Source organism: Drosophila albomicans, chromosome 2R (genome assembly GCF_009650485.2).
Source record: "Drosophila albomicans strain 15112-1751.03 chromosome 2R, ASM965048v2, whole genome shotgun sequence".
Classification (NCBI taxonomy): Eukaryota; Metazoa; Arthropoda; class Insecta; order Diptera; family Drosophilidae; genus Drosophila; species Drosophila albomicans.
Genome location: NC_047631.2, coordinates 26,782,357 through 27,265,886, shown reverse-complemented (window position 1 = coordinate 27,265,886; position 483,530 = coordinate 26,782,357). Strand labels below are relative to the sequence as shown.

The 483,530-nt window shown below is 39.7% G+C and overlaps 63 protein-coding genes across 177 annotated transcripts; 33 read left to right on the top strand and 30 right to left on the bottom strand.

Annotated features, from left to right (window-relative positions):
• Positions 1-5,467: 5,467 nt before the first annotated feature.
• Positions 5,468-9,165, bottom strand: LOC117573394 (putative polypeptide N-acetylgalactosaminyltransferase 13). The gene is made up of 6 exons (XM_034256597.2): positions 8,621-9,165; positions 8,367-8,542; positions 7,848-8,305; positions 7,447-7,625; positions 7,023-7,202; positions 5,468-6,937 (listed from the first exon to the last, which is right to left on the bottom strand). The coding sequence occupies exons 1-6, from the start codon at positions 8,890-8,892 to the stop codon at positions 6,544-6,546; spliced, it is 1,659 nt and encodes a 552-aa protein (XP_034112488.2). The 5' UTR covers positions 8,893-9,165; the 3' UTR covers positions 5,468-6,543.
• Positions 9,166-18,109: 8,944 nt separating this feature from the next.
• On the bottom strand, positions 18,110-19,122 carry LOC117573401 (trypsin eta). Its single transcript, XM_034256603.2, has one exon. The coding sequence runs from the start codon at positions 19,119-19,121 to the stop codon at positions 18,147-18,149; it is 975 nt and encodes a 324-aa protein (XP_034112494.1). The 5' UTR covers position 19,122; the 3' UTR covers positions 18,110-18,146.
• A 20,695-nt stretch (positions 19,123-39,817) lies between these two features.
• On the top strand, positions 39,818-41,323 carry LOC117574414 (uncharacterized). The gene has a single exon (XM_034258252.2). It carries the CDS (start codon positions 39,818-39,820, stop codon positions 40,703-40,705), a length of 888 nt encoding a protein of 295 aa, XP_034114143.1. The 3' UTR covers positions 40,706-41,323.
• Positions 41,324-54,451: 13,128 nt separating this feature from the next.
• Positions 54,452-58,024, bottom strand: LOC117573387 (serendipity locus protein H-1). The gene is made up of 3 exons (XM_034256585.2): positions 56,680-58,024; positions 55,393-56,621; positions 54,452-55,328 (listed from the first exon to the last, which is right to left on the bottom strand). The coding sequence occupies exons 1-3, from the start codon at positions 57,774-57,776 to the stop codon at positions 54,871-54,873; spliced, it is 2,784 nt and encodes a 927-aa protein (XP_034112476.1). The 5' UTR covers positions 57,777-58,024; the 3' UTR covers positions 54,452-54,870.
• Positions 58,025-58,120: 96 nt separating this feature from the next.
• On the top strand, positions 58,121-63,515 carry LOC117573386 (pre-mRNA-processing factor 39). 2 transcript variants are annotated; one of them, XM_034256584.2, is made up of 8 exons: positions 58,121-58,269; positions 58,510-58,601; positions 58,852-59,713; positions 59,774-59,979; positions 60,050-60,175; positions 61,345-61,619; positions 61,680-62,963; positions 63,179-63,515. In XM_034256584.2, the coding sequence occupies exons 1-8, from the start codon at positions 58,227-58,229 to the stop codon at positions 63,513-63,515; spliced, it is 3,225 nt and encodes a 1,074-aa protein (XP_034112475.1). In that variant the 5' UTR covers positions 58,121-58,226. The 2 variants fall into 2 exon arrangements, with proteins under 2 accessions (XP_034112475.1, XP_034112474.1); XM_034256583.2 differs by having other exon boundaries at positions 59,771-59,979.
• On the bottom strand, positions 62,856-66,524 carry LOC117573392 (DDB1- and CUL4-associated factor 10 homolog). The gene is made up of 3 exons (XM_034256592.2): positions 66,027-66,524; positions 65,595-65,964; positions 62,856-65,171 (listed from the first exon to the last, which is right to left on the bottom strand). Exons 1-3 carry the CDS (start codon positions 66,338-66,340, stop codon positions 63,969-63,971), a joined length of 1,887 nt encoding a protein of 628 aa, XP_034112483.1. The 5' UTR covers positions 66,341-66,524; the 3' UTR covers positions 62,856-63,968.
• Positions 66,525-66,947: 423 nt separating this feature from the next.
• LOC117573385 (nucleolar protein dao-5) lies at positions 66,948-71,152 on the top strand. Its single transcript, XM_034256580.2, has 4 exons — positions 66,948-67,243; positions 67,310-67,456; positions 67,520-67,722; positions 67,780-71,152. Exons 1-4 carry the CDS (start codon positions 67,067-67,069, stop codon positions 70,874-70,876), a joined length of 3,624 nt encoding a protein of 1,207 aa, XP_034112471.1. The 5' UTR covers positions 66,948-67,066; the 3' UTR covers positions 70,877-71,152.
• Positions 71,153-71,357: 205 nt separating this feature from the next.
• Positions 71,358-79,561, bottom strand: LOC117573393 (actin nucleation-promoting factor WASL). Of its 2 annotated transcripts, XM_034256593.2 has the most exons (7): positions 79,455-79,561; positions 78,321-78,501; positions 74,445-74,672; positions 73,443-74,105; positions 73,043-73,219; positions 72,791-72,976; positions 71,358-72,733 (listed from the first exon to the last, which is right to left on the bottom strand). In XM_034256593.2, the coding sequence occupies exons 2-7, from the start codon at positions 78,471-78,473 to the stop codon at positions 72,476-72,478; spliced, it is 1,665 nt and encodes a 554-aa protein (XP_034112484.1). In that variant the 5' UTR covers positions 78,474-78,501; positions 79,455-79,561; the 3' UTR covers positions 71,358-72,475. The 2 variants fall into 2 exon arrangements, with proteins under 2 accessions (XP_034112484.1, XP_034112487.1); XM_034256596.2 differs by lacking the exon at positions 79,455-79,561 and having other exon boundaries at positions 78,321-78,626.
• A 250-nt stretch (positions 79,562-79,811) lies between these two features.
• Positions 79,812-93,174, bottom strand: LOC117573382 (adenomatous polyposis coli protein). Its single transcript, XM_034256569.2, has 4 exons — positions 92,941-93,174; positions 84,426-88,370; positions 84,208-84,346; positions 79,812-84,152 (listed from the first exon to the last, which is right to left on the bottom strand). The coding sequence occupies exons 2-4, from the start codon at positions 88,310-88,312 to the stop codon at positions 80,622-80,624; spliced, it is 7,557 nt and encodes a 2,518-aa protein (XP_034112460.1). The 5' UTR covers positions 88,313-88,370; positions 92,941-93,174; the 3' UTR covers positions 79,812-80,621.
• A 409-nt stretch (positions 93,175-93,583) lies between these two features.
• Positions 93,584-94,959, top strand: LOC117573399 (COP9 signalosome complex subunit 6). The gene is made up of 2 exons (XM_034256602.2): positions 93,584-94,178; positions 94,248-94,959. Exons 1-2 carry the CDS (start codon positions 93,786-93,788, stop codon positions 94,890-94,892), a joined length of 1,038 nt encoding a protein of 345 aa, XP_034112493.1. The 5' UTR covers positions 93,584-93,785; the 3' UTR covers positions 94,893-94,959.
• Positions 94,960-94,995: 36 nt separating this feature from the next.
• On the bottom strand, positions 94,996-96,349 carry LOC117573402 (diphthine methyl ester synthase). Its single transcript, XM_034256604.2, has 2 exons — positions 95,985-96,349; positions 94,996-95,898 (listed from the first exon to the last, which is right to left on the bottom strand). The coding sequence occupies exons 1-2, from the start codon at positions 96,117-96,119 to the stop codon at positions 95,188-95,190; spliced, it is 846 nt and encodes a 281-aa protein (XP_034112495.1). The 5' UTR covers positions 96,120-96,349; the 3' UTR covers positions 94,996-95,187.
• A 463-nt stretch (positions 96,350-96,812) lies between these two features.
• On the top strand, positions 96,813-98,180 carry LOC117573398 (MKI67 FHA domain-interacting nucleolar phosphoprotein). The gene is made up of 3 exons (XM_034256601.2): positions 96,813-97,006; positions 97,073-97,414; positions 97,470-98,180. The coding sequence occupies exons 1-3, from the start codon at positions 96,914-96,916 to the stop codon at positions 98,127-98,129; spliced, it is 1,095 nt and encodes a 364-aa protein (XP_034112492.1). The 5' UTR covers positions 96,813-96,913; the 3' UTR covers positions 98,130-98,180.
• LOC117574413 (homeobox protein Hox-D10) lies at positions 98,171-98,636 on the bottom strand. Its single transcript, XM_034258251.2, has one exon. It carries the CDS (start codon positions 98,634-98,636, stop codon positions 98,181-98,183), a length of 456 nt encoding a protein of 151 aa, XP_034114142.1. The 3' UTR covers positions 98,171-98,180.
• Positions 98,637-99,790: 1,154 nt separating this feature from the next.
• Positions 99,791-120,264, top strand: LOC117573383 (PH and SEC7 domain-containing protein). Of its 9 annotated transcripts, XM_034256573.2 has the most exons (15): positions 99,791-100,814; positions 110,578-110,644; positions 110,714-110,767; positions 110,830-111,629; positions 111,694-112,884; positions 113,472-113,687; positions 114,462-115,453; positions 115,512-115,898; positions 115,962-116,128; positions 116,306-116,403; positions 116,469-116,744; positions 116,804-116,941; positions 117,000-117,229; positions 119,000-119,097; positions 119,172-120,264. In XM_034256573.2, the coding sequence occupies exons 1-14, from the start codon at positions 100,671-100,673 to the stop codon at positions 119,019-119,021; spliced, it is 4,782 nt and encodes a 1,593-aa protein (XP_034112464.1). In that variant the 5' UTR covers positions 99,791-100,670; the 3' UTR covers positions 119,022-119,097; positions 119,172-120,264. The 9 variants fall into 9 exon arrangements, with proteins under 9 accessions (XP_034112464.1, XP_034112463.1, XP_034112465.1 ...); XM_034256572.2 differs by lacking the exons at positions 119,000-119,097; positions 119,172-120,264 and adding an exon at positions 118,427-118,759; XM_034256574.2 differs by lacking the exons at positions 119,000-119,097; positions 119,172-120,264 and having other exon boundaries at positions 114,462-114,840; positions 115,006-115,453; positions 117,000-117,432.
• A 253-nt stretch (positions 120,265-120,517) lies between these two features.
• On the bottom strand, positions 120,518-129,599 carry LOC117573388 (S1 RNA-binding domain-containing protein 1). 10 transcript variants are annotated; one of them, XM_052007055.1, is made up of 11 exons: positions 129,328-129,599; positions 124,789-125,139; positions 124,300-124,731; positions 123,883-124,238; positions 123,545-123,827; positions 123,286-123,485; positions 123,040-123,229; positions 122,757-122,987; positions 121,363-121,495; positions 121,170-121,299; positions 120,518-121,107 (listed from the first exon to the last, which is right to left on the bottom strand). In XM_052007055.1, the coding sequence occupies exons 1-11, from the start codon at positions 129,495-129,497 to the stop codon at positions 120,887-120,889; spliced, it is 2,697 nt and encodes an 898-aa protein (XP_051863015.1). In that variant the 5' UTR covers positions 129,498-129,599; the 3' UTR covers positions 120,518-120,886. The 10 variants fall into 10 exon arrangements, with proteins under 10 accessions (XP_051863015.1, XP_034112477.2, XP_051863008.1 ...); XM_034256586.2 differs by lacking the exon at positions 129,328-129,599 and adding an exon at positions 125,206-125,449; XM_052007048.1 differs by lacking the exons at positions 122,757-122,987; positions 123,040-123,229; positions 123,286-123,485; ... (2 more) ...; positions 124,300-124,731; positions 124,789-125,139 and adding exons at positions 126,879-127,109; positions 127,162-127,351; positions 127,408-127,607; ... (2 more) ...; positions 128,422-128,853; positions 128,911-129,261 and having other exon boundaries at positions 120,519-121,107; positions 129,328-129,598.
• On the top strand, positions 121,467-126,882 carry LOC117573397 (uncharacterized). Of its 3 annotated transcripts, none has more exons than XM_034256600.2 (2): positions 121,467-122,128; positions 122,184-122,755. In XM_034256600.2, the coding sequence occupies exons 1-2, from the start codon at positions 121,554-121,556 to the stop codon at positions 122,707-122,709; spliced, it is 1,101 nt and encodes a 366-aa protein (XP_034112491.1). In that variant the 5' UTR covers positions 121,467-121,553; the 3' UTR covers positions 122,710-122,755. The 3 variants fall into 3 exon arrangements, with proteins under 3 accessions (XP_034112491.1, XP_051863025.1, XP_034112490.1); XM_052007065.1 differs by lacking the exon at positions 122,184-122,755 and adding an exon at positions 126,306-126,882 and having other exon boundaries at positions 121,468-122,128; XM_034256599.2 differs by lacking the exons at positions 121,467-122,128; positions 122,184-122,755 and adding exons at positions 125,578-126,250; positions 126,306-126,882.
• Positions 129,600-129,657: 58 nt separating the features above from the next.
• LOC117573391 (ribosome-releasing factor 2, mitochondrial) lies at positions 129,658-132,626 on the top strand. Its single transcript, XM_034256591.2, has 9 exons — positions 129,658-130,051; positions 130,110-130,272; positions 130,329-130,621; positions 130,683-131,052; positions 131,111-131,333; positions 131,399-131,910; positions 131,971-132,184; positions 132,248-132,397; positions 132,458-132,626. The coding sequence occupies exons 1-9, from the start codon at positions 129,913-129,915 to the stop codon at positions 132,620-132,622; spliced, it is 2,229 nt and encodes a 742-aa protein (XP_034112482.1). The 5' UTR covers positions 129,658-129,912; the 3' UTR covers positions 132,623-132,626.
• Positions 132,627-132,738: 112 nt separating this feature from the next.
• LOC117573378 (uncharacterized) lies at positions 132,739-141,551 on the top strand. 50 transcript variants are annotated; one of them, XM_052007033.1, is made up of 10 exons: positions 132,741-134,043; positions 134,221-134,445; positions 134,956-135,018; positions 135,391-135,438; positions 135,502-137,660; positions 137,719-137,874; positions 138,326-141,023; positions 141,080-141,197; positions 141,252-141,330; positions 141,389-141,550. In XM_052007033.1, the coding sequence occupies exons 1-10, from the start codon at positions 132,921-132,923 to the stop codon at positions 141,410-141,412; spliced, it is 6,693 nt and encodes a 2,230-aa protein (XP_051862993.1). In that variant the 5' UTR covers positions 132,741-132,920; the 3' UTR covers positions 141,413-141,550. The 50 variants fall into 50 exon arrangements, with proteins under 50 accessions (XP_051862998.1, XP_051862997.1, XP_051862996.1 ...); XM_052007026.1 differs by having other exon boundaries at positions 132,743-134,043; positions 134,221-134,763; positions 141,389-141,549; XM_052007038.1 differs by lacking the exons at positions 134,956-135,018; positions 135,391-135,438 and having other exon boundaries at positions 132,739-134,043; positions 135,709-135,771; positions 136,021-137,660; positions 141,389-141,551.
• A 43-nt stretch (positions 141,552-141,594) lies between these two features.
• LOC117574411 (probable 39S ribosomal protein L45, mitochondrial) lies at positions 141,595-143,387 on the top strand. Its single transcript, XM_052007066.1, has 2 exons — positions 141,595-141,785; positions 141,855-143,387. The coding sequence occupies exons 1-2, from the start codon at positions 141,741-141,743 to the stop codon at positions 142,890-142,892; spliced, it is 1,083 nt and encodes a 360-aa protein (XP_051863026.1). The 5' UTR covers positions 141,595-141,740; the 3' UTR covers positions 142,893-143,387.
• A 1,388-nt stretch (positions 143,388-144,775) lies between these two features.
• Positions 144,776-168,715, bottom strand: LOC117576093 (regulator of G-protein signaling loco). Of its 8 annotated transcripts, none has more exons than XM_034260641.2 (5): positions 168,545-168,715; positions 166,346-168,484; positions 146,946-147,776; positions 145,683-146,886; positions 144,776-145,619 (listed from the first exon to the last, which is right to left on the bottom strand). In XM_034260641.2, the coding sequence occupies exons 2-5, from the start codon at positions 168,473-168,475 to the stop codon at positions 145,000-145,002; spliced, it is 4,785 nt and encodes a 1,594-aa protein (XP_034116532.1). In that variant the 5' UTR covers positions 168,476-168,484; positions 168,545-168,715; the 3' UTR covers positions 144,776-144,999. The 8 variants fall into 8 exon arrangements, with proteins under 8 accessions (XP_034116532.1, XP_051864108.1, XP_034116534.2 ...); XM_052008148.1 differs by lacking the exons at positions 166,346-168,484; positions 168,545-168,715 and adding exons at positions 156,596-157,803; positions 160,509-160,609; XM_034260643.2 differs by lacking the exons at positions 166,346-168,484; positions 168,545-168,715 and adding an exon at positions 164,364-164,570.
• A 129-nt stretch (positions 168,716-168,844) lies between these two features.
• LOC117576097 (zinc finger protein weckle-like) lies at positions 168,845-170,863 on the top strand. 2 transcript variants are annotated; one of them, XM_034260653.2, is made up of 4 exons: positions 168,845-169,162; positions 169,229-170,284; positions 170,345-170,691; positions 170,752-170,863. In XM_034260653.2, the coding sequence occupies exons 1-4, from the start codon at positions 169,022-169,024 to the stop codon at positions 170,810-170,812; spliced, it is 1,605 nt and encodes a 534-aa protein (XP_034116544.1). In that variant the 5' UTR covers positions 168,845-169,021; the 3' UTR covers positions 170,813-170,863. The 2 variants fall into 2 exon arrangements, with proteins under 2 accessions (XP_034116544.1, XP_034116546.1); XM_034260655.2 differs by having other exon boundaries at positions 169,081-169,166.
• Positions 170,864-170,930: 67 nt separating this feature from the next.
• On the top strand, positions 170,931-172,825 carry LOC117576098 (zinc finger protein weckle-like). Of its 2 annotated transcripts, none has more exons than XM_034260656.2 (3): positions 170,931-171,208; positions 171,267-172,534; positions 172,589-172,824. In XM_034260656.2, the coding sequence occupies exons 1-3, from the start codon at positions 170,972-170,974 to the stop codon at positions 172,608-172,610; spliced, it is 1,527 nt and encodes a 508-aa protein (XP_034116547.1). In that variant the 5' UTR covers positions 170,931-170,971; the 3' UTR covers positions 172,611-172,824. The 2 variants fall into 2 exon arrangements, with proteins under 2 accessions (XP_034116547.1, XP_051864113.1); XM_052008153.1 differs by having other exon boundaries at positions 170,940-171,212; positions 172,589-172,825.
• Positions 172,826-173,171: 346 nt separating this feature from the next.
• LOC117576096 (zinc finger protein weckle) lies at positions 173,172-175,376 on the top strand. Its single transcript, XM_034260652.2, has 4 exons — positions 173,172-173,445; positions 173,507-174,532; positions 174,588-174,937; positions 174,995-175,376. Exons 1-4 carry the CDS (start codon positions 173,254-173,256, stop codon positions 175,155-175,157), a joined length of 1,731 nt encoding a protein of 576 aa, XP_034116543.1. The 5' UTR covers positions 173,172-173,253; the 3' UTR covers positions 175,158-175,376.
• Positions 175,377-175,435: 59 nt separating this feature from the next.
• Positions 175,436-190,254, bottom strand: LOC117576095 (leishmanolysin-like peptidase). The gene is made up of 10 exons (XM_052007515.1): positions 190,060-190,254; positions 189,080-189,397; positions 180,103-180,260; positions 178,747-178,777; positions 178,572-178,654; positions 178,374-178,485; positions 177,194-177,579; positions 176,724-177,137; positions 176,370-176,662; positions 175,436-176,310 (listed from the first exon to the last, which is right to left on the bottom strand). Exons 2-10 carry the CDS (start codon positions 189,185-189,187, stop codon positions 175,835-175,837), a joined length of 2,061 nt encoding a protein of 686 aa, XP_051863475.1. The 5' UTR covers positions 189,188-189,397; positions 190,060-190,254; the 3' UTR covers positions 175,436-175,834.
• Positions 190,255-190,680: 426 nt separating this feature from the next.
• LOC117574562 (cysteine-rich DPF motif domain-containing protein 1) lies at positions 190,681-192,684 on the bottom strand. Its single transcript, XM_034258433.2, has 2 exons — positions 192,587-192,684; positions 190,681-191,282 (listed from the first exon to the last, which is right to left on the bottom strand). Exon 2 carries the CDS (start codon positions 191,267-191,269, stop codon positions 190,751-190,753), a length of 519 nt encoding a protein of 172 aa, XP_034114324.1. The 5' UTR covers positions 191,270-191,282; positions 192,587-192,684; the 3' UTR covers positions 190,681-190,750.
• LOC117574559 (putative transferase CAF17 homolog, mitochondrial) lies at positions 191,308-192,718 on the bottom strand. Its single transcript, XM_034258431.2, has 2 exons — positions 192,587-192,718; positions 191,308-192,531 (listed from the first exon to the last, which is right to left on the bottom strand). Exon 2 carries the CDS (start codon positions 192,528-192,530, stop codon positions 191,463-191,465), a length of 1,068 nt encoding a protein of 355 aa, XP_034114322.1. The 5' UTR covers position 192,531; positions 192,587-192,718; the 3' UTR covers positions 191,308-191,462.
• Positions 192,719-193,037: 319 nt separating this feature from the next.
• Positions 193,038-194,679, bottom strand: LOC117574558 (RNA-binding protein 34). Its single transcript, XM_034258430.2, has 3 exons — positions 194,155-194,679; positions 193,708-194,097; positions 193,038-193,648 (listed from the first exon to the last, which is right to left on the bottom strand). The coding sequence occupies exons 1-3, from the start codon at positions 194,579-194,581 to the stop codon at positions 193,158-193,160; spliced, it is 1,308 nt and encodes a 435-aa protein (XP_034114321.1). The 5' UTR covers positions 194,582-194,679; the 3' UTR covers positions 193,038-193,157.
• Positions 194,680-194,917: 238 nt separating this feature from the next.
• LOC117574560 (uncharacterized) lies at positions 194,918-195,929 on the top strand. Its single transcript, XM_034258432.2, has 2 exons — positions 194,918-195,300; positions 195,364-195,929. The coding sequence occupies exons 1-2, from the start codon at positions 195,088-195,090 to the stop codon at positions 195,841-195,843; spliced, it is 693 nt and encodes a 230-aa protein (XP_034114323.1). The 5' UTR covers positions 194,918-195,087; the 3' UTR covers positions 195,844-195,929.
• Positions 195,930-196,253: 324 nt separating this feature from the next.
• On the top strand, positions 196,254-197,416 carry LOC117576585 (aprataxin and PNK-like factor). 2 transcript variants are annotated; one of them, XM_034261471.2, is made up of 3 exons: positions 196,254-196,764; positions 196,821-196,984; positions 197,036-197,416. In XM_034261471.2, the coding sequence occupies exons 1-3, from the start codon at positions 196,331-196,333 to the stop codon at positions 197,278-197,280; spliced, it is 843 nt and encodes a 280-aa protein (XP_034117362.1). In that variant the 5' UTR covers positions 196,254-196,330; the 3' UTR covers positions 197,281-197,416. The 2 variants fall into 2 exon arrangements, with proteins under 2 accessions (XP_034117362.1, XP_034117363.1); XM_034261472.2 differs by having other exon boundaries at positions 197,050-197,189.
• A 376-nt stretch (positions 197,417-197,792) lies between these two features.
• Positions 197,793-201,695, top strand: LOC117576584 (transcription initiation factor IIA subunit 1). 2 transcript variants are annotated; one of them, XM_034261470.2, is made up of 6 exons: positions 197,793-197,971; positions 198,838-199,041; positions 199,449-199,838; positions 199,902-200,109; positions 200,168-200,412; positions 200,481-201,695. In XM_034261470.2, exons 1-6 carry the CDS (start codon positions 197,948-197,950, stop codon positions 200,586-200,588), a joined length of 1,179 nt encoding a protein of 392 aa, XP_034117361.1. In that variant the 5' UTR covers positions 197,793-197,947; the 3' UTR covers positions 200,589-201,695. The 2 variants fall into 2 exon arrangements, with proteins under 2 accessions (XP_034117361.1, XP_034117360.1); XM_034261469.2 differs by having other exon boundaries at positions 197,794-197,971; positions 198,838-199,050.
• A 421-nt stretch (positions 201,696-202,116) lies between these two features.
• LOC117576582 (zinc finger MYM-type protein 4) lies at positions 202,117-209,866 on the bottom strand. Of its 4 annotated transcripts, none has more exons than XM_034261463.2 (12): positions 209,782-209,866; positions 207,304-208,291; positions 206,958-207,242; positions 206,822-206,881; positions 204,917-206,748; positions 203,721-204,805; positions 203,267-203,658; positions 203,072-203,197; positions 202,885-203,006; positions 202,695-202,824; positions 202,528-202,627; positions 202,117-202,456 (listed from the first exon to the last, which is right to left on the bottom strand). In XM_034261463.2, the coding sequence occupies exons 2-12, from the start codon at positions 208,223-208,225 to the stop codon at positions 202,282-202,284; spliced, it is 5,229 nt and encodes a 1,742-aa protein (XP_034117354.1). In that variant the 5' UTR covers positions 208,226-208,291; positions 209,782-209,866; the 3' UTR covers positions 202,117-202,281. The 4 variants fall into 4 exon arrangements, with proteins under 4 accessions (XP_034117354.1, XP_034117353.1, XP_034117355.1 ...); XM_034261462.2 differs by lacking the exon at positions 209,782-209,866 and adding an exon at positions 208,668-208,945; XM_034261464.2 differs by lacking the exon at positions 209,782-209,866 and adding an exon at positions 208,668-208,945 and having other exon boundaries at positions 206,822-206,878.
• On the bottom strand, positions 209,509-210,771 carry LOC117574410 (uncharacterized). Its single transcript, XM_034258247.2, has 3 exons — positions 209,935-210,771; positions 209,782-209,883; positions 209,509-209,725 (listed from the first exon to the last, which is right to left on the bottom strand). Exons 1-3 carry the CDS (start codon positions 210,715-210,717, stop codon positions 209,567-209,569), a joined length of 1,044 nt encoding a protein of 347 aa, XP_034114138.1. The 5' UTR covers positions 210,718-210,771; the 3' UTR covers positions 209,509-209,566.
• A 981-nt stretch (positions 210,772-211,752) lies between these two features.
• Positions 211,753-212,770, top strand: LOC117576710 (kelch-like protein 40). Its single transcript, XM_034261729.2, has one exon. It carries the CDS (start codon positions 211,825-211,827, stop codon positions 212,683-212,685), a length of 861 nt encoding a protein of 286 aa, XP_034117620.1. The 5' UTR covers positions 211,753-211,824; the 3' UTR covers positions 212,686-212,770.
• Positions 212,703-220,392, bottom strand: LOC117576708 (uncharacterized). Of its 3 annotated transcripts, none has more exons than XM_034261724.2 (5): positions 219,722-219,948; positions 219,558-219,638; positions 217,927-219,031; positions 215,210-216,736; positions 212,703-215,147 (listed from the first exon to the last, which is right to left on the bottom strand). In XM_034261724.2, exons 3-5 carry the CDS (start codon positions 218,525-218,527, stop codon positions 212,947-212,949), a joined length of 4,329 nt encoding a protein of 1,442 aa, XP_034117615.1. In that variant the 5' UTR covers positions 218,528-219,031; positions 219,558-219,638; positions 219,722-219,948; the 3' UTR covers positions 212,703-212,946. The 3 variants fall into 3 exon arrangements, with proteins under 3 accessions (XP_034117615.1, XP_051863068.1, XP_034117614.1); XM_052007108.1 differs by lacking the exon at positions 219,722-219,948 and adding an exon at positions 220,293-220,392 and having other exon boundaries at positions 212,704-215,147; positions 215,210-216,739; XM_034261723.2 differs by having other exon boundaries at positions 212,704-215,147; positions 215,210-216,739.
• Positions 220,393-220,500: 108 nt separating this feature from the next.
• LOC117576713 (short coiled-coil protein) lies at positions 220,501-221,206 on the top strand. The gene is made up of 2 exons (XM_034261731.2): positions 220,501-220,643; positions 220,727-221,206. The coding sequence occupies exons 1-2, from the start codon at positions 220,589-220,591 to the stop codon at positions 221,080-221,082; spliced, it is 411 nt and encodes a 136-aa protein (XP_034117622.1). The 5' UTR covers positions 220,501-220,588; the 3' UTR covers positions 221,083-221,206.
• A 228-nt stretch (positions 221,207-221,434) lies between these two features.
• On the top strand, positions 221,435-224,418 carry LOC117576712 (cysteine-rich hydrophobic domain-containing protein 2). Its single transcript, XM_052007113.1, has 4 exons — positions 221,435-221,554; positions 221,892-222,341; positions 223,690-223,900; positions 223,972-224,418. The coding sequence occupies exons 2-4, from the start codon at positions 222,214-222,216 to the stop codon at positions 224,137-224,139; spliced, it is 507 nt and encodes a 168-aa protein (XP_051863073.1). The 5' UTR covers positions 221,435-221,554; positions 221,892-222,213; the 3' UTR covers positions 224,140-224,418.
• A 66-nt stretch (positions 224,419-224,484) lies between these two features.
• LOC117576709 (putative uncharacterized protein DDB_G0271606) lies at positions 224,485-230,922 on the bottom strand. Of its 4 annotated transcripts, none has more exons than XM_034261727.2 (3): positions 230,844-230,922; positions 226,645-227,514; positions 224,485-226,581 (listed from the first exon to the last, which is right to left on the bottom strand). In XM_034261727.2, the coding sequence occupies exons 2-3, from the start codon at positions 227,459-227,461 to the stop codon at positions 225,140-225,142; spliced, it is 2,259 nt and encodes a 752-aa protein (XP_034117618.1). In that variant the 5' UTR covers positions 227,462-227,514; positions 230,844-230,922; the 3' UTR covers positions 224,485-225,139. The 4 variants fall into 4 exon arrangements, with proteins under 4 accessions (XP_034117618.1, XP_034117616.1, XP_034117617.1 ...); XM_034261725.2 differs by lacking the exon at positions 230,844-230,922 and adding an exon at positions 229,790-229,909; XM_034261726.2 differs by lacking the exon at positions 230,844-230,922 and adding an exon at positions 229,549-229,672.
• Positions 230,923-232,045: 1,123 nt separating this feature from the next.
• LOC117574715 (probable V-type proton ATPase subunit d 2) lies at positions 232,046-233,317 on the bottom strand. The gene has a single exon (XM_034258637.2). The coding sequence runs from the start codon at positions 233,150-233,152 to the stop codon at positions 232,094-232,096; it is 1,059 nt and encodes a 352-aa protein (XP_034114528.1). The 5' UTR covers positions 233,153-233,317; the 3' UTR covers positions 232,046-232,093.
• An 11,232-nt stretch (positions 233,318-244,549) lies between these two features.
• LOC117573888 (G protein-activated inward rectifier potassium channel 3) lies at positions 244,550-264,993 on the top strand. Of its 10 annotated transcripts, none has more exons than XM_034257376.2 (6): positions 244,550-244,827; positions 245,805-246,476; positions 262,216-262,330; positions 262,643-263,384; positions 263,444-263,680; positions 263,739-264,993. In XM_034257376.2, the coding sequence occupies exons 2-6, from the start codon at positions 246,010-246,012 to the stop codon at positions 264,263-264,265; spliced, it is 2,088 nt and encodes a 695-aa protein (XP_034113267.1). In that variant the 5' UTR covers positions 244,550-244,827; positions 245,805-246,009; the 3' UTR covers positions 264,266-264,993. The 10 variants fall into 10 exon arrangements, with proteins under 10 accessions (XP_034113267.1, XP_034113271.1, XP_034113277.1 ...); XM_034257380.2 differs by having other exon boundaries at positions 244,555-244,827; positions 262,664-263,384; XM_034257386.2 differs by lacking the exons at positions 244,550-244,827; positions 245,805-246,476 and adding an exon at positions 250,871-252,153.
• A 1,425-nt stretch (positions 264,994-266,418) lies between these two features.
• LOC117573886 (segmentation protein cap'n'collar) lies at positions 266,419-317,080 on the bottom strand. Of its 4 annotated transcripts, none has more exons than XM_034257373.2 (10): positions 316,868-317,080; positions 312,677-312,978; positions 296,343-296,609; positions 295,095-295,182; positions 282,722-282,801; positions 282,085-282,654; positions 274,327-274,782; positions 274,169-274,256; positions 268,514-269,775; positions 266,419-268,442 (listed from the first exon to the last, which is right to left on the bottom strand). In XM_034257373.2, exons 2-10 carry the CDS (start codon positions 312,935-312,937, stop codon positions 268,083-268,085), a joined length of 3,432 nt encoding a protein of 1,143 aa, XP_034113264.1. In that variant the 5' UTR covers positions 312,938-312,978; positions 316,868-317,080; the 3' UTR covers positions 266,419-268,082. The 4 variants fall into 4 exon arrangements, with proteins under 4 accessions (XP_034113264.1, XP_034113263.1, XP_034113265.1 ...); XM_034257372.2 differs by lacking the exons at positions 312,677-312,978; positions 316,868-317,080 and adding exons at positions 307,508-308,924; positions 310,297-310,717; XM_034257374.2 differs by lacking the exons at positions 312,677-312,978; positions 316,868-317,080 and adding an exon at positions 302,342-302,514.
• Positions 317,081-319,723: 2,643 nt separating this feature from the next.
• Positions 319,724-351,721, bottom strand: LOC117574269 (endoplasmic reticulum aminopeptidase 2). 6 transcript variants are annotated; one of them, XM_034258010.2, is made up of 13 exons: positions 351,402-351,721; positions 346,309-346,812; positions 331,489-331,629; positions 328,052-328,240; positions 327,879-327,961; positions 327,587-327,795; positions 326,561-326,741; positions 325,149-326,496; positions 323,872-324,014; positions 323,546-323,808; positions 322,517-322,646; positions 322,083-322,454; positions 319,724-321,045 (listed from the first exon to the last, which is right to left on the bottom strand). In XM_034258010.2, the coding sequence occupies exons 2-13, from the start codon at positions 346,454-346,456 to the stop codon at positions 320,893-320,895; spliced, it is 3,360 nt and encodes a 1,119-aa protein (XP_034113901.1). In that variant the 5' UTR covers positions 346,457-346,812; positions 351,402-351,721; the 3' UTR covers positions 319,724-320,892. The 6 variants fall into 6 exon arrangements, with proteins under 6 accessions (XP_034113901.1, XP_034113903.1, XP_034113904.1 ...); XM_034258012.2 differs by having other exon boundaries at positions 328,052-328,192; XM_034258013.2 differs by lacking the exons at positions 346,309-346,812; positions 351,402-351,721 and adding exons at positions 332,539-332,793; positions 335,702-336,209.
• Positions 351,722-352,284: 563 nt separating this feature from the next.
• LOC117574646 (uncharacterized protein CG4449) lies at positions 352,285-354,266 on the bottom strand. Its single transcript, XM_034258546.2, has 7 exons — positions 354,167-354,266; positions 353,877-353,966; positions 353,177-353,823; positions 352,999-353,114; positions 352,760-352,938; positions 352,487-352,697; positions 352,285-352,434 (listed from the first exon to the last, which is right to left on the bottom strand). The coding sequence occupies exons 2-7, from the start codon at positions 353,923-353,925 to the stop codon at positions 352,347-352,349; spliced, it is 1,290 nt and encodes a 429-aa protein (XP_034114437.1). The 5' UTR covers positions 353,926-353,966; positions 354,167-354,266; the 3' UTR covers positions 352,285-352,346.
• A 66-nt stretch (positions 354,267-354,332) lies between these two features.
• On the bottom strand, positions 354,333-356,903 carry LOC117574648 (ninjurin-A). Of its 4 annotated transcripts, none has more exons than XM_034258553.2 (3): positions 356,455-356,903; positions 355,320-355,496; positions 354,333-354,535 (listed from the first exon to the last, which is right to left on the bottom strand). In XM_034258553.2, exons 1-3 carry the CDS (start codon positions 356,530-356,532, stop codon positions 354,335-354,337), a joined length of 456 nt encoding a protein of 151 aa, XP_034114444.1. In that variant the 5' UTR covers positions 356,533-356,903; the 3' UTR covers positions 354,333-354,334. The 4 variants fall into 4 exon arrangements, with proteins under 4 accessions (XP_034114444.1, XP_051862560.1, XP_034114443.1 ...); XM_052006600.1 differs by lacking the exons at positions 354,333-354,535; positions 356,455-356,903 and adding exons at positions 354,571-354,913; positions 355,556-355,758; XM_034258552.2 differs by lacking the exon at positions 354,333-354,535 and adding an exon at positions 354,574-354,913.
• A 95-nt stretch (positions 356,904-356,998) lies between these two features.
• Positions 356,999-359,683, bottom strand: LOC117574647 (actin-related protein 1). The gene is made up of 6 exons (XM_034258548.2): positions 359,543-359,683; positions 358,525-358,589; positions 358,291-358,465; positions 358,073-358,224; positions 357,462-358,008; positions 356,999-357,390 (listed from the first exon to the last, which is right to left on the bottom strand). Exons 1-6 carry the CDS (start codon positions 359,588-359,590, stop codon positions 357,247-357,249), a joined length of 1,131 nt encoding a protein of 376 aa, XP_034114439.1. The 5' UTR covers positions 359,591-359,683; the 3' UTR covers positions 356,999-357,246.
• LOC117576762 (uncharacterized) lies at positions 358,778-359,349 on the top strand. The gene has a single exon (XM_034261808.2). The coding sequence runs from the start codon at positions 358,862-358,864 to the stop codon at positions 359,267-359,269; it is 408 nt and encodes a 135-aa protein (XP_034117699.1). The 5' UTR covers positions 358,778-358,861; the 3' UTR covers positions 359,270-359,349.
• Positions 359,684-360,054: 371 nt separating the features above from the next.
• Positions 360,055-361,581, top strand: LOC117574241 (suppressor of fused homolog). Its single transcript, XM_034257955.2, has 2 exons — positions 360,055-361,200; positions 361,258-361,581. The coding sequence occupies exons 1-2, from the start codon at positions 360,100-360,102 to the stop codon at positions 361,579-361,581; spliced, it is 1,425 nt and encodes a 474-aa protein (XP_034113846.1). The 5' UTR covers positions 360,055-360,099.
• Positions 361,582-364,677: 3,096 nt separating this feature from the next.
• LOC117574239 (monocarboxylate transporter 10) lies at positions 364,678-371,881 on the top strand. 2 transcript variants are annotated; one of them, XM_034257952.2, is made up of 6 exons: positions 364,678-365,059; positions 369,566-369,930; positions 369,985-370,768; positions 370,833-370,919; positions 370,978-371,076; positions 371,772-371,881. In XM_034257952.2, the coding sequence occupies exons 1-6, from the start codon at positions 364,678-364,680 to the stop codon at positions 371,798-371,800; spliced, it is 1,746 nt and encodes a 581-aa protein (XP_034113843.1). In that variant the 3' UTR covers positions 371,801-371,881. The 2 variants fall into 2 exon arrangements, with proteins under 2 accessions (XP_034113843.1, XP_034113844.1); XM_034257953.2 differs by lacking the exon at positions 371,772-371,881 and adding an exon at positions 371,502-371,646.
• A 611-nt stretch (positions 371,882-372,492) lies between these two features.
• On the top strand, positions 372,493-374,470 carry LOC117574240 (probable cytochrome P450 313a4). Its single transcript, XM_034257954.2, has 6 exons — positions 372,493-372,692; positions 372,749-373,132; positions 373,209-373,281; positions 373,334-373,460; positions 373,520-374,084; positions 374,141-374,470. Exons 1-6 carry the CDS (start codon positions 372,539-372,541, stop codon positions 374,302-374,304), a joined length of 1,467 nt encoding a protein of 488 aa, XP_034113845.1. The 5' UTR covers positions 372,493-372,538; the 3' UTR covers positions 374,305-374,470.
• A 217-nt stretch (positions 374,471-374,687) lies between these two features.
• Positions 374,688-377,821, top strand: LOC117574786 (probable cytochrome P450 313a4). The gene is made up of 7 exons (XM_034258742.2): positions 374,688-375,176; positions 375,242-375,439; positions 375,493-375,678; positions 375,750-375,822; positions 375,875-376,001; positions 376,060-376,636; positions 376,696-377,821. Exons 1-7 carry the CDS (start codon positions 375,023-375,025, stop codon positions 376,851-376,853), a joined length of 1,473 nt encoding a protein of 490 aa, XP_034114633.1. The 5' UTR covers positions 374,688-375,022; the 3' UTR covers positions 376,854-377,821.
• Positions 377,822-378,231: 410 nt separating this feature from the next.
• LOC117574315 (uncharacterized) lies at positions 378,232-385,376 on the top strand. The gene is made up of 15 exons (XM_052006893.1): positions 378,232-378,480; positions 378,546-378,743; positions 378,797-378,982; positions 379,045-379,117; positions 379,163-379,289; positions 379,350-379,929; positions 379,985-380,147; positions 381,875-381,968; positions 383,284-383,467; positions 383,532-383,729; positions 383,784-383,969; positions 384,022-384,082; positions 384,135-384,261; positions 384,317-384,881; positions 384,937-385,376. The coding sequence occupies exons 1-15, from the start codon at positions 378,327-378,329 to the stop codon at positions 385,098-385,100; spliced, it is 3,060 nt and encodes a 1,019-aa protein (XP_051862853.1). The 5' UTR covers positions 378,232-378,326; the 3' UTR covers positions 385,101-385,376.
• On the top strand, positions 381,701-382,514 carry LOC127565962 (probable cytochrome P450 313a4). Its single transcript, XM_052006953.1, has one exon. It carries the CDS (start codon positions 382,154-382,156, stop codon positions 382,472-382,474), a length of 321 nt encoding a protein of 106 aa, XP_051862913.1. The 5' UTR covers positions 381,701-382,153; the 3' UTR covers positions 382,475-382,514.
• A 76-nt stretch (positions 385,377-385,452) lies between the features above and the next one.
• LOC117574313 (nuclear pore complex protein Nup88) lies at positions 385,453-387,787 on the top strand. Its single transcript, XM_034258123.2, has one exon. The coding sequence runs from the start codon at positions 385,539-385,541 to the stop codon at positions 387,675-387,677; it is 2,139 nt and encodes a 712-aa protein (XP_034114014.1). The 5' UTR covers positions 385,453-385,538; the 3' UTR covers positions 387,678-387,787.
• Positions 387,788-388,149: 362 nt separating this feature from the next.
• On the top strand, positions 388,150-388,912 carry LOC117574409 (uncharacterized). The gene has a single exon (XM_034258246.2). The coding sequence runs from the start codon at positions 388,416-388,418 to the stop codon at positions 388,560-388,562; it is 147 nt and encodes a 48-aa protein (XP_034114137.1). The 5' UTR covers positions 388,150-388,415; the 3' UTR covers positions 388,563-388,912.
• LOC117574316 (glycine N-methyltransferase) lies at positions 388,628-389,938 on the bottom strand. Its single transcript, XM_034258128.2, has 4 exons — positions 389,721-389,938; positions 389,533-389,660; positions 389,205-389,461; positions 388,628-388,942 (listed from the first exon to the last, which is right to left on the bottom strand). The coding sequence occupies exons 1-4, from the start codon at positions 389,936-389,938 to the stop codon at positions 388,673-388,675; spliced, it is 873 nt and encodes a 290-aa protein (XP_034114019.1). The 3' UTR covers positions 388,628-388,672.
• A 756-nt stretch (positions 389,939-390,694) lies between these two features.
• LOC117576200 (uncharacterized) lies at positions 390,695-399,563 on the bottom strand. 3 transcript variants are annotated; one of them, XM_052007310.1, is made up of 8 exons: positions 399,225-399,563; positions 397,974-398,185; positions 395,516-395,879; positions 395,235-395,461; positions 393,431-394,330; positions 393,027-393,324; positions 392,558-392,850; positions 390,695-392,072 (listed from the first exon to the last, which is right to left on the bottom strand). In XM_052007310.1, exons 2-8 carry the CDS (start codon positions 398,174-398,176, stop codon positions 391,094-391,096), a joined length of 3,264 nt encoding a protein of 1,087 aa, XP_051863270.1. In that variant the 5' UTR covers positions 398,177-398,185; positions 399,225-399,563; the 3' UTR covers positions 390,695-391,093. The 3 variants fall into 3 exon arrangements, with proteins under 3 accessions (XP_051863270.1, XP_051863269.1, XP_034116683.1); XM_052007309.1 differs by lacking the exon at positions 399,225-399,563 and having other exon boundaries at positions 397,974-398,249; XM_034260792.2 differs by lacking the exon at positions 399,225-399,563 and having other exon boundaries at positions 393,027-393,282; positions 397,974-398,249.
• Positions 399,564-407,520: 7,957 nt separating this feature from the next.
• LOC117574874 (drosulfakinins) lies at positions 407,521-408,094 on the bottom strand. The gene has a single exon (XM_034258902.2). It carries the CDS (start codon positions 408,081-408,083, stop codon positions 407,658-407,660), a length of 426 nt encoding a protein of 141 aa, XP_034114793.1. The 5' UTR covers positions 408,084-408,094; the 3' UTR covers positions 407,521-407,657.
• A 5,232-nt stretch (positions 408,095-413,326) lies between these two features.
• Positions 413,327-426,085, bottom strand: LOC117575008 (uncharacterized). The gene is made up of 2 exons (XM_034259085.2): positions 424,396-426,085; positions 413,327-415,311 (listed from the first exon to the last, which is right to left on the bottom strand). Exons 1-2 carry the CDS (start codon positions 425,204-425,206, stop codon positions 414,038-414,040), a joined length of 2,085 nt encoding a protein of 694 aa, XP_034114976.1. The 5' UTR covers positions 425,207-426,085; the 3' UTR covers positions 413,327-414,037.
• Positions 426,086-427,383: 1,298 nt separating this feature from the next.
• On the top strand, positions 427,384-428,756 carry LOC117574596 (serine protease grass-like). Its single transcript, XM_034258480.2, has 3 exons — positions 427,384-427,557; positions 427,624-427,937; positions 428,008-428,756. The coding sequence occupies exons 1-3, from the start codon at positions 427,531-427,533 to the stop codon at positions 428,567-428,569; spliced, it is 903 nt and encodes a 300-aa protein (XP_034114371.2). The 5' UTR covers positions 427,384-427,530; the 3' UTR covers positions 428,570-428,756.
• A 105-nt stretch (positions 428,757-428,861) lies between these two features.
• Positions 428,862-433,816, top strand: LOC117576195 (serine protease grass-like). 2 transcript variants are annotated; one of them, XM_034260788.2, is made up of 5 exons: positions 428,862-428,997; positions 429,057-429,220; positions 429,279-429,589; positions 429,646-430,163; positions 433,522-433,816. In XM_034260788.2, the coding sequence occupies exons 1-5, from the start codon at positions 428,934-428,936 to the stop codon at positions 433,608-433,610; spliced, it is 1,146 nt and encodes a 381-aa protein (XP_034116679.2). In that variant the 5' UTR covers positions 428,862-428,933; the 3' UTR covers positions 433,611-433,816. The 2 variants fall into 2 exon arrangements, with proteins under 2 accessions (XP_034116679.2, XP_051863077.1); XM_052007117.1 differs by lacking the exons at positions 428,862-428,997; positions 429,057-429,220; positions 429,279-429,589; positions 429,646-430,163 and adding exons at positions 432,186-432,300; positions 432,355-432,518; positions 432,582-432,961 and having other exon boundaries at positions 433,016-433,816.
• Positions 433,817-435,478: 1,662 nt separating this feature from the next.
• Positions 435,479-437,200, top strand: LOC117576194 (serine protease grass). The gene is made up of 4 exons (XM_034260787.2): positions 435,479-435,663; positions 435,806-435,969; positions 436,034-436,383; positions 436,443-437,200. Exons 1-4 carry the CDS (start codon positions 435,600-435,602, stop codon positions 437,047-437,049), a joined length of 1,185 nt encoding a protein of 394 aa, XP_034116678.1. The 5' UTR covers positions 435,479-435,599; the 3' UTR covers positions 437,050-437,200.
• Positions 437,201-438,861: 1,661 nt separating this feature from the next.
• On the top strand, positions 438,862-440,649 carry LOC117574405 (pickpocket protein 11). The gene is made up of 6 exons (XM_034258243.2): positions 438,862-439,086; positions 439,152-439,265; positions 439,317-439,533; positions 439,598-440,253; positions 440,309-440,415; positions 440,486-440,649. The coding sequence occupies exons 1-6, from the start codon at positions 439,049-439,051 to the stop codon at positions 440,647-440,649; spliced, it is 1,296 nt and encodes a 431-aa protein (XP_034114134.1). The 5' UTR covers positions 438,862-439,048.
• Positions 440,441-441,309, bottom strand: LOC117576145 (serine palmitoyltransferase small subunit B). Its single transcript, XM_034260712.2, has 2 exons — positions 440,949-441,309; positions 440,441-440,892 (listed from the first exon to the last, which is right to left on the bottom strand). The coding sequence occupies exons 1-2, from the start codon at positions 441,043-441,045 to the stop codon at positions 440,735-440,737; spliced, it is 255 nt and encodes an 84-aa protein (XP_034116603.1). The 5' UTR covers positions 441,046-441,309; the 3' UTR covers positions 440,441-440,734.
• Positions 441,310-447,512: 6,203 nt separating this feature from the next.
• LOC117575712 (protein serrate) lies at positions 447,513-472,757 on the bottom strand. 2 transcript variants are annotated; one of them, XM_034260045.2, is made up of 15 exons: positions 472,620-472,757; positions 469,862-470,502; positions 465,305-465,422; positions 463,964-464,151; positions 458,596-458,650; positions 457,782-458,097; positions 454,517-454,650; positions 454,269-454,444; positions 453,912-454,155; positions 452,162-452,899; positions 451,888-452,094; positions 451,693-451,788; positions 450,308-450,679; positions 449,621-450,222; positions 447,513-449,105 (listed from the first exon to the last, which is right to left on the bottom strand). In XM_034260045.2, the coding sequence occupies exons 2-15, from the start codon at positions 470,108-470,110 to the stop codon at positions 448,353-448,355; spliced, it is 4,248 nt and encodes a 1,415-aa protein (XP_034115936.1). In that variant the 5' UTR covers positions 470,111-470,502; positions 472,620-472,757; the 3' UTR covers positions 447,513-448,352. The 2 variants fall into 2 exon arrangements, with proteins under 2 accessions (XP_034115936.1, XP_051864143.1); XM_052008183.1 differs by lacking the exon at positions 469,862-470,502.
• Between the last annotated feature and the right edge of the window lie 10,773 nt (positions 472,758-483,530).

Genomic DNA, 483,530 nt, shown 5'->3' with positions numbered 1-483,530 from the left:
GCAGCTCAGCGAAAGGAAGCAAACCTTAATGAATGGACTACTACAACACGTACACTGAATCCAATCACCGTTCGTTGCGGGTGGGCATAAAGGACAATTTGGAGCCACACCAATACACACACATACACACTGCTCTCGAAAGGGGAAGAGTGAGGAAAGTGAACACAATAACGGCGCTGGCCAAACGGTAATTGTAACAAGTTAAGACAACAAAAAGCGTTGCCAAGAACGTCCACTTTTGGCCTCGGTTCGGTTTTGTTTTTTATTCCACCTAATGGCGCGACAGCGACTCCGACGTCAACTGCGACAGCGACAGCGACTGCGACGCACAGGTAAACCGTGTTGTGTCACACCCACGAAAACGCGGCAAAAACTGCACCCACACTATAAATTGCTTATGATGGCTTCGTGTGTTCGCTTCTTCTTTTATTGACAAACCAAACGACATAAATTTCGTGGCACGTTGGCAACGTGGCAGACACACACACACACTTGCACACACACTCTAGCAGTTAGACAGACTTGGAATCGCAAACAAATCGCATAAATTTTTTGCTCGCTCACTCGCTCGGCTGCTAATTTCGTTTTGCGCGCACACACAGACACACACACAGAGTCAGTCGACAATTTGATTAGAAAATTTTATGAAATGTTTTTCTGCTTTTGCTGTGCTGATTTTTGGTGGAAATCCAAAAATCCAAACTGCACGCGTTCGTTTCCAGCGCACAACTGATGGTTGATGTTGCTGATGGTTGTGCCCCAAAAGAATCGCTGTCTACGACGCCGACAAACGGCTGCGGCGGCGGCAGCAGCGACAACAACAATAATCGCTCTGCCTCACCGAGTATTAGTGTGTGGGTATAGATGTGTATATGTGTGTGTGGCGCCTCCGCCTGCTCCTCACTCATCACCATTGACAGGCAATGCCTTGCACGCGCTTTGCGCCAGCGGTAGCCGTAGTTGTTTATTTAGCTAGCCAAGCTGCCGCTCCAGCAGCCAGAACATCAACAACAGCAACAACAACAGCAGTTGGCAACATGGCCAAATGGCCGGTAAGATGCTGTTTTGCCATTGTTGTTGTTGCTCTTTGGTCACCAGGGTGACAGCGACAACAACAACAATAAGAACAACTTCAGCCACAGCCACAGCTTCCCGCTGCCAATTTCGCCCATTGTTTGGCACAGCTGGATGTCATCGGTGACGTTGTTGTGCTCTGCTCTGCTCTGCTCTGCTCTTGCTTAATTTCTCTGATTAACTGTTTGTCCACAAGCTGAGAGAAAGAGAGCAGAGCAGAGCGAGCTAACACAAAGTGGGTTAGACAGCGGCACGCGCACATTTTCATACACACAAATTTCGCTTTTTTTTCGGTTTGGTTTGGTTTTTGGTTGTAATGCGCTTTTGCGCCCTCTGTGTGTGTGTCCAACCCATTTTTATTGTCCGTGGGCGCTTATCACAATGCTTTTATCGCACCCGACTGCCTCTAATGCCGTCAGACACCTTTGGGGAGTTCACAGCGATGCGATGCGAAGCGATGCCTCCTCCAAAGGGAAGCCAAACAGCTGCTGGCAATGTCTTGGGCCAAAAAGCCTAGCCATCTCTCCAAGCCCATTTACATGCCTATCATTGGCAATGGCTGCTGCTGTTTATGTTGCTGCTGTATCCTGGGCATTCACCTGTCACTTGCAGTTGATGGCTCCGACGTCGTCGCCGCGACGTTGGCAGCGACGTCGACAGCGACATTATGCGTTGATGGAAGCGACCACGCCTCACTGCTCAATGCTCTGTGCTCGCTGCTCTGAGCTCGGTGCGCCTCTGATGATGCCAACGACGCGTCGCATTGCCAGCAACAATTTGACGAGATTAAAAGCGAATTAAGCACCGCATGAAAAAACACTAAAAAATAAACAAAAATAAATGGAATCAGCTCGAGTCGCTCTCTCATTCTCGCCTTCTTTCTCACTCTCTTTCACTCGCTCTCTCTCTCTCTCACTCTTAGCCTCTTTGGCTGCCTCAGAAAGCAAAAGTTATAATCATGTATATTTAATGTGCAGTACTGCGAATTTAATGAAGTCTTTAATATTTAATATTAAATTAATGTCGCTTGCCATTGCCCTTGTCAAAGCACCATGGGCTCAAGGCGTAGACTTTGAGAAGTGATTAATTACATTTATTAAAGCTTAACTTGCAAGCAATATTATTAAATAAATATATGTATAGATTTTAAAATTGTATAGGAATTAAAATTAATTCTTAAAATATAGCTAGTTAATATACCGTTAAAATACTGAAATATAACGAAAGCAATAATTGGTATATTGATTTACTACTACATTCAAATTATGCCATACAGTACAAAATATATATATATTATATATAAATATATAAATATATATATTCATACAGAAATTATTACTTGAATAATTTCTATGCTTTTCATCTGACCCCAACCAAAAATGTAAATACCGCTAATTTAGATATATATTTATACTGTGACCAAACAGTAATATTATTATGTAAAACTCTCTTCTCAAAAAACTCCCTATATACTATCAGAATTTTCTCTCAATATCTTTCAAATAACTTATTACTAAGTTAGATTTCCCTAAAAACAAATAAATGAAATAACTATAATCTGTAACAAATCAAAATTACCAAAAGATTGAACATATACTTTTCTTTCCAAAAACAGCTTAACTTACCCCACTGTGCATTGTTGTTCTTTGAATCTACTTAATGTTAATATAGATTTCGCATTGCATACTTTACGGCGCCAAATATTCAAGCGATTATTTGATTTGATCGCATAACAATTAAGAGCATGCAATCAGATTTCAACTTAACTGATAAATCAGAAACACGAGTTAATTGCATGCCACATGTGATCCAGCTGGTGTTTGACCTGTGTGGCAGCAACTTTAAGCCCTCGACTCACAACCGAGTGCACAAATTTGTCATTAGCATTAAGTGAAAATATATTCAAACTAAAGCAACAGCAGGAGCAGCAGCAGTTAATGATAGTCAGGCTTAAATTAAAAGCCAGCCAACTTTTTGATAAACGCACTTCAAATAAATTAACTTGTGAATGAATGACAGACAAGAGGCATGCCACACACACACACACACCCACACTCGCACACACAGCAACACACATGCATGTCATATTAAACTGTTTTTCGAAACAAGATTGACTGCCACGCCCTTTCCACCGAACGTAATCATATATTAAACAAACAATTTTATTATGCCAAAAACTTTTGACGTGATTGAAATGCTTTTTAGGCAAAGGTACAACAGGACGGCACACACACACACACCCGCACACTCCCACACCCACACACACACACATCCACATCTAGTCAGATTCGCATATTAAAAATGCTTTGTAATGTTGATGGAGTCGGCAGCTTCGCTCTTTTTTTGCATTATCATCATAGACAGATAGGCCCTAAAATCGAGGCTAGTATTAATAAAGGCCGCACAGTGGCCGATAAACTTTGAAAGCCTCGACAAAAATTTCATTAGACAACAAATCTGATTGATATCGGTTAATTGTCTAGTCGAATCACAGATTAGCCGAGCTAATCAAATTGTTATATAAACCAAAGTTTTACACAGCTTTGGCCCATTGTCGTTTTGCGTTTCGCTGTGTGTGTGTGTGTTTGCTCTATTGTCATCCCCGTCGACTCTTGATGGACGAAATGATGGATTATCGCCTTTTTTTGGTTGTTGGTTGGTTGGTCGGTGCTGTCGACGTCATATTTTCATTTATTTCATTTTCGGCTTGAGCCCCGAGGCGTTGCATCCATTATGTTGCTGTTTTGCTGTTGCTGCCAAAATGGTTTTGGGCCACAAAAGTTTCTTGTTGTTGTTGTTGTTGTTTTTTTTAGATTTGGGACAAAAAGAATTAATAAATGTAAATCGGCAACAAACTGTCAAAAGAAAACCGGATAAATCCTTTAAACAGCACTAACAGCGGCATTAATCGACATTTCGGTGGGGGGAAATGGTGGGAAATGGAGGCGGAAAAGGGTTCACTTTAGAACAGCTTTTCCTATTTAATCATTCAAATTGACTTTCTTTTCTGATGGCCGTTAATTTTGAAATCCTTTTTAAAAATACGCCCCGTTCTTTCTTTCCATGCCTTAACTTGGCCGTAACTTTGTTTTCCGCTTGCGGCTTATAAGTTTTACTTCTCGCAGCTCATTCCATCTTTTTTTGTTTTACTGCTCGCTCAGTTTTTCCGTTTCGTTTTTCTCAAATTTTTCTTTTGTTTCTCATTTTCTTTTTTTATATATATTTTCTTCTGCGCTGTCTCACTTAGAACACTGAACGCTGAGTTTGCATTTGGCTTTCATTTCACAGAACGCTTTTCCACCTTCTCTTCATTTTTTGTTTTATATTTTTTGCTTTGCTTTTTTTTTTAGTTTTTTAATCAAGATATTTTAAATGCGGTCCGCCGCTGAATGATGGATTTTTTCAGCGTTCGCGTTCAACGTTGCGCTCTACTCTGCTGAGCTGTGCGCAAAGTAAACAGCAAACTTGGCGCTGGGTTTGGCAAAGATTTATGCAGATAATAAAATGAGTCTTCAAATGTATAATCAAGTTTCAAGCGTCGTCCACCCCTTTTGCTGTAACGCCCAGTTCCAGTCTGCTTCACTTATCCCACCGCCTGGCCAGGCTCATAATTAAGGTCCGTCCTTGAGATTAGTCTCGCTCTTTCGTTTTCGCAGTCTCTCCTCAGTCGTATCTCTATTCAATGACAGCGCATAATATTTTTTAAAACAGCTAAATAAAAGTCGGACTAAAAACATGTCAAGGACTGCGGTCATTGAGTCACCAACTTAAAGTGCTTATTGAAAATAGAGATAGCGAGAGCGAACAAAATATTTAAACAATTAGCTGACCAGTAAAGTGAAACAAAGAAATGAGTGACTCAAAAAAAAGCTTGTTATTTGCGGAAGAAATAGCGAGTGCAGGAATTGCAGCAAATATGGTCACAGGTGCAATGGCAACTGCCACAATAAAATGTCTCCAACTATGCTCAGTCAGAGTCATAACTACAATGGAGCAACAAATGCAACGCAACTACATAAAATAAACTCAACTAAGCTAAACAAAACTAAACAAAACTGAACTAAACTAAATGTTGCTTCCGCACGGACAAACCGCGCCAACTTTTTAGAAGTCGCTGCCTTTGGCTAATACCCTGTAAATTATAGTTGAATAGGGTATAAGAGAGAAGCATAAATAATTGATGATTTAGTTAAGTTCAATAATGTGTTGTTTGTTTCAAATTATATTAAATTTGTTGCCAACTTTTCTACATTTAATTTTTGAAAAGTTTTTATATAATTCATTTTGTATATTTCAGATTAATAAATATTTTTTTATTTAGAATTTAACCAATTCAATTTACAATAAATATAATTTGAAAATATTAAGATATTAAAGTTTTAATAACCTTCCTTGCGTTTGCTTTTCCAGCGCATATTGCTGCCTTGTTGTTGCCTTGCGTTGTTGTTTCTTATAAATTGTCATAAAAAATATGATTTTACGCGCTGCTTGGCAGTTACCGGCAGCGCAACGCATTGCTTGCAGCTATGTGGCAGTGGCAGTGGCAAGTTGCCGGCAGCAGGTTGCAGGTTGCCTGCTGCCTGTTGCCGCGATACCACAAAATGAATGTTGTTGTTGAAAAGTTGCCACCATATTGTCAACTGCAACCCTTGTTGTTGCTGTTGCTGTTGCTTCTTATTGTTCTTCTTACTGCTGAGATACAAAATTAACTTTTACGCTTTATTACCGCAAAGATGTCCAAAGAAAACAATACTCAAATTGCAAATTGTTCACTGTCCGCCGTTGGCCTCTGCCTCTGCCTCAGCTACAGCTACAGCTTTGGTCGTCCATTGTCCAACTCTGTTGCATGGCAAATGCTGTTGCATGGGAGTTTTTATTGTGATGCCGCCACCGACGTCGCGACGTCGTCTTTTTTGTCACTCACTTCCGGAGGCCATCAAAGCTGCCGGAAGCGCGTCGGGCAGTCATCAACTCAATTACATTTTGCTGGTCGCGCTCCCCCCTCCCCCCGCTGAGGACTTTGATGTGCCCCTTTTGGACAACAATTGCAGACGCGCCGCGCATTGTTCCCACAACTGATGCTGGAGCCTTCTAAACAAGGCACACAATAAGCGCGACGTCGCAGTCTTTTATCTCGCTGCTCCAGCTCCAGCTTCAGCTTCAGTTCCTGCTCGCTGCAGTTTCATTGTCTGCTGTCGCGTGTGATGGATGCGACAGGAAGCGCGCGAAGTCTTGATAGCTGTGGTACAAAAAAAATAAAAAAGGAACAACCAAGCCGTCGCATTCCGGCATTCGCTTCACCTTTGTGTGTCGCCCATTATTTAGTACTTCCCCTTGGCTGCTGATAATCTACGTACGGTCGCCGGAAATATTTCACAGAGATTAGCACAACATGGAAACATTTTGATTAGTGTGCTGCAACTCCAGCGCAACTTCTAACAATCTCCTCCAGCCATTATAGCTTGAGCTTTAGTTTGTCTGCGCCTCCATTTCCAATGCAAATTGAAATGATTGTGATGCCGCTAGGGCGCGACAGCTGCTCAGCGCCAGTTGATTCTTGAGCGGATTATCCAGACACAGATGCGTGCCAGCATGCAACAACTGTGTATCGCGTCGCTGCCAACGTTGCGTATGATTAATCAGCGTGCCAACTAAACAAGGCTGCATCGAGAGCTGCGATTCATTTAAGACGCCCAAACAGCGCTTATGGCCAGTGCTCAGCTGTCCAGTGTTGCGATGCAGACGCCACTGAGTGATCTCCATACGATAACAGCTGACCAGCAGCAGCTGAGACTCTTCGACATGCAAACAACGATCCTCATTACGCAATGTGCCCAAAGCACTAAATTTGGCATTGTGAACTCTGCAAGAACAACAAAAATAAAAACAAATCAAACTCTTATTCATCAGTCTATCAAAATTAAATTCCAAACAGCAGTCGAACTCACTTTAGGTCCGGCTGCACATGCCGCAGGAACCAGTCAAAGCGTTGACAACGCTGTCCAGTCTTTATTGACGCCAATTCGTGCTGCGAGAGATTCAATGGAATTTGTTTGGCCGCCGGTTTGAGGGTGTAGAACAAATATTTGTACTCGTCCAGCCAGGACTCGGCTATGATTTTTGAGTTCCTGCCGATACACATACAATATACATACACATACATATATAGGGTAGAACATTCTCATTGCGTGATGGGGAATGTTTATATTAAAAAGCAAAAAAAAATGAGAGGATGACACACGCAAGCGTCAGTGTGGAATAAATTGAAAAATACCAAAGTCCAAACGCGCCTTTTCACACCTCCGTCCAGGCAGCGGCGAGCACAAAAACCTTCCAAGTGTTGCGCAGTGGCCAAAAGCCACTTCAACTCACCGCAAATATGTCGCCTGGGCAGTGTCCAGTTGCTGTTGCTGCTCTTCGAACTGTGCCGGAAACTCAAAGGCATGGCGGGAGCGAAAAATATGTCCAATTCGGCTGCATGGCACGATCTCAATTTGTCCACCGCAAAGCCACAATTTAATGGCAAACTCAATGGACTCGCCGCCCCAAATCTACACAGACAGTAAAATACGTATTGGCATGAGTTGTTGTTGCTTACGTTCCTATTTCTACCATCTCCAGTTTTTGCTCATTTTGTTTTGCACTTGGTAACTTGGTCTCGCTCGCTGTCGTCAAGTGACCCCACAAAAATTGTGTGTCATTGCCTTGACATGAGTAATTAGCGCACTTGCCACAAGCACAAGTTAATTAGCCGCCCACTGACCAACACTGACCTGCAAGTGTGGATTGAAACCCAGCAACTTGAAGAACCATTCGCGTGAGATCATCATAATGCCACCAGCAAACGCAGGACTTTTATATGCCTCCTCCGCTCGCTCGCCGTCCGCAAATTGTCGTGGCAACCAATGGAAATGCAGACTCCAATCGAAGCCGCCCTTTAGCAGCACATTACCAGCTAGGTAGCTCAAGGTCTCGGGGTCAATGGGATCCAACAGCGGACTGACCGCACGACTGGAGTTCAACGCCAGCCGGTCCAGCAGGGGTTCCAGCCAACCGGCGTTGACCTCGCAGTGGCTGTCGAGAAAGAGCAAGTAATGCCCGCTGGCCACTCTGGCGCCCTCGTTGCGTGACCAAATCAATCCTCTGCGCTGTCGATTGCGTCTGAAGATGAACGCAGGATGAGCGTGGAATATGCGCCTTAAAATCCCATCAAGGCTAACCAGCAGCTCAGCTATACCATAAATCAATACAGTTTAGCTCTTAATCAAAATATAGCGTTCGATTCAACTTACCATCGTCGCTGCAGTCATCGATGATAATGAGTTCGTGCAGATAATCGTGGGAAGTGCGACTGATCAGTGTGCAGATCGTGCGCAATAAAATGGAACGCGCCTCATTGTGAAAACTAATCACAACACTCAGCTGGGCGGCCGAGACATGTGGCAGCTGATAGTTGCGTGTGTTGCAACTGTTAATCAATTAAAGGGGAAATCAATTGTGAGTCAAACAACAATATCAACAAATGGCTTGCTAGCCAGCTAATGACCTGTCATGTCGTGTCATCGGCAACGAACGCACTGCAGCCAACTTGTCACTTAGCTGGCGATTGTATTGAAAAAATGTATCCGGCTGCTCGGGCGTATGAGCAATAAACTCGCGCCACTCCACGTCGAGGTAATCATGCTGCAAATCACTTGTCAAATCCAATTCCGTATCATCGAATGTGGCTCGCAGCACAGTTAACTGCAGCAGCAAACAGGCCAAGATGAAGATCACGCAAAGGTTGAGCAGCAAACGTTGCCGCCGACCGCCAGACATCGCAAAGCACTAAACTTCATTGCTAAACTAAAAACACTTGACGCTCAACTAATGCAAGTTATTTTCGCTGGTCAAAAGAAACTCGTAAAATGTGAGCACAAGACACACTATTCGATTTTCACGGCTCTCAATTTTTACATGTGCCACTGATAATAACAAAAACGAAAAAAAAATAGACCGTGTCTATTTCTCTGTGTGTCAAACTTGTCGCTGATAAACACATTCGATAAGTTTAGCAAATATTTGTGTGTAGCTCGCAAGGTGTTAATTGCACCACATGAAATCGATGTATCTATTAACAATGGCATATCATTTTCATTTCAATCGACGAGGGGAGACGTCAAACATACAAACAAATAAATTAATATTTTATCAGACAGAGCCAGTGTCGATTACAAGCATGTTTAATGTGTTTGTTTTTCTTGAATTATGCAACAAAATCAATCTCGAACGCATTCATATAAATTCCAAATACTATTTAACTATCTGTTGAATTTATATATTTTAATATCTAAGCATCTTATAGCGTCCCTCATGCAAAGGTGTTTATGCTAATTTTTTTCTATTTGTGTGCTGCAAAAACCCGCACAACTTTTATGGGCTTGAGGCTTAACAATATTTTTGTTTGCTTGGAGCGCATTTCACGCACAACTCACAAAACTCACTTCATAATTTTTGCATTTTAATTGCAAAGTTTTTTTTTCGAAATTCATTCGTTTTTTTGTTTTTTTGTGATTGCACATTGCAGAGATTTGTTAAAGTTTGTGGTTTATCTAGCAAAACAGGATTAGTTGGCAAAGTTGCCATTTGAAATAGACGAGAAAATATATATATAACTCTAAACTAGCCAAGCAACGAAGACAATTAGAATGCAAACTTTGGAGCATAATAAAGGATGCGAGCTACGTTCATATATCATATAAAAGGACCTTTTTACTCTCTGTGATGTGATTTTATTTAAAACTGTTAAGCAAAGCGGAAGTAACTCATTCACTTAGCAACAAAATCAGTTGCCACACAGAGCACCTACACAGACATCTGTTAAATTGGAGTGTTACTTCCGCATTGCATTAGTGTTCAGATTGTAAGTGTTGTTGTTATCCAGCTACTACTGCCACTGCTTGTGCTTCTGCTACTCTGCTACTCTGCTGTCCAGTTGCTGATTGACTTACGTGTGCCTCGTTTTAGTTTTCGGTTTGCCGTTGTAAATTTGTTGGCCAGATTGTACGTGCAGCGGAAATGCATTTTCCCAGTCACGTCGCAAAATGCTAGACGCCATGCCAGACATCCATGACCATGTCCATGGATGTATTTTTGTTGTCTGTTTCCCGTCCACACAGAGAGCACACACACAGAGGTAAGAAATATAACCAGTTGGAGTAGCAACGACTGCTAAAGATTCAGATTCATGAATTTTTCTTTTCGTTCGCTTGCGCTTCTTCTCGCTTCTTTGTTCACTTTGTGCGCCAATTTATTAGACCGCGCGTGATCCATGTTTGCGTTCATGTTCCGTAGATTAAAGTGCTTTATAATGAATGCAGTAGCAGCAGCAGCAGCAGCAGTAGAAATAGCAACAGCTACAGAAGTAAACGTGGAAGCAGCAACAGCAGCATCATCGACCTCTAATTGTATGCAGCGTCGCGTGCGCAGCTACATAATTAAATAGACTGGTGGCTGCTCTAGATGAGGCGGAGGCGGAGGCCGAGGCAACTGGTAACCGGCAACTGGCAACAGCAAATTCAATATTCAATATGTTTTCAATTTGCCATCGAGCATTTGTGTATCTCCTCATCTCCGCATCAAAGGCAATCGCAAATGCCGTGAAGCAAATAAAAATAAAACGAAATTATGCCAATAAATGAATTATAAGGCGCTGTCTCAACACACGCTCAATGCGTCGTATACGCAATGCGAATGCTAGTCAAAGCTGAGCACAGACGGAGACGACAGCGCTTAATGGCCATGTAAATGTGTATACCTCTCTCCCCATATGTATTTGTGTGTGTATGTGTGTGTGTGTGTGTGTGTCGCCATGATTATTATTATATTGCTACTTACACATACGCACATACAGTACGTGTGTGCGTTATGATAATGTTAACAGCCGAGCTTCTAAAATTTTATTAGCAGTCGACTTATGGAACTTTGAAAATAATAACAAAAGCAACGAAAGTGTTTGTTATGCCTCCACGCAGTCGTCGACGTCGTCGTCGAGTACGAGTATACTATATACATATACTTATACAGCTTTTGTCTCACTGCCAACATTCACCTCTACCCTACCCCAAGGCTCTTGGTTTTAGTCGTGCTTTCGCCATAAAGAATATTGAGGAAATTGCTTTCTTTGCACTCACGGCTCAAGGCTCAATGAGACTCGGGACTCGAGACTCCGGGACTCCGCGGGACGCACTCATTTCGAAATTGTTGCGTATTATCGTAAAATTTTACACACACACACCAACACCAATACGCACACACACACACACACACACACTCATGCTTACCCACATGTTAAGAACGTGCGCACACATACAAATGTTTTCTTTTTTTCCTCTTTTTTTTTAGATTCCCAAAGCAAATTTCCACGCTTTAGCTTTGCTTTCATTTTGTTTCTGTTGGCTTGTATTCTCTTTGCGGCCAGCCGCATTTTTCTGAGATATTTTCATTGAGGTTTCGCACCAGTTTTTCGGCGTTTTTCGGCAGACAAACGCGAGTTTTGCATTTAGTTTGAAATATGCCTGCAACACAATTATTTTAGCCAGACCATAACAAAAGAATGCCAAAACAAAATTTGTTTGCCAAGCCCCCTTCTTACGATACTATATGAATGCGGTTGCGCCTTTTTGTTCGATTTATTTAAAGGATAAAGTTGTGCCTAAAATCTAGTGAATATCAAACATTAATCTGGAAATGTGCTTGAAATTAAAAACGACTAAACGAAAAACGAAAAAAACCAAAACGAAAACAAGACTGCAAAGGGACACGGAAGAAGCAGACAAAAAAATATAATTTGAATGATTTCCCATTTGCTGGGCAAAGAAGAAAACATTTTAATGATGTTTACACAGTTTCCATGTGCCATTCCATTTGCCAATGACTGACTCTCTTTCTCATCTCTCTGTCTCTGTCTCTGTCTCTGTCTCTAGCACCCTCTACACTCTGTCCATTGCTTTTCCCCGTATCATCGTATTATGTGCTTTATTTCGATTGACTAGAACTTTTCACTATGCCCGACGGAGTACTTTAGTTGATGACATTATCGCTGCAATACAAAAGGTTTTTACTCCATCCACAACCTCAGTCAGCCTCATCGACATTGCTGCCGCTGCTTCTGCTGCTACTGCCAACGGTGACGTTGGTGCCACTTCATATCTGAGTTAGCAAAGTTTTTTGTTGACGAAACAAATGCCGTGAGCAGGCTCCCAGCTCAGAGACAGTCAGAGACCATTGAATTCCTCGTGACATTATTCACAACACACACACACATACATACAGCAATTGTGATTGTAGTAAATCTATCTACTATTTTCTGTCTATGCTCAAATACCTGTCCTTATTTTACAATTTCTAACATACTAGCAGATATTTGCCATTAATTTGATTGATTCTACCGCAATTAAATATTTTTTTGTACCGTTCACAAAAAAAAGATTATATATTATTATAACTTTGTGCTGAGAGGAAATGAACTGGCAAAACAAGCATCGATTCTCTTATCGATCGCTTTTCCTCTGAAGAGTTTCGGGGCAAGCAAATAGTGTCATTAATATTAACACAAATAGTCGAAGTGGTGTCATACTCAAACGTTGATTTTAAACTAAAATCACACTGTTTCACAGACCACATTTTTAATAGTTAACAACCATGAAAAATCAATGTGATACAACAGTTTATTCTTATAAACAAAAAGTCTGACATAACCAGTTACAAATTTCCAGATTTTTAGAATAGTGAAATATATAATTTGAAGACAACCGTTATAGAAATTACATGAATGTACTAAAAACTCTTTCCTTGATCAAGTTGTACCGAATTTGCTAGTCATAATTTTTAGTTTTAATTTATTTTTTAGGTATTTTAACATTTTAAATATGACCATGAAGTTTTAATTTTCTTTCTTAATATATTTGTCATAGTTCTGGATACGTTTGAACACTGCGATACTTTTTCTTTTCCCACAATTGTGGTTCAATTGTTTCGTAGCACAAAGTTGGTCATTGATTATCAAAGGAATTCCAAAGCCGGACTCACATTTCCTGTTTTTATTTTTATACTGCACACAGATTGAATCGTCCGTTACAATTTCACCATCCTTATCATGCAGTTTTTTTTTGCACTCATTCAAAGACAGCACAGTTCCCTGTGCTGATTGAATAAATTCACCGCTACGGGTGTAAGACTTGAATTCGATCTTCCCGTATGGTTTTAAAGCATCCTGGCAATAGCGAGCTGTTCCATCTATGCCTTTTATTTGATTATTCGAGTCAAATAACGAAGAAGACTCCCGTCGCGCAAGCATTCCTCCGATAATTACTCCAACAATTACTGGAATCCAACGAAATTTTAGAGCAGGCTCCTCGTAGTTAAATCGCTTTAAAAAGATATGTAAAGGGACCTTTTCAGTTGTACCCGGAAATTTCACTTTGGGCTCTTTAGATATTCCAATTGCATTTTCGTTCAGATTGTTTCTTAGCTTTAGTAAACGTGGCGATGGCGTTGGTAATATTGGCTTGGTAATAATGCCTGGTAATAAAACACTTTCTGCTAACTTCTCTAAATCAAGTCTCAATATCTCGAACTGTTTTTTAATTTTTTGAAACACTCCGGAATTCATTTGAACACCGAGCACCAAAACGAAAAGGACTATACACACTTGTTTCAGTTGCATTTTAAACGAAACTGAAACTAAACACGCAATCGTAACCCTTAAAAGCTATTCTATTAGTTCCAAATTGTGACAAGATTTTCCAGATTTAATGTGTGAAATTTAACGCAAATTAACTAAAATAAATTAAAATAAACCAGAAAATTCAAGTATATTGAAATTCGTACCATCTGTGGAATACCCTGACAATATCTTGAATTAACCATTGCTGAATTTAGATAGTACTAACATCTGAATGTTATACTTGCTATAGAATTAAACGAAAAATATCTTTCATTTAATGACAGAATAAAAAATTTCGAATGTCGAATGAAAAAACTGTAAAGCGACGTAGAGCAAGAATAATTAATTTACGTTGATTAAAATTGCTATCCATAGGAAAGTCACGGCGGCCAAAAAAGGATGTCAGTTAAATGAAGAAGTCTTCTCGATAGACAGACGGAAATTGAAGTGTTTGTGATGTATGCATGGGAACCGGGAAGAGTGGCGACAAGCCAGACAGGGCTAGATAGGCATTTACATCTGGTGGTGACAGCCGTCGACTACCGTCTAATTGATGGGCAGTAGTCAAAAGCCTTTTTTATGCAAATGCTGCACGCGTTTTAAAGTTGGCAGTCCGTCGACACAACGAAGAGCGACAGAATCGAGTCGCACTACATTCTACATTCGCTCATCAATTATTTAGAATATGTTACACATGGCACATAACATCACAGACATATGCTTACAATGCTGTAAGCCGACTCGACGTCTGCTCCTCGCCTCGGCCGTAATTGCCGGTCATTATGCTTAAGGGATAACGTATAAGATCTGGCACAGGAAAAGGTACAGAAACAGGAGAACACTCGCTCGCTCACATCTATTTGCAAGCCAAGGGTGTAAAGCAACTGCAGCAGGTCCAAAAAGGCCGAATTATATGAGACATACACAGAAAAAAATACGGAATAAATACACCACTTAATTAAATTACAATTTATTTTATTAAATACTTATTATGCGACGTTTTTTTAACACTAATATAAAGATTCAAATTGTAAAGAAAGTCTATTTATTAGAGAATTTTGTAGCTTAAATTTAATGCTTTATGTATATTGGATTTTATCCTCAATCACGATTAAATTATGTATTTAATACCGAATGCATTCGAGTATGCTCGACTGTGAGATACCCGCTACACATTTTCAATAAAATACCAAACTAATACACCGAACACAATACTAAATATCAATATATAATTACATTCAAATATGTACATACATTTATATCATTTATATGCCAAACTAATATACCAAAAAAATACTGAATATCGATACGCCATTATATTTAAAATATACCATAAAGTACAAAATATACCAAAGGAATTAAAACCCGATAGTAGCAGCCGTTTTGTTTTATTATTATTTCTTAAATGTTTATTTGATCGCAATCAAATTTTTAGGAATTATCACTTATAGTCTCTGTGTTCGTATAGATAATTAATTGTGCATTTCTCATGATGGAGGTGTGTTTATATTAAAAATCAAATATTTCGATACGATGCTAATAAGTTAGCTTCTATGTTATATAGAAATAGTAGCGTGTTTTTCTCAGTGTATGGCAAGCATACACGTGTTGAAGCTTCTGGCTTGACGCATCGCGTTGAAATTTATGCGTACGTGCTCAGCTGAAAAACGTTGCCGTCGACAACCTCGGGTCATTTATTATTAGCTGTGAAATGCGTGCCAGGATGCGGGTAACGTTCGTCCATAAGCTACCAAACCCATCCGTCTGTCCGTCCATCCGTCCGTCCGTTGGTCCGCTGCTTTTTTTGGGTCGCTTTTAGTGCCCGTTTGGGATATAACTTTTCGAAACCTGCGAAAGGTAAGGAACTGAATAAGGCCACCAAATAAATAATTTCCATTTGCATGCTGAGAAAGACTGCCGATACTGGTGATTATGTTTTGTTTTGGTTACATAATTGATGCTAAGATCACAAAATATTGACCGAGAATTCGTGGCGAATTCAATGCGAATGCAATCTGTAGTAAACGAAATGGATTCATTAATGATGCAACGAAATATGTGTGCTTAATTTAATTTCATTTAACTTTTAGGTATTTGCCACACACACTCACACATACACAGACGCACACGCATACACAAATTGCTTTTGATATTGCTACAAACGACGTAAATTAAATGTCACTCATACGCCATGTGAGCCGGCAAAGAGAAAGCATACAAAAAAAACACAAAAACAAAAAAGGAGAGCGTCGAGAGCTTGCAGAAATGCTTTCGGCTGCTTCACAGCTCATTATGCAACATGACGCAATCAGAGAAACATGCAAGTGGGCGTGACAGCTCAACGTTTTCCTCGCTTTTCTTCTCGTCGTTAGCTTTCGCTCGGTTTTTTGTTGTTTGGTCTTTTATTTTTTGTACGTATATTGTTCACGATTTACATGCATTTTCGGTAGCCAAGTTTTTAAATGCGGAACAGCAAAAGGGCAAATTCAATTTTGCACATCAAACATCAAAATGCTTTAAAATGTGAGAACAGCAGTAAAATCAAAGCCAGTCAAACCTCTCTTGCCTCTGCTGCTTGCTCCAGCTCAGTTACAGGTTTTTGCTCAAGGGTCAGTTTGCAATGTACGAAGATATATCTCGCTCTTTCTCTCTCTCTCTCTCGCATGCTCTCTCTGTCAGTCTCGCTCGTTCTCTCTCCCTTTGTATTGGCGGCGTGTTTGTGCATTTGTCTTAAGCTGTTTGGACATGAGAACGCCAAGAGTGAGCGGGGCGTTGGCAACGGGCGCTAACTGCTGGCGGCAGCGGCATCTTCTTTGATTGCACCACTCGACTGCCCCTGCCACAAAGCGTGCCGCACTTCGGCAACTGCCCCCCACCCCCGCCCCCCGCTACTCCTGTCTTTGCTGTTGCTGCTGCCCCAGTGAGCGTTGTCTTCAACTCAAACACAGTTCGTTGCACATTTGAACATGCCCTCAGAAAATAAATGCAAATTTAGCCATAGCAAACACCCACGCACACACACACACACTACCTCTCTAACACACATACACACACACACATACATAGAAATCTTTCATACGTTGGCAATGGAAACGCGCTGCTCCTTTTGTTGTCGTTGTCGTTGCACATTTCCTGGACGCCTTTGCCACGTTGTCGCTGGCATTCTCTTAGCCACGGCAAGCAAGGCTTTGGCTCTGGCTTCGACTCTCTCTCTCTCTCTTTCTCGTTCTGTCTCTGCGCTTTCAACATATTATTTGTATAAATTTTCGATTTTCTGCTCCAACAGTCTGTCTGGCAGTAGAGTTGCCCGTTTGCCATTTCACTCGCATCGTATCGTGCATCTCTTCACTTCCTCTTCACTTTATTTATTTCGCAAGAATTCAATATTTTTTCTAACTATTTTCTCTGCTCCTTTTTTTTTGTCTTTCTCATATGGCATTCTTATGGTTGTTGTTATTGTTTTGCCTGCGACTAGTATGGGCCAAAGGATTGCAGATACTCACAGTCACTCGCACATTTGGTATTGACTCTAGTGCATTGTCTATTTCCATTTTTTTCCTTCCTACAGCTAGTTTCATGTGTTTGCCGCCTTCTGCGCTGCCTTTGCCTTTTGTGCAGATTTAAAGCAGCCAAGAAAAAATAAACAGGTACTTTACTATTTTTTAGTTCAGGTCTCTTTCTTTACGTGTGTGTGAACTCAAAACCAGGAGCAGGTAATGAGCAACGACAAAAGGATTTAGCAAACGGTAAGATGCATGTCATGTTCTATGCTAAAATCATGTTAAAGCTGATTAAATTTACTTCTTTTCATTTTCATTTTCACATTATGTATGCTCATTAGATTTTATTGCATTTTTATAGTTTCACCAGCACTCAAGCTGTGCGAGAAGGTGGAAAGCTGAAAGACCACCGCACTCGATGGGTGCCTGCCTGTTTCATGCTTCATGCTGCTTGCTGCTTGCTGCCTGCTGGCTGATGCTGCTTAATGGCTAATTAGAAGTATAATTTACACCTTAATGACCCTAAAACAATGGCCCGCTTGCTCTCTCAACTCAAGCTCAGAGCACACGAAACACAAGCTACACAAGCTGCTGTCATGACTGGAAGCAAAAAATTCTCTAGTAAAATTCTTGCACACACAACAGAAATGACTCTTTTATATGTAAGAATGTATGTACATTTATAGAGTAATGTATTACCCACAATAATCCATTTGTTACAGCTTTTGCAGCGCACAAACAAGACATTATTATGTGCCTTCTCATAACAACTCAGATCAATCTAATTTTTTATGCGCAGCAAATGATTAAGATCAAAAATAACATTGCCTTAAAAGAAACAGAGTTCAAAATCTGAAGTCATTTTATTAAGGATAAAGTGTGGTTCTAGGCGTTGTTGCTGAACTATTGTAGGGACCAGATTTCGTAAAAGCTCTCAACAAATCTGTTGAACGCTGTATGAATGGCACCGAATGCCGCAGCGAATAATAGACATCCGCCTTGCGTCCCTCTTTCAGCTCATCGCAAAGTTCGCCATACAAATTGATGCCAGCCAACTTGTTCTCAATGATCAACGGATCGCCTGGCCGAGTGCTGCAACCAGCCTTTTTCCTGTTGGCCACACAGAAGAACTCTTCGTTAAAGGGCAGATGAATTTTGCCATAATCTTCGTAGGTTTGCTTGCAGCTTTCGTTGGACAACACTTTGCTTTCGTACAGAGTGATGTCATGCGACTGATGATCCACAAAGGACATTGTCACTGGTGTTCCTTTTGGCGGCAGTCGACTGTAGAGCGGAATATATCGATACGCGCCACGTTGCAGCTTCTGTTCCAACGCAAGGAGTGCAATATTATGCACACCTTTGCCTGCTTCCTTTTCCACTGGCATGTAGAATGCAATGACTTGCGATGTTTTATGTGCGCCATCTGCGAAATCTTTGCCCGTCACCACTCTCAAATCCTCGGCCTTGAATTCTCTGGTGGGCTCTGTCGGCTGTGGCAGAAAGCAACGCGAGGAGGTGACAACCATGCGACGACTGATCAAAGCTCCAGCACATATCACAGAGCCACGATCCAGAACATTAACATAATAGCTTAAGTCCGTTTTGGGATCAAAGGATGGCAATGCAACGCGAGGTTCTTTTTTCGGCTTGGCATCGCGTAATGCCAATAGCTGGGGATTATAGTCCACGTGTGCAGAACTCTTGTGGGCCTTATTGTAGTACGTTGGTCGATGGACAGTCTCCTCAATCATCAACGTCCTTCCAGCATCAATCTGAGCATTCACTTGGCAGTTAAGGAACACCCAAAGAAGCGCTGTACAGACTCGATGCAAATGCATTCTGAACGAAACTAAACAGTGTCGTTAATAAATAGAATCTAAATTCATAACAAATTTCATTAGTTTCACAATAAGTTGGCATTAAATTAAGTTAAAGTGTTCAAGCGTTAAAAGAACAATTTCGTTTACGAAATACTGCTTCTCAGCTAAGAATCAAAAACTCTTTCTCACTTGCTAGTTATTCGCTTGTATTGCTTTATGTGAAAATCAGCGTCCATTAATAAAGACATTCAACGGAATGTAACGATGTTACAATGTTACGCATACGCCGTGTTGTACGCCGCCGTGTTTTGCAAGCTTAGCATTAATCACAGCGGCGATATGTGCATAAAACACATACTCGTATACGGATACATGCTCATGGCCTAGACCCGCCTTTTGGAGCGGTGTTAATTTCATCGCAAATGCCTTTTTCAGTATGAAAATTTATATATGCCATTTTAGACACTTTGATTTATTGCCACTGAATGAAATACTCGGTAATCACCAACGAGACTCTTTACAACCATGTTGCTTGGGGCTTTAAGATTTCTTTACACTTTGGTGAACTCACTGAATGTGTGTGTGGTTGAGTGTGTGCTCTTTAAATATGCAAATGCATTTTTATACTCGAGTGTCGTAAAATATTCGTCACGACAATTTCAGTTAATCATAGAAGAAAGTTGTACTAGAACATTTTTGCCAATTGAATGATTGACTTGGCATGCAAAACGAAATGCTTTGTCACGCATCTGTCGCAGTGTTGCATACAAAATCATGCAGAGAGAGAGCGAGGAAGCGAGAGCGAGCAAGCAACATCATGTTGTCACCTGCATAGTTATCTGGATGGCTCACAGCAGTTGGCAATACAATTTTGCAAATCGCCAGGCACCTTTTGAATGGTGTGACATATTTTAATTTAATAAACTGCCAGCTTACATTATGGCAACTTTACAAATTGCTGCCATTCGACTTTCGGCTCATGGGTTAACATGACACATTGCGTATACGTAGCGTGACCCAGCTCACAGGCAGTTTTTAAACAATTTAAAAATCTGTTCGCAACGAATGAAATGCCATAAAGTTTGAAGTGGCTCGCATAGAGCTTATCGTGCGCACAATTTCAGATAAAAGATCAATTACTATTGACCAGGAGCATCGGGCACCGGCCACCGGCCAGCGGGAACCGTTAAAGCGTGCTCGCTTGTTATGTCCTCGGCTGTATTAAAAGGCATAAATCCATTTAAAACCGCCAAATTCAGACAGCGCCCCCATCGAAAAATAAAACTCTAGAGACGTGCTAGTTGCCGGCGATTCAATTTTTATTTCTTTTCTCTCTCTTTTTTTTTTGTTTTGGTTGCTTTCTTTTATTTATGGCCGCTAAAAATTCAAAATGTGCGTCCATATAAACGGGCAAAACGCACCGCGACAAGGACAATCGGCAAGGCATTAAATACAAACGAGAAAAAAAAACCAGAAAACAAAACAGAAAGCACCGAAAATGACGAGGAAAATACAAGCAAAAATATTACAACATTTTAATAGCGAAAATGAAGATTTATTGCCCGCAACGACAACGCGGCCAAAATGTGCTACAAAAACTGAGCTGAAGCTCAACTAAAAAACGCGTCTAAAAACCTAAAGTAAAGTTCAACACTTGTGCTGATAGATCGAGTTAATACCCTGTAATTAATAACTTCCCTATTGCAATACACAAATTGAAATACATCATAAAATCTTTTGAGTGAATTTTAAAACATTTTTGAACAATTTGCTGGCTAAACTGAAATACTCTTTGACAGCCTTTAGTTTTGTAGGGTATGCGAGGCAACAACAATTGACGCGTCAGAGGCACACAAAAATGTGCAAAGTGTAAAAATCGTTGCCACGTCACGTCAGCCGGATGATAGGCCAGTCAGCCGGTCAGTGGGCGATGAACAATGGGAGTGACCAGGCAGCCAGGCTCGAGGCTCGAGGCTCGCTTATCGTCCAAACTGTTTCCACTATACACTATATTGTTGTTTTAGTTGTTGTCGCTACCTCCTCTTCTCTCGTTCTTGTTCTTGTTGTTGTTGTTGTTGTGTGAGCCTAGCGCACGTCGCAGTTTGTTAGCCGGTCTGCCAAACGGAGGCCAAAATGCGTTGGCTTCAGCAACACGGCGTTGGCTTCGGTAAAACGGCGAAAGCGAACGAATCGACTGCCTTATTGTTTGCTCGCCCACTTGCCCTATACCGAACTGGGCGTGTCCAATCAAAATATGCAAATGTTTTATCCGTAAAACGTCGCTTTGATGGAATTTCTGCACATTTTGTTTCGCCGTTTGTTGTCGTTGTTGTCGTTGTTTTCGCCTGTTTTGTTGTTTGGTTTTGGTTTTGGTTTGGCTTGTTTTGCTTGTGCTGGACTTTTTATCGTCTCGCCAAAACTGAAGAGACGTTGACGTTGTCGCTTCCCCGCGCTTAAAATTAGCAGTAGTTGCCAACCACGCCGGGCACACGTCAATCAGCCCACAACGGCTTGTCATGCTGAAGAGGCTGGCGAAGGCGATGGTGATGACGAGAGGGGAGGGGGAGGAGGAAAAGCAATGACTCTAAAACTAGAGCCTATTCGTCCCTGATTTATATGCATAAATTTTGCGTGTGACTTGCGCCAGTTTACGACGCTTTAATTTAATGTTGTCAACATTTGCGCGTCATTTTTGGTCAACCACTTTTTCGAAGAGTCATTGTTGGTAATGGGGGCGTGGTCGGCCATCAGAAGTTGGCTTAATTTGTAACTACGTTGCCATCGTTGTCAACTCACCGTAATACAAGCTAATTTCCGCAGCAATAAAAGTGCTCAACTAGAAATCAAGTATACGTCTTAGCATGTACATATGAACGTATTTACTTCATGTTCCTACATATGATTTTCTGTATGATTACCAATGCCTTTGATTGAGGTTTACTGCATATTTGCGGTTGTTGTCAAATTGCTTTTGAGGTCGAGTTGACTAATTAGAGCACCCGATGTGAATCAATTATTACTCCACTCAGGGCATCAAAATTGTTTGACGTTTAAATTATATTAGAACAATGGAGTAAATGGCACACAATGCTTCAATACTACTGCAGATCTTTCACCTATAGCCATTTGATTGCCTATTATAATTATAAAGTTATGAAACTTCTCAACGTAACCACAATTTTGCACATACAAAACATTTTTGCCAAGTTGTTGATTTACTTGTAGGATGAATATGAGAAATCTTAGCACATTTAATGCAATTTGATTATTAATCAAGTATAAGGAATAACATATATGAATATATGTAAATTAAAATTAATTTTAGCGAGATTTCATTGATTTTGATTATAAATGAATGTGTAAAATTTATGATGATTTTTTCAGGTATTTTTGCGAAATTTCTTTATTTCAATTTTATGTCTAATTTTATGTATTGGAAACAAAAAAACAATTTATTGATTTATTATTTAATTATTTTAAAGAAATATTATAGAATTTCTTGTCAATGTTTACTACAATTATGAAAAAATATGAAAAGGTTTCTTCCGAATATTACTACACTAAAGTATATTTTAATTTTCAAATAATTAAATATTATATATTCTTTTCTGAAATTATTACAATAAAATGTTATAGAATTTCTTTAAATTTCAATTTCAATGTTTACTATTCTCTTTCTTACAGCTTTTTTAATTTTTAAAAATAATAAATATTCTTAGTTTCACTTATTCTTATTAAATGTTGTATAATACCTTTTTTATACTTACTAAAATTTAAAAATAAACAACATTTTCTTTCGAATAGTGTAATTTAAGTGCGGGCAAAGCGCGGCGAAGGGAAACTTTTGTTGTCACCTCATTAAAAGCACTAAAGCCGCACACAAACTGACGCACTCGAAAACCCGAACGGACATTTTTGTTTGGTATAAATGCAATTTATAATGACAGCTACAACAAACAAACAAAACGAACGAATGAACGGGCGAGCGGACGAACAAACAAACAAATAAACACAAAACAAAAGCAAAACAAACGGAACAAACGCAAAACAAGTGCCAAACAGCTACGGCTTACAATTATGGCCAAAAGTTGTACGTTGCCACTAAAAATAATCAGCTACACAGACAGAGAGTGAGACAACACAATGAATAGATATCCCTGTCCATCTAGAGGGAGAGAGAGAGCGAGAAAGGGAGTGAGAAAGAGATAGATACTCGCTCGACGTCTGTTTGTTTTAATTAAAATTGCCAGGCCATGGCATGGTCCTGAAAATTGTTGTTGTTGTCATTTTCGCATTTTATGCTTTTTTAGTAAATAATTTATAATCAATTTTCAAATAAATTACAAACAAAAGTACTTAGCCTAAGCCCAGCCGCATACAGTGGGGCAAAGTCAACCAAAAGTCTATCAATAAAATAAATAAATAAATAAATTATAATTTCCAAATGAATAAGCAACTAATAACAATTCTTCTGTTCATCAAATAAATCACAATTTATTAATCAATGCATAAATAAAATTTCAACGTCATTTCTTAAGCTTTTCAAATTTATTTTGACTTTCATGATTTAATTTTCATTTCATTTGGTTTCATTCCACACTCAGAGTATCGCAATGGTTGACTGCATCTCGGGCATAAGGGTTTACTGTGCTCCGGCTTCTGGCCACAATGTGGCTGACGAAATAGTGCATGGCTCGGATAATAATGCTATAATTGTGTAAGCTATTTAGGCGTGATAGGCATACACAAACCCACACACACAAACACTTACACAAACACACACAATTGCAGAAGCTCAATTATATGTATGCTGTCCAAAAACTAATAAAAAAAAACAACACGTTAATATGCTGCACTTTGGTATGATCGACTGTGTGCTACCCTGTGCTAAGTATTAAAAAAGATATAGAAAGTATAAACGCTCAATTAAACGCCAAACTTTTCACGGAAAGTCAAACTTTAGCTGTTTTCTGTTGGGCATAAAATTTAAAGTTTTGATGCAATGTTAAATTAAGTATACAAAAGCAGCAAAGTAAATATTAATGCAAAATAAAAAAAAAATGTAATAAAAATCAAATATACGTTAACCTAAAAGCAAAATAACAATAGCATTTTCTGTCTAGAATAAGACGTTCAGTTCTACTGCAAAATAAAATTACGTAAGCAGCAAAAGAAATATTAATGTTCAATAAAACTATATAATAAAAATCAAGTATACGCTAACATTAAAATAAAATTATAATTGCTTGCAATAATAACAAAAAAATTACCGTTTTCTGTCTAGAATAAAGTGTTCAGCTCCAGTGCAAAATAATATTACGTATACGTAAGCAGATAGATAAACAAATGCATGCGGTAATAATACTAAAATCGAGTAATATAAAAAATATAACAATAATGATAAAAATATGTAATAATAACTTTTACGTCTAGAATAAATTGTTCAAATCTGGTACATGGTGAAATTAAGTATACGTCAGCAGCAAAAAATAAATAACGAGTAGTATAAATATATCGACAACAACACTAATGCTTATAAAATTAATTCTCAATTAGTAATATATAAAAATCAATTAAGATTGCTAATAACTAAAAGAACTATAAAGTTAACAAACCAATTGACTTTAATTTGGTATTAAAGCTGCGTTTAGTACACCCGTCTTAAACCATCAATGAGTATAAGAGCAGAAAGCATCGTGAACATGGCGTTAACAGTTAAAAGTGCAAATGAGTTGGTGTGTGTGTATGTGTGTGTATGTGTGGTTTTAAAGAGAGAGTGTGACTGTGACATGTGGTTGGCTTCGATATTGGTTTGCCATGTCTGCGGTATTGGACGGTCAGTTGCAACTAAACTGTGCGCCACACGCTTCAACACAAATAAAGCCAGAAAAGCTTCGTGGCGCTGCGTTTATTTACGCAGCACTCAGGTGGATTGAAAGCAGCACGACGTCCGCATGTGGCATGCCACATGCTAAAGGCAGGCAGGCAGGCATCAGTGAGGCACGGTAAACTTAAAACTCAAGTGTCAAATTGCTACAAACTTAAGCCAGCAAAAAGTTTTCGCAACAGCGGCGCAGCTACTCTTCAATATTAACTCTTACTTAAAAATGTACACAATTCGCGTGGTTGCCAATTAAGCTAAAGTGTGGTGCTTAGCGCTCAAGCTTGAAGCTCGCTCCTAGCCCCACACAGCATGCACACAAACTTCAAAAACTGTAGCTAGATAGATAAACAGTTAGCCAAGTTAGCAGCCTCCCTCCCCTCTACTCCCCTCCCCAACCCTTTCCTCCCTCAGTCGCACTCGCAACCCGTTGCTGAAACACAGGCGCAAATATTGATTGTCTAACAAAAAACTTTTATGCACGGAATGGAAAAAATCCGCCTACAGCTGAAATCAACCACCTCCACCTCCCCCTCCGCATCCGCCGCTGCCTACTCCCCCTGGTAGCTGCCCCGTAAGCCCAATCGCAACCCCAAGCTAAAGCCACTGATGGTGCAGCCAGCTAGCACAACGTTGAGTCAATTTTCACTCAAGTCAACGTTAGTTAAAAAGTTAGCAAAGCAAAACGTAAAAAAAAAACACAAGCAAAAACAAAAAAAAAATTGCAGCACACAGAGGTGGAAGGGGGAGGAGGTGGAAAAAAATAAAAAGCAAAGCGAAACGTAAATTTTTATAGCTGCTCGGCTGCTAGAGTGCAAAAAGGTTTCGAGTGCAAAATAAAGTTACTTTGGCAATGCGATGCATCAAACCGCAAAACAAGATAATTTCAACGGTAAATAAATCACAGCTGGCAGCGGCAAGATGGCTACCAAGAGAGCGAAAGAGAGAGAGAGAGAGGGGGAGAGAGTAGCGCACTTGTTCAACTCGTTCACTTCACTCCAGTTCAGTTCAGTTGCAGTTTGCAGTTTCAGTTTGCGCAACTCCCAAAAGTAGGCAACGAATTTTGCACCTCGCAAACGTAACTGAAGCCAAAGTGGCATTAACACCTCGTGCGCGCATTGTAAAAGGCTTATTAGACTCACACACACACTTACACACACAGAGTGAGAGGAAGAGAATGTATTGCATTTGCATTGTTGCCAAAAGGCCTGGCCTGGCCTGGCATTGGATTGAGTTGCATTTGCGCTGACTGCTTTTACCGTATCTGAACGTCAAGGGATTAAAGTAACAGCAATTGCAACAATTTACACGAACTGCATTGTGTCGGTTGCTGTATTAATTTGTCATGAGACTGGGCACAGAAAAACATGCAGACTTATAAACACAAAGTAAGCACAAAGCTAGACTTATCTGAGGGGCGCAAAAAGAAAACCTTAGGTAGGTAAAGTAACTTCTTAATGAAAAGGCTTAGCAGTGCTAATAAAAACATGTCACAAATTGCATTTCTGATGCAGTTGCCAAACTGCTTGAGGGTTATAAATAAACTGGTGTCAACTCAGACAAATAGCAAACTGGAGCAGCAGCAGCTGAAGCTTAAGCTAAAGCCAAACTTTAAGTAGGTAGCACCTTAAGTCGCTGCAGCTGCTGCGAATTCTCGTTATATTCGTCTATATTCCTCTTGGTTGCTCTATAAGTATATTGCAATCGCCGCCCCCTCCCTTTCGTCCCATCCTCATGTCGCACTCCCCAATTGGCCATTCTTATTGGATGTGAACAAAAAGCGAGTAAAAACTTTTCCATTATTTTTATCTGCTTCACATTTTCAAGTAGCAAAAACTTTGATGTTGTATGGCAAAAAAAAAAAACCAAAAAACAAAAAAGCCAGCAAAAATTAAGTAACAATTTTTGCATGCCAAGCAAAAGTTGATTTTCATATAGAGACAAGCAGAGTAGTAAGCGGACCCTTCCCCCCTCCCACTCCTACTTCCCTCCCTCACTGTAATCGTTATTGTTGTGCTGCTGCAACCCCTCACCCTCACCCTCCCCCCATTCTTGTATCTTTGGCATTTTATTTAGTTTGTTATTTGTTCATACTTAAGTGTGTCGGCTGCATTGGTTTTATTGGTAAACTTGTCGCCTGTCGTCTTCCAATCGAAGCTAGTCAGCGAATGCCCAGGACAATACTCCTACACACATGCACACACACACACACACACACACACAGAGACTGAAACAATGCCACGCCCACTGTCAGTAGTTCCCAGAGCTAACGAAAGTAAGTTGTTGAGCAGATTAGGTTTTTGTAGCGTTCGTCTGCCATTGTCTTTAAGTCTTTTGTTCTCCTCGATGTTGTTGTTCGTGTTCTTGTTGTTGTCCTTTATGGGGCTGCCCAAGGTCCCCAGTGACCCTGTAAACTTCAAATTGCCACAGCTGACAGAAAGACAGCGAGAGAACTGTTACACAGTCTTCGCCACATGGTCAGGTGCGAGAGGTGGGCGATGGGGGGGGGGGGGGGGGGGGAACGAAGGGCAACAACTGCTAACTGCGAACATTGCCTTTGTCACTGCAAAACAACAAAATTAACTTGTTGTTGACGATACTTGTATTCGATATTCTTTTCTGTATTTGCTTCTTTCTGTCTTTTTGCTGTTACTCAATGTAATCTGCCTGCGGCAAGGCAGCAAATAAATTTTACATTTGCTATGCGAATTTTTGGCAAATTCTCAAGTGGCTTTAGCTTTAGCTTTAGCTTCAGATATAGTTTTGGCTTTGGCATTGGATCGAGCGACATCTTCAGCAGCTAGAAACAATTAAGTGTGCAGGCAAATGAATCGATTTGAATATCAAGAAAGCCAACGAAATGTTTTCTTCAATTTAAGTTAATTAAAAGTATAAATGTACATAAATCTAAGAGCGATGGTAACAAACTTTGTTTTTTTTTTTCCTTAAATCTCATCGTTTTGAGACCAATTAAAAAATTATAAATGGAAATTATATAATAAAATGAAAAATGTGTTTTTTTCTGATTTTCTCTACAATTGACATGAAGTCAACATATTCAACATTTAATCTTTGAAATCTAGATACTAACGAAAACTTTCTGCTCAAAATAAATATGAGTAATTCTCTAGCTAAAATGACGTGTGCATTCTTATTAAAAATGAAATGAACATACATATACAAAAACATTTTTTTATTTTGAGTAAAGTTAGATCTTATATCTCTTGATTGGCACTTTAATTAAAGCTAAGAATAGTTTTGCAATTATTTTTCTGTTTTAATGACAATTGCAAAAATAAACGAATTCGTATTCAAGCTAAAAAAGAATGAAAAACAGAAAAATTGTCTAACATCAATCTTAGCTCTAAATATAGTGCTTATTTTTTATTACTTTTCAGCTTATGTTTTTATCACAGTAAACATAATTTTTATGTTAAACTTAATTTTCAATAAAGATGGTTAGCTTTCCAGCTCATTAACATATACAAATTGCACCCTAAGCCCAAACTCAGTTTCATTATCTGCTTTACTATTAATGAATTACAATTGAAAAACTAAAAAAATTTGTATATGTTTTTATTCTAAATTTAATATTAATGTCATTAGATTTTCCTTTAAAGTCTTGTCAATAAATTCACTATATAAATTTAGTGTTTAACCTCGCTTCCATAAAATAAATATGTGACTAAACATAATCTTTATGTTAAATTAAATGCATGAATATATTGCAAAGCTGCGTAGTCATTAGCGTGCAAAATATGCAACCTAAAGCCGAAAGCAGACTGCATACAAAATATTATGATAACCCATATCCCACTTAACTGTAAACCTGCGATATTTCAACACTTTTCCATTTGTTTAGCCCCCGGCTAGAAATATATTTATTTGCAAGTAGGTTTCATGGTCTGTTGCACCTTCAAAGAGTTCGTCATGAGGCCCCAAAAAACATATTCCTTGGTTGCAATTTAATGCGAGCAAAAGTGCGAGAACATGGCATATATATATGTTATGTATATATATATTCGCATATTCGTATAATATTGCGTTTATATGTGGGATATACGTATCGTTAGGCGGTTGCATCACTTTTCTCCGTTGGCCATTGAAAGCGTAGTATTTTGTTGGCGATGGCCCACAAACACACTCAGGTAAGTAATTCAAACAAAATGTTAATTTAATTAAAATATGAATACGAAATTTTCGATGGTTGCTGCTGCTGCTGATGTTGCTGCTGTTGCTGCTGACTGAATATGAGGCCATTCTAAATGGGGAGAAGTTGGAGGCGGCTCGAACCCGACGCGAGTCGACTAAACAAATTCATTTATCGTGCACAGAGAGCAAACTCAACACACACACACACACTCACACAGATACACACATGTGCAAGCAGGCTTTTGGGAATACAACTCAATAATAGTCCTCCCGTGGCATTAGAGTGAATTTTTGGAGGTGGGGGACGTTGGTCTGTGCCACATGTTGATTTAACGAACGGAAATTACGAGTACGAGTGAACGAGAGTATATAGTTAATGCAATGCATGGTCAACAAACACACACACACACACACGACGGCGATGGCAGCATAAATAAAACCATCCAAAATGTGAATGTGAAGAAAACAAGATCATAAAATACTAACTCTCTCTCTCACTCTCTCTGACGACTCTTGGACAAACAAGCCATATACTCAATGTGTGTGTGTCGCGTTGCATTTGAGGGGGGGGGGGGGGGGGGGGGGGAAACCCAAAACAATTTTCCAGCTTGCAGTCTACTCGCATCTCTCTCATGTGGGAACTGGCTGATAGCAAAATCTAAAATTATTAAAAACCAAAATGTGCAGCCGCTTGCTCTATGTGCGGCAACAGTCGCTGCAAAAAGTAATGAACCCACACTGCACTGGCAATGTGGTCAACCGAATGGCGTTTCAGCAGCTCAAAAAAGAGCTTTAGAGGACGGATGCACGTGCACATGAAGCAATTTTACAAATAGCTTTGCGAAATTAATGAAATTATACATTTAAGATACAAGTTCGAGTTCGAGTTGGAGTTCGAGCTGATGGCCATTACAAAATCACTAGAAATTCAAAAATAATAAAAATTGAAATAATAAAGAAAGACATAACGAAATTCAACAAAGAAATCTGCGTGGTTGGCACTAAAATGCAGTTGGCTTGAAACTAGAATGAAATGAAATGAAATGAAATGCAATGAAATGATAGCTGTGTGCAACTTCATCATAAATTGAATTTTTTTATGTGGCATCTAAGACGAAATGCCAAGAGTTGGCATTAAGCAGCAACTAGACGGGCAAAAGCGAAGAACAACGACAACGACAACGACGACGACGACAGGCAGCGACAGAGCTTGGAGAATGGAAATGACAACGCCAACATCATGGACATGAACATCAAGTGAAATGCAACTGAGAAGCGAGGGCTTCGGATTCAATGCACGTGACACCGATGACAGCGCGAGACCACAGAGCACTGTCAGCAGGCGCTCCAGCTACTGATGCTGATGCTGATGCTGATTCTGATTCCATGTCTCCTTAGTGGCAGTGGAGAGTGTGGTCATTACAATGCACTGCAGCACAGTCGTTGATGGTCGAGAGTGACTACTTGGACGAAGTTGGAGGAGAAGGAAGAACTGCGTCTGCAACTGTAGTCGTAATGGTATATTGCATTCCCGGCTGCCTTTTGCTGCGCGCATTTGTAACAGAGCTTTTGGTAAATTGATCCAATTTATGCTTATTTTATGGCAAATTACGAATGAATAACGAAGTCCGACTGCCACTGTCACTGGGAATACTGTGAGTACAGCGAATACAGAGAAGACAGAGAAGACAGCTTCAGCGACCAAAACTAACCGCGTACCCAGCCCAATTAAAGTGGCACAACTCAAATGCTCACTTAATGCGCCATAAGCAATCAGCTTCAGCTTCGGCTTCGGCTATAAGCAAATATTCAGTGCTTAACAATTTAATGGCCACAAAGCTGATTCATTAAACGCCATTTCAATCGCACTCTGACTGACCAAATTAAGTCATTTTAAATATTTATGCTTGTTGCAATAAAGAAGAGAAGAAGGCAAATTAATCTGCTCAGTTGGTAGCAAGTATTTCTGCTGGATACCTATAAATTATTATAGATTTTTAATGGTTATTTTTAGCTGATTGGCAATCATTTATTTCACTGTTCACGGTTCAAGGCTTCAATACTATAATAAATAATTATTTCTTCTTTATGTTTACTCTAAAAAAAATAAATAAATATTTTATTGCTGAAACTTCATTCCGAATCGTTTTTGTCAAGAAATTATAAAAACAAACTGTTCAGTCAATCAACACTTTAGAAATTTAAATAGTTACCTTATTTAAGAATTCACTATAAATTAAATAAATACATATTTTATTCAGTTTATGTAATTTGATTTTTTATGTTCTGAACTATTTTTGTCGACAAATGTATAAAAACCATCTTAACAATCTCCGGAGTTCAAAGATGAAGTCAGTCTGCACATAAGTTAAATAAATAGTAAACTCTTTTAGAAGTTTATTGGAAATAAATAAATAAATATTTTACCGTTCAAGATTTTTGTTTTACATGTTCACATATTCAATTTATGCAATTTAATTTTCTTTAATTTAATTTTCTCAAAGCTGTAGCCAGTCAGCACTCTAGTAAAATCAATTGAAACATATTTTTCTCAAGTTCACTGTAAATAAATAAACAACTATTTGACTGTTTAAACTTATTATTTTGCAAATTCGAATATTAAATTACTTTAAACATTTATGTAAAATAGTTTAAGGTTGCTGTTCTAAATCATTTTTGTGCAGAAATGTATAACAACAATCTCAACATAAATCTCGAATTAAAAGCATTTCCTATTTGTTTACATTTTATTTTGAGTTTTGAAAATATACACAAATATTTTACTCGCTTCCAAAAGCTAGTTTACTTGCATTTAGTGTCGACCAAACATAAATCTGTTGAAAACATTTTGGGCAAAGTTTTCATGGTGTACAATTAAATAAAATTTATTTTGTTTAGCTTACATTTACATACCAAATATATTTTTGTACATTTAATATTAATAACACAAATCTGTTTAAATGCAGTTTATCAACTTGAATTTAAATATTTAAAAAGAAGGAAAATATTTACTTGCTTTTAATTTATACGCTGCAATTTTAAAGCAGTTTGAAATTCTCAGCATTTATTTGAAGATTTATATCCCAGCAGATGGCTGTCCATTCACTTTTTAGCATTGAATGCGAGTGCCGAGAGTGCAAGGACAAGCACACACACACACACGCACACACACACATATGAGGGAGAGACACACACGTGATGTTGTTGCAGCTAACTTTCCTTTATTGGCTTCTAAATGCACAGCTAAATCCGTTTTACAAATTGCCATATTGTTGTACTGCCATTGTTATTCCTCTTACAGCAGTTGGCATATACTTATATGATATGTTAGAGTGTGTGTATATGTATGTGTGTGCTTGTGTTTGTGTTAGTTGACTGCAACAATTGTTGCATTGTTTTCGTATAATAAAATTAAACTTATGCACACTCCTTGCAATGCTATTTTCCCCCTTGGGTAAAAATGGGTGTGCATTTGTTAAGTGGCAAAAGATTGAAATGAAACCAAACACACTCACACACACACAAACACACACATAGAGTTACACTCGCACACAAAGAGAAAAGGACGAAATGACGTGAAGCTTATTGGTTGCCTGTGTGTAAGTGAAATGGAATGGAATGAATCGTTTCGTCCTTCGAATTTCTTCTGTTTGTTGGGGTGTTTGCTATGTATGTGTGTGTGTGTTTGTGTGTGTAAGTGAGGTTTACCATACACAGAAGATAAGGGAAGGAAGGAGGGAGGGAGAAGGGAGCGACAGAGCAATTTGCTCGAGGTCAGTTTTCCTGCAATTTCGTTGATAACTTATGTCATTCAACAAATGAAGTTGACATGCGCCCTCGACGCATTTTCCATTTCCACAACCATTTCCACTTCCTTTCCCCGCCCCCTTGCCTCGTTGACCCTTTACTACTGCTGTTGATCTGCACTTTGGCATGCATTTAATTTTGGGGAAATAACTTTGGAGCATATTAAATGGCCCACTTACATATGACACGGAATGTAGTTTACATTTAAACCACGTTCCATTCTCATAGTCATTGCTGCTGCCTTTTGTCGTCGTCGTCGTCGTCGTGGTTGTCGTTTTGGTTGGCTTAAAACTTGCCCCCAAACACTTGGCTGTCAATTACCTAATTGAAAATCAAGACCCCTTCCAAAACTAAGGCTCTCTCTCTGTCTCTTTCTCTATGGCACTGCATACGATTATTAGTTTCAATTTGAAGTCATGCAAGCAAAGGCTGACGCTGAAGCTGAAGCTGAGGCTGAGCAGCAGCCTTTGCCTTTTCAATTTAGTGTTTGACATTTTCCCTGTGTGTCAGATGCAAATTGAAAAATCATTGAACGGCTGCATCGGCATTGGTCTCGGCCTCAGCATCGGCATCAGCATCAACATTTGGGAGGCAGCAAACGAAATCAACAACAGGCAACGTTGCCATTTGGCTGCCGGAAGCGTTTTGCTGCCGTCCAAACTAATATTGAGACAGCGCGCAGCAAACTGTTTCCGGCAGGCATCAGCATCCGAGAGATGAAGGAGTCAGCTCTGTGTATGTGTCTGCCTGGAATCCCTCGCATCCCTGAGCAGCAGCAGCAGCCTTTCGAATGGTGCCTTAAGCGCGGGGCGCATCAAGCGCCGCATTTTTTGGCACGCAAAAGCCGAACAAGTTTTTGGCAGCGGCTGCTATTTGCCGCCAAACAACTGTTGTTGTTATTGCTCTTGATGCCAAAAGTTGCTTGTTAAACAGCGGAAACGGAAATGCCAACAGTCGCACAAAGGGACAAAGCGTGCAGCAGACAGACGAGAAGAGTGAGAGAGAGAAAGAGAGCGGGAACAGAGCTTCAGATGTGTAAATCAAACTAATTGAATGTTTTTGCCCAAGCAACACAGCCGCTGGCAGAGCACATGGCCACGTTGCCATGTTGCACACGCGACACACACTGCGCGGAAAACAAAGCGGAATCGACAGCGCAAAAAACGAAGGAGGTGGAGACAACAGAAGAGAGAAGCAGCAGCGGGAGAGCAAGAGAGAGAGAGAGAGAGCGAGCGAGGGACGCATAGTGAAAACAAACGAATTGCGCCCACTGATAAGAAATTCAATTCCATTTGTGGATACGGATTGAAGCATTTCTCACTTGGTGCGCGACGCTTTGATGTTGCATTTCCGCTACACTTGCTGCCACTTTCTCGCCCTCTCCCTCTCTCTCACTCGCTCGCCTTGCTGCTTGCGCATAGCTAATTTCATTTGACAAATGTTGCGCATACGCCATGGCAGCCGCACATATATTGAGTGTATTATGCGTTGGCGACACCTGTTCTCCCCACCCCCAACATAAAAACAAACCATCAAATAAGTTGCACTTAAATGAACGTTTTTTGGCATATGGCATCGCTTGCAGCAGATACTTGCAACATGCAACATGGCTGCCTGCATTTCACTAATTAAGTTGCCTTTGCTTTTGTCTTTGACCCGCAACAAGCTGTTGCCGGCAGCCAACAAAGCAGCTGATTTTGTTGCGCGGACAACGAAATATATTAGCTATAGTTAGCACCAAAAATACCAGTTAACAGTTCTATATTTAGTATTTAATATTATTATTAAGTATAAAAGCTGCAGTGAAATGTGCTCGACTTTGAAATACCCGCAAACCACTTTAAATAAAAGTAAATGCGGCAATTTTCTTAAAATATGCCAAAAAAATATGTAAAGAAGAATACTAAGGTAAATATACTGAAGTCAATATTTGCTATATCGACAAATTACTACATTTAAGATATACCATATAGCACCAAATATACCAGATTGTCAACCAAAACCACGATAATGCGACTGCAGTCGCCGTTTTTTTCCATATCAAATTTTTTCTTTAATGAATATGGTTTGGATCAGATAAGAAGTTATATAAGAAAATATTTTGTCTTGGCAAAAAGCCTTCTTACGGGTCTTAGTTGCTTTGGCTGAGAATCTGGTATATTTTGCACTCTATTTGGTATGTTGATATAGTATTACATTTTAAATATACCATATTTTTTAAATATACCATATTTTAAATGTAATACTATATCAACATACCAAATATAACCCTTGGTATATTTTAGTATTTTTGTGGGTTATTAATTTTGTATATTTTTAATATTTTAAATATACCATATTTTAAATGTAATACTATATATATACTAAATATAACCCTTCGTATATTTTAGTATTTTTGTGGCATATTAATTTGGTATACTTTAAATATTTTGTGGTAAAATAATTTGATATAAAATTAATACCGCACTGTATTGATTTTATTCACAATGGGTAGCTGGTCTCTCACACTCGATTACAGCTTTCTTACTTGTTTTGATTTGCGAAGGCGGAAATGGGGTTCGAATAATTTGGGCTCTCTCTTTTATAAACTCGGAGATCTAGGCATTCATACAGATAGATTGACATGGCTATATCGTCTCAGATGCTCACCTTGATGAAAAATATATCTAAATAATTTATCGAAGCGGAAAAGATGTGATTCTGCCTTCTTACCTAAATTTCTTGCTAGCACATAGTCATCATCATCATCATACCCCTTTACCTTATGGATAGGTGGTATAGAAATATGCGGTAACATTTTAAGTGCTAAGATTTGTTAATAGTTATGGCCACATAAACGCAACGAATTCGATTGGCTTTTCGCTGCACCTTCGGCGCCGTTCGATTGCATTTGTCTATGGCAGCAAATTGCCGTTAATTTAATGAGCATTTCGGCCATAAAATCTGTTGGCTCAATGGTTTCCTGGCTGGCTGGTTGGCTGGCTCAATTTGCTGCGGTGTCGATGGCGCGACGCTGAAGATGCTGCCTGCCAAGCTGGCACAATTTATTTGACTGTTAATTAGAAATTTAAATTATGCGCTTAGCCTTTGGCCCCTCTTTAAGCAGTAGCAGCAGCAGCAGCAGCCAAGTCCTCAGCCATTCAATTGCGCGCTGCACTAAATTAATTGCAGACGCCCTTCGCTCCTTTCTTTGCTCCTGACCCTTGGCGCATCGTTTGCTCCATTGCAAATTCGAAATAATTTATAATTTGGCACAATTACGCTCAGCCACAGGCTGCGCATGCTACTTGCCTCCAGCAGAAGCATCAATATGGTGGCAAAGAAAGGAGTAAGGAGGGCAAAGGGGCAGGGCAGAGAAGTTGCGCCTGGAGCTTGCTTTATATGGGTCATTTGCCTTGCGATTGCATTTTATTGATTTTCGCCTTGAACGCAATAAACTTTCACTTGTTTTGTCGCCAAATGAGGCAGAGCAGGCGCATAAGGAGCCAGAGCAACGACATTGGCCAGCGGTTGGTGTTTAGTAGCCGATGTGGTATGGTAAACACATTGCTCACACACAAAGACAAATACAGAATGTGGCACGTTGCCCAACAATTTCAGAGGAAGCGTTTTGCAATCGCGACATGCTATTTCAAGTGGATTTCTCTCTTTTGCGATTTTACTTTTTCGTTTTTCGTTTGCGTTGTTTTTTGGTAGCTTAAATCGTCGACTGCTTTTCGAGTGCTGCTTTTTGCAGGTCCATTGTTTGCCTAGAAATTGGGTCGCCCCCTCGCTCCCCCTCCTCTTAACCACCCATTCTCTCTGAGGATGATGAGAATGTTGATGATGAGCGGTTTGCCAGTGCTTGTCAGACTCTTCTGCCATTGTTTCAGCTCCTGTGCATGTAATTTCCTGTGTGTGTTTCATACACAACACCCTCACATGGCTATTGTTGTTGTTCTTGCTGTTGTTGTTGTTGTTGTTGCAGCACTGATTACTGTCGCTTGTTAGTGCGTTTGGCTCTGCGGTTTTTCTACTCCGTTTCCATATACATATGCATGCAGAAGTGTGTGTGTGAGCCTCTCTCTCTCACTCTGTGTGTGTGTGGCCAAGTTGTGGCCTTCCATATCCTGACTCTCCTCTCTCTCTTGGTCCATGTTCCACTCTTTTGCACATTTGCCAAAACACACATTTTTAGCTTAATTTACAACTTGTTAGCTGCCAGCAGAAACAGTTTTCCACAGCAGCAAGAGCAGCAACAACAAAAACAAGGCGCATGTGTAAACAAATCAAACTTGAAACTAAAGTTCTTTCGCTCCTCTGTCTCCTGGTCTGCTTCAAAATTTGCAATAATGAGCAACGCTCGAGGGCCATAAACTGCTAACAAGGGCAACAAGTTGAGATCGAGCCAAAAAAACACAAAAGGGATTCAGCTTTAAGATGCGGTTGCTTCAAAAAGTGTATAAAATATTCGACTATTTGAAAGTATTTGAAGTAAGTCGCGTTAATAAAGTTATTTATTCAACTCCCGCAACGTTTTATGCTCGTTTTCAATTCAATTTTATAGCCAATGGCTGGCAAAACAAAAGCTAAGCGACAACAGCATTTAAAATGCGTAGCCAGAGCCGTTAAATTTATGCAGTCAACTGAATAAAAGGCGTAAAAATGTCGACTTAGGCTACTTTAGCTGCGTTTGTTTTAGTTAAAGCCAAGACAGAGACAGAGGCGAGAGAGAGAGAGAGAAAGAGAGAGAGACACTGGGAGAACAATCTCTTACTCCTTCATTATTTCATGCTTCATTGCATTACGAGATGTGTCACTGCGCGGCAAATCAAACGCAACTAACCACAAGGGAGAATAAGAATGTGACACACAGAGAAAGAGCGAGAAAGAGAGAGAAGAAAGCACTGACTGATAGACAGACAGACGGACAGAAAGTCAGACAGTAATGCTAACCCATATGGCCAGAGAGACAGACTGAGAGCTGCTTGAGCCTTGTTTACTTTGCGCATTGTGCGCTGTTTTTATTCAATTACCAGTTGGCAATGCTGTCACAAGTAGCCAGCCACAAAACTGACTGCGAATATCTCAATGAAATTGCTTCGCCAAGCCGAGCTGAACTGAACTGAAACATAAGCCTCAGACCAAAAAGTTTTGTTTGCTTTTCGTTATTTCAAATTAAATTTTAAATTGTTTGGAAGCAATAAAAAGTTTATCAAGTGTAAGCAAAATCGAGCGTCTTCCACTGACTTTTGGCAGTCAGTGTTAATTGTTTGGGTCAAAGCGAACACAACTAAAGAAAAAAAAAAACAGAGAAAGAAAAAACAACGAATGACCTGCCAGGCTAAATGATGGCCAACAAGGCTCGAGTCGAGGCTAAAACTAATACAAAACAAAGCGCACACAAAATACTATACCCAACCATTACACACACTAACAAACACATATACAGCACACTCATACATCGGCATTCACACAACAAACTTGCACAACACATAAATCAATTGGCTTTGGCTAAAACGTTTGAAATTGATTTCAAGTTCTTTGGGCCATTGTTTTTATATGCAACAAAGGGACAATTTTTTATACCAAACGCAACGACAACAAGGGCATGTATGGCACTTACACACACTCATACACTCACACACACACTCGCACACTCAGACACTCACTCACTCGCATTCAGTTTCACATACATAGGAGAACAAGTGCGTCGGCCCAATACATGTAAATTGGCCGCATTGTTTATGAGCCTCGACTTGGGCCAGCCTCGTATTGCCTTTTGTTTGGTCGAGTCATCGCAGCTCCTCCCCCCACTTCATCCCTCGCAGTCAATCCCTTTGGCAACGTTGGGTTTACTTTTGGCCTTGGCTATTGATTGTCAATTCAGTTTAAGTGCCGCACATAAATCCAACAAATGAGCAAAGGCAGAGCTTTATTTAATGCACTAAAGCGTATCTGAAATTCCCTTCAACTTTGCTTCCACATTAAATTTCACTTTCATTAATTACAGACCCTAAAAACTTGATTCACTTTTAAAGTTTCAGACATAGCTTTAACTTTTTTGCCATATCAGTTTTATTAATTGCACAAAACTTACACAAAAACATTTGTTTACTTTTTAGAAATAACTGAGCTGGAAAATAGCAAAATTCAATCAATATTTAGCTATGCATAAACCATCAAGAATTCTAGAAAATATGTTAAACTTTGACGCGAATTCTTGTTAAATTTGATTGAAAAAGAAACTGAACTGAAATATTCTCATCTCCAGTGGAAACGCATCGATGGCCAGCGAAAGCGCCTCACTTCTACTTCTATTTATTTGCACAGCAACTGTTTGGTCATTAGACATGACACGTTGTCAACATGGCAACGTAGTTGGTAGCTGGACCTGTAGCAGTAGGTGAAGCTGGAAGCAGGACAAACTGTGTTTATGTTTTCAATTTGGCAGGCAAAACATTTTGATTACGCATACGCCATGTGCGCAGTGTACGTTCGTCTGCTTTGACAAGCGGATCACATGAGCATAAACAAAAGTCAGCGCTCGCCTATGCATATATGTACAAGTATGTATGTAGTCCACACTCAATCCGATATTTGATTGTTTAGCTTTGAGCATTCAAACGCCGCATTGAGGCCAGCAGGCCTTAATGCTTGTTGGTCCATCATCAACAGAGCAGAGCTGCGAATCAAAGCCGCGGGCTTTACACTGAATTAAGTGAAGTGGCCGGAAGAGACTCAAAATTCAAAAGAAACAAGCCTGTGACAACTCAAGTGGCAACGAAATACTTGTGAAATTCTCTTAGCAGCTATAATTAACAGCGTGTCGAATAGAAATTGCCTCACTTCATAAACATAATAAATAGATTTAAAAATAGTTGCAGCAAACAGAATGTCGCCAACTGTGAAGTTGTTTGGTCTACTGTTAATACTTCAACTAAGCAATTGCTGTGGCAAAAAGAAAGTGCAAAATAATTTCAAGTTATCTGTCAATTTTCAACCTTATAAAGGCAAGTTACCAGCCAATGGAGTTGTGCGTATTGTTGAGTATATTTTACCAGCTAAACATATCAAAACCAAACACAAACCAACAAAGAAACCAAACACTAAAAAATGCAAAAGAAAGAAGAAGCCTTGTCGTAAGAAGCAAATTCAATTGCGAAGTGTATCGCCGCATCCCACAAATTTTCTAATCAAAGTGCTGCAGAATAAACAGATCATTTGCAGTGGAGCATTGATAACAACAAAGCTTGCGCTGAGCTCTTCAAACTGTTTCTCTAAGAATCCCTCTCCCTCACAATTTCAACTGCAGGACATCAACAAAGAATTACATGCTGTAGATCAAATTGTGCTCAGCTCTTTCTACGATCTAGCCGCCTTGATGTTAACTAACCATATAAAAGACAGCTCAATTCAACCTTTAAAACTTTGCCAGCAAGCAATCGAAGCCAAGCAAAATGTCAGCTTATATATGACTAAAGTGCGATCGAACTTTTTACGTACTCAAATCGTGGAAAATGCAGTGTGTAAACAGAGTTTTATGCAAAACGAATTCGTTTTCATTACGAGCAACATGTTTTGTGCGCAGAATTCGAACGTAGCCGTAGATTGCGAGAAAACTCTTAAAGGAGATCCCCTGTTGCTCAATGGGCAGCTGTGTGGCATCAATGTATATGGACCGAGCTGTGTTGACAACGCCCCAAATGGCGATCTCTATGCGAACATTTTTAAGGCACGCGACTTTATCGAAGACGTCAAACGAAGTGTAGCTGAAACTTAAGTGGATGCAATCAATCAGCCGGCATCAAAACTAATATTGTAATAATAGTAAATTTATTCCGAGAGGATGAAGCAATCAACCCCTGAAAATAAAGGAAGCAAGGACAGCAAAAAGGTGTTACCCTTGGCTTCCAAATCTATCTACCACCAACAGCAATAGCGTCATCAACATCAACAGCAGCAGGAGAAGAGCCGCCGGGCCGCATTTGCCGTTGGTGTTGGCTTTGCGCTAAAATATACAGTTTTGTCATGAAATATGCACATGTCCTTGCAACTAGGACGAACCGCCAACGAGCAGCCAACAGCCAACAGCCAGCAACAAGCAACATGCAACATGCAACAAAAACAATATACATATGTATATGTTCAACATAAATAAATTAAAATTTGCAAAAAGCAACAACAACAACACACAAAAAAATGAAAAGAAAATAAATAAATAACAGTAAAATGTTGTGAACAGTTAGTGAATGAAAAATTTGTAAAACATTTGTCGAATCGCTCAACGAATATTTAAATACGCTGCAAACACACAATAAAAAAAAACATTTCAGAATTTATCACTTTTTTAGAACATAATTTAATTGAATTGAATTAAAATAAATTAATAATGCAATAGTACCGGAAATATTTTTTAATCAACTGATTTTTTTTTAATTGTGGTTTATCTATTTTTTAAAATACTTAATTTATGATTTATGATGATATATTCGCTTTTTTTTTGCAGCGTATTTGCTTGCAACATGAACTCTGTGTCTGCCACAGTTGCAGCATTAAAATGCAGCGAAGCCTGTCGAAAATTCTTGTTGCTGTTTGTGTTAGGCTGGGCAAAACGGCGGCGACAACAAAATTTATGTACATAGAAATTAATATTATAAAAAAAAAAGAAGGAGAGAACATTTCACGTTGATTGCCCGACTGACACTAAGCCCGGCCCCAAAGCAACTAACCCGACAATAAGCATTCAATAGACACATGGAGTTGTTCCCGATTGTCACATTAAAATAAATACAAGTGCTATATGTCAGAAATGATCAACTTGGATTTCAGTCGCAGCAACAAAGGCCAAAACAATTGATTCCCCAACGCAATAATTGCAGGGCTCTACAGACAGTCAACGTTCGCTAAATCGGCTTTAAAGCAATCAAAATTTTCAATTTCAATAATTATGCTATTCAATTTGAAATCAACAGTTTAGTCAGCTATGAATTTTGTGCTATCGCTGAGCAAGTTTTGGGCACGCTTTAGCGATTCATCACTGTACTACAAATATTTATTTGTTTGACAATTTTTATTGCCTACTTTCAGGCTCTTGTTGACGCGAGCTCGCTCAACAAAGTTTGAACAAAAAATTCAAAAGGCGTTAAAATCATTTAGAAAAACTTTTGCTTTACGTGACTTTGACTTGGCCAAGGGACGCTCACTCGCTCGCTCTCTCGCTCGGTCACTTGTTCGGCCTACATATTTTTAAATTTGTTGTTGCTGTTGTGTCGAACAGCCATGGGAAAAATGGTGGGCAATCGGATAGGTGGCATAAACAATACGAACGAGAATGGGAGTGGGAATGGGAATGCGGGAGCGTAGCAACTGCTTTGGGTATAAAATAAAAGTTTTCCACTTAAGGTTTATGAAAAGTTGAAACCGACACGCACGTCGAGGGAGGGAGGAGAAGAGAAGAGAGAAGTGCTTGGCGGCGACAACAGACGCATTCACACCTACTACTATACTACCATAGAAATCGCAACAACACGCGGCCAAATCGGAAATGATGAATGCTGCGCCGCTGTGTGTGTGAGTGTGGAAAATGGCCAACAACCCAGAAAGCAACAATAACAACAACAATACGTTCTTAAGGACAGCTGGCATTGCTATTATAAGCTCGGACTCTGTCAAAGATTTGGCGCAATAAAATGGCAAAATGCGCGGCCAATGCGCAATAACGTTCCCATAACCACTTAAGAATTTCCAAAAAGTTTTTGTGTGCCGAGTTCAATTGGAGTTTTCATTCTACATATATTTTTGTATTTTTGGGAATTCCCTTAATGCAAATAATAATGTAATTGCCAGCAATTTTCAAAGAAAAACTTTTTCGGTTTTGTCGCTTATGTCAATTTCATTTGGGATCTTAAAGCATTTACACCTGTCCGGGGCACAATGACTTAGCATCGTGAGGGGACAAAGACAGGTCTAACTCTATCTAACCGCTAATTGCATGCAAATGTCAGTGTACTGCGGCGCGTTAATTGGGCTCAACTCAAGCACAGAGCTTAATTAGCGTCCACAAAGTAAGAGCTTAACGACCAAGGAACAGCGGAAATTACTACTTGACCACCGGTATGTGAGTTCGCCTCTAACTCCGACTCCAACTCCCAACTCACAACTGCTGGGGGACACAACTCAGCTCAGTTCAGCTCAACTCGACTGCCAATGACATGCAATTTGCATGGCTCCATTGCTGCCGCGATGGCAGATACATAAGTCGCTAAAAGGAAATTGCAAAAGGCATGCAAAACCCAATCAAATGACTGGCAGCGTGGCTAAAAGCTACCTCGGAATAATTCGTGGCGAGAAAGTTGTTTAGTGCATTATCCAACTGCATCTATAAAAAGAATGAACTCAACATTGTAAGCATAACAAAGCCTACTTAGACTCTATAAGATAATGGTCACCAAATATGATAAGTTTAGTTTTAAGAGTAACTGAATTATAGTATTTATTGTAAGAGGACAGACGGGGGATCGATTATATAATCTTATTTATATCAACCAAACCACAACAAAAACCATTTCCCTTTCAACTCTTCTTCATTTTATCCCAAATTTAATTAAATCATTCCACTTTTAACTCTCACGGAATGATGAACCACAAAGCGAGAAAGACTTTTAGCGCATTATCCAACTGCTTCCATAAAAAGAATGAAGTCAACATTGTAAACATAGCTGGGTCTGCTTAGATTCTATAAGATTATGGTCACCAAATATGATAAGTCTAGCTTTAAGAGCAGCTCAGTTCTAGTAGTTAATGCAAGCTGACAGACGGGCAGATGGACTACGAAAATTTCGTTATTGATGTTTTACAGCTGCAAGTCTTTCAACTCTTATTTTCGCTATATCCAATTCAACTAAATCATTCCTCTATCAACTCTCACTTTCTCCATCTCCAATTCATCTCTTTTCTTACGCTAATATACCCCACATTGTCTTGCTAATTTTTACAGCGCATACACTGCAAATCGTTTGTCAAGAGATATTTCAAGCGATTTTAATTAGTCAACGATATTTTAAGCTGTCAAGTGGCAGGCAGCGTAGAAAAACTAATTGTCATTAGAACATTATCTGCCGCTACTGCCCCCAGCTCCAAAGTACTCAAAAATATCCTGAAGAGTGCGAGAGCAAAGAGTGTGGCAAAGAGGAGGGAGGGACTGTGGCACACAGTGAGTGAAGCACATGTCGTCTATGTGGCACAACGTACACCCTTTAAGTATGCTCAGAGAAGTCTGGTTGGCACGTGCCACCGCAACGAACCACGTCGCACTTACCGCCCGTTGACTTTTCATAGATTTAGGAGTACATTTTTCTCTCTTGCAGCAACAGCACAGCAAATCGTATCACACACACACACATGCACACACACAAACGTGCCACATGGTGAATGCCAGAGCTGCTCCCGTTGCTATTTAATATGTGCCACAGCGTGGGTCATGGGCATATTTATCTCAGCAGCGCATAATGAGCCTTATTTATATTTAAGCAGCTGCCAACTTAGTAAATTCGCAAAACCCGATTTATATGTATTTAAGAAATCATTACAAATAAATAAATATTAATATTATAGTTTTGTTTTCTCTTTTTGTCGAGTGCCAAGCAATCAATCAAGTGCTTGACAAGCACACAAGCAGCTGGACAGTTGTCGTGCTTTTGGCTTTAGGCCCCAAATCAATTTAATTATCCAATATAATTGAATTATCAACCAATTTGATTATGCATCAAAGTGCGCTGAAGTTCGTTTCACAACATTCTGAAGTTACGCAAAACTCTTGAATTTTAAGTGTTTTATAATTCGAAATTCAATTTTATAAAATTGCATTAATATGAATGAAATAAATAAGTTAAAGTTTGTGCAATTTAAAGTATTTTTTAAATTGAAAATTCATTTTATAAAATTGTATTTAATTGAATGAAATAAATAAGTTTAAGTTGATACAATTTGAAGTGTTTTATAAATAAAAATGATGTGAAACATCTTGAATTTGAAAAGTTGTATAAATTAAAATAAGTTTTACAAAGTTAATTTCAATTAAATGCTTGAATTAAATTGTTCAGCATAAGTTTACTCAACAATATGTTAACACCAAAAAAGAATATTAAATTAGCTATAAACAGAAAAACGTAAAACAAAATATGTTTAATTTTTTTCGCACTTTTTTGATTGCCAATTGCGCAAAGATGTCACACTGCATAAGCCCTAATAATTAAGCATCGATGCATCATTTGCATTGTCCTGGCCAGGATCAAAAGAAAGCAGATTATGATAATTGCAAAATACTGAGTGCTCATTATTGTTGCTAGGAGAGTTGCGCGTTGACAACAGAAACCCGCAGCTAATATCGCAGCTGCATTAATCGAATTATTATTAATGACCAGCGGCGGCAGAAAAAAAGATTGAGGAGCGAAAGGGGGATGAGGGGATGGGGGGCGGAAGCTAAACTTGGCGTAATTGTATACTAATGCAATCAATTAAAGTTAAACTGCGTGGCCCACGTGCCAAAGACGCCTTTGATATTACTAATACGACCCGTTGCTCGATTTCATTACAGCGATGTCTGCGCTTGTTGCAAATCGAATCGCGTTGCATGACACAAGGCGCAACGAGGAAGAGGAGAAGGAGGAGGGGGAGGGGGAGGAGAGTTGGCTGATGAGTTCAATCAAGTTGTAAGCATGATTTCACATTGTATTGGATGCGCCGCAACGTTGTCAGTAATTCAATACACAATCAACAGCATTTTAGACTTCATTTGCAACGGGGAAAGCGAAATAAAAAATACAAAAAAAAAGGGCAAATCAAATCATAAAAAATAATATGCCGCTTAAGGAATGACGGCGCAACAGGATTTCCTTGCCCCATGTGTCTCGACTTGTCTTGTCTTGTCTGTGTGTCAGTTCAACTGCCTTGACTCGACTTGACTTGACTTCGACTTCGACTCGTCTCGGGTCTTGTGAGCAACAGCAAAGAAAAAAAAAAGGCAAAAAAGGAAAATCAACAAGCTCTCTTACCTTTTGCCATGCAAACGAGAATGAGCTGAGCCCTTCCCCCCCCCCCCCCCCCTCTCTCTCTCTCTCTCTTGCTCCTCATCGTCTTCAAATTGATGCAATTTATGAAAACTTTTGTGCGCTCAATTGCGAATACACAAGCACTGTCATTTTTATGCACTTCTTGTGCCAAAACAATTTCTCTATCCAACCAAGATGGGAGGAGAGAAAAAAACTACCCATTGCTGCACACGCCAGATTTCCATCCGAGAATTCGTTCGCTTAGTGTTTTCTTGGGGTTTTTCCTATTTTATTTTTTGTGTTGAGCATTTTGTGCATTGTGCGGCAAATTAAGCGCATTGCTGGTGATTTCATTTGGCCTCATATAGAAAATACTTGAAATTTCATTTACCATTTGGCAATCACTTTAAAGTAACGAATACCGTATAACGTATAACGAATAACGTATAACGTATAACGAATAAACGAAAAATGGAAAATGGAAAATGGAAAATGGAAACGAAAAGTAATTCCATGCCTAATGACTGTCATTTGTATCTGAAAATGAAATGTGCTCCAGACCTGACGGCGTTTATTTATTTTTATGGCACAAAAACTCAAGACACTCGCTCGTGTCTGTAATTACAGTCAAGACAGAGCCAAGAAACGAAACCAAACGAAACCAAACGAAACGAAAAGCATTCACAAGTTGCCAAACATTATGGCATTAAATAAACTTAAGTGCAGTTAAATGCTGAAAGTTTGCACTCGATATTTTTTGAGGTAGTCATGTAGTATAACGAATCCTCCCCACAATTTTAACTTTTTAATGTGACCGCTTTTGAGAGTTATTAAATGCAATACTTAAAATGATTACTAATACCATCGGGACAACAGTTTGTTGGGCTCTTTAAATATATAACTAATATTGCTAAATGATTTCACCCAAAAAAATAATAATTTAATATATGTATTGGTATTATAAGCTTAGTGCTAATATCCATGATAACATTTTGATGTAATCTGATTTTGGTGTCAGTATTTGTTGCTGTTGTAACAATGCATAAATTAATTACCATAAAAGAGATAGTTTGTACAACGAGCTAAGCCTAAAAGTATCTAAACAAAGCGCGTTTAAATTTCAATTTCAATGGAATTGGCTCGAGTGTTGTTATAGTAAATGATATCTCAGTATCTCTGCATTTACAGCGAAAGCTGAATTTTATAAAGGACAATGGATAGCATTGTTAATTCTATTCTTTCTCTGTATCTATATATATCAACGGCATAAAATATTTTTGCTCTAAAGTCAAGCTCAGTTTAGTAAATTTTAATAATTGAATTTATTTAACATATAGTTGTATACTAAGCAATGAGTGAAAATAACATAAATAGTATCTAATAAATTTAACTGCAACAAGCTGCCTATCTACAATACAACGCATCAAAACACATCCCAGCAACTACTTCTAACATACTCAGGCAGTAATAAAACGTAGCTCTAGCAGAACAAACGCAACATATTTTAACATAACCCAGCAGCAACAGTCGCTAGCACAGCAAACATAACATTCGCCAGCTCTGTACGCTAGCTTAACAGAGCTACATCAACAGTTTCTGCTGTTAATGTTAAAGCTAACAGGCCAGTCACCCCTCATTGTCCCTTTTCGAACATTGCCCCGCTTGTGGGAGGGGTAAGCTAACAGCCTGTTATGAACTGGCAAATGCTGTAAAGTACGCTAGCAGACTGCCGTTTTAACAGTTGCTGTTATGAACTACGTCACAGCTCTGTTACGCCATGTAAAGGTAACAGAGCTAGATTGTTAGTTTAACATTTACTGTTGTTGACTGTAGAACTGATTTCTATCCATTTCTATGAAACTTATTTGATATTTCTCATACGAATTCCTTTATTCTGTAGATATAGACGTCCCGCTTTAATGCCGGCTACCATTTGCCACTTGCCGGTTCCTAGTTTGCCAGCAGCAGCCTTGACTGAGGTCTGGCCAAAAGTTTTGTTAACTTTTCATCAAGCTAATAAAGCGTACGTCTTTTCGGTGCCCCAAAAAGTGGTAAGCGAATGGAGCGAGCGACACCAAATCAATGTGCCATTGGTGGCAAATCTTCTATCTATCGAAATGTAGCTGTATGTGTGTGTGTGCGTATTTGTGTGTGTGTATAAATGTTACTTAGTGTTTGACTAATGAATAGAAATGTCGTCCTTCAAAACTTTTTGGCTGTCAAGCCAAGGAGCTGGCTCTCAATTTGTGTCCCTGCGCTGGGTTAATGAAAAGCTGATTTTACTTACATATTTCACACACAAGCAAACACACACACACACACACAGATACATTTGAAGAAGTTTGCATTGAGTTTTGGCTTTTTGGAAATCTTAAGAAGCATGCCAAAAGATTTGCGGCTCACTTAAAATGCAAAACTTTAATGCGTGGCATATGAATCGTTAATTGTATGAACGAGCCCAAAAACTCTCGACAGCCCGACAGTGGTGCGGTGGGTGGTTGGTTAGTGGGTGGTGCCGGGTGAGTGACTGGTTGGGCGTTCTTTGGTGGCACGCTTAGTTATGGTTGCTCTGGCATTCCATGTTTGTGTGCGCTTGGGGATTAGTCTCTTCATGGACTCGTGTTCAACTTACGAATACACACACACACACACACACATACAGAGTTAACCGCCTTCTTTAGATTAGTATTTATTGGCTTTATTTAAGGCTTAAAACAACAACTTTTCTCGCACATATTTTACGTTAATTCATTTGCAGTAGATTGATCGACATAGCGCCTATTTGAATTCTATAAGGTGCGAGTAGTTGGCGTAAGTATGAAGAAATTCAAATATATGTTAGTCACTTTAGTATAGAGCTTAACACAGCTATTCTAAACTCTCTACTTAATTTATTTTCCTACTTTTCTACTCTATTTTCCTCCACATACTTTATTCATTTCCTTATTTAAACCTTCCTTCTGGGGTTTTGTTTCTTCTCTTTACTTTAATCATTAGAGCTATGTTCTGTATTTTCTTTATGTTTATTTTTTGTTTCTTTCTTTAGATTTCTCAAGACTTCTTTATTTTTATTTACTTTGCTCTTTTTACCTTTATTCTTTCTTTATTATTCGCTTTTCCTTTATAGTATATCGAATAACAAAAGTTCTTAGTATTTTTTATTAGTTTTTCTTCAAATACATGTTATAATTTATTTATTTATAATATTTAACATTTAAAATCTACTATTAATTTTATCTATTCCCTCCAGCATTTCAACCAAGATCTTAAACTAAACTCGTTTCCACATTTTTCGGTCGTTTAATTCAGAGCTACTTTAATATTTATGGCAAATGCAACTGGATGGCAAATATTTTTGCTTTCATTCATAAAATTTGACATTAGCATATTGCATTTCCATTGCGTTAATGTGACAAAATGACAAATGAAGTGGCGGGCGCTGAATCGAGGATGAGCAATGCAGGGAGGGGTGGAAGGGGGGAACTTCGGGGCATTCTGAATACCTCCTTGTTGCAAGCGACCATTGCTGAGATGCATTTTATGCGTTTCGCGACAAAATGCATTTGCATTTGCATTCTGCTCCAGTTTGTTGTTGCGGTTGTTGTTATTGCTGTTGGTGTTGCTGTGGCTGCTGTTGTTGACACTGTCGCGGTCGTCGAGGGAGAATAGGAGGAACAGCAAAAAGGCTCCCCTTGGGGATTGGCAGTAGCTGTTAGAGTAAGGGCTGTAGATGTACTATAAAAAAAAATAAAACACTTTGACAAACGTTTACAAACTCACCAAAGCGACAAAAACAACAACATGACGGAGACGGAGACGGAGACGGAAACGGAGACGAAGGCGTCGAAGCAACTTTGAAATTGATAAATTGATTTATGCAAGCAACAAAAAATAGTCAGTTGACTGCGCGAAATATATGCAAAAATCTTTTATACATATCTGCCATGAAAAATGAAAAATGATGCAAGTGTCGCTCAACTACAACAACAACAACAACAAAACTTTGTACATTTTCACTCGAACGCCATAGACTAAAACATTTAACAACCAGCAGGATTTAACCACGAAAAACCACAATGTGAAACAATGTCGCAGTCAATTGCTCGAGTCGATTCACATGTCAATAACCTAATGTCGGGGAGTGTGCCACGAATTTTATATGATATAGGAGTAAGAATGTGATGGGAGTCTTAAAGAGAAGGAAGCTTCTACTTAAAACTGAATAATATAAAAATTGTCTAACAGTTATGCTGCATATAGAGCTTGAGTACGTTGATGCCATTTAAAAGTCTAGAAAGCCTTTGGGCAAATGCTAAAACTATTGAATAAAATAGATTTATTTTGTGTTCCATTTTATGACCATTTTTTGACTGTAGTAAGTAATTACTTATCGTAAATGTAGACCAAATAAAGCTGTAATAATTAACTTCAATTGTTTTAAGTATAAAATTTAATTCTATGGCCATGAATTAGTATTCCATTCTAGTGCGTATTAAACAAAATATCAAGTATACGCAGTAATTAAGTCTGCTATATATTTCTGTTTTTTGCTCAGACAATTTTAATTCAATAAATGTTGTACCATAATCAATACAACAAATCCAAGTCACACTTTACTTTTTGTTGTACAACAGAAAGCCATAAGAATAAAAACGAAAATTATCAATGAAACATCCTGACTCTGAACCACAGTTTCTATCAACAAAGCCGGCAAAGTAGTCCTGCTCAACAATTGAAATGAAAAAAAAAAGGAATTTATGAGTGAGGTGAATTTTTTAGCAATAGCTTAAAGTCAGTGGGCACTTACACACGTTTCAACATTAACATTTTGTTGCCAGCTGATTGAGTTTTTTGCAGCATTATGAGGCATGACCCACGCCCACGCACGTAGCATCAGCAGGAGCAAAAGCAAAAGCAACAGCAGCGGCAGGACACAACAATGAGAATGTCAAACAATATTTCCGTAATAATTTCAATTTTTGCTCGCAGCACTGAAAGTTCTGTTCACATTGTAAGCTGTAAGTACGCAGTGAAGAGAAAAGAAGAGAAGAGAAGAGTGAGAGCACAACGAGCCTTTTTATGCTTTGTGTGTGCAGTGGGACATTTAAACCGTAAAGACAAATAATTCAATATGGTAAACAAGTCACGTGCCTGGTGTGTTATTGCTTTTTGTTGGCTTTGATTTTGTGCAGACGACAACGACGACAACAGCAGACGACAAAAACGACAGACGGAGAGCGTGAAGAACAACAACGCAGCAAGCAGCATGTGTGAGTGTGTGTGTGTGTGTGTGGGGGCGTACACTTTTGGCACACGCCCACTTGCAAGTATTTTGAATAGGCAAGTACACACATATATAAATTCCCTGTGTTTGCGCAACAATCATTATAAACTTAATTAAAATATCGACGAGGCGATATTAAACAGCAGCGCCTAAAAGTAGGCAACGCATCGATGAGGCAATATTAAACGGCGGCGCCCAAAAGCAGGCAACACATTTCCTTTAAAACCCGAAACAAATATGGCGCCGCCTCGCAGCAACCAACTGAACCGCAATATACAAATTCGGTTTATTTTAAAGCGTTTTCGAGGGCAGCCCCATCAGCTATTAGCTAATGTATCGCATTTTAATTTTAAGAAAATAAATGTAGCTGGGAGCAGTTAACAGAGCTACCCTCGTGAAGTGAGTATTTACATATAAGCAGCACCCACACAGACACACACACACCCACGCACACACAGAGGTAACAATCACAGGTAACTGCTACATGTGTAAATATTTACAAAACGCGCCAAAAACGTTGGCAAACAGACGCCAGGCGCCTGCACTTGTGCCGTGGCTCATCATCATCGTCGTCGTCGTCGCTTGATTCTTGTTGTTGTTGTTCTTGTTGTTGTTGGTGCTGCTGAAACTGTAACTCGTTCGTTGTCGTTTCCCTGGCAAACACACACACAGAAACACAGACACACACATACAGAGACTGTGCAATGTTATTTATGCCATTCGATATTTTTGTGGTTGTTGCTGTTGTCTGAGTTTCCAAAACCACCCAGACATACACACACACTCATACACCCTCAGACTTACACCCTCACACATACGCTCGATGGGTTCTCTTGTTTTTTTATTATTATTATTATTATGCTGTCATTTCTGTTGTCGCGACATTGTCAGCAACATTGCCACAGCTTTTGTGTGTGTGTGTGGCAGGCTCAGGGTGCAATTCCCATACATATATACAAGTATGTGTATGTATGTTTGTGTGTGGGACACACTCGAAAGGGTTCAACTACTTATATGTATATGACATATGCCATAATAATTTTATGCTTCTGAAATTGCTTCACCCTAAATATTTCATTAATATGGCAAATTGTTCTTCTGATTTACCATAAATCGAAATACTTGAGTTCTTGGGTTTCATTTTTATTTTATTTGTGTCCAATATAAATCATTTTTCATACGAAAGAACATTACATACATTTGTATCATCAATTCAGACAACTGTCTGCATTGTTTTTAGAATTTTACTCATAACTCACTTAAATGGGACAAATACTATATGTTAATGTCAATTCGACCCTTTTGGAAAATAAAATAAACAGTTGTTCAATAATAATAATAAATTTAAAAATATCTAAAATATGTACGATTTAGTATTCAATATTTTTATTTTTATGAAAAAACAAAAAACATATTTAATAAATACTTCTTAGCTGTCAATTGCTGCCTTACATCTTCTCCAGGGTATTAACTGCTTAATAAAGTACAAATGTGCAATGTCAAAACCACTAAAAGAACCACTCTTTAAACTCACATTGAGACATGCTCGACATGAAATGAGTTGAAGGCCGTTTTACTCATATTATTTTTCTCGATTTCTTTGTTTTCCAAAACGTTTGAACTGTTCACATTCACGCCCTATTAGCCCCTCAAAAGCACACATAGGCACAACCACAAAAGCCACCCCTCCGCTCTCCGGGGCAAGCAAGAACCACCACCACCCTGTGGATGCCTCTTTGGATGGTCGAGTCAACCATTTGAAATGCAGCCGCGTGACTCGAAGGCAAAAGCGTTTAAGCGCTTCGCTTGCCTTCCCAGCCAGCAATTGGAAGATCGTTTTTGAATTAATCACCTTTGACGAGTCTTCTTCGAGTCGTTGAAATGATTAAAAAAAGATTCCTTTTATGCGCGACTAGAAAATGAATCGAAAATGACTCGAAAATGAGTCGTAAATGATCTTCATATACGATTTATAAAATAGCAAAAACAAAATTGTAAAGCAGTCGAAAATTGGTCATCCAGATGATTGAAATGAGATTATTTGCATTAACATTCGGTGAGAGAACTTGGAGCTTAGTCGCGCGCTCTCCTTTGGTTTTCTGTTCTCTGCCTTATCTTGTTGATATTTTTCAAACGGCACTTTTCACCAAATTTGAAGGGGTTGCTGCAATGTTCTGCATTTCTAAACTCAGTTTTAGTAACTTTGTGAGCTCAGTGAGATTATGTAAAGTGAAAAGAATATGTCGGCCAAAAATATTAGAAAAAAATATAATGGTTGGAAAGGCACCAGCACAAAGCCAAGCGCTGAAAAGTGCTACCTTATAACAATAATTACAAGTAAGAAAATATTTCTATTATTGGTGAACCAAATTAATACTTTTATCCTCCTAGATATTTGCCACCTAAAATACAATTGTACGGATAAGGACATGAACATGGTTATTCAAAAATTTTTCGTTTATGCCAAAGACCTTGTTAATAAAAGAAAGCGTGAGAATTAGTTTAGTTGCTATTTATATTATTTGTTAAATTTGAATTATTGTTACTACTTCATTCTATATTGTATATATAAATATAATATTGTAAAAAATACAAGAACAAAATATTATTGAATATTTCACGTATTTTTGATTCTTATATGACTCGAAAATGATTCGTTTATTGCTCGAAATATGACTTGCAAACGAGTGAATTTCGATTAAAATATGACTCGAAAAAGACTCGCGTCTTGCGAGGAAAATGAGTCGAAAACGACTCTTCCTGAGGAGTCGAATACGACTCTTCTGGAAGTGTCGCGGCTAGGGTTCCATTTTCTCCCGAACAGAGCATCTTTTTCGATCAGAAAACGAGCGCATTTATGCCTATTTTAATCTTCTAGGAGAGTCGAAAATGACTCAAATTCGATCAGAAATCTCATAAAATGCTGGCTGGGTTTGCCTTTGATATGTGACCATTTGAATGACGGGTTGATGCCGTTGCCTTCGTTGTTGCTGCTGTTACTGCAAATATAAGGGTCTCAGTCATGAGTGGAAGATGCGCAGCAGCACCCCTCAAGCGTGCTGCAAATGTGCACTGTACAGTTTTACAAGCACATGGTGACAGTTTCGAAATCACACAGTTTGCAAGCAACTGCAGCGACAGTGGAACAAAAATGTACTTTGTACTAAAATATATAAGAAATTTATTGTATTTATTGTTATTTGTGTTAAGCGTAGAAATAATAAATGTATTGTTGGTGGTAAATTAAAGTATATAATATATATATATGTATGTAGGTATATGTATATGTATATGCATAATTCTATATACATCGCATCGATATAGTGTACTTAGCATGTAATGTAGAAATTCGCTTACGGCCTATCTTTAAAACAATTATAGCGTCGTACTATTTGTAGCTTAAACAATTTATGTAATTTTATGGTTAAGGACTAAACTCTCTGAATTAATCCGATTCATTGCCTTTTTGTGTTCATCTCTTTCTCTCTCTCTCTCTCACACTTCCTCTCGAGCAATCAACGGACATGGTCGTGGTCGTGGTCGCAAACCCTAGCTTAATTAAGACACAGGAGATCGTTGAGGCGTTGACGACGGCGTTTAGCCGTCGTGCGATCATGTCAAATGGGACGTGGTCGTCGCCACCGCACCCGCCCCAGTGGTTTGAACACCGCCAACTGTTTTGCCGGAGAAGAAACGATTGCCCGTCTGTGTGGTAAAGAGCAGCGTATCCACCGAAGGCAACATTTGATTCGGATGCATTAACAGTGGCATGTTCACCATTGAGACAGTTGTGGGGCCAGCGCCAGAGACAATCCCATTATTGCCATTCATATTGCCAGTTGTTGTGCTCGTACAACTTGTCAGTTTGCCCTGCGCATTTAGCGTGAAGGCTGGCAAATAATAGTTGGCGGTTCGTCCTGAGTTCACTTGTGTCGCATGGGTATTTGAGTTGGAGGTGTTGATGTTGCTGCTGGAGACCGCTGTCAGTTCCATGGATGCGGGTGATGAGAACGGTGATGACTCAAGGGAGGGACAAGCTAAGCGATTGCCATTGCTAGGCTTATGAGGCACTGTAAATGAAATACAAGAATATTAATAACAATTAACATTAACAATAGCAAACTTTGAACTTACAGAAATCTTCGTCAGGTAGCAGCTCGTCTGGTAATTCGTTTTTAATTTGGAAATGCAGTGCTGCAGCTGCCTCCGAGGAGATGGCATTGTCAGAGGTGCCCATGTCCGTATTGACCACGGGCGCATCATACAGCCCGCATTCTTCCATCTCCAGCGCCTGTTCCATAATCAAATCCTCGGCCGAGGTCAAGCTCAGACCGTGCAGATCGAGAAATGCGCCTTGCGTTTGCGGCTCCTTCTTGATCTGCGGCATTGCAACGGGCACTTGGGTGAGCGTCGGCGGCGGTGGCGATGGTTTCTGTTGCAGCTGCTTGGGCGCCAATTGTTTGCGTTCTCGCTTCGCCTTCACCTGCTTGGCTGGCGTTGCTGCTGTCGACGGAGGTGGCAATTGTGAGACCACCACATTCATCAGCTTACGATCGGCCTGCTGTGGTTGTGGATGCACCTGCTGCAATGCTGTGCCCGCTGGCAATGTGATGCCCAAGGCAGCCAAAGCTGCCTGTTGTGGCTGCTTCTTTTTGCGCGTCTGTTTCGCAGTTGTCGTTGGCGTGGTTGGCGTCGCTTTGCCTGTTGTCTCATTGGGTTTTGTTGCTGCTGCTTCACTGGATGCCGAAGGATCATCTCCCGCTGTTGTTGTTGAAGAGGCTGTTGCTGCTGCCGCCGCGGCCGCTGCAGCGGCTGCTTTTTGTGCCTTGGTTGTGGTGGATTTCTTGGAGCAATAGGAGGGAATGTTCTCGAGATGCTCGCCCGTCTTGTGATCCACCTTGTGACGACGTCGCGTATGCTTCAGCCAATTGGGAAAGTTGGTAAAGTCGCGTGGACAATAATTGCATTTAAACGGTCGCATGCCCGTGTGAATATTCGAATGTTGCTTCAGTTTCGAGTTACTAATGAAACTCTTGTCGCACACGTTACACGCAAACGGCCGCTGTTCCAAATGGACCAGATTATGCACCTTGAGACAACGTTCCGTCTTGTACATTTTACCGCATTTCTCGCAGCGGTACGAACGCGTCTGGGCATGATACTTTTGATGTCGCTGCAGATGCGAGCGCTCTTGAAAGCGTTTCTGACACTCCGGACACTCGTAGGGCTTCTCTGAGCTGTGGATGCGCGCATGATGCGTGAGATTAATTTTCTGCACAAACTTTTGGCCACAGATGTCGCACTGATACTTCTTGTTATCGCTGTGTATCTTACGATGCATCCACATACTTCCCAGTTTCAAACTAAAAACATACGAGTTGTTATACGAGAGAAATTTAGAATTGTGTAATGTTTGCTTACCATTTCCCACAATCTGGGCACTTCTTCCAGGTATCTTTGCGCACCTCACTGCGATGCGTCTTGAGATGCTTCTTCAGCCCCGCCAGCAGCTCAAACTCTCGCTGGCATTCGGTACAATTATAGGTGATGCGTAAACGATGCGCTGCGGCTTTGTGTGTGCTCACCAGCTGCGGATTATCGAGCACCAGACCATTGCAGTCCAGACACTTGTAAAGCGGCGGCGGTGGCGTCTCCAAATCCAATGCTGACTTGCTGCCAGTGCCTTCTTGTGGTGCTGCTGGCGGTGGCATATTATCATTACTATTGCTCGTTGGCTGCTGAAACATACTAAATGCTGGCGGCATTTGCTCTGCTGCCGGCTCACAATGCTCCACTTTGGTCAACACTTGAGGTTTGGGAACCGTTGCTGTCGCTGTCAGCGCGGACAGCGTCGTTGCCTTCTCCTCCAACGGCTCCTCCTTGAATACTTTCAGACGCACTGCTGTTGCCGCCGGCAAACGTGGCTTCCTTGTCGGCTGCGACAGCTGCAGCTGCATTTGCTCCGGCGATGGCAATTTCACTGGCGTAGTGCTAATCTTCTTAAAGGGCGAATTGGTAAACGCATTTGGTGGCTCTGGCCGCAAAAACGTCACATTGAATTCCGAGTTGTTGGTGTCGTTGCCTGCAGCACTGGGACTTGTTGTTGTTGTTAAGGAATTAGATGCAATTAACTCATCACGACACGAACCGCCGCCAACATCAACGGATAAATTGAGTTCGGTATTGTTTTGAGCACTCTCGTCGAGTACGCGCCAAAAGTCGGTGGACGAGAGACTGTTGCCGTTGATATAACTGGCTGAGCTGATGGTGACGCAGGCGGACAGATCGATGTCGAGCGATTCATCTTTGATGCTGGATATGGAATCGAAATTGTTAATGCGCAGCAACGAGCTGATAATTTCATCATGAGCCGCTTTTGTTGGGGTGCTCGCATTTGCAGCGGCCACTGCTGTTGCTGTTGCATTATAGTCGCCGCTGCTGCCGCCATAGATTTTAGGCGGCAATTTTTTGCTTGGCGCCTCTTCTTTCATTCTCTTGGATTTGCCTTTACACTCCATTCGCAACTACTGCGCGACACGTAAAGGTTATGCGGTCGGCGTTTTGCTCAATTGCTGGCGCACGCACAGCGTTTTATCGTGCACACTTTGTTCGTTGGCCGTCACTGCACTATTTATTTGCACATTTCACCACGTTTTGCACGGAAAAACTCTTGAATATTGCACAAAAACACCAAAAATATTGTGAAATGCGCTTTGTTTTTGTCACGCTACGAATTCTCAAGTCGCCATTTTGACAGAACAGTGTTGTAAGAGACGCGACGCCTTTTGCCATCGACCAAGCGTTGCATACACGAAAATATCGTTATCGATAGTCGCAATCGGCAAAGTTCTAGATTATGCGAGTAATGCGCAGACGGTCACATAGGGCGCTCGTGTGTGTTTAACTAGTTTTATAATATAGTGTGACCGCAAAAGTCTGTGTGAGTGCTGTGCCACAAATACAAAAAAATGGCGTCTGAACAAGACGAAAACGTTGTGATAGAAAATTCAGGTAATAATATAACTAAGTAATCGCTGGATTCTTAGTCATATTGGCTAACTGTTACGTATTTGTGTGCGCAGAGTCAGAGGCAGATGCATAGAAAAAAACGTGAAAATCACGCGGCATTCTAAAGCGAAGAGAAAAAAACCCACCACATTGTACACACTACTACATGCATGTACACGTACACGCTGTGTTACATACGCGCTGAATCTTATCATAATTACATATTTTAATTGCACTTTGCAGGTCGCCGCACACGCTCTGGTCGACCGGTGGCTGTTCCAATAGCTGCAACACCAACTCGTACCACTCGACGCACTTCAAAGAGGCAAGCGCAGGTCAGTGTCATACATAAACACGCATACATATACACGGTGTCTTCCAATTTGATTTCAATTGATGACAAAACACATGCAATCTTCGTGCAAATGTGGCGTTGTTCCATTTGCATATGATACGCCCCCTCCCTCGGGAGGGGCAGCATGATTATCTGCAAGGGCCAACTGATGAAGCAAAACAAAAAGAGAGCGAGAAGAGGGAGTCAGCAATGTTTAGTAAATTGATTTATAATTCGTTTTTTGCTTACAGTTGAGTGATCACGAGGAGGAGAACGAAATCGTATTGCCACCAACGTTAGCACAGCCGGCAGACGACGAAGAACCAACCATGGAGAACAATGCTGAAGCGCAACATTACGAGCAGCAGCTGGATGACGATGTGGAAATGCTAGCTACCATAGAAACAACAACGGGTGGCGTGGACGAAAAGAGCTCCTCGTTTCCCTTTGGCGCCGTTGCCGAACAACACTCGGAGACCAGTGATGACATTAAAGAGAGTCGCACCGAAGATGGAGTTGATACTTCGCTTTTAGCTTCGTTAGCTGGCGATAATGCCAATAGTTTGCCTTCAGTGGCCGGCAATGATGAAGCTGACATCAATAAAAAATCGGACTTTGAATCGAATGTATCGGCGATGGAAAGTAAACTCAATTCTTCCGAGGATTCTAGCTCACATCATGCTATTGCCGAGAGTTTGGGCGATGATTTGGACGCCAGCAATGCAACAATTGTGAATACGGAAATCATTTCGGAAGACGAGCTACCACCACCGAGCAAACCGGAGATTAACGATGCCGAAGAGGTATCCGATGAGGAATTGCCAGCGCCACAACGCGCTGAATTGCCGGCAGATGCTGAGGTGATATCCGAAGACGAGTTGCCCACCCACAACAATAATAATAATGGTGCCGAGCCAAAGGTTGGCAGCAAGCGCAAGGCAGATAAAGACGAGGATTCGTCCCAGTCCAAAATAGATGAAGATGATGGGGAGCAAAGCAGTGAGCAGCAAACGAGCACAAAAAGCAAGGCAACAGAACAATATAATCCCAGTAGTCCGACCTCAGAGAGCAACGATGCGCCTCCTTCCGAGAAGCGAGCAAAAATCGATGAAGGTAAGACAATAACTTACAAAAACTTTAATAAAAAAATAATGATAATATTTCTTGAAGCAGATGGCGAACAGAAAGACAAGGAAAAGGACAACAAAAAGGAGAAAGAGCGGGACAAAGACAAAGAGAAAGAAAAGGATAAGGAAAAGGATAACAAGGAGAAGGAGCGCAAAAAGTTGCCCGATCTGGACAAATACTGGCGCGTCGTCAAAGACGATGCCTCTGACTTTACTGGCTGGACATATTTACTGCAATACGTGGACAGTGAGGTAGAAGGAGAATATTAAAACAACACACTTTTATTACTGTACTAAGACAACATTTTATGCTCTTTTTTAGTCCGATGCAGAGGCGGCACGCGAGGCTTACGACACATTCCTGTCGCATTATCCCTACTGTTATGGCTATTGGCGCAAATATGCGGACTATGAGAAACGCAAGGGCATCAAGGCCAACTGCTATAAGGTGAGTACAAAACATACAATTCAGTACAATTAAATGTCTTTGCCATTCTTTGTTTTACCGCTTACTCTTACAATTACGACTGATATCTATATATAAATATATACATTCTACATGTTGTTATAATGACATTTATTATAACTGAATAAAAAATATACTACATTCAATAAAAGCAACAATTACAAAACAAACAAAAAATGAAAAGAAGCAAAACACAACTGATATTAATCCCTTTAGCCATCAGTCCGTGTCTCAATGTCTCAGCAAAATCATAGCACACAAGGTCACGAACTGCAGTTCAATGGTTGAGTGATAAAAACTGGTTTAAGTTCAAATCTCATTATGTGGGAATCGCATCCAAGCACTCGGCACTTTGAATGTTGTATTACACATTTGCATAAAAATGTGAATAATTGCAATTGAAATTGTAACTATTCACTACTCGAGCCTTTTGATCTCTCAATCATTGCACAATTTCACATGTGTGTTATTTATTTTTAATAGTTCATACTTTAGAAATGATTCGACTACACATCGTTTTGCAATCCACGCGCTCTAGAGCTTAGTTTTATTTTTATCAAAGTGGGAACCAAAAACACTAAATGGACGCGAAGCAATTTTTGTACTTGGTCTTTTTATCTTATCGAGCGAGAGAGAGCAAAAAAGTTCCCCAGATAAAAATATTACGACTAGTCGGTTTGTTTTTGGTTTGTCGTTGGCCAACTTCTCTGATCTCTACTTCGCATGTTATCTCTCGTTATCACCACAACTCCTTCGACTCCTTCTTCAACACAATTCTCGTGAACTATCTATCGTAAGTAAGTACAAATGGCGTTTAAATGAAATTTTTAAGTCTCTCTGTGCTGAAAAAAAAGTTAAATATCAAATACGTGTGTTATATATTTTCTGTGTGTGTTTTCTATGTATTTTATTACGTATTCATTTAAGTTACTTAAGAAAAAATCTTAAGTTAGTAACTAAGTCTACAACATCGACACACCAATCACGAGCAAGTTAGTTTATGCGGAAAACTTTTCAAATGTTATTTCAAATTCTCTTAAATACATTTCTATTTCTTCTCTGCCGATCCAACAATCAAATCCCGCACAAATCGCAAAACTTTGTTAACCCAAAAAAATAAAAATAAATGAAATGACAACAAAAAAAAATAGGTGTTTGAGCGCGGACTAGAAGCAATACCGCTATCGGTGGATCTGTGGATACATTATTTGATGCACATCAAGGCGCATCATGGGGATGATGAGCAATTCATTCGCAGCCAATACGAACGTGCTGTGCAGGCCTGTGGGCTGGAGTTTCGTTCCGACAAACTTTGGGATGCCTACATACGCTGGGAGAACGAATCGAAGCGCTATCAACGCGTTGTTCAGATCTACGATCGGTTGCTCTCGATTCCCACCCAAGGCTACAATGGCCACTTTGACAAGTAAGCAAATGCATTTCATTATCCAGACTTTCGTTAACCGTTTCTCGATTTCCTTTGCAGTTTCCAGGACTTGATCAATCAGCACACAGTCACTGCGACCATTTCCAACGAGGAGTTGCTACGTCTGCGCAAGGAGTGGCATGAACGTCAGCATAGCAAGGCATCGAAATCATCGTCGAAAAGCCGTCGGGACAGCGGCAGCTCAAAGGAAGCCAAAGGTGAACGCGAACGTGATCGCGATCGTGACGAGTCAAAGCAAAAGGATGGTGACAGCAAGTCACCTAAAGAAGCGTCGGAAGCACACACCGACGAGTCATCGAATGTTACCGATCTAACCAGTGAATCTTCGTCACCAGCATCCTCGAAGTTGCCACCACCAACTGATTTCAGTGATCTCAGCACGCTTACCGACGAGGAGATAGGCGGCATTAAAGAACGAGTCATCTCAGCGCGTCGCAAAGTGCACAAGTCAACAGTTAGCGCAGTCACAGCACGCTGGTCCTTCGAGGAGGGCATCAAGCGTCCCTATTTCCATGTGAAACCATTGGAGCGTGCCCAGCTTAAGAACTGGAAGGATTACCTCGACTTTGAGATTGAAAAGGGCGATCGGGAACGCATTCTGGTGCTGTTTGAACGTTGCCTAATTGCCTGCGCCTTATACGATGAGTTCTGGCTGAAGATGCTGCGCTATCTGGAGTCCTTGAGTGATCAAAGTCCAGAAGTGTTGCAAATAACACGCGAAGTCTATCGTCGTGCCTGTTGCATTCATCACACAGACAAGCCCAGCTTGCATTTAATGTGGGCCGCCTTCGAGGAGTTGCAACGCAACTTCGATGGTGCCGCTGAAGTGTTGGAGCGCATTGAGCAACGTTGTCCGCATCTCTTGCAAATCGCCTATCGTCGCATCAATGTCGAACGACGTCGCGGTGCCTTGGACAAGTGCCGTGAGCTCTACAAACACTATATTGACAACAGCAAGAACAAAGCCATCGCTGGCAGTTTATCGATCAAATATGCACGTTTCCTTAATAAGATCTGCAACGATCTAGAGGCAGGTCTGGCTGCGTTGCAACAAGCACTCGAACGTGATCCGGCCAACACTCGTGTGGCACTGCAAATGATTGATTTATGCTTGCAGCGGCCACAAGTCGTGGAGACCGAAGTGGTGCAGATCATGGATAAGTTCATGGCGCGCGCTGACATTGAACCTGACCAGAAGGTGCTTTTTGCCCAACGCAAAGTCGAGTTTCTCGAGGACTTTGGCAGCACAGCCAAGGGACTTCAGGATGCGCAGCGTGCGCTGCAGCAGGCGCTCAACAAAGCCAACGAGGCGCAGAAGAAGGGGTGCGTATATATTTAATCCGTATTATACAGGAATCGTAAACCAATTAATAACAATTTTGTGCTTCAAAGTAAGATTTATTCAAATTCTTATAATTAAACCTTGAAGAAAGCTCTAAAAATCAAGTTGTAATCTTAGCTGTATAATATAATTTCTCATGAATACGATCCCTGATCTATATTATATGTACTCTTAACTAATAATTCTCAACTTTTAGCGATGGCAGTCCATCAAGAAAGGCGTCAACAAACAGCAAGGATGGCGCTGCCGCCTCTGCTGGCTCCGCAGCAACTACGGCTTACAACAATGGAGGCACAGCAGCTGCCAATGCCAGCTACAACTACAATTCGGCCAACTCGAGTGCCTACTACAGTCAGCAAAGCGCTAGCGGTGCCTATGCACCCCAGCAACAACAACAACAACAGCAGCAACAGCAATCCTACGACTCGTACTATAATCAATGGGGTGGCTATGGATCGCAAGGTGGTGCAGCCAGCACTGGAGGTGCCAACTATAACTATGGACAGTGGAGCGGTTATGGTAACTATTATTAGAGAGACAGCAAAAAGAGCCCGACTATATTTTAAAACCCGATTTCGAAAGAATGATGGGGGTATAACTACACCGTTAAATTAGTGGATAACGTAAAGATATTTGTAATTTTATATTGAATTCTAATTATATATAAATATATAATTAAAGCTATGTAGCATATATATATATATATATAGCATGTGCAACAGTCATGCGCCCACACGCAACCTCACTGTAAACCACAATAAATAAAAAAGAAAATAGAAAAACAAAAAAATTAAGGATATGAATTTAATCATTCTTGCTGCATTTACTGAGTATGTGTCTGTGGCTGTGTCGTGTTTGAGAGTGTTTTTCTGTTGGTAGTGTGTTGGTATGTTAAACTGGTTCTCGGCAACTTCTTATCCATTACATTTCTAGCAGCTGAAATTTAAACAATGTACAACGTTTTTGGGGAACAACAAGAGCATTGCTTAGAGATACGGTCTGTACCAGGCGACCTCGCCTTGATTGCAACCCGTCACAAGCAGCGGCTCGCGTGGACTGAATTTGGCGCATAGCACCACGTCCTGATGCTCGATGATGTTGGCCAATTCGACCAGTTGACGTGGCTTGTCTTTGATCTGATCGACCATTTGATCATTGGGATAATCACTGCAGTCCGCCTGATAGCCCAACAAGCGCACACCATTCGCATATGGCGAACAAATAATGCGACCATCCGCTGAGAATCCAGGCTCTTTGATGAATCCCGGTTTGTTATTCGTCTCGGAGGCATAGTAAAGCAGCTTCCTTGCATTCACCAGTATCTCATGAGATCCCATCTCACCGGCAGTTGTAATAGCTGCCGCCGATGTGTTGCTTAATGGTCGCATTGGTATGCGTTGTCCCAACTCCAAGCTCTCGGTGACATCGTTGCTGTCGTTGCTGCTGCTGTTGTTGCTAGTGCTGCTGTTGCTGTCACTGCTGCTGCTGCCGTTGCTGTTATTGTTGCTGCGACTGGCGCTTGTCGACTCGCCATTTGCCGCCTCTGTCTGAGCAGCTCGTGTGCGCGCCGAGCCGCTGTTGGGGCGATTGCCCACATTCGATCGCAAAGGCAACACACCGCTGCTGATGGCGTACACAAAATTGTAGCCACTCACATGATTCGCCGAGTTCCGTGCCCGACTCTGACGTATAGCACGCTCCTGCACCGTCACCTCGGCGGCCCAAATGTCTGGTATAAAGTTATCAGTGGCACCGCCCGTAGCTGGCGGCGATGTGGCCACAATCCTTGCCGGATGCGCACGCATATAGCGACGCAATTGTGGTCGCGCTATTTGGAAACCCTGCTGCACTCCCCGCTCACTCTCGCTGGGACGTGGCGGTGGCAGGGGACGTTTACGCTTAATCGTTGGCTCGTCGCCAGTCTCGTCCTCCGTGACTTCGGGCTCCTCGTTGATGTCGTGGATACAGGTCCATTCGCTTTGCTCGTCGCAACTCACGTTGCGTGTGAGCATGCAACGGCACTGCGGATGAATTTGTAGTGCCATTATCATTTCGGCATCGTTCTGTTCCGGGAAATCGGTGACCAGTTCAACGCGATTCTTCTTCTGTCGCTTGGAGAACACATGATCGTATTTAGCTGCCTGGGGAATGAATTGTTCGCCCAACTGCATAAGTCTGTAAATGCCAGGCTACAAGAAAACAAGTGCAGGTTAGCTTATCTTCGATATACAAATATTAAATGTGTGCTCACTTTTTTAGTACCCGATAACTAATAAAAGGGAAGGGAGGGTACTGAAATTTAGTGACGACGTAGACTATATTTCTTATCAGCTTGAATTGTCAAGTACACAAAGACCGTCTGTCTATTCTTATGTCCGTTTGAACAGGTAGATCTGTGAGACTATATAGACAATTGTATTTGATCTGCGGACAATATTGCTAACAAACAAAACTCACGTACAATCAAAACTTAACCAAATTAGCGGCCTAATAGACCACATTCACTTTATTCAAAAGTGAACCGGTCAGCTTTTGTTCAGACTTAATTGGTGTTTAACTGGGTATTGCCAAGCGAGCACACTTCTCACACTTTGTTGTTGCCAACTGCTTACCCGAAAGCCGCACAAATCTTTGTGCAATGTGGTCAAGTCCAGGTGATGCACGATCATAATATAACCACCGCTGGTGCACAAGACAAGTTTATCACCAGCTGGCGAGATGCGACAACGCATAAGACCGCTGGCATGGAAGACACGCTGTGATATTAGGCCCTGTTCCGTTTGTGATTTGATGTCCCAGGTGAATATACTGCCATCGAAACCGGAGGTCACCAGCAGTTTCTCTTTTGACGAATACTCAATGTTCTTAACCCAATTGGAATGACCGTGAAGCACGCGCAACTTTTGCTTCATGTTGCGCAGATCCCACAAGGCCACCGTAAAGTCGTCAGAACCTGTTGCAAATTTGCGATCGTCGAAGAATCTATTACAGAAATTTCAATCAATTAGGTAACGCCTTTGTTTACACAATTCTCTTCCACTGACTTGATGCAATTCACGCTGTCCGTGTGTGCGTCAGGAACCTTGAAGATCTCCTCTTGTGTGATTGCATCGAACACCAAAACACATTTGCGTTGCGTGGCCGCCACGACAACATTGCCATCCGCATTGTACTCCAGATTAAAGATGGCACCGGTATCGCGTCCAGCTGTGCTTGGCGTGCAGTTGGCATGGTAACTGTTGAACATGCCCATGGAACTGTAAATGCTGCGCATCAGAAAATTCTCGTTGCCCGCATGACGATTGTGTTGCTGCCAACCGCTTTCGCGACTTCGCAGATATTGCTCCATGGTGTGCATCGAATGGTTTCTTGTGCACGCTGTGATCCTCACTTCGCGTGTATCCTAAGAACAATCGACACTCGCGACACTTCACTACTGCTGTTGTACTATGGTTTGTGTATATAAAATTTGAACAACTTAAACAGTGATGGAACTATCGACAAGCGCGTGTCTCCAGACAGCCGCAAGCAACGAGGAACAACTTGCACTATTAACAGATGACTAACGAAATTTAAATTTTTATTTTATTTATTAAAATTATTTTTATTTCTACAATTTTTACTTTCTATACAAAGAATTTTTACTTCTATACTAATTTTATTAATTACAAATGCATCTTTTATATATAATAATGGTTTGGTACTAGATTAATTAAATTTGAAGTTTCGTATATTTTTTTTTCAAAATAGTTATTTTAAAGATAATATTATATATAAGTAATAATATGCGTACAATACATTTAATTAATTTAAAACAAGTGTTTCATTTAATATAATATATGTCACAACACTTACACCAAAAGTCACTATATTGGCTCTTCACTACTTTTAACATGCTTGTAGTGTAGCCCTGGACAGCGTGACCGTGCTCGATTTGTTAGCAAGCACATAGTTGGCCACACTGCGAATTCTGTAGGTAATAAACAAAAATTAAAACACTTTTTTTCCTGCAAAAACTTCAACAACAAATATGTAGCAAAAACAAATTGAATTGAAAAGTTGAAAGCAAAAAAGCATCAGCAACATGGAGCGTTTCGCTTTCAAGATCGATGCAGCTCTCAGGGCGAATTTGTACAAGATATGTCGCCTGTGCGGCATTGATAATCCGTCCAAGGTGCCAATATTACCGATGGAGAGCGAGATTATAGATCTGGACGAGCCCAGTTTGAGTCAAAAGGTTTACGAATTGGTTGGCTTCACGGTGAGTCTTTAATCCTTAACAAAGGTGTGGTCGTGGAAAATACACCCCCATTTGTTTTTGTTGCAGGTGTCGCAAGACGACAAAATGCCACAGACAATGTGCAGTTTGTGTGTGGATAAAATCAATGATTTTTTCGAGTTTCGTGAAATGTGCCATGCAACCAACAAACAAACGCGTAAACTGCTGGGCCTGAAACAGGCCGATCCACAAACGGTGAGTGCGAATAATTTAAATATAGAAGCAATGACAATAATTAAACATATCTTGCTTTCGCAGCTGATGGATGTGAAGCCAATCTTTAAGAGCGAACCGCTGCCCACGGGCAATAAGCGTGGTCGTAAACGCAAAACTGATGATAATGCCAAGCCCACAAACAGCAGCGAGTTATCCTTGGATGCAGTTAAGCACGAGCCCGTTGCCTGGCGCAAGAAGCAGCGCCTACAACAGCAACAACTGCTGCCAGCCAGCAAAACTGAGATGTAAGTCAATTAAAGTATACAAATTCAGTTACAAGATAATGTACTGATTACCTGCAGCAAGGAGGAACCCACGGATGCTGATGGCAGCTTACTTGGCAAAAAGCGTCGCAAAGCCAGTTGCAGTGTGTGTAGCGAACGTTTCGCCAGCAAGGAGGAAGCGGAGGAGCACAGGGCCGCAGCGCACGTGCCGTCGATAGCGCGATACTCATGCTATGCCTGCAATCAGACGCACCACAACGCTAGTGACATCAAGGCGCATCAACTGTGGCACAAGCTGTCCAAGACGCCCTACCAGTGTCCCCAGTGTAATGCAAGCGTGGCCAACAATTACGCTTTCACGCGACATTTGCGCGAACACACGCCAACGACGCCAATTGGTTTACTGGTGCTCGATCGCGAGTGTCCGTTGTGTAAGAAGACGTTCTTGACCAACTATTTCTACAATACACATCCGTGTGCCCGGCGCACTCGCAAATGTGGTGGCTGTAGTCGTGCACTCAACACCGAGGTGGCCTATATGCGACACGCGCCGCACTGTCCCAAGATCTATTTGAGTCACTCGAAGCACATAATGCCCGAGGTGGCTGATCACGAGGCGCAAATGCGCATCAAGAACGAGTATGACGTGGACAATGAGGAGAGTCCTGCAATAGAGAATGCAGCGCAATCTGATATGCAACCCGTTGTGGTGCTAGAACGCTTAACATCGCCGCTGCTGCGTGCCTCCCTAGAGCCCAATTCGCTGGGCCGGAACAACGAGCGTGTCTCAACGAAATCCTATTTGAAACGCGTCGATCAGCTGCTCAAGAATACAATGAGCACGCTGGTCAGCATTAAGCATGAGCCCGAGGTGCATATCGATGATACTGGACCGCAGCTGCAACCAGTTGTGGAGCCAACGGAAAGCGAACCGGATGAGGATCCACCCGCTGACTACGATGATTTTCGCAACGATGACAGCGATGACGATGAATCGGCAGCAGCAACAGCACCAGATGACGGTGCACCGTCAGTGGCAACAGCAGCAGATCATGATGCACCAGCAGCGGCAACAGCAGCAGATGATGATGCTGCGCCTGCTGATGCTCCAACAGTGTCTGTCAAACAAGAGATCATCGATGAAGCCTATGAACAGCAGCAGCTAGGCGATGGCGTGCAAATCAAACAAGAGCCGCTCAAGCTTAAGCTTAAAATCACTAAGAATCATGGGCAACTCAATTCATCCATTGTGGACGATGATGACAACGATCTGCAGCTTCAATCCAAGAGCGCCAAAAAGAAAAAGAAGCGAAAGCACAAGGAGCGCTATAGGGAATCGGAAGAAGCAACACCTAGTGCAGAAAATACAGACAATGCAGCTGAGATGCCCGCATCAAGTAGTGCCATGGTTACCATCAAGCAGGAGCGTGTAGACGAAAACTACGAAGATGTGGCACAACAGGCCGAGTTTGAGCCACAAGCCACTGTCATGACGAGTATTCCCATGCTGCAGTTGGAGAGCAGCAGCTTCACCGAAGAGCAGCCAGCAGCAACGAGCAGCAGTCGGGAGCCAGAGACGGAGGATGTGAAACCCAATCGCTTGGAGCTTGATCGTTTGATGCAGATCACGCATATAGCCAGCGGTGTGGCCATGGCCGAGGAAGCAATGCCGACGGAGAGCGCTGTTGAAGCGGTGCCCAATGAAGCACCTGCAGAGAACGCTCCGAAGACCGCTAGGAAATCAACCAGCACAAAATCAACGGCCAGGAAGAGCACAGGTGGCATGTCAAGGGCAGCGCCAAGCTCATCAAGCACACCTGCGGTGGAAATGCAGCTGCCACAAATTGTGGCAGTGGAAAGTGGTGCAACGATGCCTTTTAATATCGCTATTAAACCGGAGCCACTTAATCGTGGCTATGCGGATGAGCATGAAGAGCAGACGGAGCAGGAGCAGATGGCAGAGGCAACTAGTGAGATTAATCACAATGAGAAAGTCGACGAGGAAGCTGCCTATATCAACAATTTGGATTTGAGCAATGTGGTTATTAAGCAGGAGAAGGATTTGCACATTTCCGATGTGGATATCAATGGCAGCGAAGCGGACAACTTGCAGTGCAATGGTTCACGTGCTAGCGAGGAAAGTGATGATGACGACGACGATGATGATGACAGCGCTTCGTCAGCCGATGAGGCAGAGGAGAATATGGATACGTACGAAGAGCAGGACGAGCGCATTTATCAAGAAATAGAGCTCCCACCTTTGGAAGAGCAAGCGGCAGTTGAAAATGCCGAAGTAGAGGAACACTGCGAGTCGGAGCAGATGCAAGTGGAACCAGAAAATACTTCAGTGCTGGAAGAAGCGACAGAAAGAGCCCTAGAGCAGCCACAGGAGCCACAAATGGAACCACAGGTGGCAGAATCAGAGAAATTAGAGTCGCAGCCGATGCAAGTCGAGTCAGGGCCTGAGAATGAGAATGTGGAAAATGTCGAAGGCACAGCAATCACCGCAGTAGAAGCAACTGCAATTCTTGAGTCCTCTGCAGAAGAGGAGAAGTCAATTGCAGCAGAGGAAACGCCACCAGCAGCTCAACCTGAGCCAGAATTGGCGCCAAGCAGCGCGCCCGCCTTTAACTTTGTCATCACCAGCGTTTGCAGCCAAGCAGAGGAAACGTTGCCAGTTGATGAACCGCAAACTCCAGAGAAGAGCAGCCACAGTGAAGAGAATGTCACCTGCCCCGAGGTTAACCTAAGTGCGCCCAAAGAAAGCGAAACGCTGGCGCAGCCATTCTTTGACCCATCTAGCACCTCAACCAACTACAATTGCGATGAGGAGCAGCAAAATGTGCTTAACCATGAGTTGTCCGCCACGGAACAGGCGGAGGAGCAACTTGCGCTACCGGCAGTCGAAGAGCAGCAGGAAGTGGAGGCAGGAACCTCAAGTGCAACTCCTAGCTGCAGTGAGAATGCGTCGAGTGCCAATGAAGAGACTGAGAATCGCATCAATGAGCAGCAGCAAGAGCATCAGCGGCACGAGCGTCAACAGCAACAGCAGCGCTGTGAGATTAACGATGATTCCAATATCAATGAAATTGCCGAGAACAATAACAACGCCAACATTGAACGTGAACTTAATGACGATGCGAATGTGGCTCCTCAGGAAAACCGTAATATCTAAGCTAGTTAACACATAGGATTATTAACTTAAAATGAACATACATTATATATGTTATCCTCTTGTAGTCGCCATACCCGTTACTCCCCTGTAAATACTACATATACATATTGTCACTCAAGTCCTCATCGCAAAAAACTAAACCACAAAAAAAAAAAACAACTTACGTTACCAAATTCGAATAAAATACAGTAAAAAGTAAATGGTAAATCCTTAGTTATATTAAGTTAGATATACACAACTTTATTTACGTAAATTACATAAATTAATGGCTTATATAATACAATAGATTATCTCTATATATATATATAATATAAGTATATATAGAATACATGTACGTATATGTATTTAAATACACAAATCGCACAAAAACCTTTCGACTCTTTATCCAATATTTTTTTAACACACACAGATTGATTCACAAAAAGGATTCACGCTCAAGTAATTTCAATATTCATACAACATATAGAATGAAATGACTACGTTTTGTTTTATTGTTTATAATTATGTAATTATTATTTTGCATTTTATGCAATAACTAACTAAAAAGCATTAATACTTAGTTCTTGGGTCGAAAATAAAATGTCATAGTTTTAAAGATGAAGTTAGAAGCTTCTTTGCAAGAAGCGACAGGAAGCATTAGGTTTTTCGTTTTTGGAAAAAGGGATTAAATAACATAAATTTTCACACATTATTATTTTGTTAAGAATTAGCTAATTATTGAAATGTTTTTATAAATTGTTTTGTTGAGCAAAATTTTTTAATAATAAATTTGTTAATTTATTTCGCAACTTGATTAGTTATTGGGAAGTTAATATTGTAATTTGAATTATATATATATTTAAATATTTTGCTTGTTATTTATAGGCAAATTTGATACTTATGCAATCAGTTAGTTTCGATCTTCAGTTCGCGCATTTGTCTAGATTATGTTAAAGGGAACGCATATAGCTCTCTACAAGAGTAGTTTAGTTAATAGTTTTCCCATTGGCCTAGGCTAGTCATTTAGGCACATTTTCATTAAAAATTTTCTTAGGTCTCATCATACAGACTTTGCTTCGGATTGTTGTGTATAGTGGGGTGTTAATTTGGGTCTATATCAATTTCTTTCATTTCTGTTTTTTGGCACATCTCTCTGAAGAAGTTAAGTGTAGATATACATATATAAGGTTATTGTTGTGGCAATACATTGTTTGTATATATGCATACATAAATATAGATATATATATATATTGTATATATACTTCTTTGCTTTATGATTTGATCTTTTGATTACGCCTTTTGAGCAAATTGAAGGTAAGGGGTAAGGATATGCAAATGTGATTTTCATAAAACGCAAAGTCTTTGCTATTAATTATTGTGGTTATTAACTTGTGGTTTTCTTGCCTTTGTTTCTTTTGTTTACACTTTAAAATATTAAATTAAAGAGGTATGAAAATTCACTAAAACGGTATGTACAGCGATTTATCTGGACGATAAATCTAAAATGCCAAAGCACAAAATTAAATTATTGCTTTTATATTTGGAATAATTTTGCCACATCCATCGTCTCATCTTTTTTGTTTGTTTGTCTAGGCTTCATATATTTGCCTAGGTGCAAATTTACTCGGACCAATCATTGTCTGAGCTAGTGCTACTCTCCTCATCGTCCGAGTGCATCACAGTGCCACGTGCCGCCAACGCACGACGCAGTGCATCGGCCAAAGCATCGGTGCCGCCGGTGCCATCGTCACTGACACGTTGTTCAGCCAATTTGCGTTCCGTCACCGGTTTCAGTGCGTAACCCTCGCGTATCTGACCCAATAGATTATCACGCAGATCACCACCGGAGGCGGGGCTTGCATTGCTGTGGTCCACAGCCTGCAACAAAGAATAACGATTAGCTTTGAAAATGAGTATTAAATATATGCTACTCACCTTAAGCATTTTGCCCTTGCGTATCTCATCCATGAGCGCACTGCGTGAATCCGTTTCCACGGGCACAGGCGCTTTGCTGGCCTGAACTGGTGCTAGATTGGTTGCAATGACGGGTATTTCAGCTACGGGCATTGGTGGCGGTGGTGGTGGTGCAACCGCTGGCGGAGGTGGTGGCGGTGGTGGTGGCTGTAATAATACCAGATATATCTATTAGTAATCTGACCAATAAGAAACCAAGGCTTAGTAACTTACCGCTGCTGCAGGCGGAGAGACCGTTGGTGGCGGCGGCGGTGGCGCCGTAGTGATGGGTGGCGGTCTGCTAGGTGGCGCCGGTGCACGTGAAGCGCCAGGTGCCGTTGACGGCAACGGCGGCGGCGGTTGTCGAGCCGGCGGTGGCGGCGGCGCACTTCTTTGGTTGCCATTCTGTGACTGTAAAGCAAGAAAAAGCCATAAGATTAAGAGCAAAGAAGTGGAAAAGCTACGGACGATATTAAAAAGAATGATTTTCTGGTATAAACATCTTCAGCACACCTCAAATTATTCTTAACAGAACTATTAACATTTACATTACAGTTGAGTATGTTTAGTTAATAGAGTCTTCAAATGCTAAATAGCGAGCAGCTATAATTAATGAGCATCCGGTTGTACTTACATGATGAGCTTGGCGACTGGGCACCGGCGGCGGCATATGCGCTGTTGGCTGCGTGGGCGATTCAATCTCCTCCTGCTTGACCGAATCCAGCACATTATTGCTCTTAATAAAGTCATAGATGAATGCACGGGTATCGCGATCATTTAGCTCCGACTCTGAGACACCCGCCTTGGCAAAGAAATCGGTTAGCACTTTATCGTTCTCATTGCCAGTCAGATCGAAACCCTTGTCTGCATTCCAGCCCACATGACTGATGTGCACGAAATTTGTCGGCTGACTGATGTCCGCTTTGGTGACTTTATACTTCCGCTTCTTATCCTTGCCACCCGATCCACCGCTCAGTCCAAAGTTGGTGGACAAGAAGTTTTTCGTTGGCGCCGGCGTTGGAGCCGCTGGTGCCAGCGTCACCGAGCCAATCTTATTGTTGCGCAACTGCACGGTATTGCCATCCAAGGCGGATGCGCCTCGGTTCTGTTGAATTGAAGGTGGCCGCGCAGGTTCGCGTGGCAGCGGCGCTGTTGGCGCATTGGGCGCTTGTTGCGCCTTTTGGCGATTGCGTTTCTCCTGGCGCTTGCGATTGCGCGTCTCGAGGGTGGCGTCCACCATCTGAAAGAACGAATCGCATTCATCCTCGGAGACAAAGTTCAATCCCACGTAGCCATCCTAGAAGAAGAGTGGTAGACATTGTCATTGAAAGATTATAAATGTAATGCTTCACAGTTGCAGTTCAGACTTTTTCAGTTTATCGATTAAGTTCTGAATTTAAAATTAGTTGTTATCGAGAAATCGTACATTCAAAGTTAACGATTATCGATAAATTTGTAATTATGGCTTTATGTTCCGGAATTTCACGAGTCATCCAGGTTGAATTTAGTTTGCAAAAATAGCTTAGCAATTCTCATAGGCGGATTACGCAAAAGCAATATGGTTTTGCAATTTAAGTAGAATTTATGTTTGTTTTTAAATATCGCGCACCAGTTTATTTTAATTTATTTTACTTACGTTGCCTTCAAAAGTGAGCAGGAAGGGTCGCGATTTCACAATCTTCATGCCATCGTAGATCTCATGCTCCCAGATCAGTTCATTCCTGATGAGGCAATAGGCACGCAGGAAATACGAACGTATGGCGCTGTCCTTAACAAAGCACACGACTCCCGTATGCTTCTTCTTCCAGTGCGAGTGGGCGCTGCCCTCCGTTTTGTAGATCTGCACAACGGCAGTGTTGAGTGACTGCAAAAATGAGAGCAATCGATTGTCATCGATTATTAAATGTCACTATTGCGTTATCATCATCATCATCATCGTAATCATCGACCCATCCCAAATTATTACAGTTAGAGCTCCAGTTCCCATACAGATTATCTAATCGAATAGCAGCAGCAACGAAAAACGGTTACCTTCAGTTTGCGCCTCATTTGAATGCAGTGGCCAAAGACTGTGAACTGTCGCGTTCGAGTTGAGAAACTCATCTGACTTTCAGTTTCGCGCTTTGCGACCGTCTTGCTGTCCGCGTCTATGGCCAATACGCAAATGTTTGCTTATTTGAATACCGATTAGCCACATTCACGACGACATCGACAACCACATCCATCCACTGACATCCACATTCACACATCGACATCCAACATCAGCGCATTTCATTCAAACTGTCATTCAACTGCAAGTTGCCATCACTAATCTGACCGCTTAAGATGGCCAGCACGTACTTCAGAGAAGCGCGCAGCCACAGGCCACGGCCCAAGCTTTGTGGACTCCATCTAGTTGCTAGTTTTGAGTAGACTTGCACAACACAAACACACATTCATACTTTATTATTCTTCTGTCTCAAATGCGCAACGGAAATGCATTGCGTCTGATTTAAGACTTCGTTTTTATTGGCAGCGCAGGAAATGCAGGCGACAACACGGCCGCAAAACTGCCGCAATTTAAATCCTTGCCAAATGTCATGTGGCGCCATAAAATAAAACAGTCTCAAGGATTGGCAATCAAGCAGAACTCAAGCTGAACTTAAACTCTACAGTGTTAACATTCCACTTAACAGCTGTAAAGTGAAATTTTTAGAGCTTAGAAGATGTTAGAGCTGCGGTGTTAATTAAGCTGTTCGTTCGAGTCTCCGCTTTGTAGACTCTGAAATGCCGTTAATTGGCCATAAGTCAAATAAATATTTGGTAACTACAAAGATTTTTGACAAACAGATTTCTTACATTCATACTCCATTTACTATGTACATACATATTCGCAAATGAGTTAATTATCTAACAATTTAATTGCAAATAAATAAAATGCAAAGAATAAAATTATAGTAGACAAATAGAGTAAAACGTTCAAGAGCATGTCTACTACAATATTCAATATTTGTTGGATTGGCCATGGCCGTAACACTTGACATTTAGCCAAAAATATAAAAAAAAGTGATGGCCATGACCAGGTCGCGTGCCGGCGCCAACAGCAGCAGCAGCAGCAATCTCACTAATTGATGGAACATTTGTCGCATTGGGCGGCGCTGCAAAGAATGCCGATAGCTACAATTCTCAACCCTATCGTTTATCGATGGATCTCTCTTTCGCTCTCTCTGTCTCTCTTTTTGACCTCTGAAAGAGACATTCACAATGATGTCGATGTTAATGTGTTTGTCTTGCCCACGCGGCGCAAGTGCGAAATTGTGAACACATTTGAATTTTTATTGATGTTTAAGCTTATGTGTGTTTGTAAGTGTATGTAGTGACTTTGTATGTGTGTGGACATAAGTAGCATTGTAAAATGATGTCTTGCCTTCTATGTACATGGTACAAGCAGCTAGCTTGTTGTTTCTTGCCAAAGCATAAAAATCGATGGCAACGTCAACCGAACGACAACAACAAATAACTGGACGACCCAGCTCAGCTTGGCTAAGACCGCTCTGCTCTTTTGTGGGGTGTGTAGAGGGCCAAACCAGCAGCAAAGCAATGGAGCGCATTAAAGCCCAGTTACAACAACAACAACAGCAATAACAATAACAACAAAGCAGTAGCGTCTGCAAACGGCAACAGTTCAAAACAGACAAAAGGCAAAACAGACATAAACAGCAATTAGAAAGTCCAGTTTCCAGTTGGCAAACGTACAAAAATATGCGTTAAATAAGTTTATACAAATAAATGCGAACAAATGAGCGACAAATGAACTGCTGCAACAACAGCAATAACAATAACAGCAAGTGAGGTAATTCTGTGTTTGGCTTTAGCGTTATCACATGCTGACGACTGCACCACAACGACGACTGCGACGTCAACTGCAGCAGCAGCGCAGCAGCAGCGACTGCGTTTGGAGACTTGCGCGACTGTTGCGGCTGCTGTGTCATCAACCACAGTCAGAGCAATGGGGGCGAAATGGGCGTGTACAACAAGTTATTTGCACAACTGTAACTAATATTAATAATTTAAATGTAATGCTGCAGATAATGACGTACTTGAGGTAAAGTAAAATAAAGTAAAATCAATGCGACACAGCATTAGTTTTTTATTTAGATTAAGAACTTTAGTCAAGTTTCTTATGCTTGTGTGAAATCGATACATAGTTATCGGTCGGTTAAATAAATTTCATTCAGCAAATCGATAACGGAGAGATTAAACCGTTAACTGTTAGCAACGTATTAACTAGAGGTCAAAAACCGGCACATAGCGTAATATAGTGTATTTGGCAAGTCGAATAAAAACGAATTGCTTATTTTTAACGTTCGCAAAAAGCTTTAAAAAGCATTTTAAATGTTTGTCAATGGAAAGTCGAAAATTAGCAAAGCGTGAATTACAATTAAAAACAAACAAACAACTTTTACATATCGTGTCAGTATAATAATTATGATCATAGCCATAAGTACAATGTAAGTATAGCGTTTTCGCTTTATATGCAGTGTAATATTGTAATATTTGGCCAGTGTAGAAAATTCTCTAGTATTGGCCAAGTTGCAACAGACGTTCTTTTTGCTGTTATCAACAATCGTTTTCATGTAGTTGGCATTGGGTGGACAGGCAGTTGGTTTGGAATGAAGTAATGGGAGAGTACGCGATAAGATAAAGTGTGTTCCATTATTTGTTCTTTAGCATTTATCAATTGCAAAACCTTATCAACTTTTTGAAATTCTTAAAGTGCTATGAATGTTGTTGTTGCGTCGGTGGTTTCTTGGCAATTTTGTGAGCCGAAACGGCTTTAAAAATAAATGAGTATCGAAAAAGTGAATTTTGCGTATGACTTGGCACTCAAATCCACGAATTACTGATAACAAGCGGATTCCTGTAAAAGTATACCATCATATTTGCGTTTCAAATAATGTATGAACCCAAAAAAAATGTACAGGCGAATCAAATACTTTCAAGGTTCTGCAACACCGTTTCAATCGGCACAGTGCATTAACATTATTGCAGCATTAGGTGATACTTGAGCTACTGCTGACGACATTTGCAGCCGCAGGAAATGGTTTATCAAGCTGATGAATATAGAACACACACACACAGACATAGTGTGCTTCCGATAAACGAAACCTATCGAAATAGGCTGCGCTCTGATATTGTGTATGTAAATCAAGGTTGGCAAATTTTTACATGTAGATGAACGCATTTGGATGCGTGCAAAACGATATATAAGCCAAGGTTGCAAATTGTTTAATTTGCATCTAATGAATTTGTAATCGTAAGCATAATTAAATTGAAATTGTCATCGATAATACATAAGCGAACTACAACTCCCTTTCATATGACGCATTTGCGTAAAGTTACATTAATCATACATATGGATTAATCACTCATTTACTATAACATGAAAGTATAAATAAATGAATGTTGAAACAAATATAAATAAAAAGTACCCCTTCAGATTGAATATATGTTAAATGTGATGACGACTCACCTGACACTTTCTCCCCAATAACTGAAATACAGCATAATTCTCATCGGACGTCAGCTGTGAGCTTGGGGTATTGTTTTTGGGTCGCGGCAGCCCCGCTGCCTGCTGACCGTCCTGTGACCTCATCAGGCTGCTGCTGTTCGACGTGCTGATCATTTATGCGGCGGCGCAGCGGCTTATTTAGCTGTATTCATAACGATAAATACATACAACATTTGCGTTTTATTGTTGAGTCGCACACAATAATATTTAAATAACGTTTTACAAAAAAACCAAAATTAAAGCAAACAACACAATGCATTAATTGAATGAAAAATGCCAAAACAAAAACAAACCAAATCACAGTTATTGCGAAAAATTTGGTCAACTGGATTTATTGTTTCTTTTCTTTTTTTCTCGTTTTTTGTATATGAATGAAAAACACACAAATCACGGGCGCGACGAGAGCAGACGAAAGGTAGCGACCGCAATGGTGACAACAACACACAGCGACTACTAAAGCGACATCGACTGAATATTGTTTAAGGTTGAGTCACAGTTTTAGCCCGAGTATCAGTTCAGTTAGCTCAGCCAGCTGCTTCACTACAAAAACAAACGTGGGCAATGCTGTTTTGCCGTTGCCGTTTGCTGTTTTGCTGCCTTTTTGGCCCTTATCTTTGGCAATACCACTGTCACTGATTAGCTACGCATGTATCTACACACACACATTCATACAACACATAGATATGCGTTATGTCTGGGTATGTGTGTGAGTTATTTAACAAATACACTTGGGGAGTTCACTTTGGCGAGCCATAAAAACGCGTCAACTGAAGATGATGACTGTCAATGCGCACAACACCAACAACAACAACAGCTAGCAACAGCAACAACAACACCTGTCTGCTGTGCTGCCCTCTCAGTCCAGGTGGGGTAAAAATGTAAATAGACGCTGGCTCGCTTGAAAATAGTCAAGAGACTTCACTGCGTTTTTTTTTTTGTGAGGGGGGCTCAAGGTTGTTTCAGCGTTGTTGTTGGCGTTGCATCGCTGCCATGTCGCGTCGTTCTCGGTTTCGTTTGTGTCCACCAGCACATTTAATAATCATTGATTTTTTTTGCGCATGAATTTGTTTTGTCACTATTTTAATTTCTGCTCACTCGTTGCTCTGGCTGCTTTTCGCTGCTTTGGTTTGATGTTTTTTTTTGTAATAAAAATCTTAAAATACCAGCGAAGTGAGACCGCAGACTGTATACACTGAAATGCGCAATAATGGAGTTACCATCAATTCGATATAACACAAAGCCCACAAATTTATCGCAGTCATATTTATCGATAGCCAAGTGTGCCACACTTTGAAGCCGTGAATTAAAACAACGCCAAGTTTCGTCCGAGATGGCGGTTATTGGAAACTACACGCTAATTTCAAATGGGATAAGCTAATTTATTTATGTATGTATATCTTAAGCATGCCTGCAAGTTTAAAAAGTTTTTATTAACAAGTCTTTTTTCTTGTATTGTGTTGTCGAAAAGCAATTTTGGTTGTTTATTATTTTAATATGTATTAGAAATGTAAAATTGGGCTTAAATCAAAACTAACTACAGACCGATTTTGTATTTTGTTGATAAGCTCAAAGGAAATACAAATACAAATTACATCTAAAGATTACACCATAAAAAATGTATTACATATTAAATCGAACGTCGTTCGATGTTCACTTAAAAAGCTGTGACTATAAATGTGATTTATCATTGTTGTTTTTTTGAAATAATATTTGGTTTTTGCAAAAAGGAAGCCAAAGGCATACATATATATAAAAACAAATAACGCTAAATTTACGTTTTTATATTTAAGTGTAGTACTAAATAAGTTTCCCGATTACGTTTTAGGCCAGCTATTCTTTCCTATATACGAGTATATATATTGACTGATATATTGTTTGTATAACTTTAAATATCGTATATATATTTATATTGTGTGTGTGTATATATATTTGTACACATTGGAAAGGCCTGAAAACATATCTATATATAGTTAGTATATAGGATCTATAGGTATTATTATGCAATACATTTGGCTACACACGAACTTGGAGCTGAATTAACCCGGTTGCTGACTGTGAATTGGATTAGTAATAAGTAACTAGGAGTGTTTCCTTACTCTCTCTTTCTCTCTCTCTATATATAGAATACATAAATGATATCGCTTATTGATCTAAACTACCTATCAAGTTGAATAGAATATTGCGTATATAATCTTATTTTTGATTTTCCATCATCAACTCTCTTGCGCTTTCATTTTAACTGTGCGTTAATGTGATTCCCCTTTATTTGCGAGCACCCACAACGGGGAGTCGGGACTTGGTTGTGGCAACAACTGGAACTCCTGCTCCTGCTGCTGCTCCTCCCGGCGGCGTATTGTCAAATGTGGAGCTGCGCAGCAGCGTTGGACGTGTGCCACCATTATTCAAAGTATTGGAAGATTTCGTTTGTTGCGTCTTCAAATTGCTGACAGCCGATTGCTGCTTGTTGCCCTTTGTCTTGGCCTCGTCGACACGCTTCCAGATGTTGGCAATGCGACTCTGCGCTTGGTTAATCTTAGCGGCCGCCGCTGCCGCCGCCGTGTTGCCATTCAAATTGGAATTGCTGCGCGAGGGCGGCGTGGTTGAGGACACACGCGACGCTTGAGCGGCTACGCGTGATGCAGCCGCTGCTTTGGCGCTGGCCAGCCTAATATTTGTGTTGGCACGTTGTTGTTGCAGTTGTTGTGGCATCACTCTGGTTGTTGCTGGCTTGCCAATGATGCGCTTCGGCGAATTCGCTTTAGCAGTGGCCACAACAGTTGTTGCTGTCTTGCTGGCTGCTGTCTTAACTGTGCTGGTTGTTGTTGTTGTTGTGCGCTTCATGGGCAGCTTGGAAGCACGCTGCGTCGTTGGACTCAGTGCCTCCACAATGGGGACTTGTGCGTTTATGTTTGTGGGCTCATCCTTGACAAAAGTGCCTTGACGTTCCAGCCGAGGAGCTGGCGTTGCTTCTTCAGCTGTTGCTTCTTCAGCTGTTGCTGCTGGTTTTGCTTCTTTTGTGGCTGTCGGTTTTGTTTCTTTAGCAACTGTTGTTGTTGCTCCTCCTACAGTCTTCTTCTTCACTGGCAATCTCATTCCCGGCAATGCATTTCGCTTGGCAATCGTAGGCGAAAGCGTCTTGTTCTTAGTCGAGGCAGCAGCTGTTGCTGCCGCATTGCTGCTGTTGCGCTGACTCTGCATGCTGTAGGGTGAGATGTAAGCGGGCTTCTTGCGTCCACGCACCACTTTCACTGCCGCAGCAGGTTCCAAAGTGGGCGGTGGCGTTGCCCGCTTCACCACAGCGACTGCAGCGATTGGCGGCGTTGAGGCCCGACCATGACACGATTCCGTTTCCGAATTCTGATCGAGTTCACAGCTAGGTGGATCATCTGGCTGCTGCTCCGGCTGTTGCTCCATTTGCGGCTGACCAAAGTTGATGTCTGTGATGTAGGTGAACTGCTGCATCATGGCGCGCATGGAGGACAATTGCTCGCTGACGCCATCATCATCATCACCATGCTGTTGCAACAGTTGCCGTGGACACTCAATTAACTGCGTCTTGTAGCGCTCCGAGCTGCCACGTCTTCGTCCCTGGGCACGTGGCGTCGGCGTCTCAACAATCTCGATTTGCAGCGTCTCCTGGGCATCCTCTAGAGCACTGCTCGATATGGTGTATGTCTTGTAGCGATCTTTGGCCAGGCGACGCTTCTGCTTGGGCGTCAGCGTGCGTCGATTCGGCGACGGTGTCGTGCCTTGCTTGGGCGTTGACTCAGCCGAACTGAAATCCTCATTCATGGTGGCATCCTCCTCATCGTCGTAGTCACAGCAACTCTGCAGCATAGTCAGCGTCAACGTTTGATCATCGCAAGCAGCCGTCTCATAGTTGGACACCGATATTGTGGTAGCCATGCTGCAATCCTCGCCAGCATCCGCTACCTCCGACTGTATGCTGTCCACGCTGATCATCGAGTCGAGCAGCTCGTCCATGAGCGACGGCGGCTTTATGTTATCCAGCAGATTGCAACTGGAGTTGACACTCTCAGCACTGCCCGCCAGCTGGCCAAGCGCACGCTTTGCCACCAAACCAGCGGGGAAAGCTTTGCGCGCAAATCTCGGTGATTTGCTGGGCAACGCTTGATGACGCAACGAACTCGGCTGCGTGTTGCAGGCGGAATTCAACGAATCCATGCCCGACGGCGGACGCACATTATCCAAATCCAGGCTGCCATTAATGCTGAATGTCAACTGAGCCGCAGTGCTATCATTGTCATCGTCGTCGTCGTCCGTTGTCTGCTGCAGTTGCTGCAGATTCTCGGCCAGCGCACGCGCCTCAAACGCAATCATTGTGGAGTTGGTCATCATCGAGGCGCTGGTGCCATTGAAGAGCAGCATACGCTGCTGCTGTTGATGTTGCTGCTGATGCAGAGCAGCCGCGTTCTGCACTTGTCCGCCCAGCTGGAACTGCAGTTGAGGCTGTGGTGGAGTTGCATCAATGTGATCGGTTGTCAAGCCTAATGAGGGCATCGTTTGCGTCTCATTGGTTGGCGTTATTTCCACAAAATCATGCAGTTCCAGTGCCTCCGCTTGGGTGACCTCGACATCAGTTGGATCGTCGTCAAAGCTGAGCGAGGCCAGTTTCGGGGCCGTTTGACTGAGGCTGGGAAAGGAGACATCATTCGGACAACTGTGCTCGTTCCATGTGTTGTTGTTGCTGGTGTTGCTGTGCGTCTTGCGCTGACTCCGCGGACTCTCGCTGTGACTCTGGCTGTTGCTCTGACTGTGTCGCAGCTGCTCGGCGGATGTGACAAACTCGAGGGTTAAACGCTCCACGGATTTCAACATCAAATCGGGATCCTTGTGCTTGTCGGCGCCACTTGGCTTTGCTGCCTCTTTGTGCTCCTCGAGTCGTACGGAAGTGTCGAGTATAAATGATTGATTTGATTCATCGCTGGAGAGATCGTTGGGTCTAGACCCAATAACGGTCACGGGATCGATCGAGTTGTCGATCTCGGGACTTGGAGCTGGACTTTTTGCTGCGTCTGTGTCGATGTCGATGGCGTTGTTGCTGCTGCTGTGGTTGCTGTATTGCTGAATGCTCTGGTTGCTGTTGCTGTAGAGAAGCTGCTGTTGATGATTGTGTTGCCTTTTCTTGCCTACGTCTGGAGCTGCTGCTGCTGTGCTGTTGACACTTGCTGATGTAGTAGCTGCCATTGGGTGACACGGTTCCAATGCAGCTGCAGACGTAGCTGGCGCGTTTTTTGGCAACGCATTGATCTTCTTTGAGATGCCCGTATTGATGCACTCCATCAGCAGCTTCTCGTCCTTGCGCTCACGCTCTCGCTCCCTCTGTTGATGATGATGATGCTCCCGGTGATGATGATGATGCCGCTCACGATGTCGCTTCGATTGCGCCGGCAGCTGCACGGGCAACGAATCGTATTGCTTGAGATTGGGATTCGATTGAGCTGAGGCTGTGGCTGTCGACAACTGTTGCTGCTGCAGCTGAGCTCTGTTGCCCGGCTCCCTCGACTTGTACATGCCATTGAGTATGCACAGCTCAAACAGCGACTTGGATTGATTATCATTCGAATCACTGGAGTCCACCGAGCTGTAGGATTCCTGTTGCATTTGCTGCTTGCGTGCACTCATGGCCGAGTTCAAGGAGCTCGCCGAGGTGGCCGCATTGATGGCTATGGGCTGTGAGCTGGAGCACAGCGAGCTGGAGCGTTTGCTGCCCGAGGCCGTGGAGCTGAAGCCCAGATTCGACTTGGGGCGATTGCAGCCAGCGGCAATTGCCTGTGAGGAAGCAAATTAATAAAGTGTTGTCAAGTTTAAGTAATGCAAAACTTACCTGACTTAGCAGATTGGTGTCATCCTCGGAGTCAATGGACAGCGAGCTGAGTGAATCGTCCTGCCAATGCGGCGGCCTACGAGTTGTCTCTGGAACAGCCAAGGGCACAGCTGGCAGAGCAGCAGCCGCAAGTTCAGTGCTACAAGAGGAGTAAACAATTAGGGGATTAAGAAATTTTCATATTTAGATGAAATCCGAAGCCTTAAACCTTAGCTTACCTGCTCTGTTCCTTCAGCTGAACAGCTGGACCCACCAAACTGGAACCCACTGTGAGATTGGACAGTCCAGAGACCACCGAGAAATTGCAGGGCGAATCCTCCACCAGATACTTGTTCATCTCATCGTAGGCGCCGCTGCCACGCAACATGTCCAGAGCAGCAGGCAACGGAGCCGACTTCTTCATGCCATCGCGAATGCATTGCTGCAACACTCCGCCACAATCCGAAGCATTGGAGGACACATCATCGGACAGATTGAGCGAATAGCGTTGCGGCTGTTGTTGCTCTTGTGGCACACCTGGTGTCGAGTTAATCGAGATGGCCGACAGATTGGTGTTGCTTCCCACCTTAGAGAGCAACGCTGGAGTGTCCTCGGTGCAATAGCTGTGCGTTGTCTCCTCAGCCAACGTGGCAGAGGGAGCGACTGCAGTAGCCACAGCAATGTTGCCTGCCGCTGTGCGTTGCATGCCCATGTTGATGCAGCTGGCCAGTAACAGTTCATCCTCCGCTTCCTTGTCATTTTCATCGGCCAACGGCTTTTCATCCTCATCGACAATGCTCAGATTACTGAGACTTGTGGCATTCGAGAACTGTGCCGGCGTATGCTCCACATTGAAGCTGCTCAGATCATCCTCAAAGACGCTGCGCAATGGGCGTTGCGTGACCACTGCAGGCTGGAGAGGATTAGCACTTGCGACGCTGATGCGACGCGGCGATTGTGGCATGCTTTGTGTGGGCGAATCGGGCAGCTCCGATGGCGAAATGACTCCGCTGGCCAAGCGACTAAAATCACTGACCACCGAGCTTTTGTCATCGCACGTGGCATCCACATCCACGTCCAGCGAGTCCATGGAGCTGCGACGTGAAAACATTAGCGGTGTGTCTAGCGCTGAATTGTTGGCCACAGATTTCAGTTGCTGTTCCTGCTGAGGTTCCACTTCTTGCTGTTGTTGCTCCTCAATGGGCAGCTGCTCCTGTTCCTGCTGTTGCTTGTCAGTCTCGACTGGTTTCACTGGAGCTACGACCTTGCCCGGTTCATCCAGACTACTCAGCGAATCATAGCGGCTAAAGTAGCCTGGTGTTCCCTCCTCACAGTAGTTGATTGGCTTCTCCGGCGTATACGAACCGGAGGCGCATTGCGGCACCTTTGTGGCGGGCTTCTTGGCTGTCGGTTTCTTTGTGGCTACTTCTGCTGCCTCCTGATCTTTAAGCTCTGCTGGCGGCGACACCTCGGCTTCTGTCTCCACTTCAGCTTTGGCGGCCAAACGTAAATCGGTCACTGAAGCTGCATTTGATATGACATAGGGCGTATCCTCAGTCTGATAACACTTGACGCTGTCATCCAGTATGAGCAGTATTTCCTGCGAGGCATCCGCCTCCTCTTGCTGACCCACAGCTGCCTTAACTGGCACCTGCTGCACTGCCGTCGACTCCAGCTGATTCTCCGCATAGCGCAGACTGAAATCCGTGGGTTGATCCAAGTCCGTTTCCTGATATGTGGTCGTTGTTGTCTTTGCCGTCGCCGCTTCACTGTACTTGACCGAATAGTCAATGGGTTGCTCCTCAATGGCATCCGCCTGCTGCTGCAGATCGTCGAGTTCAAAGTTGCCCGGACGTTGCGTGGAATCCGAACGCATTAGATGCTCATAGGCTGTGTCCGATTTGGCCGAATAAACAGAGTCGCGACTCTCGCTCTTGGTGAGCAAAGCTGAGCGCGATAAACGCGGCGGATGACGACGCGAAGCTCCGGCTACAGCTGTCGATGAAGTCGTTGACTTATTTCCTGTGTTGCTGTCGAGATTATCGCAGGTCTCGGCATGTCCCTGACCCAACTCCTGTTGCAGTGCCTTCTGCTTGCGCGCCTTGAGCGTGGGCAACTGTTTCAGTCCCATCGAACGCGCTATGGGATCCAATTGCTCTTGATTCTGTACAGCGGGGCGAAAATTCAGCAGATTCTTCAGAGCCGACGAGCTGCCCTCGGAGATCATGGCGTGCTTGGAGTGTATCAACGAACGCAACATAGGCACCGCACCATTGTCCCACAGGAACTTCTGATCCTCCGGACAACGGGCTGACAAGTTCCACAAAGTGCCGCATGAATTACTGACAACCGTCAAACTCTCCGACTTCAGTTGCTGCAGAAGTATGGCCAAACAATTGTGCTGCCTCAAGATCTGTCTATAAGGTTCACAGACCGCAATGTGACTTGAAACATTGCGCAATATGCCGCCAGCGTTCTCAATGATCTTCAGCGTCTTGCTCGGTCCCTCATAGCTCAACATGCCAACGAGAAAAGCCAACGCTCCATCGACGGCACAAAACTCTGCCTTATTCGTGCTGCAATGCGCGGAAAGATTCCACAGCGCCGACAAAATTGCCTTCAACGTGTTCTCGCTCTTGTTGCGCATGGCTGCCTTGGCCAAAGCGGTCACCGTGCCAATCTCATTGAGCACTGCCTTCATGTTGCTGTCGGCTCGCCACGAAAGATTGCGCAACACACTCGCCGTCACCTGGAGGAGATCATCGGGTCCCGTGGTGTCCAGCTGGGCGACCAGCGCCTCCATAAACTGCTTCTGACCGCAAAGCAAAGCTTTATTGTTCTCATCACCAAATGTCAGGTTGGTTAAAGCCATCAACGCATAGCGACGCAACGAATTGCAGCATTGATCCTCAGGTTTGGGACCGTGCACCGCATGATCCAAATGCACTAGATTCGGGATGACTTGCAAGGCACCCAAATCGCACATGGCATGACGATGCTCCTCATCGAAGCTAACTTTCATCAGCGATGAAATCGCCGCCAAAGGATGTCGATCGGAGTCATCCGCAATTGCCTCGCCGCCACTTTGCAGCAACGTCTTCAGGAAGTTGCAATAGTCCACAATTTGATCAAGCAAACGCAACACTTTAGCCTCCCTTCGGCCGGCCTTCTCATCCGGATGACTGTGCACCACATTGTGGAGGGCCAAGCTGGCGCACTTGCGCACCTCTTGCTCATTGTCCGGGGCATGCATCATCTGCACCAGCAGCGGCATGCAACCCGAGCGTCGCAATGTGGCACAACTTTGCGCATTCGCCGAGAGTTCGAGAAACTTCTTGGACATCTCCAACGGATCATTCGAGCCTAGCATCGAGAGCAACGAGTAAACACATTCCACCTTGGCGCCCAACGTGGCGTCCACATCCGAGCTGCTCGTCCAGGCAGCTCCCTTAGGTAGACGCGGCAACACAGGCGCCGCATCGCCATCCAAGAAACGCGACAACGTATACGAAGGTTCCTTGCTGCGCGACACACGTCCCACAGCATTCACAGCGGCCGGCGAGCCCAAACGTTGAGGTGGCAGCAACTCCTGTTGTTGCTGCTGCTGCGCGGACTGCCGCTCAAAGTTGCGATCGAGACTGCGATGCTCGCGCAACTCCTGGGCCAACATATAGTCGGGTGCAATGGGATTCTCGTCGAGAAAATGCTTCGCAGGCGGCTTCTTCGACCCCACAACGCCGCCAGCGCCGGCGCTTTGGGTAAAGTGCAGCGTATTGTCGTCCTGGGTGAACTCCTTCTTGGTGTAACCACTGGCTGCCAGCTCGTAGTCACTTATTTCGCCATCCCGCTCGTATTTCTTGTCCATTTTCAGCTGCTCGCCGGCAGCCGCTCGATGATTGTAGCCACTGTAGCTATCCTCGTAGTCGGGCGGCACCGCTGCATCGTAGTCGAGAAAATGCGGCTTACGCTCCAGCTCTACAACATCCACATCCACATCTTCGACATCGTCATCGAGACTGATGCCAGCCATGGCTGACACAATGTTCGTCGTCGTCATCGTCGTTGCCTGGCGACCAGCGGCATCGTCGCCGGCGACATCCTCGAGCTGCAGCTCGGGCTGCAACATGACCACTTCACCTGGTTCACGAAGTGTATGAAGTGCAACGTCTTCAATGCGTCATGGCCTGCAAATAGAAGTGGGAAGAAAGATTGTGTGGCGAGTCAGAGAGGCGTATTCAGTTTTCAGTTTTGCAGTTCTTTTTGTTATAAATTTAGTGGTGGTGAATGGACCAGAGCTCTCGACATCGCGTCTTCGCCAAAATGCTATTTATAGCCCAAAATAGCGAGGCATTCCGGCCCGACACCAGTTGGCCAACATGAGCCCTTAACCGAGACGCGAGACAGAGACGCTAGGCGACGGAGACGGCGATCAACGCAATCAACGCGGATGCAGACAACAACTATACAACTATACACAACGTTGAAGTCGCAGCGGCTCCACAAAATATCAGGTGTAAGCTCGAGTGTGCGGTCGCCTTGCCAAAGCTGTCATAAAATGCAACAAGTTACACACACACACACACGTACACATTCAAACAATTACACGCATGTGGAGCACAACAAATTGCAACGACTTGTAAATGCCCTTTAAATATAACTTTGAAGAGTTTTTTCTTTTTTTATTATTATATTAAATCTAGTTTTTAATATTACATTTAATAGAGAAGTGAGTCTCTATTAAGAAGTTTTTTTTTGTAATCTTAGTTAATTATAACTACATAGTTAAAAGTTAACTACAAAGTAAGTAAATAATTAACTTGCTACGACATGTAAATAGCCTTATAAAGCAGCTTTAAAGATTTAGTATTCATCAATTATTAAATTATTCGTTATAAAAAACATTTGCTACTACTGTAAGTGTTCTTTAATATAATTAGTAATTTGAAGAATTAAGAAAGTTAAGTTTTATTTATAGCTCAATAAAAAAATTTTAGTTGCTATATTCATGAATTATTTATTGACCTATTTTTTTAAATCTTTAATACGATCGTAATGAAATTTGCCTGAATTATACATTAGTAAGTTAATTATGTATGCCGAAATATGACATTAAAAATTGCAATTTTAGAGAAAAATAAACTGTATTTAATGAAGACTGAAGTCTTTTTTAGTTAAAAACAAAAATTTAACTTTTAAATTAATATGAATTTTAATGAGTTAATAATTATAACACAAATAATAATAAATAATAAAAAAAATTACGGGGTAATAATATTTTAATGTATATGAAATTTATCCATTATCATTGGACATATTTACAAAATGCATAACAATAATCTGTGATCTTTTTTCCGATCTTAAATACTGATATCTCTTAACTATTGCAAATTTATAAGCTTTCTAGCTTTAAAATAAAATTAAGTTGCAAGTTTTGTCACTTTCAGGTTTTTTATTTTCTTTATATCCTACTTCATGTTGAACTTTGCAAGTTTGAACTTTTTGCTGGCCATTTGACATGGCATTGAACTTTTGAGGAACACTTGTTCAGGTCAACACACTATTATGTTCATTTAAATACACTGTAATTGGTGTACAAATCCCTTTTGACCGGTCCCATGTCGAATGCTTCTCAAGTGCGTTGTGCTTAAATTCTTTTCGACCATTTCTAAGCATTGCCCCTTGACTTTATTATGAGAAGAAGTGTCTTCTCAATTGGGTTGAAAACAATTACGAAAATTAAGAATTTAGTGGTAAGTTGAAGACGCTCTCGAAACGGATTATTGGATTGTTATCCAATAAATGAGTAAATTAAAAAAGCATTTTTGAGGCAATTGTCGAATTGAGATAGTGCTTCAATATACCCGTTGTTGTTCCAAATGTGGCATTTATATTGTGACTTATAACTGGTGAAATAGTAAGAAACGCAATCATCATTATGATCATGATTAGCTGGCGCTGCATCTTTTTAGAAAGTTAGCGGTTCGTCGACGTCGCCGTCGACTTTTTGCGGAATTTCCAGTGCATGAAAAAGATACAGATGCGTTTTCAGCTGCTTAATTTCCATTGTTATTGTTGTTAGCTCGCCGATGTAGTTGTTATTGTTAGCTTCTACTGTTGTTGCTGTTGTTATATTTCTCATTTGAGCTGCCGTTGAGTTATGCGCTTAAAACTGATGCATTTCTTATTGCAGCGGCGCATGCGCCGTATAATTGCCTATATGCGTATGTAACTAGGTGTGTGCGCATGTATGTGCTCTATGTGTGTGTGTGACATGATTAAATTTGAGATTCTCAGACTAATTTAGGGTGACCCTCTAAATAACAATACACACACACATCATTCTTTCGGCTCCAATTGGCAAATTCATCAAAATCGAATTGGAATTCTCTATTTGTTATTTATTGTAATTGGATAATAGCGGAATTCGAGAGCATGACAATTTGCCGGCACTGGATAAGACCAAACCACCGCTGTTCATCATTCACACACAAAGTCAGGAAATCACGTGCATAATTTTGCGTTTTTGCCAAATACGTATGAATAAGCTTAACAGAAAATAAGTGCTTACTCAACAACCAACCAAGCAACTTGTCTGACCCTCTTACAAATGAAGTACAACAATTTTACGTATTTCTTTATTCTGATAAGCAGCAGCTACTATCTCTGATTAAAGTTTCGTGTGAATGATAAATGGTATGCGAGGCTACACCGTCCAAAAACAAATTAAACTTATTGGGGTAACATTCAACTGCTCTCAATACGAACGAAATTATGGTAACACTGAACTGATCCAAAGGAGCAGCTTAAATAGAAGGGGGTAACACTGTTTATGCTTTCCGTGTTAATGCAACTGTTTACAGCTGTAATTTAAACGACGTGTTAATTGCCGCCTATAGCGTAATTTATTGCATATTTTTTACTCATAGTTTTTACTACTTTTTTTTGCTGCACAGTGTAGGCACAATTACTTATGTATGTTACATAGCCGGCATTTTAGCTTGTCTAGTGAATCAACAGTTCATCAATTAGTCGATGCCCATACATTGTTTGTATGCATGTGTGTGAGCTCATTGGCAAGTACCACAAAGAATGTGCAGATATGTATGCGTCACTAGTCTAGTCAGGCGCCGCTCCTCCCTCGCTGTCTTCAGTGTCATTAACCGGCCAGTCAAAGCAACAACACAGACCCATCTACACATGCTTATGTGTAAGAGTAGTAGTTGTATATGTAAAAGTACACCACAAAAGGAAGCGACGTTTTGGCTTGGCACACATTTTGCATACCGAAAATCCAAACGCCAGAACTATCGCAGCAGAAAACAGAGAGCGAGCGAATGATTGAAGATGGCGCAGCGACGAATGGGGGCAAAAGAAAGAAAAGGGAGGGAGCTGGCATACCATTAAAAAGACATGATGGAAATATGCGCAAATATAAAGTCGATATAACAATAGTGAGCAGCATAGCGACAGCTAAATACTCTAGCTAAGCAACACAACCATTCTTATTCGAATAATGGGGATTTATTAATTTATTTAAAATAAATTAAATTGTTTTTATTTAACAAAAAAAAATGAATAGCTGCAAACTATTTATAATTTTATTTAGCTAAAATATTTAGGAGGCTGGCGAAATATTTGCATCCATAGCCAACAAACATACACACACACACACACACTTGTAAATGCCCATGCCCATTATATAGATTATGGCATCCACCAAAACAGTCTCCTTCGCCGCTATGCAAAATTATAGCACTCACTCGCTGGTCACATAATAAAAGTACGCGCGCCTATTCCCATAAATACATATGTATGTGTGTGTATTGCTGTTGTATGTGTGAGTCGGTTTAATGAACGTCATTCGCTTTTGTTGTTGTTTTTATTATTGCTTTTCATTTTTTGTGTTGTCCAGTTTGTTGTGTTGTCTCTCTCTATCTCTGCTCGAGAGATCATGATTATGTAAATTGAAGGCAAAGTAAAAGGGAAACTAAATACTATAACTATCCGGCTGCGACTGCAAAAACAATAAAAGAAATATAACAGCGCGTCAAACCCTTAAAGCGTGCCTAATAAATACATTCACATATTTGAATGTACATACATACATGCATGTGTGTGTGTACTTTTCGGTATTTAGCAGTTAATTTGCGCATGCAACTGAAATACGAATGCACAAACAATTTGCTAAATGATTAATTATGTTGTTAAACAAGAGCAAGAGAAATTACTAAATATCAATTAGGTGCGCCACATTCACTTTTGCAATAACAACAAAATACAGAAGCGGCATTTACACATACACACACACATGCGCGGCTCAAATTGCTGATAAAGGAGTCTGCAGCAGCTTGAGAACAAACACAACTACAGATGCAGATATTTTACACCCACACTCTTACACGGTACAAGGCGCAGCCGCTCACGCACGTAAATACACACACACACATGCATTCGCGCCCATTGTCACAATTGGACTTTATTGATTTTTCCTGTAAAAGGAATACATATGTATGTATGTAAGAACGAAGAGGAGCAAAAGACGCAGAGAAACAACATGTCAAGCTGTTCATTAAAGTTTTTAATTAAAAGACGCACACTTCAAAACTAAAACATATCATTGCCATAAAAAGTTGAGGGGGAAATGACTGTAAACATTTCTCATTTATTTCTGTAGGTTTTGTCACATGCATACATACAAACAAAAAAAAAGATGATTCTTATTGAGACTCCCACACAGACAAGTTTAGTGCATACCTTGACCAAAAAATCAGTTCTTAACAGCTTGAAGCAGCTGTTGGCTTGAGCAGACTCATTTCACACTTTATCTTAGATGTTGTTTACTTTCAGCGCGATTGCATTTATTTATAATTCTTACACAGTTCGCGATAAAAACAAATAAGAAGCGCACGTATAATGCGTTAATTTGCAAGAAAAGCAGACCGTCCGAACGCAACGACTTCAAGTGGCACGGCCAAAAATGGACTAGTTTGTGTTGCCCTCAGCCTAGAGGTGACACCGATCCGATTTACTTGGGAAAATATCGATTGGTTTCAATCGAGCTTAATTGGTGTTTTCTGCGTATAGGGAAATTTTCGAAAATCCATTAAAAAGATCCAATATTATTATTTGCTTGTTTCATTTATATTTTCAAATATATAAATTTAACATGTCTCTCCATTCATAATAAAAATTTTGTTCGTTGTATTTTAGAATGAATATTATACTAAAATTATCTTAAAGAATTCCCTCACATCGACTCCAATAAGAAAGTCATACAAATCACAAAAAATCCTTATCAATATATATCGAATATTGAATTAATCGAAACACTTATTAGGAATTTTATTTTAAAAATAAATATATTTTTATTTGTTATCGAAAGATAAAGCATTGTAATTTAATGCAAATGTGAAATTAAACAAATTTTAATAGTTTTCAAAGTAGTAACTGTATATTATCAGTAAGGTTCGATAATCTGTGGCGGTCGGACGATACTACCCGAGCAAACAATCCCAAACAAAAAAGGAAATTGCAAATCATTAGCCGAACAAACAAAGTAGCAGCCAATCCTTAAGGCAAATAAATAATAAATTAAAAATATGGAACAAATGGACGTTGATGTGGACCTGTCGGCGAAGCCGAGCACTTCATCCACGGCAGCAGCTGCAGCGGCAGCGTCCGGCGATGCGGCTGCAGCCGGCAGCAAACAACAACAGCAGCAGGCGAAGGGCAACATTATGGCTGCAGCTGGAACAATTGCATCGGTGACCATTTCACTGCACCCACTGGTTATCATGAACATTTCGGAGCACTGGACACGCTTTCGGGCGCAACACGGCGAGCCGCGACAAGTGTATGGCGCACTGATTGGCAAACAAAAGGGACGTAACATTGAGGTGATGAACTCGTTTGAGTTGAAAACCGATGAAATCGCAGATGAAACCATTATTAACAGAGACTACTACAACAAGAAGGAACAGCAATACAAGCAGGTAACAATCCACAATTCACTGACAGTTAACTATGTAACCTATATATTCATATATGTATTAAAAATTCAGGTGTTCAGTGATCTGGACTTTATTGGCTGGTATACAACTGGTGACAGTCCAACTGCCAGCGATATAAAGATTCAGAAACAAATCGCCGAGATTAATGAGTGTCCCATCATGCTCCAGCTGCATCCGTTGGCACGCAGTGTCGACCAGTTGCCGGTGAAATTGTTCGAATCGCTCATCGATCTGGTGGATGGCGAGGCGACCATGCTGTTTGTGCCCCTCACCTACACATTGGCCACCGAGGAGGCGGAACGCATTGGTGTCGACCATGTGGCCCGTATGACAACCAATGAATCTGGCGAGAAGAGTGTGGTTGCCGAGCATTTGGTTGCCCAGGATAGCGCCATTAAAATGCTCAATGAGCGCATTAAGATCGTTTTGAAATACATCAAAGATGTCGAGGCGGGCAAACTGCAGGCGAATCAGGAAATATTGCGTGAGGCCTATGCGTTGTGTCATCGACTGCCCATCATGCAGGTGCCAGCGTTCCAGGAGGAGCTCTACACGCAGTGCAACGATGTTGGCTTGATCAGTTATCTGGGCACGTTGACCAAGGGCTGCAATGATATGCATCAGTTTGTAAACAAATTCAATATGCTGTACGATCGGCAGGGATCCTCGCGACGCATGCGTGGGCTGTATCCTTAAAAAAGAAATTAACTAATTATACACGAAAAGCAAAATATATATATATTCAATTTCCAATTCAATTTAATTGCTGCCTATTAAAAATGATGCAACACGAATCGAATCGACAATTTCAATGCATTTTTTTATTATTGTTTGTTTGCAAACTACACAGTTGGAATTTTTAAGCAGGGGATTTTCACTTCGGTGAGCTTTTCCTGCTCCACATCCAGCTCCACGAGCTACCTTAAATTCAATTCAATTAAATACGTTTCAATTAATGCGGTGGGGCGGCCAATAAACTGCCTGCTCTTTTCTAATGATTATAATCGTCCAGCTTTATGTTGGCCGAATATTGTTGCATGAATTCCACCTCCAGGGGATGCATCTCCTTGGCGGGTATGATCAGCGAATGCAATGGGCCACCCAAATCGGTGGCACGCATGCCATGCAAAGTGCTCACAACAATCTGTTGCGTATCCTGCCCCACTCGGGCCAAACCCACGCACAAGGATTGCTCATTCAAGACTGTATTCCGCTCTAGGGCATCCTTCTTCTCGACAATCGCGAGTAGTTGCTGGGCCGCCTCAGCGACGCTCATAAAACGTGGCGGCATGTATTCCTTGCGTTTGCGCATCAACGACTCGGGGGTGGGCTCCTTAACCTTGATGTCGAGCAGACATAGCGTGTGCATGTTGTGCAGGCGATTCAATTTGATTTTGTCATAGAAACTATCCGGTTTCCAGGTTTCATCCCAATACGGTATCGAGACAGTTTCACCGAATTTATACAGCTGCAGGCCACAACAGCCGATGGCATTCATGATGGACGCATTGTGAATGACCTTGTAAGGAATGTTCTTCTCCTTGGCGCGCAATATGAAATCTGTGTGTGTTGTTGCGCCAAATGGATCGCCAACCACAAGCAGAGCTACATCGGCTTCGGCGGCGCCAGCGAGTATTTCATCAGCGCCCTGTTCGACCAAATCACGGTCAGCGAGCAGTACAGGACGTCCATAGAATTCTTGCTAAAATCGCAAAGCGAAAAGCAAAATAATATTATTAACAAAACATTGCAACTACTTTGAAAATTCATATATATGCATGCACTCACCATATCCTCAAGGCTACAGCCCAGAATTGAGGTATACATTTCCAGGTACACACGACTACATTGCTTCACAATTTCAAGGCCTTTCACTGTAATATCCTTGATATCGCCCAGACCCAGTCCAATCAGATAGAACATTTTTGTTTTGTGCGTGTTATTACTATTGCTATTATTCACAAGTTGTGCTATTTGATTGGCTGTGTGTATGTTTGAGTGCGTGTGTGTGTTTTTGTGTAATTTAGCAAAAGAAATGCTTGCGAATTTTTGTGTTGAAACCGACACGTGCCTCTCTCTGTCTATGTGTATTGGATTTGCACCTCGCTTGTTGCTTCTTCACGCGCGGACGACGCGATTGCACTAACATCTGTTTAACAGTGTTGCCATGACCGCCATTTTAGCCAATTTGATAAAGTGGCGCTCAAAAAAATTATTTTATGTGGTCACACTGCATTACATTTTTTATTGCAATTAATTACAATTTTAGCATAGTAAATTATAAAACCATAAATCGAAGCAAATTAATATAGCTTAATTAAGCTTTATTTGTTATATTTCGATTACAAATAATGGAAATGCCGCTTTTTAAACGCATATACTGAAATAAATACTATATATTACAGCAATAGTGTTGTGCAATAAATTGAAAGTCGAGCTTAAAAAGATTAAGTTAACTTCTGAAAACAATGTTTTAAATTATTAAATATTGTTCAATTTAGACAGAAAACAAAAAATTAAGTCATAAACTGAGTGTTCTTGCACTTATTTGCAAAGTGAGTGGTATATTTTGCAATGTGATATATAGTACGTTTTTAAATATTAGCTACGGTCACGCTGTTTTACTTCTATTCTCCACGTGCGGCTGTTCATCGTTTTTATTTTGCTTGTTAGAAACTTTGTTTTTTAGTAGATAATAAATAATAAGCTATTGCAAAATGCCGCCGGTTAAAAAGCCAAAACCTAATCAAATTAAAAGGCCCGCAACTCCAATCAAAAAAGATCAAAAGATAGCTGTAATTTCAGGACAGGTGAGTTTACAAGCAAACCGCAAGTTGAGAATAGCCAACAACGGTAAACGGTCTTCATTTTGACAGCTGAAGAAACGACTTCCGAAAGCCAAAAACGAAGTCAAGCGTCCGGAACGTGGCGTCGTCTTGGTTAAGCATTTGCCCCATGGCTTCTTTGAGCAACAGTTGCGTCAATATTTCCGACAATTTGGCAATGTGACACGCTTGCGTTTGGCACGTTCGGAACGCACGGGCGGCAGCAAAGGATTCGCTTTCGTAGAGTTCGAGTATCCGGAAGTGGCCAAAGTGGCCGCCGATACCATGGACAATTATCTAATGTTCCAGAAGGTGGTGAAGGCCACTTATATACCTCCGGAGAAGCAAAATTTCAACTACTTTAAAACCTCAGTAAAGCGTGTTAAAAATAAGGTAAGAAACCTTTTAATAAATGGTTGTATAATTTAATAACCAATTTTGTGTTTAGGCTGGCAAAGACATCTATGTGTCGTCAGTGACTAAAGCCACACAGAAGAGTGTAAAGAAGCTGAACAACTGGAATGAAACCACCTGCCAGAAACGCACTGTGGCTGGAATGAGGAAGCTGAAGGATTTGCAAAAGAAATATAAACATTTGGGCATTGATTTCAATACATTGTTGGTTGAGCCACAACAGAAATCCAAGGAAGATAAGCCCACAACTGCCAAGAAGTCGAAGAAGCAAAAGAAGGAGCTGGAGCTTGAGGATTTGCTAGGCAACACCATTAACGAAGACTCTGAAGACGAAGATTATGTGGATGATGAAGATGAGGATGAGGATGCAGATCAGACGCTGCTGAGCGTTGAAAGCGCTGAAGAGGACGAGAGCGAAGATGATGATGATGATGACGAAGAAGAGGAGGAGGAGGAAGAAGTGGCATCGCCGCCACCCAAAAAGTCGCAAAAGAAAAAGAAAAATACGGCCGAGGAGCGTTTGAGTGATCTGCTCAAGCGCAAACCCGGCTCGGGTGGCGTGCAGAAAAAGAAGGCTTCTGCCCCCGCTGCTAAAGTGAATAAAAAGGCTGTCAAAGAACCGCTGAAGCTTGCGGCAGCCAAGCAATTGGCCAAACCGCTGCAGAAAATGGGCAAGAAGCTAAAGAAGAAGTAATTATATATATATTCTCTTACATTAAGACATTAAACATTTGTAAATCGTAAACTATTGTGACTTTGTCGTCTCGAGTTTGATGCGTTTGCACTTCATGCGACGATTCTGGAACCAGACCTTCACCTGACGTTCGCTCAGCTCCAAGGCCACAGCAATTTCATAGCGACGCAGCCGCGTCAAATAGTTGGAATAACAGAACTCGGCTTCCAGCTGCTTAAGTTGCGCTTTGGTGAAAGCTGTCCGCTCCTTGCGATGTGATTGCATTGTCGTCTTGGCGTTGTCCTGGATTGCGCTTGCTGCTGTCTCCAAACTGGCTGCCAACTGCACCGCATCCCAATCGTAGTTGGCAGCATCATTTGACCAGGCGGCATCTACAGCAATTTGCCCATGACTCTGACCGTAGTTACAATTGTATTCCACATAGCCTTCGCTTGTCCAGCACTTTGTGACGTTTAAACAGTAGTATGAGGATAAATCGGAATTCGAGTTGGAGCTGGAGTTCTTCATGTTGTTGATCCTTACGCTTGCACTCACTAATTAATACTGAACGCTCGCGAGTTCACGAAACGTCTTATTAAAGCGACTGCGACTTCGGCTTTGCGTTCGATTGGCTCAATCTGTTTTTCCACTTAACTGTAAATGATGTGCTGCTGATATGATAATTGTGCGCAACATCTGGATAGAGACGTCGCGTGCGCTCATCTTTCTTCCTCTCCGTTCCACTTGCCGCTTACTTTCTGAGCGATTATGACACCCACAAAGTATGTTGTTGTTATTTTAGAAGCATATGCCCGGTCTGCGAGCTCTTGTCAAAACAACAATACGCAATACAAAACGGAAGTAGCTGCAGAGCGCATGTGTGGCAGTGGCTCTTCTATCTATCATAACATGAGTCAAGGGCTTTGTGTGTCCAACAATTATCTAATGCTCATAAAAATCTCTTTCTGTCGATTATCGCCTTTTTATAACGACACATCAATAGCACGCTCTTTAAAGTTCTTACAGATCATTAGACTGCGTTACGGAGCGCATATCCAGGCTTAAACTTACTTGTAATGCTGTATAAATGAATTCAACTAATGCAATGTTGGAAAGAAGTTCTAAACGTAAGGTGGTCTGGTAAACTACACAATTCAAATCAAGTTAAATTTTGCGCCGAGTTTTACGACATCTGGCAACACACTCCAGACTGTTCCCGATAGCTCTTTGCTGCCGGTATGATGGTCACCCAAACAAAATACATCATGCTAGCCAACATTACTATACAAAATATTGTTGTAAGTTCAATTGTGCTTAATAATTAATTTCATATATTTATGATAATTCGAACTTAACATATTGTTACACACTTCTATACCTATCCGAAGATGAACTATTGCGTCTACTGAACATCGTTATGCAGAAAAAAAGTACCGTCATGTGAAAAATTTATAGTTTTAAACAGAAAATATATATCGCCATTGCGTTCTGGTTCATATAAATAATTGTCGTTTGGGTTATTAATTTATATTTTTAATATTAAAACAATTATTGAAATGCAAACGGCTTTAATTGGTCCACCACTATGAAAGTGTTACCTTAAAAACAATTATTAGTTTGGTATATTTATCATTTTTTAAACTGCAATCTGCTGTCACACTGACAACAACAGAAAGGCGTCTGTGGTGTTCGTCGGTTCGCGAGTCGCGCATCCGCATCAGCTTTTTTTTCTTCATCAAACTTAATTAATACTAATTAATTAAATGTATTCGCAATAGCGTAACACCCGATATTAATAGCCTGACAAATAACGTACAGGCGCGCCGCAATGATTGGTTAAATCTGCAACCCGCGGCAGTTGGCAAAACAACAGCGCAGCAGCAGCGACTGCGGCGACAGAGTGTTTGAAAGCAGTGGAGAGAGAAAAAGTCTCGCGAGTCTCAGTAAAAAAAAGAAGAAAAAACCGAAAACCGAATTTAACAAGTTTTTAGGTTTCGTCGGTAGCTGAAAAAAATTGCGTTAAAAGAAAGCGGAGCAATTGAAATTGTTAAATATGAGATCAACACAAAATTCAAGCAGTCAATTTTGAAGTTGTAATTGTAATTGTGTGTGTGTTGTGTCTGCGTTTGAGTTGCTGCATGTGAGTGTTGTGTGTGCGTGCGTGCATTCGTGTGAGTGTGTGCGTTTTGTGCCTGCGTGTAAGTGAAATAAAAAGCAATTGTAAATGAGTGCGCAAAGAAGTGTAGCGAGAAGTGGCGGCAGCGACAACGACAGCGCAGCCAAGCCCAAAACTTCATTTCGTGAATAAGTAAATTAAACCAAAGTGCAAATGACGACAGTGCCAAACACGTTGGCAAATTAAATACAAGTAAAACACACGAAAAACATAAATACGTAAGTGAACAAGCGGTCAGCAGTCAGCAAAGCAGTCCCAGGTGGTCAGCAAATAACACCAACACACACTCACACACACGCACACACATCACACCCGCACACAGGGAGCGGCAAAAAGCAGCGCAGCGCAGCAGCAGAAGGCGACAACGTCAACGTCAGCGTCGCGCAATGACCGAGGAATTGAAAGTGGTGCTGCGTCGCAGTCGCAGCGAGCAGCATTCCGGTTTCGGGTTTTCGCTGCTCGGCACAACTGGACCGCCGCATGTCATCTACGACATTGTCGAGAATTCGCCGGCTGCCGATTGTGGTGCGGTAAGTGCAAAAACAACACACACATGTATATGTTATGTATTTACTTGCATGCTTACCAACACTAACAGCCATGTTAGTGTGACCGTGCCTCCTCCCACCCTCTAAGTTGTCGCAGTATCTTTCTTTGGGACTGCCCTATGACTTCATCAACCACCAAGCACCAAAAGTTGGGCTGAGGGAGGGGGAAAAAGCCACCTCAATACCGCATTGTGGGGGAAGCAACAGCCCATAGTGGGTTCTGGATGTGGTGGGTGGTGGAGTATCTGTCGTAGATAAGCACATTGTTGTTCCTTTTCTTGTTGTTGTTGTTGTCTTAAGTGTTAAACGAAATGCACTCAATAATGCAGAAGACGTGAAAGAGTTGCGACCATCGTCTGTGCTCTTTACTCCTTTGGTGGTCTTTCGCTGTTTGTCGCCCACTGTGATGTCATCGTGTCACTTGCGCTATTTTATTGGTGCGCTACACAGCTAAGGTTGTTGGGGGAATGGGGGTTTGGGAATATGTGTGTGTCTGAGGCTGGCACTGGCCACTCTCACACACACACATATTCACTTGCTAACTCACACTCATTTCAATGTATCAATTTTCGTTTTGGTTTCGCTCGTTTCTATTTACTTTTGTTATTGAAAATTCCCATGAATTGCTTTGCTCATTTCGATTTCAATTTAGCGCAAAAATAAATATCTACACACACATACATACAACTGTAAAGTGTATGTGAGTGTGTATAGAATTGGCAATTCTCTTTGGATGTAGCCACAAATGTATTTAAATTTCCATTTTAATAAATCTACAAGGCAACTAAATCATTTGGCACAGCCGGGAATCGTGACGCAAAAAAAAAATATCTTCACTTTTTTGTTGTATATAAAAAGAATTTGTATTTTGTTTTTGACGCACACATACACATGCACATATAAATTAGCAATTCCAGCGGTTTGTAGTATGTTATTAAGCATTTGTTTTTATTGCTTTTAAGCTTTTGATATTATGAAAAAATCAACAATGCATTAATCAAATCGCCGGCATGCTGATAATAATCGTATTTTGAATATGTTTAAAACATTTTCTTTGTATGCTCAGTTCCATTATCTAAAACTTTAATGTTTAAACATTCAAGACAATGACTGATTGCACTTTTAATGTGTATAATATTATTAATGTACATATTTATAAGTAAATACAACTAAATAAATAAATACTCGTTCTTATGTACATTGCGATAACCGTTTCCTCATTTTCCAAGAATAATATTAATTCCGAATTCAAATCTCAACTCATCTGGAATAGTAAAATTCTTGCAGAAAAGTACATAAAGAATTCGTATCTAGTCAGCGTGTAGAGTTATGCATTGGAGACTTGTGTTTGTACAGTTTTATCTCTGTTGACAAACACACACAAACACATATACGTGAGTGTATCTGTGTTTTATGTGTGTAGAACACCACAGAAAACCCTCAAGATTTAATTATAAAGAATGTTTGAAAGAAAGGAAAAAAAACCGGGATCGGAAATGATTCGTTAGGGATTTGTCCACGTCGCTAGAGCCATGAAACGTGTTGCACATTTTAAATGCATTCAAATGCAAGAAAAATTCATTGAGAGTTCATTTAGTGTTTGGCTCTATTCAAAAGAAATGCGCAGCACAAAGCAATCGAACAATTACAATAATAATAACAACGGCAACAATCACAGCAATACTATAAAAAGTAATGCAAAGACAAAATTATAAAAATAACTCCAGGTTTTACACACATACAAATACTTTTATAGCTGACTGAGTATTCACTTTATAATTATCAGACGAAGTCAAATGCAATAATAAAATAAAAATAAAAATAAAGAAAACAAAGCGGAACAAAACAAAACGACAACAAGCTACAAAATGTTTGAGCACGCATAATATTATTGCCTTTGGCTTTTAAGTTTTGTCAACAATAACAACAACAGCAACCATAACAAGTAAAGCGTGAAAGCGAAGAGAGTTTAACAAAAAACAGCCAAAAAAAAAATAAATTAAAAAGCAAAGAAAATACAACGTAGAAAACGTGTTTGGAATTTTTAACTTGTTTGAGTTATTAAATAATTTAACAAAATAAAATACGAAAACATGCACCTTAAATAATCAACTTGCAAAATGTGGGAAGAAGAAATTATACAAAACCTGGAAGATTTTCAAATTTTACATCGAAAGATTATCAAAATACATGGTGTATATATTATCATGAATGGTGTCGGAAATACACATTAAAAAACTGTTGCACATTTCTCTATTTATAATGGGGTATCAAAACAAGAAATGGGAGCAGAAAGACAGCAACAAATGCATAAATAACAAACAGTGTTGGCAATTTTTGGGACCAAAAAATCTGTTTTTAAAGAAACCAAAATTTACTCATAAAAAATAAGGGTTCCAACCATTTTAAAAGGTTAAAAATAATGTTTTTGTTTTAATTTTATTGTTATGAAAGTATAAAATGAATTCCTCAAACTGGTTTAGACAATTATTTTTTAAAATAATGTGAGACTTGGTACTTAGCCAATGTAACAAATTTTGGGGTTTTATTTACATTTTTTCGTAAATTTTACAAGATGTATTAATTAAGTGACGAAGGTCTTCAACTTGTATACATAAATCAGTATGTAAACTTTGTGTTTTAGAATATTTTATATGATGCAAAAATTGTATACATAAATGTTAACGAATCAAATATCTGCGATAAAATGCTATATTTGTCGAGAAAACGGCTGCACCGCCAACACTGATGACAACGACTTCGAATACACCAATACACTAATACCTATAGAGCTGTAAACCCCGTCGTACGCTGCAATTTGCTGCTGGCATTGTCGTCGCAACCAACTTGTCGACTTTGCTGCCGGCGTTGTAATCACGCAGACATACGCACTCACTCACACCCAAGCACACACACACACGCACCGGCACGCACTTTTTCAATTTGTTATTATCGCTTTCGCTTACAACTTGTTGGGGCGATGCTTCTCGTTTGTGTCTCGTCTTGTTTTTGTTTTTGTTTTTCTCTATCTCACAAAGTGTCTGCATTTGTCAGCTTGCCTATGATTGTGTTGTTGTTGTTGTTCTCGCAGTGAACACAATTTTTCAATGAGTTGTGAATTGTGTAAAAACTCTCCAGATAAACAGAGACGACAACAAATATGAGTGTACAAACGTATGCATGATAGAAATAAATACATATGCAATGCATGTATGTATAAAATATTTTCTCACACTTTATAGTGCTGGACCGTGATTCTGTCGATAGTTCATAATTGCGTGATGTCAAAGTGATTTATATTTGTGACATGCGCAAGTGTTGGCAGATCCCTAAAGAAATATTAATGCTATGGAATGTTTACACTGCCCGACTGATAGAGTCGTTTAGCTATAAAGGCTGGGGTTTTTTTTATTGAAACTCAATTTAATAAAGCCAAGAGCGTTTATTGCTTTCAACACACGATGTGTAGCAGAATATTTATCATACACATATGTACTTATGTATGACCATACAATTTCCACAGTCGACTGTCATCGCATTCCTTTTGTGCCTTCATGCATTTTCTTCTTTTTTCTCGTCGTAGTTGCCACTTGTGCTATTGTTAGTAATGTTTCTCTGTGTTGCACTTCCTTTGTGCAAGTTTGTGTTCGTTGTTTGTTTGTTTACGGACAATTTGATACGACGATAACGACTGGCAAATTTTGTATTATTTGTCTCAAGAGAGAAATGTAGAGACGTCTAAAGAAATATGTATATACTGGAATATGTGTTTTGCTATATCACATGTTCTTTCCACTTAATGATGTGTTTTGTTTTGTTTTACCATCATGCTGCATTCATTGCATCATTAATCAATTTCGCGGTTCTCATATATTTCATTTGGTTTCTCTTCCAGAGTCTAAATGACTTTTTAATTTCTACCTACTATACTGTGCTTTATAATCCTCAACCTGTCAGTTACGTCATTTTGCTGACCAGTTCAAATTCTAGAACTGGAACAAACTGTACGCGTTTCAATTACGAGATGTACTCGGAACTGGTTCAGGCTCAAAAACATCAACACAATTTTAATCTTCAGCACTACGATCTTTAGGCCAACCCACTTCCTCTCATCTCTCTCTGTTTCCTTTTGTTTGACCGTCTTTTTGGTCTTGCAAAAATTCTAACGCTATTCTTAATTAGCCTTTAACTGGAAGTGACTAACGACTTTTGCTGTTGCTGTTGTTGTAGCCTGAAAACAAATTAATTGTCGCAGACGACAACCAAGCAAACAATAGAGACAAAAGAAGCACAAGGCTGTATTGATTTTTGTATTCTGTTTCTTTTTTTTTTTATTTATTGTCTATGTGGATTCACATGCATGTGAGAGCATCTGTGTTGAAGTGTTAGTGATGGCAACATTGCAAAATGCTCGTTATCGAGAGCCCGCCCACAGATCTTTGCACTTTACGACGAAAATTGTGGACGAAATGAAACGCGCAAGTAAACGGTGAAGAACGTCAAGCTCTAGAAAACATAAAACTGTCATTTTGAGTTCAATGTGCGTAGCACGAGATGGCAACAGTGGCTAAAGATGGGTAGGTCACGACACGGTACGACAACAATAACAACAACAACAGAAAGAATGAAGAATTGCGATAACAACAACTTTTGCACGCGACCATTTTGCCATTTCGATAAATGTCAACGTTCCAACTAAAGAGAGATGTGCCCACATGTATTAGCGTATGTGTGTGTGAGAGAGAGATTGTAGGTTCGTTGGGTTCTCTCTCGGTTCGCTTGAAGTCAAAAGTGCACACTAAAGTGAATTCGCTTTAATTGAATTACAAAAGTAGCAAAAATTGTGAGCGCGTTTATTAAGTTAGCTTTTAATGCTGTTGGCTCAACGGGTGGTGGGCAGTGGCTCAAGGGGATTGGTGAGGGGGAGGGGGTGGCTCAGTGGCAAACGCGAGCTCCAATGGCTGTGGTTCGTTGCACGCCACGCCACAGCGCACAGCAAGAAAACAAAAACAACAACAATCAACGAAATAATAACTTAGAACAATGAGTGCATAAGGCACTCGGCACTCGCGCGTCGTCGCTCGGCATGCAAAAAGCACAAATATAGCAGTAGCAGCAGCAGCAGCCAAAGAAAGCGCAGCGGTAGCTCAGTGTGCAGTAAACTTTGCGCTAAATCTAAGCATTATATTAAAGAGTGTTTGTTTGTGTGCGCCCAAGCGTCACAAAAGACGCTGCCAAACCCAAGCATAGGCAACAAAAGCCACACCAACACACACACATGTAGATACATTTGTTTGCTTGTGTGAGTGTTTTTATAAACATGTAAGAAATGGCTGCACTTTGTCTGACGGTGTTGCCACTTGGCTGCTGTCTGTGTTGGCTATAAATTGAGTGGCAGCACTTGTCGTCGTCATCCGTCTCGAGTTCTCTTTGCACAACACACGCAAGAGTGTATTTGTGTGTGTGTATGGCGTATGCTTCTTTTTTCTTCTTGTCTTTCGAATGCTCAATTAGACGTAAAGTGGCCAGAGAATATGTCGATGAGGAGCCGGCCGGCCGGAATAGATTAGAAGTGGAGGGCAGGGCAAGTAGCCCAAATAAAAAACTTTAGCTGCTGGCCTGGTTTGTTTGCCAGTCCATTTTCGGAATACATTTTTGCAACAATGCAGCAGCGTAGGCAAATCAATAACAAAACAAGAGCAACGAAAATAAACTTGTTTAAAACACACATTTACGTTGCCTGGTTTTGTTCTTGTTTCTGTTGTAGTTTTATTTTCGTCTAATTTTTACACTTTTGCACAGAAGCAAATACAGGTCACACTGAAGGGATGAGGGTTTGCCATTTCTGTGCTAATTTCTTAGCTATGGGGTAACTTGTATACCTTGTAAATGGACTCTTGATACAGACAGCAAACCAGATAACTGGATAGATCGCAATTGGCACCATCTAGCGTATGGAAGCTAATATGATCTCACCAGGGATAATAGCTGGCGCCATCTGCCGTTTGTTAGTTTACTTATAATTATAGTAATTGAGCAGGGTATCTCTTAAGCGGGCTCTCTTAACTATAGCGCGCTTGTAGTTTATTTTGCGTTTACACAAAAGTGGGCAGAATGAAGGTAAAGTAGCTGTGAAATTGTCGTAAAAATGGAAATCCAACAGTCAACTAAGTACACAAATACGAATACACAGTTATAGTTGCTTTAATAACTAGTTCTTAGAGAGCATTGCGTTATGGTTTCTATTTAAATGACGTATAATTTTACGACTTTAAATTGTTTGTACATTCTTCTCTTGTGTTTTTAGTAGTGCGCTAAATTTGCAACGATCCGTGAATAACTCAATTCACAAGCAGTTTAGTTTTGTATACTATTTGGACAAAAAATTTACATGGAAACGGCGTCAGATTTAACATCATACTAAAATTAGCAGAATTAAGCAAGCCGAATATGGGATGCCATATCGCCATTTTCGACTTCCGGCTGTCTTGCCGATTACCGATTGCACAACACCCACACACTCACTTCACACTTCCACATACCACACACTCACCTATACGTGTAATAATAAAATCAACGTTTTAATGTTCATTTTTCTTGTTTTTTTTGTTGATTGTGGTTGGGGGAGCGCGCTCTTGTTGTGCAAAAATGAATGTTGTGATCATTAAAAAAGAGACGCACAGCACACAATGGTTGCGAGTCCAGATTGTTGGCAAGGTCGTACAAATATACAAACAAACAAATGTATGAATGGAATATGACAAGAGTGCTGCAATGCTGCTGCTGCTTCTGCTGTTATCGAATTAGGGATGTGCTCTCATTTATCATGCAAACATATTTAAATGAGACGTCATAGTGGACTGACTGACAGTCCGACAGACACCACTACATGCAGACATAGAGTACTGTGCTTGACAAGCATGATGATAAATAACAGAGACAGCGACAGCTCGTGTCGTGTCTGTGTGATGGTCACTCTTAAGCATTCACAATGGTTTATGCTGTGAAGACAAGTGAAAGAACTGGCATGGCAACAAAACAAAACTCAGAGTTTGCGAATTACGCTTTGTCCTAATTATTCGTCTATTACTGAAACAACTGCATTTGTCTCTGTCTGCGTCAGGTGTGCGTGTTTTTTTTTTGCGCTTGCAAGACAAGACAAGGTAACGGTAACGGCCCACGCAATGTTGTTCTTGGTTTTTTGTTATCTGTCTCTGTTCCTTACATTGATTTTCAATAAATTTCATGTTTCGTTTGCCAAATGAATGACGCAAAGAGGTAAAGGTTTTTGTTTTTGCACTCTTTGCTCTACTCTGCTCTGCTTGTGTGAAGACAGCACTCGTTCCATGGCTATGGCTTCGTACTTGACTAGGTCATCGGCATGTCGCCTGTGTTGTTATTGTTGTTATCGACATCGTCATCGATGGCATTGCACGCTGACACTAATACAATCAATCCATTGCGTTTGTTTACCTACTACAGCCTAGCGCCACCTACCGCCTGTCGAGTGTGTAATTGGGTGGGCGTGCAGTTGTTGCTATTGTTAATTGATATTGCTGGCACAACAATAAAGCGATTCACACTGTCGATAAACACATGCATAACACACACATACACAAAGCGTTGTCATTGAATCTGAGTTCAAGTAAAGCCAACTACTGCCGTAATACGAAGCTACCCCAAATATATATAAATATTGCATGTGTATTAATAGTAGTGTTTCAATGGTTTTTGACACTAATTGAGGCATCAAGTGTCCGTTTTAGGTAGATTGATAACCAGACGTGACGACAATGTTAAACAATAGCGAGGGTACGTTATCAGTGTTTTTATGGTATATTAATTTGATTTAAATGCGATTAGTGTGACGTAAACACCTGTTAATAAACAATACCCAGTTCCTATGATTATTAATTAACGCTACAATTCGTTTCATTTATCATTGTCGTTGGTCCCAACATCTGGTCACACTGGGTGAAGGCCGAGGACTTGCTCACGAAACTTTGCAACAGCTTGCGAGAACAAAACATGAAGACGGAAACGTGACGCAAAAAATGATGAACTTAACCATGATGCTATTTATTCAATTTGAAAACAATTTCTAAATTTATCGAATGGCAAAGGGCAAACGGGACTTCTGATTGACTTCGCTTGTAAATAAATATATGCAAATAGTCACATGCATACATTCATACACTAATACATACGCAAGCCAATTTCAACGATTGGAGATGTGAAAGTGAAATGCCGGCTAAATGAAAACGAACAAGCGACAACAAGCAAAAGCAATTTCTTTGTAATGCGTGTGTACACACACAAGCAGATGTTTACAGTCGTGTGTGTGTGCTGCTAATTTGCATGAATTGCGCCTAGACATGTGTGGCTTGCAATTGTATTAGTGCAGCTCTCATCTCTCGCTTATGTTGAAGTGTTTAATTACAGCTGATGCTGTAGATTTTAACGGCGTGCTATTAATGAGATTTTGACGCGACGCGACGCAACGCATCGCGACGTTCACTTATCAGTCTTATTACTGCAACCCGTCGCCAAGGGGGCTTTTCACGCTTTCCATTTAAGGCGTTTCCATTTGCCATTCTCCAAAACATTACGTAAACCCCAAAGTAGCGCGTGTGTGTGTTTGTGTATTTTTTTTCCAAAGGACTTGAAATTAATTTTTTATCAGCATTTCAATGACGTTGGCGGCCCTCTAGAGGAGCCGAACATAGCATCGTTGCAGTCCGTATGCAGCAGACTCTCTTTACTTGCATTTCTCTTAAGTGCGCGCTCTGTGCAGACTGCACAAAGAGAGCCGAGAGAGCGAGTGCCATGCAACTCTGCGCTCATCTGTCGTCGCCGTCTATTGTGAACGATAGCTACACATGCACACAGCAGGCTAGCGACCGCATAAATTAAGTAGTGCAATATCCCCAAGTTTAATTACTCGCGCGCCCCGAAAATATTCTCAAAAGACAGAACAACCGACCGACAAGCAAAAAAAGGTAGCGCGCGGCATCTCTTAGACATTGTGAATTTTGTCGTGCATAAAATTTAGATTAGCGTCCCAAAAGTCGAAAAAGGCACTTTGTGCGCTATTAATTATGCAATAAAACCAATTTCAAAGTCGTATGCATTTTGCATGAGCAAGTGCGTACAACACAAGATACTATATAATAAATTTATTGAATAAACTATGTGCTTGAAGAGGACTCTCCTCGCCTGTTACTACGAGGAAATGCGTACCAGTCACAACAACAACAGTAACAAACAACAACAATGACAAGAGCACGCCGACAATTTTGACGTCAGAATAAAGCGCCGCCGAATCGTCGTTTTGTTGTTGTTTGTTGTTGACACGCTGAAAATAAGAATTAAAAATAGTTTACAAGTGTCGACAACAACGCTGGGGATTGACGACGGCATGTGCCACACAAACAGAGAAACCGCCTCTGTTCATGCCCCCGCACCCGCCCCCGCCCGCAGCAGGGGCAATAACAAAAGACTGTGCAAGGAAAATCAATAAGCTTTTGTTGCCTGTGCAAATCATTGCCGAAATTAGACGTCCGTCGAGCAAGCTTTGACCCCAGATTTCACGCAGTTGTCATAGAGAATTTTAAGAAATAGGTTCATATTTCATATTCACAACTTAACAGCTATTATGTGTCCAAATTTCAGCCTCCTAGAGCTGTGAGCAACCCGTCAGTCAATCATCTTTACTAACTCTTTCTTTCTCTCTTGCTCTTTGCAGGTTGAAGCTGGCGACGTGATACTGAAAGTCAACGGCATCGATGTGCATCGCTATACAACGAAGGAAGGCAAGTTCATGGCAAAGCATATATTTTTAGTCCATCTGCAGTGTATTAATCTTTTAAATGTTATTCTAGTGCTCAAATGTCTGCGACTGTCGGAGAACTTAGTAACCTTGGAGCTGAAACGAGGCAAGTCTTTAAATAAGCTATAATTATTCGCAGATCGTTTCTAATTAGCATTTCCTCCACAGATCCCAAGTTGAAGGCGCGCATTAAAGAGCAGCTGGCGAACACGCAGAGTCCGCATTACGTGGACATTGAGTCTCCCATCAATATCTACGATTACAGCAGCAGCGCGAACGCATCGCCGAAGCATCAGCGGCAGCAGCAGTTGCACTCGAAGGGCGGCAACGCCACGCCCCCAAATGCTGGTTCACCGGCGCTGCGTTACAAGTCAACGCCCACAACGCATTTGCCAACGTTGCGCCAGCAATCGCCAACAACAACCACAACAACGGGTATTCAATCATTTGCCACCGCATCGTCAACAACAACGCACACACACAGTCGCAACTCATCCGCCAGCTCGACCAAGATACAAATGGTGGAATCGACCACCATTACAACAAGCATAAGCAACAGCAACATTGCCACATCGCCAACGGCAGCAGCTGCAGGTGGTGACGCCACATCGCCAACATTTCGCCCGTCACGCATTCCACAGGCTCTGAAGGCTGCGCCAAAACAGCAGTTGCCACAATTGCAATCGCCACAGCATAAGCGTCCACGTCCATCCCAAATCCCAACAAAGGCGGCCAACGGCAACGGACTGCAGCCGCTGCAGCATTCGAACAGTTACAGCGGCAGTCCGGCTGCCAATCGGCAGCGTCATACGGATCGGGAGGCGGATCGCGAGCCGGAGCCCAATTCGGCGCCACCGCAGCCGGCAAAGGCGCCGAGGTTTGAGGCTTATATGATGACGGGTGATTTGATATTGAATCTGTCGAAGACGCCGCAATCCAGCAGCTTACTCACAACGCAGGCCAAGAAGGTAAGTGCAAATAGTTGTCAGATGATCCTCGGTATACATCTGCTAATGCTTTCTCTATTTGTAGGTGGACAGTTTGCGTGACTTTCCCAAGCGCAATCTGGCCAATGCACGCGCCAATGGCGCCTTGGCTCCACGTGCCTCCGGCGAGTCATCGCCCACTTCGTCCTCGTCGGTGGATTCACCCACCAATACGGCCAGTTCGGATTCTGTTAAACGCGATGCCAAGTTGCAGCGCTGTCAGCAGCAGCAGCAACAACAACAGCAGCAGCAGCGTGATAGCATCAACAATAGTTACAATCGACGCGATTCGTTGACTAACGATACGTTGCTAATGTGCGAAGAATTGGAACGCGATGAGGATGCCACGGTCGAGTATGATGACAATAAACGGCAGCAGCAACGACAACAGCAGCAGCAACAACAGCGTTATCGCCAGCAACAACAACAGCAGCAGCAGCAACAACAGCGCTATGAATACTACCAAAATGAGGATGAACTGGACGCAGATCCGGAGGAGCGAGAGGAGGATCAAACACACTATGACATCACCAACATCGAGACGTATCAGAGTGGAATGGGACGCGGTGACGAGGATGACAGCGATCGACAGTGTCTAGTGGACGATGATGATGACGACGACGATGTGGACTACAACGAGGAGGACAACGATGCTGGCGACGAGGAGTACTCGACCAATTCGTTGGGTTCTGGTTCCGGCTCGGCCAAGCAACGAATGCGTGCGCTCAAACAACGCAGCCTGGCGCGGCAACAGCAGCAGCAGCAAAGGAATCGCGATGCTGTTGATTGTGCGGCTCGAGCAACGGCTGGTTACTCGGCGTCCACGTCGAATTCCTCCGGCACGGTCAAGAGCGAGGCTGTGCTGGGTTTGGGTTTGCAGGACGAAACCTCGTTCTCAGTGCCAACGTCGCCCATTTCGCTGTCGGCGCCTCTCATTGATAAGGAGACAGCCAGCTCGGTGCCCACCAGCCCAGAACCCAGTTCGTTGGCGCCCGAATCGAGTAATGCGCCAGCTGGCAGCGGAGCGGGTGGCGGAGCTGTTGTGGTGCGTCGCCACAACGGGCATGTGGTGCGCAAGTGCGATGCAGCTGGGTTTCGTACCAGCAAATCAGAGGATCATCTGCAGCAGATACAGCGCGAGGGCATTGCGGCTGTGATACCCATCGATATCGATGAGGATGTGAATAGCTCGCTGAATACGCTGCTGGATACTCGTCACGACTCGGAGGATTCGCAGGTGAGACGACGGTGCAACGAGGATACGTTGTGTAGTGTGATATTTTCCCTAACTAGCCGAAATGACAGAACAAGTTTCCAGAACTTCCCCTCAAAAGAATCTCCCGCAGAACACGCACAACACGTTGTTGTCTGTAAACATTTGTTAAAGCGTTGTTTGTAGTAGTTGAATATGTTCCTTGTATGTGTGTGTGTGTATCCAATTCACGTAGTATTCATCGATCATTTCATATTCATTCATCAGCTGTAATTAGCAGTCACTCGAAATAATCATCATGCGATCTCATCATGTTTCAATTGTTTCTGTAGTATTTATTTTATTTACTCTTGATACTCGTTAGTTACTCTCTCGTTACTCTCTTACTCGTTACTATTTGCTCTGTATTTAGTTATCTGATCTCTACATATTATTGACTACTAAGTACTTCTTTGTGTATATTTAACAACTTTCTATCTTGTCTATCTTACTTGTATTTTTTCTTTCTTTTCTATCCTTCCTGCCTTTCGTTTTCTCTCTCTCTCTCGCTCTCTGTTGATTCGTATTTTAAACTAAAAACTTTTTAACACACGACAATAACGTAAAACTAGTCGACAACAACGTCTGCGTCGGCTGCAACGATAGTGAACAACTCGCCACAGCTGAACAACAACGAGAACGAGACGAACATCAACAATAATAATAATAATAACGAGTCGCCGGATGTAACAACAACAGCAACGATAACGATAGCAACTTCAGCAGAGACAACGGCAACAACTAGTCGAGGCGGCAGCAACAAACTAAACTATATTTTACGCAAAAAGGTTGCCATTTGTTTAAGCATGGCATGCTCTGATCTGAGATTATTGTTAAACATTGATGTGATTTTGATTAAGTCAACATTGTGGTACATTTATGATTTGCAATTTCTTGTGTTGTTGCCTGCGCTTTTCGTCAAACGTTTGTATGTAGTTGAAAAGTAGTTAACAAGATTTTGATCAAAACTTAACGCTTAACACACTCAAAATACATTAACACCACAACAAATTACACTACTCATACACACAACAAAAAACTACACTCGTCAAAACAATATAAGAAAAGAAAATCGTCGTCAAAAGAAGTAAAGAATCAATTAAACTTGTGAATCGATTGATTACACTCTTTTACAACGAGTAACTACTCTTATTATGTATTAACATAATAAACAGCAACACTCTTCATATATTCATAACGAGTATATATTCTCGTTACATGTTCACAGAGAGTATTAACTCTATAAATCCACAAAACAAGCAACTATATATGTTCACGACGAGTTACATATATTCAACGAGTAATAACACTCGTCATTTACATACAACAAGAAACGACACTCGTTACATATTCACAGCGAGTAATTACACTCGTCAAACACACACTCGACGAGACATTACCCGTCCACACACTGCAATTGTTTAGGGAGATTGGGCAGCGGCAAATTGGAAATTCCAGCGCTAATTCGACAAATCAGCCATATATATAAATATCTTATAAACGTGCATATATATTGAGCTTGTCAATTGAACGATTACTAATTTATGTTCTTTCCACTGCAGGCATCGAATCGTGATCGCATCGTGTGGACCTACAATGCACCACTGCAACCACATCAATTGGCGCAACTGCAGCAGCAACAGCAACTCCAGCAGCAGCAGCAGCAACAACAGCAGCAGCAGCAATACTACGGTCAGCAATCGCATTCAAATTCCCATTCAAGTTCCATTAGTTCATCGCCACAAAATTCGGCAGCCGGCAGTCCGGCGTCGCCCACATCGGTCTCCTCATCCGTAATGTCCTCGTCGGGTTCACGTAGCGCACAACAACAACTGCAGCAACAGCAGCTGCAGCAGCAACAACAGCAGCATCAGCAACAGCAGCAGTATCCACAGCAGCAGCAACAGCAGCAGCGAGATCAATCAGCTGTTGCCATGCCGGGTCTGTTGGGCTGCCCAAATGGTGGTGGTGCTAATGGTGCTAGTTGTAGTGGTGGTGGTGGTGGTTTTGGTGGCAACGATCAGAGCGTCTCAGAGGCCATTTCAAATATCTCTAGTCCCGACTATCAAGACGACGATAACTTATTGAGTTCTCGCGATATTTTAGGCGGCATGGTACTTAGCGATCCCAGCGATTCGGACTCCACCATTCTTGTCTCGGATGCGGCTGCCCAACAGCGCCAACAGCAGCAGCAGCTCAAGCAGCAGCTGCGGGCCCAGCAGCAGCAACGTGAGCGTGATCGCGAACGTGATCGCGACCGAGAGCGCGAGCAATCCGAGCACAAGCTGGTCATCCAAGTGCGTGGCCTGGACAATAGCAATACGAGCAGTGTAACACGATCGGAGGATGAGCTAACCGATGAGCCGTTGACCACGATTGCGGGACGCGATGCGTCGCCGCCTGTTTCCGACGATGGCAGCGATGTGGAGTCGCTGCATTCGTATCATTACTCGCCCAAGGCTGTGGACATGCCATCGGCCATACGCCTGGCCAAAAGACTGTATTCCCTCGATGGTTTCAAGAAGAGCGATGTGTCGCGGCATCTCAGCAAAAAGTAAGTGTTCATCTCTTGCATTCTAACTGCTTAAATATTAATTATCTATGCTTTGCAGCAACGACTTTAGCCGCGCTGTGGCTGACGAGTATTTGAAGCATTTTACTTTTGAAAAGAAATCTCTGGATCAAGCACTACGCGAATTTCTGCAACAATTCTCGCTGTCCGGCGAGACGCAGGAACGTGAACGTGTGCTTGTGCATTTCTCGAAACGTTTCCTTGACTGCAATCCGGGCACATTCAACTCTCAGGATGCGGTTCACACGCTCACCTGTGCCATCATGTTGCTGAACACGGATCTGCATGGCCAGAACATGAATCGCAAGATGAGCTGTGCCGAGTTTGTTGATAATCTGGCCGATCTCAATGATGGCGAAAACTTTCCCAAGGATGTGCTCAAGTACTTGTACCAAGCCATCAAAACGAAGCCACTCGAATGGGCGCTGTAAGTGAATATTTGTTTCATTTGTTGGTTGAGTATTAATAATGTATTTGTGTACTTTTTTAGTGACGATGAGGCGGGAGATGCGCAACAGCAGCGTGCGAATAACAACAGTGCGCTGACTGGCGTCAGTCAAAATCCTTTCCTGGATGCACCGGAGTCTGCCACAGCTATAGAGTACAAGAAGGGCTATGTAATGCGCAAGTGCTGCTACGACACGAGCTTTAAGAAGAGTAAGGTTTCGCTTTCTATTTAGACACGTTTGTGGTTGTGATATTGTGTAGTGTGTTCCACAACAAAAATGTCAGATTCCTAGGTCTTACCTTTTATTTATTACACAGTTAGTCAGGACATGAGTCTTGCATGCTTAAATGAAAACATCTCTAATTACATTGTACATTTCTTTATAGCTCCTTTTGGCAAACGCTCGTGGAAAATGTTTTACATTACGCTGCGCGATCTGGTTTTGTATCTGCACAAGGATGAGCACGGCTTTCGCAAGAGTCAAGTGAGTGAACCTGCAGCTGTAGCACTTACATATATCTAAATACTAATTGAATTATTTTCCAACAGATGTCTGACAATCTGCACAATGCGATACGCATACATCATGCACTGGCCACCATGGCCAACGACTACACCAAGAAACAACATGTGTTCCGACTGCAAACAGCCGATCAGGCCGAGTATCTGTTCCAGACCAGCGACTCCAAGGAGCTGCACTCCTGGGTGGAGACCATCAACTATGTGTGCGCCGCATTTTCAGCGCCGCCTCTCGAAGGTGGCGTAGGCAGCCAAAAGCGTTTCCAGCGTCCACTCTTGCCCAGCGCACAGACTAAGCTGCTAATGGTAAGTAAGAATCAAGGCGTAAACAAAACAATAGATATATAAATACTTTGTCACTGCAGAAAGAGCAGCTGGAGTCACATGAGCTTCAGGTGGCGCAATTGAAGCACGAGTTGAAGGAGCACCAAAAGGCGCCTGTGCCCAGCAAAGGATTGCCGCTGCAGAACTTCAAGGAGAAGGAAAGCTATTTGCAATACGAGGTGAGTGTGGCATGCTTAACTGTATTGAATTTAAATTAAAACGTTAATCTTGTTGCAGATGCGTCGCTATGAATCCTATGTGAGCATTCTAACAGCCAAGCTGTTGGCAGATCAACAGCCGTTGGAGTTGCAATGCCAGCAGCAGCAGTCGACGGCACAGCCAACGCTCGAAGAGGACGCCGACACATTCCCCGTGAGCACGGGCAGCACTACGCCCACAACGCCACAAAGTATTCAACAGCAGCAGCAGCAGCAACAACAACAGCAACAGCAGTCGACCAACAGCAGGTATAGTCAGCAACAACAACAACAACAGCAACGACCCAGGAACTCCTCATCTAGCGGCAATGCCCAACAAGACATTGGCTGACGCGTAATGGGAGTTTTCTCAGCTTGTGTGGTTTAATGCAAATCCTTTCCCATTCCTATTCCACCAACCTACTCCTTCCGAATTATATCTTGATAATATTCTCCCTACTTTTGTTCTGATTGTTCCTGTGTTTGTTGTTTTCTCAGCTTTTGTTGCTTTGTTACTTTTGTGTTTGTCAGCTGTGGTCCTAAGTTGTAATTACATTTATGTAAATATTAAGTGTATTTATTTTACTTATATTTGACTTTTGTTTGCGTTGCTGCTTTAGCATTGTCGTTGTCTTCTAAATGTGGTTTTTGTTGTCCGACCATGACGAAAGCTTTAATCACCAATTAATATGATTAACAAACAATTAATTCATACCTAAGTGTTGCACGTAGGTAAATAATAATACTAGAAACCAAAAGGCCTAATCAAATTAGTTGAAACAAAATGAAAACCACACAAATTACTGTGAAAACTCAAAGTAAACCAAAAAAAAATTAGATTTTTAAGCAAGATTCGCATAGAAAACAACTGAACTAAAATTATATATAATATAACGAAAAGTTTTTGAAGCACACTCGTAGCAAAAGAAAATACATTTTTGGCGTTCAAAGAAAAAACAAAAAACAATATAGAAAACAAACACATATAAAAATGTGGTAAAAAAAAAAACAAGAATAGAAGTAGTAACGTTTAATGTTTATACCTTGCCTACAAAGCATTCTAAATATACATTTAAAAATTGGAATTGTCGGTTTTGAAAGCAGACGAAACCAAAACATTTTAAAGTAGCGAATAACAAAGTTATAAAAATTAGAGGCTCTTTGAGACATTTTGCGCACAACACACAAACACACACACACAAATATATATATACTCTTAGTTGTTTTGTTAAATTATCCAACACAACACTACACTACACTACACAAAATCATATAAAGCGTAAACATATTTGTATAAGAATCATGCTAACAAGTGGACATTTCCCCAAGCCAAAAACCAAAAAAAAAAACAATATATGCTACACACATTCGTTCGTTTACAGCGTTTCCCTGTTCTGTTCTGTTTGCGTTTCATATCAAGAAAAAAAAATGCAAAAACCAAAAAAGAAAAATTCTTGAATTTTACAGATGGTTCGACGGCGGGTGCTGTTGTCTCGCGCCCTGGCGGCATTTACTCTCCTATTTCAAAAGCCATCATTGAACTTGACACATATTTGAAACACACGCAAACCTTTTGCTTAGCAAAAACAAACAATATGAAAAACATAAATGTTATAAACAGCAGCACACTTAGCAACAGCAACAGACAAGCAACAACAACAAACCAACAAGAGCAACAATTGCACTTGGGAGCAACACCAGCAACAAAACAACAACAAGCAACAAACAACATCAATATGAACAACTCTCTCTTAACTGTCTCTCTCTCTCTCTCTCTCTTAACTGGCTTGCCATATAAATGTGAGCAAGTCTATGCAAAACAACAAAAATCTCAATGTTCTCTATTTCATCTTGTCAACTGTCCAGTTTGTATAGCTTGGCTGTATATATCATACTTATTTAGCGCTCATTAATTCTTATTATCATCTTGATCCCTATCATTTTATTCATCACCACATTTGCCTCATTCAATTCAATTCAAATGTACAATTATATCTAATAAGTGTGATTATTAATAACGCATTCGGTTTTCACTTACAGAAAAGAGAAGAAAAAGAAATAATTACGCTTTTTCGTTTCGCTATTGATTTTTGAACATTTCAATCGACACACACTTCTCACACACACTGCGGCAATTGGTAAGTTTCAACATTCATATGATTTTTACTTGCATTTGTAATTACATTTATTTCTCTTCCTCATTTTAACGCAGCCCATGTTCACACACCATTAGCACACCAATACATCACTCACACACTCACAGGAATGGAGCTGGGAAGAAACGGGGATTATAACGGGGGAATGGGAAACGGGAGAGGGGGATTATATGTATGAAGGGGGGAGAGAGAGATTCACTCACGCGTTGCGGCAGTGCCGTAAAAACAAAACAAAAAGAAAAGAAAAAACAGTCTGCCAATAATTCAGAATTTATGTACATTTCTTAAGCTACATAACATTATGATTATGACTATATTGTAATTGAAGTTGTTAAGGGTATTAGGGTCCTAATTACAAAATCGGTCGTTCAACAGAAGAACCTTGGCTAGAAGCTAAAAATCTCAATCAGAAATTAATTGCAAATTGAAACGGACCTTGACCGTCTATGTGTGCCCCAAAATCGAAAATAAGTCAATCATTTTGATGTTTTACCAAAATTTCATTGACCCACAGTGCCGGGGAAACTCCAATAATATTACATATATAATCCATATGTATGTTTATCGAATATCTGTATCTGACTATACAATTTTTGATAGTGGCAAAATTTTGCTGAGAGCAAAATCAAGTCGTTACCTTCACACTCAGTTCTGACGTACAATAATAATAATAATAATATTAATAATCACTCTTATGGTTTTACATATGCATATATATTTCAACAAATATATATCGAGGCTATATTCTCATAAATGAAGCCGAGATCGCTCGTAATTTATAAATCTATTCAATTTGTTTTGGCAACTGCCAGGAATTCTGCTGAACGGCTTTTTGTGTTGTACCAGAAAAAAAATGGGATTCAATTTAAAAATACTTCTTATTTAAAATTAAAAAAGTACATGCATAAAGAAGAAAACAAAAAACACTTACATCATTACCTACGCTATCATTATAAATGATAAAAATAAATTATGAAACACTTTCTCTACGTATATACAATAAATAATTAATGAATTGAACAACACAGCGAATTAGTATGTCGAAATCGGTATATGATTTGCTCTATTGGCCTTTTTGCGATATAAGTAACATTAAAACACTTTCTCCAATATATGTATTTATTTAAAAAAAAAAAAACAAACACCAATTGGTTGATTACGCGACAAGTCCACGTAGCTAGAATATGAAATTAAAATACAAAAATGAAAAAAAACTAATAAAAAGAAACATACAACATAAAAACATACAAGAGATAAAAAGCTAAAACGAAATACAATAACTTTGAATACATACGTATGTATATTTTTTAATATATATTATATATTATTGTGTAATTATGTAAATGTAAACTGTATAACAATTGTTTATAATTATTTTTAACAATTCTATTGAAACGGCAATAAATTGAGAAATGAAATAAAAAACAAAACGAAAACCCAAACACTTGCTTATCAAACGAATAAAATAGCCCAAAATGTATTGATCAATCAATGAGTGAATCACACTGAAAACCAACTGATGATGATGATGATGAGAGGGGGACACGCTTGATATGAGACAATTAAACACTAATTGATAAGCTTTGAGTGCATTTTATATACTATTATATATGCATATACATACATACAATTAATATTTTTAGTAATAAACAAACAAATTAAAAACAAAATGCAAAATGAAATTGATGATATAAACCATGATGATGACACTCATTAAAAACTTCCAAACAAACTTTACAAATGCAATGTGTGTTTTGTTTCGTTGCTATGTTTACTCCGTCTTCAATGTGAACGATGTGTCCGTCTCCTCCAGCATGTTCTCCAAACGCAATCCCAGCTGTCGTCGCTGCATGTCCACCTTGAGTACGGAGGCAATAATGCGATCTCCAATGCTTAGCTCACAATTGTTCATATGACTCTTGTGTATGAGGCCATCGCGCTCTACCCCAATGTCCACGAAGGCACCAAAATGTGTGACATTGGTGACAGCACCTGAAGATTGAAAACAAGCATGGTTACAAGGGAAATTTTTTGTTGTCTAATAATTCACTTGCCTGTGACGACATCGCCTAGGCTGAGATCCTCCAGCCGTGTGAGTCCTTGCTTGAATAGCGGCCGTTTGTCCAGATCCGCGCGATAATCCTGCAACAGTTCACGCTGCAGTGCATCGAGCACGAATTTCACCTGTTAAGAATGTAATTTAAAGTTATAGCAGTTTCTTTCATAATATCTTCAATGTCCACTCACCCGCTCTGTGGGCAACTTATGCTGTTGTGCGAGCTGCTCAACTTTGCTCGCTGTCATGGCCAACTGTTTGATGCGTTCCCTAAATCTTGGTTTGCCAATGTCCGAGAGTTTTAACTCACATTCCTGTATGACACTGCAAGGCAAAAAGAAAAATTTAAACAGTTTACAAAAGAATACAAGACATCCCAATTATGGCACCAAAAAAGAAGCTAAAAGAATTGCAAAAACTCTACGCGGAGCGTTGGAATTATCCACCTGCCCAAAAGCCAACCAAGATTAAGTATATAGCTTGTGGTGAGAATCCAATTTACGATAAGAAGAGCGTCTATACTGCCTGCTGGAAGTCACCGGGCATGACAGCTAATGTGCAGTTTGGTCCCTGTTGGGATTATCCGCCCGAGCGCTACAAACGCTACCCACTTCCGCCACCTTGTCGTGGTGCCACACTGCCAAAGAACAGTCTATTGCCCAAATTTGAGCAATGTGAAACGCTCTATACACGATACGATTATCGTCTGGAAGAGTGTGTGCATCAGCAGATACTTTTGATAGAGGGTAAGCTTAGGAGTTTGGAGACTCGGTTGACCCAGTGCAAGGAGCAACAAATAAAGCTGGCAAAGCAGATGCGTTACCAAGCCATAAGACGTCGTCTGCTCTTTGGCTCCGCTTGTGGCTATAAGATCTATCCAGAGTACTTAAGTCAGTTGGCTGAAGAGCGTGCGCTTTGCGAGTTCCAAAAGGCATACAACGAGATCAATGCCAGCAAGTAAGTATTGCATAACTAATATTGACGTATTGGCTTATGTTGCCACTCCTCGCAGCTCTCAGTTGGCGGATGAAGTACTCGGCATACGTGAGGACATGGCAGAGTTGCGTGTGCGCTTGGATAAGTTGGATAGGACGCTAGAGAGTCCGTTTCTTATGGGCTTGGAGACGGTGCTGCAAACCATACAGGATCTTTACGATTATTTCTTGGAAGTGGTGCGTAAGTTCAAGACCTGGGCGCAGTTAATCGATGCTGGCCAGGAGCATTCCATAGACGATTACTTGGCCTTGCTGCGCAACAATCTGGACTTTGAGAGCTTCAAGAGCGCTGGCGTTGAGCATTGTAGCTGCAAACGTTGTCGCAATAAGAATCCACTTGATCCATATTTGCCCTGTTGGTGCCAGGGATGCGATCGACGGGATAAAAACATTCAGCTGGTGTGGGACAACCAAGTTGAACCCAATCGGACCACAATACCTCAACGGACGAGCGACAGTGATTATGTGCCAAAGCTAAGTGACACCTCTCCACCACAAGCCAGCGTGGATAAGTCAAGTGATGACGGAAATAAGTTCAAATGAGTTTCTTAAATTCGGAATTAATAAATGTGCGTATATACTGTACTTACGCTTCGGCCACTTTGTAGCTCTCCGGATGCACCCAAGTGCAGTCCAGAGGATTCTTTACTTTGCCACCCACGCTAAGTGGTTCGATGCGCACGAAACCGGCGCACTGAACGTAAGTTTTGTCTCCAATGCTGCGCACCGCGAGGAGATCCTTGCGAGATTGGAATGGTCCCTTCTGGATGCGATGCTCAATAATCTTCTCGGCCTTTTTCTCCGACAAACCTGCAATATGTCTGAGCAAACGATGATTAGTTAATAGTTACTGGTAACGACTTTTTGACTTACTTGAGCACACTCAAACTTGCGGTGTTTAGATCGACGCCCACATAGCTGACACACTCGGACACCACATCATTGAGCGTCTCTGTCAATGTCTTCTCTTTCACATCGTGCTGATACATGCCAACGCCCAAATGTCGTGGCTCAATCTTGACGTACTCGCTCAGCGGATCATTTAAACGACGAGCAATTGATACTACAACACGAATTTTTGATTAACTTGAAGTTAATTGAAAAGTGCTTTAGACAAACCCGCGCTGATTTCGTTTCTGTCCATGTTGGGAAACTCCTTGGTGGCCACATCGCTGCAGGAATAAATCGAGGCACCATTTTCATTCACCATGCTGTAACGAATACTTTGACTGTCGAGAATCCCCGCTTGAAAGAGGGACGACAGCCACATTTCTGTATCGCGGCAAGCGGTGCCATTGCCCAGAGCAATGATGCGAACACTGCGATAAAATAAGAGAAGACAATGACAAGAAAGAACTCGTTATCATTAACCACCTACTTATATTTGCTAAGAAGTTGAATAAGCTTTTGTTCGGCTCCTTTGCGATTGGCCTGTCGGCCATGTGGATAAATAACTCCAGTTTCCAGAACATCAGCAGTCTCGGAGATAAGCGCCAATTTGCAACCATTGGTATATCCAGGATCGATGCCAAGGATGCGTTCACCTTTTAACGGGGACATCAACAAAAGTTGCTTCAGATTCTTGCCAAACACTTCGATGGAGGCACGCGTCGCCTTTTCTTTCAGCTCGGCGCGCACCTGACGACACAATAATGGTTGCACTACGAGAAACATTACATTATTATAAAGTAAAGTTAGTAATTTCTTAGCATTTACATTTCTTGGTGAAGCATTCCTCTAGTGCACGACTGAATACCTCGCGGCGTAGCGGATAATTGAGGCCTTGGGACATGTACTGCTCCGATATGAAGCGAGTTAAGTCATTCTTCAAGTAGCTGTTCGTCTCCACTTTGACGGAGAGAAACTTGTGCTTCTCGCCACGATTAATTGCCAACGTTTGATGTGGTTTTGTTGACTTGACATCGGCTAGGAAATTAAAGTAGTTCTCGAACTTCGAGCTGTCCAGTTTCTTGTCCGCAATTCCATTTCCAGCTGTTGATTTACTAGTTGTTACCTTCGATGTTGTGGCTTTGGCTTTGCTGCATTTTAGCATAATTCGATGCACATTTTGTCTGTTGACAAGAAAAGGATTAAAGCATTTAAAAACAATGTAAATATCAAATCTATTCTTACAGCCGACGCAACTCCTCCAATACATTGGTATTCTTGCTAATGTTGTGAATAATTATGTTACAGATGCCCGCCAACACCTGCTCCTCGCTAGCCAAATCCGCATTGTTTCTATCCACAATTGCAGACAGTTCTACTTTGGGTGCTGTGCCATAAAGCAGACAGTCGGCGTACTCTTGCAGTCCCAGGGCCTTGGCTCTTTCTGCTAAAGTGCCCTTGCTAGCAGGCTTATAGGGCGCATATAGAAACTCTAGTTCCTCATTGGTCTTGGCGCACATAAGTTCTTCGCGTATTTCTGTATTGAGCACATTCTCGCGCTCCAGTTGATGCACAATGTTTTCTGCTTTCTTGCGCAGATCTACAATCTCTGTGTATGTGTTGCGAATGTCGCGCAAACGTTCTGGTGTTATATGATCCACCAGGTCGCGACGATATCTACACAAAAGGACACCATTATATTAAGGAAATTATAGATTGAATGTTAAGCAATACCGGCATATAAATGGAATGGTGTTTTCATTCTCAAACAGTTGTACAATGTTGCGCGCAGCCGTTGGCTGGATGTGCTCCGTCTCGGCTAGCAACTCATGGATATTCCACACTTTGCGACGCTCCCAAAATGAGCTGCGTCCAGTGGTCGTTGTTGCTGAAGTCGTGCTTGGAGCAGCTCCGTCTACTTCTTGGGCAGGCGGCAATGGCTCTTCTGCTGTGGCCTCAGTTGCGCCATTGCTTGGACTTGGTTCATTCTCTTTGTCTTCTTTTGTGCGCCTTTTTTTCGCTGCTGGCGCATCCGATAATGCTGATGCGTTCTTAGTAGACGGAAAACGTTTCCTGGAGGCAGTACTGAACAAGAAATGTACTTATATTTAAACATATTTGTAATTAGTGTTTAAATATTTGTGAACTTACGCGCCAGATGCGGCAGTTGCAGCTGCTCGATCTACAAAACGTGTGCGAGTTTCTGTTGGCCTATAATCATCATTGTCTTTTGAGGCTACGGTACCGTCTTCATCCGAGTCGCTTAGTTCTATAACCAGCGGAGTCTTCCTAGCTGCTAGTCGTCGCGGTCGTGTGGACATTCTATTAGTTTTTGCCGCAATTAGATAAATAAACAATCTATCCAAAATTTCGATGACAGTTATCGATATGGCTCAACAATTTGTTGTCGATAACAAATAGAGTCGGCAACCAGCTGTTAATGAAACATATGTTATTACCGGTATCCTGTGATGTGCTCGCTGTCATGGCCAACTGTTTGATACGTTCCCTAAATCTTGGCTTGCCAATGTCCGAGAGTTTTAACTCACATTCCTGTATGACACTGCAAGGCAAAAAGAAAAATTTAAACAGTTTACAAAAGAATACAAGACATCCCAATTATGGCACCAAAAAAGAAGCTAAAAGAATTGCAAAAACTCTACGCGGAGCGTTGGAATTATCCACCTGCCCAAAAGCCAACCAAGATTAAGTATATAGCTTGTGGTGAGAATCCAATTTACGATAAGAAGAGCGTCTATACTGCCTGCTGGAAGTCACCGGGCATGACAGCTAATGTGCAGTTTGGTCCCTGTTGGGATTATCCGCCCGAGCGCTACAAACGCTACCCACTTCCGCCACCTTGTCGTGGTGCCACACTGCCAAAGAACAGTCTATTGCCCAAATTTGAGCAATGTGAAACGCTCTATACACGATACGATTATCGTCTGGAAGAGTGTGTGCATCAGCAGATACTTTTGATAGAGGGTAAGCTTAGGAGTTTGGAGACTCGGTTGACCCAGTGCAAGGAGCAACAAATAAAGCTGGCAAAGCAGATGCGTTACCAAGCCATAAGACGTCGTCTGCTCTTTGGCTCCGCTTGTGGCTATAAGATCTATCCAGAGTACTTAAGTCAGTTGGCTGAAGAGCGTGCGCTTTGCGAGTTCCAAAAGGCATACAACGAGATCAATGCCAGCAAGTAAGTATTGCATAACTAATATTGACGTATTGGCTTATGTTGCCACTCCTCGCAGCTCTCAGTTGGCGGATGAAGTACTCGGCATACGTGAGGACATGGCAGAGTTGCGTGTGCGCTTGGATAAGTTGGATAGGACGCTAGAGAGTCCGTTTCTTATGGGCTTGGAGACGGTGCTGCAAACCATACAGGATCTTTACGATTATTTCTTGGAAGTGGTGCGTAAGTTCAAGACCTGGGCGCAGTTAATCGATGCTGGCCAGGAGCATTCCATAGACGATTACTTGGCCTTGCTGCGCAACAATCTGGACTTTGAGAGCTTCAAGAGCGCTGGCGTTGAGCATTGTAGCTGCAAACGTTGTCGCAATAAGAATCCACTTGATCCATATTTGCCCTGTTGGTGCCAGGGATGCGATCGACGGGATAAAAACATTCAGCTGGTGTGGGACAACCAAGTTGAACCCAATCGGACCACAATACCTCAACGGACGAGCGACAGTGATTATGTGCCAAAGCTAAGTGACACCTCTCCACCACAAGCCAGCGTGGATAAGTCAAGTGATGACGGAAATAAGTTCAAATGAGTTTCTTAAATTCGGAATTAATAAATGTGCGTATATACTGTACTTACGCTTCGGCCACTTTGTAGCTCTCCGGATGCACCCAAGTGCAGTCCAGAGGATTCTTTACTTTGCCACCCACGCTAAGTGGTTCGATGCGCACGAAACCGGCGCACTGAACGTAAGTTTTGTCTCCAATGCTGCGCACCGCGAGGAGATCCTTGCGAGATTGGAATGGTCCCTTCTGGATGCGATGCTCAATAATCTTCTCGGCCTTTTTCTCCGACAAACCTGCAATATGTCTGAGCAAACGATGATTAGTTAATAGTTACTGGTAACGACTTTTTGACTTACTTGAGCACACTCAAACTTGCGGTGTTTAGATCGACGCCCACATAGCTGACACACTCGGACACCACATCATTGAGCGTCTCTGTCAATGTCTTCTCTTTCACATCGTGCTGATACATGCCAACGCCCAAATGTCGTGGCTCAATCTTGACGTACTCGCTCAGCGGATCATTTAAACGACGAGCAATTGATACTACAACACGAATTTTTGATTAACTTGAAGTTAATTGAAAAGTGCTTTAGACAAACCCGCGCTGATTTCGTTTCTGTCCATGTTGGGAAACTCCTTGGTGGCCACATCGCTGCAGGAATAAATCGAGGCACCATTTTCATTCACCATGCTGTAACGAATACTTTGACTGTCGAGAATCCCCGCTTGAAAGAGGGACGACAGCCACATTTCTGTATCGCGGCAAGCGGTGCCATTGCCCAGAGCAATGATGCGAACACTGCGATAAAATAAGAGAAGACAATGACAAGAAAGAACTCGTTATCATTAACCACCTACTTATATTTGCTAAGAAGTTGAATAAGCTTTTGTTCGGCTCCTTTGCGATTGGCCTGTCGGCCATGTGGATAAATAACTCCAGTTTCCAGAACATCAGCAGTCTCGGAGATAAGCGCCAATTTGCAACCATTGGTATATCCAGGATCGATGCCAAGGATGCGTTCACCTTTTAACGGGGACATCAACAAAAGTTGCTTCAGATTCTTGCCAAACACTTCGATGGAGGCACGCGTCGCCTTTTCTTTCAGCTCGGCGCGCACCTGACGACACAATAATGGTTGCACTACGAGAAACATTACATTATTATAAAGTAAAGTTAGTAATTTCTTAGCATTTACATTTCTTGGTGAAGCATTCCTCTAGTGCACGACTGAATACCTCGCGGCGTAGCGGATAATTGAGGCCTTGGGACATGTACTGCTCCGATATGAAGCGAGTTAAGTCATTCTTCAAGTAGCTGTTCGTCTCCACTTTGACGGAGAGAAACTTGTGCTTCTCGCCACGATTAATTGCCAACGTTTGATGTGGTTTTGTTGACTTGACATCGGCTAGGAAATTAAAGTAGTTCTCGAACTTCGAGCTGTCCAGTTTCTTGTCCGCAATTCCATTTCCAGCTGTTGATTTACTAGTTGTTACCTTCGATGTTGTGGCTTTGGCTTTGCTGCATTTTAGCATAATTCGATGCACATTTTGTCTGTTGACAAGAAAAGGATTAAAGCATTTAAAAACAATGTAAATATCAAATCTATTCTTACAGCCGACGCAACTCCTCCAATACATTGGTATTCTTGCTAATGTTGTGAATAATTATGTTACAGATGCCCGCCAACACCTGCTCCTCGCTAGCCAAATCCGCATTGTTTCTATCCACAATTGCAGACAGTTCTACTTTGGGTGCTGTGCCATAAAGCAGACAGTCGGCGTACTCTTGCAGTCCCAGGGCCTTGGCTCTTTCTGCTAAAGTGCCCTTGCTAGCAGGCTTATAGGGCGCATATAGAAACTCTAGTTCCTCATTGGTCTTGGCGCACATAAGTTCTTCGCGTATTTCTGTATTGAGCACATTCTCGCGCTCCAGTTGATGCACAATGTTTTCTGCTTTCTTGCGCAGATCTACAATCTCTGTGTATGTGTTGCGAATGTCGCGCAAACGTTCTGGTGTTATATGATCCACCAGGTCGCGACGATATCTACACAAAAGGACACCATTATATTAAGGAAATTATAGATTGAATGTTAAGCAATACCGGCATATAAATGGAATGGTGTTTTCATTCTCAAACAGTTGTACAATGTTGCGCGCAGCCGTTGGCTGGATATGCTCCGTCTCGGCTAGCAGCTCATGGATATTCCACACTTTGCGACGCTCCCAAAATGAGCTGCGTCCAGTGGTCGTTGTTGCTGAAGTCGTGCTTGGAGCAGCTCCGTCTACTTCTTGGGCAGGCGGCAATGGCTCTTCTGCTGTGGCCTCAGTTGCGCCATTGCTTGGACTTGGTTCATTCTCTTTGTCTTCTTTTGTGCGCCTTTTTTTCGCTGCTGGCGCATCCGATAATGCTGATGCGTTCTTAGTAGACGGAAAACGTTTCCTGGAGGCAGTACTGAACAAGAAATGTACTTATATTTAAACATATTTGTAATTAGTGTTTAAATATTTGTGAACTTACGCGCCAGATGCGGCAGTTGCAGCTGCTCGATCTACAAAACGTGTGCGAGTTTCTGTTGGCCTATAATCATCATTGTCTTTTGAGGCTACGGTACCGTCTTCATCCGAGTCGCTTAGTTCTATAACCAGCGGAGTCTTCCTAGCTGCTAGTCGTCGCGGTCGTGTGGACATTCTATTAGTTTTTGCCGCAATTAGATAAATAAACAATCTATCCAAAATTTCGATGACAGTTATCGATATGGCTCAACAATTTGTTGTCGATAACAAATAGAGTCGGCAACCAGCTGTTAATGAAACATATGTTATTACCGGTATCCTGTGATGTGGTCGTTCGTTAGCTTAAACACATAAGTTAATCAATGAAAATGTTGCAATATTCAATAGAAATTCTCCTCTGCTCTTAGAGCGTTGTTGTAGCGTTGTCATCAAAGTAAAGCATTTCCGCATTTCGATTCTTGCTATCGCTTTGACCTGTATTTTGGTGGTCGAACAAATGTAGTCGATATTTGCAATCAGCTGTTAATGCAACAGTTGTTTTTAGCGGCATGTCAATTCACAGCTAACATAAATCTTCTTAAATTAATCAATGAAAATGCTGCAATACACATTATTAAATGTGCCCCTCAGACGGAACAAATTGTTGCTTAGATATTCCGCTCAACTATTCAAACGATGCTACAGCGCAGACATCAGAAACATTGGAATTTTGGCGCATATCGATGCAGGTAAGATGAAATGGTCATATTGCATATAAATAAATGTTGATAATAAATATTGATATAGGCAAAACCACAACAACGGAACGCATGCTTTTCTATGCGGGAAAGACACGTTCTTTAGGTGAAGTGCATCGTGGCAACACAGTAACAGATTACCTCACACAGGAGCGTGAACGCGGTATCACTATTTGTAGTTCAGCTGTCACGTTTCCCTGGAATGGAAAACGGTGGGTTGACTTAAATATTTTGATTGATTAATAATTAATGCAAATTATTCCTATAGTATTAATCTTTTGGATACGCCCGGACACATTGATTTTACTATGGAGGTGGAGCAATCTTTGTATGCTGTCGACGGAGTTGTTATCGTTTTGGATGGCACGGCGGGAGTTGAAGCACAAACAGTTACTGTGTGGACACAGGCGGACAAGCATAATTTGCCTCGTTTGGTGTTCGTCAATAAAATGGATCGTCCAGATGCCAACTTCGATAAATGCGTTGATGATTTGAAGTCGAAACTTGACGCCAAGCCCATTTGTACGCAATATCCGGTAAAAAACAATGAAGGACATTTAGGTGAGATTCAAACTTAGGATTAATAAAGATTTACTTATACTAAACCATAATTTTACTGCAGGCATATACGATGTTATTACATTAGAGCAATTAAGTTGGCAACAAAAGGACTATGGTCGCGTCTATCATAAAACTAAATTGGAATCTTCTGATGCGCTGCGTGATCTACAAGAGAAACGTAATGAGCTCATTGATCAGTTGTCGGGGCTGGACGATGAGCTAGCGGATGTTGTTATAAGCACAGAAGGTTTTGACCAAGTCAGCAATAAGTTAATTGGGCAAGCTATACGACGTGCCACCAACCAAAACAAGATTGTGCCTGTGCTGTTGGGCTCTGCCTATAAGAATATTGGAATACAACGTTTAATGGATGCTGTCAATGATTATTTACCCACGCCAGAGGAACGCAATCAGATATACGAATGCTTTGGGTAAGAAATTGCAATATATAATACATATATCAGTTCTAATACTTATTCATGATTTTAGCAATGACCTGGCGGGCAAAGTCTTTAAAATTGTCCACGATAAACAGCGGGGAGCACTGACGTTGGTTCGTCTAATACGGGGTGAACTAAAGCGTGGCATGCGGCTTACATGCTCCAGCGGACAAGCAGAGGTTGTGTCGAAAATTTACGAACCTCTTGCAGATGAATATCGCGAAGTGAGCTCTGTGCAAGCCGGAGATGTGGCTATATGTGCGGGTCTAAAAGTAAGTAAAGTATATTCAATTAATCGATTTCCTTTCAAAACCAATAATGTCTTTACTTCCCATAGTCGACGGTAACTGGTGATTTGCTAACGAGCAGTCATTCTTCTCTCAAGAATGCCCAAAAACGTTTAATGAAAAGCCGTGGACTTACAACGCAGCTTCATGAAGATGAAGAGGATTTCGTTGGAAACCAAGAAATGTTTGCAATCGAAACACAAATACCAGATGCGGTCTACTTTTGCTCGATAGAGCCACCAAGCATATCTTCCCAAACAGCCATGGAACAAGCTCTCAAACAGCTGCAGCGCGAAGATCCCAGTCTGCGAGTCAGTTATGATGCGGTGACTGGCCAAACTGTGCTTGGCGGAATGGGTGAGCTACACATGGACATTATAAAGTCGAGAATGCTCAGCGAATATAAAATTGATGTCGATCTCGGGCCACTACAAATTGCTTATAAGGAAACTATAGAATCGTCAGCAATAAATACCTTTAGTTTGGAAAAAGAAATTGCAGGTAGCAAGCAAAATGTGAGCATAACCCTGGAGCTCGTTAACGATCAAGTGGAAGTGTTTAGGTACATTTATTTTAAAAAGATTAATGCTTTCAACATTAATATTTATATCATATATTAAAGCTTGGATAAATCACCAGAGAATGTGCAAAATCTCAATGCATTGCGTCCCCGAATTCTTCAAGTAGTGCGTAAAGGTGCAATTAGCGCATTAGAACGTGGACCACGCGTTGGTGGCCAGGTGGTGGATACGCAGATACGGCTACATAATGTCGTTATAGGTCGTGGCACTGCCGACTCCTTCATCATGGCAGCTGCAGCTCAGTGTGTGCAAAAGGTAACTCATTTTTTTTTAATAATTTATAGTTATTAAATTGTAATATAATAATTATTAAAATAGCTGCTAACCACAAATGGCACACGATTACTGGAACCCATTATGGCATTGCAAATTGTGGCTCCCAACGATCGTGTTTCTGGCATTATGGCTGATTTATCAAGGCGACGGTCGCTTATAAAGGATGTGACGACAAAAGGGGATAAGAATAAGGTTTGTTAGTGTTACGATTATTGTTAGACTATTGCTACTTTAATTTTATTAAATTTTTAGTTAATTTTGGTAAACGCACCATTGGCAGAACTCAGTGGTTATTCAAGCGCGCTGCGCACTATAAGCTCGGGCACAGCCAGTATGACGATGCAACCATGCGGATTCTCGGAAATGAACTCTGCAGACGAGTCGCTGGCTGTTCGACGAGCTCAGGGATTAGAATAATATGGTAGCCACATTTATTTGTTATTTAGTTTTGTTTTTTTTTAAATAATCGTAGTGTACTATGAGAATTACTCAAGTTAAATAAACAGTACAGAACACAGTACAGTAACAAATGTGTAAATTGTCGCTCGTGCATTATTAGAAACTTTGGTGATACAATTGATGTCGGACGTATTTTCAATATTACTTTTTAAACTCTCCATCCTTCAACATTTCAAAAGAAAAAATTTAAATTTGTATTCTCAAATAATATTTACATTGCCATCAATCCCAGAAAGCTAACTTGTGGGGTCTAGCTATGGCTTTCTCCACCCAAAAAGAGTTCTTTCATGTGCCATTTATGAATGAGTCTATCGACTTTGAATGCACAGACGTATGCGTGAAGTTAAAGAGTTATCCATCGACAAACGATGATCGATCCTGGTCGGCTGATGAAGAGAAGAAATCACGATTTGTCTCGGACTTAGTGTCCTGCAATACACCCATTTTTTGGCGCCGGGGCCCTGAAGGAGGAGAACCTTACGACAGACCTGGAGGCGGTCCAGGCGGCAGAGGCGCTGGTGGACCTGGAGGCAGAGGGGGACCTGACGATGGCTATTATGACGGTAGGACGGGTAAGCCTGGTCAGGATGGCGGTAGGGGTGGAGGAAGGGGAAAGCAAGGCGGTAGAGGCGGGGATGGCCAGGATAGAGGTGGGGGAAGGCCAGGTCGGGGTAGAGGTCAAGGCCCAGCTGATGGCTACGGAGGTCGAGGACAGGATCAATACGGACGCGGAGGACCTGATCAGGGCAGAGGCCCTGGTGTAGATGGGCGGTCAGGGAAAGGACGAGGGCAAGGACAAGGTCCGGGGGGCTATGGGGGAACTGGGCAAGATCAAGGCGGACGTGGACCTGGTCAAGGAGAGGGATCCGGGGGTTATGGAGGCTCCGGCCAGGATCAACGTGGTCGGGCACCAGGACAAGGTCCAGGTGGTTATGGAGGCCCTGGTCAGGATTATGGTGGACGCGGGCCAGGTCAGGGACAAGGACCCGGGGGCTATGGAGGCTCTGGCCAGGATCAGGGTGGACGGGGACCAGGACAGGGAGCAGGAGGTCCTGGCCAGGGACCAGGTGGGTATGGAGGGCCTGGCCAGGATCAGGGTGGACGTGGACCAGGTCAGGGTCCAGCTTCTGGTTATGGGAGTCCTGGTCAAGATCAGGGCGGGCGAGGTCAAGGCCAGGGACCAGGTGGTTATGGAGCTCCTGGCCAGGATCAGGGTGGACGGGGACAAGGACAGGGAACAGGAGGTCCTGGCCAGGGACCAGGTGGGTATGGAGGGCGTGGCCAGGATCAGGGTGGACGTGGACCAGGTCAGGGACCAGCTTCTGGTTATGGGAGTCCTGGTCAAGATCAGGGTGGGCGAGGTCAAGGCCAGGGACCAGGTAGTTATGGAGGCCCTGGCCAGGATCAGGGTGGACGGGGGCCAGAACAGGGAGCAGGAGGTCCTGGCCAGGATCAGGGTGGTCGAGGCCAGGGACCAGGTGGTTATGGAGGCCCTGGCCAAGATCAGGGTGGACGGGGACCAGGACAGGGAGCAGGAGGTCCTGGCCAGGGACCAGGTGGGTATGGAGGGCCTGGCCAGGATCAGGGTGGACGTGGACCAGGTCAGGGACCAGCTTCTGGTTATGGGAGTCCTGGTCAAGATCAGGGTAGGCGAGGTCAAGGCCAGGGACCAGGTGGATATGGAGTCTCTGGCCAGGATCAAGGTGGACGAGGACCAGGTCAAGGACAGGGACCTGGTGGTTATGGTGGTCCTGGCCAAGATCAAGGTGGACGAGGACCAGGTCAGGGTATAGACGGTGGACGACCCGATCAGGGGCAGGGACCCGGTGGTTATGGAGTTTCGGGACAAGATCAGGGTGGACGTGGGCCGGGTCAAGCCCAGGGACCAGGAGGAGGTCCTGGTCAGGGACAAGGCCCTGGCAGTCGTGGTAGTTATAGTGGTTCAGGCCAAGATCGGGATGGGCGTGGACCAGGTCAAGGACAGGGACCTGGTGGTTATGGTGGTCCTGGCCAAGATCAAGGTGGACGAGGACCAGGTCAAGGACAGGGACCTGGCGGTTATGGTGGTCCTGGCCAAGATCAGGGTGGACGAGGACCAGGTCAGGGTAGAGACGGTGGACGACCCGATCAGGGGCAGGGACCCGGTGGTTATGGAGTTTCGGGACAAGATCAGGGTGGACGTGGGCCGGGTCAAGCCCAGGGACCAGGAGGAGGTCCTGGTCAGGGACAAGGCCCTGGCAGTCGTGGTAGTTATAGTGGTTCAGGCCAAGATCGGGATGGGCGTGGACCAGGTCAAGGACAGGGACCTGGTGGTTATGGTGGTCCTGGCCAAGATCAAGGTGGACGAGGACCAGGTCAAGGACTGGGACCTGGGGGTTATGGTGGTCCTGGCCAAGATCAGGGTGGACGAGGACCAGGTCAGGGTAGAGACGGTGGACGACCCGATCAGGGGCAGGGACCCGGTGGTTATGGAGTTTCGGGACAAGATCAGGGTGGACGTGGGCCGGGTCAAGCCCAGGGACCAGGAGGAGGTCCTGGTCAGGGACAAGGCCCTGGCAGTCGTGGTAGCTACGGCGGTCCAGGTCAGGATCGGGATGGGCGTGGACCAGGTCAAGGACAGGGACCTGGTGGTCCTGGCCAAGATCAGGGTGGACGAGGACCAGGTCAAGGACAGGGACCTGGTGGTTATGGTGGTCCTGGCCAAGATCAGGGTGGACGAGGACCAGGTCAAGGACAGGGACCTGGGGGTTATGGTGGTCCTGGCCAAGATCAAGGTGGACGAGGACCGGGTCAAGGACAGGGACCTGGTGGTTATGGTGGTCCTGGCCAAGATCAAGGTGGACGAGGACCAGGTCAGGGTAGAGACGGTGGACGACCCGATCAGGGGCAGGGGCCCGGTGGTTATGGAGTTTCTGGTCAGGATCAGGGTGGACGTGGGCCGGGACAAGCCCAGGGACCAGGAGGAGGTCCTGGTCAGGGACAAGGCCCTGGCAGTCGTGGTAGTTACGGCGGTCCAGGTCAGGATCGGGATGGGCGTGGACCAGGTCAAGGACAGGGACCTGGTGGTTATGGTGGTCCTGGCCAAGATCAAGGTGGACGAGGACCAGGTCAGGGTAGAGACGGTGGAGGACCCGGTCAGGGACAGGGGCCTGGGGGAGGACCGGGTCAGGATCAGGGTGGGCGGGGACTGGGTCAAGTCCAGGGACCAGGTGGAGGTCCTGGACAGGGACAAGGACCTGGAAGTCGTGGTAGCTATGGTGGGCCAGGCCATGATGGAGATAAGCGAGGCCAAGGTCAGGGTCAGGGCCAAGGTGGCTATGGAGGTCCCGGACAGGATCAAGGTGTACGAGGACCAGGTCAAGGACAGGGACCTGGTGGTTATGGTGGTCCTGGCCAAGATCAGGGTGGACGAGGACCAGGTCAGGGTAGAGATGGTGGGGGCCCCGGACAGGGACAAGGGCCAGGCGGCTATGGAAGTCCAGGTCAGGATCGCGGCGGGCGTGGTCCAGCTCAAGGAACAGACATTGGAGGATCGGGTCAGGGGCAAGGAACAGGGCCATACGGTGGGGTAGACCAGGGTGGACGTGGGCCGGGACAAGGGCGAGATGGAGTAGGTCAAGGCCAGGGTCCAGGGGGCTTTAGAAGTCCCGGCCAAGAGCAGGGTGGAAGTAGACAAGGCGGTCCAGGACAAGAACAGGAGCGACGTGGGTCACGTATTGGAGCTGATAAGGGACCAGGACAGGCAGATCAGGGCGGCCGTGGGTCAGGTCAAGGACGAGACGGTGGACCAGGTGTAAGACCGGGCCAAGGTGGTCCCGGTCCAGTGCAGGGGCAACGTGGATCTCGTGCACAAGACGGACAAGCACCAGGTCGGGCACAGGGCCCGGGTGCTTACGGAGCACAGGGTTTGGACCAAGGCGGACGAGGTTACGACCAAGGCCGAGATGGTGGAGCTCCAGGGCATGGTCATGGACCGACTGGATTTTCTGGAGGTCCAGGTCAAGGACAAGATCCAGGGGGTTATGGAGCCGGCCAGGGAGGAGGACCTGGAGGATATGGTGGTGGCCCAGGAAAACAAGGTGGTGGTCCAGGAGGTTATGGTGGTGGCCCAGGAAAGCAAGGGGGTGGTCCTGGAGGTTATGGTGGTGGCCCGGGTGGCCCTGGTGATCCTCGAGGAAGTCTTGGCATCTCTGATGGAAATCCGTTGGTCGGTGATGCTTTAATCAATGCTGCTGACGAAACAATTGACAATATGAAGGACGTAATGGCTAAAAACAATTTACTACCAAAAGAAATTATCGATGAACTGGATAGATCAACACCACCCAGGGTAGAAAATGCCGAGATAAAGCGAATTATGAATCAACGTTACGATCCGGACAAAAGCAGGGAACTTAGAGATAAGATCGCCGAACTTGAAGGCTCTGGGAAGATCAGTCCCAATGATGCAAATGGACTTTACAATCTGCAGAGATCTATTGATGATATGAACACAGCTCATGAAATTCTAGAAGTGGAAAATGCAAATCTGCGACGTCTCATTGAGAAGCAGTCCAGGCGCGTATCAATGGAGACCATTAAAGTCGATCCTGAGAGAAGCAATGACGTTAACTACTTGCAAAATAAAATCGATGGCATGAGTAAAGAACTTTTGGTGCTGCGACAATTTGAAGAAGATGTTATGGCATCTGGCGGGCCTGGTAGTCCTGGCGGCACTGGCAGGCAACAACCACCTGATTTGGACGTCGAAACTATTCAACAAATGTTATCGGAGCGAGGCGGATTACGCAACAAGATTAACACGCTAGGTTATCTTGATAAGGTTGGTCCATTGAAGAAGAAAAAGGGTGATGCCAATTATGCCGCTGGAGACCTAGCACGAAATCTTGAAGAACAAAATCAATATATTCATGATATGGAATGCGACATTGAAGAAATGCAAAAGTATTACGAAACCGAAGTGGAACAGTCCAAATATAATGAGGAATTGCTTAAGGTATATATAAAAGAGTCTTGTTTAAGTATAACAATTGAAACCATTTCGTACTTTTCAGTGCACCTGTAATGAGCTACAACAGCAAGTGATTGCTCTCCAACCTGCGGCTCAGCGTTGTAAGTGCATGCAATTAGAGATCGACGTGCTCCGCAATGAACTCCGTAAACGAGATCTTGCTTTGAATTCTTACGATTGCCAGTACCAACAGTTAATGGTAAGTAATAATAATAAAAATATGGAGGGTGATAATGCTTTATCTCCCAATCCTAAGCATAAAACGAAAGCTTTCAAGAAATCCGGGTATCGTTTCCTTGATGAGTTAATTGAAAGTTGCGATGATAGTTGTCTCAAATCTGGGATTGAGGAAAACGGAGATATTACATGTTAATGTCGCATAGTGAATAGCATATGTACATTTTAAGACCTCCATTGTTTTTAAAATTTTGAAGTCTACAAATTAAATTATAAGTAAAAAAATGCGATAGTCAGAAAGTATATAAGAATAAGCGGGATAAGAGGAAAGTCGTTAGATATTAGGTTATTTCAATTTATGACGGCTAGCATTCAATTTCCGCCTTCCTCAACCGCAACCTTTTCTGATGATTTTCCTCTCTAATCCCATGTTTGTTTTATTCTTCACAACAACACCACATTTTACTTTATAGAACGTCATCTGTGAGTTAAACCAAAAGTATGGAAATCAGCGAGGCGATTGTCCAACATTTGAAGTAGCTGAGTGTCCTAATGTGGGTGATGATCTAGCTTTCTATACAGGCGCCACGTTGGAGCACATTCGGAATGAATTGGATAAACAGGTCGACTGCTTCAAGCAAATGAATCAGAATAAATATTCGGGTGGCCAAGATATCAACAATTTACAAGACTGCATGGACGAATTAGAACGCCTTAGGAAGTTATTGGGAGAAAAGGATGGCCAGTTGGGTGTATTAATTGAGGACAACGAGTGCATGTGCGAGGCTGCACTCGAGAGTAATAAGCGTCTGAACCAATTGGATCAAAAGGTTCGTGATTTGGATAGGGACACACGGTATATGGAAGATGGGATGCGCGAGAGCATAGGTCTAATACAGGAAATTGGAGATGTTGCTAGAGAGAATGAAAGGCTTAAGGATAGAGTTAACAATATGAAAACTTCAGAGCTTCAAGATTTAACTGACGATCTGAAGAGGCAATTGGAAGACTGCATGAAGAACAAGCAGATGTGTGAAGAAATTAACAAGAATTTTAAGGACGCATTAAGGGAACTCGGTGCTGATCCCGATAATATTGAAAAAGAAGCTAAAGAAAAAATAGAGCAGCAATGGAAGGCCGAAGAAGAAGCAAAGCGAGCGGCTGAAGCTCAAGCTAAGGCAGATGAAGAGGCCAAGGCTGAAAGAATGCGCGAACAAGCAAGAGAGCTAGCTGAACAAAAAGCAGCTGAAGATACAGGTAAACCAGGGGAAGAACCAAGTGAAGAACGTCAAGCAGAAGGTCGAGATGCATTAACGGAGACACCCGGTGCTAAGCCGACTGGGCCAGAAGTTGAAAAGATTACAAAAGCTGAACCCGAACAAGCAGAAGCTGTGCTAAGAGAAGTACCTAAGGCTACAGATCGTGCACCAAGTCAACCAGGAATCAAATCAGCTGAAGCTGAGAAAGCCGCAGCAAAGCCCAGCGATAAACCCGTAGAAAAACCAGCTGATGCGTCAGCTGACAAGGTAGCCGATAAACTAGTTGACAAACCAGCTGATAAGTCAGCTGATAGGCCAGCTGATAAACCAGCTGACAAGGCAGCTGATAAACCAGCTGACAAGGCAGCTGATAAGCCAGCTGACAAGGCAGCTGATAAGCCAGCTGACAAATCAGCTGACAAACAAGCTGAGAAAGCAGCTGACAAAAAGGATGTTGACAAACCAGCTGAGAAAGCAGCTGATAAACCAAAGGATGCAGGAAAACCTGAACCGACGTCAGCCGGAGCAGCAGCGGGACAAACACCTGCTGCTAAGGCTGCTGAAAAAGCACCTGCACAACCGATAACTTCTGACCCATCGGCTGCTAAAGCTGGTGGTGAGAAACCAACTGCCGAAGCTGTGGGAGCTAAATCGGGAGCGCCTGCTGCGGATAAGTCCGGAGCACCGGCAGCTGATAAAGCAGGGGCAGCGACAGCGGGTCAACCTACTGAGAAAGCAGTCACACCTCCTGCTGCTGCAGCCGGAGCTGCGAAGCAGGAAACAACTGGACAACCTACTAAGCCAGCAGAAAAATCACCTGGACAGCCGGTTACAGCTGCTGGTGGGACCAAGCCGGGAGAAGCAGCATCTGATGCACCACCAGTATCCGCGGCGAAAAAACCTGCAGCAGCTGAACAAGCTAAGGCAGTTGAAAAACCAGGTGTCCAGCCTACCGCGACAGCAGCCGTTGAAAAGCCCGCAGCAGCAGGTCAAGGTGCCAAGGCGGCTGAAAAAACTGGAGGACAGCCTGCCCAGGCAGCAGTCGCTGAGAAGCCTGCAGCTGCGGGACAACCTGCTGAGAAAGCAGCAACTCAACCTACTGGAGCAGCCGGTGGTGCTAAACAGGGACCAACTGGTGCGGCTGCTAAGCCAGCAGAAAAAACTCCTGGGCAACCAACTACAGCTACAGGAGGGCCTAAACCGGGTGCAACAACAGGCGATAAAACTTCAGCACCAGGAGAAAAGGCCAGAGCGTCCGGACAGCCGGGCGCCAAGCCAGCTGGAGCAGCAGCTGGTGCTGCAGGGGAAAGAAAAGGCTTGGCGGCAAAGCCAGGCTTACAAGGCCCTGGAAAGGAGAGACATGGGGATGAGGGAATTAGCGGAGCTGCTGGAGGCAAAGCTGCGAAAGCTCCCAAAGGTAAAGGTGATGATTACGGGCGTCGCGGAAAGAAGGGTTCCAAGCATATGGACGATACCACCGAGGAGCAGTTCGATGAGTTTGTAAGAAATACCGTGAAAACTCTATCGGCTGGCGAAATCGATGGTGTTGGCTTGGAAAGAGAATTGCGAAAAATACTGGACATGTTTATCGACGAGTGTGGTTTCTGCTTTTGCAAATGTAACATTCCCAAAAGCCGATTCTATGCCATTTGTCATCGACTATATCACCATGGTCTACACACTTTGGACTTTAAGGATCTGGCCTACATGCATAAGCGAATTTTTGCCGCAGCAGAGAACATACTTCCTGGCGCTCTCTTTAATATCATAATGAAAGACATTATCGCCGGCAATTCACAGAGCCTGGCTCCGCTGTGCGCTCCTAAAGAAACTCCTGTGGCGGAACAACAATGCTGCTCATGCAAAAGTTCTCTTTGTTGCGATGATACTGAAGAAAAACTCATGATTAAAGGTAATTTCTTCTATACATGAATATTTTCCAAATGCTAATCACACAACCTTTTCTAGTAATGCGACTTGAGAATGATATTGAGAATGCCAAAATGTGCTTAAAGAATTTAAAAAGCATACCATCGAATATTTCCATTGAAGCATTTCGTATGGAAGGGGGCGATAGTCCAGTAAAGTAAGCGTTTTCGTATATAAAGTTAGATAATAAAATCAATTTATTCTTTCACAGGGATAGAGTTCTTCGCTCTTCGCGCGGTGGTAATTCTATAATAATGTACAAGCATATAAAGCAAGCTCGCAATGTAAAGGTAAGTTATACTATTCTAAATATTATGATTTTTTTTCACGCATAATCTCCCATTTTAGAAGAGCGTTGTTGCAAACAATTAAATATTTCTTTTACGTTGTATGTTGTATGTTGGATTGTACCTAAGTAGCACGTCCGATACTCGTACTTTCAACTGTGTAACCAATCAGCTTAAAATCTGTGGTTTATTTATAATAAAGATTATATTCAGGCGTTACAATTCAAAATATTTTGTTTTACAACACTGTTGTTGTGGTTCCGATTATGATATTGTTAAGAAATCGATAGCTTGGTAGCGCACAGCTGTGCCGTTGCCGAGTCGTCTGTCAGCTGTGCGTACGAGTTATCGATTGTTGATTGTATAAGCACGTAGTTTATATTTGGGAAACTTATTGTTAATTGCAATTAACCATGGAAAAATTAGTCTGTTCTAGCATTAAAATTATGCAGATGCAGGTGAGTACATAGCAGATTATGACCTTAATTTAGGCAGGCTTAATACCTCAGATTTCATTGATATTTTAGATGCCGCAAATGGCACCAAGAGCAGGCATATTGTTGCCGGGCTTGCAAAACATGCTGCAAATGCAGCAGGTGCGCCACCGGCAAACTAAGCATTGGAAACCGGAGTTTAAACGATTGCGAAAGCAGAAATTCGTTAAAATTGAGCTACCCAATTTGCGTGAAAAGGCCGATGATATTAGCAAAGAGGAGATGCGCAGTCGCATGAAAGAGCGCGGAGTGCTGCCGCCCCGTCCATGGATGGAACGACCATTTCACATTAGTTGCACGGGAGGCATCTTCGAGGCGTATGTGCCACCCGAGGGTGATGGCAAAAAGTCTATCATCTCAACGTCAGGTGCTAAGCAAAAATTCGAATTTCTAGAGAAGAAATCCAAGAGTTTGATGGCTGTGCGCAAAATACGCTCATACGAGGAGAATTTCAGCACGGATGACTTTGGTGCCGAGGCGCAAGAGATTTATATTGCAGCACACACACATATGGCAGCCAAAGAGAAGTACAAAATACGTGAATTTGTCAGTGAACGTTGCTATCCCGAAATGATGCACAACGTCAAGGACAAGACAATACATTGGCGTTTCCTGCAATCGTTGGAGCCGCCACGTGTTGTCCACGCTCGTGTCACCGAGGTCATCACGAAAGAGAATCAGTTTGCTCAGGTCACAGTCCGGTTTCACACTCAGCAGATGTTGGCCATCTATGATCGTTTTGGTCGTCTGATGCATGGTAGCGAAATACTCACGAAAGATGTGCTGGAATATGTGGTATTCGAAAAGCACATTTCCAATGAGTATGGCAAGTGGCGGCTGCACGACAAGATCATTCCCGATTGGCTGCCACCCAAACAGCCAGCACTCATAACATACCGCATTGCGGACGAACCCATTGAAGAGACGCCCATGGAGCTCAGTGCCGGTGAGCAGCAGGCCAAGCAGCTGGAGTCGGGCAGCGAACAACAGAAGGAACAACAACAGCTTAGCACAGTTGCAGCAACATCTCAGCAGCCTGAGACGACGAACAAACCCACACTGGCCATTTGATTGTACTTTTTATGGGCCGCTTGGCGGCTCAGAAATTTACGCGTTAATGTTATTCAATGATTTCGAAGTGACAAATCCGATACATACACTTTACATATAAAATTTATGCGTCTTTTTATTTTGTTTTTATTTGTCATTTTCACGGAATTTTAAGTATTCGTTTTCGAAATCCTGCATTCGGTATCGGTTAACTGGATCCATGCAGTATTGAATGCAGGCTATCCGAGTATCAAAGCGATTCGCATTGCCTCCACAAGAGCTGTAAATGAATTCTATGCAACTATCCCGCACAAAGTCGTAGTGCCATTTCACTTTGCTGCCAGAACACGAACCATACGATGACTGCAAAGTGCATACCGCTGTAATTAAACGAGTATTTAGATAATCGAACTTAAAATTAGCATCCGTAATATAAGTTGCCTTTTCTCTGCGCAATGGCCTTTGTTAGATTTATGGCGGATGTCAGACTCACAATTGCAGTTAGGACTACGAAAAGTTTAAAGAAATTCGTCATCTTTATATCGCTCACTTCTAATGACTTGTGAGACGCCGCTTTATATACCACCAAAGGGAATTAAAATAATAATTAAAATGTGTTTGCATATTATATAGTAATTTGTAGAATGTACAGGTGTTCTTTAAAAAAAATGATTGCGTTCTGCTTTTCAATATCTACAAGAAAAAAGGCAAACGTATATATATATATATATTTCAATATATAGTCATGCTATAGCAAATAGTTTTAATATAAGATTTACTATATGTATGTTGTTAAACAAATATTAGCTGAAGATAACGGATGCGTTATCCTTATATCGTTGTATTTTTCTTCAAAGTCGTAAGAGTCCTAGTTACAAATAAGAAAATACAGCAAAAGATACAAACTAATAGGCAATCTTACTGCTTAGGAATAGAAATTTATAAATAAAATAAGCTATAAATAAATATTCAAGAAATGTATTATTTTATTAGAAATTTATTCGATTTAAACGGACGTTTAAAAATAGGTAAAATTCAAATTTAAATGTGTTACCGCGGAGAATTGCTAGCTGAAGTACCAGGCGAACAGAATTGAGTAGTAAGCAGCCATACTTATTTTGAGCGCATTAAACAGTCAAACTCAAATGTCGAGTCGACTTGTCATACAATTTCAAAAGCTGCTTGCTATGGCTTCTGTTCGCCTGTTACTTCAGCTAGCAATGCAGGGTCTTTTTGGCTGTTGTGCGGCATCCAAGCGAGGGATGCAAATGTGTGAGTGCAAGTGTATGTGTGTGTAGGCAAGTGTATCAGTATATGCTTGTATGTGTGAGTGCGTTTGTGTGCTTCACTGTTTGTTACCGCGGTGAAGGCTGAGCAGTCAGCTTAAGAACCAGGACAACAGAACTGAGCAGCAAGTAGCCATACATATTTTAAGTGCATTAAAAATTGAGTGAAACTCAAGTGTTGAGTCAACTTGGAAAATTGTGTCAAGAGCTGCTTGCTTTTGTTTCTGTTCTCCTGTTACCTCAACTGGTAGTACAGGGTCTTTTTGGAAGTTGCGCGGAATCCAAGTGAGAAATGTAGGTGTAATTGTGTGTGTGTGCGTGTTTGCATATGTATGTGTGAGTGTATGCTTGCATGTGTGAGTGTGTTTGTGTGCTTCACTGTTTGTTACCGCGGAGAAGGCTGAGCAGCCAGCTAAAGTACCAGGCAAACAGAAATGAGCAGCAAGCTGCAATATATACTTTGAGTGCGTAAAGAATTTAGGGAGAGTTGACGGCTTTAATGAGTTCAAAGCTTGAGGGCAACATAAACTAGTGAAACACGAAACGTGCGTTAAATTCGAATTTGAATTCAACGGAATTACGCTATTTGACCAATTTGAAAAGGAAAAAACCGTTTCATTTTAATTTTATACGTATGTAGGGTGTTTATTTATACAATATGTTTATGTTTATACTTAAAGCTTAGTAGTTATAAATAGGCGATAGTTCGTCATGGTGCTTTTTGTGTGGGTTGACAACAACAGCGAAAGGACTGCACACGTAGTACTTAATACAAATGTTAATAAATAATAGAGGGAGGCGTTGTGCCATTTTTAAATATAGTATGTACAATGATCGATGAGTTAAACAAAGCTGCTGCTAGGCTCATCCAAGTAGGCGCAACGTGTGCTCGCCGCCTGCTCCAGCGACTTTCGTCCTTGCATCTCCAGTGGCAGCTTGCTACTGCCAAAAGCCAGAGCTGTGGCGGCCTGGCTCGCAGCCTTCGCCGAAGGTGATGTCGCTGTCGATGTGTGATGCTTGGCGGGCGAGAATTTGTTGCTGTAGTTGCCAGCACTTGTTGTGGTCGGCTGAGCAGCAGCGCCCCAATTCGATGGCTTAATGGGCAGCACCTTGGGCTTGGGCGGCAACGGTGGCGGTGCTTTGGCAAATTCCTGTAGTTCCGCCGACGATGCATCATTTGTCAGCTCAGTCTCATGCTCCGCGTCCACTTTCATGGGCGACACGCTCGATGGTTGCATGCCACGTGTAATGGACAAACGTGGCGCTGGCTGTGGCGCATCTGTGGGACTTGTGGCCTTGTTCACGGGACTCAAATTGGCGCGCACCTTACGCAGCTTGGACGCGGCCGCATTGAGATTCTCTTTGTTCTTCAGAAAGTCGGGCAGATCAAAGTTGATCTCTGTGCCGCGCTGATCCTCCAAACGCGCCAATTGCGCACGCTTCAGTCCCTCGAGTAGTTCATCTGTCAAATGCAAAACTGAATAAGTAAAATATTTTAAAATGGAGTTGTGAATTCTACACTCACCTTGGGTCTCGGCTACTCGCTCCGTGGACTGCAGCTTGACGCCCGCCTTTAGTTTGGCGATAATGGGCTTTTTGGGATCGACAGACGATGTTGCACAGCTGCCGGTTGTTATCGTGGACAGCTCCTCGGAATGTTGACTGCTTGTGGATTTCTTTTTGAGTTTGGGCAGCTTGCTGCTGCCTGGAATGTTGCTATTCTCACGCTGCTGTCGCTGCTGACGCATGCGTTCGAACAGCGACGACGAGCTCTCCGACGGCACCTCATTCGACTTCATGGAGCACAAATCGGCGGGCTTCTTGTGTGTGGCAGCCGCCGCATCCGCTTTGCTTTGCAGCAGCTCGTTAAACATTTTGTTGGTTAGCTCGTCGAGTTGTGTCGAGGATTCATTTGTTGCTGTCGTCGCTGCCGCACTTGGCAGCGGTTTCATTGGTTTACTATGCTTCGGCGGCATGCTACTGCCGCCGCTTAGCTGAAAATCCGGCTTGAGCAAGGCAATCTGCAGTCGCTGGCCATCGGCCACCGTCACCGGCTGCATCAGATCCAACGGCGCTTGGGTATCGCGCAGCAGCACCTGTACACCATCCATTTGATAGTTGTACTTGTTGAGAATGGGTCGAATGACCTCGTGCAGTTGTTTCTTCGGTTTGCTCTTCACCGATATAACTTTGGGATCGGGCAGATCCAACTTGAATGCGACGCGACGCTCAATCAGCACCTCTTTGCCGGCCAGCAGCTGCGAGGACTGCTGAGTGTCGATGGACTTGGTGCTGCCCTGGAACACCACATCATAGAATGGATAGACCAGATTGCGTTTCTCCAACAAACGTTCCACCAGCTGTCCCACCGTTTCGTTGGGACGTGTTTGCACAATGGTTGTGGCGCCATCGGTCAGTATGACGCGACACAGCGAACACACGCTGTCCGCACTCGCACCCTGAGCCGGTCCAGCTGCTGCACTGGCGTCGAACGATGACAGCGATGAGCGTGAACTGTGCAAGTCACTCAGTGAGTTCTGCACCGAATTGGCGCCACCCGTGAGCAGCGCTAAAAGCGGCGGCGGCGGTGGCGGCGCTGGCATCAGCGTCTGTTGCAAGTCGGCCATGATTTCGCTGCGATCGCGGGATTTACTGCGCGTTTTCCTGTGCCAGGGTAGTAAACTCTTACGTCTTCGATCCTCTGCGTTGCTTGCGGACTTTTTTAGCTGCTGCAAGTGCGAAACGAAAGTTAGTTTCAATCTTAGGCAAAGTGTACTCCAAGACTTACCTTTGATGAGGCCATTACGTGAAAATTTGTCTTCAGCAGCTCGTCGAGATCGGCGCCCGTAAAGGGCAACGGCTGCTGCTTCTGTTCCGCCTCCACACAGCTCTTGTAGAGATCGGAGCGTATGAAACGCTGATAGCTATCAAATTTCATCAGATTGAAGATCTGTTTCTGCGCAGGCGCAAAGATATCCACTGCTCCGCTGCCCAACTTCTCATCGCTAAGATTGCGCGCTTGTGAATCGACATTGACTGGATCGCTGCTGCTGTTGGACAAATGCTTGCCAAAGATTTGACGTGCCAGCGTCACACGTTCCTCTTCCTGTTCGGTGCATCTGTAACGCTCGCAGGCGGTCCAAAAGTAAATGTTCTCCGCGGAGAATTCCTTCTTAAGAAACTCGGCGAATGTTTGCATGCCTGCGGCATCCTGGAGCATGCGCTCAAACGAAGTGCCCCAACCGCTCGGACCCAGTTGTTCTGGCTGCGCGGGCGCTGGCTCCGATTGTGACTCCACGCTAGCGGTCACCATGATGCTCGATGGTGGTGCCGGCGTCATCAGGATCTGTGGCACCTGGAAGAGTGCCAATTGTGGCGGCGACGACGACTGCGACGATGACTTTGGCTTCAGCTGTTCGTCGAGCATTAATGTCTTGAGGTACACATCATTGTCGGAGGCATTCATCGAGGCGGAGCGACGCACGCTGGGACTGCAGCCAGTTGCTGTTGCTGCTGTTGACGCTGGCTTCGATGCCTTGTCGGAGGCGCGCTGCATGCGGAAGGAAGATTGACCCCAGGCGCGACGGAACGGCGACGCATTTGAGGGCAGTGCGCGGTTCTGTAAGAGAGAGAGCAAAAGGAAATACATACAATTAATATCGAAATTACGTATGCAAATCATAATTTAATTGCAAGCATACGAGTAGTTGGCTAATTACAATTTATTGCAAGCGCGGGGCAATAGAAAGTGAGAGCGTAAGTCTTGAGTGAAGATTCAAATTGCCGATTCACGAACTCTCCTCAACTATTTTAAGCATATTCACTGCATAACTACGAGTTCAACTACCTCACAAGTTCATTTTCATGGGCAATTTACAAGTACAAATTGACTAATGGACAGAGACGCATTGACTGACTGACTGCTGGACAGACTGCGGCACTGTCATTATCACGGCCAAGCCCCAAACGACAGGCGACGACACGATAAACTTTTGAACTTTTTTTTTCGTGATACCCGGTAGGGAGAGCATTAGAAGGATGACTTAAAGTAGTGGTAAGCATATAAAGTTGTAACTGAAGGAAATTAGTATTTCAGACCAATAAATTGTTAATTCATACATAACTGAACAAAGCTAAGAAAGAACTAATGAGTAAAAGAATTATTAATGGTATGATAAATCTATCTGAAATTTCTAAAGATCATTTATATTTCATCAGTGTAAAGATAATTAAGAAAGAAGTCATTAGTCCCTGAATTATAAGCGATGAAATAAAATTAGGGATAAGAAACCCATTAAAAACAGTAAAAATCTTAGATAGTAATTTTATGTTTAAACTAAACAGAAATTTTGACAAATAATTTCTTATCGCAAATTGTTAAAATTAGAGGCTTCTAGAATTTACCGTTTAGGTTGGAAGTTTTTAGTTCAGTTAGTGAAATCAGTTTGTCAAAGAGATAATGTTATAAATGTACCCAATTTTTGCTTTAAAAAAATAGCGGGTATTTTAAAGTCAAGCACTCTTAACCGTAGATTTCCTACTTGGGGTTTTTTTTATTATATTTATTTTGAAGTTACTTCAATTTTGTTTACATGTAACACATGTGGCAAGTGAGTGTGCCAGTGTGTGTGTGTTCTGCTGACGCATGTTGCGGCCAGCAGTTGTTAACGATTGTTTCGTGTCTCTGTGTCCCTCTCTCTCTCTCTCTTTTTCTCTTTTGCGTCTCCTTCGCTCCATTCTAATTGTGTGAACAAATTGTAAAGACTCGGCTTTATGCACAGCTGCAACTGTGTGTGTATTTGTATCTTTATCTGTATCTGTGTGTGTTCTATATGATGATGAGTGTCGTGTCGTCGTCGTCGTCGATGTTTCTTGGGCTGCCTGGCGGCTGATGTTGCATTTGTTGAACTTTACTGATAATCACGCTGTGGCAACAAAACTCTATTACAAGCAACGGCTATATACAACCACATCTACTACAATATAGGGTATACGCTAGTCGAGCATTCTCTATAACAAATGGTCAATCTTTTAGTGCTCTGTGCATTTCCCACCGTCGCTTTTGTTTAATGATGCTTTGTTTGTGCGAGATTAATGAATTCTGCTTCTAAGCCCAAGTTTCGCATAAACTGAACAAATATATCTCTATAAATATCCGCATATGGTTACATATAGATACAGTATCTTTTAGAGTATGTTTGTGTGACTGGGCAAAAGAGAAATTCAAAACATATTTCCGGTCGGCAATAACAATAATTCCCTCGCTCAATTCGTTCATTAATAGAAACCAATTGATGCCTCCGCAGCGCGTGTTTCAATGACGAGATGAGATGACTTTGGATTCAGTTGAGTCCAGTCCAATATAATAGGCTTGTAATCATCAAATCGAATTGGTCACGCCACAAAGTCGAGATACGAAATACGATATATTAAAACATACACAACATATACAAACGTGTGTATTGTTTTTTATTACAATCTACAATATCATCGGCATTTCGATAAGCAAACTTTGATCTTGAATTTGTTTCAACACATCAGATGTTTTATTTTCTTGTTTTTCTCGACTTGCGATATTTTTAAACTCAAGGAACATTGATATCAAATGGCGACCTCTGCGCTCACTTAATACAATTAAAGCTGAAAGCATTTCGTCAATAAAGCACAATGAATTGCATGATTGAACGAACTTTTCTATATACAATATTCAGAATTTCACCACTGAAAGATTCGTGGTGAAATTGCAATTAATATTTTTGTAAAATGTTCGTTTTCTTGTAGCCCACAAAAGTATCTTAAAAGCTTGAATCTTTATCTTTTAGCAAATTAATTTATGTTCGATTTCTTTGAGAATTTAAAAGTATTTATAAAGCTTCAATGTTTATCTTTTAACAACTTAATTTATGCTTCATTCAATAAGAATTTATGAATAACGTTTTTATCTGACAACTTCTAAGAATTTTTTACCCTTATCTCTTAGCATTTTTTTTGGTGGAAGTGACATTCATTGAGGATTATCCAAAGTGACGCAATGATCGTGAAGTGCAGGCAGCAATAAATGTCGAAACAATGAGCTGTCTGGCTTATCACATTCAGCTGCAGATACAAAATGCAGGCAGCTACAGTTATAGATACAGATACAAAGATACAGATACTTTTACATAGGAATTGGGTCAGCGAGAAGAGCAGCAAATGCATACGGAAAGAGGGGAGAGTTTTAAGTACAGCAGTTTAGAGGGGTCAAAAAGGGGGAACTTGCAACATTTTGAAGTGCTACGAATGTGGGAAAATCAGCATGGCGAGAAAGAGAGGTAGAGAAAGTGAGCGAGTGCCAAAGAGAGAGAGAGAGGGAGAAAAGCGAGCATAAATCAGCGTTGATTGCCAAACAATAGAGTCGAAAGGGTGCAGGGAAAATGCGGGAAACGCACTCGATAAATAAAGTAGGAAATGAACAATTTGCCAAAGTAAATAATTAAAATAAATAAATGACATAAACGACGCGCAGCAGACACATAAAAAAACATAAATGTGCAATGCAATGGAAATCAAAATGGAAAATTGAAAAATTAGCGAAGCTGAACAACAATTCAAATTGCCACACACAAACACACACAGATACACACTCACACTTTAACAGGTTGATTGCCAACTGCGAATGTGTCTGTGCCACGCCCTGCTCTGCTCTGCTGAGAGAGCGCCCTCTTTCTTGTGGTGCCACACGCTTGAGTGGACACTGAGCATGGACACTTTTCCGGTGCCACATTTACACGTTGCCAGCCAGCGTTTCCATTGTGGTCGCCTTTCTTTGTGTTTGTGTTGCTGCCTCTTCATATTAAAGCCATCATCGAGTTGCTAGCTAAAAAGTCATTGCGCTGACTCCGATGATGGCTCGATGCAGAGACAACAAACAAACCAAACTACGGCAAATAAAAAGAAAGAAGACACAAAAAAAAGTCCCACGAGCAAATGAAGTTGCCTCAACTCGACTCTACTCGGGTTACCATCAGGCGTAATCTCTTGTCTTTGGGTGGCTCCTCATAACTTAATCATCAGCGTCCCAAAGGCAGAAGCGTTAAAACATGCACTAATTCGATATGCCCAAGAACGGGTAATACGAGAAGTCTTCCTCCCCACCCCTCTCTCTCTCTCCAGACTGTGTCACTTAATTAGCGCGACTTTTTTTTTTTTTTTGTGTAACTTAAGCTAAGACGAAAGGAAGCGATTCATCATGCAGCAAGTAACAGCGATCTAGTTTCAAGTGTTGGACTTAAGAGTTACCCTGTAGACCATTTATTACTAAAATAGGTTTTCTTGGGGAAAATAAAGTCTTAAACAAAACTATAAATAATTCAAATTGCCTATTTGAATACAAGAATTTGCATATCAAATCTTGTGAGTCTAGCGTTTATAATATTCGAGATATAAGCAATAATATACATGGACAGACAGCCAGACGGAAAAAAAAAGCTAAATTGACTTTGTTGTTAATACTAATCACAAGTATAGACTTTTTAATTAAAGTTTCTTAAGAGATTAACACAATTCATTCAAAATTAAGAGTTTAAAATTAAAATCAAGATTAAGCCTACTTAAACTTGTTACGCACAATGAGAGAGGGTATCAAAAGTATCTCAGATAAATGATATACTTGACAATTTGTGAGTTGTGTGTAGCTGATAATCCGCTTATAGGCAAATACCTAGAAATAGCCAGAGAGTGTCAAATTACGTTGAAATATCACGTACTACTCGTAGATAGGCCGACAAAGAAAAAGCTATGTGACGAAGTCGTAGGCAAGGGATGTGAGGGGGTATTTTCTGGGTAAACAAACAAAGAAATACTCGCTTATGGTTGCGTAGTACATTTATCAAAAGTGACGACCCAAATATATATTTAGCCATTTGTCAGATAATTCGCAGAATTGCGACACAAATTCACAGAAATATGCTGACTGTCCGTCCAACAATCCATCCATATCCACAAAGAAAGAGAGAGAGAGCGAACGAGCAAATATTACTCGCTGATTAGAATTTCGAAATCGAATCTTATCTCCGCATTCTGTCGTTTGCAAGACTTGCAACAGGAACAGCAAGAGCGAGACAGCGAGTTTCGCAATTGCAATTGCGTGTACTTATAAGGGAACGAAACGGAACCCTCATACAAACACATACATATACCACGTCGCGCGTACTTAAAGAAGGCTGCTGTGTTACGCATGCTAATGACAACAACAAAACTAACTAACCATAATCACTTCAAACTTCACTCACACACTCACACGCACACGCCCTGTTGTTGCTGTTGTGGCTGGAATCTTGTTGGCTCCTCGCTTTGTTTATCTCTTTGCCTTTTTCGATTAAAGTTTTGGGGAACTCTTTTATTGTTTTGTCGTTTTATTATTTTAGGTATTCCAAAGGCGTGTCGCTGTTTTGCGAAATTTCATAAGTGTGTGTGTGTGTGTGTGTATTTGCATATGTGTGAGTGCGAGTGAGAAAGCGCAAACGTGCCGCTTTTGTCAACACAAAATACACAAAACTTAACTTTGCACTTTTTCTTCACTTTCGATTGCTATTTATTTGTGCTTATAATCATCTTGTTGTCGTTGTTGTTGTTGTCGGCTTTATAATTACTTCAATTGTATTTTTTCGCTTAGTTGTTATTCACACACTTTTCATTCCCTCCCCCGTTTCGCGTTCAGTTAACGTTCGCACGCTTCACTCGAACCGAGTCTCGTCTCTGTCTCGAATCTCTGACTCGTAGCCCCAACGTGTATAAAGTAACTGACATCGTCAGTTGTTGTGCGCAACCAGCTGCTGATCAACCACACACAAACAATCAGTTGTAACAGCAATCAAACCAAATCCAACGCAAACCTCAGCGAACATTTACGAAGTCAGCTTGCAACAAACTTCAGCGGGTTGAGGAACTCTTAAATATGGCGCTGAGAAGATGTGCCTGACGCGGGCAGAAAGCAGCTGAAGCCAGGCGAGCACATGGAGCAGCTCAGTGCAACCCAATTGGGGGTGGGCACACCTACTATTATGTTGTCAAAGTATTTCGCGCATTGCAACCAATTTGTTTGATGCGCACATGTTCGATGCGATCCGGACCGGCTCTCTCATTTTCGAATTTCGAACTGGGCGCATATGCAGCTGCCTTTGTGTGTGAGTTGTGTGTTTCGAGTTTATTGCTTACTCATAGTGCCATTGTTGTTGTTATTGCCGTTTTCATGCTGCTATATTTCATTCGTTGTGGCTCATTGTTTTTTTGCTGTTGTTGCGATTGCTTATTTACCTGACACCGGCTGCTCTTTTGGCTTGTTGTTGGTGTTTGTCTCGTTTGTTGCTTATGAATGAATTTCCATATACGCACACACATGTGCGCAGCTGTATGTGAGAAATGTGGGTGCGCTCGCTCTCTATCTCTGTCGCACTTGATTGCTTGCCGCCTTATCAAGTTGGGCATGCGTACGTAAATACGTACAGATGTGTGTGTGTGTTCGTGTTTTATATGGTGGGCAGCTGGTTGGCTAATTAAACGTTTAGTGACGTTAGCAATTAATTTAGTTGCCAAGACATTTTGTTTGTTTTGTTAATTATGTGTGTGTTTGTGTTTACCAATTTATAGCCATAAGCTGTACTATTATAAAACATTCTTGTTTGCCGATGCCGACGAAAACAAAACTAAGCGATGCCCATATAAGTATGCAGCAGATATTTTAATGAACTCGCGAAAATGGAAGAAATGTTGCAAGTAGTAAATACCGAACGAGTACATAAATGAATTGTGCTAAAAATAACCAAATGCGGCGCAAATAAATTAAAAGCGCCCATTCCGATGCCAAGTAAACAAAGAGCTAGACAATTGAAATAATTAAAATGCCAAGCAATTACAACAACAAAAGCAAGAAGAACGGCAACACAGATGCGGGCTGCTGTTGCGTATTTCGCTGATAAATTAACGTATTTTGCACAGCGCCAAAGCAAAGAAAGAAAGAAAGCCAGAGGGGTGCCAACAATTTCCACATTTTCCACAAGGGATCGGATCACGCGTGGCGCTTACCACATGACCAAAGCAGAGGAGTATAACATAATAATATAGCAGATACAGCACATAAATTTCGACTTGTTTATGATTTGTTTAATGCAACCCCGCCGCATTCTTTTCCTTGCGCGGTCAATTAGCAAAAATGTGTTGTACATTTTACGCATCGCGTTCTCGATTCCAATTCCACATTCCAATTCCAGCTGTTTCAGCAGCTACCCATCAAAATCGCAGCCTACTTGGGAGCTAAGAATTATGCTTCTCTCCCTCCCACTCTGTCTGTCTCCCTCTGGCAATTGTGCTGACTGCACGGCGGCATTAAATTAAATATCCGGCATGCGGCTGCCCACTGTTCCTATTGTTGTTGCTGGTTTTTGTTAATTTTGTGGATGCCAATGCGGGTCATATGCGTTGTGAGCGATCAGGCGTTCTTTCAAAGCGGAAGATACACACGCACACATATACATATAATTTGTGTTCTGTGTGTTGATTTACATAAGTTTATGGAGTTGAATTCTTTAATGACGTTTCTGGGCATTTACAGCGTGAGTGCAAGCAAGAGAGAGCATACTGAAAGTGCGAGTGTGTGGGAGAGGGAGAGGCTACTTCACATTATTGTGGACAACAAACTGACTCACTGGTCTCATCTTTTTGCCATTCACGTATTCACGTGGGCTGACCACATACCCAAAAAAAAAAACTGTGGTGTGGGGGAGCACACATACACACGTAGAAACAAAGCAAACAGCGAGAAAGTGAAATGGGGAATGCGTCGCCCATGCAAATTCGACAATTAGAAAGTCATTAAAGGCAAACGCCATAAATACCAAAGTGCCAATTTAAATGCAATAGCCAGCGAGCGTGATCAACTGCCAGACACCATGGGGTTGTGTGAGTGGGTGGGGTAATAAGTGCACAGCAATTGAGAGTGTGGGTTGTAAAAGCTTCCATGCGAGCAACTGAGAAAATGTTGTGAGTATCGACTTGTATGAACCCTTTACTTGGTTAAGAAGAATCGAACATAAATTGGTTGCGGACTTGTTTGAACCCTTTTCGAACATAAGAAATATACTATTGAGTGTAAACTTGTTTGAACGCTTTTATTGATTGGGGAAGGACAATCTTAAATCTGACTGTAGTGAATAGTAGAATAACTACTACTACTTTTAGTATCAGCAATTAGAGGGTATGTCAATGCCACAATTTGCATACATTGTACACACTTTTAAGGTAATTAAAATAGTCTACAATCGATTTAATTCACTTTTTATATTTATTTGACTTTCCATCTGTTGCCGTATATCTAATATTGAGTCATTGGATTGATTTTAAAAGATCTTAAAGTGTTATTTAATAAACCATCATTATTGTCAGCACTTCCCATTCAAATTAGCTACTTAAACATGGAAATACAAATGTTATATATCAATATTTACACAAACTAACAATAAAAATTGATGATAACTCAGGTTTATTGCATTTCTAGGTCATTCGAAGGGGGATGTGATATAATATAACTAATAAACATTAGCTGAGATAACAATTGTAGGCTATTTCAATAATTGCTAAGTAATTTCACAGTTAAAGGGAGCGTAAACTATTCTATTGGTAGACTCTATGTGTGCTAAATTCCCTATCTACAAACCAGTTAATGTGATCTAATATGCCATATATCTAGTACTTGACGGCAAAATGCATTCAATCTATTCATTATCCAAATAAATAACGCGATTCTTACACAATTGAGACTATAAATTATACAATTGCGTTTCAGTTTTGCATAAATCAGAACTTTGAAAAGCTTTTGGCACGCGAGAGAAATAGAAAACCTTTGGAGTGTTGTATTTAGAAAAACAGGTTGGGATTTTTATTGCTCAATAAACTAAAAAGTAAAAGGTGTGTGTACACATAAAATGTATTTAAGTCTAGGCTAAACTAGTCAAGTTTTCTGCTGAATAAATCCATCCAAAATGATGGCCAAGTAAACAAGTAAACAGTCGATTACTAGGAACAGGGAATAAGATTGCTGAAGATATTATGGCTGCTGCTGCCATATGGAGAATCGAATATGAGATCGAAATGATTGAAGATGACTTGCACGTAAATAAACAAATTAATATATAGGGTACAATGCAAGTTTGCTCGACTGCGCGACACTCGCTCAATATTCTTTCATCTGTTGCCCAAAATCTACACTTGCCACCAACTAATAATACTCGTTATGGAGGAAAAAGTAGAGCGCATAACAACTTCCCGTGAACAATTATGAAGCTTAAACGTAAACAAATCGTGAGTGTGCTTAATCGCTAATGGAACGCATCTGCTTGTTCGAAATGCATTCAAGCATTCATTCATTCATGAGCATCATTCATTCGTTGTCTAAAAGTGACTCACTCGCATCATCAGATTGCTGCACTCGCTCAACGGCGGCGGCTTGCTAAAGTCCAGCTGCTGCAGTGCATCCGGATCGCTCAACGAGCGTCGCAAACTCGTGATCGAGGCGCGCTTGGCATGGAAAGAACCTCGCAGAAATCTGGCAAATTCGCTGGCTGCCGATTTGCCCGCCTTGCAGACACCACGCGGTGGCGTCACCTTGAAACTGGGCAGCAATGGGGCATGCATCTCGAACGACGAATCCGGCGAAATGTTGCGACTGTTGTTGTAGCTGTGACCCGACTGCGAAGTCAGATTCGAGCTCGCCGAACTGATGCCATCGTCGTGCTCTCCGTCTTCCTCCTCGGAGCCGCTGCCTGCGCTGGCCAAAGGCACACAACCGAGTTGATCCTGTTCCTCGCTCTGTTGCTGCTTGCTGGGACTGATGCGGAGCAAAACAGGTGAACTTCCTCGACTGGGCAGCGATTCAACGTCGCTGCTAAGCTTGCGACTGCCGCTGCGTCGCTTCGTCGCCGAACTGAAGAATTGCAGCACACGTGATGCACTGCGGCAACTGCGTCGCTCGGCCTGAGCACGTGCCAATGCCATGGGAGGTGGCATCAAATCCTCTGCCTCGGCAGATTTGCGTTGAGTGTGCTGCTCTTCCCCTGCTGGCTGCTGCTCCGCTTCCTCCTCCAGCTGTTGCTCCTCTTCCACCACGGGTTCAATGCAGATCTGTGGCGATGCACTGCGTCTGCCGCTGGCACTGCGATAAATCTCCTTAGCCTTGCGACAGATGTACGGCGACATGCACTTGGCCTTGGGTGTGGAGGCTCCGGCAGCTTGTCGCGCCTCAAATTCGCGCACAAAATGCGTCATTTGCTCGCGATCGAGTTCGGTGAGACAGCGATGGCGTTGATGGCGTCCTGAGGCAGCTGGTGAGTTGCCCACCGCCTCGGCCATGAGACGCGGACTCTGAAGAATGTGTTTGATCTCGAAGCTGGCATCGAAGCAGCTGCCAGAGTCGTTGAGTTGACCCAGCGATTGCACAAAGCGTTCCACCATGCTGGCAATGGATTGATTGTCTTCGCTTTTGCGATTTGTTGTTTTCGGTTTGTTATGTGGCGTGTTCACTGTAGCGCTGCTGTAGCTGCTGCTCGGTTGGTTCATGACGCGCACACTTTATTTTATTCTTTTTAGTTTTTTTTTTGGTATTCACACTCTTTCAACTGTGGGCAGAATATACAAATTGTTTTTAGACGCGTTTCGATGGTAATTAAAATGCAAAGTTTTCTCGCAACGTTCCACGTGCGTTTTCCTCGACTGCTCGCGGCTAACTGAATTTCCCAAGCGAAGCACCACAGCAAAGGTAAACTTTTCGCCTTTCAATACATACATATGTATATACACAGAGAATAAATGTGGCAAATTTTTGGGGGCAGGTGGCAGCAACTAGCGTACGTGCTGCATAAGGCGCCTGCGTGACGCACTTGAGACAACAACCAGAGACATAACATATAGACACTTGACTTTTAGCAGCAGTGAACTCAATGACGCTGCTCATGACGCTGACTTTAAACAATTTTCGCATTTTCTTTTCTTTATTGCGGCAACTTTTATGGCTACACCTTTCTTTTCAGTTGCTGATCTGCTGATCTCGGTACGTGCAACGCATGCCAAATGCCAAGTTCTACACTTTTTTTGCATAACTCGAGAGTCATCAAGGGAGATTGTCATTCCTATTACGACCCAAGTCGATGCGTCAGCTAAACGAATAAGTGAGGAAAGAAACTAGAGAGAAGGAATTAATGAAGGGGGGCACCTTCATCTTCTTCTTACGTAATTGCTTGCGGAATCTATTCTCGGTTTTTGCACCTGAACAACATGAAATATTTCCACACATTTTTGGGGCAAAGACAGCAAAAATGTTGTTGAAATATTTAGGCTGCACATGAAATACTAACGCAGACATAATAATGACCAGCTACCCTATAAACAATAAGAGGTAAACAGAGTAGCTTTGCAAAGAATATACCTTTTGATATTAAAAGGATTAAAGCTTGATTCAGTACTCATAAATACATCACAGATTAAGGTTCAATTATTCGCTACCTTGGCAACTAGAAAATGTTTTTTACTATCTCTCAGCTATAGTTTTATTTGCGCTTAATGTATCCTACATTTTAGGAACTGAGAAATGAATTTTGAAAATATTCTTAAAGTAAATTAGGTTAAAGTAGCTAAATACCCGCTAATTAAAGTTTCTAAAATATGCAACAATTGAAATAAAATGAAAATGGATCATAATGAAATATTCAGAATCCATTAAGAATATGATTTTGAAAGAAACTGAATCGTAATGAAATACTCAGAATCCATTAAGCATGTAATTATCTTTAAGTGTGCCAAATTATTAGTTTCCGATTTGCAAATTGTCTTCTATTTTTCTATATTTCTGTTCTTTTTAATATACCCATTTCAATCAGTTTAATTACTGAGCATTTGGTGGCGCAAATGATGGCCTCTGCGATATATTTATGCGCATTCCAAACTATGTTAAATGGCCCAAAACAACGGCGGCTTTTCCGCTAAGGCAATTAACTAAAAAGCTAAGAAAAATATAAACCATATAACAAAAGCTTATCAATGTTTAAGCAACCCAAAATAAACGTGACCCTGGCCCAATTTGCTTAAAATCCCAAAAAACACTGGAGATAAAAATGAAAGCAAATGAAACCTAAATGAGAAAACATGTTTAGATAAGCGCTAAAAGCAAACGACGAATATATGTAAATATTATGAGAAAGCCTACAAAATCATTGTAAAACAAATATTATTAACTTGGAACAAATATTGTTCTCACTTATAAGAATGAGTGACTGGCTTGATAAAAACACCTAGATCAAATGTTATTCTGTATCGACATCATCATTATCGTCATCGTGGGGCAACAAAGATGTGTGTTTGCATCATAGTGAACGCTCGATTGAATAGCAAAGTTGAACAAATATCAACTTTGATTGTTGTATAATTAGCAGGCGGCAACGATCGCGACAAGTCACGACTTTAATTCAATGAATAAGAGCGACAAATATGTGAATATGCGAATGTATTCATTCTTCCCACTTGGATTAACTTGGAAATCCCTCTTAAGAGTCTTAACAAATTCCGTAGAATTCCTCAGCTATTTTGGGCACTTAAATGGAAAAGGCAACAACGATTGTTTTAAGTGGAAATTTATCGGTGAATTTTCATGTTTGGCTGGCCCATCAATTAAAGGCAGCGGCGTTCATTCGCCTGGTTATTAATCAGTTAGCAGGCCAAGAGCGAGCCCCAGCAATAATTCTGGCTAAAACTGGCGAAACGTTGTGAATACTTTGCATTTTAATTTGCACAGTTGGCTTTTATGTTTATAATCATTTCATAAAAGAGTTCTCAGTAAAGTTTATTAAAACAACACACACACACACACACGCATATTTCTTTATATATATTAAAATATATATCTTTTTTAAATTCGTCTGGCACGGGAAAGTACAGACACGTCATAGACAAAACATTTGCCGATGTTTTTTTTTTTTTTTGTTATTTTCCTTTGCCATAAATCGCGCGCGTTTTACGCGCGATTCGTGCGCGATTTTATACGCAATTTTTAGTGACGTCGCGCGAGGGGCGAAAAACGAAGCGGATCTTTCGATCTTTACAAAACAACCTCAGGGAATATTTTTGGAGCATAGTTTCACTTATAACATGTGTAAGATTGTGTGTGTGTGTGTGTGCGTGTGTGTTTTGATCAGTTTATAAAATCGCAAATATTTTCATTGTGTATTTTGCACTTCTTTTTTTTCGAGCGTTTTATTTTTAGCTTTGCTATTTGGGATTTGCGTTTGTTCTTTCTTATTTTCCAGCACTTATTTATGCGTGTTGTATTTACATTTTCGGGGTTAAAGAGATAAACACACACATACACTTGATTTTTAATCAATTTTCAATTTTGTAAACGTTTTTCGATGCGTTTCATGCGAGCTACGCTCGAAGACTGACTCACGCGTTGTGAGCGCTGTTAACGCTACGCGGAGCTGTTGTTAACTTGGCTCAGAAGCGACAACAACAACGAAGACAACAGCAAAGCAGCTGTGACAGCTGTTGAGCGAGCAAGTGGAGAACACAAGTCAAAAAAGAGCGCGTGCGCGCGTTTTTAATCGTTGCCGTTGGTAACTGAGAGACAACAGTTTGTTGTTGTTGTCGATCACTTTGCTGTTGTTTTTGTTCTCGATCACTTTGTTGTTGTTGTTGTTGTTCTACGTTAGTCACTTGGCACTCAATAGCAAAGGTACAAAGCCAGACTGAAACCCCTGCCAGACAGCGTCAGGTGTTTTTCTCCCTCTCTCTCTCTTTCTCTGTTTTACACTCCTCAGCGTTTTTATACCCGCTACCCCGCAGGGTAGAAGGGTAGTACAACTTTGTGCCGGCAGGAAAAGTATGTATTAGGCATAAGAAGGCATCTCAGACCCTATAAAGTATATATATTCTTGATCAGCGTCAACAGCTGAAACGATCTAGCCATGTCTGCCTGTCCGTATGCACACCTAAGAGGTAGAGCTATGTATATAGCACTTTTCTTCGACAGTATTTGTTGTTTGCACGCAGATCAAGTTTGTTTCAAATTTTTGACAATTCTACTTTGGTATATATAATAATAACTATACCCATTGTGATTCCTGAAAATTTGGTTTCGATCAGCTAAAATTTGTCAAAGTTATGAAAGAAATACTTTTGTATGGGCAAAAACGTCCACTTTCTATGGGTCTTAGTTGATTTGGCTGACAATCTGGTATATTTTGCACTCTATAGTACATTTTGAATATAGTATCATAACGATATACCAAATATACCATTGGGCATGCATTTTTAGTATTGCTGTGGTATATATTGTTTTAGTATATTTTTAGAATAATAACGCAATATTTTGCTTTTGGGTATTGGGTATCTCAAAGTCGAGCACACTCGAGTATAACTTTGACTCTAGTCAGACAGGGCAGCAGAAGCATAATTAACCATAACGTAGGGTATTTCTAGGGTATGTCTGACAAGAATACAAAAGCAACTATAATTACTTTGTACTGAATGCATAAGTAAATGATTAAGTAATGTTGAAATACCAATTATTGTAGATAATAACATGTAAATTGCATTACGAAAATGAAGTGTAATTAAACTCTATTCCTTAAGCTGCAATACTTTATAAAAAAGTACACTCAATAAACACTTTCGCCATTTACCAATTGTAAATTTAGCACGAACCATGAAAATTCCCCCCAAAAGATAACTCGGGAAATCCCTCACTCAAAATCCGAGTACAACAATGATTGCGTCAAAAAAAACATGCTAAACTATTAATAATAAACTAATTGAGATAAGCTCTTGACGCTGCAATAATAATTATGCAGGTATTTATACACAAAAATCTTTTAAAAATACATTTTTGTTTTTTTCCATGCTATTTTGAGATGTTTCATTATCAGCATTTGGTTTTTAATTGATAATTTGGCAGGGCATCTCATAGCGAAGTTGTCGCGGAGGGAAATATTGAAATGTCTGGGTCTGGATTCCAAGGTTTTATTATTAACACATTTTTGCGAACATTTTATTGACGCACTTGGGAACTTTTTGTTGTGTTTACAGTGCGAAACAGACTTTGCTATTTGTTGTAGAGTGACTAAATTGAAATATATGTATTTTTAATATATTATATTAATGTTTAAATTAAAAATTATATGTTCCACCTGTTGCTAGAAGCTTTTGAAATTGCACGTGGAATTTATTTATTGAGTTTTTGAAATTTTCAAAGTTTCATGAAATTATTGTTTGATTTTTTTTTGGAATATTTCAGGAAAATTTTGAGAAAATAGGAAAGTTTTATGTAGCTCGCTTTTAGTACATAAATCTATAGTTTTATAGTTGGAACTTGTTTTATCTTCTTTTTATAAACGAAAGATTTTTGTAGGAATATCTCAGGAAATCTTCTGATAACTAACAAAGTTTTTTGTAGATTGTAAATGCAAATAAATCAATAGTTATATAGTTCGATATGTGTTTAACATTTACCTTCTTGTGGTAGACCAAAGATTTGAATTGTAAGAAACATTTCATATTTAGCAATCGCGGGAAACGCCAATTTAGGTCAGCAATGTATATAATATATATTGTATGATGATTTTTTTTTGTTTTCGTTTGTTTGTTGTGATTGCCCTTTGGTCAGTTCGTGATAAGCGGACGGAATGAGAGAAATACTTGTACTGGTGAATTGCAGAGCGCGCAATAACATGAAATTCTTGACGTATCTGTCAGATAACCGAAGCATAATAACAATGTAGAGACAAACTCGAACTGGAGTTGACTTTGTACGTGGTGAGCACATTGCAATGGTTTCGAATTTCCCACAAGCGTCAGCTGGCAAATACGTTACGACATTATGGAAATCGGTGGTAAGGCCAAGCCAAACTCTTGTGGCATACCGTTTCATAATTGCAGTCAAGTACGAACCAAGCTTGAATTAGAAGAACCAGCCAAAGAACCTGACCAAAAGAACCTGTGCAATTCCCATGACGATACCGCTGGTCACTGGAGCGAGTCGGGAAGGAAAGGAATAGCATTAAGGAAGGAAGCAACCTCAAATAAACGCCGCTTCTTTTGCAGCTGACTGTGGCACGAGGGTTGTTTTATGCAACACGACGCCACTTGCACCTGCAGTGACAGATTGCCGCCAAAAAAAGGTCAAGGGAACAACCTGTTAGAGACTCGACTAGTCGAGCACTGAGTTTATGGCATGATTAAGAGAATGCGGTTACAAGCAACAGTTGCTGCCGTCAATGGGGGCCTTGATACAACCACCAGATTGCAGAACTAATTATAAATGTGCTAATAATATCAACTAAAACATATTGCTCATAATTGTAAACAATTAAAAAGGAGATTAATACAAAATTAAATGTATAGTCACACAAATATAATTAAAGAGATTTTTCAAGGACTCAAACATGAATCAAACTCTTCTCTAAATACAATTAATAACAAACAATTGTTATGATTCAGTTCAATGTCCTGTTCCATCAATAAATGTGTTTTTTTTTTTGTGGTCTTCACAACTTACATTAATACTTCGATTACAAATCAAATATCGAACTTTGTGAGAAAAAAAAACACATCAACCAGATATGAAAGAAGTTTTTATGAACTGAATAGTAATTGTGATTTACCTAGAATTTGAGTATTATAACTGATTGTACTATATATTTAGTAGCTATATTTATATGACGCTGATTAGCTAATTTGTGAAGTGTGTGTTAATCTCGCTGTTTATTTTCATATCAATGCAATTAGTTTGTGTATAAGTGGAGGTATCTATCACAGTTATAGAATGCATTATCTATTGGGTAAATATATATATGACATATATATATATATAGAATAGTAGTCAATGGCCAAGGCAGGTGTCTGCGTTTGCGATAGAAAAGACTAAAGTAAACATGCGCCATCAGCCTTAACACGAATTGAGTAATCAGTAAATGATATCGTCACATTCCTAGGGAATTGTTTAAAGGGGTGACTAAAACGCAAGCAAGCATAACAAAAAAAAATAATAATAAAACAAGCTAGCAAATATCTGACGAATGTTCTCAAACTAGTCACCACGATATTTACAAAAGGTCGAACAGATCTCAGGGATTTATACTTTTCCTTGAGATATACAATTTTTATACTTTTCAATAAAAAGAGCAATGCTTACCGCCTTATCCTCCGAGTAGAGACCACAGGCTAGTCCTCGGAACGACATTTTTGGCATTAAGACTTTTGATATTTGTATTTTGCTGGCACTTATTGTTAATTTATTATTATTATTTATATACTTATAGCGTATATAGTATGTATGCATGTAAATTTACATTCAATTCGTTCGCTGGCCACTTGAACTTTTGCGTTGAACTTTTTATGGTTTAATTTTGTTCACGTTCCGTTTTGTTTTTTATTTTTTATTTACGTTTTACAAAATCACAAAAAATATGTGAAATATATAGTATGTATATGTGTATTGAAAATCGACAGCGCAGCGAAAGTGAAAACACAACGCGACTCGCGACCTGCGACTTGAGTTGAAGTATTGAAAAAATCGCGTGTTGCCAAATCAGAAATAAAATAAAAATCGAAATCGAATCAAACGACAAATCAATGCTCTGATGATGCGGGGAGGGGAGGGTTGTATAGTTAGCGGTACCGCGAGCGAGGTGAGTTTTGGGGAGGAGAACAACAAAACGAAGCGCGCACGCAAAGGTCAGCAGACGACGACGACGACGAAGAGCTGTGAGCTGAGCTGTGCTCTGTGTGTTCTGTGTGTGTTTTGCTCCCCATTAATTGCTTTAGATTGAATTAAGCTCGGTCCTCGGTCGCTGCCATCGTCGACATCGACGTCGAAGTCAGCACGAATGTGTCGCCTAGCCGTCTGCTGTGTGTGACGTCACTGGGCTCTTATTTATAGCAGCGAACAAACGAGAGAGCGACGTGCGATATCCGTTTTTGTTGTTGTTGTTATCAGTACGTGAAGGAGACACAACGCTTAGAGCAGAAGCAGAGGCTGTCCCATCAGAATGTAAAGTAGTGGGAGATCAGCGAGCAGGCGACACTCTAAATACGGTTAAGTACACCTATGGCAGCAGCGTCGCGTCGACTACTGAGCGGCAGTTCCCCAGTTTCCCAGTCGGTAGAGTTCCCACTGCCAATACCACAATTCCAACAACTAAGAGAGCTGTTGACGAGACTGCTCGACTTGACTTTGCTCGGTAGACTAAAAACGATCAACTGTAAGCTAAGCAAGTAATATTCTCTCTATTTAAAACATTCATAGCATTAAGCAATATTAATAATAATACGCACTTCAAATCAACTCAAAACAAATTGATTCACAAAAGAAATTATTCTCTTCAAAGAAAGTATCCATATAAGGTTTCGATTTTAGATTATAAATAAATTCATAAATTTTCTTTGACGTTATTAATTAATTCATTGAATTACTATAACTCATATTATAATATTTATGATTAATTTAATAAATTTAATCAAATTGATCATGAAATCATAAAAATGATTCATTTTTAAAATACCGTAACTAAGAATATAATCATTGACGTTATTGCTTTGATGTGAATTGATTTATATTTTATGACAAATGATTAGAAAGACTTTTTCACTTTTTTGAGGATCAAAATTATTTTCAAGGCACCCAATGGTAAATATTGTATTATTGTATTGATTATATTCTATTGATTTTTCTATTCTTTTAAGTAACAAAATTTTTTACCATTATTATTAGCTGATTTTCGCTCTACAAAATTGTTTTTTATTTTATCAAGAACAAATTTTAAAGAATCTTTCAATTTCCACCGAGTTGTCATGCTTTTTGAATGCTTCGCAGACCGGGTATCACTAAGTAAATCACAAGCACTAATACCGCAACATTAAATGCATATGTGTGGAGTATTTTGGGGTCGCTTATCGTAGGGCGGACTTAGGAGAGAGCGAGAGTAGTGGAGAAGGAGAGCACGAGGGGAAGCGGCAATGGTTGCGATAAGCTAAATTCAGGTAACAACAAGCAAACGTCCAGGTAAACAATGCTATCCAAAATGGGACAGTGGGTGAAAAGCAAAGAAACGCGCTTAAAATTACAGGGTGGGGTATATTAAACCACTAAAGCAATATAAATAAAGTTGGACTTACCCCCAGATCCGGTTCACTGTTGGTAGCTTCTAATAGGCAATGTGTGGACGAAGATGAAGTGCTCAGCCCAGCCATCTGCTTAGCCGCTTTGTGCAGATTCTGCAGACTCGTCCAGGTGTCCATAGGCTGATCGACACAACAGCCAGCCAAGCCAGGCGACTGAACGCTATCGATGGCCTCAAAGCCCAGCGATTGTCGCGAACGCGGCTTGCCAAAGACCTGAGCACTTAGCTTCGAGGGCGTTGGCTCCAGCGGCGCAGCTTGTGGCTGCAACGAGCGACGTGACTTGCCACGTGCAACACACGCGGCTGGATGCACAAACATGTGATGCGTCGTGGGTTCATCCTGTGACAGCACCGTCGAGTGCAGCGAAATGTCGTCCATGGATGCCACCGCAGGCAGCATAGGCGCCTCGTCGTCCACCAGCAGATTCAGCACATCATCGCAGGAGCGAGTTGCCGTCAAATTGGTGGCGGGACTCTTAATCAGATTGAAGCTGGCCAGCAAATTGGGACGACGCAGCGAACAGGAGGCGGCCGGTGACTTGGGATCCGGATCGGGCATGGCGCGCACAGTCAACCGATTGTCGGGCACGCCCACTATGCCCAAGGGACGCGCAGGCGCCGGGCAGGCAGCAGGACCCAAGCCATGGGCAGCCACAGCAGCGGCTCCCGCGAAGTCAACAACCAGAATACGATCCGATATATTGGTGCAATCATTATTGAAGCCAATGCCCGAGTCCGAATTCGAGGTGGTGGTGGAAATCTCGCTGTGATTCGAGGGCTGTGGCGAGTGGGCAGCAGCCGCTGCAGCAGCGCCAGCTTCGTAATCCGGTTGCTGGCTGCGACTCGCGGGTGGCAGAATGCGCATTGTGTACATGCTGCGTATGAGATTGACCACATACTCCGAGTTGTTGGGAAACTCCAGGCACAACTGCGATATGGGATCCCTGGTGCACTGCAGACGATATTCATGGGCGCGTGCCAAGTGCTGGCCATGTTCAATTAGCTTCGTGTCGATGACAAAAACGTGGCAACTATGAGAAATGCTAATGTGAGCACCGCTTGCATTCGATTTATCCTCCACATCGTATTCCTCTTCGATCTGAGTGTTGTGCACAGCGCTGGTGACCAAACCAAAGAAGCGATTCTCACTCTCTGACGACGAGCTCACATAGTTCAACCTAGCAGAAGCATAGGTGGCCAAGGTGCCGCCATTGGCGCTCTGTAGGCGTAAACACTCCGGTGTAATGCACATAAGCACAATCGTTGGTTGGCGTTTCTCCTGGCGCAGCTTGCGTATGCAAGAGCGCACCGTCTGCAGCTTGGAACTGTGCGAAATCTGCTTGGGCATCTCAATGGTGCCTAGATAGCCCACAATAACGCGATACTCCAATGCGGCGCTGCCCACTGCACGCACCATCGCGCTCACATTGGCCACATCGGCGGTGCATTTGTTGCCCAGGCCAATGGCCAATGGTGGTGTATCCTCCAACACAGGTCGCAGCGTGGATTGATCGGTTGCCACTGCAGCTGCTGTGGATGGTTGTTCCGCCTGCTCCAGCGACTCCGGTGGTTTCTTTTGCGGTGAATTGCGCAGTCGATGCATTTTAGATTTGTGATGCAAAAAACGCGGCTTGTTGCGCACACCAGCACCCAGGCTAGCAGCCAAGAGCTGGCCACGCGCGCTACGCTGTATCAACAGCGTGGCATTGGCATTCTCCTCATCCGAACTGTCCGAGTAATAGTTCTCCGCAATCTGCATGCGAATACTGCCAAAAGAATTTCCAATCAGCTGCACCACAGTCTCATGCGGCAGCTTGGACACATTTAAATCGTTGACTGAGATTAGAAAGTCACCAGCGCGCAATCCCGCCTGCTCAGCGGGTGAGTTGCTGTTGATGCAGGACAGACGACACGGCTGCTGGCCGGATATGGTAAACCCGAATCCATTGTAACCACGACGCACTTCCACAGTACGTGTACCGTAGTTGGGTCGTTTTTTGCGGCGTCGCTGTTGCGGTTGCTGCTGCTGCGCTTGCTGAGGCTGCTGTTGCTGCTGCTGCTGTGAGGAGGAAGTTGCTGTTGTTGTTGTTGCAGTAACAGGCAATGGCGGATGATGATGATGCATGGCGCTTCACTGCAAAAACGCATTCACGATTAAAACAGGTACAAATAACAAATACCAAATCGAACGGACCTTTTACATTGATGGTGTTTTAGCTGCAAATGCTTGGAATGCGGTTTGTGCTCAATCGCCTTCGTATGTCGCTTGTTTTGTTTGTGGTATGTAAGCGACACCAACACCAATGCAAGACGCCAACTGTATACGCAGCACTCAATTACAAGCTTCTAATGTTGCTTTCTTTGCACAAACACTAACACTTCATCTAGTCTAGATGCCATACAACACTTTAAAACTGCATTCTTAAATTTTCTAACTTAAAATGCTTTGTTAAAAACAATTTTTTGTACCTGCGAAATGCGCAAGCGTAGCAATGTATAATAAAATATCGATAACTGCACTCAACCCAAACGATAGCGATAGCAATAACACCTATCGCAGTTTTTGGTGACTGGTCACATCAATATGCTCAACAGCTGCTTGCAGTCTGGTCACCCCAAAAGCGCAATGTTTTTATTAGCTGGTTAGGCTAACACAAAAATAGTAAAAGCAATGACAAAATTAAAAACCAAATTAAATATACAACACCATTGGCTGAACTGGTGTCGTCTCTGTGCTAACGATGATGCCAGTAACAATGTGCGTGACAATGATTTATACATGCGGCTAATTAGCAAATGTTTCGATGTTGAAGTAGGTAAACAATGTTGTTTACTCTTATTACTCTACTGTTTACTATTATTAAAATGTTAATTGCAGATAGGCTTAGAAGAGCCCGCGTTGGGCGCCATGCTGTGCAGTGATTGCTATACATTAATGAATGATTTAATAAATTTTATCGAAATCGTCAACAAGGTGCAGCCAATCTTCGAGTTGTTGCGCCACACCGAAGATGGCGATCATATCGATGTGTTGTCCTTGCGTCAGCAATATGGACTTCAGACAAATTTTAAAATTGAGCTTACGGATGTCCAAATGCTGAGTGATGATGACAAAGAGGATGCATTAGTAAGAAGGAAGCGCGGTCGTCCGCGAATTAATAAAACCACAGCAGAAAACACGTGTGAGGAAGAGCAATCAATTAATGTGGAAGTGCTGCCCTTGGAAGTCTATGAAGAGGGCGTCGAAGAGGATCTTGTTGAGAATCACATTTGGCTTGAAGATGTGGAGCAATTGGAAGCTCAAAAAGTCAGCAACGTCATTAACAGAAAACGAGGACGTTCGCCTGTGACGCTTAAAATTGAAAAACTGGAAAGTACAGCGCCATATGAAGATCTTGACGTGTTATCGCAAAATTCCGCAACGGAATCGGTTTACGAAGTAAAACTAGAGCCGGATAAAAGCAAAGATCTTATCAATGACAGTCATAATGCAGTTGACACAGAAGCAACTCCAATTAAAAGAAAACGTGGAAGACCTAGAAAAAATCAGATTCAAATGATTGAAGCAGTCAACTTAAATGATGTAACAAATGCATCAAAATGTAAAAATATGGCATTAGCGAGGCTCTTACTCGCCTCTCCTGAACCAGAGTCACATATCACAGAAATTGACGCAGAAGATGAGCAGTCCAATTCTCTTACTAGACGAGCAGTTACATGCAATATTTGCCACAAGGAATTGTCATCGGAATCGGGATTACGACAGCATAATGAACGTGTTCATATGAAGCGAAAACCTGTTGTCTGCGATTGTTGTGGCAAGCGGGTGAACAACTCATCTGAGCTCAAGGAGCACATGCTTGTTCACACCGATGAGCGTCCCTTTAGTTGTCCAGTCTGCAGTGCCAGCTTTAAAAATAAAAAGCGGCTCAATGTAAGTCGAAATATTAATAAATGGCAGCAAAAAATTAAGTAATAATTTACCATTACACAGATTCATAGTCAAACGCATGGAATGCCTAAATATGAGTGCGAAATCTGTGGCAAGAAGTTGCAGACTCGCGCCATTTGGAATAAGCATAAATATGTACATTCTAATGAACGAAGATTCAAATGCACGATTTGTGGCACGGCAACAAAGCATTCAACCGCCTTGAAGGTACATCTCCTGAGCCACACAGGCTTCAGACCTTACGCTTGTAAATACTGTAATAAAGCTTTTGCTAGTGGTGCCAATTGTCGGGATCACAAGATGAAAAAGCATCCGGAAGAGTTTGCAAAAGACGACGACAAATCCTCGAGAATTCAATCGGTTCCCACTTTGGATGAACTGCGTGCCTTGTAAGTTTATATACAAGCAAATGTTTACTCTTAATATTAAATATTTTCTTAAATTTGCAGAGCTGAGGGCATGGAAAAGGGTGAAAGGCTGCGCAAGCCAAGATATTCCAATAATAAATAAACGCGCGCACTGCTGTAAATAAAAAACTAAATTTTAAATGTTTTATGCTTTTGGTCACACTAGTTTTGCACAATAGTATCGATGTGCGGGTGATATCGAAACACTTGGTAGCGCTCAACTGCGAAAATCTCGATAGCAATTTTGTTATTTGCATCACTAATGCGATGTAATCAACATGCCGCTGTAGTATCAATATTGTTTATAAATATTTTAATCCGATCCACAACGATGTCGGAACATAATGAACAAGTTAGTATTGATAGCCATTGGCTGAACTGGTGTAGGCTATGTGCCAAGGATGACATTGGCGGAAATGTGAGAGTATATACCAGCGGCAAAGAAAATACATGGAACAGTGTTTTGATAATGGCAATTAGAAAATATTTTGATGTGCATGTGAGTGAGTATGCCATGGTAAATGTGTGCAATAATTACTTAAATATTGCATTTTTAGATGCGAATGGAGGATGAGTTGAGTGGGGTGCTCTGCAAGGAGTGCTATACATTGATAAGCGAGCTAATCGATTTCGCTGAACACGTCAACAAGGTGCAGGTAATCTTTGAAGTGTTGCGCAGCTCAGAGCCCCACAAACAGCTGGATGTGGATGCGCTGCGACAGCAGTATGGACTGCGAGATGGTCAGTGGACGCATATCATTAAACCTGTGTTAGAAATGGAGAGAAACAATGAGGCCATAGAAACTCCGAATGCGTTGCCAAAACAAGAGTTTGTTGAGGGCGAAAATGAGCACTTGCCAATTGAGGAGATTATCATTGCTGGCGGAGATGACACTAAAGACGACGATGTCAAAAAACAGCGTGGCAGAGGAAGACCCATAAGGGAGCACAGCCAACTGCAGGCAGCCACTAAAGCCGAGAGCAGTGATAGTGATAATGAGAAACCAATTCAAGAAAGTCTCGATGCTGAGTTGGAGTTACTGCCTCAACCTGGCAGTGGTTCCTCTGCGGAACCATGTGATTTTTTAACCAGCAGCGATGTAGACGAAGATGTCGATCTAGAAACGTCATCGAAGCGCCGTAAACTCAAGTGCAATTGGTGCTCCAAAGTGTACTTAAATCCTGCCTCCTATCAAAAGCATTTGCGCGTTGGTTGTCGCAAGATCGAGCGACGCACCAAAATGGATAAGAACACCTATTGCGAACTGTGTGACAAGACGTTGTCGTCGGCAGGAGCATTAAAGCTTCATAAAGAAGGCATGCATGAGAATGCCAAGCCCTTTATATGTGATCATTGTGGCAAGCAACTAAAGACAATTACAGCATTGAATGAACATCTTCTGGTCCACACCGAGGAACGTCCTTTCAACTGTTCTGTCTGCAAAGCGGCATTCAAAAACAAGGCCAGACTGAAGATGCATTATCAAACGCACGAGGAACCAAATTACATTTGTAATGTGTGTGGGAAAAAGTTGCAGACACGTCGCACTTGGAATATGCACAAATTAGTGCATAGCGAAGATCGTAAATTCAAGTGTGATGTCTGCGGTGCTTTGTTCAAGCGGTCGAAAACACTTAAAAGACATTTGATTAGCCACACAGGACTGCGGCCATATGTTTGTAAATACTGTAAGAAAACATTTGCATGTAATGCAAATTGTCGAGCTCACAAGTTGAAAAAGCATCCGAATGAACTGCAAAAAGAGGATAGTGGCGATTCACCAGCGAGACTACAAGTACCCACATTGGAGGAGCTACGTGTTATGTGAGTTTAAATCTATTACAAGCTAAAAATAAATAATAATTGTTTTCTTTTCAGGTCCCAAAAGCATTCAAAATGAAAAGAACAATTCATATTCTAAATATATTATTATTTATTATTATTCATATTATAAATATGAATTGGTAAAAAAATTATTTCTTTGAAATGCAGTATATATATGAGATTAAAAAATAAACGTCCCTTAGCATTAAGCACATAAGTTTTAATTCATTAAAATATTAAAATATAAAATAATACAATAGTGGAAATGATAGGTTTGTGTTTCGATAAAGTATACGGCTATCGCTAAGGACTGCTATTATCGGTCGGGACACCAAAATATCTATGTAGATGCAGCAAGCACAGATTGTGATAAAAAATAAAAATATTAACCTAAGGAATGCAATGGAAAACCCTTTCGTTTTTCGATAATGTAAACAACCCGAGTTATAAATGTACAGAAGATAGAAAATACATGGTATGCAATACTGAACACATATGAGATTAAATAAACCGCCACCTGTATTTAAATAAACTTGTCCTAATTATTACACATATTATTGGGCTATTTTCGATACAATAACAGGCTATCGATAGGAGCTATTATCGACTGAGACAACAAAATATCGATACTGTTGCCACAAGCATCGATTGTTGAGGTGGTCATAACAAAAGTGAATTGTTTACTAAATTCTTAGCTGTAATTTTAGTATATCTTTCAAATGACGGGCAGCGCACGTCAGGAAAGCACTTCAGGAGCGTTGATGGCAGGCACCGAAACCGCGGATTGGCATCATTGGTGTCGACTATGTGCCAAAGAGCATTCGGACAATGTGAATGTATATTTTCGAGATGGAGATCAAACATGGACAAGCGTTCTCGCTGTGGCCATTGGTAAATACTTTTGGGTCAATGTAAGTATGGTTTTGCATTCAATGATATACCTTAGATACTAAGAAATTATACAAATTATAGATCAAAATGGAGGATGAGCTGAGCAATGCGCTGTGCAAGGAATGCTACACACTAGTAGAGGATCTCATTGAGTTTTCAGACCGTGTGAATCGCGTACAAACTCTCTTTTCACGGTTGCAGCAGGCGGGAGCCCAAGCTCATCTCAAATTCGATGACCTGCGGCGAGAATGTGGTGTGTTAAGTGACGAGTGGAAGCACATTATTTCTAAGAATGAGCCATCAGAGGAGCCAACAGTTGAGGAAACAGATGCGGAGACTTCTGAATATGTTGTCGATGATGTAGTCGAGTCTTATGAAGCTGAAGCTGAAATAATGGCGGAAATTGATGCTTCCGAAATAATTGAAAACGACGAAAACGCATATGATACTTACGAAGAGGCTGAAGATACAGCGGAAGATGTGTATTTGAAGGACGAAGAATCTTCGCAGGATGCAGCATCGCCAATGGATCCAAAAGGTGAAGTAGAGCTTGTTGATACTGATGCCACAACAACAACCACAACGACAATAACCACAAACGAAGAGGAAATCAAGGAGAGCTCAGCAGATGTTGACGAGCCGAGTGAGGTGCAACAATTGGTGAACGAAGAGGCGTCGAATGGACAGACCCAATACAAGTGTTCATCGTGCAACAAGTGCTATAAGAAACCCATGGCGTACAAGCGCCATATGGCTGAGGTGCATGGTCTGGATGCCACCGATATACCCAACCTGGAGTGTAAGAGGTGCAAAACCTTTTTCGCCACAGAGAATCAACTAACTGCCCACTATCGCAGCCACATGCCGGCTAAGGATAAGGCGGATAATGCGTGTAGCTATTGCCCCAAACTATTCACAACACCTGGAGCTCTTAAACGTCACATTATGTTTATACACGAGAATGTGAAGCCTTATATCTGTGACTGCTGCGGCAAAGGCATGAAGACAATCACAGCGCTCAATGAGCACAAGCTGGTGCACACGGATGAGTGTCCTTTCGAGTGTCCAGTGTGCCAGCGTCGCTTCAAAAACATGGCCAGATTAAAAGTGAGTTTGATTCGCTGGTTATGAATCCAACATTTAATTATTAATTTCTTCACAGATTCATTCGGATACACATACGAATAATAATTATGTGTGTAACATCTGTGGATTGAAGCTCAACACCCGTCGCACTCTCAACATGCATCAGCTGGTGCATTCGGATGCCAAGCAATTCAAATGTGATGTTTGCGGAGCTGCCTTCAAGCGAGGCAAGACATTGAAGGCTCATCTCATTCTCCACACAGGCATCAGGCCTTATAAGTGCAACTTTTGTGGCAAGGACTTTGCAAATGGCTCCAATTGTCGCATGCATAAACGAAAAACACATCCCAAGGAGTTGGCTGAGGAGGAAGCTCGTGGTGTCATGCGTTCCACATATCTGCCCATGATCACCGAACTCACAGAAACGTAAGTTTTGAACACAAAAAAGATTACTTTAATTTCTAACATTCTTCTCCAAAACAGTTCCAAGCGCGTCAAAAAGCCAGCGAAAGCAACCACGGCTTTAACACGGACACAAGTCACAGAAGAAATTACAGATGCGACAGATTCTATACTTGTAGAAGAAGATATGGAGGAGGAAGCTGAAGAAGAAGTTCTTTACGAAATTGTTGAAGACTGCACGTAATTGGCATTGTTTTTGTTTCCAAAATATATATTATAAATGAATTCAGCACTTTGCGAGCAATCTTTCATTTCCATACAGATATATACAATAGACTTTATTCACAAATTCAGCTTAAAGTTAAGAGCAATTTTCGAGATTGTACAGATAGATCTTAAATGCTTTAAGGTCGAGCGAAAACCAAAACTTAGGATTAAAACAAAATGGATACATCACAAGATACGCGATAATAAACGAATTTCGAAAAAATAAATAACAAAAAAGATTGTTGTAACAAAAGGTTTGTTTGTTTTTTTTTTGTTTTTGGAAATAGCCACAATCCGAATATTTCACGGATTTTCAGTATTACCTGATAATATCTCAGATTGTGATTATCCGCTTCATCAGCAAAAAGAAATGTAGCAAATACTTTGGAATGTATAGATCATTATACGAAATATAACTTAAAAGCTATGCTTAAATGTCGCAATAGATATCATTCGACGTTTCACAAAAATATCCTTAGTAAAGATCACATATCGGGATACAATACGAATACGAGTTACAAATACAAATATATCTAAGTATATAACGTTAAAATTGTGGATCATTACAATTAGATGTGGTCTTATAGATAGGCAAATTGAGCATATATTGTACAAATACAATTTACAAATTTCACTAAAAAACATAGAGAACATTTATGAGTAACTGCAGCTGCAGCTGGGCCTTGCAAACCACAGCAAAGCTAACAGCAGCGCAGTGCTGATTATGGCCATAGAATGACGCTGTGCATCAGCGCCACACGCAAGATCATCGCGTGGATATTTATTGAGCGGATCGGGCTCCTCACCGGGTCGGCATTGTTTGCCCTCGGCGGCAAAATAGGCGCCGCACAATTCATGGCATGGCGGACACATAATGGCGCCCTTGTGCAACCAACCGTTGGCAGCTATGCGTATGGACAGCTTCTGGCCGGGAAACGAGCACTTGTAGCTGTAGTTGCCGACCAGAATGTGCAGGCGTCCATCGAAGCAGTTGTATTTGTAGCAACCGCTGCCCCAATGCTGCCACTCGCGTGTCTGGTGGCAAGAGCGTTCCTCCCACATGGACTCGCTGTGATCGAAGCACTTGGAGCCCTGGCCATAGCTCTCCAAGGCGAAGTTCTTCTCGGGTTCTGTTTGGAGAATTCATTGATTAATGTTTGCCAAGTAATCGAACTATAGCTTAGCTTACTTGGATTATTCTCCACAAAGCGACAATGCGAGCCGCGCACAATAACGTTTTTGCTACGCCACGTGAACTCCTGTATGTAAGGACAATGATCCGCTAACGAAACAGAGCCACCATAGAATCCCTCCTCGCCGCTCTTGATGTTGTTGAGACTGTCAAAGTTCTGATAGATTTTGGGCAGCTCAAAGTCATGCTTAATTAGATTACACAACGCAACCGAATTGCGATCATCTGTGCACTCGGTTTGCAATGGATCCTGCTTCACCTTCGAGCAGAAAGGATGTATAGAATGACCCCTAAAACGAAGAATAAGTCATTTAATAATCAAGCTAGTTTAATTGTCTGCACTTCGCTTACCTATCATGATTCATTTGTATCCAATCCTTGCAGCTGCGCATCGCAAAAACGCAGCCCAAGTTCTTGCCCCAAGTCAGCGGCGTGGCCATCGAATAGTTGGCACGATACCAACCCGAATCCTCCATCAGAGCCAGGGTGATGCGTGAAAAGACAGGCGACTGTGTATGCGTTCCCGTCATCGCCTCATTCTCCAGTATGCGCTTCTCCCAGTGGGTAAGCGCTGTGCCTTCGCCACCCTGATCCTCCAGCTCGGCACCCTCGAGTATATCGCAGTTAAAATGTTCACGCACCTCCTTCACAACCCGTGGCGTCACCAGCATGTCCACCACCTTCTTAACGTGCCCACTACGCACTGCCCAATTGTGACGCTCCACCTTGCGGATGGTTGTGTTGCTCCACTGATGTATCTGCAATCTGCAAGGAATCGAATCATTAATTTCGCCTCTCACAATGCTCATTCCAGTACTTACTTTTCATTTAGGTATGGCTTGCCTGTGTCCGGTTTACGTGGCGTGCGTGGGCGTCCCTCGTCGTCCCGAAAGAAGGCGTACAAACTGACTGAAAAGCCAAGTGCATGCAGAATCTCATGCTTCACCGTGGATATCAGCGTTTGCAGTTCTTGTGGCTTGGTGCTGATGCTCTCGGGACACAGATTCGCATGCCCTGCAATGGGGCGATCCAACAGCGCCTCCTGCTGACAATGTGCCGCATACGCAACTGTGAGTCCTTTGTAGCAGCGTTGCGTCTGTCTCGCTGACACATAGAACACAAAGTCAGCATTCTCAATGCCTTCGCCAGGTTGCGTGTTGGTGTCAATGCGACAGTTTTGTCCTGTGCTGTTGCACACTCGACACACCTGGTGGTGATCAGAAAATAAACTTTACTTTATATAAACCTGATAAATGCTAAAAAAAATATATTAAATAATTCTTTGAGGTAGCAATTATTAAATATATTAAATCAGAAAATAAACTTTACTTTGTATAAACCTAATAAATATGAAATCAATGAATAAAATATTTCTTTGAGGTAGCAATTATTAAATATAGTAAATCAGAAAATAAACTTTACTTTGTATTAACCTAATAAATATGAAAACTATATGTACAATTAATCTTTATTTTCCCTAAAATTCGTTTCTTAAAATCAATTAATATAAAAAACTCTTCTTGTAAAAGTTTATGATTTGTCTGTAAGTAAGATAAATTAGAAAATAAGTATGATGTCAACATAAATTTAACCCAGACGAAAGGCTCAGACAGTATGACTGTTCTGCTCTCCCCTAAGTAAGTAGGGAAAGTACACTTAAGTGTGCTCGACTGTGTAACACGTGAACCCATCCCAAAATACTTAGAAATAAAAGAGGTTGCGAACTAAATGTGTACTATATAAGTCAAGTTATTTTAGTACCCAATATATAAATACAATTATTTAATATTTAATGGCTAAGTCAAAAAGGTCTAAGGACTTTATAAATAGAAAAGGCTAAAATTGGAATATTATACACATTAAATATTCAGCTTGTCAAGAACTATCTGCAAAATTTAGTACTTAGACACTATGACAATGCTTTATTACTATATATAATCAGAGATACCCCCTTCTGCCTGCTTCTTATAAATGGAGCGTATAGTTTGAAATTGAACTTACATCCAGATGCTCGTTGGGCACCTGCACCTCTCCGCACATCGTCGTCGACTTGCAGTGATCAATGCAGTGAGTGTTGCCATTCTTCACATAAACCTGAGTGCTGTCGCATTTTCTGCAAATGGATACCAAGCAAAGCCTTATTAATGGACCAAGCCCAAACCGAAGCTGAAGCTAAAGCAAATGTCAGCAATTACTTACCGATTCAATCGAATCACGCCCTTCGTTTCGCGCACCATCAACGCCTGTTCCCAGAATTGTACCGCCTCCGGTAGCACAGTGTCCTGTTCATTGAAGTGGGAGTAATGAAGGGAGAGATAGAGAGCGATATTAGAGCGAAGCTATTCGTGATTGAGTCTAACAACAGCTCACTTACATTTATTAAATTGAATTTCTCTTCCTCCAGTCTGTGAAATAAAGTTGCAAAATTGAATAGCACTCAATTAATAATGCTTCAAAACATTTTGAGGATTCACAGAATAGCAAATCCTGAAGTACAATTGACTGTGGATAATCTAGCTGATGTTCGACTAATACGATTTTTATTTAGGTTTAAACCAAATGTATGCATATTTTGTTATCTACAACATCTTTATGTATTTAGTTTCTTTTCATTCGTCTTGTTTACATCTGATATATTTATTAATTTTTATGCTAATATCAAGTTTTGGGTTTTCGCATAATGCCGCTTCATTAGTTTAGCTTATCAAGCGGCAAATAAAGGTCAAGTTTAAACTTTTTTGTGGGCCACCGTATCTGATTATGTGCTTTTTGAAACAATATCGAAATTAATTACCCAACACACTCATAAAGAGAGACATAATGACGATTTTATTGTTTACAAAACATAAAACAATAACTCCAAATTGTAGTTTGGCAACCTCGAGACGAGAGATGAGTCTAATTTGTTTAAATTGCATAAACAATTAAACAACACAATGTTACGCTCTAGGTAATGAAATTCACAAGTAAGGAAATAATAATAATAATATTTAAGCGAAATAACAATAAAATTCTAATTACAAAAAAGTACAAGTACTAAGCACGCCTAACAGATTTGTTTTAATTGAGCTATGAAAACAAAATAATTACTAGATTATATATTATCTGATTAGTTGGCTTGTGTTATGCAGATTCCAACTGATTATTAGAGCCAATTGTTTTAGTGATTTAATATGCACTGCAAAACGTAATAACAAGTCGGTTATGCCCAGTCTTTAGGTAAGTATAGGTTTTTGTTGTTGCCAAGCAACAATTCCTGGAATTGACCTTGTCCGCTTGGCATTGGCGTCGATAAGCTAAGAGTGGGTTTGTGTCTATATCTGTTGACCTGGCCATTTAGTTGGAAGTTTAAATCATAGACAAATTATGTCGCAATCAGCGTCAACCTTAAAGAGACACCGCATTAATTTTTCAACAAATTGAACCGTCGACGGCGTCGCACAGCGAAAACCAATTTCGGTACTCAAGTGGGTTACTCAACGCCCCAAAATGAACGAACGGACAGACAGACGGACGGACGGGGCTGTAAAGCAAACGCCTAACGGTTGTTAACTTGACATTCGGCCAAGTCGCAGCGTAAACTGTTAACTGTTCACCATTCAACATTCAACTTGGCCAATTGACTGACGTGTTGACCAGTTCGACAGTTGGCCGCTTGCCATTAAAGCGCAATTAAGCTAACACAGTGACCGTGGAAAAGTCCGAATACGAATCGGAGTCGCTGTCTCACCTGTAAACGGATTCATCGTAGACGAGCAGAATGCGCAGCGGCTGATCAGCCACAATGCTGCGACGTCGCCTCACATTATGCGCCGCGGGATCTTCCCAATCATCGACAGCCACCTCATCATCATCATTGGCCAGCTGAAGGCGCACGCCGTGCACAACCTGCAAGCAAAAGAGATCGCGAGATAGATATTAATCAACGTTACACTGTGAGTAAAACTATAATCTAAAGTCAATAAGTATGTCATTAAAAAAACACATTTATATAATTTGATAATTAATATAAATAACTTTAATTAGTTACGACTTAACAAATATAAAAGTGAATACATAAATCTTCAATTTTTAAACGCTATTTAAAAAATACTTAATTCATTTCATCATTAATATGAATAAAATAAACAAAAATAAGTGTAAAACTATAAAACCAAAACAAAAAATTGTTTTAATTATACTTTAACATTATTAAAAAATATTTAAAATTCTAGCTATATCAAACAAATAAACAATAAAAAATATTGTAATAAAATGTATAATTCAGTATTGAAATCAGAATTATAATAATTCTAAATTATTAAAAGAATCTTTTTTAGGCTGTCAAAATTCATATTTAATTACTTAAAATATTAGATATTATATTTCAAACAAATAAACAATATACATAAATATTCTAATAAAATTGAAATGAAAGTATTATTTAGAATTGAACTATATATTATAATAATACCAAATTAATAAATGAATCATTATTTTTTGTTTATATTGTCAAAATACATATTAAATCATAAATTTAAATTGGATTAGGTTAGCAAAGTATTAAATATAATAAATAGCTTTTGATTAGTATATTAAACCAAAAGTATTGAATTGTATTTATCTCACTTAAGCTATTAAAATAAACAAGAATAAAATAAATAATAATTTTATAAAGAAAATATGAATCTAAAAGAACTGGTTTTGAACTAAAATCTAGTCGATCCCAAATCAGAATCTAATAGAAAACTTTGTAAACTTTTCTAAAAGCGAAACCTTTTGATTTGAATGATCGCAACCTAATTGACTTGATTTTCTCTCAGTGTAGTGAGAAGAAATGCGATGCGATGGCTCGTTTTGGGTTTGAATGAAAGCGAAATTGTTGGTAACAATTAGATGACGACACAGACGACAAAGGCCACACACAAAGACTGTCTAACTGACGAACTGACGGACCGTGCTGCCTCAGCTAGTAACATAGATAATTGGCAATTGTAAATTGCAGTGAAATTAATTTTTAAATTGCCCGCCAAAATGTCGATTGTCGAGCGATTGAGACATCAAAACAAATGTCAATGATTTGGGGCTTTTCGGTGATTTGTTTTGCTTCGCTTTGCTATTTTAGTTATTGTTGTTAACTCTCTTAGCCACTTTGGCTAATTTGTTCGTTTGTTTGTGTGTGTCTGTGTGTGTGTGTGGGTTTCTGCCCTTTGTTTTGGCCATTGTGCAATGTGTGCCAATTATTGTGCATAAATTAGACTCTGTTGAATATGCATGCCAGCTCATTTTCATCTATGTTATAAACAATTTTCAACATATTTATGGATGGCCGCATAAAAAAAAGAGTATCTTATGGATACGCTTCAGCGATGTCAATAATCATTTCATTTTCATATATTATTATTAAAGTGGAAGCCAGTAATTAATTAATCAACGAAAACGAAAGTGAAGATCAAGTCTAGTGAAATAACTCGCCTAAGAAATCTCCTACTTCAACCCAACAGAGAATAGCAAAGAATCGAACAATAGAATTAATCTGATGCTGGACACTTTTGAGTTCGAATTGAGCGTGAGATCGACACAAAGTGTTTTGCTAAATGGCAATGCCAGACACCTGCGTCTCGTTATAAGCCATTAGTCGACTTTATAGCTAAGCCATATGAATAAGTATTATCTGTATTTTCATTGTTGTGTGCCAGCAATTTATCTATATTTGTTAGCAAGCAAAAGAACACAAACACGATCGCAAGAACTTTATGGAGTGAAGTGACCTCGACTGTGAGATACTCGCTTCTTGCAGATTCGCAGCGAAATTGAATAAAAGGGAAACAAAGCTAATTTTGTAAGACAAAAAGTTAAAAAATAAAAACATTTCCGGAATTCGAAAAACTCCCTGTTCGCGCTCCATGTCATTTAGCTATTATGCTCATGACACGATGTCTGACCAACAAATATATTTTTTGCTTGGCAATCAAGGAACTGTCATGCTTCAGTGGTCTACACAATAGATAAGTATTTTTTTCTCTTAATAATTTGCAAATGCAGATATTATTTTTCAGGTATACTAAGCAAATAGTAATCTGTAAGATCGAGACATTATAAATCTTATGAAAAAAGTCAGCATTTCAGATTAAGGTTTATTATATTATAAAATAGTTTACTTGTTTTACTTTTCAGTAATTAAAAATAAGGAAATACCATGGTAATTTAAATGCTGTAAGGTTACTAAGATCTATTAATTATAAAATTGTTTATTTGTTTCTCTTTTCAGTAAAAAATAAGGAAATAACATTGTAATTTAAATGCTGGAAGCTAACTAAACGGAATTTAAACAATTCTAAAATCTCTCTCTAATTATTAACACTAGCAAAATTTCAGATTAAGTTATATTAAATATAATATTTTAAAAATGGTTTATTTGTTTCACTTTTCAGTAAAAACTAAATACCATTGTAATTTTAATGATTTAAGATAACTAAACGAACAATTCTAAAAATCTAACTCCAATAATCTTGAAGATCTAGAAGATCTTAACTACAAGGTCTTACATTCTCATTAATTAATGATACTCTTCTACGCTCTGAATAGCGAGTATTTGTAAATCGCAAAAAACCTTTGGAGAACGTTGACACATAGACAACAGTGTTAAGGGGGAACTTCAATTGCTTACTTATGATATCATCTACCCTCCGCGTGAATTGTCTCGCAACTACCGATCGTTAAGCAAATCATTAAGATAACAAAAGTAAATATTACAGTAAGTAGTTTTTTTTTATTGTTGTTGTTGTTTCGTTCCCCGTTCGTGACGACCCTCAAATGATGGAACAGCATTTAGCATGATCTTCAAACACGATGCTCCCCTCCCTTTTGCGTCGATCCCCTTCTTATTGTCAGAGGCATAATGCAAAACTGCGTCGCGTTTTTTGTGTGGTTTGAAAAGCCGTTTGAAAACGACCGCAAAACGGTACAAAGCATCTGTGAGGCATTCACCAGGTGAAAGATGAACCGCAGCCACCTGACGCACAATGCGATTTAGACAGCGTTGCATGCAACAAGGCAAGTGGCGCACTGACAACCTGTCTGCCTGTCTGTCGCAGCATGTTGCAACAATCTAAAGCCAAAAGGCATTGCCATGCCATCATCGAAATTTATTAATTCCATTATCATCCAACTGTCGATGCGCCATTAATGACGCGTCTCACGTCACGAGACAATCAAAAACCGCTGCATTTTATTAATCATAAATAAACAATTAATGCGCCAAAATTCTCAAGTTGTGCAATTGAATAATTTATTGATTTTGCACTTGTGTATTTTTAAACACAATTTCGGTTCGGCAATCTGTTTTGCAAATACGTCGGATGATTTCGAAGATTCCGTTGATAAGGCTTAAGAGAGGAATATTCCGATATTCAATAAGAACCAGATTAACCGTTGATATAAAGAGGAATGCTCAATCAGTCTGTCAACATAATATCTTTAATTTATTATATTTAATGTATCTTATCTCTTAAAAGCATAATTGAAGATATTCAGTACAAATAAATCTAAACATGTGAACAACAATATAATATTCCCAATAAAGAAAAACTCGGTAAGTTAAATCTGAACTACGCAATTTTTGAAAACTTTAAATAAAACCTAAAAAAATATATCGAATCGCTATAAAGAAATTAAAATTTATAAGTCCAGACATAGAAAATATAAATAACGATTATAGTAATAAGTATAGAAATTATAAATAAATCAATTATAAAGATTATAGTAATAACTATAAAAAAATTATAAACAAATCAATTAAAAAGATTGTAGTAATAACACTATATTAAAAGTCAAATAAATTAAGGATGGTTTTAAGTTTATGTTTAATTGTGAAATTAAGATAAACTAAAGGCTTGCCCAAAAAAAAAAAAAAGATGCAGCTGATTATGGAATTTGGTCAAGGAGCTGGCGCCACACTTTCTAAGCACAGCTAAGCTGAGCGTTGTGTGCGCTTATTTAATCTCCGATAAGACGTAATGCTCAACTAGCTTGCGGACTAACATACAAATTCGTCTACTATATCTAACAAATTTTAGTGGGCCACATTGGAGCGTATCCATCCATCCCAGTCTTTGCAATGCGACTCACGTTTAAGGCAATACAACAAATAACAAAGAAGTAACATAGAGAGCAAAATAGCTAAAAAAAAAAAAAAAATAAAAACTAAAGCAAAAAAAAAGAGAAATGTGCCGGTTGTTGTTACACTTGGCCGCATCACAAGACGGCGGCGCCTACTCGATTTACCTCCCGTATTAGCTTTTTTGGCCAAAACACGTAAATAGCTAAACATGAATTCGAGGCACGCATGCGCTGGGTGCCAATCGAGCCATGTGCTGCACACTGTGTGGACACTTAACAGTTGCGCATGCTAATTTAAGCAGGTGAATCAATAGAGACAGAGAGTGAGAGGGGTGTGGCGTTATATTGAGTAATTATTTACGTAGTCAATCTGTCAAGTCGTTCAGTAAGTCATGCCAACCGTGACGACATTTCTTCGTTTACTGTGTCTCTCTCTCTCTATCTCTCCCCCCGTTGGCGCTCTTCCGCAGTTTTTCACCATCGATTGACTGTCACCTGCTCACTCACCACCGCCGGGCAGATCAATCGAAAGCTTTCAAGCTTCACTGCGCGTTAGAGTACGAGTGTGAGTGAATCGGCGAGTGTGTGTACGTGTGCAGTGTGTGTGGTGCTTTCACTTTCATTTCAACGCTAACTGCTGCGCCTGCCCAGGCGACTCTTTATTGTTGTTTACTAATCATGTTTCCTTTTCGTACTCGTAGGTAATGTTGTGTATGAGTGTGTGACGTCGATGACTGGGGTATCGACTACTTTGCATGCCGGCGATACTTTACGGCATACATATTTGTTACTCTCACTCTCGCGCTCGCACTCAATTCATTTTGTTACCTCACCGCGCGCTGACCACAAAAGGCCGTCGGACATGTGTTACTTAATTAATGTACTGTATAACATTTAATAATAAATAATCAAGTCACATTCACACACAATAAACGTGATATTATACGCTCGGGATCATTCTAGTGAGCCGCTGTCTCTTTATAACAATCAGATTTGTCAATTTGCCTCGCTAACTGCTGTAAATTGGATGGAATCAGACAGTGGCGGCAAAGTTGGGATAAATTGCATTTGAATACAGTCGCGTCACGTTCATAGGCACGTTGCATTGCGTCAGCCCAGCAGCAGCAGCGAAAGAGAACGAAATGAAATTAATAATTTAATCCCAGTTTGCAGAGTAGAAATTCATCACGTAGGAGTTCAACAGCAGCCGTTTCGACGTTGGTTAAGGTGCCAATCAAAGCAAAACAAAGACGCAATACAACTGCATGATGCTTGCTTGCTGCAAGGTCACCATCTCAACTGGGAAGCTGGTCTATTTGCCAAAGTTTGGACTAACTGCACGCCATTGTATCATTCACAGTTTTTGTGCCATTTGTCATTTGGCAATAAGTTGCGTTACACACGCACACACTCACACACACATACCACACATACATAAATAAAAAGCCCCAATTCACAATATTGGCCTGGCGTGTGTTTCAAAATTAGCCTCGAGCCATGCGGCATAATCAACTAACTGACTAACTGACTGACTGACTACTAACTGCTTGTGGCTTTCAACAAACTTGTTTCACCTGGCTATGATACACTGGAGATAAGTTTAACAATTTTATCTTTGCACTTGTTTGCTTATTTATTTGCCAACTATTTTTAAAACGCCTTCAATCTGCTGCTTTGCTCTGTTGCTTCTACTTTGCAATTGTAACAAAAACAGTTAAGTAAGCGCAATGGCAAAAAGTAACAGTTGATTTAATTCATTCACTTTCTCAATGTGAAAGCATTGAATACACAAATAGAGTTCTGCATTCATTCAGCTTGTGCAAATTGAATTTTAAGGCTACCAAGGTCATTCATGCTTCGCTCTGACGCATATTTTGTCCTCCATTGCAAAGCACCGCATCCCCCTTCAACAAAGTGAAAAGCTTTACCACGCAATTACATTGATATTCATATTGGGCTATCAAGTGACCAATAAGAGAATTCCTCTTGTTTGCTTAGTGTTGCTAAATACCTTAATTTGCTTGTTGTTATCGAATCCAGTTAAACAGACCGAAATCGATGACGATGACAATGATAATTGGTTTTCGGAAGTTATTGATGCTGCCGCAAGGTGGTCAAACAACAAGGTTAAGTTTAACGAGTTTTATTTTGCAGAAAAATTTCCACTTATCCAGGATAAGGTCATTTCATAATCTTGTTACTCATCGCGATAAACATGATTATCTATGTGGAGCAGAGTATCATCGAATATAAGATGGCAGGCAGCATAGCAACAACGTGACAAATGATTCAATTTGCTCTTTCAATTTATTTAACTCTAATTAAAAATGAGCGCTGACTACTCTGTGGCATTCGCCGGATAACAAGGGAAGCTTAAGTACTCGGTCACTGTCAGTGCCCGCATTTTCATTTTTTCATTTACATTTACATTTACATACTCGTCTAAATCCGAGCAATCTCCGCTTAACTCAGGACTTACTGGGGAATAAGCGAGTCGGGGGCGGGAAGATTATGTACGGGCAGCGGAAGTGGAGAGTGAAGGAAACGCGGGAACACTTTGCATTTTGAACAGTTCAAGTTACGAATAATTAATATAATTGCACGCGGATTAAACTCAGCTACCCAACACTGGAGTCTGTGCTCAACTAGAACATACTACGCAGTAGATAATTATTTTTGTCGTTATCGATAAATAAGTTTTAATGTTAGTCACCCTTTCACTGCACATTGTTTGATTATAAAGTAAATGTAAAATGTAATTTTACAATTTAATATAATTTAATTTAATACTGCTCGTTTTCGCATACTTTTACTTTGCTTAAAAACCCTCTTAAACTCCGCCGGCCACAAGCAGCTGCAGCGTAATTATGTAAATGAGCCGCTTTGGCGCAATTGCAGCTGACCTTTTTACCAGACAGAATACCAATTAAGTTGATGTCGATTGCTATTAGAACAACAAGTGGTGCTCTGGACACCGCAACAAGTGCTGGACCAGAACAAACAGCCAACGCAAAATATCTAAACATAAACCACACACACACACACACAGCTGGTTATACCCCACAATTCCCCTGCTAAAAGCATTTGGCAACCCAAAGCCGTTACAATCGCATGCGGTTGCACTGAGTCTGAATCTTAATGTGCATATGATTAGCAAGTTAGCAACTGGAATTAGTCAATTCAAAGCATTGCTTGCTGCAGAATCATGTGTGTGAGAAGTTGCACTTGATTCCACTTCAATCGTTGAGCTAATTTCAAAACAATATGCATATCAGGTTTCTTCATCATTTCTCGCAAAAATAAACAATAACAAAGTACACAAGCGTATGAGTTATCAAACAGGAAGTTGACATTGTTTTGTGGCATTTCCAATATGCTAAATTTAAAACAGACTTTATTACCCTAAGTCAATAACAGCTTATATAAGTATTTAATATAAACATTCGTAATTCACTATAGGTTTGAATATCATAAAATTATGAAAACTTGTTATAACTTTACAATGATAATTTCGCTTTCATTAAAATACTTTAAAAAATGTTTATTTACAGCTTTAGGTAAATAACGATTCAATTTCAAGTATTAAATGCTACAAAAATCTGACATAAAGAAGATCTCTAAGCTTGTCTAAAGTGGTTTTAATCGTTTTAAAACCAAAGGCTTAATGACAGCTTAGATTTATAGTATTTAAAAAACGAATCTATAAAGAATTGGTTGATTAAAAAAATCCTCCTAATGTTCTATTATTAGAGTGCAAGTATATGCAATATATGATTGCAAAATGATTTGTACAAATTGCTTATATGTTACTCCTCACAATAAAAAACGTATAACATAAAGAGCACACTACTTAGCTTTATAAATATGAACAATAAATAGTATGTAAAGAGCGCTTAAACTCAACTATTGTTGTCTGCGATGTGAGAAAGTTGAATAGTTGGGGAGAATAGAAATGCGACGGATCTGAGACAATTTATATTTCCGTTGAAAGCGCAATACTTATGTGTAATTTGCTGAACATGGAATGCGGCTCTCCGCAGTGATGAATTTTATACAATTTTCAGTCGAGACGCTAAGCCGCCCACCTAGATGCTCTCTAATTGGAACGCTCATTCCAGGAAAAAGTCGACGCAATTATTGAATTGCAATGAAGTGGCAAGCAACCAATTACGAGCCGCTCTAATGAGGCGCTTAAAACAGGCAATTGGAGCAACCGAGATGGGAGGATGGGAGGATTGGGGAGGAGCTGTAATGGATGGATAATGTGGCAATTGCAAAAAAAAGGTACTAATTACTAACCTATCATCTGATCTGTTTGGGTTTTTTCTAAGGGGTTTTCCTAGTGCACGTAGCGAATTCCTAATGAGATCAATATATCTTAAACCCCTTTCAGATGTTAGAAATAATAATTATATTTTACGAGATTTTAAACTCGTTTATTTTATCATTTAACTTAACTATTTTAGTTTTTTAATTTGAATAAAGAAATGAATATTCATCTTTACACTATATTAATGTAGATGAATATTTCAAGTGTTAATATAAAAATTCGTAGCATTCAATTCCATTTATAATTAAAAAAAAAAAAAAAATCTTAGTGCACTCACCTCATGCGCTTTGGGATGCTGATGCTGGCAATTGTGCGAATTAACTGCCGCAACAAGAATGGTCAGTTGAAGCAGCAGCAGCAGCGGCAGAAGAAGAGAATGTTGCATGGCGCCGACCACTTGGTGTGGGGCTGTGAAGTGGAAGTGGGAAGAGGGATGGGCGGGCGGTGGCTGATTTGCTTTTGGCGGCCAATCGAAGCGTCTGTTGTTTTCGGGTGTATTTAAATATAGAACTAAGCTATCGTCGTCGTCTCATTCGTTGCCCGGCCAAACATCATGATGATGATGATGAGGATTCTTTTCGATTAGCGCTCTTCACTTTAAACACATGTCATCAATGAAACAAAAATATTTAAACATTTGTTTGCAGTCTTGTTTGCTTGATGATTACGATTATGATGATGGTGATAATGATGATTGTGTTGCATGCTTTATTATATGCGATATTTGCTCATTCGCTTTTTATGCTTGCTTCTTTCTTCATATTTGTTTGGTGTTGTTTTTTTTTTGTTTTTTAGGTTTTGTTTTGTTGTGTATATTGTCAATTAACTCGCGCAGCGAAACCGGCTGGGCAGCCCATGCTCCTTCCCCCTGCCCTGCACCGTACACACACACACACACGACACACTCACACTTGGACCCACAACTAGCTCACACACTGGCACACACACATCGACACAAGCCAGTTACACAGCAAATTGGAATTGGGGTTTTTGGACTTGGGTGGGTGCGTCCGTGTCCGCGAATTTGGCCCACAAGCGGCCAACGCCAACGCCAATTGTCTTATATTGTTTTTTTTCTTTGCTCTTTTTTTGTTTCTAACCTGCAGCGGCTAACCACAGTAACAACAAACAACAACAACAACAACTAACGGCAACAACGACATCAAGTTAAATGTCAAATTCTCATGAACTGCATTGACATACGAGTCTGTTGATGAAATATTCACCGTTTTCACAAATATTGAATAACACTCTTACTCATTACATTGCATTCAATTTAAGCAAAATTTTTTTTTCAATAAATAAAATCGCCGTACACAACACAAAACGCACACATGAAGAAGCGAGAGGGCGGCGACGAGAATAAATTGGACAAAGACGCGACGCGCTGCAGTTGCGACGCGAACATACAAAACGTCTTAATCGTAGGACGCTCACTGCCGAATTAACTGAAAGAATGAGCGATTGATGCATGTTATCAGCGTGACCGCAAACATTAATTTACATATACACTATTTTATACCAAAAAATATACCAAAAATACGGCTACCTTAACTTGATTGCCCATTATTAAACAAAATATATGTAATGCAATAATTTTAATCAATAGTATTAGTTAATTATTATTGGTTCAATTTGTCACTATATTAAAACTTATTTTTTCCGGTTTGGCACAAGCCGTTTATCTAGACATAACAACATACTTGTTAGAAAGTGTCCAAATTTATATTATCAATGTATTTTTAGTCCTTCAAAAGGACATTTACAATTTTTGCGTCTTATTTATTGCAACACAACGACGCATTAAGTCAAACTGTACAGTTTGAGGGTAACTATGTATCGATAACCCTATCAGCTGTTTTGTTTTCATAAATACCAGGGCTGCCAAATGAAACGCGGGGAATTTAAAATTCTTATTCTTTAGTTAAATTACAATCGTTCTAAACGTCTACTTTAATAAACCGCTTTCCTTAGCCGCCGCCAGTTGCTTGCGTAATCGCGTTTGAGCCTCCACTGGCCAAGACTTAAGCTCCTCAGCGCCACAGGGCAGGCATAAGGTTTTTGTGTAGTAGAAACTGCAACTGGCATCCTTGCAAACGACTTTCGAGCAGTTCGCGCAGTTGGCGCCCATAGCTATATAATATTCAGCCTTCGTTTGCCAACGTGGCGGCGGTGCCTGGAATGGGTCACGCATCACATAGGTGTCCTCGCGAAACAGAATGCCAAGGGCAAAAGGTGGCTCACGGCCATAATAATGCACGAATTCATGCATGTCACAGTAGCTGCAGCGAAACTCAATCCTGGCAATACGCTCGTCATTCTCCTCCTCCTGCTGCGGCTCCTGTGACTGGATAGGCAACTGTAAGCGTTCAATCTCAGCGGCATCATCTTTAAGCAATAAGTCCTCGTCTTCATCTGGCTGCTCATCAATGGCACTGCTGGATGATGTGGATGGTTCCTCTGACATGGCAATAGACACACTGCAACAAAGTAGCGAACGAGAACTTGCACTTTCGACTGTTCAAATTGAGAATCTTTACTAATATTGTGATCTAGCCTAAAAATAATATATATACACATTCATTTCACATACAATAAATTCAGTTATCTGTTTTTGTTGCTGTTGCCGTCTCAGTATTTTTCGTTTGTTTTGCCGTAGGTCATTCGACGGCAGCAAACATGCGCTTGTTGCTGACTGCATCATTGGGCCACCATTGTGGACGATCCACGTAGCAGCGTTCGCCATCTAACACCAGCTGTTGTTGGCCACCCAACACCGGTTCAATGCGCAACAAGGCAACGCCACGATTCTGTGAATGGCCCAAGACACGTCCAAGATTGGCGCCAGCCACTGATTTCACGGTATAATTGGAGCTAACGGGCGCCGTAAAACGCACGGGCATATAACGTTTGCGTATGACTCCAGAATGATGCACACGCGCCGTAAGCTCTTGACCCACATAGCAGCCCTTGTTGAAACTGACGCCATTCAAATAATCGGCGTTCGCTTCGAGGGGAAAACATTTGCCTGGCGGCAACTCTTCGATGCCCTCGCCAATGCCCTGTTTGTAACGCAATAGCTGATAGTTGTCATCACTGGTGTGCGGCGCAGCCACAACTTCATGGTTCCGCCACAATCGCTTGCTGAGAGCGCCCTGATCGAGATCAGTGGGCGCAAGAATTCGGGTGCCAAGGCCATCGATTCGCGGATCGGTCGTGACAAACAAATCATTTGATTTGCTAGCCGATACAAGATGCTGTTGCTTCTGCTCGTTGTAGAGCACCCAGGGCACATACTCGTCGTCCACGGTGTCGATATCAATGCGTTTGCGCACCCGATATGTGCGCAAATGTCGACGAAAGTCGGAGGAGGCATCGCGATCGCATTCTAACAGAAATGTGTCAGGATCGTTGGTACGATATATGATTGTATCGTACATCACACGGCCGTTACGATTAAGAAACAGGGCATAGATCGAGGCGGCTCCATGAGGCTCCTGAAGGCGCGATACATCGTTTGTCACGAGACCCTGTAGGAAGGGCACCGCTTCGGCACCATGCACACGTATCAGTTCGCGTGTGGTGAGCGGCTCTAAGATGAAGCCACCGTTGGAGGACCCCCTTGCCCCAAGTGCACCCGCTGCGGCCGTCAAGCGATTGCTGCCGCTAAAGTTGCGTATGCAAAGTTGCGCGATGCGTAAAAACTTGAAATTTTTACATACATTCATGCTGCGATTGGGTGGGAGTAAGTGCACCGGATTGCATACAACTTGAGAGTGCTTACCTGAATTTGAAAACAACTATTGTAAGAAACTAGGTTTTATTTGGAGATTTGATTGCACAAGTTTTGAACATGAATTTTCTGACTGTGCTTACAGATTGAACAGCTGACTGAGAATATGTGATGAAATGTGCCATACGGTAAGCTAAATGCTATGGCTACTAGATACATTTTAACTTGCCCTCGCTATGCAGCACTGCAATACATTGCCCGACGCCAAGCTGACTGCTAAGGACTCCAACAAATACATTATGCAACACTATTACTTTCAATTTCTTGGCGGATGTTTTTGTAATTGTAACATAAAAAATACAGGATGTCATTACTTATTCTGTACCATTGAAATAAAATAAATTCTAAATTGTCTTTACACGCCTGTAAAGGTAAATAGCGCTATAGATTTATGTGTCTCATTGACGAATGCAAATTTGAAATATAGTTCAGAATAATCAATAAATGAGAGCTCAAATTTCAGAAAGGTCTATTGAAATGCAATACAAAAATAAAAGTAGTCATTACTTAAAACTTTGCTCTAATATTATTTACATCAATAGTCTTGAGCTTATTAACTAAATTACGTCTTGGTCTTTGGCGCAATTTTCTTAGCGAGCGCGCTCATCTCATTGTTTGACTTCTTCTTGTTCGGTTTCTTCGTGTTCTTCTTAATGCCATCAACCTTAACACCACGATATTCCGATTTCTTTGCAGCTTTAGTTACGCCAGCGCCTTGACCATTTTCCTTCAGTTTCTTTTTATCCAGACGTTTCTTGGCGCCGGCTGAGTTCTGTTTATTTTTGGATTTCGGTTGAGATCCCGCTGACTTTGCAGCCGCAGTATCACGTGCTTGCTTGGCGCCCAGCTTCTTGACCGAGTAGCGTTCCACATGAATGGGTCTATCGTCCAGCACAGTCTCGTTCAGCTCGAGAGCAAGTCCGACTGCATCGGGTTTCTGGAAACAGACATAGGCGACACCTTTGCAGCCCTTTTCGCCATCCTGCAGACAACGAATGTAGTCGATTTCGCCGCAGCTGGAGAAGATCTCTCGCAGCTTGGGCTCATTGGCAGCTACATTGTGAGACAAAAGTTAATAAAAAATAACTAACATTAACACAATAATTGCTTACAGTATTTCAGATTGCCAACGAATACGGTGCGCTTGGCATCGGCATCTCCAGCTCCAGCTTGATCGCTAACATCACCTGCTGTTCCCTTGGCTTTAGCTGCCGGCGTCACGCGCAGATGGCACTCTTTAAATTCGAATCCGTTCAATGACAGCGCTTTCGCAGCAATCTCTGGACTCTCGAGCACCACATAGGCATTTAAGGAACCGGCCGCTTTGCGCTGCTTATGCTTAAACAATTGCTTGCCACCGGCGGTGCGCAGACGAATTGATTGCACCTTGCCAATTGATTGGAACAAACGTGTTATTTGCACGCGTTTCGTATTAATGGGCAGATTTCCAACGAATACAGTGGCAGCCTCGTCTGCAGGATCCCTCTCTCGCTTCTCGCCATCTAGGAACCATAATAGTTGTTAAGTTGACTTCAGTTAAGATGTAATTTTTCATTTACCTTTATCATTAGCATTTCGTTTTGGTTTCGCCTTTTGTTTTGTTGCCTCTTTTTTATTGTTGCTACTAGTCTTCTCCTTAGGTGTATCTGATTTTTTGACTTTAGTTTCTTCTGCCGTCTTCTTTGGCTCCTTGGCGTCCTTTGACGTTTCTGTTGCCTGCTTTCGCAACTGTTTCTTCAGTTTTTGTGCCTCTTTCTTGGCTTTCTTCTTTTCAATTTTGGCCAGATCCGATGCGGATAAATTCTTTGCCGTCTTCTTGATTTCCTCGGCAACGGGTTCCTTCACTGCAGCAGTTTTTACTGTTTTGGGTTTCTTCGATTTCTCCTTTTGCTTTTTAACGGCTTTGCTGTCCGCGGATATGTTTAGCTTATTTTCTTCAGGTTTTAATTCACCACCTTGCTTTGATTTACTTTTTGGCGTCTTCATTTTGATTTATTTAGCTCGATGTATAAAACACAAACTCTTGCTTCACGTGTTGTATGCCCAGTGTTGGCAAACATGTAGAGTAAGTAATTTTACCTCACATTTTGACTTAGAGGAATTGTACTACACTGATTTAATGTTATCTATCACAAAATAAACATATATGTACATTTGTTTAAATCAAATTATTTCTAGAAAGTAATAAAGTAACAATTAATAACAATAAATAACTGTAATTTTGCCAGTTCTATTTTTTTATCATTGATGTCACTAGCAAAGCCGTCGGAATAATCGATTACCATAATACTTATTTTTTGCCATCACTATGCGGCTTGTTAATGTCATCCCTAATTAGAATATTTCTATTTTTGCCAAAAGCATAATTGCTTTTAAAAATAAATGTTTTTATTGGCCCAATAATTGGCCAACACATAATTTGTTAGAACAGCTGTGTGTCAAGAGGAGCATTCCTCTTTCAAACAACAATCATTTTACAGAAAAACCACACAATGAAAAGATACAAGCAAAAATTGCGAGAAGTGTGGCTACAAATGCCAGAATTTCGACCATGGCTACGTCGAGATCCCGAAGATTCATACAGAGCTCGGTGCCGCATGTGCAAATGTGGCGTTAATACAAAGATTTGTGACTTGCGCGCTCATGCACTGACCAAGAAACACATGAAGAGAAGTAACACAGTTGAAATCAAAAGAAACGACTCAGTAAGCAAATTAAGAAAAAGAAAATAGACCTGACAATCAATTTAATGCACATTTATATTGTAGAGCAACGACGAAGACGAGATGTCATTTGATCGCAGTCCTGACTACAAACCCAAAGCTTCGACATCGAAACGTGTCAACAAAAACAACAGCTATGACAGTCGAAGCAAATCAAATCCAATTAAAACGGAAACAAGAAATAGCAGTGGTCCCGATTATGAAGCGATTATTGAAAGTCTGGCACTGTACGAGCCGGAACAAGCGCTGTTCTCTAATGAATCCACCACACAATCTAATCATCCTATTGACAAGGAGCTGAATGGCACTAATAATAACATCGATGAGGAAATGATTACAAATGCTGTGACCGTTGCGGTGAAGAACATGAAAGATTCGGCACAAATATTTGGGGATTTTGTTGCTGATCGTTTGCGACAATTGACAGATCAGACATCCGAGTATGCAAAGGATAAGATAATGCAAGTTATTTTAGAAGCTGCTGCGTTAGACAGAACCCACGTGAAATGCAGCGAAGAATCATAATATATATGTATGTACATATATTGTAGTAATGTAAAGTCGAAATAAATCCCACAATCAGCCTTAAGTACAAAGAATACATTTTTCTCGATGTTTATATTTGTATATTGCAGCCTAAAAGAGAATGCGAAGTATTACTCTACTTCTACTACTCTACATTACAATTAATTGATCGACATAAAAAATAAAAAGTGTTCGATTTTATGGTTATATATTCCATTTTATAAAATTATGTTTCAGTAAAACTAATAATATAAGAAATTATAGAAAGTATTTAAAATGCAATTCAGAAAAACGAAACTACTAAAAAAAACAATTTACTTTCGAAAGAAAAAGTTATTGGAATTTTTCGGCGGCAAACGTTGGAAACACAACATAAAATCGAACTATCGCGCTACCTTGCTAATGTTAATCGATTATTCTTGGAATCGCGTCTTTTGCGTTGTGAAATAAAATTTATGCATTCAACAGTTTAACAACGGCAGTAAACATGAGCGCTGAGGAAAATAATAATAATTCAAATATCCCTTCACCTGCTAAAAGAAAACTGTCAGAAAATGAAGAAAAACCAAATACCCATGAAGCTAATAAACGTCGAAAATCCGAAGACGCTGTAGCGCCAACAACAAACAGCAACAACGAAAATGTAGTTATCAAAACAGAAAAAGTGGAAGACGAGGACGCCGCTGCAAATGAAGCATCAGCTGAAAGTAGCAGCAATATTCCAGTAGTAATCAAGACAGAGCCAGAGGAAGAAAATGAAGCAACAGTTGATGGCCCAAGCACAAGCTCGAATATTTCGACAGCAGTTGTTGTAAAGACGGAACCAGCAACAACAACCAGAAAACAGTCACCAGAGCCCGATTCCTCGGTTTCCTCGAGCACTTTGCGCCGCTCGTGTCGATTTGGCATTCGATGTTACAGGTACAAAATTAAGTTATAAATTTACTTTGGCCTAATAAATTGCATTCTGAATTTAGGCTGAATCCGGCACATCGGGCAGCCGAGGCACATCCAGGTGACGCCGACTATCGTCGCCCCAGTTTTCCAGATCCGCCACTAGGAACACCTGCATGTCCGTTTGGCAACGCATGCTATCGTCGCAATCCCACGCATTTTCAGCAGTTTTCACATCCACCAGATTGTAAGTAAGATTCAGTAGAAGCCAATCTGCTAAAAACAAGGGCAACTCTAGTCAATTCTGCCCAGAACATACGCAATCGTTTGCGCCAACGACGAAACCAGACCCAAAATACCAATGGTACTGCAGCTGCACATTTGGACTCGGAAACGGATGAAGATGAAGAGGATCCATTCCACGATGAAGCCGACTCGGACTTGGATTATAAGCCTGGCGCCAATTTAGATGACGATGACGAAGATGAAGAGGACGATCTTGAATTTAATAGCGAACGTCAGAATTGTGATGAGTTTGATTAAAATGATTCACGCATTATAATGCTAATATGATTGATGTACAAAATATACTACAAAAATGTACATATGCACATATATTGTTGAGTTGTAAGCTGTTGAAGTATTAAATTTGTAGCACCTTAGACACATTCGTTTTGCTATTCAAAATTAAATCAAGGGCTCCCATCGATCATAAGTTGTCAGCAGCGCTGAGTAATTTACTATTTTGAGAAAAAATTTGGCTGTTTTAAAGAGTACTGTCATTAAAATAACATTTATTGCAATTGATGATAAACAAAATAGTATTAAAAATTTCAGCTATAGAAAATCGGCTAGTTTTTCGACATTTTCGAATTCTCATTTAGCTACAACATTAGGTCAAACAGTTGGCAACAAAGCTTGTCACTGCTGTTAACTACTGTGAATGTTAACCATGGCGACTTTAAAATTACTGTCAGCGAGTCATCATTTGGTGTTTACCACTTAAGCAAATGCGGTCATACTTTTGTGCTTAATCGTTGTTTTTGCTTTGTAGGAAATTTGTCACAATTCGTCTGGTTACCAGACAAGACGCATTTCTTCATTTTTTTTGTCGAAGTTTTTTATTTATTAAATTAATACGACTGGTAGTGAATTTTGACAAGCAGTAACAAAGAAAAAAGGCATCAAACTGGCGGAGAAAAAAGTGCAGATGGCATTATGCCAAACATCAGTGGTAATGCGTACTTTTTTTCTTAAATAAATAATATTGCCTTATAGTATTCAATTCTACCAACAAAGCACAGAGAAGAACCACTGTGAAAATTGCAATTATAGCACACTGCATGTAGTTAATAATGCACACAACAAATGAATCGATTGGGTAAATAGATAAGCTGTGACATGCAAAGAAAATTGTCGTCTGCCCAGAAAAGTGAAAGTTTTCTCGGTCTACCGAGAAGCTGCCATGAAGGAGGCGGCATGTCTGCCATTGTAGAAATACATGTATGTGTGTGTGTGTAACTACATTCCATATGTTAAAAAGGATCCGACTGAATAACCACATATGTAGCGGTATGTGTGAGTGACATATGTTTTCGATTAATGGCAACATGCAAAGAATTCAATATAAGAAATTGAAGCTTGTGCCCCATTATCAGCATCGACTGCTTATCTTAGTTTTTGATAATTTACACTTGCGTGTATTTTCTGCCTTCATGTATTGTATGTATGTATGCATATGTAGGTGAGCACGAACATACATACATATCCATATGTAAATAAGAATGTATGTGTGTTGCGGCAAGACGGCCATGCTTGCAATCAAAAATAGCACTTGAATTACACACACACACTTACGCATATGACAGATATGCAAACTTCACAATTGCAGTGCGGCGTTTACAGGATTCGCAAAAAAGTGGGCTGGTCTCACTTCAACAGTCGGCTCTCTTCGGCTGGTCTCACTTTAGTCGGTTCCAATCGGCTGGTCACACATACACACACATCTTATCTGAAGTTCGTGTATGTTTTTGTGCACTAGCAAGATAATATTGATCTCATTGATGTGTTCACAACACTAATGTTTTCCTCTCTCGACAGCTGAAAGTGTATCATGCCGTGATTGAAGATGTCATCTCGAATGTGCGCGACGCCTTTCTGGATGAGGGCGTCGACGAGCAGGTGCTGCAGGAGATGAAACAGATCTGGCGCAATAAACTGTTAGCAAGTAAGGCGGTTGAATTGAATCCAGAGCCGGGCGAGCCGGGTCATCATCCACCGCCCATTGTGGCCAACAATCCAAAGGTAAGCAAGGTGTGTTATCGTTCGTGCCAAAGGTGTCGCCTCCTCCTCCCACTCCCACTCCCCCACTCCATCCATCCATATAGTGTGTAATATATTTGTATATATGTATTTTTGTGCATTAATTGTGCAAACAACAATTAAAACTATGCTCTTTTCTCCAATTACAAAACAACGAAACGAATCGAACCAACAACAACAATTGCCATCAAATCAACAACTACAACTACAACGACTGCTGCTTTTTATATGTAATTGCTACCACCATAAACTCATACTCGCACAACACACATACTCATATACTCTCATCATCAACGCTGCAGAGCTCGAAGGTAATGCAGTTTTGTGCTACTCGCTCCGAGTTCGCATATGACTAATTTTTTATTTTTTTGCATTTGCAATTTTTACAGGCTGCCAATGCCAAAGCCAAAAAGGCTGCTGCCGCTGCGGCAGCCTCACAACAGAACAGCAACAACAACGGCGCCGGAGCAAGTGGCGGCATGAACACGTCTGGGGACAGCAATAAGCCAGCAACACCAGCTGCGGCAGCTGGTAAATCTCCAGCACTGACTGCAGTTGGCGGTGGAGGCATCATTAAGAATGGTGGCATCGGAGCCATCAAGCAGGAGGTCACATCACAGAATCCGCCACCGTTGCATCCCACATCGGGTGCGGCGTCAATGCTGCAGAAGCAACAGCAGGCTGCCGCTGCTGGTGGCGGCGGCAATGCAGCTTCTGGTGGTCAGACACCCATACCAATTGTATCGCAATTGGACCCCAATCGCATAATGCCTGTGAATGTAAGCAGTTGTCTCCTGGCTATTAAATTCGATTAATATTCAAATTATAATTTCTTTTTATAGATTACGTTACCTTCGCCACCTGGCTCAACAAGTTCGGAATCTCGTGTGCTCACCATACAAGTGCCAGCATCGGCACTGCAAGAGAATCAGCTGACCCAAATATTAACAGCTCATCTGATTTCATCGATTATGTCATTGCCCACCACATTAGCCTCATCCGTGCTGCAGCAGCATGTGAATGCGGCTCTCACCAATGCCAATCATCAGAGTAAGCACTGTAAAACTTTATTATATGAGCAATACTAATAACTCTTTGGTGGCTTCAGAGAATATTGCCATTGCTAAGCAATTGGATGGCGCTTTGGATTCGTCGGAAGAGGATGAGAGCGAGGAGAGTGATGATAATATGGATAACGATGACGATGATGATTTGGACAAAGACGATGACGATGATGCTGAGCATGAGGATGCTGCCGAAGAGGAGCCCTTGAATAGCGAAGACGACGTCACCGATGAGGACAATGCCGAGGTCTTTGACACAGATAACGTTATTGTGTGCCAGTATGATAAGGTAAAGGCTTTAACAACATTTAGAATATGCATCCATTAATTATATTTCAAATTTTGCTTTCTCTATAGATCACACGATCGCGCAACAAATGGAAATTCTATCTCAAGGATGGCATCATGAATATGCGCGGCAAGGATTACGTATTTCAAAAGTCGAACGGCGATGCTGAATGGTAATCGATACTAGCACCAACACAACAAAATAAAAAGCAGAGCGTAAAACATGAATCCATAAAATGAAACAAACAAAAAGACGGAACGAAATGCCTCACAGTACGCCTTCAGCAAACAAAAAACACAGCAATAAATACGTTACTAAGCACCCCCATCTGATCAGGTCATCATACCATAACAACTTCTTCATTTCAAGCTCGTAGCGAGCGTACACCATTTGAGCGTATAGCTTCTCTTTGAGTGCAACCATCCGTCTAAGGAACGTTTGTCTCTGGCGGCTGTGGTGATACGCAGTGCCGCAACCCACATGTTGCCACCCATTGAGGAGGGCCCGAAACAAATTTTCTTCAGAGAATTCTCTTCAGAAAGCTTGTTTTTGGTTTTCCCCAATGGGTGGCAACTTGTGGGTTGCGCCACTGTGTATCACCACAGACGGCAGAGTTTTTTCCTCCGTCGCCACCACCACGTTACTTGCACCCCATCTGATCAGATCATCCCATAATAACGTCGTGACCAATAGATGGCAGCTAACCAAAAGCACCAAACAACAGAATATCCCGAAACAAATTCTCTTCAGTTTGTTTTTTTTCTCCGTCGCCACCACCACGTTCCTTGCACCCCATTTGATCAGATCCTCATCCCATAATAACCAAAAGCACCAAACAACAGAATATCCAATGGCCAAGTTAATTGTTTGGGTATAGCAAAAATATTGTATCGAACTATTTGTACTGAGTCATGTTGAGTGGTGTTTCAATTTAACAACTTGTAATCGTAATTTATGCTGCATATTTAATGTCAATAAAAACGGAAATTTTGTAATGCAACTAACCGCAAAAAAAATCTTATTTTAATATTTGCTGTTATCCCCTCATTTCCAAGGACCCGTGTGAAATATTATAAAATTGCATATATAGGCTGTAAAATACATGTATATTGTATATTTAAAATTATTTGTTAATTAAGGAGTACAGCATTTTACAAATAAAACACCTATAGAAGAACAGCGCGACAATGGCTAAATTGTTACATGTTTGTTGTTATGCTCTATGTACACTGTATCTGTATAGTTTATTTTTCATTTAGGATTATATTCAATATACATACAATGTGCGCCCAAAAACGACTCCACACCACTCTTCCCCTAGAGCTGCCAGCTTGGACAGTGATTTGCTCAATTTGCTTACCAGCTTATGACTAAACATTCTAAATAAATGACTAAACTCAATCGTCATCGTCATCGTCGATGTGCACTTATGTAACTAAAACTAATCAATTATGTATTATGTGTGTCTGTGCATGCAGTTTCTGATTGTTAGATGTGATCTTCGATAAATGTAGATGATTTAGGGTAAAATTACATTTTAATTCATAATTCTATACAATTCCTAATATTGTGGTATTATTATTTTTGCACATATTTAATTTGTGTATCTTTTTATAAACAATTCATTAATTTAGTTGATTAGCGGTTTACGTATCTACTACTTCCAAAAATAATGAGTGAAAAAATCATCAAAATTTTGGAGTCGTTTTACAGGCGCTCTTCTTTTAGTATAGCTGGTATTTTTGTTTTCTTGTAAGCTTTTCATTAATTTTTGTATGTTTGGTGATTTTGCCCGCAAACAAGTTTGTGCTTAGCACCAAAAGTTGTAATTTGTTTTTGTAAATGTCTCGTCTATAGTCGGTCTATACATTAAGTTGTCAATAGCGCTATGTTGATTTCCTTAACCATCTTAACTCGATGCAGCATTCGCTGTAGGGCATCCTGGCTAAGCGCCTGTGTGGAGTACCAAACGGGCGAATCGGGCACACAAGATCTTTCTGGTTGCAAGTAGAAAACATCGTTGCGCGTCTTTACACTTTCCGGACTGCAAATAAAAATGGAAAATATAAGTTATATTTATAGTTATACAAAATATTTTTATCAATAAGAACAGACCATTTCGATAGATAGAATTCGTATAAACGCACAGGACAGCGCAGTGGATTCTCTTCGTTTTCTTGCTGTTCATAGACCTTTTTCTTGCGCGGATTGGCATCTGTTTTAAAAAGTTCAAAATATATTAGTAAAATCATTCAACAAGTTTTGATGCCAATAGCTCTTACCCAGACCCGCCTGCGGTGGATAGAAGCGTAGCAAGACGTTCCGCGTGCCGGGAACTTTGGAGTTCTGCGATGAGCGTTTCCAATGCTTCATAATGTGCGAGAAAGATAATTGCATGTGCTCCTCAACGGTCTGCAATATGAACATACATTAATAATATGAAATTCTAAGCAAAAAGGTAGACAAGCTTACAGTTAAATTGAAATGCTTGGTATTGAAGAACATGAGCGTGCTGAGCAGCACATGAGGTGAATGGGCACCAAGCTGTTTGCATTCCCACAAATGCTCCTCCTCGACGCGCGTCACAATGTATTCTATATTTTAAAGAAGACAAGGATTAGTAACATTTACATGCAAGAAAAGCAAGCACACAGCTTACGTGAATCATTGTAGAGTACAGAAAACTTTCGCGCCACTTCGTCCAAACACTCCGTAAAGCGCTCATAATATGGATCATAGAAGATGTTATCAATGCGACCATTTACATACAGATATTGTTGAATGCCTGCCAAAGAGAAGAAAGAAGAATTTATTACTAACACTATCTCAACTTACAGCTCAATGCAAAACCTACCCAGCACAAGATAATATATGGTATCGGGTGCATACTCGGTGCCATTGGGTTTGCGCACCTCCTTAACAAACAGGCAGAGCGAATAATTTAACTCGTCAGCTGTCATTTGCAGCAGCTCCGTTTTAAACGGACGACGACGCATCGAACTCTTCTCAATGTCCGCATTCTTGGTCATCACCCACTGCTTCCAGGCATTTACACCGAACGTGTACTTGAGGAACATTTGTGCGTCGGGCTTCTCCTGCGGCTGTTGCGCTTGCTGTGACTGTTGCTGCAGCGCCGAGTGATCCATTTCGCTACCCCGTTGTCGCTTCACGGGCGACCGACTGTTCCTTGATGGGGAATCCATAACAGCAATGTTGCCACCACCTCGTTTACGACCACGCGGTGAACTAAAGCAAATGTAATTCAATTAATTAAAAGGAACTTTGTTAAGTAATGCCAACAAACTCACCGTTGCGTCGCATCCAGCATGTGATGTTGCTGGTCCAGATGATGCACACCCATTTGGCCCATATCATGACCCATTGGCGATTGATTTGATATCGTGTTGGTCGTCATTGTTGACTCCAGATCCACTGTTGTGGTCTGATGATGATTATCATAGTCGCCGGTTGCCATTTTAAGCGCGATTTGCAGCATATCATCACCATAGGGATTATGACTGGCCGCACTTACGTCAACCACTTGTTGCTGCTGTTGTTGTTGCTGCTGCTGCTGCTGTTGCTCCAAACTGTTTTGATATTGCATCGTCACTAGACCTGGATCCGGTTTAATTTCATTGTCCGAATCGGAATCTGAATCATGTTTCTCCTCCGCCACCATTTCGGCCATCATCAGGAGCTCAGCTTCCAACGGATCCTCAGGCATTTTATCCTGTATCTTTTTAATCTCTTTCAATATGCCCTGGGAGGTGTTGCGTGTTGTTGGTATAAAGATGGGCACCGGTATTGGCAGCGGAATGGGCACGGGCACCGGGAACGGTGCCGAATACATGTACATCGGTTGTGGAACAAATATAGGCACCGGCACCGGTATCAGCACCTTGTTTGAATAATCCTTTTCCGTTTGTGTTGCGCAATCGCGCACGGACGGCGTGCACTGCTCCCCTTGGGAGACGGTCATCGGTTTGCAGCTGATGTTCACATTGCGCACAGCCTTCGGATATGGCGGCACCGTAATGATCTTGGTTTCTGTGATGGCCGGCGGGTTGAACTCGTTGCTGCTCGGTACGCTGCTGCTCATGAGCATGCGTGGAGGCGATGGTGAACGAGCAACGCTATAATCCACGTGCTTACGCGGTCGTCCTCGTCCGCGTACCTCGCCGGTGGCCACTGTGGATGTAGCGGGCGATGCCATGCTGCTCATTGCCAGTGGCGGCGGCGAATCCGGCTTACGTCCACGTTTACGGCGTACTGTCACACTGCCAATGCGCGCTTCCGTTTCGCCGCTGGCCAAAGATTGCACCGTCGAAATGACGGGTACAACGGTGCCGCCGGCTGTCTTCTTTCCAGCCGTGGCATTATTCTTAACACCGGACTGCAAATAGATGAGACATAGATTTTAATATTTGTTAGATTAATTCGGTTCATGCGCGAAAAACCGCCATAACTTACAAGGAAATTGAAAAGTTATTGTTTGTTAACTTACCGGTTGTGCTAATTTTAATTTGACACGCTTAGGCAATCCAGTGGGAAACGGTGCTGCATTCTTATTGCTGGCACGTGATGGCGACGACTGTTGCTGCGATGACTTGCTCGCTGACGTCGATGGCAAATCGCTGTCTAGCGTCAAAGGAGCGCGCGCAAATTGATTTTGAAACTGCATCACACACTGATATGTACAAAAATTGCGCATCGATGCATCCGACATGGTCAAGTGATACTGTGGAGTGCTCGCGTTGCTGCAATTGTCGCACTTGGTGACGGCTCGTGCCGAAATGTTGCAACTGACGCCATGCATGGTGAGGCAATTGATTGAGCAGGTGAGTGTTTCCACATCTCCTTGCACCTTATAGATCATATCGAAATTGTACTTTTTCACCTTGCACCATTGACACGACACAATATGTCGATTCACAATAATGTACACGTTAATACAGATCCGGGAGCAGAACATTTTCGGCGAATGCCTATCGGTGTTGTAGATAGTGTATGCATCGGCGGTTTTGCGTTCAAAGTATTTGCAGCACATGGCGCAGGGATCCGCATTCACGTTGCTGACAAATTTGAACGCCGAGAAGCAGGGATTCGAGCAGAAATAATGCTCCTTATCGTCCAGCAACATTTCCACGCGCACCGGTTTTTCATTGTTGCAAACACCGCACATTTCGTTGCGCAGTTTCTTGCGCGGATTGCACATATTGTCGTAACGTCTTAGGCAGGCTTGCGAACAGAAGTCTTTGAACTGATCCTTATCGCCCACAGGCGCTAAGAAACCCTCCTGGCCGCTGCTAATGTCCTTCTGGCAACACGAGCACGTCTTCAGGCCCTTCTTGTAGGTGTTGAGACATGCGGCACAGCAAAATTGTCGCACCTCGAAGCCAAAGCGAACACAGTATTTGCCAAGCGCTATGGAGCTCACCTCCTGCTTGCAGGTCTCACAGTTGCCGCCAAAGGAACGCTGATAGCTGCCCAAACAGATCTCATTGCAAAAGTCCATCGTCTCCCAGATCAGTTGCTTCTCGCTCACATTGATTTCTTGCTCACAGTCGGCGCAACGACGTCTAAAGCTTTCAATGCGATCGAGACGCGCCGCCTCGGCTTCGGCATTGGTGCGTGCCACTACATTGGAGGATTCGGGTTTTTTGCTGGGCGAACGTATCGTAGTTGCGCCAATATTTCGTACACGTATCGAGTGACGCTTCAGTTTGAATTTATCCGGCTCCTCGGCATTCAACAGATTGTAGCAATCATCGTTGCATATGTAAAACGTGTCCTGGTCCTGGCGCAAAAAGTATTTGCAATTCTTTTGCTCTTTGCACTGCAGGCAATCATTAAGTTTGCCTGTCGTCGTCGTCTCCGATTCATCAGCCGCCGCCGGAGTCTCCTCGTCAGCTGCGTCGGTGGCTGGTTCATCATCGTCGCCGCGTACTTCTTGCTGACTGCTGACCTCCTCGACCAGAAACTTTTTGCGCCGCAAAAAGTATTTGCCCGGCTGATCGGCCAACAAAGCATCACAGCAAGCCTGATCACACAGATACTCAAAGCTTCCTGCTGCTGCTGTTCCATCCGCCGCTTCTTCGTTGTCCGCATCCGCCTCCTCGTTAGCCGTTACTTCTGAATTTTTGAAGCGGTAACCGCAGCTTTTCTCGGCATCACATTGTCGACACTTGTGAGTGCTTGCAACAATCCAGCTGATGATGATTTTGGCTGCACCGCCTGCTTCGCCAGCAGCCGCACTGGATGCCTCCTCGGCCGTTGGCTCATCCGCATCCGGAGCATCGGCCTCTGGCGCATCTTCGTCATTAGCCTCGGCATCCGCTGAAATGTTATTGATTAGTTAATTGCTTCTTATTGTCTTTGTTAATTATATATTTAACGATTTAATGCCCACCTTTGGCATCTTCTGAGGCTGACACACTTCCTCCAGCTGACTTATCAGCTTGAGCAGCTGCTGCCCAGTTGAAAGGAGAGAAACTTAGCTTAGCTTACGGCTTAAACTATTAAGTTAATTAAAAAGGGCGTTTTACCATTTGGCGTTCTTGGCACTTCGTCCGACGTCGAAGCATTCGCTTCGCCTGCTCCATCCTCCTTTTCATTGTGTTCGTCGGCTGCTTCGTCTGTCTCAGCAACGGGGGATTTGGAAGAGGCTGCTGCTGCTGCTTGTGTTTGTTCAGCGGCTTCTTCTTCTTCGGCCGCCTTTTCGGCATTCTCACGTGCCTGCTCCTTTTCGGCCTCAGTTACTTCCGTCTCCGGATCGTCGGGTATGAGACAAACATCCGACTCCTCGGGCTCCAACACATTTTCCACAGTATCTAAAAGATAAGGAATTAGAGCAAATTTCCTTTGAATATTAAGAGTTTTTTTAAAACTCACCATCTCCATGCTCTGCCTCTGCAGCATCTTCCAACTGTTCTGCTTCAGCTTCGCCAGAATCATCTAACTGCTCGGCCTCTGCAGCATCGTCCAGCTGATCTGCATCGCCTTCAGCATCAGCTCGCTCATCGTCCTCCTGTGCTGCACTAGTTTCAGCCGAAGCGTCTTGCTCCTGCTCCTCTATTCTATCTACTTCATCTCTGCCCTCTGAGGGCGCATTTGATTCATCAATGGCTTTGCCAGCATCTCCTTCGTCTTCTTGCCGAGAATCGTTGCCTTCTGAGCGCATTTCCACATCGTCTGCCTGCTCATCGTCTGCGGCTTTGGCTGGCGCCGTCGCCTCACTCTCAGCTTCAGCGTCGTCCACGTCCATGGCCTCAATTGAGGTGGACGGTGCACCATCAACGGCATCATTATCACCAGCATCCTCCTCATCTCCTTCGACGCTCTCGAGGGCGTCACGTTGTTGCAGCGAATCGGCATCACCGCTGGCATCGAGATTGCAGTGCTCCTCCGGCTCTTCTTCTGTTGCAGCCTGAGGCTCCTCTTCATCTAAGCCTTCTGGATTAGTTGCAGCGGGCTCTGTGTCCGCATCCTGCTGCTGTTCCTTGTCTTCACCATCATTTGCGACCGTATCTGTTTTGCCCTGCGATTGGCTCTCATCCATGTCCAAAGAACCTTCGGAGATTTGATCAAAATCCTCGTCCACTTGGCCACTTGATGTCTCTGCAGGCTTTTCAACGTTAGTCGCATCAGCAGTCTGATTGTCAATGGTTGTGTCTTCTTCGGCTGGCGGGGATGTTGGAGTGTCTTGCACAGTTGTTGTGGCTTTCTCTTGTTCCTCATCCAATTTTGAGGTTTCAGATTCGGGCCTTGCACTGGAGTCAGCACCAAAGGAATCGGAACTAGATATTTCCTCCATTTGGAACTATTTGATTTGAAACACTGGGCGGCTTTGTATTTATACCGGCAGAAATCGAATCATTAACTGCAAGTGAAAAGAATTAAGTTTACATTTTGTTTCAATTTAAATTTATAGTGTAAGTGCTGCATATGCTTGTATATATGTGTGTTGATGTTAGCTCCCCTCCAATTGTCGTTTCGCGCGCATTTCACCCCCACTGTCTATCGACAGACTTGAGACGACCGATAAATATCGAACGACCTGCGAGGGCCTCACACCACACCGTTTAAAGTGTGTACAAAACGTCACAAACACACAGACATACACATACACACACGCATAGTGATGTGGTGTACAGTGCACAAGAAAACAAAACATGCGCCAAAAAAATAATATTTCTTTTAAAATGCATTAAAAGCACGACTCAAACTATTTGTAACATTAATACAATTGCAATTACTTTATGTCTGCTGCACAGTGGGAAGCGTAGCTGGTTTCTGGCGATTGCGCCGTTTTAATAAATCTGTCTAAGAGATCCGACGTCGGCAACGAAAATCTAGGAACCATTAACTGCCTTTCATTGCAAATACAAACGAATAAACTCTTTTCGCGGTTATATTGTGAGGGATCAATTTTTTTCCAAGTGTTTACACGATTTGCAATTCGCAATTTGCAATTTATATTTTTCAAGCACTGTAACACTGTAACACCCGGAAAAATGCTGTACAAAAACCACAAGTTGAGGTCCACACAGGGATGGCTAAATTTATCGATAGTCGCAATTTCATATTCAATTTACCACCACAAGTCATTGCAGTTGCATAAATCGAATGTTTGCAAATCTAAAGACAAACAAATTTGCAGAATCATGTATTACATTCTTTAGCATGTACAGTTTGCGCTTTATGCTTTTGATATTATGCTTAATAAGCCGTCGCGTTTTTTTTTTATTTAAAACTAAAGGTTTACAGAGACTTGTAAATTATCGATATATTATGATAGCTAAAAATTAATTTTTAGCTGTGTACACACTGAAAATAAGGCTGTTAAGGGAGCGTACACTATATGTATATAAATATGTATTCTTTACTGCATAATGCAGATGCATTTATGTTAAATAATTGTAAAGCTGCAGTTTGCAGCCATAATTTGGCTTTTTCTTCTATCATCTCTTTGATGATTTGTTTATAGAAAAAATAAAATAAATCACAAATTTTTAAAAAATTACAGTTACTAACATTTTAACAAAAATCCTGTAAAGAGTAACATTATGTATTATGGTAGCAAAGAGAGGAATTGAATTAATTAACAAATTCTTTGTGAATTTTATTGGTTTTAATCGAAAAGTGTTATTTCTTTTTATTTTATATGAATAATGCCATCAGCGTCAAGGAGCACATCTGGAAAGTACTGGCAAATCTTAGAAAAGTGGGGAAACTGTTTGGTATTTTTAAAGTTTAGATCATTTTCGCGCTGATATTTCTGCAGTAATTGAATTAACTCCCCTGTTGCTAACGTCTGTTAAACAAACATTTATAACGTTTGGTATAAAATAGGAAATGTTGTTTACATACCTCGGTGACCTTCCAGTGTTGGACGAGATAATTGAAAGCATAAATTTGAAGTTTCATAATGCTTTGATGACCTTTCAACTGCGCTGTTTGTTCCAATATTTTCTAAAGATTTTATTCTGTATTACAAACTGTTATTTAGTATACTATACTCACGGCTAAGCAAGCACTTTCCAGATCGAGCATATTGTGCTGGAAGGCCAAATTGAAGGCGGGAATTATATCATCCAACGGCCAATCCACATTCTTGAGCTGTTTGGAGAAAGTGATTAGCAACTCTGGCATATCGTAGGCAGTGGACAGTATGTATATATCCCCAATGATCCGCAGATCAGCTTGCGACGATGATATCTCAAAGGTGTAAATATATTCTAAGAATATTTCGACACTTTCCGGCGAAACGCCATTGATCTGCAGCACTCCATTCCACTGTTTGTTCTTTAAAATGTCTTGTTCCAGTTTCTCGGAGGCTGTGGCTAAAAAGATGCGATGACATGGAAATTTCTTATAGCAAACATTTCCACCCTGCTGTAGATCTGCATTTTGAGGCACATGAACTTCGCAGTCCGCATCGATTCCACTGCGAAAATATTCCAAACGACGCTGCCTAGTGGAAACCCGCTCGACACTTGTTCGCTTGGACGTAGGAGCTGTGGGAGTTTTGTTAGGTGTCGGACTTTTTGACGAACTCTGCACTTCTGCCTTTGGTGATGTTGAACCTGAAACTGCTGCCGATTCATTATTACTTTTTGGAATGGAATTTCTTTGAATCGGATTTATTTCCTCTTGTGGTTTTTCATCTAAACTTATTGAGGGGCGTATGCTTTGTGGTTCAGACCTTATTGGACTTTTGGGGAAAGTTTCATCCTGTTTAGGCGATTGTGCAGGCTTTGGAGAATTTGGGGCGGAATCCTTACTGCCTCTTCTGGAATCCGACATGATAACTAACAATTTAAACAGTTTTGACGGATTTGAATTGTTTTCTCATTACAAAAAAGCTATTGCTAACTGAGACCATGAGATACTCTACAACAAAAATGGTGTACATAGTGGATACCAATGTAAATGTTACATACGGTTATCGTGAGTTTTGTTCGAGCAAAAAGTAAAAAAAAGAATATCAAATTCAAGCACAAAAGTACCGAATGTGACCAGAGTATATGAAGAATCTGCAGTTGCATTTGATTTTACATATTATACATACTAAAATTGCTTCCAAAATAGCAGTTGCAAAGAAAATAAGGTCAATAAATTTGATTTATAATTAAAAAGCTTTAAAATGCTTATAAAAAGCAACAATAAATCAATATTATGTTGGATGAGCATTTTATTTTATATATTATATTTTAAATGAAAAAAAAACGAAAACAATAATATTTTTAGCTGTGAATATATAATTCCATGCCTATTTTTATTTATAAAATAATTAAATGGAACACATAGATATACTATATAATACATATGTATATAATGATGAAGAGAATTCTTCATTTAGTATTGAGGAAACCAGCTTTTATAATCTCTATTTTTAAGTCACTTAAAAATGAATATAATTTATTTATGTACAACACTTTATTTTTTGTAAATTTATTAATATTATTATTATTATTATTATTATTATTATTATTATTATTATTATTATTATTATTATTTACCTGGTAATTACTATGTAAAATAATATAATAACTAAAAGAAGGGAGTGCTAGCAACCAAGGCCATCGACTCGATAGTTAATTTATATGTTGTTTAATAATTTGTTATTAAATTTCTAGGAATTTAATTAGCAGTTTAACATTATTGTGAGTAGGTTAAGGTATGAAGAGAGGTTGCGTTTGGCCAAATAGGCGATCCTCGTGTTAATAAGTTGTGGGCAGGTATCTAAGATGTGTGGTAAATTTAAATGTTGGAATGTTAAATAAATTTAAGAAAAATTAACATTCTATTGAAGGGCGTTACTTGAAAATATATGGAGCGCAGTAATCGGATAAACAATAAATTGAAAGTGTCTGAAATTCTTATATTTACATATATTCCCACATATTGATAATGTATTGCAAGCTACGTCGCCTGGATCTGTTAAGGAAAGGTCAACTCTCGGACTGTGAGCTGCATGTTGCCTACGTGGACAGCTGCAAGAAGAGCTGCAGTCGCCAATTTCGCTGTCACAAGCAGATGCTCGCCTCAGCCTCCACAGAGTTCGAACGGCTGATCAACGATCCGGAGTTTGAACGAAACCAACGTGTAATCCTTGTTGAGGATGCCTCGCCAGATGCCTATGAAGCGTTGTTGCTCTACATTTACACCTATGAGATCTACAGCGCTATTACCGTGGAGATGTGCTGCGAACTTATCCATTTGGCCACCAAATACAATATACCCGACTTTATCGATAGCTACATTACCAAGCTGGCCGATCAAAACTGGCCCATTGGCACCGTGCTCAAGATCTTTCAGCTGGCCAACGAATTCAATCGTCCATCGATCATGGAATTAGTTGGCAAGAAGATTGCGCCCGTTGCCACCCAATTGCTCAATGACAATTCGTTTCTACGACTGAGTTTGCCTCAGCTGAAAGCACTGATGCTCATCCTCAAATCCCTGGGCAGCATTCCGGATAAACAATTGCTCTGCGCTCTGAAGAAGTATCAGAAATGCAATAATCTACACTATAGCAACATGGCATGCTTTCAAGAGTTTGTGGGCGTGGTGAATATCTTTGGACAGATGTTGTTTGAGGCAGATGGCACACTCTCTCTGGTTGACAAAGAGGCTCCTCCATTTGAGGAAGTGACAGATGGAGTTCGTGCTCCACCGCCATCGACAGTCGCATCGCAATCCGCTTCTGTGTTCAATGCGGAGGTCACTGCGGAGCTAGAAGATGAGAATGCAGAGCAAAAAAGTCCATGAGATGAATTATTTTTCATTTTATTGAGTGAACTCAAACGCAGAACGCATGTAGAGACATAATAAAGATATAGTTGGTAACACTAAATCGAATTTGCTTAAATCAATAATGTAGTACTATAAATAATAGATGAGATATTGTTTGTAGTTCAATATCAGTTGAAAGAAGATAACAATGTGTGTTTTTGTGTTTTGGGATAAGTCAACTAATCAAATTGGAGGACAACTGTAAACCTAATATATAAACATGCTGCATCATGCATTCTACGATATGCTAGCCACTCTCGACGGGAGCATCGTGACATCCCCATCTCGTGTGTGAGTTATGTTCATGCTGTGTCGCGGTTTAACGTTGAGAAAGTCATCGGCATCCAGTATGACATCGTCCTCGTCGGTTAACTCTTCCTCTTCGTCCTGTTTCATACTGTTAGGCGAAGATGCCGAATGATTGTCTAGCTCCGGCTTTGTGGCTTTGTTGTTTGGCAGTGGGAATCTGGCACGTTGAATATTGAGACCGCAGCGCATGGTCTTGAATTTGCAGGCGACCGCAATGCGCAGATTGACAATCAGCGAGAAGAGCTTCACAGTTGGGCCCACCTTCAGTTTGAAGTATGTGGCCAAATCGTTGCGTCCCATCATCAGCAACGCTCGACCATCGATCTCCTCATCGAACAGCTGCTGGGCAATGCTGGCGGACTTTAGCGCACGCTCCACAAACTCATACACATCCCAGGTGGTCCAGTACAATGGGTTGGTCTTCACTTGCGCCATATCAAACTCGCTGTTCTTCTGCCAAAGCTGATAGTTGCGTTGCATTTGTGGCCCGTAATCGGCCACAATTGGTTTGGCAATGGACAGAGTGAGTGAAGTCGCTGGGGCCGTTTCACGCTTGACCGTAAGTGGCTCCTTCTTCATCACCGGCTTCTGATCCTCACTCTTCATCTTAGGTTTAAACTCAACCGAATCCACACTGTGCCTAAGCTGTGATTTCTCCTGCTTCGTTTTTATCTTCTCGGCGGCAATGGGCTTTGTGTTTGTGCTCAGACGGGACAGCAGCAACGGTGATGACTCTTTCGGTTTGTTTGTTGAGTTGGCCTGTTTGATGTGCTCGGGCAGCACGCGAGGAGGCTTCACGGTCTTTGCGCGCCACTGACGCCAATTCTCTGGCGCATACGGACAGCAATCACGGAACGCGTGCACATTGAGATTGAAGCGTTTGGCATTGCCAAAGCCACGGCAGCCGTCGACATCGCAGGGCATGGCCGAGGGGCGTTGAAGGAAGCCCGGCGGCGTTTCCAGCTCATGCGAGGTGGTCTCACACCAGCCAATGGGATGCAAATCGGGACTATCGTCCTCCAGCCAAAAGTAATACTCCGTGGGCCAGCAATCCAGATGCAATTGGACGCGGTAACCCTTGCGGGTGATGACCGTCGCCGGACGTATGAGGCTGGGATTGCGTTGATCGACCACCTCGAGTTTCATGCGCGGCTGAAACTCCATGGGATCGCGTGGCGAGAACAGCTCCACAGGCGCTGCCACGCCGCCCACTTCGGCAATGTAATCGGCCCAGTTGAAGACTATATTCTGATAGTCTGGTGGCACAATCAGCTGTTGGCGTCCCTCGTGCCAACTGCATGGATGTATGTACGGTGAATTGACGTGCACCCAGAAATCGTAGCAATCATCCCAGCCATCGAAGTGAACGCGTATGCGTTCGTCCAATATATCCGCCACGGTGGCCACACAAATCTTGCCCGTATCATTGAGATCCTCAGCCTCCAGATGCATGCCCACTTGGAAGCCATTGATGCGTGTCTGCGTGGGGCCATTGAGATGTGTGAAGAGCGCTTTGGGCGCTGCCTTGGCATTGGTTTTCACCAGATAGCGATACCAGGTAAAACGATCAGGGCAATAGCCTTTGGGCGCTTGCAAAATATGCGAAGTTCGTTCGCACCAACCAGGTGGAAAGATGTCCATCGAATCGGCATTTACCCAAAAGTCGTACATGCTCGCATATCCATCGAAATTGAGCTTCAAGCGATAGCCACGCACCTCAACAATGGTGCAGACGCAGAACAGCGAACAGTTCTCGGGATCAATGGCCTCCAGTTTCATGCCGCGTTCAAAGCAATTGGGTGTGATGGGAAACGGATTGAGAAACAGATGTATAGGCGCTGCAGGTCCAGTACCCTTTGCTTTAAGATACTCGGTCCAGCGGAAGGGACGCTTAGCTGGCATCGTTTTGCGCTCACGCTTGCGATCGCGTTCACGTTCACGATCGCGTTGCTGTTGTTGCTGCTGCTTGAGTTGCTGTTGGTTGTGTTGCTGCTGCTGCTGTTGTTGTTGTTGTTGTTGTGGAGCATGACCATTGCTTAGTTTCGCTGCCTTGCTTTCGCTACCATTGCCTGGCGCACTGGGCAGGCGACGCTTGAATGCGCGTTTCACACAGCAAATGGAACAGAAACCTGTCAGGAAAAATACCAGAAATTAGTCTACAAATCAATTTGGCATATTAAGATAAACTTACGTGGAGCCAGGAAATCGGAGGCAGGACCATGACAATTGCAGCGCGAACACAAATACAATAAAGGATGCGAACTGGTTGTTGGACGCTTGGTGGTGCGATCGAAGAGCGCACGATCAAAGTAGTTGTATGGTGGCTGGCGTGGCTTACAACGCTCCGCCACCTGCAGCAAATTATAGCGATTGAGCGTGAAACGCATTGTGGAACTATCGAGCGTGCTCGGCTGCTGATCCTGCCATGTCAGCATGCCAAAGGTAAGCTGCATGTTACGTTTACAATCGCTCTTTTTATCGAATGGAACATCATCTGCTTGCGGCTGCTCCTGATTAAGCAGCCGGTTGATGGGCGTTAGTGTGATACTCCCAGTTGTTGTCGTCGATGATGATGATGACGATGATGAACCTATTGTTGATGTTGATGATGGTGCTGTTGATTTTTTGACTGCACAAGGTGGCGAGTTCTGTTCAACTTGTTCGGGGCAGTGCAGCGATTTCTCAAAGTCTTCTTTGGATACAGGCAACGTTTCTGCTTTCACTATGCTAATCTTGGCTAGCTGTTGTTCCTGTGGACGTTTCTCTGGTTGCTCTGCCTTAGCAGCTGGTGTTGCCGTTGCTGGCGGAAGTATGATCATCTCCAAGCTGCTGGTGCTGCCCGTCGTGTGGCTGCTCGCAATGCTGGCAATGCTGCTGCGACTTGCTGTCGAACTCTTTCTGGACGTTTGTGTCGATGGCGTGGTCAACAAGAGTTGTTGCTGCTGCTGTTGCTCCTGTTGCTGCTGCTGTTGCGGCAGTTTTTGTTCCTCTTCCTCATCATCATCGTCGTCTATGGTGATGGTTTCTATGGCAATTGGTTGCTCCACCACGTCCACTTCCTTGGACATAATGGCCACCGAGTGACGACGTTCGGTGGCATTGCTTTGCGTGTTTGCCGCCTGGACAGCTGCAACCATGTTGCCTGCCAAGGACTTGGAACGCTGCAGCTTATTGGGCGAAACTGCTGTTTGACAGCCGCTGGTGTTGCTGTTGCTGCTTGTTACAGTTACACTTGAGTTAGTAGCGGCCACCAATGGTGGCATCACCACGGCCAAAGTGTCACCTTGCATCTTTAGAAATTTGGCACCATTGAAATTAACCGTGGCTGGCAGCGTGCTAATCTTTAACTCTGGCAGCACAGCACTCGCTGTAGGATTCAGTGGCATGGACGTAGACAAGGGCGTCGGCATGGGCGTGGCCAGCGGCAAGGGCATGGGCGTGGGCATCGCAATAGTTGCGGATGCGACTGTGGGCTTGGGCGTTGTCTGCACGCTCTCCGTTGTCGGCTTGGCACTTGAATTGCTGTTGTTATTGTTAATCGTATTACTGTTGTTGTTGCTCTTCAGCGGCTTATTGAGAATAAGAGCTCCCGAGTTGGCCTGCGCTTGGACCTGGCCGAATTTGAAACGTATCTTCTCCACGGCTGCCTTGCTGAGTATGACGGGAGGATGCGACTTCAGTGGATTCGATGATATCAACGAAATTTGCGGCGTGGCAGCTGCTGCAAAATATAAAAAAAGAGTTCAAAATAACATTATACACCAATTAAATAAAGTGTAGCTAAACAAAAAAACATACATAAGAAGCTTAATACAAATACATTAAATAAGCATAATAAGTAAAATATAATATAGAATAATAAATATATAATATATGGGGCGAACAACTGTTAGAAAATACACAAATAACAAATATTTAACTACACTTTGCTTTCAGCATAAATTGTGAGCATAATATGTTATATAAACATAAATAAGAATAATGATTATCAAAAAACAACAACAACAGCACGCCGTACAAAACCGATAAAATGATTATTTATCATGAGTCATGATGGAGCAGCTTTTAAATTTAGCAGCATTTTTTATTAATTGCAAATTGTCCACAAAATTACAAGTTAAAAGTTATGTTATCCTCGCTTAATGTTTTTGGCACGTTTTTGTTTTTGATCTTTAAACAAATGTTAAGCACGTTGTTGTTGTTGTTGTTTTTTGGGGGGTAGCTGCAGCAGCTGCAAAAACCTGATCATCGATCGGTCAACGAGACTTTTCTGTTTTTTCTTCACTTTTTTTTTGCATACAACGTTGATAAACACAGCAACAAATTAAGTACGTCGTAAGTGAGTAAAGAAAAGAAAAAACAGTGACGACTTTTCCGACGCTGAGCAACAAACAAACAAACAAATAATTAAAAACGTGAGCTAAATAATATGCTCAAAAATAGCCACATGCAACTTTATATTTTTGTACTCAAAGTCACAACAACAGCAAAGTGAATTAACTAAATGTTTAAACACCAAAAAACACTCAATAATAATAATAATAATATGTATGTTAATGATAAAAGTAGTAAGGTAATAATATATAAACAGCACAAACACGCACACAGTGTACAAAAAAAAGAAAAAAACACTAAATAAACGAGAGAGACTCGGACTCGCAACACAGCGGCAACATCAAATCGAAACCGAGAAGAAACTGAAACTGAAACTACAATTGAAACTGAAATCGCAAGAAACCCGCAGAAGAAGCGAATAGAAATGACTATGTTATATATATATATATATGTATTATATATGTTTTATGATGCAGCGCTCAGAAAATACTAAAATCGCGATCAATTCGCAGGTACAAAATGCATTTTGCATTATATAATTAACATAGACAAGTTAAAGTACAAAAGTTTTACCTGATTTGTGGGTCGACGTCGTCAAGAGTGTCAGCGAAGTTGCTGCCGCGGCTGCTGTTGCTGCGACTCCTTTGCCACCATTTTGTTGTTGCTGTCCAGGAGCAGGTCGCAGCACTGACGACTGCTGTTGTTGAGTATTAGGATTAATATTGGAATTATTGCTGCAGCTGTTATTGTTATTATTTATGGCTGTCGCTTTGAGTGTTAAAATGGAGAGCAGCGAATTTGCAGCAATGGATTTGTTGCCATTTGTTGTTGCTGCCGCTGCCGATGTCGATATCGATGGCGACGTTGAAGTTGCCATCAGTTGAATAACTGGTGTGGCATTCAACTGCTTCTGCAGCAGTTTGCCTTTGTTCAAGTTACTATTATTAATATTATGATTGTTGTTATTTGATGCATGATTGTAACTGCTAATTGTTATGTTGCAAGGTTTGCTGGGCATGCTGGCAATGGGCAAATAACGTTGTTGTTGTTGTTGCTCCTCTTGTCCTGCCATTGTTGTTGTAGTTGTTGTAGAATTTCCCGGTTTCATGGTGATGGACAAATCCCTCTTGATTTGTGCTTGACTTGCAACGCCTGCGTTGTTGGCGGGCAACATGTTGTTGGTTAATTAGCCTCTGCTTCTCGGCAGTTGAAGACAGCAGTTTAAATGTGGCGTCGGTTTGTTTCTTTCCCGTTTAGCTGTTTGTCGTGCAATAAAATTGGTTGCAGTTCAATTTATACGTTGCCGCACAAGTTTTGGCATTTTTGATCCCACACAATTCACGAGTGTTGCCCAGCACTTGGTATATTTTCTTTCTTCTCACTAATTTCACTTTATCTCACTGTTAAGTTATACAACCTTGACTTGACACAGTAACTTTTGTAATTAAGGAAAATTCGAATACGTTAAAGTTTATTACGTTATTTGGTTGTTAAAGTCTAAAAATGTTTGCTGTTATCATGCGTTAATTGTATTTTATGAATTCTTGGTATATTTTTTGTTGTTTTTTATTTGGTATTTCCAAAGAGAGTTGCCACAAACTTTTCACATAGCTTGGCAGCCCCGCGCCAATGCTCTTTGTTTGAAAATGTTTTTGCTTTAAATGGCGTTTAATTCACACTGCAAATATAAAATTTTATTTAAAACACACAAAATTGTTTCAGCTTGTAGAAATTAATAGTTATAATGGAAAAAAATGTATTGTCTTCATTGAACACGCCGTTAGTTTTCGCGCTTGTTTGATGCCAATGATTTGAGAAGAGGTTGGCAGCCCCGCGTTTGTATTGAATATTGATATCATTTTTAGGTACATTTATGTATGTATGATGTTGTGGGCTGGCATGCAGATTTTGTATATTTGCTTGGGAAACATTTCAAATATTTCTTAACTCCTAAATGGCAAGGGTTTCCCAAATATGCAATTACTATTTCAGGTAGAAGTGGATAACTCTTATTTATCGTTGTTACGTATGCTTTTCGCATTTGTGCGATGTCCCAATGTCATTTACTTACATACACATATCATTCTTATGCATATAAGTATGTACATAGCTTATCTGGGCTTTGGGTTTTATGCCCAAAAACACTATAATTAACTATTTTGCTAAACTCTACTAGATGAACTTAAACTAAACTAGAAACTTACATTTGATCTTAGAATTGAATGTGTTTACAGCTTCCACGAAAACAGGACCAGCGATTTGCACACTATGAGCTCGCAAAATAACTAAAATGAAAAAAGATAAATTTAAATACACAACAGCATTATAAGTATTTTAGTCTATAGATGATATATATCTAAAGTTATACCTGTTTAATTGTCAGTTTATTACGTTTTATTCAACTTGATGAGCATCGAATTTGTTTCGCACAAATTATGTCAACTGTTGATTTACCATTTCATATCATTGAAATGATTTTAACTTTATCAATCAGCTCTAAACTCGGCGTGTGTTACAATCACAACAAACTAACTTTAAATTGCTAATAATTCACAACCCGAAATATATTGAAAGTGTTGTGTGTGCAGTGCAACGTTAAAAATTACAATGACAAAAAGCATGCGTGTGTATTTTAATTCCCTCGATCGAATGCTGTTCACACTACAGGTGACAACTCTGCAACAACAGCAACAACTCTCTTGGGTCGGTTATTTTTAAAACTACGCATTGCAATCTAGCACTTTTAAGTTAACATCTAATGCAATTTTTAATAAACTAACTAGTTCTTTTCAATAACAGCCAGACACTTGAGTTGAAAACATTTGAATTCAACTATTTCAAGAGAAGCGAAAGTATGCAGAAATAACTAGTATAATACCGCAACATTTGCAATATATTCTCAATGATTAGAAACATTTATACATAAATTCCACAATTACCTTTTTTATATTTAAAATGTTTATCTCTTTTGGCAATGTAACTTTGTAAATGTTTAAATATGAAAACTTTAGCTTGCTTCTCGGTACACAAAACGACCAGGTGTTCTTCTTCTTCGAATCTAAATTGAATGCCAGTGTTGGAAAATTTCGAACGTCGGTTTGTGGTGTGCAACAACGTATTTTTTTTACCATAAAAGTGGTAGTTTTAGTTTTTCGTGTAAATTTTCATCAAAATAAAGCGACAATACTCAGCATAAATTGCATTTATTTCTGTGTATAAACAAATTTGTGAAATCATGTCCATCATACAAAACGATGACAACATCATGGCAATCGATGAGGATCCACAAGGTAAGCGTAAAATTCTAGAGAGGAGTTGGGTGCGTCCCAATGATGATGTTACTCTGTATATTTTATGCTTAATTTTTTGTCAGTTATAATTAATGACGATGAGCCATCAACGACTACGCGAAATATTCCCAATGGTCGTTCCATGGACTCGTTGCGCTCCTCATTCACCAATCGTAGCTCAACACCGGATTCATCGCACAATTCGCTGGATACAATTGATGTGGGTGCCGATGACCAGCTGGAGAAATCGCGCTTAATTACACAAGTATTGGAGCTTCAAAATACCCTGGATGATCTGTCGCAGCGTGTTGACTCGGTGAAGGATGAGAATCTGAAATTACGTTCCGAGAATCAAGTGTTGGGCCAGTACATTGAAAATCTTATGTCAGCCTCATCGGTGTTTCAATCCACCAGTCCGAGTGCATCGAAGAAGAAGTAAATGGGTGTTGGAGATCAACCCACACCCACGATTCACACACTCGAAATACAAATATGCCTTGTAATTTTTACATTAATGCTTGCAACAAAAAAGCGTAATTGGTGTTTTTTGCTAAACTGTCGAATTTGTGCACAATATTTTTATTACTAGTTAGAACGTACGCTTACATTGATATATATATATATATATTTATTATATATGATTATTATTTAAAAGATGTAGCTAATTAATAAATCAATATTTAACCCGCTGTTTGAATGTGTGATTGTTTTTTATTTTTGCAACGATTGGGCAACCCTGTGCAGGCAGGCAACTCACTCAATAAACAGCTGGCAGCTGTTAGCTCGTTGCCCAACAACAAAGTGTGTGCTGGCAAGCAGAGAGAAGTAGCAGCAGCCTATTTTCCTTCTTATTACAAAACACAACACAACAGAAAAACGTGTAAAAATCATTGCTAAAAGTATTGAAAAAAGTGAGTGCGAGTGAGTAAGCAAGTGTATAGTGCACGCATTGTGCTAATGTGCGAGTTAATACGCCTTATTGGGGGAAAGCGATTGCGAAATGCGCTGTTAACAAAACGAATGCACATTGCTGGGGCCCCCAACGACAACAACAACAGTAATAACAAAGCAGGCAGACGCCAGTGTTGCACAACCTTCAGAAAATGCAAACACGAACGCACACAAACGCACATTTTGCTTACAATACGATTATTGTTTTTGGTTCAATTTAATAATACATATTCTCGTCGTTGTTTTTCATTTATTTTGTTTTGTTGCCATTTTGATTCCAAATGCAACGCAATAAAGGAAGTCAACGTCATCTCATATCAGCAGTAAAAGCAACAGCAGCAGCAGCAGCGTATGGCGGAAGCAGCAGTTGTTGCAGTCGCAGCAGAAGAACAACAACAAAGAAGGCGGCGCTTATTTTGAGTTGTTTGTGTTTTTGTGTGACAACTGCAAAATAAAAGTGAAAAATATGTGTTGACCTCTGCAGTGGAAAGCCTCCAACTCAGTCAGCATCCTTTTGTGACGACGCCTGGAGCGTTGTTTTCTGCCCATCCGCCCATCATCATACTATAACGCAAGCAAGACTCGCATCTACTTCAGCAACAAATAATATATTGCAATCATGTCATTCTCCGACTTTGATGCCATCTACGAGGATGAGCAGCTGGAGGATTTGGAGCATTTTCAGGATCAGACAGTGATGCCAGTTCCCGAACCCATCATCATCAGGGGCGCTGGCAATATGACGGTGTAAGTAAACACACCAATACACACAAAGAGTCAACACATCAATACATAATTACAAAATACCAACACAAGCACACTCATGTAAACGTCTGAATGCGTGTCTGTCGGTCTGTGTGTATATATGTATGTATGTTCTCAATGTAGATCAAGGCTCATTATATCTAAATTTTTCTTGTTGATTTCGGCTATGCGTTCTATTTTGTTAATACTTCTATTGCCTGCGTTTGACCTTGTTCCACTATTTGGCGCCCAATTGTCAATATTGACGCACTGACAGACTGCCAGTCAAACGGTTGCATAACGCATAAATAGCAACAAATGCAGATGGGTTGCAAATGCTTTAGTAGCAACTAAGTTAACTATTCATTAAGTCTGTCCGACTGCAAGATACTCTTGGCCCACTGTAAGAAAATAAAAAGGGAACTGATCAAGAGCAATGCAAACTCATGTTATGCCTTACTATAAATGCTCTCGAATCAGATTTTATCAATCAATCATTAATATCATTTTTAATTATAACTTTAAATTCCGAATAATAATATTCCAATCAAATCATAACAACTTATTATCGTTGAATATTCGTCACTCTAATTATATAGAATTTCCCAATAATAATAATTATAATAATATCCGAATCAAATCGTAGTTTAATCAAATTTATTAATAGGACGTTATTTGAAATTCTAGGTAAATTTGGTTGCAATTAAGCTTAATGCTAGGTTTTGTGCGGGTGCTTAATGGATACCTAATATGGCTATTCCAGAGAATTTCTCCTTATCGTAATTGTTTAAAAATAACTTATAAGATTGTTAACGTATCTCAACCAAGTTTTTAGAAACCATAAATAACTTTACTATGGTATATTTTAAACAGAGTCACTATAGTTAGCAATAACTTTTTAATAATAATATCTCATTCTTCAATTTAAAGAACCCATTATCAAAATTATTATATAGTGCTTTTTAATAAAAATAGTTGTTTAGTCAGAGAAATATAAGAAGCCTGTATAATATGTAAATATAGATGATTACAAAAAAATCAAATTTGTGAGATTTCTTAAACCAACTTAAGATAAATATATATAATTTTTCCATATCAGTAACTTTAGAACCATATTCTATCAGAAATATAAAAATCACACTGCATACTTTCATATAAAGTATAATATACAACAATTTCGCAAAATGGGGTCGCTATACTCTGCTACCCTTTAGATAGGCGTATAAAATAATGTAGAAATGATAACACACATTTGTAATCAGAACTTGACGCATATTTTCCATGCATTTTCTGTATTTAACACATCACTAATTCTCTCTCCCGCTCTCTCTCTCTCTCTGATTATGTGCAGCTTTGGTCTCAGCAATCGCTTCAATATCGAATTCCCCTGCGGTTTGTTGTCCCGCGTTGCACCCGAGGAATTCAAAGCAACCATCGGTCGCATCAATGGCATCTTGAAGAAGACCCTGCCCCTGAATGTCAAGTGGCTATTTTGTGGTTGCGTCTGCTGCTGTTGCACCCTCGGCTGTTCCCTTTGGCCCGTCATCTGTCTGAGCAAACGCGTAAGCTTCTCAATTCGATATCTGACCAGCTTTAATATTAACATCATTATCTTTCTCTCTTGCGGTTGCAGACACAATTAACGCTGGACAAGTTGCTGGAGTGGGAGAATAGTCATCTATATCATAAGCTGGGCCTGCACTGGCGTTTACATAAGCAACAATGTGATTCCAATTCCATGATGGAGTATGTTATATTAATTGAATTTATACCCAAGACGCCTATTTATCGACCCGACTAAATGCGATCTAAACATCGGATTGAGCGATCGTGTGGCATATATATATGGTATATGGAATGTGGGGGGGAATTGGGGCCTAATCGTAATCGTAAACGTAATTGTAAAATAAAACACACAATACACTAGCAAGTAATTATAATTTTGATTTAGGCGTTTACTCTTTTGTGCAAAACACTAACACAACTAGTTTAGTGGGAAACATACACACATAAACACACAATTTGTAAGCTAGTTTATAATTTCATTTTAGTATTTAGTTTAAACAAATTTTTGTGTCGCGAGTTTATATTCTATATAATATATATATACATATATATATAGCTAGCTAGTAAGAACAATTGATGATTTCTCGCTAGTTTAGGATCTTTTTTCAAATTTTGCGTTAAGTTCATAATTTGAAAATTTGGTTTTAAAAATATTGCAATATTAAATACAATACAATTTCTTGTTAAGAAATTTTAAAACAATTGAATCCCTATTTGAGCCTTTCTCTTTTGAATAATATGAGATGTTTTGTGCTAGAAATTTTCGAAAATGGAAACCGCAATTAAAACTCTCGTCGTTTTGCTTCTCCAACATATCGTATATTTTTCAACGGTTTCCATTTCGATATATTGCTTAAATATCACTTAAATTGTGTACGCATTTAATTTGTGGTTTTTCAAATAAAAGCCTTATAGCAGAAGCGATCTCGAGATAATCGCAAATAGTGGGGTCTAAAAAGAACAATAATAAATACATTTTTGTTTAATGAATTTTCTTTTGTTTTTGTTTAGTTTAGATTAGACATTTCATAATGCTTAAATATAATCAAGTCTTTTAACAATGTGGGCCTTGCTCTAGGATTATGCATATATTACATATATATTTGCTCTTCTTTCAAGTGCTGTCTTCTCAAAAAAATTAAGGAATGTTTCTTTTTTTTTGGGAATGCAATAATGTAAAATAATTGTAGCTCTTTTTTGTGTGTGAATAATACTTGGAAACTAAATAACTGCACTTAGGAGGAGGCAACTTCGCTGGGCGTTGGAGCCACCATCATCTGCAGGCCATCTTCGCTTTGCATGTCGTCCATTTGTTCCTCCTCCTCATCGCTGTATTGTGCGTCGTCTTCCGCCTCATCGTGTTCATCCTCTTCAGCTTCGCCTTCCAGTTCCATGTGTTGCTGCTGATCCTCCTCCAGCTGTTCTGACTGCTCCAATTGGTTGCTAGTGTTAGTCTCTGTTTCCCTCTGCTCTGACTGTTGCTGTTCCTCCTCCTGCTGTTGTTGCTCCTCCTCCTCCTTCACTTCTTCCTGCTGTGTTTGTGGCTGCCCCACAGGCTGCAGCAGCTGCCGTGCTGTATTGAGCAACGCATCCGTTTGCTTACGCAGCGCCATCATCACCAGATTGTCCTGACGCAGCTGGAACTCGTGTTCACGTCGCGCCAGCTGCTTCTGATGCTGAAAGAAATCCTCCATCATTTCCTTTTGCGCATCGCGAAAACCATTTGCCAGCTCATGCAGCTCCTTCTTAAAGAGTTCCTCTTGCTGTTGCTTGCGACGCTGCAGCTCTTCGGCCTGCACTTTATGTGCAGCTTTTGGTTCCTCAGCTGCTGGCGACGCATCGTCCAAGCGCAGGTTGCTGCTACTGCTGCTGTTGTGTGGCTTGTTGCTGTAGAGCGTGGAGCTACGTTGTAGCTTGACAGGCACGGGGGATTGTTGAGGTAAATTGAGGCGACGCTTGCGCAGCGGATGTAGCTGCTCGTTGCCAAATTGCTGAGCATGCCGACTGGTCGAGGGATACGGCATTGGAGGAGGAGCATATTTGGGCAACGACTGCGGCTGCTGCTGCTGGTGGTGTTGCTGCATGGGCGGCGAAGGCGACTGTGGTGGCGATATCGATTGCTCGAGATCGGGTATCATACGCTCCGGCCGCAGCGAATAACCCGTCTCACGCATAGGCACAGCTTTCAGTGGACGCGTTGCCATTCCGCCAGCTCCTGCTGGGAGTCGCAAGTCCCGGTGCAACTGCTGTTTGCGTGGCAGCATCAGTTTGCTGGTTGGATGCACAAAATTAATGCTGCTCGTGCTCTGCAGCGGCATCGAGCGATTCAGCTTGCCTGGCAAGTTGGCTTTGTTGTTGTGATTCATCATCATGCTAGCCGGACGTTCGATCTGCAGCACGCCATGCGAGGGAGTGGAGGATGAGGCAAAGGAGGCAACGCGCAGTGGCGTAAACGGTGTGGATAACGTGGACACGTTGGCACTTGGTGGTGGCGATGGCGATGTGGGCGCTGTGGGTGGCGGCGTATTGGTGCCATCCATGTCCAGATCGATGTCGGGTTCATTCTTCACCGTTACCATGAAAGGCGTATGCTCCATTTGCGGCACATGCTGCAGACTGCTGTTATCACCGATTTCTTCCATTTCCTGCTCCGAGGAGTTCATATTGGTCTCATAGCCTGCCATGATAAATTCAATTCAATAAGATTTTATATGCACACTTTGTCTCAAAGCCTACTTACCCGTATCCAAGGGCTCCGCTTTGACCAAGCCCAATCGAAAGCCGAATATGGGATGCTCCAGCTCATCGTTGGCATCTCCGCCGCCGCCGCTGGCGCTGACCGCCTTGTTCAGCTCCGCATTGGAGCTGTCCATGGAGTTGCCGCATTCGCTGCCAATGCCACCATTTGTGCCATTCATCGAGCTGCTGCTATTGCTGAGATTGTGGCTGTGTTCGCTGAGCATCCGACACAGCACTCGATACACTTCCTCGGGTACCACTTTCGGTATGCCGTTGCCATGTCTGGTGGTCGTATTGTATGTGGACTTGAGAAACTTCCACTTCGTCCATATCTGTATGCTCGACTTCTTCACATAACCCTTGCTGCGCATCATATCCTCGATCTGCCGAAACACATACTCGCTCTTCACATTACGATCGTTCAGCTGATCCAGCGCATTCGTCTGTTGCATAATGTTCAGCATCTCCAGCATCTCGGCGCGACTCCAAAGATTACGTTCGGGGCGACAATGCGCCTCCTTGCTGGATGAATTGCTGCCAATGCTATTATCTCCCGGTTCGATCTTGTGCCGCATGGGCATCAACAATTCATCCACATCGCCAACAAGTCCATTGCCAGTGGCTGCTGTGTGGATGAGCTTGTTGATGCTCTGATGTTGTTGATTGTTGTGTTGTTGCTGCTGCTGTTGCTGTTGTTGACTTTGGCGCATGTTTTGCTCCACTTTGCTCAGCAGTCGCATCTTTGTGTGGGCGGCCACGGTGGTGCTGGAGGCGTGGCTTTGATGATTTTCCGTATCCGAGTAGCGTGGCATCAACATGGATGCGTCGTTTTTGTCGTTGGCTGTCGCTTTTCAATCTTTACACAAACTATCTACAAGTATAAAAATTCAATCGATTATTTAAAAAAATATTTATTTATATTTCTAAAATGTTTTTTCGAAAAGTTAGTTTAGCAAAAGTTTGTTTTTTGGGAAAAATTCTAGTATGTTTCTCAAGTGACTTGACAATGAAGAATAATGTCAGAACTCAATTCAAAAATCAAATAGGTAACTTCAAAATCGATTTCTAAAAAAAAAAAAATTTTAAAATCGATATATTTGCGTGTTTAGAAGTTGTATTTGATTTTCAGTCTTGAAAAATGTTGAAAAATCCTTCGCTATTTTAATAAAATTGGAATTATATAAATATTAACTATTTTTAATGACCGAAATAATAATTAAATTATAATAGGCGTGACCTAATAAGAAATTTAATTAAGGTTATAAGTTGATGCTCTATCTCTTAACCTTTATGAAATTATTGATTTATATTTAATCGTCCCTAATGTTACGAGTTAAAAGAAGTCAAAACAATTTTTAGTTATTTTAAATAAACTTCGGCTAGTTTAAGATTTTTTCTATTTTGATTTGCAATTATTTGTTGATTACATTTAAATATTTACGCAATAAATTAACATCCAGTTGAAATATTTATAGATTAAATTTAAATAAAATTAAAATATTTGTGGTTTAGTAGTTTAACGAAAGTAACTGGTTTGAATATACTATGAGCAGAATAAAAACTTACTTAACCAGCTGCCTAGTCAGTTAAATATGAAACGTATCTAGTCAATGAGAATATGTAACAAAAATAACTTCAAAATCCATATATATAATAAATACACACACACATATATTATATATGTGAGTGCATACAATTGAGGCTTGGTATAAATGTATATACTAAATTATAAAGAGGTTGTGCACACTGAAATCTAAATAGGCAAATAAATATATACATATATATATTTTTATCGATTTTGATTACAAATTTCAATACGACATGTATGAGAACGACAAAAAGGGAAGGTAAAAAGAATAACCGAACACACACACATACAAGCGCCAAGACTCAAATACACCACACTTAAATATAAGCTGACACACACACACACACACACACACGAACACTTAACATCGTACACTTGTATGTGTTTGTAGAAGAACTAAATTTAGAGATAGTGAGTAAACGATTTTAAAATGTTAACAAACATGCCGAATACGATTACGAGGTAAAGAGGGGCCACTTTATTAGGTACAAAGATTTCGTCACTTTTTTTTTGGGTTTTGTTCAGAATTTTTCAAGTGTTATTGGCTATATAAATACATATATGTAAAAAAAAAAACTTAATACTTGATTTCCGGACAACGATGACGAAAATGCTGAAACACAATGATGATGTCTCGAAAACCTCGCTGAAAAATTCGCATGCTGTGAAGATGAGCTGAAGTTGAGCGGAATTGGAATTGAGCAGCTGCTTGCTGTGCTGCATTCAAAAAAAAAAAAAAAACTCGAATTATTATTGTGCGGTAGAGCTGAGTAATTTTCCAGCATTTTGACGTTGTCAAAAAAATCACACAAGATTGAGAGACTAACTACAGTGGGTACTCGTTGGATTTGAAGCCGGCTAACCGTAAACAATAAACAATGGTTAAACAATTGCTTAATTGCCTTCAACATTTATTCATTTAGTTCTGTCTACGCCCCATAAATGGAATGCATGTTAATTGTAAATTCACAGTTTTACCTAGTTAGCACGATACGTTTATTTTATTCACAGAGATGATAGTTATTTAATACAAATTTCCTGTGGTCCCACTGTAAAGTGGAAAAGATATGAAGCGAGCGAGCGAGCAAACGACTGACAGAGAGAGTAACTAGCGCACGAAAATCAAGAGCGTTTGCTCTCTCAATGTTACTCTCTGTCTCTCTCTCTCTCTCGTATCCAAACGAACTGGGGCCGACACTTACACAAGCAAACAAGCACACATGAAGGCATCACACACAAATTTACGCTTATTATGTTGAGAATTTTTCAAGAAAGCAAGCAAAAAAAAAGAAGAGATATAAGAAAAACGTTAATTACATTTAACAACTAAAATCAGGCACAACTTCACATTGTCAATTGGCCAATATTGGATTATTAAAACACGCAATGATTTGTTGTTATTTACAACAGCTGCCAAGTGTGTTGCGTAAAATTGTGTTACTTGGTTTTTACACTGACGAATTTTTAATAATAATTTAAGTTAACTATTTTTTAACACACATCACAACACAGCGCGAGTCGAATACCTTGCCGAACAACAAAACACACAAACACTTACATACACTGACAGCCAGCCAATACTTCGGAGAGTAAAAGAGAGCACGCTCGCTGGCTCTCTCAGCGTTATGAAGAGGAAGCAGAACAGAATTTCAACCAACAACCACCACCACGATTTCAATACTGCGAAACTCAAAAATTCAAAAGCAACGAAAGCCTACAAAAACAAACTATATACTTGCCTACCGTACATGCATTGGTGTGCGTAAATTGTTAACTGGTGTGTGTGCGTATTGAATATATGTATGTGCATGCACATATACAACAGCGTATAATACAATACTTCGTCGTTATATTTCGGAAAGGCATAAATGATGGTTATGAAATGGTTGCTATTCGTTTTTATTGAGATTGTGATTGTGAGATTGACAGAGAACGGTAGCGTACATACAATACATATGTATGTAAATATGTACATATGTACATGCACATTAACTTATGTACATATGTATGTATATGAAATCTCAGTCATAAATTGTGGGGAAAAACAATTGTAAAATTCATTATGATTAGAGCACACATTTAACTACTCCAATTACACAATGTCGCATGTATTTAAATCATTCATTATTAAATGAAAATATTTTTTTTTGAATTTTTTTTTTAGTATTTGCTATTTTGCGGAAAATGGCAAAATAGCAAAACAAGATTTACAAGTATTGAGACTAAACTAACCAAAAAAGAATGCCTTTCATGTCTTGGGAGCGGGAGAGGGACGGAAATAGTCTTAAAAGAGCCGCTCAATTGCAAGAACAGGAAATTTGAACTTGCGGAAAAACGCGGAAAAGCGTTGTTGCTCACATTCTAACAACAAGCTAGAAATTTTATCTGCTTTATATCTTCGTACTGTGTGCATATAACGAGCTACGTGCACATATCATTTACCAAACTTATTACCGTCATATAATATTGAGCTTCGAATAAATAGTTTTTGTTGATAAAACAAAAAGGAAAAAAGTCGAACACATACACTGACAGTTGTGGAACGAAGTGGAAAATGAAAAATACAAAAAAAAAAAAATATACAATTTATATATAGATTTAAACACACTCACGACAATCAACAACGAAGATGATTCATTCGGTTACGTTGTTATATCTTGGCAGAACTCAACTCAACTAGCGAGCTAGAATCACGAATTGAAACTGAGTTTCGCAAACAAAAAAAAGAAAACCCAGAACCTGCTGCTCAAATACCCAGAGACCCATTCCTCCAGACCTCCTCCTCAGAGTGTCTCTTTGTTGTGTGTTGTGTGTTGTATGTATGTTAGCGCAGCGCTCAGCTGATTGTGTCGCTTGGCATTTCGATTCGCGATTCGGGAAAATGACAGCGCGCTGTAAACTTTCAATACCCACCTCACCCCAGAATTACCGGTTAGTCCCAGAAGTGCTGCTTATTATCATTGTGTGCATATCGTACACATGAATGTGAGCGAAATACTAGGAACAGCCAAGTAATAAATTGGAATTGGCTTCATTTAATTGCAGTATTTGTTTTAATATTCTTTCTATGCATGTTGCCCCAATTTTGTTTTTGTTTAATGAAGCTTCTCATTAAATATCTAATTAAATGTAATTATTAAAGTCTAGTTAAAATTTAAAAGTGACAATTCATTTACTAAAATTGTTTTTATATTATTTCCATCGGTAATCGTTATTTTATAATCACTGTTATGAAATATTCAGAATATTATTGATAAATTCTGGTTTATTTCAAATTATGTATATTATATTTTTTTTTATTTATATTTGTCGAAAAATTATAATATTAGAAGGTCAACGACCAGAACAAATATAAATAGGCACCCTTATGTTATTAGAAATGGAAATTAAAAATAAATACCTATTTCGTATCAAACAACAAATATTTTTAGCACTTCAGGAATTATAAATTGCAAAATTTAAGATCGCTGGAAAATTTTAAATAACAAAAAAAAAGCATTATAAGATGTTTGTAAATTATAAGAAGAGTTATTTTAGGAAATATTTTAGTAGTCAAAGAGCAAGTTCTTCATTACTTACATTAACAATCACTTTGAAAAAGTATTTGATGGTTGGGCATTAAGATTAGAATCGTTTTGATTAAGAATTCGTGTTGTAATATTTTTATCATCTAGTATCTCTAGCATCAGAGTCTGATGATCAGACGCGCTTATCAACAAACTGTTGAATTTGGGTCTGGCGATTATCTCGTTTTGAGGTGAGTTTCAAACTCACCACTCACGAATTTTCTCAACAACTCACATATGTATAAACATTTATATTTATAAAGAATGGACATTGAGTTACATTAATTAACGACAGTTCAGTACATGGGAATCGGTATATAAGCATTGACCTTGTCCAGCTGACGTTGCGATATGCACTCGGCAATCCAGATGATATTGCGGCACTCCAGCTCCTTCAGCTTGAGGTACGAGTAAAAGACGCCAAAATGAAATTGCTGGAGATAGCTTTGCATCAGTTTCTTGGCCTCTAGCATGAGAAAACGATCCTCGAGCGTTATCAGATTATCGGTATCCCTCTCAATGGTATCGAACACTACACCATATTCGATATTCTTACTGCTTATCCAGCGCACTTGGTCGTAGTCAATGCTATGGGCCAGAGTATTCAGAGCAATGGGACCCAGGTGGCCACAGGTAGGAAATAAAAGCGAACGTTGGCTGTGATCAAAACCCGAGTGTAACGAGTTCAGGGCAATGGTAATGGAACGTCTATCCGCCTGGAAACTCAACAGATTGCACATCACATCGGCCGAGGTGGGATCCAGACGCTTGCATAGATTATAGAAGTCTTCGATGTAGGCCTTGAACAAAACACCGCGCACAATTTCCACATCGATTTTCGAGAAATCCTTTGCCTCGAAACTCTTTGATATGAACTTTGAGAGTGGTGTGTCGATGAGGATAGCATCGAATAACTCATCCGTATTGCTGGCCACTCCAATTGCCTCCAATTGTTCGAAATAGCCAAGAGGATGGCAAAGCGCCAACAGTTTCTTCATGGGCCGCTGATTGTTGAGCCCGGAAATGAGCAGCACAACATTATCGATCATATGCTCGTAGCGTATGTAATCCAGAAAGGTGCCCAAAGGTTCCGTCGCATTCACTCGCAAGTAATTGAATTGATCTACAATTTTCTTGCGCAAACGATACTCAAAGAGTTCCACAGTCACAGGGCCTTGATCGGCGCCTAGTATGTGGCCATAGTCGGTGTTCTGTATGTTCACCGCCAGATCGTCGAGGGTTTCACATTGTGTCAGACTCAAGTAATCGGACTGTTTGAGCAGACCATTTTTAAAGCCACGAGTCATGGCCTCCAAGTAGCCGGTTGTGCCATTGAAGTTGCAACTGTTCGACATTTTCCTTTTTTTTGTATTCTACACTATTTAATTGGAATACAATATTTAGAAATCAGTTAAGATTGACTATTTTTTGTTGTTTTGAAACTAATAAAGTGCAGCGTTTCGAACACTGCTTACTTTGATTTGCGCGCCAAGCCAATACGTGAAGTGCGCCGCATTGTGTTTGTGTGCCGTCAGTGTTGCCACCTGGTTACTCATTTTGGCTAGCTGGCAACAGGCTGACAGATGGCAACGCGTGACAGTTGCCGCCATGTTTGATTTTCATGTTTAATTTTTGCAAATCTTTTTTTTTTTGTAAAAAGTAAATACTAATAAAAAATGGCGCACTGACGCATGTAATTAAGCTTGTACATTTATTAGGCATATATATATTGTTAGTAATCTCGCTATCGCTGCTCGCTGCTTGCACATGCGCCGCATTGGGGAAGCTGCAACACCTGTTGCTGTAACTTTGCCGCCATTTGTTTGTGTACTTTCATCTGGTTAACTCAGTTTTCGTGCTGCGCTCGCCTGCACAACATTCTGACTTGCAATAACTTACGGTTTTGAAAAATGCAATTGAAATAAATATTTGTTTGATTTGTTTATTGACAGTAGTCAGTTTGCGCGTGTGTTGCATTTACATAGTCGCGACTAAAATGCTGCCAAATCAAAATTCATAATTCTTGGCGCGATTAATTGACGCCAACGTCAACGCAGGCGTCAATGCATTATGTCTACTCTACTTATGGGTAAACAATAACAACCTGCTCTGCACATGTAACCAACTGTCTTTGGGTGGCAAGCAGCTTGTTGCTGCTGCTGCAGAGATTTCAAAGTCAACTGCACTAATGTGCACTCAGGTGAGTGAGATACCTGAGAGCTGACATTGAAATTGCCCATTTATTATGAATGAAACGCATATTGTATTTATTTGCCATATATTAGTTCTTTGCTACATTAGTTATTTATTAAATATGGAAATGATACATTTTCCTTTCCAAGATAGTAGCTGTCACTGCCACCAGCTGGCGTCTTGTCATTTTTCTTTTTTTGGGTGCAGAAAGACAGAGGCTAATAAATAATTTGACATTCTTTTTATTAGATATTGTTGTGTCAGTCAGTCGTCAAGTTGATAACCTTTTTGGCAGCTCCATGCGGAACGCATTAGAGTGTTTAATTTACGACGCCAATTGTTGCAACGTCACGTGGCAGCTGCCACATGACAGTTTTATGACAACAAACAATTGCAAAAAAATAATACTAAAACATTTCCACATAGGCATTCCGACTTTTAACACGAAAAACTAATTACAGCAAAAATATGCAACTAGAAATATATCCTTGAGCATTTTGAAAATAGTTTTTAATTAACTGCAGTTGAAGTGCACAAAACAATGAAGAACTAAATAAACAATTGTTCCGACTACCTTCAATTAATGCGACTTCCCTCGAATTCTTATCAGAAAAGTCTCAGAGACAAATATCTCAACACGTGTCTTTGCTTAAAATATTGCATTAAGGTATTAGCTATATTTAGCTTGTATTATTAAGGAATTATCAAGATAAGCTCATAAAAAATGGTATGTCGAATATGTTATACCCTACACAAAAATGTGGCGCTTAAATTGTTAATATGACAAGCATTTAAATTAATTAATAGAGTTGAACAATCTTCATTTCCATGACGCTGCAACAAACAACATGATAGCAACAAAATGCCACTTGACGCACTGAAGACTGAAGACTGAGGGCTCCGAAGACTCGCCGCAGATAAGATAAGTCATAAAGTCTGTGAGTCCAAGAGTTACGCTTGAATATTTTTGCGACGATTAATTAAGAAAAGCACTGCAGAGGTTTGCCAAACTGTTGCTGTCGGTCACCTCAACACAACTCAAGTAAAGTCAAGTCCAGTCAACTGTGATTTTTATGGACTCACTTGACTAGATTCTTATTTATTTATTGTCAGCGATTAACTAATCGTGCTTTCTTCGCAATGGTCAGCTGACTGAATGCTGACCGCGGTCTTTCCCACAAGAAACGAACATATATATGTGGCTATGTATATCATTTTTTATAATATACTATACACATATATATATCTATACGGAATCGTTGTGAAGTGCTTTATAAATAATGCATGCTGACAATCATTTGTCGTCTTTTGTTGTCTGCAACTCGATTGGATATGGCGTTCTATGCACTTCGATCTACACAAATTGATCTCGACAGTTTCGATTATGATTTGAAGGTATTATAAATAACGAGAGCTTAACACTTGAAATGACTAAGTTATCACATATGCAAGGCAAAGGAAGGTGCGCATTACGTATACGCACTGTGTGTTATCGCTTCACAATTTTAGCTCACATTTTAGTCGCATTGTTAGCATATCAATAATATTGATTAACAACTGACCGTTTTTGTCAAACAGTATTTACAATTTGTCTATTTGCGTAAGTTTATGAGCGCTAAATAAATTAAATAACAAATTGATAAATAAATCTTGTTTGAAAAGGCGGCGTAATTTGGAATTTTTAAACGATTTCTTGACAAATTTACGCCAAGTATAAACAATAATAATGTAATGTAATTAAACAACATTTCACGAGCTAAACAAACGCTGGAACTCATATTTGTCTATAGAGACTACTGTAGAAGATCTTTTTGCGTTTTTATGGTCTACTTGCTTTTGGCTTAAAGCCAACAAAAAAAGAAACGAAAAACAGCAGCAGCAGCGTTGACGAGACGTGTGGCACGTTGAGTATGGCAAACAGCTGTAGCCGGTAAAATTTAATTATGCCAAGTACATACAAATCAGGTCGCAAAAACGTCGTGAGCCAAACAATTAAAGGAAAAGTCGCTTCTTCATCGCATTCTTCATCGCAGTCGACAAATGGGCCTTCGATGGCTTATTAAAAGCGTATTTGTATCCTACTCGCAAATGACATGCATAAGTTATAGATACATCTGTGGGATACATTTGGACAAGTACTTAAACTATTGAGTGCAGCGCCCAGCGGAGACACTTTGTTTGTTGCTTGCCACTTTTGCGGCTCAATGCTAGGGAGAAAGTGTCCTTGAGTTCTCGAGTGCCTTTGGAATTAACGAGGGAGGCTCTGAAAGTTTATAAGAAATTGTAATTCGAAGAATTAAAAAAGGAATATTTATCAACATCCTACTCAGTTTCAACATATGACTAATAATAATAACAATTCAGTAAAGTAAATACATTTTAGTGGCTCCAACAGATTAAGTATACGCAAAATAAATAAAAGCACAGACAGCTACTTCATATTAAGTATACGCCAAGTGTAGCAAAGACAAAAGCTTAAGTGAAGCGTACTGCAGACAAATATTGTGCGTACAACAAAGGCAAGTCATATACAACGTTTAGTAGATTAAGTATACGCCAAGTAATGGGTAGTTAAATTAGCTTCGCTAGCAGATTAAGTATACGCAAGATAAAACCATATTTAGCAATAATTTCTTTGTGTTTATTACGTTCTAATTTATTATTTGCCTGCTAGCCCTCGCCTTAGTCTGGCTTCGGTTGCACTCAGTCATTTATTCATGCAACCAATATGCAGTTGCATATCGTTACTTGAACTGGTTTCCGCTCTGGGAGCTCGCTCGTCATTATGGTAATTGTATTTGCCTGCACACACACACACACACAGGAAGTCAGTCTTTGGCTTGACCTTGGACCGCAGCAGGAGAGTTTTGTCTTCTAGCCTTGAGCCACTGAAAGTTGATCAAGTTTTATGAGGTTCTCTGAAGTGAATCGATGGGCGGCAAGTGTGTGTGACATGAACTTGACCCGGGCGTTTTTCGTTTGCATTGATCTTCAAAGTACATAAAGTTGCTCCAATTGATACGCTTTAAGATTTAAAGAGCGAGTTGATTTGGCATCATCGGCGTCACCTTCGCTAACGCGTAAATACTTTGCCAGCTTAAGCATTTCTTTAGTGCTCTGTTTGCTCGCTTGCCACTGGAGGTCATAGACTTGCCGCATTCTGTTGCAAGGTGAATGCGCTTATGGCTGCTACATCTCTCGCCAGCGCGTTCTCTCTCTTTGAATTGTCAACGTTGTGGCAGGTCAGGGCAAGGTTCGAGCAATCAACATAAATTTATTGGAGCGCTCAACTTTGAACCAAACAATGCGAAATAGATTTTTCGCATTTTGCCCAAAAACTAATGTTGACCTTTTTTTTCCATCCGTTTGACCTTTCATAGATTAGACCCCCCGCTGCTGCTGCTTGCCACCCCGTGGCTGTTTTAATGGTGCGTTAAATCGCTGCCAACTGAATAAATATGGCAAATGCTTTGTGCTGGTCAACAAACGCAACAAAGCTGTAAACTGTGATGGATGGATACATTTGACATTGAGGAGAGAGAGGATGCTCTATAAAGAGGGGGATAAGGGGGAGTTGGGGTATATAGTAATCGTGTCTTGTTTGTGGCATGCGGCAGCTGTGTGTCTCACGTATTTTTGCCAGGGTAAATTTGCGTTTGCAATTAGAATCATTTAGATAAAGCAGATAGTTCGAATACGCAAATATTTCAGTCACATTAGCAACATCCTAATCAGTTTAAATATGCTAAACTGTCAGTTCCAACTTATGACTAATAATAATAATAATTATTATACCGGGTGTATCAGCAGTTAAACAATACTCTCGTAGTATAGCAAAAGCCCCAAATGGAGCCAAGATAACTCTCGGTTCGTAAATTATGCCTGCATTTGTCGCCAAATATTTATAAAAATGAGTAAGTAAATAAGAGTGGGGAGTGCTCGACTGGGAAATACTCAACATGTTTCACTTTTAGTTAAACTTTTAATATTTAAGTAATTTGTAAAGTGATTTTTAATGGTTGTGCTTTGTATAACTTCTAAGTTCGATCGTTATGAAATTTTTAGAAATAAGGCTTTACATATTTTTCAATTTCTCATTGTAAAATAGGAGTGTCTAAAATCGAATTCAACCGACAATCTCGTATTATACTCAAAATAATTGTGTCCAAATTTCATGGCTCTAATACTTATAATCTCAGAGATCTAGTTAAATATTTAGGTGGACAGACAGACAGACGGATTATCAAATATGGCTTTCAGCTATTGATGAATAGATTATTTGCTTTATGCGACCTATTAAATATATTTTCTCAAGCTGATCATACCCTTCTCAACTATAAGTACCGGGTATTATAAGTAACACTCACAATACTCTTTCAAGCAGTCGAGTCAACAAAGTGTCATGCGACCAGTCAGATAGATATGGAATCCCAGAACTCATGCGCCCGTTGACAGGGCACGAGTTTGAATTTATGAAGCAGCTTTTCTCGTCTCGTTCTCTCGTCTCTTAACGCAACGTGCAAATAGGGAAGTGGCCGCCATTTTGTGCTTAAGCAAATACCGTTATGCATTGCATAACCTTAAATCAAATATAAGTTGATCACTAATGAACCAATTACGATTATAACGAATGGAAATAAACGAATTTATGCAAAAATTTATGAACAACAATTCATTGTGTTAATCAGCTTAAGGTTCGTAAAACTGATTAGCACTAGGTTTAGCAACATAGCATATAATTTCTCCACTCCGTCGTCGTCGTCGTATATCCCGATAACTTTCGTGTCATTGTGACTCGCGGGGTGTGCCGAATTTGCAGTTTGTCATAAAATCGTGCTCGTTGTTAAAGTATTTTTGGTCACTTACTAATCACACTTGCAGTGGATGTTAATTTTAGCAGGGTTGTTGATAAAAGAAAGAGACGCTGTGTTTAGAAATTTCTTTAACTATAGTATAAATACCTTTTGGGATTTTCCATTTTAGCACTAAAATACTAACTAGTATATATATTATATTAGCATGTCTAGAATTTTGAGTATTTTATTTGAATAGAGTTGCCACCGGGCATTACAAAAAAATAAACAATGTCAAATCTCGTTCATTTTTGTTTACTTGTCAAACTTCAAAGACATCTAACACGGAAATTGCTTTGAAACATTGCCGAATAATCTTTAAAACCCCTTTTGATATGGCTGAGGTACCCAACTCTAAGAAACGTGTTTGTGCGAACTTTTCTATTCCGGAACCTTGTAGGAAACGCCAAAAGAAACCTTCAGTGAGCATAACTTATAATTTATTAAATCATTGCCTTCAATTTATTAATACAGGTCAAAAATGAAGCAGAAGAATTTATCGATTATAATCCAGACTTAAGTTTCGAGGAGAATCCAATTTATTATGATGCTAACAAGCTTCTATATCAATTGCATTTGGATCGTATTAATCGCAAGTTTTTCAAGGACATTAACGATAACAATATTTAGTTGGTGGGAATTATCATATATATTTGATATTTATGCACAAGATTTGGGTTTTAAATAAAATGTAATCAAACTGAATGAAGTAAGATGTAACTTAATTCTTTAGGGAAAAAACTTAATATCAATTTTATTAAGCTTGAAAGATTGAAGCTAAAGAAATAAGTTAACGACTCAACGTTGTCGACATACTTGTTAAAATTCCTGATTCTTTGATTACATCAGCAACTTTTGTTTGCACTGCAAGTGAACTTTATCGTATTTTGTACAAGCTTCTATATCAATTGCATTTAGATCGAATCAATCGCATGTCTTTTAATCAAAATGAATAAATTTCAGATATTATATATTAGGGGAAAAACTTAATATCAATTTAATTAAGTTCGAAATAAATAAGTTTTTCAATTAGAAACATCTTAACGACTCAACGTTGTCGACGTACTTGTTAAAATTCTTGATTCTTTGATTACATCAGCAACTTTTGTTTGCACTGCAAGCGAACTTTATCGTATTGATAACTGCATTAAAGTGTTGGGAGGCCAAGCTTAAGTACTCATTGGCATTTAAGATGCTGATTAAGAAGTGTCAACTACGTGCCAGCTGTCAACGAACGTGGTTTATTCAAGTGTGCTGTAAGGCAAGAGCCTTGAATCCTTTTGCGATTTGGCATGCAAATGAATTGCATGGAATTGCCCCAGTTAAGGACGACTTCGAACACAGGTTCAATAAACCACACTCAGTCGGCAAATAGAGGTCAGCACGTCAGTAGAAGAAGGACAGCAAATACTACCTTACCTTACCTGATTATCAAGAAGATGCTGCGAATGAAGCTTCGTCTATGACGTTGATATGCGTGGCAGGCGTCTCTCAAGGAAATTCCAAGCTACAACAATCACGTTGAAGTGCCATGCACCTGTCCCGCTGATTTTGTTGCTTCTCCTGTTCTTCCCCTCTCTCTCTCTCTCCTCTCCTGTCTGCTCCTGCTTTTGTGCTGATGCCTGTTACGTGCCTCGACAGCAATTTATTGCATTTATTGCCCAAGGACTTGCTGTCCAGCCATATGCACACTAAAAATATATTACAATCGAGTGTGCTAGACTTTAGAGGTGTTCATTGTTGTTGTTCATTTTTGTGGGGAGTAAAAAAGTATTAAGTATGTAAAATTTGATAGCCTTGGTAATATTTTAAATACTTTATAAGGCTTATAGGAGTATTAAGTATGCAAAATTTGATTTTGTTGCCCTTATTGATATTTTAAATGCTTTAGAGGCCTTATAGGAACATGGTTACTAAATTTGGTGGTTCTAGCTAGTATAATAGCTGAGATGTAGGTCTTCGAACACATGGACAGACAGACAGACGGATGACATATTAGACCTGGAATAATGCAAGTTTTGTAAGAATCAAAATAAGTAACTTTCGATACCAAGAAAACTTAATTTATTGAAGTATGAGTTGAATAAAATAAATAAAAATATGTTTCTAAAAGTCAATTAAAGAAATCTAAGTTTCACAAATTCAATATCTAATAATTAATATAATCATTTAACACTTTATTAGTTTGCTATATTTTAAGTTAACTTCAAGTTAAGATACCCTTCGTCGCTTTTTGGTCTAGCGGGTATAAAAGATAAGCAACTGCAATTGGGTCGCCTGAAGTATGCAACAATTTATTCAGCGCACCAAAAATACTTCGCAATAGTAAAGCACATATGCAAGTGTGTATGTGTGTGTGTGTGTGTAGGTGGCTGTGTTTGTGTTTCCTTCGTTGGGACAACACGTGTAAGCACATTCATTTCAACTCATTTCGAATGCGCACTTCGAGTCGCATCTCCACGTGCCCGTCTTATTTTTGGAGCAACTTCATGCGTTTCGATGCTAATAATAACGCAACTGAGGCGTAATCCGCTTCGCTCCCTTTTAGGACCCAATTACTGACGGATTGACAAAACGTGTATCGTCCTTGAAGACCACACACACACACACACACACTCACACACATACATAAGAGAGTTACATACGCATGTCTCACATTGAGATTTGCGTTCGCTTTGCATTCACAGCTTATGAGTATTTCCTCTTTGTTGTAAGTAATTGGCATCTTTAAGTCTTTGGGTTACGCCCCCACACGATTAATTTCAGCTGATTCGCCGTATCATGCTCAGCTTTAATAATTATAAAACAATTCAAGCTTCTTAATTTGCCTTTGTTTTTGTCGTGTTGCGCTAATCATCAATGAGAGAGAACAAACGGGTTGCGCTTATTTGTAAAATACGATTATAGACAGCATTCTGGGCAAATCTTAAGTACACACAGGGCTGGAATAAACAAAGGGCGGGTATTATACAAAACAATTTAAATTACTACGTTGTATAATAGAAAATAGAACACCTCAAAGTCAAAATATTAAAATTATTTTAGGTAATTTCAAGAGATGATATAAATAATTTTAAAATAATAATAGGAATCGTATTTTGAATATCAAATATGTAATAATAGATATATTCATAATAATAAAAAATGAAAAAACAATAGGAATCGAATTAAAAATATCAAATATGTAATAATAATAAGAATTATTATAATAATAATATGAATTCAATTCAAAACTAATAATAGGAATCGAATTTCAATATCAAATGTGTAATAATAATAATTATCCTAATAATAATAAAATAATCCTAATTCAATTCAACAAAACTCATAATAGGAATCGAAATTTAAATATCACGTTTGTAATAATAAACATAGAATTCATTTTAATATATTATTCAGTTTATCAGAAATTATTCTGTTATCATACATACTAGATATCACGAGAACTAAATGGATATATTTGTATGTATGTAAATGAGTAATGAGCAATTGACGTCAGGCGGAGAGCGTATTTGAAAGCTCATAAAGAAATATTGAATGTAGAAGAATACTTAGTATACCCTGGTATTCAAAAGGAATGAACATTGAGAGAGTACACAAAGAATATAAATATCAAAATTGTATAGCAAATTAAATACTCTTGAAAATTGAATAATATTTTATTTAATAACAAAGAAAATAAAATAGATTTATGTTGTAAGATCTGGTAATATCGTAAGGATTTTTTTCGAATTTATAGAAAACATAATACCATAAAGATTTTTACAGAGTATTTCACTGTCGTGCAAACTCTAACGATCTCACTGAAATAAAGCTTTGCTCCAATTAAAAAGAGTCAAGTGGAATTACAAATTAGTTTGACATAGGAAATCGTAATGAATTTACATGAATCTGTATTAAACGGAATCGATATAGTGTCGAAGATACCGCGAATATTTTATGAATGTAATGTGAATGCGCGTGCATACATTCAATGTATTTGAATTAATGTAATCACTTTATTGACTGGCTTATTACGTACAAGTGTCTCGAATCATTTTGCATAACATTTTGATTTATTATTCGCTTGTGTAAAATGAGTGGCACGAATATGGGAATGAATCACTTTTATTCGTTGTCGCTTTTATTGTTGTTGTTGCTGCTGCACGGCTGCTGTAACCATTCAGTTATTGTACTATTATTATTCTCGTTGTGGAGTGCTTTTTACAAACAAATGATTTGTATACAAAACATGTGACACCTTTTGCACTTTGCACTAATTGCATTTGCATTCAAATTCCGAGGAAGCAATTATTGAATTGAAAGGGGAACTAAGTTAGTACTAAAGTCATGTGGGTGGCAACAATTTGCATTTGGAAAGCATTTTGAGCATATTGCATTTATCTATTCTTTTGCAACTTTGTTCAAGTCAAGTTCAAGGATAAACTTGTGTACTCTACAAATCTATATTGCACTCAGGTTATATGATATAGCTGCATTTTCATAGTGTAAACAATTGTGACAACGTGTGCGGCTGTCAAGGGGAAAGCAAACGTGTAATGTGAACTTCACGCTTAATGTTTGCCAAAGCTTAAAACCCAAAGCGCGTGTCGAACTGCGGGAGAGAGAGAGCAAAAGAGAGTGCGAACTGAAGAGAGAAGGAGAGTGCTTAACTCGAAGAGAGCGATGGTAAATAATGAATACTTAAGCGAAGCTTCTGTTGCGCTGCATGACAGATTTATGATCAGCATTTTATCAGACGCCTGTGCGACAGCTGTCCAACTTGTATCAACTTACAACACTCATAAATACTGTTGATACAATGATTCAGTGCTTTTCGTTTTCCTATGATCAATTTATGGCGTTGACGTTTTGATTGATTCTCTAGGGTAATTTTTGTGTCATGTGTTAAGAGTGAAGTGATGTGATCAGTTCGACAGGCGACAGTGATATCTGTCTGCTGACGTGCGACAACTTTTGCACACTGCACAAGAAGCTCGCGCTTAGAAAAAAAAACTTTGCATACTTTGCGGACACACTCGTAAGGAGTTGAGCCTGGGGAGAGGAAATAAACAGCTTTTTGGTCTCACTAGCAGCAGCAGCAGGTTAGCAACAGCAACCGGTTCTCTCGCCACTGAGCTTTTTGTTTTTGTGTGTGTGTATGGTTGAGTATGTGTTTTTCGCCTGAAATCTTAGCATCTCGGAATTGATGACTATTACTCTGGGTATTGACGGCAACTGGCTGTCAGTTGCCCAGCGACGGCGGCGGTGTTCTGACACTTTTTGTGGATTTGGCTTTGGCATGCTGAAAAGCCCCGTGGCACAAAAACAGCAAAAACAAAATAAAGCACGTGAAGTACAAAAACAAAGAACAAGCCGAACAACGAGAATGCCAACAGCACTAGCAACAACAACAACCGCAACAACAAGAACAAGAACTACACGAAGCTGCTACGAGTGCCGAAGCCAAAGCCGAAACGATGCCGATGTCGTTGATGCCGATGACGACGACGCCGACGCAACGCCGACGCGAACGCCTCGTTTACCAACTCGATAAAAGTGTGTGTGCTAGATGACGCTACCGTTACCGGTCGTGATTGTTTGCCGTTGTTGCTGCCGCTGCTGCTGCTGCGTCTGCTGCTGCTGCTGCTCACTTTTGGATAATAAAACGGGCAACGAGCACTCGAGCGCCAAGTTAATTTGCAAACGCTGCTCATACGCTGCGGAGGCAAGAAGCCAAGCCAAAAAAAAAAAACAAAACACGAAAAAATAAAAACAGTAAAACGCCTGCGGTTCGCAGTTTCCCGGTGTCCCCTCTATCTCTCTCTCTCCGCTTCACTCTCTAGCCACGCACAGATTGACAGTGTGGCCAAAGCGCGTGCGTGCTCAACGTCCAGTTGGTCACACAAACAGAATACAGAACACACCAATACACACACACGGACGGACGCGTTGAGTTCAAAACAAAACGGCAGCAGAGCAGTCTTCATCTCGTGTCGCTCCTCGTAAGTCATATTTTCGAAATTGTTCGCATTGCGCGTTCGCTCGCATTTTGGAACTCGGCGCCACCAAAGGCGGCCGATATTTGTCGCGCGCGCGTTTGCTCAACAAGTGCTTCAAATAATAATAATAATAGAAAAAGTATTATAATAATAATAATGCTAGTTGAAAAAGAATACAAATTAAATTAATATTATTAAAAGAGTTAATATATTTTCGAATAATAATGGAAATTATACAAATTACATACAGAGTCGCAGCATAATTAAAGCACTCCAAATTGTTTTTGTGATTTTCGCACGTTTCAAAAAGTGAAATCGCTTCAATTTCGTCGACTACAAAATAAAAAAAGTAAGCCAACGGTCAATTAAAAATGTATACGACAATATATGTGCGTATTATTAGGTTTATTATACTACTCTATTCAATTTTCAAAGTGGCAAACATGTAATTTGCAAAATTATGAAAATGTGTGTGTGTGTGTGTGTGTGTGTGTGTGTGTGTGTGTGTGGAAAATGCGTTTCAAACACCAAGTAAAAAATAAACATGCATTTATTTTTAAAAATACGCTTTTACGAGCATTATTTATAAACAATAAACACAACACAGCGAATACTATAAACAATCAAAACACGATTAAATATTGTGAACATATTTGTTTGGGCCAAAAGAAGTGTGTGTGAAAAATTAAACGAAATTAATAATTAACACAGCTTGTCTATTTCCATGGTTGTTGGCAGCTGTGCACAGTTTGCATTATATTAAAAGAGTGCGATTTCCAATCGAATCAGATTATGAATCATAACTAGAAATAAATTGATATTAAAGAGTTCATAATTCTTGCGAATATTACAAAAATTACCAAGTTTATGATAAACAATCAATCGAATATTGCAAATGTATGAAAAATAATCGCAAGTAGGAATGTTTTAAAAGGCAATTTAAAAATGTAATCAATGAAAAATTTCTCAACTGCTTGCAGAACAAAATCGCTTCGATGAGTGTGACCAGAGTGCTTCAAAGTGCGATCAGCAATTTGCACAATTTCCCCTTATAACGAATGCCCCAAACAAAACAACTTCGCCAACAACAGCAACAACAACACCGTCAACTTCAACTGCATCCAAGACCAAAGTGAGCTTCAGGCCTCAAGAAGTATTCAATAACACATAGAAGTTAAGTAGCAAATGCCAAATAGAATGATTATGGACAAATCGGAGGCTGCAGGCGAAAATGCCTGGACCAAGTTGCTAGCTGATGACAAGAGCAAGAGCAAGGCGCCAGTGATTGTTAAATTGGGCAACAGCCACAAGGCAGCAGCCATAGACAAGGAGACAACTCCACTCAATGTCGAACAACTTGCCACAACAACAACAACGACAACGACAACAGCAACAACAACAACTCCTACGAGCATCAATCCAGCCACCATCAGCTCTAGCAGCGTTCCAGATGCAACGCCAGATGGCGGCGTCAATGTGGAGCAGACCTACAATCGCACTGCGACTTATGGATCGGGCATCCACAGCGCCGGCGGCGAGTCAAGTGGCAGTGGCACGTTGCTCTCCCGCAAGGAATCGTTTCTCGGCTCATTCCACAAGCAGCTCAGGCGATCGATTAAAGCGGTCAGCGAGTCACCTGGACCATTAACCAGGTGAGTTTCCTACAAAGATACCAAATTATACTTATCATGATTCCTTAATGGATACCTTCTCTATATATGGATTCCTTCTCTATATATTAACATAATAGATATTTAATAGTCTAGTCAAATTTTATCTAAATTCAAAAGTTTTCACTTTTGGTTGCAGAAGTTTCTTCAAAGTTTAAAATAGTTTTCTATTGCTTAAGTTCTTTTTTATAGGATTTCGTTGTTTTCTCTCCTATTCTTTATTTACAATCTGTCTGTTTAGACAATGAATAAATTGTATAATAAATTAATATTAAATTAACAGAAATATAAGTTTTATAAAAAGCCCTATTACTTTATCATATATAACATCATATCACTTTTCTTTCTTTTTAAATTTAATTTAAAATTAATAAGTTTTTATAGGATGCTTTAATAGTTTATGTTCAGTCAAGAAAATTTGGTAAAGCACTTAATATTATATTTGTTTATTCAATAAGTTTTTATAGGATTTTTTATATAATTTGTATTCAGTCCAGAATATTTGGTACAGCATTTAATAATTATACAAGTGACAAAGAAAATATAAATAGTAGCTAAAATCTCCATCAATCATCAATGAAATGTTTCCTATAAATTCTTTTCCTATTCAACAATTTTCTTTTCAATATGTTGATGACAAAAAATGTTATCAAATTCTCTAAGGACTTTATTTAAAACTCAACAGTTTGCTTCTTAGAGAACTTTAGGTACTTTTCTCATTCATAAGTATTCTACAAACATTTAAATCATACAGATTTTTACTGATTTCAAAGTCTTTCAATACCAATTTATCAATTTTAAACTCATATAAAATGTCGACTGCATCGATAAGAGAAAGTTTTTTATTATTAAACTGTCAGTTAGCATAGCATACTTTTGTGATACTTGCAAGTTGCCTGTTTAACAGGGTATTTGACTGTTAAGAGCGTGTTTCTCAAATATCGCGCATACGCCATGTGCACCAGAAATTGGGCCAGGGTTCTTTGCCAAAGATGATGCGAGAACATCGCTTGAATGCGAAACAAGTGAAACACTTTCTTCTAAATATATAACAAACGAATTGTTTGTTGTAAGTTAGTTGTTGTTGTTCATGCTATTTTTGGTCAAAGTGAACACAAAGTTCCGTTAGCTGGTTAACTAAATAAAGACACACCTGTTGCTGGGCTTACAACTAGACAATTGATACGTCAGCTTATCTCTCTCTCTCTCTCTGTGTCTGTGATACGCAAATGTGTCGCATAGAAATAATACAAAACTGTGATAATGTAATCGGGGGCTTCAAGTCATTTGTGGCCTACCCCTTTCCCCCTCTCTCTCTTTCCCCTTTCCTTGCTGTGTGTCTTTTGTCAGCGAATCAGCGTCAATGGAATGACATGAGTGCCATATAAAATAAAGATAAACTTGCAGTTGATTGGATGAATGACAAAATTAAATTATTTTGATTTAAGGCCGTCGGTGGGTGGACAATTAAATATGATTTCCGCCTGCTGATTTCGGGTCGCTTACAAGCGAAAAGCAAAACAAAAACAACAAATAAGTTTTCGGGATGGAAAGCAACAAGTGAGCTGGTTTAATTGGGTTAGACGCAGTAGTAGATATCAAAAATATTAGACTAGAATACTCGTATTTATTCGCCCCTGACATTACCAAGCACAAATTGTTGTCGAGTAGTTCTAAAGCAGACAACGCTCATAATTATTTGGAGTCAACGACTCGCTTGCGGCACCTTGGCATTAATTTGCATAAGTAAGTCAACTTTTAATTGTAAATACTTAAGCGATAAACAAACAAACAGATACCGAAGCAGATACAGATATTTCGGCACAGTTAGAAGCTAATGCGCATAATTTGTGAATTTATGAATTCATTAATTCATTTTGCGGCTTCAGTTCTTAATTCGGCAAATATTATTTGCTCATAACTTAATTAAAAACGTGTTAAACGCCCGCTGGCAACATTCTCATTCTCGAATCTCTGTATATCAGTTATTTTTTCACATTTCGATGTTTTTTTTCATGCATTTATTTTGGCCAACTGCCAATGGGGATTTCCTCAAGTGGCAAGTGGCATGCTGCTCAGCTGTTGCCGGGGCAACCAAAGTAAAGTGTTATGCCTAAATCGATGTTTTGCTGCACAGTGTTGTTGTTGTTTGTCCACCTCAAAGATCTACACAGCGTGCTAATAGCGAATGCAAATTGCTCAGTGCTAAATATAGACAATATGATTGGTGTACTCGTGCTTTTATTTATGTACGCTTAGTTGTCATGCCGAACAAGAATGCTTGGCCTAAAAAAATACAACACAAGCAGCAACAACAAATGCCAAAAATTGATATGTGGCTATTTGTTTTGGCCTATTGGCCACTCAATTTATTAAAGGCTTACTCTGCGCATTTTATTGCTTTCTTTCGCTTGTATCATAATCTCATTTGTTGACACACACGGCGTATGATTAATTTTCTTAAAAATTTCTATTGATTTCTCCAGCAAAATACTTAAGTTAATTATGCACATATCAAAATATTGATAAACAGGTATTTTTTTGCTGCTTTTGTTTGGTAATTTTAACTCGCATTGTTTTCTGGCATAGCTGACAAACATTTTCGGTATCTTTTCGGAAAGATCTACGCAGCTGATTCATCTTGCAAATATTGTGTATATTCTGAAAGTGTATTTATCATTTATCTTCAGAAATCATAAATATTATTCGCACCTCTTCCTGTTGACTTTTCTGGCGAGTAATGAGTGCTTTTACTTATGATACCCTGTGGGTAGTTTGTCTAGAAAGAGGGTTGATCTTATTTTGTATTTCATCAGTATTAAATCTTGTAATAAATACTTCGTCTGAAGAAGTGTTATTTTATCATTTTAATATCATAAATAAAGAATTTTTCAAATATTATTATTGAACAGTCAATAATTATGAATTTAACAGGGTATTTAGCAGTCAACCAATCAAAACATTTTCAAATTCCATCAATATTTACAACCAATCAATTTGAAGTGTCCTTTGTTCGGTTGACACTTTAAATGTTAAGTGCAAATGTAAACATAACAGAAATTAAATGTTAACAACAACATTTCAATAACATTCTGTTAATTAAGTTTGCGAGGATTCTTTCAAAAGTATCTCTAGTTCCTCTAGCTGATCAGCTGCTGAAGTCATGACTTTTTGCGTCGATGGGTATCAAGAATTGATTGCAAACACTTTAGACTAGATATGAGTATTATCAATGGGCAACTTTGTGGCCGTGTGCAAAATCTTTCCGCTTTTTATTGCTTCCGCTGATAACTGCAAACGTTAAAGATGTGATAAAAACATCAAATGGAAATGCAATTACAATTAACTCAATGTTCAGTTACGTTATTGTTATTTAATATTATGTCAAGCGTTATGTATGGAAATTATCTTTGATCTTCAGATTGCGTGGAAGTTGAAGTCTGGTTCAAAAGTCGTGCTGTAAAACAAGAATCACAGCTGATTTGCATAAATGCAGTGCGCATGCAATAAATGGCGTCCTAATTGGCAAAGATTGTTGCCAGCCGCTAATTACCTTGGTTGGCTTTTGAGTTGTGAGTTGTCAGTTGTGTGTGTCGCAATATGCTTCACGTTGTAAATGTGTTTATATAAATGTTTACTTTGCGCTTTACTAGACTTATACTGTATACTAAATGCAGTCAGTATATACAATATAAGTATTTCATATATACTATGTAGTATAATATACGACTTTACACTTATACATTACGTATACGTAATGAACTTGCCGACTATTGTCCAAACTCGCGATTATGCGACGCCATCGCTTGCGTCGACGTCGACGGCAACCGCGACGACGACGACGACAGCGAGCTTTATTGTGCTGGCGAGTTAATTGCCTTGATTTAAGCTCTGTTGTTGTTGGGGATGTTCAGTCTTCCTGCAAATTTCTGCAGTCTTAGCGACGCGCTAAAATTTACAGTTAATTCTGTTTGCGTTTGTCGCATGGCGAAACGCGCCGGCATTTTGTTGCTGTTGTTTTTGTTTGCTTTTCATATTTCGTTTCGTTTCGTTTCTTTTTTTTCTGTGTCGCTTTTGCGCTTTGTATAAAAAATAAGTTATCAGCTGTTGTATTTCATTTTGGCTTCGCGTCCGCGCGCAAATTTCTTAGCATGTCCATGTTATTGGTGTTGTGGTTGTTGTTGTTGTTGTTGTTGTTGTTGCTGCTGTTTGTTTGTGTTTAGCAGCATGCGGTTGTCACTGTCGCCGTCCCCGTCGTCGTTGTCGTTGGCAGCGACGCGGCGTCTGCTGCTATCGTTTCTTCCCACTTAATACTTGAAATTGAAATAAAAAGCAACAATGCTGTCAACCGAGCATTTCAGTTTCGATTCAGCCGTCTTCGCTGAAAGTAATACACACACCTGCGCTGCGCTCTGACAAGAAACCAACGACAACGGCAACGACGTCAACGTAGAGACGCGACACAGTTTGTTCTCTCGCTCTCTGCGCGTGTTTTGCGCTCTCTCGAACATCATCTCTTCTACCGATTTGTGTGCTCTCAGTTCGTTGCACGATCGACGCGACGCTCTAAAGTTATTTTGAACGCACACACATAATTTGTGTTACATGCAACGCGCGTCAGTTGCAAATGAGGCGCCGCTTAAATAATTACGCTAAACGGACAAAACGCATAATAAACCATTTATAATTCGTCACGTTACGTTAAGTTACGTTAAATTATAAATAGTGGTATCATCAATTAAATCGTGAATAGTTCCGCTCGCCATCGACCGGAACAGACGCTGTGCAAAATTATGCGCGTTTTTGTATATTTCAAAATCAAAACCATATTCGCCTTTCCAACCACAAAAAGAACGCATTTCTGATAAAGAGCGAATTTCGCTTTGAGTGTGATTTCAATAACAACAACAAAAAAAAAAAGAAAGAGAAGAGTGTGTTTGTGTGTTGGCAAATATCAACAAACAGCAGCGCAACAACATCATTAAATATCCGCTTGGCAATTCCCATACTTAACCCAGCAACACCAGATCCAGCGATAACGTCACCCCAAGGGGAACCCAGTATTATAAAATCCAACAAAATAAAAAAAAAAGAAAACAGTGCTCGAATCTTTTGTTTCTAAATACAAATATCAATTATTATAATTGTAATTCGTTCTGTGCTGTGTTGGTGTTTTTGCTGCTCAACGTCAAGGTTGTAACAGGAACGGGGAGCGAAGAGCTTACAGCTGAGAGCTTTTTAGTATTTTTTTTTGCCAGTCGCTCGACCGAGGAGGAGCTGTCATTCGTCAGCATACAAAACACACACTCGCATACATACGTATAGAAACACATACTGTGAGATATATAAACATATTTCGTCTTTGTATTGCTGTCGCCTCTGTTGCTGCTGCTGCTGCTGCTGCCGTCCGTTACATTTTAGTCGCCGCCGCGTCAGCGACGCCGCGTGTTGTCGCCGCGTTTTCGCCGACCTCAAAAAACTACTACAACAAAAAAATCAAATAAAATAAAACTAAATAAAAAACATTCACATCGATACAGTTTAGTGTTGTATAACGCACGCGCGTGTATTGAATTTAAATCATCTTTTGACAACAATTTGCACGCATTTCCAAGATGAAGCGACTGATGACCTGGGAACGGGATCTTGTCGATGCGATGTACGAGTAAGTTTTGTACACATACACAAACATACAGTGCAAACAACAACAACAACAACTTAAAAGCTGTAAAACTGCGCTTGTTTATGTGTGTGTGCTGCTGCTACTAAACGATACGATTTCATTTATCCAAATCACTGCCATACATGATGCATGCGCATAATTACCTATAAGTAAAGTATAAGTTGTTGTAGTGCAGGTTTTCAAGTGCATTGTGATGCATTGTTTTGATTTTAATTTCGATTTTGGTTTTGCAATGTGTTTGTCACTCCTTAAGCAACAAACTTGTTTCAATTGCATTGAACTCTCAAGTGTATGACATTTATTTGTTTGTGTCTTGAGTGTACAGTTGTAGTTTGTAGTACAGTGTATTACAGATGCCAAAAAGTCTATGTTTTATAATACAGCCGAACGTTGTCGTATACAAAGCATGGCATGAGAATGCGCAGCCCAAACATTGCATGGCAACCAGAAATAACAAAAACAAAAACACTAGCAGCGAGCAAGCTCTTATACTGCAGCTGTTGGTCCGTGTTGTTATAAGAGTGCCAAAGAAAACAAAAACAAACCGAAAAACGCATGCATTCCATCCATGCGCCGGTCACTCAACAGCATACTGTACTCCAGGCATCACTCTCTTCTTGTTACCATTCCCACACCCACGCCACACTCATTCACACTTGCACACTCTCTCTCACTCTCGTTCTGTGTGGGTTATGCGCCTCTCTGAGTGTGCTCAATGGCCTCAGGAAGTTTTGACATTCGACTCATTCGCACACGCATTGAACACCAATTTGTTTGGCATGTCGAAGCGAGAGGGAAGGAAATTTAATGCCGCTAGCGGAATTTAAATGCCGGCATTTACCTTTATAAATAAATTAGAGGCCGGTAGAAATTTCTGTAGTATTATAGTAGCTCTGTATGTGTGTAGCAGCACAATTTGTTACCAATTTGCTGAGCCGTAAATCTAAGGGCTTTCAATGGGGGCAGCACACTTATTTATTTATTCAATTTTACTGTATGTGTATCATATCTAAATCGAGGGACTTTGTGCAATTGTTGTCGGTTTCCAAATTAAATTATTAAATATACTTATACCAGGTATATAGATAAAGATTTGTAGCTCAAGGCTTACAGATAATAAGTGTACAAACATATAACGTATGCATATATAATCGTATATGGTATGACAAGTCTGGTCAATTAACACTTTAACCCATTTTTATAGCCTGACAGTTTCACTTGTCTCTTTATAATGCATAAAGTCCATTTGCGCCACAGTCAGAAAAGACATATTGATAAATCAAGCTCAGACTGTACCCGTTTTTATACAACGCATGCCATCCCATAAGTAACTGACATCGCAGTATTCAACGTGTATTTATTCGTATTATCGTATTCCGCCTTATTGAAAGTGCAAATGACAATGGATTTTGCACGTTTCTCGTCTCGTACATAACTCTGTCTGTCGGTCTGTATCTCTGTATGCGGCACCTCGTAAATATATTCGTATATAAGACGCTTAAGTTTTGGGGTATTGTAATTTACACATGTAAATACCCCAAAGATATACACAGTACAATGTGTATTTACCTGTGCGAAAACACTTTGTTGTGATCTTCTATGCACTTGTTTCCCCACTTTTGTGCCAACTGTACCATATTTCATTTCATTATACCCTGCATTATAAGGGAAAAACTGTTTTGGTGCGTATGCGCTTAAGGTGTAGTCAAGCCGAGTTTATCTGCCTATCTTTCTGGTCTTGTACGTTTTTGGATCAAAGATGGAAAATAAGCGTTGTTGTATACATTGGTGAAAACGATCTAGGAATCTAAAAAAAAATTTCACAACGGTTTTTTGTTTTAAAGAAGAATCTTAAAAGAGAATACATTTGTATTTCAAATGGTTATTTTTAAAATCTAAATATACTTTAAGTATAAATATACACGAAATTTAAATTTGCATTCCCAAAGTTTGACAGTTTTTAAATATAACAATAAAAAAGTAACGTTGTTTTCCAATTTGAATTATAATATAATAAATATATAAATATAATAATATAATAAATATTATAATAATATATAAAGTTCAATTTCATTTTAAACTTATTTCTGATTGTATTGTAAAAATATGGAATGCAAATTTTTATGATCAAATATATATATTGTACTTTGAATATCAAGAGATCATAAAAACCCTGGGTATCGAGTTGTCTGTCCCCAATGACTATATCGTTTTTTTTCTGTTGTCTGTTGTTTTCTTCTGTTGTCTTTTTTGCAAATTTGGAGATGTAGAAAGCGTGTAGTCATTAGCTTAACTAACGGCGCATGTGGTGGTTGATCATCATTTTCAGCAGGTGTCTTTAGAGTGTCTTTCAAAGCAGCTGACAAACTCCCAAGCTTCGGAGCTGTCACATGCCATACCATACATTGTACTTACTATACTATATATATATACATATATGTACCATATGTGTATAACTTATGTGTATGGTCTTTTGGTGTTTGCCGGGCTTATTTAGCGGCTGTGTGGACTTTGCTGTATTATTTACAAGCAAGCGCGAGACTGCGACAACTTAAACAGATAAAAGCAGACAACACACACACAGAAAACAAAATAATGCCGACCGTGACCAAATCATGTTGATAAGACCGCACACAAAATGTCTCAGCCAATATTGCGCATTTATTAGCACTTCTTCCCCAAAAAAACCAGACCAGAGACCAGAGGTGTGGAACTGGGCCTTGAGAACTGAGCCTGAGAAAGAGAGTCGGGCCCTGAGGGGGCATGACTCATTAAAGATGCCGCTCAAGCGACACGCTTATTGGGCATGTCATACAACAACAGATACAAATAAAGATACAGATACAGATACATATAGATATAGATACAATCGGAGATACTCATAAATATAAATATACTCTTACTCTTACCAACAAATAAAGTTTGTTTGCCTGAGTTATTCAAATGCTGAAGTTTGAGTATTCGCATTTATGAGGAAAGTTAAACAGAAAATAAATACTTTATTTTTTCGGCGAATCGTGCTTCTGATAATCACTTATGCAAACTCAGACTCAGACTCAGACTTTATCTTTTACCTTTTTCCATGACAATTCCGACAAAACGGTTTTGACATTTTCCTGTCACTCGCACGCTTTGCGGTGAAATATTTATGGTGGAAAATCACCAGACTTGACTCAAAACGCAAAAAAAAAACACAAATATCTTTGCTAATTATATGCTACATTCATTATCTCTCCCTCTCTTGCCGGATTTTTTATTTTTATTTTTTTTTTTGCTCGCATGATTTTGACGTGACTAAAAAGTCAAGATTAGCGGAATATATAAACGATCTTAATTATAGAACTGAGCTCGGTGGCAAAGCCGCAAGATAAAACTTGATTAAGATCATGCGAATTAGCAGGAAATGATACTAGGCTTTAGTTGGGCTATATTTAAGATTGTTTTAGCTCTTAGTGACATCGTACAGAAATTCCGAAACTATTGATAATTATCATCAAAATGAGCAATGCTTAAGATATTTATTGTGTTTTTAGTTCTAACTGGAAATGCATAAATTTTATACAGATGTCAATAAACTGAGCTTAAAATGAAATCATTATTATCGTTGCATTATGATGATTATAAAATATGCAGCTGTCAAAGTTTCCAAATTGTTTTCGGCTGAAACAAACTTTTAGTGTCAATAACCTAAACTACAAATTAATTTATGTTGAGCAACTTTTTCTTAAATGCAAGTTTAGTTTGTGTTTAGTTTTTATAGATTTAAGCTGGACTAAAAGTTCAAGAAACCAAAGATCAAACTTAAGCTAGCTTAGTTTTATGTTCCAATGAACTAAAAGTGCTGACCAGCATTTCATATGTACACAACATTTAACGAGAGTTCTTTGAACTCTTCCTCCACAATCTGAACAAGGCCAAGACTCATATCTATGTGGCTTAGTGAGATGCGTTGTCACTTGTTTAGTTTCATTTTTATGGCCACAAAGACCATAAAACTAAAGTATTAACGCGGCTACTGTTTTTGGCCGTCTCCAAGTTGCTCGCTCACATACAATACGAGTACTCGTATTTTAGTCATAATTATGAATATAGTACAAGTCCACTCATGGTCTCCGTCGCTAGGCTATCAACAACTACAAAACATTGTCCCAGATGCGTCACAGTATTGACGTCACAACGTTTACAGAACTGTTTTGTCCGACTCCAGCCGATAAAGTCGCATATCAAGTGCTTGAGTAATTAAGAAAGCAAGTCGGGTAATGCTCATAATATTCAGTTAAAAAAAGTTACTCATGGCGCTATAAAGCCGGTACTTTCCTGGCGTTTCTTTACGACGAATTGACGTATGATTAGATATAGGAATGTTCAAATGTCTGGGCTTCCGAACCACTCGTAATACTGGTTTGACCAAACTACAACCAATGATCGATGCGGTGCGGTAAGAGGTTATAAAACTATAAATATGCTGAATGTTAATGATGGCCAAAGATTGATCGTACATTGTATATCGGAAATAACTTTACCATCCAAGTTATATGATCATCGATGCGATAATAACTTTATGATCTTGCTTATAAATTTATTTCACAATCGATCACGACGCGATCGCTGTCGATATCTATTTGGGACTATATTCAAATAAATCTAATCAGCTAAGAATTTCATATTTGTAGAATTTCACAATCAATTAGAACTGATTCAAAAGTTTTTCGTTAGAACTAAATTAGTTAGTAAGTATTCGAGTGATTTATTATCTATTATTTTAGAACAGGACACATACTATATAGAATGGGATCTGTGGCTATTTATAATCGAATCGCGACCAAAGACCAAATGCTCTCACTTGGCTAATCGGTTTTTTGCATAGACAGCGGGCGGTATGAACCGGTTAGAGGGTGTTGCCATAAAGCAATGCGGAATATGTGGTATATTTATATGCATATATGTATATGTTCAATCCTACATATATGTTTTTCTTTTGAATATTATATATGGCGCTATTTCTGCGTTGCAGAATATTCTTTTTGACAAAAGCATACCAAAAGAAAACATATTCAAGAAAGAGTTTTGAGATACGTTTCAGCACACATTAAAATAACTAATTTGAGTCTCATTTCTAGAGCAGTTTTTGCTAAACGATTTCACTGCTAATTGGAAATAGCAATTACAATAATGATGGGGTTGAAGATTTACGATCTGCGAAAAAGATGAATGATCTAATTTCTGTCAAAATTTCATTACAAAACATTCCTAAATGATATTCGGGTGTTTTTATCTACAAAACCGTAAAATTCTTGACCAACAAAACGTGTCAAACATTTGTCATCGTATTGATATAATGATACTAGCCTGTAAATGTATAGAGTTAATGAGACAGACATTAGATATTATATAGTATATAAGTATGATAACTGTTCATAGATACGAGTTGTGTGATCTACATACGAAACATGTGCAATTGTGAATAGAATTGAATAGAATGATATTTGTTTTGTTTTGTGTGGTGTCGGAGAGTGAGAATCAGAGAGAGAGAGAAAGAGTGAGTGCAGAGTGTAGAACGTAGAACGCAGAACGAGTACAGCTAGAAAAAAAAGAGATATCGAGTGTGGGCGGAAGAAGGGGGACTAACGTGGGGGTACTTGAACTGCCGCCTGCTCGTAATATCCACATAGATATTTCGTATTCGCATTTGTTCATTCGAGAATTCGTTTGTTGTATTCGTATATTGAGTTCAATTCAGTTGGTAAAATGTTGCTCGATCGCTCGGTTCACATTCGAAAACAGAACAGAACACAGCAAAAACCGAAGCAAAAACAGAACTACAGGAATACTCGTGCTTTCGTAGTACAACAGACTTTGCTATAAAGCTGATCACATATAAAACACAAGTACAAAATTGTGCCCAGTTGAAGGTCTTTTGCTGTTGAGAGTCTCTCTGATCAAGAACAACAAAAAAAGTGTTAACAAAATGCTAAGAAATGGCTTAAATAACTTCTTGGGCTGGGGCTTCTCGGCTCGTCGTCGCCTGCTGCAGAAGCATTGTCTGTGTTTTATTTTTATAACAATGACAAACTAGAACAAGAGAAAAAACCCCAACGAAACGCAAAATTTAAATAAAATATCAAAAAAGCAAACGCAATTCAATATCTCAGTATTCTGTCGTTGAGTATTCTTAATAATAAGTGCCGCTTAAGTGTTTACAATCTGTCGACAGATCACGAATAATCGTTAACAACAACAATAACAATAATAATAATCGCAAGATGTCCGAGTTGCGTCGCAGTTTCAGTCGTTTATCGATGATCGTTTATCGGGCGACGCATTCCAGTGAACAATCCTGGCGCGAGGAGTTGCTCAGGTCGGTATCGATAACAGCAATCGAACTAGAACAATCGCTAAGCTCATTACAACTGTCATATCGATCAAATGTCGTATCACACAATGCAATATTTTGTGACTCAACCTCAAGTGTTTGTTTGTGTTTGTTCAATAAAGTATATACTATGCATATTGAATTTATTTAAACAAGTGCTCTAGCTAGTATATATATCTATGGCATATTTATGCAGTATATAGTGAGGATCGTTGTTGTGTACATTTCACTCTGAATGCTGCCACAAATATTTGCATGCAACGCGTTTTCCAGGCGCTGTTTACATGCGATTATACAAAAAGCATAGTCGCTATAAATATAAATAAACGAGTATCTATCGAGCATCATCTTAACAATAACCGACTATATACTCAACTGTACAATTCTTCTTATATACATTGGCTACTTGAAACATCTGCTTGCGGCCATCAACAAACTCAAACAAACTGGCTAAAAGGGGTTCAAACAACTTTAATACAAAAACCTGGAACAGATCCCTTTAAGTTCATCCACCGAGTAAACAACAAGTGACCTCATGACTTCTATATGTATATCCGTTGTAGTGCTGATAATCTATTAAGGGAAACCTATTTCGCTAAAAGTCTCCAAAAATTTATGAGCACTTAAAATTGATTAGTTTTTCCATAGCTTTGTAGTCTGAAAATTTCATAGAAAATGCGCTAAAAAACACACTCAAGCTGCGTATTAATCAATTAGCCAACTCATTAAGGATCAGCGGGAAGTGTTTCGACTATATCAATTTATTATGCCAAGTATTTGTTAGTCGAGCCAATTAGATTGGTATTTCACAGTTTAGCACCCAGCTCATCAATGTCCAAAGGTTGCACTTGCATTACGAGTATTTGCATATGACAGCTCTATCAATAGATATTTTTACCTATAGCTGCTGTTGTTGCACTTGTTAAGTATATATCTTTGGTTCTGACATTTGGCATTTGCAACTTGGCAATGTCTTGTGTGCTTTTTGGTCATGAATTATATGCTGACACCATGTAGCATATATTTGTGATATTTCCAACAATCCTCAGATCAGAATGTATATACTACTATATAGTATATAGAACATTAATTCAAGTGGAAATTCGTTTTGGGCCCAAATGACGTCAATGGATTTCATCGACTCTGCTCGATAAATTTTTGTTTTTTTGCTGTCTTTCGGATCCTGACCTCGGTCAACATTATATAGTCAAGTTTTATATTGAACACCGATACTTCCGATTGCAATTGCATTTGCAATTACAATATTCGATTGGCTATGAGCCAAACAAACAACAACAAAAAAGAAGAAGCTTTCTCGGCCTATTCACAAAATCCAACCTTCGCTGATTAGCCGCAAAGTTTAGACCATGTCTAAGGTCAGTTTTCCCCTAGTTGCCATTAACTTTTTCTTTCGTTTGTTATTGTTTTTTTTTTCTTGGTTTTTTCGTTTTTTGTTTTTATCTGAGATTTAATAGACCGCAATTAACCGACTTCACTTATCGCACAAAGTCGCTGTGACGTCATAATTGTGTTTATACTTGCATCGAGTTTAGTGTTTCAACTATCGCATGAGTCAGTGCGATTCTTTTGAACCTGCTTCGAATGCCGTTGGCAACAGCAACAAGAGATCAACTGCGTTTCTCAAACTGCCTTCAGCTGTTTAGTCACGCTGCAATTGGCAACAACAAAAAAGTGCAAAACAAAAAGGCAAAACAAACAAAATGACGCTGCTGAAACCAGTTTTTTGCATGACATTACTGCTAACAAAATAACAACAAATATCAAGAGCTTTAGGTCCTAAACAATAAATTGTGTTGTCAAATTTGATGGTGTTTTTCGGTGAATTTGTTTGAGCTGTTCGTCATTTGGTCAAAATGATGCGCAGATGACTGATCTTTTAGGCGGAAATTTAAGACTTGGGTTTACTAAGGTAAACTAAGGTAAAAATGATAAATTGAATCGTTTTCTATAAGTCCTAATATTTGTACAAAGATAGAATAATTTAAATATAATGTTATAAATTTTCAAATGCATAACTACCATCTTTGCACTGCTTGCATTGGCATTTTTACTGCTTGCATTGCATGCAACTGCAAGCAGTGTGCTGAAGACAACTCCGCTCAATGCACTGCTTATCTGTTGACAGATTACTATTCATGTTTATCGCCTCCCTTTGTGATCCGCCCTTTGTAAGTGGAGCAAGCTCAAACGAAGCTCTTGAGTGAGAGAGAGCGAGAGCTTTGTGTAAGGGGAATAATTTGCATACGATGGCAGAATGAAACGGGACAAATCAGAGCAAAGCATGGCATGCTGATAAAGCGTGCAATATGTAATGAAATGCCCTGAAACTGAAACAGAAATGCAAAGTCAAAAACAAAAACAAAAAGAACAAATGCAATTGCAAAAACAAAATAGAGTGTCAACAAGTTGTGTTGTTATTGCTGTAATTCGTTACGAGTAAGTAGTGATTACAGTTACAATTACTGAGCGCGACTTCAATCGAGGCGTCGATGGCGCTGCCAAATCATCTTCACAGTGCAATTTTGACTTTTGGTTCGCGCTCGTCACACAAAGCTCCTTACTGAAAGCTCTAAAGGCAGTGAAGCAGGCTTACTGCAGTGAGAGCTTTTAATTGAAATTAGAGAAAAGTGATCCTCGACTATAATTAATGTGCTGCTAATGATTGTTTAAACTAATTACCACACTAATTATCAGCTCTAATGTTTTTATACCTTTACATTATCGGTGTTGTGTGTGTAGTGTGCTTTGCAAGCATTGTACTGCAGGCTGTACTCTGGTAATTATACCCGGCATTAAAATGCAGAAAGGATGACATAAAAAGTCAAGTTAACTTTTTAAAAGAAAGAATATTTACAATATATCATATTCTTTGATTAGCTGCTATTTATGTTCTCGGAAATTCAGAGAACATTATTTGCTTATATCTCGTTGTTGTTCTTTAAAAATGATGTGCGGAATAACAGAATTGCATATCTTTACAATGTGCAACAACATTTCCTGTTTCGCTACAATTTATCAATCACAATGATGGCATTGGACAATCAGCTTTCACATTATGAGTAAATAAATCTCTTCTTCTTTTTGCCAGACATCTGCTCTTTGTGCGGTATCCAGGGAATTTATTTATTGTTGAATTCCCTTTTTCTCCAATCTCTGGCAATAAAATATATGCAATAATTTCAATTGCTGGTAATCGCATTAACTAGAAGCTGGACAAAAGGTTACTAATGATCAAAATTCCATGACGAAATCTAGCTACAGATGTTCAGTTGTATTAGTATTATTTATATACATAGTGATTGAACTTTAAGGCGATAGCAACAAATGTGACAAACAAAACTTGACTCTAAGACCACACACAGCTTCACACTGTTGATTGTAGATTATGTTCGAATTCGGCTGCTGGAACATTAATTTATATATAGAAAAGCGATAAGAGCAGTAGCATAAGTCGAATATTTTGAGAGCGCTTTAAAACGCTCTCTCTTATGTAAAAAGGCAATTGCCTAATATCAGAAATACATTTCCCATTTCGTTGTCCTCATTTTGCACGCTCTCTTTTGTTATTTCGACTGCCGTATCTAATGTGAATGTTCTCTTTTGCTTTCGCTCTCTCTTTCCTTGGTGGGCGCTCTCTTCAACAGGTATCGACAGACGAGATTCAGTTCACGGCGTGTACGGAAACGTGTGGTATTCAAGCATGGCGAATGCAACGTGGTGCAAGGCAACGTGGCGAAGCGACGACGTCGTTATCTGCAGGTGAGAGGATACACACGTTGATATCGCTATATATATTTAGCTTAGCGCTATACAGCTAGAGGTAGATGGATAGAAACAAGTAATGTACGAATTAATGGTGCTCTAACATTAAACAAAGCTAACAACAACATGTGCCGGGTATTTCTTATGCAAGCTGCTCAACATTTAAATATAGATATGTATGTATGTATGTATGCTGCTGCTGCTGTGGCTGTTGCTGCTTCGCTCCAAATTCAAGCAGTTCAACAAATTGACAGATACAGAGAGATAGAGAGAGCTGATGTAAATTTAATTGTATCTCCTCTTTAAAAGCATCTCTATCGTTTGTGGCAGGACATCTTCACCACACTGGTGGACGCACAGTGGCGCTGGACGCTGCTCGTCTTTGCCGCCAGCTTTGTCATCTCGTGGGCCTTCTTCGCCCTTATCTGGTGGACGATAGCCTACGCCCACAACGATCTGGAGTATATACATCTGCGCAACACACAACCCGAACTCATTGTCAACATGACGCACGTGGAATGCGTGAAGGAAGTCAAGGGTATGATGACCGCTTTCCTCTACTCCGTGGAGACGCAGACCACCATTGGCTACGGCAATCGCTATGTGACCGAAGAGTGTCCTGAGGCCATATTCACCATGTGCATTCAGTGCATCACGGGCGTCTTCATCCAAGCCTTCATGGTGGGCATTGTGTTTGCCAAGCTGTCGCGTCCCAAGAAACGCGCCCAGACGCTGCTCTTCTCCAGGAATGCGGTGATCTGCCATCGCGATGGTACGCCATGCCTGATGTTCCGCGTCGGTGATATGCGGAAGTCGCACATCATTGAGGCGCATGTGAGGGCGCAGGTGATACGCAAGAAGGTGACGAAGGAGGGTGAGGTGTTGCCCTTCTATCAGCAGGAGTTGCATGTGGGCGCTGATGGTGGCGAGGATCGTTTGATGTTCATCTGGCCCACGACCATCGTGCATAAGATCGATCGGAATAGTCCGCTCTATATGCTGTCCGCATCGGATATGCTCAAGGAGCGTTTCGAGGTGGTTGTCATGCTGGGTAAGTTGAGAAGTTTATCTCTATGGAATACTTACTTACTATCTCTTTAATTTCTTTAGAGGGTGTCATTGAGTCCACGGGCATGACGACGCAGGCGCGTAGCAGTTATTTGCCCTCGGAGATTCTGTGGGGTCATCGCTTTGTGAATGTGGTGTCGTTCCGCAAGGAGACCGGCGAGTATGAGGTGGACTACACGCTGTTCAACAACACCTACGACGTGGATACGCCTTTGTGCAGTGCCAAGCAGCTGGACGAGGTCAAGTCCGAGTACACCAGAAGCACCAAGAGTGGGTTAGGTAAGTACATTAATCCCTTAAGGTTGGTTATCTTATTAATTGTCCTCCCCCTTCTTAGTTCCCTTTGCGGATCGCACGCTCTCGGCGGCCAGCATGTTACAGCGCATTGCGTCGGCTGCTTCTGTGGATCATCTGGATCCGGCTAGCGACGAGTCTCTGGACTCGGGACGTTTGCAAATCCGCTCGCATTCCATACCGAACGGCGTGCTGGCCAGTGAACTGGAGCCGCTCAACAACAATCACAATCACACGCACAGCAAACACGGCGCCTCGTTCACAATGGGCGGACACAACATCTCCATAACGACAACGGCGCCGAGCATACCCAACCTAACAAGTATTAATGAGAGAACCAACTCCGGTAATTCCATAAACAGCAGCAACTACAACAGCAATAACAACAGTCTCAGCACCCTCAATGTTGGCACCGGCGGCAATGGGAGCGGGAACGGGAGCGGAAGCGGTAGTGGTGGGGGCGTCACCATTGTGAGCAGTTCGGGCAATGGCAGCAATCGAACGAAACAATCGAATCCCCGGCGATTGAGCATTAAACAAGATCAGCTGCCCATCGATTCCATGTGCTGATATTATCTTCACAGCAACTGCGTCCGATTGTGTTGAGAGTTGTTGCGTTGCGTTCCCCCAAAGACTCTCCACCTTCTCCTCGTCATCCATGCGCGATCTGATGTGTTGTATTCTAAGTATAGGCTCATAGAATTCTAATTACAAATTTAGTTCTAAAACAATATAATCATAATAATAATAACAATTCAGAGCAGAGGGCACAAAACTGCAGCTCTGCGTAGCTGTGACAAACCTAAAAAAAAAAAAAAAAAACAGAACCCTAAATAATTGCGCGAACCCTTTAAAAAAAAACAACCGAATTCAGAGGTCCCATCCATTGTTTCCTATCCCCCATTGGATCGCTTCTGGATTCTGGACTTTTAATTGATCGATATATAGTCTATTTTTTGTTAGTGTTAGCTTTAATGAATTTATTATACAAATAAGCATTGAATTGATATTACAACCCAAGAACGATATATAAAAAAAAAACAAACCACATATACAAATTGATGAAACCAAAATGCTGCAACTTCCTTGTACGATATTATGTAAAGCTCATAAATGATTAATATTAAAAATAGTTATTTAACGTAGTGCAAAATGAGAATAACATGTTGATGAATTTTAACGATAATTGTTCAATATCTCAATTAATTACTCACTGATTAACTAATTATACAAAATGCATAAAGTCTACATAACTATATTCCAAATTTTAAAGCATGCAAAATGAATAATGTGAGAATGGGAAACAAATAAATTATATGAGCTTCAATTGTTATAATGTGTGGACAATAAATGGAATGAGCATATGAATGTTAATTGATGTATTTTATTTACATGCGATATATATAAGTGTCATTAAGATTGTAAAAATGAAAGACCGAAAATATACATACACCTGAAACATACAAACACGTTTTTTCATCACTTCTAAATTACATTAAAAAATATTTAACTTCCATTTTAATAATCCAAGTGCATTTATTTTTATTTAAATAATGTTTTAAATTACAAAAAAAATATATGCACTTGCAAATAGGCATAAAAAACGAACAATTAAAATTTGCTTAATAACTGAAAATCAAATTTTAACGATCGCTTCTGATTTGAGCGAACAATTCAAATTTAACGATCAAACAGCTGCACTTGAACTCAACTGTGAAACTTTCACACACACACACACATATATACATACATACATTTATTAATGCACTGAAAATTAAAACAGCTGCTTGCTGTCATTTCTGTTCGCCTGGTGTTTCAGCTGGTAATTCAGGTGCTTTCGAGCACTGCAGCTCGCAGCGGACAGAATCACACAAGCACTCACATACATATATCATACGACGTACATCACACATACATACATACATACATCTTACATTACTCACATATACCTATTACATAAGCATCCATCCACCCCAATGGAAGCTGCGCGAGCAGCCAAAAACCGTCAAATCACCAGTCCAAATACCAGGCAAACAGAAACCAGGAGCAAGCAGCTGAACTTCATTTGAGTCAAATTAATTGCTTGAGTGAAAATATCAGAGTTGAGTGAGTCGAGCCTGAGCGAGTAACTGCGCTAGAAAATTAATGTTGCATACTTTTAGGCTGGCGAAAATGCTCAAAAACTATTGCATACTTTTACGTCCAAATTTATTATTTGAGTCGAAATGACTTGAATAGAATACCGTCAACATTTTGTTTAGACGCCTAAGAAATTTTACCACTTTAATGAAATAAAACTCAATTAATTCAGTTTTTTTGTAAGTTTGTTTCATTTATTTAGTTTTTTTCTGTTGAGGAAATTCTTGTTTGTGTCAAGCATACAAGTTTCTTAGATGAAATAACCATGTACAATATATAGAATAAACATTCATAGGTTTAGTGTATGTATCCCAGAACTGCATTCTTAAATACTTCCCGCATTTCTTTGCAATTTTCATGCAAATAAAATGTATATCTGAATAATGTTGATAATCTCGAATCATTCCAATTTAATGGAACGCGGTATCTTGATAAAAATGAAAGAAATGCTTGAAATATTTTGAACATAAGTACTTTTACTTTAAACTTCTGTTAATATAATATGTAAATGTATTTGTTTTACGTATTTATGTGTGTGTGTGAGTGTGTTTGTTTTTAAATGTTTATAGACATAGTAAGTAAAGTAGTTTAGTAAAATTTACAACAAATAATTTCGCAGTTTGTGTTTAGTTTTTCTTTGCGCACATTTATTTTCTTTAGTTTAGTACTTTATTTTTTTTTTGTTTGGGTTTTTGCGATAATTATTTTGAGATGCGCGAAATTAATTGCAACAATTTAAATATAGTATATATATTTATGTAAATGTATATGTATCTGTATATATGCATTATGTATACGTATTTAACAATAGTTTTCTTTTCCGTTTTGCTTTTGTTTCTTTATGTTTCGTTTTTTTTTTTGTTTTCTTTTTCTCTTTTTTTTTGTAGCTGATCTGTGTACATCATTATAAATAAGTTCTGGTTTTCTCATTCTCTTTATGCAATAGGACATTTTGTTAAGAATATTAAATATTAATATTTCTTTTTTTACGCTCGGCTTTAGCTGCCAACGTTGTTTTCTGTTTTTTTTTGTTTTGTTTTCTTGATTTTCCATTTGATTTTATGTTCTTTGCTGTTCCTTAGACATGTTTTAACACTATTAATTTACATTTAGCTCTGGCCTAATGCTCCGAGTGGATTACAGTGAATAAGCTAAGTTAATTAAACTATGTTTGTTGTATTTACAATTGTTGTTTAAGAGCTAAGTCTTACATTTAATTAGTAAATAATACGCTAATTCTCTCAAGAATTCCTAAAATTCTACTTTGTGTACATGTATTGGGTGTGTGTGTGTGTGTGTGTGTGTTTGTGTGTTGGGTGTGTGTGTATTTTAAAACTAGGCGTCTTACGAGCGAGTCCATGAAATGTCCAGCAGTAATTTTTTTTTTGTTTCAAACCTTTACAACTTTTGTAACTAACAATTATTTATACATGTGCTCATAGTTTTATGTGTATTTTACAGACTAATATTATGTAAATGTAAATGGTTTTCTTCTGTTGATAGCATCATATTCATTTTGGACGACGCGTTGATAGTTGAATGGGATGATGATGATCAGTTTTGTATGGAGATGATTATAATAACAAATTCAAAATAAGACTTTTTTCCCGATTATTGTTGCTTGCCGAATTAATCAATTTGAAATTTCTTCTACAAATTATTTTATCACAATTCAATGACATTTGCTCAATTCTTTCGTTTTTTAAAAGAGAAAAGTGTGTAAAGGGGGAAATATAACAATTTGCAAAAAGGGCATTATTAAAAGGCAATTTCTTAATGAATTTAAAAATAAATAACAAGCAAATAAGTATAAAAAAAACCATAAGAATGAGGGCGAAGGTGTGAAAGGGGTGTGTGGGAAGGGAGAGCGAGAGTGCAAAACAACGTGTTGCACGTCGCGCTTCATGCAGAAACTCAGATTGTGTTGCAGCTCGCACAGTTGCAGCAAATGTTGCCAGCAACATTTTGTCATGCTCGCGACAGCAGCAAGCAGCAACAAGCGAAATCCGGAGAGACCATGAGAGAGAGTGATGAATGCGCCTCAGCAGCAGACATTTAGACATTGCGGCAACGTCAACGGCAAACAATTGAATCAGTAGTACAAATAACTATTGTTGTAAAAATCGTAACAATGTTGTTGCTGCTGCTGTTGCTGCTGATGTTGCCACTCCACTTGTTGCTGCTGCTGCTGTTGATGCTGAAAATTCGACAACCAACTCGTTGTTGCGGCAATTCGCAGCAGATACTTTCATTCCTTGTGGTGCTGATGTTGCTGCTGCGATTGTTGTTGCTGCTGCTGTTGTTGTTGCGGCAACAGTTGATGATGGGCGCCAGCTTGTTGCTGCTGCAAATGCGGCGGCAATCGCGACTGTTGCTGCTGCAGTGGCACAAGTTGTGGTTGCTGTTGCGGCTGCTGCTGTTGCACCTGATGGTGTCCCTGGTGGCTGTGCAACGACGACTGCGGTGCAGAGACCGCATTGCTTGCACCTGCTGATGTGCTGTTGTCATTGGACTTGTCGCGTGGCAGCAAATAAACCGAACCATCAGCCGCCTGCTGCAGACTGTAGTCAGCGGGCGAGCAGGGATTTCCCTCGGGATCGCGCAGATACTAAAGAAACGAAAAGGAAAACTCTTTATTAATTACCTATTCTCGCGTGTTGAATGTTTCTTTTAACTTACCTGGAAAACATGGCGATGCAGCATGGAAAACTTGTTGGAGATGCGCTTGCGTTCGCTCTCAAGATGATCGTGATCCTGATTCAATTGCGTCTTGCGCTTCACCACCGTGTTCACCTCATCCTCGAGCGTCAGGATCTGATCGAGCTTGCGCTTGCGGCAATTCTGAGCAGCCACCTTGTTCTTGCCACGACGACGAATGTCGCGGATCAGCGACAATTGATTCTCGCTCAGATCGTACTTGGACAGACGCTCGTTGAACTCATCCATGGGCAGATTGATGATATCCCCGACTGGAATTGGGATGTTAAGGGCACGTGCCCGCTTCTCGTCCCGCGACAAATGCTCATCCTCCAGCGTAGCCGTTGCATTGCCACTCGACTTGGCCGCTGCCTGTTTGCTGCTTGCCACCGGCTTCTTATCCCGAGCCTGAGGTCTGGTCAGAGAGCCGCTACCCTGGGGCAACGAGCCGGTGCCATGGGGCAGCGCATAAGTGTGATTCAGTTGCACCAGATCCTGAGGCGTAAGCGGAGCACGTGGCACTCCATAATCGGCTGTGAAGGCGCTGCTTGCACTCATGCCGTACGCCTGATGATAATCCTTGGCCAGCACAGGCGCCATGGCAGCTGCCTCACCCACGCTGCCGCTGCTGCGTTGCATGCCCGTGAATGTTGTGGGTCCCGCCTCATATTCGTACTTGATGCTCTGCACCTGTTGCTGTTGCTGCTGTTGCGTTTGCGGTGTGGCCGCGACTGACGGCGCTGTGGGTGGCAGACTGCTGGGCGTCTGCTTGTGCAAATCACGTTTGCCATAGAGTTGATGCTTCTTCTGGGCCACCGGCGGCTGGCGTGTTGTGTTGTAGCTAAAGTCATAGGGTCCGCCATATTTGGCCTGATGATAATCCTGCGCAGAGTCGCTGCCCTCACCCCATTCGCCGTCGGATAGCGATGGCACACGTTCGGAGCCCATCGAACTGACGGCACTGTCACTGGACGCGTCTAAGCGATCGGCGCCACCTTGAGCGCCCGCTGTGTTTGCCAATAGATCGCTGGTCATGCCACCAGCACCGCCCACAGCCGTTGCACCGTTGCCACCGCTCATAGAGGCAGCACCGCCAACTGCACCGCTGCTGTTGAGCGCATTCACATTCGCATGACTGCCGCCGGTCACAGTTGAGCTGCCCGCGTTGCTGACATGTCCGCTGCTTGGCAATCCCAGCACCGAAGAGTTGTTGCTGGTGCTGTTGTCCACCATCCGACAGAAACCTGAAGAACAAGAATCGGAGAAGAAGGGAAGATTAGCAAGGGTTGCTTAAAGGGGAAAGTTAACTTAATAACTAAGACAAGTTTCAATGGAAGAAAACTGTTTCTCGAAGAAGTTTTCAAACATCAAATTTAAATACATTTTATTACATTTCAAATTTCAGACCTAACTCACTTAAGGGCTGAACTAAAAGGCCACTAAGTGAAATGCAGTTAAGTACAAAAATATATTTTTCTCTATCCATTTTTCAGAGCTTTCTTTTAAGGCACAATCGTTGCTATGACGAAGCATTTTTTGGCACTAGAACATTTTTGAAATGCCACTTCTTATAAGAAAAAATTTGCCATTCATAATATACACTTTAATCCCACAGCTTTTTATTCTTTTACAATTTGGTCACACTACGTCAGCAGAATTCCCTAATACACTACCTTCAACCTTTGCCTTTGCCTCTTATCTTCCGGACTTTTCCAACAACTTTAGCTAATTCCACATGACTAAAGTTTACCTTAGCGATTCATAAAGCCAGAGAAAACACCGTCATAAACGCATATTTAACTAATTCAACTAACCAACTTAAATTTAAGAAAGTACGTCAACAATTTTAGTTATGCTTTTGTGGAGGAACTAAAAAACTTATCACCCACAACATTTATCAGTTGTGCTGTTAGACTACTGTATATACGATATTTTCTTGATTTTCGCCATGATACTGTTGAAATGTCTAATCTGGGCGAAATCTATATAAAAAAAAAACGTCTGAATTCGATTATTCAGCATTTATTTTCGATGCACAGGTATAGCGCAAAAAAAGAAACAAGAAAAAATAGAAAAACTGTGCAGTCATTATAGGTGGCTTATCAACATGGTGTGCTACCTTTCTTATCTCTATTGAGTTATCTCCTCTAGGCATTGCGTCTACTAGGTTTCATTTACCATACAACGTCTTACTTTCGATTCAAAGTATAGCCATGTTAGAATTGAGTATATATATAGTATAGATTGCGGAATATTTTGATTGTACTCGCTACGTATGTATGTATGTATGTCGCCCCATATGGAAAGGTTTTCTTTATTTTTGGGTCTCGGTCTCGGCTTTATCTTATCGCCCCCACGCGCATGTGATCTTTTGTACCGGGTCTAGTACATATAATATATATATTAAATGCTATATATACTAATTATGTGTAATGCTCATCCCCAAAAAAAGAAACAAAAATAAATAATACAAATACTATGTTGACATTATTGCGCAGTCAGCGTGAGAAAGATTGCGATAGGAAGCGAGATGGCGATTAAACTGAGAACTGATAAGTTGTATTGAATCATTATCACATTCGAGGGCTTGTAATTAAACCAAATTTGCGCCTAATTATTCAATATATGAGCTGATTATGGTAAGTACACTTGTTTGCATGTGTGTGTGTGCGTGTGTGTTGTAGTCTATAAGCACTTCTGCCGCCGTTGCTGCTGCTGCTGCTGCCGGCACAACTGGCAAGGTCAAGCCCATAAACATTGATGACTTGGCAAAATACAATATACAACAATGTTGTAGGTCGAAGTTATCAGTGGGCCAGGCCGAGTGCAATGCATAGAGATGGTCGATTATTATTGGTTCGTACGTTGTGTCGATGTGGCGACGACGCCCCGACGAACATGCCGCGATATAACAATCGAATCGTGGCGTAGCGAACCTTAATCGTAATGAACGTAAGCAGCAACGGAAGTTATAAAGTGTGATAACGTATCAAGCGTTTGCACGTTTGTTCGTGAGAGATGCAAAACGTAAACACGTAACGAACTAACGTAATTAAGACGAAAATGCATGTCAGAGGCGAGGGAGTGTGTGAGAGAGAGATCGCGACAATTGCGTATGCGACACAATAAATAATAACGTATCGTATGTACAGCAGCGTTATGTGTGTGTGTGTATTAGTGAGTGGACACACATATATACAGTATGAGCGCGCTAGAATAACAAGTCAACGCGATATCATACAGCAAATTTTGTGATATTGTGTGTGCTTGAAACGTTATTGCTCTGAAAGAGATGACTCAGCAGTTTAAAAATAGTAAACAGCCCAAAGGCAACAGCAACAACACTTTTTTTTTTGCTGAGCGCGCATTAGAGAGCGCAAAACCTGCGAGCGAGAGAGTGAGCGTAACAATAACAACAACGACAAAGCAAGAGAGCTTTAGAACATTATTGTCGCCGTCGTCGTTGTTGTTGTGGTCGCTGTCGACGTCGTCGTCGGTGTGCGCAAGTTTTGCTGATATCAGCAGAGAGCAGAGCTGGTTGCGCAGCATGACTAATGAAAAAATTTGTTACGCGGCAAATATTTAAATGGGATTTTTGGGCTGAATTTGCATGCTACATTTTTTTTTCTGCCCCCATTGAGCATAAAAATAAAACACCACCCGCAATAAGGCGAAGACGCAGCAGCAGTCAGAGCAGAGCAGCAACAACAATAACAACATCTCTAATGCTGCTCATTTTCACACTCTCACCTGTTGATTTTCCTACTGTCTAGTTTCGGCAGCCGTTTTTGGGGCTGTTTCTCGTGTTCGTCGACGTCGTTGCTCGATTATTTTCGATTTTGGTTTTTTTTTTACTGTTGCTTTTGTTGTTGTTGTTCTTGCACAAAATAATACGTTACTCGCGCGTCATCAAAAACGTTCTAAATTCGTAAAATATATAAAAGCATGTATGCATATGCTTCTTGTGTGTGTGTGTTTATGTACTACGATGTGTGTACTATTTTATTATAGCTGTAGTTGTTGTTAGGTATTATAACGCCTTAATTTTTATTTTGCATGTATTTGTTGTACATTTTAGCATTGTGCCAAGTGCGTCATTGTTTCATTTATGAATTTATGTTAATTATATTAGTTAATTTGCAGTCACGTTTTTGGCACGTAATCGATTTCTTTTCTTGTTTTTTCTCTGCTTTATTTTATTATTGTATTTTTTTCTATTATATTTTTGTTTTCTATTTTTCATATCATTGTGTGTTGCGTCGTGGATGAGTGTATTTATTTATGTGTATTATATTTACTTCACTATCGTATTCGATTGTTCGTGTTCGACTGATTGACTCGCGACTCGTGTTGCGTTCTTGTTGCTTTGCTTTTTTCTCATACACACACTCGATTCATTTGTGTTAAAGAGCGCGAAACCCGAGAGTTTGCCGAGCAACGAAACGAACGTACGAGTGACGAACGTTACGCGATGATGATGACAACGATTTTGAGCTCGCGCGCTGCTGCTGCTGCTGAGCAAGCGATATTCACTCAAATTTAAACTAATTTTACGAATTTTATGCTAATCAGAAGACCGAGCGACCGAACGTCAGCAAAGCAGTGCAGAGCGACAAAAGCCGCCAGCGAAATTTTTTGCCAACACAGTCAGAAAAGCTCGTCGTTGCTCTCACAGTATGTTAAGCGAGTGAGAGTGTGTGGGTACAAAATTGTGTTTGTTGTTGCCTTAGCTTGCGCACGCGCTTTTTCTTGCGCCTTTGCACAATTTGAGTGATGTTCTTTTGGAGTGAAAGCTCTAGTTGAGCCAACAGCGCATGTGAGTACGCGAGTGTGGGTGTGACGTTTGTCGTAACTTTTGCTTTGTTGTTGTTGTCTCGTACTTGTGTTTTCTGCTTGTAATACATTATTGAACACAGCATTGTGTTACGGCAATAAGTCAATGCTTGTTGCTGTGGGTGTAGTAACAAGATTGGCTTGCATGTTACGTTACTAGAAATTTACAGCTGTATTGCAATTGATAAACATGGCTGATTTTTTGGGTTTGTGTCTTGGCTTAGCAAAAGGATTATTTGAGTGTTTTAGACTGTCGGTAGTGTTGTTTGTAAATTGGTGTTCTTTAGATCATTAATTATTATATTTTAATTTGATTTCTATTATTTAAATTTTTAATTTTTGTTCCTCAGAACTTATATTTTCATTAAATTTGATTTCAATTATTTTTATTTTTAATTTATTCTTTATTTTATTTTCATTTCTTTATATATTTATGTATTTGTTAAGATTGTATTTATATTATTTTTGTTACTTTATATTATTTTAGTTACCCATTGTGTTTAGTTCTTTTGTGTAACTCGTAAATTTCTATACTGTGTGAAATCTAAAACTCACGCTGACAAAACTAAAGCATCTGAAAGCTCTCTACGATAGCTCTCGAAAAGCTTTCAAAGCTCAAATAGCACATGTGCCGCACGGTTGACGCAAGCCACCGCAATTATGTGTTAATTGAGTAATATTAATTACATTAATGGCGAACCTTAATCGGTACAATCTCTTAATAAGAAGCAATCTGTCGAATTTGTTGTATGACTTCATTGATCATCAGTGAATTAAAGTGTTATGTTATCGATTATCACTTACTTTCTGTCATATCCATCAAATGAAGATCCTCATCATTGAAAATCGAATTAATAAATCCATCCGTATGATTCATGTCCGACGAAGTGTTCTACAAGGGAAGATGAACAATTGTTAAAAATCATAATCGATGATGATAATTCTCTCCGTCTCTCTCTTACCGCATAATACATCATGTCATGCTCCATCTTATAGTTGCTGCCAGCAGCGGCAGCGGCGGCGGCAGCAGCAGCCGCAGCAGCGGCAGCGCCATCAGCCTCATGGCTGGAGTTGGTCAAATGCATGCTCGAGGTGACCGCCGAGCCGAGATTGTGGCCATAATGCGGCTGACCGCCGGCAGCGGAGCACAGATCACCCAACGTCGAGTTGGTGGCATGCATCATGGCAGCAGCAGCATGTCCGTGATGCGGTGGTGGCGGCGGTGGCGGCAAAGTGCCAGCTGCCTGACCGTATTGCTGGGCGCTGGCAGCGGCGGGACCTTGGTACGAGTAGCCGGTGTAGTGGGGCGGATAGGGCGGCATATCGGCCACGCCCATGCTGGGAATGGGACTGATCCAGGTGGCCAGATCCTGCAGACGTTCCATGGAGACGCTGCGATTCAAGCGCGGCATGCGGCCCTGCAATGATTAATAAGCGGAATGGATAAATATATGAAATACGAAAATAACTAAAATTAAAATCTTGATCTCTCTACTCTTAGCTATTGCGCTCTCTCTCTTCTCTTCTCTCGCAGTGTTAACAAGGTGAGAAGGGTTTCTTCAGATCGCAGTGGGAATTGTGGCAATAAATAAGCGATCAATCATGCGAGATTCCGTTTACGGAATTCTCTAGAAATCAACAATAAGCCGCAGACAAGACACGAAAATACAAAAAATCAAAATCGAAAAGACTCAAATTCAAATTGCGCTGCAAGTAAACTTGGCTTCGTTGTTGTTGTTGTTGTTGTTTTGTTGTGTCTGGCTGCCCAAAGCCAAAAAACGTGCACAATGTATCAATCTGGCGATTTCAGAGACTCGACTTCGACTCGCATCGGATCGATCAAAATTGAAATAAAATTTCGTAAAAAATACAACAAAAATTGACAAGTGCTCAGCGGTCGTCGTTGCGTTGTCTGTGTGTGTGTGTTGGCTTTATGTTCGTATCAAAAAGTTGGCAGCTCCAACTACAGGCTTCAATTGTATCTTTTGCCAGCTGTATCTGTATCTGCATCTGTATCTGTATCTGTGTGATCGACAGTTCGTGCTGTGCGACGTATGTACGACTTCATTAGTCCAGCTTTTGTTATTCTTAATTATCGCATGGTTTATTTATTTGTTTAACTAATTCCAGTAGAGCTCTGCCTACTACTACTATATTTATAACTACTACTTCTTCACAGATTGCTCTTCACTTCTTCATCACTGCATACTCTGAGGCGTGGGCGATCTTTCTCAGCTGCTGATCTTCACACTGTAAATATATGCACATAACTTACACAACCACAATCCAGGCTGCTGGCAGCAAGGAGCATTCAACGTTCTGAGAAACAATTTGTTAAATGCAAACGCCGCAATTAAGCGCTAAAAGCCGAGAGTTGAAACCCAAATTGATGTGGAGATGCTGATGCTGAGATCGTTGATCGTTGATCTTGATGGCGCGTTGCACTCTCTTTTTAGTGCTGGTGGATGCGGCATTGACATTGAGAGATGCGCGATTGAGTTGCCAGATAAATAACATGAAAGCAACAGCACAGCATCTTTCCTCAAAAAATATTGAACCGAAACGCGCGAATCGAAACTGAAACTGAAGCGAAGAGAAGACGTCGACTTCGATTCCTTTGGCGAAGACGTTTGAGACGTTGACGTTGAGTTGTGTCGTGTGACGTTTGCGGCCCAAGCGTTAAGACAACATTGACAGACAGATGCAGAGAGAGCTCAAGCCAGAGCAGCAAACTGAGAGCAAAAGGGAATGCAACACAGGTGAGTCTGTGTCTGTGTGTGTGTGTGTGTCTCTAATATATGCCTCAACACGCTCCTGAGCAAACAGGTAAAACAACAAAGCCAACTCGTCAGCTAAACTGGGCGTTTACTTTTGCCAGTCGCCAACTGCAGTTGCCTAGCAACTGTGTATGTGTGTGTGAGAGTGTGTGTGTGTGTGTGTTTGCCTGGGTGTGCGTGTAATTTCAATTGTCACTGTCTTGTCATTAACTTCTGGTGTTAGCTCAGCCAGCCACTGGCCATTGTTTGTTGCGTTTCACACGCAAAGCAAATCAACTGCAAGCGGCTTAAGACGTGCACTCTGACAAGAGAGTGGAGCAGGGGAGTGGGGGGAGAGGCAGGCGGGGGCAAGGAGGAGCACACTTATGTGAGCAAGTATTTAATAGACTGTGACTGCCACTGCGACTTGGGGCGTTGCCCATTGAAGCGTTCACCGTTAGCTACCGCCACAAAATCGCAGTTAATTCCCGTTAAGGCAACATGTTGCATGCCACATGGCTGCAAGTGCAATATCAGCATAGTTAAGCTGATTAGTTGCGGCATTATTTGCAGTCATTAAAATATGATACTGAATTTAAAATACAAATACTTGAATTTTTTCATCTTTCTGCTCCTTAATTTCTGAAATTTTGTTAACCTCTCATCATTAATTTCTTAAGAATATTACTAGCTCCTTAATTTCTGAATTTTTTTTAGCCTACTCATCATTAATTTCTTAAAAATTTTACTTGAATCTTAAGTTTTATATTTCTGCTCCTTATTTTGTGAATTTTTTTACTTACTCATCATTAATTTCATAATAATTTTTCTTAAATCTTACGTCTTATATTTTAGCTCACTAGTTTCTAATTTTTTTTAACCTACTCACATTATCAATTTCTTATGAATTTTAGTTGATTTGTACATCTATCTCTATATTTTAGCTCCTTAATTTCTGAAACTCTTTCTGTATAATAATTATATATAATTAATTATTTATATTATTGTACACCCAGAATTATTTGACAAAGCATGCTTAATGGCATTATTTACTTAGAAATGGGTAAACTACAAAACGTCTTTAATCTCTAATCCTATAAACGTCTACACTTCTATTCCAAGAATTTTGTATTTTTGGCGCATATCAAAAAAGTTCCCCCAGGAGAATACTTCAAGCTTTCCAAAAAGTTCAAAGTGAAGAGAAAAAATTCTTATATTTAAGAGTTTCGGTGGGGTATGATAAACTATGATATAAACTATGTAATAAATATAGAGAAAACTTAGTGAAATTTTAAATGAAATTACTGAAAGTAATATAAACTATATATATTTTTAAGACTTTCTTCTTTATAATCATATTAATCCTTTAACAACTTTCCCTATTGTAAATTAATGAAATTCAAAAACTTTATAGAGATAATCTAACATATAATCTTATTAATCTTTTAACAATTTTGTAAATTAATCAAATTCAAAAACTTTATAGAGATAATCTAACATATAATCTTATTAATCCCTTAACAACTTTCGCTTTGTAAATTAACCAAATTCAAAACTTTATAGAGGCAATCTTTTCAAATTGAAATCAATTAGTTTCCCAAAAGAGAGAGCATTTAGTGTGCGTTGAACTGCGCATACCTAACTATAATATATCTGGTTTTTCTTCAGATTTTTTTGTCATTAATTTGATTTATGTGTGTGCGCAAAATGAGTCTTATGACGACAGCGCGACAGCCATCAAAACTGTTTACATAAATTGAATTAAAATCGTACACACAACACGAAGAAATCTCAAGAGCAGTAACGAAAAAAAACAGAATGAGAGAAAAAAAACAATCCGCGAGATGCAGTAAAATAATTAATAAAGTTTTTTGCGCTGATTTTTGCGCTAAGCTTTTTGTAAATATTTAAAATTCACATAATTAAAGCTGCGCGCGGCGATTAAGGCGTCAAGGGGCAGCGAGAGGAGGAGGAGCGGGAGGGGGTACAGAGAGGGGGGCACATTAAAAGTAACTTTTTTATTCATCATCATCTCGCTCTCTCTCTCTCTTGTGCGCTGGCTAAATGGAGATTTAATTGCAGGGGCTACTGCAGTCGAAGCATGTGAAGTGCCCAGGCCCAAGTCGAAGCTGCAATCAAGGCAAGGTTTGAAGAAGAAGAGAGAAGAGCGTAGTGAAGGGGGAGGGGGAAAGGCGGAGGGGGAAGAGCAGCAAGTGCCACCGAATTCAATAAACACTTCGCCACGCGGAAAAGTCAAGTGGCGCATTGCAGAGACAACAACAACAGCAACTACTACCACAACAACAACAGCCACAGCAACAACAACAGCCACAGCAACAACAACATCTACAACAACAACATCTACAACAACAACAGCCACAGCAACAACACCAACATCAACGCCAAACGCGACATTAATGAAGGCGCAGAGGCGACTAAGCTAAGCTAAAGCCGCGTTTTTTATACAACAATTTTTTTTTATTGTTTTTATGCAGTTTTTTGTATAGTTTTTTTTTGCATTGTGATTGCAATTAGCAGCAACAGCAGTGAGGGGGGGAGGCAACACCAACAGCAACAGCCACGGCAGCAAATGGCAAATTAAATGTTATCAGGAAGCTGACACTTTTGCACAGTGCATTACATAATCATAATCAAGATCGACGTAGAGATCGACAAACTGACAGCGTGACGAAGCTGCAAAGTTAAAATATATGTAGATACAAACAGACACACAACTATACATATTCATAGATACACACAGACATTCATGTATTCGCTGTCCTCTCTGCTCCTTTAAGACGCCAATAAAGTTAATGACACTTGCTACATAGTAAGAAAAATTCCTATCTAAAAAAGAAACAACTCTGACAACAACAAACACTAAACTTTAAGAAATAAAGTCTAGCTAATATAAGAAAAACCAGATGAAATTGGTATTTAAATTCTAAACAAAAACTGTGAAATTCTCGCTACATATAAAAGAAATTTAAGCAAATACAACTGTTATTTGAATTCTAGACAAAAAACTTGAAATTCTAGCTAAATATAAAAAAAAAACTTGAAGCAAATAAAATTGTTATTTAAATTCTAGACGAAAATGTGAAATTCTAGCTATGTATATGTATATAAAAAAATTTAAATAGATACAATTGTTATTTAAATTAAAGGCAAAAAGGGTGGAATTCAAGTCAAATATTAAAAAATTCCAGCAGATTAAATTGTTATTGAAATTCTAAACAAAAAACGTCAACATAGAAGATAAATTCATATGCAAAGAAAACAAATTTCCTGTCTAAATTAAACCGAAGTTACGAGCTAATTCTTTGATTTTAGTTACTAAATATTAGTTTTAAATCACAGAAGAGAAACCTAATGAAATATCAAAACTTGATCGATCATTATTAATATATTTAAGATAATTTCTTTCATTGTTGTTCAACAGAAAGCCAAATGTAAATATCTAACTTTATAACAACCCATTTCTTCTAGTCAATAATAAAAGAAAAGTATAATAAAATAGAATTACTTTCATTTAAAATCATTTGTTGCTGTGTAGTTGAAATGAAAACTAGAAAGAAATGCATAACTTTAAGCATTATCTAAATTTGTTTATAGTTACTAACTTCACTTTTCTACTCCTGCCTAAAGATTGCAATGCAAAGTAACAATAATTTACAACAACATCTAAATTGATTACTTTCAATGCATTTATCATCTTTTCTCGCTGTGTAGCTAGCCAAATAGTTCGCTATCTTTGAGAAAGGATTTGCAGCGCTTCCTGCGAAACCAAAACAGATTATCTGCCTCATTAAATGGCTTTGGCTGTTGTTGCCGCTGCTGTGTGGCAAGTGCAACCTGCTGTGCACATTCCAAGGAGTCGTCACACACATCAAACAGACGCGACACTCTTTTTCATCTTCTTCTTCTGGGTTTTTAGGGTTACGACGCTCAACGCTCTTTCGTCGTCTCTAATCCCCGTTTCGTTGACCACAGCGTGCAGCATTTTGTGGCAGCTACCGTTTGGCCAGAGATTTTTACAGTAATTGCCGCTGACTTCATGACTGTCAAGCGAATGATGTGCGAGTCTGTGTGTGTGTGTGTGTGAATACACTCACAGCTATTCAATTGAGGTGGCATTGTCAAGCGTTTGGTTCATTAGATGCATGAACATGCCCAAGACGAAGAAACCGAAGCCGAAGAAGCGACAAACTGACAATGAGGCCAAAACAATTTGCGGGGATTTTCATTGAAGACCCGATTTAACCGTGTTTTGCTTACGGCTTTGGCTTTTCCATTGTTGCACTTGTTGTTTTGCAAGGATTTGTGGCAGGATCACAAAATGCAGACAGCTTAACGAGCAATTAGCGCATCAATCGCTGCAGATCAATGCAGTTTTAATTCACATTTTCGGTTATGATGAAAACAAGATCAAGTGGAATAGAAATATATAACTGCTGCCTTTCTTTATGTGTCACTTTTGTAATAACATGCTTTAACCTTACACCAAATTTGGTGACCTTAACGTTTATAAATCCAGAGATTGACGCCTTTAAACAGGCAGACGGACAGACAGACAGAAAATTGAGTTATAAAGTTTAGAACTGTTGAAAGAAATTGCCTAGAATTGTCACAAAACAATCATCAGCAATAATTCGTGAATGAAATATGAAATACTAAAGATTTTCAATTCTTAAAAAAGTATATTTCTATTTCCAAAAATCTTCTCTTAATGTCATCATTCACTTCGCTGAGTAATTGCAACTTATTTATGAATATCACAAGTACTCAAAGTCTAATAAAAAAATTATAATGTAAATTCAAAACATTTCAGTTATAATCGATATAAAATTACTTTGAAGATAGAAATTGCCTAGAATTGTCCCAAAGCAATCATCAGCAACAAGTCGTGAATGAAACACGAAATTCTAAAGATTAAAAAATGTAAAAAAAAAGAAATATCTTTTACCCCGATAATCTTCTCTTAATGTCATCATTGACTTCGACGCGTAATTGCGACTTATTCATGAATATTGCAAATACTCAAAGTCTAATGACTTTTTGCCGTAACTAATAACTGAAAAGTTAGGATTAAAGAAGTGATGTTGTGTACAGTTGCGGCAGCAATTGTTAACTGTGTGTGTGTGTGTGTGTGTGTGACTCACATTTGGCTGAGATGCAACCGAGAAAACATATCAAAAAATGAATGCGATCTTCGCTGTGCTCTAAACAAGCTGTGCAAACAACGAAGAGAAGAGTTGAGGCATTGGACCCAGAAAAGAATCTTTACAAGACTTGAAGAGCCGGCGAGAGATTGTGGCAGCCAAAGCAGAGGCTGAGGCAGAGACAGAGGCTGTGGCAACAAGTTGAGAGGGCGCAACAACAAAATTTTCGTTGTAGATTTTATTTTGTATTTTTTTTTTTGTTGCTCGAATCTTTTTGATGAGGCTGTTGTTGTTGTTGGTTGGTTGGTTGGTGGTGGTTACAATAAAAGCCAAACACAGGGAATAACAGACAACAACAAGCCAACGAGAGATTGACGAACTTGTTGGCTGAGCAGCAGCAAAACGGATGAAGAAGAGTTGGAGGGGCTGGGGGGATTGGGGATTGGATATATACAACCAGATTTGAAGCTTTGTACAAACAGCTACAGAAAATGGAAGAAAAAACACAGAGAATAACAACAATGATGCTGAGGAGCTGAGCTGAGTTGAGTTGAGTTGCGTTGAGCCCAAGATCAAGTGCTCGAGAACGTGGAGAGAAGAAGCAGCAACAGATGATGATGATGATGAAAAAACACTCGAAAAACGACGTGGCAAACGATCCTTGAGCAAGTAAATATATACAGATAGTATATAGTATACTTATGCTTATACAATATCGAATGTATATAGCAGGCGGATGCGAGCACTTAAATTGCGCGCATCCGCAAAAAAAGGATTAAAATCAATGCTTTTCTTCGCTTACCTGATGATGCCCATGATGGAACCCAGCAGCAGTCGAAGCCGGGGGCTGGCGTTGAAAGGCGCTGCCCGAGGCGCTGCCAACGGTGGCATAGTTGGCGCTCGCTTGCACCGCACGCTGATGTGCAGCTGCCGCAGCGGCCGCATGATGAGCGGCATGATGATGATGATGCGCTGCCGCAGCGGCGTGATGATGCGAATGGGGATGCGGATGCGCCACATGTGGCGACACATGTGGATGCGAGTGAGCGTGGGCGTGTGCGTGCGAGTGGGCGTGGTGGTAGGGCGGTGCGGTGGATTGCAACATTTCGTCTAGTTCCTTTTTGGCCTCCTCATCTAAATCGAACAGGGGCGAGCCCACAGAATCGTGCAGATCCTCAAAGTCACTGCCCGAAAAGTTTGCCTCGTTATCGTCCTTATCCTTATCCTCGCTGTTCTCCGCTTCGGTATCCGCGTCGCTCTTCTCCTCAAAGATCAAATCCTCACCGGTCTCGGAGACAATACGCGTTGACGGTTTGTTGTTCAATGCAGCAGCAGCAGCCTGCGAAGTTGATGCAACCGAATCGTTGTTTAACTACAACAGAGAGAGAGAGAAAGTTGCAAGATCACACAAGTGGCACAAGATGTTGGCTAAAACTTACCTCGTCGTCTTCGAGTGGGAACTGAGAGAGCTGCAGCACGTCGTTGAGCAGCTCATCCAGCGGCAAGCGAATGTATTCACCTGTGGGTGGCAAAGAACAGAAGAAAAAAAATAAGTCAAGTCATCTTAAAACAATTCTAATAATATGTACATCCCAAAATCCCTTACGAATATTTGTAAAATATTTTGATACACGTACAATAATAATTTCGAGTTTGTTTTGTGCCCCCAGAGTGCGATCAATAATCATTGCGATTCCCTGGAGATGCTGCAGCCCTGGTCAGAACTGAAAAACAGTAGCTGCAGCAAAAATCTTGCCATATCATTAATCATATTCAAAAGTCAGAAGTCAGCGATCTTCTCTCACGGAAGCCAGCTGTGAAACTCTGAGCGAATTCATTTCTACAATTGTTTAATTTATGATCCGTTTTGACAGTTATTAAATATGCTTTGCCCCATGCATATCGCTTACAATAGGTATTTTGGATTTGGATTTGGACTGGGCCAAGTTCAAATATTTGCCTTCCATGGAAGGCACAATATTATCAGAAAATCGACTACTTAACATCGCCGAAAATTCCAAAGAAAAACTGGGCAAAAGTGGTAGACTAAATAATAAATATGGCTGAGAGACTGAGACTGAGACGAGAACTTGTGGGCGCACTCGACAAACTCATCTAGATAAAAATGTGGAAAAAATATGAAGAACGAACGAAAAAAGAAAAAAAACACAAAAAAAAAAGAACAAGAGGGCGCAACTTGTGGCCAAGTAGACCTGAGCGTATAATATTGGGTCGAGAAATTTGGTTAACTCAAACTCAAGTGCTGTGACGACGCTCACGACCTTTGCCGTCTGTGTTGTGGCACTTGAGTAGGGTCAGAAATTAGAATAAACATTGCGGAGCAGAGCGTAGACAATTCTTCAACCTTAACTCCCTCCTCCTCCTCGATCTCCTCCACAACTTTGTTCTTATAAATGTTATTCTTACGATTGGTTACAAAATACATTCCGATTTCAAATACAACAACCATTTTTATTTTTCTTCTACTGCTGCCGTTGTTGGCCATGTTTTCTCTTCTGGGCCCTGTTATTTTAGGGTCCAGTTGTTCCCGGGCATTTAATTTGTTCTCTTTATTTTCACGTTTCACCTTTTTCGTATTATTTTTTGGTAACAGTTTTCTGTGCTCAGCGAGGGCAACGAAAAATGCGCATAAAAACAACAACAGGAGTTCTCTAATTTGTCCTAGGTGTGTGTGTATGCGGGTGTGCATTAGTGTGTGTTAACTGTTTGCTTATCGTTCAATTTTTTGTGTGTTTTTGGGCTTGTTGTTTGGTCTGCTGTCTTCTGTGTCTCGCTGCCCGTTGCATTGTCGTAAATGTCTATAAAAATATTATTCAATTTGTCCATTGTGTTGTGTTTGCTGTGCGTGTGTGTGTGTACTTGTGTGTGTGTGTGTGTGTCTGCCGTCTGTCACCAGCAATTAAGCGACAACAGTTCACCCAAAAAATAACTGAAATGAACGACAGACATTGGTTGTTGTTTACGCCTTTATAATATTTCCTGCATTCGCTGGCAATTGGTAACTTGGAAAGCTTTCGTTGGGGGCGTCGTGTCTCGATTTCGTTTACATTTGATTAACATTTCAGGAAGTTTCATTCAACCAATACTTATCGAGGGTTGACTCAATGTAAGCAACGAAGTTTAACTAATCTTGGGCTAATCAATCGGGCAATTTCCACTAAAACATGGTAAACATCAAGATGATATGTTTGCCGACGGCTAAAAGTTTGGTGGCACCAACTAAACGAATACTTATGGAAGATATGGGGTGAATAATTTGAGAATACTTAGTAATGTTTATAGGGGATTAAGGTAAATGTTGTAAGCGTGGAAGAAATGATTTATTCAGTTTAATTTATATAACGAAAAATTAGTAAAACTTTTCAGCAATACAGTTGAAATTAAGGTATAGAATATATAATTGCAAGAGTGTTTTTTTATCGTCTTTAATATAATTTTGGAATAAAAAAATGAGTAAACTTTAAATATAATGTTCTCTATAATATAAAGGACGCTACAAACTGCTTTCTGATTTTAATATTTCATCATTGATAGAGTTACTTTAAAGAACAGAATATAAGCATAATTATTGAAGTAGTATAATAGGAAAGCACCAGAGATCTTTTCTATGGTTATAACGATTGAAAAATTGTAAAGATTATTATAGAGAACACTTTTGAGGTAAAGAACTCTTTATCTAAAACATTCTCAATCAAACTTGTAATATTAAGGTATATTCTAATAAACATTATCATTAATCATTCTAATAATAATATTCTTGTAATCGTTTCGTTCTTTTTAAAATATTAGACAGAGCACAAAAGAACTTTTCAAATAAAACATATCTTATTGAACTTTCAATATAAAGATATAGACTAATAATTGATATAACAATAATATTATTTTATGCACAACAATGTTTCCCCAATATTTTCCAGACACCTTTTCCGCCTTTTTCACCAGCTCACCAGCACAACTGTGCAGCATTGCAATAGATACGAAAAAACAGCAGCAGCAGCAAGTAGACAGCAACGATGAAAAAAAAAGAGTCAAGTCGAGTCGAGTGTGGTGAACTAGTTTTAAGCGAATGCAACTCTCTAATAAGAGATCTTCAACTGCCGCCCATATGTAACCCAGATGAGATGGCAACAAAAAATTTGGCGTGCTGCTAAAATCAACTCTGACAAAATCGAATCAAAATAATGCGGTCAAAGCAAACAACACCCCGAAATCGAAATCAAAACCGAATTGTAATAAACAAATACAAGAGACAACGTTACAAACCTTTTCTTTGCTTGCAAATGCGATTGCGATTGCAAATGCAATTGCAATATGTGAATTATATTTGTTGTTGTAATCCAAACAAAAGCGGCTCAAAGAGACAAGTCGAAAACGATCAAAAAAAAGTGTGTGGTCGGTCGATCGGGTTTTCGGGTTTTTGGGTTCGCTGTTCGATGTGTCTTTCTGGGCCTTTTGATGTGTTGTGGCTTTTGTTGTTTGTTTGACGACTGCGGCGACGACGCCGAGGAGATTGAACACAAATTGTTGCAATAAAACGTTGATTGTTGTTAGTTTTACAACTCTTTGACAATTATGTAATGCTGACGACGACGACAGACCCCAAAAAAAGAATCAACAACAATCAAACAACAACACAGAGTTTCCGTTTCGTTCGCTGTTGCAGCGACTTTTGCACAATATTTTTGTTGTGTGATGTGATTGGGCGAAAAAATGTATATTTATTTTTGGTATTTCGATTTGTTGTTGATTTTTATTAAATATTTATGTATGTGTATTTTCGTTTTTGTTTTGGGGGCTTTTAGAATCGCACAAAAGGCTTGGTTTTGGTTTGTTAGGCGCTCTATTGTTAGCACTAAGTTGCGCCCTGTTTAACGTTTGGTAACTCTTTTATTTTTTCGATTTTTTGCGCAGACTTTCACTTTTTGTTCGCACGTTGCGGTTATGTAGTTGCATTAATTGTGTAGTTATATATACATAGTTATATATCTATATTCGTACAGTTGACACAGTTTATAGCAACCTTCTTTTTTTTGTTTGGTAATTGCACAGAACTTTTGTCTAATTGGCCAAGTTAGTATTCAAATTGATGCCAAGTGTAATTTAATAGAACACTGCACTGCACAACAACAACAATATTAAAATGCACTGCCCACTGCATTGGCTTCTTATTATTATTTTTTATTATTTAATTTTCTCAATATTTCTCTCTATATTTTTTTTTAATGTGTGAGCGTTATTCTTGAGCTTGGCTAACAGCGCGCGCGTCAAGCGTTGAGCGTTTCTCGAGCGTTTATAAAAATTCAAATACGATTCTAAATGCCTCGATGGCGGCCAAACGACGTCGACGTCAGACGCTGACGGCGGCTGCGACAGCGACAGCGAAGGCAGCACAAAAGAGAAATGGCGTTGCCAGCTCAAGCCAGCCGAAGCGTGCGGTGTGTGTGCAAGCGAGACAACCGTATGTACTTCCTCTCTGCTGCTGCTGCGGCCTTTGTTCATGCGCAGTAACGAATGTGTGTGTGTGTGCGAGACAGAGGCGGAGCTTAGCTTGCGCTGTGTGTGTGTGTATTGGTTGGCTTGCTTACTTTTGCTTTTGGCTGCCTTCGTCGTTGTTGTTGTTGCTGTTGCTGCTTTGAACATGGACGCAACAAGAAGAAGATGACTTCAAAACTCGTTTTTGCTTCGTTCGTTCGTTCTTATAGCAGCGTGTGGTGTTTTTTTTTCTCATGAGGGAGGGGGAGGGGAGAAGACTGCGTCTAATCAAGTAAGTAATTAAAGTTGCGCTCAAGATGTGCAGGATTATTAGAACGGAACAAAAGTTTTAATTGAAAAAGAAGAAGAACGAATTCACAACGTTTCTACTGGCAAATAAAGCGCTTGAAATTGAGTTATGCGTTGTTGCAGCTGCCGCAAAGTTTGCTGCAGTTGCTCGACTTTTCCATGCCACATTTCAAGTTCCTGCAACTGCGTGGCCAGTGTGACCAGCTCTGCGTTTAGTTCGCTTCGATTTTGCTGCGTTTTGGAGTCGCTTTCTCGCATCGAACGCTGCAGTTGCTGCCTCACCTGCTGCCCCAAGCCTGCGGCTGCTTGTGGCAACGTTTCACGCAGTCGATGTTGCAAGTGGCGCGTGTAGTGCGTCTTGAAGCTGCGCTCTTGTGCAGGCTGCGTCCAGCTGAGTAGTTCGTAGACATAAATGCCGCACACAATGCTGCCACAGCCGAGTAGCAAGCGCCAGTTCAAAGAACGCACCAAAATGCCGCCAAGCAGCAACATGCCACCTAAGGAACCATCTTCGTCCTCAGTTTGTGGCATCAACTTTATCGACTGCTTGCAAAAGCCATTCAGTGCCTTGGGTGCCGCTTGCAACGGCAACAGGAGCTTGCCACGCAGCCGTTGCATGATGGCGGCCATGCCCCACGAGAAGCGAAACTGCAAGTCCAATTGAAAGTCGGCCATCAGCTGTTGGCAATCGAGACAGCAATAGAGTTGCCACGGCGCATCTTGCGGCAACTGTTGCTGCAACATCTCAGCGAGTTGCGTCTCCAGTTGCTGCCACAACAACTGCTCCAGATGCGTGGCAAGCGCACGCTTGTAAGCGGCAACTTCTTCGTGCTGAAAGTGCAGCTTGAAGTGTTGCACGGCGGCGGGCAAACGTTGAATTTGCGCGTGCAACAACTGTGTGGCAAGCTGCGCAGTCTGCGCACTCAACTGCTCCAGTTGCACGTTCAACGTGCTCCGCTGCTGCGTCATTTGCAATTCCCATCGCGATAAACGCTCTCTAAGCTCAGTTTGTGTGTCGCTTTTGGCTGCCACAAGTTCGCTTAAGCCGCCGCTCAGTTCTTGCAACAGTGCGTGCAACTGCAGCAGCAATTCGGCTGCCCCAACGCAATGTTGCGACAACTTGCTGCTCAAAGCAGTTTGTGTTAAGCAGCTGGCAAATTCATGCTCAAAACGCTGAAACTCTTCATAACGTTGCCTGGCTCCAGTTGCAAGGAATGCTTCAACTCCCTCAGCTTGCCGCAATCGCAAAGTTTCCAATGCGGACACGTGGTAGATGCGTCTCCGAGCCAACTCCAAGTCCGTGTAGATGCCCAGCTCTTCAGTCAACAGCTGCAGGCAACGCTGAGTGTGTTGAGCACGCACCAATTGTTCCATGTGCGGCTCCAATGTGGCAGCCACATCCCAGCGATTGTTGAGTATAAACAAATTGGGGCGCAACAACTGACGTGCAACTGCCTCAAAGAATTGCCGCTCCACACGCGCCATTGTCGACTCCGCATTCAACACGAGCACAAACACATCCGCATTGAGGCAATGTCGATCGATGCATTCATCGAGCTGCGCTGTGACATCGACTCCAGGTGTGTCCAGCAACTCGACATCATGTTGCAGCAACGTGCAACGGCTGCCGCTGGACCAACGTACGTGCAACAAACGCTGCGGCCCCAGCGCTTGATTTGAGTGCGCACTCGCCAAATCTCGCAAGCAATCGATGCTCAACTTTTGATCTTCGCTTTCGTCCAACATCACGTGAGCTGCTTCGCCTTTGGGAGTCGCCTCCACTTGGCAAAAGCAGCTCGTTGTGTGCCCCATGGCACTGGGCAGAACACGTTCATGCAACATGGCATTGATCACCGAACTTTTGCCATTCGAAGTGCGTCCAAAGAACGCCACTTTCATCCTCTTGCGTTGCAACATGGGGCAAGCGGCTTCAATGCGTTGCAAGCAACTTAAAAGTTCTGATTTTAAGCGCTCTTTCATTTGTTGTTTGAGCTGCGTCATTTGCTCCACTTCTGCCACAATTTGTGGCACAAATGCACACATCTCTGCATAGATGCTCAGCATTTCTGCTTTGGCCTCGCCAAAGTCGCTTAGCTTTGCGCTCATTTCTTCTTCTTTGCTTTCTTTGCATTTATGATTATTACAAAATATAAATATCGATTTTAGTTTTTGACTTTTTTACGAGCTGAAGTTTTCAGTTATTATTGTATATTTGATTATTTGTTAGGTCAACAAATTTCTTGGAGTTGCTCAAGATATTTCTTTCTCCAGTAGAAAACTTTGTTTCAAATTTGAAATATTCCTTTTAAATGTATCGTTTTTGAAAGTTCTACATTTTGTTGTTAAAGATGTTTATTTTCCCAGTAGAAACCTTTGTTTAGAATTCTTAATATTTCTTTGAATTTATCTGATTTTAAAGTTATACATTTTTGAGTAGAGGGACTCCATAAATTTTGAATGTTCATTGAGTTTTTATAGAGTTATTTTCAGTAAGTTTTTCTATATTTATAATATAATATTATAATTATGTGACTCTCTTTATGGTCTCTATTAATCATAAAAGCATTGGACCAATCACTTTGCATTGTAAAATAACATTTCCGCATTTGATTGTAGTTTTTTTTCCGTATAAGAGTTTTTTGAGTACTTTATATAATTATTATTATATTATAATTAGAAGATTTGTTCGAAAAATAATAATTATAAGAGTAAGTAGAAGAATATTTAATGAATTTATAATGATTACATCATTTACTTTGAGTTTTTCATGCTGAAGTCTCCAGTTATTTTTCCATATTGAATTTTATATGTTGTTGAAGGTATTTCTTAACATTTTCTTTATATTTATTTCCTTTTTTTAATTTTAAATTTGTGACGCAATCCAGCTTTAATTTGAATACATTTTGTGATGTATTAGGTTTTGTTTAAAAGTTGTATGCTTTATATGTTTTTTTTTATTAAAGCACTTTTCCACACTCGTATTATTATTGTTATTATTGCACATATGGAACAACAAAGCGCGCCCAAGCCAATTAGTGTATCTACCAAAAGCTGACCCAAAAAAAGGAAAAAAATAAAACATCAAAGTTTTTCCTTAGCCATAAAAACAGCAACTTATTTACACAAAAATTAACACAATTACCGCAATCAAATGAGCGCTTGTTTTTTGTTGGGTGAGAGAGAAGAGAGGGAGAGATAGAGGGGGGGAAAGGGCAGGCAATATATGCATTAGTGGGCCACTGAACTAATAGAGCAGAGCAGAGCAGAGCTATTTGGATTTAATAAACTTTAAAAGACGACGACGAAAGGCAAAAAAAAAACGAAAAATTAGCAGCATCATCGAGAGACTCGAACTCGTATCTATGGGATTGAAATTGGAGAGGAGAGCAAGAGAAATATATCTCTATATATATATTGAGAAACGAGACAAAAAAACAACGAAATAAGCGTAGCTTGAATATTGTTTTGGATGCTTTGGAGCGTTTCTCGAGTGCGCCATTACAACTTAATTAGTTTAAATTGTTGCCGCTGATGCTCAAAGAGCCGCCATAGTCAAAGAGAGAGAGCGAGAGAGAGGGAGGGAGATCGAGAGTGAGATGGCATGCCAGTCAATTTCCGGTGAAAGAGAGTCCGCAAAAGCAAAGCGATTGCACTTGAATATTTAAGTGGGCAAAGCGCAGCGCCAACTTCTTCTTTCACTTTCAAACACTGGCTGAAAAGCCAATTGCAAGTGTTGGTCATGACATGAACTTGCAGTTAACTGTGTGTGTTTAGTGTGCGACCATAACCTCAAAATACAAAAAGCTGGAAGTGCGCAACAATTATGACAGGACAGATCTGTAACACAGAAAGACTGACTTCGAACCCGAACCCGATGACAGTGTCAACAATGAAATTGCTGAAAAACCGTATACAAAATAATCATAATAATCGTTTGGCTATCGAATGACGTTGCCACAAAAAACGCGCGTTGCATGAATGAATACTGAATACCGAATATGAATGAATGCCGCACTCACATTCACACTCATTCACATGATTAACATATACAACATAGACAGACAACTTTCATAATCCTTGTTTATTTTTTTTTTGTACTTTTTTTGTGGGTCAATTGGCTAATTAAAATGGGAGAAATTATGCAATTCTCAACTAGTTTTGGCAACGCGTCTGGCTTCTCGCTTCTTTGCTACGTTCTTCAGCGCAGTGCACTTGAAAGCGATACGATTATGCAGCAAAATGTGGCAGCCACCTTTTGACCATCGTTTCTCCCTCCTCCTCCTCCTCCTCCACGCTCCTCACTATCTGTTTGTTGCTTGTGTTGTCAGCATGTAAAATTTTGTGTAAATTTTGTAACGTAATGCTGACCATGTAGAATTTGTTTTTTTTTTCCTCATTTTTTTCAACAATTTCTATGCCAGACACACAGACAGCAGCAGGGAACACAGTTTTGAATGTTGCAACTACCAAAAACGAGACGAGAACCCAACAGACAGACAGACAGGAAGGGGCAACTAGTCTAGAATCCTCAATAGGTGCGTCGATGTCGATGCCACCAGCTGTTTTATAATAATAATTTTCATCATTCTCTCATTTTCATTTATTTTGTATTTTTGATGTGGGCGACTTCGTTACAATAAGTGTGGAAGTTGCAACTGTCCAGTGAGTAAAAGAGATGGATATATAAAGAGTGAGAGCGAGAGATCGACGCAGCTGAAATTAGAGCTCTTGAATTGCTTAGAATAACAGCAAAAGTAACTGCAATAAGTCAACTTAAATTTAATGGCAATTTCAACAACTAATTTAAGAGTATTTCAGCAAAAAGAAAACTGTTACTTTTATAGAATTCGTAAAACTTTAATTCCTTAACTGAACTGGTTAAAGAATATTGAAGTTTATAAGAAAATGAGATGAAGTTTGGATTCTAAAAATTTCAGTTTGAAAGGAATGCTTTGGTAGCCAAATTTTTCCCAGCATATTTAGGCTTATACTATGTTCATTCAGGATTAAAAAAAATAGTTCTTAAGTAACTGAAATTACAGCTGAAGTAGCTGATAATAATATGATAATATGACTTGATTTAAAAGGCAATTTATACAAGTAATATCAGAGTATTCTATAAAGAAAAAGCTCTTATTGTATTTGACTTTCTATAACTCAGTTCCTTTTACAAAAGTAGCTAAACAGTTTAGTATTATTTCATTAGCAAATAAATTTCAAAGTTTCAAAGTTTGTTTGAATATTGAAATTAAATTTAACAGGCATTAGATTCTGAAAATTTCAGTTCAATAGAAATGTTGCTGACTTATTTTCAGCTTTATTTTTAGAATAGAATATCATCGTAATATTGAGAATAATATAAAGTGAAGTACTCTTAAAACTTGAACGAAATTTCTTCAACTATATAACTTAATTTATAGAATAATATAATCATAATACATATAAAGAATAATATATAATGAACTTGAACGAAATTTCCTCAACTTTTGCTGCAACTGTACTGTAATTGATGGAAAGTCTCAGTTCCCAGTTGTAGCTGAGAAGAATGGCCGTTAGAATTTGAGGGGGGAATCTCTTGCGTTTCGTTCTTGTGGTCAATAAACTTGTGAAGCGTAGCTTGGCAGCCAAATTGATTGCATAATGGCATTTAAGCTACGATGATATTGATACCCATAGATGGACGTGGCCGAAAGATCTATAACATAATTGAGAATAAGAGCATTCGCGTGTATTTTGTTGGTATTTATTATGGTTTTTTTTTTGTGTTTGGACACTGTCAAGTCATGCTCAAAAAGTTGTCAACCGTCGCGACGACGAGCTTGAAATTGTTATTATTATTCTAGAAACTGGTTGAAAAATTCCAACAGCATCAATGTAATCAGATTTGTGAGCGCAAAACATAACTTGAATGGAACACGAAAACAAAATATTGAAAGACTGTACTAAAAAAATGAGATGAGAGGTAGGAAAACAAACAGCATTGATTACGACAACATTGTAGATACAAAAGACAAACTGTGCAACTTAATTATGACAATGGCAACTCTCAGTTTCTCTCTCTGTCTCTTTCTTTCTCTCTCTAGGCGAATGACATGGCGTTCTGTGACAGGACAATTGTTAGGGAGTTGTCTTCATTAGCAACAGGATTCAATACGTTCGTCAAAAAAAAAAAAACGTTGCAATTAATGTAAAAGTTGCTGATACATTTCACCTTTACACCTTTGACTTTGGATATACAAAAGATTACCTGTGCTCGGTTCGCTACGTGATCTCCACACAAAAGTTCATAATTTTGGAAATAGAAATAATCATATATGCTAGAGAAGAAAGATTCAATAGTTTTTGTTTGAAGTGAAACAAAATTAAAGATACTGAAATGACTTTCATTTTAGATACTCTTCGTAGTAGTAGCTGAGAAAGAACAATGAGCTAAGCCAAGACGACGGCGGCGGCATGGCCAAAAGAGCATTGATACCCATAGAGACAGAGAGAGAGAGAAAGAGAGAGAGAGAGAGAGAGAGAGAGAGAGGTGAGGTCTCTTCTCGAGGGAATTTGGATACGGCTAAACAAAAGCGTGTGAATGCGTGCCTTGAATGCGATATTAATCTGACTCTAACGCAGTCGATGGATTTTTAATAAATGACCAGTAGAAATAGTTAAATAAATAATAGTAATAATAATAATAAGTAAGCAGCAACGAATGCGGGCTTAAGAACTGAGAATACGACTGGGATTTGGATTTGGAATTGAGTTTGGCTGCTTTTTTGGTGGTGTTTGGCTGCTGCTGCTTGCTTTTGGGGGTGACTTTTGACACCCTGCAAAATGGCTGACAGTGAGACGGTGAAGAGAGAGGGGGTAGAGGGGAGGTAGTTAGGGGAAGGCAGCTCGATGAGCCTGTTCCGTAACAGCAAACAAGGCTCAGCGCACGAGTGTCGAGTTTGTTGGGTGGTTCGCTTTTTTTTTTTTTTTGCTCTCTTATGTACAGCTTATAGGCCAAAGTTGAAATATATCTTATACAAACACACACACATACACAGAGGGAGAGACTTACACACACTCCTATATATAGCCGTAATATATATCGCTTGTAATTTTTTGGCGAATCATGTTTCGTTCATTTTTCAAAAGAAAAATGTTGCATGCGACGGCGTGGCAGCGGCTGCTACTTTTACTGCCACTGGCTGTGTGCCACTGCTGCCACTGCCACAGCCCCAGTTTGAATCCCAATCTCCAGCCCCAATCCCAATCCCCATTCCCATTCCCATCCTCCTTCTGTGCTCGACCCTCGACTTGGCTTGCGTTAATAACAAAAGTTCGTGTGCGTGTCAAAGTTTGTTTGAAAAGCAACCGTTTGGATATGAAATTGGGCGCGGTTCCAAAGCAGATTAGCAGCAGCAGCAGCTCCCCTTTCTCCTCCCCCTCCTCCAACTTGCCAGCTTTATCGATATCAGCCAAATGGAGCACTCGGGAGTGAGAGAGAGGAGAAAGAAAACGCCAACGAAATGAAATGAAAAAAAGCTCATTTTTCTTTTAATTTTCGTGCCTGTCAACTCAAAATGCCTACATTCATTTATAAAACGTCCCGAAAATACGAAAATATACTCTGAGAGGGAGTCACAATGGCGTCCTGGGCAAAGGATAATCCATTTTCGTTATTATTATACACACACAAGCGTGAATAAGAAAGCAACTCTTGTTGGCGGCCATTTTGACAGGCAATGCGAATATTATTATTATTAGATAATATATCCACCAGCGAACGAAAGAACTAAAAAGCTTATCAAGCTTCTCGTTTACACTCCTCTTATTTCTTTTAACTGTCTTATCTTTCGGTTGAAAGGGAAATGTAAAACACGTTTCGCATTACCACGCAGTGTAATCCCCCAACACATAGAGCCCGATAAGATAACCCAAAGCAATCGCTATAAATCCCACGCAACGACGTTGTAAGAACATCGCCGAAATTTTCAAGTGATCTTAACTCTTTATAATCTTGTTTGTTGCACTTACCAGTTTCGTTATCAATGGTAAAGGGAACGCCATTCCATTCGATCGATAGATCATCCAAATCCTGCGATGGGTCCTTGTCATCAGCAACCTAAGATTGAGTTTACTAATTAGTTGTATTCTTTTTAAGTTCAAGAGAAGGTATCATAAAATAATAATAAAGTTATAATCCTATCTGTGGTGCTAAGCTTTTAATAGTACGGATTCTTAACTTAAATAACTCTTTTATATATAGAAAACTCTTTATAAAATATTTGCAAAATCAATCAAATTGTCAAAGGGCGAAGATAAAGCTTAAGTAAGTTATCTTTTTAACATCTATCTGAGACCTCTATAATGTCTTTGTAACTTGCCGTCAATCCAAGTGGAAACACTTTGTTATGAACGTTTACCATTTATATAAAATATTTATCTCTATCTTTTCATTTGAATATTTTAAAAATGTTGTATAATATAAAATAAGAAAATAGTTAAAATAAAATAATATATAAATTATTTAAGCAAAGCTAAAGCTGTATAGAATATTTTTAAAAGGTATTTTTATAAATTATTCTTTTTATCCATATATTATTATTATACGCTTTCACGAAAAGAATTTTCTATGAAATCTTGTCACTTGAACCCTTGGAGGCTTTATAGTATATTTTTCTTCTCAACAAAATAATAGTATTTTTTAGTTTAGTATGTAGAGTATGTTTTTCTTCCTAACAAAATTATATTATATTTAAGTATATTTGGTATATTTTTCTTCCTAACAAAATTATAATATATTTAAGAATATATAATATATTTAAGTAAAATTATAATATATTTAAGTATATGTAGTATATTTTTGTTCTCAACAAAGTGTTGGTATATTTTAGTATATAAAGTATATTTTTCTCCGCAAAGAAAAGAATACTCCACAAAAACTTGTCATTTATCCACTCAAAGACATTAGTCTATAGCCTATGTAGCGACTGCTATCCATACTTATTTTTAACTATCTGATAAGTTTATAAATAAATAAATATTTGCCGTCACCTTTCTGCTTCTCCTACCTTCTCTTCACCATTGAAGTCTATATATCAATCTCTCCATTACCTTTCTTAAACGTTCTTCCGCGTATCTTTAATCTATAGTTCATCTGCACTCGTTTATCTATCTCTTAAGTATCTATCTATCTTTTATGTAGTTATGTTGTTTTGTAAAATTGTGAAATTCTTATGTAAATATGATGTCTGCTGTAGCGGAGTATCTACTTTGATTTACCTTATCTTGCTGAAGCTCTTCCAAAGCTTTCAGCTTCTCGATATCATCAGCAGCATTGGCATCACGCTTATCGTTGCCAGCAGCAGCGTTGACCTTCTTCGCCTGCTCCCCATCGACCTTCTCCTTCTCGGCATCGGAGTCCTTGATGGTTCGGCCATTGGTAGCGCTATTTCCGCTGGCATACGAAGCATTGATGATCTGCTCCTGATCCAGGCTAAAGCCCAAATCAACATCCTGCTTGTACAGCACCTCAGCGATTTCACTTTCCTGCAAAAGATACAAAAATTAGATTTAGTTTCATATTTCTATTTCGTGACGAAATTGCGAGCACATGATCAAAAGTAAAAACAGCTGCAAATATACATACAAAACAATTAAAGTTCCTCATTTTAGCGCGCACTTTTGTTTTCAAATTTCAATTGAAAAAAAGAAAGATAGATAGATATATAGTTGCTCTTAAGCGTTGTCCACATGGGCAAGTGTCTAAAGAGAGACTGACTGACTAAGCGAGCCTTTGACTACGTCTGAAGAATCACCCACACACACAAAAGCAACACACACGACTCTATTTACTCTTACAATATTTTTTTTTATATTTTCACGAGTCGCTTTTTTAAGGCCTGATAAGTTTATAGATAAAAACTACGTCAACAGGCGGCGTTTCGCGTTGACTAACCGAACAGATGGGGCCCCGAAATAAAAAAAACTAAAGGGAGCATTACAAATATTTATCAGTTTTGCACTTTTGCAGAAAACAACAAAGAACAAGAATAAAGTAAAATGTTATTGGCAAGTTTCTAGAATGCTCTTTGCTTTGGAAATCGTAGCTTATTGATTTCGCAGTGCAAAGAGCAGTTGGCGTTATCAATTCTTCGCTCTTTCATGCTTATGTGGCTTATCATTTTGGCATTTTACTTATAGTGTTTTGTACTTAAGAGAGAGAAGAGGAAGAGAATGAAGAAGAATGAAGGGAACAACAAAGAGAAGAAGAATCGTCGTCTGCTGTCGATTGAGTTATCGCGATTGAAAAATTCGCAAATTCATGCGGTCTTCGGCTTTTGGTTTTGAATGTGGAGGAGTCGTTTCGGCCCTCAAATTAAAGCGTTAATGATGCATTATTAACGCTCTCTTGCTTCTTGGTCACATGTTAATCCTTTAGCGGAAATTTTGTAGTCAGGTAGTTTGGCAATCGCAATCGCAGTCGCAGGGATAATCACAGGATAATGCCGCACATTAGTGCAGAACTTGCCACAGAAGTCAGTAGTCAGCAACAACAACAAGTGTTGCAAGCAATGACAGACAGAATGCAACACTCAATACAACGGAAAATATGTCCGAGGCATGACAAAGACGCAATCGCTGAACAAGTCAAGACCATTGATGGCTTAATTAAAATGTTTCAGCATTGTTCCCCTTCCCTCGAAACGTATTTCGATTTGGATTCTTTTTTTTTTTTAATTTTTCCTAAGCGACATTTTTTTTTGTTGTTAATTTTTTTCTCTCGCTCGTCTCGGTTTTAGTTTTTTTTTAATGAAATTGTTTGTTGTATTGTGAGTGAGGCTTTCTTGAACTTTTCTGCGTTCGCTCTGAAACAAAAAGCAATCAATCATCGACTGTGTGTGTGTGCGAGTGTATGTATGTGTGTGTGTGGAACCACGCCTATCTCCTGGATTACTCAGCAGTATGGCGGCGGCATCATTGGTCTCCTCAGTCGAGTCGACTACAGAGAAAAAGAAGAAAGCAAAAATGAAAAAAAAGGGCCGCCGACGTCAGCTCGCTGAGCCCAATCAATTGCTGCCGCGCAACGTTGACTGCGACGTCGACTGCGCTGCTGTTGCACCCTAGGGAGCAAACACGACACATGAATGTATTGGTGTATTACTATGTGTGTGTGTGATTGGTCCCCTTCTGATGCGCTGCACATGCTGCGCGTTGCGCATGTTCACTCCAAATGAGTTATTTCAACGTGCGTGCGAGCGAGTGCGATAGCAAGTAGTAGAGAGAGTGAAAGAGAGAGAGTGACAGTTGTAGTGAAAGAGGGGGAGATGTAGGGGTAGAAGGGAGGGGAGTCGAGTCCTGGCTACTGCTTATTAGGAAGCATTGTCGTCGAAGCATGCACGACGAACAGCAGCAGCTGCGATGTCAGTGTAAAGTATCTGCCAGCTACAAAAGTATCTTACAGTTGCAGCTCACGTACAACGCCTAACTATGATAAATGCTTAATTAAAAGCAAAGGCCAGCAAACCAGTAAATGAGATACTAAAATAACTTGGAACAGATAATTGTTCATTGAAGACTCTTGTAAGATTAATCTATAAAAAACTATCTGAAACTATAAGATTGATCAAGCTGCTTAAACACAGCCCAATAACAGCATTTGAAAAATTTAGTGAAATAAATAGGTAAATATTATATGACTTTGTCAATTCATCATTGATGAAAGAAATATACAAGAATCATATATAGAACCCTAAAATTTAGATACTTCACAGTCGAATGATCAAACTTCCTAAATGTATATAAATGTATAAATGCATATTCAAAAAAAAGCTTCCGATACTTCAGAGTAGGTGAAGCATGCTGCTAAAATACATCTAAACTTTACGGATTTGGCAATCATAGGTGAAAGAAATTTACAAGATTTATATAGAAGAAAACACTTAATAGATTCTTTTCACTTTTTTAATACAAATGAAGGGTCTGTAAAACATCTAGAATCATTTGCTTGAAATACTTCCAAGCTGCTAAATTGTATCTAAGCTACATTAAAAAACATTTAACTAGGGATGGATGAAATGTATTCAAAAACTATATTGCATAAAATGGATGAAATGTATTCAAAAACTATATTGCATAAAATGGATGAAATGTATACAAAAACTTATTAGACCTCTTTAACTTTTTTTTAAGGGTAAGGGTCTCGAACCTTGAACATTGTTTTACTCTTTAAATATTTCATAGTAAATTAATCAAGCTGCTTTAAAAGTCACTAAAGTTCGAGTGTGAATAAAAATGTAAAAAACCTAATAGACCCTTTTTTACTTAGAAAGGGTCTAAAAAATATCTAATCTTATTATTATTATTCGCAGTAGATTGAATATCTTCGGATGTTCATCTAAAATAAACACCGTATTTATGACCAATATACAACACAATCAATCAATTACGTTTTAGGCTAGTCTCTTTTTGTCACAACCAAAGTCGTAAATCGCTTTGCCAAGTTCGCGCAAAAACAAATAATATGTAAAACTTTGTAAGGGTTTTTAATTATAGCCTGATATATAGACCGATAAGGTCTGTTGCCCACGGTGTCTAAACACTTGAGGTCTTATCGGCAAGACGCTTGCGCTGACGCTGCTTGCATATGCCTGACACTCTGGCACTACGTGACGATTCACAGTTATAAATATGTACGTATAATAAGGTAAATATAATATAGACATCATTAAATAGGGTTACCAATTCACTCTGACTGGCTAACGTACTAAATCGGATAAGATATGCATACGATATGTAAAGAATGTCGTATAAATAAGTTGGTTAATAATAGAAGCAATATTTGAGGTTTATAAAATTAGAATAAAAATGTATATAGACGCTTTTGGACAGTGTAAACTATCAGCTTATTTTGGAATAACAAAATAAATTAGTTGGTTTAAAATAGCAGCAATATTTGGGCAATATAAAATTACAAAACGAATATACTATATAGAAGACTTAACAGTATAAAAAGATATGTAAAGAATGTTGTATAAATTAGTTTGTTAAAAATAGCAGCAATATTTGGGGATCTAAAAATGACAATTCGAATATATATAGAAGATTTCTTACAGTGTAAACTATCAGCTTATTTTGGAATAACAAAAGAAATTAGTTGGTTTAAAATAGCAGCAATATTTGGGCAATATAAAATTACAAAACGAATATACTATATAGAAGACTTAACAGTATAAAAAGATATGTAAAGAATGTTGTATAAATTAGTTTGTTAAAAATAGCAGCAATATTTGGGGATCTAAAAATGACAATTCGAATATATATAGAAGATTTCTTACAGTGTAAACTATCAGCTTATTTTGGAATAACAAAATTTGGTAATAAGTATTTCACCACAACACGAGCATGAAGTCTGGCGATAAGCAGCTATTGCTCCCGTAACTGATACCGTCCCCCCTCCCTTGTTCCCTTCTCCCTTTCAACGCCCCCCTTGGCATAGTAAATTCATGGTCAATAGTTGAAGAACGAAATCTATATAGACACATAAATAAATAAATATCTTTATGAGTGACCTTGAAGCGGACTTTCGTTGCAATTTGTTGATTGATATTTGCAACAGAGTTTCGCGTGCCTCGCTTTGGGGCACGTGTGGCGCTCTCGTTGTGCGAAAAACAAGTGAACAAATAGATCCACATAGTTGGGCTTACAAAATAATATAGTAGAGAAGCGTGTCTCGAGGTGGTCGACGACATTGATAAGCGGGGGGCGCGATAAGGTCTAACGTGAGAGGGAGTGTGAGTGAGAGAGAGACAGATTATGTAGTATTATATTATTTTGAGAAAAACAAATGATAGCAAAACGATTGCGTGTGTTGTTGTGCATGCGGTGATGTTGTGGTGTCTGATCGAATCTGATCTGTTTGCTGTTCGCTTGACAATCAATCAATGTGTATCACAATATTGACACTTGCCGCATTTTGCTGCAACAATTAGTGGGCCATTAAGCTGAACTGACCACAAAATAAGAAGAAAACAAAATACAAAATCGGGCTTCCACCTTCCACAAGATAAATGCATTTTTGATCCTCGTTTGTTTTTTGTCGATTCTATGTTTGGCGGCAAATGATGAAAGTGCTCGAGTGAAAGCAAGTGTGTCGGCAACGTGGTAGAAAGTGCAAAAGAAACATACAGAGACTGGAAAAAGGAGACCAAAAAGGAAGGGAAAGGAAAGACAGACTCAGACTCCGACTCCGACTCAGAGACTCAGACATAAAACGAGTGAGGCTAAAAGGTTGGCGAACGTCATTAATAAAGCCTCGCTAAGATTTTGATGACACCTGAACTGACAGCAGCACGAATGAGCCCAGGCAAGATCACTTCACAGTGTATCTGTGTATCTGTGAGATACACACCGACACAAAGTTGCAGGCGGCAAACTGTGGCGCATATTAATCATGTGCTCGTCAAGCCTTCAGTCAGTCAGTCCGTCAGTCAGTCATTGCCCACCAACAAAGCCGCAAAAATTCAAGTGGCCAAGTGTTGCATGTCTTTTTGTATCTCACGGATTGCACAAAAGTATCCTGCAGTGTCGTCGTCGCTCTCTCTCACTCTTGTTCTCCTCGTTTGCGGTTGTTTGTGACGAGCTTAATAACTATTCATTTGTGTCATCGCTTTTGGTTATTGCGCTTTCATTATCACAACTTTTTGCACTCAACACTCATATAATTCAACATTGCGCCGCCCTGCAATCGATTTGACATTTGAACTTTGACAAACGGGCTTGCTCTTGCTCTCTTTCTCTCTCTCTTTCACTCGCTCACTCACACAACACTCGAACATCGCGTTGGCATAGCTTCGTCTCTGTCTAGCACACACACTCGTATACCGTTATGGGGGTGATGGACTCGCGCATTTTGTGGAGAGTTTTGTGCCAAAAGCTTAGCACCGTAATTAACGGCATTTAATTATGGAAATTAACCATTTGCGAGCACTGTGAGAAACACGACAACAAAAAACATCGGCGCCAGGCAAAAACGCTTTTTGCTTCTTCTCCACACACACACACATATATTTGCACATTTTTTTTTATATTCTTTTTGCCCCTTGGGGGTAATTAAGTGGAAATGCAACGTAATTACAGTCAAATGATTTTTCAATTTGCCATCAAATCTTCGTTGCTTTTTCATCATCGTTTCTGTTTTTTTCTTGTTCAACACTTTGCCATGTGAATAGAAAGTTGTAACTGTTTTGTTGTATGATTGTTGTTAAATATTATTAACCAACCGCTAAATAAATGTGCATATGCTTATACTCCTCGTTGAGACACATGGCTGCTTCTCTTGTTGTTGTTTGCTTCCTCTTCTGCTATTTAGAATGTTTTCCTCTGTTTTGTTTAAATCAAATTTGAAATTGAATTAATTTCCGTTGTCTCACACGACACACACAGTTGATTATTTGCTGCTTTGTACTCCCAATGAGCTCAAATCAGACTGAAAATTGATGTTGTTTTTCAAGCCCTAAAGTCATATTTTTTGTCGACGTCGTCGTCGCCGTCGTCTGGACTGATTAGCAACAGCAGCAGTCAAGAGCTGCCAGCAACGAGCAACAGTGAGAGCCCATAAATATTTGATTAGTTTAATTGATAAGTATTTGTTTTAACAATTCCAGCGGTTCAACAAAGAACTAGACAAAAGTCCAAGAATGAAAGCTCGCAAAAAGCAAATCAAAATTCCCCCAAACGGAAATACCCACTTTACAATGCTATATCTATATATTGTTAAATAATATAATTCATATCTATTCCTATAAAAATCGTTCTTCATAGACAATATTCACTGTAGCCACCTCATAGTGATAAGCTAAATATAAAACAATTCTAGCACAAAAACAAGCACGAATTTTTATATGACAAATCCCCAAAAATTGTTTGATAACAGTATAACAGCATAAAGTGTGCTACACCAACGAAACCAAGCCAAGCGTCAACTGTTAGAAAAGCTTATTGAAAACGCTTTTTACAACATGGTTGCAAAACACGCTAATCCACGCGGTTGGTGTCTCAACTATGTGCTTTTAACCGGCAACATGTTGCGTGGTGAATTTATAGCAGCAAATGTTGCCAACGAGTTGAGTTTAGGGTGTGGTGAAGAGCGCGTGTTGCTGAGAGCGAGAGAGCGCCAAGTGTGCTGAATATGAAGAAAAACTTATAAAGTGTGGTGTGTAAAAATGCCGGTAAAACAGCTGTTGGCATTTCGTCGCCGTTGTAGTTGTTGTTTTTGGTGGTGGTGGTGGTGAATGCGGTTGCAGTTGCGGTTACGTTACGTTAACAGGCAGCGGATACAAGATCAGAGCAGAGCAGCAAGATAGGGGCGCGACAGCATTTGATTTTGATCGGAAATTATAATACAACAACAGTACTCGGAAAAAAATGTGCACATGGCACTTTCCATTATAAAATGAGGGCAACTTTGTTGTTACGAGGCAAACAGAAGAGCGATAGAGAGAGAGCGAGAGCAAAGACGCAGCGTATTTCGCATGAAAGCGAAGTTCAACGAAACTTTTCAACATTTTTTGTGTGCCGTGATTCTGTCAAGTTTATTTATTCTTTCGCCCTGCGCTCCACCGACTGCAAAAAAAGAAGGCGAGACCCAGACCCCAAAAATAAGACGAGCAACAACAACAGAAACTGTCAATATATGCGAAAAGACAAACAAAAGCTAAACGAGAATTGAGAAGCTTTGTGTGTGTTTTGTTTTTTGTTTTTCACTTCTCGTTTTTGTGTAAGAGACGCGCTTACAAAATTAGCAAAGCTTTTAAGCATAAGGTAGACGACATTCGACGTGCAAAACAAGCGTGAGACTGCGCGACTGTCTGACCTCATCTCTCTCTCTCACACATACACACACAGGCGCTAATACATACACACTCACTAATACAAAGCTACAGCTGCGCGTACAGGTGCCAATATAATTGGCGAGCATTGAAAAGGAGAAAAGAAGAAATAGGGGAGATGAAGAAGCTGAGAATAATATGCGGGGAGCGAAGCTAGCGACAAATTAAAGATGATTGATTAAGAATGTATGTATGTACATACATATGTATACGTGTGCTAATTAGACCGTGTGCAGCGTTGCTTAGAAAGTGTGTGATAACTGTCTGGCTGAGTACGTAACAGGATTTTGGTAAAGTTGAGTTGGTTCAAAAAAAGTTTTAAATATAAAAGGAGGTTAAATAAATAAATGAATTTAGTATACAAAATTTAAAAAGCCAAATAAATGAATTTCATATATAATCATGAAAAAAAAAAATGAATCCAAAGCATCTATTATGTTAAATTTTGATTTTTTTTAAGTTAAAATATTAATTTTGAAGTAATATAATAAACCCTTTAATCTATTATGATAAATTTTGTTATTTTTTAAGTTGAAATATTATTTTTTAAGTAATACAATAAATCTTATAATCATTGTTCGAGTAAAAATAACAATAAAACTCAATAATAACGATTATATGATTTATAAAATTACTTGGATTTAATCTATAACTTTATTTTAGAGCTAAAAGCAATAAACCTCACATAGATTGATAACGATTTCATTTTTTTGCCTAAAAACGTTGTAATTCATTTTGTGCTAAGTTTAGTCAAAGTATTAGCAAACCAAAAATAGAAAAAGCTTTCATCTAATTTACTATTTTTGTAACGTTCGATAATATTGCATAAAGAGGGAGAGATTTAATGACTTCTGGCAGTGAAGTAAATTAGGTTACATGATGTAAGGTACACTACCTTTATATAACATGTAAAACTTTTTTTTTTTTTGCCAAAACAAATACTTTGCTTAACTCTCTCCTTATAAAGCTTGTTCCCATTGAAAGTGGATTAAATAAACATTCATTTACTTCCTACTGGAGTTTTGCTTACGTATCTTATGCAAAATGGCAGCGAGAGTGCAAGGTGAAAAAAAAAGATTCGCAAACTCTATATATAGAGAGATGTATCTGGCAATTATAAATAACCAAGCTGATCCATAAAACTGTCAGCGGTCGAAGGACAAGAATCAAAGCCAAAGCGAATGTAATTTGCACAAAAAAAAAACAAAAAACAAAGTGAGCGGTGTTCCATTTGATTATGCAGCGAACAAAAAAATATCTAGATACATAAAAGCGAAAACACAGATATAGATACAGATATACAGCAGAATTGTACATATGTTCAATGCAAATTTGCATTTGCTGCTGATCTCAAGAACACGCGAAATGGGAAAAAGATTTCGTGACATGATCTATAAAAAAAAGAGTGAGTGAGCAAGACAACAAAGCAGCAAGAAAATGCATGGAAAAACCATGGAAAATGACAACAACACACAAAGTAAAAAAAATATATAAACGTATATATAACTGTGTGTGCTGTGTTGTATGAGCACATAAATATTTACATTCAGAAGTATTTAAATTGCAATTTGCAAAAGTGAAATACACAAATTTAAATGCAGCGCAAATGTTAAATGTTGACGGCATTCGCGATTCGATTTTTAAAAATAAAAAACGATTGCAGCAATTGATGCTTTAGTCGTTAACGAGATACCCTGTAAACTACCCACTTGAAAATATGATGTGAGATTGTGTGACTAATGAATCGAAATAACAAAATGGAAGCACAACTTGCTGTCAGTATGAACAATTATAAATAATTTCATACATTTATAAATAAATGCCTGAACATGAATTTTTTGTTGCTTCTTTTGTGGCGAAAACGTTGAATGACCCAGTTGAGATCGAAAGCTCAGCATCGATTTAGAAAGCAAATGCTACAGAGTTCACATTTGCTTAGAGAGTTTTGTGACCCTTTGAACTTCAGCCAATTAGAATTACGTATAATGTTCTCATTTAACTAGTTCCTATATACAAATAATTCCTCGATTTCATTACCAGTTTGTCAAAACAATTGAAATGTGACTGATAAGTAAATAAATATGTATTCACAATACACATGTATTGAACTAAAAGTCATGCTGAAAGCGCACATTATCTGAAGATAAGCATAAGCTAGGTCATGATTGTTACAATTCGTATTTTGTATTTGTCTAGGCAACAGATTGTATCTGGTTCGCTTAGTTGTTTTTTTCCTTTTTCGCAAACTATGAAAAGGTAAATAAATGAAGCGAAAACAAAATCATGACTAGGCCACACGCAGCTCTGACCGACAGATGGCGCCACTGCTGCCTAAGCAAACTTGTTTTGCGAATATCTGCTAAGTTTAGCATGTGATTAAGCTGAAATTTTTAGGATAGCTCAAAAAACGCATTTGGTTAAAGCGCCAAAAATTTGCATGGCAACTAAAAGAAATCTGCATAGAAATCCATATTAAAAATTGCAAAAGTCTACATCTTATATAGTACATGCTTTTAAAATAGGCTAAAGTAAGTTTATTGAGTTTAACCCAATAAACAAATTCAATTCTTTACAGCAGAAAGCTGCATAAACAGTCTTGCAACGCATTTTAAAAAGTTTCCTCATTGTAAACAAATGAATCGATTTAAAACTTTAAGGGGAAGTCGAAGCGAAACACAGCAAACATTCCGAGGTCCGTCTATAAACTAGATTTAACTAATTCGTGTATCTAATTTAAAGCAAAGACAGAAAACAAAGAGAAAAAAAAGAGGCAAATGCAAAGCCAAGTGTTAACTGTTGACTGGAATAAGTCAAGCAAAAGGGCAGCGCCTTCATTAGCAAGTCAAAGCCACAACTAGGTGACACTGTTCAGCGAAACTAGAGAGAGTGAGAGAAAAGACGAGTGTCTACACGCAATCGAGCTGAAATTTTCAGGATTGAACGACATTGTCGTAAGTTTTAAGTGTGCTAAAAGAAAACTACAGATAACAAATCTTTAGATAAAAGAACAAGTAATTGCTGAATCGAGTTGAAATTTTTAGGACTGAACTACATTGTTGCAAGTTTCAAGTGTGCTAAAATCTAAAGATTGCAGATTCAAAGTTAAAAAAGCGAACAATAGCTGAATCGAGCTGAAATTTTCAGGATAGAACGAGCCTAATATAAGCTTCAAGTGTGCTAAAAGAAAACTAAAAATTACAGTTTCTCAGATAAAAGAGCGAATATTTCCTAAATAGAGTTGACATTTTCAGGATATAACGAGATTGACGTAAGCTAAAAGAAAACCTAAAGATTGAAGATTCTCAGATAATAGAGCATTCGCTCTCAAATGCTCAATCGAGTTGAAATTTTCAGGATAAGAAAACCTAAAGATGACAAATTCTCACATTAAAAGAGTGAATATTTGCAGAATCGAGTTGAAATTTTCAGGATAGAACGAGATTAATATAAGCCTCCAGTGTGTTAAAACTCGGAAGGAAATTCGCAATCGAGTTAAAATATTCAAAATAAATCAATCAAAAGTAGGTATTAAAAATGTCACATTTTGAGTGAGTTTACCTCCTCAACGACCTCCACTTCGTTGACAATGCCAAATGGCTCCTCGCTGGTCAATCCCTCGACTTCGCAGGCATTCGACACGCCAGCGCAGTCCTGCAAATCCGTATCGGAATCGTGCTCTCCGAATAGGCGACTCAACAGCAAATCATCCTCATCATCATCGCCATCGTTATCGGGTCCAAAAACAGTCAAACTACCCGAGCTACTCGGATGCGGAGTGCTGTCATTCAAGGCATTCGGTGTATCCGCACTTGGTTGATTCAACACATTGGCACTGCCAGCGAATCCATGAATAAAAGCAGCCAAACTCAGATCCAATTGCGTGTTATTATGCGCCTGTTGTTGACCATCCTTGAGTGGCAAATTGGCATAAGGATTGCTAAAAGGCAGATCGCCATAATCATGCAAATCGGCCAGATTTTGTTCCCATATCGAGCGTTGATCCTGCAGCAAATCGGGCGACAAAAAGATGTCCAATTCCTGAGCAGCAGCAAGTGGTGAACTATTCGTGGTCGTATTGATGTGAATCTCTCCCAAGGCTGCACTTGCTGCTCCATTTCCAGCTGCCGAAGCAGCCGCTGCAGCTGCCGCCGTGTTGCCAACAGTCACCGACGCACTTGCTCCACCACTTGGATTACTTTGAAGGTCCTGCAGAGCCGCTGTTTGCACACTATTATTCCCGGTTGTGTTGTGTAGATTCATGACAAAGGTGCTGGCATTAAAGCTGCCCAGCGGCAACTTGTATTCCCCACCAGAGTTGCCATGATTCAGAGCTGGCTCATCAAAGTGCAACAGATCCTCAAGAAGGAACGGAGTCATGCCACCTTTGCGATTGCCATAGGGTTGATGCTGTGACTCCATCATGGGCACGGTGCGAAGCATTTCCAGTTCCCAGCCATCGCCGTGGGGCAGCTCGAGTTGAGCGTCCCAGCGACGCAGTCGCTGTTGCAGCAGCAGCGATGAGTAATCGGTGTCAACGTGGAGCAGGCTCAAGGCCAGCGCCAGTTGAAGCATCTTCATCGCGTATGCCTTTTTGTTTGAGATCATTTTGATGCCGAGGTTAAAGCAGCTAATGTGTGTGTGTGTGTGGGTGTGACAAGCGACAGTTTGTTGAGGTTGACGTTGTTGTTGTTGCTGTGTGGTGTGTTGTTGTTTACCCCACCTCCTCCTCCTCCCCTCGCCCCGGCACAGACAACAGCTCGTTGGCTGCGCCGTTCGTGCGTTCAATGACGTTTCCTTGCGCGACTTTTACTTATACAACGCTATATATGTACATATATATCGTATATATACGATATCCAAACGATATTTACTATATAGCAAACTTATTTGTTTAAATCGCAATTCTCCTGTTCTTGCTGTTTTTCTATTAATTATTGCGTGTGTCCTCGTGTTTGTTATTCTTATTGTTGTTGATCTGCAATTAGACAAATACGAAAAGAGAGCGCATTTTAGTTTTATATACTTAGAATATAGCTGATTAGTCAGCAGCTTGTCAAAATGCATAAATGTTGCTGTGAAATGTGCTTTGTTGTGATCAAAAGAGACCTTGCTTCAATCCCCATGTATGGAAGAGTGTATAAGGAAATGCATTAATCAATCCACTTTAAATATACATATCTCTATAGAAAATGTATTTTCATACCAAATGATTTCCTTGTCAATGCAAATTAACTAATACACTTTTGATTGCTTCATTTGATGAACTAATTTCTTGAGTGCATTAGTGTTAACAACACATGTCCTGCAATCTAAATGATTATCGATTATCGATTACATCGATTACTTCAACTGTGCAGCCTTTAATTGAAGCTTTGTCTAATAACACTGCACTACACAAAACCAATTGTGTTTGAATAAGAAATTAAATCGATCTATTGATAAGATAACTTTTTTGTTTCTTTAACATTTTATTCAATTCAAATTGAATCATTTTATTTATATCTATTATTATTAGTTGAGGTTTATTTTAATAATAAAACACTTCAAAATACCAATTGCCTTATTCAGCAAATGCTGAATGGAAATTAATAATAAATAAAATTAAATAATCGCATGTGATTTATATTTTTTGGAAAAACTTTTCATTAAGAAATTATAAATCGTGTTCAACTACTCTATTATTTATTTTTTGTTAATTTTGACAGTTTTAGCTGTCAATGCTCTATACTATATCACCTTCATATTTGACAAGTGCAATAAAAGTTAGTTCTCGATTTCAATTCAAAAATGTGCTTTGATTGAAAAAACGTTTTGACTGCCGCACCTAAGCGAGTGTGTGTGTGTTTTGTGTATGTGTGAGTGAATGAGGTGTATGTCTGGCTGCCCCCAGTCTCATTGAACCTCCCGCTCTCTTTCTGTCTCTCCCTCCCCTTTTTGCATTGACAGCCTAACGAAAATAGCGACAGAGACTCAGAGGCAGCAGGCTGCGTGAACTTGAACTTGTTCAAGGTCTTTAGTGAAATGGTTTAGAGTGGTGAATTGTGTGTTAGACAAAGACGCACAGATAAACCCAAACGCAAGCAAGTTCAAGGACAAAGTCGGACAGGTTAAAGTGTGTTAACAAAAAACGAAAATATTTCTTAGCCAAATGTTATAAACATTCTTTGTTCCACCAACCAGAAAATATAGTAAACTTTAAACAAAATGTTCGTTCGATCGCAGTACGCATACAAATGCAATGCTCAATGAGTGATTCCATATGAGCGAGTTAATGGGTGAGAGTGAGATGCGTGTATGCGTTTGTGTAAATGTACATATGTGTGTGTGTGTGTGACAAGTGCACTCACCTTTTTTTCTCCACGAAATTCGGCTACAAGAAGAAGCTCTGCTGCTGTTGCTGACTTCAACGGTAAAAACTGCGACGCAGTAAATATTGTGGGGTTGCTGCTGTTTCTGTTGTTGTTTTTATTGTTATTTGCTGCTGCAGAATGTGCGGCTGTCAAAATCCAGCAACAACAAAAACAACGTCAGCGCCAACGTCAAACGGCGCTGCCGACGACGCAGCTCTCTTTTCTCTTCTCTAGCTCCGTTTTTGCGTTGAATTTTGTTATTTCTTTTTTTTTTTTTTTTTGCTCAAACTGCACGCGGCTTTTGAATCAATTTCAATGTATTGTAATTAATTTTCCACCAACTTTTTATTACGAGTATTGTTGTGCTTATGTTTTGATTTGAATAAATTCACTTTTATTTTCACTTTACCCTGTGGATTATAAATTAATTAATTTCACCAATAGTATTTTTGTTAAATATTTATTTATTTTTCCGTTATTTGCGACGTCCTTGAACTTGGCCAATGGACTCTCGTTCTAACACTTAAAAGCGATTTCTTTCAATTTGCACAGACGATAAAAAGAAAAGCACACTCGCATACACGTCATGTAATTATAGCATGCACATGTATTGGTGCTTTGCAATTATTTGTTATTTGAAAGTTGTTAACTCTCCACACTTTTTCTACGCACTATTTCAAAGCACGCATTAGCTATCTGTGTGTGTGTGCGTATGTCGTCTCTATGTGTGTGTGTGCGTGGTGAAATCGTCATTTGTTTAATAATCGTTTATATTTTTTGGCGTGTTGTTGCCTGTTTTTCTTTTCGCTATTTTGCAATGCCAATGCTTATTATGCTTTATGTCTGTGCATCAACGTTTATTTCTTTGTTTGCTTTTATCGGCACATTCTGCGTTCGTTTTTTTTTTTGCCTCTGTGACTCACACACTAACAAAATGCCGTCTGCTGTTTTTTTGCCAACACACACAATCACCTATACAATGTTTAACTGCATGACATCAATTAACTCATACTTTTAATTAAAATGCAAAATAATTGAATTTTTATAGCAATCAAAGCTCAGTCAATAGCACACACACACACACACACATTTCACATGCATTTGAAGGCAACAACAACAACGCAGCAGCAGCAACAGCGCCAAAGCCGAAGAAGAACAAGAACAACACACACACACATACACAAGCAGAACGCACAAGCACATTCACACAGACAGCAGTATAAACAAGATGTAAATTTTATAGCACAAAAAAGAAACTTCTAGAACAACAAATCAGTAATTGTTGCTTAGCCAGCCAGCCAGACAGGCTGTTGTTGTTGCCGCTCTGCACTTTGTATCACACAAAATAATATTTATCAAACAATAATTTCGTCGCTTCATGCAGGGCTTGCAACATGTCAGCTGAGCGACATCGAGGGAGAGCGAGAGAGCAACACACACACGTATTGCTGAATTGAGTTTGGCTTTTTCATCTTGTTGCTGTTGCTAGCCTCTTGTTGTTGTGTTTGTCACCTCAGCACAATGAGATTGCATTTTATTGTAGTGCAAGTTTTAAAAACAATTTCTATCGTTTTAAATGTTATTCCGGTTAACAAACAACACGCACTCTCTCACTCATGCACACACACACACACACACAGCGACAGAAAACAGTAAAATTTTTTTCTTCATATTTTTTACGCGGTCTCGTTTTCTGTTTCATACATAATTATTGCGACTTTCTCTTTGCGTTGCGTATTCGTCGTCTTTCAAAACAATAATTTTGTGTCGTACCGTAAATAAAGCGAGTGTTTGTTAATTTTTACTTCCGTTGCGTTTTATTTTTCTCCCAATTTCTTCACGACTCGACGAGCGTCAGATTTCTGACGTCTGTTCACCGCACTTTGGAAACAACAAATACAATTTATGGCAACGTATGGCAACTTTGCTGCTGCTATAAACAGAATTCTGTTACTGTTAACATTTTGCTATCGCACTTAATACGAATTATCGAAATATTACTCAAATTGGCACTGTTAATGCTCGGGCGAACTGTTAAGCAACCTTTACCACACTCAACTGAGCAGCTCAGCTGCTTTTTAGACGAAATGCTCTCGCTAAAATCAGAATTTGGTGAATTTTAACGAGAGAAAGGTGAAAAATAAAGAAAGTAAAACCCAGTTAGCTTTTTACTAGCGCTACAAAGCAACAATCAATGGGCAGCCAAAAGTTCAGCAACGTGCTGTAAGCTTTGTGTAAAGCTTTTTCAGCGAGCTTTTCATGATGGCGGCTTAACATTTGCAAATGTAAAAGTTTTGTAATTTTATTTTCAACTGTAATTCAAAATCATTTATGCTCGCAATTTCATTAATATCAAGAGTATAAATTGAAAGCTTACCAGCGTGTTGTAATTGAAACCAAAGATCGTGTTTCGTTGCACATTCGGTGTTTCCAAAGATTCGTTAATTATGGTTGTTGTTGCCGGGGTTGTTGGCGTGGACAAATTAGCAGGTGTCGAGGCTACCGTTGGTTTTATTAAAAGCCTACACATTTTTGGGGTCTTCTTCGGGTCCAATTTAGTTGAAGTTATGGTGTAGTCATCCATATCCTTCACTGGTGATAGCGATTGCATTCTGGGCAAATCCTCCAAATCAATCATCTTGTATTCGAATTAATTATATGTTGAGTCACACAAAAATACTGCAAATACAAAAAAAAATAGAAATTTGCACAACAAATATGCACATAGATATATGAATTCTGCTTTTATTGATAAGCCATTAAGTTTATTTTTCCCAAACAACTACATACATATATACGCATTTGCATACGCACTCACACAAACGCACATGTTTCTTATCTGCACTTGCATCTACAGAGCGATTAAGCTCATTGGCTCGGGCCCATACACATTTAAATGAGTGTGTGTGTGTATGTGTGTGTTTATCAAGCGCGCCTAGCGACCGCGCGACAAGAGAGAACAATATCAGTGTCAGTGTAAGGTGCGTTTACCTCGAGGGGGTCGAATAAGAGAGAGAGGGAGAGAGAGTTACTTAAATTCGATTGGTAAACAAAGTTGCTGCTGATCTCAGTTCTGTTCTCAGAAAGGTGCGGCAGATATTTATAGTATAGAATCTTTGCTATAAAATAGATGGTTATATTAACTACCGGTTGGAATTTAGGGTCGCAGGTCTTTGAAGCTTTTAAATTTACATAAATAAATACGCCTAATGTAATTTTGGTTCCATAAATATCGTAGATAAATAGCTAAGACGAAAGTAATTATAAATGGTCATATATTATTTACATACATAATAATTATTGTAATGCGATTTCAATGATAAAAAATAGCTTTTACGAATCTTATTTTTATTTTGCACAAAAATAATTATGGTTTAAACTTTATTGAAATTTTTAATAACAATATATAATATTTAAAATGATAGAATCAGAATTTTATTATTTGAAGAATTATTACCCATAAAATATCGTTAAATATGTACTGAATTGTGATTTTTTTTAAATTTTCAAAATGAATCCATTCATTTTAAGAGATATTTCTCAATAGAACGTCGAATTTCACAAATGTATTGCTAAATTGCGTCTTTTTTTTTGGTATTTCCAGCAGTTCGCACCTCTATAGAGTAATCCTTAGCAGAGCACCCCCAATTTGTTATTATTCTATTATTTTTACTTTCGACGATAACATCGCTGTCGAGTCAATTTCAGTCATATATTGATAAGTGTGCTTCGAAAGTTAAAAAAAATATTGATTAGACAAGGAAAATTAAGTTCTTCGGCCATACGAGTTCGAGTATATATGATTGCAAATATGTGTATAAGATTATTATGGCCTGATAAGATAGCCATTGGCACCATAGAGGTTAAGTTTGAAAAGCGAAACGGTTGTAAACGATATGGAGATCTACATACCACTTTGGGTGTTCCTAGCCCTTACTATCTATGAGTTCCAACTGTTTCGGCTAATCAACAAAAAAAGAATACAAAAACACAAAAAAAAATCTGCGCAATTCAAGCGATTATTACATACATGGGCTAAAGCCTAAAGAGGCGTAACTGAAAAAAGTACTTGCACTGGTGGAATACCGGTTATTAAAATGTTAAAACCAGTCAAGTTGACTTTATGACATGACTATGTGAAAAACTTCTAAAGCTTCCGCTTAAAGTCGTGCTTAATTGCCTATCATAGAGGTCTAATAACTCCAAAATTAACTAAGAAGCACCTAGTAGATGATTTTAGTTTTAGTGCCAATTTTAATCGGGTTTAGTTCTTTGTTTCTTTGTTAACTCGATCCATATCTGTTTCGCTGACTCACAGCATCTGCAAAAGCTTTTTTAACGAGCTTCGTTGGCACTCGTTTTGTAGCTTTCAGATCGAAAGTCATGTTAAGAGGTGCACTACTGTGTGTATTACAGTTGTCCAACTTTCCACCGCACGAAACGAGTAAATGTTATACGTAGTATCTATCTATCTTTAACGATGGTGTGATGTCGTCAATTTATGTTTAATACATACTATGTGAGCAGAGATGACAAAGCATTCATGACTTTGGCAATGATCAAAATTTGGTCGAAACTGTAATGCTGTGTTGTTTGTCGACCAATGCAAATTAACTAAGCCTTGTGCGACGACAGAGAGCGTTAAAAACCTGTTTATTTTCAATACTTAACTTCTGTTTTTTCCCCATTTCTATACCCGGTAGCCATCCAGAAGAAGGGTGTTCTAGTTTAGGATCAATCGAAAGAGAAGAAGCTTGGATGTATAAATATTGCACAGAGATTTTGTATAACGTTCTCTATCCATTTATATAAATCCCTCAATCTCTGAGAATACAGAAGCTAGAGTCACGAAATTTAGTGACAAAACTCATGTTGATCTTATACGTATAAAAAAGTTTAGCTCCTGATCCTCCCTGCCTCCTCTCCTTTTTCCTTTGAGAGCACAGTAAAAAATCCTCAACCCTACAGCTTGTTTCGTATTCTCTAAAAATAGTTCCGGATATTTGTCAGTCCAGCAGTCTTCACTGCAGCTTTCTTACTCGTTTTTATTTCTGTTCAGTTTTGCCTTATCGATACCTGCCGGATCAAAATCACATCTCGGATGCGTACAAAGTGCAAAACAAGCCTCATATTGACTTTAACAATTACGCGAGAGCCTTCTAAATAAAGTACTCACATCATGTATAGTAAACCTTTCCAAAGAATCTCGAATTTCGCATCCGTCGCACGGAATTTGAATTTCGTATTTTGAAAAGTATAAAAAGTAAGTATCGTGTCAATAATATTAGCACTCCTCAGACAAATTGCTAGCTAGTAATTACATTGTACACACGTATCATCTCAGTTACGACTTATATTATATATCATTTGATTCAGCCGAGCGAGAAAACGAAATAAACAACAACAAAATGGGGAACGAAAAACAATTAACTCGAAATGTAATACTATGTACCATAGCAATTAAGAGAATTATTTTGATATTTGTTCAACTCTAACAACACATGTATGTATATAAGATATACTATATAGTATATAGTTGAAAAACCCGTTAAACATTTATTAACATGTGCAATCAAGCATTATACATATGTATGTTTGTTTGTATGTATGCATAGATATTATAATTTGTCTATGTCTATATAATCCATAGTCTTCCAATGCGAACGCAAAATTCATTAGAATAATAAACGTAAATATGTATTTATTTATAGCACAAAATACCCTGCGAAAAGGGCGTGACCAAAGGGTATGCTGCAGTTTCAAAATAAGCACTTGAATAGATACTGTACTTGATCGATTAAAATTCATGACAATCGGACTAATAATAGCTCAATATGTACATAGTTGAATATATACCATACGCTACTATATCTAGTGTGATCATCAGGGGGATTTTGTGAAGTGCAGTTGCTTTAAATAGTGAAGGGGTCTTAAATATAATTTATGACTTTGATAAGACGCAGGTTAAAAATTATATTTCATTTGTTGTGGAAAAAAGTCTCTTGTTGCGGTCTATTTTACTTTACAGGGTATTGCGCAGTCAAGCAATTGGTGCTGCCTTTTGTTGATGTGTTTTGGGTTTAGCAGGAAAACAACTCGATGACCACATGCCGGTAATTTATACGAAAACATCAATACTATTAGATACTTCACATACTTAACGAACTGTTCCCGTTTTTTTTAATGCAAAAGTTACACAGGGTGTAGAATAAAACAGGGTGCTTACAGTCACTGCACTGAGCGAGCTTTGCTTTGTTTTTTTTTTGACAGACGCAATTCAAATTTACACAAACATACACGCACACACAACCATTGGCACTCAACACACGCATACACTACAGAGATACTGCACACACACATATATACATATATCTATATGGGAGCACTAGACACGCGCTTAGTTTGTTGATTGTTAATAGGGGCGCGAAAGTGTTGACAGCGTTTTGTGTTGCTTTAACTTTAACGGCGCAATTTTTTCGCCATTCGCCATTTTTGATAGTTTAACGTTTGTTCGGTGCGAGAACTATTTAAATTAATTATACGAAATTAAATTTAACTTTTTACATACATGCGTTACACTTTTGCTTTTTTCTTTTGTTTTGTTTGGTAAATTTTGTAGTTTTTCTTTTGTTGATCACTTTGTGTTTTGCTTGTTGCATACGATTTTCGTACTATGTTTGCGGTCTTTACGTCAGATTCAAAACAACATTCCACAGGTGCTTTTGAAAAGCTTAAGAGAGTCGAGAGTCGGCGTGCGTATGTTGACGTTCTCTGAACGGTTCACAATATACTGAGCGACCATAGCGACGAATGCCAATATGAATGCCGACGCTCTTCGCTTCGGTCAGCTGGTCGGTTAGTCGGCCGACTACTCGTCTACTTCGTCCGCCCTCGGGCCCCACAACGCGCGCTACGATTCGACACGCGATGGCGCTTCAAGATAAAATGAATAACAATCATAACAACAACAAAGCTACACAGCCAGTGCACAGAACTCTCTTTCTGTCCTCTGCCGTTGCTCTTGTTTGGCACAGCGAGAGTGTCTGATTGTGTGTTTGTCACGCGTGTGTGTGCGTATGTGTGTGTTTGCGAGAGATAATATTTATTGAGCCGTCTGCCATAATTTTCAGCATGTTGTCGTCGGCTAGTTTTACATAGAAAAGTAGCATTTGAGCGTTAAGACACAACAATGAGATAAGGGGCACTTCAAAAGTGATAAGTCAAGCGTATACCCTGGAAATATTGTATTTCGATAATTTAATCATTTCGGTTCCGCCTCTTATCAGATTTCTTATCTTTCATTCTGAAGTACAGGGTATAAAAGCGTCGTATCTTGTTTGCTGATGCAATGCATAATAATCGCTTTCTTTCGCACTCTTCTCTCTTTCTTTCTCTCTCGCGCGCTCTCCATTGAAAAAGCTATCGATATTTGTAATTGCAGATAAGGCCCTTGGATGAGTAATGTTCCAAACGATTAGTATATTTATAGGCAGCAATAAAGGGTATATGGCTATGGCATTCGACTTACCCGATCCAAATGTTTATTGATTGCCTCCCTCCACCCACCAACACAAAAGATAAATTATTGTTTGTTATTTTCTATTACATATTAGTTATCATTTTTATTTATATGTATTCCCATTTGACTTAATATACATAAATATATATATTCATATATTTGCTTTCATACAATTAGATTTACGTCTTTAAAGTTGCTTTGCCTGCATTCCATCTATACTTCTTCTTCCTCTTCTTCTACACAATTTTCCTTATAAAAGATGATACAATAGATAAAGCTTAAGAACAGTCGCAAATAAATTTCGTCTAATAAAATTAACTAGAATTTTCATATTAAATGTTATACAAAAGATAATTTCTATAATCCATATGGGGCGAGACTTAAGAGAGACGGAGGGGGAGAGGTCAGCTTGATAAATCCGGAATGAGAACAAATATGTGGACGGATATGCGCAAGTATACAAGTTAGATAGATCTAGGGTGTGAATGAAGTCAAAATAAATAAAGAGCAAAACTGGGATTTTTGAGTATATAATGAAGTAAATAAATATTTACATCGAACCAACACTAAACTGTCATAATTAGAATGTTCTTCAAAGTTGATGTTGTTGTTGTTGCTGTTGTTAATGTCTCTATATATAAATTCCTAGATGAATGATTTGTAAAACTTTCTAAATTTCGACTTGATTTTAAGTGTATGTTTGTATTCGGTATTTATATTAAATTTTTTTCCCTTGGTTTATACATTTTTCGAAAACAGTAAAATCGACTCCAAAACTTGTTTCTGGTTAGCTAATAAAGTTTGTTGCATTTTGCATTTTTGTAGTGTATCATATTCGTTTTTGTCATATTTGTATCATCATAATAATTTTTGTTTTGTATCTGAGCAGATTGACATTTGTTATTGAGTATCTATCGAGTTAGTCTTAGTGTTTAGCTAAAATAAAATTCAATTCGAGCCACAAAAGCCAAAGCAGGTCTAAAAATATTGGAATACCAATTAGCATTTCGAGTTAAACATCTCTCGCTAGCCAATTTTTTTGTTGTTTGTTTGTTTTTGTTTTGCTTCTTTCTTTTTTGGCTAACAACAACGCGAAAAGCGGCAAGCCGGAAGATTGAGTCAAACATATCATCTACCGCTTCAGACCTACCTGATAAACCTTACATTTGCTTAAAGTGAGTCTATATATATAGAAATAATCAAGCCTCAAAAGCCTCTGCGGTTATCAGTGCTACTCTATTAAGTATAGCAGCTCTTGAGAATATATTATATAGCTATATAGTCGACCAGAGATAAGTGACAGATGTGTTGTTTTTGGAGCGTTTGTGTAAATCTATTTCTTGATAGCCTCACGCCCCCACCTTCAACATAACTGTCAGATTATCAACATTATAGCCACAACATAACTTTATGGGTTTCGTAAAAAAAAGACCTCATAGATAGTAAGCTATTCTCAGCTAACTATTATTGCCTGACTCAATGTTGTCTAGAAGTTATAGCAAAAAGATTCGAATCTAGTTTATACTATGTGAAAACATTTGTGCTTATCAATTGTACACCAGAAAAAATACGAGTAGAACTTTGTCTTGGCAAAAACTCATACATCAAATTTAGCAAAAACCCTTGGAGATTAATTGCACTCGAATCAGGTCAGAATTGTGATTAGCATAAGCTTACAAAATGGAATATTGAGCATGACTCAATAATAAATTCGAAAAATTTGACTAATTTTTATATAGGATTTTAACTGATCTTTACTATTCGAAAAAACGAATTTTCAGAAGATTTTAATTTGCCAAAGAATTCTGATTAGCGTAAGCTTAAATTCGAAAAATTTGTCTAATTTTGATAAAGGATTTTAACTGATCTTTACTTTTCGAAAAAAAAAGAAATTGCATTTGTTAATTTCACCTGCTAACTTTCAATAAGAAGTTAAATCTACGATCATAAATGAGACTGGAATCATGGTAAAAAGTTTAAAACTTTAAATTGAATTAAAGTGTAATCTGATTTATAAATACTGCTATGTACTTAATGCAAGTGAAAGTAGAAAATTTGTAATATTATGTGCAGAAATAAAAAGTGTCTTTTTGTTTGCCGCTTTATGTTATGTACATATGTATGTATGTGAGAGTATGTATGTCAATATGGATTAATGTATATCGTGACTACTATACTTGTTTTGTTTTTTTCGATTTTGTTTTTGGAAAAGGAAGATATCTGTGATATATGTATATCTGTGTCTATATCTAGATACATACATATATATCGGTTCGCACACATATACACACAGACACATACAAGAATAATGCCTAACAAACGATGCTTATTAATCCTAAATATGCTATACAGATATATATATATCTTATATTTTTTATATTCATGTTTCTTTTTGTTGTTTTTCTGTTTTTTTTTATCATAATGTTAATGGATTCATAGTTGTGTGTTTTTGCTGAAAAAATATGTTCGATCTGTTTTCGCTTAAATATTACTTAGCTTTTGTTTTGTTTTTTGTTTTTTCTTGTTATTTGTAAAATATACACATACATATACATATACAATATATAGATATATCTTTATGTTCAGTTGTAGATAATAGAAAATGGCATCAGTATGCATTATACTCCATATACTATAACTATAGATATATGGTATTTTTTGTTTTGTTTTGTTTATCATTCTAATTTACAGTTTACAGATTGAATTTTTTGCTTGTCTTTTTATCATTTTTTAATTTGGTGTTAACTCATGGGCCTAAAGGGCGGGAAGAGAAAGGGGGGCAAAAAGAGCTGGATAACTTAAAGTCAAACTAATGGAGAGATCTCGAGACCCTGTCGATATACAATTTTTTTGTTAAATATTTATATATTAATATATATATATGGCAATGATATGGTAAATATTATTATTACTATGATTAGCTCCCGAAAATTAGTATGTATGTATGTGTGAGTGTGTGTGAGTGCAAGGAACATAATTACAAATGATTTAAGAGATCATTTCCAACCAAAGAATTTTAACTAATAATCATAATAATGCTCGATGACAATTTGCAAAATTCAATTAAAAGTCCTCTATCGATGCGAATGCAAATTACTTTCCACCCATTTATAAAGCGCTGTCTGAGATCTGGCGACCCATTCCACATTCGAGGCAACGCTGCTCAGCGTCATGTTCAACACGGACATTCCCTGGCCACGTCCGAAGCGATGCACCAACGATTTCAGCTGTAAATGGAGGGAGTGTTATTAAATTGAAATGATGTATTTGTATTGGTATGGAAATCTTTATTTTTAATATACTAAATAGTTCAAAAGTGCGAATAAAATAAGCAAACTGGATGTTAGAACTTTTCTGTGTAAATAAAGAACATTTTTAATAAACTATTTAATGTTCCAGAAGTATAACATAAGAGGGCATTAGAACTTTTATGTCTAATCGTAACTGTATACTTTTTTCATACAGAAACATTGAAGAAATAATACTAGAATAATAAAATAAAAAATATACTTAAAATTTAAATACAGAAAATAAAAATACTAAAATAATATTCATACTTAGCATACATACTATAAATCAGAACAAATAAAAAAAAATATTAAAATATACTACAAATTTAAATAAATACTAAAATACTATTAAATTTAAATACTAAACTCTAGCTATTCAATTTAGGAGTATATATATTTTTTAAATACAGAAAATAAAAAAATATACTTAAAATTTACATACAGAAAATAAAAATACTAAAATAATATACATACTTAATATACATGCTATAAATCAGAACAAATAAAAATATATTAAAATATACTACAAATTGAAATAAATACTAAAATACTACTAATTTTAAATACTAAACTCTAGCTATGCAATTTAAGAGTATATCTTTTTTTTAGATAACAAACACATACAAATAAATTAAATTCACTTTTTATTACAATTTAAGAGCAAATTTTAGAGCTTTTCTACATTAATGTTAAATGCTGTAAATGCATATCAATAATTGTGTTTATATTTAAGAAAAATTATTAAAAGAAAATGAATAAAAAATGAGTTGCCTCAAAATTAGTAATAAATAAAATTTCAGTCTCTTTAAATTATTATTACGATCTAAGAGTAAAGGCCATTAGAGCATTAGAGCTCTTTTTTCTTAAATAAAATTTAATAATACATACTTAATAATAATAATACATAAAGGAATATATGTGTATATAAGAAAAGGTAATATATTTAGGGAAAGATTTTATAGTCAACTACTTACTTCATCGTAATCGAACTTTGTGGCGCCATATTGAGTTATGGCCGATATCACTTTGGCAAAGCTAATGGTGCCCGGTCCCAGACGCTTCTCCAGCTCAAACCATTTGGCCTGGAGGAAGCGACAAGCCATCGCACCGCCCGTCGGTGTGCCCGCAATGGCCTTGAGCACCTGGACCACCTCCTCGGTGGGCAGCATGGTGACATGCGAGAGCAAACGATTCTGCAGCCAAGCATCCTTGGTTCTGCCCAAGGCACGCAACAGCTGCATGCGTTCCACAAACGTTTCCGAGGTGCGTTGCAGCGTCACAAAGCGCTCCCAGCAATGTTGCCAATAGATGTATTCACCAGAGAGAATTGAACCCGTATAAACCACCTGAGGGGGGAAAAGGAATTTATGAATTTCAATTTATATATTTTACTCTATAGCTGACTTACCTCTCGCAGATTGGGTGAAATGGCCGAGCCATTGTAGTATAAATATTGATTTAGCATATTCTTTGCCTTCGTAATGCTATCAATATCCTCCCACAGCACCGAGGCCAGCAACACTTCAGGACGCATGAGTCTGTAAAGAGATTTAGATTATAAGTTTATGTTGAAGGTATTTATCTTTGGAAGTTTTGTGTGCAATAGAAACTTTCACTTTAAGTTTAATTTTTTAGTTAATCAGCTAAGCTATTTAATCATTTCTTTCACTATTTACATTAATACTTTAATTATAATACTGCGCTCCTTTTATTTTCTGTTGAACCACGGTTTCATTGCAATAATTCTGTGTTCAATAGAACCCTTAATTTTAACATTAATTTTTATACCCGCTACCCATAGGGTAGAAGAGTATTATAACTTTGTGCCGGCAGGAAATATATATTATCGATAGAAGAAGGCATCTCCGACCCTATAAAGTATATATGTTGATCAGCGTCCACAGCCGAGTCGATCTAGCCATGTCCGTCTGTACGTATGACCTAGACCGAGCTATAATTTTTTTTTTACAGCATTTTTACTTTAAAATTAAGCGTAATTTTAAAGCTAATTTTGGTATTTACAATAGTAACTATAGTCTAGGTGATTCCTGAAAATTAGGTTGCGATCCGATAAAAATTGTAGAAGTTATTAAAGAAATACTTTTGTAAGCTTTAGCTGACAGTCTGGTATATTCTGCAATCTAGGTAAAATTTGAATGTAGTATTATATCGATATAACAAATATACAATGTGATATATTTTCAATACCGCAATATTTTACCTTTATTCAAAATTGTTAGCGGGTATCTTACAGTGAAGCACACTCGACTGTAGCTTTCTTACTTTTTTAGTTTATTAACTAATCTATTTAATCATTTCTTTCATTATTAAATTACATTATTAAATTAAATATAAGACCTTTTATTTTCCGTTGAACCACATTTCCATTGCCAAATTTCTTCCTCTATAAACACTTCACATTTATATTCCCACTCACCTGGTTGCCACATCGCCTTCATCGATCCAGCCCACCTTCTCCATCACCGTGGATATTTTCATTTTGATAAACTCGCTAAGCATGAGAAAGCATTCAGAGTACTTGAGTATGCGACGCCATTTCTCCAAATGCCGCACAGCCAAAGCCATGGGTCCGTAATGCGTTTCACTCGGCAGATATTGAATCATGTTCATGGTGATTTCACAGGGCAACAGATTCGCATGGCACAGCGTAAATGCATCCGATAACATGCCCAGACGATCCTGTAAAAGTTTGAATTAATTCATTAATAAAATTTTAAATCAGAAGATTAAGTAATAACTAACCTCGCTGGTGAAACGCTTGGGATTGTTGGACAGCTCCTCGATGAGACTCGCCCAGTTGTCATCGTTGTAGACAACGCGATAGTAACCATTCTGTATGGCATTAACCTTGATCCATTTCACATTCTCCGGCACATTGAAAGTCACTGAAATGGTTTCGAATTGACATTGGTTAGTCGAGCGATCATTGATCTCATATTGTTTTGAATTATTGAATTGAATTGAGTTAAGTTTTAAGGTCAGCAGAGTTGTTAATGACACGCGACATTTCCGGTTTTTATTTCTGACTGGTTTATGTTAATATTAATGTAATTGCTTAGTTGTATTCTAATATGCTATAAGGTATTTCTAATTTTTACATAATTTGAAAATTGTTTTGAAAATATGATCAATAAGTGACTAAATTGAATTACTAATATAATTCGGAATAGTATTTGAAAGAATAATGTTATGGAAAATAGAAAAATTAATCTTTTACTTCTCTCCATTTCTACAATGAATAGATTTATCTACTGAAACTACTTCAATGAAGATTTTTCTTCATTTCTATACATTTATCTATAAATATGAAAACCATTTCAATAAATATACAAACTTCTATTATTACAACATATTATACACTTCCAGAACCTATGCGATAATGATGAAATTACTTAATAAGTGTTCTCTCCAACCAGTTTTGTAATGGAATATTTGCCCTCATCAATCATTTGCGTTAGACTTAGTAGTCATATGTTTTCTTTTTTTTTTCAATATATACTAAATTCTAAATCGCAGTATTACAAGTGCCGTTGTCGACTGTTTTATGACGTGTTCATTAATCACTATAGCAACTGGACAACAGGTTTAATTGTCGTATAATTTCACTAGTAATTACTGATCGCATTTGTATTAGAGATAAGAAGGTTTTTGTTCTCAGACGATCTCATTTTAGTATTAAAACAGGTTGCGCATTGCAATGCTTTCACTGATCACTGAATTCGTTTGTGTCTGAGATATTTTCGATTATTATTTCATTCATAATGAATGCAGATGTTATTGAGTGATCTTTGATTATGTTCGTGGAGAGCTTTATTTATGGGTTGATCGCATTTTTTTCAAAGCGATAAGTTTGTAAATGATCTTGTCACTTGGCAGATGATTTATGCGACGATCTGGATTGAATTAGACGTAATTTTGCTGCTATTTTGGGAGGTTGAGAGTTCAGTTGGGTTATCAACTGAATTATAGAATGATCTAGGTCGCAATGTGTGTTTTTCTCTCTCTCATTTGCTACTCACCATCAATATTCTGCATCCAAAGTGTTTCGCTGACGTTGTTGATGTCCGTCACATAGGTGACTGGGAAGATCCACTTCATACTAGGCGCTGCCTTGTGTTTGCTGGCCTGCGTTGTAGGTGCCACTGTGCTGGGCATCTCAGTGGCATTCACCGTCGTCTTGTTGTAGTTGTTGCCATCGTAGGAGTCATCATGAATTGCCAGAAAATCGGCGGGTTTGAATGGTCGCTGGGAAATGGAAATGCTGTTGCCCATTTTGGTGACGGTCAACAAAGGGAAACCAGGTTGATGAGTCCACAGGGTCATCATGTCCTTGATGTTCTTCGAACCGTTCGCTTTCTTAGTGCAAATGGTCCACAAATCTGTAGGTTCGGCGGTCTTGAAGCGATTCAGTTTGAGAAAAGTGCCCAAGCAGCCACGGAAACGATCCTCGCCAATGGCTGTGTGGAGCATGGAAAAGATGGCAGCGGTTTTCTGCACAAAGAACTCCTCATTGTTGCCATCGTGACTCGTGCCATTCATAATGCTATCCCAGCCTTGGATGGCATCAATATCCAGTGCAGCTGTTGCCATCTTTAGTAGATACATTTCACGCAGTGGCCACGTTTCTTGAAGCGGAGCCAAAGCATGAATTCCAAGGTATTGAATGAGTCCCTCCCACAGCCAGACATCTTTGAGCACTTTGCGTGAGGTGATGCCGCCAAAGAATTGTCGAACCATCGCCTCGGCAATGCGCAGCGCACTGAATTGATATTGCTCCGAGGTTATTGAATGCGGATCCGTTAGAAAGGAAGTCTTGAGTGTAACCAGACCCAGCGATGAGATTAGATTGCGATCCAGCGAAGGCAGCGCCACAAAGTCCACCTTGGTCAGAGGGTAACTGATGTCCAGCCACGTTTGCAGATATTCAAGAACATCGCGTGATGTGTGAAGAATGAACGAGGAGCGTGGCAACAAATCCCGTGGTGCATAGAAAGTATAAGAAGGTGCTCGCTTGATGGAAGAGCCTGTGGACTGTGATAGCGATGTGAGATTCGAGGGTTTTCCGTTGCCATTGATGATCACGGGCAGCGCTGTGGTTGTGGTGCTGTTGGCACTTTGAAACGGCGTCAGATTCACATTCAGTGAATGCGTCAACGCTGTGATATTTCGCACTGGCGGATTCTTGCTCTTCAGCTGCGTGTAGTTGTTCAGCTGCGATGGCTTCTTGCCAGTGCCAGCGGTGGCCGGAGCCACTGTGGTGGGTATATAGGCAGCGGAGGGTTGCAGCGATTCCCGCTGAAAGTCGCTAACAACCCAGGCGATGGCGTCAGCGGGCAGTGGCGGTGTCTCAATGAAGTCGTCACGCAGCTGCAAATTGTAATTGGCATTAGTTGATTACGTATTGATTGTGAGTAAATATCATTTGACTTACCAGCCCTGTGCCCATGTAGAAGCCCACATCTTCTGTGGTGTGCACTATGGAGTTGGAAAGACCGATGTGGAAGCGATCACGGAACACAGAGACACGGAAGGGAGCACGCACATGCGGCTCATCGAAGCACGGAAAAGCGCGACGGGCGCCATTTGGTCTGAAGACTGTGGCAGCGAGAAGGCTGTGAAGGGAAGGGAAGGTATTAAAAGAGTTTAATTAAAAATATGATAAAGATATTGAAAGTTTCATTATTTTTATTCTAAAAGCATAGATTACAAATTAATTTATAATCTAGCCTAAAATTTATTGTGCTTTGCTAGTTGCTTTGGCTTTAGCTAAATTCAAAGTTTAGTTGCCAAAATTATTAAGGTACTCTTAAAAGATTTTAATGGAAATGAAAGATACCACTAAGAAACTATTACTAACTATTAAACTCCAATAATGTTATACAACTATTTGCATTTTATTTTTAAATTATTTAAAAAGCATACAGAAATTAAATAGGTCTCATAAGGCATTAACTTAAAGTTCGTATGCCCATTTTTTTCAATCCGTCTGCCCGTCTGTCCATGTGCTTCTAGTCTCATTAGTCGCTTATTTTAAAAACTATCTTCATCAAACTTTATAGACATATTTATTTTTACTATTAGCAACATATATGTTAAGATAAATCCAATCGCATAGCTACCATAAAAATCAAGTTAACAAAAATGAAACAACTTCTCCAACAGCTTCTAAATATATAAATAAGTCTCTTATTGTATTATCGTTAAGCTGAATTCAGTTCATGTGGCAATCGTCAGACCGTTTGTCCATCTGTTTTTAGTCAAATGTTCAAGGCTAGTCTAATAAATCTTTCTTAATTTATATCATAAGCAATACAATTGTCGGAACGCTTCGCATTCCATTACTATATCTTTTAGCTGCCTTAAAAAAATCAATAAACTTAACATGGCACACGTCTGCAAAGCACTCATAAAAATCATAAATTTATAATGAATTCATTTGCGAACTGTTTCTGCTTACCGTTCCCGTCCATTGAAGCTCTCATACTGATCCACATAGAAGCCCTCGGGCTCTGGATTCAATTTGGAATACCAACGCAAATTCAACGTATAATTGGATTTTTTCTTTAGCTTCTCCTTCACCTCAATGTACAATTGCTGGCGTGGCGGAAACTCCAATACCTTGACAATCTTCAGCACATATCCCTTGGGACCCGGAGTTACGAGGGCCTAAATCAATTTCGCAATTAGTGAAAAAGACCGTTAATAATTATGGCTCCAAGTCCAAGTTCAAGTCGAAGGACTTCACTCACCTTCTCCGTTACGTTGAGGTCCTGTATGTGCAGCACAATAAAGTTGGTCTCCTTCTCAATGAACAGATCGATGGTTACTTGACCTGCCCACAAGAAAAAAGTACAGAAATTACATTAGCAAACAGTTGAAAGATTTCTTTCTACTTGTTGTTTGCTTTGGCACTGCTTCTTACCTTTGACATCGAGTGTAGTGAGATTGGGATGTATCGTTACCATATAGCGCATGGGTCGTGCACTTGTCGGCAGCATCTTGTCCAGCCAGGGGAATGGCTCTCCGTTCGTTGCAATCGGATTGAATGGTTGTGTGTTGTTCTCTTCATCCGTTTCATAGCCAGACGTCGTTTTGCCCGCACAGGAACAGTCTGCAAAAAGGTCATACAAATGCAATGTTCAGCATACAATTTGTTTTCGTTTTGTTTCTTCTTGGTTTGGTTTGGTTTGGGTTGAGTCTGCTTTTGATTCGGTTGGGGAATTGTGGTCTAAGCACGTTGATGCTTCATGTTAATCAACTGCGTTTTACACGATTAACAAAGAGAACAAAACTCATAATACGTATTAACAAAATCTCTAGAGAGCGGGAGATACTCTTTTTTTGTCTTTTTTTGGGGGAGTTTAAATTAAAAGTTAGGTAGAAAGTTAAAAGGAAGATTTCATTGGGGTTTGCTAGCACGTCTAAAAATAATTCATTTACAAAAAGTATTTTGGGAAAGGAATATAAAAAAGTTACACAGAGTAACCTTAAATCTAAAAAAGATTTAAAAACGAAGATTTAATGAAACATTTATTAAAACTGTTGAATCTAAAGAAATTATCTTGGAATGGCGTATATTCTGAAAAATGTATATAAACTCAGAATGTACTAGAATGAGTTTAGTATTTTAAATAAAAGTATAGTATATTTGCATACTACTTAATGTTTTAAAACAGAATTTAAATTTTTTTTAAATAAGTTTAGAGTTATACTGAAAAATGTGTATAAAATCAGTATATACTAAAACGAGTTTAGTTTTTTTAATAAAACTTGAAAATATAGTATATTTGAATACTACTTAATGTTTTCAAATATAATTTTTCATAAATATGACAGTATAAAATTTGTCTAAAAAATATATCTAAAATGTATTTTTAAATTTAGCATTTTTTAAATCCTACAACTATACCCTAAAAATAACAAAATAAAATGATTATAAGATAATTCGAGCATGTAGTAAATGTTGATTAAAATGTATAAAGCAAATATTTCACCTCAAAACATCTAAAGAAATAGATATTGAAGAACTATTATTTTAACACAGGGAGATAGTTTATAATTAAAGAAGTAAAATAAAAATAACTAGTTAACATAGATTAACAAGAAGAAAGAAAGACAGTACACAGCGACATGCTGACAGATTATGGGGGTTGTATAATATTTACTATGGTATTATTATGGAGTTACGAGTCAGTGTTACGAGTATTTACCAGTTAGAAGAAGTGGGTTGGAAAATTTGTTACTCACATTTTTACCAATCAAACAAGCATTTAAGAGAAATTTTCATAAAATATGTATTTTTTGGTTTCGGTTTTTTTTTATTTGTACAAAAAACAAAGAAACAACAAAGTGTATAAAAGAAAAACGTTAAACAAATTATGTATACATATTTATCATATAGTATTTGCATAAGTTTTATATATAGAATACGTATGGTTAGTATTAAGTTGATTATGTTGATTATACAAAATATACCAGATACTTATCGATGGCATCAATATGAATAATTATGAGGGATGGATAGTATATAGAGAGGGGGGGAGGCAAAGTGAAAAAGCCTTGAGGGCGTGTAGAAACGCTTTTCCAGGCTGTCCATCAATTAATTAATGCGGGAATTAATGTGCAACGGCAAAGGGAAATAATTGACTTGAATACTTTTTGTGTCGATCTGGTCACACAGTGTTTCATCCCATAGACACTCTCTCACACACATACACACACTCATATAAGTGTGTGTGTGGCTGTCTGGCGTAATGCAATTAGCCTTCAGTGCATTTAGCCCCATTAAGTATGCAACACAAGGTTTATGTTTGCACTTTGCATACATTCTGCAACATAATATGAACCCCCTCTGATGCAACTTTACTTGTGTATGTGTGTGTGTGGATGCCGTGTTATCATGTGTTGTCGCTTGGCATCACAGGGAGTCGATTTGCCACAATATCGCCTGAGGGGAGGGAGGGAAGTATGCCCAGAATATTATAATGGCATTTGGTCTGTGTTAATACTATTAAAAGCATATTGCAACAGGCAGCGGCATCTATGTGATGGAGTCTGTTGCTGTTTGCCGCAACCTTCATCAACTTAATGTGATTACATATTGATATCACATAAGCAAATCCGTAGTATAAAGGTTGCATATGCTAGTTTACTCGGACTTGATTTATGCAACAGAACCCAATGAATATGCGGGCTACCCAAAGTGCGGCTTTGTTGGTGTTGCGATTGTCCGGTTTAGTAATAAATCTATTTCCAGACTTGCTTGAGCAACAAGTTGAACGGATTCCTGGGATAACAATGAAGTGTGCAGAGATTTCTAATATCTTGTACATATTTATCAATTTAACAAGCTTAAATTTCATTAGTCGACAAAAATAAAGCCTTGGGTAGGATCCTTTTCCAACTTTAATGCTGCTATGTAAATTGGAGTCTTAAGCTGTTCAAAACTTATTTCATATATAAAACAGCCTTTGAGAATATAAAGTATTTATAAATGATACTATTCATATATGAGAATAGATATTTTTTCTTTCTCTAAATAATTGCATCACTAAAACATTCACATTCATTTTGAAGATACTTCCAAGAAGTAATTTATTTTTTTATCAACAATTTTAAAGAAGTATTATTATCTCTAGAACTATTCAGTCAATAATTCTGTCACTAAAATACTTCAAAGCTTCTTTTAATACAATCTCTTTCAATCACTGAAATACGAATAATACATTACTAAAGGTATTCTTAAGAAATTAATAGACTTTTTTAATTAATCCATATTTCTAGAACATATTTCTTCAACAAATCATCAATTTAATGATGCTAAACTCTTTAAAATTGGTCGAACAAAGTTCTAAGACTTTAACTACTTCACTTGCTTTAGTAATAATGAAAGTTTCTTCTTTAATTATCTTAGTCTGCTAATTAAATAAAAAATTTATAACATTTTGTTAATCAAATGCAAATTACTGAATTATTCTCTCTATTCCCCTAGACAACATGGCGCCATCTCACTCAACTCTACTAGCATTCATGCAGAGCTCCCATTCTGTCACTTATCGCCGTAACATTATCTCAAAATTAAGCATACGCAATGTGGTACAACATGTGTGTGTGTGAGAGTAATTGACAAAAGACGTGATAAACAGCTTCCCCAGTGTGCAAATACAAACGGAAAACATATTTGTTAACAAGCGGCAAAAGAACGAGGCGCATTGCCAACGTCTGCTTTTTGTTATTGCTGTTGCTGCCTTTTGTTGTGGTGAGGAAAAAAAGGCGGGAGGAAAAACAAAAAGAGATAAAAAAAAAGAAAAACGCAAGCGAAATGGAAATGCAAATACAAGTGTGCACAATGCAACCTACCATTTTGTGGTCCAGCGTAGGCAATGATAATCGCCGTCAGCAAAAGGGAGCCGAGCACGATGCCGGCAACGAGGAGAGCGCGTCTCTGCGAGCAGACAGCGACTCCGTTGCGCGTCTGACGTCCGCCGCTCGATTCGCCACCTGTGAAGCGAATAAATGTAATTAAAGTCTGGAGATGTGAAAGTCACATATAATTTTTATATAGAGTGTAAATATTTGCACGTTTGATAATTGCAATGCCAATACTGCAAACGGGTTTTAGTTGCTTTGGCTGACAATCTGGTATACTTATTAGTCTATGGTATATTTTGAAAGTAGTGTATTTTCGATATACCAAATATAGTATTCGCTATATTTTAGTATATTATGGTGTATAGTTATAATATTTCAGAATTTGTTTTGAGTGTAGTGTAATTTTGATGTACCAAAAATAGTATTTGGTGTATTTTAGTATTTTATGGTATATTGTTGGTATATTTTTATAATATATTTTGAAAGTAGTGTAATTTTGATATACCAAATATAGTATTTAGTATATCTTATTATTTTGTGGTGAATATTTGGTATATTTATAATATATTTTGAATGTAGTGTAATTTCGATATACCAAATATATTATTTGGTATAATTTAGTATATGATGGCGTACAGTTTACATATTTTAGAATATATTTTGAGTGTAGTGTAATTGTGATATACCAAATAAAGTAGTTGACATATTTTAGTATTTTATGGTATATTGTTGGTATATTTTTGAAATATATTTTGAATGTGGTGCAATTTCCTTATACCAAATTCTACATTTGGTATATATTTTAGTATATTATTGCACATAGTCAGTATCTATTAGTGTTTAGTATATTTATGAGGTATATTTTTAGAATAAGTTTTATTGAGAATATGTAGCAGGTATCTCACAGTCGATATACCAAATCTAGTATTTAGTATATATTTGCGGTATATTTTGATAATATTTTTTTTATTGAAAATGGGTATCTCACAGTCGAGCTCACTCGAATGTAGGTTTCTTAATTGTTTTTTGTTCATTTACCTGATAGAAATGCACAATCATCTAAATCCGGATCATTTGTCATTTCGATGCGCTCGCGCCGCCAAATTTTTGTACCTTTCTGACCGCCGCCAACGACCGAAATCTTAACGGGGCCGATATCTCTTTGTCTTCCGGCCAATACGTTAACGTTAACTGCGTTTTGCTCAAACGCCGCCTAATTATTGTTTAAATATGTATGCTCTATATATCCACGTACGTGTATCACAAGCTAATACCGCAATAAAGTTCAAGTTGCTGAGAAATCAAATCAGAATCAATTGGTGCAATTTGGAACCCTTTTATACCCGATATTCGTTTGACCAGCCAAGCCACGTGTCCATCATGCATATTTTATGTACTAGCCACACAACATTTATGAAGCCGAAAAGAGAATTCTCACACACACACACGAAGCACCCTTTACTTTAACTCCCCCTTCACTTCGCTCTCTCTCACTCTCTCTCTTAATCTGTATCTCAACGACGAGCTGATAATCTGCTGGCCAAATAATCGTATAATTTATGCACAGTCGAAACCCTTGAAAAGAAGTAAAATATATGTATGTGCAGAGTCGAGTCTCCCTTATTTTTTTTGTTGTTTTTCTTTTATTTTTTGGTTGCAGCCAAAAAATGTTGCCGCCCTTCCGGTCGCCGGCTTTATTTAGCAAACGCAGCCGGCATCCCGTCTAGTCATTCGCCCATTTGGCGCTGTCTCTGGATGTAGTCATCGTCATCGTCGTCGTCTACGTCTGCAAAATTTTTGGATGCTGCTGCTCGCAATTTCAATGTCGCATTGAATTAGTGAAAAGCGCTTTTCAACGCCCAAAAATCAACCCCCAAAATACATTTTCTCTGTGTGTGCGTTTGTGTGTTTGTTGTTTTTGTGTCTACCGTCTGCTTTTGAGCAGCACTTGAAGCTGAAGTTGCATTGAGCATCCTCAACGAATTTTATGCGGTTATCACAAAAAGCATAAAACCAAATTGTGATACGCTTTGGTTGAAGGTAACAGCAAAACCGAAAAAGAAATCAAAATAATGTGTAACGAAATTTAATCACCATTACTATGCGAAAAATGCACAAAATTCAAACTTTCAATAAAACAAAAAATTATTCATATTGTCCGCAAATAGCTCAGCAACACACACTTTGCTTATCAACTGATAAGATTCTATGGATGGTTTATGGTCGCCAATTCGTTTGAATTATACTTAGTAAAGCACTAGTATTGATTAGATTTCACAGAAGTTGGAATCGACGTCGCCTGTTGACTGCAATATAATCGAGGAATGCCGGTTTGCCGGCTATGAATACCAATAACAATAATCAAGGTGATTCCGACTAACACGAGTCCAGTTAGCTGATTGAACTTATGCTCAGCGTCGATTATCTATTTCCGATTTATTGGGGGTATTTCCTCAAAAATAAACATATAAAGATAATAACTATTTTTATGCTTTTGAAATGACATTTCCTGCTATTTAGGCGATGAAATATTTAAATTTTACTTTTATTCCGCGTAATCGAATAATAATTATATGGTATGTTAATATTCTTGTCGTGCATTAGAAAAGGTATAAACATTATAATTGTATGTTGGTCGTTTTCTCAATTATCCGCTTGTTGCTGTTAAAGCATCTAGATTTCATTTGCTGTTTATACAGGTTGACACATCACGCATACGACCGGAGCAACAGTGTGAATTCTCATTCATTTATTTTGCGCCCATTATAATGTGTGTAATATAATACAATGCATGACTAAAACAATTTCTAATGTATACACTTGTCCCTTGAACAGAGCAAACAGCCTTGAGCTCATTCTTTTGATACTCTAGCCGAGGATATTACAATGCCATGAAAAATATTTATGACAGCACATAAAAATAGGCAAAGTATTGTTGTTGTGTGAAACTTGGCCCACATAGGCGTAACATATAAAGACATATAAACAACAGTTTATATCATATGTTTATGATACTAAAGACACGATATAAAGTTTGGCATCGAAAGAATTTCTTACAGGAATGAAAAAGAAATGCATTACCATATATATATATATGATTATTGAGAACACTAAATTTGTCATCAATATAAATTCAGGAACAGAAATACTATACAAGGCACAAAATCGTCTCCTTTTCAAAAAGGAATTTCTTAAAGAAAAGGAAGTGCATACAACGTTCGTCAAAAGTTGGCAGATAATTATGGTTTTCAGTTTATTCTCGCGTTCACAGCATGAGATGTTTACCATGTTAATATAAGAATAAGAATAATTGTATTGTTTCAACGCTGCTGCATTTGTTTACATTCTCATACATGTCATTATCGAGGATTTGTTGTTGTTAAACACACACAATATTCGAGCTTCGCACATCTAAGGCGCCTCTGCAGCCAGAGAGGGAGAGACTTAGCGGAGAGCATCAGAGTGAGAGTAAACACAGCACTATTGGAATGAGTGCTGAGAGAGCAAAGTTAGAGAGAGCAGAAGAGCGCAACAAAGAGAGAGAGCAGAAAAACTCCATCTGATGTTCGCAATGGAATCTGTGTTTTGAAAATGAAATGTCAAAATGCAAAAGCTCAACAGCGCGCATTTCCTTACACGAGAGTGAGTCTTAGTGTGAGAGAGAGTGTGTGTGTGCGAGTGGGAGCGAAAGAGTATAAGTGAATTTCCTGTTTTGTCTTAGCTTTTGATAATGCGGCGTTTCTTTTGGGCGAGAAACGAGCGCGTTTCTGAGTGCTTTCTGAATGCGCGTATATATGTCAATAGTGCGCTTTCCAGTCTTGACTTTTTTCCTTTTCTTTTTTGCCTTTACTTTTGAGTTTGCTTTTTTCAGCTGTTTTTTTTTCATTTCATTTCATTTCCATTTTTTTTTCGCTTGCCACTTGACTGAATTGTGAGTGGGGCTTTAGTGCATTTGCCTACAAAACAGCGGCAGCGGCTGCGGCAGAGTTCGCTGCGTTTGCATTTCGTGTTGTTGTTGTTCAACAATGAAATGTTGACATTCAATGCGGACCACTGAGTCGACTATAAGCCAATGTACATATTTGCCTTGGGGGGAGAAGACTTGGCTGGCAAAAAGGTCAAAATAGCAACAATTAATCAATGCAAGTGACGCGATTGCATTTAATTAAGCTAAAAAGCTCATTATTTGTTTTGGCCTCACACTTTGAACTTTAAGCTCCCGACACTCGAGTTTCACTTTAAACAAATCGCGTTCGCTTCAATTTCACGTGCTCAACACTCGAAACCGTTAACGTTACCGTTTTGCACCAAAACAAAAAGCTCGTTACTAATTAGCTTTGATTAATCAAAAGCCGATTGCCAAATTGATTGCTTTTCGTATTTTTTTCTTTACTTTTTTTTTTGGCAATTTCTATTTGCTTTTTTTTTCGTTATAGACACGCACAGTGGTTTGGGGGATAGGCAAAGGGGAGCAGGGATAGCACGCCACGCATCTGTGTTTGCTTCTGTGTGTGTGTGTGTGTGTATTTTTTGTATGTGGGGTCTGAGGAATTTCCTTTTCAGTTCAGAGTAAAGGTTTTTTTTTTTGTCAACACGGGGATTCGCTTTTGGATTTATTTCGGCTCGCACGCGCTTTGTGATGTGTTTGACTACGCGTACATTTTCCAACTGGATGCTGTTGTGCCACGCCGTGGCGTCTCCGGCCTTTTTTGCAGCAACCCTCTCAAACAACACTGTAATGGACAGTCTTTCTACCCCCCTCTGACCATAAGCAATCGCCTGTTTGCCTGCCCTCTTTCTCTTCCTTCTTCCCATTCGCACGCAGAGAGCTTTTGCAGCGCATGTCCAAGCGTACTCTCGCTCTCTTCAATTATACGCGCTCTCACACTTGCCCACACACTCGCTCTCACTCTCTTGTGTGCTGGCAAATTTGTTGGCTCTCACCTGCGAAAATGAAAATGAAATTTCTGTGTGTACTTTGCCGGCTCCCTTTTGCCCGGCACCCGGTTTGCCAAACAACTTGTCCATAAATAGTGGAGTGTTTTCTTTTGTTGTTGTTGCTGTTTTTTGGTGTTGCCAGGCTGCTGCAACCCTTAAACACAACAACACCCCCAAACCCCCGTTATGTTCTGTACTTCTCCCCATTGCAGTCAGAGTTGGTCTATCTAATTGTTGTTGTTGCTGTTGCTGCTGCTGTTGCTATTACTGCTGCTTCTTTATCATGTGTTAGTCAAAGGTTCAATCGGCAAAACACTTTTGCTTCTTCTTCTTCAATCTTGTTCTTCTTGCTGTTGCTAGTTGATTAAGGGATGGATGCTGGATGCTGCCTGTTAGATAGCACTATAAACGCTCCTGTCGCGTTGCCATGACGCCAAATTCCGCATGAGATTTACGAGCGCACGTTTCACTCGTATTTTGATGCTTTGATGCCGCCTTTTATTGCCTACTTTGTGGCGCTTCTCTGCTTTACTTCTTTTCTTCGTGACACTAAATGGAACACAACTCCTCATTACATTACAATTATGGACAACTACAATTTCTATTGCATCATTGAGGAAACTCTAAGGCTAGCTTAAGTTGTCGAAAAAGTTTTCATACGTTTAAGGGCACATTTTTCTAACTTTTACCTCCATTTCTGTATATTCGATTCGTTTGAAATGCGCGTTTTTAGAGCAAAATATAATATTAAAGCCAAAATTGTGCTTTAAGTTTAAAGAGTTGTAAAATTCCAATTGAAAACTGCGTTTTTTATGTTATTTTGTGGTTCCATCAAAACCACAACATTTTTTCTGGCAGCAGAAATAAAAATAAATTGGGGAAAATTCATTTCGATCATTTTCGATCAACCCAAAAATATGTTTATAAAGAGAGAGAATTGTAAATAAAGCGAATATGTTATTGAGAACAGAACACAGAAATTTGGGATTCCATCAAACATCAGGGATTGACAAAAAAAAAACGAAATCGCTTTTTCAGAACTCTAAAAAATGTACTACAATATTGCTCCGAATTTAAATTTGAGAACTTTGCTAACAAATAAAATACTTCTCAATTGCCGTGAACTTTGCGAACAATTAATATTCAAACAGCTGTCAAATGCAAGCAAAAAAGTTCATTTAGCAAAGTTTCAAGAATCGGTATTGAAACCCGAAATCAGAAAAGCACAAAAAAAAAGAAATCATTATCTACCTGAAAGTTGCTCCTTGAGCTGCAGAAGAAAGCTTTCTTTTTAGCAATCTTATAATTAGATTTCGACGAGCAAGCGAAACTTGAGAATCATTCCCGCTAAAATATCCTGTTTGTACTTGCACGAAACTTGTTTGTACTTGTTCATTTGAATTTTTTATGTTGTTTGTGCCGCAGCTCGGTGAAAAAGTTAAAGGTAAACACACACAAATACATACATATAGACGAGTACAAAAGTTTCGTCCAAAACTGATTGATGAAAAGCCGGAAAAGTTTTTTTGTTTTCGGGATCAGCAGCAGGTCACGGCAACTTGCAACAAATAAAGAAGTAAATAGGGACTGCGAGGGGCAAGCAAAGAGTTCAAGAAGGGTTTTAACTCAATGAAATCTTTGTCACGTCGCCCAAAAAAAAAAAAAAGAAATGCAAATACTATGCAAAGAGTCGATTGTAAATGGAATATGGGAGAAGTCAACTGACAAGTTGCATGCCACAAAAGAAAGGGAACTGCCGACGCGGCAGTTAAACGACTCGTAACTGCGTTCATGCCAATTTCTAGGGTTTTCTTTCATACCCGGTAACTGGTGAGGTGAAAGGGTATATTAAATTACTAACCATCTAATGTATTTATAATATAAAATACAAATAAAAACATATGAAGCAAAGAAAATGTTGGTAATAATAATGAAAACGTTAAAGTTCAATCCGTCGGTCTGTCTGTCCGTTTGTATGAACATAAATATCTCAGAGACTATATGAGCTACAGTGCTTATATTTGAGTACAATATTTGTAAAGGCGATACGCTGCTATAGTCTGCTTTTCAATGGATCCACGACTCTTTACTCCCCACAAATGGAAAAAATCAAACTGAAAGCATACTTGAAATGCAATATACGTAATTTTTGTAGCACATAACTTACTCATACAAAATCTCAGACTATCCTATACATATTTTACTATTCTATAGGGTTTGTTATGTAACTAACTTATTTTGTTGAAATAGAATAATAGAAAATAAGCAAAGAAAAGAAAATAAAAAAAATGTTCAATAGAAAATAAACAAAGAAAAGAATATAAAAAAGTTTCCAGATTATATTTTGTTGTAAACTTACATATATGTACATATATAATAAAAAATGAAATGAAATAAAATGAATAATATAAATGTTGTAATTTTTGTTGTAAAATTTTAACCTAGAATATATTAGTTCTACTACTTCAATGATATAAATCATAAAAATTCTAAACACGTATCTTGCAGTCTAGCAGACTCTACTGTATTCTTCCCTCGCTTGTGCCTACTTTTATTTCAATTGTAATCGTCGGCAACCGCTTGCCACAATCCCACTGTCGTTCCCTCTTCGTCCTCTCCCTTATTGTTCTACTACAAATGTTGGTTGCCCCTCCCCTCCTCCTCCCCCCTCATATCATTGTGTTACTTAACGCAATGCGTGGGTGTCGCCACCCGCGTGTCCAGCATTAAATACGAGTATTTGCTGTCGCATGCAAATTTACAGCCCACAAGCCGAACCGAAGCAACATCAATTGTGTGTCGAGCACATTGGATGACGATGATGCCCCAACCATGTGTGTGTATGCAAGGGGAGGGGTTGGGGTTAGTGGGGAGATGTTTCTCTCCCCCATTGCTAGGGGGTTGTGTTAAGGGCTTCCAGCTCTTGAACGTGAACATGGCCACAAGTGTCTGCTGGGGCTGTGCAATCGAAATGTGGTGGTTAAATAATCGCTGTTTATGAAACAATCAATAAATTTAAGCTGCTGCTGCCACAGCGTCTGTTACTGCGTCATGTGGCTGCCACAGGCAACCATAAACTTTTCAACTTCTCGCCAGTTGCTAATGGGGTTGAGTTGGTTGAATTGCTGACTGACTGTTCAGTTCAGTTGAGTTGAGTTCAGTTCAGTTGGGGTCTTGATAGTCGTAATTGGTCGATTAAGTGTTTGTTAATCTCTCTACTTCATTACGATCTTCAAATAAAAGGCAATAGGCCATAGAAATACTCATAGAAACAACACCAAAAACAATAATAGAAAATAACCAGTCTTGGCTTCAATCTCGGTTTTCATGAATCTTTTATGACGCTGTCAACAGTCGAGAAGAGAGAGTGAGAGGCAGAGTGAGAGGCAGAAACACAAAGAGAGCGAGAGATAATTTAATGCGCGAGCCAGAGAAACGTATTAACCCAAAACAGAAGTTGGCCGAAAAAGCGTGTGACAATTGGGTGTGAAAGACAAGATGTTCAAACGACCCTTGACCTTTGGTTAGATAATTTTTAGAGTGGGCTTAAGGACAAGCAGCATAAATTATGGATGAACGTGAATATTGTAGACAATTTGTGAATTTATGAACTTCTTTTTGCAATATGAGCAAAATAATCGAATACATATTGACAGCTCATCTTTAAATATTTACTAGTTAAACGGAAAATTTCTGAATAAATTAAAGATTTTCGGACAAAAATATAAGCAAAATATATACTGAACAAGTTTTATATTAAAGATTTCGGACAAAAATATAATCATAATATATTATAATATATAATGAACAAGTTTTGGTACAGAATGTTGTAATAATCAAAAAAAATATAATTTAAATTTATTTGATGATTGTTTAAGTGCAATAATTGTATAATAATGTTTATTGTAAATTTATTTTTAACTATTTAAATAATTAATTTCGTTTATATGTCAGATTATAATTATTATAATAATTTAAATTCCTTCGAGATAAACTTTAAAGTTTAGAGTTATTTTCTATAAAATATTAATACATTTATTTTTAATATACAGCTGTGAACTTTGAAATAGCAGTGCTAGCGACCTAGCATTTAAAATTGAAAAACAATATTATAAACAAAAGTTCCAAGTAAAATTTAGTTATAACAGCATAATGTATTTAATTTATAATAATTAAACATTTTTTTCATTTTGTCTAGTTCAATATTTTAGCGAATATGCATAATAACAAATGAAATTGGGTGCTTTATGAGCAACTTTAAAATAGCAGTGTTAAAAGAAAAATTTAATAAATTTCAAAATAGTATTGTAATTGTGGAATCCAATAAATGCAGAAAGTAGCAAAACTTAAGAGAAAACATTTTGAAATTAAATTCTTTTCTTTTGCTTTTATGTAACTCTAATTTATCTACAAACTAAGGGCAATAAATATTCAGAGCAATATGGAAAGATAGAACAGCTTCATGAATATTTCCCCTGAATTTATATAGCTAGATTTAAGAGCACAGTTTGGAAAAAAACTAAAATGAAACTTTATAGCATGCCATAAACATTTAAAGCAGCTTAAACTAGAAATATTCAAAGGCTTAAAGTTTGCTAAAAAGAATATGCAAAAGCATATTAAATTTGCAAATTTGTATGCATTAAATTTGCATAGAATTTGAGAGAGGAGAGAGAGAGGTGGCAATGGAAGAATAGAAAGAGAGGGAGAGAGAGAAGTATAGGTAAGTGAGAAGCTGCATTTCTATGGCTAAATTTCGTGTTCAAACTCGAGCAGAGCAAGCACTTGGCAAATGCACAATTGCCGACTCAATTTGTGGAAATTTCAATGGTTTAATTAATTGGCAGACCGTGTTGAAGCAGCCACTCGATGGCGATGGTCTACAACAGCCAGGCAATCGGCCACTTGAAGCAGTTGCAAGTGGCATGTGGACAGGCATGAATGCAACAACAACGCAGCGCAGAAAAAAACAAGTAAGAAAGCTATAGTCAAGGGGACTCGACTTTGAGATACCCGCTACTTGAATAAAAGCAAAATATTGCGAAATTATTCTCAAAATTTACGAATATAATATACTACAAAAATACTAAAATATGCCAAATGGTATATTTGATATATTGATTTGGTACTATGTTCAAGATATACTATAGAATGTAGTATTTCTTTAATAACTTTGACAATTTTAATCTGATCGCAAACAAATTTTCAGGAACCACAAAGACTATAGTTATTATTGTATATACCAAAAGTCGCAACTCTAACTTTAAAATTACGTTTGTTATTCGAGGTTTGTCAATTTGTTTAGGCGGAAGTGGGCGTGGCAAAAATTTTAAACAAGCTTGATCTGCGTCCAAACATAACAAGTGATGTCTAAAAAAATTAGAGCTCTATCTCTTATAGTCTCTGAGATCTAGGTGTTCATACGGACGGACAGACAGACGGACATGGACATATATACATATTACATACATTTCCTGCCGGCACAAAGTTGTAATACCCTTCTACCCTATGGGTAGCGGGTATACCAATATTGCATTGAATTGCCAACTAATTGTGCAGAAATTGCAGTCGAGATTGAATTTGCTCTGGTTGCAAGGATAACAACAAAACGAGGATAACAAACAACAATTGAGTTGGCTTCTGGCTGAGTTAACGTTGCGCTTGTCATTGTTATTTCCTGCCACGTTGCATTTTCCCTCTCCCCTAGCTGACTTTTCTTTGCCACTTTTCCTTTTGCACGTCTTTTTTTTCTCCATTTGCCATTTAGCTTTTCTATTTAATTACGCTCGGCTCTCTTTTTGCATTTAATTGTGTGTGCTTCGCTTGCGCCAATTTTATGTTGCAACAATTACGCGCCGCCGAGTTGCCAACAGCCGACAACATGTTGGTTGTCGGTATATTTTATTATTTTTTTTTGCCTGCCTAGCGTTTGACTTCCTGCTCGCAACGCTTCAAGTGGCCTGACCCAAAAACACATTTTATCCATTTTCTATGTGTCTTTCACTTTCACTCGCCAACAAACACACACACACACACACACACACATCAATACACACACACACATACACTTTAGCTCCCGTTGGTTTGCATTGTTTCTGTTAGCCCCATTTTTTTTTTTTTTTGTATTTTTTGCAATTTCTTCTGCTGACGGGATGCGCAGGACTTCTTTATTTAAGTCAAGCAGCTTCAAGTGTGTGTGCTAGCGAGTGTGTGTGTGTGTGTGTGAGTGAGAGTGTGTGAGTGTCAGCCCATTGAGAATGCAATCAACATCAACGCATCCTGCAATTATTAACGTCAGCTGCAGCTGAAGCCGAAGCTTGAAGCTGAAGCCGCATCGACAGCAACATCAACTGAGATGTTGCAGCAACACTTTGTCAGCTCTTGAACGTTATGTGTGGCATGCGGCATGTGGCATGCGCCTCGTATTACTTCAAAAGGTAAACACACATTCCCTCCGGCTGCCTATTTTGAGTGGGGCAGCATCAAGTTGAGTGCTTACTCCAGTTTATGCATCCTTAATTGCAACGCTGACAGCGCAGCTCTCTCTCTCTCTCTCCCACTCTCTCTCTTTTGCTCCCGTGACACTGATTTTGCCAAGCCTATTGCTTGCTGCCAACTTGCTACACATCTTGTGGCACACTTTAGTTGCCTCTTTCGCCTCTGCGGTCGCCTTGATGCCGTGCCCAAGTGCCAAGCGATGTTGCAACTCGGATAACGCACACAAATTGTCTGCAGCTCAACGCTCGCTTCAGTTGACTATGATTATTTGGATGATTATGATTATGATTATGATTAGACTGCGGCAAGAATGCCAGACTGCTTGTCTCCCTCACTATCTCCCTCTCTTCCTTGGGGAAAGGGAATTTCAATTACCATGGATAGTCAACAGACGAAGTGCCACTAATATCACATTGCATTTGACTTGTGCTGTTGCATTATAATCACTCTGATGTCTTTAATATTAAATGCCATTTGCAAACTATTCTGCGGGGTGCATATTTAATGAACTTCAAGAGCCATTTATGTCTGCACTTTGAGTGTATTTTAAGCTCAAGTTACGATATTGTGTCTTTGAATTTGTATATTATTAATTAACTACAAATTAATGTGTTGAATTTGGTCAATAATTAAAGACGCCTTGCAGAATAATAGATCACACAAGTAAACGATTTAACAGCAGTTGTCGAGTCTGAATTAGATATGTTAAACTTCAATTAATAATAAATGAAGAACAATTTTGAAAGATAGTAAATAAAAAGTGTAAGAAAATGAATGTAATTGATAAATAACTTAATGATTCTTTTAGAAACGAAACGTTTTAAGCAAAAAAAAAAAAAAAAAGATCTATTAAATGAGAAAACCAATGAAAAAACGATACTTTCTAAGAAAAAAAGACGTTCTATTAAATAAGAAAACCAAAGATATAGATAGATAAATTATGTTCTGAGATTCTTTTCGCAATTAAGTCCTTTTAATAACAAATTTGTTTTAGCAACTTTCCTAGTATTTAACGCAATATTGTTTAATAAGCAAATTTTCATAAAAGAAAATGTATTAGACCACTATAATAAAAACAAGACAAATATGAACATTTTCGTATTTAAAGACTTTGTCGATAAATTGTTATTACAAAGCAGACATTAAAATGGAATTGTAAGAATTTAAATTTAAATTCTTAAAACACACCAATTATACAATTAAATTTTAATAAACAATTACAAAACATCACTTATCTATCTATATTTATAGTTATCTCATTTAATTTAAAGTATTTTTTCTTAGTGTTTCTTATCTAAGAGCAAAAATTATTTTTAGTTTTATTCCTAAATTGACAGTTGCCTCAAATAATATATTGTTTACTCAGTGCTTTATAATTTAAAATATGTTTGAAGGCTTCAAGTGTTAATTTCTTAACTTCAATTGCCACATTTTAAATGTATATTACGCATAAGAAATAAGACTAAATATTTCCATTTGATTTAAAAACTTTTCTCATTAATTATCTTATTTAGTAGAAGCAGAATTTAAGGTTTCATAAAATTTAAACCATTGAATTTCTGTTTAAGCAAAGTCTAAATTATTTGCCCGTATGGCAGTAAATCATCTGCTTTAAAATTCATTTCAACACTTTAACTCTTTAAACCTTTGTTTAAAAAGCACGTCGACGTTTCCTCTTACATTTCAAGCGACTTCTGTTGATATCTTATTTTGTGTCCGTTTCAAGATGTCACAACTTAATAACTTGCAATCCGTTTGCCGCTATTTGCAAGTTTATTTACCACATAATGTAAAGTATACCCCAGGGTGCAATTTCTATATCTATAACACTCGCACACACACACACACACAAGCAGAAACACACGCACACTCGCACGTAGCATAAATAATTACAAGTGTGCATTTCAAATGTACAAACAAAAAAGAAAAAAAAAGAAAGAAAAAAAGGGGAAAAACAAAATAGAAACTGAGCATCTCTAAATGTCTGAAATCAGAGCCAACTGAAGGCGAGCTGGCGTGGCGTCCAGTGGAAAAAGGTCTGTCCGACAATGTCTGTCCCCCTCCTTGATGAGGGGTGAGCAGGGTATCTTTGAAAAGACTGCAAGTTGCCACAGGCAAAAAATGAAAACACAAAAAAATATATATAAGAGAATTGTGGTTATAAAAAAAGGAAGGAAAAAAGCTAAAGTCGAGTATGCTCGACTGTGAAATACTTGCTACTTGCTACTTAGTATATCAATATTGTACTAAATTTAAAATATATACCATAGAGTACAAAATATACCAATTGTAAGTATTTAAAAATGAGAAAAGAGCTAAAATCGAGTATGCTCGACTGTGAGATACCCGGTACCTATTTGAAATAGAAACTAGATTCCATAAACATACCAAAAATATGCCTCAAAAATACTAATATATACCGAAACCTATACTTAGTACTTAAAATATTCCATAGAGTGCAAAATATACCAATTGTAAGTATTTAAAAATGAGAAAAAGTCTAAAATCGAGTATGCTCGACTGTGAGATACCCGGTACCTATTTGCAATAGAAACTAGATTCCATAAACATACCAAAAATATACCTCGAAATTACTAATATATACCGAAACTTCTACTTAGTATATCAAAATTATACTAAATTCAAAATACACTAACAAAAATTACTAATACCGAAACCTATACTTAGTATATCGATATGACACTAAATTCAAAATATACCATAGAGTACAAAGTATATCAATATACAATATACTAACATGGATAGCTAAATCGTATCGGCTGTTGACGCTGATCAATAGTATACACTTTATTGGGCTGCAGATACCTCCTTCTTCCTGTTGCATTCATTTATAACACCCTTCTACCGCTATGCGTAGCGGGTATAAAGAGAAGGAAAAAAGTGCAAGAGGCAAAAAGGAAAGGAAAAATGTGCCGCAACTTTCAACAGGCGAAGGAAACGTCGAGACAGCGACATGCCATGACATTCATTATGTTTACGTTCACGAAGAGCTTGGCCAACGGGGCGTATGAGCAACCACGGTATACGTATATGATATATGGTATATATATGACTTCCTGCAGGATACGAAATTAACGCCACACATCTCAGCCGACAGCAGGTTGGAGCATGCATTTTTAATGCCTTTTTGTTTTGCATTTTGGCGTAATTAAGAAAACAAGTGAATGAAACCATTGCGACAGACAGTCGACAGTCGACAGTCAGTCAACTTTCTGGCCAAGATTGGCAGCCAAATTATGCACAAGTGCAATTATGCAGCACTCGTATTTGCTTTGATCATCTTGAGAGATGCGCGGGCAATTGCAATTGTCATAAGGAAGAAAATGGGAATCCTTTTTGAATGCCACTTACCAAAGGTGACGCCATTCGTTTGCTTCTCCTTGTCCTTCTCCTTATCGGTCTTTTCGCCGCCAAGCGGCTCCAGCTCGATGCCATCTGTGGTGGCCACTTTGTAGTCCCGTTTCGACATGTTGCCACAACAGAAGCCACAACATAACATCTGACCAAATTTATACGCTTGTGGCTTTAGCGGCGCCGTCTTGATGGCCGTTTGGGGGGGTTCCTCCTCCGGGGGTGATGGGGTTATATGGATGGGGCTATAATCGAGCCAAGCTCAATTCTTCTCCTTCCTCCTTCTTACTCCTTAGCAAGTGTGTGCGATATGTGTGCGTTGTATTCAATAGAATGACGTTGTAAAGTACGACTAAGTGTAGACTGTAGACAGAAGTCGGTGAGTTGAAGAAGATCCTTGATTGTTGTTTGTCCGTTGTTTGTTTCGTTTGTTTTGTATTTGTTTGCTTTGTATAAATTGGTCCAGTTACAAATATGTATGCTTTTGCTATTATGCGTAGAAAACTGCAAGAGAATTGAGTAAACACTCATTAGTTTCATTTGTTTAAGTGAGAGAAGATATAAAATATGTATTATGCTTTGTTCTCGAATGAAAGTTATTCCAACATTAGCTGCAGTTGCTTCATGTGAGTGAAAGAGATAACTCATAAAATCATATAACTCATTCCGAAAACTGTCTGTTTTTAATGATGGAACAAAAGAATATATAAATAACACTAATGTGTGGAGACTTTATTGTGATGTCAACTTCTGTTTCAATTACCCTAAGTTATTGCTTTATAAATATCCTAATACGCTATCCTTTAACACACTGTTGCACTATTTAAAGATTAAGAATAATATGAAACCTATATTCATTGAAAGTTTCTGCTGAAATTTTCAGGATAGACAGACAGAAAAATAATATTTTCGTCTGCTAAAACATAACAAATAAGCTAATTCAATGTCTAATCTATAACTATAATGACATTCCTGAGCTATAAGAAAGACCTTTACTTATTTTGAAAATTGTTCCAGTTTAAGTTTTCTGTTTTACAAAGAGAAAGAAAATATTACTTTTATATAATAACAATATAATAATGAATAAAGCTAAACACCTCTTTTGCATGAGACAATAAATTGAAATTGATTGAATTTTGGTTCTGCTGAATCTTTCAGGACATCTTATCATCAAAATAATATACATATATATATATATTATATATATGACAAAGAATAGAAAGTAAGTTAAACGATTATAACCTTCTTTAAAGTGATAAATGTAATCACTTTTAAATCGAATATAACAAACTTTGACTATATTATTGAAGTCTACAATTCTAAAGATTGTAGCTAATGTATTTTTTAAACAATTTGCTGTCAAGGAATAACATAGGTATTAACTTCTATTCTCTATTCTTATAATAACCAATAATATTTAGCTCAAGCGTCAGTCAAATTGGGGTAAACGAAATGTTTTGCTTTTGTCATGCTCAAAAACCTTTGTCTGCATTTCAATAAGTTTTTATGCATTCTTTCTTTCTTGACTAAGAGCCCTTTTATACAGAATTGTAAATCTTTATATGCAAAATGAGGACACACAAATTCTATATAAATTCAGCTCTCAAAAATATTTTTAATATTGCAGCAAAAAGTAAACTTGTGCTGTCATTTGATTTATTTGATTTGTTTCAAACAAAAGAATCTTTTGCGAAAAACACTGAAAAAGGAAAAAGACAAGAAATTCTTTTCTGTTGCAGCAAGCTGCTGTTGCTGTAGCACATATATTTTACTCTCTGTCTTGACAATGTCCAGACTGCAACTTTATTTTTAGTTATATACATATATATATATATGTATTTTCCATCTTCTTGTTGTTTGTGCAGTCTGTGGCGGTTGCTGTTGGCTGTTAGCTGTTAGCGTCACTTTGCGCCGGCGACGACATTGTTGAAGGCAAACAAAACGAACTTTAATAAGAGCACTCACCGCTCTCTCAAGCGAATGCCACTCCCACTCCCGCCCCTGTCCCGCCACGCCTTTCCCCACTCGATTTGCTTGTCTTCAGTCCACACAGAGTGCTTTGTGTGGCGAAACATGGAGTCGAGCAAAAGGAGCAACAATGACAGTGCACAGTGCATAGCACAGTGCAACATTTCGATAGCCTTGGGGGCAGCTTCAAACACAATAATTGCAAAGCTGAATTTACTACAAAAAGCGCAGCGCAGCGCAGCACTGGGGCGTATACGTAATGTGGCAAGTGGCAGAAAGAAATCATCGAAGAGGTGCGCCTACAGTTCAATGCACGGCCAGTTAAATGGGCCAGAAGAGAGAGAGAGAGAGGAGAGAGCGGGAAGCAGCGATAAGCGGAGGGAGGGGGGCAACAAAACACTCCGATACAAAAGTCGGCAGGCGAGGCAATTGTTTGTGCTGTTTGTTAAAAGCGAACGTAATAAAGCACTTGGCCAGACCACTGTTAACCGGGCCAACAGCACTCAGTACTCTCAGCAAGGAAACAAGCGCCAAAGCAAAAAAAACAAAAGCACCACAAACTCAAATGAATACCGCAAACAAAGCAAGCGACATCAAAACACAGCACACATAGCGCAACACCGAATTCCAGCTACACTTCCCCATAAATTAAGCTACTTTTGTTGGCTGGCAACTTTAAGCCAACTGCAGTCTAAACTCTGCAGTTTCTAAATTGAAACTCGGTCTTCAAGTTTCAACTCTGCTGCTGCCAAATTGGCTTTCAAAGTCCTTATGCTTTGCTTATATGTTTTCTATTTTTTTTTTTTGCTGTGTGTAGTTTCCGTTTCAAAGCGAAATGGTTTGGCACAAGTTTGTTTTGGCCTGGCCATAAAGTGGCCAGAATTAATGGCAAAATGGCGTCAGCAGGTTTTTGTTTTGCTTTTTGTGCCTCCGTTTCTTTTTCTGTTTTCAGTTTTCAGTTTTTTGTGCTTGTTGCGCCCATTGCACAAACACAAATACGCAAACGTTGAAGGACAGTCGCAGGACCTGGCTCAAAAGACAATGCAGCCAAAAATAGCCATTGCTGCAACAGTATTAGTGAGTGTGTGTGTGTGTGCGTGGTGTATGCGACACGTGCACAAATTGTGACCCAAAGTGTCATTTGTTATGTTACTTCCGGTCTGCCGCGACAGCTCGAAAAACAACACCAAAATCAACATCAGCAGCGGCAAACATTGATTTGCATGACCTAAAGATACCCTGCTAATGGGTAATTCTATTAGTGAAAAGATTGAAGAATACAGTACTAAACAGATTTTAACTTGAACTTAAAAACTTTAAAGAAAGTTGAATAACATTTCAACGCGTTTGGTTTTTGCCCCAAAAAGTATGCTATGCTAAAGAGCAGCAACAAATTTTAAAGAATAACGTTGAATAACGTAAACATTTTGGTACAAAGCAAAGAAGTTGGAAATGGCAGAAAGTAAAAAATAGAGTGAAAAATAAATAAAGTCATAAATTGAGTAAGAAGAGTGTAGCAAACACTGTGTAAATACACAAAATAAATTGCCAAATCAATCAGAATTAAGACTGAAGAAAATAAAGCAATTATTCACGATTTGCTGACTGTACGAAAAATTGAACAGTCGAGAAATATTAAGAAAATAAATACAACTTAAATGAAATTAAGTAGAAATTACAAATTAAAATAAAAGTTATATTTAATAACAAACAAAATTCCGATTAGATTAAAAGGTTTTAACGAAAACACTTTCGATTACAAAAAAGTATTTCTCTTATTGTTATTTTTAAGTAAATACAATAATTTAAATTAAATCTAATCGAAATTTATAATGCAATAAATGCTTAGTTCTGAGTTAAATAAAAGATTGTGTTATTTTTTTAATAATACAAATCAGTTAAAGCACGTCAACACCAAAAATGTTTAATATAGAAACGAACTCAAAAGTATTTGAAGTTTTTGCAAGAGTGATAATCAGTTAAACTTTCGAAATAAACAAACTTTGGAAGTTAAAAAAGTTGTGAATCCAAAACATTGTGCTCTTTAAAGTTTGTTATTCCCCCAATGCAACATAACGTAAAAAATCAGCAACGCTATAAATCCATTTGGGTGCTTAACAAATGGGAACGCAGAGTGTGCATAAATTAAATATGCTGTCCAGGGAATTAATGCGACAGAATTGCCAGCAAAACTTAACACACTATAGTTTACAGTCTAGAGCAAAAAACCATATGCAAGTTTGCTGTAAACGTGTGTGTGTGTGTGTGTGTGAATGCAATTAACGTTTTCAGTTTAATTGAAAAGTTTGTAACTGGAGGGAGAAACAAGCTCATCAGGTGCAAAAAACACGCACACACACACGTTAAAGCTCGTTGACTGTCGCCGTTAAAAGCTTAAAAGTTTTGTGTGTCGCAAATTGGAGGGACATTGAAGGCCATCAGGTGCAATTGCATTATGTCAAATCGAAGGCCAATCGACAGATTCACTTCGATTCGATTCAATTCGATGGCAAGGAGGGGGCGCAATCAAGTTTAGTCCCAGAGCTAGTTAAAGTATGTGTGTGTGTGTGTGCTCTTCAGGCCATTAGCCATAGGCAAGTGAAAGGGGGAGAAAGGTGTGACCTCGGGTTGAGAGTTGTGCGTAGGCAGGTTTCAACTACGCACACACACGTTAACTCTGTTGTTTTTTTTTTATTTCGCAGGTGTCACGTTTTATTTTTAGCCAGCAGCCAGGACAAAAAGGTAACACGGAAGAGGAGGAGAAGGAGGAGGGGAGAAGAGGAAATGTTGCTGGTTGATATGCATGTTTATGAGCAACACAAAACACACTCACACACACACTTGCTTTAAATATTAATGGGCAACAATCGACATAAATAATTAATGGGCGGACACACACTCACACACACACACACACATACACACTCATCTAGGAGTTTTAGGAGCTGTGTTTGGCTTGATGGCTTTTATGTCTGGGCACACATCAATTAACTTGTTCGCATTTCAAAGTCAACATGATAAACACATTTGTCAATGCCACGGGCAGCCAAGTGAAGCGCCCAAAAGCATTTAAAATATTCTCCACAAAATACATTTCGTTTCGTTTCCCTTTTTGTTTTGCTTACATTTTTCTTTTGGGCGCCAAGTTTATACACCTAGCGCATATATGTGTGTATATAGTATATAAATCCTTGGATATGCCTTGGGAAGCTGAAGATGAATAAAACTTTTTTCGATTTTGATTTTTGCACCGATGAACACAAAGAAAACTCGCGACGAAAACAGTATAAAGAAGCAACACAACAACACAACAGGGAGGCGAATTTTCCGCTTTGTGCGTCTTTTTGTGGAAGTTTCGTTTCGACAAAAGTGCTTAAATATAATATTTATATTAATTGTGGTATTGCACACGAAATGCGCGTAAATAAAATGCGACTAGTTAGCACGAAGGATAAACTCGTTCTGTTCAAAATGTGTTGTCGACTAGCAACGGGCAGCTGACCAAAAACAAAAGAGAGCGCTTTCAATTTCTCGCTCACGAGAGTCCTTTATGCTCTCTCATTCTCTCGCTCTCTCTCTCTCTCTGTGTTGAAAGCTGCGCACGTTTCATCCTGTGTCAGAATTTCTGTGCAGTGAAATTCCATGGGAAACTGCACAAGATTGAGAGGGGAGCGGAGAAAGAGCGAGAGAGCACAAGAGAGAGAGGAAAGCCGGCAGGATGAGGGCAGCATTTTCCAAACCAAAAGCAAACCGAACTGAACCGAACCGAACCACCAAACATACCCCCAAAAAAAAAACGAAGTAACGAAACCAACATCATCTGCTAAGACGCATAACAACAAAGATTTTGTTTTGTTTCCTCTCGTTGTGTGTGCGAGTACTAAAATATAACGCTATATATGCTAGATAAACAAAATATAAGGGGTGTATAAAGAATTCTTAGGGTGTAATGTGCGCTACTTTCAAGTGAGCATTTTAGCAATCAATAAGATCTTGACATCGCAATACACAGACAATCGAAGTTTATTTAACAATTCATTTCAAAGAATTATAACATAACAAATTAAACTCTATTTTTTCCGAAAATCTATCATCTCATTTCCTTCCATTTCTTGATTTCTTGGCGTATCATCTGGCTCTAACAATTCCCCATCAAAACTATAATATACGTATATATTATATAGAAAATTGAAATGTGTTCACAACTTACAATAGTTTGAAATCGTCAACAGAGCATTCCATTTCCTCGGCGCATTTTATATACAATACTTTAAATGCATCAGTTTTATTCATAAGAATTATCAAAGGTCTTTTCCATCGATCTCCCTGGACTTTTAACTGGAATTTCTTTGGCTTCGTATAAAGATCAACATGTTTGGTTGACTCAGCAGGTTTGTTGCCGGATGCAAATGGATAACCATCTTGGATGAAGAAACATTGTTAAATAAGCAAAGAAATGTATAAAATTTCAAATAATTCCTACTTAATATGTGGAACACTTTGAGTCCAACATCTTTAGGTGTTTGCTGCGGTTTTATCAAATTAGCATCCATATTGATGACAATGTCATCAACTGGCACATTATTTCGCTCAGAGATCTCTTTAAACAATTGCGCAAATTTTTGATATTGCCGCAATTTATACATTTGAATTTCGCCCTGCCTGCAAGTAATATTGTATTAAATTATTAATTGATTAAAATTGTAAAATTGTTTAGTTTACCAGCAGAGATTGATATCAATTTCTGGATTATCAAAATCGTAATTTTTGGTTTCTGTTGCACTAGTTCCTTCCAATTGAGGTGGCGGCGAGTTCTCGTCATCCGAGTCCAAATTGACCTAAAAACAGAAAATAATCATTTATGATTTATGTTACGATTACAGACTTTTGTTTTGCTTACAAAACCCTCTATAGGCGGCATTACAGCTGTGACCATATCAATGGTGTCCACAACGCGGGCACGTGCCGCAATTTCTGCCACCTGATGACGATTCCCTCTAGATCCAGCTGAAAACATTTTGGGAATTGTATTCGCTTGGGTTTGTCTTGTTGTTGCTGCTGTTGTTGACTTCTTTTTCCCGCGGCTAGCTCGTTGCCTTGGTGGTGATGGTTTCTTGGCAGCAGGAGCGGCAGCAGATTGTTCAATCCCATCTGGAGGTGGGGGATTTAAACTTCGTCTTCCCGCTCTAGTCCGTCGCGCCACGGGCATTTCAGCTAAGGCATCATCAATTTCAGATTGTATTGTCTCTTTTGAAGGTTTGTTTACTTGAAGTTCTCTTTGCTCCATTTCCAAGATCATTTGCGAAACGGGCGACAAATCACGTCTTAAAGGTGGCGCCACTGTTGCTTCCTCTGGTGAAGTTTTACCTGCCGGCTTTTGCTCAAGTTTTTTTGTTTTGCGGGTTTTGCTATATTTGGCAATTGGCTTCTCCACCGGCACCTGCTTGCTCTTTGTCAGTTTCGTGGGTTTCTTAATAACTGGTTTCACTTCAATAAAATCGTAGTCCGTTTCCTCCGACACCTCATTTGGCATAAATAATTTATTTTCTGGAAGACGAGCCATCGTTAGAGCTGACCATTAGTTTGTTGTTTATATTTACCATCTGCCCGCTTTGTTGGCACATTGAATATATCATCATCATCGGACATTTTAAATATTGCTGTTAATACTGTATTGTCAACAGGAATGTCTAATGTTAAGAAAAGGAATTAATTCTTGCCGCCAAATAAAGCAACCTGAACGACGCCGTATTAAACAAAGTGGCCGCAAATTATGTTAAACAAAATACTTGATAATGCATTAAAACATACTACATTCGTTGGTTTATTTAACCAAAGTGGTCACACTGATTGAAAAACAATTGAGTCTATCGATTAATGAAATACCTACCATCTAATTGTGCAACAGTGTGTACACACTTCTTGAAATTTCAAAAGGCGCCAATTTAAATATTTAAAATATGAAATTTATACTACGCTTGACTAGCAAATTGACACATAGATATTATTCGAGTTTTTAATACAATAAAGTAGCAAATGAAGTATAAATACAGTGTGATTATGTTTTCAAAACTTCAACATCGTTATTCTTAAATGGTACCGCTGGATCCAAGCCAAAATTCATTTTCATTATATCACAGAACACAGATAAAAATATGAAAGCATCCACAAAATGATTAATTGTAAAGAGTAAAGAACGATCCTTTGACTCGGCAATGCTGACAAGAGACTGAACAACTAGCAAAACTCCTGCAGCCACCTACATAAATGATAAAACATAAAGAATAAGTTTGATATGCATTGATTGAACATATAGTTTTTGGTTTATTTCTTAGAAATCTTACAAAATATATTTGACATAATACTTATTTAATGTTTAGCTTCGTAATTAAAATCTATTGTCAATCATAGATTTATGTTTATCTACATATAGCTACGGCGTTTTAGCGTGCTGATCGATGAGTCTAAGAGGTTGGGAGGAATACTCGATGCCAAAACCGGAAATTATAACATTAACCACCGATATTATAAAGATGACCACCAATATGACATCGTTTAATATTATGGCCGCCGTCTGGTCATGTTGTTTGTTAATATTCAGACTGCCGATGACCACAAACAGAATTCCAACCAATAGCTGTTAAAATTGAGATTGTTAGGATTTTTTTTTTTTTAGAATGCCAGAAATTGTGGGTCCTATGCTCGTAAAACGGACCGCCTAACTATGGATATATAGCCTCATTAAATCGTTAGGTTTCTCTAAATATATATTTTAGTTAACTTCGTTTAAGAAATCGCCCTGTGGCGGAGGCAGACGACTATCAAATGCCGATATAAAGAGATTTATCATGGTGGTGAAAAAGGCGAAACCCGTGCGCACATGATTGATCACATTGGCCGATTGATGGAACTCTGGCTGGTGCAGTCGGCAATCCCGCAATAAACTGAGCGATAGACTTAGTACGCCCGACAGTATCTACGACATTATACATTTATACGAGCCGTTACAACGACTTAATTCAAGCGTATTTTCAACTATTTACCTGTAAGACAATCGACAGACTAATCAGTATTAGCATCAGCTTATAGAACTGATGCTGTTCCCCGACTTGTAGTATATATTTTAGCTGCGATGCATTCGCTGTTAAGAGTGCTATATCCAGCATTCCCTGGGCAATTGTTTTCTTCGTCGCATAACGATTCGCATCCATTGACTTCATCTGAAACACAAACAGGATTCCAGTTGAAAAGTCAAAATAACTTATATGCCATATGATACCATAATTTATTTTCTTTTGTCTGCTTTGTTCTGCTGTCGTAACAATTCTAAAATTATTCTGATACTTTTTGTGCAAAAATAGCAACTATTCTTATCAGATTGTGATGTTCTGACTTGCTGATAAACTACAAACTACAACTACAGAAAACCAATTACTTAAAAGTATCAAAAGAGTGCATTGGGAACAAGGATGTTTGTCGGTTGTGAACATTAATTTTGGAATTAAACAAAAAAATATTACAAAATTTTTATTAAAGATTGAAAGATTATCTACATTTCATACCTGCCATGCATTCTTTACAGGTTTCTGTAAGGGAGATACAAGTGAGAGCTAAGCTACAGTGTTTAATTTTATTAAAGATCAACAATCAAATTAAAGTGCTTCTTACTAAAATACGAGTTCAGTTAAAAAAAAAGAAATGGTGATTTTAGTAGTTTTAGGTGTTGTGTAATTAAATATATATTATCAATCATAAAGAAAAAATTTAAATTCCCTCACACACATTTAACATATAGGATATCTTTGTCATACCCTCAGTGAGCAAAATCCATATGCATGAGTTCCCAAGCGTTAATTCAAATTTTGTTTAAATTATAAAATCAATATATGTGGCTGACACACTGACTGTCAGTCAGGAATTTACAATTGCATCAACAAAAGATACATGCACACATTCCCAAACATATCCACAAGGTAAACATCTATTATAAAGGTGCACAGATATCTATTATATACTATATGGAGAACAAAATTTTATCTGTATTCCGCCAAAGTATTGCTCAAACATGAGTTTAAGTATATTCAAGGTTAATATTTAGTTTTGTTATAACAAAAAAGAGAAGTAACTAATTAACAATGATATATGTGTAGTATCTCTGTTGAGATTACTTAGACTTGCCTCTGTTTCGTTGGGTCGTTCTTCCAATTGGGCCATTGTTGAGTTTTCGAAACGGTTCCGCGTCGTTAGCTCTGTCATTTGTTTAAACAATTGCAAATGCTATATATGCAATTGAAGCCTTTTCCACAAGTTGTTGTTGTTGTTGGTGGATGAACATGAATTTTTATACTCGTATCGCCGTTGTCATGGAGATGACCGGTATTGGGGCACAACCAAACGATTAAACAACTGAATACAAACTGAACTGAACATGATTTCGTACAAAGTGTGTGCGTTGTGCGTCATAATGTGGCCAAGAGCGTAAATTACCAAGCGAGAGAGACAAAGATACAGAGAGCGGCTCGACGAGTGCTGAATAATTAACCAAGCTCAATTATGGCATTGCGTATGAGTAATCTGTATATTGATTTTTTCTTTTGTTCGCCTTTCTTTATCTGCAGATCTTCAAGCTCATCAATTTGCGTAACACACATACCTACATTCATATTTGTAATCCATTTGAAAGTAATATTATTAATTTACATAGTATACGATAATCTCAATATTGTTATTATGTTATTTAGTTTTTTATTCTCTATGCTGCGTAAGCAAATTGTTTCAATAAATAGCATTTGTTTTTGTTTCATTTAAATACTTTGCGCTTATTTATGCATAACACACATGCAAAAAAATCTGAATTTCATTTTGAGGGATATTTGATGTTAGAGCTGACACATGGATTTGGATACACAGTTTGTTTTTTGTTTAATTAAGCCTTTTACACAATTGCGTTTACGTTTACGATAAACATAACTAAAAAGTCTTTCTATGCACGGCACGAAGGCCTTCCTCTTCGAACTCTCGCTTCGATACCCACATCTTTTTAAAGGTGTCCAGCGATGCCAGAATCGAACCACCCATCCATGTGGAGTATAAGCGTTCCTGTGGCGCAGCAATCTGCAAATATAGCATTAAACATAAATTAATTAGTATTGCATCTAATAAACAAATCACGATTGCAAATTTACCCTAATTTTAAGATCCTTTGCTGAGTGTTTGCGCAGCTCGGAGAGCAAACGATCACCGAATCCCTTGAAAAGCGTTGAGCCACCCGACAGCACAATGTTTTGATAAAGCATTTTTCTGAGATCCATATCTGACTTCTCAATGGAGTACATCAGCACATCGTGTATGCCCTCGCACTCCTCGCCCAACAGATCGGGCCGGAAAAGCACTTCGGGTGCACGGAAACGAGCTTGTCCAATTTCGAATGTCTTGCCGTCGGGCAGTTTGTATTGGAACTTTTCCGTTTCCACAGCCTCTTCCTTTTGCGGATTTGTGGCCAAATAGCAGACCTTCTCCTTGATAGAGCGCACAATCTCAAATTCAGCAGTCGAACGGAAATTGAAGCCCTCGCGGCGTATGAGTGTTTTCAGGTATCGTGTCACGTCCCGACCGGCGATATCCACACGCATAATACTGTGTGGCATGGCGAATCCCTCATAGATGGGCACCGCATGTGTCACACCATCGCCAGAGTCCAGCACAACGCCTGTAACGCGACCAGTGGCGTAACTAAGGTGGAAAAGTTTGTTTAGAAATGGGGAAGCTTAATTAAAGTTGAAATAACTTTGCTTACAGACTGAGCACCGCCTGCATTGAGACAAAGAGCGCTGGTGCATTGATGCCCTCAAAGAAGAATTCAGCAGCCTTTTCGCGATTGCGACGTGGATTCAGAGGCGCCTCAGTGAGCAGCACTGGATGATCTTCCGTGAAAGTGGCCAATTGTTCCTGTACAGGAATCAAAACAGGTTTTAAACACTTCGAAATAATCGAATATATAATCTTCTGCCTTACTTTACTGTAGATATAGCTCCATATCCGCTCCATATCGTTCCAGTCCGTCACAATGCCGTGCTCCATAGGATAGCGTATGCTAAGCAATCCGCGATGCTCTTCCGCCTTGGGACCAACAAAAATGTCGCCCTCCAAGGCGCCTGCCATAACCCGAACATGCTTTGGTCTGCCAATGCTGAAGAGTGAAATTTTAATGAATATTATTATTTCCCAGGAGTGGCTGGCTTCACTTACTAATTGGGAAACCTGCACTTTGGAATGTGCTCGCCAGCAAAGCCAGCTTTGATCACACCGGAGCCCTGTAATAATGTATATTTATTAATATAAGAATAGTAAATTATATTAAATATAATACTATTACAGATTAATAGAAAAGAAAAGGTTTATTCTATTGCTTAAACATCAAAAGCTCTTACGAGATTCTAAGTTTCTAATTTCCATAAGAAAATCAAAGAATTCTAATTTGTAAGGCATTGTATATAACAATCCCATACACAAATTTAGTTTCTTACAGCAGGCACTTCAAATTATTCACATTTTTATAATTGTATTCTTTTAACAAAATCAAGAAATGACTTCAAGAGACATCCCCCAAGGGGACATGCTGCAAGTGTCAAAGAGTGCGGAACGTTATCGTAAGGAAATCCAAAAGTTTGTTCCACAAATCGGGCTGACATGCATAAATTATCGCGATCTGGGCGAAGTGGATTACTTCTATCAGGAGTGTCAGCGCTTGAGGGATTATAATAGAGACGCGCTGAATAAGTTGCATCGGCCAGCATTATTCCAGCTATATCATGGCAAATGTGGCCTACGAACTGATTACGATCTGAAGGCGTTGCAAGAACCCGGGTATTGGGTGAGAGAGCGACAGCCTATTGTCTATCCGCCGGAATATTGTCAACGCATGAATCTGGATGGCAGTATTCGTATTGCCGCTCACTTTGCCAAAGCCTCTTCCAATAATTTCAAGCGATAACACTTTCTCTCCAACAATTTACTACAAATTACATGTATTAATACACTTGGCAAATCAAAATAAACTATTTGTTTCGTGGATTAGTCACTCTCGACTGCAGTTTGGTTTGAAGAAAGGTTGATGGCCAAAGGGAAGGGAAAGACAGGCAGCTTGGCTTATTCGTGTTAGTTGATTGGTGATGTCACTTGGCTATGTCCAAAAACGTTCTTTGTGCACTTGGGAGTGGCCATCTACTTAGTTTTTTACTGACGTTTTATGCTAATTTGTACTTACGTTATCTATGACCACAGGCTGATTGACTACGACATCATAAGGCTCCATTTTGTGCGTTTATAAAAAAAGATTGCAAATTTTTCCTATTGAATCGCGGTGTCGTAGTAAATGTGACCGCACTTTGCAATACCCAAATACCACATCGATAGTTAATGAAACGTTCATATTAGTGCTGGATTCGATTGTATATCGAATTATTCGATTTCAACTATTGTACAAAAAATATAATTGCCTCATGTATACGTTATAATTTGAAAAAGATGATGTGAAAAATAATAAATCACTCAAATACGAAAGAATGATAATTTTTATATTATGATTTTTTTTTAAGTAGAGAAAACTGCATATTAAATTGGACAATACTTAAAAACTATGTTCTCAATTTTATGAATAATTTCAGCAGTTACAGTTAAAATCGTTTGAGAAGTATTTTTGTGAAGTACGATGTTTTGGTATATTTCATTGCAGCACTAGTATATTTATGTATATTCTCCAAAGCAAACCCAAGCAGTATATTATGAAGTGCAACAAGTAGACGACACACCTGAAAGAAAACAATGGCCGAATCAACAAAAAATGAAAATAATGTGGAGCACAAACCGCCGCCTGGGCTAAAATCCTTGATCGATCACCTCGTTTCTGTGTATCCGGATCAGCCCAATCCGTTGCAAGTAACGACGCTGCTCAAATATTGGCTGGGAGGCAGCGATCCATTGGACTATATCAGCATGTACAGCAACAATGGGCAAGGCGAAGGCGACTCCGAAAGAGTTCCACCACATTGGCATTATGTTAGCTTCGGGCTGAGTGACTTGCACGGTGATCAGCGTGTGCATCTTAAGGAGGAGCATACAACACGCTCGGGCATGGGCTTTGAATTGACTTTCCGCTTGGCTAAAACGCCAGCTGAGTTAAAGCAACAGCGCGAGTCTCCAGAAAAGCCGCTAAGACCACCAACGTGGCCGGCAAATCTACTGCAATCCATAGCGCGTTATTGCTTCCAGACAGGTAACGGATTGTGCTTTGGTGACAATATTCCATGGCGGAAGAGTCTCGATGGTAGCGCCACATCACGCATGAACAGTCTGCTCGTGGCGCAGGATCCTCAGCTGGGCTGCATTGAGACACCGTTTGGCACTGTGGACTTTTGCCAAATCGTTGGTGTCACCGAGGAGGAACTGGAGCAAGCGTCGCGCTGGAACGGACGTGGTGTTCTCAACTTTCTGGCCAAAGATGTGCAAACGGGCGGTGATTGGATGGTCACCAACATGGATCGCACAATGAGCGTCTTCGAATTGTTTCCTGAGACATTGCTTAACCTTCAGGATGACCTAGAAAAGCAGGGCTCGGATTTAGCGGGTGTTAATGCAGAATTTGCATTCCGCGAATTAAAACAAACCAAAACGATCAAGGAGGATGTGGACTTCAAGTGTTTGAACGAACGCTGCGCTAGCGAAGAAAATAATCGACCATTGACCGAATCACAGCTTAAACGCGAAGAGCCAAGTTTCCCACAATCAATGTCGCTGAGCAGCAACTCGTTGCACAAATCGTGTCCCCTAGACAATCAGCCCCAAGCACCCGACTGCATATCGCTGGATGGCATCGAGATCACCATGGCGCCCTATGCAGCCAAGTATCTATTGCTGGCCATTAAGGTAATGATAAAGATACACCAGTTGTAGATAAAGTTCTTAAGATACTTTACATTTTAGGATCGCATTCGTCATGGACGCCACTTTACCTTTAAGGCACAACATCTGGCCTTGACTTTGGTCTCCGAAACGGTGACGGGAGCCGCTGTAACTGTGAGCGAACCATTTGGTGTGCTTGGCTATTGGATTCAGGTGCTGATACCGGATGATTTAGTGTCACGCATGATGGAGGCATTCCGCAATGCACAACTCGATGGCAAAACGGAGCCCACCCAACGTCTGGAATTCGATTGGCCGGACAAGAACTTTAAACTAATTGTCGATCAGCCAACAATTTGTCCGTTGCCCACCGCAATGTCGATTGAAACGCCGAATATCAATTGATAAATACTCGAAAACGTAGCTAGAACTTCTGCTTAGTATTATAAATTAACCGAAATGAATCTTCCACTAACCACGTAAGTTAACAAAAAATATATAAAACACTTTTTTAACGTATAAAGATTGCATTGTACGTATGTATTTGGCGCCAGAGATTGCTGAAGTGTGCTTCAGCCTCGGGGTCAGTGCTTTGATGTTGCACGACAACGGATATCCTCACTTAGCGCCACTCGCAGAGCAGCAAGAGGCAGCCACAGATGTGGCACGTCGCATTTGCAGTTCAGTTTCTAATTTCTGAGAATTGAAATCAATTGGAACACTTGTATTTTTGGGATGCGCCAGTAAATTGATCATGTGATTTCATTCAGAAAAAAGGGCAAAAATCCATCCTATGTATGTAAAATGTAACCGCACTGTGATGGAATGCGTCTTGCTCTGTCTTTTGTTTGGCTGGTTTGTTTTTATGCCCATCTTCGTTGTTATCGTTGCCAACGTTACCGCAGACGCAGTCGCAGTCACAGTTGACGTCGCTGCTTTGGTTTTTGTTTACAGCTGAGAACATTACGCTAGAGTCTCACGCTGTCGTCGTTCGATTAAGGCGCCTCAGTCGTGAGTAAGTGACAAATTTTTTTTCTTTTTGTTATTTTTGCATACAGCTCGTGGAAAATAATTGAATTATTTTTCATTCCGTTGCCGGCAACGCAAGCGTTCGGTCGTGTATCACTCGCAACAGCGCGCGTTCGCTTTTCTTGTTACTGTTTCTGTTCGCTCGCTCTCTAATCAGTGGCGTGCGCGTTAGTCGAGTGCTGTTGCTGCTGTTTCGCCTCTTTGGTCAGCAAAAAGGGATCACATACAACTTGCAAGAAGAGGTACCATTGACCGCCAAATGAACTAATGGCCACATGTTGCAGCTCCAGTTGTCCACTTTTGTTTGATGACACTATAAACTTGCGTGTTGTTGCGTAACCGTCTGTGCTACCTTCGATTTGTTGCGTGTTTTTGTGTTTTTTGGCTCTGACCCCCATATTTCGGCGCTCTTGTGCCGCTGACGTCTCCGTTGGACACGTGCGCGACTTTGAAAGCGCATTGATAATGGCCGAGCGTGCAAATAAAAACAGAGCAGAATGCAGTAGAACAGCTGAAACCGAAGCAGAAGCAGAAGCTGAAGCAGCAAACAGAAATATTTGTAACATCAACAGATTTTACAGACTTTAATAATTCACCTTCCCTTGCGTGCTTCTTTGCATTTTTCGCAAATCTGTTCATTTATAATTTACTTTTTTTTTGGGTAATGCAAGCCCCAAAAAGATAATGGGAATTTGCCTTCTTATCGAAAGTAGTCGACGACGCGTCGTCGTAGTGTAAAGTGTCACATTTTGATGACAACAATGTAGAACATATCTCTCAGTAAATATTTTATTATCATCATTTAATTATTTACCTATGTGTCTGCTCTGTGCAAATTACATTAACAATGGTCGGGGAAATTTTAATTATTTACATGACTTTACATACCCACATATTTGATAAGTGATATTGCGGTCATATCGCAAAAGATTTTGTTTGCTAGTTGGCAGTGTTCTTTGTTTCCTAGTTTTAAAATTGCGCACAATATAATTATTGTTCCAAATTCTTCAGTTGTGGCATCTTAAATATAATCAGTTCCCACATCTGTTTCACGTAGGAAATTCACTTAATAGATACTTATTAAATTAAAATTTAATTCCTGATCATCATAAAGTCAGAAAATGAAATACAGATTGCAAAACTGTTAAGAATTTTTGTTAAATTGAAATTATTTATTTATTTAAAAGGTTAGCTATAATTAAAATTAATACTAACACTATTGGTAAAGCAATTGCAGAAAAGGCCTTCAGCTTAAATTGAAATTAATTTCTTGATATCTTCATAAAGTCGAAATTATTGAAAAAAAAAAATACAGAATTTAGAATGTTTTTATCTAGACTTCTGACCAATGAAAATTGAAATTTTGTTTTAATAGATTTGTATTTGTTTAACTGAGTTCGTGAGATTGGCATAAAAACTAAATTTCTATAGATATATTTCTAATCGAATAAAATTTAAATTCTTCAATAGATTCACGTTTGTAGAATAGAAATTAAATTTTAGATATAAAGTAAGAAAATTTAAAACTGAATTCAGAAATGAATAAACAATTTTTACACTCCAAACGATTCCATATTTACAATTTTAAGATATTTCTAAAGAAAAACTATTAAACACAGAATAAAATTCTCCTAGCTATAACAAATTTTAAAACTATCCGCAAGTCTGTAATTTTTTATCTGCATTGCTGAAACTCCCACCATATGTACATAATCAATGCAGATGTTCAATTTGACTGCAGTTTAAACATATGTCACTTAATCTTTATAGTTTGCGAGCCTAGAACACCTAAGGAGCTCTTTGCACTCTTAGCACCAAACATGTTTAAATTTGTACACAGATTAGAGATTTCCAATCTCTCTGAAATTATATGACTATGCAAAGGTGATAAATTTAAGTGTCAACACATGACAATTGTCTAAAATTAAAAGTCGTAAAGTTGCTAAATTTAAAAGCAAAAAAAGTGTCACAATTGTATCGGACTATATAATATAGTATGTTAGTTATGTTAGCTGTCAATAAAGACGGAAACTCATCAAGTTGCAATTCATTGCGATCAATTACACGACCACCCACAAATTGTGGCTTAATCGACAGCTGAATGCGGTTGTCAAACGAGTTTAATTATTGATCATTTAAGTGTAGTATATGTATAGAAGATCAGTTGTGTAAAATATTAACGGGAATTCTTTGTTGCAAGTTCAAGTGCACTTTTTGCCACCCACTAAATGAACTGAATTATAACGAGAGATAATTTGTAATTGCAATTATAATAAAACAAAAAAAATCCAGATTTATTTCGAATCAGTTGTAGTTGAAATGCCGTTGTTTAGCCATGTGCCTACTATCGCATCTGATAGGGCGAAAGAGAAAGAGAGAGAGAGAGAGAGCGGGAGCGGGAGAGAGTGAGAGCGACTTGTTTAGTAATCTGTTTAAATTTCAGAAAACCGCACGAGTCGGCGTCCAATAGTAATGACCGAGCACGAACCGCTAGACGGAGAATCAAGCGGCCAGCCAAATGGTCGCATATTGAGCAGCATGGAACGTGCCAATGGACACGCCTCGTTGGCCAACAATGGCCAATTGCACACCGCGGCCGCCAATGGGAAGTCAATGAATGGCAATGGGACGGCAAATGGAACACAACAAGAAACACACATCGAGGCACCATGCTGTCGAGATATACACGGCAAGGAGCCGCCCGATGGCGGAGCACGTGCCTGGCTGGTTATGATCAGTGCATTCCTATGTAACGGCGTCATCTTTGGTCTAATCAACACATACGGTGTGTTGCACAAACTGCTCACCGAACGCCTAACCGCCCAGGGTGACACGGAGGCCAACAGCAAGGCGGGTAAGAGAAACACTCTCATTTAATCCATTCACATATTGTATTTTTTCATTACACTTATGTCAGAGGAATAAACACGTTCCTAATCCCTTGACGATGGCAAAATTGATTGAATAATTCGTGACAAATTTTCGATTGATTGTAATTATGCAGAAGTCACACAATCAGATTACGTTTACTATGTGAATCAGAACAGTTGTTTTCCACATATCAAATGTCTATTAATTGTTGTACAACAACACATAGCATAATTCAATCATATTGATAAGAGCTGTGAACTCGTGTAGCCGGATTTCAGTTTATTAAACTCGTTGATTCGTACTTGGAATTATAGTACTACGAAAGATTTCAAAATAAAAATGAATACTATTCTTTTTCATTTTCAATCTCATTTCTTTTTGTCATACATATATCATGCGCATGTTTAATGCGTCATTAATATAATTTATTTAAAACGTAGTTAAGCCTGCTACAATTTCAATAAATATTCTACTTATGCGTCAATTTAATTGTGATCATGTTTCATCTTTATGACATAAAGTATGATACGATTTTGACGTTGATTTAATATGCCAACTCAACTGATTTTAATGCGCCATAGCTCATTAATTACATATTTGCAATAAGGGCTGTCAACAGCAGAGATTACATTTTCAAGAAAAATATATTCAATGAAAGGCAATTTTGTTGTAATAAGGAATCTTTTTCAATTAAAAATAAATATTCTATCATTTTATTTTCGAATTTTTCAAATTGTAATATTTTTAATCAGTTTAAAAAGTTGTTTATCATGTTCATTCAAAAAAATATATATTTCCTGTCTGTCTTCTAATTTAAAGTCAATTAAACTTGTTCTATATTATGTAAGGATCTTCAGCATCAGACATCAAATTTGATTGATATAATAGACGTTTTTGAATTGCATTTCATATTCGATACTTAATCAAAGTCTTTGGCGTCCATTTCTACAATTTCATTCCACAATTAAATTGCGTGTTGCATTCGCTGATTTCGACTTTGAGTTTTAGATTGATTCGTTAGGTTGAGTTATTGGCCAAAACTTCAAATGGTATTTGCAACCCAAGAAATAATAACTGCGGGTCGGACACACGATCCCGGTTTGATGTTCCTGAGTTCAATAAAACTTGTTGCATGTGTGTGTGTTTGTGTGGGTACTATGTAACGTATACGTTATACACTATAGTGTGGTATGGGAGACACAAGATGTCGACGTCAAGTGAATTAAATTGCTGAAAGTTTATTGGATCACAAAACGTTATTCAACACGGCGACGGCAATGACGATGTCAAGTCTCTTGGAGTCGATGGAGAGTTGAGAATTCAGTTTGAGAATTGAGAAATTTCAAATTGAGCGAAAGCGCTAAGCAAAAGGTCGTTTGCTGCGAATAATTTTGCGTGCTAAACATAAATTCACAATCATACGCATGCCGAGTGTGAGGCAGTCTGATCTCTGTGTGGAATCTATGAATCTCTGAATCTATCTGCGCATGAATCCATCAACTGACTCATGACGTCGTTGTCACTGATGGGCAAACAAAGTTCAATTGATTTAAGAGCGACGACTAGTGTTTGTCAAGGTCCGTTTGACGAACGGTTCGTTGCACGGCTTGCTTTCAATTTGTCTTGACTTTTTCTAAGATATTGCGCATACGTCGTGTGTACGTTGCGTTCATTGGGAACGCGGCCGTTAAAAGAAGACCAGTTGCATTGGCCAAAAGAGGCGAAAAAGATAAAAGCCGCGGCCAAAAGACGGCAAAAAAGCAGAAACAGAAGCAATATTGGCACAATTGCGCATGCCACATGCCACTGACCCAGTTACTTAGGCAGGCGTTGGGTTTTTGCCATTTGCCGCTGCCGTTTGCCGGCAGTTTGGAAGCCCTTCAAGTGCGCCCGTCGCTTGACAGCGATCCTCCCAGCCAGCTCAGCTAGAGTGCAGCTGCTTGACTGGTATTAGTTCCGCCATATGATTAAAGCTTGACGTAATCCGAGTCCAAGCCAAGCCAGCATCGAGGCGTGTGCCTTATTAAGAACTTTTCACACTCAAACACACGCACATCAACTCAAGAAACTGTCTATTTAATGGCATCAATGACTTGGCTTAGCTCTCGTAATATACGTCCATGATACTATATAAAGTATTAGTTGCTAATCCGCATTGTTACTGATAACGTGGTGATGAACCAAAATAAAAGAAAACGAATCAAATAAATACTATTTAATTCATAAAAAAATATAAAAATTCATAAATAAAGAATGTATTCAAATGCCTTAAAGTCAAGGCTGTTTGATTTTAATCAATTGTTTTTAATAGTAAATATTTCGCTATGACGCTGAAAGAAATGTTGATAAAGGCAGTAAAGTGAAAATAAAAATGAAAGTTTTGAATGAATTTCAATAAATTCAAATAAAATGAATGAATGTATAAATCGAAATTGAATTTGTCCTTTGTGGTATTTTCCATATAAGAAATAAAAATAATATTTATTAGTAATAAACATTCGTCACTCTTCAGAAGTGTCACGCAAATTTTTGATGTAATAGTTTCTGATGCAATATGGCTTTCGCCTTACGTTTGCTTGTGCTACGCTGTAAACTTACCAAGAAAGGGTGGCATAAGTTTCTGTGAGAGTTTGCAACAAGCTGAAGAAAGGAAAGTAAAGGAAAGTAAATAAACAAAATTGTAGTCGGTATAGTTTTGAAGTAAAATTAGTTTACCTATTAATAAAGCTTTTGTATATTGTATTAATCAATCTAAAAATACCCTTTGAAATATTCCCTATTTTTTTTCATTTACTTAAATATTCACATATTATACATATTCTCTTAGAGCACTACAGAGTATTTCATAGTCATTCACTTATTTACGGGGTTTTTTTATAGACCTTTGGCAAAGTTTCAGCAAACATTATTTGTGCAGGTATTATCTAATATGCAATTCTTAGCCCCAGTTCTCTCTCTCTTTCTCTCTCAATTTCGTTCATTGCTCTCTTTTTGCTGCACAATGCCATTGACTGTCTCTCTCGTTTCGTTGGCGCCTACGAGTGTGGCATTGACATTGAATCGTGCCTCTCCCCATTGCTTCCTCGTGGTTGCCATGGTTGCCGAAATTGCATGAATTGTGCCATGTGCAACCAAAATGAGAGCGAGAAAGAGAGAAATACAAGGTATATATCTGAGTATTGATTACAAAAAGGGGGAATCAAGAATTGCAAAAACCAATGTGGGTCAAGTCTAATTTTAGGCACTAATGAGCTCAACCAAACAATCTAATAAAAGATAAACTAAATGTCTATTCAAGATGAGTCCAACAATTGCATATTATATGTTATGAACATTCAGTCTGTGTGTTTGCATACACGTACTAATCTGTGAAGTCAGTGAACAGTTCCCTGATCTTTTGAGCTAATTTTCATAATGTGACAGCTGCATCATTCGCAGCATCTTGCGATACCGAACTTTGTCACATCAAAGAATTTATTAATATGCAAGTATTTATTAAAACATTATCACGGCTTACTGTCATTTCTGACCGGCTTATCAAAAATGGGTCAAGCGTTCACCGGCGTCATGACATGACATCGCACAAAGAATTAACCCAAATCTGTCAGTTTCGGTATTGTACACATTTCACATTTCAGATTCTAAAACCAGCAAATGCGATAAACGAAAGTGTTTATTAAACGCTTTATTGACAAGGAAATTGATGCGGAAAGCTCAAATAGAGAACTAAGCTGGACTTTAAGCTATAACAAGTGCTTGATTAGGAAATCTCGTTGAACTGTATTTTCTTCAATAACTTTGGTATTCATGTTTCGCTTGAGCTGAAATTTTCAGGATAGCTGGAGAATAAATTATAATAACTATGATCCAATGCTATAAATACTTTTAAAATAAATACTACTATTTTAATGAAGACCCCTAACAAGTCTTGATGACTTTCTGCAATCTCTACTCAAAATATATGCATATACAATTTCTTGAATACATTTTGTATTTATGTTGAGATTGAGCTGAAATTTGTAGGATAGCTTAAGAGTATATTCAAAATAATTAGAAATGCTTTTCGAAGGAATTGAAAATTGCATTTCAGTAGATATAAAGTCAATGAAATATTCAATATTCCTAGCTTCCTCTGCCATTTCTTGCAAACAATTATAGGAAATTCAAAACTATTTCACACCCGCATAAATCCAATACGTTAGCCAATGAATCAGACGATCGTGCAATGCGTGCAAATTGCTCAATCGAATTAGTTATTAAAGCCTCTTTGGCGGCAATCAAGCGTTTCAGCTGGAAGCTTTGGGGCTGCCGCTCCAGCTTCGCATTGGCTTTCTTGACTTGTGGAAAAAATAGTTCATTACACAATTAACCGCAATTGCGTGAGATTCGATTTGTTAAATGCAATTTACCGTCTTGCCACATGTGGCAGCTGCAATAGCGCAAAGACTAAAGCAAATCTTAATGCAGATTACCTTTCTTTTATTTGCAGCTCTTGTTGGCTCCTTGGCCATTGGCACCACCTTCTTCCTGTCTCCCGTTGCCGGCTGTCTGACGGATAAGATTGGTCTACGCTTGACCACTTTTACGGGTGGCATGCTTGCAGCAGGTGGCCTGTTGCTGTCATCCTTCTGTGCGGATAATATTAACGCCTTGTACTTCACTTATGGCATCATGTTTGGCCTGGGCGGTGCCTTGGCCTACACGCCCACGTTGGCCATATTGGGACATTACTTCAAGCGGTATCTGGGCAAAGTGAGCGGCTTTGTTACAGCCGGCTCCAGTGTGTTTACAGTCATCTTGCCACCTGGTCTGGACTTGCTGCTGCAGAACTATGGCCTCGAGACGACATTGAGAGTGAGCATGGCGACATTGCACATGGCGCACAACTGATTAACTTTCTCCTTACAGATCATGAGTCTGATGGCGGCATTTATTATCGTGTGTTCGTTTGTCTACAAGCCACTGCATTTTCCTCAGGATTCGCCGAAGAAGAAGAATGGTCGCTCTCGCTTCAATGTTTTCTTGCGTTCAATTGTAAATGTCGATATCTGGAAGCGAAAGCGTTATGTCATCTGGGCATTGTGTGTGCCATTGGCACTCTTCGGTTACTTTGTGCCCTATGTGCACATGATGAAATTCGTGGAGACCTCGTTTCCCGGCAAAGATCTCAATTTGCCCGTGATGTGCATTGGCGTTACCTCCGGCATTGGACGTTTGATATTTGGTGTGATTGCCGACATGCCGGGCGTGAATCGCATGTATCTGCAGCAGCTGTCGCTGGTCTGCATTGGCCTGGTTACGTTGCTGTTGCCGCTGACCAGCTCTTATACGGTGCTCGTCACATTCGCCTTGATCATGGGTCTCTTTGATGGCTGCTTCATTTCACTGCTGGGCCCCATTGCCTATGAGATTTGCGGTCCATCGGGTGCAACACAAGCCATTGGCTTCCTGCTCGGCCTGTGCTCGCTGCCCCTCACCATTGGTCCACCGGTTGCCGGCATGATCTTCGAGCGAACCGGATCGTATACGCTGCCCTTGATATTGGCCGGTATTCCGCCGCTGATTGGTTCCTCTCTGCTCTTTCTGATCCGTTGTGTTCGCGATGATTCAAGTAGCTCCAATTCAAATGGCATTGCGTCGGGTCAAAGTGGCGATATTGAGGACTCACCCAATGGCACTTATCGGTTGAATGGTAAGCGTTTTCTATACGATGATTAATATATTGATTTACTAGCGATTTCCCATAAATATTGCAGCTGTCAAATCCAGCGAGCCACTGATTGAGAATGGTGTCAATGGCTCGCTGTCCAATGGACATGCCAACACAAATGGCTCAGCAACTGGTGCGTCTTTTAGTTAAATACTTTCATGTGGATTAACTTAACACTTTTCGCTTTTCAGCTGTGAAGTCCAGCGCACCTTTGATGGGCTCAAGTGCCAATGGCAATGGGAGTATTGGCAATGGATTGAGGCCCAATGGATATGCTGATTCAACAACTGGTTCGTACTCAGACACATTAAGTTTACCGTACGGTCAACGCTTTGATAGTATTACTACTGCCTGCTGCTCCTCTTCAGAAGCTTGCGTTCATCCCAGTAGCTCGTATCTGACTAACAAGAACACTCGTAGTATCTCATCTCACACAGCTTTGCTTGAACACAATTCGCGATCTCGAAATCTAAATCTATCGCTTGATAATGGTGCTAAGAAACGCCATTATAAATATTCAGTCTTTTAGTTATTTTTAGCTACACCAATATGGTGTTCTGTTTTAATTTAAGTAATATTTGTTTTTGGCTGCTTTACCATAATAATCGCACTGCCCACTAACACACAAACACACTAATTTAAAATAATTCATTAGGGGAACTTTCCATTTATGCATAGCTAACTAATAATTATTATACAATCATTTTATTTACAGCCTAATTAATTCATCATCCGCTTCAAACATTCACCCTCGTATAAACAAACATTTTATACTTTTTTAATGAATTATTTATAAGAAATTTAAATTAAAGCAAGATATGCTTTGAAACGCTTTTGTAAATAAACTGAATGAAAAATAATGCCGCATCACTGTGTTAAATTCTGTATATAAAAATGTATTTTTCAAGATCTGCATGGAACTTTAGTTAAAGCATGTAATAAACAAATAATAAATAACTGTTCTATTATAAAATAAATCTTTCAGAGACTCTCACCGACAGGCCAGGATCCTAGATAAAGTCGCTGTCGTCTACTAACTCAAAATTCCACACACAAACTAAAAAAAAAAAAAAACAGAAAAACTTTGCCATTAAAGGTTCAGACATTTTGTTGTTTTCGTTTTGTAATCAAATCAATATTCATATCGCTCTATATACATATATCTGATATATCCTAGCGCATAAAAAAAGGTGTTCATTTTGACTACACTGTATGTACAAAACTTTGAATATCATCCCTTTGATGGAGGAGAGACTTGATGTACTTGAGAGTACAGTTCGTAATACTTATTTTTCATAAATGTATACTATAGACTTTAAGGCAACCATTTTAAACTGCATAATAAAGCAATTATTATTATAATTAGATAAAGTTTTTGCATTGCATTTTTCTCAAGGTGAACTTCATAATTTTCAGCATTTAAATCTTTTTTAATTTGGTTAATTTACTGTTGTTACCTGATTTAAAGTGGACAAACTGCTTGTGGAGTCTTAAACTTTTGTTATTTTGCAGCGTATTAATCTTAATCAGCACACATTCTAATGATCTTCATATAGTTGCCACGTACTAATAACCCAAAAACTAGTTCGTTTGCCCGGCGTATAAAAAGGCGAGACAACCAAATATAATATTTAAAATTATTTCATCGACGCGGCCTTAAACGTTCAATACGGAACTATTCGAAAGTGAAATTCATAAACTTAAAACTCAAATAGCAGCAGGATACTACATCGAGGACTCTTACTGTCTATTATGATTACGTGGCAATTATGGTGTACTCTATTGTGTGTTTTGTGGTTTTATTTTCTGTGGACACGTCGTCGATATTACAAGTTAATATTTCAAATTCCTGGGCCAGTGGGTTACCCCTTAGTTGGCACAGGATACAAAATGCGCCATAACGAAGGTTGGTGATCATTGAAAGTATGATAAAAACTGTGATTATAATATGCAATCCCTTAGAGGTGCTGCTCACATTCAAACACTATTTGGATAAACATGGTCCGTCGTATTTGTTTTGGTTGGGGCCCCTGCCTTATTTTATCACCACCGATCCCCAATTGATACAGGATATTTTCAACTCACCGCATTGCATTAACAAGGGTTTCGTCTACAAGGCACTTGAAGATGTCGCTGGCCAGGGATTATTCACTGCGAAAGAGCAACTTTGGAGTGTACATCGCAAGTTATTTAATCCAGTCTTTGCCCACAAGATGTTACTCAGCTTTATACCTATCTTCAACGCGGAGACAGCAAATCTGCTCAAGACGGTAGATAAACTGGTGGATTGTGGCGGACACAATATGCTACCAGTGATGCATGGTTTCTCTTTAGACATAACAAGTCGTGAGTGTTTAAAATTCCATTGATTTGTAAGAAAAGCAAAGCTAACCCCTATGTATTATATTTTACTCAACTATAGAAACCACAATGGGAAGTGATGTAAAGTATTGTGAGTACATTCGTACTAACAAATTGATCGAAGCTTTTCAGAGGTAACTACTTTTGCCTGTCTCCAAATCGAATGAATTTACTACTCCTTAGTAGTCTTGCAGATAATGTCACAGCTATAGGCATTTCGCCATGGTTACTTAGTAAAACGGTGCGCATATTACTGGGTAAGGAGGAAGAATACTCTAGAGCAAAGTTGGAGATAAAAGAATTCCTCGAAGAGGTGGTTAAAGTTAACTAAATTTAAGTGAACGATTAAAATAATTTTATTGGTACTTCCAGTTAATCGATTCGAAATTGGCAAAGGGTTCTGAAGCCGCAGACAAGAATATATTTGTAAATATAGCCATTGATATGATGAATCGAGGATTGCTTACCAAAAATGAAGTGATAGATGAATCGATTACCATTGTATTTGCTGCCTTTGAGACAACAGCTAATACGATCACCTACGCACTTATATTGCTCGCCATGTTTCCCGAGTATCAAGAGAAGGCTTTTGAAGAGATTCGCGCATTGTTTCCCAATACAGGAGACTTTGAAGTTACCTACGGCGATACCCAGAATATGGTTTATTTGGATCTAATTATCAATGAATCGATGCGTGTGCTGTCCCCAGGACCACTTGTGGCACGACAGACAACGAAGGAAGTGCGTCTTTCCAATGGAGTTGTTCTTCCTAGAGGAATTCAGATTGCTATAGACATCTTTCACTTGCATCGGGATAAGAATCTCTGGGGAGAAAATGCGGAAACTTTTGATCCCGATCATTTCCTCCCACATAACATGCAGGATAAGCATCCATATTCATTCATTCCTTTTACTAAAGGAATTCGCAATTGTATAGGTACAGTAGGATTTTACAAATTAAATTTACTTTATTAAATTATTGTACTTTTACAGGTTGGAGATATGGTTTAATAGCGATCAAAGTGGCAATGGCAAAATTGCTAAGAAATTATAAATTCTCAACTAGCTTTAAATTTGAAGATCTTCGCTTTTGCGAGCATGTAACTTTGAGTTTAGAGACAGTTCCTTTACTGGAAGTTCAGAGAAGAGATTACTAGTGTATGATTCATCTTAAAAAGTTGATACAATGTACATAATAAAAATAGTTAAATAGCCTTGAACTGACTATTATATATACATACTTATAGAACAATATTTTTCTAATAATATAAAATTGTTTATGAAATGCGAGCGAAGCTGAGGACCACAGCTGCTGGATTTCTTTATAACTTACTATATGTTCTTAAATAAAGCAATTACTTTAATATAATATGTTATGTTTTTCTCAAAGTAAACATGTTTATAATTGGAGAGAAAAAGTTTTCGGAATTTAGGGGTTATACAATTCGGTTCATTTACAGCGTCTACCTGACTTGAATTGGTCAGTCTATTTATGACGTATTAGCCTATTGACTGGTTACTGTTAGCCATTTGGACAAATTAGGGCTGTTTGTATGCAGGCCTATCATCGATAACTCACATTAAAATATACTTGATATGTTGAGGTTCATTGATGTGTACACACCCGCACCTTGTCAATTTCCGAGTCTACACCTCATTTTTTTCTATTTTCAACTGGCCAAGTCACGATTTGCTGCTCCAAAAGCAGTCAGTGCGTCCGCCATATAAAAAGTCGCTGCTAAGAAATATTTCTAATTATTTGATCGTCGCGATTTCATACGTTCGGTTCGGAAGTGAAATATAGTGAATAAAAAACGATTAAATCTCAACTGGATATTTTACACTCTTTGGATTCGAGGACTCTTCCTGTCTATCATGTTGACGTGGCAATTGTGGTGTACTTTATTATGTGTTTTGTGGATTTATTTTTTGTGGTCACGTCGCAGATTCTATCGGTTAATATTTCAAATACCTGGGCCAGTGGGTTATCCCTTAGTTGGCATGGCACACAAGCTGCTCCATAAGGAAGGTTTGTGATCAGTGACGTAATTCAATGTGTGCTAAATAATGTGATATTAATATGAAATGAATTAGATGTACTGCGGGTGTTTAATCACTATTTGGATAAACATGGACCATTCATATTTTCTTGGCTGGGTCCGATACCATTTATAATCGTCAAGGATCCCAAAATTATACAGGATATTTTCAACTCACCGCATTGCCTTAATAAGGGCATCATCTACATGGCAATAGATGATGCCTCTGGCCAAGGATTATTTAGCAAACCAGGTAGGATGAATTCCTACAGAATATTCAGTGAAATTATGTTTAGTCTTACCTAGAGCCCCTTTGGAGTGTGCATCGAAAATTACTGAATCCAGCATTTGGCCACAAGTTGCTGGTTAGTTTTGGACCTATTTTCAATGCAGAGTCTGCATCCCTGTTGAAAACTTTGGAACCATTGGTGGATTGTGGTGAAAAGAACTTGATACCATTGCTGCAGAGTTTTACGTTGAATATAGCAACTCGTGAGTGTTTCAAAAAAAATACTCAAGGAGCATCGGATTATAATTAACGCTGTTATTTTATTCAAGCATAGAAACCACAATGGGAAGTGAAGTGAAGTATAGTGAATACATAAGGAGCAACAAACTGCTCGAAGCTTATCATAGGTATGTACTTTTGAAGCTCACAAAATTGAAAACTTTTACTACGCATTAATAGTCTTTTGGAATCCATGACAGATATGTGTTTTTCACCCTGGTTGCTTAGTAAAACGATTCGTCAACTATTGGGCAGAGAGGAACAATATGCTAAAATCAAGTCACAGATAAGTGATTTCATCAGAAAGGTTGATAAACTCAGAAAACATGTTTAAAGAATTGAACTAATTTAATTAATATTTCTAGATTATAGAATCGAAACTGACAAAGGGTTCTGAAGCTCCGCCACTGCCGGAGGACAAGAATATATTTCTAAATCTAGCTACAGATTTGATGAATCGTGGAATCTTTACCACCCAGGATGTCCAAAACGAATCGAGTACCATTGTATTTGGTGCTTTTGAGACAACAGCTAATACGGTGGCGTACACTTTGATATTGCTTGCCATGTTTCCCGAGTATCAAGAGAAGGCCTTTGAAGAGATTCGCACATTGTTTCCCAATACAGGAGACTTTGAAGTTACTTACGGCGATACCCAGAATATGACTTATATGGATCTTATACTCAATGAGTCAATGCGAGTCTTGACTCCAGTTCCAATTGTCGCGCGACAGACAATGCAGGATGTGCAACTTTCCAATGGCATTGTTTTACCAAAAGGAGTACAAATCGGTATAGACATCTTTCACCTGCATCGCGATAAGAATATTTGGGGGGAAAATGCGGAAACTTTTGACCCAGAACATTTTCTTCCCCATCATATGCAGGATAAGCATCCGTATTCGTTCATTCCCTTCACAAAGGGAATACGAAATTGTATAGGTAGAACTAAATTCATTATATAAAAATATTTAATTAATTTAATTATTATACATTTACAGGTTGGCGATATGCCTTATTATCGTCAAAAATAACATTGGCCAAATTGCTGAGGAATTACAAATTCTCGACCAGCTTCAAATTTGAAGATCTTGACTTTGTTGAGGATATAACTTTGAAATTAAGGAAAGTGCCCTTGCTGGAAGTACAAAAGCGATAGTATAAAGCGATATTTACAGATTTATTTAATAAAATTTATTGTCTACATTTACTTAATATTATTGAAACGTATGATAAATATACTTGACGGACAGACAAAGGGTTTTTGTTAAGAAACAGTCCGTGTATGGTATATTTTCAACGTAACAAATATTATAAATATACTGCTTGGTACAATGAATTATATATTTGGTTCATATATTAATTTATTTCAAATTAAACAAATTTTGTATCAATACTGCAATTTTTTAAGAACAACAAAAGTTTCACGAAGTCAAATATTATAATATATTTTTAATGCAAAAAATTACGTAAAAAATGAAATATATATATAAAAATTAAAATTTAAAATTGCTACTACTAACATACTATCACAGCTAGTAAATATTTATATATCATATCATGGACTAATAATGGAGCGACAAAATTTGACTGAATTTATAATAATTTAAATAGGAAACTGGATTTTAATTGGCCAACTTTTTGAAATCTCAAATTTAGCATAGTTTTTTGACCTTCTCATACGTCGTCTATTTTCGATTATTCGCAAATTTTGTTATTGTTTTTGTTTTTAGTGACATTCCTTTGGCGAATTCAGAATTTAGCTCATTAAAAAAAATTAAATTATTTTATTAAAATGTTGTAACTTACTGGTTGAAGATATGTATGCCTTATTATCGTCAAAAATAACATTAGCCAAATGGCTGAGGAATTACAAGTCCTCGACCAGATTTGAAGATCTTGACTTTCTTGAGGACATAACTTTGAAATTTAGGAAAATGCCCTTGTTGGATGTGCAAAAACGAGATTAATAGGCATAATACCCTTGTCACCATTTCTGTATGTAAAGGGCATAGTCTGTAAGATATACCCTCAACATATTTAAAATACAAATAAAAAAATAAAGTAAAAATATAAAAAATATGTCGAATTTATATTTGAAATATACTGAAAACATACATACATTACATTTATGCTTGGTATATTGTATTCAAACTCTGCTAATTAATGGGGTCGGAGAATTACGCTTATACTTTTACATTTCCAGTTGCCTACTTTATACTTGTATCCAATGTACATATATCAAATAAAATCCTATAAAAAAGAACTACATTTTTAATACAATAATTAAAAATCGACTGCCAAATAAAGAAACTTCTTTTATACATATTTAGTAAATATTTATATGGATATATTATTATTATATACTTCAAAGTGAACTTATTCATATTTAGGCATTCGTTCATTTTCGATTATTTGCCAAATTTGTTGTTGTTTAGTGATACTCCAATTCAAGATTTGCCTCTCCCAAACCAGTAATATAGACCGGCATATAAAAAGACATTGTTCCCAATTTCGTAGTCATTTTGTTGTAGCGAACTCAAACGCTCGGTTCGGAAGTGAATTAAAAAAAATAAAATCAAATCCATCTCAACCGGATATTCTGTGTACTCAAGGATTTTTTCTTCCTATCATGTTGACGTGGCAATTATGGTGTACCTTATTGTGTATTTTGTGGTTCTATTTTCTATGGTCACGTCGCAGATTCTATCGGCTAATATTCCAAATACCTGGGCCACTGGGTTATCCCTTAGTTGGCATGGCACACAAGCTGTTAAATAAGGAAGGTTGGTGATCAGTGGTTTATCTTAACGTGTAATAAAATATGTGATTTTTATGCAAAATACATTAGATGTGCTACCCGTATTTAAACATTATTTGGATAAACATGGATCTCTCGTATTTTCTTGGCTGGGTCCCATGCCATTTGTGCTCGCTAGTGATCCTCAACTGGCACAGGAGATTTTGAACTCACAGTATTGCGTTGACAAGTGTCTTATCTACAAGGCAATCGATGATGCCTCTGGCCGAGGTTTATTCAGTTTGAAAGGTACAATAATTATCTACAGAAAATGAAGTGGATTTATATTTAGTCTTGCACAGAGCCTCATTGGAGTGCACATCGGAGATTGATAAATCCAGCGTTTGCACTTAAAGTACTTCAGAGTTTTTTGCCTATTTTCAACGCCGAGACAACATCCTTGCTCAAGGTGGTAGATCCATTAGTGGATTGTGGTGAACAGAACTTAATACCATTGATGCGAAGCTTGGCCTTGAATATTTCTACTCGTAAGTGCTTCGAATTGAATCTTCAAAATAAAGGAGCATAATGTTATTTGATTCAAGTACAGAAACCACAATGGGCAGTGAAGTTAATTGTAGTGAGAACATTAAAAACATCAAACTACTCGAAGCTTATCGTAGGTAAGAACGTTGTCGGAATCGAATACATTTAATACTCTTTAATAGTCTTTTGGAAACCATGACAGATATGTGCCTTTCGCCCTGGCTATTCAGTAGAACAGTGCGTCAACTACTGGGTAGGGAGAAGAAATATGCTAAGGCCAAGTCGCAGATAAACGGATTCCTCTTCAAGGTGATTGGACTCAACAAACCTATGAGATTAATTTAAACAATTTGATTGGCTTTGATCTAGTTAATCGAATCGAAATTGGCAAAGGGTTCTGAAGCTCATCTAGAAACAGAGGAGGACACGAATATATTTCTAAACCTAGCCACTGATTTGGTACATCGTGGAATCTTTACCAAACAGCAGGTAAAAAATCATTCGGCTAACATTGTATTTGCCGCATTTGAGACAACAGCTAATACGGTAGTCTACACACTGATATTACTCGCCATGTTTCCCGAGTATCAAGAGAAGGCGTTTCAAGAGCTTCGCTCATTATTTCCAAACACGGGAGACTTTGAAGTTACTTACAGCGATACCCAGAATATGGTTTATTTAGATTTAATTATGAATGAATCGATGCGAGTCTTGGCTCCAGTTCCAATTATAGCACGGCAAACTATGCAGGATGTACGTCTTTCCAATGGAGTTGTTATACCAAAAGGTGTTCAGATTGCTGTGGACATATTTCACTTGCATCGCGATAAGAAAGTTTGGGGAGAAAATGCGGAAACCTTCAATCCAGATCATTTCCTGCCCATTCACATGCAGGATAGGCATCCTTATTCGTTCATACCCTTCACAAAGGGAATACGCAACTGCATAGGTATGTTAGATTTAATAAATTGATTTAACTCGATTTAATTATTGTACTTTTACAGGTTGGAGATATGCTTTAATATCGATCAAAGTGATTTTGGCGAAATTGCTGAGGAATTATAAATTCTCGACCAGCTTTAAATTCGAAGATTTCGAATTTGTTGAGGGTATAACTTTGGAGTTTAAGACTGTGCCCTTATTGGAAATTCAACGAAGAAATTGCTAGTGTGATATTTCTACTTGTATTCATCACGCCTATTCAAAAGATTTTCTTAATCACATTCGTTTCAATTATTAATTATACAAGCACATATATATGATTTTTAATGTTCTTCTTTTTGAATAATAACAGATTTAATCTTGGTAATCCTTTTTTTTTACTTTTGCTCAATAGCGTTTATCAATGTTTTGTCTGCTAACTGACAAGTTAAATTGTTATAGATATATACATACATATTAAATTTAACTTACTGTCAACGTATTAATTATATTTCTGCTGTTGTCTGTTGCTCTTCAATAGCTTGCATTCATCCCAGTAACTTGTCTCTGACTAAAACTGGTATCTCATCTCATTTAGATTTGTTTGAGCGTATTTACAAAGCTCTAAATCTAAATATATTATTTAGTATTGGTTGTTGTTGGTAAGACACATCTTAATAAATATTCAGTCTTTTATTGTCTGTGTCAATATGAAATTCTTTAATATCACCTTTTTTTGGTAAGCAAACTTTTGATTTCAATATTCTAATTAGAAATTTGCATACGAGGCTATACATAGTATGTCTACATTTATTTTTAGCTTATTTTAGGTATTCGCTTCATATTCATTTATTCAGACCGTTTACAAAATTTTTAAAATAATGAATTATTTATTAGATTATAAGAGTCAATAATTGAACTTTAATTTGAGAAAGATCTGGTTTTAGAAACCGATTGAATTTTAAATAATGCACAACTGTGTTAACTACATAATTTAAGTTGTTTATATTTCTAAGTACTATGCAATTTTCTTTGTTTGCATAGATGAATGAATAAACACCCATTATCTTACTGGCTTTCGTCATCTCAAAATATAATATGTCATTATCATTATCATTATCATTAAATAAATAAAGCGTTTATATGGTTAATTTATTACCATCGTCCGATACAACTGATAATCAATTTAATTGATAACTGGATTAATTAGCATCTTATAAGATCGTTTTCTGATATAATGAATTCAGATCGATTATTATTTTATTATAAATAGAGTTAATAAATTTCAAAGTTTAAAGTTCCGCCAAGTTATCACTAGAAACAAGCGATCTTGTAAGGAATACGAGCAATTTCTTAGTCTGAGATGTCTAAAATACGACTACAGCTTTTCGTTTTTATACCCGCTACCCATAGGGTAGAAGGGAATTATAACTTTGTACCGGCAGAAAACATAACGTTCGTGCAAACATAACAAATGCTGTCGAAAATTATAGCTCTATCTATTTTTGTTTCAGAGATCCAGTGATTCATACGGACAGACGGGCATGGCTAGATCGTCTCGGCTGTTGACGCTGATCAAGAATATATATACTTTATAGGGTCTGAGATGCCTCCTTCTACCTCTTACTTACATTTCCATTATAATACCCTTCTACCCTATGGGTAGCGGGCATACCTACGTCATTTAAAATTTTTCTGTATTTTTTTTTAGTATTTATATGAATTAGTTTTATACTTATTATATATTAGTGTCATGATTGATTTCCGAGTATTTTTTAATTGTTCGTTTGCATTATAAGTCAGGGCTCGGCATATAAAACGATACTGATCAGTAACATTTATAATCATTGTCTATTCACGATTTGAAATGTTCGGTTCGTTACGAGAATTAAAATAATTAGAGAAAACGGTCAAATCTTATCAGGATAATCACAAATTTATCAAGAATTCTTCCCATTATGTTCACGTGGCAGTTATGGTGCACTTTATTCTGTGTTTTGTGGTTGTATTTTCTGTGGACAATACCTTATAATACCTGGACCAATTGGTTATCCTTTAATAGGGAAGGTTGGTGATTGTTAGCATTATTTAAAGTGTGATAAAAACTCTGATTTTAAAATGAAATGCCTTAGATGTGCTGGAGACATTGAAGAACTTTTTGGATATCATTCCATCATATCATATCCACATTCTATGTGGTAAAAATTCCACGATTCTTCAAATCAGTAATCGTGGAATTTTTACCACACAGAATGTGGAAGATCATTCTGCTCACATTGTATTTGCCGCATTTGAATACAGTGGCCTATACACTGATGTTGCTCGCCATGTTTCCCGAGTATCAAGAGAAGGCTTTTGAAGAGTTTTGTGCATTCTTTCCCAAGTCGGGAGATTTTGATGTTAGCTACAGTGATATTAAGAATCTGGTTTATTTGGATTTAATTCTTAATGAATCAATGCGACTTCTGACACCAGTTCCAATGGTTGCACGACAGACCATGCGCGACGAATGGAATTTTTATTCCAAAAGGAGTTCAGATTGCAATCGACATCTTTCACTTGCATCGGGATAAGAAAATATGGGGAGCAAATGCGGAAACATTTGATCCCGAACATTTTCTGCCGCATAACATGCAGGACAAGCATCCCTATTTGTTCATACCTTTAACTAAGGGAATACGCAATTGCATAGGTTTGTTTTAGTTCAATATATAATAAAATGAAATTAACTTAATTTAAATATTTGCCAATTTACAGGCTGGAGACATGCTGAAATATCGATCAAAATTTTATTGGCGAAATTGATGAGCACATATAAATTCTAACCAGTTTTAAATTTGAAGATCTTGATTTTGTCGAGGATATTACTTTGAATTTTAAGACCGTACCTTTGGTGGATATTCAAAAAAGAGATTGTTAGTATTACGCTTCATCACTTAAGTATTATATGTATGGCCATGTTTCTTTGTAAATGTTTATAAAAAAATCGAAACACAAACAACAGATTAGATTATTAAATTGATTTGTTTATTTTTAAATTTATATTGCACCTTGAGTTTAAACAGCAATTAGAAAATATCTCTTCATGTTAATGCGTAAAGTGGCTACATTGCTTTAGTGACTATCTATCTAGACTTGACTACTTGCACCTATCATACAAACTGGTTATTGGGACCTGTTACAGAAATTATACTTGTAATGTTGTGGCTCGTTTTTGCATTTAGCAACATTGTACTGACCTAGTCACAGTCCGGCATATAAAAAGACGCTGATAGCAAATATTAGAAATCATTTTAAAATCGCGATTTTGAACGTGCGCTTGAGCTCCGCAGTGAATAAAAAATATTAGGCGACTTAATCTCAAAATTTAACCGGATACCTTGCATTTTATCAAGGATTCTTTTTGCCAAACATGTTGTCCTGGCAATTATGGTGTACTTCTTTATTTCTTTTGTGGGTCATTTTTTTGTGGACACGACGCAAATTATATAGTTTAATGCTTCAAATACCAGGGCCAGTTGGCTATCCCCTAATTGGCATAGTGCACAAGATCCGCCATAAGGAAGGTTGGTGATCAATGATTTATTTTAAAAGGTGTTAAATATTGTAATTTTGTATTAAATGCCTTAGATGTACTTCCTGTGCTCAAACACTATTTGGATAAATACGGCTCATTCGTATTGACTTGGCTTGGTCCCATGCCATTTTTGATTGTTGCCGATCCCCAATTAACACAAGATGTCTTGAACTCGCCGCATTGCGTTAACAAGGGCAGTTTCTATAAAGTAGTCGAAGAGGTTGCCGGCCTTGGATTATTCAGCATGAAAGGTACAGTAATTTGCTACTGAAATATGAAATAAAATTATTTTAAGTCTTATCCAGAGCCTCATTGGAGTGCGTATCGGAAGTTGTTTAATCCGGCTTTTAGCCACAAGATGATACTCAGCTTTATATCTATTTTTAACTCAGAGGCAGCATTTTTGCTGAAGACTGTAGATAAATCGGTGGATTGTGGGGGACAGAACTTAAAACCATTGATGGAAGATTTTTCTTTGAGCATAGCGAGTCGTAAGTACATTTTTTTGTAAGTATAGCAAAATGAACCCACATATTTTTACAGAAACTATACTGGGAGGAGATGAGCACATTAGAAGCAATAATTTGATCGAAGCTTTCCATGGGTAAGAACTTTTGTCTCTGTACAGAGTGAACGAACTTACTACGATTCAATAGTATTGTGAAATCCATAACAGATATGGGCCTTTCGCCCTGGTTAATAAGTGAAACGATGAGGAAACTACTGGGCAAGGAAGAACAATTCTCTAAAGCCAAGTCGCAGATAAGTGGGTTCCTCGTAAAGGTCGTTAGAGGAAAACATGAGTTAACAATTTAACTAATATAATTCTTATTTCTAGTTTATCGATTCAAAATTGACAAAGGGTTCTACAGCGCCGGAAGACGATATACTTATAAATCTAGGCATTGATATGATGAATCGTGGAATGCTTACCAAAGAGGACTTGCAAAGCCAATTAGGTATCATATTATTTGCTGCATTTGAGACTTCAGCTAACACGGTGGTCTACACACTGATGTTGCTTGCTATGTTTCCCGAGTATCAAGAAAAGGCGTTTCAAGAGCTTCGCTCATTATTTCCTAATCCGGGAGACTTCGACATTACTTATGCCGATACCCAGAATATGGGTTATATGGATCTCGTTCTTAATGAATCGATGCGTCTCTTGGCCCCAGTTCCAATTATCGCAAGACAGACTATGCAGGATGTACGTCTTTCGAATGGAATTGTTATTCCCAAAGGAGTGCAAATTGGTATAGACATATTTCACTTGCATCGCGATAAGAAAATTTGGGGGGAAAATGCGGAAGCATTTAATCCCGAACATTTCCTGCCCCATAACATGCAGGACAAGCATCCCTATTCATTCATACCCTTCACGAAGGGAATACGTAACTGTATAGGTAAAGCTGGATTTAAAAAGTAAATTTACATTTTTTAATTATTGAAAATTCGCAGGTTGGAGATACGCTTTAGTATCCATCAAACTTACATTAGCGAAATTGTTGAGAAATTATAAGTTCTCGACCAAGTTTAAATTTGAAGATCTTGACTTTTTTGAGGATTTAACTTTGGGGTTGAAGACCGTACCCTTGCTGGAAATTCAAAGAAGAGATTGCTAATGTAATATGCCATTAATTATTTAATATTATTCAAATTCGATGTACAAAAGGTAGATCAGCTATCGATATTATGAATCAACAGTTCAAATGTTCCAAGGAACACAGTGAGACCTTAAACGACATAATACACTTTTTGGTATATAAATACTAAAAAATATTTGCTGTACAACTTTCAATCAATTTTGCTTTGCCTATGAAATTTCACTAGGTTGCAATTTCACAAGTTTACAGAACAGAACAGTTGATTAATTCATAAAATTTGTAAATAAATTAGTATATTTACTTTGTTTTAAATAATTAAATAATATGTACAATTCAAATACATTTATTGGTGCAAAGAAAATATCGAATACTGCCCAAGAAATAAACAATTCCAAAAACATCGATATATCATTAGTATCGATAGTGGCACGTCGATGTGACTCCATCGCTACCGCTATGGCGCTGACAGATGTCTTGGAATTAAATAAAACCGAATTATTTACGAAAATACGCAATGGCCTGCCAATTGTGCCGCAAACGCAAAATCTACTCGACTGTAAGGATGATCTGCTCTACGCTTGGGACTCAAATGAATCCTGCTTGTTGGTGACAAATTGGCGCGTCGCGCAACTGCAACCGGAATCAAAGAGTGCCGGCAAACAACTCGTCAGCTATCAGACGCTAATACCATCGAACACTGTTGGCCTGTACGTCGATCGTGTTGTGGTCTCCAATGAAGGCTCCCTGGTGGCGTTGAGTGGACCACAAGGCGTCTCCATATTGGAGGTGCCTCGCCGCAGTGGGCCCAATGGTAACTTTATGGATGGCAAGGCGAAAATCACGTGTCGCACATACAGTTTAGATGCCTTGTTGTTTCAAAACAATCCGCAACTGGAAGTTCGCCAAGTGCGTTGGCATCCGGATTCCGTCTCGGACTCCACGCTTCTTGTGCTGTTCTCAAACAACACTATTCGTGTGTACAATCACACCAAGCTACGTCATGTGTGGAAAGTTGGACCGCATACAGTGAAAACGGGTGCAAATACTTCGCTCTCGGACTTTGGTGAACTCTCAGTTGATTTTGATATTGCGCCAGCTGTCAAGTCACGCAATGAAGCCAGCAACGTACTCTCAACCACCACAAACAGCTTGAACCAAAGCAACAAAACACTCGCGGCCGCAAAAGCCAAGAAGGAAAGAGTCGAGTGGCCCATTGTCATATTGCGAGAGAATGGCAACATCTACATTTTGCTAGCCGGCATCGATTCGGAGGTGACACGCCTGCAAGGACCTATAACCATATCACCCCAAACTAGTGCCAACTACGGTCTGGAATCGTGTGCTCTATTGATTATACCATCATTGCCACCAACTGTAATCATTGCCGAGTCAACTGGCAAGCTGCATCATGCGTTGCTATTGGAGGCTGAGACCACAGAGCACTATTTGAACGAAGTGGACGATGGCTTGCTTATTGAACCCTCCGAGTGGACACTCCATGTCACGGAGACGGTTGAGCTAGAATTGGGCCTTTCCTCGAGCGCGGCCAATGGAACCAGCGAGACTTATAACTGTCCAATGTACTTGAAGCGTGATCTTATCAACGAGATGCGTTATTTTGCCTACCATAATGCGGGATTGCATATTATCACTGTCAACTTTATAGCCGAGTTGCAACGTTTCCTGGACAGTGAGGCCGCAGACAATCAACTGGCTTTGGCGTCGGCCTCAAGCGCCGAATACATATTGTGCACCAAGTTTGATTCAAGTGATCGCATTAATGCCGTCTTTGGCATTGCATTGCTGCAGATGCCCGCCGGACTTGTGTTGTTGCTGAGCAGCGGCCAGGTGATCAGTCTCAAGCTGGTCATCGATGCCCAATTGCTCATGACACCCAAGGATCAGACTTTGCGCAAAGTCACGGATGCTGTCCTGGAGCAACAGGGCATGGGTCCATCGTTTGTGGATACCATTAAGGGATTGCTGCAGCGCAGCGTCAGTCAGCCCATATTGGCCAACAAATTGAATGCATCATCGGCTCACGAGCGCTACGAGTTGCTTAATCAATCCATTGAAGTGTTGCGTTCCCAATATCTTAAGCGCCATGAGCTGGTGCGCGCTGAATTCGCCAAGCGCATCAATTGCATTAAGCTGCAGAAGAAACAGCAGCTGGATGAGATAAAGAGTCTGGAGCATGAGCGCGAAATTATCAGTGAGCGTGCTCACAAACTGGCCGAACGTTTCGAGGAGATCAGCGACAATCAGGAGCTTCTTGTACGCCGTTGCCAGAAGCTAATGCAGGAGGCCAACACTACGCTGCCCAACAATGTGGTGGCGGAACGTGAATTTACGCTTGAGGTGGCACGCATCAATAAGGCCACCAAGAGCCTGGCAGCTGCCTTGGATACAGCCAAAAAGACGTCGAACAAACAGCGCTATCATATTGGCAAGTCGCAGGAGAGCGGCAAGAGCAGTACGTATGAGCTGCCCGAGAAACAGCAACGCACCATAACCGATGTCTTAACTCAGTTGTCCAGCGAAATTGATCGTCAAATTGCCGATATCAAGCGAATGAATAAGATTGTGGGCACATAATGTGCCGAAAACATAAAAAAAATGTGTATCGTATGTATTGATTCTTTATAACACAAATAATTAAAATCTATGTTTAATTCATGTTGTCGAAACTGAAACGAAAAATATTATACGATTGTGTTTGTTTTCATAATCTTTTTGGCTGAGCTTGCAAAACTTAAATCGAGCTATACATAGAAATCCGCTGTCAACAAGTACGAAATATGACGATAATTGTGCGGAATAAACAAAAAACAAGCTTAATTGAATTGAGGTTTTGTCATTTGAATACCCTGAAACTGTGAAGCTAAGCAGGATTATCTTTTTAATTAGTGTTTTTTTTATTGTAATGATATGCATATAAGATGTCTGCTTCCTAACTTGATAGAACTTATAAATGCTTTCACTTTTAGGAACCTAGGAACCTTGTGTATTTTAAATGCATTGTTTTTACTTCTTTCTGGCTGCCTTGAGAGTCTATGCTTCGCCTTCCTTATAGTACTAGTGTAATATAGTATAGACATGCGTTATATAGACACTTTAGTACCTTTCGTAGCCATTGAACTCATGTGTTTTGTGTGGTCGCAATCGATTCATTTATTCACATATCTAATGAGTCGTGTTAAGTAAATGCTTATGTAGGCAAGTTTTGAAATCGTTTTTTGCGTTTCAGTCACTTTCTGTCGGGGTCTGTCTACAGTTTTGAAGTAAAATTAAGTGAAGTCTCGATGTCGTCGCGTTCAGCAGCAGCTGTCCAAAATGGCTTCATTACTGCTCTTCCGATTAATTTTGTTGTGCACGCGATTGTCCCACTTCATTAAGACCAAGTCTCCGTTTGTGATTGAGGCTCTGATGGTGACACTGTGCTTTAGTGCCATTATCAGCAAATATATGTTGCTGACGTAATGCGACACGAGAGCAAACGGAAATACTATATATAAAATGTGAATAATAAATGATAAATCGAGATGTTTCTCTAAAATAATAATAATTGTATATTGTGCAATAGTGGAAACTTAAACTCTAGGCTTCTCAATCAAATGTATATAGAATGCGGGATTCTGGACCACAGTCATTTCCTTGAAGTCACCATACAGCTTGTGCTTGGCCTGGCTGCCGAAGATCTCATTCAGGATCTCTGTGAAACGCTTCAGTTCGTGGGGATAATAGGAGAGACGGAATTCGCTGGCCAGCTTATTGCCTTCGATCTGATAGTCCATGGAGACCAAAGCTGGTTTGCCGCAATAGAACAGAACGGATGTTTTGATGTCCGCCGTATGACTCGTCTAAAAAAAGTTGAAAAAAACAAACAAACAAACATTTAATTTTGGATTCTGCAAGTCATGGGAATAGTTTTACGCTTGTGCCAGAATCGAAGATTAGAGATGTTGTGAGATTTTGTAAATGAAAGCAATTTGCTTTTTGTTATCAGTGCTTTGATGATGACTTGTTGTTTCTACTCGTAAGTCAATGGGAAGTGTCGTTCAATTGTTTTTAATTAATGTGAATAATCTCATACTATTCTGGAAGCGATGACTTTCAACTTACGTTGTAATAGATGCTCTTGGCAGGTGTTGCTCCAGTTTCCAGGATGTTATCATAGTTGCGATGATCGATGAGCAGAATGCCGCCTGGCTTGAGGCACTTTTCAAAGTTCTTGATGGCCTGCTTGTGCTCACGCTGATCCCCAGAGGCATCCATCAAATGGGCAAAGGAGTTGCCCAGGCAAATGACGGCATCGAAACCGGTGCCGATCTCTTCCTGTATGTCATCATACAGCGACAGCCAGTTGGCCTCCTCAATGGCTATAAGGGGGAGAGGAAACAAGGATTAGTCACACCTGTAAAAAACTTCTTTATTTATGTTAATAACTTACTCCATTGGTCAAAGGCGCTTTCCTTGCGGCGATTCCAGCGCTCCTTAAGTGCATATTTCAACATCTTGTCGGACGCATCCACAGAGGTCACTTCAAAGCCTTCCTCCAGCAGCATTATGGAGTCGACTCTGCAAAGGATGGTCCATGATTTCACTGACAAAATGTGAGATCATGTGTTTAATGCTTACCCCGTGCCACATGCCACATCCAGGATGCGCTTGCAGCCCTTTTGGCGCAGCAACTCGACCAGGAAATTCTTGTAGTTGTCCGTGCGCGAGTTTTTGTCCCCGATGAAGATCTCCCAGACCTTAGCAGCCTTGCCATCGGCATACTGATCCCTCACTCCTTCGGCTGAGATACCCTCGGAACGGGTCACAAAAACACTATCGGCGGATGAGGTGGTCATTTCACAGGCTCTATGTCACTTTGGCACTTTAGCACTCGGCAGCAGATCCAATTCGAATAATTTTTCGTTTCGCATCCACTTCCCATTTTGACTCATTCCCCAACAGCTGGGCAACACACACACAGACTCACACATACTCAAGCGTAATCTTATCACTCTCCCGTCTATTTTGACCTGGGACAGCGGGGGCTTCAGCTAAAGCATACGACGCCTAGCGCCAACATCTGCTGCAAATTGTACACGTTTCGCTTTTTCGATGTGGCTGTTGTTGTTGTTGTGACCTGACACTGACCTCATCGTGATTAGAATTTGATTAGACGTGCCCAAAATAATAATGTGTATAATCATTCGGCAACAACAAGTTGTCATTCCACTTTGCTTTCGTCACAATCCTTTGCACGTAGATAGATCATTTGATCTTAAATCGCACTAGATATATTTGATTTTATTATTATATAAGAAAACTAATTGAATCCCTTAGTGTAAAAATGAGATGCAGAATTTTATGATCGAAGTACTTCCATACCTCGATTTCCTAATCTGGGTGGTTTAATATTTTATTTATTGAACTCATATATGTACATATTATAATACCAATTGAGTCTAGGGATTACATATCTGAAAGTGAGCCATGAATATTTCAAATAATTGTTTACCTTTAAAAAGTTTTTCCCTTTTTGAGGGATTTATGCTAGTTTTTTTTTCAGTAAAACCCACCTCTATAAAAAAGTAATCAGTAAGTATATTTTTGCATAGTATATAAGATCGTTTTATTTGTTAATAAGCTTAGTAAATATTGCACTGCGTTGGAAACTAGGATCGTATATTGTTTGTTTATAATGGTTTTCGTATTGCACCTCGTCTGTTTGCTTATCGAAGAGTTTCAAGCCTTAATGCTAATGTCACGAGTTCGCTATAAGTACGACAATATAATAAAAATATTATTTTTAAATGATGATTACGTTTCGCAAGGCAATTGAAGCTGTTTAATTAAGTCTGTCTCAATTGACTTGAGAAACATAAGCCGCGATGTCTAAGATTTATATAGTATGTTAGAATAAAGTAGATTAGGAGTATTTATGCTTGAATAGATATTAGTTAGAAGTATAGTATGTTGACTTAAGCACTATGGGATTTGAGTATTCTATTGAAATTCTATGGCAAATACCCCAGCGAATCCTCGAGAGAAGCGCTCACGGCACGCATCGATTGATAGCTGGCCATGCGGCTTCTGCTCACACTGCTGCGAATGGAGGCGGCCTTCTCCAGAGCCTTGATATTGATGAGCAGATCATCGGCACTGCACGACTTGTGCGATGCACCACTCGAGCTCAAATGCAGCGCAGGCATCATCATGGCATTCACATTACCATTGCCATGGCCCAGGCGATCAGTGCTGATCGATTCACGTGTGCGATAGAGTGAACGGCGTGAGGAGCCATTCGAATGGCAGCTGGCGTTGCTCTGACGCATGCTCTGCTTCTGGCCATGACCAGACGGCATCAGCGGTGGGCACAGGCTCTTGATGTCCGTCGTCTGGCTGAGTTTCATGTCCGCAAACACGGCGGCAGCCTCCACGCTCTTCTTCACGCTGAGCGCCTCATGCGGCTGCACCGGCTTGCTGTTGCCGCCAATGGTGAAGAGCTCGTAGTCGAGTCCCAGTTTCTCGCTCGGCTTGGGCTTCCTTGAGCTGGCTCGCGATCTATGCTGTTGATTCAGAGAATCCTCACTCACAGGCGCAGCATTCACCCGCTGGCGTCGATGTGTGCGCTTGCAGTAGCATTTGCTGGCACTCACACAGCTGTCGGTGTCACACCAGGTTGTTGTGTCCGAGTGCGAATTGGCCGAGTCGTGCTCCAGTGTGCTGTTGGGCTCCTCCTCCACCATGGAGCAGTAGCACTTCTCATCCGACTTGCACGATATCAGCGAATGGCGATTGCCAGCTCCTGCTGTCGCTGCTGTTGCGGCTGCATTGCCAGCTGGCTTCCTTGCATTGGCCATGGCCATGTTGCGTTCGTTCTTCTGGCGCAACTTGTGGTTCAGATGCTCGGTGCGCAGACTGCAGTAGCAGCGATCTGCCGAGGCACAAGTGCACGACTCCGAGTCGTAGCTGCACTCCGAGCAAGAGACGTAGCTGCAGAGGAAGAGGTGGATTAGTTTTGATCATAGTACACTATTTAAATACAGAGAGTAAAGTTTGACTACAATTTGCTACGTTAACACGGAGACTAAATACAATTGAAGTGAAAACTCATCATCCTTAAATTCTTTCTGATAGAGTTATTAAATCTAAACAAAATTTTGAGGGCTTTTCAAGGAAGTGTTTAAGCTTCATTTACAATTTAAGCTAGCTTTTAAATAAAGTTAAAAAATATGTTTATAAAAAGATAAATTTTAGCTCTATTATTAAATGAAAATGAAAAAGTTTATAAGCAAAATAATATTGAAATTAAATAGAAAATGAAAAAAAATTACTACTCTATTACCCAAAAAGAAATTATATGTTGGTAATTCAACTAAAAATAGTCTATTTTTGTCTATAAATTTTATTGCTTACATTCAAAACTTCTCCATATTTTCTCTCTGTGTAGTTAGCTCTCTAACATATATTTTGCTTACCCGCTGCTGCTGTTGCGATGAATGCCTTGAAGAGCATGTTCATTGCGCACCACGGAGACATCGGAGCCACTTGTGGCCGCTCGATTGCGTTGCTGCTGCTGATGGCTTTGGCTCGTCGGTGGGCCAATGATGATGGGTGGCGTCAGTCGCCGCTTGCCGGAGCTCTCCATGGTGGCCGAGGAATCCTTGGCATGCGTGGGCTTTGTCAGCTTGCCGCGGCAGCTGCGAAACTGACCGAGTTGAAAAACCTTCTTCAGGCTCTTGGTGCCAAAGAAGATGCTCTTCGGTTTCTTCTGTAAAGTAGAGTGAAGATAGAGATTTAAGAAAGCTGCATTAATGAGTAAGAATAGAAGATTGTTGACTGTAAATTTGATGGCATTAACTTCTATAGTTGCCGAGTTTAAAGTGTTTAAGCATGCAGACAGACAGACAGACGGAATATTCACCAGCATATATGTATATTGCTTACCTGTGAGCCATTCAAACTTGATTTGCGCTTCTGTTTCTTTTTCTTCTGTCGTCGCATAATGTTCTTCGAGCGCTGAAAGAGTTCGTCCTGTGTCAGCGTGACAGCAAGCTTGAGCAGAAACTCCTTGTAGATGGGCTTCAGATCGTTGAAGGACATGCCATCGGCATCGATGATGGCATACAGAATGTCGTCCAACGAATGCAGATTCTCGTGCAGTCGAAATTCATTAAACAATTCACTGAAACCAAGTGGGGAACTAGAAGCACAATTCAAACGATGCCAATCAACCAAACCAAACCTTTTCACCAAAAATTGTAGAACAATGTTAAACCCAATCTCGGGTCAGCCACATAGTAAATAAATACACAGCTAGCTGACCCTAATGCGTTAGTATGTCTACTCACCCTCCTCCGCCACCGCCGCCTCCCAGTTTGCCCGAGTTGGTGCGTCGTGCCGCTCGAGATTTGTAGCGCGTCAGTCCGCCGGTGTTGAGGAAACTTCCCGATCTTGGAATGGCCACACGTGTCAGTATATCACCATCTCCGGCTGCACTCACAGCGCCCACAGCGCCAACCAGATCGCTGATCTTGCGTGCATTCGCATTGCCATTGGCCATGGGCAGCGGCATGGCCAGCGGCATTGTGGGCGTCGTTGGCTTCTTCTGGCCATGATGATGCAATCGATTCACATGCCCATTGTTGCACACGATATTATTGCTGCGTCCGGAGCTGGATGCTGCTCCCTTGCTGTAGCCACCGAGCACATTGGGAGCTGGAACTGGCGGCGCTCGCTTCGTTTTGTGTGATTTGCGTTTGCGCTCCTCCGTGGAGGTTTCAATCTCCGCCGCCTCGTTGATCACATTGCTGTTGGAGCTGAGCGAACTGCTCGACACGCGCTTCTTGCGTGTGGATCTCGAAGGAGTCGCCGAGCCCATTCCCATTTGGCTGCCAGTTCCGGCGCTGCTGCTGCGGAACGAGCTGCGTCTGCCATTCAAACTGGGCGCCACCTGGGAGCGTGACAAATAGTTGGAACTGGTCAGCGCCGAGCTGCTGGCAATGCTGATGCAGCTCACACCGTTCTGTTGACGTGGCGTGCGTCGCTTGGTGCTGCGATGCGAATTGGTGCTCACATGCGCCATCAGGCTCTGGTAGAGCGTGGCCGCAATGACGATGGCATCCTCGGTGCTCTTGCAGATGAAGCCATGACACTCGAGTATCTTGGGTGCACTGGCCGAGCGCATGACCACCGCAAAGATGGGCGCATGCATGTGCTCGCTCTGCTCCACAGCCAGCTGCTCAATGGCGCTAAGAGGGGCAGAGATTTAAGAGAATTAAGAGTATTAATATAGAACATTGAGAGGCGAATTATTTAATTATCTAATTAGTATAGCACAATCAAGAGAATGACCTAAGTTGACCAATTTTAGGTCACTGTTCGACTTTTCAAGCACTTAAATTTGTATATTTAAAAAGAAAAACTAAATTTGCTAAGATTATTTATTATTAAATTAAATTTATAATAAGAAAGTTGGCTTATGAAACTAAAGACGTGTTTGGGGATTCCCTACTTAAAATATTTTTCAGATAAGACTTCAAAAATGTCTTTTATATTTTAGTTTAATTTAGATTTATTTTCTAATTTTATGCTTAATAGGGAATGAAAGGAATATCAATGCGTATGACTGTATTTATTTATTTAAAAAGGTTAACTATAATTAAAATAAATACTAAATAAATAAATTGGTAGAGCAATGGCTGCAAAGGCCTTCAGCTTGATGGCTGTATTATTTGTGTCTAATGCTAGAAAACTTTGTCTACTTTGGAGAAGTGACTTTGCATCATATAACTACAATTTTTTAAGAGACGGCCTGAAATGTGTTAACTTTAATTAATACATTTTTGCAGTTATGCTAAAAATGCTGTTAACTTGAATACACGTTTGTACTAATTTACTACCAATTTACAACCAAATTTACTACGGAATTTATAAGTTAGGGGCTTAAAGAAAATCCTATAATTAGTGGCCTTCGTTTTGCATTTACCAACAAAGGTTGATCATTGAATAACAAGCACTCAAACATTGCAAACAAATTTATGCAGTTTTGCCAAGTGCGCATTTTAAGCGTTCAAGTTTATAGCATTGAAATTAGCATTTACCAATGAAAACATGCAGTTATCTTTAATGTACTGTTAAGTATCAAACACTTACCTCAATGGCTGAAATAACGCCGTCTTATCGATGTTATCGGGATCTGTGATTAGTGGCAAAAATGCAGCGCCGCCATCTGAATCCGAAATGACAAACTTGACCGCTGACCACACGGCAATGTTGTGAAATGGCGTAATGCTGGAATCATTCTCCTCCTCATTGAGCTTGGCGCTAAGCTTAATGCGCAAACCCGTAGCACATATGTCCAAATAACCCGACTTTAATTTCTGTCAACATTTTCAATATTAGCAGAGTTAATAATATTAGAACTTTTGGCTTACCTTCTTGGTCATCTCGTCGAGATAGAGTTGACGCAGCGGCTCCTGCAAACCTTGCAGACTGGTCACCTTATCCTTGAGCGGCAGACAGCCCAAACAGGTGACATCGAAACTGTTGGTGGCATCCTTGGCCACGTCGGTGAACAACTGTTCGATCTGAGCTTGCACGCTGTTGCTAATGCGCTGCACATCGTTCTTAGCCGCCTCGGCCAGCACCTTGGCTGACTCGCTGGACTCCTGGAGGAAGCTGCTCAACGAACGCGGATTGTCACCCGAGGTGCTGGCCAGCTCACTACGTCCATACATGATGATGGAACGCGTGCGATGCGATCCTCGTGGATCGTCGAGGCGGTTGCTGCGCATTGATCTGCCAAGGCAAGAAAGTAAAGTCAATAAATGAGAAAAATTAATAATTAAAAAATTATTAAATTGAATAATAAATGAAATAATGAAATTAATAAACCCTAAAATAAACTATTAAACCGATAAAATTGATACTTAGGCCAAAAGACGTTACGTGGAGCAACAGTAATTTTTGCAAGTGATTATTAAGCGAGAAATATGTAAATTGTTGTACTAAACACAGTTAAGTGAAAATTATGTAAAGTGAAGCGATAATTAACCCATGCTGATAGTATTTTATTACATTCATATTTTGGATTTTTAAATATTATATAAATTGTAATAAAGTAAATCATCTTTTATTATATTATTTTATTATGCTAGCTAATTTCTTTTAATTTGCAAGAATTATTCCACAGTTAGTTCTAAAGCGTTGCTGTGAACATTTTGTATGTTTTTATGTTAGCCAAATTATTTTGCAATTGGTAATGATTTAAGTGGTTTGCCAAATCATTGGAAAGCTACTCGAAATTGCAGCCAAGCGATTCTCTTCTCAGGTAGTTAAATTGTTTAAGTGGTTCTCTACGACAAAACTTGGCTGACTATTTTTTTGTGAAAGTTGCGCCAACTAATTTTAGCATGTATATGCATGCACACACTAACACTAACACTCTCACACTCACACACATTTACAAATATCTATGCACTAAGTAACATAAGCCAATGCCTATGAATTGGCAAGTGACTGTTGATTAGAAACAGCAGCAGCAAAAGCAGCAACAACAAACATCCTGTAAATGCGGAAGGGAGCCGTCGAATGAGGCTCAAATGATTATTAACAAATGGCACATGTGGCGAATGTGGTGTCTGCTAGATTGTCAACAGGTCTCTGAGAGATCTGAAGAGAAGAAGAGTGTCGCATTCGCTGTGTGTTCCCAATAGAAGCTATTCCGTTTACCGCTAGTTGACATCAAATCGGAAATGTATCTGCGTCTATTTTTGGGAGGGAGAACGTTGCGGCGATCAAGTATTTTGAATATGAATGAAGCTGTGTCAAGTGGTTGGTCGGATGAGGGGGGGAGAGAAGCAAAAGTTTTCTTTTTTAATCAATTAGTTCACTAGGCGAATGTGTGTCACACAATATCGTTGAATATTTAATCATCGCAGCAAGTGTTACTCGACTCAATGACTCTCGCGCCTTCCCTCTCTCTCACTCACTCTATGTATCTATCGATCCATCATTTGATCTGTCTCTCTCTATCTATCTGTTGTATCTTTTGGATACATTTATGAACTAACTGTTCATTTGTTGCTTATGGAAATTTTGGTCAAACGGTAAAAGAAACGTTGCGACGATGCGTCTTCTATTTACGATGTCGTTTCCCAACTAAACTGTCATCTACTACTATGTATCTTCAGCTCTGTCAATGCTCTGTCTATACTCTGCGTATCTTTGACACTTTTGAGGCTTCGAGAACGAAAGTGCTTAAATCGAAGCTGTTGAAAGTTGAACAAGCTGTGCATAACACAAACATTCTAAGTTTATTTTGGAGTTTGTTACTCTTCTGCTGTCAGCTTGGGATTTTTTGACAATAAAAAGTTTTATTGTTGAGATACTTTGAAAACCTATGCAAAACGAAGTGCTAAGCAAGCGTTTAGGATGTCGTTTTTTTTTATTGGAAGATATTTAGAGCATTTTTAGTGCTGCTTACTATTGATTATATATAGAGAGTTGCATATTAAGTAGCGAAGATATCTAGCGTTGGATGATTATAGATTTGAGATACTTTCAATTCCTTTAATAATCTTTTCACTAAGAGAATGGTTTTTATAAAATATCTTTTTGCTATGATTTTGGTTTATTTTATATTTGCCACAACTCGACTTATTTGCTTGTATTAAATATTAATTTTTATTAAAAAAGAAAATGTTCTAGTCAGAAATGTTGTTAATTTATATTAATAAAGAAAATGTTCTAGTCAGAAATATTCTTTATGATTTATGGTTCTCTTCTTTAGAATTTGTATCACATACAAGTTATTAAGAGTGTTCTAATCATAGAACTTTTAGCTTATTCTTGTTAGTAAATTAGAACTGTTTTTTGGTTCTTTGCACTCACCTGGAATCGTCAAACATAAGATCGATCTTTAGTTTGTATATCGAATTTCGACTGACACTCGAATTGTTCTCGAGCTGATCGCCGTCCAGTAGCCGAAAGCCGGAAGAGTTGCTGTTACTGCTCGCTGGTTTACGGGTGCGCACCGAATTCATTTTGGGAACTGCCACAACTGATTGGGAGTCGAGTTTGCAGGAGGTTACCATATCATCGAACTGCCACACACAAAAAACACTTGATAAAAAACCGCAAGCTGCGAATTGCAGCTAAATGTTGTTGTCGCTGTTCTTCGGATTGTTGTTGTGGCACATGCCACGGTACTCTTTTGTTTCGCTCTTTTTTGTAAGTTTTTGGTATTTCACGTAGTTGTTGTTATTATGATTTTTTTTTGTTTGTCTGCAATTTGTGCGCAATTAGCGGGCAAATGAATTTCAATTATGCACATTGAACGTTAATTTTCCAACATTTTTAGCGAAATAATTGTTGCCATTACACAAGCCACAACCGAGTAGCGAGGAGAGCAACAACACAAAAATTCACTGCACGAGACTTTGAGTTAACACTTTGCATAGGGCGCACGACCGAAGGAGCGCGAAAGAGATGGGTAGAGTGGGCGCAAGCGAGAGAGCGCTATTGAGATGTTGTGACGACGGCTTCGAGGTGTTTGCCTGGCGTGATTTGGTGGCCAACCAACGTGTTGGCTCATTAATTAGCTGCTTGCAAGACAACGAAAAAAATAGACAACAACAACACAAAATAAACATAAACATAATAATAATAGTAGATACTAAAATAACAAGTACGAGTGCGAACATAAATAGATTACAATCAGGTTAAAGCCTATCTACTAGTATCTGCTATATTCGTGGTTGTTTGTGGAATTCGACATGAGGAAAAACGTATTTCAAATTGTTAATGGGCTTTTTGGCTGCAGTTACTATGATTGTTGTTGATGTTTGCTGCATTGAATCGAGGTGGTTTTTGTTTTTGATTTTTGCTTGTTTCGCTAATAAATTGCAACATAAAATGCAATTGTTGTACTGGAAAAATGTTAACAATTTGCGCTTAACGCACAGCACAGCACAACACAGCACAATACAGAAACACAACGCGTTAACACTCTCTGGGCACCGCGTATCTTTAAGATACTTTCACTATACAGCAGAGATATCTGCAGTAATTAGCAAAGTGCCACACACACACACACACATACTAACTAGTTAAATAGATACATGCACTATTTCTAACACACACCTTGACACTGACTTTAGGCGCTTAGTTGGCCTTGATTGATTTGGCAACACACGATTGAAATACGATTGTTGTTGCACCCACAGCAATTGCAACAGTAGCAATAGAAGCAGCCCCGATTGCTGTCTCAAAGTATTCTTAACGTGTTCACGATCGGCATCTGAGTTCGTTGGATGCCACAAAGCGACTGCGCGCTTCGTTCGCAGCTGAAATGTCGATGAGCGTCAAAACCGAGGCGAGCAATTCAAAAAAAAAGAGCCCCCGAGCAACGCGCTAGCTTAACACGAAGTGAAGTGGCCAAAAGAAATGGCCAAGCAACGTAACGGCCAACAGTGTTGCCAACTCAATGTGAGAGTGTCTGTGTGTGTGAGTATATGTGTGTGTGCTTTTATTTGTGTGTGCACAATAACAATAACAATATTATCGCTGGCGTAAGTGGGTAGCAGAGCAAAGCTTCAACTCTAGCTGCACATAGATATATCACATATGTGGCCAACAAAAATTTTTGCTAAGCGGGTTTGTTGCTGCTGCGGCTGCTGCGGCTGCTGCTGCTGCTGATGAAGACGAACGAGTCCGCGACGGATTTTCAACATCAACAATCACTTGGCCAAATGTTTTTGTATATAACTTCCATTATGCGCCCAACAATGTTTGGCATTATTTGACAAACAACTAGAGAAGCCGCTGCAGCAGCTATTTGCATAGGTGAATGAATGAACGAATGAGTGGCTCAACATTTACGCAAAGGTTTGGTTTTTTTTTTGTATATTTGTGCAATGTGCCCTCTGCAGTTTTGGTCGCCCAATGTCAATATCAAGTTTCGAATATCTCGGAGATTGGCCTCACCGATCACCAAACATCCACATTTGGTGGCTCATTGATGGCCGGTTTTTACCATAGTTTAACCATTTGCGCAAGTGCAAATGTTACTTTTCGAAATCAATGACCGAGCATTAACAACAATAATTGGAGCTGCCTCGTGGGACTTGTTTTCCGACTGCATTATTATACGTAAAATGCACTCAACTCAAGTTTTCAATCTTATCTTGAGCTCTGCTCGGTCTACCGTGGAAATAGTTACCTTAATAGAATAAGTGAGCGAACTTCTACTCATATTGCATGTGCTTTATGCCTTGGGCAATGCTCTGCTTATGCTGATGCTTATGAAAATTAATTTACAACATCTTGTATTCCTTTCGACCCATAATTTGCACATTAAAACGCTAACCCTTTAGCTTTATGGCAACTAAAATCTTTTATATAATAATTGCAGCATGTTTCAAATTAGTTTATGGGGCGATGAGACAATCTTTTATATGAAAATTAATGACATATCCTGTTGAACTATTTTTCTTTTTTTGTAATTTACAACTACATGTTTGCAGCAGAGATTAAATCGTTTAATAAATAAATATGTTATGTTGGGGGTACAATATTGAATACCAATCTCTGAAATTGGAAGATAATCTGTGATTTTATTGATCTTTAATTAATTCTTATTGTAATACTTAACATCTGATTTTAAACAAAAGAATAACTTCTCATGTGCCACAAAGAAAACGGAAAGTTATAGTATTCTCTTCCTTATAATACCATTTGTTTCTTTTCAATCTTTCGCTTTCATTTCAAATCTCTGCTCTCGTCTCTCATACATCGCAGTATCAATCAATATATTGTACATTTAAAATGGTTCAAGCACGTGTCCCTTTCACCGGCTACAAATTTAAAGCCAAGCATCGTGAGTTCAAACTTTCCTCCAGCCGGCGATTGACATATGTTAGCGTATATATTATTAATGCCATATAATTCATAGGTACATGATATGCACATTTCGGGCCTACATTAAAGATGTTTAACAGCCAAGGAACGTGATATTGTTGTGGTCTGTAAAAACTTTAATTCAAATTGGGTATTTAAATAAACATTTGCATAATTAATTTTGCGGCTTTTGTTTTGCAATTGATCGAAATTGTCATATTGTTTTTTTGTTTTCGTTTTGTAGTTCGTTGAGTATTCATGAGATAACAGTCCAAGAGTTACGACTAATTAAATTGTATATCTACATAAAACAAACAGCCAAGCAACTAATAGCCATCCATTGTGTCTGTGATAAACTCTTACTTTTATTTCAGATCGCCTGAGGCCAACATGCTCTCTGTCTACAACTGTCGTCAGCTACTAAAGATGTGTCTCTTTGCCGCTTTTCTTTTCATTTTGATTAGCCCAGTGAAACAGTTAAAAAGATGCCAGCGAGCTGATAGGAAAAACCTGTATAGCTCATCTCTCTTTCTCTCTCTCTCTCTGTCTTCAAACGCAAAGCAAGCGACATTTAACTGTTAGAACTTTCCAGCGGCTTTTACTTTTCAACGCCAAGGCGATAAAAAACCTATAATAGAATGCAGCATGAATGGGAGGAAAATGCCTCAAACATACAAATGTATCTGCGAGATACTTTATTTATTCACTTTAAAGCCTTTGTGGCTGCAATTTCGTGTTGTACTCGACTGCGTAAAAATGGCAATTGTTTCATTTTGTTGTTTGCTGCTGCTAATGTAATGTATCTAACAAATAACATGATCATCGTGCTCACCATGATCACATCACTTTCTCTGTCCAATTCTGTTAGTTTGTCCGTCTCTCTGTCTGTCTGACTGTTTGCCTTTAATTGTTTTAGGTTTGTTTTATTTAATCGCTTTGGCAACCGCAACAATTTTAAGAAATTAGTCATACATTTTACTCTATTACACTGTTGTAGTAAGCCACCTATGCCGCCGAATGCAGGCAAGCTTGAAGATGCAGATACACATACAGACACAGAGATACATTCGAAGTGGCTGCAGCGTAATAGCCTACGCCCCCCTGCGGCACTCAGTCGGATACGGTTGATTCCTTGCCTCTTGTGTCTAGCATTGCGTATCTGACATGCACTCCACACAGCGGACAGACTCAAGCAAAAGGTAAATGTACATACTGCTATATATATTACATAGAAATATATAAAAAAGAAGAGTTTTCTAAATTGTTTTTCAAAGCATTTTACTATATGTATATAATAAAGAAGAGACTATGGATAAATAATATAAAGAAAGAAGAGTTTATTATTTATTTTTATATATTTTTGAAACCATTTTATAACTTAAAAACTTTATTTACTATTCAATAAACATCTCAATGTTAAATTATTTTTACTGCGAACATTAACTTCTTTATTACTTCTCCGTTTCACTTTTCCTAATTGCCAAAAATTAGACAAATTTTTAGTACTTCATTCCCATTCCCAAAACAAAAATCACTTCTCAGTTTCCGTTTCACTTTCAATTAAACCCAACTACAAGTTACATAAGCAACAACATTATATAAAATTAACTTGTCAAGAATTAGACCCCAATCAAGTAATGATTATAGCATCAAATTGAGTAAGGTTGTGGCATCTAATGACTGTGGCCATTGTCCCCCTTATCGCAATCTAACTTTCTTCAGTCTTCTGAGTGTAACTTGGTGTAATGTGTGTACTTAAATTTGGGTTACTTTCGGGTGGTTTTTGTTTACGAACTGCGAAATATGCGCGCATTGTGTCACGAGTCACTGAAAATGCTCGGCAAAGGCACAACAATTGTCACATTGTGCTACTCGTTACGGCATTTCACTATTACTACTACGACTTCAAGCGTTTCATCTTCTTTTTCAACACGTTTCCACTATTTAACAATAGCTGAAATTGTTAGCTGCAAAAAAAAAAAAACAACAACTGATATTCGTGCAACTTAATCGGCGTCGCGACAGAGTTGCGCATATTAAGAAAATGAAGTTCGTGTGGTTTTGGCAGCAATTCGCGAAAAAAGTTATTGCCATTGTGAGTGCAGTGAAGCGTGTGCCAAAATCCATTCATGAATAGTACATGAATGGTGAAAAGCAAAAATGAATCAAAGGTTAAAAGTGAGTTGTAATTTTGAATAATTGCAAAGAGATGAGCAGAACTCTATTGACAAGTTGCAAGCTACAAACATCTCATGCTTTACTACACATAATATACTATATACTATATTTAGTATATAGTATATACCATAGCTAAGAGAGTTATTAGGCTGGGCCGAACAATGCACCCATAAGGTGAGCATTACGGCGTAGATAATGAAATCCAACAAAGAAATTTGCTCAAAAAAGCGTGACTGCTCATGAACTCTGCGCCATAAATTGCCCCAAAGAGCACACAAACTAACTTACATATACATATTATACTTATAGCAGATATCTACATTTACTTTGTACATCTGGTAGCATAAATTTCAACTGTTAGCGGTACTATAGAACTTCTACTTATGGAAATTCATTAGGCGCTGAAATGTTTTATTGCAATTTAAGCGACTTCTTTCTTCGACTTTCATTTATTTCGGTCAGCTGAGTTCAAATGGCGCATGCTTTGTGGGTCAGCTCAGACTTCTTGATATTTCCTCCCTCCTTCCCTCCTCCACTGGAGGCGGCACTTGAGTTGTTGCTAAATTATAGCTGCTCATTGACACCATCAGATTGTTTGTTAGATCGTTACGATTGTTGAATTGTTGGTTTAAAGTTCGTAACTGTTCTCTGGTTATTGTTGAGGTTTGTGCTGTTAGATCTGAATCATAATTCTGCCCGCTGACTGTGGATCGTTTAACACATTTGAAGGGAAAGTTTGAGACACCCCCACGATGCGTACTTAGGCGATAATGTTGCTTTGTTATGTTAATTATACGATTAAGAATTGTGTTTGAGATTGAGCAAAGATTTGAGCAACGAATTGAAGAGTGAGAAATATTTCGAAATTTCAAGTTATAATTGTAGAAAGTTTGTGTCTAACAAATTATTGATTCCAAAAGAACCATCAAAAATGTTGGCAAAAAATATAAGTTCATTCTATTACTAAAGCCAATTAAATAATGTTCCATAATAATATGTCAATAAAGTATGAAGGAAGTTTGATGTTTGTTGTGCCTAACAATGTATTTATTATTAATGAACTAAGCATCAAAAATGTTTAGCAAAAAATATTAGTTTACTCTATTACTAATGTCAATTAAATGATGTTCAATAACAATTCGCAATCCCAATAAAATATGAGGAATGTTTGATCTGTGTCAAAGAACTGACCAACAAAATTATTCTGATAAAATATTAGTTTACACGATTACTAGTGGCAATTAAATGATGTACAATAATAATTGGTATAGCAGTTAGAACAACTAATTAAAACCGTCATATAAGTAGAAGAGATGTCCAAGTCCAATTACGCCAGATTTATTAGCGCATTCTCATAAGTAGCTCGATAAGACAACAGTTAAGTAGCTGTAAACGCTTGATTGGATTGGAAATGTCTCGACGTGGATGGAAAACATGTCGACGAGTCTATCTGCTGCCTACCTACTTATTCGATTGCAATTGTGCGACGACGACATGAGTGCATGAGATGCGTTTGCAGAGGCAAAAGAAGTTATGGCTGTGACCCACCTTTAGAACTGGCAGCCAGTCGAGCAACTACCGACTATCACAGCTGCCTCACAAAACGACAACGGCCAACTGGCGAGCGCATCGCCATCGATGCTCCAGTTTCTAAACCATAGACCTGTCACGCAGCCAGCAGCTAGCAGCAGCCAGCAGCCAACAGCCGTGTTTTCTTGTGGAGAAAATCTGAAAATAATTGCATGAAAACTCGAGAGATCCCTGCTGGCAGCGCGAACAGCAAATGCGGCCAAACGGACAGTCACCGTGTGGCATGCAACACACACTCATATACACAAATAACACACAACATAGACCAGTTGCAAACTGAACGAGTTCAGCTTATCGAACTTAATTCAATTGCCGAGAGGAGCAAAGCAAAACAGCTATGAGTGAATCCCGCTAAGCGATTGATTGCATCTGTGTTTGTTTCGACACATTAGAGCGGCAATTATTGCTGGCTACCAAGTACAGTTGTTACACTGTTTTATTATTTAATTCTAATTAGAAATAATCTACTAGTCAAGTGCGTAGCATTCTAGTTGCATGAAGAATGTAAGCAAATAATTGATTTAAATATGCAACGTGTCGTATGTGTAATATGAAGAAGAGTCTGAAATTTGTACTCATACTCGTCTATTATTTCAAGTATTAATGATCGCAGTAAAAATGAATATAAGTCTAAACTTCATACTCGTACTCGTATATCATTTTGTGTATTAAAACTCAAAGTTGACTTACCTATTTTGCATTTGTATTCAACTGAGCTTAATATCCACAACATTGCATTGTAAATGACTTCACTTCAATTACAGTTTTTCCCTTTTCTGTTTTTATTTTGTTTGCCAATTATTGTTTGTTTCTTTTATTGTTTGCTCACTTTAAGTTCTTGTTATGCTTAGACACATTTGGAGTTTTCTTTTTAGCATGCTGCAACCGCGTGGCGGCAATTGGAAGCTGCAGCCGAAACAGCGACCGAAGCGCGTGAAGCCAATAACGAGACTAAACTGCTCAAGAGCAATTTAGCAGCGTCCAAAGCGGCATCCACAACAACGACGACGACGCGACGTCCACTTAGAGTCGGTCAAAGCGTCAGCTGCCGCCGCTGTGGCAGCAAGTTTGCGACGCGTCTGCGGCAGCAATACAAAAGCAGAAATTGTTGTGCTGTGCCGACTGCTGCTGCTGCGGGTTATGTGCAAAGTGCTCGTAATCTGATCATTTGTCTGCAGGCCCATGACTAGAGGCTGATGACTGAAGCTGATGTACGTCGACAGATGGCGACAGCTACTTGGGGATTAGCCAAAAAATTCGTTGCCCATGGCTTGGCTCATGCCCATAATTAAGACACTAATACCCATCATTTGCGGTGCTTTATGTCGAGAGTACGAGTGCATATCATATGTTAGGAGAGATGTGATTACATCTAGTTTATCTTTGTGTTTGCTTATTGGAGTAGGTCAGTGTTTGGCTAGTTTGGCTGTCCACCTTGACCAATGATCTCGAATTGCAGTTCCCGTTTGCCGAAAGCCGAAAAATACAAAAAGTGGAAAAACCTGCGTGGGAAGTGGCCCAAATTGTGCTTGTATTGTGCTCATTCTGGATTTTCGTACAAGATGATTTGACCAATATTTTTTCCTCTATTTTTTTTTGAGGCAACCGTTAGACAGGCGTGTGCAGCTCAAGGTGGCCTAGTCATATTAATTTATGCCTGGCTCTGGCTGTTGGTGCCAGCCTGTGTCTGGCCTGGACGAACGCCGTCGATAGAGATGCTCGAAGCCACCCGAATGGGGGAAACAGGTTCGCAACGCGTATGTACACGAATTGGGTCAATCTTTCAGAAGAATGCTGTGTTGTCAGAACTAAGTGACGGTCTTTGGTGCAGCCTCCTCCTTACTTCATTCTTATTTCACCGAATTGGGACAGTCGATTGCATCGGCTTACCAAGTTGATTCGGCGGCTTAGTTGTTGCACTCAAAGATGCTGGCTGTGGAATAGCAAAACAAGGTGTTCGTAATTGGGCCACTGCACACGCTTTTATGGCTAAACACTCGACAATAAATTTGTAGATTACAAGCTAAATGTTTGGTTGACTTCGTTAACCTAGACACGTCACAGCAAAACCGCCTTAGAAGCTAATTTAAGTCGGAAAATAGTGTGAATTGTAAAAGGAGTTTAAGTTGTGATGACTAAGAGGAGAGACTTCTTGCGTACTATTCCAACATTCAAAGTATAAATTCTATATTGTACATAAAAATGATTATTTCTTATTCAAACATTTATTTTTTTTATTATTCTGCTTAAGTTGTTCATACAATGTTAAATATTGATTTATAATCATTTTTATTTTATTGACAAAAATTCATAATAATTGTATTGCTATTCAAGTTTTTATTCTTTACTATTTGAATATTGCGCCAAAGCGAATGCCGTCTTCACTTGAAAGCTAAATGTTATATTTTATTAAGTGACATAGCAGCTAGCTCTTAACAGAATATCGCGCAGTATTATTGCTCCCCAACTGTAATTCGCTTGCTGAAATTGCCACCTAAGAGTAGGCAACACTTTTTGTCCAAATAATTTTAAAACTTTATGAGTAATTTATCTAACTACTAATTTGACATGCTAATCAAATTATTGTCAATTTATTTAGAATGTGGATTACCGATTTTCATACATAATCATAATTTTTCGTTCCATATGGAGCAGCATGAGGAGCAACTATGTAAATTGTGGAGTAATTTTAGGCAGCGCCTAATTGTATGCTACGAAATTTTTGCTGGTTAAATTTCAAAGCAATAAAATAAGTGAATTTCCACTTGTGGAATGCAAAATCGTTTTATTCAGTTATAGCAGGATTATACACGTATGCATATATTGTTATGTACTATTTACAAAATCAAATTACGTCGAGACCCCTAAATACTCGTATATTCTATATATGTAGATCGAATTAGCTTAGATTTAACGTCCAAAGCGCATATGGCCGTAATCATCAAACTGCTCATCGCCACCTCGTTTACCAAATCGCATATGTCCATAGTCATCAAAGCGCTTCGGACGCTCGCCATCATCGGTGTCCACAAGAATGCCCAATTCGATGGGCAACTTGGAGCGTGGTATTGAGAAGAGTTTTGGTGTGAAGCCGAAGGATCTCTGATTGCGTCTGTTGCTGGAAAAACGTGAAATCGATGGTCCCGATCCGTGTTCACTCAGCATGCCAGTCTCTGTCTCCAACTTGGGCTCCAGATCTCGTAACTGCAGTTCCTCCTTGCCGGATTCCAAGTTCCCGGTGTGTGCAAGAGTCGGCACAACTAGCAGCATGTAAATGCTCAACATTAACAGCGATAAGACGCCCGAATAAGTCCTGGGGCTTCTATACCGCAACATCTTTACTGTTGTCTGACTCTGGAACGAATACCAAGTGGAAGCCAAGGTGCACTGCTTTTATAGGTGAACTCTTATCCTTTGTGTGCCACAAAATTATAATTTTTTATTATTCCCGATGCTGCTTGAAAAGCATCTGACATGTAATTCCCTTGGTGCGTTGGAAAACTTGACACTTGATTGACGCGATTGAATTATCACAGGAGCAAAACAAATCGGTCGCTGCTTAGGTGATAATTAAATTTAAAGAACATTCGCTGGTGCAGAAAAGGTGAATTCAGTTACTGGCAGGTGTATGAACATATTGACTGCGACAGCAATTACTATTAGTTATTTCGGCTAATACTATTAGATTGTGCTATTAACTAAGCTATTTTTTGTAAATAATGCTCTTATCTACTTTATTTCTATGATAGAAAGGAGTTAAATTCTCTTAAGAATACCTAATGTCAACTACATAAGCCGTTTCTTTTAACAACATTTGAATTAGGAATTCGATCATAAAAAAATTATACTTTAATTTATATTATCATTAAAAGCATACTAAATTCTCATAAAGTTTATACTAGGAATGCTATTATTTATTTTATTTTACTACCAATATATCTGCTACTATTCCACCATTACAACTACATCCAATTCTTCTTTGAGCTCATCTAACGCGTGCTATCGAGAGCCCTGAAATGCCGAGCATACCAGTTATGTAAGATTTATTAATCAATTTAGAAATTGTCGCCCTTTTGTTGTGTTCCATTGACGGCGTCTTTAATTAAGTGCTTGCCTGTTGAACCACTTCAAAGAGCAGCGTAAAGGTGCACAAGAGGTGGGAGGTGGGCGGTGAGGTAGAAGACAAGTGGTTGTAGGCGAGGCAGAGCGTTGCATGTCAAGTGTGCTGACTCCCTCCGATTGACCGCATTGAGGCAGTTTTCGCTGTGTCTATGTTGCTGCGTAAAAGAATTCCATTTGCTGACCGGATTGTCCGCATTCCAAAGATTCAATCGAATAGTAGACACACCAATACATATTCAACTTCACACACACACAGGCGCAAGCACACAGATACACACAGAGACAGAGAGGTACATAAAAGACCAAATTAACAGCTATAGAGAAAAGTATCTACGAGTTTATCAATAAACAAACCGCAATCCAAAGCCGCAGTCGCAGCCCAATGCAGCGGTCCGCAGACTTGGACACAACACAACACACACACACATCCAGAGAGACAATCTCTCTCTGTAGAGTTGTCAATATTCCACAACCAGTCCCAGAGGCACACACAAACACACACATCTGGCGACCCAGAGAGCCCAAGTCTCGCAGCAAACTGTGCAAAAAGCAACGCCAAGCAAAGCAAAGCTAAGCCTATGCCTTCGATACAAGCATTAGAAACAAGACAAAATCCACAAGTTTTGTGGGTCGTAGCCGGCACGTTTCAATCTATTGGTAATAGCCATGCTCAAGAGAGGAGCCACTCCATGATTTGGACACTATCACTGCCTGCTGCCTGCTTCTGATGTGTTCATGTTAGTCTTTGTGGTAGTGAGATCTCTTTGTTGTTGTTGTTGTAGTGCTGTTGTTTTTGTTTCTGTTGACGACTTACGAGACTTACTTGCAGGTGTTTCGAGGTCTCTCGATTGCTGCTCACGCAATCAAACAAAGCGGTTCTTAAGTTCGAGCTTATACGCTTACCAATTGTCACATCACTTTGCCAGCGGCTACAGAAATAGATGCTTCAATCAGACGTTGAAGTGCACATCACACTTATAAAAGTATTTTATATTAATAAAAATAAATATTTTTCAAAAACAACTTTTTCACTTCCGTAATCAACTTTGTTGTTATTCAACCCACAATTTCCTTTTCTAATATAGTATGTAAATATTTAATGATTGAAGAATGTATTTTATATTTTCCATAAATGAATGAAGATAACATATTTGGAATGTTTCAGATTTTGTCAGAAGTATATGATGTAATAGAAATATATATCTCTTTTAATTATCTATTTATTTATTTAACTATTCTGTTTGCCTTGGTTTAACTAAAAGCATAAACTAATCTATTAACGAATTGTTACTTTACTCATCAAAAAACCTCAATACTGCAATATTTTCATTAGCAAAACTCACACACTTTTGTCATATGTATATCGCATGTTTAATTCTTATAGATTATACAAAAAGATATTCTGAAATCCCGCAGCTATTTTTAAGCTCACCTTTAAGTCAAAACATTTAGTGCAGACAAAGTTATGTCATAGTCTGTTTAGGAACAAACAACCACACGATTAGAAGTTACTATTCATAATTCAAATAAAGAATGAATGAATACATTAGTATACGACAAGAGCTCTCGACAAGATCTTCTACATTGTCAGTCGCAATTATGTTATATCTGGTTGACTTTTTTGCTCTTCCAGTTTCGTTTCATTTCGTTCGCTTCGCTTGTTGTGAACGTGAGATACGTTCAAGTTATTCGTCGTCCGCTAGATAATACTTACTATAACGAGTTTACTTTTTGGATTAATAGCTAGTTGTGTTTCAGAAATGTGGAGCAAGCGTTTTTCCAGCGGTGATTACATCTAATCTGACTACAGGTGATTAAACGTTGACATTGTTAAATGCAATGTCTGATTGCAATTGATGAAAGAGTCTCTACGAGTATTTTCCACAAAAAACCCTCCAGCTGAATTAGCCCTAGGGTTCAACCACACTTGACCAGGCCAAGATAAGTAGCCAAGATATTGGTCTAAGCACAAAACTTATGGTACTAGTTGTTCAGCAATTTGCCTGCTTGACCAGCTTGACCAAGTCGGCGTTTTGGTATTCCAGTCAAACTGGAAATGGAAAAACGTTTTTCTTCGCCGCATTTTCTCGTTGCATAAATGTGGAATTTCCATAAAGCCAAGTAGTCTCTCTGTGCCGCTGACACAGAGTAGCTAGTGGGACAACTCAGGCTCTTTGGCTTGGCCAAGCTTGTCCTCGTCCCAGACATCACGCTTCCATCCATCCATCCATCCGGCTATGCGGCTGTTTTTTAATTGAAAAATCGCTTACGCAATGGCACCAAAAAGTCCCAAGAGTGCCAAAGAGATATATACACAGATGCATATAGTAGTATATATAATTCCTGGGCCATGGAACTGGAACTGCCAATTTTGATTTATACGCTGGCCGCTGGACCAAAGATACATTTCGCGCCTGCCGGCAATTAGGTAATACGCACATAAAGGTAAATGGCTATAGATGCAGGTAATAAGCCCACCTGTAATTATTGTTGACCAAAAAAAAACAAAAAAAAAGAAAAACGAGCGACAACAAAGTGGACTGGGCCACTGATGCAACTCTCTCGTTGACTTTGGGCTTTAAATTAACCTGCTCACCCGAATTGCAGCCGTGTGTGGTGTGTGCTGTGTATTTGTATCTTTCTTGCTGTATCTACAGCTGGGCATTTGTATCTTTTAATATACAACAAGTTCATGAAGTGGATGTTAAAGTTGAGAGCCGTAGCTGACGCTGACTCGACTCTGATGCTGGAGTTGAAGTTGAATTGCGATGATCTTTGCTTTCGGCATAATACATATAATATTATGAGTAAAAACTGGAAGTGAAATCGTCTCTTGTTTGCCGACAGCTTTCAACTTTAAATCGTCTTCCGAAATTCTCGACAATCTCGCGACCAGTCAACCCATCTCTCTCTCCCTCTCTCTCTTTCGCTGTCTCTGTCTATCTTTATTTGTCTTTCGCTCCCTGCAGATCTCTCGATGATTTCATCAGTCAAAATTCATGCATGTTCAACTTTCGCTTGTAGTATTAGTTACTTAGTTGTTAACAGCTATTTGAAGTATTTCTGTTTTGCAAATACCATAAAACTTGCGCTTGTCGCCCTCGTATGCAAATCTATTTGTAGTCACTGCAAAATATGCTTGGAATTTGCATGAACATAAAACTCACTTACACAAACCCCCAAGACTTGAGAGATCTACCATTGAGTTTTGGTCTCTAACTCTGTCAGAGACTTCTCCCACTTCTTCCAACTCCCGCCCTCTGTGTCAATCAGTCGCCGTAGATATTTATAGTAGACAGACAACGTATGACGTACTCTGAATATATCTACATAAATATAGTATATTTATATATTCTTTGCTGTGATCGCTCGCGCATGTTAATTGAATTCCAAGGTGTGCTCGTGCCTACATACGAGTACAAATCACAATCAATTCTGTTGTAACAAACAACAAACAAATAAAGCTAAAAGCAGAATACAATTTCTTACTGTGTCCGATGAGAATCTAACAACAACACACTTCAATCAGATTCGACTTTGGGAGAAGCCTCGGGCATTGTTTGTTTTGATAAAAAACTAACGATAGCCATAACTTAGGGTGAAGAAACTCAACGGAGTTCACTCGGGAATTGAGGAAGTAACGTAATATAACACTTGCTAAAAATGTTAGCTAAGTACTTATTTATGCAATTTGCATTCCACATATTCAATTATATAAAACTTAATGATATCATTCTGTGATGATAACATCGAAAACAGCGCTTCTCACACATATCAAATTGTAATGCTAAATCTTCCCTCTTTTGTTGTGATCCTACTTGCAATTGTGTCATCTTGTAATGTCTTTAATTACTTTGAAAGTTTCTCATTAATTAAAATTTGATTGTTTGATTATTTTCAATTGCTAAAGCTGTGATCATCTATCCATGAATACTTTTTCTGGTGTTATATAATTCTATATGTTATCTGGTGTGTACCTTTTATAGCTATCTATTATTATGTGTTTTTCATTATAGTGAACCTTGTTAACATCATTTGTTGAGACAGCCTTGAATAATCATGACAGATTGGAATTTATTTATTTGAATTTTACTATTTGTATTTATTTCTCATTAAATAAAACGGAAATTTTCAATCATTACCACTTGTTTGGATTTTAGAAATCTTATTTCATCCAATCTTACTATATCATGAAGTATCGAAATTTAGTCTGCTTCTCTTATATATTTTTAAAATTGATCAAAGATATTATTGAATTAGAGTACCTTTTTCTTATTTACGTTTAATTTGTTGGCATTCTTTTCCTCTTCCCTTATCTTGAAGTATAGGAATTTAGTCTTCTACTGGAACTCATATTTATTTCCCTTTTCTGAAAAAAATCTTATGCTCAGCTCCACTCATTACTTCCACCTTTTCTCCCTCGATACAAATAAAACACACCTTTGGTTAACATTTTATTATATTTATTATACATAAGTAATTATGGTTTGTGTAATTACAGGTAAACACATTTGAATATCTACGCGCATTACATCAGCTGCTGCTTCATTAAGATACTAATATGGACAGAATGAAATAAGTGTGTATTGATGTATGTGTATGTGTGTTTAGTATGTATGTATTGGTAGGTATTGTTAAGTATAGTATATAGTATGTTTTACTAGCAAGTGCTCGCATCTGCAATAGATTGTTTGGTATGGAGAGCAGTTGACAATTCAGTTCAACCCAACTCAACTCAATCGAAAAAAGATATAATATTATATGTATATATGTTACATTTGTGCTCGCAATACAATTGTCATCGTTCAGTTTTCGAAGTAACGCACTCTATCTGAACAGTTAGAGGGTACTTGGTATTATATTATTCTACATTATGTATTATAATCGCATTCATTGCATTTCATTCTTCGCTTGTGAATTCTCAACGCATTCTTCAGTTTCAATTCATTAAAATATATACTTAGAGTATAAACCTAATAAGGCACACATTATTCATTGTTTGCAAAATGTTTTTGTTTTTTTTTTGTTTTTGTTGTTCTTGTCGCTATTCATGTTACGATTCCACTAAATATTTCCCCATTGTTTATTATTTATTTCCTTTTGACCAGCATCGCTTCTCAATGTTGTGCAATTCAAGATGCTTTCAACGCGATCTTCAATGATCTCTCTTATCTGCGTGGCTTGCCAAAACTGCTCGCTGGCCCTAATGGCCCGTATATCGCATGTGGATGATGCTGGGGATGGGCATGCGGATGCGCTGCTGGACCACCGCCATTCACCATGCCCGCCTGCTGTTTGCGTTGCAGCGTCGCCGGCCCCGGACCAGCCATCGATCGTCGCTCGCCATCGTTCAGATCCAGACCGGCGACCATCTGGGCGATCTCACGCTCCTTCTTCATGTCCGGCGGATTGAACTGCAGGCTGGCCAGTGAGCCATGACTGCGACTGCGATGCTCCTGGCGTATGGAGTAGCTGAAGGCGCGCTCATTCAGATGCCCCTTGCGACGATAAATTCCGGTGCCACCTGGTGATGGTGACTCGGCTCCCGAGTTGCCCGAATCATCCAGACCATTGCCCATGGAGGCAGCCAACTTGCGGCTGGACATGCTCAGCGGTCGTGGCTCGCCGATCAGTGACTGTGCCATCGGCGGTGGCGGCACTCCGGCCATCGCCTGTTGCTGATGATACGCATAGATGGGCGGCACAATGGGCATGCCCACAGGTACACCGCCTCCGCCATTCTTCTTGTCCTTCTTCTTCTTTTTGCTGGTTGAACGCGATGGCTGCAACGTGGCGTATTGCTGTGGCAACATCATGGGTATCTGCAGCGGTGGCATGCCCGCCATTTGCTGTGCATGGTGCAGCTGCATCATGTGATGCTGTTGCTGCTGATGATGTGCGGCGGCAGCAGCAGCTGCATGTGGATGCGGGGCATGGGGATGCGCATGATGTGGTGGCGGCGGTCCGCCGGGTCCTGGCGGAAAGCCACGATGACTAATTGTGTGATATTGCCGGCCGGCATGTGGTCCCGACACCGGGCCATAGATGACACTGGCGGCTCCGGCGGCGCCTGGCCCTGGGCCTGGGTGCATCTGTGAGCGATGCATCGCTGCCGGATGCATGGGCTTTGGTCGGATCAGAGTGCCAGACAAGCTCTGGCTGCCACTCGACTTCGATGACTTCTTGTCCCGCTTGCCGCTCTTGCGCTCCTCCTTCACCGGTGGCGGTGGCACATCGATGGGTGCACTGATCTGGCGAGCTCGCAGCGGGCGGCCCAGCGTTGAAGTGTTGCCGGCGAACAGTTCGTAGGGACTCTCCACGGCACCAATGCTGTCCAGCTGATCCTGTGAGCCGCTCCAGACCTTGTGATTCTCGTCGCCATTGTACACAGACGCCTCGCCATCATCGACGGTAACATTTAGATCCGCACTGCTGCCATAAACTGTAAAGAAGAAAGAGGAGAAAAGCGAGAAATTAGAAAATGATTCTAATAGGGGAGATAGGAAGGAGATCTTACTATATACTTTGCCTACTCTCGAGCGAAATTTTATGATAACTATTCTCCGAATTTATCACTTGATCGTATTAGTAGTAAAAACTTCCATGAGCTTTGAAAAAATTCTATGTTGCAAATAATTTCTCAGAACCTTGCGTGACAATAAATGATAAACTTAGTTCCAATTAATCAATCTATTTTACTGATAGAAAAGCTGACTTAAGCTCCATGTTTCGAATTGATTTCTAGAGAAACATGTTAAGAATCTATTTCATCATTGAATTTATAGCCGCTTGAGAGGAAACCAATTAGATTTATGGTATTAAGTCTAAGCGAAATACGAGCAATAAATTTAATAATAAATCATTTCGATTATCTTAGCAATTAATTAATAGCTGAGCATTTCTATCATCACTCATTTGGGTGAGCAGACTAAAAAGTAAATCTCGACAGTTCATTTAATGCTGTCTTAATTTCTTTATTTAATAAAAACAAATTTTAGTTTAATACATAACAAAGATTTACAAAAATTGTCTAGAACTTTTTGTCTTCACTCAAATTGTATTCTTCATTCAAACTGTTTTGTTACTGTTGAAAACCCCCATAAAATATATCTTGAAAAAGAACAATCATATATAGAACACATCTTTGCCCACATTTCCTATACTTCAACCAGCTTGCGATTGTTGTTCAACTCATTTTCAATGCTCTATATATAAGTATGTAGAGCGCAAATCAATCTTTGCACAAACACGCACACATTCTAGGTATCAAATGCAAGAACTGGTTGAGAAGGTATCCAATGTCCGATACAATTGAGTGGAGCGAATGTGAGTGTTGAGTTTCAGCCGATAGCCAGTTGACCTTCGCGGCCAATGGATGCTGTGCGGACTAAACAATGAATGGCAGGTGTTGTCGGGCAACAAGGGAGAGAGGGTGGAGGGGAGGAGGGGTGATCACAATACCAGAGCCGCACTTGTTGCGTCTCGCATTACGGGCCAAGTTAAAGCGCTGATTCACGCGCAAAATGCCGAAGTGACAGCCCGTTTGGACAAGGCAATGGCATTTACATTAACCAAAAATAACGAAAATACTTTGAGCCCAAAATACAAATAAAATTACTGGAAATTAGCCGAGCGCGTCTAATCCAAAACGGACAAAAATACAACAGTCGACAGTAAATGGGCCAAGACCGTGGTTGGCCCAGAGGCAAAGACAACGGGTCGCATTCAAATGAACCGATTGCGATTGCGATGGCAAAAGCAATTGAATGCCTTCGATTTGACTTTGAGGCGTCCGAAGCGTTCCCATTGCACGTACAAAGCACATGTGACTTGGTCAGTTAGGCAATGCTAAGTAAAGCCCAACGACAGGTTACAGATACAGATACATAAGTATCTACGTTACTGTTACTGTTTGCTGTCGCTGTCGTTGTCGTCGTCGCTTTGTCGCAGCCGATGAAGGTTGGCGCTGTTCTGCGTCGCATTTGGGCCACGGCAGCAAACGGCAAACGGTTTTGTAATAAATAACGGTAATTTAATAACTTGAACGTGGCTACACCTGCAAGCTAACTCTGCACACCTCACCCCACCCCACCCAACTGCCACAGCAAACCAGCCACAGCCCACAGTTTTACAGTCTATACAGTCCGAGGCAGACGACAACAAAACGGCGAGTCAGTTTTTGTGGTTGCTTTTTCTTCATGTTGTTGTTAGTTGTCTCCATCTCTCTCTCTCTCTCTCTCTCTCTCTCTCTCTCTCTCTCTGTCTGCCTGTTTGTTGGCCGTGTTTTTTTCTTCTTAGCCATGCCATAATTTGGTTTGGTTTTATTTTTTGCTATTCTCTTGGCATGAGAAATGCGCGCCCTGCTTTGGGGTCTATTGACCCTCCCAAAAAGACGCGGCAATCGCTGCTCGACTGACTGACGTTGAAAATGAGAGCGAACCTCTTGGAACAGCAGACAAATGTCTTGCCCCTTCTTCTTCTGCTTCTTCCAATCGAAATTTGTTAATTTATGAACGTGTTGAGCTCACACCGCTCACCTGTTATACATTTGCTGGCTTAATTAGCGGCCCAATCCAGAGCTTTTCACATGACCGAAAATATAATATATCAAATGCATTACACGAATACCATATTTACTTGTCTCGATTTTCAAGTGATCTGCGCATTTCTCACCTCAGCTCACATCATATATTATTTATATTTGGATTTTTTCGGTGGTATTTTTTTTTTGTTGTGTCTTTTAGCAACTTTCATTTTTGGCCTCAACCTCAAGACGATATTCGAAAGTGAATTTTAATGGTTTTTGACCTGGCCAGCATGAAGTTGGCCGTAATTATTATTGGTTCTGCAGGTCGCACGTTTCCTGACCAACACATAGCCATAAACAAAATAATATATCATGGATTATTGGCATTGAAAGTGTTCTTTAAGTCAAAACAAGGAAATATAATAGTGGAAGTAGATATAGATATATGTAGATATAGATATAGATATAGATATAGATATAGATATAGATATAGATATAGATATAGATATAGATATAGATATAGATATAGATATAGATATAGATATAGATATAGATATAGATATAGATATAGATATAGATATAGATATAGATATAGATATAGATATAGATATAGATATAGATATAGATATAGATATAGATATAGATATAAATATAGATATAGATATAGATATATGTATATATTATATATTTCTATATATGTTTTCCTAGCGGAAAAACTGTAAGTGAGGAGAAACTCTTGTCGCGATTTCACTTTGATTTGGTCTTTAAGCAATCGGTTTAGTTGCTTTTACCTCGATTGGAGCATAATCTGCTTAAACGTTAGCGGAAGTCAATCAAATTCCTGTTGATTGAATTGGCCAATTGGCAGAAAGTTGCTTGACTTTGATTTTCAAAACGCTTTGCCAACGAACATCAACCAACATCGATGCAAAACATCATAATAATATTATAAATAATAATTACACTTCCAGTTGCAATTTACGCTAATTTTGCTTAAGCGTGCAATTTGATTTATGATTTTTAATTGTTTCGCTTTTGTCTTGCAGTTAGCTACTCGCATAATTATACCACAGAGTTAGTCTCCTGTTGTCTTCCTGTAGCTCTCCCCTCATATTTTTTTCAGTGGCTACTTTGCCCCGCTGTAACTCACTTATGTCATAAGTAGAGTTTGATTCAACTTCACGAAAAGTAAAATTAATACTCTCACTTAATGTGGCGAGTGGCCTCGTCGACTGGCGCATGCGTGCGTGAAAATTGTATTTCCACGTTACAGCTCAAGCTGATGAGGAATTCACAGTCGAAGCTAGAGCTGAAGTTGAAGCTGAAGCCAAGTCAGGTTACTAAGTAGGTAAGGCAATTCAGCAAACTACTGAGCAACTTCAAATTCGAATTCGATGCAAATCTATGCACAGTGTCTTGAAATGCGAGCTCATGCAGCTAAAAGTTGGCCAAAAACAGAAAAATACAAACACAAACGCTTGGCATTTAAACGCTTTTTGCCATTCATCAGCCATTCCCAAGCGAAATTCCAAGCGGCGGAAAAGGGGAGTGCCAGAAGCGCCTTCGATACCTTGTTTCTCTCTCTCTCTCTCTATCTCTCTCTTGCTTGCAAACTGTGCCTTGGAATTTGCTAGCTATGTTTATATTTGTATCTTTTTTCTTCTTTTTTTTTTTTGCTTTGCTTCATTGTTGTCTTTGCCATTTCGTTTTCCGCTGGCACGCTTGCCACCGGATGGTTGCGCCAATGCTCCAATCCCAAACTGCTCCAACGTGCCACAGCTGCAAACTCAAACTCAGACCCAAAAGGTAGAGTTTTGAACTGAACTGGGACGACGACGCCAACATTGAATGCCAGACGAATGACTAATAGAGTAGAAGTTATTCAGACATCTATACAGCTGCACTCTGAAGGAATGATTTATTTCATATTTATGCTGATGCTATTGTTGAGACAATAACAATTAAACCGAGAGAAAACTCTCGTTTGATCAATGAAAAATAACAATTGAAATCAACTCTTTACCTCGACATTGAAATCGCGTTTGAATGGAGATCTCGAGCAGGAAATTGTAATTAGCATAAATATTTTTTCTACAATTTGATTAAGTAATTAGAGAAGAAACTCAGACATGCGAATTGTACATAATGTTAACAATGTATTCTTTCGCTTTGAGTTTCAGTCATTAAAATAATAAAGTTGTTTAGCAAATTATGCAAAATTCTAGGGTATTAAAGATGCTAGCAGAAATTCTCGAGCAAAAGAGGAAAATAGAGTGCTTGAAGTAGGTCAAATGTTGGCTTTGATTGCAGCTTTGCTTTGTGGCTTCAATTATTGAAAATAATCAAAATCAAATTTCTGTAATCGAGTTATGATAAAATGCAATGCCACAATAACAGACCGACCGCAATGGCAACAACAACAACAACAGCAACGACAACAACAAAAAATATGTTGCAAATCCACAAGAAATTTTTGCCGACTGCAACTGCAACATGCAACAAGAGCCCAAGTCATTCAACTGCAACTGGATTTCGGTTAATGTGCTTGCCTCGCCTCTTGCCAATCACCTCTCTCTTTCTCTATCTTTCTGACTGCTTCTCTCTTCAGCTTTTTCACGCTCAGCCTCTCACCAGCTTCTTTGCATAATCATAATAATGCAACAACGATGCAACAACAACTACAACAACAAGTGGAGATCATTGGCAGCAAATGCCGCTTGCAACGGAAGTTAATGCCGGTTGCTGCTTCAGAGTTGTTGCAGCCACCTCTTTAGCTTCTTGTGCTGCATCCACTACAGCTTCAGCTTCAGCTTCTGCTCCCCCACCACAGTTCGATATTTCAGTCATGGTCAAGTGGTCAGACTGCTGTTTGTTGCATTTTTCGCTTAGTAATCATCGACAAGTTTTTCCTCCCAGCTGCATTTCCTCTAATGACTCACAAAGTGAGTGCACCAATGTGGCAAGTGCCACTTACACACATACATGCACACATAGTATACATTCCCAATGTGCATTTTATCTATTGATAATTATGTTAATTATTGTGCATGTTGTTTGCTAATCAAAGTTTCCACACGCTTTGCTAATAGAATTTCCATTCATTCCAGTTGAAGTTTATTATTACATCAATGCGATTTTCCCCTTCCTCTTCTTCCTCCAAAAAAATGTTATCTAGGTCAAATTTTGAATAACTGTGTCGCATAAAAAACAAACTGGAACCTGATCTTCAACAAAATGCAACTCGTTTTTTGTTGTTGTTTTTTTTTTTGGCTCTCCACTCAACCACCTGCAAATTGCTTGCAATCAATGGATGTCGCTCGAGGTGCGGCCAGCGGATATGTTGTGGAGTCTCTCTGGGGACTGCAGGCAGTTCCAAATTATGGAAAAATGTTGCTTATCAATGGCTACTCGACGCTAAGACTAAGACAATTTCCCAACAAAGTCAAAGCTGGCAACTACAAAAGACTGAAGACACAAACTGAAATTGCTATTGCTTCAGTCGCTCTTGGCACACTTTCATACCTATTAAAGTGTCCCCCCTCAACCGTTTAAAATTAGTTTAATTAATTATAATTAATCATACTAAACGCTACGAAGCTGGGAGAAAAGCTGCCAATTATCCAGCTATGGCCACAATGTGTTAAGATATGAGATTTTTAAGCTGCCACTTCGAATTTTATGCTGACTCCTACAACGATTCCTTTCCTGACTTTACCAAGCTTTTAAACTACTTCAATTTTCTCTAGTTCAACTCGAACTTTGATTTATACTTTGTTAAACTATACATTGTTAAGCTGAATTATTTGTTAGCTGAAGTGATGATGAAAAAAGCAGAGCACTGGAGGACTTCTTGAGGCTGTGCTAAGTATTATTGACTAGTTTTTGCTTTTTCTATTTTGAAAACATTTTTAGTGTTTCAATGATGAATCACAGCGAGAAGTTAGAACCTAAAGTCTAGAGTTCTACTTCTCTAATTTATAGTTTTCTACATTGAAAATGCATTGAAGTCATTCGAATATAATTATGAAGAAACTGTCTATAATTTCTACGCTTAATTACATTCCGGACTCGCTCACATTTTGCTTACAAACGAACTTCCTTTCATATTTCCCTAATCTTCTTACATATTCTATCTTTCCTTTAATACATTCTTTATTCATCTTTATATTCCTCTTCCGATGCCAACTTCCCCACAGCGACTTAACCTCAATTCAATGTGTCGCGCGGGCAGCGCAAAACAATGAACTGTGGCAAGCTTAATCTCGCAAGCGTCTACAAGCAAATTAACAATGTTAATTAATAGAAAATTTCCGACTTGGACGTAAACAAAAGAGAGCAACAGAATGAGAGAAAGAGCCAAGCAGAGACAAACACACGCTCACACATGAGTTTGTGGATGATTCGAGCAGATTTTTATCATATATCTAAATAAAGTTTCACTTGCTCACACGCTCAAATTTCAGAATTCAGTTGCCTTCCATTCCCTACTCCCGCTTGCCTTTGACTTTGACTCTTTTGCCGTATCTCAACTTAGTCACGGGTCTGGTCGGATTTACTTCCAACCCGATTTCACACTTCCCAGCAAGCAAAGCAGTCATGCCAAGCTCTACTATGTAGTGTGTGTGTGTGTGTGTGTGTGTGTGTGAATGTGTGTGACTTCCCACCAGCTGGCCGGAGTGAAGCAAGAAAGTGGCGAACAGGGCAATAACCAAGCAGCGGCGTCAGAGACAGCCCAAGTTTTAAGCCAAGACCCAGACCAAGACCGTCATAACAAAATAAAACAAAAAAAAAAAACCCTAACAGTCAAAAATTTTCTCACGCGTTCATCTCAATTTACGTACTCACTCTGGGTGCACATATGTGTGTGCCCCGCCTCCCAAAAGGGGGAGAATAGTCTCTTTCTCTCTCTCAATCTCTGCGTTGGCGTCGCCGAGGTCCGCTAATCTGCACGCGACCAAATTCGTTCCACGTTCATCAAGTTATTCAACCTGCGCACTCTAGAAGTATTTGTGTATGTGTGTGTGTGTATCTGAAGTGCAGTTGAAGAATGACAACTACTGTCCAGGCTGTGAGAGGCTGTGAGAACCGCAACTAAACGAGTGGCAACATAATAAATTACATGCTCTATCTACCAGTTGGGAACCATCGTAGCTTGGATGAGGTTGGCAAAGTTGACAAGGCGGAGAACAGGGAACGGGAAACATCATTAATTAGCCGAGCAGACTGCCAAGTCATTTGATTTGCATAGTTTTATTTTTGGAGAAGAAACTTTGAGTCTAGACTTAAAATAGGTTTTAGTACAAATCAAGCAATCTCCTTCTTCGTTGGCCACACGCTTAGAAAGTAAGCCGAACAGTTGGAGAGATACGATTTCAGGCAATTTCTACTTATTATACAAAACCGAAAGACATTTAATAGGGAGGAGTTCAGGTCGAAAGCGAAATGCAAAACTAATTTGCATGGCAACTCTAGAGATCGCGTTCAAACTGTTTGAAAGACATTTAACGTTCAGCCAGCAGCAGCTGCTGCTGTTGTTGCTGCTGTTGTTAGTATATTGCCACTTGTTGCTGCTGCTGTTGCTGCTTTCCTCAGCTATAGCAATTTACATGCTAATTATCATAACTTTGCCACTATAAGCAAAGCCAAAGCGTTTTCAACTCTCAAAGTTAAACGTTGACCAGGCCAACAACAGCGGCATCATAAAGTGGCGATTTTTGTGCCTCTGTCGCTTGTCGACGAAATTTAAATAAGTGGAAAGTGTTTAACAAAAAAGACAACACAACAACAAATACTTCACAGCATAGAGTCAAGTCTGTGAGACAACGATAAGATATAACTTGAAAATGAATTTGTCTTCGTTTCGTGCTTTGCTGCGTGACACGAGCTCAGAGACGATGTTGGCATAAAGAGTAAAGTTTTGGTATGAATCAAGCACCAATAAGCACAAATTAATGTGATCTTAAGTAGAAGATCTTAGTCGAATTTTAGTCAACAGCCGATTACGTTTAATCAATAACGTATGTATTTACTCTAACTAACCCATATTTATTCAAACTAATTCCTTAGCTCAATCACTAACTACATTCAAGTTAAACTCGATTTCTGAAAGAATTCTACTGGATTTATTATGATTCTCGCTATGAATTTCAGAGAATTAAATCGTGAGTGAAACTTAGCTCAAATTCACTTCAATCTAAGCTGAACAGATACAAGCAAAATAAAGTCTATGCACATCTTTAAGCAATTCTTGTGAAATATATTTTATCCTCTCATCTCGCATCTCTTTCACGTGCACATCTCTAGCGCTAAGTGTTTTTGTCTTTGCCGACAACGTTCAGGCATCTTCGTTTCACCCAAAACAAAACATCACGAAAAAAAAAGTTTCGTACGTTCCGTTCGCATTTTTTGCTCATGCCCTTCAGCTGTCCATATACCTGCGATAGTCAGTGTAGACATCCGTCCATCCATGCATGCATGCGTCCATCCATCACTGAATAATGTGCGTCAATAAAATGAAGAAAATACCTGCACTGCACCCAAAAAATACTTTCGACTGCGCTGTGACAACATTTTCTATTTTTCAACATTGTCTCAGGTGTTTTTGCTTTGCATATTTCGTTAGGTACTCAATGCGTCCGAGTGTGTTTGTGTGAGTGTGAAAGTGTGTGCTTGTGTGTGTAAGAGACAGTGCATTTCAAGGTGAGGCCATACACTTGATTGATAAACGATGAAACCTTAAATTCCATAGCGAAAAAATGCGCTTCCCCTTCAATAGCACATTTAATAGAGTTGTTGGGAATGCCTGCTAGCGGGGCTGAGATCATGGCTAACAGCAGTTAGCTAATGCTAACAGTTTCTAACAGTTTGTCGTGCCTGGTCACATGCAGCTAATTAGATGACACGCCAAGTCTGCTGACTAACTGACTGTACCTAGCGAAAATGTTCTCGGTAGCAAAACGCAAAACGAAAGACTTAGGCAACGAACTTGCTGGTACTTACAATTCTTGACTGATGTATAACCCTCAGCGGCGCTACCAGTGCTGCCGCCATTCATGCCCATCCCCGATCCATTCAACACATGACCATTCGATTGCCGTCCCAAGCTATTCAGAGTTGTCGTGCTGCCCGCACGCGATCTCCAGCTATTCTGTCCAGCCAAATGGTGATGATGATGCAGTCCATTGCCATTGCCATTGCCATTGGTGAGACCCACGCTGGTCAGATCCCCGTTCGATTTGCTGCCGGCGCCACTCTTGAGCGTGCCATAGACACTGCTGCCACCGCCACCGGTGCTGCCCGTTTCCAGCTGGCGGGCATACGAGTTGTCCGCATAGGCGTGGAAGCAGCATCTGACTAGAGCATTGGCGGCCGCCTCGCGCTTGCAAATGAAGACGTGGCACTCGAGCACCTTGATGCCGGTGGTGCGACGCAGTATGGCTGCAAAGATGGGCGGGTGCTGGGCGCGCGGCATGCGCGCAAATGGCGAATCCAACGGCAGAAATTTCGGCTCCGGATTCGAGTTGCCGCGCTCCGGTATCAGAACCTGTCGCACAGCTGCGCAATAGTGCAACGATTCGATGGGAAAGAAACGTGTGATCTGCTTCAGATTCTCGTCGACATTCTCCAGCAGTATGCCATTCGACCAGACGCTCAGCCAGCTATCGATGCCCTTGGCTCCGACGGCGCCTTCGGATGGATAAAGGCTGCGCAGAGGTTCCTGGATGCCCTGTAGGCCATCTTTGCTCTGGCGGGGCACAGCGCTGCCCAGATACAGCACACGGCAGCGGCAAATGGGCGTGGAGTCGCCCATTGTGTCAGCAGCAATGAACGTCTTTAGTTACGTTAATTGCGTTTCGATACGTTACGTTACGTTACGTAGGCGCGATCGCGAGACCGACGAACAACAATGTGGATATTCTGGTTTTGCTTTATGTGTTAGCCACGTTCAGGTATAACACTCTATATGTGTGTTTATGTGTGTGTGTGTTGGTTTTCTACTGTATTCAATTGTGGTTCTTAAGTCGCCGTCGCCGTTGCCGTCGTCGTTGTCGCGCGAGAGAGAATTTTGTTCGCTTAGGTAAGCGGATATTTCTTACACTGCTATTCGCATTCACTCTAACAATACACATGCATTTGCACACACACGATCCACACGATCACATCACACACAACACATGCATGCACACCGATCACACACACAAAGCTGCGCTCTCAGCCATAATTGTAGCAAGTAGAAAACACGCGCTCGAGATTGACTTTTTCGGAATATTTATCTTGCTGAAGTTGTTTATTTCACTTTTCTCAAATCGATAATATTTCTGTTGAATTTCGAAATTTTTGCTTTACACACAGAAATTATCTATGATTCGCTCTCTTTCTCTCTCTCTCTCTCTCTATTCGGTTGTTTCTGTTGTTGTCGTTAACACTCACAAACACTTTACACAAACAAGATGAAAAACAAATATGGCGTCATGGGATTCTGAGTTCTGCGATTCCCTTTTCGCACATCCCGTTGTCAATTCTACGCACAGTTTATTCTGACGCAACTGAAACTCTTCTTCAATTTTCTTGTATTTTTTATGGATTCAAAGTCGTTTTGGGTTTTAAACTGTTTTGTCTCTATTCGATATTTGTTGTGAATATCTAAAATTTGAATTCGATCCGCTCGAGACTAGCGATCGCGACGGCGTCTCACTGTGGAATGAATTCCAATGACGTGAGCTACGGCGCCTACGTGGTCTTTTCGGTCTCAGACAATGTAAGACTGCGCTCTGCCCGCTCAGCTGCACTCAAGTCAAGAAACAGAGAGAGAGTCAACAAGAGAGAGAGATGTAGAGAGAGCGAGCCAAGACAAGTACCTGTTGCTGCCCACCAGCTGGAAGGTGCGCAGGTAGATCGAGAGGGAAAGAGTGTCAGTGTGTGTGGATCGTAAGACATGCTGTGGACTGTAAGTAACCTCAGTCTCTCGCCTACCCTTTGCTGTGGATTTCAATCCAAGCAGCTGGAGCAGCTCAACATACACTCTCGCTCTTCCGAAACAAGAGGATGGTATTTAAGCTTCTCTCGCACTCTCTTCGGTTCTCTGATAAATTGCACTCATATCTTTGCTGTGGTGTGTAAGATTACCGGTTTATCAGCTTGGCAGCGACTAGTATGTTGGTATTTCGATCAGCCGGCTGAGTTCTTGGCTAAGTCTGAATGCATATCAATTAATGGGTGTTGCTTGAAATTCTTTCATCAACTTTTAATATGCAAATGTCGCGTTTTATGTTAAGAACATTTCTACTTATTCGAACAAGTATTAGATTGAGCGCTTTGAATTCGGTTTGTTTTTTTCCAGTTGATGTACAAAATTCCAATATTTGATGATTTTGTATGAATTTTATTGTTTATATTTTAATTAAAAAATTGTGCATAATACAGCGTATTATCTTTTTTAATATATCATTAAAGAGATTCTATATTAAAATATGCTTTCAAACACCAAACTTCAAGCAAGTTTGTCTTATATTGTTTTGGTTGTTGTCTCCGCTAAAAGCTTTTGCTTGGTTTGTTGCTGCAAGCTATGAACGGTTATAATGTCATTTTAACCATTTGCTGATTTTAAATCAGAAATTATTTGAGGAATACTTAAAAAATTAATTTTACTTTTAATTTGTTTTTCATTAATACTAAGAATACTATGAAATCACTTACATGTATTCATGAGAATTTAAGCTGGTCTTAAAAGTGGAAATATGGTAATAACTATTACCCACAATTTATGTATAAAAGCGAAACTTATTTTAGTTTCCCGTTCAGTTGAGTGATCGGCAATTGATCGAACGTGTTAGCATTGCCCAGTAAATAATATATTATTGTTAAGATTTTCACAGAATGCTACGATATAAAAAAGTATTTTCGCTATTATTTCTGTCTATGACAGTTTTGAAATTATGTCGTAAGTATCTCAAAATATGATATACATTCAATTTAATTTAATCTTTAGTCACTTTAGAAGCAGACATAAGCTGTTATACTGCCACTGGGAAGAAAGGCACCTGCATTTCCGCCAATCAATGTCCATTTGTAATTGAATTATTTACCAAATATGGAAAAAATATTCCGCATTTGCTAAAAAATCAAATTAAAGAAATGACGTGTGACAATAATGAAGAAGCAGTAAGAAGATTTTTCTTGCTACCTTTCACAAATATCTTAAAAGCTTATATGCTTTATCTTGCATAGCGTTACCCAATCTGCTGTCCCAACGAACAAAGTAAAACACCCGAAGCTACATTGAAAGCATCGCAAAATCTTGGCTACATCGATCCAAAAGGATTGCAGCTACTTAAGTCATATCCTGATTGTGGTGGCAAATATAATGGCGAGCGATATTCTTTCAATGTGGCCCATGGTAAGCCAGCCAAGGCATATGAGTTCCCTTGGATGGCGCTCTTGAAGTACGAAAAAGCAGGTCGACCTTTTCTTTGTGGCGGGAGCTTGATCACCGATCGATTCGTCTTAACGGCTGCCCACTGTACTACAACCTCATTTGAGCTGTAAGTCCTTTAAGGTCTTTTCTCCATTTCCATTTCTCCAAAACCCTTTAATAGTTTACATACTGTTCAGAGTTGCAGTTCGCTTGGGAGAGCATGATCTGGACACAGAAGACGGAGGAGAAATAGAGTATGGAATTGAGGACATACGCACACATCCCAACTATGAGCACGGATCCATCAACTACGATATAGCACTTATCAAACTAGATCGAATCGTCGTTGAATTATTCATTGAGCCCATCTGTCTTCCCATCAATGTTTCCCAAGATCTGAAATATAACGAGAACTTATACATCGCCGGTTGGGGTAAAACAGAAGATGGAGTACCATCTCCGATTCTACGCATGGCTGAAGTCCAACAACAAGATCTGGATGTATGCCGTAAATACTATTCGAATGCACCACTTAGTGAGAATCACATCTGCGCCTTGGGCGATAGTCAGCAAGAGACATGTCGTGGTGACTCTGGTGGTCCGCTATTCTCCGCCAATTTAACCGACAACACACCACAATGTGTGCAGTTTGGTGTTATTTCTTCTGGAGGTCTCGGTTGTGGCATCAACAAAAATCGTCCAGGAGTATTTGCTTCAGTTCTCGATATGCTGCCTTGGATAACGCAGAATCTCTATTAAATAACAGATAAAGAATATTAATTTTTATTTAAAAAACTGTAAATAACTACATTAAAAGCTTTAAAATGCTAATTCTAAACTATTCGATAAATCTATGAATACCATAAATCTGTTTTGCTTATTATACATACATCTAAAGAACATATCGCTAGTATGCATTAAAGTTGGGGAAACCCCAGGAAATATGACTAGATTTTAATTAATTATTTATCAGAAAAGCACAACAATTAAAAGTTAATTTTTATGCCAGTATTACTTGCTTCCGGGCTTTATATACTACACCAAGTTACAGTCTCATTCTCCGCTTAGTCGTTCAACGATCGCAAACTTAACAGGTTTAGATTTATAAAAAGATCTCGACAATATGCAATTGTTTACTGGCATTTTTGCTGTGCTTCTACTTGCATTTCCTTCTCTCGTGTTAACCGGTAAGTAATCCAATATAATCCTAAATTTCCCAATTGAAGAATACTCCCCCAATTTATAGAGTCTGATATAAGCTGTTACACACCCACTGGGGAAGAAGGCATTTGTATATCTGCCAAGCAATGTCCATTTGTAATTGATCTTCTAAAGCAGTATAACGATAAGGTTCCGCGTATTATACAGAACCAGATTAGAGAATTGGCCTGTGATGGCGAGGAAGGAGTTGTAAGTTAATATTGGGGATTCTCTTTCAATGAATTTAACTATTCTTTTGTTTTTATAGAGATTCGCAATCTGCTGTCCTAACACACCGAAGGTTATACTTGAGGAGCATGTTGAGCCGCAAAGCCTCAGCTTCATAGATCCCAAAGGCATGGAAATACTCGATTCTGTTACCCCCTGTGGACAAAGAATACCAGGAGCCGAAAGTCTTATAGTGGGGAGCTACGGAGAGCTTACACGAAAAGGAGAATTTCCCTGGATGGTGCTGTTGAAATACGAGACATCAGGTCGACCTTTTCTTTGTGGCGGAAGTTTGATCACAAATCGTTTTGTCTTAACTGCAGCCCACTGTACCACAGCTCCCGCAAATATGTAAGAGATGATTATATGTACATACCTATGTTGTCTATAAATAACGTTTACTTTAGCATTGGCGTTCGTTTGGGAGAGCACAATCTCGATACTGATAATGATTGCAGCACTTGGCTTGGATATAAAACGGACTGTCTGCCACCCTATGAGGAGTTTGGCATCGAGGATATTCGACCACATCCCAAATTTGAAAGACATACCAATAGTTATGATATAGCGTTGATTAAACTTAATCAATCCGTCACATTTAAACCTCATATCAGGCCCATCTGTCTGCCCATTGATAAAGAGTCTAAAGACATTGCCTTCGATCAGAGCTTCTACATCGCCGGATGGGGTACAACAGAGAAAGGAATGGCATCTCATATTCTTCTAAAAGCGGTGGTTGAACGACAACATCTCGATGTTTGTCGAAAATACTATAATAATGCCACATTCACTGAAAATCATATTTGCGCCGTAAACGATCGCAAGCAGGAGACGTGTCGAGGTGACTCAGGAGGTCCACTTTTCTTCCTAAATCACTTTAACAAGACAATTAGCTTTGTTCAATATGGCGTTATATCTTTCGGAGGTCAGTCCTGTGGCATCAACAAAAATCAACCTGGCGTATTTGCCTCAGTTCTCGACATGTTGCCTTGGATAACACAGAATCTCTATTAAGTATGTTTTGTTAGTAAATTAAAAATTTTATTGAATATTCCAATTCATTTATTTGAACATTAAAACTGATTATTTCAACAAAATTTTAATTTTCATACTTTTAATGCGAAAAAGAGGATTGCTTCTAATCAAATTAGGGGATTAATTATTCACAGCTTAAAAACGCAAATTAATGCCAAAATTTCTTTCAAGCTTACGAGCTTTAGATACTAAACCGAGTTACTGTTTTATTTTGCGTTCAGTCGCGAAATGATCGCAAACTTAACAGGTTCAGATTCTTAATAAAAACAACTCGACAATATGGTTTTATTTACTAGCGCCGTTGTTGTGCTTTTGCTCGCCTTTCCTTCTCTCGTTTTAAGTGGTAAGTAGTTAAAATAATTTCTAAATATTACAATTTAAAAATAAGAATTAAGAATAATCATTAAATTTGCAGAGCCTGGTATAAGATGTTACACACCTGATGGGGACGAAGGCATTTGTATATCTGCCAACCAATGTCCAGCAGTGATTGATATTCTAAAGAAATATAATGGTAAGCTTCCACATAGAATACAGCATCAGATTAGAGAATTGGCTTGTAATGGCGAGAAAGGAGCAGTAAGTAAATATTGTTGATTCACCTTCCACAACTCTATTAAACATTTTTTCCATTTTTATAGAGACATCCAATCTGTTGTCCTAATATTTCGATGCCCAATCTTCGGAGTGAAGTAAGCGAGCAGCCGAAGAATCTAAGCTACATAGATCCCAAAGGAATGGAAATTCTTAAAGCTATCACCGACTGTGGAAGACGAACTGAAAATCTCCAAAGTGGTGTATTGGTGGGCAATGGAGAAATAACTCGAAAAGAGGAATTTCCCTGGATGGCGCTGTTTAAATACGAGACATCAGGACGGCCTTTTCTTTGTGGCGGCAGTTTGATCACCGATCGGTTTGTCTTAACTGCAGCCCACTGTATCACACCATCTGCTAACCTGTAAGTGATAAATATAGATTCAGATTTTATTCATCATATATCTCTCACCTTTAGAATTGCCGTTCGCATGGGAGAGCACAATCTTGACATTGAAAATGATTGTTTAACTGATACAGATTGCCTCCCATCTTATGAGGAATTTGGTGTCGAGGATATTCGCCGACATCCCAAATATGAAAGGCATACCAATAGCTATGATATAGCGTTGATCAAGCTGAATCGATCAGTCACATTTAGACCTAACATCAGGCCGATATGTCTGCCCATTGAGAGCAAATCTCAAAATATTGACGATGATGAGAGCTTCTACATCGCTGGTTGGGGTAAAACAGAAAAAAGTATGCCTTCTCCTATTCTTCTAAAGGCGTTCGTTACTCGACAACATCTTAATGTATGTCGAAAATACTATAAGAGTGCCACATTAACAGAAAATCATATTTGTGCAATGGGCTATAAAAAGCAGGAGACGTGTCAAGGTGACTCAGGTGGTCCACTTTTCACCCAAAATGTTTTCAATATAACAAATCGATTTGTGCAATATGGCGTTATATCATTTGGAGGTCAATCCTGTGGTATAAACAAAAATCAACCTGGCGTATTTGCCTCAGTTCTGGACATGTTGCCTTGGATAACACAGAATCTATATTAGGTATGTTAGTAAATTAGAAATGTTATTTGATGTTCCAATTCCCTTTTATTGTAGCATTAAAACTGATTATTTCAACAAAATTTTAATTATAATACTCTTAAGGCGAAATATACTATGAAGTTGCTTCTAATCAAATTAGGGGAAACCTGAAAATGTTGTTCATTAATTATTCTCAGCTACTGAGTTGTACGTTCTGACCAGAGTTAAATAATTTCAAAATGCAAATTAATGCCCAGATTATTTGCAAGCTTACGAGCTTTAGATACTAAACCGAGTTACTGTCTCATTTTGCGTTCAGTCGCGAAATGATCGCAAACTTAACAGGTTCAGATTCTTAATAAAAACATCTCGACAATATGGTTTTATTTACTGGCGCTTTTGTTGTGCTTTTGCTGGCCTTTCCTTCTCGCTCGTTAAGTGGTAAGTAATCCAAGCTTCTTCTGTGAATCCCAATTTAAGAATACTCATTTAAAGAATCTGGTATAAGATGCTACTCACCTGTTGGGGACGAAGGCATTTGTATATCTGCCAACCAATGTCCAGCAGTGATTGATATTTTAAAGAAATATAAAGGCAGGCTTCCGCATAGAATACACCATCAGATTAGAGAATTGGCCTGTGATGGCGAGAAGGGTGCAGTAAGTAAATATTGGTATTTCCCCTTTCACAATTCTATTACAAAAATTCTTCCCTTTGTATAGAGATATCCAATCTGTTGTCCTACTGTTTCGATGCCCAATGTTGGTGGTGAAGTACTCGAGCAGCCGAAGAATCTAAGCTACATAGATCCCAAAGGAATGGAAATTCTTGAAGCTGTCACCGACTGTGGAGAACGAACAGAAAATCTCGGAAGTCGTGTATTGGTGGGTAATGGAGAGTTAACTCTAAAAGAGCAACGAATAGAAGATATCGAAAGTCGTGTATTGGTGAGCCATGGAGAGTTAACTCGAAAAGAAGAATTCCCCTGGATGGCGCTTTTGAAGTACGAAACCTCAGGGCGGCCTTTTCTTTGTGGCGGCAGCTTGATTACCGATCGGTTTGTCTTAACTGCAGCCCACTGTATCACTGCTTCTGCCAACATGTAAGTGATAAATATAGATTCAGATTTTATTCATCATATATCTTTCACCTTTAGAATTGCTGTTCGCATGGGAGAGCACAATCTTGGCATTGAAAATGATTGTTTAACTGATACAGATTGCCTCCCATCTTATGAGGAATTTGGTGTCGAGGATATTCGCCGACATCCCAAATATGAACGGCATACCAATAGCTATGATATAGCATTGATCAAGCTGAATCGATCAGTCACATTTAGACCTAACATCAGGCCGATCTGTCTGCCCATTGAGAGCAAGTCCCAAAATATTAACGATGATCAGAACTTCTATATCGCTGGTTGGGGCAAAACCGAGAAAAGAATGCCTTCTCCTATTCTTCTAAAGGCGTTGGTTGTTCGACAACATCTGGATGTATGCCGAAAATACTATAAGACTGGCACCTTCACTGAAAATCATATTTGTGCCATGGGCAATAAAAAGCAGGAGACTTGCCAAGGTGACTCAGGTGGTCCGCTTTTCTTTCGATATTATTTCAAGACGACAACACGCTTTGTACAGTATGGCGTTGTATCTTTTGGAGGTCAATCCTGTGGCATCAACGAAAATCAACCTGGCGTATTTGCCTCGGTTCTGGACATGTTGCCTTGGATAACACAGAATCTCTATTGACGACATCATTTAATTTCTATTTAATCGTGATTCATTCCAAATAATGTAAAAACTTGTTAACATCACTTAAGTGAAGCTGCTAAGCTCGGCAATTATTTTAGTTTAGGGGATTAACCCCAGTGAAACAAAGATTATATCAATTACTCTAAGATCGATCAATCTATTTAAGACCAATAAATCAATTGTTACTACTGCTATTTTATACGATATATAACTATATTGTAACTATTACTTAATAAATTATATCAGATTGATTGAATAAATAATGACTGTTCTGAACAGAGAGCCACATGAAGATATTATGTGTATATTTTTAGATGGAATTCGCACTTACTACAAGTGGTGTGCGTAAGCATAAAGATTGCGTTCTTCAATTCATAATATAATATTATTAAGTGTTGAATCAATATTTGTTAACTTTGTCATGTCATAGAAAGAACACTCAAGAAATGTTCATCAGAGATGCAAAGTGAAATATGTATACAAGAATATAAAACAAAATTATATTCAGTCATAGTTTTATACCCGCTACCCATAGTGTATAAGGCTATTATAACATTGTGATTTGGTTGCGATCAAATAAAAATGGTCGAAGTTTTTAAACAAATACTTTTGTATGAGCAACTTACTAGAGGTCTTAGTTGCTTTCGGTGATAATCCGGTATATTTAGCATTATTTGGTATATTTTGAATATAATACTGTGTCAATATACCAAATATAGCCTATGACATTTATTTAGTATTTTTGTGGTATATTACTTTGAGTATTTTGAAACAAATTACAGATATAGATTAATATTGTTGTCCACAAAAAAAGTAATTCTGCTCAGATATATTAATTATATTCGATCTAAATGAAATATTATGATTTTTATTAGAATACATTATTAACGGCAATTGTATATTATTATATTATTTTTCACGTCAATATTTTAACGTAAATTATTGAAAAGTGTAATAAATATATTTCACAGATTGTGCATATTCATATTTATAAAATTATTATAAAATAATTAGTTAGACAATGTTTAAAAAAAACGTTTAGGGCGTTTACATTATTATAAATATGAATATTTAATAGACAAGTTATTGTGCAACACAGTTTGTGAGTAATACTCGGATGCCTGGAAATTTAAAAGCCCCCTGTTGTTAATGGTCGAAGAAGACAGCCAACTTGCGGTTAGAACTCTGGCGCTTGACTCAAGCTGCCATTAATCGAGCTATGTTGCAACCTATCCAACAATTTTATACAAGCATCATCCAGATGGATGACAAGATGCTTGTCAACATTTCGGGGATTCCAAAAGCTAACAAAAGCGAAGCCAATTAGAGTTGTACTCGGTTAAGCAAACAGACAACCCACTTCAGATTTCATTAATAAAGAATTATTGTACACTTTGTTGGACTTCCCAGCCTTGGAAATTCCATTAGATGGTTTTCGGGCAATCCAGACGCACTTGACCCTAGTTTGTAAAGGGGAAAAGTCAAAACACAAATTGTCAAGTGGATACAGGCCAGTATATTTTGGGAATTCCTAGGAATGCGACGATTTTCCCACGCGACTAATATGTAAGTCAATTCAACCCATCCAGACGGAATGATAATCCTCTCGCGTAGAATTTAATATTACACAAAGTGTGAGAGCGAAACAGGTCTCTGATTAGTTCAAGCGCAGCGATCGCACGTGCTACGCTGAGCAACTACTGCGAGAGTAAAACCAGTTGGTCAGCGCGGAGAAATATAAATAAATAATAAAAACATGATCCCCAGCGCTTGGGTAAATAACAATTTATGCATTTTAATAGGCACCTTGCCCCAACAGCACGCGAACTTCTCATACAAAAGCGCGGCACACGACGCTATTTTACTCATTCTCATTCTCCACTCAGAAGCGAAAAGATCAACAAACGATCGTTCGAGTTCTAATTACGCGGCATCTGGCAGATAGATCTATATTTAGTATTTATATTGGAATAAGTCTTGGACAGGATGAAGCAATTTATATGCACATTGGCCATTGTCTTGTTGGCCATTCCCAATCTGGTGATCAGTCGTAAGTTCATATCTTATCAACGAAAAAAGGCGATGTACATCAACGCTTACGCGTTTTATTGATGCGTTTGTTATAACCAGTCAAACGTGTTATTGTCATTTATCATTTATCAATGATTGTGAAATAATTATTTGCATTTCAGAGTCGGGCAGTGGCTGCTACACAACAAACGGCGAACAAGGCCTTTGTGTGCCTCTCCAGAAATGTCAATTTGTGCGTGATCTGCTCATCACCTTCGGACGCAATCTGCCACGCTCGATACAGAATGAGATTCGGCAAGAGACCTGCTATGGCGGACAGGGAGCAGTAAGTATTACTTTCTCTGTGTTGCATCCATCAGACTATTATTTATCAAACTCTTCCTTTACAGCCTTTCCATATGTGCTGTCCCAGAGGTGCCGTCTTGGAACCCCAAAGCAGTGGCCCCAAAGAAACACCGACACCACCTCAAAAAAAATCACCGGGTAATGGGCAACAGACCACACAGAATCTCCGATACATCGATCCCCAAGGCTTGGACGTTCTCAACTCTGTCACGGAGTGCGGTAAGAAGAGCAACATCAAGCTGAGCCACGGTGAGCCAACCAAGATTGGTGAATTCCCCTGGCTGGCGCTGTTGAAGTACGCAAAGTCAGGGAGACCTTTTCAGTGTGGCGGAAGCTTGATCACCGATCGCTTTGTCTTAACTGCCGCTCACTGCACCAGAGGTGTCTTTGATCTGTAAGTATGAAATATTAAGGGATCAGACTTCATTAGTTAATAACTTTCGTTCACTTTAGCGTTGGCGTGCGTCTGGGGGAACACAATCTTGCGACTGAGGTAGATTGCCAGGTGTTTGGCGGACGCCGCAGAGAATGCTTGCCACCTTATGAGGAGTATGGCATTGAGGAGATACGCGCACATCCCAACTCGGGGGCGGGTTCCATCGGCTACGATATTGCCCTGCTCAAACTGGATCGCACAGTTACATTTAAGATTCACATCAAACCCATCTGTCTCCCCATTGACCGAACTTCCCAGGATATTGCCTACGATCAGAGTTTCTTCATCTCCGGTTGGGGCACCACAGAGAACAACGAACCATCAGATGTGCTGCTCAAGGCGGTGGTCAAGCGAAAAGATCTCGATGTGTGCCGCAACTACTATGCGGAAGCTCCAGTGACTGAAAATCATATTTGTGCAGTGAGCGAAGATACTCAACACACCTGTCGTGGAGACTCTGGTGGTCCGGTCTTCTTCCTGCATGCCTTCAAGAAAACAGCGCGCTATGTGCAGTATGGCGTTATCTCATTTGGAGGTCAACGCTGTGGCATCCACCAGAATGAACCAGGTGTGTTTGCCTCGGTTTTGGATATGTTGCCCTGGATCACACAGAATCTCCAATGATGATCGCACCTCATGATGTTGACACTTATTATTATTTATTCTAACATTAAGTTATCGATGCCATTGCCACAGTCTGTTGTAGACATTGTTTTTTAAATTACCTAGTTTTAAGTATTGCAAAATAAATTGTGAATGCATATGAAAATGAATCTTTGAAGCTTTTATTGAGTATAAGTATTTTGAGAATCGGAATCGTTGGAAATATTTTGGAAAAATAAGTTTATTATTACGCTTAAGCATTTGGTAAATTTGTTACTAATAAATGCACCAAGTGTTTCATTTGAGGCTTATACAAATATTAATAGCCATACATTTTTACTGCAAAATAAAACAATTTAGGGAAAAGTTGTTGTTTATTTTCAACACCTGATTGTTGAACCAAGAGTTTCCAATTTTTCTGCTTTTATTTAGGAATTTTGATAACTCTATATATTTAAGAACTCAAACTGCGAAAATGAAACCCTTAAAAAAGTGCGTTTTTCATGTACTGAAAATATGAAATCGATTCTATGTAACTATGGCAGAATAAGCTATTCCATTTATAAAATTACATATAAATTTTTAAATTAAAATCATTCACGGACACACAGCATAATTCCTAATAATTTTTATCAAGTTTCCATATAAAACTATTGATTCACAGTAAAAATTCTCTGCAAATGAATCTGCGTAATTTCTTAAAAATCATGTAATATTTATATACCAAATTAACATATTTCTCTCGTTTATTATAAAAATCAACTTATGCAGAGATTGAAAATTTCAACTAACCAACTGGATCGGTTTGTTAGTACTTGTTTGCTATAAAATGCTTTCTTTATAATTGCAAACAAGTTATGATGTTAGGTAATATATTTTTATAATTATTAATAGAAGGTTTGATGATTTTAAAGATCATATATTTATATTTGAGATTGACAATAACAGAAGTTTGACGACTTTTGATTATAATTCGAGTTGATAATTAATAAGCAAAGTTTGACGTAGTAAAGAAGTTTTAATTTGTATTCCAAGAAATATTTAAATAAACTGTCTGCGAATCCATAATTGTAAAAATATTCACAGCAGTCCAATGACACACCTAGAACTTCATTTTAATTTCAATATCAACAACCTTAACAGCTTTTCTTCTTCACCCGGATTCCATCTTCTTCTGTCTCTGAAATGATTCATATCGTTCGTGTCTAGCTTGGTAACATCACAAGTAGAACTCCAAGTTGGTTGCGAGCTTGTGACATTTTGTGAAATTCTGATTCAGATTAAATTCAAAAGCGATTACTCAGCCTGATAATGGCGTAGGTATGCTTTAATTAGCGGTTCACTTTTATTATAACTCGTATTATTGCATTTATTGTCCAGCCAAGTTAATCGAACCACGTCGGTTAATAAAGCCATAAACAATAAAATTATTTTCACATCTAAGCGACGTCAGACAGTCAGAGAGTATTACGTTAGTTGTAGTATGGGCTAACCCCGATACAGCAATTAATCGTAAACTTTTCTGCGACTTACGCTGATTGTATGCATATCGATAAACTGTTACAAAATGATTTATTCCCAGTGATATTTGATATGGCATTGCAACATTGACCCATTAATCCAATTGAGGATGAACTAAATAGCAAAGTAGTCGGAGTACTTAACTATAAGATACCCTGTAAATTTTACTTAAAATTATATTTCTTTTGTTAATCAAAATTGTAATATTTTACATCTAGCTTGTGTCGAAAATATTTATATTTTATACGACCTTTTTCTAGTAGAATTTATTATACAAACAAATAATCCTTAATTGTATATTAATAGTAATTTGTGGCTGGGGTGAGCCTAAATTGACTTGAACTTGCAACAATAAAAAGATGTTATCGCTATGAAAGGCTTCTATTGTCTGGCCTGGAGCTTTTATTCACCACTAAAGGGACTCGCCGAAAAGCTTCGAAAACTGGCAACTAGTGCAACAGAATAAGTTTTGGGAGCGGACGTGTTAGTTACACGTACTATGAACTGGAAGGAATATTTGCCGTGGGCACTTAGAGTGTAAATTACCAAAAAGAACTTTAATCATATTATGTAACCTAATTATAATTCATATTCAAAACCAGATTTCTCTACTTGCTGTCATTTTACTTCTCGCTGCCGTTTTTTGTAACGGTTGCCAGAACTTTGTTGGAAAATTTCACTTCCACTTCTGTGTCGTTTAACTTGGATACACTTTAGTAAGTTAATAAAGAAAATATATAGATCGATAAAACTATGATACATTTCAGCCTCAATTGGAATACTTCGTTTCCGGCTATAACAGTGTGTGAACTCTACAACTCCGAGAAGATCTGGGATATAAGCGATGATCATTTTGGCTCAGAGCACGAATTGTATATCGATGACTTCATTAGCGAGATTGCCTTCTTTCGTGGTATCTGCATCAGTTGCGAGAACTGTGACAAGCTCAAATGTCCTGACAATTTCACAATGCTGTTGGATGTGGTTAGTATATTGGAGCAATATTATAAACAATAAATTCTATATATTTTTCTATATTTTCGTGTAGTTTCGCAGCAAATGCAATGAACTCATTATGGAGTGCAGCTACCTTAATATGTTCTTCGACTGCTGCGAACAGTTCTTGCCCATTCCCACAGAGTACGGACTTTGTTTCTCCTTCAACTCGCATCAGGCACGCAAGGAATCACAAGTGTACTACAAGAATAATCGCATAACGGGCGCCGGTCACCTAACTTTCCATGCGGCTGCCGATGTGCAAGTTCATGTGCATCCGCCTATCGATGTGCCATTTCATTTTGCCGAGGGCATGATCAGGGAAACAGTTTTAGTTGGCAGCTACAAGGAATTAATATTGAATGTCATCGAGGTGTTCAATCACGAATCGGTCGACGAGCTCAATTATGAGGAACGACGTTGTCGCTACGGTCACGAGCATGTCGAGCAGCGACTGGGCATCTATGAGTTCTATAGTTACTCCGGTTGCATTGTCGAGTGTACGGTGGCATTGCATCTGCTCTATTGCAATTGCACCAGCCATTTTATGGCTATGCCCAGCAAGGGTTCGCTGCCCGTCTGTGACTATCGTGGTCTCATCTGCTTGACGAACATCAACGAAAAGATCTTGACTGAGCGCAAATCCTGTGATTGCATGAGCTCTTGTGAGGAGCCAGAGTACAACATTATCTTCAATACAGCAGATGAGTAGGTAAAAATAACTTAAATTAATTATAACTACTTAAGATTGGTTGACTTGCAGTAAACAGGAGGCTGAAAGAGATGTTTCCGATATTCATGTGGCGCTCGTCGAGTTGCCCACGCAACGTTATGTGCGTCGCGTGGCCAAAACCCACTTGGATCTTTTAAGTAAGACTCGATATACATATATTAATTGCTCGGCATTTTTAAATTATATTAAAATGTTCTTCTTTTACAGTTTCTGTTGGTGGTTTAGTTGGACTATTCTTCAACACATCGGCGTTGCGCCTTGTGGAAACCGTATTTCTTATTTTGGAGTATAGACGACCGATATACAATTGGGCAAAACGAATCTACCTTGGCACATTAAAGTATTTACAGTTGTTAATAGGTTTAAAGTAAATCACAAATCATGTTATTAAATTCTAATTGTCTTCCAATTGCGCAAGTATTATATATATATTCTATATATATAGCATTGTTTCAGTTAAAAACTGCTGATTTTCATTGGCACATAAGCCTTCTCTGATGGCTGACTAGATCCAGTTGTGGGCTTAATCACTTCAAGCAGCGTTTCCATATAGCTGGGCAAATAAACGTAGCTGGAGAAGATCACAAGTACAACCATAATCAGAAAGAATCCATCTAGAATAAAAATAGCTTATTAATAAACTGAGCTATCACCGGAAAAATGCACTTACTGATTAGCTTCTTTTCCCATGGCTCAAACATGTTAATGCAAGTTATAAGCTCATATTGACGATACAAATGTGAGGCGGTTTGTTTTAAATTCCACATTTTGAATTTAATTGCACTTTTTGTCGGTTTTCGCTTTACGCACACAATATAATCAAAACAGTTCACGCAATAACTTTTTGCTCACACTCTCATTGCTAATTTCTGTATGTTTCTTGAACGGAAATTGCTCCACAAGTTTCCCACAATTTTTATATATTTAATTTATTTATAGAAATTGCTTTGCATGAAAATGATTTATCATTAAATACAATCTATCAAGAACTTTATTGTTTTCCTTTTACGACTTCCAAAAAAACAAAACAGCTGAGTGCAGTGTGTACACAAAGTTTTATATTTTAAAATTTAGTGTTGGAAAGTAGTTTCAATTCATAGCAAGAAGCTTTTGTATGTGGGTTGGCAGCCATTGCGTTTGTTGGCGCGCGATTTACAGTTACGTTCGTCGGAAAATTTTCAGCGCTTTTATAATTGTACGAAAAACGGAATATTATAGTTTATTTAACTTATAAATAGTTCAAATAAGTATGCAAGTGAATAAGTGTGCCAACAGATAGAATGAAAGCGTGAATGTAAGGTGTTGTATTCGCTTTTAACGTGAACTGTCGCAACGCCCGTTATTTCGTTGGTCCAATTTTTTTATCGTTAAATATAAGCATACATGTGCATATACGCATTAAATTTGTGGAAACCTTGTAGTTAACCACACAATTAGTGTTTGTAATTTGAGTTCAAGCTAATAATGAGCAATAAATAAAGTGCGCGGTCAACTTCATACCCTAGGTGTCTCAGCAACAACAACTGCAGTTAAAAAAGTGTGTCAAGGGAACACCCTGTGATACTCGAGTGTCGTAGCAACCACCTTTTTGTGAAAGTACACAATCAGCTGTTCCAACTTAAAGTTCGGTTACGTGGCGCGAAATTCAAATTCATGCGATTCTACCGCACTTCAAGAATATAATTTTTTTTATATATTTTTTTAAGTGAAGTGAAAGTTTTTGTGTAATATTACAAATTTAAATAAAATTAATGTGAAAATCAAAAATGGTCAATGAAAAAAGTGAAACAATTGGATACATTTGGTTTTATATAAAGCGTGAGTACTTCTTTGATATTTGATATGCGCATTACTTTTTAATGTGACTTTTATGGCTTAATTCGTTAAGTTGTCTGCTAATCTGCTGTAATTTTTTGGGTCACATCAAAACCATGTGCGTTGTAGTTTTTATCGCCCGACCATTTGCCAGACTTAGCACATAAATTTGCCTTCTCAACAAAGTGTCTGCAGCATCTTCTCATAGATGGCTGATGGCCAAGGTAAAAGAATAGCCACATAAACAGGATTTAAAGCCATTGCGCCATAATTCGCACTGTTGAAACTAGCACATTTGGTGTGCAATCTTGCAAGTGGCAACTTGCAAACTGGCAACTTACATCTGGCCAGTTGTATTGAGCTGAGCACTTGCCCAAGGCAAAAGCTTTGGCCATAACGACAACGACGACGACGACGACGCTGCTATCAATGCCTGGCGGTTTTGCCGATTGACAGCCGAGCCCGAGTGGCTTGATTTATGCGCGCGGCGCAGGAATGTGGCAAAGTGTAAAAAATGTTTACACACACACACACCTATGGTGTCGTTGTCTCCGTTTTGGTTTCGAACTCGGACTCGGACGCGGACGCGGTCTCGGTCTCAATCGAGTCCAGAGCAAAGTCACGCATATGCAGCTACAACTAATTCAATTTCCACTTGCCATGGTACATGGTGTGGTGGCGGCTGTTTAGCCAAGTGTGCACGCCTAATTGGTAATGCGATCGGCTTTATTGAGGCGCAGGCGCAGTGTCTTAGTCGCAGTCGCAGTTGCAGACTCAGTCGCTGTAACTGAAGTCGATGTGTATGTCGTTGCTGTTGCTATTGCTGTTGTTGTTGTTGTTGCTGTTACTGTGGCTGAATCAGTTGCAGACTATCGCTGTCGCTCAGCGTAAATCCCATTACGTGCAATCCGTTTCGAGCCATAAACATGTTGCTGCAGTGCATCCTCCACCAGCAACACGCCTCTCCGCCCCTCTATGGCTGATGTTGTCTGCCCGCTATTCTGGCTTCCAGCAGCGCAACTTGTCGCTCGAACTTAATTGCCATGGCTGCGCTTATGACTTTCGTGTGCAATGCATCCACATCCACATCAACATTCACATTGCCCCGTCGCTGTTGTTATATTAGAAAGTAACTTGGCAAAAAAAAAAACCTATCAGCATCCAGAGGCTGAGCGTGGTATCGCCATCGCCATCGTCGTCGTCGTCGTCATCCTTCGCCTGTTGCTGGCGCTATTTTCGACACCGCTTTGGCCTGCCATAAATTGCCAAATGCCAGGCCAGCGTCTCATGGCCCTGAAAAATGCACTCGACGCGCTCATCTCAGCCGCAAAATTAGAAAAAAAGTCGGTTGGCTAATTTACTGAGCGGCGCACTGCACTGCACTGCACAGTTCCCTTTTTACCTGCTCGGTTGGCTCAGTTTGAAAGTCCATTTTCCATTTCGTACGGTTTTCAATTAAAGCAACTGAGCTGAAACTTGCAGCTGCCACGACCTCGCGCGCCCAAAGTTCAGGCCGAAGCAACTAATTCCCCAACACCGCAGCAACAACCACGACGATGACGATGGCATTAACCGATAGCGACTCCCAGGAACTGTGCAAACTGCATCCGCCATGAGATAATCTAATTTTTTTTGCCCCTCTTGTTGCTGTTGCTTTTGTTTTTCGGTATTGCATTATTGTTCTGCTGAAAAATTGTTATTAATTGAGTTGTTCGAGTCGCTTGCACAAAGTTTCCCCTCTTAAAATCCCATTGAGACCTTTTTAAAGCCGTGGGTGGTCGCCGCTTTTGTTTGCCATTTGACATTATTGGCCGCTCGCCTCATTTGCCCAATTTAATTGAGTTTGGTCATCAATAAGCCGAAATGGCAGCGTGATCGCGCTGAGATCGCACCATTGGGCCGCCACTTCGCCTAATTTGCATACACTTTAATTTATGCTCATCAATTAGCTGATTAATTTATTTGGCGTGAGACGCGGAGCAGCCAGTCGCCAGTGTCGGCTGTGAGCCATGCTTAAAACGCTTGTCTAATTAGATAAATGTGCTACATTAATGTCGCCTCTTGACATTTATAAAGCGTCGCCGCTGGCCAATAACTTAGATCATTTCTGCAAGAGTCTGGGTGCAAAGGGGGAGGCTCTGACGTATTCAATTAATTGCTGTGGGGAAATTTTTTGCAAAATATGCTTAATTATGCATCTATTTATGGCAATAAACAAAAATAAATGTCAACTAACTAAAATTATTAGCCTTTGCTATGCGTGGGAGCCAAAACAGGCATCTTCCAATTTTTAATGTAGAAATCTATTATTTATTTATTTCTTTTGTTTAAAATTGACAAATTAATTTATTTAAACTTTCATTCTTCAAGAAATTGCGAAATGTGTTTTTAGGGAATGAACTATAATTAATGTCTTGAATCATTTAATTTGAAGTACATTTTTCTTAATTGTCAGAAATTTATTTGCAACTTAAATCAAATTAGACAATAAGTTATAGGAATGGAAGACAGCTTTCCGCTTGTTAAATTTACATTTACTCCACATCTAATCTTAAGCTCTTACACATAGTAAACTCTACTTCTTTGCTGGACATAAATTAGATTTGATCTGGCGCCTATTTGTGGCATTAGCGTTAGCTTGTCTTTGCTATTTGTTGGCACAGATCTGTGCCAATCAATTCCCACCCCAAATTAGCCTATAATACTGTTGTAGCATAAATGCCACCTGTCCGACAAACACGGACATGCCTCGATCTCAATCCGACTGCTACTCGTTGAGAGTTGTTGTTGGTAGGCGCTTCGTCTGGGTAGCGAGGGAAATGGAAAAATATTTTAATTAAAATACAACTAAACGTTTACTGTAAGCGATGTTATCCGTTGCATTTCATTCCGCAGCAGCAGCAGCAGCACGGCAACAAATGGCAACAACAAGGCGGCCAGCTAGCTACCGGGCTGCGTGTCTGTGGCGCTAGGCGCTGAGTGCAATTGTTGCATGCAACAACATCAACATGTGTCGCACAGCGCCTATTTGAATATATATCAAATCCGTTTAAGATAATTTTCTATAACAGCTCCACGACACACTCACAACACAGACAGCAAATAGCCGCGCACATTTTCTGCAATTGTAGATTGGCCAAGTTCGTTGCCTAAGTCTTTCGTTTTGGGTTGCCTACCCAGTTGCCTAGTGCATATTTTACGCGGCAGCATTGTGGCGAACGTTTTGTGTGCGACGTCTCGAAATTAAGTTGTTTTGCATAAAAGCACCATAAAAAGTCGCATGGACGAACGCATGGTTAACAGAAGTCAAGCAAGAGAAGGAGAGAGAGAGAGAGATGGAAGGCAGCAGTCAGCAGGCAACAACAATTGTGATTAGAACGACACGACAGGCACGACATGAGCGCACAGGGCAGCCCAAAAAGACACGAAGACATATGACATTGCAGTTGTAGATCTTGTAGTTGTAGTTCTTCTTGTTGCTGTTGTTGTTGCTCCTCCAAAGCGAACCAATATGGACAACAATTGCCCCCAAAGACAGCGACGAAAATTGCCAAGTCAACACGAGCGACGTATGTCAACAAATGGCACTGCCATTAGCGGCCAATCGGACCAGGCTACGACATGGCATAGGATTTGGATTTGCAGCTTCCTGCAGCTGTTGCTGTTGCTGATGCTGCTGTTGGTAGGCAAATGCTAGATCGACAGCAGCAACATCAGCAGCAGCAGCAGCAGGAGCAACCGCTTGTTGCAACTATTATCAATTTAAGTTGGCTAATTGGTTTCAAATTTATGGACCTGTATTTGATATTTATGTCGTCTGCTAGGCCAGCCAAAGAGCCAAGCGAAACGGGCCACAGTCTACGATGACTGCGACGACGACGGCAGCAATTTTAGCCAGTTTGCCTTGCCCGTGGCATGCTGCAAACAACGTAATTGGCTTTCAATTTGCAGCAAATTGTTGCAACAGCCACCACCACGACAACAGCAACAACATCAACGAGACAACGAGAGAGCGAGAGAAACATATTTAGATTATAGACGGATAAAGTTTATGTACATTCTGTTCTGGCCAATCGAGTTTCCTCCTTGCCTCTTTTGGCTCCTCTCGTCTCGATTCGTCAATGTGTTGCAGGTTTTATTTTGTGTTTTACGCTGTTGCCTCTTCCATAATTCCAATGAGTTATATGCCCATCATGTGCACTCGCAAGCCCTTCAAAAACGTTGAAAACGTAGCGCGCGTTAATTAAAAAACCAACAACAACAGCGGCAGCATCGAAAAGCGCCAAAAATGCTGCTAAAATATTTGTTGTTGCCCGTTTTTTTTTTTTTTTTTTTTGTGCGCGAAAAAGGGCGGCCGCCTTGTCGATTTGAGGCTCCGTTGGCTTAGCTGTTCAATAACTAAATAAAACACTCAGCTCGCTCAGATCGCTCTAAAAGCTGCGCGGATCGACGCGTTGTTTTGTGGAAGAGGTGAGGAAGAGGAGGAGGTGGAGGGAGAACATCCACAATCAAGCGAAAATTCCAGGCATTTTCTGCTTCATTAACAACGCACAACGCGGCCATTTCGTTTTGTTCGCTTCGCCTCGACTTCAGCTTCAGTTTGGTTTCACTGATGGACCTCGTCCCAGGCAACAACAGGCATCGCACAGTTCTCTGGCTTTTGGGTTACCCCGATCAGCAATTGAGCTTAGTTTTGTTTTTCGGCTTTTTGGTATTTTAATTAGAAAACGAAACAACGCAAAATGCATTGCTCTTTCAGCCATTTCGCTTTCCTTCGCGCGGACTTGTTCGATCCTCTACAGTCCTGTGTATCTGTAAGTTTATATATATCTTTGTGTGTGTGTGTGAGTGTTGTTCGTAACTTCTCAACTTGTGTTTCGTTTTCACATTCAATTAGCGCATATTTCAAATGCGGCCACAACAAACGCGCGTCTGCGGAACATTTCAGTTATGCGAAGGCAAACTCAAAACACAGCACAGGAAATGGCCATCGATAGCAAAACTAACAAACAATACAAATCGATAAATAATCATATCAACAATGTCTGGAATTGCCACAAAAAAAAAAAAAACCGAGAAGAAAAGCCAAACTCATATATAACTCATTAAAACTAACTAGTTGCTGGGTAACCATTACTTTATTGAAGTTTGTTTTTATAGGTATTAAAATTTATTGACTAAACCAAGCAAAGGAAGTTGAGTTTTTATAGTCGAGACATTGTTTGCGATCGCTTTGCAGGGTTTTGCTGAAAATAAAGCTTTATTCTTCCAATATAAATATTGTATTCCATGTAAGGCATTAGTCATATTTTCGAGTTCTTCTCTGACATTAAAAATTAATGATTATTATTAATTTTAATGACTTTTAGCCACCTGAAATTCCCCCCAAAACGCATATAAACTCCATTTTATTGTTAGATTTATGTTTTTACTATCATTAATGATATTGCTTTATTGCTGCTAGATCAAAGTTAACTGGCTTACAGAGTGATAAGATAATAAATAAATATTACTAAGTTTCTATATAATACATGTAGAGTGAGTTGTGAATCAATTTGTTAATCAATACTTAAATACACAGCTATTTCCATTAATTATACTTGATCATCATCATTAATTATTTATTGCGAACGATATAAACAATTTGATTTAGAGTCTAACATGTGTTTTGTTTGCTTTTATTATGATTTTGGGCTTAATTCGATTAGCGAAAATACAATAACGGTAACTACAGAACTTTACAATTATTTACAACTTATGCGATGCTAACATATCTATATATACAAGCTATATGCTGGCCAAAGAGATGCGCTACATCGAGATATACGCGCATTTGGGTTACACTAAATATCACACTGTGTAGGATGTTGCTTAGCGGTGAAAACGAGAAAAATAAAAAAAAACGATCGAGACAAAACAAAAGATAGCGAAAGAGCTTAAAGATTGAGAAATTCTACTAACAAAAGTTTTGCAACACAAAGAGTGCTAACTACGCAGCCAAAAAAAACTAACTAACTAACTAGCTTAAGTAAGTAACTAACTAGTAACTATACTAACTAGACTTAAGCTACTAATGCACTTGGAAATCGCGCCCCGTGCGGTGGCAATGGAATCGCAAAATGCCATGCTAAATGCGAGGAACTTTTTAAGCGGAGAACGCGCTCTCTCTTCTCTCTCTCTCTGTCTGTCTGTGTTTTTATGTGGACTGTGTGTTGGGTCGTGAGATCGTTGCCCAGTTTTTTAAAGTCGACCATCAGCTCTAGACCACCACAGTGGCCAACATATCGCCGCTCTCATCGCTCGCCGACGGCGGCAAAGATTTGCAATTGATCGATCGCTTGCCAAAGTCCTTGCGCGGACTCTCCAGCGATCCAACGGTATTCTTCTTCATGTCCAAGTTCTGTGTCTTGTGCAGCAGTATCTGTGAGCTGCGCTTATGCGCCTGCTTCAATCCCGTGCTCGCATCGAGTTCACGCTCAAAATCACAGGGCGGAAAGAGCGGCTGTGAGCGATGCAGCGCCGAACTGCTCGCTGCAGTTGCCGCTAGCTCGGGCGCCGGATTCAGGCTGAGTTCCATGCCATTGCCGGCACGCAGCGAACTCGTGCTGCCCTTGAGTGGATTCGTGTAGCGTCGCAGATTCTCCTCGTTCTGCAGATTATTCGATTTCTCCTCCTCGTGACGCAGTGCGTCCAACGGTGGTGTCAGATTCATGCCTGAACTGCTGCGATACGCCAAGCGCTGCTTCCAGTAGAGGCTGATGAAAACAGAGAAGCCTACGAGCACTATGAAGATGCCACAGAGCACGCCAATCAGCAGACTGTGACTGTTGCCATCGGCCACACGCGCCGTCTCTAGCTTCACCTCCAGTATGGACGTTAGAGCTGCCAGCTTGGCATGCTGCAGTTGCAGCTCGTTGCGTCGCTGAATGCCATTGAGTTGACGGGAGCTGAGCAGTTCACCTAGCAGAGCGACAGCCACGGGCAGCTGCGGATCATTCAGCTTGCTGGAAGACTGCAAAGTGGAGAAAGAAAAAGAAAAGGAGTTGTATAAGACAAGTGTGAAATTTAGTAAATTTGATTGATTCAATTGGCAACACAACAAATAGACGATTAAATATTGAACTAATCTCAACCATTTATGAAGTTAGGAATACAATTAGTAATTAATATTCAATTTCAACAATTAACTCATTGAAGAAATTTTTCAAATTATAAAAATTGATAATTCTAGCCATATTTTAAAAGGTGTATTATTATAAAAACAATAATTTATAAGTCAATAAATATTCTCTACATTGAATTACAATATGACCAAAATAAATTTTCTAGTAACAAACTAAATCATCATTTCTAAATCACTAAATAAACAGTTCACTAAATTTTCTATAACAATTACCTATTTAAAAAAAATAATAAAATATAAGTAAGTTAAAATTCAAAAGGAAATTCAATCTGACGTACAATTTAAATATGGTTACCAACAAGATTAAGATTAAGTAAGTGTTTAATGATTTTATCAATGCTTACCACAGTCAATTCGATGGTGTCATTGGTGCCCGTCTTGACATCGCACAGCACCATGAGCATGCCCTGATCCTCACCAGGACTCGCCTGCGGTGTTACCGGCAGCTTGATCAGCCTCGCAGCAAGCAGCACGCGAACCAGCGAACAAAGTCCCTCCACTGTGGCTCCCTTGCCCACACGTTCCAGATCCAGCAGAATGGTGAGTCGGGCACAGTTCTCGTTGACCAACGCCTGATTGGGCCAACACGTGGCCTTCGCCGGCAGTCTTGGAGGCGCAACACGTCGCGATGGCGTCTCCATAGCGCGACAATCGCCACGCACAACACAAGGCTGTGAGAGGCAAGTTTCGGTGGCAGCTGGAACACAGACTTCGTGCTGTTTGCAGACACCCGAGAGATTGGAGGACTTGGAGAGTGGATCGAGTTTGATGCAGTTGGGTAAACCACACCAGAGATTTGTACAACGGGATGTGCCATTCTCGCAGACACACGCATTGCAATGCTCATCGTCGGTGGTGTCCAGCGAATTCTGCGTTTGATTCAGCGCCGCATAAGGAGAAATTGTATTGCTGACATTCAAGCAAGCCGACTTGGGATCCGACAGCACTGAAGAGGGGAAGGGAAAAGAGCACAAAAGTTAGCCAAGTTACTTGCAGCAATACTGCTGCGTAGCTTTTTGCCAGCGACTTACATATCTCGCAGCGCAGTCCATGGCGTCCAGGCGGACAGATGCAAGTGTAGCCGCCAATGCCATCGATGCAGGTGGCGCCGCCTTGGCACGGTTGTGGCGAGCATTCGTTCACATTGATGCGACAATCGGGTCCCGAGAAGCCCTGGGCGCACACACAGCGAAACCAACCGGCGCCCGATTCGCAAGTGCCGCCATTGTGGCACGGCTGTCCACGACACTGGTCGATAGCCTCGCCACAGAAAAGTCCCGTCCAGCCGGGAGCGCAGCGGCAATGCGGTTGCAGCGCCTTATCCGGTGCACCGGGCATGCAGGTGCCGCCATTTTGGCATTGGCCCGCATAACAAACGGTGGCGCGTTCCGAACAGCGTTTGCCTATAGAGGAAGAGAGAGCAAAACGAAAGACTTAGGCAACGAACTTGCATCGAATTGCAAATTGAAATTGAAAACGCAAATGAACAACAACGACAGCGAAAAAAAGTAAAAGTAAAAGTATATGCTGACATAGATCGATGTATCTTTAACTCTGCAACTAATTCAAAGTGTATCTCCTGCTAATGTATCTAAATTTAAAGCTGTATTTTGTTTGTTGTTGCTGTTGTTGTTATGGATATTGCAAACTGTGACGCGGGAAATATGCAAATCACATATTGAACAACAAACAAACACACAAAAAGCTGGCGAATGGAAGGCCCTAGACAAGGCTGCGTCCGCCTGCCACATGTGGCAAACTGAGACCAATGCGACAATTATTATCGCTCACAGCTTTTGCCGCATTCGCCACAAATTGAGGCTGTAATGACTGCCGACTTTCAATGTTCAAATAAATGCGACCGACATGCGAGTGTAATCATGTGTATGTGTGTGTGTGTGTAACTCACTTAACGTGCTCAGCTCTCAGTCTCGCGCTCATTTAAAGCTACCAAAGCGTTGATAATGCGACCAGTGAGACTAACAGACAGGCTTATAGCAGGTTTTTATACACTACACGTCAAGGCATGTTAACTATGTTATGAGTTAAGACAACTCGCTTTGAAGTAAAGTTAAGATTATGCTTTAACACTAATTATTGCAATATTAAAATAAAATAAAAAAATTAACTAAATTGGGAATAATTTCCAAATTAAATGAAACCACAGTTAATACTTTTACTAGCTTCTCTCTGCTTCAAGCTTATTAGCTATGCTTTTGCTTAACTAAAACTTATTTTATGTGCTGCTTTTCTCTTCTGCTGTTTTTAATGAAATCCTAATTTAAGCTATAAACTACGCTTAGAGCATACACTATTCATTATGAACTGTTTTTTGCTGGCTAAGACTGCACTTGTTGCGCTCGCCTTTTTGACGTTCACTTAAGCAACGACTGCTGTGGCAGTGGCAGCGACTCACCTGTCCAGCCGGACATGCATTCGCATGTAAAGTCGCCGTCACCGTCAAGGCAAATTCCACCATTTCGACAAGGATTCGGCGAGCATTCGTTGAGATCTGCGGAAAGAGTTAATGAGTTTGCTGTTTTTGTCTGTTTTTTTTTTTTTGTTTTGCGTCTGCCCTGTCTTGGTATTCTTTTAGTTGTGGATTACTCACTGTGTTCGCAGAAGGTGCCGGTGTGGCCCACATGACATTTGCAGAAGGTGCCCACGTCGCTCATCTCACAGCTGCCATGACCGCTGCAGGGCTGCCCATTTGGCGTCAATGTCGTTGTTGCAGTCGCCGTCGCTGTTGTTTTCGTAGTTGCCGTCGTCGTTGTTGTTGTTGTTGTTGCCGTTGCACTCACATTGGCAAAGCAGCCCTCTGCGAAAAAAGGATTAGACTTCATTTCTAGTGCTTCCTTTTTTTGAGTTATGCTTAGTTGACTTACCATTGCAGGGCGGCTGCGAGCAGAGCGGACGCAGCTGCTCGCAGTGTTTGCCCGCTCGATCCGATGGACAGTGGCAATAGTAGCTGCCGGGCGTGTTCAGGCATCTGCCCTGCAGACACGGCGATGGCGTGCAATGATCCTTGGCCTCCTCGCACAATGTGCCCGAATAGCCAAGCGGACAAATGCAATTGAATTTGCCCACCATGTCGACGCATTCGCCGCCATTGCGGCAGGGCGATGTGGCGCACTCATCGATATCCGTTTCGCAATCGCGTCCCGTGTAGCCAGCAGCGCAGGCGCAACGATAATCGTTGACGAGATCGATGCAACTGGCGCCGTTCTTGCACTGACCAACGCAATCATCCAGATTCTCCGCACACGTGGCGCCGCCCCAACCCTCGAGGCAGAGGCATGAGAACGAGCCGGGCAAATTAAGGCATTCTTGTGCATTGATACACGGCCCGTTTCCCACCGCATTCGAGGCAGCCACCGCATTGGTGAGCGCAGCCAACAACGCTGCCGAACTGCTCAGATTGCTGGCAATGATCGCACTGGCGGTGGTTGTCAGCAGCGTCGAGGTGGAGGGTAGTGTGGCGGCATAGGATGCTTCGCATTCGTTCACATCCAGCTGGCAGACATCGCCATGCCACTCGGGCGGACATTCGCAGCGAAAGCCGCCGATTAGATCGACACAAGTGCCACCATGCTCGCAGGGACCTCCAGCGCATTCATCGATATCTGGTGAGAAAGAAGCGGAAGAAAGAGAGACAAGAGCGAGAGAGGGATGAGTGAAGGTTTTGGTTGAGTGCTAAAGCCACAAGCTCAAGTGCAAATGTGTTGATTTTGTTGTTGAGCTCTCGCTCGCTCAAGTTGATGAGGCCCAAGGGCCACCCGAGTCTGCTGGGCTGGTCAAGCAGGTGCCTGCTTGCAGTGCAGTCATTGAACCTGCAGCCAGACTGGACGCGTCTCTACAGAGTGCGAAAAATTCACTTGGAAAATAAAATCTAGTTCTACGCAAATTTTTAAAAACGGATGAAAACTCAATTTCCTTTATGAAGCTGCAAAATTAAACTTGTTTCAAACTTTATTATAAACACTATTAATTAATAGCATTTCTCTCAGTGTAGTGCACTGGTAGCTGCGTGCCTTTGGCTTATCATTTGCCTGAAATCGCGCGCGTCCTCAACTCAACTCCAACATCAGCTTCGCTCTTCACTTCTTTGCACGCAACTCATTTGTTTTGTTTGCTGATAAATGAAAACCGATAGGCGACCTCTTCAGCTTGACCCGAAGTATTTGTTTTTTATGCATAAGGTAGTAAATCACAAATTTTCACATGCAGCGCTTGCCAAGTTTGTTGCCTAAGTCTTTTGTTATATGGAGTGGGTAAACTTAATTAGCTTATGCCTTTTCATTGCAGTATATTCGAAATGGTTTAAAATGGTGATGGTGAATGTGTGTTGCTTCGGTCGTGCTCCAATTGGAATGCAAAATCAAATTTGCCAGACCACCGTGGCCACAAGAGCAACAACAACAAAAACAAGTCGGGCTTTTGCCTTTACTTTTGCGTGCGTGCTACGTTTCATTTCATTTCGCTACAGTCAAATGCGTGTGTACTCAATTGCATGATCGAGTGCCAACCAACGAGTCGTGTTGTTGTGGCTGTGGCTGTGGCTAATCGCGTGCTGCAGTCAACGCTGCTGAATGCTGCTGCCCGCTGGCAAATGCGAAAAATTAAATCAAAACTCACTTATTTCACATGTTGGACCCGTCCAGCCTGCCGCACAGCCGCAAGTGAACTCTGCTGCAAGTGGCGGCAGCTGCTGCTGCTGCTGTGGCTGCTGCTGCTGGGAGCTGTTGCTGCTGGCATTCTGTGTCTCCTGCAGCAAGCCCGAGAGGCTGCGTATTGAATTGCGACGGCTTATCGGTTTGCCCATGGAGGAGCTCATGCCACGCATGGAGCGATATGTTGTCGGTCTGGTTGCATTCGTTAGCTGCAAATGTAAATGGTGAAACCATAGCATATTAAATTATTTTATGGCACTGTGAGCAGCGAAAAAAAAGGAAGAAGAAGTATCTACTATATATAAATTGAGTAGGGTTTTACCTTGAGTGTGCATGTGCCGCCATTGCGGCACGGCTGTGTGGCACATGGATGCTCCACAATCTCGCACTGTTCCCCCGACAAACCTTCGGCGCATGTGCAGCGATATTGATCCGGTGCGGTGTTCTCGCAGGTGCCGCCATGCTTGCAGGGTTCATGGGTGCCACAGTAATTTAAATCTGAGCGAGAGGAGAAAAGCAAATGCGTTACACTTACACCATCGATTCCCAGGTGTGTGTGTTTCCACTTACCTTGATCGCACAATATGCCACCCCAATTCGTATCGCATACGCATTGCCAGGCGCTGCCATTGCAGGAGCCATGCTTGCAGCCCGGATAGACCATGCACTCGTTGCACAACGGACCTCGCCAGCCAGGTCGGCATCTGTTGAAGGTGATGGGAAAAAGACAGCCATGTGATTAGTTTTCAATCTGTAACAATTGCAAATTAGGAAGGGGAACAAAACACTGCAAGTGCATGCGGCATTTACTAGCTTTGCAATTTACGATAGCTACACTCTGCTTTTGATTAAGCAAGAAATGGCAAAATATTTCAGCAGAAGATATAAGTTGAAATTGATCTGATTTGTATTGCTTCATTAGCGCTGGCTTAATAAAGAGTAATAAGTAATTTAGAGTTGAATTTAACTAAAATTGAGATGTGAAATGAAGAGTAATTTTATATGAAACTCAAATATTAATACATAGAAAATTCATATTAAATGTGTCTATTTAAATCATAAATTAAAAATTCAAATCTTCGTAAATTGGAAATTCATATTAAATTTTTCTATTTTAAACTCTAGCCACATTCAAAGTATAAGTTAAAGTTTAATTTGGCGCATTGAACTCTTCATTTTTTTAATTTTTAATTTTCTGCTTTAAATATTAAAATTGCAAAAGCCTTAAGTAGAAGTTTCTTACACATTTTCGTTAATGTTCTCAATTCATTTCGATACTCTGTTTAAGTTATTGAGCTTGTAAAACACAAAGAACAAACTTTTAATACCTTTGATTTAATGTTATGTTGTTATTACTGTTAGATTTGATCATTTTAACTTTTGTGGCATTTAAACCACAAAATGAAGCCTACATTTAAATGAAATATTAATTAATTTTTGTTATATTCTATTTGCTTTTAAATTGAAATATGTTTTTATATCCTGCTTTAATTCATGAACTTTTAAAAGCATAAAAAACCAACACTTTATACATTTCCTTTACTTTTCCACTCACTTCTCACATTAAGGAATGTTCGCAATCGCTGTGCTGTCAAATGGTATCGTGTCAGCTTGTTGGCAACACGATTATTACAAGGAGAATCTATAAAAACGATGTATCAATTTGCATGGGCCAACAGAGCAGCAGAAAAAAGGGGGGAACGCATGTTGCTGTTGCGCTGTCGCGACTGTGTCGCGTCTGCTAATCACTGAATTGGGTCACTTTGAACTTTAGCCTTGGCTTGGTAGACAGCCAAATGCTAGGCCACAAGTATAAAAAGAGCATTCCATGCTGGAGAGCATTTTATCGCAACAACACGCTAAAGTGCAGGGATCAAAGTTAAAATTGGTTGGCCATCGAGTTATCGCCAACTCTGGGCAACTGGCAACGGGCGACTGGCAACTGCCAATGGAGGTGCTAACTCTACAAGCTGGGGCATGACGTTGCCAGCGATAGTCAGTCGATGGTATATAGCATAATGGGTTGTTGTTGTTGTTGTTGTTGGTTGGGCCTCTCGGACGTAGACGACGTTGTTGTTCGATGTCTATAATTTATGATTTCATTAAAACGGCAGCCTGTTGTTATCTGTAAACGAATCTATTGCAGCGCAGCGCAACATAGCGCAAATGGGCCAGCAACGTGCAAACAGCTAAAAGTAATTTTTCTTCTCGTTTATAATTGTTGTTGCGGCAGCCTGTGCGAAAATCTGTTGAACAACCGCGGCAGCAGAAGGAAGAAAAAAAACTGGGCAACAGTTGTTGCAACTCTTGCAAACATTTGACTGGTTTCTTTCAACTTTTCGCTGATATTTTTGTGATGGTTTCTAGGCCACGCTAATTATTGCTATTTAGAATCAGCTCGCCAAAGGATCCCTCCTCCCCAATGCCAAGGCGGTCTCTGTCTCTCTGTCTCTGTCTCTGTGAGACGGATGCTGCCTGACTGCCTCCCTGACAGACAGACAGACAGATCGAGAGGGGAGCGAAGCAAGCGAAAAGGAGGAGGAAGAATTGTAGCTTTGGCTGCTGGGCTGAGAAATGCAATCATAGCCGTTGGCTCACGTATTCTGTGTTACGCTCAAACATTAACAACGCCAGCAACAGCAACAACAACTACAACAACAATTCGAGAAAACCACAAACGTTTTTTCGTGCCGCCTGCTGCAAAGGCAACTGGCAACCCGTTCATGTTGTATTCTGGCAACAGGCATGACCATTCACTTGGCAGCAAATGCATTCGCGTATCCACCTTTTGCAGTTGGGCATCTCGTGCGGGTGTTTGATTAGAGCTCTAAAAGCCTTTGCCTTCGCCTTCGCCTTCGCTTTAGCCTTAGCGTTCGTCTTAGCCATAGTTAGATCTGACTGAAAATGTAGAGAATTGTGGCTGGAATTGCAGTGGAAAGTGCAACATCGATGGCTGTTGATTGCTGATTATAGCTGGTTACAACTTCATAGTGATTGCATGGACGATCTTATTATGGAGACGCCTGCCTTATAAGGCTCTGATACCCTTTCAAACTGTTCCCTAGGGGACAGTTACTGTGAATACCACAGAAAATTGTAGTAATCTGTGCCCTCTTTGGGATGCTATTAGCTTGAAAATGCAGCAAAAATTAAAGGTTATTCTTGTCCTCAAGTTCAGAGATTAACAATACTTTTTTCTTTAATTTCTCTTTCTCAAAAGTTGTCACTTCATTTACTCATTTTGTTTTTATTAAACAATAGTTTACATAAAATGTATTTCCCGATTAAAAAGACCCCGGAAATGGTTTGCAAAATCGAAGTAAAAGTCAACTGATGGAGGTCAAATGGTTATTTAAGTGGCTTTTCCCATGTCTCTGCAGTTGGCTGCTTCAGAGGATTGCGCGAAAAATCGAAGCAGAAAGAAACTTTCCCAACTATGAATGTGGTACATGGAGATTGACAACTATTTACACATCCGCTGGGAGTATTATTATTACTATTACTTGTGCTCTGCTCTGTGTTGTCGGCATAAAAAAGCCACCCAAAGAACCCCATTTCACTGGTTAATCGCATTGAAAAAAGTCAAGAGACTACAGAGAGAGACCATTATAACTGTCTCCTCTGTGACGAAGTGGTCAACATGGCGAGCAATCTGCCCCCAGGGGCGGCAAAAGTCAAGCCATTAAGCGCCCCAAAGCTTGTAAGACAAGACAAGCAATGAAGACGACGACGCATGGAGCACAAAAAGTGTCATAATCACATCGTTAACGGTGTGAAAAAGAGGGGATGCAGAGATGATAATTACAAAAATATTATAGTTGGATGATGTACTTACTCGCATTCACCGGGTCGATCACATTTGCCATGTTTGGGATCACAGCCGCTCTTGCAAATGGCCTCCTCACAGTTGACGCCCTGCCAGCCATTGAGACAGAGCTTCTGACCCTCCGAACCGCAGGCATAATGCCCGAACTGATCGTCGCGGGGACGGCAGAAGGTCGTGCAGGTCGTGTTGTAGTAGGTAACGGCGCATTGCACCCGGACGCGGTAGGTGATCCTCGCATTGCGGCCAATGTGGTCCAAAGTCTTCCACTCCGGCGACGGCAGAATCACGCCCGAGTATGATGTTTCTTCAATTAACCTTTCCGCATCTGCATTTTGGCATTGTTGATGGTGGTTGTTGTTGTTTTGGTTGTTGATTGTGGTTGCATAGGCAATGACAATTGTTGGACAGCAGCGACGTCGACGACGACGACGATGGCGACAACAGCAGCAACGACGACGATGGTGGCATCAACGTTGGCGTTCCACAAAATGTTGTCAAGGATTTCGGCCAGTTAGCATAGGGTTAGGCAAGCAGACAACACAAAAAAAAAGAAAGAGAAATGGAGGGGGAAAGGGTAGACATAGCTTTAGAGACACGGCTGACAACATTTTGTGCTCAATTGGCTGACAATTGTTGCAGTTGTTGCCGCTGTTGCTGCAGCAGTTGTTGCATCTTATTGTTATGGGCTGCGTCTGCGCTCCCGTATGCCGTGCTAATTAAGCCAAATGGTGTGCACAACACACACGAACAACAAGTTGCAAGCAGGCAACAGCCAACTGGCAACAACGGCAACGTGCAGCACGGCAATTGCCACCGCACTTACCTGGATACGATGTGTTGTACATGTCCAACGCCTGGAGTATCAGCGTAAACGACTTCTGTAATTGAACATTGTAGGAGAAAAGATGTAAGAAAACAAGTCAAGAAAATGCAATTAGCTGCGTCCGAAGCCGAAGCTTTAATACTCTTTAAGAATGCGTTATTAAAGTGTGAAGAAAAATAAGTTAGCGAGCTACAGTCGAGTGTGCTTGAATGTGGGATACTTGGTACCCATTTTTAATAAAAGCCAAAGTATTATGGTTAAAATATACTAAAATAATATACCAAAGACTATATTAGGTGTATCCATATACAATGGTATATTTAAAATATACTATAGTTTTTAAAGACTTATCAGCTAAATGTTTTTTGTGATTTACTCTTTAAAATATACCGAAAAAAATTACTAAAATATACCAACAGGTTAATTTGGCATATCGATATACTTCTATATTCAAAATAGACCATAGTTTTTAAAGATTTGTCCTCTAAATGAGCTTTATTTATTTACACTAATCGTTTTGCGGGTTAATTGTGAAAATATACCAAATTCATATACTAAAAGAAATACTAAAATACACCAAGAAGTATATTTCGTATATCCATATACTACTACATTCAAATTATACCATAGTTTTTAAAGACTCCCCTAAAAGGTGTTATAAATGAGCTGTATTCATTTACGCTAATCTTTATCTCATTAAGGTAAATTGCAAGAATTTCCTACGCTTTCTAAAACCCATTTAAGCTTTAACAAATTTCGTGACAAATGCAAAATACCCGCCTTAAGTTAAGGGTATGGCAACAGTCGATGCGGCAAGTAGCAAACAAAGTTGCACGGAGTTTGGAGACTTTGAATTTCGTCGGTTTTTCGTCTCGGCTCAGTGTTGACGCTAATGGACAGTTTAATCTCAAGATGCTTTGATGCAAATGAAGACAACGACGACGACGACGAAGACAACAGTCAACGAACAAAGCGAACAAACAGACAAACAAACAAACAAAACGAGACAAAGCACAAACAAACACTTTAATTTCACGCAAAAACAAAAGCAACTAACACAAAAAAAAACCAAGAAAAAAAAACTTTCTAAACATTGACACAGGGAGTGGTGCAGTGTGGTGCGCTGTGTGGTGCAGTTTGTTACTGTGGCTGGACTGGACAGCAATTTTGGACCAAGTCCGCATTTGCAATTGGCTGAAGAAAACAAATTTTTGTGTTTTGCTTTGCTTTTTTTTTTGTGCTTTAGTGCACTCTTTCGCTGCAAGCGCGCATAAAAATTAAAGACATCGTTGTTGCTGTTGCTTTTTTGTAATTGCAAAGTGAACCACTGAGACCAGCTGAGCCAGAAGAAGATTTCTCGTGGCACAAAAAGCAATTAAACGTCGACAGTCCACTGTCCAAAGACAACGACGATGACGAGGCAACCGAAGAAGATCGAAGAGAAGTAGTTGAGTTGTGGATAGAGGGGGGTGGGGGGCAGAAGGTTGTCGTCTGCACCGCTGGATGCCAGGAAATGCTCATTTAGCAATCGAAGGAGCTCCAGAGAGCGAGCTCATCGACGTCGGCGGCCAGCGCTTTGGCTTGTTCCCATGTAATTGGCCTGGCGACGCGACACTAAATCAGTCCAAAGCAGACATTGCCTAATTACACTCTGACTCTTGTCTGTGCTATGCCCACTTCCCTCCCCTCCCTCTACCACAACAGCGACAGCAACTTGACACAGTTTGTCACAAATCCACAATCCACACAATCCACAATTGCCGCATACTCAAATTTCCATTCAATTTCCCGTACTGTTGTCATCTCGCCTGTCATAAATTCTCTGCGCTTGTCCCTCTCTCTTTCTCTGTCCCTCTCTCTCTCTCTCTCTTTCTCGCAGCACATGCTAAAATCTTGATCCGCCCCAGCGGATGTTTTGTCAATTGAAAATGGCGTTGGAAATTGGTTTCGGATTTCACAGACAACAGACACGCGCCATTAATAAAAAACACTCATAATAACAACATATAACTAATCTAGTGCTGGATTAATTATATCCAAGTTAGAACTGGGTTAGTTAATAGAAAAGTTATAAAGGAAATGCACGTTTAGCTAAACGAACTTCAACTTCCTTGCAGTTATAGTTTAGTAGGCTATTAAAACTAACGATTATGAATCATAGCAGCTATAAATATGAACAAGTTTTTTTATAAAAAGAATATTGTAGTTCTTAAGTAAGGAAATCAGTAGAATTAAGCTAAAGCTAATACCAATTTAAGCCTAGTAGCAATATCTGCCAAAAGCTTGTCATAAATGGAGTAGAATAATATCATTTTAAATATTCAAAATTCTGACAATTTTAATGTATTTTTTATTGATTTCACACCAAATCAAATCGTGTAGCAATTACAAATTTGAACAAGTTTTTTAATAGAATGAATAAAGAACTTCTTAAATAAGGAGATCGGCATTTATGTAGGATTCATTTTGATACCAAATTGAACCCAAAACTAAAGCAAACATTTTCTAAATTTATATCGCATATTAATGTTATATTAAATACTCATAATTCCTGCCTAAATTGTGCTGTCAACTTTTATGCATTTTATATTAATTTCACACCAAATCAAATTCGTGTAGCAATTACAGATTAGAACAAGTTTTCTAACACAATAAGTATAGTACAACTTAAATAAGGAAATCATCATTTAAGCAACGATCCAGCTTAATACCAATTTAAACCTAGAACTAATATCTATAAAAACTAAAAATATGCTACACATATTTTCATTCATAAATATCGACCAATAATGTTACTTTAAATATTCATAATTCCTGCCTAAATTGTGCTGTCAAACTTTATCGTTTTTATATTGATTTCATACCAAATCAAATCGAGTAGCAATCACAGGCAACATTTTCTATTGGCCCACTGAAATGTGAACAAAGCAGTCAAGAATTGTTGGCCATACTTGGCCAAAGCAGCTATTAAATACTTGGACAAAATGGTCTGCCCACTTTCATCAATGACATTGGAACGAATAAACGAAAGCTGGCCCAAAACGGGAGGAAGTAAAGAGAAGGAGGAGAAGTAGTAACCACACACAAATATAGCTTGATCTACATATGCGTGTGTAAGTGGGAGGCTGTTTAAGGAGGAGGGAGAGGGAAGGGAAACTCCAAGTAGATGTACAATATGTGAATGGCATTCATGTGGCACAAACAAAGTGGAGCAAGTCTTCCGAAGAGCAGCCAAATTCCACTTGAGCATTTTTGATGATTGCGCACGCCGCACTCCAAATCAACACAACAACCAAAAATTATTGTCAAGTGAAATTCGTTGTGGTTTTTTTTTTATTCATACATATATAGTTTTTTGTTGATGATGTCGATGGGCTCTGTTCGAGTTTTGTATTTGACAGTTACATTGAAGCTGTGCTGATGATGTTGTAGTTGTAGGTACATATGATGTTGCTGTTGCTGCTGCTGTGGCTGCTTCAACTTGTTGTGCCCCCAAAGTGTTTGAAGTATTTCATAAGTCATGTTTATAAGTTTTGAACGTGCCATTCACTCAATCAACAGAGTCGAAGTCCCAAAATCGACAAAAACACACAACGTACAAAAAAAAAGAAGTCATTCCAATAAAAAGTGGGACAATTGCGACGCATCAGCCCCCAACAACAACAACAACAGCAACAACAACAAAAGTAACAAGTCGCTTGTATCGGCAGCTTGATTTTTGAAGATATTTCGTGATTTTGTGAAAGGCTTCTTGAGGCTCTGGCCAAGCAAATATTATGCAGAATTTGCCAGGGCAAACATTTGCCAGGTTTCAGCACATGTGAGAGAGCTGCAAGCAGGCAGCGAGGCAAACAGCGAACAGTCATTCAGTCAGTTAGTCAGTCATTCAGTCTGTCTGTCTGGCAATCTGGCAGTCAGTCCAAGATTAAAGCGAAACCATAGCGAAGCGTAACGTATCGCCATCGGGGCAACGCGACAAGCGCGACAAGGTAATGTTCCCACGAAACAGGTTGTCCGCACTTCAGGCCACGACCACGACACTGCGCACTGCGCCCCGAGACTTCGACTTCGACTCCCAACTCCAACTCAGACTCAGTCTCGAGGCAGAACGACAGAGCCGAAGCCCAAGCCCAAGCCAAAGACACAGTATCCAGCTCTGACGCATGCGCGACTCGCCGGCAACCAAAAGCCAACCATAAGCAACTCAGCGAGTCGCTTAATGTAAACGACGTCGCATGCGCATGCCAACGTCGCTGTCGCAGTCGCAGTCGCAGTTTGCGTCGCAGTCAGCACACAGAGAGTCAGCACGTCGAGTTGTATTAGTTTGGCAGTGTCGACGAAGGCGTGTAATTGTTAGCCAAGTTTAGTTTTGTGTTTGTACATTACCCAAAACATTTGCCGTTTTTTTATTCGCTTTTTTTTGTGCTTTTTCGAATTAAACTCTGGCAACTGGCAACTGGCAAACTACGCCCAAGACAGTTTACATTGAAGTTAACTGGCAGCTGGGCAGCATTGAATGCTTTATAGCCAGCCATGGGTCGCTAAACCAGAACACTCAAATATGCCACGTTTTAGCAGTCATAAGCCCGCATTATGCGCACTTAATTAATGCCCCCAACCCCCTCTCCTTCCTCTCCCGAAAACGCAAGTCGAGGGTGAAGCGGCAGCAAAAGCGGCTTAAAGAGCCAACCGAATAAAATATCAAAAAAAAAAAAAAAAAATAAAGAGAACTGCCTGAAAAAATAAAACATAATTTTTAATTGCTTTTTATATGCGGCTACCGCAGCGAGTAAAGCGGCTTTTATTTTGTTGTTTTTTCTTCTTCGAGTCGCCCCAACTTGATTTATATACATACATATATATTTTTCATACTTTTTTAAGTATGTGTATTTTGGGGCTTAGGACTTGAGCAAACGTGAGTCAACAAGTTTTGTAGTATTTGCAGCTCAATTCGATTTGTTTTGCTCTTGTTTTTTAACCTCTTCTTCGTTTAGCGGAAACAGACAAAACATAGCACAGCTCTCTCCCTCTCCCTGTATAATAGTGTAGTATTTTAATACTTGATATACACATTATAATAATAATACTATATATTTGCTGCTGATACTTGTATAACTCTTGCCCCAAGCTTCGTTATCACATTGGCTGCTTTTGGCTCGAGCTGTTGCCAGTTGCTCGACTCGCGGGGTTTTATACTCTTTATCGCATAGAAATTCCAACGATGACGCCCATGCGGAACAGTAGCAACAAAAGTGCCCCCTTCCCTCCTCACCCCTCATCTAACCCGCATTGCCCCCTTTGGTGACAGCTCGTGCCAAAAGTGTGTGTATTGTATGTTTGTATATAGTGGAAAAGATCAACAACTTACCGTCCAGCGAAACGTAAAGGGCAACACAATGGCACCCACGCCCGGATCGCTGAGCACAAAACTCGAGCCGCCAAGTATTTTAGTTGTTGAGTTGCCAAATGAGCAGCCCGTCGATATGCTGGCGCCTTGTTCCGTCGTCTGATACTCCTTCAGGCACAGCCGAAATGCCGTTGTGCAGGGCGAGCAGCCTGGTAAAAAGAATAAAGGATGAATTAGTTTAAATCATTTATCTAAAGTCGACTAAGAGCAGTTGATAATGAGCAATGCAATAGAAGTTAGTTTTGTTGCATTACAATTAGATTAATAAAATGGGTGAAGTGAAAATATTACGATATAAATTATCATAAACTTAATTAAAAGTAAGAAATAAAGGCAATTTTGAGGCGAGATAAGTAACAGAACAACTAGATTTTGCATTTAGTTCTTGAATTCTTCCTTCTAATATAAAATAGTGTAAAGTAAAAAGTACAATTAGTCAGTTAAATGTATCTTTGAGAGAACAAATAAATAACAAATAATTTCTACAATTTTCCCTGAAGAGATGATCACACTTTGTGTGTAATAATGATAAATGGAGCACAGTGCATAAATATTACTAAGATGATGCCTACAACAATATAACTATATCATTACTATACTATCGAATTTTGTTTAAAACAGTAATCTATTCAATTTTTTGGCAACTCTAGTGAACTGGAAAGTCGTACAAATTTTAACACAGTTTCTTCCGTTTACACAGGCACACTTTATAAATTTATTGCACTCTGTGTTCGGAAATGATCCGACTTGCCGCTAAGTGATAAGCATACGGAATATAAAATGACCTTGACGAGAGCGATAATTATACGAAAAATGTGTGCCAAATTCAAGACTTATGCAATCTTCTTATACACAGAAAAAAATAACGTAAAGAATACAATTTATATCTTTTTAAGATTGGTTTCAAATTGTTTAAAAAATGCCTTTTCTTCTATATTAATTCTTTGAAAAATATTTAAAATTTTTTAGATTGTTTCTTTAAATATAAAGCAAACAATTTATATATTTCTAAGATTGATTTAAAACCGTTTAAAATAAACTTTTTCAGCTATTTCAATTATTTTAAAGTATTACTTTGTTTCTTTAAATTTAAGGCTAACAATTTATACATTTTTAAGATTGATTTCAAACCGTTTAGAAGATTCCTTTTCAATTTAAAATATTTTAAATGTATTTAGTTAGCTTTCTTGTACTCTAAATTATTTTAATAATATTTTAAAGTATTGCCTTAGTTTCCTTCGAATCTATTTTAATTATTTTAGTAACATTTTTAAAGTATTCACTTAATATTCTTCAACTCACCCGTTGTCTTGGTGGCTCTCAGCTCGCTGGGCATGCCACAGCAGTAGCCGCTTAGTAGATGGCTATTGGTATTTGAGATTTCTAATATTTCCAGCTCGAAGTTGCCAGCTGCGGATATCTGTAAAAATCGAAAGGTACATCATCAGCAATAAGCCGCAGCCAAAACATGTTAACAACAAAACCAAAACAACGAATTTCGAATCGTTCAAATCAATCATGGCCCATAACGAAGCTATAATAAGTTACCAACAACAACAATAACGCCAAGAAGAAAACCGAAAATTCCCCCCAAAACTCTATGGACACAATCCCTGCCTAATATCAAATAATATGCTCAACACCGAGTCAATTCGAGTTGAGTTGAGTTGAGTTTTTGACCAAAGTTCGTTCGCTTGTTGTAAAAACTAATAAGCCACCTAGGGCGCTCTGATTGGGCCACGGTAGAGGTTTTAATTAAAAAACACGGTGGAAACGAGAAAGAAACAAAATCAAAATCGGTTTTTTTTTTTTGTTTGGTATTTCGAATTTGTTTGTAGGCAAATGAAAGGAGATCTTTACTCTCTGAGTCTGATAAATCTAGCGGCAAATGAAACATGAAAATAATGAGAAATATTTTTGTATTTTTCTTTTCTAAACAACAACCAAAAAAAAAAAACGCCTTTAACTGTACACACGAGCGACCGCTTTTGGTGGTTCAGCTCACTTAATCAAATGAGATATCCAACAGCTTGTATAATTTAGAATGCCTTTGTTAAGCCAAAAGCAGCTGGAGCTTGAAGCTGGAATTGAAGCTAGAGAGAGCCCAGGTAGTCGATGTTGCAAATCAAGCGCCTATCGATAAGCGAATTTGCCATCAAATTAATAACACATTAGATGCAGACTTTGGCTGCAAGTTGTAGCCGGCAGTTGCCACTTGGCAGTTGGCAGTTGCAAACCCCATTGAGAAATGGCACATAAAGTTTAACTATTGCAGCCTAATGGCAACTCATAATTTAACAGCGTCCAGCGAGACTCTGCAGATTGTGCAACACACCATCCATGACCACGCTTCAAGCTTCTGGCTGCAACTTCATGCTCAGCCATGGCCATCAACTTTGTATTTTAGGGTTCATTACAAGGCGAAGCCGGCTTTCAAGTAAAAAAAATATGCTAATGAAAACTTTTAGCTTGGCTAAGCGAGCAACTTTTATGGTTTCATATTTCAGCAAATTTATTGTCACGCAGCCCGGTTGCAAGGTAGCTGCCTGGCTGCCTTGCTGACTGTGTTGATAAGTTTATTAGAAATAAATTGCAATTTAGCCGCAGGATTGTCGCAGGACAGCATCGCTGACTCTAACGGCAGTTGCCAGTTCTCAAGTTTTCTGAGACGCACCTGTGCTGCAACACAACACAAAAAAAGCAACGTTGAAGTTGGCTGCTGATTGTGATGCGAGCATTCAAGTTGCAGCCAGCTATAGATCAATCAATGCAGTCAGCGCAGTTGCTGCTTGCCACACAGCACAGCACTCGCTTTGTTCAGAGTTCTTTGAGTTCTCTGAGTTGCTGCACATTTGGTCAGTGCCCCAAGTTGATTGGATTCTTGATTCGAGAACCGGTTTCTTTTTTTTCTTCATCTCGTTGCTGCTTACTATTTATTTATCACATTTCTTTTCATTCATGAGCAACGGCGGCAAGTGCAGCTGCTTGCTTGCTTGCTTGCCCCGAAGATTTCTCGGTATCACGGCGCTAATACACAAGACAAACTTTGATGTAATCAATTCGATTAGATAAGGCCCATGAAATGCCTCAAACAAACAACAACGAAACAACAGCGAATGCCTAAAATTAGCCAGTCAGTTCAACATCATTAATTTCATGCACTCGAGGAGCAATTAATGTTGAAACTTAAACGAACTGAATTTATGCGAATTGACATTAAATTCAATTACGTTTAAATACTCGTATTGTATATATATAATTTTATATGCGAGGCGCCAGTTGCCATAACTTGCAGCCCTAATGAGTGGCAATTGCAACAGCGATTTGTTGATGCCTTAAGTATTGCGATAAATACCAACAACAACAACAAAATGAGGAACAACAACGACAGTAAGCAAAATGATCGTGGGAGCTCGTTTCGCCAACTCATTTGGATTTGTTTTTTTTTTTTCTTCTTGCCTTTCGAAAATCTTTATGAATCTCTTTTTTTTGCGCTCTTTCTCGATTGCGATTTGCCGCCAGTTTAATACGCAGCTTATGATCAATAAATGTCATGCCTTATGAGGGGCTTTAGCTTCAATGCTTCGTTGCGAAGCGATGTCAGTTCCTGGCCTTAACTGGGTTAATACTCAACGAGAGATCATATCGCAGAGACAACTTCTTGGAAGCATCTCATAAATCGACCCATACAAAATATGTAGACTCTAAACGTATATACATATATATTTTGTTAACCCGTTTATTTGCTTAATTAACAACTAAATAGTTGCAGTTGAGCCCCAAATAAAAATCTGAAAAAATTCCTCAACAATTTCGGAATGCCCATTTAGTTAAACATTTTTCATTCCCAAAGCGACTTTTATCGCCAGAATTTAGCCCAAAATCAATGCACTCAGCTGCCGTTGCTGCTGTTGCTGTTGCTATTGCTGCGGGACTTTAGATAAATGTGTGTAATCAATTTGATAGCCTCAGTGTCTCAGTGTGTGTGTGTGTGTGTGTGCTTGGGGTTAACTCTTTTTGGGCATTCTAATGCTGCAGCGGCTACTCGTTGCGTATTAATCAAATTGTTGTTTGTGTTTATATTCCTGATCGCAGCCAGCGCGATTAATTTTATGGATTTCTCCCTCTCCGTCTCCGTCTCCCAATTCTCTGGCTCATACTCTTTACTCCTCCGTTTGACCGTTGCCTGTGTTTAATTGCCACAAACGGGCATCCGCTGGCATCTCAATACATGTTTAGGCACTTTGTGGCAACACTTTATGATGTCTACGCCCCACATAAATGCCTTGACTTTGACTTTGGCTACCGACTCGATGGGAACTAACCCAAGTGCCACAAGAAGAGGCAAGCGCAATACTGCGGCAAGGTTACAACATTTGATGACCAAGATCAATGCCTCGGATAGTTACTTGTAGCTAGTTAAATAGTTCCGCGTATCAATTCCCCAACTGGCTGACTCTTGATATCTTCTTATGCATATTTAGTGGTTGCAACGTGTAGCACAACTTTGTGTCCAGATGAAGCATTCGGTTTACTTTAGGGAAACTGAAGTAGAGCAATGGGAAATTGACTTCTCTCTTTCCCATCATCATCATCAACTGCTAATTTATTGAGAGAGCTTTATTGTTTTCTGTAACAGTACTAAAAACTGAACTCTAAACTCTAAACGGAAAACGAAAGCACCATAAAACTAATTAGTTCAAGCGATTTGAACATGTTCGTTCGTCTAAAGCTTTAAAAATGTTTTCAAAAGAAAATTGTATTCAGAAAAACTTTATTTAATTCGACTTTTGTCAATTTCAATAAAGTTCCACATTTAAATTTCATGACTAATTATGTTTTTGTTTTGTTTTCTTTTTAAATATTTACAGATATGCAGCAAAACAGAAGTAAGCGTAGGAATAATGTTTCAACAAAAATATGCATGTAAGTTAACGACAATTTTTATGTTATTGAGACAACATTTTTATTACTTCCTTTTTATTGACGAAAGTTTTACTGCATTTATTAGTGGCGTATTTCCTATAGGAAACTAGGGAAAAAACTATGATTCAGTGTGAAAATATTTATAATATATACGTTAATAAGAAAAGGGTTCAAATTTAAAATGATTTTATATTAAAACTTCGATAATAAATTTTAACATTGAAGCAAAGCAACAAAAATTTTAAAATAATATATTTGGCTGCTCCACAAAGAGAAAAAAATGTAGATTGAAAGAATCTTGATTTAAGATTTTTTCGTACTTAAAAATAACAATCTTGAAATAAGATTTTTAGGTTCAAACAATCTTAAATCAATTTTTTTATGCTAAATTTGCATTGAAAGATTTAAAACATATTATTTTAAGTTTGAAATCTTGAATCAAGATAGTTTTATCCTAAATTGAAAAGAAGATTTCAAATCTGTATTTAAGACCTTTTCAAACTTATTTTCAATATATTTATACCAGTTACGTATGAAGTCAACTCTTTAGCAGTTCTCTTCATATTTGTGTGCTCCTTGCAACTTCGCTTAACAATTAGTTTGATTCAAAATGCTCGATCGCTTTTCGATTTAGCTATTCTACAATTTGTAGCTTTTTGGTGGCACCCTCATTCATCTAACGCTTCCCACAGCTCAAGAGACGTGGCGGTTGTAGCCCAAGGCAACACAACAAGCGATGCCACATCGAATACAACAACAACATATACAAAAAAGTACCTAAAAGTTGAATCAACTCGCATTTTTGGCCAACAACGCAATCAATATCTGGCAACTAAAACTGAGCACCCGCATGGAATTTGTTTCGCTTCGTCTTTTTTTTTTGCAAGTGATTGGAGTTTTAAATGTGTGTTTGTGTGTGTGTTTTTCGCTTACCTTATGAACTAACAATATTAAAATTAAAGCAATTAAGTTGCAGGCAGACTTTAATGATCGACAGTTGTCGATCAGCGACGATCGCAGCGCCGTTGTTTGCCTTTGCCTCGGCCTCTGTCTCTGCCTCGTTCCACACATTCTCAGGCTGTCTTCCGTTGCTGTTGTTGCTGTTGTTGTAGTTGCTGTTGCTGTCGTTGAATTGCCTTTTGTTGATTTTCGGCGAAAATGTTTTCTAAACATTTTGTACATTCTGTGCGCGATTTTGTTGCCTGCTGTTGCAGACGATGCTGGTTGCTGGTTGTTGTTGTTGTCGCTGCTTCTTTTACTCGTTGTTTGTTTTAGTTATATATAGTTGTTGTTGTTATTGTTGTTGGTTTATCCACAACTTTTGGCACAAGTAACGCACATAGATTGGCCTTTAATTAGCCCATGCCCAGTTGAATATTTATTTCGTTGTTGTTGCTGTTGTTTCACAGGGCATATTTTCAGCTTTAGTATTTTGTTGTTATCACGAGCTTTTCATAGTATAGTTGTTATTCTTTTCATTCAAGTATTTCTCATTTGTTTTCTATGCACACTTCTTGACACTTCCACTTGTTGATATGCATTCACTATTGTTGTTGTTGTTGTTGTTGTTGCTGCTGCTGTTATTGATATTGTTATTAGTATTGTTGTTGTTGTCGTTGTTGTTGTTGTTGCATTTGTCGAAACGCAACGGAATTGAAACACAGCGAGTGCCTGTAAAATCCATTTCTCATTGCTTTTAAGCACGCATCATCAACGCTAATTGACACGCATTTGTTGTTGTGGATGCAACAAGTGCTCGCTGCAACCGCAACACAGCCGCAAAAACCGCAAAAGCGTCGCAACGTGCAGCAAATGCAAATGCAATTCAATTTATGTTAATTTAACGCTGCTGCCGTTGCTGCTGTTGCAGTTGCAAGTGGCATGTTGCAAGTTGCTGGCGTTGCCGCTGTTGCTGCCGTTGCTTGTTGCTCGTGTCTTTGGCCAGCAAGCAATTTGCATCTTGTGCGCATATTAATTTACAGATATTTTCACTCTTGCTCACATTATTCATTCTACCTCCCGCCCTCGCCACGCCCCCTCACTCTCCTCTTGTCTTGAGCTGTTTTGCCCTGCTTCTTGCCTTTGGACTTGGCCTGTGCCATTTAGCCTCCCCTTCGTTTAGTGCGGCAAAACGTCTGATGATGATCGGGTGTTAATTGTCCATTTAATTAAGTAATTTGCTTCGCTTCCTCTTCACTCTTCACTCTCTACTCCCTTTGCTTCTCCTCTCTCTCTCTCTCTCTCTCTCTCATTCGCTGAACGGAAGTCGTTGACTTTGAGTCGAATTTGCCTCGCTACTGCTACTGTGGCAACTGTGGCAACCGGAAGTGCATCACTCGCCCATTGGGTGCACTTGACAATTGGCGCAATTGAAGTTGCAAAAATGCAAAAAATAAAATGCGAAAAATGCGCAAGGGAAAATAATATGCAAAGCATGCAAGAAGAGAATATGCAACTAAACTAATGCAATTGATAGTTTAACACCTGCTCAACAATTATATTTAAATGCCTCTACTCAATTCATTCATCAGTTTTATCAGCTAATTAAGCTGAAGTCCATTTAAAGCTTTCGCTTCCTCCCTGAGTGAAGTAAAGCTTGCGTTTTCTGCTTGCTATAAAGTTATTTCCCTCTATCTGCTTCCACTCAATCTCTGGCTGCTGTGTCACTCGGGCATTATCACCGTTGTTGTTGCTATCTTGCATTATGAGCTATTTATTGTTGTTGCTTTTGCTGTTGTGCGTTCCGTTCTTTCTTTCTTTCACTGGGACTTGTTTCAATTCCGTTTCGTTTCGCATATGCTATGCATAAGTAGTTGTGTGTGTGGGTGAGTCTGCGTTATCAATGAAACCATGCCATTGCATGTGTGTGTTGTTGTTGTTGCTGTTATTGTTGTTGGCTATTGTGGTTCGACTGTGGCAAAGATTCGCATTCGTATTCGCATTGTTTGCACTTTTACTTAAGCGCTTTTATTAACAAATTTATAGACATTTTTGCTGTGTGTGTGTGTGTTGTATGTATTTTGTGTAAGTGTGTGTGTGTGTTTATTGTATGAGTAATTGAGCGTTATTTCCGTTTTTTGCACGCATCACAGTTGAAAATCTCACGCTGAGCCAAAAATGATTTGTTAGGCTTTGATTTATGTGGAGTTAAATCGACAGTAAAAGAAATAAATATAAATCACAAATCACATTCACACGCACACACTGATTTGTTATTGTTGTTATTCTTTTACTTTTTTGTTTTGTTGTTTGTATGTGTATTATTAGTATTTTACGTTGTATTGTTGTTATGATGATTGCTTTTCTTTCTTTCTTCGGGCTTTCTGCTTTTGCCCGTCATTTGTTGTAATCAGCAAGCAATTCAATTTAATTGTAACACATTTAACACTTTCACATCATTTTCATTGATTACTATTGTTGTTGTTGTTGTTACTGTTGTCGTTATTATTTTTGTGTTCACACATTCACATAATCCAATTGGCATTAATACTGCGAACTAAGCTGCCTGCTGCTCATCACTGCTCGAAGCGCGCCGCTCGACTAAAGCGAAGAGTCCTGCGGCGTTTTTCATGCCTCGCAGCAGCCACCACGGGGCGGAGCAAATCACGCGAGAGCTCTCACAGACACAGACGCAGACACAGCAAAAGAGAGTCACACACCACTAAAAATACGGTTGAATATGAAACGTTACCCAAAAAAAACCGGCGACGCGAGTTTCGAACTCGAATTTCTCGATGAACGATGACACACGATAATCGATATCGAGATCTGGGTCTTGTCTAGTCTTGAGTATTTCGGCTTCCGCTCGCTGCTTGCGTACGCTTCAGGCGTCAAGTTACGACTGATTGCCGACTACCGACGACGCCAGGCATTGCCCGCTGGGCACGTTCACTCAGAGCTTCTGTCGCTCGCTCGCTTCGTCGCTCTCTCACTTGCTTGCGCTTACGCTCTTTGTGTGTCCAACCGGTTTAATGCTCTCTTTGGCATGCATGCTCTTTAGCGTGGCGCTGATTGGTTAACGTTTCGCCTGCGGAGCAGCTCTTGGGCATTTTGTCTGCTCTGTGACTTGTTAATGGAGTTGCAGCCGAAGCGAGCTTCGTTTGTTCGTCGGCTGACGACGTTGTTGTTGCTGCTGTTGCTGCACGCGCATGCGTGTGTGTCTTGAGGCGCTTTTTTATGATTTCAACTTAATTATGTTTATAAACGCTTGACGGGCCACTGTGCCGATCGCTTGTGCTTCTTGGGCGCTCTAGATCTAGTTAAAATGCCGCACAGACGACGCGACGAGACGCGTCTGCCAATTGCTCAGGCGTTTCATTAGCGTTATATGGCTTGATCATGCCTGGGGACAACAGCAGCACGCTGCACGCTGCACGCTTTACGCTCCATGCTGCACGCTGCATGCAGCAGCATGTTGCATTGCTGCAGGCGGACAATTAACACCTGGATTATGGGGGCAAGCAGAGCACACAGAGCACAGCTTCCCGCTACGAATATGATTTGGTGCACAGTTGACCATTTCGGGCAGCCAATTATTGTCGCTTACCGTTTGTTGCATGCCACACATAACGCGGGGCAGACGCTGGGAGACAGTGTGGCGACGGCGACGACGACTCTGCCCAATTATATGCAACTCGAGTGTGTATAAATCAAATTTAAATGCAACTCTTGGGCTATCGATGCTGCAGTTTGTAGCAGCAAAACAAAAGACTTAAGCAACAAACTTGGCAATTACATGCAACCAAGCAGGCTGCCAGACAGCCAGACAAGCAACGCGGCAGCATCTTTTGTTGTTATTGTTGCCATCGTTGGTTGCTGTCTAGAGCTCTAGCTGTTGCTGTTTGCTGTTGCTGTTGCTGTGTGTTGTTAGCGGCTCATATTTCTTAGCGCGCATATCTAAATATCGAATCATGTCGCTGATTTGCTCTGCCGCACCATTGTTGTTGCCCCAAGGCAGCCACAGCAACAAGCTGCAGTCTCTAGACAGACAGACAACAACAACTACAACACACACTAAATCTCATTGTGCCGTTGTGACATGACTCTTGCTCGACAATAGATAAAACAAATTGACTTGGTGTGTGCCCAAAATGTCTTCTCTTAGCCATTGCAATCGCATAGTCGACAGTTGGCAAGATTTCCCCCGCGTTTTGGTGGGCGTACTTTGGCCAACTTCAAAACGTTGCCAGCCGCTTCGCATTTTGCTTCCTTTGTCATCTTTTGCAGTGAGAAAAGCAAAAGAAGAAAAAACGAGAAAACAAAAGCAACAACTGCACTACAATACCTATTATCAACAGCATATCTACGAAATCCCCAAGCGACAATTGTCCACCAACAGCAACAACGACAACAACAACGACAGCAACAGCAAAAAACACGCTGTCCAAATATGTTGCAAGTTGGTGTTATTCTTCACACGGCATCATAAATTTCACGTATAATTGACGCTTTCAGTTATATCAAAATTGGCTAAAAGGCGACGACCACAAAGCCACACAGCAATAGCAACAGCAACAGCCACAGCCACAACAACAGCAATCGTTGAGCTTTTGCGTTGGTGGCTCTCGTTGTGGCCAGTTGAGTTGAGTTGAGGTGACTACAGACTCCAGGGATTACTTTTGCACGCTAGACTCGCACTCGTTTGTTGGTTGTGTCTCTCTGTGTGTCTTACATTGTTTTTAGCTTTGTTGAACAGCTAATAATAGCCAGGCAGACAGACAAAGCGACAGAGAGACTTTTCGGGGCAGCAGACAGTGAGTGAGTCAGTCAACAACAACAGCTACAGCAACAAGCACTTGCAGGTGTCGCTTTTGATACCCGTTACTTAAAAGATAAAAGGGTATAACAACTTAATAATACAGTAAGGAAGCAACAGCCTCTGACTTAAACATATTCTAGGCATTTCAATCTACCTAAAATGCGAAAATTCTTAAAATGTGCTACAGGAAATACAATTTATATAAGTTGTAAGAACAAAAAAAAAAAACAGTAAAGCTCATAAATAAACTATGAAGTATCTTCTGGCCAACCCAACCCAACTAAAGCTTTCTCACTTATATATTTTGTAACTATTTTACTTTTGCGTTGGCGCCTTGGACACACTTTAATAGGATTTCTTTGTTCAAATTAGCTTTCATTTTCCTCTCGCTTTACATATCTATTTATTTGAACAATCATTATATTTTTGTGTGTGGTTGCTGTTTGTGTTTTGTTGCCACATGCATTGCCATTGACAGCTGCACAAGTGGCACTCGAAACATGTTGCCGCACACGCCATAAATCCAGAAATCAAACATATTGAATAATCAAAAAAACTGCTCAACAAATTTTCAGCCTCAATTCGAGTTCAACCACCTAAGCGGTTGCAACTACTTGCAACTTGCCCACGCCACACACACCACACACGCCTCACACTCCTCACACCACATTGAACACCCACCCTGCAACAGTGGCAACAGTTTTGTGGTCATTCATGCAACCCCCTTCGCTGTGAGCTGCAGCTAGAGCTGCTTTCGCTCATTAAGCAAACAGTCAAATATGTTGCCAATTTTCCAACCAGTTGTTGGTTTTACACCACTCACAAATTTTTATGACAGATTTTTCAAGTGTTTTTGCGGTTGCTGTTGATTTTGTATACCCTGTAGCAGTAATTGCAGAGGGGTGTACTGCATTTAATTAAACAAGTGTTTTAGTTTTGGTAAATGTATATTACTGCAAAATATTGAAAGAATTTAAGATGTGGAAAAGTATTGCTGGGATTCAATATTATTTAACTCTTCTGTTCCATGTGGCAAATAATTTAAAGATTATAACCAAACTAATCTCATCTTCCACTATTTCATTTTTGGTATAATATAATATATATAGATACATATATATTTACTTTCCGCAAGTCCCAACATTATTCATTCATATAAAGTACTTTGTGCTCACTAAATTATAAGAAAAGTAAGAGCTAGGAGGTCAAAGTTAAACAACATCTTTTACCACATTTTACTAAGCAATAAAGCTGAGATTTCATTAACTATCTAGATTGAAATCAGACTTTAATTTTATATTCAATCTTATCGAACTAAAATCAATACTCAGATTACTCAAGTTTCATTTCCTTTCAATTTGTAAGCTATTTAGTAGTCGATCATTGTTCAATTATTTGGTTTTGTGGTGGCGGCTTTGGTTTGCGGTGGCGATGGCGGTGGCAACTGAGGGCGTTGAGTCTATGCGGTTAGGTTGGACGGCAGCCAAGGCGTTGTGGCATTGAGGCAGGCCACAGGCAGCAAATTCGACTTCCAGCGTGGAGACAGGCAGAGGTCTGTTAAAGAAAAACATTGCCGGAGGTTAGTTGTTTATGAACCTTTTTATTGCCTTCTGTTGGTCTTACAGATTTATGCGCCATATTTCAACGTTGGAGTAAGTACTTTGTGTGGTTTACCGCCACTGACAGCCGGCGAAAACGTAGAATCTCTCTCACCACTCAAAAATATGGTAGTTACTTTGCCACAATGATTTTACTATTTAGTAAAGCTGATTAATAGCTAGATTTTAGCGTAAAATTAGCTAAATTCGAAGGTGGCTACAACAAATTAAGACTATTATTTTTCTTAAATTTGCAATTAGGCTTTGAATGAAACTTTTTAAATGCTTGAAGGAATTCGAAGTTGATTGAACAGTTTTTACTTTTAGGTATGAGTAATTTTATTAGGTAAATACTTTAAAGCAGTTCAAAATGTGGGTTATTTTATTAGGTTCTTTTCACTCAACAAAATTCTCATTATTAGGCAGTTATGCCAAAAGATCCTACTTTTTAGCAAATATAATTATATCACATCTTTTTCAAAACATGTTAAACTGGCTAATTTACCCTTTTCTTTATTTGAACAGATTTTTGTTTAAAAGAAAATAATGTAAGGAAATGTTTAGGAATATAACTTATAGATTTTTTTTTTAATTTTTTTGTTTTATATGTAATCTATCAGTGTCGAAATGAGAAAGCAAATTTGATAAAATTATAGATAGATAAATCCAAATAATTATTACAATATCTCAGTCTATAGTTTGTGTTCCTAAAAACATGTTTATCTTATCTTCTATTCATTGCTTTCCAAATAGTTATCTAAGCCTATAATTGTATTACCCTACTTTCGCTTTGCCTCCCTCTGTATGAAAAAAGTAGAGTATGATATTATGATTCGCCAACCTTATCCAAATTTCGATCATTTATAAGCTGCCACCTGAGCAACATTTGCAACTCCCTCTGCCGCATTGTCACACTTGTCTCGCTGTGAACCTTGCACATGTTGTCAGACAAGAGGCAAGTTCATCAGTTCATCAGCGCAATTCGCGGCATTTGTGCTACGCCTCATTTAAGCCAACCCCAACCCCAGATGAGGGATTGCCGCCCCTATCGTAAATGTAAATAAAATCAGAAAGGCAAACATTGTGCTACAGATACGCACCCAAATTATAACACGAACAAAGGCGATTAATTAGCGGGGAGGGAGGGATGAGTTTGAGTGGAAGTCACCACAAGATGCGACGCTGCGCCGGCGTGCTGTCGCCCTGTAATCGAAACCCACAAAGGGGAGTGAAAAGGGGGTAGTCAAATTGTGTTGCGCGTGCTCATGTCGATGATGTTGATGCTGATGATGATGATGATGATGATGCTGAGGCTGCTGCTTGGCAAGCGCGAACAACTTGCAACCGAGCACGATGTGTCTCCAGTTTAAACACTGTTTACTTTTGTTTTGTTTTTGGCTGGGTGCAAACGCAACACTCGAAAACCCCAACACCAACCCCACCCCAACCCAAAAAGAAAAGAGTTGCATGCACGTGCATATGTCATTTTTTATGGCGCTGTTCGTGTTGCCATAAATCCATAACAATATGACAAGTACAAGTACTTTAGCGGCAGCTTCTCTCATGTGCAACATGTTTGCACGTTCACGCCACAGTCAGAGGCACACAGGGCGTCTCTCTATCTCTCTCTTTCTCTTTGAGACAGGAACAAGCATTGGGCTACCTTCTTTGGCTGATTGCGATCAGCAACCGCTTGCCATAGGCCATAGGATGCTCATTTGTGACTTTGGTTGCTGCTGTTGCAACTGTTGTTGTCTTCTACGTTTCATTTTACAAAATATTTTGCACTGCCGCCGTCGCCGCCGATTTTGACATGATTTACATGAAGACGCACATTTTTATTACATTTTCGTGGGCATAAGTGCAACCACCACCGGCCTCTGCTTTGATTTTTTCCTGCATTTTTTTCGGTTACGCATCGCAACATGGAAAACTCAACAGCTGTGCGCGGGTTGACAAGGGTTAAGTTTTCTGGCCTAATCATTTATCATCTTTTTTTTTTTTGATTTTGTTTTGCACTTCTATTTTCTGTTACAATTTTCAAGTGCAGCTACACACCCCTTCACCCACTTGTTTGCAATTAAAACGCAAAACAATAAATAAAAAAAATTGTAACAAACTGAATAATGAACTGCACTTGGCTCAACGTTGAAGTTCTATTCATGGTGGTTGCTTTGGTTTTTCGTTTTTAGTTTGCTTGTCAGTGTCGGGATAAATGTCGCCAGCGAGGCAGCTTAAGTCGACAGTTTAATTTCGCTTTTGAAATTGAAATCAACGCGACTTAAGATCGTAATCATAATCCTTATAGAGTCCAAGCGTAATCACATCAATTTATTAGCTGATCGAGCTTATTTGGCTTCATTAGCTGGCAATCAAATGTAAAGATCAGAACACATAGATCGTTTCGAAACAAAGAGAGAGAGAGAAAAAGAGTTAAGAGTTATGTTTTACATGTAAAGGAGAAAAACATTTGGTGTGGTCCCTTTGGGATCACAAAGTCAAAAGAATTTTTAACTAATTAAAATAGCTATAAAACCCCAAACTCAAATGCTGCTGTTGTTAAACTGTGTCCTGCAGTGGCAACAGCATTTTTCAGCATTTCATTGGAAATTTTCATGCCCCAAACAGCGGCAGCAGCGAGCTGAAGTGAGTTGAAGTTGGGATAAGCGACACGCTAACTCCAAAAACCCAAAAACTCAGGCTCTGAGATCCCAACAAATGACTGGCAGACCAGTTTCGAAGGCCTTCGAACGGCAAAAGATGAATGGTTTCAGTTTGAGTCTCAGCGTTGGGCGTAGTTGTTGTTGTTGTTGCTTTTGTTGTTGTTGTTGCTGGCTGGTTCTCAATCTGTTTTGTGGCCTGGCACAGAGCTTAGCTTACTCCCGCCGCGGACTCATCGTCCATGTCCATGAGTCGAACATTGTCTGACAGCCGCAGCAGCAGAAAGCAGAACACAAATCGACAGCCGAGCGCTGTTTACTACTACTTCCACAATAAAAAAAAAACCGGGCCAACTCGACTTGTACTGAAATTACTGCAGCGCATCAGTCGCAAGTCCAAGACGAAGCAAAGTCCAAGTTGCGAGTCCACAGCTCAGTGGACAGCTGAAAAGGAGGCTGGAATTTTTGGTTGCTCGATGGAAGCTTAAAACTTCAACATTTTTAATTAGCGCCTGCTTTGTTTTCGTTTCGTTATTCGTTGCGTTTTTCACAAAAAAAAGCACCCAAAAAGAAAACGAAAAACAAAACAACAAATCGACATCGATTCCAAAATTATTTCGCTTTTTTTTCCGACTCCTTTTCTTTTGTGCTGATTGCGTGCATGCTAATTCTAGTTGACTTGGCGGCAGAAACTAAGAATTGACAGCATAAAAAAGGGTGACTTAAAAAGGGAAAGAAGAAGCGAAGAAGAGGAAGCGGAAGTTTGTAGGTGAAAAACTATTAAAGTTGTGTGGGGGAAGTTGAACAGGATTTCACAGTTTTCTACAGCTAAACTCACAGTGAAAATCTCTCAGTGAACTGCTGTCAGAATACACAAATTTTGACAAGCAAACAGCCATTTTATTGCAGGGTATCTGATTGCCAATCACGCAGCAATCTTTGCAGCAGCAATTTCAACTCAGTTGTGGCTTAATCTGTCTCTCTTTCGTTGCTGCTGGCTGTCTCTCGAGTCTTGGGAGAACGATTTATAGCAAAATAGTCGACCAATTACGCAGGCATGCCCCATAGTCGAGAGCAATTCTAGTCGCAGTCAGCTAACTGTTTGGCATGTGGAATAGCCAGTTGCAACATCGAGTGATCAACGTAAAATACCACAATACATAAATATCAATTACAGGTCCATAAATTTGAAACCAATTAGCCATGTGAAATTGATAAGCGCAGCGATTTAAGCATCAACTGACTTTTGCTGACAATGGCCATCAAAAGTTTTCCAGCAACAACAACGGCTAACAACTTAATACAAATTGAAAGCGCAAAAGCCAAATGTTTAGTTCTCACATTAAATGCAAAGAAACGGCAGCACATGCAGCACACGTTGAATGTTGCTGGAGGCGAGAGGATGAAGAAGAAGAAGATGAAGAAGCGAGAGACAGCAGCAGCGAGCACTACTTAACTTTTCGACACCCAATGAAATTTTCGCACATTACTGCCAAAAGTATCTAGATGCAAAAATATCTGACCGTGTGTCGACGACGAAGACGAAGGCGAAGAAGAGGAAGACTCTTCGCTAAGCCCGTTTGCATGCAAGTTTTCGCAAAAGTGCCTCCGTCTGTTGCCTGGCTGCCTTCCTGAGCTGAGCCTCATATCTGCATCTACTGGTAGGCAAATGCAATTTATTATACGTCTGAGTCAAGCCAGACCGAGAGAGAGAGAGAGATCGAAAACGAAGCGAAGAAGGAACGAAGGCAACGTTGTTCACGCAAGCCAAAGTTGCCATTTTCTTATTAATACATTTTTAGCCCGAGCCTTTGTGCGCTGCAACTGTGGCGAAGGTGGTGGCAAGTTGCAGGCATAAAAATCAGATAAAAAATGCTTCGCACACGATTAGGAATTTTTAATTAAAATATTTTGTACTGCTGTTTGTAGTTAATTTTGTACAACAACAGACACACAATGTGGCAGCCACAGCAACGGCAGCAGCAGCATAAGCACCTGCATTTTATTCTTGTTGCTGTTGTTGTTGTTTGTCGTATGCGTGTAGAACAGCAGAAAGTACGAGATCCGATTTCAATGCCGCTAAAGGTTGCAGAGCCCAAGCTCGAGACCCAAGTCCAACTCCAACTCCAAGCCCAAGACGAAGCCCAGTCAAATCCTTTTGCGCTGTTGCGCTTCGTTCGCTTACGTGGCCCGGCCGCGACTCCCCTACGTGCAACATTTCAACCTGCCACTGCGGTGGCAGCATTGATGGGCGTATACATGCGATTCTGTTCGAGCCTTCCACTCTTTTTTTTCGCTTTGCTTTTCGTTGCAGCAGCGTCGTTTAGCTTAACTCAACATATTTTTAAGTTGCAATCAGCGACGCGGGGAGGAGGGGAAGCGGGAGCGAAGGGAAGCCATGGAGGGAGGCAAGGAGAGCAAGAGAGCTGGCGGGGGCGCATCGATGATATATTTAGTGGCAGGCCAAAACGAAAGACTTAAGCAACGAACTTGCGATTACGACACAGCATGGCGCATACATCGAACTATTCGGACTTCCACACACACACACACACACACACACATGTGTATAAGTAAATGTATATAGTCAAGGCAATTGCTCCACCCGATCGCCGATCACCGATCGTCGCACGACTTTTGTCTGCCCTTTTTTTTGCTGCTGCTGCTGCTGCTTCGGTCTTCTTTCCCTTTCCCCCACTGCACATTGTGTTTTGCGCGCAAATTGAAGATCGTGTTAAACGCTCAAGTCTCGTTCGCTTTTTTTTCGCTTACTTGTTGCTGTTTTGTTTTTGTTGCAGCACATGCAGCACAATGCATCATTAGCGCTTGTGGCAAATGCGTTTGCCGTGCAAAGAAAGAAAATCTCAACAACTTTTGCAGCAAGTGCAACACAGTTCATTGGCTTTGGCCGTGCAATTTGATTATTGCGCCTCATCAATTATGACTAATTGTTAAACAAATGCAACACTCTCGAACTGCCAACGGGCCAAACAAATTGACAACAACGCGACAATTTGGCCAATAAATTTGCGTTTCGTTTCGATTTTTTTCTGTTTTTTGTCAACGTGCTTCGCTTTTGTGTGGCAGTTATGACAAATCTGCGGCAACTTTTCGGCCGTGCACAGCATCCATAAATGCTAAAAACCACTCTTCAGTTGAACCTCATCTTCTTCTTTCGTTCGAAGTCTTCTCCTCTTCGGTTGTGTGTTGTCTTTCGGTGTATTGACACAACAAATATGGACGAGGCAAACACTTTGCGGCAATTGTAAACATTTAAAATGCAAAATGTGTCAAATAAGAAAACAGTTTTTCAGTCTTAACTCGCGTTTCTCTTTCTGTCCGTCAGTCTATGTTCGTCTGTCTCTCCCTGCCCATCTGTCTGACTGAAGAAAAATGTGCCTCAAATAAAAGGCTAAATAAAATAAATTTACGTTTTGCGTGGCGTGAAAAAATGCGCACGCGCAGATTTTGTAAATGAAGGCGAAATGAGACAAATGACAACAATAAAAACAACAATTCCCATATGTACTCGATGTGTAGCTGAAGAAACAGAGAGACAAAACAACAGTATGCAATCCATGTACATATACTTAAGTATTTTATTAGAGCTTAAGAGCTACGAGGGCGGCCAACATTCACTTCATTTCGTTCCATTGACATTTATTGTGTCACGAAATATCCAGCTCTCTTGTTTTGTAGTCCGAAAACAGCAGATTGTAAAAGGAAGAAGACTGAATGTTGTTGCAATTGACACGAGTTAAAGCGGATGCAAAGTAGCTGAAGGAGACTTTGAAGAGATTTTCTGAAATCATTTTGAAAAGTTTCACTTGATGGTGAAATAATTAAATATTTATCTTCTTTTCGATTCTTCTTTGCTTGAATATTATTTTTAATAGCAAAAGTTGAATTACAATTACTATTATTGAAAAGTATTTTCTTCATCGTGTTTCTTTTTTAAATGATATAAAATTCATTCTACATAAAATGTTTCACTTACGTTCGTGGTGAAATATAAAAGTATTCTTATGCAACGATAATTTCATCTTAACAGCAGGCGTAATTTCGATTTTTGTTGATTGCTGAAATATTGGTTTCGATCAGATAACAATAGTAGAAGGTATTTAAGAAATACTTTTGTATGTCTTAGTTGCTTTGGCTGACAATCTAGTATATTTTGTACTCTGTGGTATATTTAGAATAAAGTACAATATCGCAATGTTTTTAAAATAAGGTTTTATTGAAAATGGGTTGCAGGTATCTCACACTCGACTTTTTTTTCTTATTTATTTAAAATTCTCTTCTAGCTGCACCTTCTTTGAAATATAAGAATATAAAGCTATTATAGTTTTTAAGTTAAGTTATTCATTTTATTTATTTTCTATAAATAAATCAAGTCAGCCTGGTTTAAAGTCTTAATTCCCTGACAGGAAATTGACAGACAAATTGCACTCCATACTCAAATTGGCTACTCTGCACGAACAGCTTGTTTAGCCCACATTCCTGTAATTAATGCAGTCATAATAAAAAATTAAGATCATTTATTTAATCTTTAATTAGTCTGCAATTGCGATCATTGAACTAAGCTG

Coding starts and splice junctions, on each gene's coding strand:
- LOC117573394 (XM_034256597.2), bottom strand. CDS start 8,892: ATGTCTGGCGGTCGGCGGCAACGTTTGCTGCTCAACCTTTGCGTGATC. Junction 7,626..7,847: donor GTTTCAATCCACACTTGCAG/GTCAGTGTTGGT, acceptor CTGTCTGTGTAG/ATTTGGGGCGGCGAGTCCAT. Junction 7,203..7,446: donor GCCCAGGCGACATATTTGCG/GTGAGTTGAAGT, acceptor GTGTATCGGCAG/GAACTCAAAAATCATAGCCG.
- LOC117573401 (XM_034256603.2), bottom strand. CDS start 19,121: ATGCATTTGCATCGAGTCTGTACAGCGCTTCTTTGGGTGTTCCTTAAC.
- LOC117574414 (XM_034258252.2), top strand. CDS start 39,818: ATGTCGCCAACTGTGAAGTTGTTTGGTCTACTGTTAATACTTCAACTA.
- LOC117573387 (XM_034256585.2), bottom strand. CDS start 57,776: ATGGAGTGTAAAGGCAAATCCAAGAGAATGAAAGAAGAGGCGCCAAGC. Junction 56,622..56,679: donor TGCCCAGATTGTGGGAAATG/GTAAGCAAACAT, acceptor GTATGTTTTTAG/TTTGAAACTGGGAAGTATGT. Junction 55,329..55,392: donor GCTACCTGACGAAGATTTCT/GTAAGTTCAAAG, acceptor TTTCATTTACAG/TGCCTCATAAGCCTAGCAAT.
- LOC117573386 (XM_034256583.2), top strand. CDS start 58,227: ATGGCGTCTGAACAAGACGAAAACGTTGTGATAGAAAATTCAG. Junction 60,176..61,344: donor TCAAGGCCAACTGCTATAAG/GTGAGTACAAAA, acceptor AAAAAAAAATAG/GTGTTTGAGCGCGGACTAGA. Junction 62,964..63,178: donor AACGAGGCGCAGAAGAAGGG/GTGCGTATATAT, acceptor CTCAACTTTTAG/CGATGGCAGTCCATCAAGAA.
- LOC117573392 (XM_034256592.2), bottom strand. CDS start 66,340: ATGCACACCATGGAGCAATATCTGCGAAGTCGCGAAAGCGGTTGGCAG. Junction 65,965..66,026: donor GACAGCGTGAATTGCATCAA/GTCAGTGGAAGA, acceptor TTTCTGTAATAG/ATTCTTCGACGATCGCAAAT. Junction 65,172..65,594: donor AAGATTTGTGCGGCTTTCGG/GTAAGCAGTTGG, acceptor GTTTTCTTGTAG/CCTGGCATTTACAGACTTAT.
- LOC117573385 (XM_034256580.2), top strand. CDS start 67,067: ATGGAGCGTTTCGCTTTCAAGATCGATGCAGCTCTCAGGGCGAATTTG. Junction 67,457..67,519: donor AACAGGCCGATCCACAAACG/GTGAGTGCGAAT, acceptor TTGCTTTCGCAG/CTGATGGATGTGAAGCCAAT. Junction 67,723..67,779: donor CCAGCCAGCAAAACTGAGAT/GTAAGTCAATTA, acceptor GATTACCTGCAG/CAAGGAGGAACCCACGGATG.
- LOC117573393 (XM_034256593.2), bottom strand. CDS start 78,473: ATGATCAGCACGTCGAACAGCAGCAGCCTGATGAGGTCACAGGACGGT. Junction 74,106..74,444: donor TGCTCACTTTTGAAGGCAAC/GTAAGTAAAATA, acceptor CTCTTCTTCTAG/GATGGCTACGTGGGATTGAA. Junction 72,734..72,790: donor GCAAGGGCAAAATGCTTAAG/GTGAGTAGCATA, acceptor TCTTTGTTGCAG/GCTGTGGACCACAGCAATGC.
- LOC117573382 (XM_034256569.2), bottom strand. CDS start 88,312: ATGTTGCAGCCCGAGCTGCAGCTCGAGGATGTCGCCGGCGACGATGCC. Junction 84,347..84,425: donor CAGCTGAAGGAACAGAGCAG/GTAAGCTAAGGT, acceptor CTCCTCTTGTAG/CACTGAACTTGCGGCTGCTG. Junction 84,153..84,207: donor ACACCAATCTGCTAAGTCAG/GTAAGTTTTGCA, acceptor GCTTCCTCACAG/GCAATTGCCGCTGGCTGCAA.
- LOC117573399 (XM_034256602.2), top strand. CDS start 93,786: ATGGAACAAATGGACGTTGATGTGGACCTGTCGGCGAAGCCGAGCACT. Junction 94,179..94,247: donor AGGAACAGCAATACAAGCAG/GTAACAATCCAC, acceptor TTAAAAATTCAG/GTGTTCAGTGATCTGGACTT.
- LOC117573402 (XM_034256604.2), bottom strand. CDS start 96,119: ATGTTCTATCTGATTGGACTGGGTCTGGGCGATATCAAGGATATTACA. Junction 95,899..95,984: donor GCTGTAGCCTTGAGGATATG/GTGAGTGCATGC, acceptor TTGCGATTTTAG/CAAGAATTCTATGGACGTCC.
- LOC117573398 (XM_034256601.2), top strand. CDS start 96,914: ATGCCGCCGGTTAAAAAGCCAAAACCTAATCAAATTAAAAGGCCCGCA. Junction 97,007..97,072: donor TAGCTGTAATTTCAGGACAG/GTGAGTTTACAA, acceptor TCATTTTGACAG/CTGAAGAAACGACTTCCGAA. Junction 97,415..97,469: donor TAAAGCGTGTTAAAAATAAG/GTAAGAAACCTT, acceptor TTTTGTGTTTAG/GCTGGCAAAGACATCTATGT.
- LOC117574413 (XM_034258251.2), bottom strand. CDS start 98,636: ATGAAGAACTCCAGCTCCAACTCGAATTCCGATTTATCCTCATACTAC.
- LOC117573383 (XM_034256570.2), top strand. CDS start 100,671: ATGACCGAGGAATTGAAAGTGGTGCTGCGTCGCAGTCGCAGCGAGCAG. Junction 111,630..111,693: donor TCACAACGCAGGCCAAGAAG/GTAAGTGCAAAT, acceptor CTCTATTTGTAG/GTGGACAGTTTGCGTGACTT. Junction 115,454..115,511: donor TCGCGGCATCTCAGCAAAAA/GTAAGTGTTCAT, acceptor TATGCTTTGCAG/CAACGACTTTAGCCGCGCTG.
- LOC117573397 (XM_052007065.1), top strand. CDS start 121,554: ATGGCACCAAAAAAGAAGCTAAAAGAATTGCAAAAACTCTACGCGGAG. Junction 122,129..126,305: donor AACGAGATCAATGCCAGCAA/GTAAGTATTGCA, acceptor CACTCCTCGCAG/CTCTCAGTTGGCGGATGAAG.
- LOC117573388 (XM_052007055.1), bottom strand. CDS start 129,497: ATGTCCACACGACCGCGACGACTAGCAGCTAGGAAGACTCCGCTGGTT. Junction 123,230..123,285: donor CAGAAACGAAATCAGCGCGG/GTTTGTCTAAAG, acceptor TTCGTGTTGTAG/TATCAATTGCTCGTCGTTTA. Junction 122,988..123,039: donor GCAAGTTTGAGTGTGCTCAA/GTAAGTCAAAAA, acceptor TCGTTTGCTCAG/ACATATTGCAGGTTTGTCGG.
- LOC117573391 (XM_034256591.2), top strand. CDS start 129,913: ATGAAAATGCTGCAATACACATTATTAAATGTGCCCCTCAGACGGAAC. Junction 131,911..131,970: donor GATCAAGTGGAAGTGTTTAG/GTACATTTATTT, acceptor CATATATTAAAG/CTTGGATAAATCACCAGAGA. Junction 132,185..132,247: donor CAGCTCAGTGTGTGCAAAAG/GTAACTCATTTT, acceptor TTATTAAAATAG/CTGCTAACCACAAATGGCAC.
- LOC117573378 (XM_052006996.1), top strand. CDS start 132,921: ATGGCTTTCTCCACCCAAAAAGAGTTCTTTCATGTGCCATTTATGAAT. Junction 133,777..133,971: donor TCAGGGTGGACGTGGACCAG/GTCAGGGTCCAG, acceptor GACGTGGACCAG/GTCAGGGACCAGCTTCTGGT. Junction 141,198..141,251: donor GGGGGCGATAGTCCAGTAAA/GTAAGCGTTTTC, acceptor ATTCTTTCACAG/GGATAGAGTTCTTCGCTCTT.
- LOC117574411 (XM_052007066.1), top strand. CDS start 141,741: ATGGAAAAATTAGTCTGTTCTAGCATTAAAATTATGCAGATGCAG. Junction 141,786..141,854: donor TTAAAATTATGCAGATGCAG/GTGAGTACATAG, acceptor TTGATATTTTAG/ATGCCGCAAATGGCACCAAG.
- LOC117576093 (XM_034260641.2), bottom strand. CDS start 168,475: ATGCATCATCATCATCCGCCATTGCCTGTTACTGCAACAACAACAACA. Junction 147,777..166,345: donor ACAGTGAACCGGATCTGGGG/GTAAGTCCAACT, acceptor TCTCTCTTACAG/AACCGCGCACTGCCCTCAAA. Junction 146,887..146,945: donor ACGTAATGGCCTCATCAAAG/GTAAGTCTTGGA, acceptor TCGCACTTGCAG/CAGCTAAAAAAGTCCGCAAG.
- LOC117576097 (XM_034260653.2), top strand. CDS start 169,022: ATGACAAAATTAAAAACCAAATTAAATATACAACACCATTGGCTGAAC. Junction 169,163..169,228: donor GCAAATGTTTCGATGTTGAA/GTAGGTAAACAA, acceptor TGTTAATTGCAG/ATAGGCTTAGAAGAGCCCGC. Junction 170,285..170,344: donor AAAATAAAAAGCGGCTCAAT/GTAAGTCGAAAT, acceptor ACCATTACACAG/ATTCATAGTCAAACGCATGG.
- LOC117576098 (XM_034260656.2), top strand. CDS start 170,972: ATGCGATGTAATCAACATGCCGCTGTAGTATCAATATTGTTTATAAAT. Junction 171,209..171,266: donor GAAAATATTTTGATGTGCAT/GTGAGTGAGTAT, acceptor TTGCATTTTTAG/ATGCGAATGGAGGATGAGTT. Junction 172,535..172,588: donor TTGGAGGAGCTACGTGTTAT/GTGAGTTTAAAT, acceptor TTTTCTTTTCAG/GTCCCAAAAGCATTCAAAAT.
- LOC117576096 (XM_034260652.2), top strand. CDS start 173,254: ATGACGGGCAGCGCACGTCAGGAAAGCACTTCAGGAGCGTTGATGGCA. Junction 173,446..173,506: donor GTAAATACTTTTGGGTCAAT/GTAAGTATGGTT, acceptor TACAAATTATAG/ATCAAAATGGAGGATGAGCT. Junction 174,938..174,994: donor ATCACCGAACTCACAGAAAC/GTAAGTTTTGAA, acceptor TCTCCAAAACAG/TTCCAAGCGCGTCAAAAAGC.
- LOC117576095 (XM_052007515.1), bottom strand. CDS start 189,187: ATGCAACATTCTCTTCTTCTGCCGCTGCTGCTGCTGCTTCAACTGACC. Junction 178,655..178,746: donor AGAAATTCAATTTAATAAAT/GTAAGTGAGCTG, acceptor TTCAATGAACAG/GACACTGTGCTACCGGAGGC. Junction 176,663..176,723: donor ATACAAATGAATCATGATAG/GTAAGCGAAGTG, acceptor TCTTCGTTTTAG/GGGTCATTCTATACATCCTT.
- LOC117574562 (XM_034258433.2), bottom strand. CDS start 191,269: ATGTCAGAGGAACCATCCACATCATCCAGCAGTGCCATTGATGAGCAG.
- LOC117574559 (XM_034258431.2), bottom strand. CDS start 192,530: ATGAATGTATGTAAAAATTTCAAGTTTTTACGCATCGCGCAACTTTGC.
- LOC117574558 (XM_034258430.2), bottom strand. CDS start 194,581: ATGAAGACGCCAAAAAGTAAATCAAAGCAAGGTGGTGAATTAAAACCT. Junction 194,098..194,154: donor ACGAAATGCTAATGATAAAG/GTAAATGAAAAA, acceptor TATGGTTCCTAG/ATGGCGAGAAGCGAGAGAGG. Junction 193,649..193,707: donor CGTTGGCAATCTGAAATACT/GTAAGCAATTAT, acceptor CTCACAATGTAG/CTGCCAATGAGCCCAAGCTG.
- LOC117574560 (XM_034258432.2), top strand. CDS start 195,088: ATGAAAAGATACAAGCAAAAATTGCGAGAAGTGTGGCTACAAATGCCA. Junction 195,301..195,363: donor AAATCAAAAGAAACGACTCA/GTAAGCAAATTA, acceptor TTTATATTGTAG/AGCAACGACGAAGACGAGAT.
- LOC117576585 (XM_034261471.2), top strand. CDS start 196,331: ATGAGCGCTGAGGAAAATAATAATAATTCAAATATCCCTTCACCTGCT. Junction 196,765..196,820: donor TTTGGCATTCGATGTTACAG/GTACAAAATTAA, acceptor TTCTGAATTTAG/GCTGAATCCGGCACATCGGG. Junction 196,985..197,035: donor GTTTTCACATCCACCAGATT/GTAAGTAAGATT, acceptor GGGCAACTCTAG/TCAATTCTGCCCAGAACATA.
- LOC117576584 (XM_034261469.2), top strand. CDS start 197,948: ATGGCATTATGCCAAACATCAGTG. Junction 199,839..199,901: donor ATCGCATAATGCCTGTGAAT/GTAAGCAGTTGT, acceptor TTCTTTTTATAG/ATTACGTTACCTTCGCCACC. Junction 200,413..200,480: donor TTGTGTGCCAGTATGATAAG/GTAAAGGCTTTA, acceptor CTTTCTCTATAG/ATCACACGATCGCGCAACAA.
- LOC117576582 (XM_034261463.2), bottom strand. CDS start 208,225: ATGGAGGAAATATCTAGTTCCGATTCCTTTGGTGCTGACTCCAGTGCA. Junction 202,628..202,694: donor TCCACCGCAGGCGGGTCTGG/GTAAGAGCTATT, acceptor TTTTTAAAACAG/ATGCCAATCCGCGCAAGAAA. Junction 202,457..202,527: donor GAATTCTATCTATCGAAATG/GTCTGTTCTTAT, acceptor TTTTATTTGCAG/TCCGGAAAGTGTAAAGACGC.
- LOC117574410 (XM_034258247.2), bottom strand. CDS start 210,717: ATGTCGGATTCCAGAAGAGGCAGTAAGGATTCCGCCCCAAATTCTCCA. Junction 209,884..209,934: donor TGGAAAGTGCTTGCTTAGCC/GTGAGTATAGTA, acceptor TAAAATCTTTAG/AAAATATTGGAACAAACAGC. Junction 209,726..209,781: donor AACACTGGAAGGTCACCGAG/GTATGTAAACAA, acceptor TTTGTTTAACAG/ACGTTAGCAACAGGGGAGTT.
- LOC117576710 (XM_034261729.2), top strand. CDS start 211,825: ATGTATTGCAAGCTACGTCGCCTGGATCTGTTAAGGAAAGGTCAACTC.
- LOC117576708 (XM_052007108.1), bottom strand. CDS start 218,527: ATGTTGCCCGCCAACAACGCAGGCGTTGCAAGTCAAGCACAAATCAAG. Junction 216,740..217,926: donor GACGTCGACCCACAAATCAG/GTAAAACTTTTG, acceptor TATATTTTGCAG/CAGCTGCCACGCCGCAAATT. Junction 215,148..215,209: donor CTCCGATTTCCTGGCTCCAC/GTAAGTTTATCT, acceptor TTTTCCTGACAG/GTTTCTGTTCCATTTGCTGT.
- LOC117576713 (XM_034261731.2), top strand. CDS start 220,589: ATGTCCATCATACAAAACGATGACAACATCATGGCAATCGATGAGGAT. Junction 220,644..220,726: donor AATCGATGAGGATCCACAAG/GTAAGCGTAAAA, acceptor ATTTTTTGTCAG/TTATAATTAATGACGATGAG.
- LOC117576712 (XM_052007113.1), top strand. CDS start 222,214: ATGTCATTCTCCGACTTTGATGCCATCTACGAGGATGAGCAGCTGGAG. Junction 222,342..223,689: donor GGCGCTGGCAATATGACGGT/GTAAGTAAACAC, acceptor GATTATGTGCAG/CTTTGGTCTCAGCAATCGCT. Junction 223,901..223,971: donor TCATCTGTCTGAGCAAACGC/GTAAGCTTCTCA, acceptor TTGCGGTTGCAG/ACACAATTAACGCTGGACAA.
- LOC117576709 (XM_034261727.2), bottom strand. CDS start 227,461: ATGTTGATGCCACGCTACTCGGATACGGAAAATCATCAAAGCCACGCC. Junction 226,582..226,644: donor AGCGGAGCCCTTGGATACGG/GTAAGTAGGCTT, acceptor TTATCATGGCAG/GCTATGAGACCAATATGAAC.
- LOC117574715 (XM_034258637.2), bottom strand. CDS start 233,152: ATGTCGAACAGTTGCAACTTCAATGGCACAACCGGCTACTTGGAGGCC.
- LOC117573888 (XM_034257376.2), top strand. CDS start 246,010: ATGCCAAATAGAATGATTATGGACAAATCGGAGGCTGCAGGCGAAAAT. Junction 246,477..262,215: donor TCACCTGGACCATTAACCAG/GTGAGTTTCCTA, acceptor TCTCTTCAACAG/GTATCGACAGACGAGATTCA. Junction 263,385..263,443: donor CGAGGTGGTTGTCATGCTGG/GTAAGTTGAGAA, acceptor TAATTTCTTTAG/AGGGTGTCATTGAGTCCACG.
- LOC117573886 (XM_034257372.2), bottom strand. CDS start 308,554: ATGATCTCAAACAAAAAGGCATACGCGATGAAGATGCTTCAACTGGCG. Junction 274,257..274,326: donor ATGACATGATGTATTATGCG/GTAAGAGAGAGA, acceptor CTTCCCTTGTAG/AACACTTCGTCGGACATGAA. Junction 269,776..274,168: donor TTTGATGGATATGACAGAAA/GTAAGTGATAAT, acceptor CTTGTTCTTCAG/GTTTCTGTCGGATGGTGGAC.
- LOC117574269 (XM_034258010.2), bottom strand. CDS start 346,456: ATGTTATGTTGTGGCTTCTGTTGTGGCAACATGTCGAAACGGGACTAC. Junction 326,742..327,586: donor AGCTTCAATGGACGGGAACG/GTAAGCAGAAAC, acceptor TTCCCTTCACAG/CCTTCTCGCTGCCACAGTCT. Junction 321,046..322,082: donor CAAAGTTCGATTACGATGAA/GTAAGTAGTTGA, acceptor CTCCATTTACAG/CTGAAATCGTTGGTGCATCG.
- LOC117574646 (XM_034258546.2), bottom strand. CDS start 353,925: ATGTCCGATGATGATGATATATTCAATGTGCCAACAAAGCGGGCAGAT. Junction 353,824..353,876: donor GCCAACAAAGCGGGCAGATG/GTAAATATAAAC, acceptor CTCGTCTTCCAG/AAAATAAATTATTTATGCCA. Junction 353,115..353,176: donor TGCCGCCTATAGAGGGTTTT/GTAAGCAAAACA, acceptor TTCTGTTTTTAG/GTCAATTTGGACTCGGATGA.
- LOC117574648 (XM_034258552.2), bottom strand. CDS start 356,532: ATGACAGAGCTAACGACGCGGAACCGTTTCGAAAACTCAACAATGGCC. Junction 355,497..356,454: donor AACGACCCAACGAAACAGAG/GCAAGTCTAAGT, acceptor TTTGTGTTTCAG/ATGAAGTCAATGGATGCGAA. Junction 354,914..355,319: donor GTCTGTCGATTGTCTTACAG/GTAAATAGTTGA, acceptor CAATTTTAACAG/CTATTGGTTGGAATTCTGTT.
- LOC117576762 (XM_034261808.2), top strand. CDS start 358,862: ATGACTTCAAGAGACATCCCCCAAGGGGACATGCTGCAAGTGTCAAAG.
- LOC117574647 (XM_034258548.2), bottom strand. CDS start 359,590: ATGGAGCCTTATGATGTCGTAGTCAATCAGCCTGTGGTCATAGATAAC. Junction 358,466..358,524: donor AAGTGCAGGTTTCCCAATTA/GTAAGTGAAGCC, acceptor TTCACTCTTCAG/CATTGGCAGACCAAAGCATG. Junction 358,225..358,290: donor GGAGCTATATCTACAGTAAA/GTAAGGCAGAAG, acceptor ATTCCTGTACAG/GAACAATTGGCCACTTTCAC.
- LOC117574241 (XM_034257955.2), top strand. CDS start 360,100: ATGGCCGAATCAACAAAAAATGAAAATAATGTGGAGCACAAACCGCCG. Junction 361,201..361,257: donor ATCTATTGCTGGCCATTAAG/GTAATGATAAAG, acceptor TTTACATTTTAG/GATCGCATTCGTCATGGACG.
- LOC117574239 (XM_034257952.2), top strand. CDS start 364,678: ATGACCGAGCACGAACCGCTAGACGGAGAATCAAGCGGCCAGCCAAAT. Junction 365,060..369,565: donor GGAGGCCAACAGCAAGGCGG/GTAAGAGAAACA, acceptor TTTTATTTGCAG/CTCTTGTTGGCTCCTTGGCC. Junction 371,077..371,771: donor ATATGCTGATTCAACAACTG/GTTCGTACTCAG, acceptor TAAATCTTTCAG/AGACTCTCACCGACAGGCCA.
- LOC117574240 (XM_034257954.2), top strand. CDS start 372,539: ATGATTACGTGGCAATTATGGTGTACTCTATTGTGTGTTTTGTGGTTT. Junction 373,461..373,519: donor TAAAAGAATTCCTCGAAGAG/GTGGTTAAAGTT, acceptor TGGTACTTCCAG/TTAATCGATTCGAAATTGGC. Junction 374,085..374,140: donor AGGAATTCGCAATTGTATAG/GTACAGTAGGAT, acceptor GTACTTTTACAG/GTTGGAGATATGGTTTAATA.
- LOC117574786 (XM_034258742.2), top strand. CDS start 375,023: ATGTTGACGTGGCAATTGTGGTGTACTTTATTATGTGTTTTGTGGATT. Junction 375,679..375,749: donor TACGTTGAATATAGCAACTC/GTGAGTGTTTCA, acceptor ATTCAAGCATAG/AAACCACAATGGGAAGTGAA. Junction 376,637..376,695: donor GGGAATACGAAATTGTATAG/GTAGAACTAAAT, acceptor ATACATTTACAG/GTTGGCGATATGCCTTATTA.
- LOC117574315 (XM_052006893.1), top strand. CDS start 378,327: ATGTTGACGTGGCAATTATGGTGTACCTTATTGTGTATTTTGTGGTTC. Junction 379,290..379,349: donor TAAACGGATTCCTCTTCAAG/GTGATTGGACTC, acceptor GCTTTGATCTAG/TTAATCGAATCGAAATTGGC. Junction 384,262..384,316: donor TAAGTGGGTTCCTCGTAAAG/GTCGTTAGAGGA, acceptor TCTTATTTCTAG/TTTATCGATTCAAAATTGAC.
- LOC127565962 (XM_052006953.1), top strand. CDS start 382,154: ATGTGGAAGATCATTCTGCTCACATTGTATTTGCCGCATTTGAATACA.
- LOC117574313 (XM_034258123.2), top strand. CDS start 385,539: ATGGCGCTGACAGATGTCTTGGAATTAAATAAAACCGAATTATTTACG.
- LOC117574409 (XM_034258246.2), top strand. CDS start 388,416: ATGGCTTCATTACTGCTCTTCCGATTAATTTTGTTGTGCACGCGATTG.
- LOC117574316 (XM_034258128.2), bottom strand. CDS start 389,938: ATGACCACCTCATCCGCCGATAGTGTTTTTGTGACCCGTTCCGAGGGT. Junction 389,462..389,532: donor AAGCGCCTTTGACCAATGGA/GTAAGTTATTAA, acceptor TCCCCCTTATAG/CCATTGAGGAGGCCAACTGG. Junction 388,943..389,204: donor CCAAGAGCATCTATTACAAC/GTAAGTTGAAAG, acceptor AACTTTTTTTAG/ACGAGTCATACGGCGGACAT.
- LOC117576200 (XM_052007310.1), bottom strand. CDS start 398,176: ATGGTAACCTCCTGCAAACTCGACTCCCAATCAGTTGTGGCAGTTCCC. Junction 392,851..393,026: donor CAAGTTTGAATGGCTCACAG/GTAAGCAATATA, acceptor TCTACTTTACAG/AAGAAACCGAAGAGCATCTT. Junction 392,073..392,557: donor CATCGCAACAGCAGCAGCGG/GTAAGCAAAATA, acceptor CTTCCTCTGCAG/CTACGTCTCTTGCTCGGAGT.
- LOC117574874 (XM_034258902.2), bottom strand. CDS start 408,083: ATGTTGCGGTATAGAAGCCCCAGGACTTATTCGGGCGTCTTATCGCTG.
- LOC117575008 (XM_034259085.2), bottom strand. CDS start 425,206: ATGGGCGACTCCACGCCCATTTGCCGCTGCCGTGTGCTGTATCTGGGC. Junction 415,312..424,395: donor TTATACATCAGTCAAGAATT/GTAAGTACCAGC, acceptor TCTTCTTTACAG/TTTATGGCAGCAGTGCGGAT.
- LOC117574596 (XM_034258480.2), top strand. CDS start 427,531: ATGACGTGTGACAATAATGAAGAAGCA. Junction 427,558..427,623: donor GTGACAATAATGAAGAAGCA/GTAAGAAGATTT, acceptor TATCTTGCATAG/CGTTACCCAATCTGCTGTCC. Junction 427,938..428,007: donor ACTACAACCTCATTTGAGCT/GTAAGTCCTTTA, acceptor CATACTGTTCAG/AGTTGCAGTTCGCTTGGGAG.
- LOC117576195 (XM_052007117.1), top strand. CDS start 432,237: ATGGTTTTATTTACTGGCGCTTTTGTTGTGCTTTTGCTGGCCTTTCCT. Junction 432,519..432,581: donor GTGATGGCGAGAAGGGTGCA/GTAAGTAAATAT, acceptor CCCTTTGTATAG/AGATATCCAATCTGTTGTCC. Junction 432,962..433,015: donor ATCACTGCTTCTGCCAACAT/GTAAGTGATAAA, acceptor TTTCACCTTTAG/AATTGCTGTTCGCATGGGAG.
- LOC117576194 (XM_034260787.2), top strand. CDS start 435,600: ATGAAGCAATTTATATGCACATTGGCCATTGTCTTGTTGGCCATTCCC. Junction 435,664..435,805: donor TCCCAATCTGGTGATCAGTC/GTAAGTTCATAT, acceptor TTTGCATTTCAG/AGTCGGGCAGTGGCTGCTAC. Junction 436,384..436,442: donor ACCAGAGGTGTCTTTGATCT/GTAAGTATGAAA, acceptor CGTTCACTTTAG/CGTTGGCGTGCGTCTGGGGG.
- LOC117574405 (XM_034258243.2), top strand. CDS start 439,049: ATGAACTGGAAGGAATATTTGCCGTGGGCACTTAGAGT. Junction 439,087..439,151: donor TTGCCGTGGGCACTTAGAGT/GTAAATTACCAA, acceptor ATTCAAAACCAG/ATTTCTCTACTTGCTGTCAT. Junction 439,266..439,316: donor TTTAACTTGGATACACTTTA/GTAAGTTAATAA, acceptor GATACATTTCAG/CCTCAATTGGAATACTTCGT.
- LOC117576145 (XM_034260712.2), bottom strand. CDS start 441,045: ATGTGGAATTTAAAACAAACCGCCTCACATTTGTATCGTCAATATGAG. Junction 440,893..440,948: donor ATGGGAAAAGAAGCTAATCA/GTAAGTGCATTT, acceptor TTTTTATTCTAG/ATGGATTCTTTCTGATTATG.
- LOC117575712 (XM_034260045.2), bottom strand. CDS start 470,110: ATGTACAAAATGTTTAGAAAACATTTTCGCCGAAAATCAACAAAAGGC. Junction 458,651..463,963: donor CCTTTACGTTTCGCTGGACG/GTAAGTTGTTGA, acceptor GTTCAATTACAG/AAGTCGTTTACGCTGATACT. Junction 458,098..458,595: donor GTACAACACATCGTATCCAG/GTAAGTGCGGTG, acceptor GCCAAAATGCAG/ATGCGGAAAGGTTAATTGAA.